This window comes from Ammospiza nelsoni, chromosome 1, assembly GCF_027579445.1.
Source record: "Ammospiza nelsoni isolate bAmmNel1 chromosome 1, bAmmNel1.pri, whole genome shotgun sequence".
NCBI classification, from domain to species: Eukaryota; Metazoa; Chordata; class Aves; order Passeriformes; family Passerellidae; genus Ammospiza; species Ammospiza nelsoni.
The window spans coordinates 28,938,190-29,514,905 of record NC_080633.1 but is presented as its reverse complement, the minus strand read 5'-3'; the positions used below and the strand labels follow the sequence as shown (position 1 = coordinate 29,514,905).

Here is a 576,716-nt window from a genome sequence, read left to right as displayed (position 1 = left end):
GTCTAAATATACTCTGTGGAAAATATTCAACTATAAGGTCCATTTTCCTGTTGAGGAGATCTCAAGGAAGCAGAATTAATACTGCCTGAGTCCTTGAGCTTGTCTGGTTAGCAGATAATACATTTGGTTTCTAAGATGTAGAGATTTATGTCTGAATTCTGACAGAATGGGATATGTAGATGAAGATTTGTGTTTTCCAGAAGGTAACCGATCTCTAGTAACTGCAGTAATTTCTGGATACCTGCAGTCATAACCTCCATGTTTTTACTGACTACATATTCAGCAGACTGTAAGGTTAAAAAGGTGCAAAATAGTAACACTACATGGCTTTGTTTTTACATGTGGTTCACCTAGGAAACAGCTTCTTAGGAGAAGAGAGCTAAAATTGCATTGAAAAATATTTTCCTTTTATGTTTTCCATTTCTTATTTGCTTGTCTGGAGAAGGTATGTTAATTTTTTAAACTATGCATAAAAATTGTGCTAAAATTTTTGACCTTTCATGGCTATGATCATTGTGAGCTTGATATTGTTTTCTTTACCTCTATAGCAAATATGGAATCACAGACTCACAGAATATGCTCAGTTGGAAGGGATCCACAGGGATCATCCAAGCCAGTTTCTGGCCCTGCAAAGTCACACCATTTGCCCAAGGATATTGTCCAAATGCTTCTGGAGCTCTGTCAGGCTGGTGCTGTGACTGCTTCCCTGGGGAGCCTGTTCCAGTGTACCCAGACACCCTCTGGGTGAAGAAACTTTTTCTTATATTCAAACAAAACCTTTCCTGACAAAGCATCAGGCCATTCCCTTGGGTCCTGTCATTGGTCACCAGACAGAAGAGATCAGTGTCCTCCTCTTCCCCTCACAAGAAGCTTTAATTGCAATGAGGTCTCCCCTCAGTGTCCTCTTCTCCAGGTTGAACAGACCAAGTGGCCTCAGCTGCTCCTCATCCAGGTTCCCCTCAAGGCCCTTCACCATTATAGGCTGGGTAAGATCCTGTATTCCAGGTGCTGGTGAAAATCTGATTGTTAAAATCCCATTAATGATCTTCTGTGCTATGGCAATTGCTATTGGAGATTGCTGATTTTGGCTTTGCTTCACCTGCATTCCTTGAAAGGTCTCAGTGCCTTTCTTACACCTCTTACAGGGAAGGCACAATGGGGCAAGCCAGCTATGCTGAGGACCCTGGTACCATCTCCTGTGGATGCAATTCCTGTGCAAGATTGCTTTAATATTCAAGAGGGATGCTGTACAGTTTAAGCCTGCTTTCTGTCTTCCCATTTTACAGAATCTCTGGAGGTGGTCACTCAAGTAAACTGCTTAGACACCATGTGTGAGTACCTGGAGTCTACTTTTCTCTAATGAACTGAGTCTAACATGAAGAGAGTATCACAGATAAATTTCCTGCTGTCAGTAGCACACCAGAGAAGATTAATTAGAAATGAAAGAATAACTCCTCCTCACAAGAAACAGCAGGTAAAAAGCAAATGGAAAAGGCACTTGCTGTGTTGCCTAAGAGCTAATTTTAAATTACATGTACTCAGGTCGTGTCATTTCTGGTGGGAAGAAACCTTGCAACCTGTAGTGTTTGCTCATGTGTGGTGGTCTCCAGCATGCCCCAATGTTTATACCTTATGGAGGTTCCCATATCCCAAATCAAAGCTGGTCTGGAAATAAAAAAAAATATTAAAATAGGAAGATGAGAGAGAATCAGTAGCTTGTTGATATTCCTACAGTGTTTCACTGAAAAGAGCCCAGTCTTTGGCTGACATAAATTGAGTAGCTGTGCTGACCTTTGTGTTTCATTGTTTTTTTCTTTTTGTTTCATTGAATTCCCTCACATTCTAAGCTCATTAAACTATGGCTCAGCCAAATTGTTTTAAAACATGTTTGAAAAGGTAACTGCAGTAGCATATTGTAAATTCTGTAGCTTCAGGCATAATTTTTTCACAAAGATATTTGCATTCTAGCACAAAGGTTCTCTAGACTGTAGCCACACACTTCTCTTTAGCAGAACAGTCCAGGTGTCTGTGTCTTTGAATTAATGCACAGGTCAGGCGTTCTAGACAAAGGAAGAAGACTTCCTACATAAACAGTGGGGATCTAGGCTGGACAGGCCATCCTGCAACAAATTATTCAATTCTTCTCTTTCATCCTTAAGCTATTTGCTTGTAAATAGACTAGAAACTTTTTGGGCATATTTGTTGCTCAAAATAGTTTCAAACTGGAACAAGGTTCACAAGCAAGTCATGTGGAGCCACCAATATGGGAGTTGTTTGTGCTGACATCTTGTGGTACAATTTAGTTTGGGGATGGGTCCTGATGCAAGGACAAACTTGACAAACTTGCACCAGTGAAAATACTACTTGTTCAAAATGGCATTCACCATACAAGCTTGCAGAGATTTACAGAAAAAGCCACAAGGTTTTTTGAATGTGGAAAGCCTCTCATTCCCAGGTGTGTTCCTAAGAATCAGGGGCTATATGTTATTTATTTAAAAATAAAGAAATAATTTGTTTTAATTTTTAAAGTAGCTAGTTTTCCAAGGCAGAAGAGCTAGTAGACTCCCCTCCACATCATATTGTAGAGGTATAGAGTTTACCTCCTCTTTAAAGCAGTATAAAAAAGAGATTGTTCAGAACAATGAAAGATTCCAATATTCATACAGAAAGCATGTGGGTTTTTTTCCTAAAGACTTAAGGGTTAGATAAAAGAACAAAGTATTTTCATGGTCAGTAAAAAAGCTTAGATTTCTGTAGTATGGGCAAATAGCTCTGAAATATTTTTACTTATAAGCTTTACTTATCTGTTTCAAGCAGTGCTGTCATGTTTTGACATGTCATTCCAAAAGCAGTAGTAAAACTTCACAGCAGACTTACTCCAGATGTGATTCCAACTAACAGGAAAAAGGAGCATTTGTAAAACACAGCACAGTAATGTGCAAAGTGGGCTAAAGAAAAGATAGGTCATTTTTTTTGAAGTTGAATGGGCAGAGAGGAAAAAACCTAACAGGAAACTGCTTATTAGCCCAAACACCCAGTAGGTTCAGTGTTACTTTCATGTTCAGTGAAACTATTAGATATTTTTGATCTAATGGTGAGGGTTTAAAGAATGAAAAGACACGCAGTCTATGGCTGGCAGCTGCTCACTTCGATGTCTAGCTTAATGAGTTGTGCTCTCATGCTGGGATTTGAAGCAGTCCAGCGAGTGAAGCTTCCCTGCTGTTTCTCTTTGACTGCATTATGCAACCAGCTCTCTTTTATATTTTGATAGTGACATCTATTGGAGCTTTGAAGAATAATATTTGGGAAAAAAATCTTATTGTATATTAGTAAAAGCAAAATTGTTGGACAATAAAATTTTCAGTTCAAACAAAAGCAGATATATATCTGTAGTCAAAACATACACAAGAATGAAAATACTGATTAAAAAAAAAAGGTAGCAGCAGTTCAAATCAGATTCAGGAAGAAAAATGTGCCTTTCTCTTTTTTGATGATGGGTGAACTAAGAAACTTCCCCAGCTGTCTGAAGTTTGTTTAGAATGAACCCATCACTAAAGCTGTAACTTCAAAGTGAAGCAAATGCAATATTTGATTGAATTCTCTATAGATATTCTCAAGGCTTTGACAAGTATTAACAGAACCCAATCTAACAGAGTGGGTACAGTAGCAGTCAGCCAGTCAGCAAAGACCTGACAAGCTTTCCTCATGAGCAATGAAAGCTGATGTCTCTGCTGTCAAAGGGACACAGCCATCCAGAGTAGTTGGAATGAAATTAGCTCTGCTTTGAGTAAGCAAGCTATCTTCATGGATTGTACTGGGATTATACTGAGAATGTGGCTTGTGTCTGTTTAGAGCTTACAACAAGGGTCCTAGACTTTTCCAGAAGTGTAAGACTGATAAACAATTTGTAAATGTGGCAGGTGGATTTACGTTGCACTAAATTACCGAATGTATTTACATTTTTTTAAACATGTAGGCCCTGTGAAACAGCTCTAGCAGTCAGTCCCTGGTGTCAGGAGTAGGCAGTATTGAGTAATGCTACCTCACAAAATCTCTAGGAGAAATTAGGAGATATGAAATGTGCAAGGAGAATGTGCTGTGGCAAGTGCTCAGGACTTCTTCAGGACCTTTTCTTTCTGTTTGTTCTTTATTCTCCTGAGTACTCTCAGAGTTCCTCAATGCACACTGGAGAAATGCAAATTTTCCTCAAGCTGCCTCTCTTCATCCACATCTGGGTCATGATGAATGTATTCATATGGAAGTTTCATTTTCATTTGCTAGAAGTTGTGACTTTGGAGCTTTTTCCTGGCTTCTTCTTTTCTACAAAAATATTATAAAGAATTCCCTGTAGAAGAATCAGGAGGTTTCCTCCTTGCCTCAGATTATAGATTTTGATAGGGTTTTGTTTTGGTTTTTTGTATATGATTTGATTTCAGTTAATTCTGATTTTTAAAGAAAATTTATTTTCTCAAGAAGCCAAAGTTTTAAATGAGATTGTACTTCCTGATATTGTGTCATGTATCTTAAAATTTGGTTTTTGCTTTTATTTATTCTGCTATGTCTTCCCCAGTAGCAACATGGCTATATCCTATTCACTCCATTATGATAATAAACCATACATCATTCAAGAAACTAGTCAGACAGGGAACTTACTATGAAATGAAAAGGTGAAGTATGATCTTAGAATAGCAAATGTAATTGATTCAAACAATCTTAGTGCAAAAGTACTTGACAAAGCCTCAAATTACTTTACTGTTTTCTGAACTGCTTGATTTGCAGATTTCTATGCCTAAACCCCAGAATATACCACATAAAATAATTTGTAATGCAGTTATTGTTTTCATATAAATCACATCCATTTCTCCTGCTGCTGAGTGAGAAATGTTCAATTTTTACAGCCAGTGGTATGTTCTCCATTCTTGTTCAGCCTTTACAGAGCCTGCGGCAGAAATGAAATGTTAATGATGTTGTAAAGACACTTTTTATAATGAAAATATATCCAAATTAATCACACCTTTCATTTATTCAAGAGGAATTCTATCATACTCTTTGGTAGTTTTGGATTGTCTGTAAAAGAATAAAATAGGAAGTAATTAAGTAGTTTAGTTAGCATATTGTGACTTTTCTGTGCAAATATCACTACCTAAAAATAATCCTGGTTTGGTACCATGTCCATTTCACTTTTATGGACAGTTTTCATGACATAGTTCAGGTGAGCAAACACTGCAGAGTCACTTCTCTCTGCTGAACAGTGCTTTCAGTTGCACCAATAAATATAAGGAGTGAATACTAGAAGCATAAAGTTTAATTTTCTAAGCTTGAAGATAGATATTCAGGGAGGAATTTATTTAGTTTAAATTACTAACTCACTAATAGCTCTGCTGGGTACTTCACAGGTAAGATCACAAGAAACAGAGGGATAGGGATGTCACAAGGGAATTTTATATATATCTGTTTTCTGGTGTGGCCAGAAGCTTCTTCTAATATACCTGACTATTCTCAGCCAGACTCTGAAAAGATATTTAGACCTCTGCTCTTCTATCATGCAATTGGGTCCATTAAGCTCAGAAAGGCTCCAGCCCGGTTTGCACAGTGCTGTGCTGATAAGCTCCTTGGAACATTGTGCACTGAGAGCACAGAACAGAGACATCCTGGCTGAGCCTGTCCTGTCCTATCAAAATCCACCTCCATCTCAGCTGTGACAGAGCACAGCTCTGTGCAGAGCCACCTGGATGCCTGCTCCATCACTTTCCCCACTGTTCAGCCTGTAGGGGCAGCATGCTAGTTCAGGTACTTCACTAGATCCATGGTGATGCAAGCTAGTAGAAAGGCACTGCTTTGAAGAAATCATCCCTCCCAATGGCACCTAAAGAGCTTTTACAAAGATAAAACAAATTATTATTATTATAAACAGAATAAAGAACATAAATACACAGGGGAAGTTCTAAACCTAACTAAATGAACAGTTGTGATAAAAATATACTAGAAGTAAATCTGAAAGAATTGAAAAATAGAACTCATCAGCAAAGAAAAATTTACCTAGGAAGTTTTACACTAGTAAAGATCAATTGAGAGCTCCAAAATATTGAGCTCTAAAGCTGTAAAAGGAATGGGAAAATAAATTCTAAAATTATGTCTACATATCCAAATGAAGGCCTTGTTTCAGTTTTAAATTAGGAGGAAGATATAGAACACGAAAGCAAAATGAGGACAATTCATGAGTTTGAATATATAAAAAGGAAATAACTCTTGGAAACAAAACTAGGGAAGCTTAATGAGTTCAGCTTTGGGCACCCATTATTTAGTGTTCCAAAATAATGAAGTAATAAGGATGCTTTTATCCCTGGAGAACAACAGAAACTACACTTATATTAGATAAAAACAGGAAATAATTAATTTGATGCTCATTAATCTGACCTTAGAATTCAAAAAGTGTTTAAGAAGTGAAGAAAATTTTAAAGTGCTCAGGTAAATAGGAAAAACAGTAAAATGGTTAACAAAAGCAAGGTCATTTCAGATTAAATTGCTGTCATTTCTCCATGGAGTAAGTGATTTTTTTTGACAAGAACAGTGTATTCTATTATTTATCATTACTTTAACAATTATTGCAATGTTTGAGAGAGATTGTGATAAATGCAGTAATAATGAAATATGTAAGGAAACAGAAGAAATAAATGACTTAATACAATATGTCTTTCCACTCTCAAGAAAAGGAATACAATTGTGTTTTATAAAATTAAAAGTAAAAAGGGATGCTTCTTAACTTCCTTTATATTGAAAAACAAATTGGTAACATCAAATGAAGGACGTTAGGTTCAAAAGAAAATTGAGTCCACCTACCGCATAATTAAAGTGTTAACTTTAGAGCTGTAGAATTTTATTAAAGCAAAAATTGGTTTTGGAGTTCAAAAATACTTGAATTTATGGCAAAATTTTAAAAAATCTTCATGGGCTGTTCAACACAAAAATCATATAAATTTCCCTAAGCAATTATGTGAAAGGGAAATTCTGGTCTCCTGCAGTTCACCTGTTCTAATTTTCTTGGATGAAGCTGATAAAAAACCCCATGGGAGTTAATATTAGACTCTTAGAGACTCAGTCTTGGGGTTATTATTATTTAACTTTTCTCTAATTACCTTGGCACAGAATGTTTGAGTGAAGAAATGAAAATTAGCTGATAAAGCTGAAAGACATTGGGACAGACATATCTGGATATAGTATAATCTTAAATAAATAGAATAACAGAAATTTAATGAACTCCAGTAATGTGAACAGCAATGTCATTCACTGAAAGGCTAATGACAAAAACCTGCTGCTAACTCAAAGGACAAGTGACTTCAGTGTAATTGAGAAGGAATAGCTGGGTTTGCTAGCCAGTTCCAGGGGTCTCTAAAGGATTGAGAAAGGAGGTGGTGTGCAATGAGAAATTCCTTGTTAGGGGGAAAGGCTTAATGCTGTTTTTGCAAGATGCTGATTAGATCCCCTCCATATAACCACAATATTACATACAGTTCCAGTCACCTATTTGCAGAAACAGGCAGAAAAGGCTATTTGAAGACTGTAAAATGAGTCATCTTTATAAGAAATAAACCAAAAGCTGAGAGGCATTAATATTGCTTTCCCCAGGCTGTCTGTAGATTGCATGGTAGCTGGAATCAGCAGGGAATTCCTTTTGTTCAGATTGAGGACACAATGCTGCTTTCAGACAGGCACAATCACCTGGCATAGTGAGGGAAGGATGGAAAGTTCTTGGTGTGTGCCAGCAGGTACTCAAAACACACTGGGGTGCACACCAGAACCTGAGAGAATAAGAGGTCAATTTCCATATAAACTTTGAGTTGTCAGGGATTAAACATTGAAAATCAGAAGCCGGTAAACTGATTGGCAAGGAAGCTAAGATAGAATGGGGAAAGTAACCATCGATTAATTTAGAATAAAAATTTGAGAGCAGATATTTTGGTATTGCTTCCTAACACAGCTGGTAGGAGTATCAGTAGTAGACTGTAGTACCAGAGTTCCTTGTCCTTCCTGTCCTAAACAGAGTAATAGATACATTCTTATGGTACAAAGTGAGAGAAAGAAGTTTAATAGATGCTTCCTTCCTTGTCATCTCTTGCAAAAGCAGAATTACTTAACTAAGTAAAAACTCACTAAGACTGGGTGTCGTTAAGTGCAGAGGCCTTGAAGGCCCAACCATGTGGGTGGGTGACTTGATGGGGTGAGGGAGATTGCTAGAGGAGACAAAAATCCTGAAAGAAGTGAGGAATAAAGATTTCAGCTTTTCAGTGTCTTCCACCTTCTATAGTAATTGAATCACAGATGAATCACAGAATATTCCGAGTTAGAAGCGACCCACAAGCATCATGGAGTCCAGCTCTTGAATATGAATGGCCCATGCAGGGACTGAACCCACAATTTTGGGATTTGCTATTAAGTAGTATTTTCATGTATTTGTTATTGTATTTGAAGCATTACAGAGATTTCCGTAGGAAATATTATTGCTAAATTAGACTTATTAATGTCATCACTTGTAAATTCAGACACAGGCTTAGACCTTGATATTTACCAGCAGATGTGCCCAAGACAAAATATTTTGCAGATGTAATTTGGTGCTTGCAGCAAGGAGATGAGACTGACAGATGATGCACTCATATTTACAGAGTGTGGTTCCATCAACCTGACACCTAGCATGATCTTCATTCACAACGAGTTTGATATCTGGTAAGTTTATATTTAAATGAGGTTTTATCTTTAATAATTTGAATTTGTGGTATTTTAACAGGTTTTATTCCACTTACATCACAGAGCATGCCCTTCATTTGTGTGGAGCAATGTTTCCTAATAGAGTGTATATTTGATATACCCTTGGACTTGATTGATATTGATACACTTACTGTAATTCTTTCACAAACTTATCAAACTATGTTCTCTTGACTTACATCAGAGAAACAGAATGCTTGCTTACCAATATGAGTCACTGGTTTTGGGGTTTTTTTTACACTGCAGTGTGTCCTAGATGAATTATTTTGTTTTCTGGGAATCTTAAATAGTACTTTGTTATGTCCTGTTGCTGTTCTACTTTTTGTTTAAATATTTTAGGATAACATTATTTATAAAAATCAGAGTTCTTTTCCTTTATTTAGTAAAGACACCTACAAAATTTTTCATTTAAGAAGAAATAGAAATTTATTTCAGTTCTTTTCAACTGAGGTAAAGCTAGCATCTTTTCCCCTCCTCTTATTTATTTTGCTGTCAGATGTGGGTCCTTTACAATCATTCAGTCTTTCACACTGCCAAAAACTGAACACCCTTATTTCATTCTTATCACTGCATTTCATTTTGTTTACTACTTTGATCTCCTTAAAGATGTTGCTTGATGCTGTGGTAGTCCATTGACCTGTTGCTATTACAGTATTTCACAGCTCTCCTTTGTTGCTAAGCTCCTACGTAATTGAATCAGATGACCTTGGCAGTTTCCCTCTGTTAACACTGCTGTGATTTTTCCTTGAAATTTTGCTCTTCAAACTGTAGCAAATAATAGGTCTAACTAAATCTCTACATGTTTGTAGATACTTGTAATTAATTTGGGCTGTTAATAGACCAGCCAGGAAAATTAGGCTAAACCAAGTACAGCAGGGGACCCTGCTGCCCTTAATATAGATGGTTCAATAGGGGAATTGTGAGGAGGAGTTTTTTGAGTCTTCCTCAGACTTTTCACTAGTATAATGGAAAGAAAGGGGTATTCCATCTGGAGGTATGTGTTATGACAAGCTGTTATAGTGGTATAAATAAAGAACAACTTTGCTTTTTACAGTCTTTTTACTATATAATTAAAAAGTATTTTGGTGCGTCTTGTGATACTCTGGGGGTTGCTTTTCTCTGGTGTGAACTAGGGCAAAGGATCTTTGTCTTTAGCTCACCAGCATGTTTACTTTATTACGTTCTTGACTTTGTTTTTTCCATTTTTTGCCCTTTCCTCTGCCTCTTGCTTGCTTTCTACTGGATTTATTCTCAGACCTTTTTCCTTCAGCAACCTTAAGAGAGTTAAAGGCCTAGTGGTTGGGATTTTGGGATTTTTTTTGTTTTGGGGTGGTTTTGCCTCCTCTTAGAAATAGGCATTTAATTTTCTTGACTATTATTCAAAAAGTTGGTAATACAACATTTCTATTTTCATACCTGAGGGCTCTCTTTTAAAATGTTTTGTGTAGCTTTTGAGTAGCTTCTAGTCTGATATAAATTTGTAGAGAATAGCAAAACTCAAATGTGGCAATGGCCATGAGAGTCACTCTTCTGAAGCATCTCAGTGATTAACAGGTCCAGAGGGCTCTCCTTCCTCCTTCTCTTTTCCAGACTGTGCTGGCAGACACTCTTTCTTACTGTATTAAATGACAGTGTGTTATTTTGTATGTGCCAATCTGTTATCTCTTAAGAACAGGGGTCATGTCTTCTTAGAATTTAAAACTATGAATGGCAATGCAAGAATAGCTCATAACTTTCTCTCTCTTCACATATTAATTACCTTAGTACAATTTAAGTTGTAAGTGTCTCAGTATGTGTCCTGAACATTATTTTTACTGAAGTGTGTCAATTTTCATTACATTAAATGAATACTTATTTAATTTCCTATCTCACCTCTGAGCCCATTTTGTTAATGGCAGGATTATTCTTGCATCCCTCTGAGTCTTGAATACTCTGCTTATTTTAGTATCATCTGCAAATTTAATGGTCTGACTTATTACAGATTTATGTAGACCATTGAATAAAATATGAAAATCTGCTGGTATTAATCTACAATCCTGTGAGACTTCACTTCTCAGCAGCTGCCTTTCCATTTTCCATCCAATCCCCTGTTTTTTTGGGTAGTAAATGATACCTTGGTACTGCTCAAACCGCATGGCAGGGAACTGCAGCAGATCTGGAGTCAACTGAACTTATCACACTCTTACAGGAAAAGCAGATGCTCTAAAAGCCCAGACCCATCAAGGATGGGAAAGAGTCAGACTTCAGGATACAGACTTTCAGATGTGGATGCTGGGTCACAAGTGCTTGATACAGGGAGAAAAGTTTTAATAAAGATTTACTCCATCCACAACAAATCTTTCCTAAAGATAACAATGATCCATCATTTTGACTTTCCTCTGAACCTTTTTAAGACCCCTGCTAAGTCAGGACTCTTGGTTTATCTAGGCTAATAACATCTTTCATTTTTAAAAGTAACCAGATTTCTTTAACGTGATTTACTCTTTCCATATCCACAATGACTCATAATCATTAAATTGTGCTTATATAATTATATCCTCTAAAATGATCTATAAATGTAACATCTCTTTCTTAAAGATCAGACTCTGAGGAATAAAACTTCCTTGATTTATCTCTGAAGATAAAATGTTAGAGGTGTTCACATCAGGATTAGGCAAGAGACTGACAGCTCTGGAAAAAAGGTTTGAAACTTGGTACTGGAAGGGACTTCCATTATTATTGGAGTAGTAGGGAATACAACACTTGTAGATTCAAGATCAGAAGACCTGAGAGTTAGCTTGGTTTGTGAGTGCATGAACAAACTGTGAGAAAGAACTGTGTGGAGTATTTTTATGTGAAGATTAGAGATGTGAAATCATGGACAAATAAAAAAAGACAACAGGCCTTGACGTTGGAGGCTGGGGGGACTGTACTGGCCACCAGTTTGGTGAGCAAGAGTTAGGGAAGCCTGGATGTTAATGTAAATAAACTATATTATCACTACAAGGAAGAGGGAAGCTGAAAGGTTGAATATGAGCAAATTAATATAAGGTGTGGGGTTTTTCATTTTCCCCTGAAATATTCCCTGAAATGTATAATCCCTGAAGTCAGGGCTTAAAGCTTGCCTTCATTTTTGAAGTCAATAATGAAATACTGTAAAATATGACCACTGTAGGTTTGATTGTAAATCTGACTAGATGGTGTAATAAATCATGTTGTTCCTAATAGCTAGAAAAGTAGTGCAAAGGCATGAATAATTTCTAAAAATGTCATGCATTCTGGTCTGGATGTGGTGGGGCTTTTGAGGATGCTATAATGTCTATTTTGGGATTTTTTTAGTACTGTACTTCTGCCTTTGAATTACAAGTGTCTGAGTTATTTTCTGTTACAAATAGTAAAAATCTAGAGAGCAGAAGTGTTCAATCAAGTGATGGACGGAAAGAAGACAACTTGGAGAAGAGACTTAACAATGATGCATTTGTAGCACACAGGCTCTGAGCAGAAAATTGCTGCCTTATTACTTCATTGTGGGGAGAGTATTGGAATATGATCCCAATATTAGCAGGCAGATTGTGCCTGGGCTCTTCTGACCCTTGCTGCTGGGCTAAAGGTGGCACCTGTGGTGTTTCATCTCAGAGACACTTTTGGCTGGCTGGATGTTGCAGCTGGGCACTAAAACAAGTCCAGGCTTGTAGAAATTCAGTTTACCTCAGGTGGGAAGGCTTCAGGCTAGGGTGAGGAGGAAAAGGAGATGGATTCTGTTGGAGAGTTTATATCCAGAGTTTATTCCATGGACACAGACGTCTGAATCGTAGGTAACAGCTCCAACAGAATACTGAGCACATGGTCCTTGCTCAATTTAAATCCCGCGACAGCGGGAGGGGAAGGGACAGGTGAGGCACCAGCCAGGTGGGAGGAGGAGGGTCTCAGGGACGAGGGACACTGAGACAGGCCAATGACCCCAGGCCTGAAGGGCATCCTTTGAACTTGACCAACCACAGGAGGCCTTGCTGGAATGTTAAGCCTGATTGACAGAACTCACTCAGCAAGGGGGCGAGGAGGAAGGGAGAGAGGTATTGCCACACCTGGGAAGGGACTGGGAAGTAAAACAGGAAATTGCACACACTGCAACAGGAGAGGAGGAGCGAAAATTAGCAAGTAGGCCACTATGTAGTCAGAGCTAGGTTCAAAACAAAACAACGGGGATGGTCTTTCACATATGTAGCTGATCTGTAGAGCCTCTAGCCAAAGAATATGCTAAAAACTCAGGTTAGGCACTAGCAATGAATGTCTCCTCCATGAGCTTGTTCCCTGTTCTTATATTTCCTCCCTTATCAAGGACCTTTTTTACCCATTTAGCTGGAGTAGTTGATTTGTGGTGTGTTCAGCTGCAAAAAGCCACAGCACACCTGTTTTCTTGGTTGTGGGGAGAGCAGAGATCTCGTGACTTCATATGTTCATCTGTTCCACTTTCTTGTTTGACATGACCTGTAAGATGTGCATTAAGGCCGTGGAAGTGAATATTTTATAGTGCTGGTGTTGGAAATTGCCAATATTAGATGAGGTTGATTAGTTGTAATCTTCTAAATCCTTCTGTAGTGAGGTTGGTTAGTAGAAACCCTTTAAAGGGAGAAGGAACTCAAACTGCAACTCAAATAGTTGTGGCTGATATTTTAGGTTTCTCTGTAGGCCTTTCCTAGTCTTTCCCTGTACTACTCTTTTCCTCAAGGACTGGTGTGCAGTTCTAGGCACCACAGCTTAAGAAGGCTATAAAAGTATAGACAGCATCCAAAGGAGGGCAACACAGATGGCAAAGGCTCTTGAGAGGAAGCTGTAAGAGGAGGGGCTGAGGTCACTTGGTCTCAGGAGACTGAGGGGAGACCTCACTGCAGCTACAACTTCCTGTGAGGGGAAGAGGAGGGGCAGGCGATGATCTCTCTGGTGACAAGTGGTAGGATCTGAGGAAATGGCCTGAAGTTGTATCAGAGGAGGTTTAGGATGGATATTAGGAAAAGGTTCTTCACCCAGAGGGTGATTGGGCACTGGAACAGGCTCCCCAGGGAAGTGGTCATGGTACCAAGCCTGGCAGAGTTCAAAAAGCATATGGACAACATTCTTGGACACATGATGTAATTCTTGGGATTACCCTGTGCCAGGCCAGGACTAGGATGTTATGATCCTTCTGAGTCCCTTCCAGCTCAGGATATCCTATGATTCTTTCACAAATGCAGCTCAATAGAGTTAACACAGAAAAGGAAAAATATTGGTAATATTGAGGGTGATGAATATTGAATGTGATCCAGGCATTTCCCAGCCTTTTTAGGGAGTCAGTAGCTGCAGTATTTGCTTTTTAGGAACCACCACCACACAACCCACCCCTTCTTTTGTATCCTCCATCTTGGAGGAATATGGCATGGGGAGAAAGTGGGCATTAAATCCCCAGTTTTATATCTTGCACCTTGCACCTTGGGAACTTACAGTTTTGTCCGGATTTATGCCTCTGTGTGGGTGAACTCTAAGGGGAAGGTGTGGGAGAGCAATTTTACAGGGCTGGCAAACTACTGTTCAATAGTCTTTAGTCATCTGCAAGACATTTCACCAGCTGATATACCTTATTAACAGCAAAGGCTAGGTATTTATAGAGCCACTGCATCCAGAGATTCTTTCATAGACAAGCTGTTCATACTCTGCAGGAACCACATCACTTGGCGTAGGAGGTTGAGCAATCTTTATTGAGGCAACAGTGTGACCTCATACCCCGCTGCTAACAGAGGCAGAACAGCAATGGAAGATTAATTTTCTATTTCTTTTCCCCAAGGGTGTGAAAGTGTATCTCTTTTAGGTTCAGTCTCAAATCAAAGAAGGAGGTGGAAAAGTGCAACTCTGCTTTCACTATTCCCCAATTATTAGGTAGAGAAACAATTCTATTAACTTAGATGATACACAGATGATGAATCTTACATTTTTATCAACACATTTTTAGGTCACAATGGAGGATAAAAAAAAGTGTAAATCCTAAAGAAGAAGAGAAAAATAAGTTCTAAGATTTCATTTCTTGTACATTTACACTTGATATTAGCACCTCCTGCTTAGAAAACGCTCTATATATTTTTTCATAATGCCCTTTTCCAGTCTTGGGATGGACCATTCATAAAAGCCATGAGTTCTGGACACTTCTTGCACTTAGTTTAACCTAGACTTACTTACTAGTCTGGTAGACTATTTATAGCTAATGAAAGCAGCAAGAACAGCATAGCATATCCAAATGCAGTATTTCAAAACTGCATTGGTACAAATAAGATCTAGGTTCATAGTAGCAGAAGGTAGGAGCTGATATTTGAGAAATATAACAGTAACACAGACCAGTGAGCCATCTACTGTAGCACTCAAAGATCAGTCCATATGCAGTGCTGTGGAAGCTGATAGCTTAAATTTTTACTTTGAAAAACAATAATGCAGTACTACTAATTTGTCTCATTTCACTCATGTTGGTTAATGTACAATTGGTTTTGTGCTGGAAAAAGGATAGAATGAAGAGGAGAAAAACTGTGAACTTGATACTGTTCGCTTTTCATGGAGGAGATCCAGAGATTAATTGCATTGTTTGTAGACCTCTGAGGCACTACACTCATCAGCCATGCATCACAGCCTTCAAGCCATTCAGAAAAGTTCTGACAAACACTGGGAGATACTTCCAAACCTCTTCAAGCAACTAAAAAACAAAGTGCTTAGTCAGAAAACTGATTATTTTGGACTTTTTGTCTGCTTAGCTCTTGGGACCTCTGAGGCAGAAGCTGATTCTAATTCTCTGCTACTGAAATCCCAATTCAGTATTTTTGGTGTGAAAGAAGTTACAAAAATTCAGAGACTGTTTTGCTTATTTGATTCACTTCTTGGAAAACTGGTACAGATTTGCAAAATATTTTGCAATCACAGCTATGAAGTGCGTTGTTTATATTTTTGGGGGCTCAACATAAATGGAGAGTTAGTTCTCTTGTGATGGTTCTGTGAGAAATAAGTCATCATTCAAGATGACATTCTTGAAGATTTTCATTATAAATACTTTTTGCAATCAAAGAATAATTCTCCAGTTCCTTCTCTACTTTCTCTGGTAAAATTGCAAAGCAATCTTTTTGCTGACTGCTTTTAGAAATGCAGTGATTGACGTATTGGTGGTACTTTTATTCTAATTTTTATTCTTAATATTATACAAATCCTTTAGGTACTTTTAATAAATATTTTTTAAAAGAATCTTTTTAACTTATTGTACCTAGAAGCTGAAAGTGCCAACCATCCTGGACTCCAAAATTTCTCCGTGCCTCTCACAATAAGAATTTTGTCAGGGAAAAATATTCTGCTATGAACTGGTTTGGAAGTAGCTAGTTCTATAATGAGTGGTCATTAAATGGGGCCATCTTTAACCCTTATTCCTTACATCCTCCTTATTTAATGGGAATTGCACCCCTTGATGTAATTCTGTCAGCAAAATACATGTCATTAAGGTGATGAAAGTGTTGTGATGAGGATGACAGGGTAACTTTATTTTAGTTGGAGGGAGCGGCATATTTACGAATGGTCCTTTCCCAAGTGGAGATACTTCTCAGTGAGTAGTTGACATCAACCAATTGTGTCTGGCCTGAGGTTACATGTGATGTAATGTAATAATGATGATTCTTATTATCAGCTCCCCAGATAGCTGGTGCTAAACCTTGGCATTTTGGAACAACAGGATGTTTCAAAACAAAACCCTGAAAAACAACATATTTAGTTATGCCTTTAACATTAAATGTAGTTCCAGAGCTATATATGCTATATGTTCTTTCTCCTGTCATGCAGCATAGAGAGCACAATGCCTGCAAACAGAGCATGTGCTTCAACCTGAGAAAACATTTCAAGAAAATAAATTAAAATTCTAACCTGTCTTTTGCTTGAAGGAGCACATTTTCAGGAGGTTTTTTTCTAGTCTAAGGTTATCGGTCAGATCCCTCTTGAAACCCCGGTGACCAGTTGGAAATAAATTCCAATGCTTCAGAAATCTTCAAAAGGAGGACTTAATTTTTTGGTTTGAAGGTTTTTGCTTGATGCGTAATAATTTATGCCAGCATTGGTCTTATGCAAAAGATATTTCTGTTTCGTATGATAAAAGTAATAATGTTGTTATATCTTAATTTATTTGCCTTTTCTTGTATGGTTGTTTTAAAATGTGCTTTATTTTCTTTAGTTAGAAAAAGTTTGCTAGAAAGGATAGATTAAAACACTGTAGTTTGAGAAAGTTGCACAACTACAACAGATACTCTCTGAAATAATGGTTTAGAGTGGAACTGATAAGAGGTTGGAAAATAGGCCAGCAAACAGGATGTCTGTAGTCCATCAAGGACTAAATGAGATCTATATAAAGCAACAGTGTAATTGTAAAATCAAGACAGTTAGACTGGAAAAGATCCAAAAATAACATTTGAAGATATGTCATAAACAGACCATGTGGTTCTGATAAAAGACTAGAATGACACTGTATTTAGCACATAGGTAAAGCAGAGAAGTCAGTTCTAAAGTCTTAATAGTTGCCTGATTACATCCAGTAAAAAACCACTCAGCATGATTCCCTGTGTTATGAAATAGAGCCATGGCTTTGATATTTTTTATTCAAGCTGCAGGAGAGGTAGTTCCATGTGGTGTTTGGACCCGGTGCATTGGGCTATTCCTATTCTTTGTCATGTTGTCTTAAGGAAGGAACCCACCAGCTAAAGGCAGAACCCTAAGGACAGCTGAACAAATATGGTCTGTGGTTGGTCCAGGAACAGTTTTTCCTCTAATTCAATCATGGTAGTGGATTGGTAGTGGTTGAATTGTTGACATATTTGCTGCAGACATTGGAAAAAGCAGACCCGAGAGGCAAGAAGTAACCAAAATGGAGCATCCTTTCCAAGAACTGCATGTTCTAGGACAATGTGGCTTCATCACCAGCTTTGACAGAATAATTACTCCATATTTAGGTATCAAACCCTGCCTCAGGAAGCATTTGGAAGCCACCAGACAAAATTTCAGATCATCTCCATGAATTAATACCTTTTCAGGCTCTGGTGTTTCTGATCCACAGATTTATCTGTCTCACTGTGGTGAGGGGTATCTCTCCAGACACAACTGTTCCTCAACATGTAGCTGTCTTGAAATGTCTTGAATCTGTCATCTTAGACTTACAGCTACCAAAGGGCAGCCAGAAGACTGCTACATATGTTAGAAATCCAGAATGTATGGGTTTAAGATAAAATCAAACCTCAAACCCTCAAAATAAAACAAAACAAAGCCAAACCAAAACATCTCATCATCTGAGCTCCTGTCTGAAGATGCAGAGAGGAGTAGATTCTGTATTGTGTAAAAAGCAGATACGGACAAAAGATGATGAAATACTTTAAATCTATTTGAATATTGTTTGTTCCTCAGACTTTTGAATGAAGGAGTATGTGCTTTTAGCTAACCTTAGTAATAACTACTGTTCTGAGTGATTTGTTCTTTGATTAAAATATAATTCTGGAAAATAATGCATGAAATTTCTAATTTCAGAGATTTTTTGCAATTTTAGGGACCATATTTGATCCATTATCATTAATGATATCTCTGAAGGTAGTTCATGTCTTATGCCAAGTGTTCAGGCTGCTACCAAAGAAGCAGCAAGATATTTTGACTGATGGAATAGAGGGTTTACACAAGTCTTAACTGAAGCTTCAGTTCTGACTTAAAGCATGACAAAAGCTATATCCATTTCATTAGATACAGCAAATAATTTCAGGATTATCATTCTATCCAGCTACAAGCTTTGTTAGGGGTAGCTTCACATCACTCTGAGGAGAGGAGAGGCCTCTTGCCTGCTAACCGCCTCGAGAAGGAATGAAAAAGGGATTAAAATTCATAAGTATCCTTTGAATTACTATTTTTAGGGTGTATAATCTGTATTGTAACTTCTTTAGCAAAGAGCACTTGAGAAGGTCAAGATCTATTCAGGAAGCATCAGAGCTATAGTTCTCATGGGACAAAACACAGCAATTCTTCCAAAAATAAACCTAGTTTAAAAAAGCAAGGGTTTTTTTTTATTATTATTATTGTTTAGGACTTTTTGAGCCCATCTATTAAAATAAAATCAGGTATGTTCTCCATCTTCCAAAAGCTCAAAAAATTGTCGTGGAATGCATATTCTCTCTAAATCGTTATTTAAATTTTGTTTTGTTTTTGTTTCTGTGAAGTACAATGACTTCCCATTAACTTCAGAATGTTGATATATCGCTTAAATCAAGAGCCAAGTATTTTGTGATGCTGTCTGTCCAAATCCCAGTTGGGCACTACGAATAATTGCAAGTATGGAACATAAATACCAGGCAAATATCCAGATAGTTAATCTTTTATGTATAAAGTCATTCAGCACTATAGAGGATGCAAATTCCCCAGGTATTCAACTTCAGCTGTTGTGGGATTTTCTTTACTGTTTGCATTTTGGGGTGGGTTTTTAATACATGTTTATAGAGAGGGAGACGTGCAAGCCTGTTCTGATCCAAATTTGAACAGAAAGATATTGTTGTTACATTTAAATTTCTTAGAAAATGTCAGCATTTTCGGGCTTCAGTTGGTCATTGGAAAGAAGACGGTGATCTTCATCCTGCTAATCTAATTTCTTTTATTCTGATGGGATTGCAAAAACTAGATTAGAGGGCACTGTTGGAAACTGGAAGTACTGTTCTTTTATCTAACTAAGGTCAATGTTTGAAGCGAGCAATTCCATCTGTTCTACCCTCATCTTAGACCAACCCCGATATTGCTGCCTGTTGGAGGAGCCTGAGGGAGTAGTTATGTTACATTCAGTGAGCCACACAGACGTACCTGAGCCCCAGAGTGATTTACAACAAACTGCCTGGCAAGGTTCACTTCTGTGCCCATCAGTGGAGGATGGACACACCTAATTTACTCATACAGGACTTTGCTTCAAAGGTTTTCAATGACATTTAACTCTCAGTGACTGCATATAAAATATTGAGTGTACCAGACAGGCCGGTTATCTTGATCCTAGAAGGCACTTTTGCATTTCTCCTCCTTTGATATTCAACTTCCAGGATTTCCAGTGTTGCTGAGTACTGAGAAAGTGTAATCCATTTGCTTTTGGTAATGAAGTATATGTGGAATGTTTTTGTGCGAAATAGTTTAAAAGCCAATGGAGAACTGGTGATTTTTTTTTTTGGTGGCAAAAGTTGCTTTATAATGGAGTACTATACAATAAGAAGCTTATGTAATAGTGTCTAAAATATATAAAACTAATATTATATAACTGGAGTATAAAAAATAACCTGACAGGTCACCAGTTAAACTTTAGAATCTGTAGTGATTCTTGCTAAATTGAATGGAATTGGCCAAGAATTTGTCAAAGAATATGAAGCAAATCATTTAGTACCAATACAGAACGCAAAAATTAGTTTAATCTAGTGGGATGGAAGAAAAAATATTTCAAATAATCAGATTTAAAAATGGCAGTCACAATACTTTGATGCAAAAAGTTACTAATAGCTACACACAGAGAGCAGCTCTAAAACCCATTTTATTTATTTCTAACACCTGGCTCTCTGCAGAAAAAAAATACACTAAAATAAGTCAGAGAAATCATGGATTTTTTTCCCCTAGTAGCTCACAGATGGATACTTGATCAGCCAGTTCTCAGAATAAAGATTTTCTTACTTTTATTTATAATGTATCTCTCACAGTAGCTCCCATTTAGGACCAGCTTAAAACTTGAAAAGGTGCAAGAATAAAACTCCCTTTTCTCTGCCCTTTCCCCCATATAATGACAAAGAAAGTGTTTTCTGAAGGAGCGTCTAGAAACTCTTCCAAGAGAAACAGTTGCCAAAAGAATATTAAATGTTTGGAGGAGTTTAAAAAAGAGGAGTGTGTGAACACTAAACTTTGCATTAGGGACAAATCTGACTGTAGCAGAGGCTCTTTATGTAACTTAACAGCATGAGCTTGTCATAAAAACAGTTATTCATCAATCAAAAGAAAGGGAAAGGAAGGTAGAGACTTGTGTCTAGAAATCTGTGCTGTGTTGTCTACATTTCATCTAGTATTTTCCAGGCAAAAATTGTAGCAATGGATCACTATTCAGTGATTTAAAGCAGACACATTTCCCAATCCCAGTGGGTCATAATGTTAAAATATTAATAGGTTTTTCCTTTCTGCCTTCTCTTCTGAGTTTTTTTGGGTTGTATGATAAGTTAGACACAAAAGTTTTTCACATTTAAGAAGGCCAAAGGATCCAGTAAGGCACCTAACTAAACGCACAGACAATATGAATTTAGTTTTTGTGGTTCATTCCCACCGGTGGGAGTTAATTAATCTGTGTTTTGTCTTTGTTGGTCTGTCCCCATTTAACTCTTGACCCAGTCATGTTCCAACAACCAACTTTGTATTCAAAGACAGGCATCTGACTTCATAGCCCTACTGAAAATACAAAGGCAAACATGCCTACATCAAGAGAGACAGTGGTGGAGTCTTGTAACAACTCAAGCACAAGCCAACTACATGAGAAGCTGTCCAATACTTTTCTGTAGATTTTAGGAGGGAGGAGGGAGGAAGGAAGGAGCAGAGCCATGTGAAACTGGTGCTGCAACCAGTGCCTGCAGCTGTGTCAACATCATGTGGTAACTACCAAGTGTCTCTGTGACTGCAGAGAGCAGCTCTTATTCCATCTGGGAATAAGGAGCTATTTTTCACAAACACTGCTGCCCTTTTAATAAATGAGATATACTAGGATCTTTTTTAATGGTCTAATGGACTTATAATTTGTCTGCAAAGAGTATTTTTGATCCAGTTTTGAAGTCCACTGGGGCCAATGCAGCCACATTGCACATGTGAGTGAAATGACACTTCAGAGCAATGAAGCATCTGGAGAAGACCCCACTGTCACTATATTTGTTTTATGCCTTCTCCACATATCTCATGGGTATCGATAGTTAACTAAAGTTAAATAACATGCAGCAAAGAAACTTCTAGCAAATTTTGTACCAGATCCCTTGCTAACACAAACATAGCATCATCAAACAGCCCAGATTGGAAGGGACCTTGAAAGATCACTTGGTCCAACCTGTCATAGGAAATAGACTCTACATGAGATATGTAGCGCCCTGTCCAATTGCACCTTGAAAACTCCCAGTGACAGGGACTCAATCACAATCCTGAGTAGCTTCTTCGAGTTATGGATTCTTCTCAGTGTAAAAAAAAATTCTTACTTATGTCAAGATGAAATATGTGGACTTCATCCAAATTCATATAGATGTTGTAACAGATCAATCAGGATGAAACTAAGCTCAATGGTCACTGCTATTCTTGAGTCAGTAGAATCAGGAATAATGTAATCATCTAGACCTCTGTCCCTGTAATGTCCACTCCCACAATGTTTAGCAATGGCTATCAGATAATTAGGGATACAAGGCACATAATTCATTCAAGTATAATTTTAGATAAGTCTTTATTGAAAACACTTTACTTTCTAAGAGCAGTAAAACACTTCCCTTAAATCATCTTTCCTAACAGGAAGAGCCCTAGTAATGTGTATTTATTTCTTGAGCTGTCAGTACAACTTTTGTTTACGAGATTCACATTCCCTGAGCGGAAGATCAACCCATTGTGATATTAAGACAATATTTAGTTAACTGTCTTTAGACAATTGCTAATAGAAAGCTTCAACCCACTTATTTTTATTAAATGCTTCATTAGAAAAACACCTGTCATTCCTAGTAGTTTATTGATTGCTAACAATCTTGAATGGTAGCAGAACATGTGATAGGGAGTCTTGAATTTCACATTTTTTTACTATAAATATAAAATAATGTAAATGAGGCTGCTAATTATGGTTAAAGTGGTTGGAGTTTTGTATCTTAAAGTTAGGGGAGATCTGTAATGTAGTCTACGCTTCTCTCCAGTCTTCTGTGGCATTTTGTGGACACTGTGTAGCCTTAATCATTTGTCAGAATAAGCTAGCATTTATGTTTATGTGTTTCCCCCTAAAAATAAACAGACAACATTTGGAATAACTTTTGTCTTAGTAAGAACCTAGTTTTTTTGGTTTTGTTTTGTTAAGTTTTTGGTTTCTCATAGAATGTTATTTGTACAATAGTGTAAATGGATCAATACAAGAAATTTCTATCTTTTCACCTACCACATTCATGCAAGGAAGGAGGCACAATCCAGCATGATGTCCTTTTTAATTTGGAGTGTCAATTCTTTGACTGCTTAACAAGCAGTCCACTCATTGTTTCCTTCCCTTTGACAAAAGATGGCAGCCCAACTAGAACCACTTTGGCATAGCTTTCATTGCACTGCTGGTGTCTGGTGTTGGAGAGCCCTCAGAGTAAAAAGGCAAGGTTTGAGCAGTGGTTTGTACTACAAAGGCAGCTCGCTTCTTATTGCTTTGGAAATCTATTAGTTCTGAGAATTCTACTTTGAGAACCATTGGTATAGTCCATGGAACTGGTTTTATATCTTTCTGTGGAACTGTTTGTATGTATTTCTGTGTAAAATCTTTTTAAAATAATCTTTTAAGAAAAAAAATTGAAGTTGGTTTTGCGTCTTTTTTCATGGGCATTTGATATCAGTTTAGAATGGATTGAGTATCTAGATATAGAGAATAGAGGTTTCTCTTTTGCTGAAGACTTGCTCTTTGAAGGGCAAAGGAAGGGTTTTGGAGGAAATGCTAAAATGGTTCCAGCCTGAAGACCACAATGGAAATATTTTTTAAAGTGATATAAATGCTTTCAAGGCTAAAAACTAGATGCATTCAATTAAAGTTCAGATTTTTCTCTTTAAAACAAAACAAACAAAAAGTCATCAAAAAGCAACCTCAGAAATCCTCAACCAACAATCTCTTTCATGAAGTTCCTACTGCTCATAAACAGATATTGATACAACTTTTTTTAAGAAGCACATACTTTAAATTTAAAAAAGCTGCTCTCTTCAATTTAGAAAGCATGCAACTATATTGACTCAGAATAGCTAATAACAACAAATCAGCTTTGCACAATAATAACTTTGAAAAACTCTCAGAATTAGTGTTCTTGATTATATCTTTCACTTGTAATATTCTGAAGTCTATTTATACATTACTGAATATTAAAACACCTAAATCAGCAAGTCAGAAATTTGGCTTTAACAATGGGCTCAATTTCCTGTGTTATATCCAGCAAAGAATTGGTAATGAAGCACAGAATGTTTCACAAATACATACATACTTCATAGGATTGTCTGTCAGTGCATGTGGAAAAGATAAAAGTATTCTGGAAGAAGTTCAAAGGAAATACTCTAGTAACTATGGAAACAAAAGCCCTTCTGCCCTATGTTGAGAAGAAAAAAAGATAAAGTTAGACTAGATGAACATCTTCTTTTTAGCGCCAGTTTGGCTGAGACAGATTTGTCCTGCAAAGTTGATGAGGCTTTGAAAGAGATAATGATGAGATATCTCCATAAAACTCCAAATGCTTTTCTTATGACCTGGGGACTGCCTTGAAACAAGCACCTTACCACATCATTCACTCACATATGATTGAAATCAAGCTCCATTTCAGAAAAGCTCTTCCTTACAGTTGGCTGGAAATCCAGATTTTGTGCCAAATATGGGAATTGGTCATTTCAGTTTTAGTATGGATCAGGCTCTGGGCTTTTTATTGACAAATAAATAAATGAATTTCATAAATTCAGTATTGCAGAAATTACAACTCTGAGTCAACAAATGAGAAACATGAGCATCTATATTCCAGTCCTTACATAAACCTTTGGATAACATTTTATTATATTAAACATTACCTAATAATAGTTACATAAAGAGGATAATATAAGATAGTCTTACAAAAGAACTGGAGTAATTTAGTGTGAGATTTATACAAGAATTCTGGTTCATCTTATGTTCTTCAACCATTTCACCACTCTGTTAGCAATGGGCAGGAAATAGTACAATATTAATAGTACAAGTTTATGTATCCCATGTTACTCGGAAACATTTTTATTATTAGTATTTGGTAAATCCCAAATTTTAAGTTTTCTTTTTAATTTTAACTTGAATACCTCTTCGAGGTTCATTTATTTATTTCTCTTCTATTCAGAAAAAGTGTCTGTGTGGGAAACCTTGTTCACTTTTGTTTGAGTTATGCAGTGTCAGACTTGGGCAACTGGAAAATATTGCTTATCAAAGATCTCCTGTAAAAGGTATATTTTTAAAATTTTCTTGTTATTCCCTTGAATACAGCTCTTGAAATGCAACTGTCCTTTCCTTTGGCTTATCTCATTTCCTAGAAATCTCATTTGTCCATATGTGAATTTTAATAATTTTAGCTAATCTACCTTAACTTTGTGTTTTCATTAGGTGACCAACTCAGTTTTTATGTTATGAAGTGGATTAATTGCTTTGTATCTACTAAATGTAAATAATTTGAAGTACTGAATAGGAATTTTGCTCTGCATTAGTAGTTTTATAAAAATTATACTGTACTTAAAATGAATTGCAAGATATTTCTGTAGACTCACCTATACTTCATTTTTAAACTACGCTAACTGTTATTTAAAACTTCAAGATTCACTGCAAATTTTGAACATTTTCTTCCTGTTCTAATGAGCTAGCAAGTATTATTAAAAAGTTCTTTACAGGTAACATTTTACCTGCAAGTTTTATAGAGATTTTTCTTTTCTGCTGTCTCACGGATTCTTACAAAGCACGTAAGGTTTTAAAGCTCTATGAGGATTGAAATGACTGCAGAGCAGTGATGTTACTCATTCCAAAAACCTCATCTGAGGTACTTAGGACACACTTTTGAAGGAGATGTCTATGCAAGTCCTATTTGCATTTTTTGATTCTGCATTATGAGCTTGCAACATGCCAGCTGTAATCTCACTCATAATGAATGGGGTTTACTGAAGGAAATATGTAACAGTAGGATTTACTTAAATTTATCAGAAAGGTTTTTAAATTAGCTAGCAAAAATACCTTCCTAGGAAAGTTCCTCGAAGAACTTCTTTAAGATTTCAGTAAATATGTAATGAGGCTTGGTTGCCATCTTTTCTATGTGTCAAGAATAGAACTTAAGCTAGTAATGATATTGTTAGACTTCTGTGTTCAAAAATACAGTCAAAGGAATTGTATTCTGTTTTATTCACGTGTACTTAATTAGAACTACATGCCCCAATTATAACCCATGCCCGCAAAAAACTAAGAAAAAAACCCTCCACAACATACCTTTCTGGTCTTATTCTCTGTCCTTTTGCTTCCCTACATAAAATAAGAATTGTTGGGATTACCAGCCTTCTGCAGAAGACTTGGCAATTCAGCAGGCATAATGAATTGCTTTTTCCAATTTGGGTCCATGGCCCTAGGCAGAGATAAAGCTCGAAGATCATCCCATTCTCCTTTTCTACTACATAATTATTTCTGCTACAGCAGCACCTTGGAGCCATAATCAAGCCTGAGATTCCTTGATGCTACAGAGCATACAATTACAGAATAAAAAGATCTCTGCCTGACTGCACTGATGCACAGAGTAGGAAAAAGAGAGACATGAGATGGGCAGAGACTGATGGAACAGAATGAAAAGAGAAGTGATGTTAGACATGACAGTCAGAGATCTCTCTGTGTACATGTTCAGGTTTTTTCACATCAGAGGTTAGGTTTTGCAGGCTGGCTTGCAGAAGAAGAGAGAAGGGACTATTCAAACCTTTGTGGGGAGTTCTTTTCCAGTGCCTGTATGTGCCAAGGCCGTGATTACACTTTTAGCTCTCCAGCAGAGAAAAGCACTTCTAGCTGTTCCAAGCCATGCTGCTTTGATGGTTGGTTTCCTGAGCAAAGGGTGCTTAAAAAGCTGAGTTGTTTGTAATGTATTTTCTGCATTGCAGGACTTGAAGAAAGAAATCTCTGAATTTACAATTTACTTTATGTTTAAAAATCTAATTTATTACAGTTTTAAACTGTCCTGAAGCATCTTAGTATCATAGCACAATCAGGGTGTGCCAGCTCTGTTACACACAAGATGGTGTCTAAAGACACAAGCAATGCATTTCAAACTCAGTCAAAACTAATAACCAATATGAAATTCTGCTTCCTTGTAAGTATGCCTCTGCATATTCTGAGATCTTGTGAATACTATTCTGTATGTAATTATTCGTCCATGCAATTTCTTAATTACAGGAGGTGAACCTCTTAAAAGATAATTAAATTTACAAATTAACAAAAGAGTCCCTCTGACCAAATTAAATTTATTTGAATATATAACAGGATCACAGTACTTCTTGTGAGGTTTTAAAGGCAAATGGACATAGGCAGATTGTTTTGATACTGCTACTGTGCTTTCAGAGAACCCACAGGGTATCCCTGTCCATACTATGTCATGAATCCTTGCTTCAGTCTGAGTAATCTCCATTATCCAATGGTGGTGCACTAAGGAAGGCAGTGAACTTGTCTTCAATATCAAAACAGACAATAAAAATAATCTGTGCTTTTTCCAGAGCTATTTCTTGACCTTTATTTCGGCTGACTGCTTCTATCTTTACTTAAAACCTTAGTGTCAGCTGTGCTATTTCTGTGTGAAGAAATAGCCATTGAAAACTAGACTTGATTTTTACACTTTTTAGAAATATATCTGATAGTCTTTACTATTTCTTTCAAGTTATATTCTAAGCCGTAGTACAGGAAAATTCTATTATACAACCTTCCTACATAGCTCTAACTTGGAATACTTTTTCTGCTCCAAGTTCTCTCACTCGTGTATTTTCTTTGTGCTATTCTGGACTCTGTTATAGTGATGATGATATCTGACTGCTAGGTAGCATAGGCTTCTATCCCTTTCAAATTAATTATCAATTTAGGAAAAGGTTTTATGGCTTTTCAACTTATTTGCCAACTAGTCAGATGCACTACGCTGTTTCAAATTAAACTTAATTTTATCTTCCAGTGAGGGAGTTAGCACTTAGAGTGAATTTAAACAAGATGACGTCAATGAATACATTATTTCAGACAGTCTCTTCCTTTATACCTCTTTTTGTTTAAGGAGCTTCCAAGTAAGTTAGGTAAACATGCCTTAAGGTGGGTGCAAAGCTGATGGGGTAGCTGTATCGAGAGTAGGGATCAATTGCTATCTGTCCCACTAAAGGGATGTGTTCATTGGAGGATTTCATTGATCTTTGATTCTGCTACTGTTCTGTATTTCAACAAGGACTACTGGAATAAATTATATGTTCACTGAACTGTTCAGCAGTTACAAGTGAAGTGTAGCTACAACTTTTTCAGAGGAGAGATTTGTAAATTCTAAAAGTATCTTAGTAAATTGGAGAAATAGTAATAGTTGATATATTATTCATAGTAGTCCAAGTATTATGATCACTATTTTTTCTGGGGTTTTTTGTCTTTTAAAATATGCAAAGTTCTGTCTTTGGCAGAAATTATCAAATGTGAAGACACAGGTTGGGGAATTACTCCTAAATACTACTAGTTTCTGAGAAGAAAATCCTGCTTACTGTGAATTCTAATTGAATGTGAACCAAATTTGAGATGGCTGATGAACCAAGCATTTTAGGAACTGGATAAAGTAGCACATTCAGTGTTACATATCTATTTTACCTAGTACTGCAGCATTAGTAGCACCTGGAGTATTTTATTCCCTTTTGGGTATCACATTGCAGAAATGCCATTGGAAATTTTATGGATGAGAGCAGCAAAAAGTGTTGGAAACTTTGAAAACGTGACCTTAGATGAAAAGCTGAAAGAAATATTTAATCAGTTTGGAGATGAAAAAACTGTGGAGTAATAGAAGTCTTCCAACATCATAGTGTTACCTACAAATAGGAAAGGACCACAACATTTTCTCTCAATTCTAGTTCTGAGGAGGAATGAACAATAGGCAGCACCAATGCTAAATTAAAGCAGATTCAAGCAGTTTAGATAAGCATCAAATATAACTTGACAGTGGAGGACAGTGAAGAATGGGAAGAACCCAAAAGTTTAACTGCTAGTTTAAGCCAATGGGTCAAATGTACTATGAAGGATTTACACATAATTAATTCTGTCATGGAACAGGAGGTTGGACTGGCTAGACTTCTAGGATGCTTTTCATTGGGTTGTTTTTTTTGTTGTTGTTGTTTCTTTCCCATTTTTTTTCAAACATTAAGGTGACCCTTTAGCATAAGAAGAGAGAATAAGGTAAACTTAAGAGAAGATGACTTTTTTTTCCTTTTAAGCAACAAGTATAATTTGAGGAAAATCTTCTTAATCAGAAGTTACTTATGAAATGTGATATAATTGAGAATTTTCAGTGTCATGGAAGAAAAAATATATATACACAACTGTTATAGTGCAGATAACATTTGTTTGCTTGGTGTTTAAAGGCAAATTCTTATTTTTTGCCTTTGACAAAGGCACAAAGTAATTTTTTTTGCAGTTTGATATTTCCAAGTACGTTATAATTGCAACTAAATCCAACATATAACACCACGTGCCAAAGTCTAAGAGATTTTAACAGTTTGGTTCCAGTCTTTTTCAGCTCGAACATGTAGCCCCTACAGTAACATGAATATATAGTACATATACAGCTTCATTTTTTAGGAAATAGAGTAAGATGACATGGTTTCCCTACCAAAAAATTGAAGGATGGAGAATTTACAGCAGCAATAGTACAGAATAGCTGTTGCATGCCAAAAGTAGGTTAGCTAGCTTTCTCCACTTGTGAAATGCTTTCAGAGTATCATTGTACTATATAGGTGTAATGTAAGGCTTGGTCAACATTGCTGCACAATTCTTTCAGTTTGAAGTTAAGAAAAAAGTGCTTAAAATTGGAAATTACCTGGCAGAAGAGAAAAAAAAATCCATAGAATTAAGTCAAATATGTCAGTGAAAAATCACAGAAAATTCAGTGAAAAAAATTATATTGCAATGTCTTTGTCCTAAAAACATATGATACTAAGGCACTGAAAAAATAGCCTGTACATGATTACCAACCAGAAGCAAAATCTGTTTTCTAACCCATGGCTTGCTCATGCAATGCCATATTTTATCCTTTCTTCCCTAGCTGGTGATATATGGGTGTGTCAGTGAGCTAATGATGTTTTCTTAGAAGAGGCAGAAGGTTTTTTCTTTTAATGGAACATATAAATAAAACAAATTCAGCTGCAAAAACAGCACTAACCTTAAAGTTATTACAGAATCAAAAATTATTTTCCGTTATTATTTTGACTGGACTTTAAAACATTTGTAAAAATGAGCAATTGTCCTCTGAAGCCCAAATGGGTATAGTCAAGCCTGCACACACATGGGCAGAATCCATCCTTGTAAATCCCCAGCTGAGGTTTGAGAATGTTCAGGAGGAAACCATGCATCACTTCAGCAATACTCAGTGAGGAAAAAGGGGAAAACATACCAGCTTTAAACCAATTTGTACAAGTGATCCTTTGGTTTCTCTGGAGGGCAAAGAAAGAAAGGGCCTTTTCCAGTTTGTTTATTGGCAGTAAAACTCCCCAGTGGCTTTCCATCAACACATTCCTAGTTTGCATCCTCTACAGAAGTTTCACACAAGTGTCTACCCCAGATGGTGCCTTTAAAAACTGGGCAATAAGAAGGGGGAAAAAAAATAAACTCTTGAGGAATAGTGGATTGCTGTCCAATTTTGTTTCTATGTAGGGTCTTACTGAGGTCTTTTATGCTCTTTCAGTTCCTTTGCTGCAGGAGTAGATAAAATAACTTGACACTGATTTACTGATGCTTGAATCTATCAAATTAGAAATCTTAGAGGTTTGGTATTTTTTTATACTGGGGGTTTTATTATCATTTAATTCATGCTACTTTTCATTTCCTAGGGAGTTGCAGATAGAAGCTTGCAGTTCCAGTGGTTACCCTGAAGGGGGAAAACTTCTGTGGTAAGATCGGGGAGTTAGAAAATTTTACTCAAACAGAAATAACTGCATTCAAAGAAGACGTACCTGTGCTCTTAGAGAACAGGATGTGTTTTCAGTATTGAAGCATCAAGTAGAATTTATGAAGGCAATACAGAAAGGAGGGAAAATGTTAAAATGGAAAGAGATATTTACTTTTATTTCCTTTAGCGCCTGCCTAGCTTCAGATTCCCTTGGATAGTTGATTTGCTCTCAGGACAACATAGACAATACTAGAAGATGAAAGATTCCTCTCAAGTATTTCTTCTCCATAAAGTGACCTGATACCAACCCTATCTCTTTTTAAGGAAATCAGGTCCATGTGGCTTTAGCTGAATCCGCTCCCTTTCAGCAGTAAGTTCACCAAAGCATCATCTGTCCTGAACCTTACATTTTCACATTCATCACCAAAGCAATTGCGAGAGATAATTTGCTATGGTAATGCTACAGGAAAGGCAACAGTGCTTTATTAGAGACACCAGAATAGAAGGAAACAACAAGGGGATTCTAGTATGCTAGATAGGAATTTCTGTTTTGTTCTTGTTGTTAATACAAAAGAGGAAACTGCATATCTTGTGGTTTAAACTGTAACATTTGGTTGTGATTAGAAATGCATTTGTTACAATTATTGTTAAAAGCTGGTAAAAAATCAAATGAAAGAAAATACAGAAATAATTTAAAGAGTCTGTTATTCTCACCTGATCCATAAGTGGTAAGGTAATGTTTCAAAAGCTCAATCTGTAAAAAAATTTTAATTATCCTCTTGGTTAAACTGTTGAAAAGTCCAAGTTTCAGCCTTTGGGTTTTGTAAATTTGTCTAGTCTTTGAAGCCCCTGTTGCTGTCAATAATTCAGTTCCTTTCTCAATCCAGGGGAAACTGAGCATTTCTCTTGAACCATTTTTATGTACTTAATTTCAATGTATTGTCAATATAATAGCAATAGATAGACTGAAGTTTTCCCTTGCATGTTCTTGAGAACATATTTACATGACTGTTCTCAGGCTTCTGGAATATTATTCAAATATGTAAAGGTAATGCAAGTGACTTTTTGATAGCTGGACTCTGTGGAATGTGAGGATTTTCAGAGATCATGTTGGTGGAATTTGTATAATTAGGCACAAAGGATCTGACTGACACACACTTATTTGACTGTAAAAATTAAAAATTGTGCTGTGAAGTAATATTTTCAGATATAGGATGGCTAAATGCTATCTAAAAATTTATAAAGAAAATATTTCTAATTTATTTTTTTTCTCTGCTCATTCCTGCTTCAATTTTCAATCAATTACAACATGGCCAGTTTTTATAAAACACTATGGCAACAAGGCACTAAGAAAATTACTCAAAAAATTAAGAGACATGAAACAATGAAAACCACTATGATAATTTTCTGGTATTCTGCTGAGAGAGGAAGTGTCAGAATATGTAAAATAAGTATATAAGAAGCAATGTCATTAAGGTAGTAATGTATGCGTTATAAGTCTCTTATTTCCTAGAAGAAAGGGACCCTTTCTTGTCTCCTGTGCAGGTATTTATACTTATATCGAGCCAGAATGGTGGCACAAAAGTAGAGACAGAAATTCCAGAGCAGTCCAAAATGGAGCCAGGAAGTGCAATACCAAAGTTATCAGTGCTGTTGTTTTTGTTGTTATGGGTGACTGTGCTGTCAGTGTCTGGACTGTGCACCAAGGAGCTGGGAGGGAACCCTGCTAAGGGCAGCAGGACAGGATGGAGTTGGTGACATGGTGTGGCACTTCCACCCTCTGTAATTGCGTACTTTACAGTGGGAACCCATCTGGACTTCTTGAGGAGAAGGGATGGAGGGAGGGACCTATTGCTTCCCACTGCCTTGGGAACCGTGTCTTGCCCAGCTCTCTGGACCACAGGCAATATTACCAGTGTACACATCTTCCTAATTATCGTCCTAATCCAGAAATCGACCAAATTACTCCCTTACTGCAAATTATATCCTTACTGTGATACAATGTATAAAAACATTAAGATGTAGTTCAAATGTAATTAGATGTTAAACAAAATTACTTTAGAGACAAATAAAAAAATCTTGATAATAAACTGGTCTCACTAAGTGTTGTTTGCTAATACATAGATGGGCAAAGAGAAAAACTGTGCAGAGAAAGCATGCATTAAATGGTGGCATTGGCATACTTGGTAGTAGAATTTCTTCTTTCCTGTTTAATAAACATGTCCTGTAGGATCAAAAAAGCTACTGGTTTTTCTGAGAAATACAGGGCTATGTTATAAATGACTAGGAGAGATAGATAAAATTATTTATTCAAGAAATGTCTTAAGAAATTTAGATGTAGCCAGAGATACATCTGGGAAGGAGAATTAAGAAGTGAATATAATGCTGTACAGGAATTAAAGTCTCTTTTTATCTTTTTTTTTCTGAGTTTCTTGTTTTAAAATATGTAATTGATAAATCATTATAGGGAGTAGTAAATTTTAGAAAAATTAATTACTTGGACCCAGTATTTGTTGTAATAGAGATCTGTATCTGTCTTTGTAGAACAAATAGTCAGTTTGACTAGCTGGGTAAGCAATTTAACTGTTTCAAGCCCTGCATACTCTAGAAATAGAAATCAGTGATGGAGAACATGGTTATTCAGTGTCCTATTCCATTTACAGGTATGCAAGTCCTAAAGTACTAAGCGATATTTTCTATTTGAAAAGCAATTCAAAGACAAACAGTATCTATGATTGTCAAATGAAATATACCAAATTTAATGGGACTTTTGTAAATAAATGACTGAATGCCTAAGGGTGCCCTGTGTTTGCTTTCTTAAACAGCAGAAAACATCTGGACTTTACTTGTCTGGAATATTAAAAGAAAAATACTGCATGAAAGACAAAACTTCAGAGACCAGAAGTTCCAGGCATGTAGCCAATTTTGTATTACAAAGATTGTGTAGCTGATTCAAGGATTAGTGTGCCTCCAGGATATTTTTCCAAACAGAGACACAGGGGAAATTAGGAAGAATTAGCCAAAGGTGTGAAGTTAGACTGCAGTCTATTACATCTGAATGGACATTTCTTGTCAGAAGCATGGTCTTGAGTTATTTTAGTCAAGTAAACCTTTGTGTGAAATAAACAGCAGTGTAAGAATTGGATAATGCAGCTCAGTTCACACCTTCAATTAGTTCATTTTAATTTTATTAAATGTCCTTTTGCAGATGGGTCCGAATTTTTGGTCAGTGATGTCATAATGTCACGCGGGAGAGCAAAGGAGAAAAGGCAACAAACCCAGTTCAAGCATTTAAGGCTTAGTAGGGAGCCAAGTGAAGTCTCTAAAGGTGTTGAAGGTTTGACAATATAAGTGGGTTTCCCCACTTTATACATGAAAAATAATAATAATAAAAATCTGTAAAATCCCACATAATTACTAAGTGTATAAGAATTTATTGTCTCTCAGGGCTTTAGTGCTTTTGCTAAAGAAACTAAAGCACAATATCACAAAACAGGTTCTAAGTCATTGACTGAGGTGTGATGCACTCCTATTGTTTCTTCTCCTGGAGTGCTGGACTCACATCTTTATGCTCTTAATGACTACTCCCATTTCATAGATTTGTAAATGTCAGATTCTCTCATCTGTAGCAGTCAGTTCACAGAGCTCAGTTTATTTAACTCTGAAGTGACTGCAATCACTCTTTCACTGAGAATGAAAATATCAAGTACAATATAGTAACTTCTTTTTCAAGAAAATGTATATACGTTTTCTGTTGCCTAATCTCCTTAAGATCTATCTTGGTTTTTTTACAGTTACTATGGAGTCAGTTATTCCAAAGTATAATTTATTTTTTTTACACCAGGAAGAAAAAAATCATTTGCAAGAGTAGACTTATAACAGTGTTTGAGTTTTGCATTTCCAAGAACATACTATCACATACTGTGGAAACATGAGCCAATTAGATAAAATCCATGTCTTAATTTGTTTTTTATTGATTTCCTCTGTTGTGAGCTGACCTTAACAACAGGGTTCAGATCAGTTTAAACATCCAGGATTTATGATGCTTTCACCTGTTAAGAATGGTAACAGAATGCAAGGACACTGTCAAATAGATGGACAGGAAATGTCTAGAAATGAGAGTGAATGGAATTAAAGTACCTTTATGGAAATTTTTTCTGCATCTCTTTTCTAAAGGAATTTAGAGCTGCTAAACAGCAGTTTCACTCTGAAAACCAGTGCAATAAGACAATAAATGCTGAAGTCAGTCATGTCTGCAGCAAAAAGTATACTCAAGGCATCTAAAAGTAATCAGCAAAAGGCCTATTCTATATGTTAGAAATACCTATAAATAACCTGGTATTTTGGTTTTGAGAAGTTTAGGAGGACCTATTTTCTTTTCTTGTTTTTAATGGTGGAAGTTAAAATTCTATTTGAAAAAAAGTAACAAAAGACAAAGATTCTAAAGAAATTGACATGACCCATGTTTGTAAAAGCTTGTTAATTACTCTTCTTTTACTGAATTTGCACTCTGGCTATGGAACACAAAATATTCCTGAGATATCTTACTACTGCATTCATATGAACAGAGGCTGATTCAATGGGTAGCAGCCCAAAAAAGACATTTGATTGAACATGTTTCTCTTCACCAAATTCATTGTTCAGGTGGAAACAGGACCTTTACATATCCTGTCCCAGATTACTGAATACATAATATTGCTGAGAAATACTGTATTTCAGTGTCTGCTTGGGGACATGTTTTTCAGGTTTCCTAATTCTCATATGTGAGAGGAGATCCCTTATCTTTCCTGGCTGATTCAGTAATATTTGTTGGAAGAGAGCTGTTGGCATTCCCATTTTTCAGCTGCAGTTTCTCTCTCTTTTTCCCTTTTTTTTAAGGAGCTTAAAATCTCATTGTTTATGTATTTAATGCATTTTCTTCAACACAATCTTTATTGTATTTCCCCCTGGAAGTGGTGAACCACTCATTTTCTTTTGTGAGTCATTTAGTCATTTGTTATGTACATAAATAATATTTCATAGGATAAATTCAACATAACAAAAATTTTTTAAAAGTTCCTTCAATATAATTAAATAGGCAGTAATTTTCTAAATTGCTCTAAGGTGTCAGTGCAGTCATCATCATGGAAAATTTATTGTTTGTGTCGCTTAGAAATTGAAAACTGCTTTGCTCTTTTCTGCATGGATTCCAGCTTTTCTAAAATCTTCCACCTTTTAGACTAAATGTGTCCCTATATTCAGGCTTTTATAAACTCACATATATTTTTCAGCAGCTTTTGGTTTTTCAGCCGGATATATAGAGCACACTTGGTTCTTGATAACCATGCTTCTAGAAATTCGATGGGTTTGGGGGATTTTTTTGGTTGTTTTGGTGGGGTTTTTTTAATTTTTCCATCATATTTGAAAGGTATTGTGCCTTTCACATTGCAAAATCAGATTCCAGCTCTGTAGGGAGACAAAATTGAGAGACAATGAGAAGGATGAACACAACAAACACAAGGATGAATACACTCTCTACCTTCACTTGTGCTATTATAAACCCTTCAGAGAAGCATCCAGATATTTTCCTTACCAGATAGACAATTCCTTGGTTTATATGTGGCTGTATCCCACCAGTGCCTACCTTGGTATTTCAGGCTAGTTCAGACTGGGGGGACATGATCATACCACTGCCAGCTAATAGTCCCTAGAGGAACTGAAGGGAAGATCTTTTCAAATAGTGGCTGTTTTGGTTCAGTGGCTGGTGAGAAATGTTGCATGGTGAAGAAAGAAAATATTACAGTTGTAGCTGGGCATCTTTTTCAGATAGAGGGGAAATATTTGCATTTATTTGGATAATTTCTAATATACTTCAGAAGTTTAAAAATTTTAGAAATAAAAAAGTTTAGAAATAAAAAAGTATCAAAGTTGAAATATTTTCTTTCAAAAATGTCAAATGAAAAAAAATACTATTTTAAACTCACCTACCTACTTGGCTCATTTTTTTTCCTTTCCCTCTGTCTTTCTTTTCTTAACTTTGAATTTGCTGAAGCTATACCCAAATTCAGGAAATTACTTTTCTTAGAAAAGTTATTAATTCCAACTGGTTTTGCTTGTGGTGTTGGAAACTAGTTGGCTGATTCATCCACCGACGAAATGACGAAAGTGACTCTATTTCCTTCATTACGTTGTCAAAGACATTGTGGATTAATTTAGTGACATACATAATATCCTGTACTACTGAAATGGGTATTCAGTGATGTACTCCTAAATACCCTAATTCTAACATTATCCCATTTTGAAACATGCACTTTCCCCCCTACATTGGCACTGTAATTTTCTGTAGTCAAGAACAAGAAGTCAAACTATTTTTCCCAAGTTCCGACTGATTTTTATCATCCCCTCTCTCTTACAGCTATGAAATGCCTATAAGTAAGTGCTAAATGTTCAGCATTTCAGAAGGAAAATATTTTCATTGAAGCAGATGTTTCTCAGATTCTTCAGGAGCCTAAAGCATTTCCTGAAAGTGTTGCTACTCTCCACAGGGTAAGTAAAAACTTTATAAAAACAACTATTTCTTTTAAATGGGTACTACTACCAGTATGATTTTCTGGACAACACAGTAAAATAAAACTACCTTTTATATGCAAATGAGTAATTAATGTACAGATGACATTTATTTCTTCAAACTGAATGTTCTGTTACAATCATAAAAATGGCTCAGATGTTCATTAGCTTGTTTGTGTGAACATCTGATTAAATGCTTTCATCACATCAACCTTCCTACTATGGCTTTGATATTTACTAATGAGTTGGGGTTTTTAAATTTCGTAAGTCTCTGAGGAAGTACTAGAATATGAGACCCTATCATTAATATTTGGAAAATTTCACTGAAATGAACCTATGAACTAATAATTCAGCATTAATCATCCATAACATTATAGTGACATGTAATAGATCTCAGTATGAGTACTAGGTACTTACGAGTTGCAACCCATTGAAACAATGTGTCTTTCCCACAAAGATATAATATCTAATTAACTAAAAAATAAGTGCATTTTTTTACAGAATTAAACATAAGTGACATGAAACATTACAAAAAGAAATAAGTGGAAGGTCAAATTATGAAGTAGAGAGCCCAAACGTTATTATGTGAAAAGAAAAAGGCTTAGAATATAAAAGCAATAAGGAAATAGTATAAGTTTTGTCTGTTCACTTTGTTAGTTTTACTGAAGCTGTTGCTTGCAATATTAGCTAGTGATCCTCTACAAGACACACTGCATTAGTTACCTTTATCAACCCCTCAAAAATACTTGTAGGAAGCACATTAAGACATCAGAAACAGCTCTCTTACAAACTGAAATGTTATTTTACTGTTATCACTGTAACTCAGTTTCTAGATTCAGACTCCTCCTTTCTTTTTAGACACCTTAGTTTAATTGAGAAAGATTTCAGACCCATAAAGGCAATAGCTTTGAACTGTGAATGGAAACTACCTTTGTATCTACTGGCATTGCATTGCTGAATGTTATTATTCTGTTATATTAGAGATCAACAATTAACAGGTTATACAGAGGCTTGACTATAAACTTCTGGTTTATCCTCAAAAAGCTGTAGATGTTTTCCTCCTTTGTCTTCTGCCCCCCTTTTTTTCTTCCTATTTTAATTTGTGTTTTCTCAAAGTTCCTAGTAAAAGATGCTAAATTCTAAGAGCAAAAGAGGAATTTTATGCCTGGACTGCTCTAGGGCCAGTGTAGATGCATTAATTACATTAATTGTAAGTTGACAATCCTAGTCCTTAGCCGTCTGGGGCCTTATCCAAGGCTCGCTGACGTCAATGGGAACGTTTCCACTGCCTCCATTTTGGCTCAGGTCCTAAATTTCTGTGGCAAAATATAATGCTGTGAGCTAAGCTGTCACAAAAAAAATATGTACTGCAACTCTTCGAATCTCAAAATAGCAGAGTGTATACAGAATTCACAGTCAGAATTGTATTGCTGTTCTGAGATGCTTAAGCAGAGAGAATACTGCTGTTTTTACTTCCAAATTACTGGCTTTCTTTTACAAAATAAAATAAAGTACCTCAGTCACATATGTTCTGTATAGGGAGAACAAATTCACTTTAAAACTGTTCCATGATGCAGCTTCTTAGGCAATTCTAATGAGAGTAAGAACATTGAAAGGATGATGAAATAACTCTTGTGCTTCTCAATAGTAAATTCAGTAGAAGAATTAACACAAATGCTTCTCTGCTCAGTTGCCATAGAGCCATTTCACAAAAGTGAAGTGCAATTTTTCCCTCGCTGTTTCTGAGTAAAATGATTCATGCAGTCAGAGAATTTAAGGATAACATGGATTATTAGTAGTGTAGCTTCCTGAGTATTATACCATTCTATACCAAAATTCCTGCTTACTGCCTTTTTATTCATTAGAACTTTTTAATGACTCATCTGAATCTGTGCTTAAAGTAACAAGGCTCCTGCATTGATACTTGCAATCTAACATGGCTCGTCTGTTTCATCAGCAACCACTAATTAACAGTAATTGTTCTGTATTAAAAAATATAACAGGAATACACTGAAAAGGTCATAAAAGATAATTATACCTCAGATAATATATATAATGATAGCTTGTTAATGTTTTAACATGAAGCTTACAAAAATGTAACCTGTTCAGCTCACTCTATGACTAAACTTGTATATTGTACAATTTCTGGCTTTCAGGAAAGACAGAACAGATCTTCATTTGGAAATGAAGCATCTCGTGATGAAAAAAATTTAGGTGAGGCATTTATGTCTGACATTATGGTAGCTTTGAAAGACATGTACTAAAATTGGATCTGCCAATAAGTATGGGGTTTGTCACATTTCTTTCCACTTTAGAATTGCAGCTTTTTGGAGTCAGTGAGTAAAACATGATACTTACCATAGGTAAGAAACTTACTATCCTCTGGGCTGGAAAAGGGTGATTTAAAGAACTTCCAGTGTTCTTGTAACCACAGGAATGTTATTTAACATAATTTAGCAAACTGGGGAGGATAGCACCAAAAATGGGCAATGTTGCACAATGGATTTGGGGGAAAGAAACAAGGTTGGGCTCTCAAATTCCTGCATGACTTGGGAATCTGGCATAAAACTCATTTTTTTAACAAATTGGAGACAAATGGAGTTCAAGAGCTAAACACTGCACATGATGACTTGGCATGGTATTACGCACAAGCTGTGACTCATGAGGTACTATATGAACCATTTTTAATTAGTTAATTATTTTCCACTCACAGTATATGAAACTTTACAGTTTCAGAGCATGATTCACTCACTTTCTCAATTACAGTAAACCAAAAATGCAAGGTTTCATAAAAAGATCAATAATAGCAAATAAGGAGCCACAGTTCCCCTAAGAAAAGATAAAAGAAATCCTCAGATATTTTCTGTGAACATTTTTTTTTTTTTCCATTTTAAGGAGTGGGTTTTTTGCAAGTGTTCATTCACAGGCTGTGCAAGCTATTTATAGCGATTTTACTGCTGTGGTAACACCTCAGCAAACACTTTTTTCTTTGAACATTTCTTTCCTAAGCCTGTCTGGCCTATTTTAGACCACAAATAACTTTGCTGCAGCTGTGACCAGTTTGTCTCCCACGCACTCTAGTCTCAAAAGTGCAAACTATTCTTTTTCTGCAGAATTTTCCTGAGAAAAAGTTACCAGTACATGTGAAATAGGGATGCAGTGTCCCAGAGAGGGATGCCATGGATAAAGCAGAAAAGAGTTATGGATATGAACCTTTGTTTCCATGAAATACCTCAAAATAGTATTTCATGTATCAAGTTGCTCATGGGAACAATGTAAGTGGAGGTTTAAGGCTTTCAGACATGGTCCAGGAACACTTAAGCATCTGTGGATTTAGAGTAGATCCTCAGAAGTCTGTTTTCAGAAATAATATGTGTGTGTGTTTTCATTCCGTGAGTAGGAATTTGTAAGGGTCCAATCTGGTGCAATAAAGAAAGCAAAAAACCAGATCTGATACAGAAGTGGTTTTTTACATAAGGATGTTGGTCCTTTTGTCAAATAAACAAATGCTTCTCAGAAAACAACTTAAAACAAGAATGATAGTTTACAGGGCAGGAATTTGCTTGGGTCAATTAAATCAGAAACCTATCAGATTATCTGTTTTGGCTGGGTTTTCTCCCACTTGTTCTCCATCTATGTTACAAAATTAAGCTCTAAACCTAAGCTTTAAAAATAAGTCTTTTCAAATTGAAATGGAAAAGTGTTTTTTAAATGATGGCTTAATGTTACTGAAAACTCATAGGCATTAAGGATGCCCTTTTTCCCTGGGAGAAGATAAATTCATGCTGAATTCACTCTGTTTCTAACCAGCAAAAGTGCATTGGCTTCTGTTTTTTCAATCCTGATTTAGGTGGTTATATCCAAGATTATGGTCATATACTTAACAAATAGAACTGTAGGTAAATCTAAAGCTTAATTTTTGACAAGTAAACACTAAAAATTCAAAGCACAGATATAACAATTATAAATTCTGTGGAGTAATGGTCTACAAATCTATAGACAATCAAATATGACAAGCATCAAATTTTAGAGTAAAATATGCAGCATTGAAGTTACACTATATTGATTTGCATTCCCAGGCTGTGTAAGTCAAACTACAGGGAAATCACTGATGATTGTTTAAAGGCTTTTTGTTTTCAAGCTAGCTGCAAGCATACAAAATCAACTCTTGATTGCTCCTCTTGATACTCCACTTGTACTTAATCTTTCAATGAACAGCAGTATACAGGCAAAGTAATGTGGGGAAAGCACTTTAGTGACTTATCCTGTATTCTAAAATGTGAGACTGAAAAAGAGTTACAGAAAACATTTGACCATTTTGTGGGATGACACAGTGATTTTAAATTCACAAGTCTTTTGGAGAACATAGCAATATTGTATATGTCAGTGCTGCTTTTATTCCCAAAGAGCTAAATATAAGAATATTATTTTCACTGTAATGAGTTTTTGTCTTTATATTAACTCAGTTTATAAACAGTAATATAAGTCTTTGCTGAAAATTCTCCAAGGGTAAGATAGAAGAACCTTGAACATTTTTGTAATGGGGTAGGTTGAACTGATGGAATGAAACTCAGGTGGCTTCACTTTATAATGTGGGATCCTGAACTGGCAGCTTTAGAACTGTCTAATAGTCTGAGTGTCAGAGTCGTACCTTGGAGAGGATCTTTTGCAATTGCCTCCAAAAACAATAGCACAGATAGAATGGCAGTTTGGATATGTGACTGGAATGTCATTTCAATGTCATTTTGAGCATTCCATACAAGATCCCTCTGTGGTTTTTAAAGAAATTTAATTTTAAACAAATTTCTTCCATCTCATAAGATTTCTTTTAAAATACATTCTGAAGTCTTATTTCACAATTGACTGAACTGGTCAAGGTCTGAAAGAATGATGTTTTAAGAAACCTCTTTTACATGATTGAAAACTGTTAGGAAAGCTCAGGTTTCTGTAAAGTAATTCTTATTGAGCAACATTTTCCTAGAGAAATCTGAGCTTCACGAGGGGATAGGATATTAATGTTATCTGAAGATAACTAGACAGATTTAAGAGAGGACTTCAAGAGTAAGTGTGAGAAGGCAGAAAAATACTGCATTTTTCCAAGCAGAAGGTAAACCTGATCCAAGAATAAATTTAAAATACTCTTCTGGCACAAATCAAAAGTTTCATATATTAAATACTTGAGGATAGACCATGACAGAAGTGAAAGGCTCAGAATGTCTTGAGTCATCGAGCCTCCTCTCAAGAGCTTGAAGTGATGAACTGTGGCCACAGCTGAACTTTGGCGCAGGAGCTTGTTTGTCACTGTCCATGGTGCTGTTGGACAGCGTCTGAACACGTCGTTAACCAGGAGGATGGGAATCATCACTGTTAAGAGCAGTCATTCTTATTTTCATTAATATATTATGACTACAATCTTCAAATAAATAATATATTCCCATCACAATATGTCATTCGCTTCCTTTTAATTTTTTTTTTTTTGTGTCAAACATACTGCTAGACACTGCTTTGATTTCTCTATATTCAAAACATTGATTCTTTATAAAAGTGTCTAAGTTTTCAACTCAAAGGCTTTTAAGGATTACTATTAAACACAAATCTATGAATCTAATTAAATGTCTTTATTGACATCAAATGTCTGTAATTTACTTTAGAAAACATATTTTATCTCCTCTGAACAAGGAGAAGGCAAGAAGAGGTGGAACCATGGGTGTTTGGAAGGGTATTAAGTAAATGGAGACTGAAAAGAGGGAGATACACACAGGAGAAAGCATAAAGATGAGTGGAAAAGGAGACAGAAGCTAAAATAAAGAGATGGCACAAGAGTAATGAAATTCTAGGAAAATAAAGAAAACAAGAATAGTGCACTCCTCTGCCTAAGTACCAGGTTCTTCTAGTTCTATTTTTTTCTATTTTATTTTTTCAGTTGCACCAATCTCAATATCTCTTCACTCCTATCACCTGTCAGCACTACCTCTCTGTGGCATCCTTGATCCTTCTGTCCTCTTAAATTTTCTTCCTAGTCCTTTCTACCATCTATTTCCCTAAGACAGGTTAACTCTTCATCAGGACTTCTTGGTTTGTGGCAAAGGTGGAGACATAAGCAAACACTGGACTTTCACTGGGTTTGGGTGTGTTGGATACACCAGTCACCATGCTCATTGATGAAACAGATGGGAGATCATGTTCAGAAAACACAGAGTGAAATGGATATGTTGTCCAAAGAACCTGGTATAGAGTGCTCTTGGGAATGATTTCTTGCTGCCCATTTGTTTTGTTTCCACATGGCAATTACAGTAATTTTCTTCTGAATTCCTTCTAACACTCTGAGAAAGAGACCAAGCCTTTTAGCTCAAGGACTTTCCCAAATTCAATCTGATAATGGGACTTCAGTACAAGCTTGTGCTGGTTTTTCCAGCCTACAGACAAGTTCAGTTCATGAATGTTGGAGATTACTCATGTGTTCATTTTTCTTTCTAAAATTTGTCATTATATCACTTTGAATTCTTGAAATATATCTTACTGATTTGATGGCTGAAAGCCAGTTTTATACCCTTTGTCATCCTCACTGTCTTATATCAATGAGAACTATCAACAACAGCTTACTTCTTTTTCCCACTAGCCTAGTTTTATGGTTTATGTCTTTTAGATGCAAATCTTGATGGCATTATGTTCTCTTTTAGGTTTTTAGAAGCAAACAATTCAGAATGTGAAACATTTAGAGGCTTAAGGTTAGGTACATGACACGTTTGTAAGATCTACTTTTCCTTTGAAACAGCTCAATTTTTATTAAGCGCTTGAAGCCATTTGAGCCCTACATAACACAGCAGGATAGTACCTATAAAATCAGATGATAAATGGAGCTGGTTCCAAATATTTCAAAATACATTCTGATGTAAAATTGATCTCTTTAAAATCAAATTATTAAAATCTTGTGACCTTTCAAATATCTACAAGGACATGTAGCATGTTTGAAAACCATGAATTATTAAAAAGTATATTTCCACCATTCCTTACTGGAAACCAGAGTTAAAATGATCCCTGAAATCACAACAGTAATAAATTTAGGATTCTTTTTGAATGTATCTGTATATTACCGATTTAAATACTTGTAAAATGCAAGGAAATGTATAGTTTGTATTTTGTGAGAGCAGAATATTTCAGAATTTGTGGACACTTTGCGCTCCATTGGACTGTATTGCATTGTACACTGTTTAATTGGGACATGAATCAAGCCATGAAGTGTGGCAGTAATAAAATTTGTTACTGTATTGTCCATTTTGTTTTGCAGTGTTCAGTCTCAGAGGTTCTCATTATAGAAACAAAAGCTCTGTTTTGCTTGCCATTTAGCCTTCCAAAACTCTTAATTAAAACAAAAAAAGCTGCCAAACACAGGTTGTTTTGAGGTTAGGTAGCCCAGATGGTAACCAGTTCTGAGTTATGGCCATTTTCCTAAGTATCAAAGTCAAGGCTTGAAGCACAAAATGAAAGCTGTGTGTTAAGCATTTTACAGTCTTGTGAGACATTCAAAAGACAGACACACTTAACACATTAGACAGCACCAGGGGAAGTAGAAAATGTCATGACAAAAATGTGTCTGAGAAAGCAGAGACATTGTGGAGTTTACCTCCATTCTTCACAAGAAAATAGAATTTGGAAGCATTTTGTAGAAATCCTAAAGAAATGCTGGATTTTGCCTTACCACTTTCTTGTCAGAACAGTTACTTATCTACAAATACATAAAGTTAATTGCAACTCAGCAAAGTGGCTATATTATTAAGGAGCAAGTTCTTACACCTTTTTCTTTCCCAATGTTATTTGTTGATCTAGTGGAAATAACTACATTTTTTTCATTATCCAGAATTCAATCCACACAGAGGTCACTCACTTACCAAGTTTCCAGAGGACATAACTGCAGTACTGTGTTTTGATTCTGTCTCTGACAATGAGAAGGATAGGTTAAGAGGTGACAAGCAAAACTGTGAAGAGCATCAAAAATGGTAAAAGAATAATCACAAATGCTGTTTGAATCTGGATAAAGTAGCCTGCAGTGAGGTTGAAATCATCAGATTCCTAGTTATCTTGCTTGATGAAGCTGCCCTTGCCAAAACATGTTTGCAGGCTAGCCAGGCATTTCAGTGTAGAGAGGAATATCACAGCAAAAGTGAATTTGATCACCCCACATCTGGGTACCATCAGATAAGAAAAGAAGAAAAATCTGGGAAGGGAGAGGGTAATTGCTGAAAAAAGTAAGAACAGACTAGAAATCTGGCTGGGCTGTAATTTATGGCTATTCTAAAGGAACATTAGTTTTAACAATAACTGTCAGAAGCCTTTTGTGTACCTATGTAGTTCAAATCTGAAATTATAACTGAAGCTGAAGAAAAACTGAATGTGGCTTGAGTGCATGTTTCAAGAGGACTGTTTTCTCCAGTTGCTATTGCACTTAAGGTGCTACCTGATTTGCCTCACCTTAGCTCTAGCTCCTTCACATGAAATACATGGATTATTTTTATTCTCAGACACTTGACAGCTCTTCTGTGAGGAAAAAAAGAAAGAAGAAAATACATTTTCAAGTGAAACCTCTTCACACTGAAGGCACCAGTAGTTTTACATTTAATTCAGTGCAGCCAGATGTGAATGGACCCTTTTTCTTAGTTGGTGCAAAAAGAAGCAAAACTAGGGGTTTGTGCATGAAAAGAAAAATTCACTGGTTCATGTAACTTACGTGAAGAATTCCAGGTAATTTGGTGAATACTAGGACAAAAACCATACAAGGAGTTTTATGTGAAGTTTGAGTGTCATTGTCCCATTCCTATATTCCATTTCATGAGAATTGGTAGTTGCTGACCATCAAAAACTGTTGTGACTGTACGTGATCTGATTGTATAACTGAAGACTCTTTGTCTTCTTTCCAGTGTATGGTCCTGTTTTATCCAGAGTGAGCTTGTGCTCTGCAGTGATTTAACATTGCCTCCCATAACAGCACATGGGCAGATACACAATTTCTGTCAGGCCCACCTTGCATTTCAATCATAATTAAACATAATTAAGAAAGTTCTGATTTAAATGTGAATTGCTCCATGTTCAGAATTAAGGATAAGAAAATTGTATTATTCCTGAAATATCAAGTGTTAGTGCAAGATTATGAAGATGCTTACTGCAAAGTGCCTCTTTAATTGAATGATCAATGACCTTTATTATTTATTGATTTATATTTGCATGTGTGTGTTGGTTTCAGCATTTCTGGGAAGCAATGAGTGTTTTATAAATGTTTTAAGGTGCAAGAGACATCTGAATTCTAGAGAGAAAGTACACTTAACCATTTATTCGATTTACCATATTCATACTACAGGCCCAGATGTCTGTGTTTGACAAGAAAAATGTATTTCTCCTTGCAATAAAACACAATAGATTTATTTGGATACTTTATGGCATTTTTGTTAACCTCAAAAAATACAGTCCTTTTTCTAGCTGAGCAGATGTCCTGTGCATGTAGTATGAAACAAACAAGACAAATGTATTTTGTCTTTTTTAACTTAATCATTGTTTCTTCTGTGGAGATTAAGTTTGATTCATGCTCAAAACCAAAGGTGACCTAACCATTCTTCATGTATTTTCTTCAATACACCACAAAATCATTAGATCTTCAGTTTCTAGTAAAGAAAAATTTTGCAAACTTAACTAGATATAAGTGAACAACCAAAGACCTGTAAATTTTTTTCAGTCAGGAGATAATTTCAGCCTTCTGCTACCAAAGTAACAATGTAGGGAGGAGAAAAGTACTTATGAATTAGTAATAATATATTTATATATAAATAATATGCTTTTATTATCTCTCCCTTGTTAGGAAGCACGGTCATCAGAATGTTATCAAACTGATGGTGCTTCATTAACAATACAGAAAAGGAAAAGCTTTAAACACTATCTCTGCCTTATCTTCCCACTGTGAAAGGGCTTAGAAGCTGGCTAATTTCCAAGAGACACTTAAGAAAAGTGTACATGAGTAAGCAATTACTGAGCAAGTTACTTCTCCTGAACTGTGCTGCTTTGAGTGGCAGAAGTGCCCTTGTTACAGCAGGAGACAGAAGAGGTCTGTAGTGCAGAACTTCTCTGAAAAATCTGTCTGTGGTGTCATGACAAACTTTACAATGCATGGGTAAATGATCAGCCTAATTACATTTCTTATATCCATCATAGAAGCCTCATTATTTCCTTCTTCCATCTGTCTCTGCCCATCTGTTTTCTCTTATGGTTGGTGAGTAAATTCTTTGGGGCAGAGGGTTTTTTTCATGTCCATGTACAATATCTAAGGGGATCCTGCTTTACTACTAGGAGTTATAGGCAAAATGATATTATAAATATTTCATAACCAAACATGCATATGTAAAAAAGAAAGCTATAACCACTTGAAGACCTGAAAATGTCAGATTTCAAGCAAATCAAAGGATCGTCTTTAGCATATAGATAACTTCTGATTCTGTTTAACCTGTCCTTATAACCTATGTATTTTTCCTTATGTCAGAAGTGCACAATACAGCACATAACTGTTCTATCTGTAAGCCTATCAGTCAAGATTGTCACAGAAGTGTAGGATTATTGTCACCAAGCATTGCTTCAGAAAACATGGGATGCACAGAAAACATGGAATGCTCCTTTGGGATTTCTGCCCAGTCTCCTGCCCTTGTCTGTTTGCAGCATTCTGGGTAGGGTGTATTTCCAATACCACACAGCCCACTTTGGTTTTTTCATGAAGACATGTAGATTCTACTCCCTGTCTCAGCAGGGAGACTTAAGACTTTAGACTCTGCCTTAAGTCTGGAAGAGTTTCTCTCTCCTATTTTGAGATTATTGAGGTTTCACTATGACATAAAAGTGTTAGAACAGTCCAAGCAACAATCTCCTGTTTTCCCCTAGAGTATTCTTATTTAAAGAAACAGTGATGTGGAATTCTTAAAGGAGATCAGATATTATAAATAAAATACCTATGGAATAGAATTGTGAAAAATGGTAAAAATACCAAGTTGCAACTGTATAGATGAAGACAACAGAATGCAAGGCTATTTTTTACACATATATCTTTTTTTGATAATGAAATTATTGATGTAATAAGTGTAAACTGGGTCTTTAGGATTAAACTATGCTCTCTTCTAGCTCATCCTTCATTGATTTTTTGTGTGCATGTGTTTTCATAAGGTCAAAAAATTTATCTAGTATTATAGAATTCTTGACTTTAGGATTTGCATCATCTGTGCCACCTGCCTCTGTATATATGCTTATTTGTAAGTACTGTAGCAACACTGCTCACTTGTCTGGTTAGAAAATCATATTTCCCCTTACATGAGTTTCACACATATTTTCTTTAAAATTTCAGTACAATAAAGGGTGCCAGAGGAAGTTTAGGGGTTCATAACAGAAGCGAGAAGAATTGGAGTTATGAATTCACAACAGAGGCAAACTTGTAGATATCTTTAAAGCCTGACTAATAGAAAGCTGATTATGAAACAGTAAGCAGGAACCCTTAGTCCACAGCAAAGTAATTTTTCTTAGTTTACCCTTTGGTGCAAGATATTTATATCAAGCCGAATTACCTCACTTTTGCTTTAACTTGGGCACCTCTATAGGAACTCTTTCCATGTCTTTTCCAATAATCGAAATATGTTGCATGCTGAAGCCCCTGATCTCTAATGCTATTGACATTTAGTGACCATTAATAGTAATTCTCTGGTTGTAGCAATTACAAGTATTTTTATAACTTTGTCATTTATCTGAGAACAATATCTATAATTTCTTTATTACATAGCAATTCTGTGAGAACTCCATTGAATCTCTGGAAAGATCCAATATATATTTCCAATCTTAAATTTATGTGTTGTTTCTATAAGAAGCACAGGAGAGGTTTCTGTTAAGTGCTTTCTCAAGTGGAGTGATGCCTTCCATGGTGTACATCAGAGTCCTGATCCCCTGGTATTGCAACATACAGAACATGCCCTGGTGTATTTTCCATCCCACTCTGGCTTTCCTCCCAGTAAAGCAGCATGCACCCAGCAGTGCTTCACACCCACCTCTGCTTCAATAAGCTGTCAAGGAAAGGCAACAATTCAGCCAGCAGGGATTCAACTCACAGGGATTCCTTGACACTTACTGCATGGTGAGATGTTCTGCCTTTCCCACTTCTGCCTTGGAAGCCTTTAAGTGCCTTAAGTCATATAAAATTAAAAAAACTACTCTAACAAAGGCAAAAATCCAGCCAGACATTGCTTTAAATGTGCAAAATAAAGTATTTCCAGGTAGTGCCCAGAAAAGACAATTGCAGCTTGTAAAGGAGAAATTTTTTTTGAGTCCTTTAAAATTACAAGGAGCGATAACTTATAGTATAGTCAGGAAAAAAAAAAAAAAGATACTTTTTCATGAAAAAAAAATTATTTCTAGGAAATTTTTATCTGAGGATATTTAGGATCATAAAAGAGGATTTTAGCCATTCCCAGTTTGGCATACATGAATACGATAAATAACTGAAAATAGGGATACAACAAAAGGTCATTTTTTCTCTGTGTGTGGAAGGGACAGATCATTGTCTTGAAGAGAGCCTTGTTAGTAATATAAAGCAGGGGAAAATAGATTCACAATTTTTGATACATACATTTCACCACTGTCCCCAAACTCTTATCAGGAAAGATATTTATTTAAAACAAAAAAGAGATTATTTTTCTTTTAAGTCTGGTCACACTTTTTCAGGTGGATCTTTATAGTGCATATGGGATTCTATTTCCTTGTATAATCCACCTGCTTTTCTCTAAGTACATAGGAAGTAAATTATAATGGACATATTTTGTGAAGAAAAAAAAACAAAAACAAACAAACAAACAAAAACCACCCCAAAACAACAACAACAACAATAAAACCCTCAAAACTCCCAAAACAAACAATAGAATAGCTGAGTTTTAATGTAATTGGAAAAAAACTATAGTTTATTCCATTTTCTCCTTTATATTCCATGTAAATACAAGTCATTGACTGGTGAGCTGTACTTTTCAGAAAGAAAAATACAGCTATATTTAGGCATGTGTATTTTTTACTTAGATGTTTGTAATGAAAACCCTCAAACATCATTTTAATTCTTCTTTAAGAATAAGGGGTAGAACTAAGGCCTAAAATTTCCTACCATATTTTTATGGTTTTTACTTGTTTTAATTTTGTAATGGGAAATAGTTCCTACCATTCTCATACAGGTGAACTTTCAGCTTATAAATAATGATACATAAGTGATTAAGGATAAAATAAGCAATTTAAAGTTATTTCTGTGTCTTGCTCTCTGGAGCTCTGTGATTTGTGTAACAGTCCTTGTTAACCATGAGAGAGACTAACCAGAGTGACTCAAAAGGAACCAACACTTTAATAATTAATGCAAGATGCTGAAGACATAGACCAATTGTGAATAATTCATTTCACTTCAGTTCATTATTTGTTGATGAATAATCATGAAATATCTGGAATTAATTAGCTAATGTATGTTTATGAATAACAATTGCCTTTGTATGTTTCATGATTTCATGTCTGTTTAGACTGCTTCAGAGGAAGAAAAAAGGAAGAGGAATGCTGAAGAAAGATGGACCACAAAGATTTGTGATTACTTCCAGAATGTTATATCAGAAGTGACAAAAACTTAGCAGTCTACCAGTTCAGTTCTCTGATGTGATTATGTGAAAAGAAATATAAAAAATAGGCCCTAGTAAAGCAATTTACAGCTACAGAAAACCCCAGCTGAATGCTCTGATTGTTAATGTGTTTGTACCTTTACAAATTTTAATTGGATAATCTATCATCAAAACTTATTCCATGTATGGCAGCAACCGTAAAATTAAAGCTAAAGGTTTCAAGGATGTGAAACTGAATTTCTAGAAGACAAACTGCTTTTGATGTGAGGTATATCTGTGTGTCCTTTTGTTGCTCAGCTCACTGTCATTCATGTCAGGGAAATACTTTTTGTTTGAAGTTATAATAAACATTTCACATCTTTTCATGTCATGTACTTGTAAATAATTTTAAATGTCTTTTTTAAAAATTCTGCCTTTTTTTCCATTGCATAAATGTTGTCTTTTATTACATAGAAATATGTAAATCCCTTTAACAGCAGTTAAGGTCAGAAAATCTGTTTACATTTCATAGGTTATCTGGCTGCACATCCTCTAAGAAAATGGAAACAAAGTCTAATCCTCCAACAACTGAAAGAATTATTTTGTGGTCTCACAAAGTGTTTATTTAGGAGACGAAACATAAATCACTCTGATGAAAGCGTAAATTAACTTTAAAAAAAGTGCTTTTCACGTGAACCCTGGAGAAATTAAGTTTGATACCTCAGGATCTGCAAAAAGCTGTATATTGTGTTCCTAAGGCATTGGACTTTCTTTCAGAAGGATAGGATAGCAGGATTAATGAAGAGTTTAATGATCTCCTGGTGTGATGGAGCCCAGGAAGCAGCTGCTGTAAAAGGAGATGTTCTGGTACCAGCTGAGGAGCATTTGTGGAGGAGTCATGGAAGGTATTTTAGCAGGGCAACTTAGGAAGATCATAGGGAGGGGGAAGGTGTTGTTGTTCGTGTCTAGGTCAGATTTTGGTCTTCTTGCAGAGAGGAAGTGTTTGGACTGGTTCAGATTACTTCTGAAGGCAAGCAGTGGCAAGGATGCCAGGACTTAAGGCATCCTATATTTCTGTATAACCTAGAATTACCTGTAATTTCCTGCCTCTCTGGGACAGAAGAGTTATTCAAAGCATTATACCAGCGGTGGCCTAGGGCCCTCTGTGTCTTCTTCAGATACTGATATTCCCAGATGTTTCTCAAACCAGGGTACAGAGTCTCTTACTGATGGAATTATGGACTTACACATATCTGATGCCTTTGGATGTGACCAGCAGCTGCAGATGTCAAGAAGATATGTGGTGCATCTTTTGCAAAAATCAGGTACTGTTGATGGAGTTTAACCATGGTAAATAAAAAAGATCCACTGACATGAACTGAGCAATGCAGGAGTGCTGTGGGTACTGACTGTCCTTTTCTGACTGCATACCAGAGTTGGAAGAGCTTTTTCACAGCTTACTGCTGTCTAAATTGTCTTTTTTTGTTGTTTTTATTTGGGGCAGGGTGTTAAGTGGCTATTTCTTTTAAAACATAGAGAAAAAAAAATATAACCCATTTAACTTAAACTTCAGTATGTAAAAATCTACAATGTTGCACTAAAAATAGTTGAAACCAAATTCCTGACTATATTGCTTTAATAAATACTTTAATATACTAGTATATCTTAAGCACCTAATAGCTCATCTTTTACCGATGTCTTATGTTAGTTTCAAAGTTGTCTTGAAGACACTTGAAGTTTAAAGACTTTATATACCTATATATATAGATGTTGTGTAACCTGTAGAACATTGGTTTAGGTTTCTTATAGGTAAAATTAGTTCTCATTTTATAGCTAAAATTAACAGAGGTAAACAAAAATTGAGACAAATTTTGAGCTTGGAAAATGAGGGCAGTAGAATCTGTGGGTGAAGGACCATCCAGTCATTTGATAAGCTAAATACCACTCTAGGTAATTTAGTCCAGTTCAAATTTAAGTCTCTGTTCCTGGGCTAGAATTTAAAGGATTTGAACACTTGAGGTTGTATTTAGAGGTTTAGCAGTGCTTCAGAATCCTACTTGACTCTTATTTGTAGTTATCTGTAAAAACTCCATCAGGTAAAATAAACTGCACCAAAGTGTTTGCATTGTTTAGCCAAACCCCTGAGGAAAACCCCTTTGAAGAGAGGATGGCTGCAGGAGGACTAAAAGAAGGCTTAGGAGGAGAGCTTCAAAGGAGCTTTTCTTTTCCAAGGTTACAATAATTTTGAAGTAATTAAGTTATGTACTAGCAGAAAAATAGGCATATGCTGTGAAAATTGCTTATTGCCCTGTTTGTACCTGCCTCTTTTCTATCCTTGGCACCTTTCTTATAGCTTTTCTATGTCAAATCTGTTTGTTTCTCTTATCCTGAGGCTGCAAACTGTGTGTCACAGAATTGTTTCTTTATAGTTGTATGCTGCAAAATTAATATGATTTGAATCATACTCTAGAGGTCAAACACATTTTAGATAAAAGCTGTCAAAAGTTGTTTTGTTTTCTTGCTAAAACTCAACTTTCTGGAAGATTGATTTCAATGTAGTTATTCTTGAGTACATTTGTCACAGAAGAATTTGCATTTCTTTTCTTAATTAGTACCTCCTGGTAAATGGTGCACATGTAACTGCTCAGGCAGCTGTCATGACTTTCCACTGTGGTTTGGGGTTTTTTCCTTAGCTTTCTTGGTTTGGTTGGTTTTGTTTTGGTTTTTGTTTGGTTTTTTATGTTTCTTCCAATCGTGGAATTGGTGTGAGCTCCTCCTCCTCCAAGTGGGTGGAGGTCTCAGGTGAAGTGGGTCACTTGAATCTTTGTTGGTGCACTCAAGCCCTCGGCACAAGGTTCAAATAAATATTCATAATTGCAATAACACAGAAGTGCTGCAAATATCCCTCCACAGTCACTTACTGATCAAGGTTTCCATGGTATTTTTGGTCTGTAGTGTAGGCCATAGCTCCTCCACTGGTGAGAGGCTACAGAGGGAAAATGTACTGTCATGTGCTAAGCAATGCCATTACTGAGGTAGTTATAGCAGCCTGTTGAAGGCAGAAATATGGCATGTTTGGCTCACTATGTATAATAAGTATTTTAGCCCAGGTGTCTGATCTCCAGATGGCAAGCAGGAAAAAAAAAAAAAAAACTAAGAAAAAAACAGGGGAAAAATATGATGTAGTTTTGGATTGAAGAAGCTTCCAGATATGGCTTCAATAGAAGTGTTTTTAATGAGATAAGCATGAAAAATGAAGGAATATATATACAGGGAGCATATGTGAGGAGTATAGCTTGTGTGTCACAAATATAGTTATCACAAAAAGAACAATAGTCTCTCTGAGTATTTTGCCTATTTAAACTATTTAGGGCTGTCAAAAGGCACAAGTCTGTGTCTTTAGTGCAAAAATAGCATTCTAGTCATTTTCTCCTGACTTGACACCATGGCTCTCATGCCCCCCAGGGATCAGTAACACAATGTCCAGCAGAGAGGACACTGTGATGATATTACTGAATATTATCTGTCTGAGGCTCAGCCTTGTCTTTATCTCCTTTAGATAAATTAATAACTTGTCTCATATTTCTTTCTGTAACTGCGAAGTGCAGTTGGAACTCAACACAAACTTACTGTGGAGGTGCTACTGATTATTACAGGTCACTCACATTTCCAGCCTGAGGGGAAGGATATGGGAAATACACTGTCTTGCTCAAATTAAGATCTTATCCCTGTCACCTTGTTTGTCAGCAGCTGAACTTTCTCATGAAACAAGGAAGTGTATCCTTCTGTTATTTTAAACTGGTACATATGTCTGCCTGCTTTTTAAAAGGAATTTCATGCTGGGAGTGCATGCTGAAAATGCTCATAAAATTCAGTGGCTTGCTGGGCAGGGTGAAGATGTTAAATTTAACTTACTTGAAATTTTCAAGGTTTTGGCACTGCAAAATATTAGACAGCAGAGATAATGCAACATGAAGTACTGTTAGGACAGCTAATATCTTGCATTCTGTGGCTTCTTTATATATCTGTATAACTTCAACTTTGCAATACTTCTTGTGAAATTTATGGGTAGTTCCTCAGGGTGAGACCTACAGAATGTTTCTACGCTACCAGTGATCTTCAACATTGTGTATATATGTAGTTAGAAATACATAATGTTGATTGTTGACTTTTTTTTAAAGTCTCTTCCTCTGAGGAAGTGTCTTTTGTAGTGCTTAGCAGCCCAAGTTGTGACTGTTAGAGTGGAAGACAGATTTTGATGCAAGACTAATGAAATCAGATGAATGCTATTGAAACACAGTAGTAGTTAGTTAATTTTATAATCTAACAGTTTGAGACTCTGTTAGGGGAACAAATACACTAGAATTCTCAGTGTGTGAATTTAAGTTTTACTAGAATAAATAAAATGCTTTAAAAGTCAAAGTCTTAAACTTAGAGGTCACTGTTTTCTGCAGTGATTCCTCAAAGGAGATTAAAGATTGAATCTATTTTACTCCTTGTTTTACAGGGTACTTGATCACTTGCTGGTAACTGAAACTTCACTTTCTTTGTAAAGGCCTAGAGAAATGCTTGATTTTAAATGTGGTTCAGGTTTTGCTCTTGTTTGGTAGGGGTTTATGGCTGTTTCTCCATTATTAGCAATTTCTTTTCTCTTAAGTACCCAGTAAATTGACTAAAAGGAAAATAAGCAGAGGATGATGAGCTATAGGGCAAAGCACTGAGTATTTTTCCCTGTTTAAGGACTGTAAATTATTGGGGGTTTTTTTATGCACTAAATACTACAGACACTGAATTTTTTGAATTACATCAGTAGAAATGCTGATAACAGAAAAGAGTCTCTTGTTTTTCTGGATATATAAGATAGAGAAATGCAAAAAAAGGATGCAAATAAAGTTTAGCTGGGAGCAGATATTCTTAAGGAAATATAAAAGTGATATTTTACAAAAACAGTGTCTTGCCTAGGATTTTTCTCATAGGCTCTCATTCTTAACATCTCACCAAATGTGCAGAGTCTACAGACATTATTAATAACCATGAAGATATCATACCAGACAGGCTTCACTGAAGCTAAAGAAGAAGTTTTATGGGCCATACTTGCACAATAAAAATGAGAATTTTTAGATTTTGTTCATTTCAATGCATATTTAAACAAATGGAATGTTAGAGTTTTATGGGGGTTTGGGTTTATGGGTTCTGAGGTGTGTTTCTGGATTTTTTTCCCCTTGAGTTCTCTGTCAGGAAACAGGTGATAACAACAAAAGCAAAGTCAGCATTGGACTTGATGGGAAAGATTGATAGATGCGGCAACAAAGCCTTGAAAGAAACCTGAACATTATTTTGGTACTTTTAAATAGGAGTAGCACCTCGGGAATAAGTTATTTAGTAAGGGGATTGATGTTCAGGTACACTATCTTGACCCTAGAAATATTCTTTTCCATATCTTTTTGTCCCTGTAAAAAGGTGCAAGTGAGTGCAAATAGTCTGCCAATTAGAATTCATGATCTTTTGTCTGGTGAAACTGCTATAAACATAATTTCCTAAAATGCAAACCTCTGTTATCACCCAAGTACAGCAAATTACTTGTAGCAGAAATTCTAACAACTTTTGTGCCCTTTCCCAGCCCTGAGTGAGTAATTCTTATTTCTAAAAGGAGTAAATTTACCAGGGTTTTGATGTTTCTGGTTTTTGCTATGGAAAAGTAATTATGTTTTGTTTTTCCTTATGACTCTATTTTGAGGTTAATGTCAAGGCATATTTGAGTTGGAAAATGGGGTCAACTTGTTGCAAGTGAATCTGGCTTCTTAATTTTTGCTGCCAAAATCTTTCACTAGAAAAGTTTTTTGTTGGTTTTAAAATTATCTTCATGCCTCCTCCTCAAACTCCTACTCCCTAACCCTTACTTCTGGAGTGTAGTGAAATTAACCACTTGAAAAAGGAAAGTAGTGGAAAGCACAGCAAAATGGCAACAGTCTTGATGAAGAGAAATCATATGGTGTGCCCAGACAGTGTTTAGCTTGGTGGCAGATTACACAATAAACCCTTTGCCCTCTAGTTTTAAACTTGCTGGTTTGATGTCAATGTAGTGTCTGCTTTCTGGAAAGCATAAAGCAGAAGTTTTTTATTAGCTTGTCTTTGCTGGGGTTGCTATTGGAAGCTATCATTCTGGAGCACGTAAATTGCATGTGTGGCTGCAGATAATGAAATTACTTTAATTCATTAGATTACCAATCTCTCTGAAGAAATAGCACTGGTATTTTCCAGCAACTGCAGTTCAAATAACACTTCATTTTTACTGGTCCAATAGTACAATTTTAGCTTGAGGCTCGATTTCTGCTGGGTGAACTCAGCTGATTGCACAAAATAGAAAAAGTAAGAATTAGTTATCCTTCAATGTACGTGACCAATGACTCTTCTGAGAGGAAACATAGTGGGAAGGGAGAATTCTAAGTAGCAGACATTACATGGTGCAAAGAAGAATGAAAAATAAATACTACTTATGTTAAATTTAGTTTGCTTAAATACTTGATTTGCAAAACTGTGTGAAACATTCAAAGCACTTTGAGTGCCAGGGGGTCCATGAAGATGAATCTTAAAATAGACTGTAGGCAAAAGAGTAACCACTTTATCAGTTTAAACTGGAAAAGTTTTTATGCTGTTAAATAGGTCATAATCACAGTTAATAAGAGATGAAGCAGGCATTGTTTTTGTATTCCAGAGATTTTAAAGAGACTCTCTGTCCAATTATGCACTAAAGTACCTAAAGGGAGAAGAGTAAGCTATCCAAATGTGCTTTATTTTTCTTTTCCCTCTACCTGAAATATCAGCAGGAGTTACACCTGAACTTCCCTTAATTCCTTGACCTATGGATTGCATGGTACAACTTGTCTCTTGATTGCTATGGATGCTGGAAATTCTTTAGACAATTACATTAGAAAACAAGGAAAAAACACATAAAAGAGAAGTTTTAATTATTTTAATAAGAATATATTGCTCAATACCAACATCTTTTCTTCAGAGTGTTTCTGAATGCCAAATAACTGCAGACTGACAGAGTTATTTAGGAAGTTTTGCTATCTAAGCAATTCGCTCATATAAACTATTGTAATACAGGGCAAATATCTTACTGTGCTGAAGCAGAATGTTGAAGTAATTAATGCTGGAAACAGTCTACTTCATGCTAGAAAGAATAGAAGATATGAAAGAATTATGATTCACCAAGTGAAAACACTCATTTCTCCTTTATGAATGCAATAACTCATAGGTTCCAGGTAGTTCCTTGTAAAGTTGTTATAGAGTTCAAATCAATCAGACAAACTGTAACTGGGTTAAATTCAATATATACAAATATATAAACGATATATAACATTTTCCTTCACTGTTAACCTTTGTGGCATCAGGTGAAGATAACAAATTAACTTTAGTTTAATTACCTCCTTGATTATTTTCACAAAATACTGCCATTAGGCTCACCAGAAAAGAGCTCCATTCCTTGATGGTTAGCCTGGAGAATTAATTGGAAGTCACTTTTTACAGACAAGTTAGTGTGTCATTTTTAATATTATTTCAAAAACCGTATGGGATCACAGAAGACCAGAATAAAATTCTGGTTGTGATGTGGGAAATCAGCATTTTTGTGTCTTCTTATTACGGGCAATAAAGACATGAGGAATTCTGGATTGCAGTATGTGGCAGCAGCTACCTTGGCCTTTTCTCAAACCCAAAAAAGGCCTCTGAATCTCCCACATGTGCATGGACCATGGCTAATCACAACTGCTCTGTAATGTCAAAATATGGGGATAAGCCTTTATGAAAAAAGCTCTTACCTTCAATGAGAATTTATATGGCAGAATCTGAGGGTGGAAAAGAACCCAGCAATGGAATTGGCATGACAAAGCTGCATGGGTGCTCTTACTTGGTCTGCCCAAGGTGGTTGGATGGTTCACTGATCCTGCTTGCCAGGTGTGTGAAGGCACAATCCAAAGGAAACGTGGTTGAATTTCAGGGCTGTGTGCCATTTGAGATGCCTTCCCAGCATCGTGAGCATGAGAATTTTTCATCTTGCATTGCTACTGATGGATCCCCTGCACACTTCTTGTGAGCTGAAGTTTGGGGCTTTGATGTAGAAATAAACAGCTTTGAAATTCACAGTAATTTGCTGTATAAGCTAAATGTAGTTGCTATGGAATCCCAATGAAGAGAAACTTTGCTGACACTTCTTGCTCTCCTCAGCTGCCTGTTCTTTTGTTTAATTCAGGTTTGATTCTTTCTGTGTCCTTGATGGAAAGAATCTTTCTTGATGGAAAGAGTCTTTCCCTTCATTGATGGAGGGAAATGACCATTAAAAATAATTCTCCTTGTGATGTTATCCAGCTTATTATGCAGCATAATTATAGAAAGTTGTGATCTGACACATGAAAAGAACACATAAAAAGTAAGATGTTCGGGGTATTTTTTTTTCCAATGCTAACACAGGCTAAATGTCTTATTTCATCATTGGTGTAACTGTTGTTAAAAAAAAAATGAAAGGAACTGGCATCCTTTTTTTTTGTGAAGAAGGAATAGTATTTATTGGGGGAAATAAATACTACTTAAATGTAGTAATTAATTGTTTCATCTTTGGATTTACTGAAATTTCCACTTATATAGCATGGAGAATACTATTAGTTCATCTATGTAGGATACATAATTTGATAAGCAGCTTCCACTGACTATTGTAGGAACTCTGCTTTTTGACTGCTGTGATATTTGTCTTAGCCAACATGATGGATACTATTACATATCTTAAATGTTATATTAGGCCACAGTTTCTTGTGAAGTATAACCTTCAAAGGCATCATTTATTCATATGTGCACATAGTCATGTGTTCTTTAAAATTCCCTATAATTTAAAAATAATGGTGACTCATACACTAAAGCAATTAAGAATAAAATGGCAAGGATGTTTCCCTATGAAATATCTGTAAGGGAGTCTTGGCTCTCATAAAAATGAGAGTAGACTGTAAGACTTTTTTTCCCTACTGTTTCATGACCTGCCAAAGACTCAGGATAACTCCTTATTAAAAATTCCCCATCATAAGAATTAAATTATTTCACTTAACTGGAAATCTATCTATCAAGCCCAAACCAAAGTGCAGCCAGAAAAATTCCTTCACTTTTTTAATCTTTGATGCCATTTGTTTCTGATGCAACCAAAATAGAATAACTTTAATGTATTAAAGTTGTTAAAACAACGGATAAATGGGTATTTTTACTTACAAGAAAGGAGACTAGGGTTATATTTTTAGTCTTTATTCATGGGAGAATGAAATTCTGTGGGGTTCTTTTTCATTTAAAATTACTTTCTTCTTTGGCAATAAAGCTTGCTTTTCTTTTAGAGTGGTTACAAAACTGCTCCCAAAGGCTTTTATCTCTTAATTCAGTTTGCAAATTTTCTCAATAGGCTGTAAACCACCAACCAAAACAAATTGTTGCTGCTGCTGCAGCCAGTCCACCTTCACTGTCATTTGATTAAAAATGTTTCAGTGGTAGTACTGTCTAAATATTTCTCTAATTCTCTTTCTAAAAGAGGACACTCACTCTAATGCTGCAGGGCACCATTTATTAGTCTTGTTAGTATACAGGTAATGCTCTTTTCAGAGAAAGTTCCCTTTCTCTGTCCTGAAAACTTAAATTAGTCAGTATTTGGGTTTTTTTAAAGTGAAGAGTAGGAGTCCATGTATTAAAAACAACGCTAACACATTTTGATTTATCTTTCCAGTTGATCAACAGGTTTGGCTTATCTGTTCCCTAATGTTAGTGGGTTAATGTGTTAACAAGTAATTAACTGTTTGCTTCAAGATTTTTTGTTGGTTTTGACTATATATTTTATTCTTCATTGAAATTATCTGCCAATTTCAGAATCTATCTACCTCTTTGTCATGGATGTATCTCCTGACTAAATAATAATTTTTTTGCAGTTCCCAAACATAAGGTTCTGTTTTCCTCTGGCTTCTTCATTTATGTTATTCCTGGAAGACAATGCCTTTGAAGTTAATAGAGCATATAGGATCCAAAGAGGTTATAGGCTTTTGTGTGCAATTTTCCTCAGTATTTCTTACTGGCTATCTTTAATAGCACTTGGAATCCCTTATTTACAAGCTAGGTGCCCAAGCTGGATCTTTAGGGTTCCAGTTTGGCAAGCAATGTAAAAAAAATAGAAACTCCTAAATGCTAGAGTACTTTAATAAATATATAAAGAACATGTTATTACTTCTCACATCCATTCCCATCAAAAAAAGTAGCTTTTCCCTCCGTGAATAACACCATAAAGGGTGTGTGGCAGGCCTTTATCTAGGGTCTTAGGAAGGTGGTAGCAGGTCAGAAAATGTGAATTTATATCAGAAATACAAGTCTATACATTTGCAATTTATATGGTAATCTTCAATGATCTCTCAGATTGCCTAAGTGACTTTCTGTGACCCTGGTTTCCTTCAGCTACTGGGACACCTATGAACTGCAGTGCTAGACATTTCTGGAGAATTCAGTATCGAGAAAGATATTAGTCAAGCAGACCAGCAGGTTCTCAACTTTCCAAAGTGTTTTAGATGGTTTTAAAAAGTGGGCAGAATTTCCTCTGCAAATACTGAATATTAAGAAACTGTTCAGACAACTGCATGCTGACTTCTTTTTAAAATATATGCAAGTAATATTACTTCATTCAAGATAGGATAGTGTAAATCTTTGTCATTGAATCTGACTTTTTGTGTTGTTGCTTTATGACTTATTCTTTTTATTCATGGGTGGCTAATTGTGTTATAGTCCCATGTGGGGCCATTTTTGGGGCACTAGAAGAAACATAAATACTTAAAATTTTTGTTGTGAATCTTTTATTTTGATCTCTGAACTGCAGTATTATGGTTTTGATTTGGGCCGGGCCTGTCCCAAAGACTGCCTGACCCAACTGAACCTGTTTTACTGTTTAAAAGAAACTTTAAACTTATGCAGGATTTATTTCATAGCAACCACAGAAATGTCATTTTTGAAAACCAAAAAATAACTATTTTGTTAACATAAAGTATTCAAAATGAACTTTAGGTTTAATATTATATTTAGAGGCCAGAAGAGTATAATCTGGGAAGTGCTAGATATTCTGCTTTCCTTTATTTCAGAGAGAGATCACTGATACAAGATAACATTAGGATTAATCTGTCTGTTGAGAACTATGAATATTCAAAGTAAGCCTAATGAAAAGGAGAAAATAAAGCAGGTGGCTCAGTACTTCTAATATGTTTTGGCACTGAAGCCTCAAATTAAAATGCATGAAAGAAGAGACAACTATTCTTTGGCAAATTCTGTGAGGTTTTTTTGTTACTTTATCTTCAATAATTGTTTTAGCTATTAAATTTTTAATCTTGAGTGACTACTGATGCAATTAGTATATTAAAATAGCCATGACTGACAAAACCCTCTGTTTTATTTTTAACCAAGTGAGCAAACGTGCATATCAAACCACCTCAGTGTATTCAATTGCCTTACTTCAGTCAGAATTCAGTTAAGGAGGACAAGTTTAAGCCCAAAGGTGCAGGTGGGCTGGTGATTGTGGATGAGATTGGGGGCATAGAACCTAGAAGACTCAGGACTTTTTTATTCAGCTGGCTCCCTTACTTGAAGATCTCTCTACAATGTGGAAGAAAGTAGTATGTAATAATTTGAGAGCTAAAATATATAAATAAACCAAATTTCCAGAGAGATTGTGGAATCTCCCTCACTAGAGATATTCAAGGACTGTCTGGATACAATCCTGTGCCATGTGCTCTAGGATAGCCTTTGCTTGAGCAGGAAGGTTGGACCAGATGACCAATTGTGTTCCCTTCCACCCTTACCCATTCTGTGGTCTGTAATCCATTCGTTTCAGAAATCCAAAAATGCCATCCTCACAACTATGTTCACCAATCTGACTTAAAACAAAGACTCTTTTTTCAGGACAAAAACTTCAAAAGAAAGAAAAACAGATCAAATAAGTATAATTTAGAAACTGATGGATAGTGGCCTTTGGCCAAAGTGAAGTGTGTCCAGTTCCCCTAATGGGCTTCCCTGATCCTTTGGGCAAAGGAAATGTTGCAGATTTAACAGCAGCCATTCTTACAGCTGAGCAAGGATTAAGTGGATTGAATAGCCTTGTATATTGTGAACTGAAATTAAGAAAACAGATTCATTGTGGAGTAATGGAGAGAGATGTTCAGATGTCAGAAATAGGTTGCCATGTCCCTGTTACCTAAAAACAACAATAAAAAAAAAAATCCCCATTCCCCCCACCCCCCCCCTAAAAAGAAACCCCCATCCCCAAAAAAAGAAAAAATACGCAAAACAATCAAAAAGGAAAACAAAAAAAACCTGCTGGAAAATTACTTTGGTCTCCAGGAGGGGAGGCATGCATAGCCATCTATGGGAACAGCAGTTGCAAAAGGGCAGGTAATGGATTTTTGCCAATAAATTTTTGCATGTTTATATAGACATATATATTAAATGTTCCATTTCCCTGACTGTTTCTTTTCCTTTTCTGTCCCCTTTTCCATTTTTTCACTTTCCTTCATTGCTCTTGCTTATTTAACATTCTTCTCCTTTTGCTTCTTTCTTTATATTGCTTTTCCTCCTATTACCTTAAGCAGTATGAATTTACAGATCTAATCAATGTAAGTAATAGTAATTATATATTGTTGGAGTCATAGTATAGTCAGAGATTTATTTTTGTATTTCATAACTAAGTATAAATAATTTCAATCAGTTACATAATATCCTTAAGAGAAACCTATTAATTTAAAAATTCTGAAGAACCCTGTACCATATTGATATTTGCCCTTGTACAGCAATATGTTCAGACATCTGCACAGGCAAATGCTTCATAAACTCTAAAGTACTAAAAATATATATATATTAAAGTGATTCAGACTTAGTCAGATACATAAGGAGGCAACCACAAAAACATGAGGAAAACAAGACGTGCACAGAAATAGAATTTCGGGGTAAAACTTACAGTATGCATCGGAATCACTTTCATGGTGAATTTAATGAGATTAAAATTTAATCCCTATTCTTTTTGGAAATGGAACACATGCAAATCTTCAAGTGCAAACTTTTACAAAAGTAGAATGCTACTTTATTTATTAAATCCTCTCCACTTAACTGAATTTCTGAACTTTCCTGGAAGATAATTTGTTTTACATATTTTTGGTTAGACTATAAGGTCAGTTCCAACAAGTATGCAAGAAGAATATGTCAGCAAGAAACAGTAACACTGAGGCTTTTATAACTGATTTAATAAAGCACAGAAGGCTTTATTCTTTATACTTTCATTTTAATAGTCTCAAAAGCTTTTCTTCACATTGTTTTCTAAATTGAAGCAAATAATTTTGAATTGCAATTGGCTAAGTTTTCTTTGCTTATTGCTTGTTTTTATCTTCCTGTTTCCATTCACGAAGTTCTTGCATTCAACTTTCTCTTTCCTCTTGAGTGATTCTTGCCCTGAAATTTGATTTCAAAGAGCTGCATAAGAAAGGATGAAGTATTTGCTTCATGAGAACAATGTTTGTCAGAAAGCCTGAGATGTGCTAAAGTGCCCTTCAGTGTGACAGAAGCATTTTTCAGTGCTGGGTGACACAGCACAGAGATGTCAACAGGAGTTCTGTTGGCAGCAAAATGAATTAAGCATGGTTTCATAAAAACCTGTCTCTTGGTTGAATTATCTCACACTTAATGTAAGTGAAAACTATCATTAAAGGGTGACTGTCTCTGTTCCTTCCCCTGCCCCGTGGTTGGAGTGTTCATATTCTTTCTGTTTTCTTTTGGGAGTTGAGCTCAGTGGGAGACATTAAGGGGTGTTTCCTCTAATTAACCGTGAATTTCACAAATCTTTTATGCATACAATATTATTAGAGTTTGTAATTCTTTGGTGTAAATCAACCCATGTATTCAGATGCAAGTTAAAGAAAAACCTATGTGTATTTATGTCTTATTGCGCAAACAATTTCCTAGGAACCTGGCCTAAAAGTGTTTTTGTCAGGCTATTTTGATGCTAAAATTTGTGCACTAGAGAGGTCAGTCAACAACATGCTGCCAACAGCAAGCTGTGGGCTGAGCTGTAGACAAAATGAATGAAGTGAATAGAGGCCACAGCTTTAATAAAAGATCCCCAACTACATTCTTCTGCCTGCAGGGAGCTATAGCCATTCTTCCCCTATTGACAAATTGTCTGACACTTTTCAGATATAAACTGGCTCTGCTTTGAGGTTACTGTCATACTCCTCAGACCTGGTGAGGAGTCCAGCTGAGGGTTTTTTCCAGTTCTGTAATATCCCCCTATTTTATCAGTGCTTTTTTGGAATTAACTTACTGAAAGCAAAGATATTTCACTGCTGGTCACATCATTGGGGGGGTTGAGGAGGGAAAGAAAAGGATTCAGCATGCAGGCGAGGTTCCACTGATAGAGCACAAAGGAAGGGTTCAATCCCCCCAGCCCTGTTTCTGTAGCTGCTCAAGAGGTTTTGACACTTCAACAAGATTAACACTATGGAGCCTTGCTGAGTATATACATACAAGCAGCTCCTGGACTAAGCTCATCGAAGGCAGAAAGATGAAATAAACTCTTTGCTCTCATTTCTCTTAAGGCTTTGGAGTCAGAGTAACTGCAGTTAAGGAATGGCTTCAAAAACTACATTATTTACCTTCCTTTTTTAAAGCCAGAAACAGGGTATTGAAGTTTTTTAGCTAGGAAGCTGAGAAAGTGCCTGGAAAATCTTCAGCAGCTGATCCAGGCTTTAAACAAGTGCACAGCCAGTGCTTCAGGAGTGCAGGCAAACAAACATCATAAGTATTTTGGACACGTAGTTAATACAATGTTGGAGAAATCTAGTTACCACAGTCAGAGAAGGGCAGAGAGACTGATGAAAACAAAGTGCATGATGACAGTGGAAAACAGGCATGAAGAGAAAAAGCTGACAGAAAACATTTGTAAGTTGTGCTGACATTGAGGAAAATAGGATGGGAAGGCAGCATAAACCAGGCCTGTTTTATTCTGTGTCGTTTTAATAAGCTCTAAGGTCCTAGCTCTTTTGAATAAAAGGGCTGAAAATGAAGTTTGTTATATGATAGTTTTCAGAATTAAATTATGCTACAACTGGCTTGAACGGTGCTGTTACCTCTTTTGTCTCTGTAGATGATCAGTATATTTTGATGTGAAAAGAATGATTTCCATGGTGTGTGTTTGAATACCTGTGTGCTTCACTTGCTAATGAAAAAGCAAGGAGCTCTAGTGCTAGCACCCAGTCCGGTCTTAGAAAAGCAAAGAATTTGTGTCATGTTCTCTGTGTGTAAGTCATTAACAAGTCCTCAAAGCAACTTAGGTTGCCTACACCCATAACACCTGGTTTGACCCAGGTGTCTTTATCTAGGCTGAGGTACCACTGAATTGAGTGTTTCAATTGTAATTTCTAACACACATGCATTTCCATATATACATCACAAAGCAAACAAAAATCACTAGTCATTAACAGCTGCAGATTTTTTTTGTGCTCAAAATAGAAGCCATTTAAGTTCATACTTTCTGAGTTTGAAGCCTTATTCATGTGGGTAATTTTTGGTCTTCATGTGAATTTCTTTGAGATTATTCAGATTCTATAATGTAGAGTTTTAGCTACTTTGGTATGCAGCTAGACCTCAGTATTTCAGTTCTTAGCTGGGAAAACCTTTAGTGTGTCTAGGTTTTATACACTGTCTCTTGCTGTGATTTTTGAGTGATGTATAAAATATGACTTAGAACAAGTCTTGTGAGCCTTTGTTTTCCATTCATTTCCTCTATATTTCAGCTTTCTACACTTTTAATAGATGTCTTCTATTGTTAACACAAACTGCTTTGAATAGAATATTTGTTCAACAGAACATACAGAAGGTATTGGCTTTGCAAAAAAAGCTGGTGTATATTCTTGAAGAATGTCAGAATTGTGCAAATTCCTAATAACTATTAATTTCATCTTTATATTCCAGTATATGACCAAAAATAACTAGCTAACACCTTCTTGCAGACTCTTGGTGATTCAGTTCTCCTAATGAAAAGATTCATTTGGCATTGCTCATTTGTTTTCTTACTTGGAGATTCCAGCATAAAATAATATAGTAGAAGTTCAGCTGGACTAAGTGCCTCATTTCATTAGCATATCTGGACTAAAAGTAGTTAGCAAAACTGATTATCTAGATTGATAATTTTAAAATAAACGGGTCTGAAAACCTCACCCTATCCTTGAAGTCTGGGAAAGAAAATTTAAAAAAAAAAAGTTAAAAAGGCAGCAAGCTGTTGTAATGGTGTTAAGGTAACAAACCCACAATTATGTTAGGCAGATTAGAGAGCAGCTATTTCTTTTCCCATGCTAGTATGCTCAGCCTACCGGTTCAGTAGTCCAGGGGTGTGGATAGGCTGGAGCAAAGGGCTGCAAGGGTAAAGCAGGGACAAATACTTCCTTTTGAGAGTTTACCAGTTCACAATTTTTCTTTTTCCAAAAAAGGGGGTTGATAATTTTAATTATATTAAGTATATTAATTAATTAATATATAAGTATATTAATATATTAGAAGAAATTTTTTTCAGTTCAGATTCTCTCAGAGGCTGCAACAGAACCCAACTATTACTCAAACTTCAAAAGTGCATTCTAGTTTTATTATAAGAAATCCCCCTAACATTTATGAATTTGCAGTTTCCTTTAAATATATTTATGAGCTTATTACTGTAATATAAGCTTGTAAGACGTGGACTTGTTTTAATGAATCTGGTAGCATTCCTGCAGGGAAAATGGATTTGCCTCAAAGTTTTTATCAGGAGGAAGGGAGGAAAAAGCTATCAGTAGTTCAGCAAGCCTAGAAAGAGTTCCTGGAAGAGGAGACTAATGGGATTTAGCCTGCACTGAACATCCTGTAGAGACCTATGGCAGATAGGAAAAGAGACACTATCACAAGAATAGTTGGCCTTTCTGGGAAAGATGATAGAAATTTCTGTTAAATTGAAAATGAAAAACATTGCAACACCTTTTTTTACTTGGTATTAAGGTTAAAGATTTTGATATTTCCAGTTCCATTGACTGTGCATTCCTGGGCAATTCTACTACCATATCATGATACTATAGAGACACAAGTCTTTCATGGACAATGCCCATAGACATGCCATTTGTGCCTTGAATAAGTCAACAGTAGTCTTAGGTCATAGAAATTGTGGTTTACATCTTTCCTGCATAGCTTCAAGATTAAACTTATAGATCTACATCAGCAAAAATCAGAAATTTTGCAAGAAAGTAAAGAATTATATCTGTCTAATACTAATGTCTTCCATCTCTGCCATATGTAAATTTTCCAGCCTAAACTTGGTTCTTCTATGAGATTGGATAAGACCACAGCCCACTGTGGTTTGGTTACAGGCTGAGACATTGGATCCAGAGATACACAAAGAAATGTGATAAATAGCAAAAAATTCAAGTAGCTCTGACATATAAGCACTCTTTCAGCAGGTAAGAAATCCCATAGACACAGCCTTCCCCACTACAGCTTTGTAAAGCACAAACAGTAAGAGCAACTGCTGTGGGATATAAATTAGGAAAGCCTCAGGGGAAAAAAAATTGCCTTCACAATGTCTGAGGGTTTTGATACTCTATAGCAGACCAGCCAAATAATAGTCTTATAAGCTACTTGATTAGAAAGAGTTTTGGTTTAAATGCTCTCTCATTTACAATTAGAGGTGTTAATTCAATGGCTAAAGGTCAGGAATTACTCACTGCTAGCACTGTGTCTCAGAAGCATAGCCAGGAAATGGTCATCAGCTCAAATCAGAGGTGTTAATATGCAATTAAAGGTCACAGTGCCTTTTGCTGAATGAAACTAGCTGTTCTCTAGATTAACTTTTTCTGAAGGGATGGCTGCTTAGTTGAGGAAAGTATGCCTTCACAGGAACATTCCAGTTAAGCATCTGCTTTTCAGAGGAGCCAAAGGCTTTGATGAGACAGTTTTTATACTGCTGAGGATAGTTTCAACATTTCTTCCATTGTCTGGGTAAAGATGAATTTAAAAAAGAAAAAGTGAATAAATTCATTGTAGTGAATTTTTTGAGTGTGGTTAAAAGAAGATAAACTTAATAAAAATCAAAGTTAAATTCAAGCAAAGGTAAGCATACTAACCTGAAGCTGTAGCTTGTAGGTCTAGTGCCTAGAGTATTTCACATTGATGCTCTGTAAATTACTTTTTTTGTAGCTCAATGCCCCTTGTTTACCCTGTCAGTACCACAGACATTGAAAATACACAGAATTACCTCATCAGTTGTTTCTTCTGCCTGGGCAGAAATGTATGCATGTGGAGTCTTAAGCTGATTATGTCCTTTTAGACAGCTTGTTCAGGTTGTCTTCCTCTTTTTCTGCCTTAAAATCATTCTACAGCAAGTCTTAGACTTCTCCTAGTAAGGTGCTGTCTGCAGAGACAAGGCACTTTTCTACTCTGTTGACCAAAACATCGAGTAATCCCAAAATTCTTGTCACTATTGAATGTTGTAAAAATATGGAGCAGAATGAGAGTCAGGACATATCTGTAAGAAATTTGATTCAATGAAGCTTTTCAGATTAAAAATGAATCTGATAACTACCAAGATTAGTTTCCCAATGAGTTATTAAATTCATCCAGACTGCATGATATATTCCTAAACACTTAGATACATATTCAAAACAGTGATTTTAACCAATTCAAATACACAATGAGCAAAGGAGAGGAAAGTTCCCGGGAATCTCGATGATTAAGCACAGCTTATTAAGTAGATCACTAATTGAGCTGTAGTAATTTATGTGTACAGGCTATGAGCCTGTCATCTCCTGCTGTAAATGAGTAGTTTTATAGGCAGTGTAGCACATGTAGGCAGTCAGAAATTGTGCTTCTGAACCTTCAGTGCTACTATGAATTTTTTTTTTAATACTTTATGTTCAGCCCTGTTGAATTTTTCTCTTCTCTCCTAGTTAACAAGCATGGTTGAAAAACATTTGCAAGTTCACTCATTTTAAAGGGTGCTTGCATGACAGAAATGTTTGTGTTGGTGTTGCAGCTGCTCACAAACCACATGTCTGACTTACAGGCATATAGTGAAAACTAATTTTTCTTCTCAAGTGTGCTAGTGTCACAATCTCTGCATGAACAGGCGTGCTGTCATCAGAAGTGTTACTTTGATATCAAGAATAGTCTTCAGGAATTACATTTGATTACATTTTCTCTCCTCAAAATGCTTGTCTTTCCATATAGGAGTTTTGAACCTAAAAATGTCCCAAATTATGAAGTTGTTCCATACATAAGAAAGCACACAAAGGTGCCTACAGTTGTTGACTTTTTTTAAACTTTCCAGTATCTCAGGGGGTAGCTACCTCCAGCAGAAGAGCATTAGACTCTTCTGGCCATCTGCTCCATTCCACCAGCATCCTTCAGCACTCACTAGATGGCTGTGCATCCTTAGGAATGCTGCCTTGTAAAGTTTCTAGGAATAGTAGTAATCCACTCACCATTTGGGGGTTTTCAGGAGTAGTGTGCATTCCAGTATATGGCTTGCTTACTTTTCCATCTAGGTCATCCTTCTTTTACTTTGGCTAAAGTGGCCATTGAGTTAAACTAGATTCTTCAGCTGTAAAAACCTGTTGAACTCTCTGTTCTGAGTTTTAAAATGCTTCCTCAACCAACCTCAAATATCCTCCCTCAAACAGAATTGAATATACTGGCTTCTCAGCAGGAGTATTCTCTTTGCATATTCATTGTTTGGAAAAGAAAAATAGCTAATTATAGCTCTTTATCCTCTAATATCTCTACTGTGGTGGTTTTATCAGCCTAGGGAGGAATACAAAATGAGGCAGTCTTCAAGCAAACATATAAGCTCTTGAAAGCAAACTGATAACATGAGTTTACAAGCTGCATTCGGAGAGAGCCCTTAGTTAAACACCTCTGTCTGGATTGTGCTCTCGTTGAGCTAGTGCAGCCTAATACAATTTGTAACCCTGCTTGTTAACTGAGCAGCTGAAGCAGCTGAAGCCTTGTCATACTTGAGAAGCCCAAAGACAAATGCATTTCATTATTGGCCATACCAGCTACTTTAAAACAGCCACAGGATACTCCAAAATAGAAAATTGCTTCAAGTAACTAACAATTGAAACATGACACAGGTTTCCTTCTAAATTTTTATATAGTCTTTTCCTGATTATATATATCAACCTCTTTTCTTTCTTTTTTTTTCTGTCATAAGTTCTTCCCTGATATATTGAAGCAATGCATTCCACTTCCAAATTTAGGTGAGGGGGAATGAGCATTTCTCCTATTTGTTCTTTTAAGCACGTATTTCTCTTTTATACAACAGTAAAATACAGCTTTCAATCTTTGTACATTTTTATGTAACTTCTATTCTTTTTTGCCTTGTCTTTCTACAGTGAAGTCCAAATATACTTAGCACTCTTCTGATGTGAAAATATTTTCCTACTTTTATCAACTAATTTTAGTCTAGATGGAATATGTTTTTTGGATAATTAGCTGAAAGTTAGCCATATAAATGTGTTAAACAGGTGGACTGAATATCTTTGACTAACATCATATTAATCTCAGTTTTATTTACTATTCTTCATGTTACATCTTAATATCTAGCTTGTACCATTCTCAGTAGATTACTGAGTTTTGAGTCTAAATATCTACATCACTCACAGTTGTAGAGTTGTTTAAGATACTTAGCTCTGGTCCTGCATGCTTGACTTCAAAGAGGACTGGGCAATCACCAACCATATTATGTTCAACAGCGGAAAATTCCAGGTTCTGAGCCTGGCATGGGGCAACCCTGGATGTACAGACAGAGGAGTGAGAGGCTGGAGAGCAGTGCCAGGAAAGGGACCTGGGGGTCGTGGTTGATGTCAGGTTGAACACGAGCCAGCAGTGCCCTGGCAGCCAGGAGGGCCAACCCTGTCCTGAGGGGCATCAGGGACAGCATGGCCAGCTGGGCAAGGGAGGGGATTGTCCTGCTCTGCTCTGAGCTGGGACAGCCTCACCTCGAGTGCTGGGGGCAGTTTTGGGTGCCACAGTATAAAAAAGACATTGAACTGCTAGAGAGTGCCCAAAGGAGGGCAACAAAGACGGTGAAGGACCTTGAGGGGAAGCCTTGTGAGGAGCAGCTGAGGGCACTTAGTCTGTTCAGCCTGGAGCAGACAGGGGAGACCTCACTGCAGTTACAACTTCCTGTGAGGGGGGAAGAAGAGGGACAGATGCGAGGGAATAGTCTGACATTGTGTCAGGAGAGTTTTAGGCTGGGTATTAGGAAAAGGCTCCTCAGAGAGGGGAGGCTGGCTGGGCACTGGCACAGGCTCCCCAGAGAAGGGGTCACAGCACCAAGACTGACAGAGTTGAAGAAGATTTTGGACAACACTCTCAGACTCATGGTGTGACTATTGGGGATGGTTCTGTTGCCAGGCCGGGAGCTGGGCTCAGGGATCCTGGAAGGTCCCTTCCAACTCCTCTGAGTCTGTGAATATAATGCCCCAAGACTTATTTACTATCATTCTCTCTGATTACCTAGTTAGGCTAAGGATCTCTACAGCTCCTTGATTTTATTTGGATTTTTTAATTGGCTACTTGTTTTTCTGTTGGCTTATAGTATAACTGTATAGTGATTAGATGAATTTCCTAATGCTCATCTGTTTCTGCATTCTGAAACTTCTAATTAATTAGAAGGGCAAAAAACCCCTGTGTCCTTGAGACAAATAGGACACCTTAGCTCTTCTAATTATATTATTATAGAAAATTAATATATGATGACTCACTGTTATTTTACACAGCCAAAACTTCTGTCTCTGATTGCAACAGTGGGTAGCATTACTTTTGAGATGAGCCACTTTCACCAGTTCATTTATATTCTACTTCCCCAACTTCCATATTGTCAGAAATACCTCTTTTATCCCTGCCACTAGTAGGCTAGAAGAGGATAAAAGCTCTTCCAAATGCATTGGAAGGAAGAGAGAATTGATAACCTCAATGTCTTTTCATATGAACATGACTAAAACAAGCACTAAGAATGGAAGCCTTAAAAGGACAAAAACTATTTAAATCCACATGTTAGGTTTGAGTTTACTAAAATAAATAAATAAACTTCTACGTAGCAAAGAAAACATCTCCCAAGATACTCAAAATCATAGAAGGTCATCAGAAAGCAATAAAGGACAAGACTTGAAATTTAGATTAACTTTTTTTTGTTATTATGTGCATCACAATGAGTGTGGTTAAAGCTGGAGTTGGATGTTGTGTGTGATGCAGTAGAGTATAATTGAAAGGATTGAGTGGTTGGTTAGAATCAGTGGTTAGAGCAGGAAAAGCAGTCAGCTGTCTGATGTGTGCATGTGTTCATACTTCAAGCTTTAATAAAACAGTAGGGAAACACCTTAGGTGTTCTCAAGTTTGCTGCATACAAATTTTTAATAGAAATATATGCTTGATTGTCATTCTGAATGCTAGCAGAGAAGACTGAACCAAAGGGATCTTGCTTTCAGTGCTCCATTTAGAAGATGTTTCTTTAGGTTACTCTCTTGTCATATGCTGCTTGTCAGCTCTGTCTCTTCCGTTTCTCAAGCTTCCCCCACACGGCGTGTTTTGTGAGCGTGAGCTGCTGACAGGCTGATCTTTACAGTGTGAGATACCTGTTCTGAGCTCTGGTGTTGCCTTGCATGTGCTCTTGGCAGTGTATCCATTGACCCGTGAGGGGAAGGAACCATCATCACAGTTAAAAAACTGGTCCCAGACTCAAAAGCAGTTTGTCTTTGTGGACTTGGTTACTCAGGTCCTATGTTTGCTCTAGAAATGGTAACTAAAGGCAGTATAGGCCAAATAAAACCAGCCTAAATGTACTAGGAGTGCAAAGAACCAGTGTTTGTCAGGGTTGTTTTCTTGCATCCCAGCAACAAAAACCTGACAAGCTTCATCGTGTTATGTCTGGATTATCATTTAACTTTAATCACAACTGAAAATATGTTCATTTACAATAAATTCCTCTCTTCAGATATGGGTACTAAATTAAACTTAAAGAGTGGAAAAAGTTTAGTTATCCTGTTACTAAGCAGCAACACCAGTAATGGAAACACTCTGCTGGATGCAAAGGAATACTTAGTCATTTTAAGAGACCTGGAATAGTCTGCTTTAAACCTACAATTACCAGAAGCAGCTGGATCTACCTTAATGTAATATTCCCATAAATTCATCTTTGCCCTACAAGTTTTTTTTTTTCTACTGTCTATTTTCTCTGTAGTTATCTCTAGTCCAACATCTGACTAGAGAATTCCCTCTTATTGTGTACAAACTCAAATGTATAGGAGAGAGGTTGCATTCAAGTACGAGTTAGCTGGTTGTGTCAGAGGCCTCTGGAATGTAAGGCAGGGATTTGAAGACACCTGCATATCTTCACTGAGCTTGAGGAAGAAATAATATGTTTTAAAAACAAAGTGTAAGCCATTCCTATATCTATGATGCAATATTGCAAATAGAAATTTTCTGCAAGGAACAGTCTAAATCAGATTATATACCTAACATATAAAAATATAGTAGTATTAAATGTAATTAAATTTAGTAGTAATAAACTACTAAAAATGTAGTGCATTAGCTGTGAGTTTTAAAGAAGCTACATGGGCGCTGGAAGTATTTGCTATGGTGTAGTATCTTGAGCAATTTCAGGAGATGCTGTTCAGCACCCTTATCAACAACGGTTGTGCACACTGTCATATGTGAACTGTTTTGCCATGGAATAGTAAGGAATTTCTCTAAAATAAATTAATTCTGACCATCCTCTATATGCCCTGATTGTTGAAATAAAGCATGGTACAGTAAGCATTTTATTTCTCTATTGAGGTGTTTTGCAGTGAGCAAGATGAAAAGTGCAATTTCACCTTTTGAAAACTAAATATCTGGTCTCTGATAGCTATTGCAAGCACCAAGCAGATAGATTTTCTTCTTCAGCACACTGACCACAGTGTAGGACAGTGGGTTTAGAGCTATTGTGTAAGATAATAAAAATAAAAAGTATTTAAAGTCTATGGAGTCATACTGATGTGCAGTATCAGTTTCCTATATTGGGTGACTACAAATTCAGTAGCTTTCTTAGGGATCACTGATATATAATGATATGAGATTGATGGGGAATTATCAATGAAATAGAACTGACTTTTACTGTAATTTTAAATTTTTTTCCTATGCAATTTATTTCTTCCCAATGAAATTTCTTAACTGGACTTGTTTAGATTAATTTATTGTAGATTCATAATCTTTACCAATATCAGATTTTTTGTAAGAGGTTCTTATATGATATTTTATTATTATGATTTCATAAAAAATACAAGGTCATGAAGGGTTATGACTCAATAAAAGGCCACGAGGAAAAAGCTTCATGTTCTCTGTCCGTTCTTTAATTAGAGAGATTATGAATATCTAGGAGAGCAGGTACCTTCTCTACTCTGATTCATTATTACATATTACAAAATCTATTACTTCAGTTCTTATTTTCTTATTAAGCTCTTTTTAAAAGCTCTTGTATTGCTTAAGAAATAGTCTAACTTTATTATTTGAAGATAGACACTTTTTGTATAACCAAAATGTATAACCAAAATATATAACCACTCACAAATATCTACTTGCAAAACTGCATATAAAGCTTACTTGAATTAAAAAAGGAAAAAGAAAGTAGATCTTCACATTAAAAAGTGCATTCAACTTTCTTTTGTGTTATAAAAACATGTGTATGATCATCCCACATTTGTTTAATGCAAAATTGCAGTACATTAATGATCTTCAAGGGTTGTGTTGTTTTGATTTTACTTTTCAGATATTGGTAATGGCTTATGATTAGAGTTCTTGAGCCTGTGATAAATACCTTTTCTTTTTCCCAAAAGATAATTAAGAGTATCCCAAAACAGGACTGGTAGAAGGACTGCTCTGTGATTGAGAACAGGTCTGCTCCATCACACTTGGTTTTGTATTAAAACTTGATAATGATCTTCATTTACAGTAGTGATACCCAAACCAAAGCATATGGACAGAATGAGATGAAAGAAAACTTAGGCACTTCTGGTTTTAACATAATAAAAGATGCCACAACTATTTCTGAGCTGTTGCATTTTGTTGCTTTAGCACCTTTCCTAACTAACCCGAATGCCAGGCAAATTCTGTTTAAACTCTTGGGGTTTTTTCCTACATTGGTCAGCTAGGAGGCTTGCTGTCTGATACTTCTATGTACTCTTGAAATAAAATTGACTTGTGTTTTCACTAATGTGATTTGTTCTGAACAAGTCCATTTAGATGTGCTTGTTACATGGCAAGTAAGTGGTTTCAGCAAGGAAGACATGCTAAAGATTTAAGCATTAAAGTATCAGTGAAGACTCAGGGAACTTATGGCTTCTGCTGTCCTGTATATTTGGGTTTCCTATTATTTTCAGAGTTGTTCTTATTACTTTGATGAAAAATTGTTTCTAATATCACCATGGTGTTTAAATGAGATCATTTGACTTTTAAAGCAGTCAATCAGAGAATAATGTCAGGTCAGTACTGAGCCTCTGTCTTGTATTGTTCTGTAAAGGAATGGCATGTTATATAATGGTAACAATGAAGAACTCAGTGTCAGATGATTAAGAGGAGCAGCTGGTAGATGTTGTTTCTCTGTTGGCCCTCTGGATGAGAAATTGGCAAGGAAAGGTATCAGCTTTGAAGAACAACTTTAAAAAAAAACTACTAAAATATTCCAATATTTATAATGCTATCAACAATATCTTGCAATTTAGTAATCCAAAAAAATTTAAAGAATCTTTTTCCTCCTGTAAGTTTAATTTATAAGGAAATAAAACTTTTTTTTTGTTCTGAATCTTTAATGCACTACTTAGACTACTTATTCACAATTTGCATGGTTAAATCAGTGCAGCTGGTTTTCTACTTAAATATATGAACACTGTGATATAAATACACCTGACTTTGTGCCAAGTACCAACTCACAGGACAAGACTCTGATCTATTATTCATCCTTTATGTTATAGCTCTGGTCAAAATTTTCAAAGCCTATAATATAATCATTTAGGGTTAGTCATAAAAGGCCTGAGGCAGTCAGGCCTCCCATTAACTGCTGCTGATAGCAAAGAGCCTAAGTCTTGTTTATCAGGTTGTGCAGTAATTGCATTTCAGAATGGAAGGTAGCCTTTCTGCTGAGTATACCCTTAAAATTAAATGTGGCAACATAAGCACTGAAACTTGAATTGTTCTGTTTGTCTTTATTTATTATTTATTAGGATGTTCCTTTTTCTTAGCAACATCCTAAGAAAAAGGAAGAAAAAGGCTGTGGTCTGACCACTTGAGAGTAGCTGCTGTTTCTTTGTGAACACATATATTCTGAGTTTTAAAGGCATTTATTGCTTATGAAGTCTTTGATTAGAGGTATTTGGCTAATTATAGATAGTAGTACCTTTTCTCATCTAAATCTACTAGCTGAAAGTTTGAGTGAGTGTGTGTATGAATCCATATATGAATATATGAACCCATATTTATTTATGACAGGATGAGCTTTTAAAGAGACCCAGGCAAAATTATTTGTCTCTTTAAGATAACTATAGGTTATGGTAGAAATAACTAATGTAGATGGTAGCTAATGGAGAGAGAGAGGCACCTTTGAAGGATGAGTAATTCCAGTTAACAAAGGTGTTCATATGGCAGAGTGAATTGCCTTTTCAGGCTGAGTGGACTACCGTTGACTAACCTGAACTACAGACTTAGTTTGGCTAATATTAAATTATAGAAAATGCAGCCTTTTTTTTTTCTAAAAGTTATCCCAGTTTCCTGTATTTCTCTTTTTTTGGTTGTGGCTTTTATTTCAAATGTTTACAATTACTAATCCATTAAATGTTCAAGATATGGGAGCATACTGGACTTATTTAGTAGTAGAATATTATTTCCTTTTTGTTTAGAAACTGGAGACATGTATTGGATTAATTCCCACTTAACATGTTGAATAAAAAGGAAAAACAGGTGGTGTGGTTCAGAATTCAAACTATTTGTGAGTGGTAACATCAGAAAACTTTTTTTTTTGCAATGCAATTTGAAGGAAGAATTTGAAATAAACAGCAAATTTTCATTTATTGTCTGAAAATTATTTATATTATCAACAGAGAACACAACAATTAGCAGTAACTTGTTGCCTTGGCAGATTAGATTGGTAAGAGGTGAACTGAAGATTTTTCTTACTTTTAGCGCAAAAAAAAGTGGAATATACACTTTGTCTTGGGACATAAAGTGCTATATGATTGTATGTCGTGTAGCAATTACTGACAGAAAATGTGAAAAGTTTCAGGAGGGTGACAAGTTGTGCATTGAAAATAGATGCTATAATGATGTGAGGAATGATCATGAAACACCAGGATTTTAGTGGACATACAGCATTTTCCCAGAAAAATTTACTTGAAACTGAGAATATATCACCTTTTTCAAGGGAACCATTTTCTTCTCCTTTTGCTGTATGTATAGTACTTTACACTGTAAATAACCCTTATTTGAAAAAAAGATTATGAGTATAGAGTCAGAGAATCAGATCTAGGAGGTCTCTGTTGTACTAACAAATAACAGACTTTAATTTGTAGAAAGAAATTTTGTGGTCAAACTTCTTTGGTTTGTATTCTTTCAGTTTTGTAATATTTTAGTTTCAGTATTTTTGTTTGTTTGCTGCTTACAACCAAAATGATTAGTGCATTCTCATTTGAATTAAAGAATAGTGCAAAAATAAATTATCTAATGAGACTTGAAAAGGAAGTCAATACAAAATACACTCAGGAATCAACACTGGTGTTGTCTCCAGAAAAATTGCTGTACTGATTGTCATGAAGTATATTGATGTCACTGTCACTATGACAACATTGTGACAAGAACTAGACACTCTAGGCTACCTTGTAGAAAGGATCTGTCATCTATATTTTTTTTTATAAAAAGTAATAGAAATGAGAGCCTCTCCCCCAGCACAGGGTTTCATTTAAGGTTAGATGAATTGTTACGGGCATCGGATCAAGGTATTCCTGAACAAGTGACAAGCTGGCTTTTCAAGACAGGTAAGAACAACATATTCAAATATAAAAGGCTTTTACTTTTCAACTAGTAAAAAGAAGAAAAAAAAATTCTCTCAAATAGAAACACTTGTATGCAGAAAACTGATGTTTTGATATATTTCTCAAAAGTATGGCACGATTTTATATCCAAGAATGTAAGAAACATATGGAAGTAGTGTTTGTAATGTAACTTATAAAAAGGATGGTTTTCTTTTTCTTTCTCCTCTTTTAATTTATAACAATCTCTCCAACTTTATGTAATTCTGGTTCTGTGTTATTTTAATGAAACCACAGAATCTGTGATATACGGCACGTTTTCTTTCCTTTTTTTAAACTATTTTTCACCCACAGAAAGAGTTTATTTTCTCATTGTTTATTTGTGTGATCTCTACTTTCTCATTGATTTGAATGTTTGTGTTTTCCCACATCAGACACAGTACTACTTTGTGCCAGCATAACTTGAGAAAATTGCACTCTCTGGAAATACTACAATATTAAGAATATTTCCTGTTAATCTATGTGTTACTTTTTTTTCAATTATGTTCATCAACTATAGTGCTTTTTTATATATATATTTTATATTAGCTGTTTTAAAACAGAGATTACCAACATGATAGCAACATGAAAAAACACCTAAATAAAATTTTCCCAGAGGTATTTGAATTTCTAGTAATTCCTAAGCAGATCGTAAATGGGCAGTGGAAGTTCTCATGTTTGCTTTGCTATTATCTAACTATGCAAGACTAAGTGAGATGATTTATTATTAAGTCTGGGTCTCTTGATCTTGATTTCAGTTAAAACAATTAGCTGGTTTTGTTTTCTAAGCGACATTGATAGGATACCATTTAAGACTAACATACTTATCTTAAAATGGTTATTATTTCAAAATAAAATTTTAGTCATTTATCAAATGCAACATTCATTAATAAGAACAATGAAAACTTTAAAAGATTTCTTTTTACATTAATAATTATTCTGTTCTTCAATTGCTCACCAAGTGAGACTAATTTAATTGGAAAAGTGAATAAAACAAAAAGTTGTAATTTAGCTCATATATATTCCTGGGACATAATTTAAAAGTACCATATTGAGACAGGATTTTGTATTTAAAGTTTGAGGATAGGCGTATGTATTCAGGACTTAAAAAGCAATCCCATATGAGGGGAAAAGCTATCAGGTTAACAGCAGTAGTCACTACACCCTCAGTGCTAATTTCACTGAGATCAGAAAATCAGAGTGAGTTCTTTCTCCTCTAAATACAGGCTTGAAAAGTTTCTGTAATGCTGTGGAGCCCAATGCACATTATCTTCTGAAAAAAAAAACAAACAAAAAAAACCAAATTAACAAGCAGAAACTTTCCTCCTCTACATCCATCAAAGAAGGGAATAGGTCATCTGCTTTTAAATTAATTGTCCTGAGGTCTTGAGCAAATTAGCTGCTCTCTGCCAAGTCATATAAGTTTATTTAGGTTTTCTTGACTGCAATGTGATAGATTACTTACCTTAAAAGCATTTTAAGATTGGGTGAAATTTCTCTTGAAAAATGCATGTTGAAGAGCTGTAAATTTTCACAGCACAATTTCATTTAACAGTGCAGTGCAATTAAGTCATATGAACATAAACTTTTTGCATAAAGGGATCAAGCAGCAACAAACAAGGGAGATGATGTGGTCCTTTGCCTCTCTTTCACTCTGCATCATGTCAGATCACTCTACAATGCTTTGTGTCTATCTAGAAGTGAGTTATAAGAGAACTTCTCCTTTTCCCAAATGAACTTAAGGTTCGGCTTTAGCTGAAAGATCTTATCCTAGCACCATAAAAGCAGAAGATGGGTAGTTGCTCTGTGGATGGATTCTAGGCACAAGTGAGGTAGGAAGGCACCAGGGCAGGAGAGTGCAGGAGCTGGCCTTTCCCATGAAGAACCTGAGTTACAAGCAGGCTGGGTGGCAGGGCCCAGAGTGGTGGTGGAAGGTGCCACATCCAGCGAGCAGATGGTCTCTAGTGGGCTTGCCTGGGGCCCAGCACTGGGCCCAGTCCTGTTAGATACCTTTGCTGATGGTCTGGATGAAGGGATTGAGTGCACCCTCAGTAAGATTGTGAATGGCACTGTGTTGGGTGGGAGTGTTCATCTGCTGGAGGGCAGGAAGGCTCTGCAGGAGCTGATTGTATGAGGTTCAAGAAGGCCAAGTGCCAGGTCCTGCAACTGGGTCACAAGAGCCCCAGGCAGTCCTACAGGCTCAGAGAAGAGTGTCTGGAAAGCTTTCCAGGTATTAGTAGAAAGTGACATGGAGTTGCTGTTGGACAGCCAGCTGAACAGGAGCTCTCCCTGTTCCCAGGTGGCCAAGAAGGCCAATGGCAGCCTGGCTTGTATCAAAAATAGTGGGGCCAGCAGGACAAGGAGACGCTGTAAATGAGCATTGGTGATGCCACACCTCAAATCCTGTATGTAGCTCTAGGCCCTTCAAGAAAAATATTGAGGTGCTGGATCATGTCTAGAGAAGGGCAGTGGAGCTAGTGAAGGGTCTGGAGCACAAGCCCTGTGGGGAATAGCTGAGGGAGCTGGGGGTGTTTAGCCTGGAGAAAAGGAGGCTCAGGGGGGACCCCAATCACTCTCTACAACCACCTGAAAGGAAGCTGTTGCAAGCTGAGGGTTGCTTTCTTCTCCTTGTCAATCATGGACAGGATATGAGGACACAGCCTCAAGCGGCAAAGAGGAGGTTCAGATTGAATATCAGGAAGAATTTCTTCATGCAAAGGATTGTTAAATATTGGAACAGGCTCCCCAGAGAAGTGGGGTAGTCACTATCCCTGGAAGCGTTCAAGAAATGACTGGATGTGGCGCTTTGTACCATGGTCTAGCTGACAAAATGATGACTTGTCACAGGTTGGACTCAATGGTCTTAGAGGTCTTTTCCAACATAAATGATTCTATGTTGCTGTAAAAAACCCTTCTGCAGCCAGCAGAGGCTGGGGGTACATTGGCAAGGGCAGAGAGACTGTTCCCTCTGACAGGACAAGTTGCCTTGTCTTCTTGTCATCTTCTACTGCTGGCTTCAGAAGTTTCCAAGTCCAATTTCCTTGGGCTCCATCCTTGGTGAAGCATGTTCCATTTCAGGTTGTTGTTCATGTTCAAGTGTTGAAGCCTTGTGTCCTTTAGAGAAGAAAATTTAGTTTTGGCCATGTTGTTGAAAAACCCAGAGCTGGTTCCATCACTTCATTTTTTTACTTCAGAGAGAGGCTACTTTAACTCTGATGATGTTTCGTGATATAAAGTTTGACAAATGGTTGCTACTGACAGGCAGTGGGATTGAGGCCTTATTAAAATTTAAATCCTTTTTAAAACTTGCTTCATTATCTGACCACTAAAAAAGATAATTTATTAGCTCTAATTTATTAGATCAGTATAAATGAGAAAAGAATATGTATCATGTGCAAGTATAAATTTTGATTTTTGAAAAATAATTGCATTAGTGGAATGACCACATTATACCAGTGTGCGATCTCAGATTCTGTTCATGTTTTGCATTCTGGTAGATCTTAAAATATTTTCATGAATTTAATATTGGAACCTTCAGTACTTTAGAAAATAATAAATATTTGCAAAAAAATATAGAACAGGCCAGCATTTTCAGACCCAGATTTAAGTAACTATACCTATCAATTTATAGTAGTGTAAACAGTAATCTGTTTAGGAAAATAGAAAACATAAGTGGTAGTCGGCACTGACTCTGATGTTTTTATGATTTTATGGTTATATTGTATATTCCATTAATGAAAAGTATTTTGTAAACAATGCATAAAGGATTAATATTCAGATTAATTAATATTAACCATGTGCTTTTAGAATATAACACAAATGCGAAGCTAATTCCTTCATTAGTGTTTCAAAATAAGCTGATTTTGCATTGTTTTGAATAAAGTTATATTCTATTTCCTCAGTTGAATATTTTCAAGATCATATTAAGAGGTATAAATCTTTAAAACAGCATTCTGAACAGCACCACTGTAAGACTGGTTCCTTTTTAGTAAGCATTTTCACCTGCTGAGTATACTCTAAATGATAGTTTGTGTTCCTCTCAGAAAAGATGATTTACGGCTTTTAATCATGTACGTGACCACACCTGAGGGAGTGAAGCTGATTCTCTTATTTCTTTAACACTTCAGGGGAATTAGTGAAACCCTAAATATATGCAAAAGCACTAAATAGCAAAGTTTTAAGCAAGGATATCATACAGATTCTGTAGATAGTGCTGCAAGCTGTGATACACAGTTTGTGTAGAAATCAGTCTGAGCCTCAGCTACCTATAGGTAAACATTGTGCATAATAAAAAAATTAAAAATACCCGAAACAAAAACAAACAAGGAAAAAAAAACACCAATCAAATAGGAGGACACAAAATACATTAATTGCACAAATAAAAACCTTGGTTTGATAATTATAAAGATGGAATAAGAACAGATTTTTTTTTGCATTTAGAGTTGCGCTTCTATACAACCAGCCTCATTATTTACATGAGTAGGAACTTATTCTGTGGGACTTTTCTCTCTATGAATAGTAAATACGTGCTGGAGTTTTTTGCATTGTGCTTTTTTGGTGGGTTTTTAATTTTTCTTTTTAGATGCTGATAGGTTTTTTTTTCTTTTTAGTTGTTTTTTGTCAAGGAATTTAGATGATATAAACATTCATGTAATATGTCTTTCTGATTATGAATTATGTATTTTGTTATTTTTATACTTTTTGCTGCAGAGGGATTTTTTAGAAAAACAGCTTTATTTGGAATTTAATTTTTTTACAGTGGCAACTTCAATTTTAAATTAATCGCATCTTGGCTTTAGCTCAGATCAATCCTCACATAACAATCATCCACAAAGGGAAAATTGCAAGTTCCCTTTCAGATTGCTTTTAATATTCTTCCATGATTGCCTCTTCAAGAACAAATGGGAAGATGATCCTCTATTTCAATTTCCCACTCAGCCCTGGAGTAGCTTCTTTTAACATGGTGGATACTTCACACAAATCTGCACTTTTTCCACAGAAGTAGTTGAGAAAGGCATGTCTCCACATTTCTTTTACAGATGGCAGATTTGCTTCTGGTGTTCTTATCTTCTGAAATAACTGAGTGGCTAAAGGAGAAAGTCTTTTTCCTTGTGTTACTATATTCTTTTTTGAGCTGACGCCTCCTCCACGATGAGATGGAGGCAAGCGAAACCGAGCATTTATAAAACATGTGCAATGTGTAATGGAAAATCTGAAAAATCAGAAATAAGGGATAAATTATCTGTTGTTCTGGTTACCATCAAGGGCCTTTGTGGCACAAATGTTGTGTGCTTTGTGTGCTGCAGGAATACTGAGACTGTTGCTGCATGCCGGGAAGTACACACAGGAGAGATCAGATTAAATATCCCGGTGAACTTTGCACTTAATCAGAGTGTGGATATGTAGTATTGTTAGGCAATTTTTCCCTAAAAGGGAAGAATAGTTATTCTAGGTATTGATGGTTGGTAATTATGGGACAGTCAGAGAAAATGGGCTATAGCTGTGTTGGTGAAGCACTGCTGCTCTGCTTTGCACAGTCCCCTCTTTTATTGCTTCTGTCCCAAAGCCTGCAAAGCTTGTGCTGTCTTGAAATGCCATTGCAAGGAGTAGTTGAGGTCTGAGATAATGTTGGACACTTTGACTGTGCTCTGTTCCTCAGCCCTCTGGTGTGGTAGCGTGTGCCTGTTTACAGCCCTCACCCAGGACGTGGGTCCCTTGATGGTTTGTCTTGCCAGACTGCTTGTGAAGAATGTGACCAGGCTTCTTAGTCAGATTTGAATAATTATTTCTGCAGCCACAGTTATTTTGTGGTATAAATCACATCACATACTCTCCTTTTCCCCAGAGGAAATATCCAGGTAACATCAGTAATACTGACAGTAGATTTAAAGGCATCCATAAATAAAACAAAGGAAAAACAAAAAAGGACTTTTACTTTTTGAATAATTTTCTGAGTGCATATAAGCAGCAATTTTCCCCAAATATTTATGTCTCCTCCAAATCTGAAAACTAATGATTGATGTAAGCTATATTGCTACTGATGAATCAGTGCAAAACCTGCCAGATGTACTCACACAAGACAGAGGTCATAAAGAGCCTTTCCATAACTCAGTCCTGCCAACACTGGCCTCTTGATATTATTGTCTTTTGAGAGATATGTACTTGTTAACATAACTTAAATCCAGTATGTATCCCACTTTAAAAAATGTTGAGATTAACATTATTTTTAAATAATAGCAAGGAAAAATCTACTTTGAAGTAAATTGTTTTGAAAATCTCTGATAACTTAAAATTTATATGGTGTCTTACATGTTTAAAGCACCATGGAAGTACTAATTTATTTTCCACTTCTAGCTTGTAGCTAAACAATGCACCAATTTTATGATATGGAAAAGTGGGAGAGCAAAAATTAATAATGTAGTGAAACATTCTAGATAAGGTTTTAGCAAATATGTTCCCAATGCTATCACCAGTCATACAGGATGCACTGATTCTAAGATTGCAGTTTTGACTATAGCCTTGCTATAAAGAAACTAAAGCAGAAATGGTATAAAATATTTAGAATTCCTGCTAGAAATTGTTAGTTGTAAGGGAAGACTTAAAATATATTCTGTGTTGTGAGCTATGTGGGTTGTTTATTTGTATGGTTTGGGTTTTTTGAGTATTTTTTTCTGATTATTTAAATACTATAATTTCATCAGTTTAATCAATGACATCATTTGATAATAAATAAATAATAAGAATGACTGTGTTTGGTGTACTATCTTTCAGGATTTCTTTCTAAGTAGATACAAAGGCCTTTGGATGGTCTAATTGCTGTAAATGAGAGTTAAATTTCTGATTGATTTAATGAACAAAATTTTAGGGATTTCTGTTTAAATGTGAGCTTGCTAGCCAGGTAAGCCACTAGATCTTTTTCCATATTCAGTCAGCTTTATTGATTTCTGTGAATTATTAAGGAAGCTTTTTTATCAATTTAGCTACATGCAATTCTTTCATCTGTGAAAATATATTCACAGAGCTCTTGCAGAAATAAGTCATTTTTTTTTTCCAAGGGAAAGCCTCTTTGAATTGAATTTCCTTTTTTTTTTTTTTTTTTGTTTCATTTGGGTTGGTTGTTTATTTGTTCTCTAAAATTTTACTATTTAGGATACATTTATACTGTGCTATATTTCAGCTTGGTTGTCTAAAACAAGATTTCCAAGAATCTGGAAATTACTGAACAGGGTAGAAGTAAATGATGAAATTATCTTATTGCTAACAGCAGACTCATTGTGAACACGTTTTCTTTGATTTCTGTATCAAAAAAATATATCAAGAACTAGGGATATCCAAATTGTGGTCAAGGATGGATGCCCCTGTTTGTGATCCATCAGGTTGCAACAAGCCCTGCCTGTGCTCCATCCTTTCCCTCTTGCAGGAGAACATTAGTGCAGTCTTCCCCACCCATACCACAGCTACATGGTGGGAACTGCTCTAAGTCTCTTAACTATTTAACTATATCCATATTTTCTGTAACTTATGCTGTTTATATCTACATGTGAAAACAATGTTATAACGCATTCAGTTATCTTACACATTTAAGTACATTAATTTAATGTTAGTATATTTTAAGTGTCATGTGAAATAAACACCTTAATTCTTAATGCAGGTGTCTAGGAATTACATGCTCAGCGTTTCCAGTTTTTCCTGTGTTTAGTTACAGTTGGTGAATGAAATTACTGAGCAAAGTCAAGTTTTGCCATTTTTCCCTAAGACTTGCATTATGTCATGAGCCAGTCTCTGTTCGTTGTAACAAAGTCATTTATCACAGCAACGCGTATGACAGAATGGTGTAATTTTATCCTGTGTATCATCTGTGGGCAAAGAAGCTATAAAATGCAGTGAAGCACATTAAAGTCTTTATGTGAAACAGGTAAATACTGGTAACCTCTGATCAGGTTCTGCATCTCTCCTGCTTCTCATGGGGATTGCTGCTGAAGGTTGCCCGATCCTCTGAGCTAGAATCACACAGAGTAGCCTCCTTGGAGAGCTGTACTTTGGCAAGGAAGCCTCCAGTCCTTGCAGATGTTGGGTGGCTGTGCTGCCCTCATCTGCTGCCTGGCTGAAGAAAGGGCTGTAGCAGCTCCAGTGTGGGCTGCACTGGGGTGGCTTTGTGGCACTTAACTCATGCACAGACAGAGCTTCTTCCAAGCAGACCTCTGCAAAAGTGTCTTGGAAATGACAAGGTTACGGGATTACAGTGCTCTGTCTACCTTGCTGTCTTTTGACAACATTATTTCATGAAATTTCAGTGAAATCCAGAAATAAGTTTGTAGGAAAATTTGTTTTGAGATGGGAGTTTTGATTGCAGTATGGCTTATCTGAACTGACAGGTGTCTTTCAGAGGGTTCAGAGCTTCCCTCTTCTCCTACAAAAGCAGAGAGAATAATAGTGGGTTGAATGAGTATTAATGTGGCATGTAATACATTCTTTGTGACAGAAGAATGACAATATTTAGAGATTAAAAAAAATACTAAAAATTGGGTGAACGGAAGTGGCTGGATTAAGTAAACTAATTAGGAAAGAACCTCTGGTCAGTAAATAAAGTAGTTTTCACCTTTGAAAAAGAAAAATACACTGCAAAAGCACCAGATAAATAATCTGCACTTCAAACTGAAGGGCTTTAAAGTATCTCAAAAATATGATAAAGTCAATAATATTTTGATGGGAGTTTTAAAGTAGAAATTATTCTTCTATATGCATGACTAAGTATCTTTTCAGTTAGAAAATGGAAAACTAAATTTCATAAAGGTTGGCTCTACCATGACATGGGCAGTATATCTTCTCTAAAATAGTTATGAGAGTTCTGCAATATTAGACAAAAGTCCCAGCAACAAAGTGAAATACAAGTAGAAGATTTGAACCACAACTCACACGGAAAGAAACCAACATTGTAGATTGTAAGAACCCACAAAGATAAGATACAGAATAAGACATGGCACACGTGATCACTTTGATGTTGCTTTCACTTTCTCTTCATGAAAGTAAGACCTAAGGCTTGCCTGATGTTCTGAGATGCAAGCACTTCATGGTGTTTCCTTTTAATGGCTCAGAAGTGAAGGCTAAAGAAAATTGAGACAATTGTATACAACTTTTAGTTGTGCTATTTCTTTTGGCAATTTCTTGCTCACAAGAAATTGATAAGCTTCAAAATATGTTGGTAAGAGAAAAATAAAAGGGTAAAAGTTCATATCACGTGGAAGACCATAAAAGAAAAAAAAGGTAAAAACATCACTCAAAAATACATTTATTCAGTTATTGGAGAATGAGAATGATGAGGTTGCATTGACCCTGATATTTAAAAAAAAAAGTGTGGTTTTATTATACTTAAAGAAATCTTAATTTTTGTACAGAAACGATGGTGATAAAGGAATGTTAGAAGAATCTTTGAAATTTAAGGAATTAGAAGCATATAATTTAAATATGGATGTATATATTTTACAGATTGTATATATTTATATATAATCTGTGAAAGACATAGACCCTTAATATGACGAATTCTGATTTTAAAACATGCAGAAAATTACAATAGCTTGATATGTGCTATATATGGGCTCATAAATAAACAGAGGATCTTAAAGACAATGATAAAATCACAACATTGTCAAAATGTCAGCCATCTACAAAGAAAAGTAAAATAAATCTGATTGATATTCATTAGATTATATTTTAACAATGGTTAAAATTTTGAGTGTTCTTTGGTTCATAAAATTTATAAATGAAGAGCGCATGTTTGCTTTATTTTATTTTGATTTAGGAGTTTATATTGATAAAATAGCCATTGAGATAAAATGTAGTAAAAATAAACCTATAAAAACCCCTTCAATTCACAGAGAAGGAAAAACATACAACATCCTCCTTCACAGTTGGTTTTGGAATATCTTCAGGTGTTGCTGTCTGCCAACATGAATAGTTAACATCTTGACAGCTTAAACCATGAAGCATAGAAAAATTAAAGTAAGCAAAACTTGAGTGATCTGGAGAAAACAGTGTTTACCATAGGCACAGTTGTCAGATCCAGTCAGTTGTTTTCCCTCATATGTTTTGCATTGATAATAATTTCATTATGATAAAATATGTGGATTGATGTAAACGGCCTGGAATTTGCACTGTGTTCAGTTTGTAAATCTTGCTGATGCTCTAGGCCTGATAGCTAGAAGCTCAACCAGCATGCAACCTTGATATAATTGTCAATGTCCAGCAGTATAAAATGTAAAAAAAGAAACACATAACCAAGTTTTAAGCAAGGACAAGTGTGAATATATGTGGTGGTCCTCACTGCATCTGATGGTTGCAAAGGAACTGAAAATACTTATTTTTGGTGGCACCGTGATCCAGTTCCAAGCAAGGAAAAAGTAGCCTTTTGCACAGAATAGGGTGGCACTGTGGGAAGACTGCCTTGAGCCTAGGTGGTTTGTAGATTTTTCTCTTAGGGAAGATAGTTCTCTTAATGCTAAGCTTCTGTGAAAGATTGAAGTTAACCCTCTTTTTGTATTTTCTTAGCTGAGTATTGTAAAGTAACTTCACCAAGGCCAGAACATGCTGGTTACATCTCTAAGGGGCTTTACTGCATAGTGTTTAGATACTAAACAGCTTTAGGCTGATTCCAGTGGAGATAAAAAGCTCAAAAAAGGCAGTCACAGTGCTTAGGGACATAACCCTCCAATGTCAAGGTGCAAAGGACACAACTGAAATAGCAGAAATTCTGCATAAGATTCTTTCCTCTGAGGGTTCTCAAACACTGATGTGGCTTGACTAGGGAGTTTGGGGTATCTCCATCTTCAGAGTTAGCCAAAATCCCACTGGACACAGCTTTAGCAATCCTGTTTGAGCAGGATGTTGAGCTAGATGATCTCCATGGGTGCCTCCCTGTCTCAGCCAGCCTGGGTTTTGTGTTGTGTTGTGCTCCTAGAGAAGACAAAATTTAACCATGTATAGAGGACAGAGTAAGAAACACTTTCTAGCAAGAATTTCAGATCTCACACAGTGCAATGAAAGGTGGCATTGAAGATGAATCAATCACATCCTTCAGACATTTAAATCAAGATATTTCTTCAGAGAGAAATTGTGTAAATTAGAAAAGAGAAAAGAAGGGTAAAAGAAGAAAGACCATAGAACCTCTGTAATATTTAGAGCTAAGTTTAAATGTTTTATTCTTTTTCAAGGCGGGGAGGTAATGGTGCCTTATAACATTTAATCAAAAACATTATCTATAGAAGTTTTGTTCAGGATTTCAATTTTAAAAAAATCTAGAAACATACTGAAAATTTATCCTCAAAAATGCAGGATGCAGTAATGTTATTTTAGAAGTGTGTTCATTTCCAGAATGGATATTTTTGAAGAATTGGAAGAAATTCAACATTTTTATAGCGCAATTATACCTAGGCCAGGTAAATATACAAGATTCTTGAATACTCCCTTAGGTTGTAGGGGTTTTTTCCCAAATAGAGCAAACAAAAGAGATAGATTTTCAATAGTGTTTGTGCATCAGTAGCTTTAACAAGTGAATTATTTCATTAAACACAACGAGCTGTGAAAAACAAACAAATTAGATTCACTATTTGTCATTGCATAGAACTACAATCCACTTTTCTCCAAATATTGATGAGAGAAAATTAAAGGGCTCTAAATCTAAATACTGTGTGTTTGCCACAGTAATATCAGCTCTATAGTCCTGTACTCCAAGAGCATCTGAGGGATCAAATGGTATAATAAATGAACAGGATTTTCTGCCCTCTACAAACATGTTTTTATGCTATTCCCAGGCAGCAATTATTGGTTTGCCCTGAACATGTCTGTGGCCTTTTTAAGCTAAACATTTATTTGGATGCATGCATACTACAAATAAACAAAGATTACATCAGTGTCTCTGACATACAGAGAAGCTTGGATGTAGTCAGCACTAAATAGATATTGTAAAGTAAAAAATGTTTCTCTTCTTTTAGATTACAATGTTATTTAACAGGAAAAATGAAAACTTAGAGTCTAAGTCTATGGAATTTAAGATGTCTGTTCCTGATTGTATTGCGGTAAAACCAGATATTTTTCTAGTTGTGCATTTTGGTATAGTGTGTAATTCTCTGAATCAAAGGAAGAACTCCCTGAAAAAAATGTTAAACATTCCAAAGAAATATCCCTTAAAAGTAAAAAAAATCTAAATCAGTCTTGCAGTGAAGAAAATCTTTAGGTTGAAATTTTTATTCTAGAAACTAAATCAATGCTCAAAATAATTTGGCTGTTTATAACAGCTACATGTCCTTTTAAGTATAAGCAGAGTCCAACAAAGAGACTTCCCAAAAGGATTTTTGTCAAAAAAGCAAAAATGAAGATGTACTGTTTAACCCACTTTTTGTACTACATGAATGCTGCAGATGTAGGGTAGAGGATTGCTGCTCACCAACCAGGGCTGCTTTTCAGGTAAGTTTATAACGTTTCTCCACAAAAGATGACCTCTGCATACCAAGGGCCATTTCAGAAAAAGGATTATATCAGCCAGCACTTGGTAGTTCAGACAGCAAGCAGGAGGATAAAATTGCCTTTTCCCAGATCTTAGCACCAGCTGGGGTGATGGACACAGTGAGCACACTCTCTGCAAGGTTGATGCTGCTGGCACTGGAAAATGAGACTCCTGGACACCACTGCAAGGAGAAACAGAGGGAAAAGCTGTAAATTTTACTGGTTTTGTGGAGATGAAGAAATGTTCAAAACAAGGGTAGCATTATGTTTTCTTCAATCGGCCTATTTTCTTCAGCTGGCTCTTGCCTCTGGGTCTCGGAATACAGAAACAGTTCTCTCTTGCTTTATGCTTTAAGAGCTTTAATCTTCCTGCTGATACTGTGTGTTTCATCCTCGGTGTTAACTTCAGTGTGAGAAATACTAGTGCTTAAAATGTGTGGGCCAAAAGGGATAAGAAAACTGGAGAGACAGCAGAAAAAGGAACAAAGCAATGCAGAACAGCTCAAAGGCCAAAAAAAGAGCATCACAGCACCTTGGTTTTAGTGTTGTCAGGTTCTCTGTCTTAGTCTGTACTCTCCCAGTAAGGAATGTGTATTTTTATTCAAGAGGTATATCTTGTAAAAGAAAAGGCTGAATTGTATGCTCTGAATAGCACAGATAGCAAGTTGTATAATGAATTCTGTTTAAAATTTTACAGGTATAAAACCACTTCAGTCAAAGTGAGAAAATAGGGCCCTCACATAATAGAAAAATCAATTCTTGATGATTCCTGTCACTGGAATTGTTTTTCAGGGTTGACAGGTCTGAGAGACATTGCATTCTGTCTGCAACCTTGTCAGACAAAACCACTGGAATTGAGGAAAACACTATCAATGGAATGCTAATGTTTTCTTTGCCTACGTGAAGTTCACATTTCCTTAATAGTTGTGAAATTGTGTGGCAGTTTGCTTTCAGTGTCCAGTAGCATTCATATTGCCAACTAAATATTTCTCTCTTCTTATCTCACTGAAGGATGCTAAACTTTTTAAAAAATAGATTGATGGTGATTGATGGCATCAGAAACTTCTTCAGATGCAAGATAAATCTTCCAAAGCTGCTTCTACTTTTGTGTCAAAATGTTATTCCCAAGAGCTAACAAAAATTCATTTAGTAGCATCTCCAAGTTAAAAATTGTTTTGATGCTCTTGTGGAAAAAATGGGTTAAATGTTAGCGAACTGTTTATAAACTTCACCAAGGATTGGTAGACATAAAAAAAAAAGATTATTTCACTCCTGAAGAACTTTAATTGAGGTATTAAATTGTGGTATTTAATTGCTTCACCTTTCAAAAGGTGATAGTTTGGGAATTATCCATTATTGATGTATTTCTTTATTTATTCTTGATTTTGAAAAAGTTGGGGTTTTTTATGTTATTGCACAAGGTATTCTTCCCAGCATTTTTTATAGTATTATGTTGACTATTTTCCATCAACACTGTAACTACAATGTGTGTGCAGAAGCACAAAATTAGAGAAGGAAGGAAAGTAAATTATGTGTCAATACTACACTGACTTTGGCTCCAATTATTTTGGAAACTTCTGCACATCCATTTTATGAAATATGTTTATACAGCTATGCATATTATTTGCTAAGTATCAGTGAAGGCTAGAAACTCCACAAGGTGAAAAATGAATGCCAGTTTTTGTCCTGTCTGACAAACAGTAAAGTCAGATTGGTTGTTCAGTGCAATTATAGAAGTATTCTTTCTACATGGCTTCTTCCTTTCTGTCAAAATGATAGAGGCTTTTAACAGGAGTTTTACTGAGAGTATTGTGTGAAATATGAATGAGCTGCATCATTCCATGGTATAGATCTAATATATAAATGAGATTTCAAGAGAGCAGCGGAGAAGACTCCAGTGAATTGTCTCTCATTAGAAAATTTGGATTAATTTGTGCTCTGATCTTTATTTTGACAATTATTCTTAACCAACATTACAGCAGTGATTGCAAAAAAAAAAAAAAAAAAAAAAACCAAAAACGAAACTGTGGGTTTGGTAGTTGCTGGAATATATACTTATATATAAGCATTTGCTCACACTGAGTATATTTCTAAATTAAACCAAAGGACACATTCATATTCTAATTTATTTATGTAGTTAATTAATGATAATGGGTTATAGAAAGTGATTTCATCATATTTACCACCATATCCCTTATAATTACAGAAACAATTGTCTATAAATAATGGCATAGTATATGACTCATCAAATGAATCCTGCCATACAGGTACTTTCCACTACTGTAAGAGAATGTTTTGATTACAGGTAGGAATGGGGGAACGGTAGGAATTCAGAAAAAATAACCTGATACACTTGTTTCTCATGTCATATTAATAATTGCTGAAGATTTCAGGGCACAGACAGACCTAAATACTACATAAAGTTCTACATGATATGCCTTGTTTTGAAACATAAACTGATTATAAATGCAGTAAAAAGTTTATTTGTTTCTTAAAACCAGAGCAGAATAGAAAAATTTCCTTTCACTTTGATTTTTTTTTTTAACTGAAACTATTTTCATATGCAAATGCTAATACTTTTCTTATATTGTTAAGTTCAACATCAGGCTTAAACTCTAAATTTTCTGACTTCTGTAGTCATTTGCAGGATATTGTGTTGTTATAACTTAAGGTCATATGTCTTGATGAATTCCTGTAATGAATAGTTGCAGGAGTTTTAATGTCTGAGATCCTTCCTCTCCTTCCTCTGTAAGCAAATTCCCATGATTTATATCACATGTTAAAAGTTTGGGTGTTTATAACATGCTACGAAAGCCTCCCCTGTACTCAACTAAGACAAAAATGCAACCCATGAGGACAATTCATACTAGCCTGGAAAAGGCCAGATGACTGAGCCTCTGGTGTTCATATCTAGAGTAGGAGTCCTAGTAAAATATATGTATTGTATAAGTGGCCTTGCCCTGATCCTAGTTGTTTTAAATGGGCTGCAGCTGTGATGTGTTTAATTGGGTGGCAGCTGTGGCTAATGAGGATAACTGGGATAAAAGGGAGTGGGTTGGCCAGTCAGGGAGAGCCTTGGAGGAGCCCTGATGAAGAAGCAGGAACAACACTGCTGTGAAGAGCTGCTTGTGAGAAAACCACCCTGAGGGTACGGGACTTCAGAAATATGGTAACAGCAATATGAATACCACAAGTGGTGACCCCGATGTGATAGAAGATAGGACAGCTGAGAGTTGTGGCAGCCTGAGAGCTGGGACTCTAGAAATATAACAACAACAAGTGGTGATAGAAGATAGGATAGCTGAGAGATGTCAAGAAACATGGCCTTTGAGTTGAGGAGCTGTGACAGCCAGGAGCTGTGAGAAACATAGCCTTTGAGCAAGGAGCTGTGGTGAAATATGGTCTTTGAGTCATGGGGAAATGTATGTGTTGTATTTGAATATCTGTAAGTAAAAGAAAAGGGGGAAATATAGTAGGAGTCCTAGTAAAATATATGTATTGTACAAGTGGCCTTGCCCTGATCCTAGTTGTTTTAAATGGGCTGCAGCTGTGATGTGTTTAATTGGGTGGCAGCTGTGGCTAATGAGGATAACTGGGATAAAAGGGGGTGGGCTGGCCAGTCAGGGAGAGCCTTGGAGGAGCCCTGATGAAGAAGCAGGAACAACACTGCTGTGAAGAGCTGCTTGTGAGAAAACTACCCTGAAGGTATGGGACTTTAGAAATATGGTAACAGCAATATGAATACAACATATATCCTACCATTAACTGTGGAAGAAGGTTTGCAGACAGATTTTGAAGATTCTTATCACCAATACAAATTTAGACATTGTAATGTCATTTATTTCAAATGCATTAAATGCTATTCCAGTGCATATGAATCTAAATGACTGAATGATAGGGTTAAATAAGCAGTTCGGACTGTGAGGAAAGTTACAAGTGAATGAACTTCAGATCATGCAGACGAGTGATGGAAACAATTTTTAATAGTTAGATTGGTATAGTATTTTTTTAAACATAAATTGGCCATTTAAACAGTGCTTAAAATGTGATGGCCCTGTTGTGAAGTTTTCTCATGCCAGTATCAAACACTTTTTCATTGGTTTGTAAAAACAAATTCAAGGGTTACAAATTTGCCAAAGTCAACTTTATGCAAAACTTTTTTTTTGGTGAGAACTTTCTCACATGATCTGTTTCACTCATATCACCGGAATTCCTCACACGAACATTTTCCACCATGTGAAAAATGTTCTTCTCCAGTCTTTGAGTGAGAAACCAGGTTGATTTAGTGAAGTGTATGGATCAATTCTTGGCGATTTGATGATGGTAATATAAATTCCTCTAGACTGTAATTAGCTTCTGATATATTCTTAATGTAGATAGTGTGAAGATCACAATCCATATATTTTTCTTTTTGCATAGAGTGTTGACTCATGTAAGTAATCCCACACAAGAAATTTCCAAAGTAGTTTTGAAATCAAACCATGCCAGGACAGTATTTGATATCCTAGCTGTTCCACTCTTAATATTTGAAGATTACAAGTTTCTTGAAAATTATTTTATATTTGTTATATTGTTGCTTTTCTTATGAGACCAGGGCTAGAATCCCAGTGTCATAACACCTACAGCACCTGCTGTTCTATCTCACATATGCTATCTTTCCTGCCAAGCAGGCAGTGTTGGAAATCATAATGCTGTCCTGCTATCAGGTGGGAAGATCTTGGTTCAGCAAACCAATAAATGTATTCTTTATTTGGAGATGACACCACTGAATTATGAGAAATGGAGACTAAGTTGCTGAAATAGAAAGCAATATATATATATACACACATTTAGTTCTGAACTAAGAACAGAAGCATCTTTTCCTTGATTCATCACAGATTTAGCTTAGTAAGACTATTGTGAAGAATCTTATGCCATGATTTGACCATTGCATACAGCTAACCCTTTTCCACCTAAAATTTAGGGGTGATTGGCACTATCCTTAGAGTGGTTGAATTCAATATATGGGGTGAGCCTTAGGCACTCATTTAAAGACACTTATTTTTGCTATCAAAGGGCTACAGCTGTGAGCCCACAGAATATGGTGATAATTTCAATAATATGGTAGAATGTAGGAGTGACTGAATTTCAAATCCAGTTCTCAGTGTTTGAAATAGTAGTGATTTATTTGCAATTGCAGACATGTGGCAATCGGCACTCAGTTTTGGGGTGGGAGATATCAAATCTTCCCACTTTATTTTTAGACAGATGTAATGCTAATTTAAAGAACTATGCTGAAGATTAGGAAGATAATAGAGAAGAACTATGAAAGGTTATTTTTTATTTTTGAGGAGATTCTTGTTCTGAGGTACGGAAGATCTCTTTCCATACTTTGGCTGGGCAATTAAAAACAGATCTTCTAGTATAATTTATATTTTGAAGCCTTGGAAAGAATTCAGAACCAAAATCAGTTTACTTCTCTTTCGGCTGATGCTAGGTCCAAGTATGGAAATGTTTTCAGAGTTTTTGCTGCCAGTTGCGATTAGGTTATGCAGAAGTTTACACCTCCTAGATTTTTTTTAACCTGGTTCCATTTTCATTCATATGGAATTCAGATTGACTATGCGCCTGGACCTACAGCTATTTATCTTGCACTTCATGTCTTGTCTGTGATTTTTTTTTCTAGATTAGTTGAAAATTAGAGCATGAATTTGCTATTATAATTGGTTGACTATGAAATTGCACAATTTACTAATTTCCCCTCCCCTTCCACCCCTTATCATCCGAAGTCTCACTTGTAATTTAAACAATTAATTTGAAAAATTATGTCGTTGATGTACAAAGATAAAAAAGTACATACAATGCAAAAAACCTTTCAGTTTTTTTGTTCACACTTTCTATTTTTTAGGAATATTTAAGTATGGTGGTTGTATTTATCAGCTATGAAAGGCTGCTCACACTAATGGTGACTCACTTAGTGTTTTGCTGAGTCTCTGTGATTAGCAAACTACAATAACAGTACAAAATTACTGTAATTTGGGACTTGGATCTATGACACGACTCCACTTTTCTGTTTGCTTTTCTTTGGGGCTGAAAAGGTTAGATTTCTATAAATAGGACATGATCCAATAATCTGTAGAATTGTCTGTCCTTTGCTTTTGAGAGTCTGTGACATTTTCTTTTGAGACCAGCTTCAATGGCTTTAGAGAGGTACAATTTTGCTGGAAGGAAATGGCACCCAGACTTATTTCAGCTTCATTCTTCTTTTCCTGTTAAGACTTGTAAATTTTTTTTATATCATCATTTCCAAGAGGCAGTTTCCAGAGGTTATATTCTTGCTGGGGTTTGGGGGAAATATTAAATATGACCACACCATACTCTACAATGTGGAAATTGGCATGTTCCTTTGTGAAGCCTATACTTATGGCAAGGCATAGGCAGTAAAGATGCTAATAAATTCTCTGAAGTGTGTTTCTAGTTCCCATGTGTGCTAGCATATCAAATAGCAATCCATTTTGACCGATGCAGACAGCAAGATGCTCACACTTGGCAAACTTCTAAATTCACGTTTAGGCATAAATGTTCCAGTGAAATAATTTTTAGTGCTTTTGAACCTTGGCAGCTGCTTTTGGCTTGGAGATAATTTTTAGTTATTCACTGTTGCTGGAATCATTAATGAAGGTAAATGGCAGTGAGTGGGTTGTATCAATTGTAACTTTTAAAAAGTTAAAAAAAAGAAATATGAGAATTTGATCGTGACTTGGAAACATTGCAAGCTTATTTGCCTATTCTAAGAATAACTGTTGCCATGAATAAATGAAAGATTTTATCATGTTAACATCTGGGCAGAAAGGCAGGAGCTGCTGTTTCTTCAGTTCCTTTACATACAGAAGAATACTTTTTGTTGTAGGCACTGTGATGATTAAGAGAAATTTAATGAATTGATAGGTAAAGGTCAGCTATTAGAGTATGCTAATCTGTCACATTAGAAATATCTTGTATTCCAGGTAATCCTCCATCCTGGAATGGCTTGAGGGCAAAAGGTCATGGAAAAACAACAAAGCCCAAGTTAGATTATTTCAAAAAGAGTGGGTTTCCATATAGAGCCCCAAGAAAATGTCAACATTTTATCCCTCTTGGTTTCTCTTTCTCTCTCTTCTGTGTAGGAAGACTTCATAATCAGTGTCATTCAGAAAGTAACTGAAACAGGAATATCTCTTATCCTGCATCTGAATTCTTTACAGGACTTGTAAAAGTCCTGAGGTTCTTTTTTTGAGAATATCAAACGCTAGTGGAGAATGGCACTTCCTAAAAAAAATCATTAATATTAGTTCTTCTGCTTTAGAAAGCAACTTCTTCCACTCTGATGATACATTAAATATCTGATATATGCTGGTTTATGATGCCTTTCCTATATTTATCTACTTCTGAGGCAATTTGTCATAACTCTTATTTGTATCTTACTTGTAACAATTAAAAATTACATGTGTCTAAAATCTGGTATGAAAGCTGAAGACAAATTTCACATACCTGTATGAATAACTGTGAAAAAGACTTGATTGTCTCATACCTTCTCTTTTAATTTCAGTCTGAATCTCAAGAAAGGAGCAGAAACAAAACTGTTTCTTTGCCATGAGCAGAGCCTGGTGACCTTTACTGTCATTCTTAGAATATATAATTAATAATTTTAGCGTCACCATGCCTCATCCTGACAACAAGTTTAGAAGATTAAAGCAGTACTTCATAGAATGTTCCACTAATTTTCTTTATTTTATTAAATGAGCATGAATAATAGAATTTGCAGCGATGCCTCTCTGTAGCAGGTGATACGTGTTTAATTTTATAAAAATGCAAATATACCAAATATATATTATTTTAACCAGCATGGTTAAATAAATTTAAATAATGAAATTATTTTCCCTAATTAATAAATGACAAGAGTTAAGTGCTCTGGAAAGATTTCTATCTCTCACTGCATTTTCTACTAGACAAGAAACGCTTGTTTCTGAACTATTTTCTCTTTCCTTTTTTGGGTAGCATCAGAAAGCCATGAATTTTCTGATTTACTATCACAATTAAAATCAACAGGAGCTTTTTAGAATATAGGACACTTCCTCGACTTCCTTTCAAATTAATATGATTATCATTAAAATTGAATTCAGATATTTCCATACTGAGTTGGGCTTTACTACTAGACTCATTCCATTAAAAGCACTACATTTTCCAATGGTGGCTGGCATTATTTATCCAGTACTATGCCTGCTTTGCTGTTTGCTGGTTTTTAGAACATGGTATTTGCTCCACACTTTTCTACTGCCTTCTGACTGAATCCATAACTCCATAGGGAGCAAGAAGTAAGGAAAAGACTTCACAGTCATACAAACGTGGATGGTGTAATTAATTTCAAATTATGACTATAATGGCTCCCGAATCAACTGGAGTAAAATAGCAGCTTCATCCAGTGTCAATGGATAACCACTTACTGGAACCTGCCTTCCATTACTCACTATACATGGTAATACACATAATTGATGGACTGAACTCTAGGCTTCCTCACATTCCACAGCAGAGGCTGTACATCAAAAATCACTGATTTTTAAGTGTGTATTTATTTTTTCTAATTTCATTCCACAAGCAGGATTAAGTAGAAATAAAGGATATTTTAAAATTCCTAATGATAGGGATGCAAGGAGTTTTTATTTCTTCTAATTATTTCAACAGCTCTTTAGATCATGCATAAAAATGACAAATCTTCTAGAAATATTCTGAAAACTTATTAGTTTTGTTATGTCTAATTATTTTTGCCTGTGAATATAGTTTCTGGTCAGTCAGATTCCGAAGACTGGAAACGTGACTATTCTATCTTGAATGCATTTAATAGACTTGTGAAAATAGGCACGGTGATAACTGTAAAAAATGTTGGAGAACATTGCATAGGATAATTACTGCATGTGTCCTGCATAGATTCTGCTTACATATGTTACAGTATTCTGGTTTTGATTCCTCTTCCAATTTCATTATGCTCTCTGAATCTTTGAATGCAGCTATTTATTCCCCATCCTGTAGATGAAGTAGATCTGCTGAAGCTTTATTATACATAGGATAATAGAAAAGGAAAGCTATTGTGTCTATGAATCCATAAATATTAACAATATATGGGGTTTGTATGAATTAGCTGTATAATACACATAGCATTAAAAATGCATATTATGGATGCAGACTCTCATTTGGGAAAATACAGAAAAACCCCCACCTTCCTAAAAAAGTCGGACAATAACTTCTATTATTTAAATATGTCTTTTTTGTATAGCTTGGTACAGAATTCCCCAGGGTGCTTAATCAAAAACTGTAATATTTTTGGTCAACCATTTTGTAGGTATTGTTCAGCACCTTCAGTTCTGTTTGTATACTTCTCCCACCTGAAGATATAGCAGTGCTGTAACTTTCAAATCACTTGGCACAAAACATTGCAAAGAATGCCATGCTTTCAAATTCTACACTCTGTGAGGCAAATACTAGATCTAATTTTTCCAGCAGTCCAAAAGGCAAGATGATGGCCTTTGTTTTTTCCCATTAAAATTTCAGATGTAGCTAAAATTCATGCAGCACTTTATCTAAACAGGCTGCTTTGACCATGGCAATTGTTGAGACTGAGATGCACTCGTGTCAAATAAGATTAGTCCACATTTCCTATATCAAATGGCTCTACATATATAGTAAATGTTCTTGACTCTTGGTGTCTCTATGGTACATTAACCTCTTTAAATCTGATGCATAGTCATTTGTTCCTCCTCTTGTATTTTTCCCAGCTGGAGATTATTCTTATGTGTGATACTTTGTGCTTTATTGAATTGAATCTTTTTCTCTCTCTCTCTTTTTTTTTTTTTTAATTTTAGATTACTTTTTCAATTTGTCAAGGTTACTTTCAATTCAAATCCTATTCAGTAAAGTGCTTGCAGATGCTTTCAGCTTAGTATTGTCTGCAAATTTAATAAATGTACTCTCTATTCCATCATCCAGATCCTTAATGAAAATATTGAATAATACTGGATCCAGGACAGGCCCTGTGAAATCCCACTCAGTATTTCCTTCCAGCCTGACAGGCAGTAACTGCTCTAATTTTAGCTTCACATTCATGGTGCCCTGCAGTTACAGTCTAATCCAGATTATTTAATTCTTAGTTTATTTATGAATATGGTGCATAAAACTGGCAAATGCTTTAAGGGAATTAACATGTATTATATCTATTCCTTCCACCTATCAGTAAGGCCTGGTCACTGTGAGAAAGTAGATGGTAGATGTTTTCTCTTGCCAAGTGGATATCTGTTCTACATTGTCTGTAGTCTTTACCCAAAAACAACTATTCCATATATTCTGTGAGAATTGGAATTAGACTGATTGTTATTCTCTGGATCCTTCTATTCTATTTTTTCAAATTTAAGCACAGCTGTTTACTTCTTTTGATCCTGCTGTCCTCCCTATTCTCAGAGGAAAGATAAATGCTAACCTTACTCTATTCCTGAATTGGTTCCAGTAGCCTGTAACTTGGTAATTACTCGGTTGAGCTGTCCCTTTTGAATGAAAAATGAAACAGAAATTTCCAGTAATGAGTTGGTAGCTTCCCTTTTTTCCTAATCAGGTGACAAATTCTTATTATGTTGTATGTTTTCTACAATGAATTTCTCAGTGTGCATCCTAATGTTTAACTGTAAAGTCTCTCATTTTTTTGTGTGTGTGTTTTTTCATTTGTTTGTTTTGCTAATTCATTCATTATTTTTTGGGTACTTTTGCAATTCCTTGCAATAAGTTTTTCTCTTTACAATCACGACTAATTTATTATCACCAACCACATTATCATCTTACTACTGAGCCCTTTATGAGAGTGCTCAACAGTATCTCTGTGGACTTCTGCTGGCAACCTCTCCATGACTTTTTAGAATAGTGTCACTTAAATAGTGTATCCACACATTTGGGATGTTGCCCAGTTCTCAGTTTTACTTGTATGAATTAGATCTCACTCTTTGTAAAACTCCTTGAATTTTTGACCATATTTTATTTACCCAACCTCACCATACTTCTTAATTTGAGGGTGCTTTTAAATTATTCATATTGTTCAGATTATTCTTTCATCTTTAATGACTGGAGGGCTGGAGCACCTCTCCTATGATTCAGCCTGAGAGAGTTTGGGTTCTTCAGCCTGGAGAAGAGAAGGTTCCAGGAAGACCCGGGAACAGCCTCACAGTACCTGAAAAAGTACTGTCCTGATAGGGAGGGATTTCAAAAGGGCATATAGCAACAGAACCAGGGGGAATGGCCTTGAGATGAAGGAAAGCAGGTTTAGATTAGATATTGATTAGGCATTAAAAGGAAATTCTTTCCTGAGAGGGTGGTGAGGCACTGGAACAGGAGGAGTTTTGCCCGGAGTTGTGGATGCCTCATCCCTGGCAGTGTTCAAGGCCAGGATGGGTGGGGCTTTAATCAACCTGGTCTGGTGAAAGGTGTGTCTGCCCATGGCAGAGGATTTAGGATGAAATGATTTTTAAGGTCTCTTCCAACTAAACCATTCCATGATTCCATGATGTTTTTTAAGAAGCTTCTAAGACTTCTCTCCTCTTTTATTAAAATAAAAATAGTATTCTATTCTAGTGATGTGCCCACAAGTTCTGAGTAGACCAGTGGTTGTGTTACACATAAAAGACTTCGGGTTCAGAGTTATCTGCCTGTGAAGTATTTGAGGCATTCCTGGCACATCCTCAGCATGCCTTCATGGTATCCTGTAAAACACAAGGGAAGAATATGCAGTAAGAATCTACCAAAATCTCTTCCTGGTCTAGAAGATGGCAAAACCTGCATGAAGTTTAGTGGGAACAAAATTAAATAATTTTGAGTGCAAAAGTATCTATTACCAAATGCATTTACAAATTATATTTTGTTTTCATCATTCAGAGAACAGGAAATAAAATTTAAATTAAGAGCTCTTATCTTCAGCCATTAAATGACAGATCTTGATTAAAACAGCTTGCAGTAATTTTGAAAACTTTACTGTCTCTACAAAATATATCAAGGAATGGGAATAAAACAACAAAAACACCTCCTTGAGGCTAAGTTTAGAGCTTGTAAAAGTACACTGGAATGGCATTTTCTTAAACATTAGACACTGGTCTTCAGGCTTAAGAGCAAAACAGTCCAAGAAAATCTCAAGAGAGATTTCTTGATAAGCATTCTCAAAAAAGTTTTATTTCACTGGCATATGATACAGCAATTTCTGATAGAACAAAATGTTGATTTTGAAAGAGAATATGATGTAATTAATTATTGGAAGGCTAAAAAATATTTCAGTTTTACAGTAGTTTACCAAATCAAGTTTAATAAGAAGAGGGAAGGACCTGAGATTATACACGATGTCTTAGTTATCCTAAGATATCTTCTCATTTTGAAAGTAGGCATAAATGCAACGTGATTTTTTTAGGCAAAATATATGGAACAAGGCTTTTGGTTAAATAAAAAGATAGGTTTTTGAACTTGCATGATTAGAAGCATTAAATTGCCCTTCAGTTAGAAGCTGGTTTATCTTAACTTTAGCCTCAGGAGGAGTAAATTATTATACTTGGGTCTTGCTGGAGGCGAAGGTTTTGTCACAGATGGACAGCTGCTACTTTCTTTTGCTTTATTTTACTTTTGATTGAAATCAAAGAAATCTAGCTGCAACCATCATGAAGGCACAAGATAACTATGAGATAAATTATTACAGATAAAATCCTCTGCTTTCATCTTAGCTTTTTAATTTATAAGAGTATTCAGAAACGCATCTAAAACAGTTATAAAAAAAACATTAGAAGTCTCTTAAATTTTCTAGCTCTGACACATAGTTTTTATGATGTTTGGCATCCCACAATAACTGTCATCCTAAGCCTTTCAGGAAGTCTGAAGTAGTTCAGGAATTGTTAAAATGAGTAGAATTTTACCATCTGATTCAACAAGTTAAAATCAATCACAAAAGTAGTTGTCAGAACAAATAATTTTAAAGATGCTTGAAAAAATCATCTCTGATATTCTCAGATGAAACTTTGGAAAACATGTTTGCTACCCAAGCTGCTTTCAGCTAAGTAATGAGTCATCCATGAAAATAAAACTCCAATTACTTTGGCAGACTCCTCATTTACAAATGCGTTATAGTAATGCCAAAATCTGTTCCACTGCTTTCAAGTTCAACTTTAGCTATGGAAATGGTGTGAAATGATACCCATCAAAATTCTTTTAAGCAGAATATACACTCTGAGTAGTAATGCATGCAGTCTAATTGTTTTTCAAAAAACAAGGTTGCAAAAAATTGTAGTTCTGTTGATGAAGCTGCCTTCACTGAAGATAGCATTTTCTTATTAATTTCCACATATTCAAGTTTTAAAAATAACTTTGTCTCAAAATATGTCCAAAAAAAAAAATGCTGTGCAGAACAATATCATGTAGACTACCATTAGGGAAGGGCAAATATGTCATTCTCAGCCTTATTCTTGTAGTAAAATTCTTCACAAACCCACAGGGAATTGTTTTACATTACTTTTTTTTTAATTTATTTTTCTCTGGGGTGGAAGATTGATCTTAAGGGGATGTTTATGTATTTCTTTGGCTATATATTTCATGTATTTTAAAAGCTTCCTTGGGTATGGTAGCATCAGCTGGAAAAGCAAGGGAAAGCAAATCTTTAGTGGCAAGACCCTAATTTAAAATTTTATTACAGTTAGTGTTAGTGCAACCTAGCTTAACAAGTTCATGCAAACTAGTTTCCAGTTCTCATTTTCAGAAGTAGTTTCCAGGCTACTATTTGATTATATTAATGGAAAATATGCAAGAACACAGGATCCATGTTTGTATAAAATTAAAATTAAGATTCTCAGCACATCTCTGAATTTATTTATGATAATTTGTACATCCCAACTATTCACAAGATGGACTTGACTAGTGCAAAAAATGCTTCTATCCCTTCACTTTGGAATGTACCAAAGGTCTTGCTCAGCCCTTGACACTGCTGCCTGCACCCCAAAAGTGAGCCATAGAGAGGCATTTTCCAATGCCTCTGGAACTGCTTGCTCTGGTTTTATAACTTGGCATGTGCAGCCTTGGAGCATGAGGCCTTGCCTGTCTACAGTGGGAAACTGCAAACCCCTGGGTTTTCCTCTTTGGGAAAATTTTATTCCAGCTTTTCATAATTTTTCCGTTTTCCAGCACTGCATAGTCATTCGAAACAAACAACAATATCAACAAATCTATTGCAATGCAAGATTAATAAGTATGTTATTTTTATCAGACATGTGATGATTTTATGTTTGCTAAATAGCAGCTGTTGTATTTAGTTCTGGGCCATGAAAAAAAATGAAACCAGGCTTCTGAAGCCAATATTTATGTATGGAGAACTGGTATTGTAGCCAGTATTGTGGTGTTTGTCCTCCAAATAGAAATCAAATAGCACCATAGAAAAATCTATTTACAGACAAGTGCATTGTCTAAGTGTTCTTTTCTTATTTTATACTGTCAATTTTGTATTCCTTTTTAAGCTGCAAACTAAAGTCCCAGAAGGCCTTTAGCATCTAGATCTGTCCTTAAATGGGTTATGCTGAGCTTAAGTGGGTTACATTAAGGAGAGATTTGTACAACATCTATGAATCAAGATTTATAAGACTGAGGAGCTAAACATAGGACAGCTTCTTTTAACATGTGAAATATTAGTAATTGGATTTTGAATACATTATTTACACTTCATCCAGAAATTAGGTGGTTGGCTATCACGCATTTGCAGATTTTTCCAGTTGTGGGTTTATTGCATTATGTGTGTATAGACATTTAATCAGATTCTGTGCAGCCTCAGCTCAACTTTGCCAGCCCTGTTCTTTCCAATTGAAATTCTGGGGAGTTGAGGCAAGGTTGAGGGGGAATGTGGGAGGAAAAAAAGGAATAAATGAAAGGGTGGAAGGTAAACCTTGAACTGATACTACTTTCATTACCCTGAGGCTTATTTATTCTCCAAAGATTAGATCCTATGAATCCTGTTGAAAGTGAATTTTCATAGGAGCTTGTTCTAAGGAACAAAAGTAGAATCCTAATTTTTTTGTTGTATGTTTCCATGTCCCCTTACCCTTTTCAATGCTTTTGTTATTTCCATTTTTAATCTGTCATCAATTTATTTAGCATATTAGTTTCATTTTACGAATAAATTAAGAAATAGCTTCTGTGTACCTGTGTGTAAGTAAAAAAAAGTCTTCTGCAATTACAACACAGCAGAAAGTGTTTTACTCCATTATGCAAAGATCCATGTAAGAATAACTTTCTCATCATACAGACTTCTGCTCAAGAAATTTATCCTGCCACCTACTTCACCATATGGAGCTTTAAGAGTGCTAAGTCACAGTAAATGTATCTGTAAGCATTTGTGCCAGTGCTGAGCACGTGCCTAAATCAGTGAAGATGCAGAACCTGTACATGCATTGCACAGATAATTTGAGCAATACTTCCCCTTGGAATTTATTTGCTGTAGTAGAGCTTTAGACACTTTATAAGTTCTTCAACACCATGTTCTAATATAATTATTGTTCTGAGATTCAGACTGCCCTTTCTGCAATCCAAGGTTTAATTTTCTTGTTGAAATATATGTTAACATTTCTATTTTAAGTAGCTGGGAAGAATATAATTCATGGCCTTTTTTGAGATGCTGTTATCTTTCATCTCATTGATCTTGAAAATTTACAGCTGGGGAGAAATATAATTATAATGGGAGAAAGGGATATTATTTAACTACTTGAAATTATAGCTGTTTCTTTGGGGTTTTTTTAACTGCATAAAAAAACTTCAACCTGTTAAAAAAAAAAAGAACAATAATTTCTCATAGCTTTAATTCCTGTCTGAAATTTCTAATGGTTGACAACCTTCTCTTCTGCCCTGTAAGCAAATATTCCTCTTTATTCAAAGTACTAGGAGAACAAGACAAAGAGAAATACTGCTAATCCATGTTGCATAGAACATTAGTTTGCACTCCTTTTATTTAATATGGTTAGACCTTTTCCCTGCATAAAAAATAGTATTTATTATATACCATTTCAATAGCCATTGTCAAAATTGTACCTGCAGAGTGACAGTTTTAGCCTGGCACACAGGGTATAATTTGCTTTTTTTTTTTTTTTTTGACTGTGAAAAACATAAAAGAGTTTGCTAATAAGAGGGTTTTCCATGCACAAGCCTGAATTTTCTCAATTGCAAAGAATATGACTATTTTTAGTAAAAATGTACGATATTTTGCTCTTGCCCTTTTATTTTTTTATAATCAAGCTATAGTTCTTACATACTATCAGTAATACAATCCTAAAACTGCTCTACATGGTGTTTTATAATGGCAATGCTGATACCAAGAGTATGTATTTTTTTTTTTGCCAATGTTATTCATATTGTGCATGGAAGTCAAATAATTTTCCATTCCACTGACAGCTTGAAACATTTTGTAAAAAAACCCCTGTTAAATGCTTACTAATATCATGTAAAATGATGAAGATCTACAGATTGTCATTATAAGAGTAACATTTAATAGTGTCTATGTTAACAAAAACTGGTCTTTAGTTCAGCTGGGTGCATTTGAAGTCTCTTGACCAAAGAAGTCTAAAGTGGAAAGAAATAAATTATATGTGAATCATTAGGAAATAAGTTTTAGTAACATCAGTAACTTAGACTTACCTCAACAGAAATATAACTTCTTTCTGATGTTGCCATGCTTTTTTTCTGCTTCAGTTAGCTATTTAAACAAAGCTTTGCACTCTTGCAGCAAGTCTCTCCCTTCAGAGAATAAACTTTCTCACTGGGCAGCAAAAATGTGTACATTTAGTTAAAATGAACTTTCCAGAAACATTTGAATGAATGGGGAGATTCTGAGCCAGCTTCTAGCAAAAGGCTTATCTACTGCCCCATGTGAAAGCTCAGTATTGTTTTGATTAAAGCTTGAATGGAGAACTGCTGATCTGACGTAGTACACATTATTGAAGATGTAGACAAAGCCATTTTCAGCTGTGTATGCTACAAAAGTGTTATTGGTAGAATAACATAAATTGTGTGCCATTCCTTGGGGTACAATATGTGTTCAGACACCAAGCATACATGAATAATGTTCCTACCAAATTTATTTGCAAGTACAGAGTTTACTGATTTGCAAAGACAGAGTTTAGCAGGAATATCAAGAGATACACGGGATAGCATTAGGGAAAATGTCATTTCTGACTTTTTTACTGCATGTTTTCACTTCTACACTCTTCCACTCTATCAACTGGTTTGGTTTACTGTAACTTCACAGAAGTTCAGTTTGCTGTGCTTTACACTTTTCTGTCTTTTCTATAGTCAGCCTAGAGTACTACCTCCATCAATCTTGGTTATGATAATGCAAGGCTAATTTATTTTCTTTCTTATAACTGCCCCCAAAAATGCAGACCTAAGAAGAAAAATGACTTGGTTGATGAAAACATAGTCATTCAATGACGCAGACACCTTGATTTCAATGGAATCACAATATTAGCAAAAGTGGGATTTTTTAATAAGGTAACAGTTGCTTTACTGCTATTCAGTGTTATACTTCATGTGTAAATGAATTTCAAATCTTTTAACTTTCCAATTAATGAAAACTGAACTCAAAACAAGGACAGGTTCTGGAACTTTTTGCTGCCAGCTCAGTCTTGTCATGTAATCAAATTGTTCTGTTCTTCTCTTGATCCACATTTTTAAATGAATAGAAGATATGCAGAGCCACAGGTTTTGGAACAAACAGTGGCCCCTGGTAGTATCCTTGCTGCTCAGTGCTCTTGTTCAAACAGCCATGTTAAATCAGAACACATGGTAAATCAAGTATCATAAAACAATCAAATTGATAATTCTCTTCATAAGACTTTATTTTTAATTTAAATTTTATGGGAATATACTTTCTTTTTTATTTTCTCTTTTTAATATAATAAATGTATACCAACTTATTCCATAACTGATACTGCTCCAGGAGGAGGCAAGCTGTTTTCTCTATACTGCTGTGTAGGAGCCAGCTCCTGACAAGGCTATAAAGGGTACACTTTCTGCCAACTCAAAATATTTATCTTCTGGAAAATTCTTCATAGCATCTGTGAAACAATGCAGTGAGTATCCCTCATGGCCTTATGAGAGTCTCACGGTTCAGCCCATGCCATAGGCGCTCCAAGCTTGTCCCATCTGACTGTGACTCATCATGCCTGCAGCTCCTGGGGTTCACCTAAGAGCAGAGGAGATCAGAGAGGATCCTACAAGGGCCCTGTTGCCTGTCCCAAAGGTATTGGCCTCAATAGCTGTTCTGAAGTCAGATTGGACTGCTTGGGTGAAGAAAAATGTGGATGTGAAATACCAACTCCATGAGACACCAAAGATTCGGATCCCAACTGAGATCTCTCAGGTCAGAGAAATGCAGAGAACTGTGCAGCCATGGCATCTAAAAAACACATCTTGTTTGTCAGAGCTGGTCTGGCAAAAGTACCATCGTCCTGGTACAGGTTTTTAAGCTGGAAATTTAGCAGTGTTTCCACGGAGACAAAACAGCCCCATTGATTTAAAAGGAACTGCTACTGATTTGCAAAAAAGAAGAGTTAATTACAGGGAGGTCAAGGCTGCATACTCCATTTTAATTAAGTGAACTCTGAATATTGTTTAAAAAATACAAGCCAAACAGTCCTTTAAAATAAAAAAAAAAAATTAGAAATCTTATTTTCCACTATCTTAAGCACTACTTTAAAGAAGTGCTCAGTGACAGCAGCAAAATTCAGCTGGAAGATTGTGACACTGCAATTGAAATGCCCATGTATGGGTGTCTACATGGAATAAATGCACACCCCGTGCAGCTGATAAGGATCTGTTTGGTGCAGCCTAGACAGATAACAGCCCTGGCACCTCAGTTCCATACCACACTGGGGCTGCTGAGCATCTCTAGGTCCTATAAACTGAATTGGTTGTGTTTTCACTGCTAGCAATGGACAGCCAGTCATCTTAAACTGTGAGCTAACACTTGCCTAAAGAACCCTTAGGGTTTCTATTATAAGCTTGTTGTGGGTTTCTAAACCCACTTTCTATGATATTGTGGGGCATGAGCAAACTTGTTTATCAGCTTCAGTGCCAGATCCAGAAATGACTGTGTATATCCAAGAATTTGAGATAAATTAATATTAGAAAGAAGTAGGGTTTTTTCACTAATTTTTGGTCCATTGGGCTGATGATGCATTTGAACTTTTAAAAGATCTTTAAAGACTATATATATTTGGAGAAATATTTCTTATAAAATTCATTATATCTTTAGTTCTGCTTTTGTTACTGATTTTTTTAAAAGGGGTCTTTTTGCAATAATTCTATCTATAAATTATTTTGACAGAATAATACTATTTTGTGTTCATGAACTTTCTCTTAATTTGATGTGCAATGGTGATGTTCTGTATTTTATTTAATTTTGGGGGGATGAACTGTACACTTTAAAAAAGGAAAAGCATCTGCTCAGAGTCTTAGGGGTAAATGGGTATGTTTTGAACAGGAGGTAGTTCTTGAACACTGCACAATCATCTTAATGCTTCTAAGTAATGTAACTTCACAGATTACAGCAGTCTAATTGGATCTCTTTGTATATATGTAAAATTCAAAATATTTATTGTCAGTCAAGCTCCAGTGAAAATATACAGAAATGGAATGAAATCCATAAAAGCCCGCTAAAAGTATCCTTCAATATGTATCTCCCTGTTTGGAAATATATTAAAAAGCTATAATGGCTGGTATTCAGAAGAATGTTAACTACTAGCAATGCAGGATGTGTTTCTTTAAGACCAGGCTGTACATATAACTCAGTAGGAGAACTTTGTGTCTCACAGGTGCTTGCCTGTTTCTGCTCATACCATGTGTAGCCCTTCTAATGTATGAACCATCTGGCTTAACAGACAATTTATATATAACAACCATATTTAAAATCAATGTCTGAAATTACTTTTTATTTAAGGATGTTGTTTCTCTTAGCTACAAACTCTATTTTATTTTTAATTAATGAATAATAAAGGTGGACTTTGATTTGTTTTTTCAAGGCTGAGGATTGATTTTGTGAGATAAAAATTATTTTGACACAGCTATCATGGGATAACAAAGTGAAGCTGGTTATGGAATGTCCTGTGATGTAATCATCTAATATATAGGTAACTTTATGTTCATTTCTCCAAAGCAATTTTATTGCTTGAATTCTGAGTAGCCTCACAGTCAGCCCACTGAAAATCTTTCATTAGAAGTCTCTAGTTAAACCTCTGCATTGTGCTTAATATTCTTCTGTGTTGTTTACAACTAAAAACTTAGTAACAGCTAGGACAACTAAAGAGAGCACTCTTTACATTATCCAAGGAAGAAAGGGTCTGTTACCCTATTTAAGTATGCTTCACTTTTTCTGTGTCCTCAGTTCTGAGAGATGATCAGCTTAATGCAGAAAATCTACTCATTACTTATGCACTATACTGAAACAGATATGGTTTCTAATTATAAATATTGGGGCAAATTAGAAATATTTAAGGCAGCCTGCTAAAAAATAAAATTTAAAAAAAGAAACAAATTGTGAATAGAGAAAAATCTTACTGGTTTTTTTTTGCATGGAACAAACAAACAAACCAGTTTGTTCAATTAACTTTTTGTAATTGCTCTGTGGAAGGAAATTTCACTATAATCTAATGGAGATTTAGTTAACAGGTATAGATGGAAATCTAATTAAGTGTTTAATTTCATACTCACTATTTTCAGTACTTCTGCATTTGTAAAGAGAAAGCCAGAAAAAAACTTAGAGACCAATCTCTCTGGCTTCTGTGGAGGCGTACACATCCAAAAGACTGATTTTTAGTTTTTTAACTGCTATTTCCAAAATATATCTCCATTGTCTCACTAAAATGTCAGAGGGACAGCCTATACGGAATTGTACTGCAGCTATACTAGGTCCTATACAAAAAGCAGTTCTGCTTTCTTCACATTTAGACAAGAGAAATGATGGAAAAGCAGAACTCAAAGAAAGAGGAATCTCAGAGTTATCCTGCTAGTCAGCATCAGGACCAGGAAGAGAAAGGCTCTATTGATTCTCACTGAAATATTGTGGGTTTTAGGTAACAAAATCTTTGTGATTGTTAATAAAAACTAATAACTAGTTTAGTTAAAGAAGCACCCTGAAAGGTTTCATTTGTTTTGCAATATATCTATTTTTCATTTTAATGCAGTAGCTGATTGTTACACAGGATCTCAGTATCTGCATTCCTTTGATCAGCTTGGACTATTTGGGAAAAGAAACAAATATTCCATAGCTGTGCAGCATGAATCACTGTATGTTGTGCTTTTCCAAGGATGTTTTCTCAACAGAAATCATTTGGATGTCTGCTGTGCAGACCAAGTAGTTCCACATGCTAGTTCCATAAAACAAATTTTAAAAACCCACAAAAAACAATTAAAACCAACAAACCCCTGTTTTTTTTAATTACACATCACCAAATTTGCAAGTGGAGATTGATCCATAAAATCTGGATCAATTCAGGGTAGTCTTTGCCAAGACATCATCTCTTTTACAAAGTGTAAATTTCAGAAAGGGATGGCGATTACATGAACAAAAATCTCAACATTTCAGTAAGACTATTCATTAAACTTCCTTTCATATGCTTTCCTCTTAGCTGGGTTGGTAGAATACATTTCCCTTAGCTATCTGATCTATCTATTGCAAGGGAAAGCTGCTGCTCTTTCTATTCCTGTGTTTTCTTTGCTTTTGAAAATACATCAATTAAAGGAAGCCTAAATATAACTGAGCATTGAATTTCTTTTCTACATTAAAATTATTAAGCATATCTCCTTATTTTTTGCAACATATTCACTCCCATTCTTGCTTATATATTTTTTTTTGCCAAGGCCATAGCTTTGGTTTTGATGCTATGGTTCCAGTCCAAATATCAATTGAAGTGATTGAGACTCTACTTTCTATATAGTAGGTACTGGATTATGCTCCAGTAGCCCAGTGGGGAATTAGAAAAGCAATTACTTTTATTAAGAAGCTTAATTCAATGAAAAGACCTTTTCAAGGAACTTAATCTCAATTGACAGCTCATTGTGCCATTAAAAAGTAATGCAGCACTAGGGCATCAGCAAACCAAAGTGTTGCATCTTTGCAAGGGATTTTGTAGTGACTGCTAATGATTTTGTTCTGTTTTTGTGAATTATGCAACTTTCTTGAGTTTATTTAGTCAGTTCAGCTGGGAAAATTGGAAGATTTCTAACTGTAGCATCACTTACTCTTTACTAGGCTTGACAATTATTCTGAACGCCTTTTAGTAAGAAGGTGTTTCTCAAATACATTTTTCTTAGGAATTAATATTAAACACTTCTTATTCAGGTGCATCATTTTTATGCAGATGTAGTATCTATTACTTTGACAAGTTACTATAGTTTACTTTTCAGCACTGTTTATCTCAGGATCACAAAAACCTTGCTGTCTGCTTCCTGAAAACTGTGTATCATCACTTTTTTAGTTGTTTTGATGCATTTAATGCCAAATATTACAAAAATAGCAAAACTTCTCTATGGGTCTTAGAGATATTGAAAACAAATATCTAAGCCATTGTAATATTTTTCCTAGCTGAGCTGTGATTAGTAGCAAAAATGATTAGAGACTTAGAGCATTATAATGTGGGGAATTTCTCTTTGTTCTTATCTTCCATAGTACATTTACTATGTACATACAATTTAATTTATAGCTCATTAAACAAACTTTCTATTGCTGTTGCGTTTCCAGAACAATTTTCTCTTTTCTCTTTGTCATTATTTAATTTTTTTAAAATATTGCAAGTTAGTATGAGTTAGTATTTGAAAGTGTCCAAGGTCAGGCTGGATGGGGCTTTGAGCAACCTGGTCTTGTGGAAGATGTCCCTGCCCATGGCAGGGGTTTGGAAACAGTTATCTTTAAGGTCCCTTCCAACCCAAGCCATTCTGTGATCTATTATTTTACCTGTATGCATCCATCAGTTTTTCTTTGACCTCTTTATTTAACGTTGTCTTTCTACTCTTTGCATATAGTTCATTGGTTTAATTTTTTTTTCTTAAAGCAAGGATAAAGTACATTTATATAATAGTAACTAACAAAGATCTCTTAGTTTTCATATATCTAAGATCCCATCTGTAGCCTCTAATGTTGGAAAAAGAAAATCTCACCACCTTTTCAGGAATATTCACTAATATGGACTAATTCCTCCCTGAATGGTGTAATTTAATAACTTCTAATTGACTACATTTGTGACATCTAATTAAAAATTTAAAATATCGTGAAGTGAAGGATTTTAAAACTGTAATTGAGGTATTTTCATTTGCTGTGGTTTTCAGTCTAGTTAAAGCTCAGCATTTTGTCCTAAATTCAGGGCACTTTTTTCCTTAGAAAGGAGAGAAGCAGCTCTTGTGCACTTTTGCTTCTGATATAATTTGCAAATATGGCCATTCTGGGAATAGACTGATCCCTCACTCTGAGGAAGTAGCTCAGTTATTTAAGAAGTAACTTTGAGCATTTAGTGGCTGTATCTGCATACTAAAATTGTTTTGCCGAAAACATTTCTATTTAAAATGGAAATGTGTCATTGCATGGCCAACTTTGTCACAAGTCCTTAGTGGTATCTTGAAAAACCTGCAAAGATCTGAGTCTCTGGAAGGAGCTGTACTCTAACTGTACAATACCATACTGGATCCTTGCAGGGACAGAGTGTGCAGCATAAGCTGTATTCTTCTCAAATTCTTCTCGCCTGTCTCTTTTCAAGTGCTTCATGCCAAGTATTATCTCTCTTAGTGCTTTCAGTCTCAAAGAGACCTTGCACTGGCTCTTTGTAAATTGCAATCCTTATTCTTTTGTGGAAGTGACCCAAATTGTCCCTGCTTCCCACTGTGTGCATGTGAGTCAGCTGACAGACCAGGCAGAACAGGTAACTGCTTCACTTATGCTGAAACCTTTTTCCCAGACAAATTGCTAAACTAAATGTCTCTTATCTGCTTGGCCACTGGCTTTCATAAAGTTTACAAGAATTTGTCATCCTGGAGATTTCTCCCCATCCTAGGGAAATATTATGAAGAAGCATGGATGCATTTATAACAGCACAACCTATTTTAAGCTTTTCTACTAAAATCCAGTGAGGATTATTTAAAATGTTGTTGTATCATAAAATTATAGAAAGGAAAGGGATTGGAAGAGACTAAAGGTTTTCTAGTTCCAAGGCCCTCTGCTTTAAGCAGGGACACTTCTCACTATGTTGCTCAAAGCACCATCCAGCCTGGCCATGAACACGGCCAGGGCTGGGACACCCATACCTTTCTGGGCAACCCATTCCAGTGCCTCATCACCCTCCCATTAACAAATTTCTTCCTAGGATCTAATCTAAATTTCCCCTCTTTCAATTTTTACCCCTTTCTCCTTGTTCCATCAGTGCAGTTCCTGACTAGAAGTCTCTCTGTATCTTCCCTGTAGGCTCCATAAGGATTCTGGAAAGTGGATAGGAGGTATCCATGCAATCTTCTCCAGGCTGAACAGTCCCAGCTTTCTCAGCCTGAAATATGTCTTAGTTTTCTAGCAGTAAAATCAGCTTTGCATTAAATATTCCATCATCTTTGTTAAAAGCTGAAAGTTATTTTAAAAGCAGAGTACCATTTGGGCAAGACCTGAATTTAGTCATCTCAAAAAAGAAATTGAGTTTTAGCTTTATTATGACCATCACAGAATTAAAAACTAAACAAAAACAAACAAACCAAATACAATAAAACAGGAGATTGTTGAACTTTGACAATTGCAAGATGTGTGTCTATTTTGTGAGTGTAGTAAGGAGCTGGAGCTGGAGAAGTCCCTGTATATCTTACTCCAGAACTCCATACATCATAGCAATTCTGATGGTTGCGGCACTATTTGGAATTGTTGAACAAGATGATTTCTCTCTTTCCCCTCCACCAGTCCTACTTCCCTCAGTATCTATGTTAGGTGGAGCCTCCTACAGAAGAATCAGGGATCAATCAATAAAGAGTAGAAGTGGTGCATAATGTCTGAAATTCCAACTCACAAGTGCTAAAACACTGCACCAAGAATAACTGTATGCAGGTGGATGACTATTCATGCATATGCAAATGCACAATATCAAGGAGATAGCTTCCAGATAATAAGCCTGAATATATAAGTGATAGAAATTAGCACAATTTTCAGCATCAGGATTGGGTTTTGTTCTGAAAGGGGCTGTACATGTTTATTCATATTAGCAGACAGACAGAAGTAATTCCATTCAAGACAGTTTTGAAAATAAGGGCTAATCAAAGTGTTTGTTATACATTGAAACAGACTCAGCATTGCAAAGCTATTGAAACTAAAATATTATAAAAACTCTTAAAGCAATTAAAGAAAACAGAAGAAGCATTAAATTAGTTGGTATACTCAAAATCTGAGTGCAAAAAAATTAGCCTACGAAGTTTAACTAAAGAAGTAGCAAATGGATGCATTGTATTTAGTGTTTGGTTTCCTGATTTTGGTTTCATTTAGGTTTTAGAAGCAAACATTTCCTATGTTCCTACAGCTATAATGCTGTAGTTAATATAAGCCAGGGGAATGTAGACAGTTCCATGGACTCATTTTATGTTAGAGATCAAACCAAATTTGCTACTTCATTGTTCTGGCACTCCATAAATATTCACATCAGAGAAACTCCTTGCTCCAGATAATTTCAGTCTAGGGAAGTAAAACATATATAAGTGGTTAAAAGGCTTGCTGTAAAATAGTTTAAATGACTGATTAGATTATCTAGGCAAACACTTAATATCAAGTTCCACATACGAGGTTCTTGCATCTTACTGTTTAATGCTAAATTCAATATGTTGCTTATCTTTAAAGCTTAGAAACTGGTGTTGCACATATTCACATATCCAAAATGGCTCTAGTCTTCATGGTTGAGACATCATGGTAATTTATGGAAAAGCTGAACTAGTGTCAAAAGCAAATTCAAAGCATAGTCAGTGATCTAATAGACATTTCAGGGCATCTCCAACAGGTATTCATATAAAGTGTCATCAATTCTTTTTTAAAATTTGTCAGGACGATAAGAAAGCGACAAGATCAAAAATAGAAGAAGTTGTTTCAAACATTTTCTGAAGGGGTTCAAAGTCCTCTCCCCAGTCTGATAGAATTGTGACATTCAATCTGTTTTTGGTGGAATCTGTCTCTGTCACTTCTTTTGATTTAAAGAAATTTTATTGTATCAAAATTCAGTTCATCACATGGCTTTATAGACCCCCTAGGTGGAAGAGCATCCTGAAATCCAGAAGAAGCAGAAGGTGGAATCAAGTTCTTGGCCCTCAGTAGGAGTATCAGTACAGTACCATTCTTGTGCTTTGTCTGAGCCACCTTTTCTCTATTGGTTGGCATCACAGGTAGTGAGGATGATGAATCATCTTCCTGTGAAGGAAGATTTGCAGATTTCAGGAAGAGAAATCTGAGCTAGGCCACTCAGGTCATGTACCTAACCAGTGGGCAACCCTGGGCAATGTGCTCTTGGTGATGCTGATTGAGGCAGGAGGGTACAACCAGATGACCTCCAGAGCTGCCTTCCAACCTCAACCATTCTGAGATTCTGCTAAGTTTTCGAAACATTACCTCTTTGACTTCTGGCATTATTTCTGAGTGAAAAATCAATTTCCCAGTGGTTTGTATAGACTTTGAGTATTTACAGTGGGAATGATTGAAATGTGTATTATATTTAGTCTCCTGAAGGGGATATGAAAGAAAATGGCCCACTGGTGGCCTAGGCATTGATCTATGAAGTATCAACAAAAATAAGAAATTTGTGGACATCTTTGAAAGTAGAAATTTCATTACATGGCGATTGTTTTTCTTTCTGACTGAATACATGAGGTTTGTTATGTTAAAAGAAGATTTTAAAAATGCAGTCTTAAATCACAGTGCTGATTTTACATGCGTAGATCTTGGATGTCAACATCAAATAATGGACCAACTGAGGAACCAGAGCAGACAGCAAAATTATCTAGGCTGTCTACTAACCACTGACTGTTCTGCTCACAGGATCCTGCTGCTCTCAAAAACCACTTCCCTTGTTTTCATCCTATTTACATGGAGTAAATCTACAATAATCTGTGTTGATATCTGTGACAGTACAACTAGAAGAGAACTTAGATTTTAACATCTTGCAAAACAAAATACAAAGGCAAAAACACATTGATAAATTTCTAAAATTTTGCCTGGAAGCCATATGTGAATATGTTCTCAGAAAAGTGAGTAGAATGAGGTTTTTGTTACAAATATGTTCAAAATAATAAAAGACACAAGCATTTTAATGGTAGAGAAAAGTAATGAGAATAGAAATTTTATTAACTTTTAACAAAACATGTATATAAAACCAAGTTACTTGAAGTATCTGTAACACTGATTTGCGTATTACATTTAAATACTTTAAAACATATCAGTGAGCAAAGACAGCAGCCTCAAGTACATAAAAGTAAAAATCTTTAGGGGTCTACTTATTTTAGATGTAACAAAATATCCTTTATTACTTTGTTATAAAATATGTTGTTCAACTGATTTAAATAGATCCCTGATATTTCAGCAAAACAAAACTCGGATGATGAAAAGGAAAATCCTACATTCCACCACAAACTATATAAGAATCTGAGATTTAAGACCTATATGTAGAGTAGGTGCTAAGTAGTCCTGCTTGCCACTATTGTTTTCTCTTCTTTTCTGATTGCCTTGAATCTAACAAAAGTTTTTTTTGAAGACTGCTGGTGGCTTCCTTGTCACCAGCTTGAAGAAAAAGTACTCCTATTTTTTTTTTTTCCTTGTTCAGCCCACCTTTTCTGCTTTCCTTACTTAAATATCTCTGATACAAGCCATTTTTGGAGATGCTTTTCCAAATTCATTCCATCAGCCCTCTGGAAAACCTTTCTTTTAAAGTAATTAAATGTAATTAGTTCTATCATCTCTTACTAATTTTTTTCAATTTCCTTTTAGAGATAATTCTTCTAAACTATTTCTAATTTATTTCAGCTTTTGAGTTCTGTTCATTTTCAGCCATAATACCTCTTGAATATGTAGAATAATATTACCCAAACCCTAAGTCTTGATGCTGATTGTTGTTAATTGTTCAGTTAGGTACATTCATGCTAAAATAGTTTGATATATAACTCTAGTTTACTAACATAGTATATTTCCTAGCTGTTGTTTTTTGCAAAAACATTTTTCTTCTAAACACATTTAATGAAAATGCAAATGAAGTAGGGCTAATTAGTTAGGTCTGACTAGTTAGAAATGCAAATTTTGAATTATTTTAGTTCACTTGATAGTTTTATGACAAGTTATACTCAAATATTGTGAATGACAGGCACATATGTACTTTTTAATTTCAACCCTATTTTAAAATAATTTATTATAATTCTTGTTCTTTTTCTGATGCTGAATTTTTATAGGTTGCTTTTTTAAGTTGAGGAAAATTGTAATACCATTAGATTGTTATATGGCCGTTTCCTTTCTGCTCTTTCTTTATGCTGCATCAACCAGGAAGATGTTGCCATTTTCTTTTCTGGTTCACACTAAATGCTTTTCATTTTCATGGAAGTTTCTCGATTGAATTAAACCCATTTTTGTCTTCATTACTGATTCATTAGTTCTTTAGTCAGCTATGTCTGTACTGATACTTATTTAACTATAATCCACAGAAGTTCTATATTGCCTCTGTGGCAGACATACATTCTATGTTACCTCTGTCAATTCATGAATCTAGGTAAAAGTAGCTATGCTAACTTCTGTCTTTCTCATCAGAAATGATGCAAGGAGATGAATATTATAAATTCTTCTACGTATTTATTTTTTAAGACATGACATCCCACTGCTGGCTTTTCATTAATCCATCTGTGCGAAGCACATGTGCATGCATGATATTTAACATAACCAACGTGAGCAAAGCAAAATCTAGAGGAAATTTATAAAACAGAGGAAGAAAGACTCTAGGCTCAGGAGTCCCTCAATATCTTTAATTTTGTATTTTACTGACAGGAATAACCTCTGCACTAGATGATTACTGTGAATGAACTAAAGTTTAATAATTCTGTCCATCAGTTCTTTTAACAATTACAGGGAATATATTATGCCTCAATTGTTCTTGAACTAAGTTTAAACTATAACAAAAAGCCTTCCTGTAACAACTACATTGGTCATTGAGTGTTAAATAGGGATTCTACCATATGTGTTAAAATTCAACAAATGTTTAAGGACATGTTGTATCTTTTCACACAGTTAAGACAGTTCAGTAAACATACATGTGGTAATTAATCTTAAAACCATAATTTAAAATTAAATGCATATTTGCGATATATAAATAAATATATCTTTTTTGATGTCTGCTAGCCATATGCTTCTTTTTTATATCCTGCATATATATAGAATGAAATGTAGTGAAAATTATATGCATATTACTCTTCTAATGCTACATCCAGAAGCAGACAGTAAGCACATTTTGCACCATACCTCCCGCCTTGGTTAGGTACTATATTTGTATAGAGCTCAGTAGTCTTTATATTTTAGTGTTTCAGAATGAGTGAGGTGTTAGACTTCTGCATCTTAAGTAATCTTTAACTAAATAATATCTTGTCAGACTGAGCAAACATCTCTCATTTAGTATGGCTAAGGGCTCATTCCTGCATCCAGTTAAAACAAACAGTATCTTTCATGTGGATTTTAGAAGCTTGTCAACCCATTGCCCCATTATATCTCTGAAAATGCTCCCACTGACCTAAGGTTTGGCCAAGGTCCCTCTTTGAAGTAGTAACAACAGAGGGAAAAAAAAACAACTGTACATGGAAGGTAAAGATGAGAATAAATTGTGAGGGAAAAAAAGGTTTCAATTCACTGAAACGTTCTCTACTGCCTTTGTCCTTACTTCTTTTGTACTTGTCATTTCTTCTTTTAATGCACTAGAGATAATATTATGAAACCAGAGCTCAGACAAACCCATTAGAAACTTGAGCACTGCTACACCTATATGTCAGTGTGTATAACCACTACGGTTGTCCAGCCTAGATTTGGGGACATCTAACAGTAGCCCATGGAATTAAATGAATGAGGCATTTAACAAGAAGGGGGGAAGTGCTCTTCAGAGTTAGGCATGGGGGGAAGACATGGGGTTATGGGCATAAGTGGAAATGAGAGGTTCAGGCTTGATATATGAAAAACCAACTTCACCATGAGGATGCTCCTGCACTAATCACATTGCCCACAGAAGTTATAATGTCTCCATCTTTTGGATTCAGCCCCTTAGCCTGATCTGATTTCATCCTGAGATGTCCTAAGAGTCTTTTCAGCCAGAATTATCCCATGACACATTATTCAAGGTGTGAGCTATAAAATACTGGTTGGAGGGGGCTAATAACACCCCTAGTTACTGCCTGGTATGGCACTGGCTTTCTTCTCTGCCAGGACTCAATGCTCATGCTCAGCTTGCTGTCAGACAAAACTCTTGGGGCTTTTTCAAAAGAGTTGGTCTCCAGCCAGGCCCCATCACTGAGCGTTTTTATTTCCCTAGTGCAGGGCTTTACATTTCACAAGGTTCCTGTCAGACCTTTCCTCCAGCATGTCTCAGTCCCTCTGGATGGCAGTCCTACCCTTGGCAGGGGTTAATCAGTCTTCTCACCTGCAGACTTTAAGATTAAGGACTCCTCTGTGTCCTTCAGGTCTCTGATAAAGATGTAAGGACATATCCTTTATCCTTAAAGATATAAAGATATATTCCTAGGTAATGACACTTCCTATTGGCATTGAGATAGACTACAGCCCATTAACCAATATCCTCTTAGCCCAGCCATCCAACCAGTTGCACATGTATCTAGTTTCCACCAATCCAGTCTGTTATGTCCCAACTTGGACAGGAGTCTGTTGTGAGAATAAGCATAGAAAGCCTTGCAAAAGCCAAGATAAGTACCATCCACTGGTACTTCCATTTTTCTCTCATCCATATATTCAGTCAGTTCATCACAGAGGACAGTCAAATTGAACAGGCTAGATTTACCCTTAGTAAATTCATGTAGATTGTTCCCACGCATCCTGCTGTCCTTCATATGACTCAGAATGTATTCCAAGAGGAGTCAGCCTAGGATTCTCCCAGGGCAGAAGTAAGACTGACTGATCTGTAGCACTTGGATCAAGCAAATAATCTTGTGTGCCAGTGTTAATTCAGCAGGTCTGAATTTAGATGCTTTCAGTCTTAAATCTTAATTGCATTAATGAAAGAATAGCTAAAGGTTCTGTTAGAGTATCTGCTATACTAGATAACAAGCCCAGAAAAATAGTTCAGCAGATTAATGTAATTTCCTCTAGTTTCTCAACAGTCCTTGAGTTTCTCAAGTACAAATGTATGCTCTGTGGCTTATTTTCTTTCAGCTACCCTAGCTTTTATACATATGCACACACATACACAGACACATATATGTGAATATATATACACATGTAGAATATCAGTAATATGAGTGACAGATCACCTCCAAATGCATCTGGGTATTTTGAGTATTTCACAAAAATTTTTCCAATCCCAACTTTGTCAGTAGGTATAGGTATATTACTGTGTAAATAAGTATATGGGTCTAGTGGACTATACATACTATTCTATGGTATATCCTTATCACTACAATAATTAATGTAAAGCGATACCAGCATAATCTGTGAAAGGTCTTGTTTCTAATGAAATGGTTTGATTCCTTTGGATCCCTATTACTGATTGCTTGTCTGAATTTTCTGTTTCTGGGAGGGAGCAATGTAGTCTACTCTATATTGACATTTTCTGATGAAAACACATGAAGTATAGAATTACTGTTGTTGCCCGATTGATAAATGACACAAAACTCGGATAAGTTTTGTGGGTGCTTTATTAAGGGCCCGGGGAACTGGGGGACTCACGTCCCAAAGTCTGAGCCCCCAAATTCATGTATGGGTGCTTCCCTCTTATGCATGCGATTCACAACAAAGTCTCTAAGGAACAGTTCCCTGTTCCCCTTGCCTAGTCTCTAAGGAACAGTCCTCCGTTCCCCTTGCCTGGTCACAGACCCCTTGTGATACATTCCTTGGTTCACAAACAAGATCATTAATCCTCTGCTTATCTTATTCTAAGAGCATTGTATGCGGCCTCTAGACAGGTTAGCATTCTTACTTTCCTGCACTAGTTTAATTATTTATTAAATCTCTAAGACTACCTGCTAGGTGACACACAAAACCCAACGCACACTTTCAACGGCTGCAAAACTACTTTTTAACAAACCAGTTCACACACAACTCACTATAATTAAATATTTTGCTAAATTTCATTTCTTTTCCAACACTGTGATGAAAGTTTTTTTTTCCATTTAATTCCATTTACTCCACAAAACTCTTCATATAGTGTAAAAATGTTCTAAGGTAGATGAATCAAATTTTGATAAGATTTATCTTTTCTTTAAGAAATTTGATGAACTATTTAAGAATTTATTTCTTAAAACCATATATTCAGAAAAATACTTTATATATAGCTTGCTGTTACCTTAGCTGATTTTACATGGAGTCAGACTACTTTTCAATAGTTTTCACCTGTGATGTAGAGTAATGCCACCACTGAAGTCAGCTTTATTAGCCTGAATTCTGTTTATTTCAAAACTACTAATATACTATAACTGCAGATGACTGTTGCAGTGTATGAAAAGCAAATAAAGCATATTGGAAACCGAGAATAATTTTTCTGTTAGGATTCTTGAGTTAGGTTCTTTATTCTTTCATGAATCATATAAAAATGTAGTGCTCCAAGTTCATCATAGTTTTATTAAATGAGCAACTTAAAGTCACGCTTAGCAACAAAATTCATTTAAATATCCAAACACAGATCTATGTATATAGTATAATAAATTTAATACTTAAAATTCTGGCTGTGGCTTCTAGACATCTGTTATTTTCTTTGCTGTGAGGGAGTGAGCTGTTAACAGACAAACTCTTCGCATATTTTAATCTGCTTATGGTAGGAGCTTGATTAAAGGAGGGGAGGACAGGAGCACATACAGTTTGGGCAGCATCCTGCTTCTGGAACAGGAGGATGGAGCTTTGTATTGAAACCAGAACAAAGATGCTTATGCAAATGTGCTAATGCACAAAGGCTGCCACTGAGCTCTGTGCTGAGGAAGCCCTTAGCCACAAACCATAACCCATCTATCCCCATCCTCTACCTGTTCTCAAAACAGCACATAATACAACAATTTTTCTAAAAGTAGGCATATGGATGGCAATCTCCTAAGGGGAAAAAAGAATCTTAATGTTAGAGTCCTTCAGTTTGACATCTTTTACATTGATCTTTCACAGCTCAGCTGTACTGAGTTGGCTTGCACCTGTGTGAGGGTTGTTGCTTTCCTAGACCAAATGAAATGTTTAATGAAGCGGTTAAGATTTCTTCCTGTGTCATAAGATCTCCAAATTTTTCTTTGGAGTTTTAAAGCTACAAGGGTCAATGGAGTTGTCATTCCAAACTGCAAATGAACTTTTGGGACCTTTGCCATTTCAATAGGAACGGAAGTTGGACCCTGTTTTAATACACAGTAGAAGAGAACAGTAAAGGCCTAGGTTAAGTGAATATATGGAAATTCTGCACAATATAAGAAAATGTATTTTTAATTAGGATCACATTTTTGGAGCAATTTTTATTTTTTATGTGACCATGTGTAACTGAGAGTGCTTCAAAGCAATTTTTAAGGCAATATCATTATTCAAAACCTGCCCTCTGCCCCATACCATGAGATGTATGTATTTTATTGCAAGGCCTATAAAAATTTTGTGTTGCACTGGAATGATTTATCACAATTGAGTAACTACTCACTGTATTTCAGTGTTTTGATCCATATTTAGTAACTTGAGGCTCAAATATACTGGGACTGAATTCCTCCCCTGGGAGAAAAATAATCTCTTGAAAACAGTGTTTTAAAGGGAAAGAAATGGATTAGACACAGGGAACTAAAGGCAAGTACTTGGCATGTGCAACTGTGAAGCTGGCATTTGGAAGGCTATTTATAAGGTTGACTATTGGATGCCAATTGAAAGGCGAATAGATATGATACTATGCATCTGAGAACATATTTTTACAAAGTTACAAAAAAGTTGTTGTTTTTTTTGGTTTTATGAAAATATGAAGAGAATTGAATGAATTATTTAGAATACAATCAGAGTTCATTTAAGACAATCAAAACCACATCAAAATGAAATTTTAGTTATGAATGCCTTTTTATCACTGAGTATATAGTGTAAATATGTACTTATGGCATTATATAACATGAAGTTACATTTTACTTATACACAGGAAGCTCATCTAAATATTTGAACTCTTTTGTTAAACAAAAAGTTGGGAGTGTCAACGAGTTTTGGAAATATGCTAATTCAAAACACTTTAATGGTGGTGTGGAGAAGCTAATTTATAGAGAGCTGGTACCATTTATGCTGAGGAAACCATGTTCAGTGCACTAGGTGAATTAAGGAATTCTTTAAGAAACCTCCCTATAAACAAAATCAGGCTGGCATGGTTTTGCATGGTTCCTAAAATAAAGAGGGTCCGAGAATTTCTAGAATTTGTGTCTTATGAAAATTAAACTCTTTAAATGAACATTTTGGAAAGGAAGAATGGATACATGTACAATAGAAACCAAAACATGCTGGTAAATATTTTTTATTTTCAAACTTCAATGGATTTATTATATTACATTATTAGCAATATACTAAATATCATCTACTTTGCCTACAACATCTTTCAAATCTAGTCTTTTAGTGCCATATATCAACAAAGTGAATATAAATAGAAATGAATGTCATTATAATTAAACATAGAATCAGGTTCCCAGCTTAAGTTCTGAGGCTTATGTGACCACTCAAGACTTGGTGAAGACAGAAGCTGGTAGTGCACAGAAATCTCTCATTAAACACACTGGGAACCTGTCAGTGAAAGTTTGATCAGCTCCCTAGTTCTGTGAATTGCTAAATGGTAGCCACTAGCACAAGGACATTAATTTCCATGGCATAGGTATTCTGGTCCCTCATTTTTTCTTTCTGAGTAAATCTGCAAATTCTTACAGGCCCTAGCTGGGCTGTTGCTACCCTTAGAGAGGTTCCGATACAGGTGCGGGAGGAAAGCAGGGCCCAGGGCAGCGTTCCGCGGAGCGGGCTGAGCCAAGGTCCCCCGGCCGGACGGCGCCTGGCGAGCCGGGCACGGCGGGCTGCTGCTGAGGCGGCTGCCGGGCCGGCCTTGCCGGGGCACGGCGCTGCCGAGGACCGGACGGTGCCGTGGCAGGAGGGCGCAGTCTCTCCCGGCCCCCTGAGCCGCGGGCTCCGGCGGCGCAGTGCCCGCGCACCTGCGTGGGAGCCGCTCCGCAGCCGCCGCCTTTTCCCGGCGCCTTTCCCCGCGGCAGCTCCGGCCGGGCAGGTGGGAGCGGGCGGGCCGCGCTCGGCCCTCCGTGCCCGCGCCCGCTGCCACAGCCCCGCCAGCTCGCAGCGGGAAGGGCGACCGGCAGCCCTGGGCGGTCGCCACCGGCGGGGAGAGCCTGTAAACTTTGGGTAAGTGTTGCACGGGCTTAGCGCCTCTCGGCGCGGGGCAGCGGGCGGAGAAAGGGGAGCGGAGCTTTGCGGAGCGCTGCGCGGGTCTTGCCGCACCGCTGCTCCGGCGCGGAGCGGGCGCGCAGTCGGCGGGCGGCGCCCGGGGGATGCGGGCGCTGGACAACAGGTACGGCAGCTGCGCGGGGGCGGGAGGGGCTGCGGAGGGGGTGTCTCTGCGTGTGTGTGTATGTATGTGTGTGAGTGTGTGTGTGTCGCTTCTCCCCTCCCCCTGCCGCCCGGCCGGGAAGGGGGTGGGAGATGTGCTGGCGCACCGCCGCTTAAAACCGCGCCGGCCGGAGGCGCCTGCCCGTTCCCGAGAGGAGGGAGGGCGGCTGCCGGCTCCGCGCTGTGCCGCGGAGGGCGGCGAGAAGCGGGGCCGAGGGCGGCGGTGACCCCGCGGGGCCGGGCCGGGCGCGCTGGGCTGCGGCAGCCGGCGGCGGGGCGGGGCGGGGGGCTGAGGGCGGCGGTGTCGCCGCCGCGGCTGGCGGTGGCCCGGCTGGATGGCCGGTCCCGCGGCTGCCCAGGGCGCCGGGCTCTCTCGCATCCCGGGGCCGAGCGCTCCCTCCGCCCGCATCGCACTGCAGTAAGTTCGCGAGTCGCTGGGCGGCCGGAGCGCCGGGAGCCGCGGAACTGGGGGGGCCGCGATGCGCGGCTGCGTGTCTGGGCGTAGCGGAGGGGCTCAGCTGAAAGTTGTAGCTTACCGCGGTGTGTTGGATTTGTCACGACGCGTCGCGTTGGTTTCTAGTTACTGCCAGTTTGCCTCGTCGACCTATATATCACTTTGCTCTACCTCAGTCAGTGTCCTGATGCTGCCCCTGATAGCCGGGTTCACAGCGGTGAAGTGCTGAGGCATCCAGGGGAGATGCGAACACAGCGAGGGCAGGAAACAAAAGATGCAGATATAAACTTAGGCTTTAAAGGCTGCTCTTCTTAAACTTTACGCGTTGATGTTACGAGCTCATTGTTGTGTTTTGGGTTTGTTTTGTTTTGGTGGGTTTTGTTTGTTTGTTTTGTGACCCAGTGTTGTTCTGATTCTTTTTTAAGAACAGTTTTATTTATCAGAGGTGAATGTAATTACATTTTTCATTGTGAGCGTCCTGTTTTGGAGATGGATTAAAGGTTTTCTCATCAGATTACTGTATCGTAGGTATTGTTTTTCTGGTAAACAAGCAGATTGTAGGGTCTTCAGTTCTTCATTGCTTGACTGTTTTTCTACAAATTTGGGTAGAACTTTATTAATTTTCAAGAGCAGTTTTGTCTGGTTGATATAAGGTTAGAAAAAAAAAATTGAAAACTTATAAAACCCTATCATAAAATAAAAAAAGGCAATGCAACAGGATGGGGAAAACCAGTAATTGTAGCAAGAGATCTAGTCTTTTAAGTTTTTATAAAAGCTACTTGACATTTCCTACTCCCATTTAGGTTAAATGACCTAATGTAGCAGGGTAATAGTTTTTCTTTGCACTTGAACGGTATGATGCACGTATTTAGGAAGTCATTATGTATCTGGGAAAAAAATCCATAGCAAGAACCTAACATGCATTCCCAAATGACTGGACTTGTGCTATGCTTTATGGATAATATGACAGGAAATAAGTCCCTTGCATCTCCCCAAAGTGTTAATCCAGTATTACTCAGAGCCTGAAATGTCTATCTAGTACAGAAGGAATACAAGCATCAAGAAACGTGGGGCATCACAAAGCAGCACTTTCCTCCAGGGGCTTCCCTTGTCTCTTGTTCATTTGTCGAGGTAGAAGGACTTTGTTGTTTAGCATGGCAGGGAAGACCTGGAACAATTATCCAACAGTCTGAAATGTTTGTGGAGCGATATTTTTTACACTGTGAATTCCAAATATTTGGGTACAATTGTTAATCTGATTTAGGGGCCTGCAAACATCAGACGTTGCTGTTCTTAGGCAGGTTTAGGAAAACCCTCCTTTCTTACGCTTTTTAAGGAAGAAGTGTATATGAATAGTTATGTACCAGCTGAAATCATCTTCTCTGAACACCTGTAGGTGTCTTGAACAATATTCAGTAGCAATGCATGAATGAACAGATATCTTTTAAGACTTCATACAGTATGAAAATAATAAAGTTATTTGTTTTAAAGAGCACTAGGTATTAGGCTTTTACTTATAAGGAGGTTCTGCGCTCTTTCTGCTCTGGAACTGTCATTTAGGTGTCACTATAGGATGCGTCTAGGTACCTTTTGCCTGTGGAATGTCACTGAACAGGAATAATAAGAGAGTTGTAGGAAACCTATTAGAGCAGCATTTTGATAAAGCAGAGTGTAAATAGCACATTTGGGAGTAAAGGTAGTGATAGGTTAATGCTGGAAAACTTCAGTTGCCTGGCTGGATAGTTGGACTGGGCTTCTTTTGTGTGTGCGTGTCAGCAGCACTGAGTTCTTGAGAGTGGCACATATAGAATGAAAGATATAGCTTAAAGTCATGCATTGTATTTAGTGTAATAAAAACTAACAGCATATAGCATAGAATCATGGAATATCTCAAGTGATCTATAAAGATCATTGATTCCAACTCCCTGCTCCTCATAGGACTAACTAAAACTAAACTGTGACTAAGAGCATCGTCCAGATGCTCCTTGAGTATGGATAATACATGATCTTTCATTCTCTTTGAATTGCTATGACCTTTATTAGATCATTAGCCTTCTGCATACAATTTTAACAAGTCTCTTTAAGGCCTCGATGAGAAGTGGATGATGAAACATTTTCATCTGTATGTGGAATTATGGAGGAGTGGTGACAATTAGAAGGGAGTGGGTTACAGAAACAATTGGTCTTTTTCTGTGGTTTGGTGTGCTGGATCGAGTGGATTTCAGACAGAATTCTTCCTGTGGAAAGGAGAAGCTACTTGTGAAAGATGTTTATGTTTATTTTTAAGTTATGATAAAGTTCTCCCAGTCAAATCTGAGAGACATCAATACCGTGAAGTGCTGTGGAAGGAAAAGGATGCTGGCCTCCTGAAAGCTCCCTACAGCTTGTTCCTTTCAAGTAAAGTTTGCAGCCTGCTCCAGGAATTCCCACCGAGCTTTGCATTACTTTCTAAAGTGGAAAAGATATCAAGAATATGGACTACACCTTGCTCTGGATGTAATTCCCAATTTCTTTGACACTTGTGTAGATTAGGTTCCAGGTGTTACTCTGAAGAATTATAGCATGTCACAGCTAGTTTAATCAATAGAAGTTGGTATAAAAGGTTAGAAGCAAACATTTTATGACAAGAATTCCATGTAAAGACCCTCTTGACCTTCCGCTGTTTCTTCAGTCATTTTTTTGTTTCCTGTAGCACTTACAAAATAATTAGTAACAGTAATAGAAAACTTAAGACAACTACTTGTCTATAATTTCAGTTTTTCATAACAGTACTTCATTAATAATTTTCTCTTTAGAGACTTCTTTTATAGCTAAACCAGCAAATTGACAGTACTGGAAAGATGAAGAAGTGACATGCTGGGTCCCACTGAGAAGAGTTTGATGTTTGTAGTTGTTTTTAATACCTTGCCTAAAAGAGTGAAAAAAAATTAAAGATTTGGGCTTTGAAACTGATATCTTGATTTTGTCAACCTGACCTAATTTTCAGTGCACTAATAATGCTCTTGCTATGGATAAAAATGATCTTATGCAGGTAAAGTATTTAGGCTAATTCAGGAAGTTGAGAAATAAATATTTGTTTAGTTGGAATTGAGACGAGTAGCTGTCCCCAAACACCCTGTAAAACAGCTTTATGCAATGTAGAACACATTTTCTTTTTTAATTGTTTCTGAAGAAAATAAGACTTCTCTGAATAATGTTTGCAGTAGTTTAGCCCTGAAGGGATATAGTTAGTTTGCCACAAGTTTAAAAGCTTAACAAATGTAAGTATTTGGAGGCTGTTAAATTATTTCTTGTCCTACCCCTTAATACATGTTTGGAATGTAAGTGTACAACTCTGGCACTATTGTTTTCCCTAAACAATTTTTTAAAAAGTAAATAAAGAGAAGCAGAGTTGTAGACATGTTTGTCAGTTCAGTGTTCATAATTAGACTTCCAATTCTGGGGACCAATTGGCTTTTTATTTTTAGATGTTTGTTATTTACTGTAGTAAATCATGACTAAAATGAACTCTAGATACTTCTTTCTTCTTTGTTAAGGATTTTAGGAATGACTTTTCTTATGGTATCAGAAATATTTAGTGGCACACAAATGCCATGACTGACTTAATTATCTTTAGGTTGATTTTCAGCCACATTTTGATTACTTGGTTTGAAAATGTTAAGGGGTTTTTTTGATTAGACATTTAATGAGATGCCTAGTGCTCAGTAGTTGAACTAAGAGGCTCACTCTAGTTCTTGCAATAGTAACAATTTCAAGAGATATAGTGAAAATTTTCACAAGTTTGTTTCTGCATCCAAATCTGTGAGTTTTCTGCTGTGATATGCTGCTTTGCTTGCCTTTTGGGTTGCCTTGTGGTTATTATGAAGCATTCCCATGTGTTGTTGGTTTAGTTGGGCAATGGGGAAAACTCACAGAGTTAATAGAAATTTCTTTTCTCCTTTGTCCTTTAGAGCATATTGTGTTAAGTAAAAGCAATGAGTCAAATTCATTCTCTTTGGACTAAATTTTCCCCAGGTGGACCCTTCTGATTTATACACTGGTTTGAGTTTGGAAATTACCTGAAATCAATCCTGGGTGCTCTTGAAGTGTATGTGGCTTTTCTATGCAGTGACATATTTGTATGTTTGTGGTCTTAGAGAGCTGAGAAGCTAAATTTAAGTGAATTAGAGAATGGCAAATAGTAAGGCAGCAGTATCAGCCAAGGAGAAAATCTTAGGTGGTGTGAAATTGGCAAATTTTGCTGTCTTGTCTTCTGAAAGGAAAAATAGTGTTTTCTTCTAAATCTAGAGGCTATGGCCTAGACGTAAGAATATGAACCACTGGGTCTGTTGCTGGTTTTGCCTCTTTAATTGTGGATTTTCTCCTGTTTCCTGCATGAATTTATGAATTAATCAAGTGAATGGGAGACAATATTATGCCAGAAATAGGTTTTAAGAAAGGAAGAAAGAAAAAACAAATGAGAATAAAGAAAAAAAAAAAGAGATAACATTTATAGCCAAAAATTGATCCTGAAGTAGATGAAAACTGAGAGATTTGTGATTACAAGCAGGAATGAATTAAGCAAGCAAAAGGAAATATAATTCTTACCTTTTTTATTTTTTTCAATTACTTTTTTCTATTTAGTCATCAATGAAAACCTTTTTCTAAAATTTAAAATTTAAAACTCCTTGAAAAGGTTTAGGTTTAGATATGTGAAATCGATTTAGTCTCCTTTCTATAACCACAATGCTGCTTTTGTACACCCCTAGAATATTTTACTCAATATCTCTGCCTATTTCTTTAGATTTTGATAGCTTGGTCATGATTCAGAAATAAAGTTTTTAAAAGGTTAAAAATATATATTAGTGTGTCTATTCTATCTTCTGTTCAATATCTGAATACCATCTGGCTACCTTCTGTCTCTCCTATTATTACTAATGGAAAGTCAAAAGCACCTGCTGGGGGAAATTTTAATTTTAAGGTGAGCATCCTTTATAGGTCGGTTGAAGCACATTCTGAATGTATCCAGGTCTCTCAATTCATTATAAAGGGTGCCTGGCTGGTGTGACTTGTTCACAGTTTAAAATACAATTTTGAGACATCCGTCTTTGTGTGAGATAAATGATACCCTTGGATATTTTCTCAGCTAGGAAGGTAAGGAAGAATTGAACTCCTAAGAAAGTGTCAAGTCTTCTCCATGCATTACTGAATATAAATACAAAGTAAAATAGCCTTAAAACAGTAGTTCATTAGAACGGGCCATGTAGCAGAAGTTAAATATCAAAGGACCTATTTTTAAACATGTCTAAATAAACAAGTAGTCTGGAGCATTTCTATTTTTCTTCATGTCCTGAAAACATAACAATGGCATGTTTTTACCAAAAAGTCTGTCCTAATTCGTTGTTGATACAAAATATTCCAGCACTGCTTTTTAATGAAAAATAAAATTGCAAACCTTTCTAGAAATTCTGGATTTACTTTGAAAATCTGAAGCCTTATGCATTTAGGTTTACTTTGTTCTACATGTCATACACATTGAAAAGCTACTAGATCTGTGAAAAGGTTTGTCTTCATATGCTGTTGTAAATTTAAAATTGTGTAGTGCTGCAGCTTCTTCTGCTCAGGAAGTGCAGTGGGTCATTTTGTCTGGTTTTACATTAAAAGCACCAATGAAGATGTTTGTGTTTAAACAGTCTGACAATTTATATGTCAAAGAATTCAAACCTTTTAAGCAATAGATGATCTCTTATAACAGAGATATAAAAATTATAAAAATTTGCACTGCCCTTTGTTAGGATTAGTGCTGTTGACACAACTTATTTCTTAGAAGTAGAATGACTGGAGGAACCCTGGGAAAACTCCCAGCTTTGAATATCAGATGTTATTAAAAACAATATAGTACTCTGGTAAGAGTGTTCTTTTACTTCCTCTTTAAATTTAAAATGCCAAGTGGTTATTTTCTTTTCCTCACATTGTAAAATATCATATTCAGTTGTGAAATGTTTTGCCTTTGTAAATTCAAAATAGTTCCTCGTAGAAAAGCTTTATGTTTTGTCTCAGACTTTTTCCTATAAATATTCACCCAGAAACTACAAAACCAGCTTGTATGAGTATTCAATATATTTTTCTACCCTGTATTGCACAGTACACCAGGGTGGTGATTTTTACATATCTCGTTTGGTGTTGAGAAAGAGTCTTGATGATGCTCCAGTACTTATATCTAGTTGCCTGTTTAGTGAACAAGAGCTTGTTCAAGTCTCTTCTAAGAATTTTTGTGTGTTCTTATTTCGGTCTGATGAGCTGATAAAGTTAGGGTAGGTCATCTGTCAATGACAGAAGAATTTGCAGAATCTTAGTTTTATGGCTAACAGTCATATTTCAGTGGAGTTTAACAGGCAGGTAACTGCAAAGGAAACTAATAAGAATATGTGAGCTATAGAAAAGATTGTATACTTTTAAGAGCACTCCTTCAGGGTTTAGGCCTTATTCCCTCTGACCTTATCTCAGTTCAGGGCACATGCCTGATAACTGTGGTCACTCCATGAAGCTTTTTCATTTTGGATCTTACATGTGTGACTCAAAGTGCTGCCCATCCAAAGGAAGAGATGACCCTTTCAGTACCCTAATGGCATGATGTATGGAGACAGTGAGTTCTGCATGATTAGTCCAGGACCCTGACTAAAAGGATAATGACTCCTATGGGGGTGGAGGAATGCTTTCATCATCTAGAAACCTTGAGAACTTCTGTAATTCATCCATAATTCATCTACCATCTTAAAGTAAAATTAAATAAAAGCATTATTTTCTAAATCCAAAATAAACTACTGTGGAACATGGACTTAATGGCAGCAGTCGTAGAACTTAGACATTCCAGCTTTGTTTATTTGTACTAAAATCAGATCAAAAGCTGTGTATCCTGACAAGTTACAACTCTTTGGATTTGCTATTCGGTCAAGCTCCAGTTTGTCTTGCATTATTTACATTCTTGTCCGGTTTTCGCTGGAGAGCATCACAAGCAGGAAAGGTTTTCCAATTCTTGTACATATTTCTTGTCACGTTCTGCAGTTTTCATTCAGATTCAAATGCTTCATCCCTTCCCCATATAGAGTTTTTAAATTTATTCAGGAAAAGTTTCATTACTCCTCCCCTGGTCTTGTTTGCTGCTCTCGTTCTTTGGAAATGCAAATATGTGTTTGACAGAGCAGGTGCCATCTCTTTTAAGTGGAGAGCAAATTATTAACCCATGAAGGAATGAAATGCTGTTCCTCTTCATGCCCAAGCTTGATGCCCATATTCCAGTATGAGATCTTGTTTCTGAGCCTTGTGCTTTTCATACCAACATGTATGTTCATAACTATGCTTCATAATGACAAATGAACATGAATCACATGTTTAGATAATTTTGCATGTTAATATCAAAATTTATTTTCATCCAGCTCTATGTTTGAGGGACATGTGGACAGTGCACAGAGATGCATTTAACCTGTGTGTTTACTTTCTTTATATAACCTGAATGTCTCAAACACCTTAAACCAGAGTGTTCTACAGCCATTTAAATGCTTTAGGGACTTGCAAGAAATAGTGTGGCTGTTTAAAGGAAAGTTCCTTGTGCAAGGCACTAAGTTTGGAGAGATTTTAAACTGTTAAAAAATCAAGCAGCTGAAGGCAGGACAACTGTGGTAATGATTTTCAACCTGTGGGTACTGAAGAAAAGAAGACAATACTGAGTCTTACCTTGTCTTCAACAATGTTGTCATTGATTTTCAGATTTAACACGTACTCCACTGAATATTTTTTTAAGATAGCAAGATAGCCTAAGAGAATGGCAGAAGAGGAGGTAAGGGTAGTTCATGACTGCATAAGCATTCTAACTTAATACTTTAAAAGCCTCATAATACTTATTAAACACCTTAAAATGGTTGTAAATAGCATGATGAAGACCTTACATATGATCATTAAGTTTATCATGGAGAAGAATCTTGTGTATTGTAGATGGATTCTTCTGAAGAGTTTATAATGCAGTTACATTCCTCAGTATAGTTGAAGTTGGATTCTATAAATGATGGCAAGCACAATTACAACTAAAAGGGATGTTTTCATTGGTTATTATTTAGATATTTTTTGAAAACTATATTTTGCCGGTAAAATACTTTGTTTGTAATGCTGCTTCTCTCTGTTTTTGTGGGAAGTATATCTTGTATATGTGGCAAATGAACACCCACACTACATATTGTGGTAAACATTGTAACATTTGGTTATTTTTTCCAGAGAAAAAGAATTTCTCTTCATCAGTTTTTTCTGGTTTTGTTAGTTAGTTAGTTTGTTTGTTTGGGGGAGGGGGTGGATAATTTGCTTGGGTTTTTGTGGGTTTTTTTTTCAGCACACTTTCAGTACTGAAAGTTCACTGTGGTTTATATATATCCTTATCAAGGTACTATTAGTGGGGCAGGTGAAAGGGATCGTTCTTCATCCTTCTTAAAAGCACAAGGATAGCTTTACTGGATGAAAGTCTGTCTGGACTAGCATGATGTCCCCAGTGATTATCAAGAAAAGAATAGAAGAATAGGCTGAGGATGTCCAGAGTGTTCCTTCAGGTTCCAACACTCTCTACACATTTATTATTTTACAGCTATCTGAGATAGGCCTGTTTCATTTTGAAGATGGAAGAATTCTAGTGTGCTCTTATTTTTTATGTTCCCTCTTTTTTTGTCCTCTTTTTCCAGTTCTGCTGTAATCAGTTGGAAAATCCAAAAAAGCTCTGCATGTTATTGAGAATGCAAGTATACCAGGGATCTATACAATGAAACACATTGTTTTATTCTGAATTTTTTTCTTAATCTTTTTATTTCTGAATGCTGTCAGGCACTGAGCTGATCTTTTCTGATTATAATTCAAATTTCTATTATGTTTCTGAGTGGTAATTCATCAGTGATGAGCTCACTGATCATCACTTTAAGTGTATTGCTACGATTTTTTTAATGTATATTACTTTAGATTTGTCAATGCTGAGGTATATAAATCTATTCCAGTGGGAAGTGGAGGATAGCATTAGCAAGCAAGAGAAAGGACAATCAGACTATTAGAGGATTTAGTACCTATATGATACCTAAATTCTGTGTCAACTCTCTAAATCTTTTCCTGTACCTACCCTTAAAAACATTTTTGTGCCTGTGTTAAATATTTTATTGGTACGGCTATAATAAAAACTAGAATAAATCCATTGGAAAAGGGCTGTTTTTCTTTGTGAATAATACATGGTGAACTTAAATTTTTTTAAAATATACCCTATGCAACAATATAATGTGTCACACATCTTGCATAAATTTACTCATTTAAAGAATTATTAAAACCAAAAATATTTTAAAAATATTTTTGGAAGTTTACTTTTTTTTTGCTTTTCTGTGTTTTCCAATCTTCTGATCTTAATATAATACAAAATATTCTGCTGCCTAGTCGATAAATACTTGGACTTTGTTAATTTAGAACATGGGTGTATTTATATAAGTGTGCATGCCTTCTATATAAATTTCTATTGACTACATGCTGAATATGGTAGCAAATATTCATTGCAGTTAGGAATGTTATTAAATTTGTAGCTGTCAGAATCCATAAGCTGACAGTTTAGTTACTTACAGGAATTGCACTTTGAAGTGGTGGCTAGAAAACAGTTCTGACCCAAATGATTAACCCTGGCTGGGGTCACAATAGAGCTGAATGAAGCCCAGTACAAGATAAATGTTTTTATTTCTCTCATGTGCCCTACAGAAATCAGCTCTGTAACTGGGGCTATGTGTGTATGCATTACTACTAAATATTTGGCATTATATTGCAATATTTCTGTGATTATTTTTACGAAAATCAACATCACCATGGTCATCCTCTTTTTATATAGCAGTGGGAACGTGGAGGTGGCATTGGTCACATGGAGCATTGTGCCTGGTCATTTACAGCTGAGGAAAGATGTCATTAGATGCCTCATGCAGATTGGGGTTCACTGAGCCTCAGTTTTGCACACCCTTATCAGAAGCCATAGAATGTCTCTGTGAAGTCTAAAACATAACCTAAGATTTATAATACAAGACTAGGTCATTAAAAAAATAATGTTACAAGAAGAGAGGACCAAATCCTCAGATAATTTTAGTTTAGAATAAAATCTAATACTGAGTCTGTCTGCTTTGTGTGCTCATCTGTGATGATACTTAAGCAAAGCTGTTACTGTCATAATTTTTTAAGGTCTCATATTTTAAATACCAAAGAAGGTGTAAACAACATCACATCTTAATTTTTAAGTGTGACTGTTCACACTGGGAGGCTGTTTCCAAGGATTGTACTTCTGTGAATTTGATGATCACACTTAATTGAAAACAATATATTTCACACAAATTATTCTGTATGAACTACTCATCATTATTTATAATGCTTGTAAATAATAATGCTTATAAAGTATATAGCTTGGAATGACATCATTTTTTAATCCTTTTAGTAAAAGTTGCAGTTCTATGACATGTTATCTAAATCTAAAAGAAATATTGTCTGGTAGTTCATAGTCTGAAGTAATGAGATAGACCTGTGCCCCTTGTTAGGTGTACAGTAAAAAAAATTGCATTACAAAGAAATCAAGGCAATTTGAGCTCAGGAAGATATGTCTTAGTAAAACCTATTGAAAAGTTTCTGGACTAGTAAAATTAATGAATACTGAATGCTGTCAGATGACTGTATTAGTCTGTGGATCTGAACTTAAGAGGATAAATATGATAAAGCAAGCCAATGGTAAATGAGGAAGACTGGTGCTGTCAGATGCCTGTTCCTACTCCTTTTAAAGTTTACTTATTCTAAATATACTGAGATATGTGCAAGTTTTGATTAAAAACTTTTAAAATTTTGATGAAAAAAGAATGTATAGTTTAAAATCAGTGCACCATAATTATTACTATTGAGGTGTGACCTTTGGTGTTGTGAGTTTATTCTCTGTGTGTTTTCTCTAAGCTGTATTTATGTCATTTCCCTTGCAGCAGATGCATTGAAGGCAAATGCAGATAGCTTCTAACATGCTCGTACTTTGAGGGAGTTAGATTACCTGCCTCTGGAGCTAGAACTTTTTAATTATTCTTCTGTTTGTTTTGACCTTGCTATATTGAAACTGCTTACAATTCTGTTTTCTAGAAATTTGTAAAATATATACATTAATTCTTAGAGAACTAAAATTTCAGTTATCCGTCTCAGATACAGCCCTCTGTCCTAGACCACTGTTGTTTTGGTAGACTGCTCTACATTGCTAATTAGCTGTGCATCATATGATAGGCTTTTTTCTGTTGTATAGATGCTATGGTGGTAACAGTCTTAGAAATATGAAAACATACCAGTATAATCTAGAGAATTCTTTAGTAACAATTATATAGTTCTCATGCTGCATTAATGTACATATTCAGTCATACATAGAACTAGGTCTTTAAAATCCCAGTCTCTATGTGCAAGCCTTTTCCTACACCATAGAATCAAAGAGTCAGTGAAATTTGCATCAGATGAGCTCAGCTCAGAGTTGAGCTTATTCACCTTCCCTTATTGTCCCTTCTTTTTTATAATATTTTGTAAGAAATACTTGTGACATTTCCTCAAACAGACCACCAGAAGAGCAGCTGAAGAAAGTTGTTACTATGTCTGTCTTGTAGTGCATCTTACCGCCTCTGACGGCCCCTGCAGCCCTGGTTTCTACATCTCTGCTGCTGTCTCCTCCATTTCCATGTCCTTGAACTGTTCCTGTGTTTCTTTTCCACTGGATGTTGATAATGCACTTGGGGGATTAGGAACTGTGAAAGTGGGACCTGCTTGGGGTCCCTTCAAATGGTGATAAGGTACTGCTAGTTATGACTGTGATGGAGGCAACTACAGCAGAGAGAAACTGAATTTCTATCTTCATGTCAGCTGTTCTGTGGGGTTTTTTGGTGGTTTTTGTTTTGTGAGGGTTTTTTTTTTTTTTTTTTTGGTTTGTTTGTTTTATAATCTGCGTGTGTTGTTTTTTGTTTCTTTCATGGTTTTTTGGTTTTGATGAGGTTAGTTTATTTGGCTGTGAGTGTGTGTTTGTCACAAGACTGGGGGAAGCTGGCATGTTCAGGAAACGAAGGAGAAAAATTGAAAACAGTACAATATTTTTTTCCTGAATAATGATTGCCTTGCAGAGTAGGTGAGAGCTTCCCCCCTCACCCCACTCTTCTGAAATGGAATTCCAGTAAAACTTGAGAATGCTTTTATGTGTTTGACCTAACTGTGTAATTTTAAAATTTCTACATATACTTTGGTTTGTACAGACTTGATATAGGGGATAGTGAGTTTGCTGGTATCCTTTTACCGATGGACAGTCACTGCCTAGATTGTCTCATAAGACACTGCCACATTGATTTACATTTTCCTTCAGTGTGGATCCACTTTATTTCCATAGCAAAATATTTATTTCTCTACTTGGGATGATTACAGCAGTTAGTGATATGTGAAGAGTCATTCTCCTTTCCTATTTACTGAGTGCTGTGGCTAAAAGTGTGTAAAAGTGAGCAGCTCCTAGGCAAAGATGCTTAGAGTTGAATGAGTCTTTTCTTTTCAAATGAAGGAATGGACTGTATTATTTGTATGCATTGCACTCTGAGGGTTGCTTCTTTAGACACCCAAAGTGCTACTGCTAAGGGTGGTTGTGAGAGAAGAAAACAGATTGGCTGCCAGAGCAAAGCAGAAGTAAAAGTTTGTACAAAGAATCAGACACAATCAAATATATTCTGTCATTTTTCCCCCTACTTTTGTGTGTGTATGTGTGAGAGAGATGTTTAGAGCCACTTTCTTGATGGGTTAAAACCCAGTGATAAATGGTTGTGTGTTTGGGAGATACTCTGGAAATGCTATTGGGTTTTTCAAAAGCCTGTTGACCTGAGTGGAAATGTGGTGATCACGCCTTGCTCATCAGAGAAGGAGCACTGCATCTACTGGTGGTTCCTCTTGAATCACAAGAATGCAAGAACAGAAGGAGGAATATTCAAGAAGGTCACACTCCTCCTGAAGGGTGAAAGGAGCCAGGACTGCTGTGTGTGGGGCCATGTGCTGTGGCTTTGGAACGGGTAGAGCAAGGAATCCTTGAGGGCATAAACTCAATCCCTAGGGAATTCCAGAGCCCAAGAGGAGCAAACAAACTATTGTGGTGAGGGAGCAGCATCCAGTTGGAGAGATGTGAAGTGATGCTCAGAGGAAAGAAGCAAAGTGGTATCAAGGATAAATTAGAGGCTGTCATGTCTGGAAGGTGTCAAGTGGATAAAAGGTTCTTTGGCAAGGGAAGGAAAGATGTGTCTTCATGTTGATGTTGCAATTACTGGGATTTCATAAGTTGTTTGAAATTTTTTATTATGTATTGCATGTCTTTTTTTTTAATTGCTAGTATCCCCGTTTGGACATATTTTGACAGGCACATCATCTGCATGACTAAAGCCATTCTAAATATGAAAAAGAAATGCTGCCTTACATCATTCATATTCAAAAAAAACTAAACCAGGCCAGTCCCAAACCCAGATCATCCCTGTGGTGTTACAAAGCTAGGAGGATGGGAGGTAGATTCAATATACATGTGGGGTATTTTAGAATTACTATTTATATCTATAAAATTTGCCTAACAACTACTGATAGTCTAAGAACATTGGCTGTGCTATGAAAAGATTGGAATTATTAGATAACAGCCATTTCATGAAGTTCACAGGAACTTTTGTTCTTTTTGTAAATCAGATGTGAGATAACATGAAGCTGTACTGATGCAGAAGGTTATTGTTCTTTTGAAAGGGGTTTTAGATGACTTCATCAGGGAATTTCTGGGCATGTTCCTCTGTGTATCTGTTACAAAGTAACAGATCTGGTGCAGTGTAAATAAGGATAGTATGATTCTTTATATGAAGCATTTGTTTATATAATCAGAAATCTGAACTTTATGCATACTTTGGTGTTCTACAGAGATCTCATTTTCAAAAGTAACCAAAGAAGCAAAGTCATAGTCTTCTTGCAGCATTAAAATTTATAGTTGCACTTTGTGTCAGAGAAATAGTCTTAAAGGAGAGTAGACAATAACAAGAGTTGACAATATGTTTTCCTTTCTTGATGTTCTGTAGAGCAGGTGAAGTGCATTTAAGGTATTTGACATGGTGAAATTTTTTCACAGTATTGACACAGGCTAAAATAATTTTCCCACTCTTCCCCCAGTCCATGGGCCTTTGTGTGGCTGTGTCATCTGCACTGTTTGCTGTCTCTCTTGTGTAAGAACTAAGATGGCACTGGTGAAATGTGGGGTGGTGTTAGACTGTCAGATCCCAAACTCTTTGCTCGTGGCCTTTGTGCGTCTCCAGGACTGTGGCTCCTTGGCTGCTTTCTTTTTGTGACATGAATGCTGCTGTGATGCTGCTGCCACAGCATCTCAGGGTGTTACTGATGGGGGGGAAGGGAAGGGAAGGGAAGGGAAGGGAAGGGAAGGGAAGCAGCAGGACTCATCTCCTGGGGAAGCTGGGGCTCCCGTGCTGCCCTGCACCGTGGGGATCATTCCCGCTCTGCAGCCACGGAGCTCTTTCCCTTATGTTACAGTGAGTCCATGAACCCTTCTCAGCCATTTGGGAATCGATGAATATTAAGGGCATAACTTAGTGGTAATGTTGCAGCTTTCTAAATTTTTCAGAATATTTTTCATGAAAAGTATTTAAGCTAGGTAGAAAAAGTATTTTGGGACATGTTTGTTCCATTTATTTTTTAAGACTATCCTCCACAGAAGTCACTGGAGAGTTTTTAAAACAGATGGCATGATGTGGACCATTGTAATGCAATTTTCTTTGGAAAATTCTTTGTCTCAGGGCAAATTTACCACAAATGGAGCAATCGTGATGTCCCATAAAAGAGAAGATGTGTTTTTGCAACATTTGATAGATCTGAAAAGTATGCATAACTCTGCCAAGCAAGCAAGCCTGCTATTTTCAGTAAAATGTTTTGGGGCTTTTGGAGTATTTTGAAAATGCTAGTACAGTAACTGCTCTGAGCATTCAGGAATATTTAGTACAACCAAAATTTTAAACATCAGTAAATATAGTATTATCTGAAATTGTGGCTGTCGAGAAGATGTGTTTGATCTTTCTCCCCTAGAATTTTTGGCAAAGAAAGAATATATTTTTTTTGTTAATACAGTTTACTGGAACATTTTATTCCATATGTATAGATTTTTAGGCCATAAAGCAAAGAAATACTGCATAACAACAAAATAGCAATACTATAGAATAATCTTTCTGATTCAAAAATAATCAGTGGATTTACCTCAACTACTATCTGTGCTTGGATTTAGTAATTAATTAAGCAACTGCTACGAAGGAGATCTGCTGCTTGTATTTTTGATACTTGTTATTAAAAAGGCTAGATTAATTTTGTGAATAATTAAAGTAGGGATGAAATATGCAAAAGTACACAAAATTATACTTATTTTCATCAGAATATTCTGATGTGTCTATATAGAAATATTTATTTTCATAATTTCACCTGCATCATAGGTAGGTTTCTAAACACTAACAATGTCAGGATAACAGTTATGTTCAATAAAGTTACCTTGAATAAAAGAGAAAATAGGAAGCATAAACGTATGATGTATATGTATTTACAACAGTCTATTTTACAGTGAATTTTTAGGTATACTAAATCAATGTTTTTAATTCTTCTAACATGCCAGAAGAAATAACTTTCTTATTTTAGTTGTGCCAATTTAAGAAATGTAAGCTAAACCTAGTGATGCAGTTTGTGCCTGGGAACCTTGAGAACTGGAAACTGCTAGGAAACATTAGACATCTGTAGTAATCTCTTGAATAATCTTTTGTTTTGTGTACCTAAGAAGGCCAAAATCTGAAAAAGGAAGAATACACTGAGTACTCCTTTGCTTCCAAAAGCAGAGGATTTGGGTTTTGCAGTTCTGTATTCCAAGCATCAACAGCTTTCATAATTTCTGTTTACTCTTCTTCAGGTACAAACCTATTTTTCCCTCGCAGGGAACAGAGCACAGCAGTTGAGATTCAAAACAGAGTGATCTGTATTTCTGTATTTGGTTTTGGCACATTGTTCAGAATCTCCATCTTCCTTTTCTTTAGGGTGCTTTTACTGGGATGAACGAGTGGATACATTGGGAGAGTTTCTGGTCCTTGGGGTGCAGGCTCAGCCCTGGGCACCTCCCCCAGCCCCACTTTGCTCTAAGGGATGGAGCTGCTGGACCTGGATGGGAGCTGTGACGTTTTCTAGCCAGGGGCCCAGCATGGGTGACTGCAAAGCCAGGACCGTGAAGCAAACCACAGTATAAACCTCAAGTAATCTAAAAAGAGCCCCAGATTTCTTGGAGTGGTGCTATTGTTGTGTATATGTAGTTTAATCTGTAAATGACAAGGTTTCATCATAAGTATCTACCTCCATTGAACTACTTCATATGTTAATTAATGGTGTATTAACTAAAGCTAACTGTATGTGAGAGACAGGGAATTTTAATTAAAATTCTGAGGCTTGGTTAATTAAATATCCATGATCATTTTTATAATCTACAGCTCTATTTAAGTTATTAAATACGTTTTTTATGCATTTAGACTTAAATTTACCAGTTCCAACTTGGTATGATAGACAAAAATAAATCTGGTAAGAAGTACGACTGTTCTATTGACTTGCATAAACTGGCATGATGTATGTGTTTAAATATATTCAGTTACAAATCTCAGTTCAGTTCCTGACTTTTCCATACATGCTTCCTTTGTGATAGCAAGCAAATTATTTAAGAACAAATGCTTCATTCAGTGTTCCTAGTGACTTTGAAATTCAATAAGTAATGCCAGCTGAGATCTAGTAATGTGTTAAAAAGCAAAATTTTAGAAATTTCAGTTGTTAACTTCATTTCTGTAAATTGGAGTATTTCTCTCCTTTTTTTTATTTTCTATTCCTTGCTCTTAAAAAAAAGTTGGTCTGTACCATTGTTCTGTTTGTGCTATAGTCACAGAATCCTACAATGGTTTGAGTTGGAATGGATCTTATAGGCCATGTAGTTTCAAACCCCCAACCCCCAGCTCCCCAGCCATTGTTAAGGACACCTTCCACCAGACCAAGTTGCTCAAACCCAATCCGACCTGACCCTGAATTTTTCTAGGAATGAGGCGTCCATCACCTCTCTGGGCAACATGTTCCAGTGCTTCACCACTCACGCTGGGAGAAATTTCTTTCCAATATCTAACCTAAACCCCCCTCTGTCAGTTCAAGGTTCCCCTATTGCTACCTGCACTTGTAAAAACTCATCTTTCTTGTAGGACCCCTTTAGTTACTGAAGTGCTGCTGCATGGTTTCCCTGCAGCCTTCTTCACCCAACAACCCCAACTTTCCCTGTCTTCATAGGGGAGGGGCTCCAGCCCTCTGATAATCTTAGTGTCCATTTTCTGGACTCACTCCAGCAGGTCCATGTGCATTTTTGGGGGTTCAGATCAGGATGTGGCACAGCAGGGGCAGAATCCCCTCCCTTGCCATGCTGGCCACGCTGCTTTGGATGCAGCCCAGGATACAGTTGGCTTTCTGGGCTGCAGGTGCACATTGTTGGGTCATGTTGTGCTGCTTGTCCTTGGATATCCCAGGTCTTTCTCCCCATGGCTGCTCTCAATCCATTCTCTGCCCAGCCTGTATTTGTGCTTGGAACTGCCCTGACCTGGCTTTGGGACCTTGTACTTGGTCTGGTTGAACTTTATGAGGTTTGCATGGACTCACCACATAAGCCTTTCAAAGTCCCCCTGGATGTCATTTCTGCCCTCCAGTGAGTAAATCTTATCTCAGTTTCTGCTTTGATAATGCAAGCACAAAACTTCTAATTATGTTGTTGTTATTCCTTGACATTTTTCATCTGTTCCATTGGTCTATCCAGGTTGTAAAGAATGAGCAGAAAAACGAAGTGTGTTTGGGCCCTGGATGTCAGAGTGCAGACGCTGTAGTTTGGGTCAAAAAAGGAATAGGTTCCCCTGGCTGCATAATTCCACTTGCCCAGTTCATTTTAACTCTGGGATTTCTGTCTACAGTCTAAGCAGCTAAGTGTAAACAATAGTACCTCAAATTCTGAATCACAGATTTGTATGGATCACCTGAGAGTGGATCGCCTTTCTTGGTGGTGATTTTTATTTGTTTGCTTTTTCTTCTTGCAGCTGGTAGTAATTTTTTTTTTTGGTAAAACACCCCATGTTACATGGCATGCCTCAAATGAGAAAACAGTCTTAATGTCTTAATTTACTGCAAGTATAAGCAAGACCTCTTAATTATAAAAGTTACTTGGGTACAGCAAAATCAGTTCTGTAAATATGCATTGGAACATATAAGCAAGTGTATCCTCTGTTTTTGAGAGTGGAGAATTTATGAGGCTTTAGATGATCTTTGGTGAAGGTTCTCAGAAGATAAAACTTCTGTTTCGTGAGGAAATATAACTTTATAATTCAAAATACAGCCTTTGGAAAAAGAACTTCTTATGAATTGATTTTTAAATAGCAAATTTAAATAGAATATTTTTCTCTTTCTTTTTTTTTTTTTAGTGACTTGAGTTTACCAAAATGGGATGATGTTAGTAAACTGAGCGACTTACAGATAACATAGCTGTGATATTCTTGTGATACAAAGAGGGTATAAGTAGAGCAAACTCTCTTAGGCTTATTTCATATGTAGAAGGATTCAATTGTTTATATTTCAATACAGGGCATGTGGAATGGAATGACTCATAAATAACAAATCATTAATAAACAGATATTCTTCACTGTGAGGCTGGTGAGGCACTGGAACTGGTGTGGCTCTGGAGGCTGCCCAGACAAGTTGTGGATACTCCATCTGTGGGGGTGTTCAAGGGCAGGTTGGATGGGGCTCTGTGAAACCTGGTCTAGTGAAAGGTGTCCCTGCGCTTGCCAGGGGTGTTGGAACTGGATGATCTTTAGGGCCCCTTCCAACCCAAACCATTCTGTGACTCTGATTTCTATGAACGTGTTTTTAAAGTTCACACATTCTCCAGCTGATGGCAGTGAGTTTTACATGCCTGTTGGTAAGAGTAGACAGCACAAGGAACTTTGGAAAATTTCTTTGTTTGAAAACTTCCATGGATCGAATCAGAAAGGTAGAAAAGAGAATATTTCTTAATCCCTAAAAAATCTGCTTTTTAAAAAAATTGTTTTATATTCCTGTCTTGCAAGATTTCAATGGAATTCAAGCTCTGTAATATAAATATTTCATATGCAACCTTTTCATAAAGAATTTAGACCTTTAGTGATAACTTTGTAGGAGTAGATGGAAGAACTGTTACAATAGTTGTGAAGTACATACTGAGCTATACAAAGCAAATGTAAGGTGAAGAGGTTGAAAACCAATTTGAGATGAAATGGGACTTAAAAAGCTTGTGCCCATTCATAATTTACAAGTTTTTTCTTGGTAATTTCTCTTTAGTAATACAAAGCTGTGCATAAATATTGTGTGTAATTTTGCTATATTCAGGATCATATTGAAGTTCTACAGGATCATTTGCTAAACTCTTTTAGTGTTCAGTGCAAAACAAATTTTAAACATTTCTGCTTGAGACACCTTTGTTTTAGTGCGTAGACCTTCAGTTGGCTTAAGGTAGTTACACAGGTATGTTCTAAAAGTTAAGTTTTAGGATCATAAATTTGGAAGCAAGGGAAACAACTAAGAAGGACTTGAACACCTGACTTGCAACGCACCAGTTGTGGTGCATTCATCCCAGTGTTTTGGCTGAGAAATCAACAAAACCAGCAGAAGTGATTGCAGGTTGATGGCAGAAATAGATAGAAATAGTGCAATAGATACAGGTTTGCAATTGTTTACAATTAGTGCTGCTTCTATTCAAGTTAAGAATATAAATTCATGGAGGCAGTACATCTCTAGTTAGTATTACCAGGAATGGTAGTGCTCTTACCTGATACTTCTGTTCTGTGTGGGAGTGGAATCCAAGAGATTTAATCATGTAATTATTCCTCATATAGAAGCACAAATGTAGTGTTATCCAGTTGCCATCCATTTTATTATGCTTTTTTCCTTGTCATTGAAAAGGAATTTTTCAACAATTTAAGCACAGAAACAACAATGAATCATTGAGTTTCTTTTTCTGTTTGTGTATTTATTCTACTTTCCTCACTTTATTACCCTTTTTGATTTCTGGCTTTTCATTAGTTATAATATTCTAATATATAAGCTGTTTTGATGTAAAGCTTAAAAATATATTCGAAATAGACTAAATGTTTCATTCCTCAGTAGATGTATTTATTTATTTACTTTGAAAGAAAAGGAAATGTATAAAACATTATTTATGTTTTGCTTTTTAAAACTCTGTTAAAAATGAATTGCGCAAATATGATTAATGGTTTACATGATGATGTTTATGATTCAGAAGTAAACATATAGATGATTTTTAGTTTGTGGCAAATACAGTAATAGCAAAAAAAGGCAGACCTGCACTGTAAAAGTGTTCCAGCATGAAGAATATTTAGTAATTGTTTGACTCTTGACTACAATTTGTGGATAGGATTAAAACTCCCTTGGGCAAAATTGTGTGGGTCCGCAGGGGAATTGCGGATGATGAGGAAACACAAGCATCAACATTCAGCAAAGTCAGGGGAAATTGTTTCACATTTCAAGCTAAAGTCTTACTGAGCAGGTTCAGATTTTTTTATCCAACAGCTGCACTGTTAAGTGGAGTGGCTCACTGGAGTAAAAAGATTCTTCCCACGTGTTTATCCTGTGTCTCTTTTCAGGTCTATTTAGGTGTGGTTTATTACTGCATCTAAGCAGATTGTTCGCAAGTTTATCAGTCCTGTAGGAAAAAGGAAGTGGAATGTAGCAAAACTGGGCATTTGTCTTCCCAGGCTGGTGAAGACAGGCTATGCTGTTGCCCTCAAGATGTCAGGAGGGGCAAAGTCCCACCAGTGTCCTCCCAGCATGTATTTAGCAGTCTATAGACAGAGCAAGCAAAACTCCACCCAAATTCTGAAGGGCTGTGTGTGTATGTTCCAGACCTCAACAGGATACCAGCTACCCTTTTCTCTGAACCATATAATAATGTGCCATAAGTTAAAATTGATCTTAACCTTCACTTAGCTTGGAGTTTCCTGCATCTGTTCTGAGACCTGAGCAAAGGTTTTTTTCTGAAAGCTTCATGTATTAGAAAATACTTCTTTCTGCCATTCCAACTCTTCTTCTATCTGTAGAGAATCATACATGCAGTTCCAGTGATTTCAGTGTCAAGGACTGCTGTGTAAAAACACAAGCTGAATCTATGGAGAATTAATTGCCACACTTAAAGAGAGAAAATAATTAGGTAGAATTCCAGAGAAAAACATGCTAGAAAAAGAGAACAGAAATGCAGAGACTCTCAAGAGAAAAAATATATTTCAAATGCAAGCCTAATGTAAGCTAGTTCTGACAAAGGATTCCCAAAGGAAAAAGGAGACAGGATCAACTTTTTTTCTTCTTCCCTTTAAGATGGGAAAAGCACTGAGAAACTCAAATTAACAAAAGTAAGCTTTCATATTGAAAATGGAACATCATGGAAAAAGAACACAATTTTGTGTTTTGTGTAAAACAGTTTTGTATATAAAACTGTTTTATACAGTTTTGTATAAAACTTTAATTATGTACCTTTGTCAATTAATAGTGAAATCAGATACCAGTTTTTATTTGTTAAAAATTCTGTGGGAATATTGTCACTTTTAATTTTAAAGGATTCTGAGATAAGTAATACACTGAAGTCAGTAGATGGAGGAGATAAATTTCACTGTTGCTTTCTCATACACCTCTGAAAAAAATCAGAACAGTTAACCATGAAGATGTAGGGTTTTCCTGTCTGAAAGTTGGAGCAATGTGTTAAAGTCTCTACGTGTGTATGTCTGTCTGGGTGGGATGGACAGACAGCCAAACAAATGAAGGACCCTCAGTCAGAAAATGCACTCCCCTCTCTGACCAGATCTTAGTGTGTAGTTCTGCAAATGCTAGTCTCTGTCTCAGTTTACTCAATGGCAGTATATGAACTGCAGGGAAGACATTGAGGATATAAAAAGAGACTCAAGGTGTCTTTATGCTGTAGAAGGATGTGAGGCCAAGCTGCCTTTAAGTGATGGTTTCTGGTATTGAGAACTGAGGACCTGTGACAGCCTGGACTTGTGCATCCCTTGGATGCGTGCACAAGAGGTCAGGCAGAGGTGCAGAGCCTGCTCTGATGCTTGTGGTGCTGAGCCAACTTGGATTTTCCCTTCTTACTTTGTTTCAGTAAAACTGCTCTCACTCATGCCTCACTCACGCTCTTGTGCATCGCCACGTCTAGTGTCAGTATGGACATGTCGTCAGAGCAAATTCTAGGAACATGCAAATGGCAATGCTCACTGATCCTTCACAAACTTGGATGTTATTGTCCTCTTAGAGCTGAATTTGAACGAGTCAGGAGTTTTCTGGGTGAATAGGGAATTGTACTTTGAGATACTGCTGAAACCACATTGTTTACTTTAGATGCAGATATGTGTCCTTGTAGGCAACTTTTGATAGCTGTCCTTTGGTAACCCATTTGGTATCTCACTATCACTGAACTTTTTTATAGTAAAGCTAATGAATGCATACAGAACCATTTGTAGTTGTCTAGAAGGCCCCACGCTATCCCAGTGGAGAGTGACAGTGCCAGCTATTCATATCCCAGGACTGCAATAAGTTAATCAACTTCTCCATGCAGCCCTCTCCCCAGGGGAAAAAATAAACATGCCACATAATATAAAATAACCTAGCATGAACTTCTCCTATGAAATTCTTTAACCTGCCTGCTAACTTATCTTTGTTCTCTGTACAGATTTCCTATTGATTAAATCAGGTTCGTATTTTCACAAGTTTTTGGTGAGGAATTCCATTGCCCTGTTCCCAGTTTATTTTAAAATTACACAAAGCATTTAAATGAGGACAGCGGTTAACAAATCTTTTCCTCTGGTGCTGTGGAACATTTTTGTCACAAGACTAAAGAACATCTCTTCAAAGACTTATTTCCAAGCATGAAATAGGAATTTCTGCCCCAGGAAACTATGGATCATTGGAATTCTTTCCCAGTTAAAAATTACCCTTTTCAGCTTTGCTCTCCTGTAATGCAATCACCCCTAGAGCACCTAAATATGGAGAGATTAATTAAATCCAATATTTAAACAAAAAAAAAACCTTTAGTTTACTGACAACAAAAGTTAAAAAGTTAATTGTTAGGCAGAATTTAGAGGTCGCCCCATGAGAGAGTATTAGAGAAAAGAGGAAGAACGCGTGGCAGATATTAGTCAAAGACCTTAACCTCTGTTTATATGCACTCAGATACTTGTGGTGCTGGTTGTGGGGAGGTCTGTGTAGAGCTCATACCGAGGGAGGCACTTCTGGAGCTGGCTTTCCTGGGGAAGATGGCAGATGCATACTTTGGAAGGCAGAGGCTGCCTCAGGATGTCTAATCCAGGATTTTGGAGGAGTTTCAGAGGATTTATGGAAGTAGTGGTGGGTGATGTGGAAAGAATTGTTTGAGAGACTGATTCATCCTCTCATCAGAGAGATTTATCTAGTGGACAGCCTAATGTGCTGTATTCCACAGAATTTATTATAGATTACATAGATATACCTATAAAATCCAGGGCTTTCTGTTCCAAATTGCTTTTCTCTATTTATTAAAGAGTATCAGTCTAAGCTTTAGTGATTCAGCCTTCTTTTAAAACTTTTAATATTGAAATAGTATGTTTTTTTTTAATTCACCAATTTCAAAATGCTACCAGCTGTCTAGAAATCTTTTTGTCTGAACAGTTTATTTTGTACTTCTGTCCAGGTCAATTTTTTTTCTCTCTTTTTTTCTTTTACCCCTCCTAGTTTTATTATGTTTTTAATTAGTCACTTACAAAATCATAATATTATTCAACGTGATCATTTAGTCATAAAAAATGGTTTCAAATTTTAGTAGCCTATGGAAAAATGTTCTTGTTTAGTCATAAAATATTACGAAGGATGAGTGACTCCTCAACTTTTCTTTTCCAATTTTTACTTTTTAAATCTGTTGTTGTAAAATTTTTACTGAGACGTTTTTAACATTGGGAACAGTTCTATGACTCTCACTTGAAGGAGATTTTTGAATTATGTAGTACTTCTTTCATAAGCATAAAATAAATTCCAGTGGTGTGGTTTTTTTATTATTTTTTTAGTTTATTCAGCTGTATTATTTAAAGAAAGAAAAAAGACTTTATATACTTTTGATGAATCAGCAAAAGTATGTTGTGGTATTTCCTTGTTCCAGATTCTCCTCAGGTTTCATTTATTTCAATATTTCTTTAATTGAAGAAATGCTGAGAAATTTGAATATTGTTCTTCTGACTCAGTAGGTAATTAATGTAACAGCCTGGAAATAGCAAGCCTAACAGTTGCAAAATTTAAGATCAATCAGAAATTGCTTTAAATGAATTCATATGATGAAGTTAAGGTACATGGAGAGTGTCCTGGTTTTGGCTAGGATAGGGTTAGTTTTAAACTTAGTAGCTGGTGCAGAGCTGTGTTTTGGATTTACTATGAGAATGATGCTGATAACAGAGTGTTTAGTTGTTGCTAAGTAGTGCTTACCCCAAGTCAAGGACTCTTCAGTTTCCCATGCTCTGCCAGTGAGGAGCTGCACAAGGAGCAGGGAGGGAGCATGGCCAGGGCAGCTGGCCAGAGGGATATTCCAGATCCTGGAATGTCATGCTGAGGGTATAAACTGGGAGGAATTGGCTGATTGCTGCTCAGGAGAGGCTGATTGCTTCTCAGATGAGCAGTTGTACTGAGCATCACTTGTTTCTCTTGGGTTTTATTCCAAACTCTCCTTTTGGTATCTCCCTTTTTTTAACATTATTTTTCTTAACAACTTTGCTTCAAGTATTAAACTGCTCTTAAATGAGTCCTAACTGTACTCAGGGATGTTGCCATCTGTCATTCTGATTGGTTTTTATCAGTGCTCCATTTTTGTTGCTAATAATTTTTCCCTCTCACAAACTGTAGTATTGGTGAAATATTTTCACAAAGATTCAAGCATTCTGCTTAGCATGCCACAATAGGGTTTGTGCTGCATGTCTTCTTAGTGTTTACTGATATATTCCATATAAATAATTCAAGAAAGAGAATTTGAGTAATTGCTTCTCTGAGGAATACAGTCCATATCTTTTGTATTAAAATTTAAATGGATGCCTTTACATGTCCCAGACTAGTACACCTGGGAATAAAGTAGTCAATAGAACAAATGTGCTTTTGAGTTGTGCTGGTCACTTCTTTAAAGGAAGAGGTTTTCAGCTTGGTACAGAAACTATCACTGATTTCAGTGTGTCAATGTTTGTAGTTTATATTTCAGAATTGTATTAATTTACATCAGTAAACATCTCTTACTAAATTGAAGGAAAAAAGTGTACCACTAAAAAGACTCTATACTAAATTCAGTGCAAAACAAGGGATGTTTTTATGTAAAATATGCAATATATGTAGGAAAAAACTGTTGTGTTTTTTGTGGCTTCATTTTTTTCATTCATGCCATTAATCCGGCAGCAATTATAAGTAATTATGTTACTTCTGTATTTGAAAGTAAAGAAACCAGAATGGTGATTAGCAGATATTTTGGTAGAATTTCTTGCCCATCAGGCTCTTCATACTTAACTTTAAACCATGAAAATTTGGAGTATTTCTGACAGTAGAGACATTGTTCTCTACAAAGTGTAAAATCAATTGCAGGAACACTTACATATGTCTTGTATACCTGTACATAATGCCTAAATTTCCAGGGAAGAAATTCATCACTGTTAACATGTTTTGGGTTTTTTGGAAGAACAGAGGAAATTTTCAGGCAGACATTTGTGTTACCTGACATGTAAACTTCTCCTCTGGAAAACCCATTATGTCACCCACACTGAAAATCACAGGATCTAACTAACCATGGTGAAAATGCAGGACCCCCACTAAAGGAAATACCAAGCACATTCTGTACAGAAGAGTTCTTGATAGGCATAATTGCTGCAGCCTCCATAGCAAGTAGGGTATAAAATATTCTGTGTTATTTATTCCTATGTTTCAGGCAAAAATCATTAATCTGTTCTGTTATGGAAAGCTGGAGTTTCTGTGGAAGGAGACTTGCTATAGCTTCACCCTGTGCCCCTTCACGGAGTAACTGGCAGCTGTTGGACTGGTGTGTGGGGTGGACATTGTGGAAGGGCAGGTGGAAAGCAGAGCATGGCTGAGCGAGTCCAGGAGCCCGTTTCTAGGCTGCTCTAAGTGTTCCTGTTATGGCAAACAGAAATCAGTCCCTTAAGGCATGCATTAAGATGAGTGTTGTGCTTTCACACACGGCAGTGAGGTTGGACCTCCGAGGAAGCTCTCCTGCCTTCCAGGGAGTTGTGTTGGGTTCGGTTGAGAACCTGGACGTGTCTCCATGGCCGAAGTTCGAAGCTGAAATTGGTGTTGTTGATCAGTTTTGTGGGACTGATGTAATTTATTTTGCCCTGAATGCTCTCCGAAAACTCATCTTTCCTTACGGGGAGGACTGGATGAGGTGGAATGAGATTGAGTCGTGAGGTTGGCATATGGGGAATTTGCCTCTGTGGTTTTTTTCCTCCATCATATATTCATTTTTCTTTTGTCAGCCAGGCTTCTGAAGAACAGCTGAGGATTTTGGTGGCATGGGGAATTCCTGGAAATCTAAGTTGGTTAGCAATGTTGGCTGAATGCTAAGTAATTTGATTTGTATAGTTTTTAACAAAGCTTTGCTTCCTAGTTTGGATATGTGGCCTGGTAGGAATCCTGACAGAACACTTAATAAACTCTCAAATCCATAAAGGAAAACATGTTATAAAAAGGAGAGTGAAGTTCTAAGACTTATTATAGTCAGTGGCTAGAGGAGGAAGATTTTTTTTCTAATTCTTTTTGTGATTAAATGAATGGTTTGTTAATGTCATGATTCTAGTTTCTCTTATTTGTAAGGCCTGCTTTGTGTCTGGCTGAGAGGGTTGTGAATCTTGCCTAAGTGTATATTAACAAAATGTATGCACAAATCTGAGTTGCCCAGAATAGGTTGAACTCTTAGAGGATTGCTGGAAAGTTCCTACCTGACGTTGTATGTATTTTAACTGTATCCTGTATTGTATTCTTCAAAGAAATTTATCTCTGCATGAACAGGTCAGATCACTGTGTGTGATCTGTTTAGAGCTGCTGATCTTTATTTTGCCTACCAGAATCCCATTTGATTTTTGTTGTAGTTAAAGATTCTTTTTTTCCCATGTGACAGTATTATTGTTGATACTACTTTCCTCTTCATATACTTATCTATAGGTTTCTCACTGCATAGCCTTCCTGAAGTACTTAAATAGCGCTAAAATAATGTGTAAGGAAGTGAATTTATATTAAACACTTGTGAAAAAGATAATACAAAACAGCTAATACTTTCTTTTACAGAAATTTGGATATTTGAATAGTATATAGGTGATCTTCAGTGTATGCCTTAACAAATAACACAAATATATATTGATGACCTCTGTCATCAACATCTGTATGCTGTTTGTTTTCTTATAACCGTGGTATTATCTACATAAAATGGGAAAATGTCACTGTAAAGGTATAACTGTGAAAAACTGTGTAATGCAGGGATCTTTCCTTGTTTGGGACTCTTTAGCAGAACCTAACAGGAAACTGAAGAAAGGATGTATCTCGAAGGTTATTTTTCCTTTTGGTGAAATCTTCCCCAGTATGTGTCCTTGTATTTCTGCATCACATATACTGAGGTGGAGTCAGGACCTGGCTGCAGTCCAGAGACCAGTGAGCCACCCTCAGAGGACTGCCTAACTCTCCTTTCCTGTTCCCAAATTACACTGGGATTAATTACATTAATTAGATCCAGTCTGTCCCCCACAGGCTTCCCTTTCTAAGGACAGAACTTGCATTTGAGAGTTGTCCAGAATAAAAATGTAACCTTAAATTCTGTTGTAGTTCCATGATAGCTGCTCTCTTAGGCACAAACTACATCATCTTTCCTGTGAGCTGCCATGTCCATACTACTTCTCATTCCATTGCTGCCATCTCATTCAGGACATGTATGTTTTGTTACAACTCTGGTTCTTGGCTGTAGAGCCTGGGTGTCTGTTGTGGGGAAAGTATATCAGAATTGGTAATTTAGATCTATTTTCCCTGTTGATGAACTGTGTAGGCAACAAACTTTGTAGACAGTGGTCAACTAAACGTATTCCTTATGGATGGATTCATGGGACCAGAGTTTACAGCATCATTACCTTGCTAGCTGTAGTAATTCTAGTGGAAAGCTGTTTATCACAAATATACATATTCAATAATCATGATCATCTGTAACTTCACAGTATTCAGCAATGTTAGCTTTTGTAGGTAATAATGCTAATGTAGTTAAGGATGATGTCAATAGTAAAACTGGATGAAATTGTGGTAGAAAATTTTGGTTAAATCAGTTATGCAAATACAATTTAAGAAATCAGTAAAATCTCATCAGTTGCCAAGCTTATAAAATATATATGCCTACTTGAAGATACAAAACTGTCTTCAACACAATTTGTCAACTGCCAGAAATGAAACATCTCTAATTTGATTAAAATGACTCAATTGACCATAGTTGTTTTTTCTTGAGATCAATAAAAGTATTGAAGTTCAGGGGAAAGAAAGATATAAATAGCACATTTAGCTTTTGTAGTTTCTGACCTTTTTCAGGCACTGACATTGATTTAGAGATTTGAGGGCTGATGTGCCTTGTACTTGACTAGTTTTATTCACATTAATGTTTCCTTTTTCATCCCAATCTCCATGCTTCTGTAAATTTTTGCTATTTTTTCAATTATATTATACATTCGATCAGATTCTAGATCTTCCAAATCATCATAGTTTTATTTTTTTAACAGAGGAGATGAAGACCAGAGGAATCTCTTCTGGTACAAATTTTTTAAAGGCAAGACAGCTGTTATTGTACTTAGACACTTGCTCATGGTATAGTCCATGCATACAAATTATTCACAAGGAAGGGCCTGAGAGCAATGAAAGCTCTGGGACTGAGTTGTCTTCCTTAGTGTCTGCATGAATTTCTTTGTCCAGTGATGAAACTCATAGTTATATAACAGGAGGAAAAAAAAAAAAAGTGTTGTCTGATTAGGTTAATGTGGGGTTTTTTTAACCCCTGCTTCTGTTCCTCCTAATTTTTTTGTTTTTCCTTTCTTTTCTCTCATGACTCCTATTTCTGTTCTTTCTTAGCTACCAACATCTCCCTCCTTAGCACTCATTCCATTGCTATGTTGGTCTCTTTGGTCTGAATTTTTTGTAATTTAACCCTTATAAATGATACAATGCCAGACATAGGAAGAGATTCCACTTGCAGTTTAAATTTAGCTTTCTAGTCTAAACTGGTCCTCTAGGCAACCTCTGTAATCAGTAAAAGATAAATACCACAGAAGGCAATTCATCATGTTGAAACTGGAAGGATTAATTGCTGCCTGGGCCACCTGTCTCTTTGTGATGATTAAAGGGAGCGCCTGAGATGACAATCTCAAATGAAGTACCTGGCTCTCAGATGGCTAAAATCAGGGGAAAAGCAGCCTACCTGATAATGCATTGCTGTCAGAGGGCAGAGGGTCTGTCCTACAGAGGTAGAAACTGCATAAAATTGGGATGAGAAGGCACCCACAGTTTGATTTTTTTTTTCCCCTGAACTGATTTGTGATGATACCAACAGTTATCTTTGATTTTCACTCGTGACCAGCAATGCTGTGATGTTCTAGAAATCAAACCCCTACTATTTTGTTAGAATAGTTCATATTTTTATAGCTCTTATGTGAACTTTACAGCAAACTGTAGAATCTATTTTATTTTGGCATGGAGAGTTAGAAGCTTTGTAGCATTTCTGACGAGGCCATGCAGTGCTGAATAACAACATAACTGGGTAAAAATCCAGTTACAGCAATTCAATTTTAAAATCATAAGGAACTAAGTTTACTGATAAGATAATATCTGCTATTTCAGTGGTTGTTACTAAATCTGGAGCATCTCCATAAAGTGTGTCCAGATACATTTGGTCATAAACAGTTGATAATTTTTAATGAATTCTGAACATAAGCACTTGGAATTTTAAAAAATAGTTTGGAAATACATATAAAACTATTTGCAGACAAATACGGTATGGAAATATTTTGAGCAAAACTGCATAGGAGAAAATATTTATTAGTTACATGTATTCCCACAGGAAAACTGGTATATCTTGGTATTTAGTGTTTTTTTATCTTATTCTATTTGGTATTTATGCTGTATTTAATATTTGCTCTTTTAACAGTGCTGTAACTCGCCACTGAACCAACACATTTGGAACAGTTCATAGCACCAAAAACTTCATCCACATGGACTGATGCCATCTTGGCACTCTCCAGACACTGTGAGCTGAAGTTAAACATCTTTATGGAGTTTATAACACCTGGGTCAAAAGGAATATTCTTCTGATACACAAGGAGCTCCCTTCCTGCCAGTATGACGAGCCAGGAGAAGTGGGTTAACCTTAGCCCTGGAGAGTTCTCTCAGCTTCAGAAATATGCAGAATGTAAGTAATTTTAAAAATATTTAATTTTATGGCTAAATAAAAACTAATAGTATTTTGAATGTGGAATATAAAAATTTTGTGTTATTGATACTGTTCACAGCTTAGAAAGAACACACCCAGGTTTTACATTGATGATTCATTACTTTCAGAGACCATTGTGAAGAAAACTCTCTATTTCTTATTTTTATATGAATAATCTTGTTTGTTTGAAATTGCATCACCAAATAAATAGTAAACATAATAGAGCAGTTATTTTTTTAACTCCTGGAAACGTTTAGTGCTTCCTGGGAAAATATTTTCAAGTTATTTTTCTTTAATTTTTTCCAGTATCTGAATTTAAGATTTCTAATGGACATAGAAAGTTTTGTGGTTTTTTTTTTTCCTATGCATTCTTATAACTTAGGCCTCAGTGCAACGTTTGCCGAAATGTTTGCCTTCCTTGTGGAGGAAAAAAGCATTTAAGATATTTCTTTACTTTTGGCTTCCCTTTGCTTCTCCAGCACTTATTGCACACACAATAGTTCAGAGCCATTGTTTTAGTAGAACTGTTGGTGTCAGGGAAATTGTTTGAAGATGTTTGTGTTCAGGTTTCTGTGTACATTAAAGAAAAATATATTGTCTTTTAAGCTTCCTCTGCTCCTCTGTAATGAAGAGATGCTAGTTTTTGTGAAATGTGATAAATTTTTTTGTAAATAGTTCAATTTCTGAGGCAGTTAGGAAAAAATGTTAATAATATATAATTTTTGTGCATAATACTAAAGGAATAAACCCTGGGTATGGACTTTAATTTGAATTTCTGGGCTATCCAGTTTAATTTAACTAAAGGACCAAATAACAATATCTTTAAGTGCATGATCTAAGACTTTAAAATGCAATTTAAAAAAAATCATACCAGTATTTTTGAATTTGATATATTTTTATGTAACATGGTAAGATAAAAAAGGTTGTGACAACAGATATCTTTACTTATTACTAAATAATAATTAAATTTTATGGAATTTTGTAAAGCATGAATATATATTTGCTTTGCTATTTCATTGTCTTTATTGAACTTGGAAAGGCAATGAACTGAAAATCACCAAATTTCATTTAGTGACTTGGTAGAGTTTGATTCAGTTTAAAAAAATAGTATTAATAAAAATCCTAACCAACAAAAGTCCTCAGTTTAAATAAAAATGCATTGCTCATTTTTTCTCCAGCATGGAACTTTGGAAGTACCAGTGGCCCTCCTATGGGACAGAGGGCTGGTCTGGGTGTCAGAAGGTGACACTGTGGGGAGGTTTGACTTTGTCACAGGTGTCTGCCAACAAGTGGTGGTGATGGGCACCCAGCTGTGCCTTGTGCTAAGGAGTGGGTTTCACTGCAGGACTTTGGAATAAGTAGGGAATTCATGGAGAGGTCATTTGATTTGCATTTTCCCTCTGATATGCAGGTTTGTCATTTGCTCTGCCTTGGTGATTGGTGTAGAGATTTTACTTAATCTTACCTAAATTGCAATATTAATTTAACTGTTTAAGTTTTGAATTTAAAAAATACAGTGTTTATATATTCTATTCTAGTTTGCATCAAGCTGTAGTACTAGAGTATTGGAACAAAGAGTATAGCCTACCAAAAACCCATCTGCCTCGGATCATACTCTTAGAGGGTGATAGTCACTTCTGCCTAATAAGATCACTGGAAATCCATATTACTTTTATACAGCTGTGGTGGGTTGATTGTGGCAGGATGCCAGTTGCTCCCCAAACTGTTCTTTCCCCTGGGTGCAGTTCTTTGTTGATTCAGAGCAGATATGGTTAGCTGGTGAATGGGATCAGGGGATGTGCTGAGCTGCCTTGTGCTAGAATCTGTAGGAAGTTCTTAAAACAGGGGGATGTCTATTCCTGCAGAAAGTATTCTCTTTAAAATGCATTTCCCGGTGTTTCGCGTATTTGACTTTTTGATCAGGAGAAAATTCATTGCACAGTTCTCTGTTTCAGCTGAATCTCCTCAGCCTGAGCTGGCTACGGAGTGAGACAATGTTTAACTTGTGACAGCCTCTGCTGAGGGCACAGACCACCTCACAAGTCTGCAAGCCTTGGTTTGGATCCAGTGTAGGAAGGGTGACATTGTTCTGCTGCACAGCAGGGCACACTTGGAGGAGTGAGGGATTTGAATTTCAGTCTTTCAAGGTGGAAGCTCAGTCTGAAACTACGTCCTCGGTCTTTCCCCTGTCTGGAAAGCAAGCCTGTCTTACATCTGCCTGTTTTATGAAGAAAACTTCGTGCTAAACTTTGCTGAAATCAGTCACACCTGTAAATGTTACAGTTTCCAAGAAGAATGGAGGAATGGGTCTGCGCAGGTTTTAAGAGACATTAGGTGACTCTTCTTATCTTTAAGAAGAAGTGGAGCTCAGGTGGCACCTAGATGAGCTGCTTCTCTTGGCATCAATTGACTTCAGTCATGCAGAGAAAATTTCAAACTATATTTAGATACAGACTGCACAGATAATAAGTACATCCGGAGTTGAGTCATATGTGCATATATAACTCGTGTAACTGTGGTCATTATAAACCCAGCTGTCTTGGACTTGGAGCATAAATTCCCTTTTTAGTCACCAAAGTAGGTGTGTGGATCTTTCACTGTATAAAGCCCTTTAAACTACTCCTGTGGATTCTAGTGCTCTTCACTTTCTGACTGAAAGACACTTTGCTCTAGTTCAGTGTAGTTTTCTTTTTATTAATCTTCTGTGAGCTTGATGATATTCTGTCTGCTCTGACAAGTACTATTAAGCAAGCTCTGCTCCTAGCTCGGTGTGCAGCTACTGACCTTGTAATCACTTTGAGAAGTTCCTACCACATTTTGTCTGCCTGTTTTCTTCTTCACATAGTTATATTCAGTGCTTTATCCAACTGTACTGTTTGGTGAACCCAAACTCTGAATGCAAAATTTCTTTCTTGAATATGTAATAGCTTTTCTCAATTTCCATAAATATAACTGAACAGCAAAGGAGAATGAGTTCTCCATCATTTGTTCCTAATAAAAAATATTTCCATCTAAGCAGTACTCAGAACTTCATAGTAAGTGAATATCTTCCTGTGAATTAATCCAAGGAGTATCTGTAATTTTTTCTTACTAAATTATTTTTGAGCTTAATCAAGGGTATTTTATGCTTTCAATGTAGGACCCTTCTTAGTCTGCCTGCATAATAATTTGCGGCTTCAGCAAATTTTTGGAATTCATTGAAATTTAAATATTACTTAACAACAACAAAAAATATTTCTGAAGTCTAAAGAGTATGTTACCTAATACTTGGCACTTTGCAGTTAATATGCATATATGTGGTTTTGGAAGAATAATTATTTCAAAGACAGTTCCTCTAGGTCCTTCTTCCCAGTCAAATTAAAAATCTCCTCTCTTCTTGTTCTGAAGATAGAACAGTAGAACATATTTTGCATTACATCTTTGCCTGGTTTTAAATTGCCTCTGAAGAATAGGTGAAAAAAAAAAAGGCAAAAACCAGGGATAACTGCTGTGGTTATTATATAATAGTGATAGTAATGACAACAACAATAATGTAGCCCACTCTAAATCCTGAAGATTTTAGGGAAATAAATGTACTTGAGAGAAGAAATTTTTTTCTCCTCTAGATTTCATAATCAATGCTGGCTATGAGAAGGGAAGGTGAAAAGATACAAGGATTTTTCTGGATAACACTGTCATTGTTTAGAGTAAGGTGGGTACAAGATGTTTCAGGCAGAAATAGTTTCTTCTAAACTATATGGTACCAGATAGATACGTGTTTGTAAGTTGTATGGGGAGCAGCTGAGGGAGCTGGGGTGGTTTAGCCTGGAGGAAAGGAGGCCCAGAGGTGACTTTATGACTCCCTTCAGCTTCTTGAAGGAGATGTAGTCAGGTGAGGGTTGTCCTTTTCTCCCAGGCAATCAGCAATAGAACAAAAGCTGTCAGTCAATAGGACAAAAGCTTAAAAGTCTCAAGCTGCACTAGGGGAGGTTCAGGTTGGACATCAGGTTTTCCTCCAGGGAAGGATTGTTAAACACTGGAACAGACTGCCCAGGGCAGTAGTGGAATAACAAGTACATGCAGAGTTGAGTCATATGTGCATCTATAACTGGGAGTGTTCAAGGAATGAATGGATGTGCCATGGTCTGGTTGACATGGTGGTGATGAGTCCAAGATGGGACTTGATGATCTTGAGATCTTTTTCAACCAGAATGATTCTGTGATTCACTGATATGTGCCATTCTGTACTACTCCAAACAGGAACCTGAATTGTAAGGGCATTAGAGAGAAGCAATATAAATAGCTTCATTGTGATTATTATCTGTATGGTAAATTGGATTAGTTTGGACAAGGTTTTATTTTAATTCTTTTTATTAAATGAATTTTGTATCTCCTTTTTATTAAACAAAGTTTTATGGCTGTTGTAGTCCAAATTATATATTAAAAGGAGTTTAGAGGATCCTGCTCCAAAAGCAAGTGTGGAAATATTGAATGGACTTAAAACAGTTAAAACAGGACTATTTCATGAGTCAGCTAAGCATTAAAAAAAGAAAAAAAAAAAAGGAAGTTCTTGCCTCAGTAGGTGGAGAAAAAGACCTCTGAGCTCTGGCAGCAAGTGCACTCTGGGGAAATAGCTTGGTTTTTGTGTTGTGCTTTTGAGTTTGTCAACAAAACGTGCCCTGAGGAAAAGCCTGAAGAAAAAACTTCTTTGCAAAACTTTTGGCAGCGATTTTTTCCCAGGCTGGTGGAGTCTTGAGCAGACTGTCACAGACTGAAGATAGAAATAGATGTTGGAGTGCTACTGAAATGACTGTGAGAACAGAAACAGCATCAGCAGCTGCAGCATCTTTTGATGTAGCATCAATAGCTACTGCAAGAACTAGACAGTGAAACAATTTTCTAGGGGAACAGGAAGGAGGAATTTGTGAAAAAGATCACTGAAGAAAAATGGGAAGGTCAGCAAAAGTTTAGGTTCAAAGTTAAGTTTTCAGAGACTCTTTAGTGGATTTGGCTCTGTGCTCCTCAGAGAGGGAAGGATTATCTTTTACAATGAGTATAAATGATAACATGCAGGGGACTTCATATATGTGGTGGCTGGTTACCAGTAGCTATGGGCCATTACACAATCCCTCAGAGGATCCCAGGCTGCTAGTGCCACATGGAATTGTCTAATTCTAATGAGGGAATGGACCTCATCAAATACAATTTGACAAACACAGCTATTTTCTACTGTGTGGCAAGTGGAGAGAGAATGTCACTGGTGATTATGGAAAATAGTTTTACCCCAAGTATTGGATTTTAGGATTATAGCGTTTCTGCTGCTATTAGTAAAATGGAGGTCATCAAGTTCTCAAAAAGTTTTGACAGAATCTGTTAGACTGGATGAAAGGTGGAGTCTGCCAGCTCTGCCTGTACAGTATCCCATGCACTTGGGAGAGCTTCATGCAGAAGGATAATGGGTCTAGTGAGAGATCCAGTCTTGGCATGCAAGGGCTCTTGGGGGTAGAATGGCCAGAAAAAGGGACACGTTGATAATTTGTAAGTCTGAATCCTTACCCTAAATCTTGATTTGTATCTAAAAATCTAAGTAGGAGAAAATGGAGCGGAGAAAACTACTCAGTGGTTTGGTGGGACACTTACTTTAGTTCTCCTGAGAGCTGAACTATGCGTATGGATATAACACCGTGAGTTATTTTTTTTTCAGATCTGTGAATTTAAATCCTTTGTACACATTCCTGCGCTGCACCAATTTAGATAAAATGGATTAGGAGTGTTACACATTATTTATTTAGTCTCTAGTTAGATTTACTCTTAAAAAGCCCTGAACTCTGTCCAAAGGAAGGCTGTTACATACAGTCTTCACTAATGAGGATATTAGATGCAACTTTGACTTGTGTTAGACTGAAATCCAGAATACAGAAGGTGCAAAGTTATGAATTTCTTTTTCATTTGACCATTCATAGTTGAGACTTGACCTCTGAAGATGATATCACAGATAAAGTTGTCGTGGGAGATTGAAAGCTGGGCACCAATATAATCTGCAGAAATATTAGCGGATTTCTTTCCTTTCTATAGTGAGGATTTCTGTTTTAAAGAGAATGTAAGATAGGAATGATGAGTTGAGCATTTCTGAAGAAAAACAAAACTGATAAACATGCAATAATACAATATGGTCTGGATCTTTGAGGTGGGCGTTCTAATGAGATAAATTGCTTAGTGTTTCTGCCATGATAAATGCTAGTGGTGACTAGCAGTTGTGTTTTTAACCAAACAGAAGCTGATCAATTCTCCAGTTAGTCTGTCAGTGGTAACAGTATTATACTGACTCTGTTCATGATTGTGAGTAAGGAGGAGTCTTTTTGTATCTGTCAGGTGGGACACTTGTGTATGCAGAACTTTTTTCTTGTGTTCCACTGCTTTCACTGAGGAAGGGCATCCAACTTGTTTCAGGTATAAACTATTTAGGGAAAGGAAAAACTGTTCAGGGAAAGGAACGATGTAGAAGGGTTCTGAATGCTTAGCTTGGGTTGAAGGGACTGTGAAATTATTCAGGAGTTTCTTTGATTTTGTGACAAAGACAGATGCACTTAAGTACATTTTTGTCCCTCTCAGGCTGCTATATGTTCTAGTTTGAAGCATTCTTTTAGGAAATACTGGCTTTTGTAGAGCTTTAAATGATACCTAGAAACAGCACAAAGTATCACAATGAGTGACTTGGAGTATTTTATTACAGTATTATGTTCATGTCTTAGCTAATTACAGGGATCCTCTCCTGTCTTTTAAGTGTAAGAAACTTCGTATGTCAGCAGCAGGGAGACATGTTTCAAGAGCAGGAAATAGTGAATTTATAATTGTTACTATCAGCTGGCAAAATTGGAACAAATCTCCTGTTTATAAATCCCCCAGAATCATAGAATTGTAAAGGCTGGAAAAGACTCTCTTCCTCTGCAGAACAGAAGATGCTCTTGGAGTATCTGATTTGTTCAAGAGTTCCAATTAAAGGGATAATAGTCAGCAAAATTCAAAATCAGTGTTGCTTCTTTGTGCTGTTGACTGGAGACTGCTAACAAGAGATCATATATCATAACATGAAGAGACTTAATTTAGTAAAAGCAGAGAAGGCAGTAGGCTCATAGTATAAACCTGTATTTCAAAGATTTTGAAAAATGATGACAAATTGATCCAGAGTTGGATCAGTTCAATGACGTACCAGCTGTTTTTATCATCAATTTCCTTCCTAAAGAGCTGCCTCTGGTTCCTGAATAATTTATTGGTAGGGTCAAAATTATGATGGCTCCAAAAATTGTAACTTTCATTTAGGGGTAATGAAAGTATTAGGAAGCAAATGGTCTCAGTTGTGCTAGTGCTAACACGTTTGATTTGTCTATTTTAGGAAAGTTAGTGGAAGTGTCAAAGCTGTATATCTGTTTGGGTCTCATATGGAAGAAATGTTAAAGGAATTGAAGAAGGAAAAAAATTGATTCAGGCTGTTCGATAGTACCAAGTTGCATTGATCGCAGAATCCAGAGAGGAAATTCTGTTAGAAAAGGCTATCATTATTACAAACATCATTTGTGCATGGAGAGGCACTGGAGATGCTTTCTGGGTGATGAATAGGACACTGTCCCATCATCAGAAGCATTTGGTGGTCTCACTACAAGATGATAATTTACCTGCAACCTTCTTGCACATTGGCTTCATCTGGGAGAGTGAGGAAGGGACAGCAGTTACAACAGCTGGAGAAGACTGCAAGGTTTGCTCAGCCTTGCTGAGCTGTGAAACACAGTAGTTCAATACAGATGTGGAATTTGTTGTGCTGAGACTGGCCATGGTTAGGCCTTTATTTTCAGGAAAATCATATTATTTTCTAGATTATGCTGCTAAGTTTCCAGTGTTTCTGCTGAGGGCACAGTGGCTGTTTCAGTGCCTGAGGAACATTAAGTTAATCAGAACTCTAGCACTGCCAATAGGTTCAGAGCCTGTGTTAACTCTTAGACATACAGATTATTATTTAATGGTTCTTAAATAATACAATTTTAATAGAAGAAAATTATGAGAAAGTCTTCAGGGTAAAAGTTAATGACTTTGCATTTCCATTTTCAAGGTATCATTGCAAGAAGCAAGTGTAAAGGATTCTAACAAAGTCCAAAACAGAAACACTTGTTAACAGAATCACAGAATGGATAAATAAGGCTGAACAGGGCCAGGTCCCCATGTCTTCTAAGAGGCATTTTCAGGTTTCTGTGGCTAAGGGTTTCTTGATGTGTGGTGGCTAGTAGCTGGTCTTTGAGTTCTGAAAGGCAAATGGTGTCATCTCAGCTTGCTCCTTATTTCCTTGGTTAAAAATAATGACTTTTTGTGGAATTGAAGCTGCATAGGTACATGGTGCCAGTCAGTAACACCTGGTGTTGCAGCATCAGTTGTTACTGGTGTTGAACGTATATTGTGTCTATTACAGATCTGACATATGGTCATCAAATTACTGAATGTCTATTTATACACTGTAAAATATGTAAACATTGATTATGCCTTTGTTATATTTCCTGTGTTTCTATGTATCTTCCATATTCCTTTTGCTTTGTTGTTTGGTTGTTTCTATGGACATTTGCATGTAAACAGTAAGAAGCTTTTGTTTCTTATGAGTTCATCTGTTCCTGTTGCTAATTCTTATTATAAAGATTTGGGGGATAATTCAATTGGTTGCTGTGGAAATGAGCCTGATGTCACAAACAGAGAGTTACAGTTCACCAAGCCTTTCAGAAACAAAATGAAGGGAGAATGGGCTAATTGGAGAGCCATGTGACTGTAGCAGAATCTCAGCTCTTATTAAAAGCATGTATTTTTAGGCACTGTGTTTCTGTAGAAGAGCTGGAAAGTAATTCAAATGGTGACAATCCATGACTCATCAGACAAACTCTGAGAGAAAGGATGATGCCACTTCACCTTCATCAGATTCACACTCAATAAACCAGTAACACATGGTAGGTCCCTTAAGCCCAGCAAAACCTCATATGCTTGAAGAGAGAAGGGGAAAGCTGCTAGTCCAGCTTATCCACTGAAAAAATATACTTTGCTATTAGCTTTACCACTTCTGCTGCTCTGCCTCTCCTGGGTGTCTGAAAAAAGGAGAGCCAAAGCTGCCTTCCTTGTTCCTCTGGAGAACAGAAAATAGGTTGGTCTTGATGTCTCAAATTGAGAGTCAGAGGTGTCTGAAGAAGAGGGGACTTAGAGCTGTCAGATAGTGTCAGGAGACTTTGCTCCATCTGCCATTAATTGGGGTGAAGGGCCCTGGATTGTTTTCCTCTCTGTTGTTTTCTACCAGTTACAAGAAACAAAAAATTAAAATGTGTCCATAATTACATATGTTTTCATTGTGTTTTTAGGCACTAAAAATATATTGCTTTTTGTGTGGCTCTGGAACATTTTTAGGGGATGCTATGCAGTGTCACTGCATAGTTTTGTTGGCTGCATTGCAGAATTGAATGGCTTTTTGAGGGCATTACATATTGCTAAATTTGTCTTTAGAACTGTCCAGATTTTGTGTGGGTCATAATTTTACTAAAACCAGTACAGAATATGGACAAAAGAATTTGTGATTAAATTCCAATGTGAATTGCTTTTGTATTAATTCTGAAAATAGGAATGCTTGATTTTATTTTAAACATAGAAGTTCCAAATAGGTTTTGTAATTGCAGATGATTCTGCCTTGGAACAGGGATTCTGCTAGATAGTCTAGAGAGATCCTTCCAACCCTAACAATTCTGTGATTCCGATACTGAGACACTCAAATTAATGGTAGCAGTAATAATAGAGATAAAGAGTTTGTTTTGAAGAATGTATTTCCTAGAATTAAGTTGCCTAGTAAATACATGTTTTCATTCATGAAGGCATGCTGAAGAGCTTTAAAATGCTTTGTTAACTGTCGTTTCTTTGTTGTTAGTTCTGGTTTTGTTTGTTGTTTGTGTTTTGGGTTTCTTTTTGTTAGTTTTTGTTTTTGTTTAAGTAGAATGCTGTTTCTACTTTTAGTATGTTCTTTATGTTCGAAATTCACTACAGAGGTGGAATAGACTCCCGTATCCTTGCCTGTATCAACATAAACACTTTGGCAATCCTTGTAACTGCTTTGAAAGAATGCATAGGCTGTATATTTGTTAAAAGCCTATAGATAGTGCTAGTTGAAATGAATGGAAAGAAACAGTGAAAATTTTGGAGATGTTTATGAGAGGAGGATGGGAAGATGGTTCATGTACTAAGTGTATGTCTGAATTCTTTGTTGAATAGTGGCACTTCAGTACTGGACAGGCTTTAAGAGTTTGATAAATTGCTGAAATTATACTAGAGATGAGGAAAGCACATTGAAGATGTATGAAGAAATTGAATGAGTGACAAGAGTTCCTGGGATAAAAAAATATAAAAGTCTTGAAAGGGAAAAATTATTAAAAAATGAAAAAAGACATAGAAAACAAAGTAAAACAAATGGCTTCAAATAAAGTTGGAGTCTACCAAGTTTTGTTACACCAAAATTTGTGTATCTGTGCCATTTTTACAACCCATAGGTAGTGCTATGAGTGATGTAAGAAAACAGAGAACAAAAGTTAGGAATAGCTTGTTAGGACAAAATCCAAGTTGGCTTTTAGAGAAATTGAGCAGCAGACAGGAGCCAAAATGGAACTCAGTGCCTAAAACTGAATGTTTGGAAAATTTTGATTTACATTTGCTGTTTGATTATGAGAAATAATAATAGTACTTAAAAAAAAATAATGGAATTGAGAGAAAATAGCTGCAGCAGAAGGAAAAGAATTCACATCAAACCTTGGTGGCTAGCCAAAGTTTATCTTGTAAAAATGATTTAAATTACTTTATCATAATTATTTTTTATTCTGTAGAGGGCCCTCTATCAGTTTTTGAATGTAAATTCTTCATTATTAAAATCTGTGAAGATGTATACAGGCACTATTATTTTTGATTTGAAAGCTTGAGTACTTATTTAGCTAATTTTGGGTGAGGGTGAATCCAAGCAAGTACTCATTCTGGGATTTGAAAAAAGCCACTTACAGTCCCTTTGGAGGTGCTCTTATTCTGGAATAACTCAGAAATGGCTGTTCATTCAGATTTGTTTTAGTAGATAAGAAGTTAGTTTAGGAACTGGCTAATACTTAGAGAAGTAATGACTCATTTCATATGCCTTAAGAATGGAACCATATTTTTGTATTTTGTGTCAGGCGCACTGAACATTGTCACCTTGTTTGTCAAGTCCAGGCTTGCTGTTTTATCTGTGGTCTAACATGTGACACCTTCAAAGAAGATCATGCTGTTAAAGATACATGACATTATGATGTAAATTTAAATGCTCTGGACTTTGAGCTCTGGGAGTTTAAGGGATTCACAGAAAGAGTGTCAATTAAGTTGTCCCAAATGGTAAAAAAGCACATTCTGAAGTGCTTCCCACTGTATGTGCTTAAATCACAGCATGGACTGCAGTTCTTCTGGATTAGTTTCAAGAAGCGTCAGAGTAGCTGCTCCTTCTAATAGCAATCTCGAGATGTAATGACTGACGCTGAATGAGGACTACTGAACTGCTCTTCAAACTACAAACTCTTCAAGGCAGACTGTACTCTTAAGATAAATACTCTGTAGCTCTGTGTAGATGTTGCAGCTTAAAGTTATCCAGTTTGACATTTTTAAAAATAACCTGAGTAAGTTTACATTGGATCTCAGGGTTTTTCTACCAGTATCACATTTCAGAAGGGCTTGGTTTTCTTTTTTTTTTTTCCTGTTCCCCCTCTCTTTTTTTGTTTTTTTTTTTCATCCCTACTTTATCCACACAGCCTGTGTAGCATGTTTGACTAGCAACACCTTCTCAACCCCTTAAACAAAACAAAGAAAAAATACCCAAGCAAATCTACCTCTACAGCTAGGCATCTCTACAGGTTAGCATCCTATCCCTGGGAGGCATGCATCTCTAAAATTTTGTAAGTGTTCCAGGTATAAATATGTCAGTCTTTATTCGGGGTCTATCTGGACATAAAAAGTAAATATAAATCTTGTGTAATTATGCTGAGTGGGTTATAATCACATCTCCATTTAGTTATTTTAGTGGAAACTAGTAATAAATATAGTCTCTGCACTACAGTAAGTCTTTGGCTTGAAGCTGAGGTTGACCTCATTAAGTGTTGCATCTAGTGAATCAAAAAGCTGCATAAACTGCTCTAAATAACTTGGGTTAATGAATAAGGAATATGTCATGTTACTGCATTTTTGTTATGTTAAATTTGCTGCTTGCACTTCAGGTTTTATGCTGGAAATTTTTATTCAAGGAAAGAAATGGCATCATTTTCTTGGATGGGAATGCCCACCTGTATGTTCAGCAAGTTGTTCCGTCGTGTCCTGTTTTTCCACCTGGGAGTTAAAATACCCAGGCATATGCAAGAGCTCTTTTCATATGGATTTGTTCCTCATACTGCCAGTGACAGAAAAGTTGTGTTCTCTTTCTGCTGTATGCTTCACATATAGTGCCAAAGAGTAGAGGTGGTGCTTGGGGCAAACAGAGTTTTTAAATGTGATTAATCCTGTATATAGCAGCAGATGAGTATTGTAAGTTCTTCTCTTATTCAGACCACTAATGCATAGCTATGAACTTATCTCTAATACATTCTAATATTTTTATACCAAGCCTCTTACTGACCTCCTACTCATACAACTATCTTTCAAAAACAAAGAATGATAATAGTGAAAAGAAACTGCAGTTGTCAGATAGGTTTAGTTTGAAAGAATTGATCATCTGCTTTGTTTTAAAGACTGTGAAGCATCTCTGGGGATTTGATTTCTGCATTGTTTTACTAAATGTCTGTGTTAAACTGTGCAGTGTTTCTCAGAAGCACTCTCTCAGTGCCCTTTTCTGTTTTATGAAGTGGATTCCACCTCATTTTCTTTCTCCTTTTCTGAAAGGGAATGAAACTGTTTCCCATTTCTTCCATCTGTTTCATTTATTCACAATAATTATTGGTTTATAATGACTAAACAGGTGGAAGAAATAGAAAATTGTTTCCTCCCTTTTGCAAAAGGAGAATAAAGTCCATTATCATAGCAGATGTTTGTTTCCACTATGGGTTTATTTTTGTAATAATTTCTTAGTGTTAAGAATTAGACAGGATGTCAATCTTGTCCTAATCTTTTGTGAACACTTGACAGGAGAGATTCCCACTTTTATTGATAGACTTCCAGTCTAATATAAATAGTATTCTTCCATATAATTCAGAAAAAAATATTTTCTTTGCATATGTATTCTAAAGTTGTGATTTGTTTTCTCCCCCATTTAGCATATTTAGTCTTAGATAAAAGTCTAGTAGCTTATGTTGCACAGCTTTAGTGACTGATGAGCTTTGTAAAAGTTGCCAGAATTTGGGCAGCCTTGCCAAATGACCATGACTAGGTAGCTTTGGAGCTTGCTATCAGAACTGAGATTTTTCAAACTTTTTTGGTTGACATTCAGTTGCATTTTGAAATTTTATGCATTAAGGTTGTTGAACTAGTAACTCTTAATAGTCATTTTGGGGGAATGCAGAGTGTTCTGCTATGCATTCTTCTTGCAGGTCTGGAAATTCAAATAGCATCTTAAAACTTGTAAGCAATTTTTAGGAGCCTGCTTTTTGAGTTTTGAAAAAAGTGAAAAAATCAATTTTAAATCTTCCTGACCACAAAAATTACATTTTTTTAACAATGTTAATTTGTGCAGTTTATGCATCACTGTTTTCTATGAAATTAATCTGTTATCAGCATTTCTTCTGAAAAGACCTTTGCATTTAATTTCATCAGGCTTTGTCTGTTTTTAACCATAATGAGAACATAGTAGATTTTTAAAATTACATGAAACCTTTGCCTTAAAAGATGATGCAAGTCAAGTATAAACATGGAGAGAATGAACAAGGAGGCAGATAAGATTTTTTTCTTAAAGTTATTTTGAATAAATATACATTTTTTTATTGTGAGTACATAGTCATCAGAAATAAAGGATAAGCAGTTAGGAGGCAGTGGTGAAAAATGTGGCAATTAACATCAGACAAATTTTGGATAAAATCAAATAAAAATAAAGAGGAAAAAAATCTTAATGGCAAGCCAAGTAGTATGCATGAAATAAACAACTGTTTATATGAGGGTTGAAATAAGGACAGAAGCTACAGAACCAGGAATAAAGCCAGGTGAGAATAAACAAGCATACAGTAGTTCTTCAGTGGAAGAATTCCAGGTTTTTTTTTGGCAAGGTTGAAATGTTAAAATTAAATATAAAAAAATATTTTTTGTTTTTCTGTATTCAGTTTATCTACTGAATTGTATGCAGGCTTTTAAAAGACTTGAATTCTAGCTGTTCTCTTTAAAATTGGACAGAAGTCAGTTCCTGATCTTGGTAAAGCGCTCAATGCCTTCACAGGACACACAGCGGGCTGAATGAGAAGCCTTCATTCTGATTTTGCAGCTTTTATGTGGCTACAATTAACTCCATATGATCCCCACTGTTGTCTTAGTGACTGAAGTTTCCAAGGAATGACTTCAATTCTGGTAGCAGGAGTGTGGTGCATTTTCTGTGTGCCACGTGAGTGCAGCACGGGCAGCCGCGTTACTTTGCTGAGCTTTTGGGAAGCTCTGGTGGCCTGCAGGCTCTGTTCCTCCTTCCTCACCCTCCCAGGAGCAGTCAGCAGCCAGCCTCCTGCCCTTCTTGGGTGGGCGTCCCCATTCCCACCCCCTTCCCTCACAGGATTCATGTCCTTCCCTCTTCATCCTCTTGAAGCAGTGCCATGTCCAAGCAGCTCTCAGCTTCTGCTCGAGGCCATCCTTACAGTGCTGTTTGGCAGGGAACGAATGCTCATGGGTGTGAACTGAGAACCTGTGTAGAGCTGGGAGGGCCTGTCTGTGTGTACCTGTACTGGGGACACTGGCTTGGACTGTCTGACAAGAATAAAAGTCTGTTATGTTTGGGAATTTCCCAGAGAAGCAACGTGCTTTGTGCTGTGCTTTGCAGTGTAGTGTAAAGATTCCTAAGCTAGAAATGAGCAGTAAAGTGGTGCAGCAGCACAGCTGGAGTCTATTTTCAGTTTATTTCAGGAGCTCTAGAATTCCTCCACTGCCTGATTCAAGCTAATCAGAGTCTCTTTACATAATAGTGCCATTTGTAGGCACACAAAACAACACTTTTTTTTGGAACAAAACACTGCGGTGTTCCTTTTGAAACATTTGGATGCTTACAGAATTGAGTATTTCAATATTTTATTTGGGGGAATACAAAAAAGGAAAGTTAAATGCAGCTGTTAAAGAACATGTCCTGGGCTGCATGAAAAGCATGGCCAGCAGGTCGAGGGAGGTGATTCTGCTCCTCTGTTTTGTTGTTGTGGGACCCCACCTGCAGTGCTGCATCCAGCTCTGGGGTCCCCAGCACAGGAAGGACATTGACCTGCTGGAAAAAGTCTAAAGGAGGGCCTCCAAGTTTGAAGGGATGGAGCACCTCTCCTCTGAGGAAAGGCTCAGGGAATTTGTTTATTTCTGGAAAAGTAACTGGAAAGGGTTTTGGGTTGACCTAATTACAGCGTTCCAGTACCTGAAGGGAGCCTACAGGAAAGATGCAGAGAGACTTTTTGCAAGAGTGTGTAGTGACAGGATAAGGGGAACAGCATCAAACTGAAAGAGAGTAGGTTTGGATTAGATAATAGAATGAAATGCTTTACTGTGGGAGTGGTGAGGCGCTGGAACAAGTTACCCAGAGAGGTTGTGGAAGCCCTATCCCAGAAAGTGTTCAAGACCAGGTTAAATGGAGCTCTGAGCAGCCTAGTCTGGTTAAAGGTGTCCCTTACCCACAGCAGACGGATAACTAGAAGATCTTTAAAGGTCCCTTCCAAAACAGGGCATTCTCAGATTCCATGACTATTAATATCAGGTTTTTTGGAATATGTTATCTACTCAAGCATTTCTTGTTCTTTTCAGATGAGGAAATTTCAACTAAAAATTTGTCATTTTGATGGGAAAAAAAGCAAATTGTTTGCACAGCTTTTTATTAAATGTAAAATTGACTAAAAGTAAAATAAATGTGGAGAGATTCCTGTATTGTCTTGAAATTTTGGTTTGGGCAATCAGGTCTCTGAAGGCAACCTCAACAATATTTACTCTGTTGTCTAAACCAAGTTATTTTTATGATAGCCATTTTATTTGTATTCATATCTTGGGTGTTGGGGGATTTTTCAGTTTTAGAAAGGAGGGATAAATTGTAGATTATTTTAGATTACTTCTCCAAGTATAACCTCTTCTTTACTCTTTGTGAGTGACCCTAAGATTGAGATATTCTGACCAGGGTCTGGCATATATCTTAACGGTGCAGATGATTGTGCGTTGCTACTTTCAGGAGACTGGGTCTTCATTTCAAATTTCTTTTATCTTGAAGCCATGATCTCATACATATTGAAACTTAGTAAGCCATTTATTTTCTAAGGTTTTTTTAGTGCACATTCTGAGATAAGCTTTATTTTACTGATGGTACACACTGTTTGGAAAGCATTAGAACAAAACCAGGTCTTTGTGAGAAGCTTGAGCATAAATGTAGTGACAGTTTTCTTATATGTCTAATTATGTACTACATCCAAGATTAAAAAATTACCTTGTAAGAAAATTTACTTTGTTAGAGAATGAAGAATATATGGGGTTGCAGAAGGAGTGGGAGAGGCTAGCTTGGGTCATCCCTAGGCACCAAGTGAAAATTGCATCTCCTATATTCATTGTTAATTGTGTTTGTTAGGGAAGCCTGTTACCTGCTAAAGAGTAGTCAGTGAATTCTGATTTTATAGTTGTTTTATGTTTGTCTATACAGTGGTATTTAAAACATATAATAGGCTCCAATAAAGTGTGGTACCATTGCTTAAGAAAAGCCATACTCCCAATGGTCATTAGAGTTTATCTTTCCTTGAGGTGAAATGTCTTAAAATTTTATGAAAAGTTTTAAGTGAAATACTGTTTATTTCACTTACTGCATGCCTGACAAGATCCAGGACTTCCAATGTCTTTTTAGCCAGAACAGATTCCTTGGGTTACACTGTTTTAGAACAGTATTTTATACAACATGTTTATTCAAATGCTTTCCTTTGTCTAATTCTGGAACATGAATAAAAGAGAAAAGGGAAAGCCCATCTTCAAAAGCAGAGGAAAAGTCTAAATTGTTTCCTGTACCATCCTTTGACAAAGTTTTGAAGTCAAGTTTTGTTTTCCTTTGCACTTTTGGAGGTCTTTCACTGTCTCAGCCAACTTTCCTTTTTCTCATTTTTCCTCAACCAAAACAAGCTATGTCTATTAAGCCTGATCTCCACAAGCAGGTGAGTCAGAAAGTTCACAGATGGTTTACTCTTCCATTTACTTGAAATGTAACTCTGTTGGGGTTGGAATGGAGCTCCCTCACAGCTAGGCTGTTAGCTCATGACTATTATGTTGTCTTTTGTCAGTGGCAACATTAAGTTGATGAGTACTGGTGTCACATTACTGTTGTTTTGCTACTAGGTTAGAGAATTTAATGTTGTTATAATACCTGTATTTTAGGGTTACACATTCGTAAAACATTTGAATACATATGTGTTAAGTTTATGTTCAGCTTACAATAAATAGACATTTATCTTTTTCTTTTAAATATGCATTGAGTTTAGTTTAGGAGCGAATCTTTGGAGTTTGAAGTGTAGGTGACAGAAAATATACTTTACTAAATTGATTTGTTTATCTTATTTCTATTTATTACCCCTAAAATGTGGGATAAAATTATGGATTGACAAGGTAGATGTTTGCTGCGAAAGTTATTGATTGTTGTCAGGATTTGTGGCAGGAATGATTTAAGGAAGGATCCACTCAAAGATGGGGAACGCATTTTTTATTTGGAAACAAAGTTTGTTGAGGAAGTCAGTTGTAAACTTGCCAGAAATTGCTAAAAGATATTGTCACCATAATAACAAGTAAATGGCAAAATTACTTTATGAAATGTAGTGATTTGATCAGTATGGTTCTTACAGCAACTGTCCATAGTGGTGCTGGCCTCTGAGGAGGCCTTGGAATAAATTGAATAAATTGGTACAATCTATGCTCTTTAAGCTATTTCTAGATGTATCATGTAATTTTATAATAGACCTTTCGTAGGGCTACAAGTTTCTATAGAGGAAGAAGATAAGAAGTTGGATGATACAAATAAGCAGATGTAAAACTAACACAGGGTATGATGACATTGCAGTCAAAAAGTGTGTGTGTCTTACACAACTTTAAAAACACTGGCTTTATTTAACTGCCTTTTATACCTCAGAAGTAAATTTTTGACACAGGTACTGATTCCTCTCCTCTACCCAACTCTTAGTTAAATATCCAAATAAATTACATAGATCACTATTTGATGGATTTAAAAAGCTCTTGTTTATGTTAGAAATGCAGTTAGGATGACATACTGTCTCGGAAATATTGGGAATGAACCCCAAGCTAACGCAACTTGATTCTGAAAAGTTTGTTATTGTTTAAGCAGTCCTTTATCTTACTTGTCATAGTTCTTGGCATTCTTGCGGGCAGGAAGCACTGTTGCCATTTCATAGAACTCTGTTTTACCATCTTCCTGGTAAATTGTATGCTTTTATAGTACAAGCTGCATTTTTCACTGTTTATTTGTTAGGTCTTTGTTTTGTGGGGTGGTTGATTTATTTCGTGATATCATCATGTAGATCTGTCACGGACACTTGTGACTAAACTTTCATAGTAAGTAGGAGTCACTTGGCTTCCATCCTTTTCACACAGTGCCTTCATAATTATGTCTTGGCTTATTCACACAATCATGGCATAGTTCAGGTTGGAAGGAACCTCTGAAGATTATCTAGTCCAAGCCTCCTGCCAAGGCAGAGTTACCTAGATACTCAGTCAAAGATATTTATCCAACAGTTCATCATTATTGTTTTAAGGCAAAAATCAGTCTAGATATGTAGTACTTGTCATTTCATTCCCTGTCTTCAGATTCCCTATGACTCAGATTTGCTGAAAACAATCCATTTTGTATTTCCCTGAAGTCAAGCACAGTGATTCTTAGAAAGGCCATGGGGTAACCTATAGAACAGGACAGACAAGTTCTAAAATGTAGAAAGCTGTGTATTACTGTATGTGTCACACAAAAACTGGTAATTGGTGGTAGCGCACAAAAGAGCAACCATCTATCCTGGGAAATAAGCTCAGAGAAAAATGAAGTAAGTGTAAGAAAACACAAATGAAGAACAGATTGATGGGATAAAACCATAGAAAACAGATTATAGGATAATTTTAGGATTGAAGCTGGTTTTGAATACTTGAACAGAGATGGCTGAGAATTTATGTGTTCTTGTTCACTTCTTTTATTAGGTGAGTAGGGAATTGTAGGAAGTGGTAGGAGAGTAAGAAATAAAGCTTAAGAGAGAAATGGGCTCTGGCTTCTAAGCCTGTAGAGAACAAGTAACCCAACTGTATTAAACTGCTTAAATTAAATAGTCAAGCAGATATTGTTTAGGATGATTAGAGATCTTTATAAGCTTCCTTGTGGGAGCTATTTATCTGAATAATGTTATTACCTTGCCGAGTAAGTTTCTGTGAAAATGCAGTTTTCCTTAGAGTATCTCTCCCTGATATTCTTGACACAAAATGTCACTTGATAAAGTCACAGATAGTCCTGGTAGTACAGTTTAATGCTACCTTTGTCAATGTACTATATTATAAGGTTTATTCTTGCTTGCTGTTTCCTTAGAATCTTGGAATGACAAAGAATTACCCAGTTCCAACTTTGATATTAAATTGGAAAAGCAGAAGATGAAATCTCCTTGTACTAAAGCAAATACAGAGTTCAGGTCTAATGTTTTTGTAGGGAAACAGAAAAGATTTGAGATGCATCAAGCAAAGATCAGTAGAAAACAGATCTCCAGGAGTGTGAACTGATCTTAAGGGCTTTCCTTTCCTTGATGTACTTGCATGATATCTCTCTTCTATACACTCTATATCTCAAGTGTTACCTGTTATGGTCCGTGTTGTCCATAAAGGTACATAAGAAATTAGTTAGGTAAAGCAGTTAATTTTCTGATGGAAGTATTTAATGATGAAAAAAAAAATACAGCAAATCATTAAAAATGTTGTTTAACTATACCAAACTTGAAAACAGCTGGCTTTGATGGAAACAGATTTTTTTAAAATTTGAAAGTCTGCATCTAGAAGATTTACAGAAGTAGTACTTGAACCATTCATTTCTCAGAGCAATGAATATAAAACACATTTCCCAGGAAGATTTAAAATTACAATTGTTAAGATAAATGAGCATATATTAATATTTAATGTGTGGAAGTGTAATATAAATACTGAGCTGCTTTGTTGTAGTAATGAAAATAGGAAAACTGAAACACTTCCTGACATACTTAAGGCATAGTTGTAGTCTCTTATCAGTTTATTTCATTAAATTTCAGGTTACAGCAATTAGGAGAACAATATTATCCCAGATGTTAGGTCTTGAACTGGAACTGACTTCTTTATTTTAACTGATAAGTCTGTAGCATTTTTTCTTTGACTTTTATATTTTAATTCTATCTATTTAGCAGTAAACTTTTTCAGTAGCCTTATAAGGTAGCTGGATGTCTAAATACCACAGTGAAAAAAATCTAAATCTCTGCATCATACTCTGCCTTTGTAATTAAGCAGAGCTTGGAATGCTGTGACTTGTAGGCAGATGTTAGCTAGCTGCCCATTCCTATGGACAACAAAGCTGTTGCTTTTTCAGTGATTAACTTTAAACCTCCTATAATAATGTTTCCACAGGCTCAATACATGTAATGCTATAAGTACTCAGAGATTGATTCTAAAATTTATATGGCAAGATTCTCACCCACAGTGGTGATAAATGAGAACTGTTGTTGTCAACACTTTCAATATATGCAAACTTAAAAATATTCTAAAGGAAATAGAAATTGGAGAAACTTTATAAAAGCAATAATGATTTTTTTAAAATTATTTTTGTCCAGGAGTATGAACCTTTAGGCAATTTCTTATTATGTAAACTGGAGCACAATTTTAAATACTAAATACTTGCCCCAAGAGGTCAAATCTGCTTATGCTATCGAAAGAGGTGTGGAATGTAAAGGATAAGTGTTCTGTTTCCCTTTCCCAGATTGTATATGGCCACCTTCCACTAATTTTTATAGAGATTTGATAGATTAGATCAGGTAATGTCTTGGTGATTGTAAAAACTCATCTGAATTCACTAAATGGCACATATAATGTCTATGTGTTTTTTTATATATAAACTAAAATGCAAGGGCTTGGCAACATCGTATTTAATGATGAAAATGTCTATACAGGGTCTATATGTCTTCATCATGTGAAGTCTCCACATGCAAATGTAGTCAGGCAATAGAGAATTTTGTACATGCCAAAATACCAGTGGCAGTACTGCTCTGCTTGATAGATTTGCTGATAGTTTTGATAGCCACTAAATGATGAAAAGCTTGTCAAGGCTTGTTTCTATAACCTGTGGGGAACAGGTTATAGTGGCCTCTTTTTTAGCATTCCCTCCTCCCTGCACTAAGCATGAGATCACTAAGAACAAAAGCTTAGGAATAGTATTTAGGACAGAAAAAGGGCAATCCAATTTATACTGGTATATATTCACAGCAAGTGCAGGAGCCTTCATCATTTGTAGTTCGAGATCCCGATTCATGTGTACTTGTGTTGTTAATGCTCTCGTTTTTATGGCCTAGGTATGTGTTTGACTTTAAAGGCTTTGCTCCCATGAGAAACTGTAATAGAGAATCGTGATTGCAAGAAACAGATTTTTGTGATGTCAAGAATCGTCACTGTATAAACATTTAAAGCTTTGTAACAGGAAGGGTAAAATGAACTTAATACTTTGGAAACAAGAAACATGATAAAGCAAAATGGGGAAAATAATTTGTACTCAAGAAGAGGAAAAAATTAATTTCAAGAACTGTCCATGCTGTATGGAAGAATGGAAGGACCAGATGGATCTTTAAAATTTTTTCTTGCAATACGTCCTATTAAATAATTTTTGAAGCCATAATTGAAGTTTGGGTTAAATAAACTTCAGCTTTAGGTTAAAAAGGTTATGAGATCAAAGCATACAAATATAAAAATTCAGAGAATCACAGAATCAGTATGGTTGGAAGAGACCTCCAAGATCATAAAATTCAAACTTTGACTGAATGCCACCTTGCCCATTGAAACATATCATGAAGTACCTTGTCATTTTTTGGACACTTGTGGGGATGATCAGTCCTCCAGTTCCGTGAGGAGCTTGTTGCAATGCTTAACCACAATTTCAGTGAAGAAATTTTTCCTTCTAGGTAACCTTAACCTCCCCTGGTGCAATGTGAGACTGTTTCCCCTTGCTCTGTTGCTGGTTGCCAGGGAGGAGAGGCCCACCCTCATCTGGCTACAGTCTCATTCAGGGAGTTGTAAAGAGTGATAATGTCTCCCCTGAGCCTCTTTTCCTCCAAGCTGAACAACCCTGGTACCCTCTGATGCTCCTTGCAGGACTTGAGACAGACCCTTCCCCAGCTCCATTGACCTTCTCTGGATGCACTCTAGCACCTCAATGTCCTTGTTGTGAACACAGGATTTGAGGTGTGGCATTTTGGGGAAAACAGAAACAAGTCAATTAGTGTATTTTTAAAAATGTGTGTTTCAAAACCTGTAGAAATATCCTCAAACTTACAATGCTATTTCCCTGTTCCCACTTAAAATCAGAAATAACACCAGCTGAATGTCTAACCAAACTGGTTTAACTCTTCGTTACTAGTTAGTGCTTAGGTTTAGTGTTTGGAATGAAATATGTTGTCAACAGCATTCCTTCCTTAATTTAATAGATAGTTGTTTCATTCTCATTCTAACTGAAAAACTTTTGAGGTGGGAGCCTCTATTGGGTGATATGACCATCAAAAAACAGAAAGGAAATCAGAAAAGGGAGATGAGAAAATGTTTGTATAACATTTCAAACTCAACTGTGATGATGGAATCTGAGGACTGGAGAAGCTCCCAAGCCTTCTCCTCCTTCCTGGTCTCAGTGCAAGGTGTTTTTTAGCAGACTGACAGGCTCTTACTTGCCCTGACCCCAGGGAGATGCCCTGGGGCTGCCCACTGCCAGCTGTGATGATGAGACGGACCCTGGTGGTCAGGGCCTGCCCTGCTGACCCAGAGGATCCATGGGGTCTTGGTCTCACAGTGCCCAAATATTCACAGCAGCCTGATTTCCTGAGTCTTCCTCTCAGAGATGCACTCTGAGGAGCTTTCAGACTGGAATAAAGGAGTCCAAAAGACACTGAGAAAGTTATCCAGAGTGATTTTAAAATGTAAAAATCTGATGCATTCTTTTTCTTATTTAACATTTTTAACAGTTCAGTCAGGACTTAGCTGCAGTTCTGCTCAAGTTCTGCATTCTCTTTTCATCCTTTACTTATTGCTTCCTTGGAAAGCTCATCCTTCTAGCAGGCTAAAATTAAACCTCCCCGACTCCCTGTTGTTTGCCATATACTTTTCGCTTGAACATCTGCTAAGGGAAGAGGGATTTGGTGGACATTTTTTATTAATATGGACTAAAGATGTGTTGGCACATGCAGCCAATATTGCTTTTTTCACAAAGAAGTCCTTGGCTAAGTTTCATTTAGTTCACAGCAACGTGTAAAATGAACCTGTCTTGCTCCTTGTGTTGCTGAGCCCCAGCAGGGAGGATGGGTGGAAGAGGCAGCTCCTGCTTTGGGTGTCAGGAGAAGGTTTTCCTCTGCAGCAGGAGCTACTACTCCTACCTCTCTCTTTTTGTACCTCATCAGTAAGGATGTAAGCCACATCCTTACTGAAGCAATCAATTTGTGAACGGTTTTTACTGTTTCACAATTTTACTTGATGGTGCTGCATACAGGTTTGTTGGTGGGCTTGGCCTTTTTATTACTGGAATTTCTAAACCAATAAAGCTTTAGATGAAGCACAGCTATAGCTTGAGTAAAAGCATTGTCCAGTTCTCTGAATAAAATAAACTAGGCAAAAAGAAAAAAAAAGTTGTGCATGTAAATTTAGATACACACGTGTTACTGTATTGTTGTATCTACAAAAGAAAGTCCATAGAATAAGAGGCTGTATAAAAATTGTAATGCCAACTGATTGCTGGATTTCTCTCAGTGCTTCTCTTTGGTTTATCTGTCAAGAAGAGCTTTTGAGTTTGTGCGAGGCTTTGTTGGCATGCAGGAAATTGTATATGTGTGGCTGGACCTTTTGCTTTTCTAAGTCATAATAAGATGTATAGAAAACCTCTGTGAAACTTTTTTATTTTGTATGCCTGTGATGTGTTCTATATTGTGTTAGGTTTACAAAAGGCAAATGCACATAGAAATAGTTATTACTCTATATGGTATTGTAGGTGATAAAATTAGTTATGGCCCAACAAATATGCAGGTTGTTATGACTTTCTGTTGAGAATTATAACTCAGAATCATTTTTTTCTAATGTTTGTTTCCTTTAAATTGAAAAGCATTTCTGTGTACATAGCATGTGAGTTTTACGTAACTTGTCTTATGAGTCCTTTTTTAAGGAAAAAAATATTTTGAAGTAAGAGGATGAAGATGAGGAGAAAATGTATGATCTGGGCAAGTTTTCCTTATGTTTTGTGTATTCTGATTATAGGAGAAATGGTACACAAAATTCCAGTCTCAACTGAGTGCTCAATTTTCTTCATCCTGAAGTTGAGTCACTTTAGAAAGTGAATAACAATTTTTAATGTGGGCTAAACCTCAAACAGTTTTGAACTTAGTATGTAAATTTGTCTTCAGTTATAAAAAGTACCTTTGTCAGGGCTGAGAGATAGTTAAGCAAAAAACAAGACACTTTGATACTTTTGCTTTTATATATGCAGGTTTCATATTTCCAGTGTCATTATTTTAATTGTTTGCCTTTATTTTTTTATCCCAAGTCACATCTTTATCATTTTGGAGTCTTAATTTAAAACAGAATTTCTGCAGCATCCAGTGTAGAATCCAGCTACTTTTCTCCCCTGTACTTGTAATGGCTTTTCAGTCTTTCACACCATGCCTTGCCCATTTATTCTGCCCCAAACTGACTGGGGTGTGAGGTAAGAAATGGCATCTCACCTCATCCAAGGCAAACTGAATCCTGGGCCATTCCCTTTTTCTCCTTCCACCCTCTTGTTTAAATGCAAATTGCAACAGAAGATGGGTTGAGCAGTGAGAGCTGAAGTCAGTTCAGGCAGGGGACAGAATTGAAGGTCTTCTGTATTTTGACTGAATGAATACCCAAATCTCTGACCTAGTGGGTAATAAAAATAACATAATTGTAAAAGCAAAGAAATGAGAGATTTTTCATGAAACAAACATTATATTTCAAGCTACATTAAATCTGTACTGTGGCAGCTATAACTTTGCAGATAACGTGGCATTTAAGCACTGCCATGACAGGCTATATACTATATATACACGTATTTGGAAACCATCTCTCTTGAGGAGACCTTGGAATGCAGAGACTTTGACAAAGAAGGAAATTGTCCTTGATCTTAAAAACAGCTAAGAGTGTAAAACCATATTTGTGTTTTAACATGAGTGGTGCTTATGAATTTACTGAAATTGCTTTGAAGTGCTAAGATTCTAAGGCATGCAGAACATCTGTACTTTTAGGAAATAGAGAGAATACGGGTTCTGTTCTGATGTTTGTGTTCACACCAGCATTTTACAGTGATTATTTAGATGACTTGGATCAGACAAACTGTAAATAAATCCATGCCATTGTTTTTACCTCCTATTTATTTCCTATTTTTAGAAAAAAACAGTCTTAGCAAAAATTTCTAGATACTTTTGTATATATTTTCTGGAATTTTGTTTTGCTTATTTTTTGATGAAGAGCATGTACTTAACTATTTTTTAAATGGAGTTGATAACATATTATTGGAGTTTCTATTCCATACAGCTTTCTAGGACAGTTTTTTGTTGGCTTTTTGGTTTTTGCTTTTTGAATATGATTCCTGAAAAAGAGTAGAAAATTATCCTATTCTTCATATCCCTTTAGGACAACTTATTAAAGCTGGAACATGTTTCCAATATCAGTTTGCCTACTCAAGGCTGAGGAAGAAGAATTAATTTTTTCTGAGGGTTGTCAGCACTGTTAAGGGGTGTGCAGGCAGAGGATGGTGTGTTGGCATTCTTCTTAAAATATCGATATTTCATTTTGAACAGTTTGAAAGATCTCTATTCTGGCTTGGATACTGTCACATGAACTGAAAAAAGTGATTGAATGACTGTGAACAAAAGATTGTAAAAAATGATTCTGCCTTGGCTGTAGCACTCAAAATAATTACAGCTCCTGACCTGAACAGGGAAATCTTTTCAAAAGTTTTGCTGGACAATGAAAGCAGAATTTACATCTGCAGACCTTTATTTTCTTGACAGAAATTTCAAACATGAGGGCAGTGCTTTTTGGATGTTTCTGTTTTAAACTCATGCAAGAAAAAGTTGAATGGTTTTGTTGTTGAGGTAGACCATATTTTCTATCTTGATACTTGACTAAAAAAATGTGAAAAAAATGGAAAACAAGAATTTAATTTAATTCTAGTAAGTAACATAACATAGGTTTTGCTTTTAATTACAGTTGCATAGGTATAATACCGATTTAAACATGAATAGACTACCTAGCAAAATAGGCAATGAAAGCATAACCATTTCTGAAAGAAAACCTCAAGACACTGTTTTAAAATCACTAGAAAGCACTCAATTTCTATTTTATTTATGCATTTTTTAATTTGGATAATAAAAGATTTTTGAGGAGACCTTGCTGTTTTTCTATTTGATGTTTGTGTTTAAACTTCCCTCCAAAGTTCAGAAAAATACTTTTTTAGGATGAGGCTCAATCACGTCTGTCATACATTTGCTCATCTCACACTGCTACTTTTGTAGTTACTGCCGTCATTGTCCTACGATGCAATGATTTTTTTATATACAACCCTATATATTAAAATATATAAAAAAAATATTAAAATAATAGAAACCAAATAAAAATAAATTTTTGTTGTATCAGTTTGTGTCCTTGTCCCGGTCAGTAATTGTCTAACCCACCAACTTCTAAATTACAGCTAATAATAAAATTAGTTGCTTAACATTTAAATTATTTACTTGTTATTCTTATTTTTTTTACATAAAATTGTGATTTTTTTGTTGCAATTCTAATATCAGACCAATAAATTATAGATGATTTTATCAAGTAAGTATTTGCATTGACTGCTTATGAAACCTGCTAAATGCTGTTCCCTGTAATTGTCAGGAACATTGAAATACATCCAATTAGTGAAAATAAACTATTTTATTGGGGCCACACATAGTCTCAGATGTTTTTGTTTAAGAAAATTTGGTAAATGAAAAACGTTTGGAAAAGCCATTCCTATTACTGTGTAAACTGTGTATGAGAGTGGGAGAGAAACACCTCCTCCCAACACCTCTTAAAACTGAATTTTAGTGTTGTATCCTGTTTATAGCTGCTATGAACTGTTACAGAACTGTTACATAACTATTGTTCAAATCCTTGGCTGCTACATTTTCTCCTTTCAGGTCCCATAATTTGCTAAACTTATGTTTTAGAATCACGTTTAAGATGCTGCATTTCTTTAATGTCTAAGAACTATTACAATGCCATATTTTGTTGACTTAATTAAGAGAAGCCATTTTAGGTCCTAATGTTTGTAGTATTAAGTGCCTGAATAATTGCTCTAGAGAGTCGTGTTCTTGGTTTGCTCTTTGCTTCTCTACTTTACTTCCAAGTTTTGTTGTAGAAATAAAATTGCAGATGTAACGTTCACCTATTCTCTTATTCACTGCTTTGGTAGTCATTACTAGTTCATGGTCCTGTGGCCATTATGCACATTTGACCATTGTACTACTGCATTTTAAAGAAACAAATGAGTTACAGTTATTTTTCTTTTATTGCTGAGATGTTAAATGAGGAAAAAAAATGGTTATGTGCATGATGAGTTCTAAGTGAATCTGAATTCAAGGCTTTAGTGTAATGGCAGCTTACTGAAGTAATTGCTTTGTTATTCTGCACATAGTTAAAAAAAATTGGAAAAAAATCATATCTACCTGATTCCAAACTGCAGGGATTTACACAGTTCTGTTAGACAGAAGTTACTGAAGCTAATAGTTTTTAGAATACCTGAGAGTTCAGCAAAAATAGAGGTTTTGAGAACATTTGTATTCTGTGATGTGGCCACTGAAGAGTTTTTTCTGGAACGTTCCCATTTATCTTGATATTGTCCAGCTCCTGTACTCACTGGCAGCTCTGCCAAAGGAGGTCTTATAGTGCTGGTGGAAATGACCATGTTTTCTGGTTGACTCAAGGACAAGAAAAATTACTTGAAATAGTCCTGAAAAAAACTCCTTCAGAAATATGCTATTTAACAGTTAAGGATTAGATCAAAGAGTGTTTTTTTTCTGAGCATTTTATGTTTACTTGCCGGTTTTTAACGTAGTTGTTAAGAAGGTAAAGTATGTTCTCATTTTCTTTGTGCCCACAGCTCTCATACAGCTACAGAAAATTACTGATGTGCATTGTGAAAAGCTATTAGCAGTTTTGATGGTAGTTTTGTAATTACAGTTCATATTATGTAAATCAGTGTTCTGTATTTTCAATTTCTCTCTCTTTATTTTTTTTATCCAGATTCCACCAAGAAAATTAAGGATGTCTTAGAAGAATTCCATGGCAATGGCGTGTTAGCAAAATATAATCCCGAAGGGGTAATTTCTCTTGTTTCTTAATGATCAGAAATGATGGGGACAGTTTGTAAATTATATAGCATCGTTCTTAGCATTTTAAATGGAAGATTATTTATAAATCAGGTGTTTGAGGTAATTGAAAGTGTTTGGGAAGCAAAAAAACTGGGATGCCATATCATCTGGAATATCCCTGTAGTCAGTTGGGGTCAGTTATCCTAACTGTGCTCTTTCCCAAATTCTTACATATCTTCAGCTGCCTTGCTGGAGAGCTGTGAGAAAAGGCCTTGACTCTTTGTAAATATCTAAAACATCCCTCTGTTATCAACACTGTTCTCAACACAAGTCCAAAACACAGCTCCATGCAAGCTACTGTGTAGGAAATTAACTCTATCCCAGCCAAAATCAGCGCACAGATCCCCTTCTCTCTCCCTTTCCCCAAATAAAAAACAAACATCCAAAACACCTCCACAACCCTTATGATAAGATTAATAGGATTTCCAAGTGTCTGAAGATGGGAAATGTTAAGCATAGTTTCAAAAGTTATAAAAGTAAAGTCCATTAAGATTGCTTTGTAAATTCTGTTTCCCTTGTGTTGTTTCTGTTTGTGGGATTTTCTGATGTTATGAAACAAAGAATTCAGCTGAAAAAAGCTATGTGTGCATATTGTCACTACAGATTCACCACTAGACAAGGTATTCTGATTTGGCTGGAAGAAAAAGGCAGATTGTTTTCTTTTCTTATCCTCAATTAAAATTTACATTTGCTTAGCACATCCTAATAGTGTGATTCAGAATGTAGCTAAATAAAAAACCTATTTCAGTAATGTTTCTAATAGTAATATTTCTGACTGTGCTCACATTATATGAAATTCAGGGTAGAAATATATGCTAACCATTATGAAAATTACTAGATCTTACATTTCAGGATGTAAAATGCAAAAAATTATTGAAAATATATTTTATTTAATACAATTATTATCAACTAATGAGTTATAGCTTATTAAGTATTGAAAAATCATTTGATGCTTTGAATTGGCTGGGCATAATGCTAGTTGTTTTTGTCAGTTTATGAGGAAAGAAAAATTAGTAATTCAGTAAAATAGTGTGAGTTGATCCTGTAAGTGATCATCTTAGATTTCCAGGATTCCACTTAAGTACATTAAAAGAATATAAATGGATGGGAAAGCTCTGATCATTCACAGGCTGTAGGACCTCCTTTTCCTGCTTTTTGTTAGAATACAGGCAATAGTTTTGGTTTTGTTCTTTTTTTCTTTAGGAAAAATGTAAACTGATAAAATGGTCTTAATCTATGATATGTTTTTTGTTCTAATTCTTCATATATTTTCAGTCATCATACATGCTCAGTTTTGTGAAGCATACCCTGTTATAGTAAAAAAAAACTGTGCATGCTGTGTGTATTTAAATAATACATTGCCGTACAGGTAGCGTATTTCCCAATTGTCGATTCTATATAAACATGATTACCTAAAGTGGTGTGATTAGTCTCTTTTAACAAAGTCATTCTTCCCATTGGGGGCCACATGGAAGTTGAGTCATGGCAAGATGGGTGCCCAGGAAAACTGTTCTGACTGAAGCCAGCTGAATTGGCAAAATCTGTACAAAGCTGGAATTAATAAGCACAGTTGGTCTTGAGATGAGTCTGTGACTCTGCATGGTGTCTCCCTGTTTTTCATTTCACAGCTCTTCATTTGCAGAATTCTGCCAGTGCACTGTAACATTCCAGAGGAGCAAAGTACCCAGGGCAGGGGGCAGGACAGGAGGAGGGTAGGGCAAGAAGGAATTCCAGACAGGCATCCTGTGATGACTTCAATGTCTTCAGCAGGAATCAAGCTCTTCACTGCCTCCTGGGTCAGTACTGGACCTAGGCTAACCCTGGAAACTTCTGTACTTTGCTGCTTAGCACTTAGGCTTCAGGGAGCGCAGCATAAAGAAAACATAGCTAGCAGCAAAGCTACTTTGGGTCTAATAAGGTCTGTTAGCTCGAGGTTCATGCCATAGCCGAACTGAAAGCAAAGTGGCTGAAATTTCCTCTGGCACTGAGTGAATATTCTATTCTGACAAGCAAACTGCCTTTGCACAGGTGTGTCTATATTTTTGGCATGCATTCAGCCTGCTGTGTGGAATGATCTGCAAGTTGATTTTATGCGGTTGGATGAGGACTCTGTGGATTGGTTATAAGTAATTAACTGTTATATGTAAATGAGATGACAAAAATTAACTGATCCAGCTGGCATCAGTCTTAGTGCAGCTATTTGTTTCCAGCATGTCTGCCTTGTTGTTTTGTTTTGTAGAGGATACCATCGTATTTTCTTTTTACCTCTCTCTTTACTAGATAATTATCTTATAAATACTCCAAATGGTTTAAGTCTTGTTCTACCAAAAGATGATGTCAGTTCTTTACCAATAAACATGGGTCCTAGACCTATGGCAAATTCATCAGAGGGATATATTTAATTAAATATATACTTACATATTTACTTACATATTTAAAGGGTTCAGGAATTTTTTTCACTGCACTGGTCCTACAGTGCAGTTTTTTTTGTCACAGGCTGATCTAATGGAATGTAAATAGCAAAACAATTGGTATTCAAAACTTGATATCTGAAATAATCTGGTTTGTTTTACATTATTTTATATCTTGTTGATATATCACTTATTGAGTGAGTGGATTTTAGGATTTATGGAAAGTGGTGTATATAATTATCAAAAGTTTATCTACTATAGGGAGTTTATTTATGGAACTTTTACTCTCTGCTTTCAGTGTAAGGGAAATGCCTAAAATTTTGACTACTGAACACCTGCCCTTTCATGTTCTTCTCTAAGTCAATATCAAAGATACAATTAAGAACATATTTTATACATGGTATAAGATACATTGTCTAAGACCAGCCTTTTGGGACACTGTGATTGATAAATGTTCTTTTCATCATTCAAGATCTGTTTATATTAATTTCACCCATTTCACTTTGAGCAGAGCATTGAATAGGTTGACAAGAATTAGGAAAGCAGACAGAGCTAAAGACAGTGTCTAAATGGGCAGTGAGTACACAGCATTGTGTGCTTGTGGACCTAGTGTTGTCATCCTTTTTGAGTGCATCCTGATTTTGATTGAGGAGTCCATTGACTTCCTTGGCCACCTGGGCACACACTGGCCCATTTTCAAGAGGCTGTCAGGCAGCATCCCCAACTGCTTTTCTGCTGGGCAGCTTTCAATTTTCCCCCAGCCTATGGAGCTGCCCGGGCTCACTGTGACCCAAGTGCAGCACTGGCATTTGGCCTCGTTGAACCTCATGTCCCTGGCCTTAGCCCACTGATCCAGCCTGTCCTGATCTCTATGCAGAGCCTTCCTACCCTCAAGTGGGAAATCAAAGCTCCTGCCCAACAGGGCATCATCTTCAGACTGACTAAGGTGCAAGTCTGTATTTGTCCAGGTCATTGATAAAGATATATTACAGGACTTGGTGAGTGCTGGGAAAAAACACTTCTGACGGGATATAACTCCACCTAGCACCACTCCCTAGGCCCAGCCACCTGGCCAGTTTATAATCCAGCAAAGGTGCACCTGTCTAAGCCATGAGCAGACAGTTTCTCTAGGAGAATCCAGTGTTAGAGGACATACTAAAAACCTTAGAGGTCTTTTCCAACCTTGATGATAACAATTCTACAGGAGTCCAGGTAGACAATATCCTCATGTACTAAGCAGCTCACCTTGCCATAGAAGGGGTTTAGGTGTCAAGGACCCAGGAGTCAAGCGGGATCTGCCTTTATGAAACTCCTGCTGGCCCAGCCTGATGCCCTGGTGCTCCTGTATGTGTCATGTAGTGGCACTGAGGATCATCTCCATGATTTTTCCACTTGGATTTTAGAATATTCAGTTCTGATAACTGAATTCAGTTTCATTTACAGCTCTTCTAGTTAACAGTTTTTAATGCTTTTTTTAAAGTACATGCGGAAGAAATACTAACATTATATTTATTTATCTATCTTGGATGTCTGTCATTGCATGGTTAGAAATAAATTGCTTGCACGGTCTAATAAAGACTAGAGAGCTGACTTAGAAGCATTTTCTTGACTTATGAGCTAACACAAGAAAATGGGATAGTCCATCTAATGTCTTAAACCTGCTCATCTAAATCACTAACCTTTCTAAAAATATTTCTATTATAATTACAGAGCTTGGATGTTATAACACTGCACTAATGTATGTATGTTCTTTCTTTCCTTGCATGTGTTACAGAAACAAGATATACTTAATCAAGTAAGTAATGCTAATTTGATTTTTTTCTTTCTTTATGCATAGGTGCAGTATATTTTATTTTGTAGGCTTCCATTGAGATGTACTTATTAATAAATACTGCATGTGGCTATTTTTGCTGATAATAGAGTAGTATTTAAATCTGAAACCAGAATGCATTCCTTCTCTGCTGGCAGAATTTTTCACTGAGTGAATTTCATTTTTGTCATTCACAGTACATAATTTTACTAACATTAATTGAGTTTAATATGAGAAATAAGTTAAGAGCAAGTAATTGGCTTGTTCCATACTTGTCACGGAAATTTCTCTTTACTGTGAGATCTCATAATGGTCTGTATTATTCTGAAATGACAAGAACACATCTCAGGAAAAAATATTAAATACTGATTTCTATAACCATATAATACCATTTATATGTAGCAGGCTTAAAATTGCAGATATAGTAATTTGAATAAGGCTTATGCTGTGCTTTGAGCAATTGTGACTTTCCAGCAATTGCAAGGGAAATGGTTAAAATGCTGATCATCAACACAAGAAACTGCACCTGAGGAACTTCAGTAGCCTCAAACAAGGCATAAAGGTAGAAAGGAAAAAAGAAGGAAAGGAAGAAGGACTAATCGAATGAATTATTTTTTTTTTACGTGACCTAGTTATCCTTTCTTGGTAACACAGAGGTGTTAAAAAACTCCAGCTCTGCTGTTCTTGGAAGAGGCAGCCAGAACATGAGAGCAATGAGAAAGTCAAGAGAGAGAAAGGGGAAGTTTTGTAGGAACCCCTAACTTTCAGAGGTCAGAGGCCAATTGAACTTTTGGAGATGTGTTAAGAGCAGAACTCCCCGTTGGCAACAGGGCTTTCTTCAGATGACTGAAATTATTTCTTTATTTTTTATTAATAAGCTAAGAGAGTGACTTCAGAGGGTCCTGAAAGAGAGTGTTTCAGCATTAAAGCAGTTTGTCTGTGACCAATGTTGAGTGTAATCTCATCAGTATTTAGCTAATTACTTTGTCAAATGAGTAGGTGAATAATAATAGAGTCAACAAACTAAATGAAATTTGGGAATTATTATCACACTGGAAAAGCTTGATGAAGTAATGGGTTAAGTAAATGGAATGAGATGCACGTGTGCAGGGTAGAGTGTGGTGTACCCTGGTCCAGCTGGCATTATCAGATAAATTGACATGTATGTAGTTGATCACAAGATGAATGCAGGGTATCATTGTGGTTTAGTCATGAAGAGGAGAAGGATGTTACTGGGATGTTGTAATAGTGTTCCTGTGGCCATGGCAGTCTGGAAAGAAGACAAAACTTGCAAGATGAGGTAGTGTCTTAGGCTCATTGACATTAGTGGAAAAGTAGTTAAAATTTCAAGCACGCAGTAATATGGTTTGGAAGGATATTTTGTGTTCTTTGCCTCAGCTATGTTCTTTGATGTGACAGATTAATATTAAATTCCTGTAAAGATCTTGCCAGATTATAATATATTAAGTACAGTATTTCCACTACAAATAGGAAGATTTAATTTTCTATAAAAAAGTTACTGCAGAAGTTACATCTTTCTGCTTTTGTCCAAATGATGGGATGAAGTGAACTCAAATTGGAGCTAATTTACAGAAGGTTAGTAGGATGTGCAGATTTATAGCATATATAATGTAGGAGAAGCCTGTCCCTCACATGTAAGAAGCTGAAGTTGTATCTATTTAGCTACAGAAGAAAAGAATGTATCATCTTGTGTGTATCACCAGCAGAAACCTCTAGGTTTGAGACACTGGGAACTCTGTTTTTCTGGCTCCATGGGCAAAATTTCTAGGGAAAGCTTTCTGGATACCTAGAGAGTTGGGAAGCCTGCCAGGCAGAGATGCTGGCAGTCTGGCTGGGAGCCTGCTTTTTGTGGAGCGTGTTGAGGGCACTGAGGTGTGAAATATTTCAGATAGTCAATTTCTGCTGCAAAAGCATTCAGTTTTGAACATTTTAAATTATCTTTACTGGTCTCTCTCTATCTCCTTTAGTCAGTCTGTGCTACCAGTGCTAATCTCCTTCTTTGGCATTCTTTCCTTTTGATACACTTCTCTGCTTTAGGAACTTAGTTTTATGCTTTTTTTCCTTTATATTATTGTGTTGTACAGTAGCTTTTGTTTAAACTTAATGAGCCTATTATCACTTTCATTTACATATCACATGTTAAAAAAGACAAACAGCTTTAGACAGCCTATTTAATTACGATGGGGAGGTGTTATTTGTTTTCATTATGAAGAACAATATGTTATGTTCTGGTTTTTTTTCATTGTGATGACTTCAGCCATGCTTGATTGACCTGCATGGTGGCATCTAGATAATGTTTATGAAACTGCATAGGAAAACAAAATGTGGCAAAATTACTTCCACTAAAAATAATTTAGTGCAGGAATTCATCGACAAATGGAAATGTCTTGAAGTCTTCTTGTGCAGTAGATATACTGATAGATACAAATATATACATTCTAATTGAGCATGTGCCACTCCTCATATCCTTTTAATTCTTTCTAAGCTATACTTTTAAATACTGGTGAGGAGAAAGTCAAATTTAGGTCGATTAGTATAGCTCCACTTTTACTAAAGTCTGTACATTTACTTAGTGTAAAGTGGATGTAACTTGTTGACAAATGGAATAGGATATTTTAAACCTTTTTCTGTTGGTGTATGTTATTATTGCCAGTGAAGGTGCCAGTTTGGCTCAGATTGTGTTAAATCTCAGCAAAGAGAGATTTCATGTTCATTCATGGAGGGAAAGTTTATTAATTTGTATCTTTAAAATTTTAAAGAGGGAGGAATGAGCAATAACAGGTAACATGACATTGTCACATATTAGTTTTCTTACTAAAAGTGTTGTAGCAAGTATTTTTTAAAAATGCAGCTGAAATAACCTCCACAAAAATTTGCAATGTGCAGACAGGGTCATTACAGGTAAAATATGCGAAAATACCACTGCCATTGAACATGCATAGAAAAATTATTTTTCTTAATTCTAAGCACCTTATGAAAATTCCAATTCAGACATGTTTGTCCATGAGTAGGTTTTTACACAATCTGCGCATGCAGATAAATTGTTTGTTTCAACCAGAACTTTTTGTTATAACTGATGGTTTTCAGGGATTCCTTAACTTTACTATTTTGTTTGGCCTTTGTCTGAACTATGCTACCTACCCCATTTTTCCTGACCAATTCTTCTAGGACAGGATGCAAACTTTCTGCTTGTAACTTTTTTTGATATGTAAAAATTTCAGGTAGATTTTGAATGATAATCTTCTACAAGAGCCTTCTAAAAGTATGTGATGCATCACTCTTCTTGAAAAAACAAAATCTCACCTTTGTATAGTAAATGTAGCATATTCAGTAAGAGTTAGGTATTAAATACAAGTACTTATGTATGTAGTACTTAAGGATATACAAACTAATGCAAATATAGAACTGTGTATCAAGGAAAAGCTGCTGATAAAAAAGTGCTTGGTTTTTCTTTTACCTGCATGTAAGATTGAGATGAGACTGCAGTAGCTGGTGAATGCATTTCAGACTTATTTTGGTAATTAGTATCAATTTATTTTAATAACATGAGACTGTTATGCTTAAAAATCTAATTATTGCATAAAAATGGAGTTTTCCCATTTCCATTTTAGATGTTTTGTTAAGCTTGCTTCTTTGAAGAGCTGGGGGAAAATTTTGGCAGTAATTTATGTCTGTGTATTGGTAATATCCAAATATTATTTGTCCATATGGAGTATTTGGTAGGAGCAGGCCGTGAGAGCATGTGGGTTTTAATTTTTTTTTAAACATTCATACATGTACATATTAATTTGAATGCTGATATAGCTAAGAAATAGTTTTATTTAGTTAACAGAATTTTCAAAATTAATTATGTAAAAACTGTATTAAATTGAATGCTTAGATCAGAAAATTATAAGGGCTTTGAATTTAAACTGAATTTAACCCTGATGCCCAAAGCAAGTCTTCATGAGAAATTGGAAATTTAATTTGAATGAATATTTAAAATACATTTTCAACACCATGAACTTAGTCATTCTCATGTGACTCATGGGTTTTAGCTTGTTAATCCTGTGTATATAGTCTCTCCACTTTTTTTTTCACATCTTTTGGCAATGTCAGGTTTTGACATGTGATAATCAATGAATCTTCAAGACTTTGACTTTTGTGGGAATGCTTTAGCACTGGTATTCACAGCTAATCACATCATTGTCACTAATGCACTCACATCAGTGTTTGCCAGTGTTGTCATAGCACAATGTGTGAATCAAGGCCCTGTAATATCTCCTCTTAGTCAGCAGTTCATTTTTCACATATTGGGTTTTTTTTAAGTAAGTAGTTTACAAAGAAATAATCAGTTAAAGGAACTTATGCAATCCCAAAAAATAACCCAGAGCAATTACTGTCAGTAGATGAAAGCTAATTATATTTTTGGCACCATTTGGAGATCAGACAACAGAGTTTTAAAAGTAATCAATTGAAAACTACATTTCAACATGATTCTCTTTCTCTTACGTGTGAAATGTTCTTTTTAATAAATGAAAACCGTATGTCATGGAAATCTCTTGAAATCAATTATTTATCTTTTTTTCTTCTTTCTCTTACATTCTGTTTTTCAGGATGCTGAGAATAGTGGCTTATGCTGAAATATTTTGTACAAATCTAAAAGAATAAAAGACCTAAAGGAATGTGGTATTTGAAAAGAATTTATGGGTGGAGATTAATTTCAAACACTAGATCATGTCTTGTTCCCATTTATGTGGCCAGTGTGGTGGGGAGGAATAAAAGGAGTATTATTCGACCCCTCCCTGCCCTGCTCCATCCACAATGGCAACTCTTTTGTCAAGAGACTATTAAATTTTTGGTGTCTTGTGAGGAGAAAGAAAGAAAGTAGTGATACAGCTTCTCTCCCTTCTTTCAACATATCATCCAGAAGAACTGATTGTTGTACTTATGCTAGTTAGGAAAATATAGGAGGCAGTTAGACCTCCTCTATTGCAGTGTTTAGGATAGATCTTGAGTCAAAAGCTTCCATTATCTTAATAAATTATTGGTTCACTTCAAATGTATTAGTGTGGTAGGAGTTAAAATACTACATAGCAAAGTTAAAAAACTTCTATGTAAAAAGATGCAAAATTTTCCTTGTATATATCTTGTTTTTCACTGAGGAACCATGTTTTCTGTATTCTCCATATTGGCATTTACTGACTTTTGATGTCTATACCGTGTAGTGTTCTGTGTGTTGGCACAGAACATACATATAAATGCATAAATCTTCAATATGAATACTTGGATCTTTCTTAATCTTACATATCTGTGTTAACCATCAGTAAAGCGGAAAAGCAAGTTACAAAATTGAGCAGCTTAACTGCTCTAGGAGAAAGGACAAAATCAAATACAGACAGTGTTTGTAGATGGAGTTCAGCTTCTTCTGAGTTGCTCAGGGTGTTAGGAGCCATTCTGCTGCTTGGGACACAATCAGGCATTTTAAGGCATCTCCATAATATGTTGTAGCCATACTCAGGAGTTAAAGACCTGTGGCTTTAGCTGAGTGTTGGTCTATATATGTGTGATACAAAGCTAGAAGAAACCTGATTTTTTTTGCTATTTTGCCAAGCAAAATTGTAACTGCTATTTGGAAACCAGGCCTTCAATTCCTGTTCTTCCTGAGACTGAGACTCACCCTCTGGGAAGTAGCACTAAATTAGTGTAATGTACTTATCAGTGAGTGCTTAAGAAGAAACAGAACTCTTATCATAATAATTAGAGGTGTTTTAAAGCATATTAAGCATAGACTGATGCACATTTGTTTTTCCTTGGAGTCCCTCATATTCTGCCTATCTGGGATTCAAAAGAAATTGAAGTGTGGGAAGCAAGAGCTTTGCTTTATGCCATTGGTGTGGAGTAGACAGGGAAGTAAGATACATGCAATCTTTAGTGATGTTAGTAAGGTAAAAAGCATCTCATCACAAATCTATGAGATGTATTGGATACATTGCAAAGAAATCCACAAATGGTCATGATATTATGGAAAATAGTGGTTGCTTTGATGTCAGGTTTGTAGTCTTTTGTGCAGTAATTGAAGTATTAGAAGCATTCCATTAAGTATTAGAAGCATTCCAGACTACTTTTTAAGCTATGAATAAAGTGCGCCTAAAAACCCCACACTATTTTTAATGGTTTTGTTTCTTCATATTTGTGAATTCTTTTGTCAGAGTAATCAGTGTCATCCTGGAAACTCTCTTGAAATATGTAGTTTATCCTGAAAACTGTATTTAATCAGTTGCCAGGTCTTTAGTTTCTTTGTGACTTCCACTTCTTTAAAATGAAGATTTTTTTAGTAATCTTTTTTTGTAGTTCAGTGATTACCATTTGTTCAAATTTGTCTTTTTATGTGTGCTTGATGTTCTTTCATGTGATTTTGTGTGGTATCTTAAAAAGGATAAACTAGTGTTCAGCTTTAGGGAAAAACAGTATCAGCTAATAGTTTGGGCAGGAAGATCATCTAGTTTCAAGACCTCTGCCATGGGCACAGACACCTTCTACTGGACCAGGTTGCTCAGAGCCCTTGAAAACTGCCAGGGATGGGGCATCCACAGCTTCTGTGGGCAGCCTGTTTCAGTGCACCATCCTCACTAGGAATAACTTCCTAATACCTATCCTAAACCTACCCTTGTTCAGTTTAAAGCCCTTGCACCTTGTCCTGTCCCTACCTGCCCTTGTAAAAAGTCCCTCAACAACTTTCTTATCAGCCCCCTTTAGGGAGGTTGAAAGGGACTCTAAGGTCTCCCAAGAGCTTTCTGTCCTCCTGAACAACCCCAACTCTCAGCCTGTCTTCATAGGAGAGTTTTTCTGAGATACAGAAGGACAACAAAAGGCCAGGCCTAAAGAATTTTCTACATAATTGATTTTTTAAATGTATTTTTATAGAAAAACAGGTAAATATATCAGAATGTTTGGTGAGCTGTTAAAGAGTTTGCCAGGAGCTTTTATCTGCTGGGGTAGAAGGAACTACGGAGTACTGAGGATGTACTTTTAGATCTTACCTCAGTTCTTCCACTGAATGCAGATTATTCTTTATAACTCAAAAACCTCCTTTTGTCTTCTCCATCATCATTTTCCTTAAGAGTGTCAGGCAGCTGCTCCAAGTAGGTTGCCTACAGATATGGTTGAAATTTCTGATTCCAAATCTGGGATCTGCAACTCAGTTCCAGCCTTTTCCCTACCTCATACACAGTTACCCAGTGATGCCTCCATGATAGCCAAGCTGCAATGGAGGTAGGGTTGTAAACAAGTTTGGGAGAAAGACTGATAATTTCCACCTCTGCTTGCTTGGCCCAGGTGTCACCTCCTTAGATACTCACCTCCTTAGATACACAAATGGCATTGTCTCTCTCTTTCCAGACTACTATTTTAAGAAAAATAGGTGCTATGTGGTATTGCCTTTTACAGTTGCCACTTTTTACCCATATAGCTAGTGTTGCTTTAACTTCATTTATTCCTATTTTAAAAAATGTATAAGGCATGACAGAATTCAGCTATAAACTTTCATAGTATTATGAGGGTAATTCTTCTAATAATTTCTAATTCTTCTAATAATTTCTGTTTCGTCCTGATCTCAAAGGGCTGTTTGAATGAAGGAATTTTCTCCAAAGTAATTGGAGTTGGCAGAGCAAATCCTGATTATTCGTATCTTCCTTCTACAGTGAAGGCTGCTATAAGCCTTAATCTTCAGAAAAATTTCCACCAAAACACACTGGTTTGGTATGGGTTCTTTACCAAGAAAAATTCAGTTGAAACTCCAGATCTGGGCAAATCTCTCTCTGTTTGCTTGGTCAGACATCAAGACAGGAATGTTCTCACAATATGTGGAAATAAAGACAGATTAATTTGCTTTGTTTCACTGTCATGAAAACTGCTTCTTCTGCTTTTAATTATAAGAAAGTAACAGTGAGTTTTTTGCACTGATGGATTTTTTTGTGGGTAATCTTTTCATGGAATTAACATTAAAACCCCACAACTGTTAGATCTTTTGGACTAATGCATACATCCAAAAATTTAATTGTAAAATGCATGCAGGATGTGAGATTACATGTTACATTCCCAGAGGCACTGAGGTACCTCACTGAACAATCTATAATTGCTGTTTGCTGCTTCATTTAGCATTAGTATGTGATGATGTGTATGGATGAATATTTATTTATGTAAATGCAATACATATATTTGTTCTGTTTCTTCTAGCATAGGTGTAGATCTTGAATGGATTATTTCCTCTCTGAGTAGAGATAGCATCCAACTCTGGTATGGCAATTTAAAAAAGAAAATAAATAAAATCTTGAATCATCTATTTTCTATAAAATCTAAGTAAACATCTTAAATTTTTCCATGTGTCCAGAAGTACTGCCTTAACAGCTGAAACATTTTGGCTTCTCTTTTGATACATCTCTGTGAGTACATGTTGGGATCACCTCATTCATAGGAGTTTATCAGTAATTTGTTCATTCACATTTTTACAAATAAATATTTAATAATTTTGTAGATGTACAGAAACCGTATTTTTGCCTTCAGTGTTTCTTCAGCTCTTTCCTGATATTTGGATGCTCTTTTGAGACACAGGTTTGAGTTTCCTCAGGCAAATGGGAAATCGGCCAAGCTGATTCCCACTGGCAAGTTGTCCTTACCAGGAGATTATTTTTTTTTCCCTACAAGAGGAAAAAATCTGTCAGTTTTTCTCTGCTTTCAGAAGGAAATGATGGTCTCAGTTGAACTTGGGGCATAGCACATACTTTGTTTTTTTTGAGGATTATTTTATTTTTTTGTGAACATATCTAGTGAGAACCTTCTTTCCTATGGCCAGTCAGTGACTTAGACCTCATTATAAACTTTGGTCCATTTCTTCTTTATATAATTGGAAGGAGCTTAGAAAAAACAAACAAACAAACAAAATGCAATACTTATGGATTAAATGCTTTTTGGAAGTTTAGGGCTAGGATTAATTTTGAAATTTTGTTGTTGGTTAATGAAATGTTACTGATTTTCACCAGCAATTTATGGTGTAGGAAAAGATGCACATTTTTAATTTCTCTATGCCTTAGGTCATAGTGAGTCCAGTTCCATGTTTGCATTTAGAAAAGAAGAAAATTGTTAAATGGTTTACACATTTTATTTGCTAAAAATAATGATGAAACTTAAGTTTATGCAGTGTTGCTCATGTCTTACATTCCTTTTCCTTTTCTTTTCTCCAAGATGAATATATAATTTTTAGGGTTTTTTCCTTATATTCAGATGTTTGAAAATATTGATAAAATCTATGAGTAGGAACTAACTACTTCTAAAAATATAATAAAATAAATTTTATATGAATTTTTTTGCTTAAATTAGCTAAAAATATGGTGGTTTTTAATGTGCACTTCTCTGGAGTTATACCAAAATTTTTCATTACCAAATGAAATTTTATTACCCAGTAATACAGAAGTCTTATTTTGTGAAGTTTCTTTTTGTAAAAGAAAAGGACCTCCAATAAACTTGGAGAATAAATTTGATATATAAAAATAGAAATTCGGTTTTAAATGATTAGTATAAACCCCTTTATTTTTCTGTGACCTACAGGCAAGGATTTTATTAGAGTCAAAGCTAAAAGTGCACAGATTTTTTTCTTTTAGACTCCCTCAGAAGATTTAGGCCAAATTATTTGAAAGTTCTTTCATGTTTTTCTGATTCAACTGTGTCCTATTTTATCTCTGTTATGTTGAAAATTTTCCTGAAATCCCTAAACTTGTGATCATAATCTTCCTACGCCCTGATAGTCTCTTGTGCAGTGGAATTAATTAATTAATTAATGTTGCCATGCTAATTGTTGTCAGTTTGGTACATCCTCTCATCCCCTCACTTTTGAAGCATCACGGAAAATGCTAAATCCCTCTTTCTCAAATTAATTTAAATTCAGCTGGAGCTTCTGGAATGCAAGCAACTGTTGAAAATTAAGCAATTAGCCTGCAAGCTTAAGAAAACCACATCCACCATTATGGTTTATATATTATTCTGATGTTATTGATCTGAACTGTTTAATTAATTTTTGCGAATCCATTAGCATAAATAATTTTCAAACCATACCAAAATTCTCTGAACTTTTCATCTGAGAAATTTTGATAATGACAGTGAAATTTAAAAGATCAAGCATGGCACATGTTAAGGTGGAAGATTATTGTACTCTGCTATCCTTTTTTTTTTGTCTTTTTGCTTACCAAAACATTGTGCAATACATTTGAAAAGTGGCTGGGGTTAGGGGGAAGTGCTGGTAATTAAAGGAAGGGCTGCAGCATTTTCCTGTTTTAGAAGGGTAAAGTTCCATGAGGAAAAAGAAAAATAGTCAACAATTGCAGAATACCGAAATGGCTATAATTTTTCAGAACAGAGAAATGGCTTGATGGATGATCCAAACTACTTCTAGGTCTGCTGTACACTAGCTTAGTTCTCTTATTCGCTTTATATACATTTGCAAAAACAAATATCCAGAAATTACTGTACCATTTTAGAGCTCATTTATAACATGATAATCTACACCAATTATGTTAGGTCTTCTAGAATGTTTTTCAGCTATGCAGTATAATATATATAATTATATTTATAATTATAATCCCAGATTTGGAGGTTTTAGGCAAGAACCTAATCATAGGGCCCTACACAGAGATCTCCCTTAGGCAGGATTGGTTTTATACATTCTTTACATACAGCATGTGATTTTACACCTGCATTTTTGGCCGTTCTAAACATTTCTGATGTGTATTCAAGTAATTTGCCAGCTCCTGACTAACTTCCATTATAATTTGAAAGCTTTTGGATATACAGCATCCGAACTCTGGTTATATGAATAGTGCTGCTCTCCTGGGGGAATACAGGTCGCAGAGCATGTTAGAACAGAGGATAAAGCACTGTCAGCTGAAGAAACCTGGCTGTAAAACAACCTTTAGAACAACCACACTCTGTCTTTGGTCCTTTGCAGAGCCACCCTGGTTGCTGGAACTCAGGATGTCAAATGTAATAAATGGACATGGTAGCCGAGTCATGTGTTACATTAGTATCTCTTATATTTTCTAGCAGTTTGGAACATGTGTTGGAGGATATTGGCTTCAATGATAGTCAGAACATTTTTACAAAATATTGAAAAGTTTGAGCATCTTTGAGAAAGGGTCTTCAGGAAGAAGGAAGTACATAATTTCAAACTTGCTTATTTTTCAAGTTCTCTACACTGCTATAATTCTGAACCCATTAAGTAAAAAAAAAAAAAAAAAACCAAACAACAAAACCCACAGCATTAGGGATTTAGTTACTGCTGGCAGCTTGGAGAACCAATGCTACTCACGCAGCAGTTAAAAAATCTAAGGTGGCTCTAAACTCAGGGAATTTTTTTTTGCAATATACATAAAATCCACAGACAAGATAAATAAAGAAAAAGTTAGTGTAGTGTAAAGATATTTACATGGCCATCCATAAACCTTAATTTAAATGGGATTATAATTTTGGTTTACTTTCCATTTTCATTTTTTTTTTTTTTGTGTATATGATTCAGTGAGATAGCTAAGACACATTTCATTAATGCACAATTTAACAAAGCAATTTCACATTGTTAAAGTCAGTTGATTTAGTGATTAATGTATTTGTTATGCTTGCAGATAAAAAATACATTCATATAGTGTATATTAGTGTAACTAATTACTGATTTACTTGGATGCTGATATAAATCCCTTTGTTATTGTGATTCATGGTTTATAAACAGTTTATAAACAGAATTAAATGTCAGTGGCTTTATTAGAGAGAAAAACTATAAAGTTTGTAGCATGAATGCAACAGTGTATGATTTGCCAAGGTAAGAGTGTGGCTGAAGCTGTCTGATGAGATAAAGATAATGAGTCCATGTCCAAGGTGATTATTTCTGTTTTACACCCATCTTGAGCATTGTGAAAATTTTTTTTCAGTCTCTGCTATATTTATCTTCAGGAGGTGAGAGTTTTATTGGTTCCACTGCTTTTTTCTCAAATGAGGTGTTCTCTATTAGAAGCTCAGCAGAGATACCCTCTCGCCAATCTTGAATTCCTTGTAATTATGACTTGCACAAGAGGAGTCAGATTTTGCAATTTGTGGTGTTGATCCCTCATAAGGATGATGATGCACATTAAAACATTACTCTTTGGTAGTTAGATCTTGCTCTTAATGGGAAACACCTTATTTAGCACATAAATTTTCAATATCTCATAAATAAATTAAAATGTAAAAGTCAAAGAAATTGGGGGAAGAGAAATTTCCTAAGTCTTATAATTATATTAAAATAATAGCTAAAATTATTTATACTGTGACTCAGATTCCAAATTCAGGGAGTCCTTTGAAAGTTCAGTTTCTATTTTCTTTTTTCTGGCATGGTTTCAAGCTGATTCTTGATAGCCTTTTCCCTCCTTCCACGTTCACTGTGATGAACTAAAGGAGTTGCACTAGACTTTTTTATGGAGATATGGAGTATTCCTGAACAATAGGGAAATTTCTCAAAGTCAGTTTTGTGCTATCATGTGGATTTATCCCTTAATTATTTAACAATTACAAGTTGCTATTCTGTTTGATCTATAAAGTAACACTATGTTTTATCAGATTAATAATTGATAAGTTACAATCACAAAGGTAGTGCTAAATACACAGTTTTGTCAATATGTTTCAGGATACCTTTATCTTCATTCTCTATTAGCAGGATAAAATGGGATCATAATGCTTTGCATTGCTGTGATCCCATTGCAGCCTACACCTTCCTTGAGGGGGAGGTGACCAGCAACAGGACATGAAAAAACAGAAGGAAGTTGCATCAGAGGAAGTTCAGATCAGGCATCAGGAAAAGGCTCTTCACTGGGAGGCTGGTTTCCAGAGCATGTTTTTGTCATGGCACCAAGCCCATCAGAGGTCAGGGAGCATCTGGATGATGCTCTTAGTCATATGGTTTAGTTTCAGGTAGTCCTGTGAGGAGCAGGGAGTTGAACTCAATGCTTGTTATGTACTCCTTCCAACTTGAGAAAATCTATGACTCACTTTATTGCTTAAAACTGACAATGCTGTTTTAACAGAAAAAAATCATCATACGAGTTTTATTATTTAGCTCTTACCTCGCTGGCAAAAGCAAAACCAAATCCAAATTAAGCTAAATGACAAATGTTCTGGATCGGCAACTTTTGTTTTTTCCCCTCTAAGTAATACTGTGTGTCTGAGCACTCTCATTTGAACCTATTTGAGACAGGGTGATTAGTATCTCTGACAAACACCAGCAAAGCATGTTGCCACATAGGAAAAGACAGGAGGCCTTCAATTCCCTGAATTAGGCATCAGCAAATCCCCTGCTTTTTGTCTGCCTAATTATAGGAAAAGCTAAAGACATGCTAAGTACATCCCTAGGAGCTCTGTAGGCGCCTTGATGCTAATCAAGACATTTGAGAGCATGGAACTTGATTTCAGGGTCCCGATAGAAGTGCTCTGAATTTACTCTGGGCTGTTTTGCACAGTGCTCTGAGCTATTATAGCAATGCTGTGAATTTTCAAAGTAATACTTAATTCAATAATCACTTCCAAGAATAGGTATACCAGTCTGATCTTCAGAAATCAGTATATTCAAAAACAGTCCAAAGCTTTTGTCAACAGAATATTATTTGATGAATTAGTGTGATTTGCTTTTTTTTACAATTTTTTTTCTTTGTTACTTCCCCTTCACTGCAGACAATTGATTTAGAGGGGTTCAAGCTGTTCATGAAGACTTTTCTGGAGGCAGAGTTACCAGATGATTTCATTGAACACCTTTTTACATCATTTAGGAACAAAATCTCTCACTGCAGCCCATTAATTAAAAACAAACCACAGCACCTTTCTGGGGGTAAGTAATAAAAGCAGTACTTAAAGAACCTAAAGGGTCCCTCACCCTGCTGTTTTACTTCTAATAGCTGTAAATATGTGGAATTCTTAACTATGTGTTGAGGGATTTTGTTTCTGGTATTTGTGAAATTAGAAAAACTAACTCAACCATGATAGGAAATACTGTGAAAAGGAATGGAAATTAAATGGTTTCGTCTTTTTAACTCACAATAATGATGCAGCTGAGACACCAAGTGGACATTTTTTGTCACGTTCATGCTAATCAAATTGCTATGGTTACATGTTCTTGTTGCCTACTCTCCTGTGCAATCACTTAAAAATCTTCAAGCTTCATGCAGGAGGCTCCTGCTGGTGCTCAGCCATCTCTGTGCCAGTTGCTGCTGTTGTTCTTAACTGTCTAGGTGTGATTCTGTTGTTATTAATCCTGCACACTTAGCAGCTGCCAATATGTTAAATGTTGGGTAAGTGTTAGTATATCACCAAAAGTGATTTTGATTTTGATTTCAGAGGACACAGCTAAATTCTGCCCTGTATAAGCTGTACTTAGCTTTCTTCACTTTCACTGTAGTTCTCTTTGACATATTTTATTCCTATGTGTGGTAAAAATATAAGAATGATAATTATTGTAAGATCATTATTAAGGATAGTGCTGTTACTGTTGTTGTTTCAACTGTATGTTAAGTTTCTTACTGTGATGTTGCCTCCTAAAATATTTTTCTCCTACACAAGTTTGTCAAGAGTTTTTAATTTTTTTCTGTTACTAAGTACTTTAGAGATAATATAATGTAATACCAGTTTAGGAAGCTTCCATATTTTTAGCATAATGCCAGAAGGACCATTTGATAAATTGTTACATCCAAAACATATTCAGAGAGGCAGTCCAGTTCACCTTGTGCAAGAATTGTTTGAGCTTGAGAATATACTGACTGGGTTTATGTTGTAATTAAATTTCATGGTTTAAATGAAATGTTAGATCCTGATAATTTGTAAATTTTAAGGGGAAAAAACCTGTGTATTGGTACATTTTGATGTGCAAATGGAAACTATGGCAACACTTGGTTTTGGGTACCTATTAATTTTTAAATGTTACCAATAGTGAAGAAAAAAGCTTGACTGTACTGGAAAATAACTTTGTCTGAAATGGAGGGGTAAGTGAGAGCTAGAGAAATGACAAGGAGAGTAGCAGGGTTCATCAGTCCGTCAGGTATGTGCTTGTTTTACACTTAGTCTCTTTTGATCTACTCATGTCTGTTTATCAACTGTATTTTCAGTTAAGGTGTCTGAAGAGAGATGGAAACAGATGCCAGGTAAGCAGCAGGACTGGAACTCATCTGTAAGTCAGTGCATTGCAGCCAGACCTTCCCACTTCTGATTAGAAAGTAATAATTTAGCCTGTATCTTGCAGCTGATAGGTTAAAAGGTACCTTAAAATTTTTATTTATTTTCATTTGAATTTCAGCACTATTTATTTTTGAGAAGAGTTATCCCAGGTTTTATAATCCTGTGAGTATGATTTGCGTAAGACCACAATATAAACTATTTCTGTAAGTTGTGTGATTAAAGCTAACATTTAACTGAATAAAATATTGCAGTGTCTTAATTTTAATGACATTTAACTGATATGAAAACTCATCAAACAAAACATTGACTTATTAAATATTTTTGTTCCTTTAATATTTACTTTTAGTGTTTATTGTTTGCTGAAACCATGAAAATGAAATTAATTCCAAAATACGTTGTTGCACACCAATTTGCTCTTTTTTACCTTATTTTATTGTTTTAACATGTGTATCTCATAACATGCAGGCATACCTTATAAAATGTAGGCTTTTGAAGATGTATCTGGATTGCAATGAAGTTTTTTAAGCTAAATTTAGGGAGAGAGGGGACAACTCTCAGTCAGTGAGAAATGTAGCAACCTTGTAAAGAAAGTTTTCTTACTCCTTTCTCTGTGTTCTGCTGTCCTTTCCATTTTCCCTCATTTTGGTCCTGCAGATACTAATGTTGTACTGAAATAAAAAGTTTGGCAATTTTGAAACTTTAATTCCAAGTGGTACACTGGAACTGTTATTAATCACAATGTCTGAGCAATTGTTATGACTATTATTTAAATTCTAAATTTATTTTCTCAGTAGTCTGTCACTGAGACTTCTGTGTTTTAAATATGTGCTGCACTGACACACATCTGGCTGTGTTTTTGGGATAACAATTCACTTGGGTATTGGTAGAGTTTTCATTGACACTAAAACATCTTCAATAGTGTAGTTGTTGTTAATCTATAAATTAGATGAAGCTTTTACAAGCACAAGAAAGTGGATGCAGACTTGGGCAGGGATTGTTTTTAATACTTAGGATCTAGTATGGTGGAACAAAAATATTCACCAAATTGTTTTGTAGTCAAATGATATCAGATCAGCACAAATAAAAAAAAAAGTTTATGCCATTCCCTTAATTGGGTGGGAGGGATTTTTTGGATAGTTTATTTTAATTCTACTTTTGATGAATAAACTATGAAAATGAACTGTTTAAAACTTTATCTTTAAATTAAGAAGTAACCTGTGATTCAGATAAAACAAAGATGAATGCATGGAAAATTTCCGTTTTCATTTTCTGCTTGTATCGTGTGTTCAGACTAACAAAGGCTATGGGTTGTTTCCAGGTCTGAGACTTAACAAGGGTACCTCTACATCCAGACCTCCTACTCCTGCCAACTCACATTTGCCAGACATGATCCAGCTGAAGGATATTGTTTGCTATTTGTCACTGCTAGAAAGAGGAAGACCTGAAGACAAGCTAGAATGTATGTTCTTTTTTAATTTTAAATATTTATTTCTGTTAGCCATCAGATATTTTGTTTCTGAATTTAAGAACCAGTTTTGAGCAGATGGATTATAAAAATATGGTTCCAGGTGACCCTTATTGCAGAAATGATTTTTTATTCTTGCTAATGGTGAGATTTTAAATGAAATTTGTTCTATCTAGCATTTGCTAAAATGAGGAGTAAGGATTGTACGTTCTGTAGTTACAGTAATGCTCTCTATACTGTCATGTCTTGTTTAGTATCAGATCTGAGAAAAACAGACAAACTATATGTTTACTTAGAGATCCATAGGTGGGGTGAATAACTGCTACTAAACATCCTAATCCAAACAAAGAATAGTTGCTAATATAGGCTGTGGGCTCTATAATGGTATTGAATGTGAAAAGCCAAGAATGATCTAAGTCTGCATCACTATTGGGAAGGAGTGTTTGACACAGGAAGGTAGAAATTCTTGTTTGGTTGTTTTGCTTGTTTGTTTGGTTTTTTTTTTAATTAGGGGCCTGGGTCATTAAAATGCAACACTACTACCTGTTTAAAAAATCAAAAAGACAACCCTGTGAGTTTGTTCTATAAATTGGAGGAAAAAAGAAGAAAACTTGTTTCCTTATTGTGGAGTTTTAGAAGTCAGTTTCTCATGTGGCTAAACAGTCAGACCAATCATATAGTCCTTATTGAGGAGAAGTATGCTTCAATATACATAACTGGTCTGTTCATTAAAGATTTGTGGAATCAGGCTCTTATATGCAAAGTAAATGTTCAGTACATTAGGATGTGGAAACAGTATTCTGCTTATGCCAAAATAATGAATTCATTACAAGGTTACATGCTGCTGAAGTATCTTGATGTTTTGTTAACCTGTAGCTAGTGTACTGTGGCAACTTTGTACTTCAAGGTCACAGCAAATCCCCCAGATTTGGTAATACTGTTTTGGTATCACATGAGTAAAATATGAGAATGTAAGTGTGAATGCACATTCAGAACACAGACACAGAAACACAGATCCAAGGACTGAATTTAACTTACAGTGTAGTAACTGCTGCACGGTGTCAAGTTATGCCAGCCTTAGCGGAGCTCTGAGGAGCTCGATGCACAAACCACGGCATGAAATAGAGATCACTTGCCTCCCCTGCTGTCAGGAGCTGGTACAGTGGAAAGGAGGAGAGACAGAGGAGCAATGATAATTACAGTATGGGGATTTTCCATGAGCTTCCTGCAAAGGGAGCTGCATGGGCAAAAGACTGCGATATGTGATTTAAGAGCAAGAGACCTAATATGTGTATGGTACTTAAATATTTTGTGTATTCAAGGTCAGTTGTATTTGTTACATATAATTCTGGGCATAGTTGTTTAAAGGGTTTATTTTCCTCTTTGTCATACAGAGTTGACAAAGTTCCTCTTTTTCAACCGAGTTGAAATACATAAGTATTTTCACTTTTTAGTGTCTAAATTTCAGGTTATACTGCACATTGTATGCAAACTTTTCCCTTGATTTCAGTTAAATTCTCATTATAAATTAATGGTCTCTCTCCAGATTTGAAAGCAGTAGGTCCGATGGCTGTAACGTAAATTATAAGTTTGTAGCAACAAAGGGAAAAAAGCAATTTTCTTTTCTTTTTTTTTTTTCCAGATAACAAAATTTGGAAAAAATGAGTCATAACTGAGTGTGTGAAAATTCAATTCAGGACATGCAGAACATGAAAGTGATGCTTTCAATTAAAATTTGATGTAGGCTGGAGGATAAACTGCACTAAGAGTTTCATCTTTGGATCTATATGATCTACAGATTTTCAGAGATTTATAAATATTCCAGAAGATAAATGGATTTTCTAACCTATTAAGAGTGTAGAGAGGTCTTGCATAGTGTGAACTTCACCTGTTTGGCATGCTCAGTGTATCTATTATTCATAATCTATGTATGACCTGAATATAAGAAAATCCCAAGCATTCCTCACAGAGATACACTGAGAGGACATATCTTATGTTTTAAGGTTAAATTGCCATCTAGAAATAGAAATTGAGTGCACAGTCATTCTAATCAGGTAAGGGGATGGGAAAAGAAATAGAAAAATTTGACTTGGGCTCTGGAATTTTCATCAGAACTTCTTCTTGGTTGTTTTTATCATTTTGTTGTTGGTTTGGTTTTGGTTTTTTTTCTCCTAGAATGTGTAAATCAAGAACATGAATATTTAGCAGTGTATGAATAGAGAAGAGATTGCATGCCCCACCAGTAGCATAGTTTTCAGAATCTAGCCAAGAGCACAGATTGAGCCTTTTTGCTACCCTATGCCTATGTAATTGGAAGGACTTTATTTTGACAAAGGTGAAACAGTTATAATTACACTAATGTCTGGTTTTAAACGACTGATTAGAAATACTGATTCATTTTAAAGGAAAAAAAAAGTTGTAAGCACTACTGCTCTGGAGTGGGTAAAGGTCACGGAAGTGCTAAAACTTGCTGTAAAACATTATCTCAACTACTGTCTAAGAATCACAGAGGAGGAGGAAGGAGAGCCAAATAATTTTATCTTTATTGTCGAGTGATTCACTGATTCATCCCCGTGGAAACTGTGAATGCCTAATGGTACCTTTGCCAGACAATATTAGCTGTCAAGCTCTGAGAAGCTTTGGTGGAAGGTGTACTAGCAGGGGCAGTACCAATCTCTGGTGGCTTTTGACATTAACTTGTTTTACACCGAAACAATTTTGCTGTGGTAACTCTAGGGAAAGAAGGATATTTTATAGGTCTTCCTAACCTGTAACTAATGAATCATGGGCCTTTGTGGCGTGAAATAGTGTACTGCTGTAAATATAATCAATCTTGTATTACAGCTCTGAAGAGCAGTGCAAGGTAGTGGCAAAAATTGCTGAAGTGGTAGAGAGGTATAGAGCTTAACTTTTTTCCACACAGTTAGATGATCCACTCATTCCCAAGATGGAGGATATAAGTGAAACAAACCTGTACATATAACAGTTTTTCTGTAAGTCCAAAAATGATCAAATTCTTTCTGAACTTTACTCTCTAATTGCTAATACTTTCTTCTTACTTCTCATTATATTTTTTTCCTGAAAATTATGGTAAGCTTTGTTTTTTCAATTTTCTGGACGGTAGCAGCATCTGCTGTGGATCCAGTGTGGTAGGATTCCTCAGTGTTAAATAGGTTGTATGTTACATTTCCAGAGACATCTGATTGGAAACAGATTACTTGTGTTCTGCTGTTGATGAAAGCATTACATTGTCCTGGAACCACCGCTAAATGGGCGGACATCTTCGTCCCTAAAAAATAGGTGTAGGGGTAAAAAAAAATGGTGCTTTTGAGGAGCATGGTGGGTATTTGGATTTCAGAGTTTTGACTAACTGTCCTGAAAGTAGGGACAAAGAGTGGGGTATTTTTAGGCTTTTGGACTTCTTTTTAGTCTTCCATCAATATTCCTTTGAAAGCTTTATGGTTTGCTGCTTCCAAATATCTTGGTAATGGCACATGTAATCCTGCTTTTGGCTGGCATCAAGTCATGATACAATCTTGAAAGCATATATTTTTTTCTGGGTATTGCCAAAATATACCTTTTTGTCCATGTGGTTCCCCAGCATGTTTGGAGTACATTTTGAGGCTGATGAAGCAAGTGTGGTCCTGGAAGAAGTCATGCCAGCACTTCGTGATGAATGTTTATTGTTGGACTTGGATGATTAGATATTTAAAATATTAATCCTGTGTTTCATTTAGGTGGTCAGAAAAGAGTTTCTAGAGCAACCACTGTTGAATAATGAAAGCTGCAGCCAAGGGAGAGTAGCATTGTACCTTAGGCAGGTTTACCAACATTTGTGACCAATTGTGTGTTACCCTATATTTGGTGAGATCACAGAGAAGGGCCTTTTGGTAGTTCTCATGAAGACAGATCCTCTCTATTGGGAAGCAAAATCAAATTCACACACCAAGTTAGCTGTTAGGGTGATGGTGTGGAAAAGGTGCATCTCTGGCTAGGATGTCTTGTTGGAGGCACTGTGGCAGGGTAGTTTGCTGAGTGAACCTTTCGCATAATGCAGCTTATTTGGAGGGTCTATAGCTAATCTGGTCATTAAACAAAAATGTTAATATTTGTCCTTTCTTTGAAACTCAGGCTTAGTTGTTTTGTATTTGGTTTGGGGTTGGTTTTTTTTATGAAAAAGAGATGTATTTGTTGTGTTTTCTAATTGAGCTTCCTTCTCTCTTTGTTTTCTTTTCAGTTATGTTTCGCTTGTATGATACAGATGGGAATGGATACCTGGATAGTTCGGTAATGTTTTTTATGTACTGCATTGTAAGAGTATGTCAGCATGGCAAAACTATACAAAACTACATTAGTTCTAATCAAATTTATATTTATCCTGAATTATTAGAGGCAGTATAAAATATAGTCAATAAAAATGAATTCATTTGAAAATTAATGCCTGAGTTTTCTTTTCCAATGAGAAATGCTGCTTCTACAACCATATAAATTTTCAGTTGCTGACACTGCTGTCATGGAGTTCTGTTCGATAGTCTTCTGAGTTTTAATGATACTACTGTAGGGGACACATTAATATGATTCCAGTAATTCTGGTATGCTGCTGGGAGATGTGTGTGAAAGCACCATTTTTAAAGATTTCATTAAAAAGGTGAAGTATGAGAGTCACACAGTGGATTTATATGGAGAGATTTCACAACTTCCATGGTATTATGAAGAATGGAGGAACAATATTAAGGGCAAAGTTTTGAGGAGTAGGCCAACCAAATGTTTGAAGAAAAGTCAGAGATATGGAAATAATTTTAAAAGATGTAACTATTTTTTTCTGATACCTAACAGAAACAAGTGTTTTATTAGCAGTGTTCTTTTTTTTTTTTTGGGTTTTTTCCCCATGTTCTTTTGTATATTCTGGAAGGAAGACAGCATAGAATGGATTGGTAAGGAAGAGGAAGTGATTCCTATAAGTTGTAGGGAAATAGGGAAGCAAAATTATATATGGATGTAAAATAAATATGGCACCATAATATTAGGCAATATCACGTTGGGTTAGATGCCTGGATACAAATGAGAATTTAGAATGGTCCTAGATAAGCATTTGAGCATGTTTACAAAGCAAAAGCGTATATATAATTATAGAAGAGCCCTAATGATACATGATCAAGGCAATACTATAGTGGTAAGAAAATAAATCTGTAGTAGTTTACAGAATCCACTCTATGCCTTATTGCTGTTAGAAATTTGTGATTTATATAATTACTGTAAAAATAGTTTTAGTAATTTTAATTGTTTTTTTAGTGATTTTTCCATCACTCAGATTAGAGTGATGGAATTTAAATATCATTACATGATCTTTTCACAGGCTGGAAATTGGATCGTGAAAACATAGGTGCTTGAAAGATAACTAGGAAGGGAGAATCTCTGACTACTTTCAATTACTTTGATTATGGGGGGCTGTATTTTGCCTCCCTGAATGCTTTGTGGTCTGTGCAGAACCTTTTGCTAGTAAACAAATTCACTTGACAATACAGCTTCCAGTGAAAAGAGCATTTCATCAGGGATGTTGATGAAATAGTGTCACTGAGTGCAATACAGTTGACTTACTAGTTTCTTGCAGTAGAACTTTTCTTTTAAACTTGCATTAAGTATCATGCATTTTCATTCATCTCTAGGAGCTGGAAAATATCATTGCTCAAATGATGCATGTTGCAGAATACCTTGAATGGGATATTACTGAATTAAGCCCGGTATGTATCCAGTTACCACAATTTTTTAATCTTGCTAGAAACAGCTATCATAATTTTGTGATATTTCATATCCACGTGGATTTCCATGGGTGAGTATGGTAGAAATAAGAAAAGCCTGTGTTCCACTATGAAGTAGCATTGTGAATTAGCACTGTTACTGGTATTTTGCTGTTTAAATCTGATCTATGAAATGTTCAATGAATGTAATAATTAACTTCCTTAACCTAACTGGTTTGTCTCTGAAATTTCTTAAGAGTGAGTGCACAAAGGACACAAGTTGGTTTGGGACATTTAGGTGTTAAAAAAATGTAAATGTGAGTATGGGACTTTATTTTCTGAACTGTCCATGCTCGTTTGACTACAGCTACCATGCAAGTAATATTTTTCTTATTTTTTGTATGAGAGAATTGGAGATCTGCACATGTCCTAGCAAGTTCTTGTATTAGAATATAGTAATAATAAATTAGAACTTATGAGATTTTTCATTAAATTGTAGATTCTTCATGAAATGATGGAAGAAATTGACTATGATCACGATGGCACTGTTTCCCTGGAAGAGTGGATCCAAGGAGGAATGACAACAATCCCGCTCTTGGTCCTTCTTGGGTTAGAAAATGTAGGTATTAAATAGTAGCATCAAATTTCTGCTTGCATGTTGACTGTGGCCTTCAGGTTAGTTTCTCTGTGGCCTGTATAAAGAATGACTTTGCTTTACTCCTCTTTACTGTGGCTGAATGACATGCAAAGCACAAAGTGTCATCAACACCACAGAACCGCTGGCAAGTTTAAAGCAACACCTACTAAGCTGGCTCTGGAGCTGGTAGTTATAAAAAGCTGAATAATTTTTCCTGCTAGCAACATGTTAATTCCAAGCTGCAGTATTGTCTGCTAAGTGTGTTTTACTGCCCATGTATATGTTACAGCAGGCTTGGAGTAGTGTCTAAGCTTCTCAGCATGGTACTGGGTTGTGTGGCCTAACCACTGAGTCACAGAGCAATCCAGGTTGGAAAGAACTTTTGGGGATCTTCTGTTCCAGTCCCTAATTAAAGGCAGTGCCACAGACTGAGTTATCTCAATCAGAGCCCTGTCAAGCCTGGATAGTTCCAGTGAGGTGGATTCTACCAGTAATGTGGGCAAACTTTCCTTGTGTTAATTGTTTTCAAGGGAAAGAGTTTTAGTTCATGTGTGCAGATGGAATTTATTCTGCAGCAATTATTGGTTGCTCATCTTCTGTCATAATACATCCCTATGAAGATCTTCTGTTTCTGTAACTACACTAGTAAAGTATAGTAAGAAGCAATATCGAGGGGGACACTTACACCAACAGAGTATTGTGAAAGATGAGCTTATGTTCTCTGCATTTACAACCTCACATTAAAGGTAATACAGATGTAGTATGATCAATTTTCTACCAGTTCAGTGCAGCTGTTTTAAGCTTGGCATGTTGTCAGTGCCACCTGCTGTCCTATACTTGAGCTAATTTTGAACTCATCTATTGAAGCATGGGTTTCAACTGCATTTCTGCTATTCGAAAGAAAGCCTTTTAATCTCTTTTTAATCTATTTTCTTAAGTAATTTTCACATATTGAAAATAATAAATAATATTTTCCCCATTTAGTGCCATCTAGACTGCTCTAGTTGCTCTATGCTATTTTATTTGCATGAAGAATGCTCGGATTGATACTTTGTGTAGGATAATATGTAACAAACGAGTTTATTGAATGAAAGATATATTAGTCTTGAAAAATCTAACTAATTAGATTACAAGTAAAATATCTGAATTGAAGACAACTTTCAATGTGTCTGGATCACTGTAGTGCTAATTCCTTAATTCTGTATGTGAGATGGAGTAAGAAAAATGTTAAATTACGGTCATGAAAAAGCAGATCTTTATCAGGCTGAATTCTGTTATTTCCACAGAATTACTCTAAACAAAGGCCTGGAAATGTTCTCAAACAAGCATTATAGCAGATAACTGATAGTGATTTTCAGTACATATTTTTCTTTCATCACAGGTAACATAGGTGTTCTGGGAGTATTTTTCAGTCTCTACATTTCATAATTTGATACTCCTAAATTATGGCATAAATTAATGCAGATCATTCTGTAGAGTTTATTTTCATATTAAAGCAAAAGCTGTTAGAAAGAATCTATGTTTTCAAGCATTTTATCCTTTTGAATATTTTTACTAGTTTTTAGATATTTATTGTGCTTTGCATAGCTTTACTATGGAAATACTAAGAATGCATAAATAGTGATCAAAGTTCTACAGTCTGTTATTGGCATGGGTCAGTGTTTCTGTCATCAAGAGTATTCCTAGTATTTGATGCATTTAAAAGACAGAAATGGACAGTCGTGGAAGAAATACTGTAATAGCATGCAAAATGTCTTATTATCAATAAGCATAGTTTATGTAAGCTCCATTACCTACATATGAGCTGATTTGCTAGTAATTTTCTAATGATTCACTAGGACAAGATGCTGCCTTTTAAAAGGGCTCCTATTTTTCTTTTTATGTTTAAAACTGCTTATTAAACCATCACATTATATGTAGAGAAAAGCAAAATTTTTAAATTTTTCATTAAACCAGCAAAAATACACTACTTCCATTTGTTCATAGTTGAATAAAATTGTATTTTAGGACATTGAAAAGTGAAATCAATACTAATGCCTGTCTGTTATTTAGTGTAAACTGATAGCATGATTTTGATGGTTTTGCAGCCTCTAATGTATTATCCAAGCTCTTCATTCCATTGCATCAATCCCATTAGTGGGATGCTCTTATTTCTTTTTGCATGCCATTGTTAGATTTTGCAAACCTAGCTTCCCAGGATGCTTTCTGAGTGTCTGTCTACTTCCTCTTAGTTATGGTAATGAAAAATAAGATAAGAATCTTTTGGACTCACTAATAAAATTAAAAAGTGCTAAAATCTTAAGGTTTTCCTCAAACTGATTAGTATGTGAAAATATGGGGCATAACCTACTGGATTATGCTGTTTAGACACATCCAAGTAATCTTCATATGTTGTAAATCAGAGGGAAAAAAACTAACAAAAAAACCTGTCCCCTCCCCAACTCCAAAGCAAAACCACAAAAAACCCCTAACAAAACCCACACCACAAAGAACCCACAACCAAACTATTCTGTCACCTTCTGTATTGAACTCACGATGACAAAATTTTAAATCCAAGAGATCAAGTTCAGAGCTTGTCCAATATGACAGTGACAAAGAACTGTCATTATAGTTTATTTAAATAAATTATGATATGAGTGGAATATTTAATTTGTTTTGGGTTGAGGTCCATTAACACTGTACTTAACTGTTGTATAGAGCTTGTACGAAGATTTTCAGCTGGTCTCATTTGATACGCTAATGTCAGTGAAACTATGATAATTTAGTTCAGTTGCAGATTTTCATAGTACTTCCAGAATTCAGCTACATTGTTTGTACTTAATCCTTAGTTTCTTATAATAGCTATATACAAAGGTCAGATATCATGTAAAAGTTCTTTATTACATTTAAAGTCTTTCAATCAGTTTTTATTTCATGCTGTATTAGATGATTAGATGCTAGTCAGAATAATTTAAAAATAAGGAGCATTTAAGTGAAGTATGGAACTATATGATTTTAAAATAAAAGAATAAACAAGCCAGTGTTTATGAGCAGTGGGGTTGAGATAGCCTAAGCTGTCACAGGTTTGTGGCCTTTGCCCCCTGACCTTATCAGTAATCCCTTCAGAGAGAGACAAGAGTGTTAGGCTGTAACTACAGGCGTTTACCAGCCACCTGTTACCAAGTCAGAGAATTAACAAGGAAATCTGCCTGATTTCCCTTTTGCTTTTTCTCTCTCTCTCTCTCTCTATCCCTCTCTCCCTCTCTCTCTCTCTGCTTCCCCCCTCCCCAACATTTTCATAGACTTTCATGAAATTTCTAGTGCCCTTCAAATTTATTTGAGATTACTAAACTAATTTAGAAGTTGCTGGTGCAGTTTAGAGTGATGAAGATAATGGGACAAAGAGCATTAAAAAGTCTAATTTCCCTAGGAAATCAACCTTAATATCCAGTTTGTTTTAGTTTGCTGGACTTTATGTTCTGTTTCCTCCTAAGATTTGATTTTGGAGTTGTTATGAAGGTAGACTTTAGAAATACAGAATTCTGATTCTGCGAATGTTCCAGGATAGAAATGATGTATTTGATTTTTTGGTGCTTTTGAAGGCAGTTGATATTCTAAATGAGCAATTTGGATACAAGATAAGGAACTTAAATAAGAGCTTAATTGGTTCTTTTTCTGTAAGGGTTCTGAGATAGATACATGTACTATTTGGCAGTTTGTTTCAGAAGAAAAGCTCTTGGATGTATTACACATGTATAATCCATTTGTAATTGGGTGACTACCCTTTTTCCCATTAGCACTGTTTAAATGTGCTCTATATGACATCTACTGAAATCTTTGTTAAGACAGAGTAATTCTTACTCTGATGTTTAGTTTTTTCAGTTCATGTAAATTCTCATGTAAAGCGAGAATTTAGTGAAGAAAAATAAAATGTTATCTATGTAGGAAATTGTTATTTATGTGGTTTAATTTTTAGTAATAAATATATGAGGTATTTTTTTGCTGAGTGTCACACTTCAGTCTGGAGTTTTCACAGTCCTCATCAACCTTCCAAATTTATTTTTACATCTTAAGGCAATAGTTAGTCTCTCACCCAAACACGAATTGGACAGAGACATCCCTGCAGTACTCCTGATTCTTCTGGGAAGTGTTCTTTTCAAATTAGTGAACATTAGGCTATTTATTCTACTTGTCCACGGTAGAAACCTTTGAAGTTTCTCCCATTTTTATTTGCTTCTGCATTAATTTAAATAGATTAAAATTGTAAGAGAAAGTAAAGAGTTAGCTCATTTATTGTCCTAGCATCACTTAAAATTTCTTTTGTAATCTGTGCACAAAAGGCTTCTTAATGATGGATATTGCCAGCCATAAGCATTGTACTCTGCTCTTTGGTAGGTGTTGTACAACATTATTCCACCATGATTTGATAGAAGCACTTGATTTCTCTTTTAGAGTAATTGCATGCCAGATATTTGGTCTCACTTTTCCTGTAACAAATGATTACTGCTGTCAGTGGTAGCATAAAAAGGAAGTAGAAACTGCAAGTTCAGAAGTGCTAGTGTTTAAAGAAATACTGTATTTTAGGGAAGTATTTTATTCTCTCTCCACTGGCCACTAGATGTCAGGGTTGCACTGTACCTGGTACGGTAGAGTTGCTGAACACAGCTGCCCTAAGGTGATAGAGAAGTTTAAAACCCGCAAATGCTGCATAAAGTCAGCAATAATTTGAATTAAAGCAAATATTCCTTTCTTTTAAACCACTAATTGTGACTTCCAACCCAGTTCACCTTTTAACTCAAGGTAAATTTTGGTGGGACAAACATTTGTGTAAAATTGAGACTATATTTCAATTAAATCATAAGGATATACTCCTAAAATTTTCCTTTGGATCCTCAAACAGCAAATACTATGCAATTGTACTCAAATAATGAAAAAGAAATTTTAAACTCTTTTGATTAAATGTGGGATAGAATGTTTCAGTGGGAGTCCACACTTGGGAATAGTGCTTCTTATGGTGTATATTTCATTTTTGTTGCCATGCTTCTTGAGTTGTATGTTAAAATGGAACCAAACTAGAGACCTGCAAACATTTGTTACACCGAGATTAATCCCTTCAGGCCGGAGCTTGACATGACTGCTCAACACCTGGGCAGTTTCATAGACTTCTATTTCTTTTGTTCAGCGAGGAAGAAAGACAGTCAAGCCTTTCATTGTCCTGAGTGACATTTCTGTAAGTCTTTTGTGAAGTGTGAGTTTTCTGGAAGGCCGAAGTTCCGATGCACCGTGCGCTATTTCCATACGGGCGGACGGCGCACTCGAGCCCCCGGAGCTGTAGCTCGCTCCCTTTGTGCCAGCTCGTTCCCAACTGGAAGCAGAGTCCCCGTGGGGGATGAAGGAGTTGTTGTGCCGCTCTGCTGTGGTGTCAGGGCCCGCAGGGGGCGCGGTGTGCCCTCTGAGGGTGCGGTGTGCCCGTAGAGGCCGCGGTGTCCCGCTGAGGGCGCGGTGTGCCCACCGCTGAGGGCGCGGTGTGCCCACCGATGAGGGTGCGGTGTCCCCGCTGATGAGGGTGCGGTGTCCCCCCTGAGGAGGGTGCGGTGTCCCGCTGAGGGTGCGGTGTGCCCACCGATGAGGGTGCGATGTCCCCGCTGTGGAGGGCACGGTGTCCCGCAGAGGGTGCGGTGTCTCGCGAAGGGTGCGGTGTGCCCACCGATGAGGGTGCGGTGTCCCCGCTGAGGGCACGATGTCCCCGCTGAGGGCACGGTGTTCCCGCGGAAGAGGCTGCGCTGGCTGGAGCCGAGGCGCTGCTCGGCCCGGCCCTGTCCGCGCTGCCCTGCGGCAACTTCGCAAATGCCTTTCCCTTTTGTTTTCCCTACAGGTTAAAAAAAGCCCGGGAATAGTAAGGAGTAACTAACCTCTTCTGTGTATAAGGTGTAAAATAAATGGTGTTTCACGCAGGTATACAGATTTACCCTTATTTACAACTTGATTTCTGCAGCATCTAAGTCTCTGCAGATGGCAGACGGTTATAGATTTTGGACAGGGCAACTCTATACTGCGGCTGTTTATGAAGCTGTTTTAAACCATTTAATTTTCCCTCCTGTGCTCCCTTTTCTGTTTCTGGATGAGTGTGGGGATGAAGGCTGTAGAAGATTTTCGGTTTGATTTCTCAAACACATGCACATACACAGTATCTCAGAAAGTAGGAGTGAGCATCCCAAACAGTGTGTCCCTTGAGTCAGGTTACTCCCTCTCCACTTGACCAAAAACAGACTTAAAATCCTTTCTTCCCAAAGCAAATTGAACAAAGCAAAACGTGATACGAATTCTTTGCTAAGAGCCAACCAAAGGAGTATAGAATGTAATGATATTTGTTTTAATCTGTGTTTACTGCATAGATTAATGGAAACTTTTCTCACCTTTCCACTGATGGAACAATACCTAAAAATCAATAATAAAATTGTGTTGAACAAGTCAAGTAAGTATTTTTAAAATAAATGGAAAGAAATCAGTGAAAGAATAACAGCTACTTCATAACATCCTTCTCACTTGAATGCTTGTTCCTAACTCTTCTCATAGAAAAAACCTGAATATTCTGGTATTTTAGATGCTCTGTAGCTATTTTAAGAGGGTAAGTTTACTGGGATCAAAATTTATCAGGTATTTCATTACTTCTTTTAAGTCTTAGAATCTTGCAGATCTCTTTGTTTACCTTTTACACAAATATCTAAAAAGCTGGCATAAGTTAATATTAAACTAGGTTAGGGATGTTAGCTAAAGTCTGATAGCATAAAATTTTCCACTAGTTCTAAGGTTGGCTCTTTTATGGTTGACTTGCTTTTTAAGGTCAGGCAATCAAATCCATGGTAGCAGGGTCAGGACCATGAGTTAAGAGAACCATTGTTAACAAAATAAATGTTACTATTGTCATTATGTTTAAAAGTCTGGGTATGACATATGGAGGCTTGATTTTCAGTGATGTGTATAATGAAGTGAGGAAGAGATTTTTACTGTACCTGCCCTGCTTTGCGATCTTCTTAATGTCTGTTTTTAAACTCTTTCTCAGGATATGGAAGCAAAACGAGTTAATGTCAGTAAATGCACTGATGTGTCAGAATTGTGGATTTTATTCATACTTAAAGACTTGCATTGAGGTGGCTTTGTTTCATATTATGTCTTTTTTTTTCTCTTGGCAGTGTTTTAAAAAGTTATGTGCATACATAATCATATGCAGGACTTTATTGCTTATTTTTGGCAGTGCACAAGAGCAAAAATTTAATTTGCTCTTTTCCAAAAGTGCATTGTGTTTATGTAATGGATTTGCATCAGTTGCAGTCTGTAACACAGCTAAGTGTTTTAATTGGCAGAACACCCACATCAAGACTTGTTTGTTTTTCTGATAAGGAAAATGCCAGCTAAGTTAGACCATATGTTCTGTTCAAATAAGAAGTGACATATTCACATATAATGGTCATTCTTTAAAAATGAAATTAAAAGGAAAAAGTACTACAAAGTTAATGTGGAAGAGAGGGAAGTTTATGCATAAGTTTGAATTTCTGTTAATTTTCCTAAACAGCAAGCATTTTGCTAAGTAAGGCTGGTCAGCTTACATTTTAAGTGCTTGTGGTTTATGATTTATGTGTTGATGACCTGAGTGGTGTTAAAATTGAAGTGTACATTGTCTGCTGTTTTTTCCTCAGAAAGATTTACATGGTCTTTGCTGTCTAATGAATAATTGCCTACTTTCAGAAGGCTTGAAATTCACATACTATATTGTAGTTTAACAATAATTCAAAAATGTGTGGAATATGATAGTAAGATGAGAAGAAAAATAGAAGTTAGAGAGCTCTGTTTAATGGAATACATCCTCTTCAGCTGCCAGTCATGAAGGAGCCTGACAGGCTTCTAGTGCTTCACAGCTGCAGAATCTATTTCTGCTTCTTCAGGGGAAATTGGAAAACTTCCACACTCTTTTCCAGCATGAGAATCCCACATTAGGCATCTGCTGTGCTTTTGCTGCAGAAAGGGGACCCTGACATTGCCCAGCTGTCAGAGATGGCATTTGAACTCCTGCTGGTTAGATTGGGGCAGCTATTACTTATGCTCTGATCCTGATATACTAGAGAAAAAAGGTACATTTTAATGGAATTCAGGTTTTTTTGTTCCTAGGTAACTTGTAGGAAATTTTCAAAGTTATGTTCTGGCTTAGACCTAGCTTTGAGCCAAACATTCTTAATTTCTTAGAGTGCTGATTTTGCTTCAGGATTTTTCTTTTTTGCTCACAAGGATGATGAAGTCTTCATTGTATTTGATTTGTATCAACTTCTAATTCTAGAACAGAGAAATATGGATTCTTGAAGGACTTAATTTATACAGTTTATGCTAATTTAGGACAAAGCTAAATTTTTATTAAAATTTATGCTCGCCAATGTACATTGACTGTTCTCATTAGTGAAAACCATAATACTAGTGAAAATCTAGTCAGGAATCATGTGTATACATGATGACAAGTAGTAGAAGTTTGATGTGAGAAATCAGAAACTGGGTAAGAACCAGCTGCTGATGTGGTTTCTGAGAAACAGAGATTGGTGTGACTTGTTTTAGCTGCATGGCAATTTCTTTTTGGCAATGACATGACCAAGAAGACTATACAGTTTCAGCAATACACAAGGAAACAGCTAATGGACATTAACTGTCTGTGTTCCATTGGATGTTATATTTGGTAAAAGAGAAATTAGGGTTTCTTTAAAAAAATCTAGTGGTATTATGTTAGGTTAATCTAGTTTTTTTTGGAATCAAAACCTCTGATGATTTTAGAAAGGAAAAAGCCTCATGGCCAGTATTGCCAAGAAGCCAGGAGTTTAGAGAATTAATTTAGTGTCTGTACCAACTGCACATAATTTTTTAAACCTTCAAAAAACAGAAAGGCCCCAGAAGGATTCCATGAAGAAGGAAGAGAAGAATCATCCCACAGAAAGCTTAGTTTCATAAAATGAATGATTTGATAATATTTTAGAGATTCATGTAAATTACAGTGGGCCCCTACATATTAACTGCCAGTGAGTTGATCAGTTTATTCATGAAAGATTTGAGTATAGTGCAACAGCTGACTGAAAAAATTTACCTTAAATGTAAAACTCTTGGAGAAGAGGTCTAAGATGTAAATCTTACCCTGAAATACATGGGTTTTGATAGATAATGGGCAGTATAGATTATCTTAATTTAAAGCTGGGAATAGTCAATGTGGTGTGGTTGGTTTTCCTGTTTCACTTATGTGATATATGTAACTAATTCTGACAGTCATTAAGAATATTTGTGGGGTTTTAGAAAACCCTCTCTATTATTTGTTTTGGGGAGTTTTATCTTCTGACCTACAGCACCATTATTTTTAGGATTATTCTAGGGAAAAAATTTAATAGTAGTTGTAATTTAATATCAACCTAGTTGCATTGATATCATTGTGTTGCAGTGGTGACAGCAGCCTTTTGGATTTTTTCTGAGTTGTTTTCGAAACACATGGATATCCATGAGCTTCTGAAGAATTTTTTTTTATTATATCATTGCCTGTGTATTTAGAATAATTATGCTATGATCTGGTGCCGAGTCTTAAATGAAGTAACAGCTTGTCTTTTATGTTCTTGAGTAAATCACCAATTTTTATTGGCACTTATATATTTCACTGTTTATTTTATTAAGCGAAATCTGTTTCTCTTATGTCCTGTGCAGAATGTGAAAGATGATGGGCAGCATGTATGGAGATTGAAACACTTCAACAAGCCTGCCTACTGTAATCTATGTTTGAACATGCTGATCGGAGTGGGCAAGCAAGGTCTCTGCTGTTCTTGTGAGTATGAGCATTTCCATGTCCGTTTGTCCGTTTGCTTGCATGTCTGTTCCTAGAAATGTTGCTCTTGCTGTGTAACAAAAAACTAATAGCTTCCCCTTACAAAACCATTGCCGCCACAGTAGTGTCTCCCCCTCCTCTTCTCTTCTTAAGTGCCCATGGTTCTTTTCTTAATTTTTCAAGAGATTTGGCTGTAAAATGTGTTGTTTGAGGGAGTTTTCTGCTTTCAAAGGGTTATCACTGTTAGATCCCTTTGGAGTCCATTGCCCTTTTTTTCTTTACTGCTATTGCTGTTTTATTTTTTATCAGAGAGTATCAGACTTAGGTTTTAACTTTATACATTTGTTACTCCTCTTTTGTTTTTACTAATTTTTGTACAATAGGTATCAACTTGACAAAGATCTAAGTCCCGTGGTTTCTAATTCAAATTTTGCACAGAATTGTTTTGTTAATGATGAAGGTGAAAATCCCACTTTCCCAGAAATCAGGTTTCTGTAACAGTTCTAAAGTTTTGTATAGTTACTGGTTTTGTAGTCATAAATCTCAATCCATGTATTTCACTGATTATATATTTTAAGAAAAGGAGCACAGAAAAGTTACTGCATTTAATTTGACTTTCATTAGGCTATTAGTTGCGATTACTACATTTCAGTTCTTTGGAACTGCTGTATCTGTGCATTTCCTAATCACCTGTGTTTCACCACCTCTTAACATGTCTCTTGAGAAACCAAGGCTTGCTGAAAGGTACCTTATCTCCATTTGAAAGTTTCCAGAAATGGAAGATCCATATCTTTCTTTTGTGTCATGTTCCAATGATTGATCTTTTTTTAAGACCTATTTTCTGATTTGAATATGTCTTGTGGATGATCCCAGTGATTGGTTCATGTTATGCCCTGCTCCATTAGATGAATAAGAACTTTAGTACACAGCTGTGTTCTTCTCATGATAGTACCAAGTCACCTTTTATTTTTCTTTTTGGTAAAATAATCTGCAACTTACTACAATTGCCTTTCACTGGTTTTGGTATGAAAGATAGGCCCTCACAGGTGATGAGAACCTTTCTGCCTATACAGTTCTATTGATTTAATTTGAGATTAGTCTGAATGAATGAGGGGTTTGAATTGACCATTTCTCTCCTCTGGGGGCCACAGACTTCTCTGAAATATAATTTGGAAGTAAATTTTTGTATGCATTTTCACATAATATAATTTCATTCACCATACTATGAAACGAGAAAGATACATTTATTAAAATTCAAACAAGTAGGAATTGCACAACTTGAGATTGTTAAATGCTGATTGTTAAATGCTGGAATATATATATCAAATACTGATCTGACTATTAGATTTTGAAATGTTACATGCTTTAATATTCTTTTTTGTCAGACTGATATTGTGAAGAACTAAGACCAAGAGAGTTCTATTGAGAAAATAATGTAGATCACCTTCAGTAGTTATAAGAAATGGGTAGACCAGTTGCCTTGACTGTCCCAAAACGACCAGCCTTGCAAGGCTTGCAATTTTTTTCTGCTGCAATGTCTTTTGAGAATGTATTTATTATTGTGCTAGCCATTTATTTTGTGAGAACAGTGGTCTCAGAGTGTCTGAAGAGCATACTCCTTTCAATTACTTCATGCAGCAAGAGCCTGAGTCTACTTGCAAAACTATTCCACTATTTCCTTATTTAGCTAAGCTTTTTCTCCAGTATATTTTCAAAGCATTGCTATAGATTTCATTATTTGCATTTTAGATTGTGTGGGAGGAAAAAAAAAAGGAGGGGAACCACAGGGGTCCTCACCATCCCTCCATGGTCCAATCAACAATGTTACTCCCTGCAGTTTGTCTGATTAATGGCTGCGCCTCCCACTGGGTTTGTGTAATAGGTGCAAGCAAGGTGTTTAGAAGTACTTTGTGCTTAATTGCTCTCGAGGTCAAAAGCCTGACATATATGCTATGCAGGGAGAAATTCATTCTCAGTTTTTAATAGTTGACTCTATTGAATGCAGGCATAAGCTGTAGCATTACTTCCTCATCTTGGCACAGTTGTATCATTGAACTCAGGAGAGCTTTGCATTGTATCCTGCATTGTAGGTTTTCCAAATGCAGCTAGCATGATCTTTAAAGACCTGGTCAGCGATAGCAGTTACCTAAAACTGGTGTAGGAGGGCTTAGGGAAAAAAAAAAAGCTTCTCAGGAGTTGGTACTTTGTAAAACAGGACTCAAAGTTATGGTGATTACATGGAATGTGTGAAAACAATTGCTATTAAAAAATGGACTAATCAGCCATTTCTGATTTATAAATCAATGGTAGGAACAATGCAAATTCATTGGCTTTTATTTTTGTGCTTGCCAGCTGCTCTCATGCCTATAGTTGGTAAAATATGTGTTTTTTTCTACTAGCAAATAACACAAACCACTTGGCAGTCACCAATTTGTCTTTAATATTTTTGTCATTTGGGAATTATTGTAAAAAAATTTAGTAGGGTCTGATTTAATTAAGCATTTCCTGTTATGCAATGATAGTGCATTCTTGGATTTCTCACTTGCATAATATTTCCTGTTCTAATTGGCCTTTTGTATTCCATGGAAAAAGCAGTCTAGTTTGAGTTTTCATTGACTGATTGGATTGATTACTTTGAGATGACATGCTGGTAATGTTATTTGCTTCATAGAAATGTAGTGAGAAACACCATTGCCTCAACATCGAATAACGTCTTTCTTTTTTTCAGTTTGCAAGTATACAGTCCATGAACGCTGCGTCTCCAGAGCTCCTGCGTCTTGCATCAAAACATATGTGAAGTCTAAAAAGAATACTGATGTAAGTTTGGGGTAGCATTAGCTCTGCCATGTACCTGTTAATTTAGTAACTCTATGCATATCCACATTTTTCTTTTGCAGGTAATGCACCATTTTTGGGTAGAAGGAAACTGTCCAACAAAATGTGATAAGTGTCACAAAACTATCAAGTGTTACCAAGGCTTGACTGGACTTCACTGTGTTTGGTGTCAGATTACAGTGAGTATACTACAGTAAAACCTTTCACACAGGTTTGAGAGATTAAAATCATTGAATGTCTTTCTGTAGCCTCCTAATCCGGAATGTATCATTCAGTTTAGTCATCAGCAGTGACTGGTGTGTGTTTAAGGAATGGTATGCAGAGTATTCTTAGTACTTCTTAATTGTAGCCAGCAATTATGCTTATTTCATGTAATGAAATGCTTACTTCAGTATATCATGAAGCAAATTTGCTTCATGACAATATCCATATGAAAATAATGTGTGCCACTAAAGAGCAGAATTCCCAATCTTCACTGCAGAAAGATTAAGAAAGTTTTCAGTACCAGGAAAAATCAAGGTCACTGTGACACTAGGTCTAACTGGTGATGTACTGACAGGCAAATGAATTTGAGGACATCTAGTAGGATACAGTGATTCCAAGTGTCTGGGAATAATAGCAGAGACAAGTTGATAATATACTAATCTGTGCACCAAGTCAAATATATACAACTTTTGTGCACTCCTTATTCAGCAGGAACCAGTAACTGGAACTAATGACATTCAGGGAACACTGCCCTTATAAGTGAGATCTTCATGCTAGAAGGAGCAATGCCAGTATTTCTGTTTCTAGCCAGGGCAAGATTTAAATCTAAATGGAGAGAGAGATTTCAGCCTTCTTTGCGTGTATTTGCTGGTTTTGCTGATATCATTATTATTATTGTTACGGAACAGCAGTTATTTGTTCAGTGCTTTAAATAATAATATGAGACTGAGGCATTAGTGAATGTTTGTTTTAAACGTAAAAGTTTGGATGTTTCATGACATATTTTCTTAACACAAGAATACAAAATATGAAACATCATCAAAGAAAACAGATCCAGGATGCTTTCAGTGATAAGCTGTTATGATTACTTAAAAACAATATTTTAGAAGAAAGTAAATATGTAGTCCAGATTGCTGTCAAAATTTGGATAATTTATGTAAAGAGTAAAACAACCAATCCAAAATGTTTTGCATGTAGATAATTAAACTAAGGCAATGGTACATGTGTTTAGCAAGAAAAATAAGGGTGTTCTGCTGTAGATATACAAGTGTTTATACCTGTATAATATGTCTATATAATTCAAGAAATATATATTATGTAACATTTGTTGACTTCTAAAGTCAAAGGAAGTTGCAGATTCCATCTTTCTTCAGTAAAAATTATTTTCCCATCAATTCATGCGGATCTGGACCAGATTTGTAAAGGTTTTTCACTCCTTTCAAGCCGTACATCAAGATTCAAAGGATTTTCATAAGATCTGTTGATCACTCACTGAAGAAGTACTGAGGAATTATTTATGATTGAAATCACTGTAAAGAAAAATGCTGAATTCTTTTGAAAATGTCTTGGGTGCTTATGTGCTTATTTAAATGCCTAAATAACTGTCAGGGTTCCAATTAAAAATGGGTGCGTGCTTTTTTGACAGCTGAAGTTAAAAATATTGGCACTAAGGTTTACAGTTTTTCAGTTTATTTCCATCAGTAATTTAAAGGCCTTTTTTAAAAGCAATTTTTTATTTTCAAATAAATTTAGAAATATTTTATTTATTTTTATAGATTCAGATGTGAATTAGACACAAGTAAAGAATGAATATTTTTAAATACTGCAAATTATACTTCAAACTCCTATTCACTTGCAGTTCTCTTCACTTGATTTATTCTATTGCAATAACTTCATTTTCTAATAGTAATACCTTTATTACAGAAAAAGTGTTTTGAATTTCTAACACATGTGTGATTTTTGAATGGATATTCTGAGGTTATATAATTATGATTACATCCTTCATGTGTTTTTCAACTCCTAGTACTGCACATACACAGCTTATAATTGAAGGGGATGCTCTTTATTGTGGAGTTAATTCTGAGCCTCTTTCATGCTTTTTTAATATATCTATCCTTATACCTTAATAAGGTCACTTCTGATGTCAAATAACTGACTCAAGTCCCAAAATTTAGAGATGTTTTTCACTAAGGAGCCTTGTTATACTGACTTCTCAGCCAAATCCATGATCCCTCTTCCATATAATTTGTAGTTCTCCACCATGGTAATGTAGATTTTTTTTTCCCCCTCATCTTCTCTCCAGCAAATACGCTTTTTCCTGCTTTGCAGGTTTGTGGGTGAGATAATATTCTACAAGAGATAGGTTTAGGATAAGGGAGTTTTGGGGAAATGTATATAAAACCTGCTAAAATATTTTTTTGAGATACATGCATATTATTTTGTTTATTTGTGTCAAAGTGTTATTTCCATTAAAGCTACGTTTCTTCTGCCTTTTGTTATTTGCTATGTGCCAATTCTGTTGTCAGAGATCAGCAGAGACTAATAAGAAGATTAAGCTATTTTTTCCTAGATAAGTTTGCATGCCACTGAGTAGCAAAGCTGCTAATTACCACTGAATGTGTGAAGATACTTTTATTTGATGTAACATGGCCTGGTGTGCATTAATTATGGTACAAGTAGCCTTACCACTGAGGCAGAGAATTAGCATGACAAATGATTTAGATTACAGGGCTACCAAAATACCCTCACAATAAGGCTTTAATACTCAGAGTAAATCAAAACTCTTTAGACTTTTATTTTCTGTTGCTAAGTAACTGCCTAAAAAGGTAACTTTGCATTATAAATTAATATGGACAAGGCTAATATTAGGTGCTGTTCAGTTCAAAATTCAGAAATGTCATGTCAAAATTAACTGTACCAGATAATTTTATGAAGACCATATTACCAATAAAGTTTATATATATCAACAGTTGGTACAATATTATTGCAATTTTGATAGAGTTCATATGAGTTAAACCATTTAAGGGAAAATGAGTCAGTCATTGAAAAAATGTGATTTAGAGACGCAGGCATTGAACTACAGGTTTTGTAACAGCTTTTCAACCTGTTGAACTAATACTGTATGCTACCTGTTATACTAGATAAATCACTTGTTAGTAAGATTTTTTTACCTCACAACTCCTGATATTTATTATCCTGATTATTTTTCTTTACTGTAAATATACACCTTTTCAAAAATGTCCATTTCTAAAGGGAAATGGATGCTATCTGGATGCCTTAATGCATTTTATTGAATCTATACAGAGATAAAAACACAGAATAATTTAGGTTGGAAAAGACCTTTATGATTATCAAGTCCAGAAAGAGTAAATTTTCATGAAATTTTACAGTATTAATTTTATTTTATTCTATCTCTAATGATATGGTGAAGTATACTAGTTAAATATGAATGCTTTGCATGATCCAAGCGCACAACTGTGCCTTTGTACTGTGTGCCTGAATATTTAGAGTAATTTGAATTGAGTTTAATTCTAAATTATGAACAGGAACTCTTGATTGCTAGTGCAAAATATTTCATCATTTATCATTACTTGTTAACGTTTTATGTTCCTGTTATATGCACATTTGTCCATTCAGCCTCTGTAATAAAATGGAAGTCAGCCAATGCTCTTCCTGTCAGCAGACCTGAGGATATCCTTTTGATGTTTTCAGAGTAGAGCTATTGTCATTGCTTTCAAGAAAACTGGATGAATTCTAAGCATGAATTACAAAAAGTAGAGTAGTTCCAGTTCCTCAGCAGTCAATGGAAGCCTGAAAGCTGATTCAATCAAGACCAAAATTTACTCAGTGAAGTTTAATGTAGGATATTCCTGTGTTCTTCTCTTTTATTTGAATCCGTAGTGGCTATCAGCTTCAGGAGGAAAGCAGAGTTACACCAATATTCCAAAAGCTGCCTTGAATTACTCACTAGTAGTAGAACAGAAGCTCCTGGCTCAATGCAAGAAGCTCTCTCCTGAAATGAAGCTTTTGGTCACCAGTAACAGTATGCTGCTGTTAATGTATTGCTGTGCCATGTTCTTATTTCGTGTGCTGATTCACACATGCAATTTCCAAACTGAAAAATACTTTAATCCATCATTCTTCACTTTAATACAAATATGTTAGTTTTGTCCATCCTAGGGAGCTTTCTACTGCAGTATGTTTTGTTTTCCTTCCAGAGCTTCAGTAATAATTAGGTTAATGAAACTCATCCCCTCTAAGATGCCCATTTTCTGATGCTAATTAAAAAAATGTCTAAGTTGAATCTTCATTTTCTGTCTTCATATAGTTACATAACAAGTGTGCTTCACACCTGAAACCTGAATGTGACTGTGGACCTTTGAAGGACCATATTTTGCCACCCACGTCAATCTGCCCAGTAGTGTTGGTGAGTTGTTTGTATGTTAATTTCAGATGTAATCCTCTCTCAAATGCAACGTTAAAATGCTGCTGGGACTGCCTGCCAGATATTTAAGTTCACAGGACTGTGTGAACCTTAAACACAATGTGAAATCCTGGCTGATGGGTTTATAGGCATAAGTGTGTTTTACCCTCTACATACTGCATTTCCCTTCATGTGAGAATGAACCTTCTGTAGGGCATATTATAACTGAAGCTGACTCAGGTTTTATCACTTATTCAGACTGTACTTACCAGAAACTGTATAGGCAGAACACTTCTACATTTTACATCTTTTATAGATCCAACTTCCCAGAATAATGAAGTTATTCTTATGGGCAGTTTTCGCTTGGGATGCATATTGTATATCTGCAATGCTGAGGTCTCTGATCTAAGCCGGAGGTTACCTAGAATGATGGCACTGGTCTTGCAGTAAGCTATGCATCAACATTATAGTATATTTTATTCTGCAGTCGTGGACAGTAAATTTCTCTGTCCACAAAAACAATAACTCAATTCAATGAAAATAAAAATGCATGCTGTGTGTAGGTTGTATAGAAAAGAGCTGACCATTTTATCATTAAAAAAAAGAGCTTGAGAATTAACTTATGTTTTCACATATTAAATTGGATATTTTATGCTGATGAAAGTCATAGCATCATCATATTCATAAGAGAACAGATGAGTGGTCCTCTTTAAATATATTTCTAATAAGTGTAATAAATGCTTGAACTCAAGAAAGTGTAATTTATTGAAGGGAGGCAAAAAAGAAAATATGCATCCTAATCTTAAACCAGTTGCTGATCATTAGGAATAATATTTGTGTCTATTGTAAATTACTTGTTTTCTAATTAATCCTTTTGGCTGTTTTGTTTATAAATCTGTTAAGGTAAAGATGTTAGACTTTGGCCCTCTACCTGTGTAAAGTGGAATTATTCCGTTGCTCTCAATGAAACAATCCAATGGAAACCTGCCTTTAATATTTATGAAATATTTAAAATAATTTTTTAAATCACAAAAGTGGCTTTTTAGTTTGTCTCTATGGCATTTTTGTATTATCTGGACAAGTTCTGATTGATAGTTATAAAATATTATTTTAAGTTTGTTGGATGATTATATTTTGTATTACCTTATTTGATTTTCAGGATTTGAGGTCATAGTTTAAAAGTTTGCATCTAGAAATTATGATTCTGTTATTAGGCTATTGTTTTCAAATTAATGTCATTTATCATTTGCCCTTCATATAAACAGAATGAATCTTCAGCATGAAATTTTATCTTCAGTTATATTGGCATAACTACATTTTCTTTTCAGGAGAGGAAGAGGAATAGAGGAATTAGGATTTTCATTCCACAATTGGAGTTTAGTGAAGTTTTTACAGGATATGTAGAACCACTCTAGAGTCAAATCACTCTTCAATAGGTTTGTTTTATCTCCAAATTTTCAAGGCATAAGCAGAAGTAAATATGTTTTCCTGTTTTGGAATCATGTTACTGACAAGTGCAACACAAGACATGTATTTCAGCACAATTTATATTGTTTGGAATGGAAAATATATTTTGCTGTGATTTAAGGGAGACTTCATAATTTTATAGTATATTTTTTCATCTAGTAGTTTCTTTCAAAAATGCATTAAAGTCCTGAGTTTACTTATGTTACAAAATACTACCTCACTGACCTAGCTAATAGTAATTTCTTCTGAAAGTGATTGGTAATAGTGTACATATGATTTGTGTTTGTAATTTTTTAATTAGTGTCTCCCATTTCCTGTTATGGGGATTCCTTTTGAGAAACATAATACTTCAGTGCATGTGAGACCAGCATTCTCAATAAGGACAGCAAAACCAGTGAATATATTCTTGTGAAAGCCATCTAACCATGCAAGTGTGTCTGTTAATAAAAATTGTGTGTTCTGACATACATGGAAGGGTCCTTCACCCAGGTCACACATTTGATTTCAGTGATCAGTTGAGCATTAATATTCTTGCAATGCTGTGTGTATGTGGAAGGTAAATAAAAGCAGATAACCATAATGCTGCCTGTACCAGACATATCCTTGAATATTTTGAGGTGTCAGAGAAGAATGTATTTTCTTCTCCCATAGGATAAAAGGAAAACAGCAAGATGAAAAATCTTGTATCTTTGATCTCCTAAAAATGTTGGCCCTCCTTTACACCTCTAGCTTTGGAAGATTTCTTTCAGAAAACTGCAGAAATAATCTCAGAACAAGATGCCTTCTCCTAAGTTTTTCTTCAAGGGTACAGGCTAAATCCCTTCTCATCTTTTCTCTTTTGCAGAGGCAGGGGCATTCATATTTTTTCCTTTTTTATCCAGCATGTCTCATGTCTCATTTCTTCAGTTCTTGTGAAGTCCAGCCTCAACAATTTCTACACAGTTAAAGGACTTTTTCACACATTGCATTTCACAGCACCATATACCGTAACCAGTGCTACCAAAATGATCTCAGCTGAGTGACTCTTAGTGGCTGGAGAGAGAACCAAAATGCCTTGTCATGTGAAAGTTAGATGGCTGATCTAAGTTAAATAAAGGTCCTCCCATCTTACAAACTGCACAAAAATAGAGCTTTCCAAATGTTATTCTTCAATATGATAGGCTACATTGTCAGCTGAAAAAAACGATGGGGAAACTCAGTAGTTGACACTGTGTACGTCATGAAAACATCACATCTGTCTAGATTCAGTGTCTTGTAGCGATTTTTCATATCTCACGGCATCAATTTTAAATGTTTTAGTAAAATGTAGTTTGTCAACTTCTGTCCTTTTTACTTTTCTGTTTACTGTATATGAGGCTTCTTGTAGGGTGAAGTTTTTTATTCAAGTTAAATGAGTTTTGTTATAAACGGTGTGCAGATCTCAAGTGATAGTCTTTTAATAGATGTCAGATATGCTTTAATGTTACTGCCTTTTATTTCAGTAACATTTTAATTAATTCATACTGATTGAATAAATGTACATTGAGACTTGTTTCCTAATGAGGGCACATTTAGAGGAAAGGTTTTGCATCATTCTGATATCCTGTGGGTAATTATATTCTAATTATATGGTGGGGGGGAAAAGTCTATAACTCAGTACTGATATTGTTCATTGGACCCAATTAATTACATGCACATAATGAAAGTTCATGATAAGGTTGACTGGCAGTGAGTTTAAAAATCTTTAACTCAATTGAATCCTAGCCTACCAGGAGTACAGAATTAGATCATAACCAGGTTTAAAACTGGGTATTGGAATGAAATGAGTGAGTAGTGGAGAAAGCAAGATTGGTCTCTGCTTATGAGACAGTTTCCCTCACCCTGTCCTTTTATACGGCAGAAAGGGAAAAATGCTAGCATATGTTATGTCTTTATTTCATGCCTGCCTTTACTTTGCCCCATTTACTGATGAACATATAGGATGTTCTAATTTTTATTTATGTCTGTGGAAAAGTAATTAGATTTTCAATTTCCCACCAAAATAGATACAGCCCTGGATGGTGACAAACCAACCCATAAAATATTACTATTTAATAAATAAAAATGTGTATTCATTTCATAATGCATGATGATTTTGATTTCCTGTTTGTATATGTGAGATTTTCAATGAATTTTTTTCACTTAATGTCTAGTATTATTTTTTAAAAATTTTAATTAAAACATTTAATTGTGGAATTAAAATAAAATTAAGGAATAAATTGAAAAGCATAAGATGCCCTGCTTACAATGTGAGCATTATTATATGACAAATATCACTGTCCCCATAGTAATCAGTTTATTTCAAAGGTGGAGGCTATGGTATAATATTGAATGTAAAGAATGAAAAAAAAAATAAAACAGGGTTCATTTCTTTGTGTTTTGATATCCTACTTCATTGTTTTGCATTCTGTGAAAAATGGGTCATCATGATAAAAAGTTTGAAACTATTTCCATTTTGTTTCTTTTGTCTTGTGAATGAATTTGACTTTTGTTTGGGTAGTGAAGATGTTATAACATTTTATGACAAAGTCATCTAAGTGTAAATACAATTGATGTGGATATGGACTATATATACAGACCTAAATTGGTATATATAAAATGCATAGACTTTTTATACATCATAGTGTGCATCTCTTTATATACACAAACATAAAATACCCTCATAAGTCAAATTCACTTGACCTCTTATTTTAAAATATAGATGACTGTACAGTTGGAGGGAGAAAACATATATCTGATTTCTTTGGTATTTTGTTATACAAAACCATGAATGTTCAGAAATCTTTTTTTTAAAGTTCTATTTAGGTATGTAGAACAATATACACAGCAGATTACACATATTTGAGATAGGAAATGTGCTTTATTTAACTTACTCAATATGCATTATGAGCTGTAGTTACAAACTTTTGTGTAATTATGGCAGGTATATTGACATTCTGACAAAAAGTAAATACAGAATTTAAATTAAAAATACTGTTTAAGAATTTTACTCACTATTAGTATTTAGACCACATAGAATAGCTATTGGCTATAATTGCAACATAGTTCAATAGATATTTTTTCCATGTCTGGTAATGTGTTTTACTAATGCTATTTTCCTGTGAGGTATGTAGACGTTATTCATGTAGGAAAGCAGAGTTGTAGAGAGAGAGAAAGGGAATTAGCAGTGCCTGGTTGAAGAATGAGCTTTCTTAATCCCCTTTCCAGTTATTAATCCTGAAATGATTCTTCTGTTTTTATAATGGTAGAGATCAGTTTTAGCTCAATTGAATCCAAGCTCAACATGGAGCACAGAAAGTCAGTACAGTGTGTGAGCATTTTATGAGCAACTCAATCCTTTGAAGTTGAGTACTAGCCTTATCCTGAGTTTCTGAACAAAGATACTACAAAAAAGTAGCTATTTGAATATATATGCTTTGGGGGGGGAGTTGAATTTAGATCTGGTTGTTGAATATTAAGTAATGACATAGCAACTGAAAGAGATTTAAAAAACAAAACAAACTACTTTTTTGCTTCTCTATTGTGTTTCATATTGCAGCTTCAGTTCTCTGAGAATCTAAATCAGACTTGAAATATAATGGTGTCCTTATCTACGCTAAGAGCTTTTTCATTTCTTTGAAGTCAGAAGGAAATTAATAATTGCCCTGGAGGAAAATGTATCTTCCTAACTAATTAGCTGTTCAACAAACACAGTTCAATGTTGAAATAATAAGATGCTGATAAACTGAAATGGCAGTCATTCAATCATTGTAAGTTATATCTAGTTGCCTGCCCCCAGCTCATCACTACTGTCTGTTTCTAAGTTTATTCCTTATATCCTGTCCCCCCGGAGTTTAATATGATTTTATTTTCAACATTATTTTCCAACACTTTAGTCTTTCTTGGACAGTGTATATAATCAGCTGCTGTAGCCCAATCTGGAGTTGCAAGTCCAGTTGAAGATCTTGGGCCATATATTGATGTGTGTATTGAATGAGTACAAGATGTAAGGCAAGTTGTCTACAGAAAACTGAATTAACCAAGGCCCACGAGCTAAATGAGAGACTTGATTGTTTTGGTGTGTAATTCTTTACCTTTTTATTTAGACAAACTGAAAAAGGAGCACAAAGTATATAAGTTACCACACAGTGATTCCTTGTTCAGAAGAAGGAGCAATAAGCAGTTTTAGAAGTTATTCTTAAACACATATTCTCCATTCCAGCCTTGTCTTGTTGCAGGTATTTTGGCTACCAGTATTATGGGTGACAAAATGCTTCCTTCTCAATGGTGTGATGTGATTTTTTCCTGAGCTGCAAATGCTTTTCTTAAGACAGCTCTCAAATCAATCAGAAGCCTTTATAGTATGGGCATGTGCAGCTCACTGGATGGTATTTTTTTGCTGAGAATTGGTTAATAATCTTGTCCACAAGATGACTTTTAGCTTCTGCCTAGGGATTTAGAGCTGGGTATTGTGATACAGCTCTATGAGCTTTCAAGACAGCATGATGTGGTGTTCTAATATAGGCTCTTTTGATTAGCATGCACTCAGAGCTGGAAATGTGGAGAATTTATGAAATAAATTATCAAAATGTTTTAGGTCATCTGAATCACCATTACTTGGATGTGATATCTAATAGATACTACGGATACTACCCCGTGGTTTTGGCATAGTGGTGATGTGTTTGTTTTTTTTAGTTTTCAGGATTTTTGAATCTTAATTTTCTTTGGTCATTGTATAATTATGGACAGAAGTTTCCTGAAATGGGAGTTTTGTAAGTAGGGTCTTGAATGCCATATAGGTTTACAAAATTACAGTCTAGGAGTACCTAATATTATTATGTCCTTAAAGATTCCTGTGTCATTAAACAAAATAACTCTAAGGAATCATGGAACACCCTTCCTTCAAGTTCCTTGTAAAGAAGCCCGAAGCACCAGTTTGATATTCAAGTCACATATTTAAATTTCATCTTGCAAACATTTGAGGTATTGCATGCATTCCATCTGATTCTCTGTGAAGATTTGGAGATCTAGAATAAGATTTTTTAAACTTTTTAAAGCTATTTTATTTTGTGCATAATAACCTGAAAATATATTTATCTCATTATACAACTCCATGCCCAAATAGGTTATATGTTTCATTTCAAAATATATATAATAAAAGAAGAAATTATCATACAGAAGTAATCTCAGGTTTTAAGCTGTCTAACTGTGTAATGGTATTGAGCATTTATTAATGAATTTGCAATCCTGTGTAATGTATAAGTAAGTTGTTGTTTCAGGTTATGAAATACATTGATTGAAATAATCTTGTGTAGGAAATAATCCAGAGAAAATATATTTGCAGTTAGGCAAGGTGAGAAAAAGCAGTTGTTGCTGTATTTGCCCTGGATTCCATGTCAGCAATTAAAATATAAAGAGGGAGCTCTTTAGTAACTATTCATTTGTTTCCACTCTAACAGCTATAATAGAGTATTGTATTTCTAAATGTAAGTGTTTTGTGTAAAGGAGAAGATTCAACCTCTATATAAGGAAAGAGTATAAGCAACTTCTGAGAAATAATGACTTATAGCTTGTTAATTGTAGCTATACAATTAGAAAAAGGCTTTTTAAACAAGATTCTTTGATATGGATTAGAATTCAAAGACTTTGAAGATGAAATCAAAATAGCCCTCCAGGTATCAAGTATCTCTTCTGCTGTCAAAAGAATGAAGTCCACAGATTTTCTAAGATTGTTAGCTGATGCCAAAATGATCCCACATATACTTTCTAGAGTGTAAATTATGTAATACGACAGCCAGAACATCCATCAAGTCCGCTTGTACAAAAGTGTAACAAAGTATCATGCATGTGTTGTTGTTAAGTGTAATTCTGCGAGGTAGCATTCCTTGTGCACACCCTGTCCATGCCCTTTGCCATCCCAGCTGTTTGGTGCTGCAGCCTAACATTCTCTTTTTCCAACAGACGCTTCCCACTTTAGGAGGTTTGCTCCCTGAGGTGCGTAGCAGGAGGCGTCCACGAGCGCTCGAGTACTAACACTTCATGATATTGTACATTCTTTCTGCTATGAAGTGCATTTTGGGGCTGAAAATAAAAATCTAGAGAGGATATTCTGGGTTATTATTTGGAAATTCCTGTCTTATTTGTCAATTGTTCTCTGATTTGAAATATGAAATAGATGCAATTAAATAGTTCTTACCTGGCAGTGATCTTGCTGGAGCTGGCCTGAATGGTAGATGCTCCAGCTAATGAATATTGACTTCAAAGTGGGACTTCAAGGGGGAAAGTAAGGCATGAGAAGTGCAAAATGGGTGGAAAGAATTGTTGTGGTAAGTTCTGTTTTGGAAAGAATGTGCTCTGGCACATGCCTTCCAAAAACTTTCATTCGTTAAGCCATCAAAATGTACAATTGCTGTATTCAGTATCTCTGTCAACCTCATGCATGTTCACTAAACAAAATGGTTCACCAATACATTCATCATTTTGTATGCTTTATTTAGCAAGATATTAAAAATAGCACAGCTGTTATAGACATATTTCTTAAATTGAAAGACAAATTTTTGCCTTTTATAAAGCCATTATTTCAATGCATGTGAAATTTTTCTTAACATTAGAAATTTTAGGCTATTATCTGTTCTTATCTTCTTCTGTTTTTATCTACTTTAGATTGCTTGGTCCTGGACACTCTCTGATATCTTAGTAATGTTTTAGTTCCCAAAACAAAGATACTTTAGGTCAGGCACAACTGGTATTTCATATATAAAAGAAGGGGTCTGCACAAGAATATTTTAAAAAAAAGAAGTAAATTTTTTTGTGTTCCATTAACAGATTTATTCATTAGAATTATTATGCAATTCATTACATTATGTCATACAAACTAAGTCAAATCCTCACTAGTAGCACACATATCTAAAAATTATAGGATCTATAACTCTAGGAAATCTAGAATATCTTGTCAGCTTCTTTAGAAAGGTTTTACAGAGCACTATTGGTAGACATGGTGACATGTATTGTGGTATCATATAAGATAGGTGATATGAAATACTTTATTTAAACTTTCTTCAAAAATCATCAGTGAAGAAAGCAGAGTTTCAATGTTAATGAGGCCAGGTATCCATCTTTGATCATATTAACACTCTAGGCACTTCTGTATCATGGATATTCTTTTTTCCTTTATGTTACCTGAGGTACATGACCTTATCTTGTATTGTCTTTGTGAATCAAGCAATGGTTTTACTTGTGGGGTTGGAAGTATAAACTGGAGAAGGAATGGTAATGCAGGACTGATGCCAGCTGAGGTTATTTACTGCCATTTGTATCATGCTGCTATTTGTATCACCCCAATATCCAAAAGTTTGCTCTGGGTAATCCTTATTGCGTTTTACTTGAGTCATTAGTAACAGTGGGTTTGGGCATGGGTCTCAGCAATGAATAAATACTTTTCCTCTAAATAGTAGCATGATATATTCAAGAAGAGTTTTAGTGCCACACGTTATAAGTAGGCCTCTTCTGAACATTTTTTCTTTTAACCTCTCTAAATGTGCAAACTCAGTGTGCTGAGTCTGTTACTTTTACTTAATTTTTTCTTTGAATTGTCACAAATGTGTCCTTTAGCTCAAGATTTTCCTGGACCTTTTCAAATTTTATCTCTGTCTCTGATTTTTGTTAGAAATTACAATTTTTACTAGCTTTTTCTCTCCTTTGCTGACATATGATTTGGTTTTTGAAGATGTTGAAGTATTCATGAGTCAGATTTGGCCACTATGTAAAATCCTATTTAAGAGGGTATGCTTTCTTTTTATAAGAAGTAGTGACTTTTAAGGATAATTATTCACAAAGTTGTTTAAAACCTCAGAGCAACTTAAGAAATTTGTAATGAAGTGTGAAGCTTCCTTCATACGCAATTATCTTACTTGCTGTCCTTGGGACTAACCCATCCATTGTACAAAATGTTTTGTGTTAGTTATTTTCTTTGAATGTCTCATCCTGGTTCTACTTTCTGAAAAAATAATCAAATAAGTGCAGAGCTGGTGATTTCTTAGGCAGTGATACACAGAGTGTTTTTTTTTTCTAGGGTTAAGGAGGAGGTGAATAGCTCTAATTGCTTCTACTGGTTTCTCTTAAAGCAGTGATACTGCAGTCTGGTGTCTTGGATCTCATCTTGCATGAGCCAAATTACTCAAAGCATCCAAGAGCTCTGTTAACTAACCTCTTAGAATCTCACTGCATACAGACAAGAATGTAGATTCCCCTGTTTTTGTTTTGCTTGTTTTTGTGTGTTTTGTTTTTGTTTTTTTTTCCCAGCGGCATAGGTTTTTCCATTCTTTTATACAAAATATGTGAATAAGACTGTCACAGTTCCCCCAAGCACTTGGCTTCCCCAGAGTAGCTTAGGATGACCTGGACCACTCTTTGCATCAGATCTGGACTGAGACTCTGTCAGTCTCACTTAAAGAAACTGAAGATGATATAAAAAGAGGGTTCTCATTTGTGTTAGAAGGCACTGTATTAGCTGGGAGTTAGTCCCTTCCTGACAGAATCTGTGTCAGTGCTTCTTAGCAGTAAAAACTGCTCCTGAAAGAGTTTCATGGATTAATTGCTACTGCGATCCCTAAGGCTTTATGGGAGGTAGCACAGAGATGGGTTTGGCCTGGTATGAAATGTAAATGGTAGCATTTAATGAACTTGGTACTGGATGGAGTTGCAGGGGGTGCAGCAATGTCCTTCATGCTCCTTTTCTAGTCCAGCGGCTTTGTGCCAGCCCATTCCCGTGGCTAGTTTAAAGCCTCCTTGTACTTGTGAAGTGCGGAAAGCGGCTGGGGTGCAGTTGGCATTGGAGACTCTGATTCTGTTTGATAAATATCTGCTGTCTTAATTTATGGTGCATTTTTTGGACAACCCAAAAGGACATGCTGGGTGCAGTTCATAAATAGAATAAATGAGATACAAAAAATGAGAGTTATCTGAAATGGCCTGATAACAGTTGAAAATACAATTGCAACAATATAATACTGAGTTTTTCCCTTTCAAATAACCATCTCACTGTGCTGTGTATCAGCATCAAAAGTTGCCAACAGCTTAGAATCTGATGTAGATTCTGGTTTCCTCCTGATACAAAATATGTTTTGTACAAAGCTACTCAGCTAATTGATTATGGTTTATTTAGAATGGGTATATTTTGCCAAAGTGGTAAAGCACTCTGAAGCATCCAACCTTTGCTAGCAGTCAGCATAAAATTTTGAAAAATTACTGATCTCTTATCAATATGCTTATTAAACAATCAAGTATATTGTATGATTGGCTTTCAAGTTTCAGAATGGCACCCTGGTAATGTCAGATTATCTTTTCACATCATTGCATTAATTTGTGTTGTGACTGCACACTTTTCATCCATCTATTGCCTAGTCATTATGGAATGTCCAGGCACATAGATAGATGTTATGTGAAGTGGCCAGACATTGTGTATTAACTTGATTGAGATCTCATTTTCATTAAAGCAGAGTCTGACATTACTTGCTAGTCAAAAAAAACAACTTTGTGGAGGTACAGTCTGAGTTACTGTTGTATAGCATTATATAATGTGTTAAAATGTTCCTTTTTCTCTTTTCAAGGAAAGACAATCAACAGTGAAAAAAGAAAAGAGCTGCACCCAGCAAATGAACAAACTGGGAGAACGGAACAAAATGCAAAGAGCAAATTCTGTCACCGTAGACGGACAAGGCCTTCAGGTGTGATTATTGTTATTTTAATATTAAGCAGATAATTTTAGGTATGAAGAGTGAAATATGTTTAAAGTGAAATATGCATTCACTCTTCTAATGTTTCACTTTTATATGACTAAAAGTCAAGAGGTTCAGGAATCCGGTGATACACATCTGCTTTTCATGTGATTGTTAGGATTTCCTAAGACAATAAGGGGGAGGGAAGACTAACTCTAAAACACTTCTGTCATGGGGCAAATAGTTTATTTTGGTATCTTTTTATGTATCATGCAATGTTGTGTAAATTTACATTATTAATCTAAGTCTGTCCTGATAATTGTTAACTGTTCTAATTTGGACCTGTTAATTAATGGATGGAGTAAACTTCAAGGGTGTTATTTATCCAGGTTTTTCTAAGTAGGGTATTTGGCATATCAACATTAACAGTGGTGAGAATCAATTTTCATTACTAGCAATATCTGTAATAAAAATGGAAGTTTTTCTGGTTGAAAGAAAAACTCATGTGTGTGATGAGCTAGTGTTATTTAAGGGTGGTAACTTACAGGCATGCCTGAACTGCTGACTTGTTTCCCTTGAGATATGAGTAGTTTTGAGTGAAATCAATGTCCATATGCTGCTTTATGTCCTCAGGAGTTAAATTATCATCATGATAACAATGTGATAATCATTTAATATGCATAGTTATCTGTTCTCTCTATCTTTTGATATGTTGCAGTTGGGCTTCAGTAAAAAGATTCCATTACCATTTATCAATTACTTTATGCCTCATAATTATTTCATCTTGTTGTGTCAGGATAGGGAGGTTTATTGTATTGTTTTGTGTTTTAGGTTAGTCAAACATTCTTGTTATGACAACCCAAAGAAGGGAAAAAAATCCAAACAAAACCTGAAAAACCTAAAACCTATCCAGTTACTTGGATGCTCCATTGATGGTATAGTTGATATTAGAGCAGTCATTTTCCTTTGCTTTCAAGAATCTCTTCCTGAACTTATCATTTTCAACAGGCTTCATTGCTGTCCAGATCATCTGTGACAAAACATGAAGCAAAAAATGCTGGAGTCTTAATTGAAAGAAAGCTCAAGTTGTGTCTAATCAGTCACAGTGTGATGAATAAGTTTGTGCTAGAGAAAACACACAGTATTTTCTAACTTTGCAATTCCAGTGAGACAGAGTATTCTAGAGGAGCATCTTTGGCATCTCCTTTTGGTTGCAGCACCGTGTATCATTATGAATTTTGTGTTCACTCTGAGCATTAGATTACTTATGCTCATAGTTTATTTTCTGCTATTTTTTGTCTCTATTTCCCACTCATGTGATACTGTGCCAAGAATATAGTACTTGGTCTACTCAAAACAGCAGCTTTTAGCACCATTGGCTCTTCAACACAAAACTTTAAATTATTATATGTTCTGCATTCAGGTCATAAGATTTCCCCTTTTTTAGTGTGTTCCAAAACTTGTGTTCTCTCTTGTCTTTCCAAGATGAGTCAAAAGCCTTCATTTCATCCTTGCTTTTCTTTATGACTGCTAGAGATTGAGAAAAAGAGAGTGGGGACAAAGATGATAGCATTATTATTGAATAGATTTGAGGTGTTTTTTGAGCAACTGTAATGACACATTTGTAATGTCTCCATGACATGGTACCATGGTGATAACGTTAGAAATAATTCTGCAGTTGTGGCCCTAATTTGCTGATTATACTGTGGTCTTTGTTTTTCACAGATGGATTTAATTGGTTTTGAATGGCAGGAATCCATCTTAGCATAAAATATTTAATTTTTGATTGGCATTAAAAATGATAACCTCTTGTGAATGTAATTATTGGGAAGCCTGAGTGGACCTTTAGGGCTATCCTACTGAAAGGATGGGATCAATGAGAATGTTAGGGCTTTTTTTCCTCACAGATTGTATAATTTTCCAGCTCTTCTCATAAATACGTAAGATGCTATAAATAAAACTGGCAATTAATGTTAGTATTTTGGCCAAAGATGGTCTGGAGAAAACATTCTGTATCTGATCAAAGTGTACTATGCTAATTCTCCCATATCTTGCAAGCTACTCTGTTTCTAATACTCTGATCTGCTGGCATGGTCTCATTTTAACAAAATCTTCAGTGAGCAAGGGTTTTATTTCAGAGAACTTAATCAGTATTAATTATTAATTGCATTTGTTTATGATTAAAGATACAAGGTAAAAAAGCAAAGATCTTGATACTACTGCTGTTAGACCTCTGTTTTCAATATAGGAGAAACTATATATAAGTTCTCCACCACTTTTTTCTTTTTGTTTTTTCTTTTTACTTTAAGTTACTTGTACTATACCATCATGAAGATTGCCTTTAAGTCCTGCTAGATTAGGGCTTAAAAATGTTCACTAATTTAGTCTAAATCTTTAGTTGCATTTCATTATATAAAAATACCGTATGTTATCTGGAAAAGTAATTTGGAAAAGCTGTAAAAATTTAATTAAAATTTATTTTGGAACCAAGTGGGATACAGACTAGTTATTAGATTTTTTTTTTTTTGGATGAGCCAAACACTTCTACTTGAAATAATCTCATTGAGTCTTGAAAGAAAAGGTTTAAAATAGAAAGTTCCATCACTTAGCTTTATGTTGAGAAAAAGATCAAGCCCAAACCTTCCTTCCATCAGACAGAGGGAGCGGATAACTTAGTGGCAGTGGAGGTCTGCACAACTTAAAGACAATTAATCATAGTTAAGCACATTCATCTTGCTTCTTTCTAGCTAACCAGCATAATGATCAGGATTATTATTTCTAATTAGAGGAAGTAATAGATCATGTATAACCTTAGGATGAGTCTCATTAATTAACCTGCGTCCTAAGGGATTTCAGTAGGTATTCCATCTCTGTCACAATGGGCACCATTGGTTTACACTTAGTTCACCGGAATAAACACCATGGGAATTGGCTAAATAACTCAAATTGATTAAAACAGTAGGTAAAAATTAAATATATGACAAACTTCACTGTATTCTGCAATTTGATGTATGTTTCAACACACAGCACTTTACTGTGCCAGGTGATACTGAGTTGGTTTCATGATAAGCTTAATACCACTGAATTTGTGGACTTTTCCATTATTTTTGTATGTATTGGAACAGATTTGATTCTTTTTTTTTTTGAAATCATGTTAAGAGTTGACACACTACTGCCTAACATTTCCTACTGAAACAAAAGTGCTTTTGGATGCCTTGTAGGATTATATGCCTATATCTCTAGTATGTCTGGAAAACTCCTTAGCTATGATGTTTCTCGGGTTCTGCCTTAAATTACACTTTATGAAATTTTCAAATTTTTTTTATTTCAGGAATTATGAATAAGGACTTCAAGCAAGGCCTTTCAGTATATCATTTTGAAATGCAGATGGTCCAAGCTTCATCTCTGAAGTTGTTAGTGTATGACTTTGGAGATGTTGACTTTGAACTTTAAATATACTTTCAAACATTTTGGAATTTATATAAGTCTAAAATGATGCTTCTAAATATGAACAATGCAGCTTCATGGTTTAAGACCTGTATTAGAGATCATCTGATGTAATTTTTTTATGTTCAAGTCTTTGGAGTAAAGGCAATGAACACACACATCTCAGAGTATCTGGAAATACAGACTAACCCTATTACTTAGAAGGATGGTGTTAGTCTGTAAAGCTAAATATTAATATAAATGTGTAAAACTGTCCATACACAAAAGAATGTAAAACAAAATAATGCTAGAAGTCATTGTTTCCTTCTTAGAAGTCATTGTTTCCTTGCTTCTCATCAGCATTCTTTTAGTCAGACATGCCTTTCTTCCTTACAGTTTCTCCTCTACTTTAAGTTTTTCTGCTTTCTCAGCTGTTTAAAGGCATTCCTTAATGTTATGGTTGCCACGTTTTAAAAAGTGTGTGATTTCATAATATATCAAATATTGTAGATATTCATTGCCATAATTAAAAAAAAATCTGTTAAGTTCAATTTTCCACTATAGCTATAGTTGACCTTCATAGTATATAATATAGTGTCATTTCTCACTCCAAAATACAGGTTAAGCTTTTTTCTTTTCCTTTCTTTAAAGGAAATTACTGTCAGAGTAATTAATGCATTATTTGCACTTAAAGTTTTCTTCTCTACTGATGGATGTATGTATATCTATGTACACTAACAAGTGTATATCTATATATAGAGAAATAGGTTATGTGTGTATATACCTCAATATCTCAGTGGCATTATTGGTTAAAATGGCAACACAGCTGTTAAACAGACAGCATTAAAAAAGAAGTCACTTGCAATTTCTGGCAAATTAATGAAGTGAGGATTATTGCAAATTATGGTATTGCTTCCAGCTGGATTACATAGCATAACATAGAGTTTGCATTAAGCTTTTTGTTTTCTGTCTACTATAGGAAAAAATGAATGCAACACACAGCATTAATGAGTGGCTGTGTTATTCCCTTCTTTTAGATCACTCCAGTTCCAGGCACTCATCCACTTTTAGTTTTTGTCAATCCTAAAAGTGGTGGGAAACAAGGAGAAAGGTAAGGGTTTTTTTCTTTTTCTTTTTTTTTTTCTTCTTTCTTTCTTGATTCTGGTCTGTGAAATGTTTTAAAATTAATTTTAGAAGTTTGTCTATGTGGAAAAAATCCAACATTTTATGTTGTTATTCCTCACAGTTGAACATCCTATATCTCTGTACCTATAAATTCTCCAGTTAAAAACAAGAGTTAGTTCTATAGGATAGTATTGTTTCCAATCAAAAAAAGTAGCTATATTCAGTGCATGGGTTTGTGTGATTTGCGTGAAGATGTGAGTTGCCATATCTTGTATTAAAACTTTAAAGTGCTAACAGTTTTCTTTTAATCTGTGTAATGGTTATACAGGCAGGTCAGTAGTTTAAATTAGAAGCAGTATTCCATTTTTTAATGTACGATTTGCTTTTTATAGACTTAGTAGTAGAGGCTCTCAAGCTTCTTCATAAGATTTCCTTCAAAGAAACCTTTTGATTTCTGTAAATAGGAAGCATTCTAAAAATCCAGTTGAATTATTAGAGTCCAATCACAGAAATTAAAGACATATTAATTTTACATATGTCAGTAATTACATTGATTTAAATTAAAATGTCTGAGTTTATTAGTTTAAGTTTTAATGTATCAGAGGCCTGATAAAGTAGTAAGGAGCATTCTCCTCTTACTCAGGCAGGAATGCTGAATTAGTTGCCTCCTAAACAGACTTTTCAGAGCATGTTTCAGGATTCCATGTGCTAACAGTGTGGTCATTTTTGACCGTCCCACAAATCCCTAAATTTTTATAGCCTAGTTCACCATGGCAGGGCTGTAACTTCACGTCTTGAAGAAGATTATGTTCTTTTGGCCAGGATCCAGCTGAAGGTGATACCTTTGGATACTGGTGATATGGGTAGTGAGAAGCAAAAAAAAGGAGGGATGTAGTGTGATTCTAAAGCCTGGAACCAAGCAAGTAAACTCCATGGGTCAGCTTTCCCTGCCTTCTCCACCCTGTCTCCCTTAGATCATATCTTCCTGTGCCCCTAAAAGTAAGCTGTCAGAGGGGACAAAATCCTGCAGAGCAGTTGTTAGGGTAATTCTTAAAACTAAGGAGCATTAACCAAAACAGTATTTGGAGGCCTCTGAGAGAACTGGCTATCACTTGAGAGCTGATGATGTAATCCCTGGATTGGTATACCTGGATATCAGCTAGATGTGTCAAAGGCAGGTAATGATGTTAAAGTTTAGTTCTAAGCAGTTTCAAAAACATGCCTTCGCAATTTGAACAAACCAGTGTGGGCCATCCTGAGTTTTTGTGTGAGGCAGCCCTGGTCTGCTGTGCAGTCAGGGGTCTGGTGGAAGGTAATCTGCACTAGCACTCAGCTTGACTTTTTCTAATACCAATATGAAGTGAGTAGATCAGTGATCCAGTCTGCAGTTATGTAGGTGAGAGGCAGGTTAGAGAGCTACACTTACACAGTTAGTTATAGCCTAGAAACAATTTAATGAAATGCTGTTTCACAGCTTTCAGTTCCCAGCTCATAATTGGTCTCAAGTGTTAGTATTTGAATGGGCTTAATGCAGCAGGGATGTCATTTAATGTTAGATATTCTCCAGGGTAAATGCAAGTTTAAAATCTGATACCCATCTCAAGCTCCTATTCCCCTTCATGTATTACAGTCTAACACTTCTCAGTTTATGTCAATGAAACTGTTACTGGGGCCAAACAGATCACAGGAATTATTTGAATTTTAAAAATGGATGCCCTATACACACTTCATTCACTAGCACCATTATCCACAAGTGTCATTACACAATAAAGTGTATAGCATGAGGGCAAGCACCAGCAGCTGAGTATAGTGAATTGTAAGAACCTCTTAGATTGGCTTTGATACCATAACACAAAATGTTAAATTACATACTAATGTGTCAAGGTTGCACTCAATATATCTCTTTCAAGAGAAGCACATCAAAAGGTCAACTGCCTAGTTATATAAACATGTCTCAGGTCATTCACCATTAGGAGATAATATCTCTCAATTAGATCTAAAGCCATATTCAAAAAGGTTGAAGAAAGTCCACATATGGACTATTTGTTGAGAAGAGCTTTTCAGTCCATTTTTGAGGTGTCAATGTTTCATATCAATGCCAGAAGCAGAAGTATAAAATAAGGATGCTAGGAGTGCCTTTTAGTTTGAATATTCAATCTAAGTGATGAAAACATTCTCAGGAGAAATGTTTTTGAATTTTTTTGTTTTCCTGGGTTTTATCTGTCTGCTTTACAGTCAGTAACCAGAAAGAAATTGCCATATATTCCCTACCCTCCAATTTTGTGGCAGTAAAATTATATTTTGTGGAAAGTAAAATCACAGAACATTTGAAGACATAAATTACTTTGCAAAATACAAGGTTGTGGTGATTGACAGATTTCATCACAGTTGGAAGGGACCCACAAGAATCATCGAGTCCAACTTTAAAGTAAATGGCATTCAAGTCAGGATTTTTGATTATTGCAACTTTTTAATCTGGTCAGGTGCTGAAAGGGTGGAACTAGAGGATGTCTGTAACAAAAGGAAGGTTTTCCCCAGCAGTGACGGAAAAAAAAAAAAAAAGGCAAAGCAAACCCACAACCTTCATTTCTTCATTTTTATAGAACAGAGTTTCATTATCTTGATTAATTCAGATTAAGAAAATCTTCTACTGAAAATTATGTCTCAGTCTTTACTTAGGATTCTCTGTATTTGAGAGGTCACAGTGAATGAAGACAAGATTTCTAATTGACTTTCATTGAACGTGGAAAGATTATTGCAGATTGTCAAGTCTCTTGCATTCCCACAGTTCCCCATACAAGATTTCATGCCTTACAGTGTGGTAACCCAGCTCATTTTGTTGTGTTATTCTTGGAGAGAGTTTATGCATACAGCTGAAAAACAGTTGAATAAATGCACACCCCCAGTAGTACATGGTCATTTCCTCTTCTATTTTGTAATTTTTCTCAAATCTCTCAAATGTAAAACTGAGGATCACTTAAAGGTGAAAGATGTTTGGTTGTTTAGTTTTAGTTTTTAAATGTTAAAACAGAGGGGTGGTGGGAAACAAACAGATATGTAGAAAAAGTGCATTCAGAACACAAAAAAAAATAAATTCAGAACACAAAAAACTCTGCAAATATATCTTATCAATACATTTTGAAACTTTCATTATGTTAGAAATTCAGTTTTTCAGAATGTGTAGTGATAAATGTATTTTTTCTGAATTGGTTTCTGTTTTAAGGACCAGTGCTATGACTTTCAGATATAATTGCAAAATAAAGAATTATGACAGTAGCCCCATTATATTTTCTTCTCAATTAGGAGGTTAATAATGGCCCATCATGTGACACTCCAGTGTATTTGCTGTTATTTGGACTTGAATTATTTTTTAATGGACAATACATATGTTTATAATAGAATAAAAATAGAAGTCAATTTTTATTAAGGAGAAAGTAGAAAAATAGAATTAAAGTTGATTAATTTAAGGCTTTCCTATACTAGAAATGGATTTTAACTTAGCATGAGACTGAATAGGAGTTTATCAAACCCAGGCAAGTGAATTTCTCAGGCTGTATCACACCATAACACATTTTCAGTGGTTGTGCAGGAAATGGCAAGGTACAGTTAATTTTATCAAATAAAAAAAGGCAGAACATCCATTTCATTCTAGGGCTATCGGTTTGGAATGTCTGCATTTATGATCTGACTAATCAAGGCAACAATTTTCAGTAATCTGTGAATAAAATGTATGTATGTAGTACACCATTCACAAAATAGTTTCTTTCAACAGAAAGAATATACGAGCATGTAGTGCTTCTGAAGGCTGTTGTTAAGGATAATGTTTCTCACATAAGAGTCCTTCTAAATCATGCTGTTGTTTTGCCATACTCATTACTTTGATTTCCACTTCCCCATTTTCCAGTTTATTTGCCTGACCAGAGGGTGAGTGTACACAATTGTTTCCTTGACAAATGTGCTGTTGGATGCACTGGAGATCAGCTTCCGTACACTCACGTTTCCTGCTGACTCCACGGTCAGTGTCTGTGCAATACAGGTTGATGATATTTTTAACCTTTGCTGTTTTCAAATTACTTGGGTTCATAGTAGTTCTTCCCTCCTCCCCTACGACTAATCTGCTTTTCCGAGCTTTCATTTAGCATTGAGACAAAACTTTAAAGCAATTTCAAATTTTCTTTTTCAAATACAGTATGTCTGGAAGAGAGGATAACTAGCATTTTTTTTTTTTTATTTTGGAGAGGAGTCCTTGGCTTCTTCCTAGTCTGACATCAGGGTTAAATGAAGCCCATATTAACCACATCTTTAATAGCCCCTGGAGAACTGAAGATGCATCCCCAGTTGTGGCAGAAGGCATTGCCATGGCCAGCTTTTTTTCCACAGTGTAGTCAACTTTATTGCCAGTTTTGAATTGCCAGATAGTTTTGGCCATTTATTTTCTCTCTTCTCCAGAAGACAGCTTAATCTAACTCAGCTGAAGGTGCACTCAGAAGTATTTTCTTCAGCAGCTGAGCTGATTAAAGATGATGCCAGCTCCTTTGGCCACTCCTGAGATAATTTTCTCCCTCAGTTATTATAGCAAGCATTTTGAGGTTCATATGAGATCATGGGCATGATTTAAATATCAAGAAAAATTACAATGAAGAAACTTCTCTGTGGATTTCTGTTTTAAATTGAACCTTTTTAGTTTCCAGATCACAGAATAACCCCAAAAGTAGTTACTGAAACACAGCTGTTTGTTGACAAGTGGTAATTTCATAAACTGGCTTCGTTCATGAAATTGCATTTCATCCCAAAAATGTCTTTTGGGGCATTTCCCACCACACCACCTCATGGCCTTGTCAGCACAAATCTCCAGTCACAAGGAAACCACATCCAGTTCCTTCCCCACATGTGGAAGCAAGGCATTCAGAGCCAAGTCAGTGTCACTGTTTGGTACTGTAGATGTAAAACTGGAAGGTTGAGTTACTGTCACTTTTCTTTGGCTTCCCTCTGTCACCCTGTTAGGTCTGTGTACAGCTCAGTGTGAGGGAAACATTTATAAACAGTTTCTAATTTTTTTTTTTTGAGAATGTGTGAATAGAAATGAGCCATCAATTTATGAATTTTAGACTAGAATACATAAATGTGTTTAATAACTTAAAGCTTGATGTGTCATTTGCAGTGAGTCATGGAGTGATTAGCAGGTATTGATGTTCAACTGGTAGCCATGAATGGTATGCACTGAGTCAAGTACAATTCAGCATAATCTCTTTATTATTGCAGTTGGACTTCTGGGTTCTAAGCAGAAAAACCAGACCTCCTTTTTATTAAGAAGGCTTTTATACCTGAGAACAGCACTGTGAGTGTAGGTAATGGCTAGTCTGTTTTGTAGCACCAAGATTTAGAAAAATAACTCTTAGACCTTTGGGACTTCATAAAAATACTGTTCATTAAGTTCTTATGGTCAGCTACACAAATGAAATTAGCATCACCTTTGACCAGATCAAATTCTACACATCTCTGAGAAGCAAATCACACATACTAAATAGAAAACTCCTTTTTACATTTGTGAAATGGGAATATGTATATTGTCTTGTAAATCCATTGTCAAATGTCTAATTTGATCATCATCAAAGCCATCAACAATGATGTGTGCATACTTGTGGAATGAAACTAGTAATTTCATACTGACTTTTTCTGTCAGGAATAGCAGCAGGAATATATTGTGTCAGTGTGCTTGAATACAATGCTTGATGAAACTGACATCACTAAATAATTTAGAAGTTAAGAAAATACTACAATTGGGCAGTTTTACAGATAATTATGAATTTGTTTGTATTCAGTATTTTTTACAAACTTACTTTCCAGCTACCCTCATAAATTATGCATTTCTATTAAGAAAAAAAATAAGAAAGAAATCCCTAATGTGCACATAGATTGTGTCTAGATAGTTTTATTGTGCTGTATTTGAATACGTGGACATTTTAACCTAGAATTCAGGTCTTATTATGTTTCTATTTCATGTAAGAGATTATAAAGAAAAGAAGCAATATTTCAATGAAAAAATAAATGCTTTCTTGAAAACATTAAAATATTAATTAGCTTAAGGACAGAAACATTAAAATTAAAACGAAGAAACAGAGGTTTATAATTTAAACTATTGCCATACATCCTCAGGTGTATATTTATTTATTGTGAGCTCCAACTCTTTTTTGTGCTTTCTTGGTTCTGTGTGAGAAAAGAATCACTACTGCATTCCAGTCAATTTAGGAAATTACATTTCTAATGTTTGTAATGAAGATCTCTGCCATACTTTTAGGGCAAGTAAACTCAAATTTCTAAATTTACACTTTAGAAGAAATAATTGCTCAGGGTAGGACAGCAAATGGGGTCCCATGAGGGACAGGGCAATGCTTGTCATGCTGTATCAATAAATTGCTTCCTATTATTCAGGTAATTTAAAAATAAGTGTAATTTAGTAAAACAATGCTTCAACTCTTTTTAATTTTCTTCTCATTCAAATGTAATCCTGAGGAAATGTAGTTGAACACAGGTTTTCTTTATCAGAATGTTTTCCAGTCTATGTGGACATTTTTGGTGGGTGGCAAAGCCAATTAGCTTTTGCAATTAAATAAATGTGTAGCTCTGTGCTTGCAATAAAATTCAGGAAGAAATCTCTCCTTTGCCATGGAGTTACTTTAATACAAATCAATGTGCTTTCCAAAATGCTTTTTTGATTCACCTTTTGTTGTGTAATTATAGCTTTTTATCGTATTTTGTTTCTGTCTACACACAGCATTTGGAATGTAAATAGCTTTTAGTACTTCTGTCTCAACTTTATACCCCACAATACACTCTATGTAAGAATTATAATTGCTGTGTTCAAGTATTTGATTTTTTGTATAAATGAGATCCTGCAGTTCAAATAATTGTAGTATGCTCTAATTTATTTAATTCTTTTATATGAAAGATTTTTTAAAAATTCCAAACATGTAAGTAAATATTTTCTCCTTGTCTCTTTTACATCCTTAGAATTTATAGAAAATTTCAGTACCTTTTAAATCCTCGTCAAGTTTATAGTCTTTCTGGAAATGGACCTATGCCAGGGTAAGTCTACAGTTAATATTATTACCAGGAACTCATTTAATAAAATACTGTATAATCAAATGAACAGACTGAAGTACATATAGCATGTTCGGAATGTATCAACACTGCAGTTCTCTGAATGGCTGCAGAAATATATAAGTATTATTTGTTTACCTCTACAAGTAAAGCTATGTCTCAGATGTGTTGCTGAAAACCATGTACTATTCTATAGGACCTGTGGGATAAACTTAATTCTGATTCCATCTTTAACTGCCATTTCAGCAGCTTGAGTTCTGGGGTTTACTTGTGTTGCAGATGTCAGCAGCCTCGAAGACTGACCAGCAAGACATCCATTTCCTTTACTTACATAAACACACACGTGCACATGCATGGGTGTCTGGAATGTATTGGTGACTGCCTGCTTCTTATCAGTTACATGATCTTGGAAATATAGTGGCTGGAAAATGACTGGCCAGGCTGGATTGTGCTGGCAGTGACTTGTAATGTGGACCAAAGTGCTCTCTGCACCAGCTGGCACTGCAGTCCCTTGCTTCGTGTGCTTCCTCCGTGATTCTCCTTAATTTGCATTCCTATGAGGATGGGAGAATTACAGTGTATCAAACACCAACCTTTGCCACCTGATATTGTCTCCTTTTTAAGTAGTGGGTGCTTTGGTAGAAGAAAATTAGATAGAGCAGCACTAAATATCTACTCTGTGTGTTACTTTGTATGTAATGGGTGCTATTTACTTTTGTCACTGATACATGAAATTTTACATCCGTGAAAAAGAGTTGCAGAAGGAGGCATATGTTCACTGACATTAAGTTTACACTGTTGTTTGAATACTTTTTTTTTTTTTAAATCCTTGCATTTTTTATTTGTTTAGACCTTTACATGTATGTAACATTGATGAAAGTGAAAAGCAGCGTTGATGAAAGTGGAAAGCATATTAGGCTCAATGCTTTCAGAAGTTAAGATATCATGCACTGCAGTATAGTTAATGTTAACCTGCTGAATGGTGCAAAACCAGCCCAAAAATTGGAGATAATGACATGCATGATTTCTTTCATGCATGTGTCTTGTATCTGAATGCTAGTGCTGTTTTTAGTACTCGAATGAAATTTGTTTTTATACTGTTCTTAGCATGTATGAAAAATGTAAGTACTCTTAGTTCAAAGAATAAGTAGACTACAAGAATTAACTGAGACAAAAGTGGTAACTAATATTGTTTTACATACAGTGTAATAGAAAGGCCGTGCTAGAAATTGGGAGGATGAATTAAAAAAAAAAAAAAACAACAAAAAATGAAATATTTTTGTTCATAGTCATCTTTCTTCGAAATTAAAAAATAATTCTGGCTGCATTTCTGTGCCTAACTGACTTAGATTTCATGGATCTTGCTGTGAAGGAAAATGCATTTTAAGGCAGAGGCACAGGAGGGCAGTGTTAAGTTCAAGCTGAAACCGAGCACTGAAGCAATTTAAACATTTGTCTTTTGAACCAGGACAGTGTTTTTCAGAAAATGTTTTCAATTCCACTTTCTATTAGAAATCGAAGTAGTTTTAGCTCAGAATCACTTTGAAGAAAATTCTAATTAATTTTCAAACAGGAGCTGCTTGTTTTGGTATATCTTAAATTCGTTTCACTGAAATGAATAATCCTAAATTTCCAGTTTGTCTCCTGCCATCACTTCTTGCCCCTGGCAATACTTTGTAGGCTGCATATAATTTGGCCCTTAAGTGAGAAGTTGAATAAACTCTGGTGTTTCACTTAGCAGTACTTGTTTTCTGTGAGGGCTGAGTTGCCTAATAAAACCTGCCCATTCATCCATCTGTCCACTCATTCATCCATCTCTATAATGCCAGTTATACTGGATTGTCAATCCAAATTCTGTGTTTATTTAATTTTCTCATAATACATGTTAAATTTAGGTCAAAATGGAACAGATTTGGGTACTGTACAGTGCAGAGAAAAGCAGAAATGTATTTCTTCATCCCTGGAAGTTATTTAGTAGAAAGGGATAAGCATAATATATATTTATTTTAAAGCATTTATGATTACTGTGGTACACTTTAGTTGAGCCTATTTTGAGATGTGGTTTTTTTCCCCTTTTATTACTATTTTCAGCCATGTTGACTTAACCTAGAGAATATCTGCAGTATTAGCTAAGAATTTGCTTTTTAATTTTTTTTTGTTAGAGCCAACCTGTTTGCTTTAACCCATAAATTAATCTTTTTAATTTCTGATGGTATTTTTCTCATGGGTTGCCATCATCAAGCAAGAAGATAACATTCACAAGTTTTGTAACTTGTGTTCCAAACATCTGTGGCTGACATGAATTTTTATTTCCAGTTAATTTTTAGAGGGAGTACATAAATTTCTAAAAAATCTATGTATTCCCTTTTCAATGGGCAGAGAGAGGGAAAAAAGAACTAGGAGACTAAGAAAATTGCAAATCTTAAGGGTGCTGAAATTGGTTTGGGATTTTTTTAATGGTCAGCAACTCAATTGCTATGTCTGTTCTTCTGCCTCTTGAGTGGGATAACCATGTTCTTGCAGAGAAATGTTTTGGAAAAAAGAACTTCAAAATAACAACAAAAACAACCCCCAAACCAAAACACAACCCCCTAAAACCTCAAAAAAGCCCCACCTTTCTTAATACCATTTATTCTATATTTTTCTATATAAAATGCTGACATACAGCAGGACAACAGAAAAATATTTTGAGCAAATGACAACAAATTTTAGTATCACAACCTCAATGTACAATTACTGAAGTACACGTGTTGCCTACTTTCATAATAGATGGGGTGGAACAGCAGCAATGACATTTCTTGCAGCTTCTTTTCCTGTCTGAGCTAGGGTTTTTGGAGCAGTTTATGTCAAAACACGTGATATACACAGTCTGTATGAAAAGATGTACATGATGCAAATAAACCTCATGGCAGCGACTCTTGCACTGATTCCTTTCCAGCAATGGAGACCTGCTGCGAGGCCTGAAAATCAAGAAGCTCTAAGCCAAAGGGCAACAGCACACTTTAAACATGGGTATAATAATTAATGGTTTAGACATTCTTTAATTGACAGTAGAGAGATATGGGTGAGCTGGAAAAACCTTGTAAGCTCTGCAGCTGAACACAGGCATAAAAGGTACTCCACAGTTACAGACTGCCACGGTTAACACAGTGACGAGAAAATTGCTGGGCTGATGCATTGTGTAATTTGTGCCTGGCACCTGTGTTTTTTGCCATGAAAGGAGTTTCCCTGTTTGGTTGTTACATCTCTATAGGAGTCTTCTACTTCTGACAACAACTGTTATTGTGGATTTAATGATCTTGAAGAATCTGAAATTCAGTTATTGTTCACCTCACAGAGAGGTAAATAATAGCAGGATGAATAGCAGTCGAGCCACAGAGCCGCAGGACTCTGTAGAGAGGTCAGCGTTTCACAAAGTCTTTGTCCCTCTGAAAAGGCCTCTGTTCCCTAAAGTTCTATTATTTAAAATGTCTAATTTATAGTATTTTTATACTCTATTATAGAAATTATATCCACAAAAGTTGTATTTCTTTGTAACTTCTATAAGCATTTAATTTGGAGAGCATCTATTTTTTGAATTCTAGCTGCAAGTTTGCTTCAACCGGCCTTTCTAAATCTTAAATTCTGCCCACTTAAAAGATGCCCAAGACACCAAAGCAGAATCTCTGCAGCTTACACTGTAATTTAATTGGGAATCTACAGCATCTGGGCTTTTTTACCTTCACAAAGCAGTAGGTCTGTTTTTCAAATTACACTATTTTCCTTAAATATTTGAATTGATTGCTTGAGCATTTCTTTGCTGTTGGACTTTGGAATATCCAGAGTATTCTAGGAAGGTATATACACCAAGAATATTTTTAGAAGATAATAACTGCATAGTTATTTTCTTTCAAACAAAATATTGGATCTGGTCTGTATTTTCTTGGACGAATTACATTTTTGCCAAAGACTGGCAAAGCCAGCAATGGTGGGTTGGTTGTAATCTGATGATAAAAATTATTTTTGTACACCACAAACCAGTGGTACTTAGAATTCACATATGATACTTAAATCCTGAATTTAGAGATATATTTTAAGCAGCTGTTTAACAATATTTTTGCTTCTATGACATCTGTGGTGTTGGCACCTGAGACCTATGCTGAGATCCACTAGTGGATTATTTTTTTGGGCTGTAGGCAGTCTTAAATTTTGCTTCCACTGTGAGTGAAGAATGCTGAATGATTTCATGCATTGCTGTTATGCCGCCTTGTGTGGCTGAGTACCTGAAGTTCTGCATAGTGCACAGATTTTGGGTATAAGAGCAGTAGTCATGTACAGGTAATGGAAATGGAAAATATTGCAATTTGTCTTTTCATTACTGTGAGTAAAACTTCAGTTTTACTCTAATAAACTAAATTAATTAGATTAAAATAAATACTTTATATTTTTCTCTGAACAGTTCTATAAGAATGTGGATGTGTTTGCCACCTGTACATAAATCAATTAACTTCAAAATCAAATAGTGATGCTCTCTAGCATTGGTATTTTTTTCATTAATAGATCCCCTGCATTCCTATTGACTTGATGAGGTGATTATGAAAAACTGAATTAGAGTAATATAGGTAGCTGAAACAGTTGCCCTCTTTCAGTTGGAAATTTCTGATTTATCAGCAGAAACTTAGGAACTGCCTTTGAATCCTTGTTTCTGGCAAAGTAAAATAAAATTAGACTGGTGGTGATCACTCTGAGTTTCAAATTTTTCCAAGAAAATAGGATAAAATTTTCTATTCTGTTTTTTTAACTTAGGCTGACATTGCACAAAATCTTTACAATGACTTCGATTATTTTTAGTTTCACCTTAAACCACTTTTACTAAGTTCTTCTCCAGCAGGTTTTTTTTTAATTCTTTTCAAACCATGTGAAAATGGTAGATAAAAATTAACAGGTGATATTAAAACACTAATTGAGTACAATTTTCTTGGTAAGCAGTACTGACTTTCTCCCTAAGATCTCTAAAGAAATCTGTCAAATTATTTCTGTACAATTGTAACACTTAATGAGTCTGAATGAAACCTTATAAAATAGAAAACTGTGTTCCCTTCCCAACTCCTAATGTAGGCTGCACATTCTAATTCAATGAATAAGATTTATTTACATATATAATTATATAACTATATTTAATTTTATTAAATCAATTTGATTTTATAAATATTTATATCTACTATAGCATATTTATATACACTGCATTTATACATGCAAATATACACTGTAACATGCATTATTTTTATGTATTTTGTGTGATAGATTTTTATATAATTTGTGTATAATTTTTATATTTAAAATTATAAAAAGAAAAGGATATGTGAATTTAGTGCTACACTTTGCTTGGAAAATTCACTGTCTGTGAATATAAAAAGCCCCAAGGCAAATACAAATGCAGCTTATTGAAAATGTTTTTGACAATATGGTTTCACCAGATTTTTCAGTCCCCCACTTTTTTAAAAGTTACACTTTTTTGATGAAGATTAGCTATACAGTCAAAACAAAAGGATCTTTGATATCCATATGGTGAAGAAGCTTGTTAATAAAAAGAGACAAAGGTTTAAGTCCATATTTTCCCAGTCTGGAGCAATGCTAAAATCAACCCTGTGCTTTTGGTGCTGTTTTGGTTGGTTGGTTCTTTCCTGACTTTCTTTTCTGTGAGGAAATGCTTAAATAATAGCAGTGAGTACCCTGCCATCACGTCTGGGCTATAATTTGACTTTAAATTAAGCTGGAATACTCTCAGTGTAGGAAGCAATGTAAATACACCTGGTGACTCTCTGCCGACCCATTGGCTTGCAGTGGGAATGCTGGTGGCAGGAGGTGTTTGTCTCTGTGCCAGGCCACAAGCAGGGATGGACGTGCACACCCGTGGGCCAGGGCACATCTCAGTGCCTGGGAGGGGGCTCCCAGCAGAGGATCTTTCAGCACATACTCTTATTAGATGTGTTCCCCACGTGAACCCAGTCAGATTTGGCACGTGACATTTTGGGTCACAGGAGATCCTACAGCACTTCTCCTGCAGATGTGTGAAGTAGAACATAAAAGGGGTGAGAAGGGCAAGGCAGCCTTTAATACAGGGCAAGTAGGCATCCTTCAGGCATTATATTTGAACTTGAAATTGCTTAAGAGCTCTTCTGAGCAAAGAAAATTACAGGGGATGGGACATGTGATGAGCTTAATTCTATGCAACTTGGCTAAAATTGAAATTCTGGCCAAAAACTAATAAAACAAGAAGTTGTCTTATCTATTATTCTACATATTACATAACTTTTTTGTGCATTGTGTTTTTAATTTCCTTCTCCCATTCTTGCTTTTTTACTCTGTAATTTTTCATGTGTTCTTGATTTTATCAAGAGGTCCAAAAGAATTGTATAACTTCCTAAGGACAGAAACTAATTCTCCCTGCAGCATTACAATTTTGTATGGGAAACAGTTGGAATTAAACACCTGTAAGCTATTGTCTATATTTATTTGTATTCAGGAATTTGTTTAAAATATATTAGTACTGCATTTTTTAAGAGATTGCAAACTGTATATCAGTTCTGGTGACTAGGATATAGAGTATCCATAAATATATCTATAACACTAATGAATATAATACATGTGAATGAACATACACATGCATACATAGTAATATGACAAAATTACTGGAACTTTTTTGTCTAGTGACAGTTTATGTGTAAGGACTGATTTCAGCATGTGTCAAAAGCTGTCATGAAGTGATGCTTTCAATATAAAATACTGAACCTTAGTGTTGTTTTAAATATCCTCACTTTCCAACATTATGCAACGTTGTTATAGAAGGAGATGGGTGAGGAGGTGGTGGTACTCACTTGATGGATATGGAAGCAGAAATAGCCAGGCAAATATTGCCAAAGATATTTTACTTTTAAAATACAGTTTTTAGGATGATGGAATGAAGATCTTCAATCTGATGCTTTCTCATTTTGTATTAAACCATGAGGCGAAGTTGTTTTTACCAACCACTGAATGTTCAGCTTAATATGTACCAGTGTTCTACCAGAAGTATGAAGTTTTTATATAGCTTTATAGAAGGAACTTCACAAATAAATGTTATGGCTAATACATTTAGACAACTTAGACTTTTCCGTTTTGAGAGACTACCTAGTACATTTACAACTAAGTGAACAGAGAATGATTTTTGAAAATAGTTGCAAACAAGATTTGAAGTCAGACAAAGATTAGCCCAACCATCAGGTCCAAACTTTTGCTAGTGTTAGTGTACCATATTAACCCTTGAATCATTAATTTTGTTTGAAATTTTTCAGATAATACTGAGAATAATTAATAATAATGTTGGATTTTATCTGTCAAAAAATGAATACATAAGCATAAGTGACTTTTATTTTAAGTGATCATTTGCTATTTTCTATTAAACAAAATGTCTTAAGCCATAACATGTTTACATAATGCACAATTTTATTGATCATAATTAGGTATCTTCATTTACTCTTTTTAGGTTAAATTTTTTCCGAGATGTTGCTGAGTTCAGAGTACTAGCATGTGGTGGAGATGGAACAGTGGGCTGGATTTTGGATTGCATAGGTAATCTACAGCCTTCACACACTTTGGCTTGCCTCATGGACTTCATTTTAATGGTCTTCCTTATGTACCGATGCATGGATTCAGCTATTTCAAGCAACAGCTTGTTCATTTAAATTTTTTAAATGTGCTAGTTTGGGACATAATTATTTTTAAGGGTACTCAAATAACGAAAGTTATTTAAAATCTCTAGACAAATTTCTGGATTTCCTGAAAGCAAGAAATCTGAATTACTCTATTTCAATTTCAGTTTGAAGACTATTCACCAACTGAATTTGCTAATTTTAAGAAAATTTAATTTAGGTCACTTGCTTTTTTTGGTTACCAAATTTTTGTTTTTACTATATTATCCCAAAATGAAGATAATGTATTAAGAGGTAATTCAGTTTTGGAGTTCTTTCAGTCAGTTGTCTGCAAAGTCCTCTTTAAAAATCATAAGGAAGGCCCACAAGTCTAGTTATTACAGACTTAATATATTTAATCTTCTCAAAGATTATTAAGGAGGATGTCTTCCACATCACATGATCATTTATTTGGTGTTAGGCTGCAGAGAAAAATAGTGGGCATGTGTTACAGTGAAAATCAGGAAGTGGATCAAAACGGGTCAAAAGACTCAAGTTTTAACTAAAGTGTTTAAAAGTGTATGCTTTGTGGGGGACCAGAAAAGTTCACTGAACAGTAAACTTGATGTCATGAAGGAATGATAGCAAAGGAATATTTCTAATCTTGGTTGGAAAAAAGTCTTTTGCAAATGCAAGCTACTGCAAGTAGCTCTCAAGTAGCTTTCAGAGTCATAAATTAATGTACAGAAACATCAAGTGCATTGCCTAAACTTGGAAGCAACAAAGTTTTGCAGCTGTTTATTGTGTCATCAGTTTTTTCATGAGGTCTAAAATGTCATGTACTTACTTTCTCTTTCAGTAATATACTATGTTCTGCACCATGTTTTGTGGTATAGAACTAAGAAATTACTTCAAGAATCCAGGAACTATCTTTTTTCATAGGTGCAGAAAATATATATTCAATACTGCTTTTTAGGGGGCAAAAGCACTTTAGCATATAAAGTGTAAGGGTACACCTGTTTCTAAACACTTTCTAATTTGGTCTTCCCTGATCTCCTGATATACAAAGAGCTTTAGCTGAGAGCACAGCAAGAAAAAAGAAAGTTAAAAAAAGAAAAGAAATAAAAAATAAATAAAAGGAAAAAATAATTCTCATCAATTTGAAACTTTAAAAAGTTTTCTTTAATCACTCTATTAAATATTACATTCTCTGTAAGATTTCCATTAAAATGGTTATGTGAATGGTAAATCTTTCTAAAATATTGATAAATATTGATTTCCCTGCTACATCCGTTGTATAAACTCCTGCAGATTATTGCTGATAATTGAGCAAAATTCTATAAACAAAATAACTGATTAATTAAATATAACTTTTTAACTAGACATGCTATTCATACACATTAAATGGGAAATTTGACAAATTATATATTAGAAATATATGTTCCAGTTTTCAGAGAGGCTGTGTTTCTTGACAAGGGTTTTCTCATTGGATTTTGAAAAGATCCTTGGGCTTACAATGCTACAAAAATACCAGTAAAGACTGAAAAGATGCTATAAATTCATTCATTTCAAAGCATTGTTTAATAAATAGCAAATTGCTACTTGAAGACTTGATCAGACAGGTCAGTGCTCTCTTTGGAGGTTTAATTCCTGGTGGGCAAACCTATCTAAGGTCTTGTGTTAGTTCCAGTGACTTCTTGGTGGTGGTGCTCAGGTGTAGACACAAATCCAGGTGAATACACAGTTTCACACAAATTTGGTCACCCAGGTGACAAAGTAGAAGGTTCACCTCATTATTCACGCCCTTAACTATCACTCTTCTGTATTCACAGCTGGGAATGGCAGAGCTGAGAACTAGAGCAAGAACACCATATTCACTCTTGGAAAGATCTTGAGTATCATTTTTCATGAATTTTTGTCATATTTATGCTTTACAAAGTCCTAATGATAACAAAGGAGTCAATTAAGATTACAAAATCCTTATGATAATAAATGAGTAAATGAGGATTAAGGGTTGAATATCCAGTGGAGAAGGGACTACAAAATGGACTGACTTGGTGAAATGCCCATTGCAGAGCAGGCAGCATGATTTCATATACAAAGCAAGTCTTTCACTGAAACAAAACCTAACACAGTTATATAATACCATGCAATTAGATCATTTTTGTTCCTTAGTTGTGTTTTTTTCCTTCTTTATTCACAGAGAAAGCGAACTTGATTAAGCATCCTCCTGTTGCTATCCTGCCTCTTGGGACTGGCAATGATTTAGCAAGGTGTCTGAGATGGGGAGGAGGTAATCAAAATGCAATCTGTTATTGAATTAAAATTTAAAAAAAAATTTATGTCAACATTTACATTTGGATTTGTTTTTCATAAAGAGCCATTATCACTTTCTCTATTTTTGGAATGATCTGTTTATAATTGTTGTATGCATATGTAAGATATCAAAGGTTGCAGTCACACTTCATACCTTGTTTGTAGCTTCTACTGACACCAAAAACGTTCCAAGGTGCAATAAGAATCGTGTATAGCTGTTTGGTTGGCATTTTACCATACATATTCCAGTTATTGCTTTGATCAATACCTTGTATAGGGAGCAGTCTTAAACGGCTTTTAATTGGGACTGTTCTGAAAGGATTACTGAAAATATCTAATAATGGGTTAGGAGTAGTTAATATTTTTTAATCTTTAAAAATATTAAATGAAAAGCATGTCTTAGCCTTGGACTAGTTCCTTTGATCCACTCGCTTTCTGTTTTCCTACAGAGGATTCCAGACAATGTGCTGTGGTACTATTTATCAGAAAATGAGAAGGCAAAGAATGCTGAAAGAAGAATATTTAGAAAATCTAACCTTTAACACCCTTTGCATCCTTTCCTGAGTGTATGGATACTTACTCTCAGCTCCTCCAAAAAACTCCATTCAGAATCCATATTACAGGATAACTTGAAAGATACACAAGGAAGAAAATCATAGAAAATATTCAGTCTGTGGTGAAAACACCTCACTTTATGGGCTCATAGCCAGGTCTATTTCAGGTCCTGGTTGTTTCAGTTGAGATGTTTTGCATTTGGAACTTGGTTGTTTTATTTGGAGCTTTTCAGCCTTTGCAGATATCTTACTTCTTCTGTCTCATCAGTTTCCTTTCCAAATGTCTGCCTTGTTGCCAGATAGTCTTTAGCAAATTCTCAGTAGTTTCCGTGCTATAGCACTTTGTTAACCATAATGTTCTGTCAAATCATTTGAAAACCTCCTCTATTTTATCTGTCACAACTGTTGATTGTTTACATTCTCATAATCTTAGGGGAAAAAACGCAAACAAATGAGACAAAACCTATTCAAATCAGCCTTGCTTAACTTCCTGAATTGTTCATAGATCCATGGAATAACTAGAAGAGGTCATAGGAAGTCACTACTGCAGTGTGTTCTAAGTAGGGTCAACCATGAGAACACTTAAATACATTAACTGGGACATGTCCCTACCTTCACTTTTATTTTTGTTCTGTAACTTAAGTGATTCTATTTGGACTAAAGTAGAGAAAACAGTAGGGAAATATTCTGTGTTTCATCATTCTTTGCCAAGTTGTTTTGTGGTGAACGATACCATAGTACAGATTTTCTGGAATTTCCATAGATGGGAGAGGAGACAGGGATTCCAGAAACTAAATTTCTGGTGAGAGATCTCAAGGATGCAGAGAAATGGAATTGTGCACGCTGCTGTCATGTGGTGGTTGGCAGTAACTAGCAGAAGTGTGCTAGGCAACCATGAACAAATACATCAGCAATGGGTTTTGAGCAAGAAGGCTTTGAGTGGCTTGCCCTGCTAAAGCTGTTAATAACACCAGCAGTACATGCTGCTTGAATAGGAAATCTTGTTTTTTCTGCTTTGAAGAAGTACTGAATCCCCAGATCTTAGCTGTCTATGACTAAGTTGTTTGTTTTGAATAATATTCAGACTTGATAATGTCATGTAGTAAAGCCTCCACAGTTTTTCTTCATGCACACGTGTGTGTTGTATATACTCATGAGGGCATAAACAAGTTTTCTACTCAATTTAGTGAATTACATGTGAGTGCTTATTTGCAACAAAGAGTAAGTTCTCTACAAAGCAGGATGAGGCTCATTAAGAAGTTGTTGAGATAATCAAAAATGTTATTTTGTTTATAAAGTTATCAGATATGGATTTGAAATTCTGGATTTGTTATGCTAAACCAGATTGAAACAATCAATGAAAATTAGAAGTTGGCTTTTAACCTTTCAGTGTCTTGTCAGGCAAAACAGCAATATGTCTCTTTTCCAGAAATTTTGAAATCAAAGGAATTTGAATATTAATTTCTCATCAAGAACATTTTGCAAAGTACAACCTTTGCTTTATGGAAAGTTCAAGAGATTCGCAAAGTTTGAAGATTTAATTGTTTTTTTCATCACAAATTTGATGTCCACTGAAATATATTGAATTACTCTAAATTAACATGCTTAATTAGCTTTGTATTTGTGCCTCTTTTAATGACAAGTGCTGGAAAATTGTCAACATTTCAAGCAGAATCCTGCTTTTAAGGTCTTATAGGCATTGCTTTCATTTTTCCAGTCACAGAGTCATAGAATATTGTGGGGTGGAAGAGATCTTTAAAGGTTAGTTAACTAGTCCAGCCCTCCCTGCAAAGAGCAGGGGCATCTTCAATTAGCTCAGGTTGCTCAGAGTACTGTTCAATCATCTAGAAAGAGAAAAAAAAGTAATGAAACTTTATTATGCTTGATTAAATAACTGGGTTTATGTTTTGCTAGGGTATGAAGGTGAGAATTTGATGAAGATCTTAAAAGACATTGAGAACAGCTCAGAGATTTTACTGGACAGGTGGAAATTCGAAGTAATACCCAATGATAAAGATGAGAAGGGAGACCCAGTGCCTTACAACATCATCAATAACTACTTTTCTATTGGCGTGGTAAGACTTATGTTTATCCTTCAGTGATTTTCTTTTTCTGTTTTGAATAAATATTTGCATCACATGCCTTCAAATGAAGAACTGTTGGCTAGAGATCATTTATAATGTTGTTGTTTTGCTAGTGAAATGAATACATTGATGACTGACAGCAATTTGCATAAATTTACTTGCTCACATTCAAACCTGAATTATTTTTCAGGACCTTCTACCTTCCCATTTATAAAGAAGATATTTGTGTTGTTCGTAATGGTTTATGAGCAGCTATAATACTAAATTTATATTGTCAGTTTGAAGGTTCTATAAAAATAAAGGAAAAACAAATCACTTAATAAGAACTCTTAAGTAATATTTTCCATTAGCATTTACATAGTCAAGTAACTGTTTAAAGGAACTGTTGCATTCTTTATTTCTTCGGGGCTGTTTTAAATAAGAAAACAATAATACAAAAAAGAAAGCCTCTTCTTGGTATCTTCTTGGTTCTGCCTTGTAGGGAAGTGAAGCTCACTTCAAATTCACAGTTTGAATGAATTAGAAGGAAAAGGATTTTAAGCAGCTCTTCATGTCTGAGGAACTGCATCTCTGATTGTGTTTCTCTGTGGTTTTCTATGTAGTATCTACACTTCTTAATATTAGCAGAATTTCTTTATTCATATTTGATTTGTGATTTGTAGTGAATTTCTGATACTATTCTGAAGAGTCATTATTTCATACCTCATTTGGGTTTTTCCTGGGTGATTTTTCCTGCCTACATGCCGAAACCTACACTTGATTGAATTACGCTCTCTTTTAATTTTTACTGTTTTTCCAATGCACTGTGAAAACTAATGGTGACCTACAACATATTGCACATTGCCTCATAGATTCTTGCCAAATAATAAGCACAGTCTCTAATCCAACATGAATGGAACTTGCTGTATGAACTTTTTAATGGTATGGCAGAAATTGTGCTTAATAACAAACAATCTAAATGCATGTATAGAAAGGACGGGAGAGTAAAACTAAATAAAACTGTGCTTGACATGGAACTCTTGATGTTTTAGAGCCATAATTCAGGTTGGAAAGGATTGCAGGAAGTCATTAGTTCTAAACAGGGTCAGCTGTGAGAGCAGATCATATTGCTCAGGGCATTATCCATTTAGATTTTTAAAGCCCCCAAGGATGGCACAGCCTCTTTGGGCAACCTGTTGTGGTACTTGACTGTCCTTATGATGAAAATGGTTTGGGTTTTTTTGGTTTTTTTCCCCTACATCCTGTCTGGATCTCTCATTTCAACATAAATTATCTGTCTCACATCCTCCAGTCATATGTGCCACTGTGAAGAGTCTGTCTTTGTCCTCTTGATACCTCCTCATAGGTAATTGTAGTCTGCTATTAGACCTCTCTGGAGGTGCCCTCTTACCTGTGATTACCCTGTTAATCACCTTATCTAGTCAGTCTTTTTTTTTTTTAAATCTCTCCAGCAATCAAGACCATAATATCCCAAGCTAGATACAAGAATGCTGGGGTAGCTAGTGTTCAAAACTTTGCTGAAGTTGAGCATAACATCCCTTGCTGTCTCCTTATCTACAAATCTAGTTGTTTTATCATAGGTACCAGTCTGAAAGCAATTTACCTCTTGGAAGGAAAATGATACACTAAGTTGAAAGGAATGCTGGAGACAGTAGCATGTGTACGTGAAAGGTTTGATTAGTATGTTCAAGCCAAAAAAGCCCTTTTTTTCCTGTGGCAATCTCAAAGCTCTGATATGTACATAAGTACTGTACTATGTCCAAGTACAGAGAAAAAGGTAAGAAACAGAGATGTATGTGTAACCAGCTGTGAATGAATGTGGGTAATGTTCAACGTGATGGAAACATAAAGCACGGAAGGACCATAAAAAGCGGACGCCAAACCATGTGTCAGTTTCAAAGCAGGAGCTAGAAAACATCTAAGAGCAATGTAGAATAAGATAAAGATTTTTCAATTGCTCACATCCATCATTCTGTCAGGATGGCAAGATACCAGAAGAGAAGTTCCATCTGCTTCCTAATAATACTGGAGTCACTGATACGAGCTAAATATCCAAGAAAAACGTGCATTATAGTCAAATCATATTTGCTCTAAAAAACAAAGATACCATCACCCCAAGAAAACCCAAGAAAAACCAAACCAAAAAACTCTCTTCAAGAATATAGTAGGGTGATCTGAAAATGAAAGCTTGGCTTGGAAAGTCGCAGCTTTGGGGAGCTGGACAAACGTAGCTGGTAGTGTTAGAGGACAAATGAGGAGGCATGACAGAGATGGGAAACATCAGGCCAACTGTCCAACAGTGGAAAGTTCACTTACTGATGTACTTTAGAGAAAATAAAAGTTATTTTCCCCATAATCTACCCAACCAGCTTTAATAGTCGTACATTTATGCACTAGGTTGATATCCCAGTGACCGTCAGAGACAGAGTTCAGTAATGTCAGTATGGTTTTGTTATCACAGACTGTATTCTTGGGCTTGCAATGCATTTCTGCAGTTGCTGCAGTACTGGAATTTCAGTCTTGTCACTTCATTTTGCCAACTTGCTGTTCCTATAATCAGAGGGAGTGTGTGTGTGTGTGTGTGTGTGTGTGTGTGTGTGTGTGTGTGTGTGTGTGTTGACAGAGTATTTCATTGGACATATTATTTGTCATGGTTATCATTTTCCTATGGATAAAACAGTTTAACTTTTGCTGCTTTCTTCAAGCACACAGCAGCATACCATTAATGGTTGCTCAACAGGTATATGTGGACAGGTGCTTCAGATAAACCTATGTTTGTAACACACCTGGTTTCTTTTACCCTAGCTATTTTTTTTAATCTGTATCTCAAGCCTGAAAAAAAAAACAAAAAAAACCCCAAAATGCCAACACTTCCCTAATCTAATGCTGTCTTAGAACAGGGAAGTATTTTCACAAAATCAGTAATAACTCTTCAGTTCAATGCTTGAAATTACCCCCTCCAAAATAGCCTCAAAATAACACCCAAGCAAACAAAATTATCCTCAAACTGAATCGCCATATACTCATGACTCTATGCATTACTCAAAGAACAAGAGGAAAAAAGTGGATAATGATACCCTAAAAAGTAAATCCTATCTTTGCAGACAATTTTTCTGAAGTCTACTCTCAGATTGTGCCTAGATTGAGCCATTTTCTTCAGTGATGCAGTCATAGTAAAGCATAAATGCACATTGTTAATTATAAAATGGATGGGCCTATATTCTATTCACAATAAATATACTCAATTGAAGGACACACAAAACAAGATAAACATGGAAGATGGTGAAATAATCATGTGCTGATTGAGACCTGGGCAGCAGCCATGGAAGATGAGTGACCAACAGACAATGGGGCAAACTCTCACATAAAACCAAAACAGGAAAGCAACGTGAGAACATTGTTACCTTGAGAAGGACTTCCATGTGTGCTGTTAGGAAACTCCATAATGGCATGGCCAGGAACTTTACATAGTGCTAAGGTGTGAAGAAAGAGTTCTTTTAAACTTGATGATAAGTAGCTTAGTTGTCAAGCAATATTGTATTGTTGATACTAGTCACTGAAAAGGGAGTGACTGTCAAGGCTGTTTATCTTTTATTGGGAAGTTTGTGAAGAATGTCAAATATGTAGGGAAGCTATATTGCTTATTTTTAGTGCTTCTCAAATGATAGTCTCAAAGTGAGACAAAATAGGTGTTTTGATAAGGGAAGAAATGCATCATTAAATGTTCCATTTTGATTAAACATTAGAAACCTTGGCTTCCACTAAATGCTTAGTTGAAAGGAGCACGTGGAAGGGGGAAGAAAACATCTTACACACTTAGGGGTAGGAGTGTGTGAGAGAGCACAATATCTTTCCTTTCTGTGCTTTCTCTTCCAGGTGGGTATTCAAGAGACATGAAATCATGCAAAATCTATGGTCAAGTTCTTTTAAAAAACATCTCATTGCTATTTGATATCTCACAATAAATAATTCTTATTCTTAAAGATAGATGAGTTTTTCAGAAGCTCCTCCTTGATTGGAGCAAATAGCTGTAGGCCAAACTAAAGGCATAATCGTAGTCACCTGAGAACCTGGACTCTGGATTTTTACATTTTTATGTAAACTACTTGAAAATATTAATTAAAAACAATTATTGGATTCAGACAATGGCTTATCTCAAAAAAGGTAACAATTTTTAATCTAAACAACTCATCTATTTCCCATTGACTTTTTTGTTAGTTACTAATAGCTCTTTTTATTGTTTTCCATTTTGTGGGTAATAATGCTGAAAGAAGTTATGAATAGATGTTAGGATGTGAGTCCTAAAGTAGGTTTTCCAAAAGCAAGCATAATTTTGAATTTACTGTTCTGCCACTGAATTAGCTTAGAGTTTAGACTTTATGGAGCCATAATTAGGTCAACATGAGTCAGTACTGAGGATCTTTAACCATAAACATTTTCTTTCTGTTTTCTTTCTTTTTTTTTACTGTTTGAATAAATCATAAATTTATCTGATGTTAATAGGAGATAAAATGTTATCAGTGCTATTTAACTATCACTTGAATTTTTGTAATTACATAGTGTATTGCAGAGCATATGCTGCTAAGCCCATTGCAGCTCTGTAGGTAGACTGTTGGAGCATCATAAACTGAACTTGAAAACATCTGCATTGTCTTTTAGTACAAGTTTGTATATAAAGAAATATTACTGAGCTAGACTTTAAGGAAAATTATACTAGATAAAGTGTGGCACAGTGCAGCCTTCCCTATGTTAAAACAGTGACTACTGTTCTAAAATGAAAGCTGTTCTCACTGGTGTTTGGGTAAAATTCGAGGTGTAAGAATAAACCAAATGATATGGTACTTACTGGTATTTACAGAAGACAGAAAAGGTTATACTAGCAAAAAGGATATTAGCAATCATGTATCCTTGTGTTCAACTTCAAGTGTTCTGTATGAATTACTGATTAGGTAACTCTGATATTCATCTCTACTTTCTTCCTCTTGGGCCAGATTCCATTAAAATTTTTGAACTTTTGTTTTTGACCAAGTTGTAAGTATGTTACATATGTAAAGAACATAGATATTGTCTCTGTTCACACTGAAGTGATTGCCTGGTGTTCTGGCTAGGAGGACTGCAAGGGTTGCTGCCCTTTAGGAAACCAGCAGTCCCTTAGAGGCTTACATTCTTTGTAGATCCAGAATTGCTTCTCCCTTATCTCCACTGATCACCTGAATACATGCTTTAGGGTAAGCCTACTTAGGACCTTTGCTGTTGGTGCTCTTTTATCTACATACGCTAAAAAGTCGTTTTCAGCAGAAACAAGTTCCTAAGGAAGCTTAAAGCTACAGCTGATCTTATTCAGATTATTTCATTTGCACGAGGTATTTAGGATAAGGAAAACATCTGATCTGTCTACTTACTGACACAGGATTTAAATAAGAATCTTCCAGCTTCCCTTCAGCTGAAATTTTGACTACGTGTGCAAACACATACACAAGAACATATTGGAGGGAAAAAAATGCTCTAGGACAGCAATTAAGACAGTAACCTGGAAAAGAACTGGGATATCCAGATTCCTGTTCCATCTGTTGTTTTTGTCCATTTGATTAACTTGTACATGGAAATTCAGAAACTTAAATTACTCTTTTCTAAAATCAATAGGTAAAATTTTTTATGGCTAAAAGAGAACTTAGGGAAGTAGAACACCTCATTCTTTCATTCAGTCTTTACAACATGTGGTAATTGATTTCATTGCAATATGGTGATATTCTCACTTGGATGATCTACAGCAAAAATATTTTTTGCAAGTGTTTTAAGTTAAGGCAGTAATGATAGTTGAATGTGCCTGGAAATGTTCTGTAAGTTCTTTGAGAAACAAGGCAGTATTATATAATATATATATTATATAATTATATATATAAGGCTGGATTAGTAAAAAAATAGCAATTATCACATAGAGGGGAAATTTCATTAATACTATTAAGTAATACGCCGATCAAGATGTGTTCTCTGAAGAATTATTATCATAAAGTAGTAAAGGTCTATGGCAAAGACAAGTGGACTTTTATGACACCTAGTATGTTACTATCCAAATGCACTATCAAATAGATATTTGGGGGCTCATAATTTAATATTAATCAACCTTAACCAGTCACTAAGAGCCTCTAATTCTGCCAGTAGGGAAAAATATGACTTCTTAATTCTCATAATCATAAATTTGAGCTTATTATGAGTCTGCTTCCCCATCACTATAGTCTAAGTCATCAACCTACACTTCCATTATACCTTCTTTTTTTTGTTTTTGCAAGACTGGGGAAAAAAAGTAAGAAATCTCTTACATAGAAGCCGTATTTTTTGTTTTCTCAAGAAAGAACATTCATTAGCATCAACAGAAACGTTGACTACCAGAATTTTAAGTCTTTTTAAGTTTCAAATATCAGAGTCTTAGGCACCTGTAACTGACCAGGGGATCACATAATCTTTTTTTTTTAATATTATTTTATTATCTATGTTATTTTATGGTATATTTATTATTACAAAAAAAAGTGTATTATTGTATATAATATTTACTGCTGTGAATGAATTTAAGTTTTATGTTGGCCTCATATTTTGAAATTTTAAAGCTTCTTAGCATTTTGCTATTCATGGTGGTAAACAGGAATTTATTTTCTGCATAGGAAAATATCCTGAGGACATTTGCTGATTCAATGCAGAATTTAAGTGCATGCACATCTTAACACTGATGCAATGTGACATTTAAGTATGTGTTTAAACTTTCCTGATCTAATGAAGCAGTTAAATACTTGGGTAATTTTTTAAGCATTTTTTGCATTTTCACTAATATGACTGGACAAATGCATATGTTGAATTCTGGGCATTTGGTGTAAACTGATTAATTATTCAAGTGGGATTTTTAGGTATACATAACTAAAAATGATGTTTAGCGGTTTGCTGAACTAATATGAACATAAACACATGCCTAAGTGATTTTGTGAATCCTAATCATCACTTTGAATGTGCTAATGGAATGCTGTGATATATTGCATTATTTCTGTGCCAAGGAGGGAAAGAACACTTCATTGTAAACAGTATTACTGCTTTGTAATCCAAAACACTTTTTTTCCTGCAAAAAGGGTTAAGAAAATGAACAATTCATCCATGTGTGAATTCAAATGTAATATTACAAGATCCATATTGATACTGGGCTTCTCATAGTCTCAGTCATGTAGCCAAATCTATAAAAATACTTGCTGTATCTGTGGGGAGAACTCTGCTCTTATTCCGAAGGAGCATGTTCAGAACCTTTTAATCCCAGATTTGAAATACTGCTATATTGGAATCATTGATAGTTCAGTCTATTATGTTGTTTAATTTCCTCACATTGCTAATTTTTGCAAATTATTTATTCTTACAGGTTTTGCTACTTGCATGTTTGAATCCTCTTTACTCTTTTCAGCTTTATTGCTGAAATATTGAAATTCTTCTCCAGAAATTGTTGGATATAATATATGGCAAATATGATGATGCAGGGTTTTTTGTTGCAGGTGGTTGGTTTTTGCATGTGACAGCCTATACTGCATGCCATGGAAAACTGGCTCTGTAGAATAATTCAAAAATAAGAAGCTATAGGAGGCTATTTGCAGGTTTCCTCTCAGTAATGTGCTGCAGCATTTCCCTGGACATGGAGAATGTGAATTACATAACTGAGATACACTTAGTCTTAAGTTTATCTTAGTCTTAAGTCTTACTGCAACATTGCTGGTAGTGTTTCCTGTTAAGTAGTTTCTTCCAGCCAGGGTGGATCTGTTTTACCTTCTAAATCCCTGCCATCATATTATTCTACCATTTATAATGTATATTGGGGCACCCTAGCTGAGAGTTGTACTGCACTGCACAGGATTTGGGAAGTACTTCTGTGCAGAGAACTAAAGTTTTGTAGCTTACTCTACTGTGTTATGAGTCTTACTACTACAAAAGAAGAATGATTGCCTGAGGTACCGTTTCTTTTATTTCTTATAAGTGTAAAGAAATTCAAATAATTGAAATTGTTCTTCCTATTTGATTGGTCATTTATTTATTTTTATTTTAATGCTAAAGTGTAATTTTATGCCAGCAAATGCTGTAACTTTCTGAAAATATTTACATATATCAAATAAGTTTATTTAGACTTGTGTGTGTGATTCCTGTTACAGTGCTGTAAGAATACCTAGGTTTGTGCTGAATTCACTGTGGATTTTGTCAGGTTCAGTGAAAATAGAGTTCTGTGGGCTATATTTAAAGTAGCAAGTAATTTTGCTCAGTAGGAGTGTAGCAATTGATGCTGAGTCCCTTCTGTCTGCAAAACACGTAGTTTGGGAATCTTAATTCAAACTGGATATGGTCTGTTCCCCTGCTATGAACTGTCCTAAACATGCTTGTCCTAAAGTGACCTAAATGACTGGTCATTGGTTTAGCTGCTGTGTCCTCATAATATGGGAGGACCATGCTGGCCACATTAAATGTGTTATCTTACAAAGATATCTGGCTGACATGCACCATTCTTTGCTTCAGAGAGAATCACAGGAAGTAGCAATGTTTTGCTAGTAAATGTAATTACTTCTCTACAGTTTCCCAGTGAACCTGGAAGAGTCAAACAGGTATACAGCGTGTCTAACTTTGACTTATCATCCTCCCCTTCTAGTTTCCCATGTAGATTGTTTTTTCTTCTGTCATTTTAGGTATTTGAGATTCATTTAACTCTTCATGATGTGGTGAGAACTAGGCTGAAAACTTTGAACTAAGAAAGGGTCTCTTGTTTTAGATTTATGAGTATCTCATGCACTTGCTAGTACTTACCACCCATTCCTGTCAGAAAATTATTCTTCTGGCATGGAATCAAAGGCCTATAAAGTGACTTGTTTCCTTAGTCAGTAAAACCTTTGAGAAAAATCATAGGGAGAGTCTTTGGCAGTTGCCTATATCCCTATATCCTTCTCTTTAATATATGGGATTTGTAAAATAGAACAATTTCTAGAACTGAGATGTTAAATGTCATCTGTCAAATTTGTGAAAGCTAGCTATTAAGTAAAATGCAATGAGGCATAACCTTACTAAGGAGATACTACAAGAGATATTTTTTGGGAAGAAATGCAGTAAAATGAAACTTACATTCCTCTGGTGTTCTGTCATTGCGTACCCTAGCTAGTGGAGATTTTGAGTCTCATTCACGGATTTTGCTGGGGATTTTTTGTTGCTTTTTTGTTTTGGGAGGGTGATGCATTTGTTTTCATAAAGGAAGGGTCTACAGAGCAGCCTCATCAACAGCTGTGGTTACAAGTGACAGTTATAAATGGGAGTATATACCTAAAGACATAATTAATCTGCAGTGAGCTTGGAACAGTTCCTTAGCTTAATGCAACTAAATCAGCTACACAGTGTGTAATTAACTTATAACTGTATTAGTGCTACTACAATATTATTCATTATATATGTAAGTTATTATTTTCTCCATATGAAATTTGTAATATACTAAGTAATGATTAAGAATTCATTATAGTATTTTGTTCATATTATCATAATATAATTGTGATGTATGTTCATCTTATTAATTCTGTTATTCCTACTTGTTCTTAAAAGAAATGTCAAGGAAAATGTCAGGAAAATATGATGTGGGATTTTTTTCACACACACTAAGAAGCATCTATTCAAATGACATTGAAATTTTAGTTCTTGTCTAGATTTTGTAATTCTGCTTGTTAGTGATGACAGGAGTGTATCAAGGAAAGGTAGAAGCCAACAAGACTTAATGTTGAAGTCAGGAGTAAGGTGAATAAACTTTAAATTTGGTCATAAGACGAATTCATAGCTTAAAGTAGGAAGAAGAACTGAGGAAATGGCTTGAATTAAAAAGGCAACGATTTTTAAGACATGTGATGCTAGCTGATGGAACTAAGTTGAATCTGGGAAAGGTTTATGAGATATGCAATCTGTACAGAACATAAGGTGGGCTGTGTGTACCCTGATATCTTCACCTGGCTAAGATGCAAGACATATGTCTCTGTGTACACAGGTAGAACCATGTGAAAAATAGCTCAGATTTAAATTGTAATCATTCTGTTTTCATGTGAGAGTTAATCCTGATAGATGTAAACAAGTTTATGTAAATTAGTTGCTTTACCAACTTCTCCTTGACAACATCATTTACCTCTTTGCCATGCCATTAAAGATCCTGTCCCAGAACTTTACTTTCACAGGTCTGCCAGATCCCTACAGAGTCTTTTCAGACTGTGTGTGTGTAGCTGAGAGGGACCAAAGAAATCATAATCATGCTGACTCAAGTGGCCATTGAGGATGCGAAGTACTTTTATTTCTGAGAACACAGTATAAAACCCAATCTATTACAGGTAACCAAGAGGGAGGTCCAATTTATAAGCATTTTAGATCAAATTAAATTTATAGGTATTTAATTATATATATTTAAGAAATAAATTCTTAATAATTGCTTAGAATTACTTATTGATTAGGAAATTAGGAGTGTGATTGGCCATTGGAAGTTTTTTCTCTCTGTCTCATAATTCTGATTGACTTAGTTTAAAAGAACAGTTCACCTGTTGATTACATGCAAAATTGCTGTTAGCACTAGAAATCCATCAGAGATACTGATCCTTTGGGTGCATAATGAATAGGATATGTTGCTATTTGGTGTATTATTTTTATGTAGTCATAACTGCTGTGTTCTTGGTGCTATGAGTTAGAAAGATCAGTAAGAAAGGCATTTTGGACACCGACAGAGGGATAAAGAGAACAAGTCAACTACAGAAATCTTTGATTTACCGTGGGCACTTCTGCAGATTTAAAGGAGGAATTTGATGTGTGAATTGGATGTTAAATAGGCTCAGGGAATTGTTACTTTGTCATCCACCATACAATCATATGTATAGTATATAACTGCAGTCAGTCTTGAGGCCAGATAGAGATTCTTTTTTAAGATACTCAACAAATGCTGTTTAGGAAGCAGTTTATGGTTTGGGGAGATGTGCATATATACATATGTATATGAGAAGACCTCATGCCCCAAAAAAATATGTTAAAATAGCAATAGTGTATCATAAATTTAAATTATATGCATTATTGAATTTATGATATAGGTTATCCAGGGAGGAAATATATGAAAATCTCAGAGACCTAGAGTTGTTTGTCATTTAGCATTATTTACATATCTAGAGAGTTGGTAGCTTAATTGATATTCCTGTGGTACAAAAATATTCTTTATATCTCCAGATCTGCATGTTTTCTACATTTTGATGGCAAAATCCCAAAAGAAACATGATTTAACTAAACTGAAAGTGGGTGGATTTAGCCAAGAAACACTTAGTCTTGTGTTACCATCTGAACCAGGTGGAACTAGAAGCAAATTGCTGAATATAAGTTATTCCATGTCCTTACTGGAACAATTTGTACTAAAGAGCCTCTACAGACACAGCACAAAAGGAACTCTCTATTCAGTATTTGTGATTTTACAGTTTCTTCCCTTAAACTGAAACTCTGAGGGTGTAACAACATAGCATTCTTTATTTCTGTGACGATCCCAAGACTACTTAAGCTTATAAAATGCCAAAAAATGGGTCAAAATTGTTGCTCTTAGGCTGTCATTTTAAGTTACTGGTGATGTCACCAAGGCTGAATGGACTGATGTGGCGCTCAGGAGCAAGAGCTTTCCAGAGCATCCTGCCAAGCAGTCTCACCAGGCAGTGATTCCCACCCAGGTCCCTGGACACCACAGTGTGCTGTGGTACAGCGTGCACGCCCTTGCAGCTGCTCATTACTGCAGCACCCCCATGCCACATGCACACTCTCCAATAACTGTGTCTAGTAGGCAGAGCACCTTTCCAGGGCAGCTTGTGGTACCATCCAGGTAATGAGGTTTCTGTGTGGAGGGCTGCCCTTGGCATTACACTTAGTACTGCTGCAGTGGAAAGACTCTTCATGCAACTTTTGCAGTCCCTACACCGACAAAGGAAGGGCTCCTCAGCTGCTGAATTGTCTTGGGTGTTCACATATGCTCTCCTTGCTTTTCTGCCCTGGCTTTTCATGTTTCCCTTTTCACTGTGCTCTGTAACTCATGATGTTATATTTTATACTTCATGTTGCACCAGGGTAGGTTTAGATCAGATATTAGGAAAAATTTCTTCACTGTGTTAAGTGAGCAATAGGCAGGCATTGGAACAGGCTGCCCAGGGAAATGGTGGAATCACCATGCCTGGAAGTGGTAAAAAATGTGTGTTTGTGACACTTTCAGGGATGTGATTTAGGAGTGAATATGGCAGTGGATTGGACTTTATGATCTCAGAGGTCTTTTCCCTCTTAGATGATTCTGTGGTATGAAAGAAGCATCAAAATTGGCACCAGTCACTTCAGAGCTGCTCATGGTATTAGCCATTCACAGTTTCTGTCTAGAGCTGTTATCTTTAACATTCTTTGCCACATTTATCCCGTATTTTAAAAATAATTAATCTGTATTGCATAGTATTGCATTGCTTCTTTCTTAGAATTATTCTTGCATTCAGGTAATCCAGAATGTTAAAGAAAATAAATGGGACAAGACTTAATATTATCTGGAGAAGCAGATGTAAATTGGGATTTTCTGGACTTTTATGCAGCTAAGTACTTAGGAATAGCAAGATGCACAGATTATATGGATCCAGCCCTGCCAATCTTGGCCAAATGGAGAAAAAAAAGCCCCAAATTATGTAAAGCACATAGTCTGGGCATGCAATTCTGATGCATAGAGGGCTTGTCCAAATTACTGCAGCATTTTGATTCCCATAGAGAGTGGCAGGGAAAAGATCTGCCGCCTTGCATTTGTAAAATCCCATCGTTGGTGAGTAAAAGAATTTCTCTTGCCATTTCCCTTTGAGGAAACTCCATGTCAAAGGGGGTGATGTCAGCTGTTCACTGATGTGTCTCCTTGTTTGAAAATATTGTCTAACCCAACACACAAAACTGATTTATCACCTACCTGAAATATCCAACCACATTGCCTTCTGCTAAGATTACAAGGGAGGAAGTGTGCTTACTTTTGAAACAGCAGTGGCTGAAGAATCTTAAAGGAGGGGAATAAAAGCATTGTCATAAGCATTGATGCTGAGGTAGAAGTTGGGTAATAATGAAAATGCCTTTTCACTCTGGGTTTCTACTTGCCTTTCTTGATTTCAGTGACAGTTTTGGTATGGTGATGATATTTATTCTGTTCTGCACTGATTATGTTGTGAAACTGAGAGGAATAAAGGCTGTGCCAGTGACAAAAAAAAAATTGCTGTGTTAAGCCAAAAAGAATCACTGTGGTGGGAGGGTTCTGTGACAGTTCTTCAGGAAGATGAGTATCAGTTAAAATACTGACTGTTTTCTGCTTTCTTAGCAAAATAACTCTGAAAAAAATATGAATTAAAAAAATTAAAATGGGAGTCTAATAAGAAAAAAGTAATTTTCTATGATCATTTTTGAACTTATTAATAAGCACAGCCTTAGTTAAATGACATTTCCCTTCTTAGGAGTGTTATTGACATTTTTATATGAGACAGAGAGACCTTTAATGAGATCTCAATCAAAGGTAATATTTATATAATGATACATGAATTCATAAATGCTAGTCAAATAAAAATGCTGTAGCCCATTTTGGCCTTCACCTTATGAAAATCTGTACAGGTCATAAGATGAAAAAGCTCAGTGAATGACGACTAATACTCTCACCTGATTGTCTAATTATTTCTGACTAATTGTGTGAGTTAATGTTTGAAGCTTAATCTTGCAATATAACTTAATTCATCACCCAGAAAAAATGCATGGGAAAAGACTGAAATTTTCTCCCTTGCTTAACATAGGATCTCTTTAACATTTGAGTTTATGGTGATTTCTATTCTCATGTGAAAAAGGTAGCATTTATGTAAACTGTATGTTAGCTGCCAAAGAAATGTGCAGACAAGTAGACAGATCCTTAAAATTCCTGCTTCATACCTTTGGTTTTTTTTTATTGTTTTACTAGCCAAAATCCCAGTCTACTACATTTTGTTGTAGCTTCAGCGGTTAAAATCCTATGAAAAAAATCAAGTTTCCTAAAGTCCATCAAATTGACCTTGTACACTTCCAGGGATAGGGTGTTCATGGTGCTTCCCATAACTTTCTTTGTGTGTTTTAAATTTACACTAAAGCACAGATAAAATAGTAATGCTATTCTTGTACTTTTGTGTACTTTTGTTTGTCTTCAAGTGCTCTGCTCAGTGGATTGTCCGTTACATGGGTAAGGATGCAGATTGTGCTGCCTGAGTGTGAGCCCAGAATCACAGCAGCCTTCTTCATGTGATACAGTTGTGTGTGCACACACCAGATCGGGTCAGAGGCAGCTTGGGATGCTCACTTACAGCAGCACTTTTCTCCTTTGTTTTTTTTTTTTTTTTCCCTGTGTTTATGGATTACTGACATGATGCTTAATATGGTTCTTCCTGAAGTTATGCCAAGTCCAGATATTTCAAAGTGCCTTATAATCATAAATTTTGACCTAAAGCTTAAATTACTTTGTTGCGTAATCTACACCTATGTAATCCTTCTACTCTCACAGTATCTTCACAACCTGAAGAAAATAAATTCCTTCAATTATTTCTTGATGAGTAAAGAAGGATTATTATACTTGGAATTTCTAATTTTCTAGGTTATAAAGGTTTTGGAAGTGAAATGCAAAGATAGTAAATGAGTTGTGGTTGAATTTCTAAAATACTGTTTTCAGCCATATTGTTACTTAGTCTAGATTTATCTGTTTGAGATAGGCTACCACTGTCTCAAGAGGAAATTTTTATTTTCAGGAATTCTGAAAAGCTTTGGGTCACTTCTGTCTAGTCAGATTTATCTATCTAATTTTAATATTTAATTCTGAAAAATTCTAATTTCATTATACTGCTGCCAAATTATTTTCATGTTGTTGTGCATTATTGTTTTTTGTTTTCTTAGCATTTGTGTTCATTTTTTTGTTTGTGGGGGTTGTTTTTGGTTGGGGTTTTTTGTGGTTTGTATTTATTTTTTGGTCAATTTGTGGTTTGGTTTTATTTTCTTTTTGTTTGTTTGATTTATTTTGGGTTTTTTTTCTTCTATTTTCCAGAATTTCAATAGAAAATTCATGCCAGAAAATTACATGAACAGCAAATAATCATGAGGATCAATATTTCTGAATTTTCATATCAGATATAAAATGAAGCTTACAATGTAAAGCAGCACTTAATCTTTGTGTGCACAATATTAGATATCATATTTGCTTATATGGCACTAACATGTTTATGCAAACACAACGTTAGAAAGTTGTGGGGCTAATGAAATTGGGTTCTTGTACCTTTTTGTTGCCACATTGTACCTACATTTCATAACAAATTGTCAAAATTTTAAGTAACTACCTCACCTCATTTCATTTTGTAACCCCAGAAGTAAGCACACTTGTTATCACTTGATTTGCAACTACATTCATGTTACTAGTTATCCCTTAAAAATGGCTCTCATGAATAATGAAAATAAATCTCCTTTCTACTCCCATAGCAAGAGGTTTTAAGTGCTACCACCTGGCATCTTAGCAAAAGATCATAATAACCATGTTTTCTTACAATAGTTCATTGAGAGGGTACATGGCAAGAATTAACAAATTTCCACTTTTAGAGCCAAATATGAAGCTGAGTCTCTACTCAGGCAAAAATAAATGGCAGCTTTGCCAGACCAAGACATAGGTGGCTGTTCTTACCACTGTGGTTTATAAAATCTTTATTTTAACTATTTCTGTTCTTGTTTGTTCTCTAGTAAGTTTAAAGTCAAACTGCTCTTCTTTTCCCAATATGTGTTTGGCCTTCTTTTCTACTTCCTCCATCTATCTGTTTACTCATATCTTCATTTGTATTCACTCCATCGCACTTTTTTTCCCTCTTTAAGGTTGATTCATTTATCCTGTAATGCCCATTTATTACAACCTCATCTTCACCACTCTCTTTTTAACTCTGTTACTTATCTGTGTGATAGGGATTGTTCCTGCTTAACAAAATCAGTTTCTAATTCCATTTAGCTAAGTAGGTTCAACTGCTTTGTGTGGACATTGAAGCAGTTTAAAAGTGGCTAAAACAGTTTTAGCTTAACCCAATTAAACTAAATCAATTTTGACCACTCTTTAACCACTTTAAAAGCAACCACACAAATGAGTGCATCAATTTTGTCTAAATTAATTTAGACAAATCAGCAGATTTCACATCTGTAATCCCTTAGTATCTCTTTTCAAATTCTTTCTCACCAGATCACAGAGTCCCACACATTTTCTTTTTGATCCAGTACTCCAGTTTTCAGACCAGGCTGATTCTGGAATACCTCTGAAAATTGTTTCAGATTATCAGACTGCAAAATACAAAGTCTTAGAACAGAAATAATGGTTTCAGACAAGCTCTGTTTCATTGCACAGCACTGTGATTAACTTAATGCTAGGGTACAGAATACATTCTTGGAGAGCAAATTCACTATCATTGATTAGTGTACATTTCAGCCTATCAGAAAGGTTAGCAGGGCTTCTCAGATAGCAAATATTGGAAATAGCAAGGGCACATTTCAGGAATAAATTATTTAACGAGCATGTTATCTGGATCAACCTCAGTCTTTCCTCTCTTCTCATTTCTAGGTGATAATAGCTAATCTTGTTAACCAATCCTAGGGTTTTTTTTAACCCTTTCAGATAGCTAGCTGTGAAGCACAGCACTTACAGGCAGAAGATTGCATACCACAGAGCAGCAACACAGAAGCACTAATTTTCAATGTTTAGTAATCACTTAAATATAAATTCTTGGTTGAAGGACAAATATGATCCTTGAATTTCTTCTGAGGGGAAGACTGAGTAAACATAACATGCCTTGGATGCAGTCTTGGTAAATTTGTGCAGCTGTGACATCCATATTTCAAAAAGGCTGTTGAAAGATTCAGGGAATTTCAGAAAAGTGTGACAAGAGTGGTTCAGAAGGTTTAAGAGCTTTATTGCAAAAGACAGTGAAGAGACAACTTGATCAGTCTAAATGTACGTTAATGGGAAAAAAATACACGGTAGTCAGCAATCTGTTAAGATAGTGAAGTTCCTCAAGATATAAGCTGAAACTAGACAAACCAAGGTTGGACATGAGCTACTGAAACTTTGAGCTGAAGGAAATTAGTCAGGGACATAATAATCTGCTTGCTTTCATCACTTGAATTTTCAGCTCAGGATGGTACCAGTTCTGGGAAAAAAAATTATAGCTCAGGAAGACCCAGTGTTTAGGAATGGTAGTGTTCAATGTTCTTTCCTATTTAGACAGGAATCATAATAAACTCTATACATGCAGGGAATCCTTGATCAGTGGAACATTTCCCACATAACTGTAATTATACCAGGAATTCCAGTTCCGAAGGGAAGCAGCAGCGCACAGGGAGGCTGTTGCTGGAGTTAATTCTTCCTATTCCAGCTTGCCAGAGCTCCTCTTGACTTCTTGCTTCCCTTTCCTGTCCACAGTCATTTGCTGCTCTAATGTATGTAATGGTATAGTGCTGCACATGTGTAGCAAAAGAAATTTCAACAGAGTAAATATCAAAATGAAAATAAGCATGATTTTTTGAAAGCAGCAGAATAGCAAAGTATTACAAAGAGCAGAATAATAAAATTTAAGGGTATCAGACTATAGTGTCTCAATGACCACAGTACTTCTTTAATAAGCTTATATTTGATATGTAATACTGTGGACTTCTTATCTGCCTGTTATCATGAGGAAGAATATTTTATGTAAAGGAAAATGTGTGGAAAAGTAGTGGGCAAATTTCCCATTTCTTGCAAAACTAAAATATATAACAGTTTCATGTTTAACAAGCTAGCCTGCTTGATTTGAACCATATTACATATTTCTTCATAGAATGGTTCATAATGTTCTCAAAGTATTGTCAACGCAAATACTTCACCAAAAAACATTCTGTTCTTTAAATGTCTTCTTTCATCACATCATTTCAGTCAATCTCCTCAGCCTTTGTTTAAAATCTCTTCTCCTCCCTCTTCTGTTTAAAATCTCAAAAAGTGATTGCAGTTGATATGTGCCATATGAGGCTTCACTGAAGCTATTTAAAGGCTACTGAATTTAAAAGACCCAATTGATTCATATGACAATTTAGAAGTGGGGTTAATGGCAAGAATAATTTTGTAGTTCACAGAAAAAAATAATTGGAAATGGTGCAGAAAAAGAGCATGTACATATGTGAAATACAGCTGAAAAGCAGCATAGAATAATTATAAGGTCTTCCTCACCCTTGGCTCATTGCTTAAACTGTGTGGATCTGTATCATTTTGTGTACCATTCCTTTTTAACTATATTTGAAGTTAAACAGCATGTATGGTGTCTTTTTTCTGTCAAAAAGAGTGACAGCTTCTGTAATTCCCTTGTTTCACAGAGTATAAATATTCCAATGAGTGTTTTCATGGCTGCAGTCATTGAGTTTTAACGTGTATATTTATTGGTTGCTTGTTCTGATAATTTATGGTCAGCTGCCAAGAACAACTAAGCCTTGTAGTTAAAGATGTTTTTTCAAGTTAGATTAAAAAAATAAGGTTTCTAAATCTAAAAGCATGTAAAATAACAGTAAATTCTTCTATTTGGGTGATAGAAGACAGCTGGTAAATTAATACTCAATTCCCCAAGAGGTGACTTTCTGGAAGCCCCTGCTTACCATTAATTTGCATAAAATTTCATATGCAGACTGTAAGCAGTTATGAAAGTGCTACTGAGTAATCTCTAGCTCCAGAATGTATGACATAGCTTTGCTGGTCAGGTCAAGTTAGAAGATTGCATACTGGGCCTTATATTCTTCCTGAAAATACATAGACATGTACTCCTGGTGGGTGGGATGTAAAACCTCTCTAGATGACTACAAAAATCTGTGTTTTCTGCTTGGATATATAAAACATGTATATTGAACAGCTAACCAGTTACAAACACCAAGTGGATATAGGTGTCTTATCTTTCCATTTTTGATTTAGCTCTCAGCAGCAGAAGCAAAATTTGGTATTATTCGTTGGAGTACTTAACAGCTACAAGACTGCAAGGTCAAACTGGCAGCTAGTGTCTCAAATGGATGCAGAATGCATGGTAATTACAATCAAAAAAATAAAAGCAGACTAAAGTTTATTTGCAATGAGGCTCTTTGTAATTCAGTCACTATATAAAGATGTCTCATGTCAGTGCATATTTAGTGAAATGGTTAATGGGGTTAATGGTTAATAGCCCTTTTATTCCCAGTGCTGTGCCCAAAGCAATACATATCTTAACCTTTCTGGGATTCAGGAAATTTAATATCACAAACATTTGGCTATGAAGGCACAGTCTTCATATGTGTAAAAGCTGATGATGAAGTTAGACCTTAGTTTGTCGTGGTTTAGAACAGGAATGAAAGTTTATCTTCTCTTAGAGAGATACATAGCATCATTATCACATGTGCCCAGAATAGCATCATTATGCAGTATTATTTATACCATACGTGGGCTAAAGGACTGGAATGTCTTCAGCTTATGGTCCCATCAGAGAGAGTCAATACATTCCTCCCTAGTCTTCTTTTCTAGCCAGGTGGTTGAAACCTTATGTTCTGCTTTGTTCAGCTATTACCATTCCTGAAAGAGAGAGGCCCAAAAGTATGATAGAAACGAGAACCAAGATTTGTTTTCTAAGTATGGGTCAAACTCCAGCCCTTCTGGAAAGTGGCGTTTTGATGCCACAAGGAGTAAAATAGCTTATAATTTCATAATGAAATTTGCCTGGAGATTTGCACTGTTGAACTCTTTATAAGCTACTGCTTCCAAACACGTTCCTTTGAGGAATCATACAGGACTTCCTTTGGTTTGTAAGGGTTTTTCACAATACTTTGTTTGAGCCAGATTGTACATATTTTGTTAAAAGGGAAAACAAACTCAAAACCCATATTAGCACAGTTCTGCTTTCTATGTACCTATATTTGCTCTTGCAAAGCCAGCCAGATGAAGTCAATATTTCCTAGAAAAGCATGGGGAATGTTTATTCCACCCAGACTTTCTAATGAACTGAAGTCATGTCCCTTTACCTGGCCAGAGTTCTTTTTAACTGTGCTTTTAAATTTGCAGTGACATAAGACATCTTATATACTGACTGGGTTAAAGAGTCTCACTGCAAGTAAAACTATACTTTTTTTCATTACCATTACCATTGGCAAGTGCCTGCCAGTAAGAATTATGGCATTAACTAATTAGCAGTCACTACCAAGGCATAAATCACTACTGTAGTTCTCAGTCAGTGGTTTTTCTCTTGATACAGGGATTTGATTGTGAAATTTTGAGACCCATGATCAAGGTCTTACTGATTTCATTGGTCTGATTAAAAAGCACGATCCCATGGAATCCTTGAAGAATTACATGTTTAAATTCCAGTTGTTCTGGTCATCAGTCTCTACTGAGTAAACCTCTGCAGGCAATTCTAGCTGTTGGTGCTTTTTTTAACATTAATTTGTGAGTTTTCCATATTGCATTACAAAATAAGCCCACCAAAATTTTGAGACTGTTTTATTCTTGCACTGGATCAAGTTTTAAATAGTATTTTGGCAAGCATCTAAGTACAGTACAACACTGAACCTGAATGAAGTACATCCAAGTATGAAAGGGTACGAGCCAGCACTGTCAGAATGCCATCTAGGCATTAATTTCCCACATAAAGGGTTTACTAGCACTTTGCATGTAAGTTGTATAACTTGTGACCAGCTGCTTCCGTGTGCGGTGCGTAACTGATGGGAACATATGGCTTTAATTAAGTAGCCTATTCTAGCTGATTTTTAGGCATCTATCCACATGGCATACAATATTTGTTGAATCCAAATCAAGTTTCACAGCTGTCTCTCGAGATAAACTAATTGACTGACATGAGCTGCTTTTAAACATTGTCAGGTTAGTTCCCATAACCTCAGGAGATTCAAATAATGGGAAAAAAAAGGTCTCAGCCATATGCATGAAAGCTCATAGGACTAGATTTATATTTATATATAAAATATGTGTGTGTGTGTGTGTATTTAACATTTCAGGCTAACCTTAATGGATTTCTCTAGCTACTGATGTTGGAACACAACAACTCAGAGGCCAAATGATCAAGAAATCTCCACGTTTTTCTGATTTGGCTGTATCACTTAAGCACCATGTACAGTGGTACACCAACTTGAACTTCAGTAGTAAGGACATGCATAGCAATTGAAAAGTAGAAAAGGATTATTATCAAAGTGCAGAGCTGGTGCCTCACTGGTTCACATCAATGTAGAACTGGTGTGTATTTGCTGGTTTTAGGAAGAAAAGCAAAAAAGACAGCCACCAAATGCAACACAACCCTTGTTGTGTTAAATAAGCATTTGTTTATTTATTAAGGGCACTGAACATCAGCTTAGTGAATCTGCAGGTGATTAACTGTGATCATGAAGTGCATTTGCTGATGTAAAGAGAAGAATATAAAGATTAATGTTATGAAATATAAAGAAATATTCATCCATCTTATGAAATTGAAATTGTATTCTCAGTAATTTTTTTAGCAATTCATGCTGAAGGAGAGGACAGATAATCACAGCTGATCTCACATAATACACTGCCCATATGCTTTCCTAAATGTTTCATGTGTAAAATTAGGAGTTTTGTATGTCTCTGGCAGGATTGGGTAACACCTTATGTACCTGAGCTACATGTCTAGGTTTACTTTTTTTTTTTTTTACATCTCAAAAGGTTGTGTTTTATTACACAAGGAATAGAAAGGGAAACATGGGCTAAAAAGGATTATGAAAATAATTTCAGAGGCCATGAAATTCTTCTTGGGTAAATTAGGTACTTGGAAAACTGATTGAATCATATAATGAATTCTGATTTACTGATTTTCTATAGTATAGTGGTGATGGCAAGAGCCCAAAACTGACAAGTGCTGTGAGGGAAGGGTGAGAGCACTCTAAATGCCAAGTTTGGAACTCTGTAATTAATAAGCTGTCTCTGGTCTCTATTGAAGATAAACTAAATATTGTGAATTTGAGAAGATATATTAGCGATGATAACTTGTTAGAGTCCATGATTTATACATCTGTGATGGACCTGTGCTCTGTGACTTGTAGCACTCTTGAAAATATTGTAGCGAGCTGGAATGTCATTTAAGCCAGAAGAAGTAGTCAGAGGATGCAAGTGAAATATACTTTCTTGACACATCTACATTGAATAGTAATATGAGCCAGACTGAGAGGAAGATGGGTGTGTGACTCTAACAAAGGAATAAGGAAGGTAAATGTTACCAGTAAACCCCTCAAGGCTTACTCATTCATGGGGATTAGGGGTGGAATAGTTTCTTTAGTCAGATAAGATGCTATAGAAGTTGGGAGAGATCTTTATTACTAAAGATAGTATTGAAACGTGTTTTATTGTAATTTTTTATGTTATGTTTCATACTTGAATGACTTCTGAATTTTTAAATGAAGAACTTACTCCTTTTTTCTAGAATACTCTTTCATATTTAATCTTACATAGAATTTAGTGTGAACTATGATGTAAATAAATATCAAATGCCAGATTTACCAGAGCTGATAAATCCAAAGGAAGTGATATTTTAGATAAAGCTTTTCATGCCTCCAATTCAGGACACTCATGACAAGAAGTGACCTTTTGTTCTGTATTTGTATAGCTCTTCTTTGTCCTTGGGTTCATGACAACAATTCTTAAATGCTATGTTAATACAAATAATAAATAACTGTGGCCTGGCACAGGGCAACAGGAACAACTTTTGGGAGGCAATCAGTATTTTTGGCTGCTAAAGGCAGAATTTTTGTAGGTCAAGTAATACTGCTTTCTCTGTTCGCACCAACATTTTTAACCAAATAGAGCCAATCTTTTAGAATTAGTCTCTATGCAGTTAGGCTCAGGAGCTTGGGGACTATAGAGGGTCCATGTCAAACTGCTTAACTCAGGAGTTTGCATTTGGAACAACATATACCTGCAAAATTCATGGTTCTGTCATTTAGCAGCTAAACCATTGCTGTTTGGAAACCATGGCAGCAAGATATTATGATGTCAATGAGAAAATGGCTGTGTGTGAAGCTGACACTAATACTGGTTAGTAAACTGAAGAGAGTTCTTTTAAAGAGAACTGTTAAATGTTGAAATTGGATATTAGAAGTAGTTAAGATCTGCGATCAGAGATGCTGAACTACTGAATTTGACTTGTATAATTCTGTGTTGGTAACTGAGCTCTGGCTAGTTTCAAGGGGAAATGATAAGAGCTTTACATCAGTGTTTTAGAAGATCAAATTTAAAAATCAGTGTGATGATAGGAGAAAGAATTTTTTGTTTTATTCAAATATCAGCAACAATCAGCAGTTTTACTGCTGACTTCTTCTACAAAGCAAAGAAGAAAGTAACAGACTAACAATACAAAACTGATTTTAAACTTATCTTTCCCTTCAAGTTTCTTCTACACTGTCAATAAGAAACATTTCTTCTGCCTGTTCTTGGTTTGGCTGTGCTCTCTAGTTCCAATTTTCCACAGCTCAAGAAGTGGAAGTTCTGTTTCACTGAAGAAAGGTGTGTTACTTGCCAGTGTGTGATAGAAAGGTTTGGGGCTTGATTTGGTTTCATTGTTTTTGTATCGTTTTATCCAGTTAAGGTAACTTGTCTTGTTTGATATGTGAAACTGATTTCCATCCCCTAGAAAACAAAAAGAAAATACTGTCCTGTAGGGTCTGCATTTGGCTGTGAGTTGGGTCTGAGATACTCTTGTTAGCTGTGCTTTGGCTCTCAGGAGGTACATTCCTGTTCAGTATTGTTGTTAGCTGTGCTTTGGCTCTCAGGAGGTACATTCCTGTTCAGTATTGTTGTTAGCTGTGCTTTGGCTCTCAGGAGGTACATTCCTGTTCAGTATTGTTGTTAGCTGTGCTTTGGCTCTCAGGAGGTACATTCCTGTTGGTGGTGCTGCCAGTGTGAGCGGGAGCCCCCTTCCCTGCCCGCTGTTCCATGCTGTCTGCCTCAGGTGCAAATCCCTTCAGCTTCAGCTGTACAGATCTTCAAGTTTGCTATGGATGTAACTTCCTCTCTTTGGCATATTTTTACCTTGCATATTCCATGTTTTCAGTGAGATGACATCAGATAGCTTGAGAATAATCATAGGTGTAAGAGAATAAAACTGCAGGGGCATCTGTCCAGTTACTGGGGATATTTTTAGCAGACTGGGACTGAACCAGTGAAGCCAGTTTTGTGTTGTGGTTATGGAGGAGGCTTCAAACTCAAGCCAGCCCCTAGTTTGCCTCCTGAAATTCACAAACATTAGTGTGAAGGAGTTTTATTCCAGTGTTTTGGAGATTTGGTGATCGGAGGAGGCTAAAACACAAACAGTCACATTGGGTGAGTAGAGATGAAGCTGAGTGAAATGGAGCAGAGTGATGATTAAAAAAACACTAGGAGAATTTAGGACACTGTTCAGTGTACCAAGTCCCCTTGTGAGACAGAGTCTAATACTTGCTAAATGCTATAATGCACTTTAGCCGTATAAAGTGAAAGAGAGTGTTCCTGTAGACTTCAATAAGAATCCACACAGAGCCTTTGAGATTTTAGGTAAAAGGATTGGTCAAAGAATCCATTAGTGCTCCCATAACCATTATTATTGTTTTATTAAAAATAAAAATAAAAATAAATCAAAGAGAAACAACAAACACCATTTAGTACAAACATCTGAGGTAGCATTTTGACTACTTACAGACTCATTTATATTTCTGGTGGTTTCCTGTGGCAATGAAATCCTGATAGAGGAGGCAGGGGGAAAACAAGTGGTATGAAGATTTAAAGGAAACAGCAGTAACAAATTTACCAGTTTTTCAGGAGATTCTGTATATCTTTTTAGCAATAATGTATATTTTACAGTCTTGATTATTTGTTTGTATGTACAAAATTACTTTTCTGAATTCTTACTGTTAAGCATGTTAATTTAAGGCTATCTAGACCAAAATGTGTTTGTTTATTCAATGCAGTCTCTGGATTAAACCTCTGTTTTGTAATGATGAATTGAGAAACATTTATTTCAAGGATGTTTAAGAAAAAAAAATTGTGACTATATCATAAGCAATGCATTGTATACCTAATTCATGTCAAAACCAGAATTTCACTAAAATGAAGATTTATTTTTTTATATGATTGTAGGGATAAAAGTGCTGTTCAATTAATGCATAGGGGGATTGTGTAGTCAAAAAGATACAGCAAAATCATTAGAAAATGCTTTTGAGAGGTTTTTTAAATGTTACAACATTACTGTTTTGGTTTGGGTTTTTTGTTTGTTTGTTTTGCTCTTTTTTGTTTGGTTTGTTTTACTCTTTTTTGTTTGGTTTGGGGTTTTTTGTTAAGGGTTGCATGCTTATATTTTGGAGTAAAAGAATTCTTCTGGAAGTACATATCAGACATACACCTAATATGCATAAAGTTTTTTTCACTACAGTAGCTTCACATTTGCTTTATATTTAATAAAATGTATGGTGCTTTTGTTCAGAGTATACTTTTGTTCAGATAACTTTTGTTATCTCTGTGAAAGCTTTTACAATCTATTGTTTTACTTCAGAGGTCAAAGAATTGTCTTCTTAAAGTTGTTCTTATGATAAACTAAACTGCAAAGTGTTTGTATCTTTTGTTGCAAACAAAATCTATTGTAATTAAAAGCAGAAAACTAAGTAGAGGAAATTCCTTTGTAAGGATCAGAAAAATTGATCAAGTTATCAATTGGATATGAATGTTTTGAGTAGCAGCAGCAGCTTCTCAACAGCACCTTCTGCCATACTACTGATGATAGCCTGAACTGAAAAGTGAACAGCTCTTCTCCAGAAAGGGTAAGGAAAGCGTTGCAGTAAGATAATTCTTGAAAGGATTGCCACTCTGAATTTGTTTCTCAGATATTTTTCGGGCAGTCTTCATTATAAAAAGAATGCAGATAAACAGGAATTTATGTTTGTAACAAGTTCTCCTTTAATCAGTAGCCTATTTTAATCTAAGTCACACAGGTTGAAGTTACAGAACTGGATGCCTGTTATTATTTTATAGATAAGGTAGCCATCTATTTGTTGATAGCTTAGAGGGCAAATCTGTAGTATGCAGAGCTAAAGTTAATTTTATTCTTGTCATCTCTTGCAGTGCTTTTCTGGAGACATGTAAAGATGTGTCCTTTGTATGATGTCTCATGTTTCTTCCCTTTGCAATTGCCTGAAAGCACTCTACTAAACCTAATCAAAAGTGTTTGAATTTTTTTCATTCATTATATTCTCTTGTGCAGTAGTTGGCAAAAAAAGCAAACTATCAAAATGCTGTATATGTAGTTGTCCTAAGCTGGATGTTATGAATTTGGTTTTGGCTGGTCATTATTTCTTTATGTTAAAGCTTCATTCACTGATGTATTCATCAGAAAAGAGACTCCATTGATAATATTTCTAACATCTGCTGATGTAAGCTTTCATAACCGCTGCTGAAGAGGCTTTCAGGAAAATACATGAATTCTGGACTCATTGGCACTGTTGAACTTGGGGCACATTCTTCTGTGTGTGCTCTGTCTCTGTGAGCATAGCTGCAAGAAACGATGCTTTGTCCCTATTTACTTATTTTCAATTAATTCAGTATGGAGCCCTCACCCATACACCTGATGGGTCAGGGGGGAAAGGGAGTAAAGGAGCGAAATAAATTGCAGAGAAGTGCAGTTTCCTCGTAACTGAGGTAAATTTTGAAACCTCAGTGTACTATGAGTCAGTGACTGAATTACTAGAGCAGGAAGTCGAAATTAATGTTTCTCTCTGCCTTGCTGGCTGAGGAGATTTTTTAGCAGGTTAATCATCCTTTTTCAACCTACAAATTTTGTTTTACTTGTATTATTTATCCTAGTGCTTTTAAATATATATATATATATATATATATATATATATATATATATATATATTTAAATTGATTAAGAGGCTAAATTGACAATACTAATCTAGTAGGTTAGAGTGCAAACACGTATGCTGAGTGTAGAAAAGCCTTTAGTAGCTTTTAAGATTGATTATTTAAAATAAATAACTATTCTGTGATGTCCAGTAGCCAGAGAAGGTTTAACTACACAGCATTTTACTGTGGATAATTCATATGATTTAGCATTTAATAAATTGAACTTTTAGTCATGTTTAAAAGAGAAGCAAGAGTAATTTGTATGCATTGGCTACTGATTGTAAATTATAAATCTGTGGGATTGAGTTCAAATTTGTAATTGGTGGAAAAAAATCAGTAATTAACTGGGAGTACAGAAACGATTTTCTATCAAAGCTGTCTTCCACAGAGAATTCTTCTAAAGCTGTTCATGATTATAAGGGTTATGATACATGGAAACACTATAATTTGTAAATAAATGTCAGCGTGGTTTAATCTGGTTATAAAATGCTTTTGGAAATTAGAATCTTCCGATTGGGTAAAATAGTTGAATACATAACTATCTGCTTAGAGCTGCATAATTCAGGTTCCACAAGACAAGGATGCCTTGAGAACTGGGGTGGATGTGAGTTATAGACAGTAGGAGCAAAGCCAAGTAAGTAATTTCATTCTCTGTAGTTGTAGTCTGAAGGATGCCTACAAAAGCATAAACTTCATAGTACTGTAGTGCCCATGTGCCTGCAGTTTTTGGGTTTTTGGCACAATTATACTTACTATCATTAGACCTGATTTTTCAGTTGAAATTTATGTTTAATGCCTGTTTATTCATCTGTTCTGTATGTTTTGTGAAGGGTTTAGCACTTAGGAAAAGTGGGGGGTGTGTGTTGGATTTTTTGGGTTTTTTAATAAAGTCTTTATAAAGCACCATCCTTTTCAGCAGATGACATAGTAATCAAATCTCTACTTTTGTAAATCATCTGCTTAAAAAGTTAACAGATTAAAAATACAAGACAACAAATATGCAACTGTGTCCACTTCCTTAATTCATTCATGCCTTCATTTCCTACAGTGAGCCAATAAAATAACGTCTAAATTAAAAGATATACTATTAAAATTCAAAATAAATTTGCTTCTAGAGACTTCTCAGATTGGTGACAGGCAGTATTTGGTGCAGGGTTTTTGTTTGTTTTTTTGGTTTTTTTCCCTTTATGGGACTGGGTAGATGGTGGAAAGAAATAGTAGTGATCCAGCTCAGATAGAAAGTCTGCATCAATATTTGATTTTTCATAGGTCTACTAGAAGAGTTTAGCCATGTCTAGAGATACAGTGTTGAAAGAAAAGTGATCTATGCACCTGGGGGCTGTCTGGGTACTGCTTTCTATTAAGTATTATTATTCTAACCTTCTTGATCTGGATTTTTTCATCTGCTTCAGATTTTAAAGTAGAAGAGAAACATTCTGGTAAAAAAAAAACTTTTCTTGTATTATGAAGCTTTCAAGAAATTTAGCTACATATCTTTCTTCTCCTCTTTGAAGTTCGTTTTTCTGTCTTCATTACTGTGAATTTTATAGAAATATTACAGGTAGAAATGCATATAATTACTTAAAATGTAGAAGTGTTGACAGGATATGTTTTACTTGTATTGCTGTGCATGAGGTCAAGTATCAGAATCTGGTTGGTCTCTTGTGGGCAAATGCAAAAACAACATTAAACTGTAGCAAAAATGATAACTTTAGCAACTGATTTCTTTATGAAAACAGGAATGTAGGAGGTTTCCATTTCTTTATAGTACTATGTTGTGCTGCATTAAAATTTCAACTGAAGATGAATTGTTAGTGGATCTGTAAAATAATAACTCACATATATAAAAGTTCCAAGGACTGTAAGAACTTCAACTCATCTTCATTTCTTTTCCTTTTGCTTGAAAAGTATAAATATAGCCTTGCTGAAACTCTATGTGCAAATCTATTGGTAATATTGTAAATTTATTTTTACAGGAAAATAAAAGTGCTAAGAAAGAGCATCTTCCTGAAGATGCCGTGTTTATTTGAACAGCAGATTAATATTAGTCAGTAGCAATTTCTTTTGAATTCAGTAGCACTACTCAGCTAGGCAAGGTGACTTTCAGCAAAGGTTTATAATCTCTGTTCAGCCATGTGAAATTTGACTCAGTGCTAGAAACAGACCTAAAAAATCAAAAATGTCATGAATGGTGGAAAGCAAATGAACCTTCCCTCAGTTTTCTTGCTTTGTTGGTCCTTCTCCATAATTTTTCACTCCTGTTATTTCTGCACAGTGTTCCTAAAAGCTGAATTTGCTTATCTCATCACTCTGAGAAACCTGGGTGCAGGGGGAGAGCTTGAGGAGACAGCAGGAACAAGTGGGAGCACAGAGTATCAGAAGCAAAAGGTTTATTTAAAAAAACATAAAAACAAAAGCGCAGATATGGGATGTCACAATACCTAGATGTCACAATACCTGCATCTTGCTTAAGCCTCAAAAATAGCAGGTGATAAGTTTCAGAGACATTTAAGATTGAAATTATACACATGCCTGGCAAGGATTTGTTTCTTCCTTACCTGAATCTACCCACGCTGCATCCCCTTCAACTACATAGACCAAGGGACTATACATCATTTAAATCAGTCTTTTGGACCACTTTGAATTTATTAAACTGATTTATCCCTCTCTTCACATTCTTACACAGGAGATAAACATATGGGCTTTTATTCTTGAAGCCTCCAAACATATTTTTTGAAGCAGAGTTGCAATCTAGTGTGGGCAAGTATTCATTGAATAAATGGGCTTTACACTGTTGTTTATTTATAGACTTTTATATCACTCTCTTTGCAGTAGAAATGGTTGCAAATTAATATAATTTTACAGTGAGGTTTAATATAAGAAAATTGTATTCCCATTTTACAGAATGCAGGGCCTGAGAACAAGTATTTGAATGTACCTAAATCTCCAGGAAATCATGTTCTATAGTGAATTTGTTTGAAGAAAAACAGGTAACATGAGGTGATGGTCTACAAAAACTTTCTTTCTTTGAGTTGTTTTGTTGGCTTCCTGCAGAAGTGCTTTCTATTTAAGGTTATATATCTAATTTTACTGTCTCTAGAAAGTGCTGTTCTGCTGGGGACTTCTAGAAGTACAGAAGGCAGATGCACCAATCTGTGTCAGCCTTCCTCAGTTCAAAGAGTGACTTCAAATCAAATTGGTTTTTTTTCTCTCTGCTTGTATATTTGGGTTTTTAGCAAGACTATTGTTGTATGAACATGACAAGATGGGATTAGAAGGAAAATTGATTTACTGTGTATTAAGATGGTCCCTTTTGTAGCTTTGCTGCTGTCACTTTCGTTAGGCATGACATGGACAAAATATTTGGTTCCAGATTTATTTTTTGGAGTGGTTTATGTTTTGTTTTTTGGATTGTTTTTTTTTTCTTTTTTTTTATTAAAGGGATAAAATGCATCTTCTGTGATTTTTCAAAGAAGCTGAAAGAAAGAGTTACAGGATGAAAGGTCTTTAAGTCATTTTATGAGGACCACATCCATTGAAAATCTATATCTCACTTGTGAGCTTTTCCAAATCTAGTTCTTTGCAACCCTGGGGGGGTCGAAGCCCTCCTTTAAAATAGGTATATTAAACAATGTTCAGTCAATTAATGTGCTATTTTACATTTTTGTAGACAAAACAAAGAACTCAAGGTTGTATTACTTCCCACTGTAACCAATCAATTAAAGAAAGAAAGTCATTGTAGGAAACCCAGCATAATAATAAGTAATAACTCTTATACCTGAAGTGAATGAGAAAAATTAACTTTTACTTTTAATTAAATATCATGCCAAAAGGTATTCAAGCCATTCTGACATATGTAGAAGATAGAATAATAAAGTACAGACCCAGTCTTAATCACTCTGCATTATTAAACATTCATATACTGTCATTAACAGTACCTGTTATAATCCATGTCATTTTGTGCCTTGCAAGTGAAGCACTCATCTCCTTTCAAATACTAATCACAAAAGCAGATGCTTAAGGTACTTGAATAACCCTTTTATTGCCATGCTTTGCACATGTGTTTCCAAAGTGAGTCTGAGCAGTGTCAGTGAAGAATATTATAAAGACCAAATTATGCCTGGCTGCGGTGTACAGGATATCTCTGACTATATTTTAGGCTGATTCAAATACTAGATTCCAATTTGGATCCATCTCACAAGCATACTTTTTGCCTAGTGTTTGCCAAAGTCCCTAGAAAGGTGTGATTTACAGTCCTGCAAGATATCCTTTTTTTCAATTATTTTTTTTTTAATCACTTGAAAATTGAAGTTGCAATGTATTGTCACGTTTTCCATCAGTGAACTGAAGTTGATACACTGCTTTCTTGATGTGAACCAAACAGAAAATGTAAAATTTCCCAGTTGGCATAAATAAAGTAAGTAATTTTGTAATAAAGATGAGATGATGTCCTGCTCTTCAGACTGCCTGATCCTTATTGTCTGTATGTAGGGATTCTAACAGAATAGTATTTTTCTTACCTTTCCCTCTGTGATGTTAAATCATTTAACATTGTCCTATTATACCTCTTTGAGGTATGTAATTGTTCCCTTGTTAGATTCAGTTAGATTCAGAGCAGAAAGACTGTACAGTTAAATCCAAATCTGGGCAATTTGAAATACTGATGTTAATGTGGTCTCAATCATTATGCCTATACTTAAATTTCCTACTGTAATTTTTAAGGATTGTGCAAGATAAATGCTTTTCATTTTTTAATGTATTTATTCATGCTACTATCCTCCATTGCTGTCATAACACACTCATGCTTAAGAAGAGAAATTACACGTGTAAATACTAAGATGCAGGAAAAGACTTCTGAAGTTCACTATATTAGCAAAATGGAAAATGGAGAACATTATTTTTCATTTATGTCCTAGTGGTAGTAGATTTATGCATACTAATACCAGACAAATCGTAATAACAGGAGCTAAGTCATTTTGAGGCAGAAGTGTATGAATTACTTTTTTTAGTTGACAGTTTCCCTGCAAGTGACTTGAGCAAGGTCACAAAGACACACTAGTACTTTCTAACTCCCAGAATGTGCTAAATGACCATAAAACACCCTACCCTTCAATGTAAGCACATCTGGATTTCAGCATAAAAATTTATCATCCACTTCTTGTAGAAGCTACTGGTTTGGTTTTAAGGATTGGTATGGATGTGGTTTTGGCCAGTGCCATACTGAAATGTGAAGGTTAGAAAGGTTCCTTATTATTACAGGAAGACTGGATTTCTTTCTTGGATTTTCATTTCCAATTCCTTATGTTTTTATCCACATTTAGTTTCACCACTGGAAAAGAATAGTGCCATACATCATTCTCTACCTGTGGACAAAGTCAAGAGATGCTCTGAGAAACAACTCCTGCATTTCTTCCTTCTTTTTTGTCCTCAGACATCTTTGCTGCTTCATTAATTTTAGACAGGATCCCAATGAAATAAAATGTACCATGAACATATTGTGGATCTATGTCAGCATCAGGCTGATTTCTGAGAGAAATGAAAGACATGTGAAGTTCCCCATAATTTATGAAAATCGGTAGCTGTTGTAGGAGAGAGGCTGCTTTTGAAGGAAAAGTAGAGACAGAATTGAGCTGTCAGTCTAATTCATAGAAATAGTGCATTAACTGTTATGCATTTCATTTTGAAAGCTAGAAGATGGCACAGTTTCTTGTCCATCAAAGTTGTCTTGGGTGTTAGAGATACGTAAATATAACAAGATGGTTTGTAAACGTAACAGACAGACATATCAGTAAAAAAAGTCTTCATAAGTTCTGCTGCTTGAAAAACACTTTATTAATATTCCGTCATCCACACCATTTTTAATCTGTTTTGTTGAGTACCTCACTGGCATAATAATCTCTGATAATCAGTGCTTTTGATTTTTACTTTAATGTGTTCAACCTTCCCGCTCTTGCCATCTTGAGGAATGGCTGTTTAAGTTCTTTCTTGACATCTTCATAGTTCCTTTTCTTCACCAGTTGATCTCCAAAATGTCTATGTCTTTGAATAGCCCTAGCATTTTGACCAACATTTTTAAGTAGCTGTCATTTGGAGGTTTCTTGTGGGTCCTCATTCTGAGTTTTTTCTTTCCTGTTTTAATCAGTGCTGTTTGCAGCTTGGTTAGCCTGAAAAGATGGATGTCATTCATGAATCTGGTTTTCAGTGTCCTCCTATATAGAACATTCCACTGTCATCTCATAATGTCAAATCCGTCATGGCTTCCATGTCTAAATAAGGCAAGTTTAGGAGAAATGGGCCTTCTTTTGGATTCCTGAACCATTTGCTCTATCTGCTGTTGTTACAGCTGCCCTAGACAAACAGGAAATGTGAAGGGCTTTTACTTGCCCAGCTATGGTAAGTATTATAGAGGGCAGATGGATGCCCTCACCAAATATTCATCCCTCTGCTTAACATGCAGCATCCCTGTCATCTGCATGGATATGGAATTTATTCTCCTTTGTGTGACTGATCAGTTTAACAATGCAGGCAATATTTGTGGTTTTGATGCCACCTGCTGAGCCAAACTTTTTTTCAAGATACAGTGTGAGGAAGAGGTTTAACAAACCATATATTTATCATTTACTGAAAACTACTTAAAACTTTCAGCTCTTGAGTCAAAAATATGTTTTGCTCATGTAAACTTCTTCTCTGCTAGCCTATTTTACATATAGTCGTACTGCTAGATCCTTCTAAGATTTGACAGGTTCTTTCTGTAAGGTTGAAATATTCAATATGTTCAAGACATACTGCAAAAGCAAAGAGCTATTTTAGCAGGTCCTTGATGATCACAGCTTTGTTTCAGATTACATGCTCCTTTTTTCCCCCTGAATTTTGTTTTCCATTTCAAGCAAACTGCTCTCTTTTGGTCAGTTCCTTATGCAAGTCTAACGATAAGGAACTGCTAAAAGTAACACAGCTTTTCCACCACAAACATTCCTACAATTCTCTGTGATTGCTTATATATAAATCTTGATAATCTGGAATCTGTAATATCTTTATAGTCTATTTCCTGAACCTATTGAAATCTGTAGTAGGCCTTTTTTTGTTGTTCTCTGTTTTGTTTCAAAGGCACCAAATTTGTTTTCTTACCTGCCAGATTATTTGACATATGCAAAAGGCATCCATCAAGACATGTCCTAAAAGACTATAGCTGACAGTCTTTTGTGCGTTCTATTGAGCACTGGTAGGTACACTGTTGAATCAGCCCAAGTTACTACAGAGAATCCACTTTTCTGTACCAGTGAATTTGTAAGGATGGATCATTTAGTAAAACTAATTAAATTGCATCTGGCAGCATTTTCTCTAAAAATTGAGACTATTGCATGGTAAGGGAGCAAAAAAATCTTGGACAATTGGATTGATGCTAATATAGAATCAAATGTTGTTTGAATAAAACATTCAATATGAATCATAGGATTAAAATTTAGTATGTATCATATTTAAAAAAATAAGTGAGCATGTTATATTTTTTTTCAGATGGTCAGTTCTGCTTACAGAACTGAGTCTGTCTCTTGTGAGTTTTTTCCCTCCAACATTTAGAAAGATAAAAATGCTGAATGAAATAGCAAGGTAATATTTATATTGCATGGAGGTACATTTACTAGCAGGGAACATTTTTAAGAAAAGCAGAATTTCTTTGCCAGAGTTTTCATTTTGAACTTGAAAATGCAGGTGTTTGTATCAAAATCTTTATTGTAGAATTTCTGTTCATCCTGATAGAGGACAGAAACATTGTAACCTTTGTGTACTGAGCCCTATGCTAAACCTACATAATGAAAATCTGTGGAGATTTAAAGATGAGGGCCAAGCACTGAAAGGACATGTAAAATCATTTCAAGTAACTAATGATCACAAAGATAACTTAATCTTTCTTGGGCAGTTTGTAAGCAGAAAATTAAATAATTCTGTTGGATAAAAATAGCTGGTTAATAATTATTAGCTGCACTAAAGGACTGAAGAATTGAACTGAAATTTGCTTTGGCTCTTCAGAAATAGCTGAGGTACACTGTAAAAATTCCAGGCAAAGTAGAATTAGAGCTGTTTTGTAGTGCCGTGATTATGGAAAGATGAGGTTCGTAAGGCTCCAGGTACAGTTGAGTGTTTCTAGCCATGGGGGTGTTCATGATGCTTTGAGTAAGTCCTGAGAACCTCCACAGCAGAAAAACCTTTTGTTATTTTATTTTTTGGGGCAGTTATATAATCTGGGAACAAGAAAAAGGAGGACGATGCTGATACAATCCATGCAGTTTTGCAGCACAGACATTCCCGTACCCAAATTCTCTCGCCCAAAGCTAATTCTCTGCTTCTCAGATCAAGAACTTTACTGCACACTATTACCACAGCAGCAAGCAACAGGTAAAAAGGGTCTGGGAAACTGGAGCCTGTTTTCATCACTGTGCATTATTTTTCTTTTTTAAAAGTTGCTAAATGAAGCAATAAAGAAATGAACAGAAGAGTTCTTCTGAAACTCAGCTATCTGTCATTTTCATCTCCAGGAACATTTTTTATTTCAAGGATAATTTAGTACAAAGCTGGATTATTGATGACAATTCTCTATAAACATGAGCTTTTAAGATCAGGATGGACAACTGTTTAGACCTTCATGGCTGGGAATCATGCCATTACTACCCACAGCCGATGCACATACATGGCTATTTGGCTGTGTACCTCATGCCATCTGTTCAGATGGCATTTTGCCTGCTCACAAATTGGTTAGACCTGTGCCAAGAGCAATTGCTCTAGATGGTTACGCTGCAAAACACTGCAAGTAGTTCCTATTTTCTACGAAGTCTCTCTCTTTTGGACACCACTTTAGCACTTTGTTATGTCCTGTGGACATACCTGTATACTGCAGTGATTAGAAACAGAAAAAGATTATGTACTCCTCCTAACTATTTTTACTGCTGAAGCTACCTTTTCTAAACACTTTCCTCAAAAGGGAAAGCAAAGTACATGTCAATTGAGTTTAATGTTTCTCTTTGTTTTCCATCTGAAAAATATTCATTACAAGTTGGAAAAAGCTAATCAAAAGCTGACAGAAGTTAATAAGAATATTTCCACTGATATAAGTATAGAGTGGTAAATTATATTTAAGTTTGCTTGCTACTGGGCCAAGGCAAGTCATCTGACAGTGGCTACTTGTAGTCAGTTTGTTGATTTGTGGAACAAGTTTCTAAGAGGACTAACAAGTTACAGGATTAAATTTGGCTGAGATATACAGTAACTAAAAGTTATCATCAAGTGACATTTATACAGCCTATAGAATAATTCTGCTGAGTCTTCTCTATTGAATAGATATCCATGTTATACAATTGGCACATTTGTTGACAGCCTCAACTGTGAACCATGAAAGTGAACTTACTGCTTGCCAGCAGAAGCAGCTCCTGTAGGTAAAAGCCAAAGGATATTGGCAAGAAAAGCTAAGCTCAGTGGATAAATATAGGACTTTATGTAAAAAATGCTGTCATCCTGCCAGTTTTCATAGCCACTAAAATAATTTTAAAATCAAATCTAGATCAATATTTTTGTTTCTAACAAGACATACAAGACATACATATATATGTAGAATTCAGAGTATGTGCAAGTGTAAAGCAATTATTTGCCTGTTAGTCTTGAGTATAATTAACTGTAGGAGTATTGTTTTTTTCCTTCTGTGGACTTCTCCCTGTGCATGAATGTCACTGCTCAGTTTGAGCATGCTTAGTTGAATCAGGATGATATCATTTATGTGGGTGAGTTTCCATATATTGGTTAGTGGGAGATATGATACTTTGCTGATTATAATCTGGAAATGTTCCCAAAGCCCTTCATCTTAGTTTCACATAAGTAATACTGTCTAGGTTTTGATTCCTGGAGAAAACCCAATGGGAAAGAGCTGGGTAAGCCTCAAAAAGGAAAGCAAAGAGATCAAAAGTCAGAACTGTTTGGAGTGCAGGACGTAGTTTGCTTGTAATTTGGATGGGTATTTTCTTGTTTGCACAAACCACTATAAAGATAAGATAGTCCTTATTTAGAAGAACTTACAAGGTACTTTCAAGTTCATTGCAAATTTTATATTATGCAGCTCATGTGTTGTGAGATGATGCATAAAGCTGATGACCAGAATCCTAATCACCTGAGTATCTGTAAAAAAAATTTCTTTTCTCATTAATTTAAAAGAGGTTGTTGTTTGACTGCTGTTATTTCTCACTGAAATTTTCACTTGTAGAGCAATTGATATTTGTTGCCATGATTCAAACCATTTGGTTCCATTACTCATAACAGCTGAAATGTTGTCTAAGGACTGTATCAGTTTTGAAGAATGTAGAGAATGCTTTAGAAGGTCTGTTACTGAACATTCACAGTACATTGATACAGCCTTTTATCCCATTTTAGTATGTCAAGCAAGCATGGTGTGTTCCATGTTCTAAAAAGGGTTTATAATTCAAATTTTGTTCAATAAAAACAGATGACAAAAACTGTAGAGGTGAAAAAGATACCAGTAATGATTTTGTAAGAGTTGAGACATTTGGTACTTTCCCATTTATCTGTAGGAAAGATGGTTAATACTGAAATCTATTGGTTCACAATGAAGCTTTGTGATGGTACAATTATCCCCCCAGCCTGCACTGGCTGCACTGTGATCCCAGAATAAGCTACAGAACTGGCAGGAGATACCTGTATACTGCAGCAGTACCATTAGTCTAAAAAGTAAGATTTTACATCTACTTGGTTTTTCATTGTTTTCTTGTGGCAATGGTGGAACTTCACACTTTCATGTGGCATAAAAATGCTAGCAATTTGATGGGCAAAGTAAAAGCTGATAAATTCTCACAGGTCTAGTGTGCACTGCATTCTAAATTGAAAATTGGACATAGCTGAATACTGAATGGCCCTTTAGCTGAGGCATTCTGAAGTAATTTGAATAGCAGTATTCTTCAAAAATCCCTGAAACATTGAGAACTGATTTGTTTTACTTCCATGCAAATGAATGGGAATTTTCCTTTCACTTCACTGGGAGTAGAGTTGAACATTTCTTGAGTTGACCAGTACAAAGTAACATTTATAAGCAGAAAAAGGAGAGATTTTTTTTTCAGCTCCAACAAGTTCATTTTTAAAAGGCACTTTGCTGTAACCATGTAAACCTATGTAACCCTACAGTTTGTTAACACTGAACTTTAATGGGTCCTGATAAGAAGCCAGTCTGGATATCCATTTAGCTACTGATCTGAACTCCAGCTGATTGTCCTAGCAGCTGTGTGACTTCATTACCATTAGAAAGGCATCCAGCCAAGCCAGCTGGAATCCAAAGAGGCTACTCAATTCACATAGCATGTCAGTTTTTTGGTTAACGTATCAGAATTACAAATGACCAAAACCACCAAGTTGACACAAAAAAAAAAAAAAAAACAGCCAACCAAACAAAAAAACCCTACAAAAAATATTCTTTATGAAGATACAGTGTAAGTCAAAGTTTAAAAGCATTATTATACCAAGTGGAGGCTATTTTGTCATACAGATGTTGGGGTTTTTCGTGCCATTTTATAGTATCTCCTTTATGTCTCATTAATGAAAACTAGACAGAACTTTTGGCTATAAACACAGATCTATCCTATAATTCCTCATTTCTGAGTTACGAAAACAACATTTTTTTGTCTTTTGTATTAATGTTTTGAGAACACATTATTAGCTTCACTTATTGTTAGCAGTGAATAAAGTCTGCTGCTCTGGGACAATACAGGTTTGTGAAAAACACCCAAAACCTCTTATAATTAATAGTATTTAGCTGCTAGAGACAATATCGCTGAGGAATCTTTCTACTGCTGACTGTGGATATTTTTTTTAAGCACAGAATAGTACAAAAAAGTATGGCTTGTACATACGGCAGACAATTATCTTCTGCTAAAAAAAAAGAAAAGAAAAGCCAAAAATACAAGGCAAGCAAATGGTAGTTTACAAGAAGGGAATGAAGGAAGACCTGTGCAAATACAGACCTGATTTTAGACAGATGCAGATTCACTTGAGTACTGTATGCAGTTTTGGGCCCCATGATTTAAGAAGATTATTTGGCTGCTTACATGCAGTGCAAGGTCACAATAAAGAAGCTTACCTTCACAGTAAAGAAGTTCTTCCTCATACTCAGGTGGAACTTCCTGTGCATCAGTTTCTGCCCAGTGCCTCTTGTCCTATTGCTTGGCACCATGAGGAAGAGCCTGGATCCGTCCTCTTGACACCTTCCCTTCAGATCTTTACAGATATGGTCTCTCCATGTCCGTGTCTTAGCAGTATTGGGAAGCCCAAGACCAAAGAGTGTTCCAAATGTGGCGTCCCAAGTGGTGAACGGAGAGGAGGGATCACTGCTGTGGCATGGATGGTGGAACAGTCTTTCTGATGGAGCAGAGGATGCTGTTTGCTTTCTTTGCTGTGTGCTTTTCTGCAGATCTTCTTGACACTCAGCACCACCTTGTATGGCAGCCTTATTCCACTCAGATGCAAATCTTTGCATTTGCTTTTGTTGAAATTCAGGAGTTTCCTATCAGCCCAGCTTTTTAGCAAAAAGAAATTTGGGGGGCCTGAGAGAGTACACTAGGTAAGTACCACTTCACTCTTACCTTCCCAAATTTTGCGTTAAGATTCCACTTCTAAGCCCAACTGGACTAGGTGGAGTTATTGTATAAGCTCTGCTATGGTTTCTTAAGGATAGATACAAGTACCTCCTTGCTGGTCTCTGGCTGCCAAGCCAGTGGAGGAACGTCCCCGAGTGCTCCAGTGAAGAGGACGTAGTGGTATGGCCAGATATACCTGAATCATGGGATTTTGAGGCTAGTTTGGAAGTAACTTACTATATTGAGGTTTGGGTAGAGATTTGGGGTTTGGGTTCTACTTTGCATCTAAGACTCTGAAAGCTAGTTATTGTGGATTCTTTATGTCATTTAAGTGCCTCAAAGAAGACAAAATTACAGAGGTATTTAAAGCAGAAAACTTAATGAGGCCTGCCTAGACATTTAAAAAATTGTTTCAGTTTGTCAATAGCTTCACTTTCAGCTCTGAACTGTATCCTTGGATAGTCCATTTGTGCTTTTTAGATAATCTTATAATTTCCTTTGGAGTCTGAGGAATTTCCATATTTTCAAATTAGCTTCCTTGATATAGATAGCTATATAGATATACATGTTTTGTTTGTTTGGATTTTTTTTAATATACACTACAGGAGTAGTTGAGGATTAGAAGAAAGATTTCTAGTGCCTGAAATAAATGTCTTCTCCCATCATACAAAAACATGACTGACCAACCAACCAAAACCCCAAACAAACAAAAAAACAACCAACGCCCCAAGAATATAAAAGAATATAATAGTTCAGCTGTGCAGTTCAATTGAAACCACATTTATAAGAAACTTTATTTCCAAAAGGTTTTCATTAATGAGATACATTTAAACATATGATTCAATCCATTCATTGACAAAACTGTAATTTGGGCATTAGCTGCGAATGCATTTAAATAATTAAAGTATTACTTTGTCAATTGCAGTGCTTGTAAATTAATGGAAATTTGTTGTTTTGAAGAAAAATTTGAAACCAGACTTTTGGTCAAATGCAAGAAAAAAAGCAATTTTCAAAATTCTATTGGTATAACAAAAGTACCCCTCCCAGTACCTCATACCTATTTTGTGATAATCACAGGAATGAAATTATCATTAAATATTTAAGTTCTAGGTATACGATTGCATTCACAAAAGGAGGAAAAAGGGACATCCAGTAAACTCTGAAATCATACTTTTGCACCAAAAAAAATCATTGCATAGTTGTTCAGAAGTTTGTAAAGTTGATATGCTTAAAGGCACCTATTATTTCATCCATGCCAGTTGTAATTAAAAAGGCTTTCATGTAAATACCCTAAATAAACATAATTACTTTTGTATTCTAAATTCTTTTGCCTGCGTATTATGCCTCCCAAGATGATTGATATTAGACTTTGCAAAAAATTTGTTTATCGTAGACTCTTCTTCTTAAAGGTGAAATTAGAAAACGCTGTTTCAAAAGGAGGGTAAAAAAAAGGAAGGCATTAGGTTAAATATTAATTTGAATGTCTACAATAATGGGTACATATGCTATTTAAGGAAGTCATTATTCCAATGTGCAGTCAACAAGTGTATTGATTAGAATTAATTCACTACAAAAAGTCTCCAATCATTTTTAACATAAGTTTTTCCTCTTTAACAGTACCCTGAAGCTTGTCTTTTTCGTGGTCAATTTAGCAACAAATTTGCAATTAATCATTTGTTGATTGCAATGAATGGTCTGTCGATAATATGCAGCTTACATTGCTAAAAGGCTTATACAGAGCTTTATTGTTTTCCTTTTGTCTTGGGAACACTTTGTCTAGCTGTGTTTCCTAGAATGGATTTTGAATAGATATTTTCAAGTAACTCATGCCAGTTTTAAAGAGACACCATGGACTGCTCTGAGAGTGTTAATCAAGATATGCCCTAACTTTTCTCTGGCATTACAATATTTGGACATCTGTTCTGACTCCTTACATGTGAAATAGGACACATTGGCATAAATGAAGGGTTTCATTATCTTAAATGTCATAACATTTGTTTGAATTATTTTGTGTAGATTTTAAATGCTGAAATTGTAATCTTGGGGTTTTTATAGATTTCTTTGTCCTTTCAAAAGACTATAAAAATTGAAGCCTTTTAAAATTCTATCCATAATTCTGAAAGCATAATTTACAATTTGTGCAGTAGCACTGAAATTGATGTAGATGATACTTTAATAATTTTGAACAATGTAAGTATTTTTACTAAAAGAAATCCAAGGAAAAAAATGCTTTTTATTCGAGAAACAGAATTGTTGTCACAGATAATGTATACATAAAGGCCATTATGAAATGCCTCTTTGAGCAACATTGACATAGATTAATTTATTTGGAAAGTAATGGCAGTTTGAATGGCAGTTTTCATTTTATCAGAAGGAAACTGGGATTAGCTCAGTTGCTTAGAGCATGGTGCTAATAATGCCAAGGTTGTTGGTTCTATTCCTGTATAGGTCATTCACTGAAGAGCTGGACTTGATGATCCTTGTAGGTCCCTGCCAATTCAGAGTAGTCTGTGATTGTGATTCTGAAATGTGTGTTGCATCTGTCGTCCTTAAAACAGTGTCTCAATAGTACATTTCTTCTGGCTAGGAAGTACCTTTGAATACAATGCATATAACTGAAACTAAAAGAAAGACTAATGCAAATGTTTGGAAACATTTTATTTGCACTGATCTTTAAATTGCATATGTTTATTATAGGTTTTGATTTTTCATTAGCAAAAAAGTACCCAGTAGTAAAAGTAGGATTTAACTGGTTTACATTGCCCTTATTAATGCTATTATTATACAAAATAGTTGCAAACATTAAGATAATCTTACTCTGAGACAATATCTGATGTCATATGGATGTGATATTTATGCTCGAGTAAAAGTTAATGTTAACAACATGTCTTGGCTAACATTATAAGGATTACTTGCTACAAATATCAGCAAGACAAGTGTCTGCTTACTGTGCTGCAAATTTGGGAATTCTAGCTTGTCATTTAGTATTGATTACATTATTTAAGTAGTTGAGCAAAGCAGCACTTTACAAACAGGTGCTCTTTGATTTGCAAATTTATAAAAATCTAGGAGCAGCTTTCAGCCTACTGCATTGTTGTTTTTTAAGGTAAAAAAATGGAAAGGTGATTTGACTATGCTTTCATGAGACCAAAGATTTTTATTTTTTTGCATTTTCTTTCTCATGAAGCAAATTGATTTATTGTCAAAAAAACAATGGGGTTCTCCATCTGTAAAATATATTCATAGCATAACTGTCTGGCCTAAAGTTCAGAGAAACCGCCCCATTCATGTTGTTTGCAGTGAAAATTTGTGGACCTAACTTTGTATGCTTTAGTTGTCTCCTGAACTTACTCTTGCTCATCCTGCCTGTGCACTGCAGGTGTCTGCACCCTTAGTTTGATCACCTGGGGAGTAACTTTGTACAGTAGATCATTAATTTGGGGAATTATACCCTAGTATTTAGTATAAATAACTTAGCCTTCTAGAAAACTTCCTATGTGTTGGAAATCCTGAGTAAATGGGTCTTATGCAAAGAGCTTTTATGCAGATATAGAATCCTCCCAAACAATTTGAGGCTGAGAATAGGATGCTGGTATAATATATTCAAAGCTACCATGAAAGCCCTAAGTTGCTAAACAACCATGACGCACTGAATCTGTCCAGATGGTTAGGCAAAAAGCATTATGCAAGTGCACTCTTGGGGAAATTTTTTTGATAGAAAAATCTAAGGAATTTCTCAATTTCACTACACTACTCTAGAAATTTTCACTAGTCTTCTGCACATTTGGATCCTTGGAATGTGAAAAGGCAGAAAAAGCATTTCTTTGACCCTCTGTGAAGGATTAGTTCAGTACTTTGAAAGCAGTTTGGACATTACTATTTCTTGGGTTCATAATTCTGTAAGTTATAGCAAAGGGCTTTATTGCACTTTCCTGGGTTTCTGACCACATCAAGAATGGTATTTTTTATTTTGCTGTAGGATTGCTTAATAGTGAACAGTTTTACATAAACCAAGAGTGAAATGCATAATTTGTAGTTTGTCAAGTTGCTGGGTGTTTTTCCCTTTTCAGTAGAAACCATTTTTGGTCTACCATTTTCAACAACTCCATGTTTATTTTGTTAAAAAAAAAAAAAGTTTACCATTTTCAATTATTAGTTGCTTTATTACAAAAAAGAACAAGGGTTTTGTTGTCCCTAAGTATCAGTATCCTGGTAATAGTCTGTAACTTATTCCCTTTATTGCACATAACAGAACCTCTCTATTTATTACCTCTTTATTTACTATGGAGTAAATAAATATGTTTAACCTCAAAGCCTTTTAATGCCCAGAGTCTACAAAAATAGTTACTGTATAACCTATGTACGTTGTGCTCTGGGTAGATCATCACTGTAAAATATTTTGCATATCTAAATTACTTATTTAAAGCAGCAAGCTAGAAAAAACTTGATTTGTTTTGGAAGGAAAATATATGTGAATAAATTTTTTTGAAATTTGAATTCATCTTCTACACCACATGTTTGTATTTTGACATATTTTAACACTTTTCCATATATCCAAATACTAAGTCCAGAAAAGGTTTTTCATTCTCTAAGCCGTTGCATGTTTAGGTTGTTTTTTAATGCAGGTTCCTATTATTAATAGAGAATACTTTTTTGAGTCCTTGAATGCTCAGTAAAATGCATATAGTTCCATTTTTTAGTCTGTTTCATGTTTTAGATAGCTCTTTCTGCAAAGCCTGAGCTTTATTTAACTTGGGAGCAAGTTAAATAAAACTGTTCATATGAACTACTTATATTGTCATTGGGTTGACATATTTCAGAGATTATTAATCTCTTTTTTAATGAAAATATTGGTCATTTACATGTAACATGTGATTGGGTTTTGCACTTCAAAAAAGAATCTGACCAATTACACTGTGTATGGAAACAAATACACATTCACCTTTTAAGTTAAAAATTTGATTAACATTAGCAGTAAAACCAGTATGTGATCAAGATGATCTCTTAGGGTGTAATCTCTTCTATCTAATGTTGTTACAAGCAATTTAATTCAATTTAATTTTATTTCTGCAGTACCTTTTCAGAGAAACCACTGTGGTGGGAGTAAACTTGGCATGAGTACTCATGTGAATCTAGCTCTTTCTTGGAAGCTTCTTAGTTGGCCAGTTATTTTCAGACTTACTGTTGAATATTGTCTCAGTTTGATATATAACTCTTCTGCCATTTTGGTATTGTTGCCTTCCCACAGCTACATCACACTGACAAATCCTTAGGGTCTGAACTGGATCTCAGGTGCTTATGGGTAAAAGACCTGTATTGTTGGAGGAGAAAGGAGCGAGTAAGATCGAAGGAGCCTCCACGGAGGGAGGAGTTTGAACCCATGTACACCTTAGCAAGAAAATAAAGGAGAAGGATTCAGAAACTATTTTGAATGATACCACACAAGTGCAAATGCAGTTAACAAAAGTTAAGAAAGTTACTTCTGGACCTTTGAGACAGAACAACCAGGCTATATAAAAGATGTAAAGGAGAGGATCTTGAAAAGTTTGTCGTAAATCAGCAGAGAGAGAAAGTGGATGTCTGTAGATAAATAATCCAACATCGAGCCCTAATTTATGAGTATGTTAGAGGTGTTTTTTATAAATTAATATTTGTTTGTCCAATAGGAAAGATAATAAATAATATTGTAATGCAAAAATTTAAATTTCAAATAGAAAACATAATGAATGAGGAAAACAGTGACCTTTTTCAATTAAGAGAAAAATATTCTTTCAGAGTGTAAATCAATGAGAGATGTTTTAGTGGTTTGCATATTTCTTATAAAAATAAATACCTGCTATGGAAACAAATGAATAGCATAAATATGTATTAAAATTATAAGACTCTGTTGCCAAGGCTTTGACTAACAAGTTATGGGAAGTTGCTAGGGAGAAGTCAGGTGAACATTTATTATTTGATCCCTATCAAGTAAATGAGTGTATAAAATGGGTGGTGATACAAGCTTTGGCTTGAACCCCATCGAGGATTTCAGAGGACTGCTCAAACTGTTGCATTTCAGCCATACCTTCTTAAATGTGAGAAGCTAGGTGTGCTCAGTTTCATGTGTGATTAATAACAAAAGATCTTGAAATATCAGTTCAGAGCAGAAACATGTCCACATGCCTTTTTGGAGAGTCTTTCCAAAGGGCTTTCTTCTTACACTTAAGCATACTGGGAGGATAGGGAAATCACCCTGACAGTTTAGGCACTGAAATTAAGGGCCTACATTGAGCCCCTGGGGATACTACTCTAATGCAAACATAATTAGTGTTCAAAATGAAAATACTCAAAGGGATTTATTTTTATTTGGGGGTTTTGGGGAGATTTTGGGGGGTGGTTTGGTTTTTTTTTAAATTATGAGTGTTTGAAAAATCATGTTAGAGTGTATTTTTTCAAGACACTACACAAGCTTCTTTATCCCAAATCTCTAAGTTTTAATATGATGACACTAATTAGTATTTCATCCAAAAAAAAAAAGCTTACTAATTGAGCTAATTATTCACTTTTCTCTCCTAAGAACTGCAGAAGTGCTGGGCATGAAAGTCTGTATTCGTTTCAAGATAGATGGGCTTTTAATGTAAACTTTGTTTCTGTGCTTTTTATTGAAGACACCTGTGAGCCATTTCTGTGTTTCTCTGAAGAACATCTAAAGTAAGGATGAATTGCATTGCAGTGTTGCCTGTATTGACTTTCAGCCTAAGCTATGTCCTTGATTGTGTTCTGCTCAAACTCATTTTGCAGGATAATTTGGGGCTATTTCAACATAGTTCTTGATCAGCAGTTATCAGAAATGCTGCTAAAGGTTTACCACAGAGATCTTTTTAATATACAAGATACTTAATACACTGTCTATATGGCTATGTTGGATAATTGCCATGTGATCACTTTTCTCCTTCTCTTTTTAGTGACCACATAAACACTTAGCATGGACCTAGAAGAACCCTTCTCTAGTTACAGTAAATTTAGGGTGACCAAATATAAAGAAGGGAAGATGTAGCACAGTGTATCCTCAGCAGAGATCATCTTACAGGGTACATGTCCTCTGCATTGCATTGAGTCGTGGGGCTCATGACACATCTGGTCAGGTAATGGCTTGTCTTGCCTCCCAGTCTTGCACTTGATTAATGACTTAAAAATATAGGTACATAGGAATGTATGGTCAGTTTCTAAAACTCAAAATAGCTCCTCAGAGAAAGTCCTTGAGATACTGGTGCAGAGGGTTATCTTACAGGGTTGGTCCCTGCACGGCTGGAACGTGTGGTCACCCCATATAAACTGATCAATAGTAAATACCAAAGGCGTCAAAGGCTGCACATGCCCACAATTTATAGAATTATGCACAAGCAGAACATAAGAGTGGTTGAGGTTTTTTGCACAAACACGGGGTTTTTTGTCAAAATGGATTCCATTTTGTGTGTATGTAGAATCATCAGAAACTTCACAGAATTCTGACTTCAAATAAAAAGATGAAATATGCTTATCTTTGTAGGCCTATTTCAAATTTTTCGTTACTATTTCCAGATAAACCATCCTCTGTTCTTTTGTCTATCATTTATAAATACTCTGGTTCTGATGTTCTGTCTTGGGTTTTGAGATACTGCCTGTTTAAATGACTATTTATAGTGTGAACTGTCACTTGACTTAGCAATACATGTACTGCTGAAATATATTTAAAATTGACCATTAGAGTATATCACAGACAAAATAAATAGCATTATCTTCACAGTTTCTGTGCTCTTTTTGAAAAGCCAGGAACACAAATTTCTCAGATTTTTGTTCTCAGTTTTTTTTCTTAACAAAGTGAATTACCGGTATCCTTTAGTAAAGCTGTTTTAAAAAGTACTTGTAATCTCTTCTTGCTCTGATGTTTTCAAACTGCCATTTTTCTCATCTATACAGGCCCAAAATATCAGTAGAAATACAATTATAGTAGCTAATTTTTCACCAAAAACTAATGTATTAATGAGTATTTTTTTAATCCCTTTTCCTTCTCAGGTTAATTAATGTAATTTAGTCTAAAACCTAGGAGTCAAATGTGAACTGACAGCTTGATTTAAACAAGGCAGAACCTTAAGCTTCTTGACTGCCTTTTTCTAGACTTGGTCATTCAATGGTTCAATATGATTTGTTTATCTAAGATTTTTATTATGGAGTGGGAAATACTAAAATGAAGGGTGTACCTTCGTTTTTTGTATTTTATATATATGTACAGAAAGTAGAATGCAGAATTGTGAGGACATTTGTTTATCTAGAAAATAATTTCTAGTAAATAGTTATCTAGAAATTAATTTTAAGCCACCACAGAAAACTTTGTTCATCTATCTTCAATGATATTTTTTGTACATCTGTACTATACCATATTAATAACTGATGTGAGCTAACTGGTTGTTCAGGTTAGATTTGCATTCTGATCCAAAGATTAGAGGTTGCTGAATTATCCCTTAAGCTTCCTAGCCTTGTGGATCCATTAAGCCTTAATTAAAGAAGCATCTTACGAAAAAAAAAATAATCAGACCATTTGTATCCAAAGAAGATGCACACTGGTCATTTGTTTGTTCAGCAGCATAAAAATTATTATTTAATGGAAATTTTAATCACAGCAAACTTATAGACAGACATATATTAAATGCATTAATCTTTCTATAAGGTTATTCACAATGTATAAGGTTACTCCTCTGAAAAGACTGCTTCAGATTGCTTTCCGGTAATGCTAATACCCATTAAAAAGATGAATATATATGTGTGTAAGTCAATCATAAGGTATTAAAGAGGTGTAGCAACTTAAGCTTCTTTTCTTCTTGGCAGGTCACTTTGAGAAATGTCCTAGTTCAATTAAAATATTTTTTCCATTTCCTAGGAGTAGATTCAGATATGCTCTGTCTGTTCTCTATCTTATCTTCACTGTCAGGATTTAAAACAAACCTGAGTGAGGTATAAGGATAGCCCAGCTGCTTCAGACCCTGAACAGGTTCAAATGTAAAGGTGCATATATGTGTATGTGTCTGCGTGTTCATCACATAAATGTCCTGGTTGAGTACTTGTGTGATGTAAAGATACATTTTTTAAGAGTCTGTTCGCTTTTGTAGAATTTAAACGGAGATAAACTGCATTTTCTGTTCTTAAAATACCCATTATTTCATCTCGTTTCTAAATGCTGCAGTAGTAGGAAACCATCTAAACAAGAAAGGCATATAAAAGTGCGCACAATGTGGTAGTTTCTTTCAGATTTGATTGGTACTATGAATTTAGTTAAGAAAAATTATCATGTAGGCTATTGTCATGTGACATTTGAATGACTAAAAATATTGTATATATTAAAAAAGAAATGCAGAATTTTAGAATAGTACTGTACAACTCAAGTATTCATATAATAGTCTCAGAAACACAAAATTTCCTAATTGGCTGCTTAGTTCTGCTGTAGATGCTCTGTGCTCGGCATTACTTTGCGCCCAAGATTGATTCTGATGCAAAACTGCTCCTGGAAAAAAAATCCTAATTCTTGGATGGTTTGGTGAAAAATATTACAATTAGAGGTATAAAATGAGCTCTGTGACTGAAATGTGGATGAAAGGAGATTGTTTCATTTTAAAGTTATGCCATAGGACCTTACTCTTCCTTTCTTCTTGCAAAAGGCTTGACAATATTGTTTCTCTTCAGATTATTATTATTATTATTAATAAATTTTTTGCCATTTTTGGGTGTTACTTATGGTCTGTTACTTGTAAAACTAGAAAATGTTTAGGTTCAGATATAGTAATGCTGGAAAATTGTATTTCAGGCTAGAATGCAAATCAGTTTACTAATAAAAATTAAAATGTAAATCTGAGAGATTATATAAATTATATACCAGTATCAGACTGTCAAATGATCATTCTTTAAAAATCCTATTCTCTTTGCTAGGTAATATCATGAAGCATGAGAGTTTGCTTTATTGAATCCTGGATTTTCTTTTTCATATCAATTTTACAGTAAAATACAAAAATAATTTCTCATATATTTCTGGCCATTCACAATATCAGGTACCAGGAAAGGTCAGCATATTTTGCAAACTGTACTTGGTTTACCATACCATTACTCTGTTTCTGTATAGTTAATTGATTTTAGTATAGCTTTTGACACAAAAAATAAATCATTTCTTCATTGGTCCAACAACAATTGTGTGTATAAACAAGTTGGGCTGGTTTCCCCTACTTGAAATGGATGAAGGAAGTCTGCTAAAATCAATTGTGTTACAAATGTAGCCAAAATCTCACAACTAAGGGTTCTTTGCTCTCCTCAGCCAGGAAACTTCTAATGGTTGTTCCTCAAGATTCAGGGGTGGTATCTGATAATTCCAGCAGCTCTTAGGAGACAGTACTTACATTGCTACTCACTATCAAGTTTCTATTACTTTCAATTCTTCCCATTGCTTTTCATTTACTTACACCAGTCAATGTGGTACTGTCTTAACAGGTACAAGAATACAGACACCTGAAAAACAGAAAAGTCAGTGTAGTTTCTTGGGTGGTGGTTTTTGTTTGTTTTGGTTTAGTTTTTTTCCTCTCTTATCTTTTTTTCCCCTAAAGCAGAAGTTTGTTGTCCTAATGCAGAGCCAGCATGGGCTGGTTTTTATGGTGGGGAGTTATGATTAAGAAGAGATCCTTGGTGCTGGGGAATCTAAGGACTCTGGATTCAAAAGAACAGTTGGACAGTATAAGCTGAAGGACGCTGTAGCAGCTCCCCTATGTTTAAACTTATCTGTGTGTAGTTACTTTTCTGGTTTACATCAATAAAAGTAGCTCTTCAGCAATTTCTTTTAGTGAAATTGACCTGATGTGTTCCTGTCTTGTGCTTTGCCTGTCAAAATTAGCTGGGTGTATTATTTTTTTACCTCTCTGTTCATTAAGTCAGTTGTTTCATTTTGGAGTCAGACAATGTTCAGGGAAGGGAAAATTTTGATCAAATCAACCTTGCATGGAAACAACTGCCTGTTTGCCATCTGCAGTGGGCATTGATCCCTAGCTTGTTTGTGCCTTGCGTTTGTTCTGCCTGAGTAAGCACATTAGCCTTTTCATTTCATTCATTAGACAGTTAGTCCTTGATTAGTGTTTCCTAGTTTCTCTCAAAAATGCTTCTACTCCTTTATTCATTTTGTCTTGGGTCTGTCTTATGCTTCAGTGTCTAGAAAATGAACAGTTAACTACAATAGTCCTTTCATTTCTTTTTCATATGAAACTAGCTAACAAATATACTTTTCTAATGCTGGTGCATCTAATGCGGGATAAAATATGAATGATGGGTCTTTCTAAAGTTAACAGAGTTATTATTTTAGTTCAGCAAGCAGCCATTGTTTAGAAGTGTGCTGTCTCAGGGTTTATTGCCAGCTTTATTTCATCCATCTCCAAGAACTGGGGGATCATCTGGATACTTGTGGATATTTGCCTTATAAAATTGCACATAAAAATAAATTTAAATTAAACATTAGTGCAGTTTGAGAATACAGCACTGAAAGTTTCAGATGACAGTTTGGATAACAGGATGGAACAATAAGGCATTTGTTGACTAACGCCATTCACTTGGGAATTTTGCTGTCATTTCCTTGCAGAACTGTGAAATGTTGAATGACAATTCCATTCTTGAATATGATAGAAAAATACATTAATAATTATGCAGTGTGCATAAAGCAGCAAACTATGTACGTCTTTAGAAACCACTTAACAAGTTCATAAAAAAACCGAGTACCTTGATGGAGTCAAAGCATTTAATGTTGTCTCTAACTGATCTAATTTGATCAGTGATCACAAGTTTTGCCTAAAAATTCTATACTGTGTTACACCCTTAAGTACATAGTGTGTGTAAAATTTTATGAATTATGCATTGCTTTTTATTCATAATTGTAAAAGTTTATTTATATGTTGTCAATCTATCTGAACAATTTTACCTTTGAATTTAATGGTATTAAAGTTCAACATTTATCTTTTCAAAGCACCCGTAAGTTAGTAAACCAAACATTGAAGGTTGGACCAGTCAGTTCTCTGGTGCGTGCCCTGCTTAAGATTCTAGTAAATACAAAACTTTTTAAAACACAAAAAGTTGAAGCCATGGTTTATATTAGTGGGTACCTTTATATCTGCATTAAATGCTTGCTTATTTGTGAATTAGATTAACATTGGTTTGTTTAAATAAAAATTATTTTGAACAACAGTTTTAGTCATGTTTGGAATCACTAGTAAATAATTTAAGTATTTAATTTTAAGGGCTTTTCCACCACGTTCTAATTCCCATTGTTTGAAATAAATTTAAAATGTTGCTAGATGTAGGGTTATATTGAATTTAGTATTTCTCTCAAATTTTTAGTCTTTATAGATCCACAGTCTTTTAAGTTGGTAAATAATAGGTGGGGAAGTTCATATATGGATGATAGTTGGTTTTAATGACAGTTTTATTTGTAGTTTTTCTCAAATGTTATTTGCATGGAAGCTGGAATTCATTGAAATTTCTTACAAACTGAACTAACTCTTATATTTAGATTCATATGCATCCAGAATTTTAAGACATAACTACAAAGACATTATCCAAATGGGTTTCTCTGTGTTTGCTATCTGCTGCAAGACTCAAGAATTGGTAGATTTCATGATCTCACAATTAATTTAATACAAACATTGAAAAATTAATGATTAATTCCCAGTTTGTAAAGTTTTAACAATTAGTATGAGAAATAAATTTACATGATCTGAATTGATGAAAAAATTCTCTTCATACCTACAAAGGAGATTAAAAATGCTTTGAAAACTGATCTAGCGCATCAGTTCCAAATATTCTATTTTGAACAACTCCCACCAGCACAATGGATTGATCCTCTTCTAAATGTTATAGATATATAAATATTTCATATGACTATTTCATTTCACATACATGTTATTTGATTTTATTAGCATAATTTAGTTAATTTTAAAATATTGATAAAAATACTTAATTAAAAAATATCTTTTTTATATTAAGCAGCGTTTCCCCACATGATTTCACATCCTGACATACAGCAAAGGGAGAATCTTCTAACATTATTCCTATTTGCTACCCAGTTTTAGAGAAAACTATTGAATTCCATATGAAATATCAACTTGTATAGCATGTAAAGAAACTTTGGTGAATCTGTCACCCAGTTTTACTAAAGAAATTGATTTCAAATAGTTTGTTTGGTCTTTTTGGAAGACAGAACTGTATCAGTGGTCTTACAGTAAACCTTTACCGTGTCTGGATATTATTCGCTGTATAAAATTTGAAGACACTTTCACTACACAAAACTATCATGTCTGATTTGTAAAAAGATGTAATGGAGACTTCAGCAAGAAGAATGAATTATTAAGTTCAGATACATCCCATTCTGGGAACAATGTACCTGTAATCTTTCTAAGTGATAAGAGTATTGCTGTTGTTGAAAATGACAGTTCACAAAATACCTTACAAACGATATGCATTGTGTAGAGGTTGGGTCTTCTGATTTGCAATTTTCAAAAGGATTTATGGTGCTTTTTTTTTTGTCCTGTTAGGATGCTTCAATTGCCCACAGATTCCATATCATGAGGGAAAAACATCCAGAGAAGTTCAACAGTAGGTAAGAATCTAAAAATATATGCATATAAAAATATTTTGTTCTTTGAGGGGTTAAGTTTCGCACATCTTTAAAATATTGATTCTCATGAAAGAGAGGAAATTGGTTCATTTTATATTAAGCATATGCTTCCAGACTACTTGTAGTGTAACTTTTTGATATCTGGTATTTCAGCTGAAATGAATAGCATTATAAATAAGCCCTTCTCACAGGTGGAATGTTTGTCTTGTAAGGCTAGCATGGACAAGATGTGTTTGTGAGGATCCCTGAGCTGACACTTTGCCATTAGGCACTGAAGAACACTTCTTAGACAGCTGCAGATGGTGATCCTTATGTTTCATTCCCACACTCGCACTGGTACATTGACAGGGGGCTCTTCCATGTGTACTCTTAGTAAGGGCAAGTGAATGCCATTTTACACAGAACTGCTTTTATCACTAAATAACATGCTTCTATAAAAAAAAGTCAGGAATAAGACTTGCATCTGCTTCTTGTGTTGCTCTCTGAATCTTTAGTGCTGTTGCAGAGCTTTTCTGGAGATTAAAAATGCATTATGTTTACTGTAAATTCAATATTTGGTTTGTTGAGTAGATAACATTCATAATGCAATGTTTGTTTATTTCTTCTTATTTAGGTAATTTAGCAAGTAAGTTGTGGTGGGTAAAAGCAACATTTCAGAAACTTTAATTAACATTTAAAGACACAAGGGGAGAGAAAAGTAAGATACAATATTATTTGGAATAAACAGAGAATGTCTAGAAATAATTATTAACACAAATGTTTTGTCACTGTTAACCTAACCATAGTGTGTTTAGTTTTCCCTGAGGGTGACCTGGAAAGTCTCCGGTAGATGCAAATCTTCCTAGACATTAGGATGATAAAATATGCTGTTTGTTTTCTCATCTAAGAGCTGTACAGAATTATGTTTAAATATGTTTTAAAATTATCTTGCTTACTGGTTTTTTTTGTTAAAAGTATATATTTTATAGCTAATAGTGAGAATGTGGGTCTCTTTTTCGCAAAAACTCAATTTGCTTAGCATCTGTACATTGGCATACTGTGAACCCAAGTGTCTGTTTCTTTTTAAGTTGCACAGTAGTACATATTTGTTTTCTATAACCTCCTTTTCCTAGCTCTGGTGCTTCTCATTCTGAAAGAATTACACTATGATAAGATCTGAACTCAAACCTAATCTATGCATCCCAATGTACTGTACCCTCCCAGCAGGACTAGAGATATTGGACTTTTAGCAAATGATGATATTCCAGGCCCTGAAGATGAAGCTAGTTTATCAGTGGTCTTTCTGCATATTTTCAGCAGTTGGCAATTATAATTTATAAAAAGCTCAGCTAATAACACGAGTTTCAGATCAGATTTCATGTCACAATAAATCATATGCCATTAATAACATCTGCTAGCAGACTCACCTTGAAATTCATCTATATTTTAAGGAACCTGATATTTCTAACATTATCTTAAGGAAATTAGTTACAAAAATATATAGTCCCAGTCCCTACATACTTTGGTACTGAGATATTGAAAGGGCTTGAAAAAAGCAAAGATTCTCTAGATACATAAAAATTATTCAGAAAGGTTATGCCTTTCTAAAAAAACAGTATAAAGACTTGAGCAAAGTATAATAGAAACTGATATTTTAAAATGTGTTTTCTTTTGTATAGTGAGGAAAAAAAAGGGGTTTTCTATGTTTGTTCAATAGAGATGATGTTCGTTCACAAATGCTTTTTTCATTACCACTTATTTGCGTGTCAAAATAAGTCGATAACATGTTGCAGCAGCATTTTCCTGGAGGGTATGAAAAGAAGCCCCTTTTTTAGTTGTCCGCTAGGCCTCAGATCTTAATTCACCAGAATGTAGAATTTTCTATGTAATCTAAATTATTTAGGCTCAGCAAGTCCAACTCACATCTGATTCATAGTGGACTCCATAGTTAACAGCACCTGCTCCTTTGAAAACCCTACATTACTCATTTGAAAGTCCTACACTGTCACGTGGGCATATCTCTTGTGATTTAAAAAAAATAATTCTTTTTTTCCTTTTATGTTAGTTTCCTCTTGCCTAATTCTCCAACATTTTAACTTTCACAGCTATTGTTCAGAGCAGGTCCTTCCACTGAGGTTCTACTCTGAAAAACGAACATGCAAAAATTTTCCTTGCTGAAGGGAAACTTTAAATTGTGTGCAGAATTCTTTTGAAATACACAGGTGTTGTATTTGCTTCAGTGAAGTAAGTTAGATAAAGTTTGGAGTTAGGGAATCTTTCACATTAAATCCTGTTAATGATCCTCAGATTCCTGAGGATATTCCTTGCTACTCTGATCCCAAGGTTACATGTAAATAGGGTGAACTAATAGGAAAACTCCTGACACATTCGACTTGTGTAGAAGCAAAATCTTCTGCTACTTGTCTGTCTTCTCAAAATGAAGATGAGAGAATGTTTCAAGACTTAGAAAGGCTTTTTTTAATGACTGCTACCCAATATTGTGGCATTCTTTGGAACTAGATCATTAGTTCTTGGGAACCGTGTCATATTTTCGAATTCCACAGTGTTCACAGATTTTGTACACCAGCACTTAGTATTACTGACTTAGTAAAAATAAAAAGTAATACATTTATTTTTAGATTTCTAAATTGTCTAGAGATAGTAAGACATAAGTCTTTGGAAAATCTAAGTTTAAGTATGCATACATATTCCTGTACTAAACATCCACATTATCAATGGTTTTCTTTGTAATGAAGCACCTGGTTTTTTGAGTTTATCAAGAAATTTAAATCAAGTTCCTTTGTGAAAAAGATCTTCTATTTTCAGAAGCTTAATTTTAAATAAAAAATTAATTTATACATGCCTTAATATCTTGAAAATGTTATACTTGTAACCTGTGATATGGAATGGCTTCATAAAGTTTTCCAAATAAGGCTCAGCATAAATGTTTACCAGTAATTTTAAAGTACACATTACTTGTTCCTAAACCCAGGTCTGGAAGAGAAGAATTCTGGTGGTGGTTGAATAGTAAAGAATGGAAATGAGAAGTAGCATCCTGAGCTCTATCAAAATTATGGATCTTAATATGCCATTTTAGTTATGTATTTTGATCATTAGCACACTTTATCAGAAACCAGGACTGATGTTGCATTAACATTTATAAACCTTACAAAGGTGTTTATAATGTTTATAAACCCCAAAATATGTCACATTACTCACTCTACAGGTCTGATGTGCTCACAACCTTGTGCTGGAGAAATCAGTTTGCTTCCCAGCATCTTCTGCTTAAGAGTAGGGTCAGATTTTCTAGTGCAAGTGTGGAAGAGCTGAGTTAGTGCCAGTGGGGATAAAACTTGCAAAAGGCAGTATTTCAAGTAAAAGTATCATTAAACTAGGGCATTCTGTTGAAATAATGATTCAGTTAGGCCAAAATGCCCTACAGGGAGATCTGTGTAAACATCATAGGCTTGATGCTGGGAATAACAGATGTATGAGTTATGTGACTGGAATATACACAAGGAAACAAAGAATACTTACAACAAAAAAAAAAAATTCAGGTTGATGTTAGCATTTCTAAAATCATACTCAGTTCAATTAGGTGCACTAATTTGATGCTTTGGCATCCCATAGCATAAAAGATATTTCTTAGTCTCAGTAAACTAAATTTGGATTTATAAATTATATTTAATGTTTAAGTACATTGTCTTTGAAGTTTCCAGATATCAATTTCTATATTTTATAGAAAGAAAACCTGAAGCAGAAAAAGCTCCTAATAACTTCATTTATATCATATTCCTGACAATATACTTTTGAGATTCCCTATCAACTTCTTTAATTATGCCTTTCATTTGTGCTGATACCTATACATTTAATCTCTAAGAAAGTTTTTAAGTAATAGAAAGTACTGATTTACCTTGTGCAAGTGTTCTCCAGGAGAATAAGGAAAGGCCACAGTAAGAAAAGGTAGGAGAAATGGCAGATCATTGTATCTTTAGCATTATTCTGGGTGTCCTGACATGGGTACTGCACTATACAATGTAGTTATAGCATCATATATTTAGTTACATCCAAAGAAAAAAGGAAAAAAATCCTGTCTTACCTACAGTGTTAATGTATTCAAAGGCTTTATTGTAAGGAATGTCTAGTCCTTCCTGACAGCAAAAAAAAAAAAAATCAAACCAGAATTATTCCACTTTAGTACTGGAATTGAAGGCAAGTTCAAGTTTTGTGACTGAAAGTGAAAAAATCAGTTTGAAGAAACAGCAAAATCAATTATGATGGGGTAAATTAAATGGTCTACTCTCAGTTGTATTCAGCTTTAAGTTGACTTATTTTAGCTTAGAATCGAGCAGTCAAAGTGTTTCATTTTGGATAGAACAAAACTGTTTTGATATTTTCATTATTCTTCCAATTTTTCAGTTTGGGTCATGGAGTCTCTTGGATGGAATAAGAACCACATCTTATTTCAGTGAATATACTAAGCATCAACAGAAAATTCCTAACTTTAATTGCAGACATTTCAGCCTCTCCTTCAACCTCTCCTCCCTTCCTGGTTGTGACTGATATGAAAGTGTTTAAAAAGAAGTCCTTGGCCCCATGGAGAGACCAGATTGCAGACATCTGTTACCTGTCCCATTGAGTCCACAGGGTCCTTTTCAAAAAAGGATAAGGCTCCAGGGAACAGTACCTCTGAACTCAGGCTGCATTACTGCAATTGTAGTCAACAGAAGAAGCAAAGCAAGGTGAAAATATTAACAATAGAGCACAAAGTATTTTCCCACAAGCGAGAGATGTCTTATAGTTAGACAACATACTCTGCCTAGCTCTTGGTTATAATGCTTATAAGAGAGAAAGAAATAAAAAAACAACTGGCATGTTCTTTTGTCACACTTCAAACATGTAGTAGCCCACCTTTAGAAAGGACACCAGAAACATGTAATGTGTGCTTGAGTTGGGACAAAAGAAGACAGTTGGAGCATAAAGCTGGCTTAACCTATCCATGTCTGCTGTCTACAGAGCAAAATCACAGAAGTTTGCATCTGCAGTATCTGCACCTCTCTCTGATACAAGATTTCATGTTTTTATCATTTCTCTAGAAAGTTCTAATAAGCTAAGGCCCTCTGCTTGAGAGACTTCTTACTGTGTTAAACATTTTTCTATAGCAGCTGTCTGGGAGGCTGGTGGTGTTGGGGAACCTTAGGTTCAGACTTCTAATGACTAGAGGCAGTGTGATGTATAAAATGTATGTTAAGCAGGAATCCCTATGTCCTAGGCATCCCCTGGGATTTCAAAGTACATCTCTGAAAGCAGGGTGCTGTATCAGACCATAAGCAGAGCAATGAATTTATTTTTGTATTCTCAGCGTCTGCAGCTATCAAATTCACTACTGCAGGACTAAACTGGGTTCAGGCTGTGTCAGGCACTTCCACTTGAGGGGATCACCATTCTGCACCTTTAAAAACAAATGTTTAACATATATACTCTTACAAGATATGGGAATGTTGTCTTTTTTTCTCTAAAGGAAATTATGTTTATATATAGGTAGTGATTCCCAGCTTTTTAAAAAAACAGTTTCTTTAGAAATTGTTTAGTAAAGTGTTCAGGGTTAATGTTAAAGGGTTGTAAGCATAGCATTTTTAGGAGACAGGACTGTTTATGGAGCAGAATCATACAGAGGGATTGGCCCAGCATACATTGTGGAAGTAACAAACTGTTGATTCACAAAATGTCTATACATATACTACAGTCCAAGGTCAATAAAATCTAATTTTCTTCACCTTGCATCAGGCTGGTTAAGAAATTTATTGCAGATGATGTTTCCTTACTGAGTGCAGGTCACTGAACCTTTTCTATGTATTGAAGTGCCTAGTGGATGTTTTACACATTCCTTAATTAATTAAAGCGATTGCCTTTTATTACAATGTCTTAAAGGCAAATGTAACTCTCTAGGAATTAATTCTTGGTCTCTTCCACAGTATAGTCACGCTATTTGAAATAACAGTGAAAAACACAATGGTAGAAAAATACTTCTAACTTCCTTAAATTGTAAATTCAGATGTGAGAGGAGTCTATAGTAAATATGCAAAAACTGTAACAAAACTGCTAAGCTACTGCTTGCTCTTTGTTCAGTGTTGATGAAGTATGGTCAAGTAATTCTATACCAATCAATAAGGTTATTCTCCTTGTTTTTTCATGCTAAATAAAGTACTTTGTAATAAAATTGGGTTTTATGTAATGCTGCTGGTTTTGTTTTTTTTTTTTTGAGAGGGCTTATAATGAGAATTAATGAACAAAAACATGAATTTGCAGCTTCAAGCTTCATTTTGAATGAATTAATTTTCAAATCTCAGAAGTAAATGGCTAATCTTTACATAAGTTTTATGTGGCTATAATTCATGTTTACAACATATGCTGGGTTTTATAAACAGTTAAGCAGCAGCCCTTTCTAATATATGTCACAAACCCAACAAAACCTTCTTTCAAAATCCAGTCAAGATTGCTAAGTGGCCACAACGCACTTATCTGTAATATGATTGACAATATCCAATCCATTAAAAGCAATGAAATGAATTGTTAAGGGATAATTTTTACACTCCCTATTTATTAAACATAAACACAACACTCTTTAGTACAAAGAAATTAAAATTTAATCAGAAAATGAAAACCTTTATATTGAACTGTCGGTGCTTTATGGTGCTTTTTTTAATCCTTTAATTCTGGTAATTAAGCCCCTACTACAGTTCCCATAGATAATGAGGAGAACCCAAATACTCCTTTAGTTCGCCACAGACTGACACAATATACAGCATGTGCTTTTGCTTCTCTTGTTCTTTAACTCACAAAAAATTGGGTCCTAGATTTGCTTCAGATCCTGAATCTTGTGACTAATATACTCCAGGTTTCAACTCTAAACTCTGCAATTGCAAGTTAGTTTGTATCGTATTAGATAAACTTAGGTAATTGGAAAGAAAATTTTGAGTAATTTACCCAGTCCTCCTAACCCTATCTTAGTACTACTGTTCAAAATTCATTTTTTAGTTACCTTAAAAGTAATGCTTTCAACCAGTATGTCAGTTCCTGATTAAGTAACCAAAGTTCTTATCTTCATTGATTGTATAACTGAAGTGATTTTAAGTACTTAATGTATCAAATAAAGAACCTCTGTCAACATCTCCATCACTTCACAGATAACATTTTCCATTACCCTCTTTATCCCATTTATATGTAGTTTTCCTGGCCCATGCCTGTGTGTTTTCATTTAAATAATCTGACTGTTTTCAGATCTGATTCCAAGTGCCTTATTTTTATTGCGATAGGTTGCATAGACCTTTCTAAGAAATGTGTAAAGCTAGAGGTATTTCTAGTTTTTAATATGAAGTAAAATATTATTTATGTATCTTGGAAAATAAGATCAGTCAAGTAGATCTCTCTCAGTTGAAGTTCTTATTCTCTTCTGATTTATATCTTCATTTTATTAACAGAGGATATATTTTTTCGAAGAAAATATTTTGAAAATATTTGTTTTATATATCATAGAGCAATTAATGTAATGCATTTCTATGAAAATTGAATGATAGATACAACTGTACAATAATGCCTTTGTTAAAAGTGCATTGTTGCTATCATTGCCTTCAGAATAATTTTGGAGTTTGGTTTTACTTGTAAAATAATACCGACTACTGCTTCTTTTTATTTCCCCTGACAATGACACAATTATATAATCAAAATTTAGAGGTATTTGTCTTAATATTGAAGACATCTTTAGCATTGATATAACCAAACTTATATTTTCTATTCTTTCATATTTGCATTTTCTTTTTTTTTTTGTAATGTAATGATAGCCAAAATATTAATTTTTCAATATCTTTGTCTATGTATGTGTGTCTTTGTTAAACAAATTTTTAAATACATTTTTAGAAAAAAGCACAAACCAAAAAACACCTGAGAAAATGTATTGGCTGATTTGGTGATTTAAAGGGAATGGCTGTTGCTTTTTCTGATTTTTGACACTATTGCTATTGATGCCAAGTATATCAAGAGATAAAGTGGTTTTAAGTTCTCTGTCTTTCCCTCATGATATTTCATAGACTGCCTAAGACAAGTTCTGATGTGTTTTGGGGAATAGTATTTTGGTCATTTATGCCTTTGAAACAAAATAATATAATTTCTTCTTCCTAAGACAGACTTACTCATTTTAAGATATTTCTGTGCGCTGTCAGGGCACTGAAGGAATTCCTGTCTCTTACAATTCTATTGCTGAACAATTGGCAACTATTGATCTGCAGCTGCTTCTGAAGAGAATGTTAATGGACGGTCATTTTCTCTCTCACTGTTGACATTTACACTAGATCCTACTCTCAACTCTTCCCTGTCACACAGAGAAATTGTGGGAATTTAAAAATTTTTGCCAGATTGCTAAAACAGAAATAGTTCATGTTCAGTTAGCCCTCTATTTTCCTTTCAGGAAATCCACATTGTACATATATTACCTGTCTTGAGTGCTTTCTAATGTTTAGTTCTGGTTTGGGTGATAGGGGCCAGATCAACAAGGCATGTTGCAGACTGTTGGCTATGGGATCACTATAGCCCTGCCTCCTTCCAGTACTTTATGGAGTACTTTTAACGGAGTACTTTATGAGGAAACTGCCAAGACAGGATACAAGATGGGCAAAGAAACGTGGGGAGCAGTGTCATTTTGGTATTGTTTCTCAAAGTTTTAAAGATCAGGAGTTACAGAATTCTGAATTCATTACTGATCAGGGATTGTGAGAATGAGCTTGATGTTTCTGCTGTGTTTGCGTGCCGTGGCATAAAATGGACAATAGGAGAAGGAGAAAATCATTGGACATAAAAAATGTTGTCTGGTAGCTATTTATTAAGATTAAGGTAGGAATTTATTAAGATTGGAAAGTTTTTAGTTAAATCCAGTTTCAATCTCTGTAAGTCAGCTTAGTTATGGCAAAAGTTAATACTGTTCCTTAGGTTGAGAAACTAATATTAGTTTAAAAAATAATATTGAATTTAGGTTATTTTTTCCCTGATGAGCTAAAATTCAGGACCAGAGTATCATTTAAATCCGCGTGACATAGGTAGATGTGGTAAAAGCTACCTAGGATTTTAATTTAATAGTAAGAGGAAGAAGTTGTTAGTTTTGCCTTTTTTTTTTTTTTTTTTTTTTTTTTTTTTTTTTTTTTTTTTTTTGGTTCAAATTAGACTTAGGGAACAGCTGCAAGTAATATGGTTTCCTGATTCTTGAGAACCTTTCAGTTACACTGTTTTTAATAAAGATTTGTCCATGTGAGGGACAGCAAGGTCTGCTAACCTTTCTTGCAGCATGCTATTTCTGAGCCAATTATGAAGATGTCTAAAGGCATCGAATGCTCTTTGGAACAGTAACTTTGTGATTTGGGAGTATAATGGCCAGCTGGAGAACTTTCTCTGTGGTTAGCATATCTGTGCTCACAATATATAAAAAACAAGGGCAGAATTGATTTTTTTTTATGAGCTAAAATTCTTCTTGTATTTTTTCTTATAGTTATGGTGATATATTAATAACTATAGTAACAGCAGAAGTAGCAGAAGCTTCCTAAGTGTTTTGGATTTTGATAGTAGAGCCCTGAAGGCTGTGTTAAGTTGTCAATCTAGGGTTTTTATCAAGATTTTGTTGATGTTCAAAGAAAGAAAAAAGTGTTAATCAAAGAAATATGTTCTTCTTGCTGATACGGGCCAGCTGACTATTCACACTGAATGAAATCTTCAATATGTTTAGCTGCTTTGATTTCTTAGAGAATTGTAGTGTAAATCTTCACTGAGAGTGATTTGGGAGCATAAATTTAATTGCTAAGTTTTTCTGGGCTTTTCAAATGAAACCTGAGAGGATTGACCTAAGTATGGCTTATCCAAAAAAGCCTTGCAGCAGGAGAGCTGCACAGCAGCCAGGACACTGCAGCCGTGGGGCTGTTTTTCCACTGGCATCATAGGGCAGTCAGCCAGGCAGAAGGAGTTGGGACTCAAGTCCCCCTTCTGACAAGGAATAATCAGATACACTCTCTTACTCAGAAAGTGTTTTAGGGACTAAACAACAAAATAGGAGCAGGACTACGAGGAAAATACGAAGTCCATAGTTCTCAACTACAGCAGAAACACTGATAACAAGTAAACAGCTGGGAATTTGACTCTGTCATGAGGTTACCAGGTGAAGATGCAGTTTTGTATTATTTAAAGTCTGGTGAAATTCTGGGTTTTTACTGTATTACTCAAATTACTGGGAATATTTATCCACTACTTTAGTCACATAAACAAAATAAGTATCCTGCAACCTGGATACCTCTGCTGCAAAGGTGATGGTTTATGTGTTGTACACCAGCATCTGCATGCCAGAATGAGGGATTCCTAAGTGCTTTTGTTAAATCTAGAATAGGAGAGCAGCAGCAGGAAACAATAAGCCATGAACTACCATGAAGAGCTGTGGTGCTGGCTAGGTGAGTGGACATTTGGAGCCAGACAAAGCAGCATACAGTAGTAGACAAAGATTCAGGAGGAAGAGATTTGCATGTGCTTGAACTGAGAGGGTATAAAAGCCCAGGGGTCCTTTCTTGGGGGTCCCTCCTTGGGAAAACCAGCCTGAGTTGTCTCTCTGTTACTGCACTGTAAATAAATTGCATTATAGAATGAGACATCTGAGTCTCTACTGTGGGAAACCTAGAGCTGAACAGGTGAGGAAACCTGGTCTGACCACGTCTGTGTGGGGTATGGAGAGGAGTAGGCACCTGTCAGCTTACTGGATCTGCCCTCTCTGAAGGGGCTTTGGTCCCAGCAGTGGCAATATCTGGTGTTGGGAATGTGACTGCCGGGGAGTCTCATGAATGGTCAGACTGGGTAGTTTGCTTGACAACCTACAATGAGCAATGACACTAAAATTGTAGAATGAGGGAATATAGGCATGGTGCAGAACAGTCTCTGTCAGAGAGACATGTTAGACACAGCAAACTCTACCAAAGGCAGAACTGCTTAGAGGTACAGAAAGAAGATGCCTGTCAGGACTACTCTGAACCTTCACTAATTCTGACAGTTTCTCAGAATGATTCATGGACAGTCACAGTTGACCTGTGTAATGAACTTCTAAGCTGGATGGCACTGCAAGGTCTGCATGAAGCACGAGACCACACGTTCTCCTGGTGTTTAGGGTAGATTTAAACTACTAAAGAACAAGGCAATATCACTATGGCTGTTACGCTTGTGCTTCCAGAGCCATCCGAGCTGGCACTAGCTCTGCCATTCTGGAAGCATGCTCCATTACAAAAAGATCTGAGAAGTATTGGATTAAATGTATGCACTGGTTGAGTACACTGGATCGTTAGCTAGTGTTCCCTGGTTCCCTGTTATACCAGCTTCTTAGTCCTTTAAAAATGTATTTTAGCTGTCTCTAGTGAAGAAAGTCTTTGAGATTAAATTTTAACACAGAAATATGTTCTTGCTGTAAGTCACAGTCATCTTTTCTTTCCTCTGGCGTCTTAGGACTTCTCTTGTTCTCTTTCTGATTTGATTCCTCTTTTCCTTGCCTTTCTTGACTTAACTTTGTTCCTTCACCTTATAAAATAATCAAGGGTACAGATTTCAACAAAACTATACTCTTGGTTAAGAAGGATTTCCATTTTTATTATAAAGCTAAATTAAGAGCTACTTAATGCTCATGGTTTAGTATTTTAATAAAAAGGGAAAGGGAGAAGCTGATAGAACAAGAGGAAAGTGCTTTTCAGCCATGTCTCTTACCTGAAGTCTTAAATGCTGCTTTGTTTTATGTATTAGTCTTTTCTGAGACCTGTATAGTATATTGTCCATCTTCTTTGTAACAATTTTGTTCTTTGTGAAGTAAGGTGTAAAGTTACATGTGGTGTACACTTCTACCAGAAAACTCTTTGACAATGTAAATTTAAGCAATAAAACGATAAGTATGGCCATTTAATGCTCTGAACTAGTAGCACACTAAAACCTGTAGCTTGGAAAAGGATATATTCAGTTTCTGTGCCAAGATTTTGATGCACAGTGAGAAGTCTGGGAGAGCTTCTGGAAGTGCAATCCCTTTTGAAAGCATATAGAGAAGGAATCACTTACTTTTATGGTTTTAAGTTTTTTTTGAAAGCACTCTGACATATCTGACTCTGAATATTACCTTGTTCTGTTGTCCAAGAATTTAGATTTGGAAATAAGGACAGACTTGTTGCCTGGCAATGTCAGACTTTATCACTGAAATCCTGATCTATTTGAGTTTATATTTTTCACCTTTTGTTCAAACACATGCTTTTGATCTTCACAGTTGTAAGCTAAAAAATGCAGAGAGACAGAGTTTACTATAAAAACAATGACCCCAGATCTTGTTTCATTAACTGAGGTACTGTCTTCTACATTAAAATTAAGTAACCTCCAATATTTCAGACTGATTGTCTTATTTTACAGACTAATGGTAATGTGCCGTGTATAATATCACAGAATATTGAACAATTTTTATGGCTGGATATATCTTACCCACAAGCCACGGGAGGTGAACTTTTAACTGTATCAGATAATACTTAAGGAAAATCAGTATCTTTGTATTCTTAATCTTATGAAATTCTAGATTGCCCATGAGAGCAAAGTATCCTGCTTTCTGGAAAGAAGAAAAAGCACAGAACTAGTAAATATTCCTGGGAGATAGTGATGAGCAGAAAGTAGTTTCCCTGATGTGATAAAAATAAGAACCTTCCTTCATGCAGAAAGAGAACTTTGCCTCTCTTGCAGTTGCTGCTACACTGAGAGCTACAGTGCTTGCTTGAAATAGGACAGACCCAGCTGTAACCCCCTGAGCAAGACTCACCTTCTCCCTCTGCGCTGCTTAAGTACAAGTTGCCTTGTGCCAGGCAGCTTGGGGTTTTGCTTCTCTGTTTGTTAAATGGTGAATGTTTATTTAAAGGAAGCAGAGCACCTGAACAGTATAGGCTCATCCGAGGGACTTGGACGATGACTGTGCTGTCCTGCTACCTGGGTGACAATTCCAGCAGGTAACAATGAAAACTGTGGCTAGAATTGCAAAGGTAAGAGCAGTTACCTGAGATGTTGGTTATTAACTTATCCCTTCAGTGCAAATATGGTGTACACAAACTGTGTCTCCTAAGTCGCAGGTGATGTACATTGACTCACCACAGACAATTAATAAAGGGTAGCTAAGTATGCTTTTATATTTAGCTTTAAGCTGATATTCCATCTGTTAGCTAACAACTCTTTCTAGATGAAAATTCCATTAAAATTTGCTTCATTAGGTGTAGGGTCTTTTTTTGGTTTCACTGCATAATACAGCCTAATCAAAAATAGCTAAAAATAATCTAGTTTAGCTCTACATGGAAGTCATAATATGTATCCTGAGAGGGGAAAAGCCCAAAGGTAACAACCTGCACTATATTTTTTACCGCAATGACCAGTGAAATAAAGTCATTATTTACTGGTGAGCCCAATAGAATTTCTTCATATAGGGCAGACAATATTACCCTGTATTGGTTTACAAGATGGGTTTCTGTATGTATTTACAAGCTGTGATGTTCTGCAACTAGTTCACAGAAATTCTTTGAATATATCAAATTTCAGTCTTAGGTAGATTGATATTTTAAATAATGATGTATTAAGTATTTCTGTCAAGATTTCTACTTTTTTTTGGCATAGGTCAGTCTAAAGATTTATTCCAGGGGCATCTTTGGTAGCCCTTCAGATTTTGTCTTGGTTTTATCTTCTGGGTTGCAATAGAGAATATTAATTTTCAGTTTTACATAGGAGAGCTAGACAAAGAGAGATATTAGTTTTGTCCCACTGCTTATGATGAAGATCAAAAAGTGGAAAAGTAAATTACATTGTCTACTTTGGGTTTAATGTACACTTTCTACGTTGGAAACTAGTGAAAATAGTTTAAATATTTGCTAAGATATAATAGCTCATCTTAATAAAAAATACACATAGAATATATTTTTTCTTACCATTTTAGAAACAGTTGCTACCCTCATTTGTACTTCATAATCCACCACAGTGAAGGCTTAATAGACCATTAAAGAAACGGTGGGAAGTTAATTTTAATATGTAATGGTGTGAGGGGTTTTATTTTTTTCCTTAATACAATGAAGCTTCTAACAATTTTATTTGCAAAGAAGATGATTATTTAATAAAGTGACAAACTGTCCCACTGATAGGATACATTAATTTTCTTCTAAAGCTGTTCCTTGTACTCCATAAGAAGGTGATAATTAGGTTTGCAGATTAGAATAACATAATCAGACCACTTGTGTGGATGCTTGTTAAAATATATTTTCCTCTTCATATAAGCCTCATAATAATTAAAAACTGTTTAAAAAGAGAACCATTCTTTTTTCAGTATGGACTTTTTAAATGAGTCCTAGTAATATATCACGTTATTCTTAAGCTAATTCAACTTTTTAAAAGGTTAGTATTTGAAAAAGAGTATGGGAAGTGATTAACTGGTGAGTTTAAGTATTAGCATTAGATTTTGCAGGAACACCTACAGTATAAAACAGCGCTCATTCATATCCTGATTTAATTTCTTCCACTGTCACTCCTGATTGTTCCATTTAATCTTTCTTAAGTCACATAAAATTATCTTGTATGTGTAAATTAACAATCATTTTCTAATTTCACTGCAAACTTTAAGCACTGTCAGAGAAAAAAAATACACTGGCAGTGATTAATTCTCTATTTTAAGCAAAACTAAATGCAGTTGCTATTGAGGTAGGGTGCACACCGAGTGATTCTTTTGGTGATTCTAGACTCCAATAAAGGCATTGGAGAAATAGCAATGAGCGTGAAATGAGTGGTTCACATCTAAACAATCAGGTCTTGTGTCTATCACATTGAATCAGTGTAATATTCACTGACCTTATGTTTTAAAACATTGAAGCCAATTTCCTTTGCTTAGGATTTGTGTAGTATTCAGTACTTTTTAAAACTAACTTCCTGGCCTAAGCCCAAGGTGGAAAGTGCAGAGCCTAAGATCATTTAAAGTGTCTTTAAGTGTTCCAATTCCTATACTTTTAATAAGATTAAGATTTTTTTTTCCTATAGTTCAATGAAGTCTTATTCTAGGGAAGAAGGGAAAGTGCATGTTTTGTTTTTGTTGGCAACAACCTTGAAATTAATCCTATGCTAAAGAATAAAAACTGTTTTCTTAGTATTTCAGCAGTGGGTGCAAACTTTCAAGGTCCAAGTTGTTTCATTACAGCAGTTACAATCAGTGTGTTGATAAAGGAGGGCTGATTTAAACACTAAAAACCAAGCATGTTCTGGCTCGAAATCATTCAATTTCAAACAACTGAACAGGGAAAAAAGTGTTACGTTATTAAATATTGCAATCATCTAATTTGTACGTACATTCCAGTAAGCCTTACTTTGTGTGCACAGTTCCATATGTATATTTGATATAGTGGCATAATCAACTTCAGGTTGTTGGGGGGACATGTTTTATGGATAAGTAAAAAGTAATCAGGTTCTATTTATTACCGTTATGAAAGAAGTGAAAGAATATTTTTGAAGTGTGCTAAATATACATACAGAAAAGGAAAAATATTCAGTCATTTACAAAAAGGGATGCAATACTGACTGATTTAACAGCAGTAGATTAATATTGGAGACTCAATAGTGAAGGGATTTATAAAATATATTTTTAATATTATGTGGTTTTTTATCATTTTTGGATATTAAAAAAAATTTCTTAACATGTAAAGTAAATCATATGACAAAGATTAACCAGTACTCTTACCCAGAAGTTGATCAACATCAGCTCTATAAGCCTATAGACCAGCAATTTACAAACAACTGACCTGACTTCTCCCTTTCTAAATAGAGGATTCCCAACAATCATCATGGTAAATAGCTACTTTGAATAACATTTTACATAACAATTCTAAATATTTTTGGTTGAAAAAGGCATGCTCTTAATGCATCCCAGAAAAAATCAATTTTTTAAAAAGTCATAGAACTATGTAAGTCTTCAAGGTAGCAGTTGCTAGGTATAATTCCTTTTTTTTACATGGTGGTAAAGGAAAAGGTGATGGAGGTGGGATGTTCTGAGCATATGTTTTATCCTTGGTTTCCAGAATCCATAGCCTGATGAGGTGAATGGCAAACTTTTCTCTTAAGACTTTTGCCTTTTATAGGTAAGCCAACAGCCTAAAGACAGCAGTTTTATCATGTCAAATCCTCTCCAATGGATTCTTAACACAAGGCCACCTGTAAAATGCCATAACTGAAATGTTAATGAGGAAGTATGATGGTCTCTCATCAGTTTACAGGCTGAAAGCTTCTCTATATCTGGCATGTTTTTCACCATTTGAAAAAGGACCTATAGGTGCCAGTAAATGTAGAAATCCTGTTACAGCTCTGTGTACTGACCTTCCTTACATAGGAGATATTGCCATGTGGAAAGTAGATGGCTTATAGAGTACCCAGCTTCAACTCCAAATTAAAAGAGGAAGTCCTTACAGATCCATGATGTCCTGGCTGATCTCTTGTTTTAATGTTGTCTTAAGAGGCCTAGGTTTGTGTTTAAAATAATAATTTGTACTTTAAAACCCTAGAAATAATTGGAAAATTAGGGAAGATAATTTCAATTATATCTACATCACTAGCTCTACGTGTGTTTATAATTGCTCTCTCAGAGTCCATGAATATATAAGAGCTCAGATGAAGCCTTCAAGGATAGTGAAACAGGTGTGTAAAGATATGTAAAGGTGTTCCAGGGAGCCCAGGACCAAACTGATATCCCCTGGAATTCAGCCCAAGGCATTGACTGTCAAAGAATCTGTCATCCTTTTTATGTAGGCTAGAAACATTTGCATTAACAAAAATGGGATGTAATTTGAAGAAAGATTTTTTTGAAGCAGAAATATGTAGTGAGCTTTGTCACTTTCCCCCTTTGCAAGAAAATTACTAATCTGACTAATTATCTCAGTGTTTATTGATTCCATTACTAACTGAAGTCTTCATATTGCCACAGGGGGCAAGCAGACTGGGCTTTCCTAAATGGAAAAATATTGAACATTAACAAAATTATTGTGGGACATTAAATGCTAAAAATGTCTTTGAGAATTATAAAGGTTAGAAAGTTTAGCAGGTCATCGCACTCTTTTTCTTATTACTCAGATTTTTAAAGCATTCAAGTGTTAACCTTTTGAAAAGGAGAGGGGAGGAAAAAAGGAAAGAACAGATGATTGGGAGATACTTAATTATCTGTTTCTTTAAAGAAGGTGTAGTCAGGTCCAACCTCATTCAGCTGCCAACACTTGCATAAAGCTGCTGGAGAGAGCTCCTGTGAATACCCAATTGCAAAGCTATAATTTGAGATAAAATAATGCATCTACCTATACTGTTATCAATAATTGATAGGCACTTAGGAATGTAATTCATTGAAATCTCACCTGTGGCCCAACCTCTGCCACTCTAGGAAGAAAGAGATGTAGCAGTTTTCCTTCTGGTTTTATCCAAGTCATTGTGTGAGCTTTATAGGGGATTTAACCAGTAAATTGTACACAATAAACATAGAGAAGAAGCCTGGCATGAAGTAGAGCCTTTTAATAACAGTGTCTGCAATGTTTTTTGTTTGCTCTTACCCCTCTTTAAAAATATATTTAAAAAAACACCACTTTGTTTGGTTCCCCACTAAGACTAAGCTTTTCTTTGAATGTCATCCATTTTCTAGAATTTTAAAAATTGAAAAGCTTTGCCCTTTTGACCTGCTAATACATCTCAGTCTCAGTTCACTGCAAAGCTGTGACAACACACACAGTGATAACAAGGCAGGCTGTTACATCCTCATTTTTTTAATCTTGACTATATCAGCATTACTGTGACACAACTCATCAGGTTTGGAATAATGTAATTAATTTATGAGATTCCACATAATTAAACTAGTCACCTGTGAATATATCCAAAGGGATCTTTCAATGCTGTTAATCTGGGCATTTCATTCCATTTTTGTGTATAACAGATTATTTAATCTACATATTATTGGATGAGTGCCTACAATAATATTTCTAGTTTAAGCATGCCTCTTCTCTCTCTTATAGAGGCTAACAAATGAGGAGATATACCAGTATTACCCCCTATACCACATTCTTCTCCTGCCTCAGTTCTGTAGAGTCTAGAGACCCAAAATGGAGAGTAAGTGATGTGGTTCTCCTACACAGAGGCATATGTATGAACAAGACATAAGAAGAGATCATACACACAATGTGATGTTTGCTGTTTTCATGAGTGCCTGATGCTCAGGGGGGCAAGATTGTGGATAGTGGGTTAGCTGGCTGCAGTCACTCATCAGAAATCTTTCAGAGTTGTCACCCTAGGACAGTTGGGTATGTTCAAAAGCCACTTCAGTTTAACTGTTTATTCTATTTTCTCGTAATTGAAAGTTATATAATCTAAAATCTGAATTTTACTGGTGAAAAATCAGTTTGCTTTGATGTTTGCCTTGCCTTCCTAATTTGAAAAAGAAAAAAAATTGCATTAAATGCATTTCCATTGAAACAAAGGAAGGCTTTATGTACTCACCTGCATAAAAAGCCCTCCTGGAAAAAAATGCAACAAATATAGGCTTGGCCACTGATTTAAGTAAAAGGGTACAAGATCACCTGTGAGTAAAATGAAGGCAAGGGCTCTGCAAAGCACTTTTAAACTTTCTATTGAACAGCCACTGCTTGATCAGCTGTTAACTGAACACTTGATCTGTTGCTATCTCTAAAATAAAGGAAAGGGTTCTGTCTCTATCACATTGTGTTTGTTCAGATCTTGCTTTTAAAAATTTTCTGACAACCAGAAATAATTTCTTCTTATGTTTATTTCAATGAAAATCCATTTTATATCCAATTTTAAAAATTGTATTATGGTAAGAATATTTGAACATTTTGGTTTTTCCCTAGTAAATGCTAAATATTGAAGGTAATTATTACAACTCTGTGTGTGAATTTCATTTGATTCGGAAGGAATAACCTTGATAAAATGCTCAGTTTTGCAAAGGTGCCCTTTCAAAATGCAAATTAACACAATTATGTTAGTTGAAAACATATTTTGGAGATATGCAATCAAAATAATAAACTAGTTAAATAAGGCTTGTATGTGCAATCACATTTAGTAAATAAAAAAATATTTCCTAATAAGAAATTTGACAAGTTTTGTTTAGTGCAATTTTTAATTCAAGTTGTACATAGTTTCAATTTTGTGCTGTTGTAAAAGTGTTTCTTTGGTTTTCACAGCAAAGTAGGAGATAAACAGACAACAATTCCAGAAATTGTGTGAATTGTTTGTCTGGAGAAGAAAACCAGCAATGCATAATACCGGGTCTTTCTCCTCATTCACACACCGCAGAATAATTATGTGGGACAGCAGGATTGGGGCATTGAGTGAGCACTCAGCAAACAGCAGATGCACAGGCTCAACTTTATCCTTCACAATCCCCAGTCTGAAATGCAGAGTAAATGTTTCTTAGAGCAGGAGAAAGTACATATTTATTGCAATTAATGCCACAGCAGTTCACCTTCAGATGATGCTAAAGCAAGCAAAGACTCCCAGGCAGTCACAGGGACAAGAGCATCCCTTTGGATTTGCACAGTGTGTAGTAGTGTGCCACAACTCTGCTTTGTACATAGGGTCAGTATGTTCCTTTATGCCTTGCAGAGAGTCATAAAGGAATTTGAAAATACAATGAAGATATAATGAATTAAATTTGTAATGTATTTATAAGCAAAATTTTAAGCTGTACCAGAAGAGCCATGTAAATGCAGTAAATTTTTTTGTTGTAGGACCTGCTTTGAGGGGTATTTTTTTCCTTCGTTTTTATTTTTTTTTTTTAAGTGTGTTACTTTGTGACTTAATTTTTGAGTGTGGTTTTGTAAATACTCTTACTGATCTTATCCCATTTATTTTAAATGACAATTTACAATATGCACTATTTTGGTGTCAGACAAATCGTTCATCTGGGTTGCACATCTTTCCTATAGGCATTAACATTATTAACAGACTTTATTAACATTATTAAGAGAATTTAATGCTTACTTGGCTAGAGAAAGCTAATTCCTTGTAAACATAGAGTAGGAATCCTAATGAAGCCACTGAAGCTGCAATGTGAGCTTTGAAACTGAAAGTGACAGGAGAGAGTTGATCATACAGAGCCAGAAGGAATGTGCATCTTGTAACCTTTGACACAGAATGTGAGTTGACTACATTACAGTATAACAAAACTTTCTGTTTTTATGAAAATTGCGTCTGAGTAAGAAATGTAGGATTTCCTGTCTCACTAACCTATGTTGGTTAGGGATCTGCTTTGTTTGATTATCCCAGATATACACATTCTCATTAAGTACCCATCCAGAGGTTTATTGTGGATAGAAGAGTCAAATCTATTAGCTTTCAATTTCTTTTTACTCTAGTAACAAAAACATATTTTTTAATAAAATAGACAGAAAGAATAACCTGAGGGAGTAGTTCAAACCCTCCTGACTTAGAATTGCCAATCCACAGAATGACATAGCATTTAAGCAAGGGGATTTAAGATGGAGATGAAGAGCTATTAAGCATTATAGTGTGGTTGCACCTTCTAGTACAGAAAGCAGGGGTAAAAATCTAGAAGGGAAGTTTTGCCCTGTATTTTTCTTCTCTGTGAAGATAAGATCTGAAGTAAGCATCTGGGACACAAAATTGAAGTTTTTGCTGTGAAAGATGATGGTGCACTAAAATTACTCCAAAATGAACATGGATCATCAGATCCCCAAACCCTTGTATACTTGTCTACCTGCTACCAGAAATTAATGATAAAATAATGATAAACATAAAATCATATTGTGTAAGGGAAAGAATAGAGATATGATCAAAGACACCAGCAGCCCATACATACCTGCAATATGAGGAATTAAAAAAAAAACACAACAGAAAACTGAGGATAAAAAATGCAAACAAATCCAAGTGGACCCACAAGCCGGACCCTGGACTAAGGTAGTAAGAGAATCCCAGCTGGTGTAGAGTAAAATTTCCCACATTGGTAACTGTCTTGATTATGTGAACAAGAGTGATGCTTCAGGTAACTTAGTGGTACCTGGAGTGCTGGCAAATATCTAATCTATCTATTGATTTATGGCAAATCCATAATTAAAAAAGAGAGAGAAGAAGCAACTCTTCATCTGAGCAGGGTTAAAAGTGTATCAAGGAGACAAAACAATTTTCATAAAGGAAGAAACATCTTTGTTTGTTATAAACATATCTTAAAAATAATGTCCTTATATCTCAGATTACTGCATTCAAAAATATCTTTTTAATTTTTAAGGTAGGAAAATCAAGGTTCCATCTATATTGTTACTTTGAATTTATGCAAATGTTTCACTCTTATGGTAGAAGTTGAGTTTTCTTGAAGAAATTTGAAAGAGTCTTTTATTGAAGCTTTTTATTTTGTTAAGTGATGACACACTCAAAACTGAAGGCAGTGGAAAACTTTTCATGACAAGAGAAAGGCAGCATGATTTTATTAAATGCTATTAAACAGAACCATAACTGAATTTAATTTCATGTCTTAAAATATTGTCAGTTTCAATTTTCTAGAATCCAAGCTAGCTTACTGATAGGACATCACCTGTGGTTAATGAATTTTTAGAATATTTTGCCATGTATTTTATATTGTACTGTTAGGATGCCTGAAACAGATGGCTTTTCATATTTGATCACGTGTTCATAAACCTAATTTCTTTCATGCTGTTTCAGTATCCAAGTGTCCTTTCCCATCCTCTGGTGCTGCTTACAGCACCTGCCTACTGCTGCTGAAACCCTAAATGTTTGTGCTTTGGCCCATCTTTTGGCCCATGTTTTAAGAAATGCCTCCTTACATGTAATTTTACTGAAATTCAGGTTTTTCCATTAAAGACCCACATAACTATTTATGGAACTGATTGATATATGGATTATTATTAAACGAAAAATTAAAAAAAAAGAAGAAAATGATAAAGATGTTTTGATATATGTTTCTGACACTTGCCCTGTTACAGTCAATCAGCACTATTGATCTTGATGGAGTAATGCTCTCTTAAGTGAAGATCTTATTTTCCAGTAATGAATTTGCAACTGTTTTGACTGTCAAATGGAGCATAGCCTCTTTTCCAGTATTCCAGTAGCCCAAGATTTTTTTTTTATTTTCCGCCAAGATATATCAGCTATAGCCTTTACAAACTGGCAAATGTCAAGATGCTGCAAAATATAACATTTGTAAATAATACATCTGATGTGCACTTCTTCATCTCTTGGGCAGACTAAACATATATTGTATTCCATTTCTGAAAAATAACTTACAGTTCTATATTATTAATGATTGCACATCCATACATTAGCAAAATACTAACAAACTGTTCCATGAACAGCCAGACTAATGATGACTGATTTCCTACAGATGTATGTCCTGTGACCCTCAGTGTCCTTGCTGTGACAATTCCATTTTCACATATGGTCTTAGTTCCACATGCTGCTCTGTGTTCTGTGTTTGTGATTGCCCAATCAGTATTTGCTGATTTCTGGGCTTTGTTACAAATGGAAAAAGTGCCAGACACTTTCTTTAAACTCTAATTATCTTGTTTGTGTACAGGTCATGTATCAATGGAAGAAGCAGTTAATGCTTTAAGGGCTCATCAACTATTTGGTGTTTGGTAATTTTGACTGTTCTTCCTTGTCCCCACTCCCCAGTATAAATCATTTGTAGCCTTTTACAGTCAGATTCAAGTAAAATTTTGAGTTTGATTGATCCAAAGTATTGCATCCAATTTAGACATATTGTATGTGATAAAACTGTAAGGTTTTAGAGTAATTGACTCTTGAACATAATGGGTTATAATGCTGTCATTAAATGACTGATTGGTTGTTCTATGCTATTGCAAAGAAATCCTGTGGAAAAGAACGTCTGGAAAGTGCAGATGTTCATCCATCGCAACTGGGGGTAGATTTGTTTCTTTTGATGTGTAATTGCAACTGATAATTGTATAGAAAAAAAACAGGATGTTAATGCTTCAGATCTCTTTCTCTTAACGTGCATGACATCTATCCTGATGTTGTCTGGTCTCTGACTCCTAACTTATCACTCTTGCTGAGCTCCATCCTAGTGCATGCCTACTCAGGAGTGACCATTTTCAGTATTTCTTAATTTAATTGCCTGTGCTCCCCATTATCTCACCTATTAAAGTTCTGCTGGCCCTCCTTTCCTCTCAGCACAACCTAGGATGCCGCTGTTTGTGTTCCTTTCTAGAAACTGTCATGTGAAAATGCCCTCAGGATAACCTTAGGATGGAAAGAGCACAATGCAGTTTATTTCCAAAGCCCCTATAGGAAATATTTGGTGTTATGCCATTTAAGTTAATCTATAAATTTTGTTAGATTTTAATATAATTTGAAGGAGTAAACTTCATCAATTAATCATTCACCTAGTGTGGGTCATAATTGATTAATAAAAAACATGGCAACATTTCCTCCTTCTTAATTTTTTTTTATTTTGTTAAGCCTTTATTTGTGCCTGGGCCTATAGTCCTTCATGCTAGATAGGTGTACATCAGTGTGTGAACTGGGTGTTCCTTGGAGGGCTTCTTTCGTTCCAGGCATACCTATGGAACTTCTCACATGGGCACATGAGCCTGTCTGTAGTGTGCATTTAACCTGAAGTGCCTTTCTGAATGGGGGGGCACCTAAAACTTTTATAAAATAAGTAGATCCATGGGTACATTAAAAAGGAAATAACATAACATTGCATGAAAGAGAAGGAAGAAATAATCCTAACATCCTATGATATAAAATAGAATTTTCTCAATTTGATTTAGTTTAGTTCGAATTTAATTTACTAACCGTTTTATAAGACACTATCTTACAACATAACTCTTTTCCTCCTAAATATGTTTAATGTCCTAACTGAAAGATTTCAGTGATTTCCTAAGTTATTCCTTGTTTCCTTTGACATTTGTCATCATAAGGAATTTGTATTCTTTTATCCTTTGATCAAAGGATATCCTTTGATGCCCCAGATCATCATCTACTTTGATAGAACCAAACTGAATAATTGTATGACTGCTCTGAAAAAATATCTGCTTAAGTGATATTATTTTTATAATATTTAAGTGATCTATAGAAATGCATATCAATTATACATATATATACATATATATATATAAGATTATTAGTACATGCATCAATTCAGTGAGTGCAATTCTGTTTCATACTTGAAGATTCAAATATTCATGGCTTTCAGGAAAGTTCTGATGAAAATGATAGTGATTATCAAAAAAGTTTGTTTGGGTTGTACTTCATGTAATCTGTAATATTTTGTTCTCCTCATATACTGCTATATACTCCTATGTATAGTGTTCTTTTAATACAGTTGAGTAAATAGGTATGGATAGGATCTGTTTATCAAACTAAGAATTCTGTGTAGTTTTACAGTATCCCCTGTTTTCTTCCTTTCCTGCAACTTGGTATGTTTCGAATCACCTTTCAAATTTTCAAGAGAGCATCACCAAAATTGGGTAGATTCCATTCTGAGAAACCTTATGAATAATAGTAATTTAACAGAATAGACAGATCAGACACTGTACATCAGGGTTGTACATTAGTAAAACTATAAATGTTTTCTGTGTAAACTTTCACAGTTGTGATTAGACCTAGTCAATCTGTTTTAAGCAGATTGATAATTCCAGACTTCTGTCATAGAGGCATTTTACAGTGTATCAAAAGAAAGAACCTATGGAAAAAAGATTTTTCAAAATTGTAAGAAGTTTTTGCATTTGTAGAGAATGAGTTAGGCCCATTTTCTTTGCTGTTGACAAAGTGCATTCCTTTTAATCTAGTCATTATAGAGAAAGTCAGCAAAGCAAGGGAGGAAATACAGAGAGATTATAGGAAATGACTGTTTAAAATACATCTGCAAATGAGTAATGCTGGGCTTGTGCTGTAGTATACCATCAATTTTCCTTGTATTGTATTCACCAGATATGCTACACTGTTGGATTTGTCTGTGTTTTAAGTCTTTTTAAGTCTTATAGGTGCTCCTCTATTACCAGACATCTCAGCATTATTCAGAATTCAAGGCATGTGTTTTGAACATGATTTGACAGGCAAAAAGTACCAGCTTTATAGGTCTATGTATGTTTACTTCATAACTGTTTGGAGCCCAAGCTTATTGTTTACTGTGGTGAAAATGTCTTTCAAATTCATGCAAATTCAACCAAGTTAAAGATTTAGTTAAGAATTAATAATGATGTAATATGTAGAAATTGATGCTTAGTTTTGGATTTGTTAGTTATTAATGGTGTTGCTAAATTTCACAATTAGGTGATCACTCAATCTTTTTTTCTATAGGCATTAATACAGTAATGCAATGAGGGGTTAGTATTCCTTCAGATGATTTTATGCAATTGTCATTGAAAACACTGACCAATTTTAAACAATGGATTTGTCCTGTTTCATTTTTTTTCACAAAATAACAAATCAATTAATACAGTTTAAAAATTCTTTACATCTCAGAACCCATTTAAAAATCAATTTTTAAGCTTTAAGTAATTCGTTCCTGCATTTGCATTTAAAACTCAAATATAAATACATATTTTTCATTGTAAAATTCTGTAATCAATTTTATTTCTAGCCCAACTTTTAATGACAAGTATAAATGTAGAACATATTTTAAAGAGCTAAGAGAAAAAATTTATTGATAAAGGATAGGCAGACTGCCTTTCAGACTGTCCAGTATACCTGGACAAATAATATTGCTGTAAGAGTAATAGATCTAGCTGCAGAAACTGTAGGAAACAGAATACAGAGTTCCAGGACAAAATGCCAAATAGCTGGGAAGACTGACTATTTTTAAATAAAAACAGTGTTCACTCTGGAGTCCAAAACTTCTTCTTTTAAAGCTAGAAATAAACATCTGTTAGTTTTTCCATTGTAAAACTTCATTTTTATGGGTTTATAATAGGGTCATAAAAAGTCATTCCTTACTGAAACTTGACATCATAAAAGGCTAGGAAAGTCCTCTGGGTAAGTAATAAATGGATTAAAGGATGATAGAAAGGTATGTTTTCGGTACAAGCATACCAAAGCACACACAAAATCTTACTCTGTTGTCCATTTGACTTGTACCCTTTAATCATAGTTCAAAGCTAAGCAGAATTTCCCCTTTTTGAAGTGTATGTTTAGATTCAGTAGATACTTTTTCGATTCCGTCCAAAGAGAGACAATTCATGGGGAGTGAACCATGAAGTTCTGGCTCCATCAGCGGAGGGAGTCTGGAGATCCTAAGATCTGTCCCAGAACTTAATCAGTTCTAGGCCAAGTTGTTGGTCCAATGCATCTTCAGACCTTTCTTGCTTCTTTCATTTCCTTGCCTCCTTCCTAGTTCTGTCTCATTAGAAGTCATGGCTGTATGCATTCCATTGAAATCTAGAGTGTTAGTATCTGCTTTTTTATTTGCAAAAGTAAACTAAATAAAAATATTCGTAACAGCAAAGCCTTGTATCCTAGTTGAGAAAATTTATGGTGATAAGCTTTGTTATGTACCAAATGGTGACATAGGCACATCCCCTGGACTATCAGTATGAAAAAAAAACTATTTCTCCTTGTTTGTTTTTATTCTGGATGCAAAGGTGAAAAATCATTTCAAGCACTTGTGAATTCTTTTAGGAAATTACTGGCTATTTTTACATGAACTGTTTTCCTTAGGTGTGGGCTTGCCTTCACTGAAGTAACTACTAGATAATTAAATTAATTTTAGCCATAAATAAGCCAAGCAAATTGTGACAAAAGTCCTGAAGGCCATGGTGTGAAATATTTTCTTTTAGATTAGTGGACAAACTACTTGGATCATAAACAAATCACTTAGAACTAAAAAAAAGACAAAATTTGAAGCATCACTAATGTGAGCAAAACCAGCAATATATGAAATTAGGTGTTTATCTGTCTCCTCCTTTGGAAATGGTTGACCTGAGTACTGTTAGTCTCAAAGTCCAGTGTCTGGAAATATGCATGTGAAGAAGGCAAGTAATTCTGTTACATATTCAGCTTCATTGTTATGTCTTTTCTTTTCTTTTCTTTTCTTTTCTTTTCTTTTCTTTTCTTTTCTTTTCTTTTCTTTTCTTTTCTTTTCTTTTCTTTTCTTTTCTTTTCTTTTCTTTTCTTTTCTTTTCCCTTTGGATGTAATTATTCCTTATCTTTACTCACCATTTTAAGGTTTAACATTTTGAACGTTATTATTCTGAATCTTTATATGTTTATTTACTCATTGTTTCTTACTAACTTCCATGCTAATGGTCCACAACTATTTAGAGGATATGCCATGATTAAGGCATATTAAAATCTGTTGCATTAAACAAACTCTGGTACTTTCAGACTTCTTTTTATTATCTTTTTGTTTATGCTGGCTGATCTCCTTGTGACTATATGTGATATTCACAGTATATTTTCAAAAAATAAGGCTCCTTCAGTAATTAATATGATAATTTCTTTTAATGTGAATCAGATATGATCATTAGAAAGGTAAACACTGGAAAGGTAAACAACTGTGTGATGCAAAAATATTATTGTTTAATCTCATACATAGCTTCTCAAGCAGTTCCACTATGGAAAGGCTTGTTGAGGTCAACTTTTGAATGATGATAAGTAACACTATCAGCTGCAGATAGACTGGGTTGGCATTATGTACATTTGAAATGCTAGCCCAAGAGATATGAAGGAAAATGCATGTTGGGCTGAATGATGACACAGGATGATTTCACTTAATAGCCAAACCCTAATAAGGTGAAGTTCATACCAGAGTCACAATGTGGCTTTTCCTTTCTATAACTGCATCTCAAGTTAGTAATGTAGCAGAATGATAGTGCTCTGGAGTAGGGGATCAAGTGCACCCTCAGTCACTTTGCAGACAGCACCAAGTTGGGTGGGAGTGCTGATCTGCTGGAGGGTAGGAAGCCTCTGCAGAGGGGTCTGGACAGGCTGGATCAATAGGCTGAGGCTGATTGTATGAGGTTCACCAAGGCCAGGTGCTGGGTCCTGCACTTGGGTCACAAAAACCCCATGTAATGCCTCAGGAATAGGGAGAAGTGGCTGAAAAGCCTTTGCCCAATGGGAAAAGGCCTGGGGGTTTTGGGTGACTGCCAGCTGAACAAGAGCTGTCAGTATGCCCAGGTGGCCAGGAAGGCCGATAGTGTCCTGGTCTGTGTCAGCAACAGTGAGGCCAGCAGGACCAGGGCCGTGATTGTCACCCTGTACTCAGCACTGGTGAGGCCCCACCTTGGGTGCTGTCTCTGCTGTTTTGGGCCGCTCCATGAAAGACAATGAGGTGCCAGAGGCATGTCCAGAGAAGGGCAATGAGGTGGATGATGGGTCTGGAACACAGCACTTAAGAGGAGTGGCTGAGGGATATGGAATTGTTTAGTCTGGAAAAAAGGAGGCTCAGAAGGAATGTCATTGCTCTCTAAAACTACATGTAATGAGGTTGTAACACAGTTGGGGTCAGTCTCTTCTCTCAAATTGCAAGGCAAAGGACAATAGGAAATGGCTTCAAGATGTGTCAGGGAAGATTTTGATTGGATTAGGAAAAAATTGTTCTTGGAAAGGGATATCAAATAGTGGAACAGGCTCAGGGAACTGGGACAATCACCATCACTGGAAGTAGGTAAAACATGTGGTGGGCTTGGCAGTGCTGGGTTAACAACTGGACTCAACAAGCTCAAAGTTCTTTCTCAACCTCTAAATGGTTCTATGAAGACAGACATTACTAAATGAGAAATAAAAATCAGGTTGGAGGAATATTTCATAAAAGAATTGTTTCTTAAGTAGAGTTACATGATGTTTTTCCCACAGTTATGCCAGTTCCCAGTTTGGCATAACATAATGTAACTCTTTAATAACAAAGATAATTAAAATTGCTGGAAGAAAAACTGTTAGATAAATGTGAAAGATAATAAGATGAAGTATGGAAATAGCCCAGTAGTTAGTACAATACAATTTAATAAAGCAGCATTTGTTCTTGTTGTTATTCACAACCTCAAATACTAATTGAATTAATTTTTTTCTAAAGGTATCAAGTTTTCAAATTCAAAAAATAGTTGGGAGAAGAAGGACCAATTATTTTAAATCCATCATGTATTGTGTCTATCAAAGAGGAAGACTGAAACTAAAGATAGAATTCATGATATCTACTGTAGTACATTTGTCTCAGTGCTGAAGTATATTGTGCCCAGTAACTCATGTGAGGTGGTCTTCACCCTTCTAAAATTAGTGTGTCTAAGATCTGTTTAAATAGGTTTTAGTTAGGTATAAAAGGTCTCAGTAAAATCTATGGCACTTACTGAAACATCCAGCAGAACAAAAGAATTAGTCTGCTTTATACATTGGCTCTGGATCATTTACCTTGCTAGAACATACTCTGTTTTGGATTGGATGTTAGAATGGGCAATTAAGGAAGGAAAGTAGGAAAAGCTCCAGATTATTTTCATAAGCAAAGACTTAAAACTAATAATCCAAACTGAACGCCTAAGTACTCAGTAATGCAACTGAAGAATAATTAAGCATTTGCTCCCTTTCTCTTTTAGTGCTAACTTTCCTGTGTAATTTGCTTTTACTTAGACCATAGTGTTTCATTTTATATCTTTCATATATGGGAGAATCAAAAACAAAAGATCTATTAAGCAAGCTTCAACGTGTCCATTTGATGGTTTACTATTGTAGCATGAATTTCTTCAGAAAAGATACAGATTAGTTTATCCTCACTTAGTGAAGAAACAAGTTAATGCCGTGCCAGATCAGGGTTATTATAAAAAGCCAAAGGCAGGCAATAGTATTTGCATTTAATGAAACAGTGTTTTTTGTAATGTGGCTGACTAAGGGAAAGAAAGATTTTATGCCAATAAAAATCTCATCAGGTGATGGCTTTAACAGAGCATCTCAGTATCCTTGTCACCCAGAGCTGTCGTAAACAAGCTACTGATGAGACAATGATAATAATTAACATAGTGTTAATGGAACATAGATGCTCACAGCTATTTTTCGGCTACAGTGAGCTGAATGAATGCCAGGCAGTGCATGCAGCATAATATCATAGCATGCTTCCGTTTTTGTTTGCTGTTGAGTCTCTTCTTATTTTCATCCACAGATCCTTGGTGCAAGTCTGTGCTGTAATCTGATGATGCTTTTTTCCCTTTTTTTTTTGATGTACAGGAACTGTACATCAAATCATAACATTTTAGGAATATCTAATGGGGCAGAATCTCAGGAAATTTCAAAAGCTGACTGATTTTTGAAGCTGTTTCAACTAGTCAAAATTCTTTCCTTTATTCTACCTTTTTAGCAATAGATCATTGCTAGTGAATATTAATCTAATCTACAAAATAATAATTTTACTCGTAAAACTCATGTTAAAAAGAATGAAAACTAATCTTGGGGGTTAGGTATAGCAAGAGGCCTCAGAATATCTTTCCTTCTTTGCCACCTTCCTGCCTTCCTTCTGTCTCTCTTTCCCTTCCTCCCTCCCTCCACTGCAGTGAATGGAACTTCAAACATGGATGATGGTCACTATAGATAATTTATGGCTAAAATGCTGGGTTCTTTTGCTGCTATCCAAGGTGTGTTCCCTCTCTGGGATGTTTGGCATTGATGTTAAAAAACTGTACGTTGTTTTTCATGGATAATTTAGGCAAATAATGAAACACATTCCACTGTGTTCCTAGACATCAGGCACAGAAAACTGATATTGGCTTTTTGTCTTGACTGGCTAGGTCTCTACCTAATCTTTGATTGTAAAAAGAACACCTCCTTGTTTTTATTAAAGTAGTACCTGACTGGCATTTTATCCTTGCAGGTGTGGTTTGAATCTGTCCAGACGCCGTATCTTCTTTCCTAATCTTCCTCTGCCTCCTTCACTTTGACTTCCTAAATCTCTTTTCTAAACAGCATGTTCCATTAGACAGTGGTGTCCAACCATTTAAAAATAAACAGAGAAATAAATGCAAATTGGAGGAGAGTGCTATCCTCTCAAGTACCACAAAATATTGTTTTCGTCCTTAGTCCTTGGTGTTCTTCCCCTTTTTATTGGTATGAACCTTGACCTGCTCCTTGCAAAAGCTCCCTATTCAAATAGGAAATCTTACCCAAGGACTTTACAAGACTGTCCTTGAGTTAAAAGTGACTCATTGAACACAGGCTTTTTGATTATGGTATTGGCAAATAGTATTAATTTTTTCATTTAAAATGTTGGTATGTTTGCATATTTCTGCTCTCAATCCTAAATTCGTTATCAGAAAAGTTTACTTTCAGTTTCAAATGTGAAGGTTTTGTCCTTTTGTGGTAGAGAAATTTTAGTGTTACGGTTTGAATGTTCCCTTAGGCAAAGTAGTGAAGGACAAATAAAAAACACCCAAATGCATTTTTTTCCAATCTCATGCTTTTTGAGCCCCAGTGCATGATTTTTTTTAATACTAAAGTTGGCAGTACTGCTGTTTCAAATTGGTATGCACTATTAAATAAGAAATAATAAAATTGGTATTCTCTCACAAATCTTTTATCCTTCCAGAGAATAGAAACTTCTTATCTGATCAATAATGTGGAAAAAAACCAAACCCTACATTTCCATTAAATGTAAGGCATTTCTGATTCATAGGCCATCTTTTTGTTTTGTATTTCTGGAACAATTGTGTCTTGTTCCATGACAGGGGTTTCGTATTGCTGTAGAAATAATAACAATGACAACAAAAATGTTGCTATAAAAATTAGAACTTCTTTGATGATGTGACCATCTAGTCAGTTGCACTTCGACTTTGGAAAATGCAGTCTTAAAATTATGCTCATAAATAACTTTAAATAAACCTAGTTGAAGGCTTGGAGTACCTGGAGTACCTGATCAGCTCTCTTCAAAGTCACTGCATTTGGTTGGAAGGTGTATACCTAGGTAGTTATGAAATTGTTTCCAGCCTGTGGGATGCAGAGCATGGCTGAGCAGCGCTCCGATTTGAGAGGGACTTCAAACTTCTGGTATGCTTTGTGGTAGTAACAACAGACTAAATGATGTATCAGGCAACCCTGATGTGTGCACAGCTTTGCCACGCAGCCCTGGGGAGCTGATGTGCACTAGCAGTGCTAGTTTGCCATCTTGGACTCTACTGTGTACACATTGTACTCTGTGGAGCACAAATCTTGCCATGGGCTAGGCTGTACTTTTCCTGTACACATTCTTCTACTGTGCTCCTGTAAGTTTAGTCAAATCTCAGCCCTTCTGGGAAGGCATTTGGGTGAGTTATTTGTGAGTTCAGAAACAGGAAACAGCCACAGTTTTCCCTTGAGCTCTCCCACAGAAATCTTTGTGCAACAGTTTGGAAACAAGGCAGGTCTGGGCTTGAGTTTGGGAGTGAGCTCACATGTAAGAGATGCTATTGATGTAAAAACAGACTATTGTGCAGTTAGAAGTCACTTAGATCTTAGGAACATATGGCAGTTTGATGTAAGTTACATCAATTCATCTTTAACATTATATCTTCCATAATTTTGTGTAATTAATTTAAAGTGATTATTTTGCACTTCAAGAAGACATCAAAGAATGGTAGGTAACTTCAGAGCACTAGTTCACAAAGATTTAAATCAAGAAGTTATGTCATCTTTCTGTTTTTAAGTTTGCTTAAAGTATGATTTGTGCAGAGGTTTTACACCAGAAAGAATGATGCATGAATTTCAAATTAACGTTATTTCTGGTAGAAAGCCAAATGAGGTTACATACTTGCCAGAAAATAACTTCTTGTATTTATTTAGATATATAATGCATACTTTCAGGTTTCTTGCTAATAATAGAGGAATATCTTTGGGTGTCCTAGGTTCCTCTTTTGCTCAGTCTATAATGAGTGATTTTTAATCTTTTTTTTTTTTTTTTTTTTTTTGAAACAGTAAAGTGTATTTTGTTTTCCTGTTTGTTTATTTTGGTTTTTTTAAGTCATTTTCAGACCTTGAGAGAGACTTAGAAAGTAATTTCCCTTAGGAAACACTTAGCAACTTTAAAATTTTATAAAGTTGCAAACAAACTGCAGATACATTTGTTGGGAAATTTTCAGAAATTATCTGACATTCATGATTACTGAAGAACCAAAAAAAAATCGAATCTATGGAAAAATACAACTTTCTGTGTGACTTAAAAATGAGAGCTGATGAGCAACATTCCACAAGTGATTTCTCAACTCTCTCTCAATTTACAGTGTTTGGACTTTTCAGTATCATACCCCATGATCGTCCCTGTGCTTGTGCAGGCACAAACAGCTGCTCCAGGAGAGCAGGCTGGTGGAGAATATGCCAGGTAGCCCCTCCTTACCTTGAACATGGAGGCTTTTATAGATAGTTCATACTGGCACTTCAGCACTATCCAACTGCAGCTTGCAAACAGAGATGTCTGCTGTATATGAATGCACAAGCAAGCATTAATGCTGATAGAAACCACTTGATCTATATCTCTCTTTGCTGACACGTGAGCTTGAAACAATATGACATAGTCCTCCCTCAGCCTAGACAGCTCACTGAGCTTGACAAGGACTCTAATAGAAGACAAGCAGTTCTGCATCGTAAGGTTTTTGATGGAAAACATAAAAGTACTGCTCTGTCCAACCACTTTCTGAGTGTGCTAGAAAAGTGACAGATTGTCAAAATTAAGTGCCATGTTCTTCACATGAAAACAAAGCAAACATGAAGAAAGCTTTTAGCAATAGGCATAGGTTTAGTTCAGACTATTTTTCCAGCATTCTACAAGTTCTTTCAAAATTTGCTTTTCTTTTCTCTAAACCCTGCAGGATAAATAGCTTTATTAAAGAAATGGCTGTAAAATCCAGGCTGAATTAAGACACATATATTAAAAGAGCAAGCTATGCATGTTGACTTTTGAAGCCCTTTGATTGTGTCAATAACTGAAATATACTTTAAATCTTGTGGCTTTGAGAAAAAGTTTGAAAACGTGGCCTGGCATAAGCAATACTATTTATCTCATTGTCTGTTGGCAGCTTGAAACAATTATTTGAAGTGTGAATTATCCCATTTTCACTTTGCAAGCTAAAAACCATGAGGAAGGAAAACTGCCGTACATGGTAATGCATGCATATGAATTTTCCAAGTTCTTCATTTTTCTACTCTTCTATCTAAAATTGACTTTCTTTTGTAAATAATTTTTGTTTTTCTCATTCTTTCCAGGTTTACCTTTTACATTTTTTATTTCTGTTTTATTACATATTTAATGTTAAATATTATAAATTAAATTCTCTGTTTCTAATCTTTAAGTTAAGGTTTAAATAATATACCTTTGTTAAAAAGGAATCAGGCCTTGGAAAATTTTTATGTCCTATTAGGCATTTTTAGGAAAATCCAAGGCCTGCCTTAGTTGTCAGAGAAGCTGCCAGGTTTTATTGACATACTAATAATCCAGAATGGGAAAATTTGCAATGAATACGTCCTTTTAGATGAATGCTGCGCGCCCTTGAGATGTCTGCTTATGTAACATGGACATTTAGGGACTGTAATTCAAAGGAAACAGCAGCAGCATGACAGAAGTCTGGCTCTGATAGTAAAAAAGCAGAGGTTTGTGTGCCTATGCTGGAAAAGGAACAGTAGGTCACGTTATAGTTTTATTCATACTGTTCTTAATCCAGATGTTTGCTTTTTCTGCTCTAAAGATTGTTTTTCTCCTTCTGCTCTTTGTATTGATGCTTGATTATATCTTATCTGAGTCTTTTGTTTGCAGCTAATCCAAGTTAGATGATAGTGAGAACTGCAAATATTTTGCCATTATAATCATCATCATAAATCATAGGCCATAAGATCTGCCTTGTGTTTAGAGGAATCAGCTTTTTTATTGACTGTCTTCCATAATTAATAGCACTTTACTTTGTAAATCAAATTACCCCACTTTTTCTATAAAGATTTAGTGTGAGATCATTTTTTAGAACGTTAAATGACCTTGACAAAAACAAGGGATCAATAACACGTTGATTAGCAGATTGTTTTCTGTAATATTGGATGGTTATCATGTTGTTAGTTTTTCCTGTTGTACGACCTGTAGAGGTTGAAGGTCATTTATACCTCCTGGTAATTCTGTTTTCCTCAAGTGGCTGATAATACTCTTGTCTAATACTGATGGATTCTCTTAGGCATGTGTGTTGATTTTTAGGTATACACAGGACCTTGCTGTCTTGATTCCCAATTCTGCTCATAGTGACAGAGCTGTTAAATATCCTGGATTTCAGGTCTCTCCTATGTCTGTGCTCAGATCCTAGGGGGACAGGACAAGTCAGCTACAAGACAACCAGTTTTCTCAGGTTTTTGCAGTCTGGCCTTGAAAATCTGAGAGGATGGAGACTGCCTTTGTAGGCAAACTGTTCTTATGCCTTCGGCTATCTGTTCAAAAAAAAATCGTGTGTCCTATCAGATCTTATTTCAATTTATGCCCTCTTTTTCTTTGTGTCATATACAATTGTGAGGATCAGTTGGATACTTGGATCAGTTCTGTGGGCACCAGCAGGCTCTTGTTTGTTTCCCTGCCTCTTCTCCAGGCTGACCCAAGCCCAGCACCCTCTACATCTGTTCACAAAGAACAAATACACCAGCCCCAGCCAGCTTGATGGCCTCTGCTGGACACTCTGTATTTTTCTCCTTTGATGGTAGGACTGCCTGTGCTCTCTTCTTCACCAATGAGGTTACTTGGATCCTCTTCTCTCATTGCTCCTTATCAGCTCTTTATGTTTATTTGATTGGCCTTCATTCAGGTAACATAAAGCAGAACTCCATGTGTTGGGAGCACATGGCTACTCAAATTTTGACACACAGTGTCCCAGGGGGAGTATGTGGCCAGGACACTGCATTGCTTTCAGCAGAGCCTTTAATGCCAAAAGAAAGTTATGTTCCTATCTATGAAAACTTCTTTAGTCACTTGAAAGCAAAAGCCTGCCACATGACCTGCACAAGCACCTTATTCCAAGGCCATGTCATGTAATTGAGAAATCCTTTCAGAGGAGCAATGTTAGCAAATTAGGAAGTCTGTCAAGTTCAATAGCATGCTTCCAAGTGCTGAATCACAAGAGAGTTGCAGTTTAGGTGCTTTTGTCCCATTTTCCCCTATGTTAAAATCACCTCTCCTGGCTACATGTCCCTCAGTGCTTTAAGGCAGTCAGGGTTGGCTGTGCAGCTCTAGCCAGCCCCCTAGGAGCACACTGCTGGTCTCATAGAGTAAATGCCGCTCTCAAATTCTCTATGTGCAGCAAAGAAAAACAGGTGCATCTTGCATCTTGAAGTTGGGCTGCCTTGAGTCTTTGCAGTAGGAAAAATGTCTACTTTTAAACAATTTCCATCAGGATGATTTGTTGTCACTGCTTCTGATAACTTTTAGCTCTTGTAATCCTCCTGTTCTATTGATGCCATGGTGCTTTCTGTTCATTGGTGAGAGTTATGATTTTCTCTTTTATTTGTAACACAAAATTTCCACTCATATGTTGATCAACTAAAAATGCTGATCAGCTCTGAACAGTCAATCCTTTATTTGAACTTTTAGCTATGGGTAACTTTGGGTGCCTTGTGACACCTCGTCAGCGAAGTTTTGAAAAGATGTTGCATTCCAGAGTCTTAGAATTTGGGTAAAACATTCTTCTGTAGACTTGAATGACTGCTGGAACAGGTAAGTGAAGAACTAAGAGAATGTTTAGACAGCGTTCATTTTGTTAACATTTAAAGATAACCAAATTATTTTATTTTTTAACTTGCTCTTTGGCTAAAACCAAAGGAAAAAAAGGGTTTCACAAATATGCATTGTACAAAGGGAAGAAGAATGCTAAAATCAGATTCAAGAGTGCATTATGCTAATGCCATGAAAGATCAAGACTGAGACCCTGACCTCATTGAAACTGGCGCAAATTTGATTTTTGAATTAGCAGGGTCAGATGTCATTCCAGATGCAAGATGTTAGGGCGAAAGTTTCCATACTAGTTATTAGGATATGAAAGTATTAAAATTGCACAAAATAATGCAGATTTTGTAGAGGATTTAGTTCCTGCACAAAACTAGCATTAAATAAGTGTGAGATATGAATATAGAACTGAACACAGAAGATACTAAATCAAAGAGATATCTTAAAAGTTTTAGTTTCTTAAACAGGATTTATGTTTCAGCAGTTTTTAACGTAACAGGAGATTAAAAGTATATTGACTGGAAGGAGTCTGTAGTATGCTAGATGAAAGACAAAATTAATTTTATTTTGTTTCCAATACTTTCTTATAGGTGTGTTATTCAATACAAGTCTACACAATTCATAGAAATAATTGCTATTACATATTTTTATGCCCAGTTTATACAGACTTTAGTTTTTTCTTACAGCGGAGCATAATGCCTCTGTGAGAAAGCTGTAAGACAACATAAAAAGAAAAAAGAATGTTAAGTAATACTGGAGAAATGTCAACAGTTCTGTGGGTAAATTGTTTTAAAAATAGCTAAATTGAGGGTCAAATATCTAGAAAACACAGAGGTAGGTCATATGGAGAATGATGAACTTTTATTTTAGAGAACAATGACTTAGCTAAGTACTAGACAGTCCTGCCTGATAATGAGCTGAACAGGAGCTTTTGAGTGATTCTGTAATTTGAAGATGAGATAAGGGGTTTGGCTTTATGAACAGGGCAGTGAGATGTAGGAAGGTGATTCTTTAAAATTCATGTGGTGTTCATGAGAATAGTGCTGTTTTATTCAATCCTAATGCCCAGTCTTTAAAAGACTATTGAAATTGTAAAGGTTTCTGAAAAAGCTGCAAAATTACTTAAAGAAAGAAATTGTTAAAGGAAAACACACGAAACAATTGAATACTAGTCATTCATCATAAAAAGAAGATGAAATTATGAGATGACCATAGCAAGTATCTGCATGAGATTTATTCATTTGTAAAAATTGTAAGTTTTGTTTGTTTTAGTAGGTGAAGGTATTCAAAGGCATAGAAGCTGCAAGTAGGTAGATCAGATCTAGGAATGAAGAATACAAATGCTTATCAGTCACCATAATGAGCTTGTGAAAGCATTGTGTCACAAGTCAGTGCCATTACAGGTCCATGAGAACAAACAGAATGAGGGGAACAGAATCCCACACTAACAATACCAAGTGCAAACAAATAAATGCTCCTAGAATATCAGTTGCATCACTTGAGGATAATCCCCAAGCCCTGTGAAAAAGTAGAGGTATTTCTTTTTGATTTATGACTTGCACACTAAAAGAGTGAGTACAAGAACCAGCATTTGTGAAGAATTCTGGAAGGACATCTTCTGGGATGCTTTTGCAGGCACTCCATTCTATAGCTTTGATCTCTGACTTGTCTTTCCACCAGACCTTTTTCTCTGCCAAAGATTAGTGACATTCAGAAGACCTTAAAGCTCCATTTTTAGAGTGTATAAGCATTATTTCACACAATATTAACAGATATTTTCAAAGTAACATGTACTTACGAACTTAAGTTCTATTGATTTTCACTATAGTGCTGTGTGGAGTGGTTTAAAAATTTCACCAAACCAAGTGAATTGCTTTAGAACAGAGCAGAGCTGTCCCCAGAGCTGGGGACACCTGTCACCTAGTGGTGATCCCAGTGCCAACAGCAGCTCACTGAAAACTAAAGCTGCATCTTGGGAATTTCCAATGTCATAAAGTTCCATTTGTCCTTCTGTATAGCACTGCTGTTTGAACTTAAACTCCGAATTTAGAAGATCCATTTTAAAGATCAATTCCTTAATCTTTATTTAGGACTCTGTCAGCTCTCCTTTTGATTTGAAGACTGTCACTCACCTAAATGTGGTTGAAATCCAGATAGGCAACTCTGAAAGAAAAAAAGCATGGTATAAAAAGTGTTATAGAAGCTATTGCTCTTCAAACCCCTTGACTGAACAGTAGTCCCCGTCCTTTTTTTGTTGCATTCTTCCTAATAATTCTTGAATTAGAGAAAAGAACTTGTGACTGTTGAGGCTGTGATTTTTATGAATATTCCTGAGTATGAGGCTTTAGATAAAAAGCAGCACATTCCCCAGCAGATAACACTCTTCATGTGCATAATTTACAGTACAGAACTAGTCATAGAAGCTAGTAAGTAGTAAGTGGGTTTTTTAATACTCAGATCATCTACAGCATAGTTGCTAGGTTTTTTTTTTAATTTTCCATGTAGAAACTGTAAAATTAATGTGATATTTGTCATGCTGTGATGGAATGTATATGTTTATTGGAAAAAATGTGCATACACAGTAAAATAGAGTGCTAGGATCTGAGGCTGTAACTCTTTCTGGCTGAGAGCAGAGTGTGGGTCCTGTGATCAGAGAGTGGAGCCTTTTAAAACTTCAGTGTTTAAAAATGAGAGAGATTTCTTGTGCACTTCTAGGTAGAGGGAGGGAAAATCGTTTTAGTCCAGCAAACATCTGGTAGCTCAAGAATGATAAAAAAGTACTGATTGGTTCTGACAGCTGCCTGCTTTGTAGTGGTATTTAACCAGAAATATTTGAAACAGATTGATATGAATAATGAAAGATTGCATGATGTATGACACAAATAAACTTTACCACAATTTAACTCATTAACAAAGAAACAGTGTTACATAAGGAAAAATCCTTATTTACTGTTTAACTCCTTTGTGATATTTCATTTTTAATAACCTGACAACAAATCAGGTTTTTATAATAATTTTCTCCATCAGGTACTGCAAGTATTTCATTGTGAAATAGGGTGAATGGGATGTCATTGTCCTTTAACAAGTGCTGCTGATGGATGTGGTCCATTTAAATGTACAACAGAGAGCTGAACTAGATAATGAACTTATTATTACTCTCTGAGGATTACAGGTTAGTCCCAAAGGAGTGCAGTAAGCTAGAGAAAATCCATATCTACTGGCTAAACAATAGCCAGAGGGCTGACTGGAGATATTGATTTACTTTCTAGGCCATTTAGACCTTAATGGTGGAGAAAAGCTGAAGTGCTGTTTACTTTTCTGCCAGAATCGACCAAACAACCAGTCCATTTTTTAAAGACTTTTGATTGATTTCGCTTAGAGGAATTAGAGGTGATTTATTTTTAAGCTGAAAGCAACTCGTAAATATCTCCCACTACACAGGTTCCATGAGAGTAAATGTTAAGTGGAAATGCTTACTGAGAAATACTTTGCTGCAAATCAATGTGAGCAGGTAATACTCCTTGATAGGAGCAGTCAGGTGTTGGACACCTTTCTCAAGCTTGGTCAGGCCTCTGGTTGTGCTGTGTGAGACACAGCATTTTTTAAAGACTTCACTTTTGTGGAGGGGTATGAATCTGATTGCTTGGCTGAATTTGTGCCAGCTGTACCCTGCTGACTTAGAAAAGGGCCATGGCTCTGGCAGTGTAAGTGGTGCTCAAGGTCAGTAGTGAGCAGCTTTAATATTTGATGGATGAAAACAGGAATTTATCATGTGACAATTGCCCATGATACTTCATACTCAGAGCAAATTGAGCTCTAGCTCTAAGAAACAACTCAGAGAAAAAGCAAGCTAAAATGCTGGGATTAAGTATTTTCAAAATCAGGCAAGCTTAAGGAAATGCTCCTGAGCATACTGCCACATATAGAGACACATCTGAAGAAAACCAGATTATTTTTATGTCCTACTTACCTGTCTGGAAAAAGTCATAGGTTTATACAAATGTTTGTCAAGTGTTTTAGGGCTGTAATTGTACAGAATGTCTTGCCAAAAACATTCTTTGAAATGTTCTCATGAAACTTACAAGAGCAGAGCTGGTATGTTGATAATACTCCTGTTTAGAAATAAAGCCACAATTTTATATTAATTCCAAACACTTGGTTTATAGCTACTACTTAGGAAAATTGTTCAGGGACATTTTTTGAAGTCCACTTGGGAAGATAAGACCTTTCCTTAGAAAGCATTGCTTGGTTCTGCTTTAACAGAATAGTCTCTATTTATTGGAAACAGTACTGTTATAACTAAACAGGCTTGGCTTTTTTCCTCCTCCTTCCCCTTCTCTGAAGGGAGTTTGACTTGGTTAATAAGCTGCTTATATTGTAACACAGAAACATGTACTTGTTACTTGAAAACTAGAATTACAGTCAGCTCTAGGCATCTCACAGAAATGTGGAAATAGGCATCTTTTAAATCTGGAAGTTACATTTCAAATCCTACATGTGTTTTATGCCACCTCTCTTACCAGCTAAGTCCTTAAGTCTGTGGTGAGACATCTGATCCAGCCTTCACACCATGCTACACAGCTGAAAACTGATGGGAAGAAGAAATATTCAAGTATCTTCCCATTCTCAGGGAAAACCCCTGAGCAACAGAAAAATAGCATTATTGTGAGATAGAGGTCATTAGGACTTCTCACCAAGATAATAATTTTTACTGCCTCTGAGCTTGTGAACTGATGCCCAGGAACTATGGAAAAGCTATGAATTTCAGTGTGTACTTCATCCTAGTTCTGCAATATATACAAAAATGAAAAATTGTGGATTAATGTGTGTTCCCTGTTGAAAAACTGAAAAAGTTTGATAGAACTTATTTTTTAGCTTAAGTATGTGTTTTGTAGTCAGCACGCTAAGCTCTAATGTAAGAATTTAGTGCATGGTTTTGTGAAGTCCCAAGCAGAAAACTTTACAGGCTTCTTCATATACAGTTTCTTTAGGCTTTTTTGTTTGTTAAGATTCGAAAAAGTTCACTTGCCCTTTACTTTTCCTCAGCCTTAAAAAGTTAATGGCAGAATACATTTTGCAGACCTGAGATACTAGGCTTTTAGACTTTAATGCAGTCTTAAGATTCATTTTTTTGAAAGAAAGACAAACCTCCAAGCTAGCTTCTGTTACTTTATACAAGTGTCAGTGGAAGTTTTAGCTACAATTCTCCTGTAACTACAGCAAACTGTGATTTTTACAGCATTTTATGTGCTGATAATATGAAATTATATGAAATTAGTTATTGAGTATTCATGGTTCAAAAAAAGCTGTGCATGTATATTAGCAGAAGCTGTGCAGCTGATCTTTTCTGTATGTCAAATAGCATGAAACAATTTAAAAAATATGCCCATTTAATATAAGCTTTTCTGTTTATTTTGTCATTGGCAGTTGTTTTTTGTTGTTAACTTTTTAAATTAAATCTATAGAACAATTGAACTAGAACGAATTATAGATTAGATATATTTTAACTTTCATTTAAGAGTCAGTTGATCTGACTTAGCTAGTTAGCTAGAAAAGTATTATCTCACCTAAGCTTATAAAATTTTGTACTGAAATAGAGTCCAAATTATGCAAACTTGAAGAAATCAGATCAATGCCCCCAAATGACAGTATCGTCATTCCCTGTATTCAATTTCCTTAACAAGTTTAAGTCCTAAAGTATTACTGAGTTTAAAGCACAAAATGATTACTTCCATTTATTTCAGAAGATGAGATGCAGTGAGTAAGGATGAGGTTCAAAGAAATCTAAATCTGGGAGGTTTTTGTTGGGTTTAGATTTTTTTTTTCTTCTTTCCAAGTGAAGTGCATTAGGAAAGAAAACAACAGCTGGTAGGATGGAGCTGTGAGAGATTTTAAAAAGCTGGGGTGAAGTAATGATTAGAAATGCAATATGGAACTGTAGTGTAAAAAGTAAAATCAAAGGCACTGAACTAGACAAATATAATTTCTGCAGAAGCACAGGTCTAATTACTAGGCTTGAGAGCTTAGAATTATCACCCATAAAGGTTGATTCCTCACCAGTTCTCTGAGTGCAGAAAAGAATCCTAGTAGACCTTGGTGCTAAATTTATTATTTTTGTAGCATATGACTATAAAAAATTAGAAAGGCAGATTTTTAAAGTGATCTTTGTGTATATTCCTGTCAAAAGGGTCTGTATAGACTTCTTCAAAGTGAAATGTATATAATCACAAGGACATTTCATGAAAGGCATATAAGGAAATGTTTTACAGATTTATTTTAAATATGCTTTGGAAAAATTAATTGATTTCTGCTTGTTTACATGTATTTTGAATTTTAAGAGAGCACAGGAGCAAAGAATAAGTGGTCTTACTATGAACATTTAATAAATGAAATTATTACATGCTGGGTATATAGATGATATTTGCTGATAATCCAAATTATCCAATTTTGGAAGAACAATCCTTGGTTACACTGCTTTGTACAGAGGACAAAACCACTATACTCTTCTAGCTTTACTCTCTGCCTGGCATCCTGCCTTGTCCTTTAAGGTGCTGTTCAATGTAGAAAGTTTTCTAAATTTTTATTGTGAAGGATAAGATGGTAAGTAATTATAGTAGTAGAATTTATTATTTATACAGCTACCATGTGCATTTTCAATGCTAAGTCCTGATTTCTACTAAGTAAAGACCTTCTGTCACACTAAAAATGCATTCTGAAGTCTCTGCACATTTACAGAACAGCATTTTTAACCACAGCTGATGACTGCGTTCAATCTTCAGGGGAAAAAAGTTGCCTAAAAATACAGACTCACAAATATAGCATTAATCATAATATTTTCAGGTTTTTAAAAAATCAGTGGCCTTTTAAAAGCAAAACTCATCCCATCCTACTCTACAAAACAGAAAGTAATGTACAGTTATTTAACAACTATGATTTTTTTTTCCACAAAGAGAATGAAGCTTGTCCCACGTGTTTCACCTGCCTGTTGTCTCCTACTCCTGAGATCCAGCAAATCAGGTAGCAGAGCGTCCATGCATTTTCCCCAAAAGAAAGACAGGTTCTATGCCTATTTTAAAATTCCTTGAAGGTAAGACTAGAGAGAAGGGACAGCTTGCGTTGGCTTTTTATTTTAATGTGCTACAGGGAACACAGGTGGGTTGGGTTCAGATCTTGGATTCCTCTGTGGTTAGTTAGGAAAATCCATAGCTATAGGAGTCTTAGATGAATCTAAATACTTGCAAGGATATTTTGGGTAAATTATCTTTTAGGAAGTGAGAAATAATGGGACTTCTTTATGTTGAAGGACTTGGGAGGACTGTCTTCTATCTAGATTAAGTGTTTTGAAATAAGATGGATTTTCAGTTTCAGATTAGAGAGCTTAATCTAGGACTCAAAAGTGTCTACCTGCATATAAACTAGATGTCAGTGCTCTCACTGTAGTCAGTGGAGAAACAGTTATTTCTCTCATTGAAGCCTGGAGAGAAATTCTGCTTACTTAGGCCTGGTAAATCACACCTTCAGTTTCATTGAGTGGATGTCTTTTGTCTTGGAGGGAAATACAGTGTCTTCCTACTTCACAGGCAGACAAATGCATTGACATGCTGAAGTGTGGTGTTAAACTAAATCCCAGGCAAGCCACCTCCTCCGTAGAGGTGGAGTTCTCATAGAATGGGAATCTGGAGATGCTACTTGAAATGGGTAAGGCTTCCTAAACTCATAAACTCATAAACCAGCTCTTCAGTAGAAAAATAAATTTTGAACTCCTCTGAATCCCAGGCAGAGTCTGACCTATAAAGGTTTAAGCCTGTAAGGTTTAAATAATTCTGGAGGAATAATAAGGAGAAAGATTTAGTCAAAGATCTTCTACACAGTCTGATTTTCTACTGTGTATGGTCACAGAAGAGATGCTCATTATTTGCCTTACAGCATTTGATGGTTTACTTCTTTTTCTTTTCACCTGGTCTTCTCTTTGTGTCCTACTTGGGAATTATATAAAGCATGGTGCTTCAAGTACTTTATGGTAATGGAAGGATTTTTTTTGCAGGAGTCGAATATAAAGTATTGAGATACTCCAGCTTTTCAGTGAGTTAAAGTATCGGCTGGAAAAAAAGGTTATTTAATTGCATACCATCCCCCGCTTTACAGGGAAACAGCACTGGTTTGTATGATTGTTAGTTTGCTAGTTTTCTAAAACAAAGTTACAGTTTTGTATGTGAAGCAGCCAATGAGGAGTTCTTCCTTCAAACCTGTCCCTGAACCTCTGAAATATCTTACATGTACTACTGGTGTACCTAGTCTGTTTTGACATATCCATATGAGTGGGTGAGGAAAAGAAATATTGTTTTTTTCCTCTGATGTAATAAAAAGATAAAATGTGGAGGTCTGTGTCCTTGCTCTGTATATTATATAGTATAATATACAGAGAGGGCTTTTTTTGTATTTTTTTTGCTTTTGTTCAATGAGCTTTGTTGGTTCTCTAGTATGACCAAGGCTGGTAAATGTGGAACTGTTCATAGACTTTATTTTTGTTCATGATAAAAAACCTCTTGAGATTAATGAGTCATTGGTGCCTCAGCATCTGCTCCCAAGACTGGGGAATTTGGGAAAGAAACTGAAGAAAAATATAAGCATAAAAGTACGTAAAATGTTAAGAGCAGAAATCTTCATGGTGGTGAATAGACATGAAGGATTTAAGTGTAACAGAAATGTTTATTTAGGGGAGCAAAATGATAGATTAAATCACAGCTATAATGGAGACACTTTTTAGGTGAATATTTTAAGAAACTTAATTATATTTTGGGCTTAGCAATCAGTTTGTTAAAACAATATATTCAAAAGCAAGCATCAGAAATCCGTATTTAAAACAGATATTACTGTCATAGACCAGAAACAGTACCATTTTTCATGGAAAAATATCTTGTAAACTATGTCAGTCAGGTATCACAATTTTTATAATAGCTAGGTTTCATAACAGTCGCTGTAGGTTAACATCTAATAATTAGTCTCTCTTGAGTAAGCCACTTTTCTGTAACTCTGGAGAAAATACTTTTTATTTTCCTCATTAACATCTTGTTGCATATTGCCACAAAGCAACCTGAGGCACAACTCAGAAGTTCCTCCTGTATTATAGCACCTAGCACATGCTCCAAAGATCTTAAAAATTTTAGGGCGTGTTGTTTATATTTCAATATTGAAATTTTTACTTGTATTTTAGGAAAAAAAAACATTCCTTCATATGGATGTTAATAGTAGGTTCTCTCCTGGAGTCTAAAGTGTAAGGGGAGTATGCAAGAAAGGCATCATAATAAAACAAGAACAGGCTTCATAGCACATAAGATTGGGGCTTGTATGTATGATTATCAACCTGGTGTTGCTCTTGTGGTTTTTGTTTTGTTTTGTTTTGTTTTCTTGGTTTTTTGTGGTAACCCTGGCAGAGTGAGCACTTCTGGTCTGTCTACTGTTTCTCTCAGAAACCTAATCAAATTACATTCTGATCTGAAGCTCAACAAAATCAGGAAACAGTGCACAGGCCTCCAGTGAATTCATTGCACATTTTGTCTGCAAATATACAGAAAACAGATGATATTTGGGAACATCAGTACCTGTCTGATGTGTGTGAATTGACTGGTATTCATAAGTGAACTGTCTGTACAAATATTTCAAATGGATAGTTGGAGCCCAAGATAAGAAGTGGTTTTCTTTCCCCCCCACCATTAATCCCTCTGTGGAGATGAAAGTTTAGTTCAGCTATTTGTAAACCTAGACTTTGTCACTGAGAATTAATTCCTGTTTGTAAAATTACAGTTATTTTGTTATTTTTCTCTATGCATCACTTGAAATTTGTCCACATTAAATGTCATCTACATTTTTATACCCCAGTCACTAAGTACTGCAAGGCCCTTTTGCAACTTTTCATGACTTACGTTTACTACTGAAAATGGTCAGAGCAAGGTGTCCAGGAATGGTTTCTTGGCCAGATGTGAGAGCAGAGGTGAAGACAGGACTAGAACTGAATAGATGAGGGCAAAGGATGAAAATTGCAGCTGGAAGGAGCTGCAGAGAGTTTTAAGAAAATTGGTCAAAGAACTGGAAAAAGGAGGACAGGCAGGTGGGCAGTGGAGGTTGCAGCCAAGCTGCATGGACAACTCTAAGCTACAGAGCAAAACTATTATAAAGCATAACAGAAAATGGAGTCAAATTCAGCTTTGCAGCAGTAGAACTGATAAATGTCAAGGAAAATTATCTCACAGTATTACTTAGTGGTATAAGTACTTACGGGGTAGCTTTTCAACCATGAGTGGTATCATTTTATGATATTTGAAAATGTTATTTATTGTGTAAAACTAGAACTGGTCTATGAGGATTTTAGCTTTTCTGCAGTTATCTATATGGCCTCTGCTTATGCTCTGTGCCATAGGAGATTAGCACTTAGATTTGCCAGAAGTACAGTTGGTAATGGAAAAAGGAAAAAATTGACAAAGATGTCTCTATTAAAATCATGCCAGTCACACATAAATCTCTTATGGATGTGCATCTCCACTGGCTATTTCCTTACCTTTGCGTATGATTCATTATAAAGAAGAACAGGAATTATATGATTGTTAAGACAGAAGTAGAAAGAAAAGAACATTAGAAAAAGTCATACATTCTTATTAATATATATTATGTGCTGCAATGAAATCATTTTTACCTAAGTATAAAATTACCTAGATAATAGATTTATGAACTGTAAGAAAAGATGGAAAATATGTTGTCTGTTGAAAACTACTGTGAGAGACCTGGTAAAAATATTCCTTATATTGAATTTTAGAAAACATTGAATATTTTTTAGCAACTGAAATTTTATTTATTTTATACAGTATTGAGTATTTAATTAGGTAATATGTATACAGATATTTCTATCACCAGAAATACAAAGTGCAATCTCTATGACATGTAATATGCTGTAAATTTTTACTTCACAGAATGAATTAGTTTGTAAAATATCTCTTTGATAATCAGATTATCCTGTGCAACCTATGACCAAACTAGGACATGGTACTAAATGCCATGTCCATTTATTCCTTAAACACCTCCAGGGATGGTGAGCATCACCTGGGCAGCCCATTCCAATATCTAATCACCCAGTCTGTGAAGAAATTCTCCCTAATGTCCAACAGCTTGACAGAGGTCCTCTTGTCCTGTGACTTGTTGCCTGGGAAAAGACACTGACACCCCCTTCCCCCCCACCCCCAGCTACACCCTCCTTTTGGGCAGTGTAGAGAGCAATAAAGTCTCCCCTGAGCCTCTTTTCCTCCAGGCTAAACAACCCCAGCTCCCTCGGCCACTCCTCTCAAAACTTGTGTTCCACACCCTTCACAGCTTGTTGCCTTTCCTTGGACTTGCTCCCCGATGTCCTTCCTGAATTGAGGGGCCCAGAGCTGGACACAGCATTTGAGGTGTGGCCTCACCAGTACTGAGTACAGGGGAAGAATTTCATCCCTGCTCCTCTTGCCCACGTTGTTTCTGATACAGGCAAGATGCCTTTGGCCTTCTTGGCCACTGGGCACACTGCATTCAGCAGCGGCATTCAGCCACACTTGTTCAGCAGCTGTTGACCAGAAAAGCACCAGGTCTTTTCTGTTGGGCCATTTTCTGGCAATTCTGCCCCCAGGCTGTTGCACTGCATGGGGTTGTCATGGCCAAAGTGCAGGACCTGGCTCTTGGTCTTGTTGAGCCTCACGCTGTTGGTCTTGGCCCATCAGTCCAGTTTGTCCAGGTCCCTCTATAGAGCCTTCCTGCACTCCAGCAGATCAGAACAGCAGCGCAACTTGGTGTTGTCTGCAGATTTGCTCATGGTACTCTCAAGCCTCTCATCCAAATGCATAAAGGTAATAGGAGGGACTGCGCCCAACACTGATCCCTGGGGAACATCACTGATGATGGGATGTTGGCTGAATGTGGCACCATTGACCATCAGTGTCTGGGCCCTGCCATTCAGCCAGCCCAGAGAAAAGTGCCTCTGTCACTTGCTCTTGAATGTATGTCTTGCGGGTGGGACTCATTAAACCAATATCAGCAACTTCAGACACACCTTATTGAGCTTGTTTTTCCCAAAGAGACTTTTTTCTCCCCCATACATAAGGAATCACTTTAATTTTGCTTTATGGTGTAAGTATCCACAAATTGAATTAAAATCATAGAATGCTTTGGGTTGGAAGGGACCTTTTAAGATCATCTTGTTCTGACCCCACTGCCATGGGCAGGGACACCTTCTGCTAGACCAGTTGCTCAAAGGCCCATCCAACCAGGCCTTGAACGCTGCCAGGAATGGGGGATCCACAGCTTCTCTGTGCATCCTGTTCTAGTGTCTCACCATCCTCATAGTAAAAGAATTCTTCTTTGTGTCTAATCTGAAGGTAGTGGTTTTCAATTTGATAGAATTATCAATAATAATAGAGCTAGATTACTCCTAGCTGTATACTACATGGAATTTTATACTATCCTCTGTCATGTCTGGTAATAATAACCAATGTCAGTGACAAAATATTGGAAGAGATGTTCAGCTTTTCTGCCCATCATGACGTTTCCTATACTCCTGGTTTCATTTTTAGACCATATTACTGTATTGTCAACCTTAAGAAATATGTGTTTTTGTGTAGGTCTCCTTTAAGATTATTTTATTTTTCTTTTCTGTACTTTATCATCATACCATTTTCAGTGCTGCAGAACTTCAATGCATTTCAAAATTAAGTTCCTATCTTTTCCTCATTCCTCTCCTTTTTTCCCTTTGTACTGCTCACAGTTTCTCCTCTGTGGAAATATACCTCCATTTCAGCACACTTTTCTGGTATTTTTGGTTCCCTGCAGAGGTGGTTCTACACATTATTCCACATTTGCTTGGAACAAAAGAGTGAACAAGGGAGAAAAGGAAGGTAAAGAGACCTGTTTCTTTTAAATACATAGCACATAGCATGAGTCTGTGTCTCTGAGCACCTTCGAGACTTGTGGTGGATGAGATGATAAGCATCTACTCTTTATGGTTTCCTTGCTACTTTTTTTTTCCTGCCATAGAATTTTCTTTTTTAAATTCATTACATTCTGTACATTGTTGTTCATGAATGCTGCTCTTAGAATGGGAGCTTAATGCTGAAAATTCTATGAGTTTATGATACCGATTGAGATCAACTCTTGACACTCCCTGACAAAGAAGCAGTACTTTTGCAACAAAGGTGGAATAGTCTTTAAAAAGGTATTTTCAGAAAGCAGAGCTAAGAGAATATATTTTGAGGAACAATATACTTTCTGGAGGAATTAAAGTTTTGCTTGTCCATGAGCAGACATTCTTACACGGATTTGTATTAGAGGTTACTTCCTGGCAGTGGACTTTTCAAGGAATTTACCTTGAAAGACTGAAGAATTCTAGTACTTTCCTGGGTAAAAAAAAAATCTCTAGTATGGATTAAAGGATAAAAGTTGACAGAATTGGAGACAAAAATTAGTTGTTTCTCTGGCAAAGAATATGGCAAAATAAGCCTTCCCAGAGTCTATTTCCAAGTGGTCATAATATGATTAAATTCTGTATTTATTTTCATGCAGATGGCTAGAGGGATATTCTTGATGCAAGGCCATTCTCATGCAAGTTTTAAATCTCTGCTCAGAAAGTGTAGCTCTGTTAAAACAGTTCAAAGTGGTTGTTATCAAACACTCTTAATATAAGCAATTATACATGTTTTTAATCCAGTTGTTTTAAAAATGGTCTAAGTATTTCAGCTGTCATTTTACAAAACAATACAAAAATAACAGAAATTTTCTGATGCAGAAATTTTAGCTGAAGTCATTGAAGCTTGACACTGCATAAAGTGCAAATAAATAAAATAAATATAAACAGTAGATATAAGAAGTGTAAATAGGATATGGTAGAAAGTGTAGCAAACTTGCAAATGTAGCAATAAGCTCTTGCCTCAAGTGAAGACCGTAAATCCCAGAATAAGAATTTGTTACTGACGTTAAAGGTACTCCTTTTATTGTGACCTTTTATTAGCAGCCCATAACTGGTCTATTGTTCCACATGTTCTGACAGAGTGTTCATACTGCAGTGAAGCATAGATGTTCTTCAGGTGTTGAATAAAGTATTTACTATTTCCATATTTAGATACAGGACAATTTTTCAATGACATGCCTTGTAATTGCTTAATCAGAAAGGTTATATAAAATAGTTTTAGCAGTAGGGGGGTTTCTGATTAACTGATAATGGAGCAAACCCATATCACAGACTATTTTGATTATTTTGCCTTGATTACCAAATATTAGTCTGAAGTTTCCCAAGAAACATATCTAAGTTTCTAAGTCTGATATTTATCCACAGCATAGAAATACTGTAAGGAATGGCAGTATTAGGCCTTGTATAATGTTGTTAGGGCCTACCCCTGAAGGTGAGAGTAACTGAGGTTCTTGTTAACAGATCACTTGGTTAGATCAGAGTGAAATGACATGGAATGACCAGTGTTTATGTATACATGGATGCTACCACCCATGAATCCAGTGATGAGATTTGATTGTTGTTTTATTGAAGTGATGTCCACAGTCTTGATCTGTCAGGGGTGAGGAACCCCCTGAAACATACAGTTCAGTGAGTTGATTTATGTTCAGTTTCAGGTAGGAGCCCAAGGTACCTCCCCTGGGGTGGGAGTTTGTCTATGGAAACACTGTGGATCATGTTCAGTCCTCTGGTGGAAGGCCCAAAAAAGGAGGCTGGGGGCACTTTGGGGATATTTGATGGTTTATGATATCTTCTAAGACATTACACCTCCTTTTCACATCCACTTGGTTTAGCCAGTTACTCCCCATCAGAAGGGACAAATACCTTCAAGCCTGTCCTGGTACTTCCCCATAACCAGTGTTTTATGCCTGAGCAAGTTATGTAACTGAGGACATGGGCACGATAAAAAGCATTATCCCATGTAGCGAGATCTTACCAGCCTCTTCCCTTACTTGGCTCAGACCCCAGCCTGTTGCTAAACAGACTGGTTTGTTGTGGTCCTCCTCTAGTGCTCACCCCCTCGGCACCTGGGCTGTTCTTAGGTTTCACCTCCACACACCCAAACCCTCTCCTCCTGCCCTTTGGTTGGGGGATGCCAACCTGGCCTCAGCAAAGCACCTGCTGATTTTGCTAATGACCAATTGCATGAGTCATTAACCATTAACGTTTCAGTCTTCCACAGCTGTTGTGCAAATTTATTTCATCACTGTTAATGATTATTCCACTTATCAGAACATTGACCAATACTTGAAAATGTGGAACACTGGCAGCATAGAAGGTGTTTAGGTTCTTGAAGTACAGTTTTGTTTTGTCATTCCTACACCTGTAGGCAGTATATTTTGACATAATGTAATACAATAGCAAGATAGGTCAGGCTTTAATCATGATTGATGTTTTATTTATATTGTAAAGTCTTTCAAAGTTTAGATCAAAGCATGTGAAAAAACCCCCCAAAACCAAATTCTTTCTTATAGAATAATCTATTCCCTTTCCTATTCCAACAAAACCAATGTTGGAAAGAAGGAGCAGACTTCAAACTTATTTTTGGTCATCTCCTTTTAAAAGCTGAGAAAAGTCTAAATCATTTCCTCTGGGAGAGAGAAAATATACATGACAGCAGCCTGTGATTCAGTTCCATACAGTTTAAATGTGGCAAAATTGTAATTAAATATGTATTTGTTTAGCAATCTAAAATTTACTTAAATTGTGGAAGAAATTAGAGTGGCCATGAGAATAGTTCATTAATCCTCTTTTTGCTGTTATATTGATAAGCAGATGAGCTTTACCTCTTTGAAAGAGGAATGGAAGTGGAAGATATGAACTAGAGGTTGTATAATTTCTCTGGAGTTCTTTATTTAACTCCATTTTGTATCTCTATGAAAAGTAATACAATCCTCTGTTCAATAAAAGATATAGAACATTTGAATAAAACCACAAAATTTAATCTGTTTCATGGCTTGTAAAAGAAATTGGTACATTATTTGAAAATGAAGCACAAAATTATTTGTATCTACATCTATCTTTGCATTTGAAAAGCTGTCAAGTAAGTTATCTCTCTATGCTTAAAAACAGATAGTCAACTAGAGAATGGAGAACAGGCTCACAATACATTTTTTGGCCTGATAGACTCTTATAGGTTATATTTAAATTACCAGAAATCATAACTTCACCTGAAATATGTACTTAATCTTCAGTTGTAATATTCTACAAAATTTAGATTTATAGATCTAAATTTTCTAGTAATCCTTGAGTGCATTGACAGTGCTGGGTTTTGTGTGGCTGAGCTCAAAATACCCGAATTTGCCCAGTATATTCTGAATGACTCAAAAATATATGTCTGTTTTAACTTTGTGTAAGTCAAAGAGTTTTTAATATAGAGTGCTAATAAGTGAGTCAATTTAAAGTAGTCTTTTAAATAAAGAAGAAGAAAAGATTCTTCATTTGAGGTAAAAATAACTGAATAGGAAAAGGAAGGGTTATAAAGAGAAGACAAATAGGCTTTTTATCTTAATAATAGGATCAAAAGACATTACAAAGTAATTGTATGAATGTTTACATCAAGGTTTTGTTGGTCTTGTTTTTTTGAAGTTTTTTGTTTGTTTGGGGATTTTGGTTGGGTTTTTTGTTGTTGTTTGTTTGGTTGGTTTGGGGTTTTAGTTTGTTGGGAGGGGGTTGTTTGTGTTTTGGTTGATTGGTTGTGAGGGTTTTTTTGTTTGTTTGTTTTTTATTTTTGATCATCCCTATGTAGAAAGTAGTGTGAAAATAGAGCCATCCATATTTTCCAAAGGTACCCAATGGAAATTCAAGACATAGTTCACATTTCTTTGGAAACAAACGGTTTCTGAATTTCTTCATGTATGTTGGTATAAATAGGGGACTTGATCCCAGGTCAGTATGGCAGTGTGCTAACTAAATGCAGGTATAGGAGGAGCATGGTTGGATCACTTCCATTCATAGGCTTGAGAAATCTGGACCTGAATCAGGCCAGAGCCCTACTGGAGCTCCTTTGAGAAGATGACATTTATCTGAGAGAAGGTTCTCAAAAATAGTTTCCAAATATTTTCAGATTTGCTGTGTAAAAACCTTTGGAAATTCCTGTAAATTTTTCCATTGGAATTGCGTAATTTCCTTATTACTCTTCTCTTCCCAACTCTGTGCAGGCTGCCAGGTTGGACATCTTTACAGCCTTCTGATGCTGCACCAGGAATTGCTGGCTCTTACACAAACAGGTTTCTGGAAATGGCCAGTACTGCAATACCTCTTCTTACTTTGTGATTTTCAGAGTCATTAAGTAGATTTTAACAGGAATTAAGTAGTCTCTTATATGTAATTTGAAGTAATTAAAAGTAAGATTTGTACTTTTGACATGTTTTACAGTCATCTACATTTTGGTTTCATTCTTCTGTACTTCTAGCTCATGCAGACTCTTGTTTTCAAGTTAGAAGCACAATGTGCTGTGCCTGTGTCAGAGAACAGTTTACTCAAGTGAAGAAACTGTGTTCATATCTGATTCTTAAGTGGGAATAATGAATTCTAATTTAGTATCTTTTTTGTGGTTGTTTAGCTTCTTTTTTTTTTGTTACAGAATAATAATTACTCATGGGAGTTCACAAAAAGTACACATACTTGTTTGAAATGGTGCTGTTGGCGTCCTGATTGTATTTAACAGTATGCAATAAATCTGGTAAAACAGAAGTTCAATCTTTATGTATTTAAAAAGAAAAAAGTGTAAATTGTGCCTGCTGTCATGATAAACTAAGGAATTTACTGGCATTTAATCCAGTTTTATTTTCCTCTGAAACCTGTTAATGAACTTCAAGATGCAGGTCTCATTGCCCATTTAAAATGTGTCTATGAGTGAATTACCTGGTAATACAGCTCTCCTTCTGCAAAATATCTAAAGATTGTTAGATCTGGAATTTTTATTTCCTTCTACTATTTCATCTGTCATCATCTACAACAGGCATTTGCCTTTTAACTAGCTTAAGGCAAGCTACGTTTTTTCCTGGCTCTTGTTCATGATGGGATTGCCCTGCTTGCACATTCTACTGCTCTGCAGGATAAAGATGTTAACTGGGAATCAGAAATCATATAGTAGGTGTAAGACATGAGATAAAATCGATACATTTTTCTGAGGCATGTCACTGGTTAAGTGACAAAAAATATTCTGATAGTCACTGAAAAAGAAAAGTCAAAGGTACATTTGAACCTGTCAGTTCAACATATTCCTGTTATCCCTTTAGGGGATATCATACAACTTGACACCAACATTTAAGCTTTGAAAATTATGAGCTCATCTATTTCAAATGGGATGTCACATGTTCCCAAGCCTTTGCCATTACTTATAGTGGAAGACAGGATGATCACTTTTGTCACATATTGATAGTGAATAAGATCTTTCTTTTTTTCTTTTCTTTTTTTTTTTTTTCTTGTTTCAGAATGAAGAACAAATTTTGGTATTTTGAATTTGGCACTTCGGAAACTTTCTCAGCCACCTGTAAGAAGCTGCATGAATCTGTAGAAATAGAAGTAAGAAACTAATTGTTGCCTTTATCCTTGAAATGTCACCAGTTTGGCTGAAATACAGGGAGCAAGGGCGCAGAGTGCCTGAATCCAACAAGGCAAAGCAGTGCACATCCTTTCGACCCTATATTCCAAAATATTATTTTTATCATATCTATTTGTAGTGTAGCCCTGCACACTGGAACAAAGTTCAGTTTGATGATTAGTGAAGTCTTAATACAGTAGACAAGGTCAAGAGGTGAAGTATAACATTAGAAATCAATAGGGAGTGTGGCTAGGTCAGGTGGAAAAATGAAAGACTGTTGGAGGGAGTGAGAGCTGCTGCAGGATTAAAATAAAAAAAAAATAATCCTATTATTTCTAGGTCCCAAGGTTTTATAACCTTTAAAACTCAATTCCCTAAAATTGTACGTACTTTCCTGAATAAAGGTTAAAGAATATATATATTTTTTGAATTATTCCCCTTCATTAAATAGCTTTTCTCTCTGCACAAGGGGTCATCATTCCATTATACATTGAACATTAACTAAAAAGACACAGGATACTTACAGACAAAATGGGAATTTAAAATAATGTGCCACTGCCACTTTGATGGCTGCTAGAATAAGTGGCTGAATTACATAAACTGTTTGGGCATCTGATGTTTATGAATAAGTACATGAAAAATGAGAAATGAGTGAAGATAAAAACCTGAGAATTTAGGTTAAATAATGAAATAATTTCTCAAGAGGACTATGGTGCTTTTCCTTTCCAGTAGTAATGAGAAACTGCATGTGTCAGTGGAGTGTTTGTATAGTAGCATGAGGCACTCAGAGAGGTCTGGTGGGAGCTATGGAGTCCAGTCAAAGCCTCCTGAAGGGTGAATTCTGAAATTATCTGAAGGAACCATGTACCTGAGAGCAGAATAGTAGCAGAGAATACTGAGACTGAAACTGTAAGACCAGCAGTGCCACACTTGCCTGTTATGCTGTTATGTTTCTCTTTGAAGTGAAAACCTGCTCCTCACGTGTTAGATTAAAATATAATAAAAATAAAACAAAACTCCACTGAAAGTCTTAAGAAAAAAAAACTTAATAAAAAAAATCACCCTTGCTTCCCAAGAGAGTGCTTCACACACATGAGTGTAAGCAAATGTAGCATGAAAAATATTTTGTTATTTATCAGAAGAAATGCTTACCTGGTTTGATTAGATTTGAAGAAACTGCAAGTTAAATGTACCTTTTGATTAAATACAAATTGAAGAGCAGGCTTTCCTAATAAAATACTGATATCTAGAGAAAGTCATGTATCCTGATACATATTAAGATGTGAACTTTATTGTTTTAGCCATTCAAAGAATGATTAATTGTTAACATCACAAAGCAAGCAAGTAGGTACACAAGTTTGTGGTGGTGCTGCTGTCTGTTGTGTAATTATTATGTATTCATGTCAATAACTACTAATACCAAAAAAGTGTAACATTGCCAGTATATGAGGCACTTTTGTTAATACTCACTTCATCTATCCTAGTCATTACCATTAGTCATACAATTAGAAACAAAAAGTATAATTTCCAAGGTTTACAAGAACTATTAGGAGGTGGTTATTTGTGTATTTATTTACAATGACTAAATTACAATGTTGCTCGTATGCTTGTATCTAATGTTTCTTGTTTGAATATTGTCAGCATTTTAGTCTGATTTTTAACCTGATGCCCCTTGGGGATGTCACTGTAAATGGGAGGTTGGTGCATGAGACCACATTTCACTCCACATAAAATGCGCAAAGAATGTGCTTGCTCTACAGCCAAATTTTGAATGAACAAAGCCTGAGAAGATTAAGGATCTGTATCTCTGAGCTGTTAGACAGTGATCAAATGTTCTCTGGGCAAATATTTGTTTAGCCTTGTATTTGATTTCTAACCTAATTAAGCTGGTTTTTCTGACATACATTCTTTACTCATGTTCTGTATGTTTTCTTCTGTGTGAAATGCAGAACAAAGTTGGACATAACATTTTTATGTTATCCAGAATAAGATATATTTTTGTTTTCAGAATCAGATGTAAGAAGTTGAGGAGAGGTTCTAAAGGGTAAGAAACCAAAATTAAACAAACAAACAAACAAAAACTAGGACAAAATTAATTATTCATTTTCAATAATAATGTGTCAGTAAACAAGGCTGAAGATTTTACAATTTAGAGAACTTGCAATTTATTTCCACTTCAGAAAAAAAAAAAAAAAAAAGAAAGCTATGTGAAAGATACTTAACAAGAGTAGGTATAGATGTGGTGTAAAAGTGGCATGGACCATACCTGCAATGCTGCATAAGCATAGTGGGAGCAGTGTAAGCCTTCTATACCACCTGGTGTTAATGGGTAATAGAAAGGAGTTTAAAACATTCCTGTACACTTGCCTGATATTGCTCTTGGTTTCACAGCAAAGCCTTAATATCAGTTCTTTTGAGGCATAGATATGTATTTTCTCAAAAGAGAGATTATCTGAAAATAATTGATACAATAAGTAAGGTATAAACAATAATATCCAAGAAGTGAATGAGGCTGGAAAAGAAGGCAAAAAAGAGTTAGAAGAGCTAGTTTCTTTTTTGTCTAGGTAGGCATACTCCACATTTTAAAAGTAGGCTTTTGTTTTTAACAGCATCATTACATTATTTGAAATAAAAGAAAAAAGAAAAGGAGCAGAACACGTGTGTTTTGTTTTTGTAGTATATAAATGTGTTAGAACTATGCAGAGGTACCTGTAGGGCAAACTTTTTGTCTGTGTATGAACAAAAGAAATGCTTCTTTCCTAATTCAGAAAGTTGCTCATCACTGGGGGACTCTGAGGCCTCCTCACATAATTGTCTTAGTGTACTACCTGCTGTGCTCAATATTGAGTGAAAATGGAAGCTAGACCCCGCACCATCCTATTTCACAATTCTTCTTTTATTTAAATAATTCCAGTCAGTTTGGGGGACGCCAGACCTTTATAAATTAACAGCAGGGAAATACCAAAGGTGTCAGATTGCATATTTATCATCTTTCTCGTGTAATACTTAAATATGTATTAAGAAGTGACTGACATAAATTAGGCAGATTTCAGAAGCCACAGGCCGTGGCTTGTAGAGGACCCCCTTCTGCTTGACATTTCATCCTTGTCAAAGATCAAATTATTTTAATTTAGGCTGCAAATTATAAGAAATGAAGACTTCTTTGTGGGAATTCCCTGTGGTAATCTGACTTTTGTTGTTACTGCTGCTTGTCAGTGTGCAAAAGATATAATATGCATGCAAATAAGGTTAAAAAATATGTACTATCTAATTATCCAGCCAGTACATTCCACTTGAAGACAGTGGGAGGCCTGACACACAGTATGTGTTTGATTCATTGAGGCCTGCAGGGTATTTACACAAGATTACTTTTAATTATGAAATTAATATCTGTTTATCTAGAATGTATAGCAGTAAGTGAGCATACACATGAGCAGAATTTTTAGCAAAATAAATCATCTTAGTATTTAATACATATAAAATACTAGGGAAAACCACAATTTGCTTCCAAAAATGACAGTGAAAACCTAGGCCTTTATTCTTGTAAGAAAAGTGTTTTTAAAAAGTTATACTTTGAATTACAGTAGTTGCCACAACTGCCAATTCGCTTTCAGATATGCCTTTTGACTTTAAAATTTTCCCTGTATAAATGTAATCCACAGGTTTGAAATTTGATTCTTGAAGAGCAACTATGAAATGGAAATCTAAGTGTTGAAATTGTTCTCCCTCCCGATTTGTGCTCTTCTTAGAAGAATTAAGATGTGTGTGCATTATAATACAGTTCTGTTTTATGATCTCAGAGAGTTTCAGAATAAACAATTATTCACAGTTTTTCTTGTGTTGTACTTGGCTTTTCTTCTTCAAAGCCGCAATAAAGTTTTAGGCAGAGAGGAAGAAGTGCCAGTGACCCACAGAGCAGCAAGCTGCAAGATGTCAGTGGACTTCTACTGAGGAATGCTTAATTATTTTTCCCATTTTCTCCCTGATTATTGTGTGTTGGAATTGCAAAATAATACCCTTAATGAATTTGAAATGGATGACTGGATCCTCTACAAGCCTGCAGAACATTGCAGGAATAGGAGCAAATGTTTTAAAAATATGCTGCTCTACACTATGGTCTGTAAGACTTGTCAGGATGTCCATACGCTCTATCTGTGTTGTGAGGAATGAAGCTACTCCATCTCTAGCCAGGGTGCCAGTACATGAATCCTAGGCAGCTCTGGCTGGTTCAATTAACTAATGAGTAGAACTGGGTGCTCTGCTTTCCACCTGCAGGTTCCACTGTAGTAACGTGAAGTTGTGGTTTATTTTCTCCTGTGGAGTTTCTTCAGTATTTTGCTACATTTTATATGTGCTAAGAACTTCCTAATGTTGGTAGAGAGGAGGACGTAGCTTGAGTAAATTACAGCCAGTGAAGGCTAGGTGTATTAAGCTGGGTTCACCTCATCCAGTGTATCTCAGGTGAGCTGTATTTGCAAATGCTGGGGTTCAACCACCTGAGAAAATGCTGCAGTTTAATGCTGGGCAGGCTGATATGTTAAGATCCCTGAGCCATTCTCCAGAAGTGAAAAATATGGTCCCTTTATATTGGAAGCCAGATTTGGCATAGAAATATGCTTGTATAAAATGTCTTAAAGTCCAGGTTTGCTGTAGGAAGCATGAGAAATACACACTAGTGACACAAGATGAGTATGATTCCATCACTGAAGGGACTATCCCGTAGACTAAGATTACCTCTGTGTGTCCAGTGAGCCTTGGAAAGGTTTTAGATCACTGATGCCTCCTCTTTAGCTCCACAGCCTGTGTTTTCCCTTAGCAGTGATGCATATTTTAGAGAACTGGTTGGTGAAGGTTCTGGGGTAAGGATTGCTGCAGCTGCATCAGGAATTGTTGTAACCATTTCTACTGATTTTAGTTATTGCTAGGAGCCACTAGTCTGCCATAGCCCTATGCTGATATGCTTGTTGTGCCTTTGGATTGAAATGAATACCTGTGTCCTCTTCTGTGCTCCTGGGGCTTGCTTAGAACCTTTTCCATAAGTCTATGTATTCTCTGCCTGCAGGGACTTTGTATTCCATCTGTTGGGGAAGGGACTCAGTTGCAAGAATTACAAGTCTCACTGCAAAATCATAAGGCAGAAAATTTAGGTGGAAAAGGCAACAAAAAATCAGTTATTGATAAAGAAATTTTGGTAGTATAAATGTTTTTCTGCTAATATCTGTAGTGAAGCTAGAAATATATTTCACTTGGTCAGTGAATAGTTATCAGATAACAAGACAGTACCAAATGGTCCCACACTTAGGCAATCAAAAGCTGAATAGCAATCTTACTTTACCTTCTGATTAATGATCTGTTCTTATCTCATACCTCCTTTTCAGATACAAGTATATCTCTTAGGTGTAAACATTGAATAAACTATTAGCAGTATTAAGAATGATAAATTGCTGAATAAAAATATCTGAGAAAAAGAGCATTCAGATTTTTCTTTCTCTCTTACTATTTTCTCTCTTCTTTTCTTTTTTCCTTTTTTTTCCCTTCCTTTCTAATCAGTGTGATGGAATTCAGCTGGACTTAATCAATATCTCTCTGGAAGGAATTGCCATTCTAAACATCCCAAGCATGCATGGTGGATCAAATCTTTGGGGAGAGACAAAGAAAAGACGAAGCCACCGTCGGACAGAAAAGAAGAGGTCAGATAAAAGAACCACCGTTATAGATGCCAAGGAATTGAAGTTTGTGTGCCAAGGTAAGCTTACAGATTGATACAGGCTATCTGGCTACATAATGTCAACTTGGTTATATAATTGACCTTGTCAAGGAAAAGGACAGACAGTTCTTAGATATTTCCTTTCCTGTGCATTTAGCTTTTCTGGTGGGAAATACTGCCAGAAGGGCACAAACAAAGATGTACTGCTAATTTCAGTCTCTACACTTGGAAACCTGCCTCAGATACTACCTCTTGAGCAGACTAATCACACCATGTGGCACTGCTGGCTACTGGGACATTCAGTCTAGAAGTAGTTGGAGATTTTGGAGTTGGAAGGTGCTTCCTGAGCATTTATAGTATTTCTTAATGTCAATTAAGAAACTGACATTAAGTTACTTGGGGATAGTTGTGCCCTGATTCTAACAAGCTTTGGCCAGAGGCGAGGGAACTCACTTCAGAGTAAAAAGAGCAAGCTATCTATACATTTTATGTTACTATGTTGTAATGCTGTATGAATCCTTGAATACATATGCTGTAGTTGGCTTGCACAGGCATGATCATTTTTTTCAGGGTTCATATACTTTCCTGGTGATTAGATGCACTTACTAAATTTTATTATTAAACATAACTCTTGACAAAACCAATAATAAATAATAATCGCTGTTCTTCTCTGAGAATCTGAATACTGTGCATTGTAACACTTGACTGCACGTCACAAGCCTGAGTGATTATAAGCCATCATTTTCTTCACACCAAAGGAATGAACAGTTTGGGTTTTGTTTGTTTGTTTTTCTCTATTTACCCTACAAAAAGGATTATCTTTTGCTTCAGAGTAGCTTCTTGCTTCTCCTCATTATTCAGACTTTATAAAGATAAGGACTTAACTGTTATTCTGTTGGGATCCCTTTCCTAGTTTTGAATATCCTATTTTTACATTTCATCAGCAGTAATTTTTAAGTCACTAGTTATAACATTGTTCATTATTACACATTTTAGTTTTAATTCAGCTAAATTATCCGGATGACAAAAGTTTAGGAGTAAAGTAGTTTTTTATGGCTTAGAGACTGCAATAAGTACTAGCATTCAATTTCTGTGGGCGCTAGCAATTTTACTTATGCTCTCAGTGTCTCAGTGTGACTTAGCCATTCACTCTGTCAGCCAAAGTCTCACCAGGCACAAAGCTTCTGCTTAGTGTGCTACAATTCTGTGTTATGCCCTGATGTTTAAGGATGGAGGCTGCTGGGTAAAGGGCTCACCCAATTTTTTCCTTTTGTTTTGCTCCTGAACACAAGGAGACAGGACATTTATCCTCTTGATAGTAGTGAAACAGACATTATCACTTCCTTTAATTATTGAAATTATGTGCCTCTTTGATACACATTTAACAGTGATTTCAATCTTCTGACTATAGTTGATGTATTAAAAGGGCGTTGCAACACTCAATTTCCATTTTCCTGGACAGGATAAAATAAAATTACAATAAAAATATTAAAGACTGAATAGAATTTCCCATGTTATCTGTCTAAGTGTTCATAATACAGACATTAAGCACCTTACTTTAGAAAAACTGTTCTCATTACTTGGTTTCAAATCACTTTGTATGCACTGTGGATGGAAGTAGCTTTATCCAAAGGCAGTTTTAAAGCAGAGGTTGACTTCTCAATATCCAAAACTAGATCACCTCTCACATCACTGAGTACTATGAGATGGTATTATTGTTTGCATCTTCACTAGCATTCCAGTGCTGAGCAGGAGTGAAATCCTTCTTGGATTTCAGAGTGGTCCCTTACTTTGTTCCAGTTTGCAACACTGAGCAGTCTTGAGCATGTAAAGTGGATTCCTTTTAAAGGTGTGAGGTGTGTGGGGATGGGAGCTACATGCTCTGCTGCAAGTGTGTGTTTAGTCCATGAAACCAGGTTAAAACAACCCAAAGTAAAACTCAGAAATGAAGGTGAACATGTCAGAACCAACTGATTAGTTTAATGGGCCCACTCCTATCTTGTACTGCAAAAAACAGTCAATTCTACTTGCTAGGACAGATTCTTAGGCTGAATGTGCTCCTTCAACTCGGAATTCAAGATTATTGCTGAATAATGGAATTCAATCAATTTTATGTCTACGCTTCTCAAATAGTTTTGATAAATCTGAATCTACTCACTGGGGAAATAACTGACTCTCACTTGAAAATGTTATGAGTTTTTCACTAGCTGATTATTTTCTTAGGCACTGTGTATTTTTGGCACATTGTACTCTTTAGTTTGAAGAAAACATTTTGTAAGCTATTAATACCTGGTGCAGAGATAGGTATTGCTGTGTTGGGAACCATGATAAATACATACCGGCTTGTTAACTTCTGTTTATTAACTTATTCTGAATGAACATCCTTGTAGTTATTTTTATGTCCAAATAAAGTGTCTAATCACTTGACAACTGAGAACTGCACTTCCTAGGAGAGAGCAATCAATCCTCATGTTTTCCTATGGATATCTATATATGTGAATGTATATATATATATATATATATATATATATATATATATATCAGATTTTGGTGTTGAATTGTATTTGTTTTTTTACATCTCATTTTTTTATGGGACTTCTAAGTAGGATGCACATTTACTTTTAGACTTTTTCAATTGCAGTACAACTGTGCATCAATCTGTATTCTTGTCTCTGCTTTTCTCATTTTACAACTTGATCGTAAATACATGAGTTGAAGGTTAGGACTCTGAGCCCTTAGGTGGGGTACTTGCATGGACTTTTGGAAGCTGTCTCCTCACTCAGGGTAGTTTGTTGCCCTGGAGCATGTTGAGCCGTCCCAAGGAGAACTTCTCAAACTGCCCAAGAAGCCTCTGTGAGGTCCTGCTGCTATCTTCCCATGCTCTCGTGTGCAAGCCATGTACATGCAACATGATCATCACTGCAGGAAAAAGGGTCAAATTTCTGCCAAATCTTTTTTTTTTCTTAGGTATCTGCACAATGCAGGGAAGGTATATTTCTCCAACTCCACTCCCCTCTTTCTTTTCTTTCCTGTTTAGCATTGCCACCTGTTGATGTAAAAATGCTTGTCTTTTCATTGCCCTTCACATTATCCTCCTCTGCACACACCATAGCCAGACCACAATTTGCACTTTAAGTAATCAAATGGGTGTCTGCTTAGGAAACAATGTGATTATGTGCATGTTGTCTGAAAAACAATGTATTGAAATTGAGTGGTTCAAAATATACACTACTTATTAGGGGTTTGTGCATGTATGCTAAAGAAAAATATTCAGCAGTCATAGCATATGTGTGCGTGTGTATTGCATTTCTAACTAGTAATATTTTAATATAAAACATGTATGAAAATGTATTTGTCTGATTAGCTTATTACTAATTGGAAAAAAACAAACATATTTAGCTGTAGCATACTAAGTATTATCATAATCCTTGTTAGTGGAAAAAGTACTACAGATTTCATTTCAGCTCCTGTGCAGAAGTAGAGAGGGTCTTTCATCACATTTTATTAGGGTAAAACTCATGTGGGTTTTATGATTTAATTTAATTTTAATTTCTAATTTATCTGTTCAATTTCTATTTTAAAATGTTAATGCATTTGGAAAAAATGTAACTACAGGTATATGTGACAGTTTGTGAAAGTAGATGACTTAGTGTTTTGACATTTTGAATCTCACACTTGCAATGTTTCCAATTGTTGTTTTATTTAAAATCTTCTAGTATGTACATCTATGATACATCTATCCACAGGCCATTTACAGATTTTAGATGTTATTGTGAACTACCCGTTATTTAGATAGGACTTCTTTTTTGATATTCACAGATACTGATAAATGCCAAAAGTCAGTAGTTTGAAAAGATTAACATATTGCATTGAAACAAAACTATGAGTTGAGAAACATAAATGCAAATAAGTGCACTACTTGGTTGCAAATTGCATCTAAAACAAGTTAAATTATGACAACATGTCTTGCATGAAAAATATATACCCCTTATGTCAAGTCTTAAACAGTTTTCTTCCTCACAGAAATTCTAAATAAAATTTTAAAACCTTTTGTGACAAAAAGGAGGTTTTAGGTTTTTTTAAATTTCTCCAGTAAACTTTTTTGTTAAATGAAGTTTCCCTTGGGGTGGAAGTTGTTATGCTTTGATTTCATTGTTGAAGTTCAGTTAGAGCCCTATTCTGAAATGGGATCTCTTTTAGTCTCTTCATATTTAATGGCAGAAATATATGGAACTTGTTTTTGCATGAGTGGTTCCACTCACCTCAGTGGACTCATTCTTGAAGACAATACGTATTATGAAGCCTTTAGAATATAAATATTTCAGTGAAATACTTTTTTCATATTTATTTTGTACATCACCAGCACTGATACTTAACCAAGTCCTTACCAAGTTGGTCTGTGCACCTTGTTAAGAGCTACAGGGAGCTGTCACTCCACAGACTATTAGATGAATTCAAGACAATGTGCATTTATATCACAGCACCTAGGCATAAACTAAGCTTACCAGTATGATTCAATAACTCTGTGTGGAAATCTCTTTTAATAACTGCATTATGACTTTCTGAATGGAAATGCAGAAGCTTTGGAAATGGAATAATGTGTATGCAGGCACTTCACTGCAGTTAAAAGCAGTTCAAAACATGCAGAGGCTGTGAAGGCCTTTAAAACACTTCAAAATATCCATAAATATTAAGAGAATAGAAAATGCCTTTCTTATTAGGTGTCAAATTCCACTCTACAGGGAGAGAGATGCTTCCCTATAGATAGAGGATTCCTGACATGCTCCCTAAACAGCTTATAACTTTGTGAGCTAGCTGTCTAATTTAATTTATGGAGGTCTTTCATAACCTGTACTCTGGCTAGGTGACCTTTCCTTGTTGAAAAAGTTGAAACTGTACACTATATACACAGTCAGTGTAATATATACACTAAATATACACAGTGTATATTCATTATTGGTAGACATTTGGTTATTTTTGACGTGGTAAGGCATGCATAATGAACTCTCTATAATAATATTTTTATTAAATGTTATTGATGATGTCATGGCTACATAAGGTAATAGCCCTTACTTTGTATCTTGTTTAGACAGCTTTTTACAACATAGACATTAGCACCTTACCACAGAGAAAAAAAAACTAATTAGAGCTATTTCATAGCTAGTCTATGTTAAGATATTCAACTTTAAACATTAGTCTAAGCATTAGAAAAAAACTATAAATTTATTCAAACAGTATTTCTTTTCTTGTCCACACATGTTCCACATCTATTCTGAAACTTAACTAAAGGCAACATACTTCTGTGTAGATTTTTTTGTTACTATTTTGGGAGTGTGTATTATTTACAGTAAATGAAATAATTGTGGGAGCTATTAAAGTTAGTGTGGCATTAACTTCAGTGTCTAAAATATCAACCCTATAGCCAGTAGATAGAGTCACCTCAGGAAAAGAGTGTTTATCCTGCATTCAAGTAAGTATCTAAGGTAGCATCTTACCTCTAGAGGCAGTGTTTTAGGGAGGAAATGGGGGGGGAGGAGGGAGGGAAAGAGAGAAGGAAAAGCAAAATTAAAAACCAAAGGATGTAAGACACAAACATCACATTTTTCCTGAACTAACGAATTTAGCTGTAATTTTCCTAACTCAAAACTTGGACTGAGGGAAATGTTGGTATTCAAATATTTTTGTTTCATATTAGCTAATATGAAGATTGTGTGTCCTTGGCTTCTTATTTTTGCTTCATACTCCTGAATGACATATTTACTGGAATGACACATTCCAATATCAAAAAGGGCTGAATGGCATTTTGTTCTAACTGTTCAGTTAAATTGTGCATAGCACCATTAGTTTGTAAGATCTCAGTTCAAACATTTACCAAGCTGTTAAGGATAGTACAGTTTTCCTAATATGAAAATATGGGCTGGAATGTCATGATTTTATTATGCTATTGAATGGAATGTGGGCTGGAATGTCATGATTTTATTATGCTATTGAAAAGACCTTTTCCTGTTTTCTCTTCCACCCCCACTAACCCCTATGCTCCCACCTCCAGCAATAAAGTTTTGGGGGGCCATTATCTTTCCCTCTCTTCTGTTTAAAAGAGGCTGTGTTCTGTCCAAGCTTCGCTTATACAAGTAGTTCCATCAGTGTGCAGGATAGAGCCCATAATTCATAACACAGTTTCAGTCTTTCAGAAATATACATACAATGCCTTTTGGCTGTGAAATACTGAGTTTATTGTTATTAGAAATTAATAGGACCTTAAAAAATAGCTTAATAGTCTGATTTGGTTTTATATTTATCGAGCATGTATATATGTTTCTGTGCAATATAGATCATAGTAGAAAAACAATTTCCTTTTATTTACAAGGCAGTTGAGATTGTCATTGTATTATATTTTTTGGTGCACAGAATGTTCATTTTCTTTCAAACGTTATTCATCGAAAGAGGATAATTATGGTGTATTTCACAGTCTGCCAGAAGGAAAATGTATCTTTGAAAAGTTTCATTTCCCTTAAGTTGCTCATTTTCTATAGGAAGACAGAGCTATTAAGTAACATACCCATGACAAAGATTGATTAAAATGGCATAAAGGACTATCTTATCTCTAAGTACAGGGCTTTACATGTATAACTCCTATGACATTAAATGCAGTAGGTGAAATTAGCTATTGTAAAAAAAAAAAAATCACAGTAAATTGGTTCCTACAGAGAAAAAGGTGAGGGTGGGAGGGATGGCATGTTAAGTAGCAACAAGAAGTAGGAAGTTACTTATTGTTTCAGGATACACCAATAATGTGGCCTCCAAATAATCAAACCAAGTTCTCTGCTATCAGCATTACTGCATTATTCTGCTGGGGCTCACTTCAGCTGCTAGAGGGGAAACATCACCTTGCTGGTGTGCATTCTCATACTGGGCCAGCTGCTTAGAGCAGCTCAGGCTCCTCTGCAGCATTCAAGGTGAATTTGGCCCGGGTCTGGCTGACCTGGAAGGAGGGGTGTGCCCTAATGTGCACCTTGTGCAGGGGCTGTGGCACAGGTGTCTGCAGGAGGCTCAGGTGACCTGTTCCACAGTATTCCCAGTGCTTAACCTGGCTTTGCTGGGAGCCCTTCCTAAGCCTTGCACCTCATTAACCTGGGTAAATGAACACTTACCTGTATGACAGCCATTAGTTAAGACATAAATGATAAGGGACATGAACGCAATATCCACATATTTTGTTGGAGTTTTTTTCTCTTATCTGTTGCAGACTTAGTAATACATACCATTTCTTGTTTTAGCAAAACCTGATCAGCTTACCCAGGCTTTTTTCCTTTTTATAGTTGTTTTTCCATTTCTAATACTGAAGGCAGTGGTTATCCTGCCTCCTGAAACACTCTCTGGAAAGACTTGGCTGTTATTTGAAAATACACCTTGCAGGATGTGAAGCTCTGTAACTATCTCGTTTGTATGTGGCAGGAGAAGTATAAGTTTGCTTTTCCTGAACTTTTTCTTGTAGTCTTTCCTCCATGTTGATCTTGTTCTGACTATACTTTTGCTACCATGTTTCAACCAACCTGTCCAGCTTAGTGGGATAACAGCAGATATAGCAGATGAGTAGTTGTTATTTAAATGTACGATGTCATGCCTCAAATTTAGATATTTGTATAAAAGCATTAGCACAAGGCATAACTCCTATTGCTCCTTTTGAGTGAAATGACTGAAATGACTGGATTTATGTGAACAAAAATAAAGTACCATAGCTTAGGGCAGAGTTTCACATTTTTTTGTATATTAGAATAAGGCTGGAAATGATTAGCAAGTCTTGGCAAGTCTTAGCACTACTAATATGACTGCATGTGTAGGTATTTTTAAAAAAGATAGGTTTAAATCACCCTTTGAGGTTTGTAATAGTGGAAATATGTGCCTTTTTTTCAAAATCACCAAGGATTCCATAGAAACAAGTGAATGAATGTCTTAAAGTCCTCATTGAATATATCTTCTACATTGTATATTGATTTAGGTACACATACCCTTTTTTAATTCTCATTCTTATTAGGGCTTAATTTTTATTTTCTCATGCTGTATACTGGCATGAATAACAATTATTGCAAAAGTGAAATGGAACAGAAAATAGCCCCATCTTAGTTATAAAATAACCATATCCTATAATGATACTATGATACAGAGTTTTTCTTTAATTAACAAAGTGAAAACATCTGTTACTACCTCAACATATGAGTTTCATATCAGTTTTAAAATTCATGTGTTTCTCTGCTTCTGAGGTTTTTCAGGTATAAATTATTTGTAAATGTTAGTTTTCTTTTGAAAGCTTACAAAAAGTCAGCAATTAGCCAACTGCAACAGGTGTTTCCTTTCTTGGGAGAAGGAATGCATATGATTATTGCAATTTAGATTCCTGTGTGAGTGAAGGAATTGGCCTGTTATTAGAAAACATTGCAAGCACATGGAAAATGTTTAAAATTAAGTAGAAAGGTTCCATGAATTTAAGACTGACACAGGCTTAACCCCTTCAGGCTCTCTTTACACGTGATTGATACTTGTATAGTTGCATTTATGCCTTAGATTAACATTAAGAAATTTTTGATGCCAAAGATCTGTTTTTATATTGTGACCTTTGTATGAAAAGCTTCAATAACCATTTTGCAGTATTCAATTTGTGTAATGGCAGACAAGCATTCCCCAGGAATACTGATAGCATATTACTCAGATTGTTTGCTCATTTAACCCTGCCCCAGGTGCCGGAATCTTTTAGATTAAAGATACAGAAATAAAAATAGAATAGCCTAGCAGATCGTTTTTGGCTGCTGTAACACATAATCATATCCTCTGATCCATTTTAGTTTTCTATTACTTGTTAATAGAAAATTTCAAGTTCCTTGAGTGTCTGCAAAAGGTGTCAGATTGACAGCAATTTAATTTTGAGTAACAACAGGAGAGACAGCTCCAGTTAATGCACACATTAGTATTACTGATAAAAATATCTGTAAAATATTCTAAAAATATTGATGATGTTAAGAACCTGGTAAGATCTCAGGTTCTGTATATATACATTTGCATTACTTACTGGAGGTAGAAGTAAAATTTACAAGAGGAAATTAGTGTTTAGAGTGTAGTAAGACAGAAATGTGAGATTCAGTTTGTTATATTAAAAAGACTGAATTTTATCTCTTAGTGGTGGGGTTTTCTCTTTCACTCTGCAAAGGCTTGTATTAACCAAAGCAGTCAAATACAAGTAGCTATAAATATATATTGGAGTCATGCAAGTATTTTACTGGTGCCTAATTACTCTGCAAGGAGATAGGGCTTTGGGTGGGGTTTTCCATACTTGCTGTTAAAATCAATTTAAAGATTTCTTCTTTCTCCTTCTTTTTCCATTTGTTTTCTTGTAACTGTAGTCAGCTAGCAAAATGCTGTACAGGAAAAGCACCAACAAAAAGAGCTGTTTGATAGTGGCATTGTTTCAGGCTCATAGTGTGGAGACCAAGTGTGAATCTGGTGATTCTGTGCACTTGTGCTGACGATAGTGAAATTAGAGGAGAGAAGGTTTGGTCAAACAATGTCATCTCTGTGACCTGCTCAATTTTTTACCTGCTGCCTTTAAATCATAACCTCCCTCCTGACGCTGTTGAGCATTGCCAGTGAACCACCAGGTTGTTTATAAGAAGACATTGTAAAATAGTTCGTGTTGGAAAGAATGAGCTGCGCAACAAATTAATGGCATTGTGAGGTGCTGCCTGCTGGGGTGAAAATAAATTGTAAGAAAATATGGGGAGACAGGTAATGGGCACTAGCCATGCTGCACAACACTTCTCAAACTGCTGCTGAGTGTGTGCCAATAGATATGGCAATAACTGTCAACAAGATTTACACTACTTTCGCATTTACACAGTGAGAGTAGAAAGGTTGAAAGAATTCTATCATTTTATTTAAAGTTTAGCGCCAACTATTTCTGGACCTGCTATTTCCAGGTGGCAGGGTTGCAAACACACTGCTTATCTTTCGTATGTGTCAGTGGGTGGGTTTTTATTACCATCAAAAGTCCTTGAAATCTGACATCAGAAAAATAGCAGTGAAGCAGAGGTATATACTTAATTGCAAAATCCAAGTAGGTACAAATTTCACCACTTATTGTATATGTTGTGATTTTTGATAGCACTAAATTGTGCTACCTATCTATAGCCCCAGTGGGTGATTCCTGCAGGTAATACATTTTCTGGCTGTGCTTCTTTCCCTGATATTGAGAAGGCACAGCTTAAAGTCCCCATGTTGGCTTTGTTTTCCCCTTGGCATTGCATTCCATGCTGTAGAAATCTGCATGAGGCTAATTGAACAATTTTAAAGATCCCCTGTGTGGGGCTCAGGCATTGTCCCATCATCCTCCTTGTCAGTATTCAGACACATCTTTTCAATAGTTGTTAGCACTGTAGAAATAGTAAAATTATGAGCTTGAGCTGAATTTTCTTATTCTGGTTTGCACATCCTCAGTGGAACTTGTAAATACTTTCTATGTGTGTTACTATATAAAGAAAGCTCTGGACACTAGTTAAATAACTTCATCTTACCAGAAAGGCTGGCTTGTGGTTTTCAGGGGATTCAGCTGCCAACCATTAAGAAACCCTTTTTCAAAATATGGACTAGAGCAGGGATAGATTTGCAATGGATTAGAGATGATATTTTTGTATCTTCTATGTTTTTCTTTCTTGTGTGTCTATTATAGTTAAGGAAAAATTATATCCTTGCAAAAACCCCAGTAATTTCAGAATCCAATAAATAATGTGAACCTGACCAAACCATTCCTTGTAATGCTTTATATCAAGTGTATGAGCAAATTGGCAGTTAGTGATTATTATTTATTTTTTCTGTGGTAACACCCAAAGGTCTTGGGCACTAGGTGCTTTACAAACACAGATCAAATGGACATTTCCTGCTTGAAGAATAAGAGGCCCAAAGATAATTTAGGTTGGAAGAGACCTCCAAAGGTCATCTAGACCTACCCTCTCTGCTCAAAGCAGGTCTAATTGGATCAGGTTGCGCAGGGGCTTGTCGAGACCTTGCACTCTAAAAAATTTAAGAATTTATGATCTAAAGTTCATTTGCTAAAATCTGAGGGCTTGGTTGCTGAATGCAAGGTTAAGAAGTACAATTTTATATTGTATTTATGTGGCAGTCAGTATGTAATTAGTTTTATTTTCATCTCTCTTATTCACTCAGTCATAGGCTTAGCTGACCCTGTAGTCCTGTCCTAGAGGCTCCTCATTCAGTCTCAGAAATAAGAGTTCTCTGCTGGGGAATTACTTTTTGGAAAGGGCCTCAGAATAGCCACCCATGGGCAAAATCAGCATTGTCAAGTGAAAACACAAAGGAACTCTCGCCTCTACTGGAAAAGAGTGCACTGGAATTGATCCTCTCATTACTTTTTCTGATCACCATTCCCTGCCTTTTCCTCTAAAGTTTGTAAATGATCCTTTTTGGATGCTTCAGATGGAGTCCTAGTATGTTCATCTCTTCTTTACAGACCTGCTAAACCCCTTGATGGTCAACAAGGAGGCACATGTTAAATTGTAAGTTCGTGTTGAAAATCAAATAGAGCAAATAGTATCTTCTAGAAAGCCCTGCCCCCCTTCCCCCCCCCCCCCCCCCCCCGCCCCATTTATGTGGACTCTGGATATAGTTGGGGATGTAATTTTCCTTCTAAAGTTTTAAGTTTCTCCTTACTGACCTCCTACTTCATGCTTTTTTTGATTTCAACTCTATTTTCTTATGAAAAATTAGTTGAAAATTTAGGACCTCAGGATCCCAAATGGCTCACAGACCTATAGAAATAATGGCAGAAAGCTTTATAGAGTGCAAGTGACCTTGTATTTATATGACCTTCTACAGATAGTAAAACATTTCTCATAGGTGGCCATTTTCTCTAGGCTATGTGGAAAAAGTTATTCACGACTTGAGTTTTTATATTTATTCTGTTAAAAATATTCTTTGCCAGCTTAGGGATGTTTAGAACCATTACCTAAGAACAGATAAAATGGATGATTAAGTCTTTAGAGCTTGAAAAAGTTATGCTAGTAAGAAACAATCAGCAATTTTTGTTATAACATCGGAAATAATATTAAGATGTAGGCACCTTGAGAATTACTGAGCAAGACGTAATCAGAAGACATTTAAAACATCAGAAAATAATTGCTGTATAATTAATTGGGGTGATGGAGTTGATTAATCTAGCTCTGTCTGAAACAATTTATTAAACTATCATTTTCTACAGGTAAAAATCTTTATGGTTAGTCTTATATATACTGACAATGCTTTTCAGCTATAGAATTGCCAAAATATTTAGGGATAGTTATTTAGATATCCATTCATGAGGAGATACATGCCTACTTTTAGTATTTTCATCCTATGGAGCCTTTTCTATAGTGAGACACAAAGACTTAATTCAAATATCACTGTGGTGATGTCACTATTTATATATGTGTCCAGGTTTGTAAAACTTTGTCTGATGAGCACCAAGCTCTAACTGGGAGTAAATAAAGTAAGACAGCACACTCTTCAATTACTTTGTAATAACCTGTATTTTAAAGTAAGCATCAGACCAGTATTAACATAAAAAGCAAAGAAAAATTTCTGCGTTATGGACATCTACTGGAGGGAAGAAGTCATGATATGTGACTGCAATAGATGTGTTTTTCAATTTTCCAATGTATTAGTTTCCTGCTTATATTGTACCAAAAGAATTGTTTGAATATAAAGAATGAAGAGGTCGCTTTGATCAGACCTCTATGAAATAATTTCTCCTTCGTGAAAGAAATAACACTAAACATAAATTCTAACATTGCTTGTTGTGATAAAAATTTTAAAACATGTGTATTTAGAGTATTCAAAATTAAGATCATCTGCTAATTTTTGTGTTGAGTGGTGACCCCTAGTAATGCATTTCATTCTCTTGCAATAGGATTGTCTCAGAGTTATGATTTTGGTATATATTAAAAAGTCAATTTAATAAAAATGAATAAGCAAAAAAGATTGCAGTAAAACATATGAAAATGCCAGGGTTTTTTATCCCAGCTAGATAAATTGTTGTATTTTTTTCATTTTATTTACCTCATAGTTAAAATTATCCCTGTGGAAAAGAGAGAATGCAGGTGGATGACTGACAGGGCTGTCTCATGTGGGCATCTCTCTTTGGCCACGCTGTATCTCCTTGGGAAAGGAGTCTAAAGCAGCTTCTATTGACCCTCTGTTTTGAGCTGTGAGGCTGGTTGCCAAGATCTGTGTGATGAACAGAATGTCTCTTTTCAGACATGTTCTTGCTACCTCAGATGTATTCTGTCTGAATATGAACATTTGACATCATCTACCTAACTGCATTGGTACAGTTACAATTTTTTTAATCACTTCTTACTCATGAGTTCATGAAGTATTGTCTGCTTTGCTAAATTATTTTAACATGTTGTGTCTTGTATTCTACATTGAATTATGAAGTAGTCATATGCCAGAAAATTCATGGTAATTTGTTGTCAGTACCAGAAAAGACACAGATGACAAGGGCTTTGACCATATTTATCTAGTTTCATTTCATTTTGTATGGTAGAGGTTTTGTGGGTGAGGTGGCAATTGGTTGTTTGAATGATTAAAGGTAATGTAAAAGTTCACTTTCACATTACTTTGATTCAGCCAGAGTCAAAGGATATCACCATTAGAAAATTATTACTATATTTACAAGGTTTTTTGTCTTCTGGTAGCTCACATTTCTGAGTATGAGTCTTTTTATTAGTGAACAAATAGAAGAAGAGCTATTTTATAAAACTAATGAGGAAACTAGTATGCTTAATAGCATATTATCTCTTTCTCCAAAAGTGTGTTAAGACTACCTCTGGCAAATTGGTAATGTCTGTTTAGTGCTTTAGCATTCAGAAGTTATTTTTTTACAGGCTAACTAGAAGATTTTATAAAATCTATTTTGAATATCTTGAAAAATGTGTCAAATAGTATGTCTTATCAAAATCTGAAAAAAATCCCCAAATTGTCAGACATCTCTTGAGGGTAATATCAAGGTTTGGGGTGGCTTTGAGAGACAGGTAGTTAAAGAAAATTTCCCTTGGCAGTTGGATTGTGGAAAAAGATGTGTTCTGCTGGGGAAATGAAAGGACTGTGTTAAAACAAAAGCTAATAGGAGAGAAGATGGCCTTTTAGCTTTAAAAGTAGAGGAACTACTTGCAAGAACATGAAAGAGAGAGTGACATTGTGACCAGTGAATTCAAAAATCACTAGATTCCTTTCATTGTACATGCATTAAATATCTTTTGGTCTAGGCCACATGTTTGATTTTCCTTTTTTTTTTTTTTTTAAGGGATTTGGGGCTCTTCTTAACATATGTTCCATCATTATAGGAATCTGACAGATCTATGAAGTTTATGACAAGTCTTGCCAATGTGAGCAGCTAGATAATTGACAAAATGTTGCTAGATAATTGAAAAAGAAAAATCCATTTAACTAACATATATTACTTGTACAGCATGGTAGATGACACTGTTACACATCTAGCAACAAAAAATGGCAGAGGATGTGAAGTGGCATACCTGAGTTATTTTGGCAGGGAAGTCAGATCAGTGTGTCTTCCTTCCCCTTAATAGAAAATGGTTCATACTGTATGTTGAGACCCCAGAAGGGCATTACATTCAGCCTAGACATGGTTGTTGAGATGGCTTTCCATGAGGATAGTGCTGCTGTAGGATTTATGCTGTAAAGTATTTGTGTTTCCAGTGGCTCTGTTTTCAATGTAATCTTGAAGGCTGCCCTAATCTGAAAAGTTAATTAACCCAGTAAACAAAGTAAATCTCTTAATTCAGTGTTATGAAGCATATGGGTGTTTGTTGTGCATCAGCTGAACATTTCCCAAGTATTTAGTAAACACCTGTGCAATCACAGGATACTTATTAATGAGTATAGTGGCCTATCCTTATGTGTCTAACAACTTTTGAATGTAAACCTTGGTTCCCAGCAGTCTTTATTAATGCAGTCTTCTTAGTAATGTAGACATTGTGAACTAAATCAACTGCATCTAGAGATCACCCAACTTCTTATGGCAGTGGTTACTTTTTCTCTTCTTTGACTTCCCTGACCTCCCACAGCAGCTGTTCTTACAGTGATTATCATCCAGTTCAGCATGCTGCTGTAAAACAAGCTTGCTTTTTAAAAACAAACCTGTTAATTTAGTATATACTCTCATTTTAAATGAATAGATTTAAAATTTGGAGAGAAAGTTAAGAAAAAGAAGTTATTTTAAAGCAATTGTTTACTTTAATATGATATTTGTGTATCCCCATTTCACCCACCCATAAGACAATACTTTCTAATTGGCACAAATTCAGCACGCTCAGAATTGGTACATGAATAGAGAACTGCATAGCTAATAGTTTCATTTAGAGGACCACACACAGTTGCTGCACATGTGAGGGAAAAAAGCTGACAGATGTCCACATCCCCTGGTTCTAAGAATAATAATAACCCTCCAACCTAACAGGCTGTGAGCAGGAAAGGCTCCGAGAGCACTGTCACCTTTTCCCCTCACTGAGAACCATGTACATTCCTGCAACTTCTTACATGATTTTTCCTAGTCCAGAGATAGAAGTTATGTATCTGAATGGCATATAATAAATCCCCTTATGAGAGGAGATTAATTTGTGCTTATTATAAAGAATAATATCACTTTCCCCTACAATAATAAAACCTTGTAAGCCACCTCAGTCTCCTGCAAGAAAGAATAAAAAAATGAGAATTCTTTCCCACCATAAGGAAGAGTGATGTGATGGTTCAGTAGTATCTGGAATTTAGTAGATAAAGTACTTGCTGTCCCACTTCCCTGCTTCACAGAAAGCCTAATTTATTTTGCCCCACATGTTGTCTACCTGAAGTTTTCAAGGTCTTTTGAAAAGCTTGGGTTTCAATAAGGAGGGTCTACTTTTTGGCTCTTTCAGTCACAGAAAATTGCATGATGTAAGATTGAAGATTAAAAAAACAGAAAAAAAAAATTATGTTTCTTTGGAGAAAAAAAAATCTCAAGGATATGGGATATTACACATAGGTTCTAACTGCCTGAGACTAGTGGCCCTATCAATTTTTGCCACCCATAACAAGGAAGAATAGCAAAAGGAGAGGTTAGGGATTTGTAAGAGAGACAATACATTATTTACTTCTAAAATTTCATAAACTCAAGTTAGAAATACTGTTGTCATTTGAAAGTTAGGAACATCTGAAAACTGTGTGCTTTCACCTGAGGTGTTCCTTCAATTTTTCCCTGACATACTGAGCAGGTTTTGAAATATGCGTCACTGCTTGAGATACTCAGGAAGAAATGTTTGTATAGGAAGAGTCATGGTCTTTTAATTACAGACTCTGTTTACACTAATATCACAGCCATCAGCAACTGCATCCATGCAGTGTCAGCAGTAATTAGCACTGAATATATAGGCCTCTACTCAGGAAGAATTGCTGAATGTATGATTTAACAGCACTGGAAGTGCTCCTACATTATCCCACACAATAGCATTTTTAGTATAAACTACAAATGTCTAAAAAGGATTTGCAGTTTAAGTATAGATCCTAGCTTACTCTGCACTAACCTTCCCAAGATAAGACCAGAGTAAGTGGAAGACATTAGGTGAAAAACATGAACAGTATAATGCAGGAGAAATCTCATTTGACATGAAAATTTAGGTCCCTGTCCCATTGCCTTTCATGCAGTTATGACTGTAGCTATGCTCGTTAAGACAGTCCAGTGTTAAGGCACTGATAAAAGGGTATTTCAGTGGACTCACTTCTGACTTGCAGTGCAGCCTCAGTTAATGTAATGGAGGCTTAAATCCTCTAGGTTTCAGAATTGCAAATTGAGTATCACAATTTACTTGGACTAACTTAGTTACATAGATTTATGGAAGCCTGCTCGTCAAAAGAGTATTTTTTCCCTTCAGTGCTAAACACATCTCTAAAACTTTTGTTTACTAGGTCACTGGTATTCAAATCTGAGTTTCTTCTTAAACCCAGTTCCTCCATCTTCTTAATAGCATGCAGAACATAGTCCCAAAACCACAGGGAGGATAAATTCATTTTTATTTTATTTTTAAATAATGGAGCCTTTATGCATTCTGAAATGAAAGTCTGCCTTCAAATGGAGGTTTCTCCTCTTCCCTCAGTCATGGGGTTTTGGGTGCAGAAAGCTCACTGAAAGATGGGTGAAAATTGTAAATAATTTAGAAAAAATACCATACATTCTAGAATCTCCTGCTCCTTGCTGAATTTGTTTTGGCATGCAGAGACACTAATGCACCTGTGGAGAGAATGTTCTCCGTAATGGATGACATCTGGTTTGAAGACAAAAGTGGAATGTCAGTAGACATTGTTAAGGGAATGACAGTGGTAAGAGCCAATCCTGCTAGTAACTGCAGAGAGGTCTCTGAACAACTGTTTGAAAATGCACGCAGCTTCCTCAAAAAACTCAGCATAAAATATCTGCAAACTGCTTACAAAAAATGCTTTAAAAAACCCCAAACCATTTTTTTCTGTTAGAAAGATCTACCCAAAGTTACTAAGATGTTTTAGAAGCAGTCTTAGCACAGACTTTTCTTTCCAATAGCATGTAGAATAGCAGTACAGCTGTTTATATGGGTAAAATTCTGCTGTATGTATTATATCTTCTTCAGAGAAACATAAGGATAAGCTTCCATGAGATTTTAAATACGTTTTCAATTTATCTTGTTTTAAATTTAATTTAGCCATAATAAGTCTAAAGAATTGTTCAACCTTTTGTAGTCTTCTTAATTTCTTGGATTACTGACTACTTTATGATTAAAAACCTGCGCAGTCCACTTAAAATTAATTTGTTGATGAACTTTGAATCAAGTTCAAAATCAAGATATATTTGAGAATTTGACCCAAAATTAGGATACAATTTCAGGTTTATGCTTAAGTCTTACAAAATTTTTTCAATTTTTTAACCGTGAATTTCTCAGAAGTTATCCCCTCTTTGCACAGAAATAGATCCTAATGTTTTAAGATGGAGCATTCACTGTATATGTATACTTAAATGTGTATGAATCAAAATATTAAATAAATGACTGAGGAAATAAAAAGTAAATAGATTTATCCCTGTTTCTAAAGATCCTTCATAAAAGGAATGGCTCCTAATTTGCACTGATGGTATGCCTTATTACTGCATGCCTTATTATTAGAAATAAATCCAAACCCAATTTATTTCCATTCATTTTTATAGGGAATGCCATGTAGTTCTTTTAGAAAGCAAGTAGAAAATACCTAGACTTTTGTGTTGTATGTGATTTACAGTTCTTTCCTACCACCTGCCTTGAAGAACAAGCAAAGGTCTCTTCCGAATTACTCTTCATATTTGGGTAAGACCTAGGTAGATAAAGACACCCCCCAAAAAAAGTAAAAGTGGAAACTAAAGAAAGTAAGTAGACTGTTTTAATTGCCCAGTTGTCTAGGTCTTGCAAATCCTGACCTAGAAATTAGTTCTGCTGTTCATCACATTTGCCTTTCAGCAGTAGCTGCACCATAGCTGTCTGCCTAACCAGGGCATGGTTCCTTTTGTGCTCTGAGGCAGGTATTTGAAGTAGATCAGATGAATCAGATTGTAGTCATGTCTGTTATTCAGACTCAGTCATGGTCATGAATAACTGAAGCTAATTATTCACAGGACTGTTGCCTTCAGAAATATTTGCTGAGGTGGAGTTGATGAAAAAAGGTGTTCCAATAGCCCACTCACCAATGCAGCTGTGACAGGACAGTCTAAAAGGGGCATAAGGTAAACCTGAAGGGCTTTTCTGTGGTAATCCTTCTTCCTACTGTCTAATGGTTTCTTAATGTGTCAATATTTCATTTACATTTGTGTGACCATGCTCTGACAGGAATGCCAATAAAGCCTCTAGATGCTAAAATCGTTCTGAGTTATTTCTGTGTGTGGGAGTCAATATGATGCAAGCCAGGTGAGAGACTTGGTTGAATTAGGCCATGACAGATGCAGAGTTCTCCAGCAGCTGTGCCAGAAATTTCTGCCCTCACAGCTGTTTGTACCCCCCCCTACACTGAAGACAGGCCCCAAGGAGCAGGTGGGGACCGAGCAGCAGTATCTGGGGTTGTCAGACCGAGGTGGAGCATGAGCTCACACCTTCGCTCTTCTGGGGATCAATATGCTGCAGAGCCCCTTGGTAATGGCTGAGAGGTTTTGATGGCTCTGTTTTTAAAGATGTGTTTCTCCTGCAGAAAGATCAAGAGATTCTCTTCTGTTTCCAAAAGCAGGGAATGTCTCTGATCCCTTGCAAAGGTTTTTCTTTTTGTAACAGAAAAAGGCAAGTATCTCCAAGGTATATCTAGTCAAAGTCACTGGGATTTTTGTTCCTACAGGTATGGATATATAGATGTAGCAATGCTAATATGATTTGGGAATAGAAATGTGTTTTAGGCTCAATTGTGATAATGAGAAAAGCATTATGTGAAGGTGGAAGTGAAACATGAGTTTCTTCCTCTCTTGTCTACATCAGTGTTAATATATAATTTGTGCAAAATAGCATGTATATTGATGTATATTATTTAAAAACATAAGACTCAATATACTTGTGAAGCATTCTACATTCCAAATGGGTTCAAGTAGAAATAACATTAAATAAGTGACTATTTATTTTTTCAGTAGAGATATGTTTTTCAATATGATTAATAGAAGGAAAATATTTGGAAGGTTATTTGTCTGCATCTGGAAGTCTAGAGGCCATAAGCCCTCAAATGTTTGGAGTACGGGAAACTAAGAGGTTGCATTTGAGTAGTGGCAATTTGAATCATTCTACAGCATTCATTGTTTTGTCCTCTTATTAAGTGAAAAAGTATCAAACATAATAAGCAGCTACATAAGGCAGATCCTACATGAAATTATTTATGCTATTCATAACCTTTTTAGCAACAAGCAGGTTTCCAACGCAGTGATTTACAGGTGTTTTTCAATAAACGTAATCAAAGTATTATCTCTTCTTTTGAATAAGCCTCTGTTGGAGCAAACAATGAATAGGCTGTTTTCTTTAGTTTACCTATTTTTTTCCTGAGTCCCAGGAAACTTAGATGCCAGATATATAACTACACATCTTGTATTTTAAGGAGTAAGAATATTTTAAGGTTTAGAAACTTCCAGTTCTTTAACAACTAACATGTGACATTAATGGTCAAATTTCAGACTATTAATGAGGCTCTTAATATCAGTCAGGAAATTAGACATTAATAATGGACCTGAATCTAACCCAGTGAAATACTCCAGAGCTTTGGAAGCATTCACATTCTGACCTGAATAGAAAAAAAAAAACAGCTTATGTCACCATGAAAGCAAGCCAGCTAAGTCACTTATGTACAGAACAGCCTGCACATGGTAGCCTAACATTTCAGGTGTACCCCTATGTAAATTTCTTCCACATCCGACTTAACTTTCCAGATGTTTTCAGACCAGTATTTCTTGAGAGGAAGGACAAGTGGAAGGTACACTTTCTGTGCAAAACACATACTTGAGAACCACCTAAAGTGAACAGATTACTGAAACAGTACATTTTATACTGTTAGTTTTGTATATGTTATTAATCCTGGAAGATATTTATAGACTAAAACTAAAAACTGTGGTTTTCTGAAGGCCTTATGAATGAACTTTTGTATCTGCAAGCCTCTCCATTATTTTCTATCAAGGGCCACAGTCTATTCTCATTTTCATGATAGCATCTCATTTTTATTAGTTTACAAAGACTCCAGTGTGTAAACCATATGCAATAGTAGTAGCTATGAAATATACTGGAAATAACTATTTCCAGTAATTGAATACATTGCCTTTGGCTTTAAGTGCCAAAAAAAGTCTTAAGAAAACTCTTTTCCTACAGGCTATACTTTCACCAGTCTCTAAGCTGGTCATATAAAGTAGCTTTCTTTCACATCTTAGCAATTTAAAGTAAAAGCAATGATAATTTTTGTCTGTTATTGTTAATTAAATTATAGACCCCTAATTCTCAGGATATAAAAACTGTATTCCCTCTCCAGAGTAAAATGAAAGCTGGGGAAAGCGTGTTTGTCTGAATATTGTGTGGAAGGATATAGAGTGAATGACTCCATCCAAACCCAAGTGCAGTACCTGGGTTTTACATGGTCCCATGGACTCCTGGGGCTTTTTACTGAAGGTAAATATAGCATGATTATAAGAATTAGCAAAATTCAGGTTGCATTTTGACAGAATCAGTCGCAAAGCACTGATCACCCCTCCCATTCAAATTAATTCATAAGACACTGCTGATCTATTTACCTTTTTAGTCTGTATTTCATACTGTACCTCCATATCAGTCTGATTTAACTGCCTCAAGTTCTACAAAAACCAGAATGATTCTCTGTATGTCCAAAAAATCTAAATAATTCACAGAATTGTAGCTCTGAGTCTTGTTGGATTTCTCTTGCATATGTAATAGTCAGTGATCTAGAGGTGGTGACATTTCTTTGTTTTTGTTGGAGTTCTGCTCAGGAATCTCCCTTGCTTTTCATCTCCAGACTACATTTTCCATCTGATTTAATATGATGGGATATCTTATAGACATGGGGTACTGACGAAGAGGTGGAGAGGGAGCACTAAATGTGTAGAAGATAAATTTCAGGAAATTTGGAGGACAAGCCCCAGAGAAGACCTGATTCTTTTATCCATTCACCAACCATTTAGAGAGATTGTTTTCTAATTTTTGCATTCCAGTAGTCTTCCATTTTTGGTAAAGAAATTTCTTTATCAATTTTGGTAAAGAAATTTTTTAGGAAAGTAATGTGTTTTTGTTAGGTATCAGGAAGAAACTTGCCTTAATGTCAATCACTTTTGTTTTTCTACTGTCCTTATTTCAGTATCATACATGTAGTGAAGTGAGTAGATAAAATGTTTTGATTTTTGCAATGTTTGATTTTAGGTCAATATATTGGTTACCCCAGTTTGCCAGTGCTACAGTGTAGAAAAAATGCTGTAAAGATCTATAGGGATGTGAGTTTTTGATAGATCTGGTGGCCAATGGAGAAAGCTAAAAATAACAGATTTCAGGTTCTTAGTGTTTGGATTTGGTTTGGGGTATTTTATTTTGGTCTGGGAGTTTTTGTTTGGGTTTAATTGTTGTTCTTGTTTTTTCTTGCTGGCACTAGCTTCACCTTTGTCTTATACAGAAAATGAGCAACGTTTGGGGATTGATCCATACCAGTGGGCATTTGAATGAGAATCTGCCCAGTTTTATAAGTGATATGGTGTGCTTTGTTATGTAAAAATTACTTAAAACATGAGTCTGTTTTAGTTAAGAATTTCAAGAATTTTCAGGTTTTGCATTGTCTGAGAAATGCTTTCGTTGGGCTGGCTGGGCCATGATCACCAGTGAGAGGGTCTATGAAAAACTTCACCTGCCCATTAGAGTTTTCTCTATCAGCAAGGTGCACCTGCATGAAACAGAAAAACACAATCTGACCACATGAGGAAGTGACCAGACCAAGCATTTATTCCTATTTTTATAGTGCCCAGCACACCCCCAGGCTTTGAATAGTGTTTTGTGGCCATGGTAATTCAGGTGAGAAATAACCACAGTTAATCTTCTTTCAAAACTTTGGTATAAAGAATATTGAACATTGTTCACCTGAGGGTAGAATTAAGAGGTGACTAAGTGTTATGCAAAACATTAGATTGCAGGTATCTTTGGAGATTGTTTCTAGGAACAAGGGGGCATGTCCACTGCCTTAACCTAGGTACTGGTGTTAGTCTGCTGTGCACTGCTTATTGCCTCCTCCTCATAATTGCATTTTGGAAAAGGTGGTTGTAGGGACACTCATCTCTTCACTGAGATACCTTGTTTAGATGTGTAAATGTCAGATGCCTTTTCATATCTGCCCACAGTTCCTGGTTGACTGTTGTGGTGCATCACCATTATTTGATATATAATGCTACCAGAAGCAGAAAGGCCTATGAGTTCTGGACAAGATATGCAGACAATATTTTCTTAATACTTCTTCCTGTGCAATCTTTCTTTTGAAACAACTAATTTATTCAATTATTTTAAAATTCAACAGCGTCCTACTGAAAAAGAAGGTTCCTTTGTCCTAGGCCTGGCCCTGTAACAGTAAGGAAGAAACCCCCTCCTATCTAGTGGGATTCTTCCATACCTGTTAGTGTTACTTTCCTTCATTAAAAAAAAATAAATAAAAATATATTAAACTGTAAATCAACTCCAGAAGAAACAAAAAGATGTATGAAAATACTTAATGAAAGCTAATCGCTGTATACTTTATAGGTATAAAGTAAGCCTTAATCATAACCCTGCTAGCACCTAGCTTTTTGTCTAACAAAAATTAAGTGCTTCAATAATGCCAGGCTATTATATGGGTTTGTGCTTACACTATGGAATTACTAAAATTAACCGAGAATTCCACTCCTCCTCTTGAGCTGCAAGCTCACTGCTTTTTGTGTTGGATATGGTGTTATGTGTAAACGGGTTATTATAAACTGAACTCAGATTTTATGAGGACTTCCAACATGAGGACTGACAACAGTGCCCTTCATTTAAGGAATAGGAAAATTCTAAAACTGCTTTGAAATTTGTAATAGCTGAAAACATCAGTCTAGTTCAGATTCCATGTTTTTGTTTGCCTTTGACTGATCATTAGATTAGTTTAACTTTGAACCTACAAACATAAAACAGTAGCTAAAAAGTAACATGTTGCACTTTTTCTGTAGCAAAATTATGATTAAAGACTCTTCACCTGGGAAGATTCAGATCTTCACCATAAACATAATGGTGCTTCAAAAGGAAACTAATGATGTAGTTTATGAATTTTAATTTCTGTTTTAAAAGTCAGCAAATGCACTTTCTATAAATGTAAACCATCTGTTGGCACCTTCTAAAAGACTAGAATTCAGTTCATCCAAGTATGAATTATTTATTTAGGATTTTTTCCCTAAGTAAACTCTGAGTTTTCTTTTTTTTTATCTCTCTCTTCCATAATAAACCATGTTTCTCTGTTATGAGATGTTTCAAAATCAATGCATTCATAATGGTGACATATACAATGTGAAATATTTTGAATTAGGATTGCATCATAAAGGTAGTACAGAATAATTTGCAGCACATTAAAGTGTTTTTAACAGGTATTTTTGGTTTCAAGTAGCATCATGTCAGGTACAGAGTAAGGCAATGTTGGAGTTGCTGTTGTATCACAATTCCTTGGAGAGATGTTGCTTTCATAAATCCCTACAAGTTAACGAGAGCATATATCTGTGTAGATTTGATAATTAGTTTAACAAGAGCTGGAGTAAAATTGTAGGAATACACTTCCAATAAGCATCTGTATTGAAACAGATGTATGTTGATGACTCTTTTTTTTGGTAGAAATTCAGCACAAAGTGGAGCTCCAGATCCTAAAGAAGCTGTGCCTTGCACTTGCTGGTTTTATGACACTTTCATCTCACATGGTTTATTTATTTATTTTCTGGCAGCTGTTCTTGATGAGATATATTTGGACACTCGGGAGAGGAAGCAGAAACAGATGATCTATCTTGTTGCACTTTGCTAATTAGAACAATTCCCAGTGACCTCCATCTGCATAGTTTCAATTTTGCCTTTGAATCATGAATCAACAAACATTTTCTCTATTTGATATCCCACTGTTCCTTGATGCTGTGAACAAATAGCATGTTAGCCTTGTCTTTCTTTTCCAAAAAACCCTGTTTGCTAGGAATTGATGTTTATTGCAATGCAACCTGTAGAGCCTTGTTTGGCAATACCGATGACCACGCCATGGAACATTAACCAGTTTTGTCACAGCACAATGGGTGCAAACAGGCAGTCATTTAACTGCTTTAAAAACCATCCCTATTGCACATCTTATTTCCATTAGAGCTTTGTACCTGTCATTCAGTGGTTCAGTCTCCAGCCATTTCCTGTCTTTACTAAAGTCAGTCTCTCTATTGCTCATATTTTTCTGTTCTTTTACTAGATTTATGTGAAGCATTTGCTATCCCATAGATGTTTCTGTCACTGCTGTCAATTACAGCATGCAAAGGGATGAGTGATTTTGCTGAAAACATAGATAAGTAAAAATTCGTTTTGGACTGGAAATGTGTGCTACTTCATGGCTGACTTTCAAAATCTATGTGCCCTTCAGCTGTGCTTTCTTCAAAAATCCTCTTTAAATTAATGCCAGGATTCTCATTTCTTACCTGTTTTGTATTTGTATAAAAGTTGATTTGAGGTGTGATGAGCGGTACCTTTTACTGATTGCATATTTTCTCATTGGGTGTGATGAGTTTCCATGTGTGTATTGTGATTTAAGGTTCACTTAGGGGAAACTTGGGAAGTAAGAAATAAGTATTTAAGCACTTTTAGACTCATACAGAATCACCATCTGGGACTACCTGTTTATCTCTCTTTGTTGGAGAGAGGACCTGGAGTAACTAACCTGTCATTCTGTCATACCTGTTAAATGCCTAAAAGAAACTAAAATGAAGGTGAACTTGGTTTTGCCCACCTGCCCCCCTCTCCACCCCCCCTACTTCAACAGGTTTTGTTCCCTGAATTTGTGTATATATTTTTAGATAATAACTCTGAGCTGCTGTTTTCTAAGTTCTTAAAGTACTTTCAAAATTATTTTTTTCCAACCAGATACATTTGTTAAAATATAAGCCAGTTTTGGTATCATTTCAATTTTTAACCAGATTCCACCCTATATAGATCTTGATTGAGTTAAATAGTTGTCTGTGTCCATAGCTTTAAGAACATTCCCCTCCTGTATTATTTTCAATTTATGTTCACTGGATTTGCATAGGCACTAAACATTCTTATAACTACTTGCATCGGTTTCTCAGGTGTAAGACCTCATCAATTAGTTAATGTAATTTAAATGTTGAATAAACTTTATAGTTAGAGATCCATTATTGTCATAAAACCTGAAAATTCATTTCAATATGCATTATGAAAACTATTTAATTAAGATTTTCAATTTTAAAAATAAATTTAATAATTTTTATTCTCTTACAGTGTTTTAATAATGTTGAAATCTATTAATGGTATTCACAATGAAATTTTAAAAAACCCAAAACATATAATTTATGGAATTTATTATTTATATAATACAATCGATTTGCAAGAATCAAAATAAAATGTTTCAATGTTATTAAATCAAAATATATCCATTTGTTGAGAACATATTTTTTAAAGAATTTTAAGAAAATTTCAGTGTTTTTTATTTTTTTTCCAAAACCACTGGAAACATTCTTGCCTACATATTGGAATTGTAAGTTGACTACTAGGTTTTCAGTCTCGTCTCACTTTGGATTTGGACCCGACACAGGTCGACTTTGCATTTTTTTTTAGCTGACATTTTTGTGGTTTTTATCTTTGCTAACATGCTTTGAGACCTCATTTGCACAGCAGAGCAATCTTTTAGATCAAATAAATGAGAGAATTACCCAAATTCTCTTCTGTTAATGGGCTTGAGTAGTTTTACTTATTTCAGTACAATTGTTCAGTAAGTAACAAAGAAAAGCCAGCAAGCTCAGCAAGTAAATAGCTTTTATTTAATCCATTTTCTTTGTTATTTCACTCTCCTGCCCTTTCCTCTGGAAGAGAACAAAGTTAGTGGGAAAAGGGATTTGCAATTTGAATGTTAAGGAATCATTCCATATCATATATGTAGGAACCACTGGAACAAAACTGAGCGTAACGCGCCGCATGGCTGCATGGTCTCTGTACAATTCTTTGTTCAGAAGGGAAGAGAGCTGCTCCCTCTGTCCCACTGAGTGTGAGCCTGCTCTCCTGAGACAGCCCAGAGCTCTGCTGGCACTGGTGCATGTTTGTCAGAATAACACATGTCTTCTGCCTTCACCTCTCTGCTTGCCCAGAGATGCTGCTGGGCCGGCAGAGCCGGAGCCGCGCCGTGGCGCTGGGGGAGCCAGGGGTGTTTTCTCCCGAGAGCTCCGCGTACAGTGGCATCTGCTATTATCCTAATCAAGTTTCCACATAAACATAAAGGCAGAGGCAGCTTCCCAGTGCTATAGGCATTTAACTTAAACATTTATCGTTACACTATAGCAACTGTGTGAGGCCAACATCTCTCAGTCTGCTTGGCTCAGCGGCTTGTTTTGTAACACTCTCAGAGCTGCCAGCTCTCAAGACATTTGGTGTTTTTCTTCAGTCCCCAAATCATGGAATCATGTGACACAGTAAGAATATCTTTCATTTTATTAAAAAAAAAAAAAAAGTGGGGGGGGTGGAACAAAAAGACAAAATAGCCCTGAAATGTGAAAGAATATTTTTAACCTTTCTGAGCACAAAGAAATGCTTGAAAATACTTCTCTCATCAGCACCTAAACCTGAATAAAAGGACTCTTCTTCCAAGCTGTATGTTTGTGTTTTTAAGAAACTCTCGTTCATATGAGGGGGCAGACAGATGATTTCTTGAACAACTGAGGATGTGTGTTCTGCAATGGAGATAGATTAGGTGTTCTTGGAATGGAGCCAGAAGAGTTTTTCTTTTTCTTCTGTTTATTGAAGAGCTTTCATTTCTTTGGGTATGAGGTCTCCTTAAAATTTACTGTCTCTGACATTTCTATCGAATTTAGATGGTCTGACTTCATAGTCAAATATTATTATTATTGATTTGGGAAGTCATAATAGGAGTAGTTATATTTTAGGTATTAGCACTCTTCTGAGGTAACCAACTTCATTTTATGGAGAGTAGTTTTCCTCCATTCTGTCAGTGATGTAAGTTATGAATAGTTATAAGTTATTTCTTAGAAGTTTATTTCACATTTTAAGACATCAGTGGGTCTGGAGTTCTGGTAAAAGCCTGACTTATATTGCATAGAATGAAAGCTTGGTAGGTTTCTGCCTATTTTGAAAAAATAATCCATGCTTAAACAGAAATCTTGGATGCTGCAGATTTGAACGTTGGTCCTATGAGGACAGAATCCAACTCCTCAAATGCAGTCAGACATTGCAGCCAATAATCTGTATTGTGGAAGGATAAGCATGTAGCCTGAATTCTCTCTTCTCTAATACAGTCTAGAGACCACTGCAGCATAAGAACCATTTCTTACAATTATTTTGGCTTAGAGGTTTTATTTAGCCTAATATCAAAATCTAGATTGCTTTGTAATTTGAAGAAATATCATTTTGTCGAAGATGAAGTCAAATTTTGTATCCACCAGAGACTAGTAATAGTGAAGGAAAATTATGTCAGCCTGCAGGCAGGTCATTGACTGAATTAAACAAAATCTATTTCGTTTCTTGCCTACTCTGAATTGAAGAATGTAGATTTAGCTCATACTTTGACTTCTAGGGAAATGTGTGTGGAAATGTACAAATTACAAACGTTCAATAATCCACTGCAATTTGTTATATTTTTCTGTCTAGTTATTTTACAGCTGTTGTTAGTATGTTATTGTGCCACACAGTATTTTATTTTTATTTCCTTTCTTTCCTTATTTTTATATTGCTCTTGAAGAAGAGCATTTAATACTCTTTCTCAAATATATGCTTATGATTTCTCATCCTTTGTGAGTTATGTGTATGTGCTGCCGTGTGGTCGTTTTCTCAGACAATTAGCAAGTTTATTTTTCCTTTAACATTTTCTGAGACTAGAGAAGTGGCTTATGCAATAGGGTGTCCAATTTCATAAATAAATATATGCACACTCCACTTATTTTTTTTTCTAAGAGCATTTTAGCACAATAGTGATTTTTTTTTAGATGAAAAGTAGAAGAATAACTGCTGTGTAATCAAACTATGTTTCTTACTCCTTGATCCAGTTCTTCTTCCTCTGAACACCTCTGCTGGCTGCCTAACAAGGATGGCAAGAATTCCTACAAGATAAGTTTCAGTACCTGAAAGGGGTTTTCTTCCTTACATCAGGCAAATTATGAGTGCCTGATATGCCTTGAGTTACAGTTTCTATTCGCCCTGAAACTGTAATCATAGCTCTATTAATATTTCTATTTATCTTACTTATTTGAGTTTGTTTCAGAATCCTCTTTTACTTACTCCTCTGATAGCATTTTCTGCTGTAGGTTTAAAAGTTTATTTCATAAATTTATTTCATAAGGAAGCTGATGCTTTTTAAAATTATTATGTCTTCTTTTAGTTATCATTGAATGTTCCCATTTTCTTGCATTATAAAACAGTGTATCAGCCTAGTTAGGAAGTCCTGTATTTGGAGGAAAAGCTAAGATAAGAACCGATGATGATAGAGAAAGTAGGACAAAATTATGCTGATGTTCTTATGAAAAAGATTTACAACAGAGAGGCTGAAGCATCTCTTTTGAACTTTGTGATACTTACATAAACTTCCCTAAAATCATCTTTTTACATAAAACATTGCAGGTAAAAAGGTAAAAAAGGACAGCATCTATAAGATGGTGCTCAAAAAAATTGTTGTCCTGTTTGGAGGATCTCTGATTTGTTGCCTTTATAGAGAAAAGCCAGGTAGCCTGTAAGGTATTTTATATTCTTTGATATCAGAAAGCTGTTATGATTTCTATTTCTTGGATCCCAGGCATTTCTCATTTATCATACTTTTGAGCCTAAAACTTTCTGGCTAACAGTTTTGAACATTATTCTTCTCTGGCATTAGCAATAACTTTGCCTAAACTGAAAAACCTTGGGGTTCAAGCTCCACAGCTCCACTTTATTTTGTGTTCTCATACTCTTGGCTTGATTGCTTACATAAGTTAAAAAGAACTCAGCAAGTTGGAAAGAGAAGCTGCAAGTGCTATATGAAAAGTATGCAGTGGCTGCTGCACCATTTACACTGTAGATGAATAATAGACTAGTATGTAAACAAATGCAAGCCAAAGATGAATGCAAAATGAATAAGGACAAGCAGGATAAAAGATAGGAAAATAAGATTTGGGAATATTTAATATTTCTTCTGCGAAAATACTCTGCCAGTGACTCTTCACTGTGGTATAATCCGAATTTCAGAAGGACCTTTCTGCTTTGCGCATGTATTTGAAAAAAAAAATAAAATCTACATAATCTACATATGCAGTTACTGAACTTTTTTGGTGAGGGTTCAAAATTAGCCATTCATCAGATATGTAGTCCTAGGCTATTACTAGACCAAACAAAGTTCTGCTTTGTGAACTCTGACAAAAATATTCTCTTCAGACAATGAAAAATATCTTAGAAGAATCATGTCTGTAGTCAAAGTAAAAATCATTATCTTATGTTTTAATAGCTAAAAGATTGCTTAATTCAAATTTAGTACCGTCACCAAAACAAGAAGGAAAACAAAGGAAAGACACAGAAAGAGAAGGCAGGCAAAGGAAAAACACTTACACAGAAAATATGCAGAAAAATAACACTGTGGCATTGAAGAACTGAGGTGTGTGTTATTTCTACCATGCTAGTTTTGTAACATTGAATTTAAACAAACTGATAGGGCTCACTTGCAGTGCTTTGAGTTCTGTAGGGTTCAGGAGAGTTTAAGCTGTTGACCTGCATACCATTCTGTGACTGTCTCAGGCAGAGGGCATTGAAAGTCATACTAACCCCTAACACAAGGAGCAAGAAGAAATATCTTGCTTTAAGTCATTTCAGTGTAAGGAAAACGTGGATTGAATTGCTCAGACTTTTAAGCCTTATGTTATTTCTTTCAGCTAAGGACTTCCAGGCAGGGAAAGTTCATCTAAGTAGGCACAAAGCATGACTGCAGAAGTATTCCCTCATCAAAATATATACTATTGTATTGTGTTTCTATTTTTCATAAACTTCATCTTCTCTCCAGTTTATAGAAAACCTGTGCTGTGCTAATTCTGGAATAGTTTGTAGCTATTTCTGTAAATCTCATGAGTAGAGTACTCTGCTTTTGCACTGGGAAGGTCTAGAAACTGATTGATAAATCTACCCTCAGCAATATAATATTCAGCTATTTTTTAAATAAAGCATAATATTTAATAAGTGTGTATTTATCTTTTACTCAGAGTAGATATTTCACCATGTTAAGAAATAAACTCTTTTTTTTTTTAAGGAATTGTGTTTTGATGGGCACATTGAGACCTGAACAATTAAAATCCCATTTTAATGATCCTTTACTGTCATCATTAGAATTGGAAAAGCATAGCAGCACTTGCTGTAGTTTTTCCACATATATACATTTCAGACTGAAAAGTGCAGTGCACAGTCATTCAGGACCATCACTAAAATTATTCGACTCAGCATATTTGGCACCTTAATAATTTTGACACCAAGTTTTTTGTAAAATTAGCACCAGTGTAAATTTAATGGGACTGACACTATAAAAGAAAAATAAAACAGGCAGTCTAGAAACATTTCTGTGCAATTTAGGCACATCTCTCATGTTTACTGTCATAAAATTTTATGGCTGCATAGGGAAGTCAAATTATCTACAGGAAGCTGAAAATTAATAAATACCTCTTTAAATATGCAAGAATAGATTAGGTCTTTTCAGGAGAGGTGAAAGCAACGTTAGACAAAGGAATCTACACTCATACATGCACATATCCCATTCTGTTCCAGTTTAACCATTGGAGATTTTGCTGCTGCGTGAAATAGGTGCTAAACCAGAACTACAATCTAAATAAATACTTGAGTCATTCTGTTTTATCTTGTTATGGACCTTCTTACTTTTAAGAAGACTACAAAAAGGCAAGATGTCTGACAAGGCTGAGGATTTGGATCAGTGCTGGTCTGGACTCTCCCAGTGCTTCCAGATGGCATAGAGAGAGCAGCAGGGGAACACATGTAGTCAGCTGATCGCAGGACACCTCTAGGTCTTCTGGCCTCTCTTTTAGTCTCTATATGAGCTGGGAGAAAATCCTCTGTGGTCTGTCCTATTTCACCATTACATGTGCTTTCAAAGAGGTTATACACACTTTTGAGAACTTATGGCAGGAATATTACTTGTGTGCCTTTCAATTTACTGTTCATAGTACCAGATTCCTACACAGGATGGTGTGAGATATACAGAGCTTTGTGGCATTTTCAAACACCATTATCTCAGACCATTTCTACTTGGCAGATGACCAAAAGTCATTTTCATAAACCTGGCTTGTTTCCTGTGTTTCAGAGGCCAGTTACAGCCATTTGCAGATTTGCATGAACACAGTGTGTACTTATATAAACAGAAATGCAAGGACACAATTGTTCCTGTGGCTGCTTAATTCAATTTAAGAATTTATAAAAAATCTTTTTACTCTTTGAATGTGAAACTTGCTCATTTGAGGAGTGAGTTTTGCAATAGCCAGGCTGTCAATTGCTGGTGGGTATCTCTTGGTACCTCTTTGAAGTTCTCCATCTGATTGCATCTTTGCAACAATCTCTCTGCCTTTTCTTTCCATTTGCCTGGTCATTCTGTGCTATCATTGCATATCCCTTGCTACTTGCATGGCACAACCCTTATGAATCTTCACAAATTTTCTCAAGGATTTTGGATCACATTGTTTTTGGGATCACTGTTTTCTCCACAGAAAAAAAAAAAAAATAGTAGAACTTAGCTTGGTAGCTGACTTAGCTTAGCCCAGGTGCTTGATTCCTGTGTGATCGTATAAACCCTCAGATTAACAGAGCATAGCTAATCTCGGCCTTGTGCTATCTGCAGGTTTTGACATTTATACCCTGGAGATTCACAGAACTTGGATAAATTAAGCAGGCTAATACCAAATCTGTTTTTAGGCATGCTGATTTTTATTATCTTCAGTCTGTCCGTTAATACAATGACCAAATTGCCAATTTCAGTAATTTTCTTCAGCTTTCCTAATGGGACGCTATGGAGGTTTTTGCGCACACATCCTGCTTCCCATTCCAGTTAGAGCATGCTGCCAATTCAGAGGCATTAGAATGCAGCAGTAGAACTTCAGCTACCCAACATCCACTGGTTTTCTACGGAGTGAGTTTTGTAGTTTATTTCCTTTCCTGATTACTGATCAGCAGGTATGTGTTCTCTTTCAGTCAGTGGCTTTCCTTTGATTATTTTTCTTAAGCACAAAAAGTATCTCTTGTGATTACAAAGAAAGTGCAAAATCTGAATCAGAAATTCCCCAGGTGTCTGATGCTTTCTTAATATTTTCTGGTAATTATAACAACTTTTCTTATTATGGAAATTATACAGCTCTTTTACAGTGGCATAAATATTCTGAAACATTGTGGAATGAAAAAGAAAAGCCAAGTACTGTCACAGTTTGAACTGTGCAGAGACAGGCAATGGATACTGTATTCAGAATTTGGCTTTGTGATCTGACTTAGAGAATTTTTCTATTTGAAAGAGAAAAAAGGTTTGCATTCTCAAGTTTTTAATATATTTCTTAAACTATTTCCCCAGTATGAGGAAAAAAACAAACGGCAAATGGGTCTGTTCAGAGTAGCTAAGTAATTAGTAATTCCTGGACACACCTTTTGACAGTATGATTCATCCTGTACATTGGAAAAAGAAATTTGCACAAAGACACGTATCCAGTGTCTGGAAAGAGCCTGGCTGGATCTTCCTTGTGCCCTCCTTTCAAGTATTCGTATGCATAACAAGAGCCCCTGGTGCCATCTCGTCCCCAGGCCAGTGTCTCTCAGCCTTTCCTCGCAGGAGAGATGTTCCAGTGGCTTAATCACCTGGATGGCCCTGCCCTGGATCCTCTCCTCTCCCATGTTTCTCTTGCAACGAGGAGCCCAGAGCTGACCCAGCAATCCAGGCACAGCCTCACCAGGGCTGAGTACGGGGCCTGGATCACCTCTCTGCATCTGCTGGTGTTGTTATGCCGAAGGGAATCCAGGATAGCACTGGCCATCTTTGCAGCAAGGCCACATTCCTGGCTCATATTTAACCTGGAGTCCATGAGGATTCCCAGGTGCTTTTCTGACAAGCTGCTTTCAGCTGGGTGGGCCCCACATGTACTGGTGCCTGGGGCTGTTCCTTCCCAAGTGCAGGACTGTGTACTTTGCCCTGATGAATTTCAGCAGGTAATTTTGGCCGTGGTTTATGGAGACTTATCAGCATTTGAACAAAGGGGGCGTGTTCTCCCATAGTGTGTCTAACAAGGGGACTTTGCATGGCTATAGACCCATATAGAGGTTTCTGCTTAGACTACCCTAAAAATGATACCTAGGAAGTGGGGAGATGTAAATAGCTTGGTGTTACAGAATTTGCAAAGTAAAACTGTGAGCCTGGAAGTGGCATAAGGACTTTTTCTGGAGGCTTTTTCTAAGGTATTAGTTGATCTCAGGAAGTGAACACCATATCCCAAAGCGTTAGTGGCCATAAACTTCTCCTCTAACATGATAGAGTCAACATCCTTGGCTATACTTAGGGCTGTAAATTAAACAGGGAAAAACATCAAGTCCTGGCACATGCTTATTACCAAGACCACTGCCTGATGGAAACTAACTTTCCATAGTAATGTCTGGGTGCAGGCCAGGGACTGTTCCCAATAGGCAGTACTGACAAAGCTAGACTGTTATCTGAGAAGAGAGATTTAACTGTATGGGAGGAAGCCATTCTGTGCCTGTTAGCCCCAGGGCCACAAAACCTGACCTTGTTTAGTTTAGCATTAGACAGAATACTTTGACTGGAAGGCAAGAGGAGGGTAAGACAAAATGCAGAGATCGCAGTTGACCCGTGGGTGTAGCAGGAGGCATCATACTCTGTGTTCTCAACAGAAGGGTTGAGATATTCATGTGCAGATTATATTTCTTCTTAGATGATCCAGTAATGCACAGATCCAGTCCTTATGATCACTTCAGCACGGTCTCAAATCCTAGAGGGCATTTCTTTAAAAGATCGTTGCTTGGTTTGGAAAGCCTGAGAATATGAGGATGGCTTCCAGCTCCTTTAAGCTGAAGGGGATCATCTGTTTTATGTGTACACAGAGAACAGAACCACGAGTAAGGGGCTTAAATTCTGTCAAGAAATTCAGCTAGACTAGAAAATCTTTGTAATGTAGAGGAGAGCAAGAAGTTAGAATAGGCTGCTCAGGGAGATGAGGGAGGATTTGATACAGTAAAGCCGTGAGAATGACTGAGTGACATAGGGGCTCCTGCAAATCTGTTTTGTTGGTTGTTTTTATTTTTTGGTCTGTGAGTCTTTACAAACATCTGTAGCAGTAATTTTTAAGATTTGTTATAAAAATATTGGTTGCAAGGGAGCATCAAATTCTTCCTGCTGTTGTTGCTTGAAACAGTGCAGTGCCTGCTTTCTAAGGTACAGCTGAGAAGCCTCCACCCAGTAACCTCACCATCCAGAAGCTGTGTGAGGAAAAATCTAATTTTACACCTGGAGGGTATATGCAAGCTGCTCTTATACCATGCATCCACAGTGCTCCATTTTAGGCCCTGAGCTTTTCAACATCTATTTAAATTATTTGGATGTGGGACTGGAAGGGATACTAAGCAAATTCATGGACAATACAAAACTGGGATGATTCTAGAGGGCAAGGAGGCCCTGCAGAGAGACTTCGGCAATTATAGGGCTTGGCAGTCACCGACCTTATAAAGTTCAACAAGGGAAGTGCTGGATTCTGCACCTGTCTTGGGCAGCCCTGGATGTGCAGACAGACTGGGAATGGGATGCTGGAAAGCAGCACTGTGGAAAGGGATCTGGAAATCTTTGTCAATGGTGACTTGAACATGAGTCAGCAGAGCCCTGGAGGGCGAGGTGTGTCCTGGGGCCATCAGGGACAGCATCACAGCCAGGCAAGGGAGGGGATTGTCCTGCTCTGCTCTGCACTGGGGCGGCCTCACCTCGAGTGCTGGGGGCAGTTTTGGGTGCCACAACATAAAAAAGGCATTAAACTGTTAGAGGGTGTCCAAAGGAGGGCAATGAAGATGATAAAGTGTCTGGAGGGGAAGCCACATGAGGAGGGGCTGAGGTCCCTTGGTCTGTTCTGGAGAAGAGGAGGCTGAGGGGAGACCTCAGTGCAGTTACAACTTCCTTTGAGGGGAAGAGGATGGGCAGGCACTGATCTCTTCTCTGTGGTGGGCAGTGACAGGATCCAAGGGGATGGCCTGGAGTTGTGTCGGGGGATGTTTGGGTTGGATATTGGAAAAAGGTTCATCCACATGGTGTTTGGGCACTGGAACTGGCTCCCCAGGGAAGTGGTCACTGCACCAAGCCTGAGAGAGTCCAGGAAGTGTTTGGACACTACTCTTGGACACATTGAGGATATCTTGTACTCCTGAGGGTTGGGAGCTGCACTCAAAGACCTTAGTGGGTCCTTCTAACTCAATTATTTTGTGATTTCTTTAATAGTTTTTCTTCAATTCTGCTTTACTTGCCTCAAGTTGAAGCCCTGCATAAGAAGAGTGGCTAATGCCAAGTCAATGCATTGACAAGGGCAGAGAAGAGGAGCAAAACAAAATTTATGTCATTTGTTTTCTACATTTACACATTTCCTGCTCTAATTCAATTATAATCTTTTTTCTATTGTGGATCACTGATGTATCTTCGGTTTTCAAGGGTTATTTTCTGTTTTCTTTAGGATGTCACAATTCTCATTCAGAGGCCTCTCAGAACAGGCATTAACTATTATAATCTCAGTGTATTTCTAGGAAGTCATTTGTGTTACTGATCACAGCCCAAAAGCAGTTTCCAGAATGTTTATATTAGATTTAGTGTCTTTCCATATTAGAGATTTCAGTTTTTACTAAAAAAAATAATGAGATTAAAAATTCACTATCATAACAGGCAGGTTCTTATCACTTCTACATCAATCTGTGGTATTAAAATTATAATAGTTGCATTTTGTGAATTAATTCAGCTCATGTGGCAGGGGACAATGACTGGCTTTGCCAGAGCTCTAGAGCAACAACTTTGTCTTTGTCCTTCAATGTTGTTAGCCTCCTCATTTGCTTCCTTTAAATTGAGGAAATAATCAATAATACCAGCTGCAGCTGTTTCTGTCCCTTTGTCTGCCAGCCAATCAGTTTCAATTGCAAAATCAAAATCACAAAGAAGCCTGCAGTCATGGAATTAGTGAAGCCCAGAGACTTATGACATAATACAGTCTCTAAGCTTTTAAAACTAGAAATTCTGCAGTGAGAGCTAGGTAAGTCTTTTTGCCTCTCTGCTTTCTTTCTCCCTTCATGCAAATACACTTATAAAAATACACATACCCATATCTACATGTTTTTGCTCGATCAGACTAATGTACATAATATTTGAAAGCTTGTTTGGGTGGATTTCTATGTTTTCTTTTGTTGTTTCTTGTTTGTTTCATTTTTTGAAACTTCAAAAACATATCTGCGGGTGTAGCTGATTTTGAAGGGGAAACATTTGGATATTGGACTTCCAAATGAAAACTTCCAAAGCAGAGTTGCATGACAGGATTTGTGTGCTAGACTGTTCTAGAATGAAGTCATTGAAATAAACCATAAATGCACACAGATGTACTTATCCACCTGTTTTGGTCAGACACAAATAGTTCTAGGTGCCAAGACCTATACACCCTCACTAGTAAATATGCTAACCTGGGAACACTTCCTTTCTTTTAATACATTCAACCGAATTTTTGATACTTGGGTTTGTGGGTTTTTTTCCTTCTAGTGTTGTGCTGCTCACCTGGAAGTTGAAACAATGTACTTATGAGCATATTCATAAAAAGGACTGCTTCCTTATTATAATACTAAAAGGTAATACAGGAACAGGTTTTTATAGAGGTTCCCAGAACCTGTAGAAGAGGCAAAGAGTAAGCCAGGGTCCCCTAGCTGTTAAGGTGTGGTTAAGTTCAGCAAACTGATGGAGAAGTAAATTGATAGCTTATATGTCTTAAAAATAGTTTCATGAGAGGGCATGTGCTCATCCTGTATGAGCAATAGGATGAGCACATATAATATAAAAAGAAAATATAAATTTTCTTCCATTAAATTTGTTTCTAAAATCAATTCAGTCTTATTTTTGCCTTCTAAAATTAAAAGTCTGATCCCTAACTAGGGTAGTATTTTAAGGAACACATCAATAGCATTCCCAAATCCAAGAAATCCGAATAGCGTGCCTTATTGTTTCTCTGTCCGATCTCACAGAACAGCTTTTAAGATCATTTATTACATGCTTCTCTGACAGAGATCAGTGAAATCTGTGCTCAAGTAGCCCCTCTGAATGCACTCCTGTCTCCTGGCAGTGCTCTGTAGCAGTACTCAGGAAACTCAGATCTACACCAGGTGGGAAGCCATGAATCCTCCCAGTGCCTGTACAAAGTTTACCCACACGAACTCTGGTGTTTTCTGGATTTTTATTGAGAAGATAGATACTTATTCATGAATACAGAGATAGATGAAAAGCAATATTCATCTCTTCTTGAAAATTATTTTCAGACATCTGGAAGTGTAAATACAGTCACTTTTTTTCCCATGTAGATCTAACAGTATTCACAACTGTTATTGCCAAGGACTGTTGCAATACATTTTTAAACTGTGAGTTTATTTTTGACTGATATTGTTCATACTGAGTTTTAGTGGTTTATTCTTTGCTGAAATCTTTGCTTGTTCTCACTGCACCATAGTTTCATATGTTAGAATGTTAGAAAGCAATCTAAAATCTGATACTATGTGAAGGTTTGTGATTTTATTCACCAATGATTCAGTTAATCTTTATTCAAATACTGAAGTTGGAAATCCTCAATATAAAGGCCAAATAGTTCTGAATGTTAGTGTTGTGTGAAAAATTACATAGGAAAATGTATTTAAGTAGCTACTGTTCATTTTTTTTTATTTGATTGTGTTCCATTAATATCAATAAATTTTCAGGAAAAGATCTCTTTCTTTGGGGGCATAGGAGGAATGAAAAAAATCATTATAAAGTAATGATTATAAACTAATCTATTGATAACTTTATAGAAATTATAATGCTATAATATGAGAACTAGAGAATTAAGGGAAATTATTTCAAGTATTAAGTTTCAATAAATGTCAAGAAGAAAAGTTTTCATAACATTTTCCAGAAATATGAACTACCAAAAATATGTTTTGTGTAGCAAAGGTATAAATACAAGCAGTGTGAATCCTGTGAAATAGAAAAATTTCCTAATCCAGAAATTTGAGTGTTACTGTCACTCATGTGGTTATCAGTATCTAAGCTCTTTTAGCCTTCTGTAGATTATTCGTTGAGAAAAATCATTACACTAACTTATGAATTTATTGTAAGTGGAATTTAACATAGCATATTATAAAAATTTTACAGGTACCTTATTCCTGCTGAGTCCATGGACTGTGGATCTTTTCAGCCTAGTGCTGTGTTCTGTGTGGGAATAGTCTTAGAAAGCAACAGAGATTCTCTCATCATTGTCAGAGCGCTTCACTGAATCCGTCACTATCTATTTTCCTGTTACTTGCTCTGTTGCAGCACTAAGAAACAGGTTCTTTTCCTATTTCCAAACTGGAAATGTGTCTTTTACCTCGAGTATAATCTTCATTTATGTTTCAGATCTTTATCTTAAAAAATGCTTTATCACTCTCTTGGAATTTGACTACTGTTAAAGATTTTAAAGTGGTAAAGATTATAACAATGCCATATGTCATTCTTGTTGTTTGGAGGGGATTTTTTTGATTGTTAAGTTAAATGCATGTAATTTGTGCAGACATTTCAAAAAGTGATACCATAAAAATGGGCGTTTCATCTTCTTATTTTGGTTAGAATAGAAACTAATAAAAATTATTACTGCTGTGGAGCAAATGCACAGTCCCAGACCAAAATCACACATGACCCAGGTGAAGTTTGGTTAGTTGAGCTTACAAAGCAATAGCTGAGTTAAATCTGAGCCAGATCCCTCTTTTAATATATACAAATCCTACACCTAGTGTAGCCAAAATTCTGGGAACCCAAGGTCTTTTAATCCCTCCATAGCATTTGTTAAACAACCTCTTGTAAGTTTGATTTTTCCCTGGGGGAGGGGGGGAAGCACTTGCATATATATGCACAATCTAATTCTACAATTGCAAATGCAAGCTTACTTAAGCAAATCAGGAAGGGAGATCTGGCATGTTGATTATTTTAATTGAATTGTTTCCCCAGATCAGTCAAGAGATCTGAGCTTGTTTATTTCTTTTTCTCAAATGGTTTTCTTTATGCAAGCAAAGCATAAGTGTTTATGCTTTTACTTGTCTCTGCCCCTTTTTTACATCACTTTTCTTTGGGGGGAAAATTTCTCCAGTTCTTTGTCCCTGTGAAACTATTTACTGCAAAAGATTCCTTCAACCGTTTGTTCTCCAAAAGGAGAGGTCTGTACACTGTAGCTTCGAATGTATTGCTGTGGGTCTTACTGATTTTATTTTTTTTTTTATTTATTATAGGTATTTTAGGTATGGATTTACACATTAGCTTTTTTGTCTTTAACACATGATGCAGGTCAATTTGGAGAGAAAAGAATTTGATGCTATCATAGCATGTATTGAGATAGAACTTTAGTTCTTATTGGGCCCAAAGTACAGTATTAGAAAACGGTACTTATTAGACACAGGAGCAGCATAAAACTTGTCATTGTTATGTTACTACTTTGAAATTACATTAAAAATGGTTTGCTTCCTATTACCATTAGATACTGTTTTCCAGCAGGATCCTTTGTCTCCCTTGAATCAATATAATTTATTGTTTTCATTCAGTATTTGCTGAAGGTGTGGGCTTGTTTCCAGCTTGACATGCAGAGTTCCTTCAGATCAGTAGACTATTATACTGTTACAGAACAATTCAGTGTTTTCATCACTATACCACAAGTTCATGATCTAGCTACAGAAATTCCTTAGGCCAAAACATGACATTCAAGAGTTTCAAGGACAAATGACATCTTTTAAATCACATCTTACTGCTCAATTAGTAAAAATGTAAACTTTGATAATTTAATTGCATTTAATTTAAGAATGGTTTCGTTTTCAAGATAAATTTTGGTTTTCAAGAAGTTAAGCATAACGCTTCACTGTGCATCATGGCAGTTGGTAAGATCAGCAGGAGAAAGTAGTCCAATCACTTCTGTGGAATCAATTTTAATATCAAAATATTAGTATTAATGAATAGATGGGATCCCATGAATCTAAATACAGCTTAACCTGTGATTGAAGTGTCAAAATCCAGCTAAACCACTGAGAAAGGCCCAGTACTTTTAGTTTCTAGTGCTGTGTAAACCTTGCAGGCAATGAAATGCATTAGGCACAGCTCAGTTGTCTGACACTAGCTACCTGCTTGGCTGGGTACTGGTAACAGCTGTGACTTCTAGCACTGGTCTGGGGAGATGGAAGTGTGTGATGGTGTTCACAGGGGTCTCAGGTTGAGGGAAGAGACTAGAATTTGACTCCATGTTTCAGAAGGCTTGATTTATTATTTTATTATATATATTACATTAAAACTATACTAAAAGAATAGAAGAAAGGATTTCATCAGAAGGCTAGCTAAGAATAGAATAAGAAAGAATGATAACAAAGGCTTGCGGCTCAGACTCTCTGTCTGAGCCAGCTGGGCTGTGATTGGCCTTTGATTAAAAACAACCAACATGGGTCAATCAAAGATCCACCTGTTGCATTCCACAGCAGCAGATAATCAATGTTTACATTTTGTTCCTGAGGCCTCTCAGCTTCTCAGGAGGAAAAATCCTAAGGAAAGGATTTTTCATAAAAGATGTCTGCGACAGAAGTGTATTTCCTAGCTCAGGCTTTGTTGTGACTCAGTTCAGACAGGGAGATACCCAGGGTGCCATATTGGTCAGGAGCACAGATAACTTCCTCAGGAGCACAGATAAAGGTCCTTTACCTTCTCACTATGGACTGCTAGTTAGAGGCCTCATCCAGGAAAGATATCTGGGTGCTCCATTCTCACATGCTGAATACGTTTCCTGTTCTCAGGAATACTTTTTCTTGCTTTCCTCATAATCCTATGAAAATTCTTCTTTTTCTTACACATTGATGGGCCTCTGATGTGCTGTGAAAACTGTAAGGCACTCTTCTGTAGGCTTAAACCCTAAGGCTATCCTGCTACTGGGAGCTAAGCTGCTGTGGCTATGGACCAAGGTTGTCTTTTATTCAGAAAGATAATTTCTTTCCTAATAAAAGACAACCTTGGTCCATAATTTGTAATATTGTTAACCTTGTAATATGGTTAACGAATCAGGTCCCAAGTGGAAGGGAGCCTTTGACACTTGCTTCTTCCTTATACAGTCAATGAAGAGAGCCTTAAGGGAGTAAGTCTCTCTCCTGATGAGACCAGGAATTGGTGTGCATCTATAGAGGGGTTGGATATGCTCAGCTCCTTCCTCCTTCAGTGTCCTCTGAACAGAGGTGCTGGCACTTAGATTCAGTGGATTGCAACCTGTGACCATAGTGAATAAACCAGTAAAAAACTAAAATGTCCTGCATTTTAAAAGGAGATACCGTGACATTAAGAGAATCATCATGCCAGTGTCTAGTAAGCAGTCTTAGTAAGAGGTGGCAGGACATGGAAGATGGCATAGGATGAGTGATACAATAATAAAGGCATAACAGATGGTAGTTCTGGTACTAAGAGTACCAGCGTGGTTCTCCATAAACTGAATGAAGGAATTAAGAAATAAGAAAAAAAGGAAAAGACTAGTAAATATACACTATGGATTTTGCTAATGGAAGATACTTGGCCAGAAAATACACTTTCCAGCAGTGAAATGTGATGATATAAGGAATCTGAACTAACTAAATAGGCTTAAAAACAGAGGTGATGTGTCCTGTACCATAGGAGGTGGTCATTGGTATTAAGTGTTTGGATTGGGAGAAGTTGATTTTACTTTCTGAATCTTTTTAGCCTGGTTTTTGCTGTGTGAATTTATGGCTGCAGTTGTGTGTCTGGTACTTAAGAACATAGTGGTACTCTTTGGTTTGTTTCCCTTGAGAGTAATTTGTGGGTGTGAAGGGAGAAGGGAACAGGAGAGCAAGTGCTCCAAATTCCTTCATTTGTTGACAAATGTGGCTGTACCTGCTAAACAGGAATATCACATTTCTCTGTTAGGTGGGATAACCAGGTATCTGCATCCTTTTAGCATGTTTTGGTACTCAAGAAGAAGCAGCAGGGAACCTGCAGTTTTTTGGAAATATTCATAATTATTTGTTTTTAGGGCTTTGCAGGGATTTTTTTCTCCTGCTTCACTCTGTATTCAGGTTTGTTTTCTTTTTCAGTATGAGAAGATAGAAGAAAATAAGTTAACACTTAATGAGTATAATTTAAAATGAGCAATGTTGAAATAAGGGGATACCTAAAGACCCCTAAATATATACATAAATCAGCAGGCGCAGATGATGTTCAGTCAAGGGTTCTTAAATAACTGTCAGAATAGATTGTGGATCCACTTGCCATAATTCTGACAAGGCATTAGAACAGGTGATGTACCAGGGGTCTGAAGAAGAGCAAATGGTTTGCCAATTAGTTGTAAACTGGCAGATTGGACCACCTGGTCCAGCTGTATCTGAAATGTACTTCCCATAAAGTTTTCCTCCCAGATCTTTATTCCTAGGCTACTGGGTTCACAGTTTGCAACAAAGAAAAATAACGGAAGGTTTTTATTTAACACAGAAAAGGAAAGACTACACAAACAAAAACAAGCCCCACAAGCCTCATTTGGTCTTTAAACCTGGTTGTATAGTTGCTATTTGTGAAGCTTGTGCTTTTCAGGTATTTTTCTTTCTCATTTTCAAAGGATCTTTTTATACCTTTTCTAACTTATTTGTGAGCCTCAGCTGTGCTTTCAGCACAGAATCAATTTGGAGAGATTTAAAAATATAAATGTTTGAAAGGGTACTAATATCAAGGATCACTTTTGGCCATCACCCAAAAGTAAAAAAGCTAAATGCCTTCAATTTTTAAATCAAAAGTATGGAAAGCATTATTATTACTATTATTGTCAGTTTTCAAATTTGTAATTTATTTCCACAAGCAAATGTTAACACCCATAATTTCAGGTTTTAAGTTGGAGTATCTTTCTTACACCAAAAGTGAATTTAGGTTGTAATAGTCACAATTTGGTTATAACCGAGAAGCATAGTTAGATAAAGAAATATTACAAGATACTTAATGTTAAAATTTTGTAAACATTAAGTGATGTGTCTGTCTAATAATTCTTAGAGGTTTATTCCCCATGGCTAAGACTGTTCTATATACTGCTGAAATATATAATCTGGTATAGAGACAAATTGTGTTGGGATGAAAAAAAATTTATCAAGCCAAACACAATCTGTAGACTCATCAGCTTTTGTTGCATGGTATGAAAATAAAAATTCAATATTGGTCTGACATCCTTTCATCTCTATTCAAGTATATCTTTTCAAGTGAAAGACAGAGGTTTAGTTTATCTGTGAAAGCCAAAAAATATTATGATGAACAACTAAATGGACTTTTTCTTATCATCATCCGTACAAGAAACTATATGGAGAAATATGTAAACATTAGTCAATATGAGAGCTAATGGAATATAGAGGTTTTCTTTATTTCTGATTTTTAATTTAAAAAGTTACCATTTTGCATGGGTTTTGTATGGCAAAAAGCCATTTAAAAAAAACAGCCTGGATGTCTGAGCAGCTGATGTTTGTAGCAAGAGGAAGAGCAAGGACAGGCTTAATTCTGCAACCAGTGTTCACATTGAGTAACATCTGTTCATGTGAATAGTCCCATTGAGCTGCAGGCACACACACAAGCTCAGAGAAAAGCCATGCTACTGTGTACAAGTGGCTTTATGATGGTCAGCCTAGAAAGAGATCATTGGCATTGCTCAAATGAGCAAGAGCTGGTCGGCTTGAAAAAGATGTGAAGCCTGGATGCCCAGTTAGTAACTGTGTTTCAGGGCTTTCCGTTTCACTGTGTATTTTTCTTCATAACTGTCCTCATTCATGCCTATTAAAACCCCCGTGAATGGAAAAATAGTTGTGAGCAGTAAGCTGACATTTGCAAGAGGGCTGAGTGACTGACCTGAAGAGAGGACACTTCTCAAGTTAGCCAAGGAAAACACCGAGTGAATCATCATTCTGTGCTGGGGTGGAATTTCTGCTGCACTGGGGAGGCAGCTCTGCTCGGTGGTGATGGGGGCGAGTATGCACACTCTCTTTGCCAGACCTCCCCTGGGGCTCAGCAGTGCAATGCAAAGTGGGTAGTTTACATCTTAATCTCATAGATTAATAGTAGCAATTATTTCTTTTTTTTAATTGTCTCCTCCTGCTTATTATTTATGTATATTCCAGTACCTCCTAAGGAGCCTAATCAGATAGTGGAGTTTCAGGGAACAAACACACAAAAAAAGCCAGTCCGTGCCCTGGAGAGCTCACAGTATGCTCATTGTTTTGTTGGTGATTATGACTGATCATTGATTTCACATATGAAACCAGAGTATGAAAAATTTTGTGAGAATGTATATAAATTAAGGTTTTCCCATTCCCATCATCCAGAAGAATCCAGAGATATAATAACTCTAAATAGTTCTTTTGATTCGATAGGTACAATTGGACCAGGGTTGTAAATGTGATGAGATGTGGTGGCTTTCATACATAGCAGTTACGTGGGTGAGCTGAATGAAATTCAAAATCCCTGACTTTTCTCCCTGTGTCTTTGTCACTCTGTGATTAATATATAGATAAAAATAAAATGAAAGTGTTTAAGCAGGAATTTCTTACACAACTCATCTGATATTGCATCCATTTAGGAAGTTAAGATACCAAACACATGGTGGTTATTGTATTCCCCCAGAACTGGCAGGCTTTGGAGCGGATCCCAAATAAAGATCTATACTTCATAATATTAGCAGTAGTCATGACTCCCGTGATACAGTGTCAAAATGTGGTCCTAGTTTGTGACATACAAAAAGCAATAGGCAGTCTGTCTTAGCCTTCACAGATGAAATACTGCAACAGGAAAATCAGTGTAGTGGGGGTTCAGGAAAATGTATTCTCAGTTTGATAAAGCTTTACTTAAATTTTTAAACAACGGCTTTTTTCAATTGAAAGATTGCAAATTTAATTTAAAAGAAATTAAGGTAGCAAGATTAGATAAACATAAAACTTCTATTAAAAGTTTATTGTACATGCATGTGGAAAATTCTCTAAATTTACTCTGGTTTTATGTTTTATGTACACATAAAACATTTTTTAACATAAATAGTTAAAAGAGCAACAAAGGCTAGTTAGTTTTTGAGTTAGAATGCAAAATATAGAAAAGGCCAATATTCAGACAGTCTAACCTCAATTCAATCCTCTTGTGAAGGCCATAGTTTTCTGGACTTCATGTGGTGTTGTACATATTATTTTCCATGATAAGTGCCATGAACTTCAGTGTGTGTGCTGTGCTTTGATGATATAAAGAACTGTTTAAGCACTGGGAATTAGCATTGGCAATGTCATTTTCTAGGATATTTTGGAAGAAAACATATGATGGAGAAAAAATATCTCAAAACTTAGCCATTAACTCTGTTGTCCCTCACTGCTTTCCTTTTATCTTCCTCGTTGTTTTTGTTTGTTTTTCATGCTATAGCCAAAAGAGCATTGATTAATTTCATTTCATTCTGAGAGGATACTTCTCCCTTTATTCAATAGATTTAGGACCGGATCCAGTTCTTATTATATCTGAATATGTGTTGAGTCAAACTTTTGTTGAACTTTCTCTGTGCTTGCTATTGAGAGAACACTTGTTTTTAGAGTTTGTTTTTGTTTGATTTTTTCCTTGCATAAATCAGGATGAGGAATCTTGGGTTTTTTTCATGTGTTAAACTGGATAAGGATGTTTCTGCTTTTGCTTGTTTATTATTTTGTATATCTGTTGAATTTAACAATATGTTTCTATTAATTAAAATAGAGTACCTGGAATGTTCAATTGGTATTAGGTTTTGCAACAGCTTGGGGATTTTTACAAATTCAAAAATAAATCAAATAAAAATAACACAAGTCCCTGATTTTTGAGCTCAGATTGACTTGGCAGTTCCCTTTATATTAATTGTATATGTACCAGTTTCCTGTAAGTAGTCAAAACACTAATGTTTTTACTTGTACTTTTAAAGCCTTTTTAAATGAACATTGCCAGAATTTACAAGAAGCTGATAACTGCCATACTGTTACAGATGTTTCAGCTTCTGCAGTAAGAACTCAAACAAGATTTTCAAAAGCATAGTTATTTTTAGCATTTTGTAACTCTAGTGACCATTATCGGGTAAAGGCCGTGAGAAATTAGATACCTTAAAAGTAGCAAATGGCAGCTTTTACAGTTATTAAATAAAGGTTTGATTCATGTGGATTGATGGCACAATTACAGCATGTTTAACCCAACCCCTGAAATATGATTAACATAAGCTGATATTGTAGTTAAATATTTAGGTGATGCATACGACATTTTTTTTTTCTCTTGGATTCCTGATTTTGTTGTCATTTTCTGGAAATGTCACAATTTGTATCACACATACCTATAAACCTGGATGAACTCACTTTTCCTTTATTTTCTCCTATTCATATAGGGGAGGACTAAAATTATACTAAATTTTTCATAAGTCTAATATCAATAAATGAATATTTAATGAAAGACAAAGCAGGCATACAGAATAAACTGGTTTCAACAGCTGTGAACATGTTTTCATTTAGTTCATGCCATACTTACCTAGGATTCTTGACTCAAAGAAATTTAGATTTGTTAAGAAAAAAGGACTATGAGTACAAATGCTTTAAACAGAAGTCTCTTTTTTCTATATAATCCATCAGTTGCGAGATCTTCTTTCACAACCCCTAAAGCATTGTTCCTTTTCATTTTAGTCAGCCAAAGCAGCTGGGTCTTTATAGCTGCAGAATGTTTGCTCGTGACTAACTGCTGTTTTGTACACCACTTTTCATCACTAACAAATATTTTATTTTTCGCTGTCGCTCCACGCTTGTCATAACTTGTCGAGGAGCAATGTAGTGACATATATTCAGTTAATCAATGACTTCTCTGTCTCTTCTGACCCAATTCCTCCCATGATGTATTCCTAGGAAGGTGTATACTCTGCAGAAGATGCCCCAGACTAGCAAAAGGGTCTGTGTGGAAGTAGAAATACATCTGTAAGACTCAATAGGATGATCTCTTCAGACCTTAAAACATTTGTGGTAGTAGATTGAAAGTAATTCACTGGCCAAAATTATTCTGAAGACATTTTGAAGTGTGATTGAGATATCTTATGACAGTGACATCTGATCCACTTTTGAAACGGCTCCTGAATACCCACAGCCATTTGGTTTATTACAAGATAACCACGTCAGCCATATGGTTTGTAATCTGCTGCTGCAGACCCATCAGGACCCTCAGGCTGTGATCTCATCCTCAGGGCAATGATTCTGATGAGTCTGTGGTGTTACCCTTGTCTAACAGTAGTAGCAATAATAATGATAATAATGTATACAAGAAATACAAATCAAACATATGGACGTATGCATCTGATACTTTGTGACTGTGGAAGCTCATCAGGCTCATGACAGTCTAACACAGAATGCGAGACTGCTCGGGAACTGCAGGTCCTCGAGGCAGACACAAAGTCACAGCACAGCATCAGAGCTCAGAAAGGCAATAAAGTGAGTTTTGCTAATGTATAATTGTACTTATTTATGAAAGATATTTTAAAGCAACCATCCAATTATTTCATTTATTTAGAATTGCAACATGCTTTTGCCAGATGGTGTTTCGTATCGGGTCAAAAAATAATGAAGGAATTTGGCATTAGAACTGAAGTAACAAGAAAAGATGAGTGACTAGGGATTGCAAATTCGTTATAGCTTTTTGGTTTTGGGGTTTTTTTTTTGCCATCAAGCTTTTGTAATTTTTTCTTCCTTCTCTTCCCTGTGGATTTATTTGTATTTATTGCATTTTTGTCACACTTTATTAAAAGTTAGGAAAGATAATTTACAATGTGTTGAAACAAACTCCCAATTCCCAGGGAAGTGTAGACTTTTAAATAATTTGTCCTTTCCCTTTTTAGATTATTTATTAGACATGTTTAAGGGGTTTTAACGGTGGCTGAGGATGGAAAGAGGTGATTTGAAATTGCCAGGAGAAAGAAGCAGTTTTTTGAAGAAATTCCTTCAAAGCTCATTATGTCCTCTTACTATTGACAATGTTTTGTTCCTGTCTTGATTGGGAATGTAGGGATTGTTAAGTAAAACATGGAGAGCTGTGGTTCAGATTCATTAACAGTGCACCAGCATGAGTAGATTCTTCACAATACAAGCACTATTCTAATATTTCCCTATTTTTCCCCCTTTCCTCTCCCCCTCCCCCCCCCCCCTCCCCTTACAATCCGTTCTTGGGAAGAATTTCAAATTTTGTTGGTGTCATGGTAATGGTGAATGGGCCATCAACTTCCACCTGAACTAACATTACCATTGGTAGTTTTGTAGGTTTTCAGGTTCAAACAATTGATTCCTGAAATCTTTGCCTAATTAAGAAATAAAAGATTGAGCCTGAACCACTTAATACAGTAGGTCATGATCTCAATGGACTCTTTTGCAATCTCAAATATTTCAAAGATTTTTAGATTTTGACTTCAATGAATACATCACAAGTAACTAGTTCTGCATTTCCTACCAATCATTTCAATCAGCTGTCTCATTTCTTAGTTTAAGGACTTCTACCAAATATTACCATTATTTCTATGAATCAGCTATGTCACTTGAAATAAAAAATTTCATACTATTGTGAGGATTGGCTTTAAAAAGTGACTTTATGTGAAAATCTAGAATTTCCCAGAAGAATGGACATTAAAATGAGGCATTTCAATCCAGCTTTAGTATTTTAGAGTGGAAAAGCTTTTTCTACAGGCATTTTTTCATCAACTTTGAATAGATAAAGTATACAGTTTTTCCTTTAATGGTCCTTTCTTTCCTGGGGAAAAATGCTCATTTTCCTCAACCATCCATTTAGAAATTGCTAGTGACTCTGGTGTTATGCTTCTATGAAAAGCAAGACCAAAAAAAAAAATCTGTGGCTAAAATCCAGAAATTGAAGGACTGAAACCTGTCTTTTGCTATGCTAGAATCTAAAGCCAGATGTATAATACAAATACTCCAGTGGAATATGGAGGGGAAAAAAAGAGATAATCTCATAAATACAGATGCTAACAGTCAAAATCACTCAAGCTGTACTGAAATGTCCTTTGCACCTGGCACTGGAGGTGTTAGCCATGCCAGTTCAGTTCCCCAACACAGATGTTCTTGTTGTACCACTTCTTATGTGTAACATTTAGGTTTCTGTTTAGCTTGACATAAATACTGTGCTCCAAAGGCCACCCATTTATTAGTGCACCTGCATCTCCTGCTTTCTTTAATTCCCTCAGTATATTGCATTCCCCTTGTGCTGCTGATCCTAGTGCAAAGTAGTGTTATGGAAAAGAAGCTGAAGCTAACATCACAATGCATGAATTATAATAATGTGTGATTGCTTTTGAAAAAATCTTTCATCATATTATACATGTAAGGCTGAATTTTCAGATGCTGGAAATATGTAAATGTAAACTGCTTGTTGTACAGAACCTTATTTATAATGCTTCATAATTAGTATTCTGAAAGCATGTACCATAAAGTAGTTACCATAGCAATAGGTCTGCATAAACAGAGCACCTAAGAGTCATGCTTGAAACATGCATGTGGTCCATTGGATGTTACTGAGTATTCATGCTCAGATGGTTTGTTGGGCAGACACCAGTGTTAAGGTTGTTTAAAAATGTGTCTCAGAGACAACACTGATCTCCTTATCTGTTTCTCATGTACTTCTCTTATCCTTCATCATTCAGAAAAAAAAAAAAAAACCAAGAGTGAAAAAAAACCAATCAAAATTAGATAAGAATAATTTTGTTCATTTTAGAGATCTTCTATTTTGCATTACAGTCCTTGAAAATAGATCTTTCTTAACATTTTTAATCACTCTAAAGACAAATTCAGTAAGGCTCTACATTTCAGTAGACCTTTTCAGTACAGGATTGAGGGAGGAGTTAGCTCTGGGCAAGAACTTTGCTTCTGTATTTCTCAGATACCTGAAACATGATGACTGGTGCTACAACTGAATAGTGTGTGCTCAGATAATTTTTTAGTGAAACATTGTAGCTTTCAGTTTGTGACAGAATAAGTTTTTTTTAAAAAATATAACCAGACCCAGTTTTGCTTCTTTTGTTCAGAATGAAATAAAGTTGGGGTTTTTTTCTGAGAGACACTGTTCAGGACTAGATCACTAAAAATAAATTGGGTCTTGCTGCTGTGATACTTGTGGCTGACTTTGGTCTTTTTGTGCTTGAGAAGAAATTTGGAACTGTTCTGTACTTGATCATGGTTATGGAAACACCTTTTCTTCCTGTGTGTGTTCCTCCTGAGTAAAGATATTGAAAAATAGCTATAGGTCAGTCATTCATATTTTATATATTGAAAGGTATAATAAGAAATTTATATTTGCTTTCTTTGTGGTCCTTTGAATTGTCATTCCATGTAAGGCACATCAAAGACATTTTCTTGCATCGCTATTAGAGTTAACATTCCCATTTGCTTTCTGCAGTAGCAAAGGTTTCAGTGTATCCCAGATATGTCTTCTTGTAAACCAGTAACAGTATAAAAAATACTGAGTATTTAGCAATGTGTGTAGTTCAGATAGGAAGAACAATAACAGCAATTCTCTGTATGTAGCTAGGTTAGATAGCAGAGACCAGATCCTGCAATGACAACTAATGAGAACAGAACAAATGCAAGAAAAAGCCCTGGGAAAACCTGCTCACATACTCCAGGAGCTTAGTCCTGGAGCTATCAAGCAAACTTGTTGCCCATCAAACAATGAGTGAGTAGAGGGTGCATCATTTCTTCAGGCCTTAACCTCTACAAAGAAGCCAACACATGGTAATTTTGAGTGGTAGATTTAGCAGAACTCCTAAGTTGTCCAAGTGTGCTAACTTGTCTCCCAAAATTCTCTTGGTGACAAGAGAGAAAACTATGCTTCTCCAGAAAACCAGACCAGTTAAATTCTTTTTCTGAATCCCTGTCAGGAGAAAACCAAGCCTTTCTTCAATTCTCCATATACAACTTCTTCACGCCATTACAGTTCCTCTCAAGATACCATCCTTTCATCTGCTTCTTCTGTTGCTCCTTTGTCAGGCTTGTCAAGCTTTGTCAGGCTTGTCCGAGAGATCCTAGGCCACCTCAGGCAACACCAAATACTTTTAGTTTGGTGGGAAACTAAATCAAAGCTTCTTTAACTTTGCGGGCTGCAGGAAGTTTAGGAAGATTGTCTGATTGATAAGAGTGTTACAAATGCCTGCCCCAGGGTTCACTGGATTCGACTTCAATTGTCCAATACTCCTTCTGTACAAAGAGAGGGTCTGAACAATGTAATTGAAACTGCAATCCAAAGTATGATTGTGGTATTTATTCAATTCAAATAACCCAGGTATTGAGAGTGAGGGCAAAGAAAGTTAGGAGGCAAACCCGCTACCAAAATGTTGGAGTCTCAGCAAGCTCAATAGGCCATATTGATGCCTTCACTGATTCTTTCCTCTTAGTACCTATCCAAACAAGCACCTTGGATATGTTTACCATGTTGAAGGCTCTTCCCCAGGTGCAATAGAAATACATAACTAAATGTTTTAAGGCAGGCATTTTACCCCATCATAAATGATGAGAAGTAATCTATGAGACATCTTATTGATGTTCAGAATGCTTTCCTGAGTTAGGTTCTTGGTTAATAAGTAAATAATGCTTTTGCTAAAACTGGTATCTATACTATCCACTCTGCATAGTATAATCTCCAAACACTATGGAATATAGTCATAGTAGAGGAAGAAAATGGAATTGGTTCTCATAAAGAACAAGAGAAATGAAGATCATTCTTGGGGTTTTCTGAACTCCTGGACCAAAGACTCTACCACCTTAATCAAAAGTAGTTTTAATACTCAGGTAAATGGAGTGAACATTATTTTCTGGCAGCTGACAAAAAAACTCTGGTGGATAAATATAGAGATAATGCTGTTAATACAGTTTGTAACCCTGCAGAAAGGAAACATATATCCCGTGTTAGTACTAGTTCTCCTAGAAATGTACAATTCAAAGCTGGTTTTCATTGATCAGATTTCTACATTTCCATAAATATTACTGTATTTTTCTTTTCTAGTCTGTGGCATTTTATAGGCTAATCAAATATCCAGTATTACTAGGAGCCATTTCAAGTCAATGCCAGAACTACTAAGGAGTAATTTGAGAATTAGATCTATTTTTGTTAGTTGAAATGATCTTGCTCATATTGTATCGTACCTGGTGCTCAGTAATAGGATAGCACCAGTACAAATAGGAAGATATCCGGTTTGAAGTTCTTAAATATCTGTTAAAAGTGGTGAGCAGTCCAAGCACATTAAAATTCCATTTTCCCCCATACAAGTGTTTGCTGCAGATGACCCCCACTGATCTTAAATATATTTCTGTATCTGTAACTGAATAGAGGTTTTCCGTACAGCATGTTCTAATGGTACTCTGGCCTTTAGCCAACAAGGCACTGAATAAGGCTATTTTTAAAATACAGAAACTGGGAACAGCTGCAGCAATCAAATTTGATAAAAACAGAGAGGAACTTCGCTTTTTTTTTTTTTTTTTTTACGGTTTGTCCAAGTTTAGACTCCTTTCATAGAATGGCTTTTGTTCTCTTGGATGAAGGGGGTATAAGGGTAACACAGTGAAATCCTTTTGAACAAATAACTTTTGAAAGAATACAGATTAAAATAATGGGGAGCTTTTTGGTGTGGAAGCATGTTCAGTGCAATTGTACTTCAAACTATTAAAAACATAAATCCAATAAAAAAGAATACATTTTGTCTGCCAACCTTTATGATAAAATACTTATACATAATGATCTCCCAAACTGGAAGATGAGATCTCTTGTTTCAAATTCTGAACATCTGAACACTGATATTTGGGAATAGTTTCTGAGTAGAAGTGATTTCATTTGAATGCTCTGGGGTTGGTTTTGGTTGTTGGATTTTTTTTCCTTCTTTTACCATTAATCAGAAAAGTTTTTATGAAGAACTCTCCCTTACTAAGCTGGGGAAAAAAGTTCACTTTAGGAAAAGTTTTACAAAGATCTTCTGTGCACGTTAAAAAGTTTCATAAAATATTTAATTGTAAGGACTGATTCTTCCTTGTTTATCCTTCTGGTTTTTTGGGGAGAAGCTCGTCATTCTGTGATTAATGAGAATTGGGAGATGATTGTGTACACAGAAAAAAATCCATTACACAGTAGTAGGCTGAGCTGTGTCTGTTAAATGATTCCATCTGAGGATAGAGCCCCTGTGCTAGACTGGTGCAAGATAAGATACTGGGTGAAATTAAAGTTCCACTGAAATCAGTAAGAATTATGCCACTAAATTCAGCAGAGAGAGGATTTTATTGATTGCATTCATTTTAAGTGACAAAACTAGCACTTTTGCATCTTACCCCATTATCCCATTAGGGCTATTAAGTGCACCATCAATTCTGATGGTGGAGCAAAATTCTACTGAATTCCTCACATATGTTTAAATGTAGGTAATATATATCATTTGTGTATGTCCATAGAGGTATAAAATGTGTTTGCATTTTTGTGTGTTTTTATGTACATAAAATATCTGCCTAATTTATTATCACCACATCTGAGTATCTCTCCAGGGTAAGAATTACATCAGTGATATATCTTCCTTCACACTAAGAGGAAGGTTTAGCTTGTTTTGTTTTGTTTTAATATTAGGAAAACAAAATATGAAGACAAGAATAAAAGCTAGAGAATCAATACTGGTGTGAAATGGATGTATAGATCCACCTGAGATTTTAATGTTTAGAAGCAAACTCAGCAACATGAAATACTCAAAACAGGGTCACTTACCTGTTTTGGTATAGGTATAGGACTTGATATATATCCTTGAAGTCAACATTAAGTAGGAGAACAGACTTCTGACAACAGAATGTTAAAATTCAGGATTTGATGATTTATTTCCTGTGTCTGCTCCAAGCTTCACATGTGATCTTAGCCAGGTCAGTTCTGAAATCTCTTGTGCTTAACTTTATGTGGTAGAAATAATATTATGACTCTTCTGGGTCTACACACAATATGTTCAGCTGAATATGCAAACAAGTATTTTCCAGGACCTAAACATGTCTGTGTACAATTTTCACTTTGTAAAATGGACATAATAATATTATTTTTCCCCAATGCTTTGTCTGTTTTATTTGTCTGTAAATTCTTGGAGAGGAAGGCTGTCTTTTGTATATGTCTGTGAATCAGTAACAAAACAGAGCATTGACATCATCTGGGCCTTGGGATACAACTCTGATATAAACAATTACAAATGTTGAGGCAAATGTTACTTCAGGTAGCTTCTCTAAAGGAAGACACAACAAAACCCAGGATGTACAGATTGCACAAGATTTACTAATTTTTTTGTAACCAGGAATTTAGAAAAAGGTGTTCATTTGAAGTCAGGAAAATATTATGACAGTAAACACATTTCTAGCATTTTTTTATAACAGTCTCTATCACTGCATATGGAAGCAACCTCACATTCCTGCATAATGGGTAACTGGAGATTTAATACATGCTGTGTTCTAGGAAGATACTGAAGCATTCATGTGGTGCAGAGCATTGAGCTTGGGAGTTTTTCAAGGATTCTCTGGCATCATACCAGCTTTCAAATTCTTATCCAGTATTTTAACTGGAACCAAAAAATTTCCAGAGTGATGATTACTAGGGTTTGATTACATTTAGTAAGCTATGGAGCCCCTTCTCTTTGAAGACAAACTGCTGCCAGAGACAGATTTACCACTGACCAACAGTGTTTTTATGCAAATATGCCTGAGTGAGTGCAGTAACCCCAAGTTATAATAGAGTCATTCAATCTCTTGCCAGGACAGCAATATTTATATATTGCAAAGATAGATTGGATATCAAAACCAGTTCCATTACAGAGGGAAACTTCTCTATGTAAATCAGTTTTTCTAATCACACCATGTTTCTTCCCACCCACCCCCTACCCCATTTTGCTTTCCTTGCTTTATCTTCATAGATGAATTCCAAATGTGTTTTTCTCTTGTGTGTTCACTCTGAATATTGAAGCATTCAGCTAATGCCAAGATAATGGATAACGTAAACTCATTAGGAAACTTAAAAGTCTCCAAGTGTGTTTCTCTGGGCCTTGGGAAGGGCTGTAAAGGGCTTATAGTCACATACAATGTTTTGTCTACCACTTGCGCAAGTTTCTGTTTGAACTTCTCTTCTCCTGCTGCCTTGTGGGAAGAAATGGGCAGTCAGCTCCCTGGTGACTTTATCTCCCCATCAGGAATGAGTGCAAGGGGTCAGCTGCCCCTCTGCGTGCTCGTCACCGTCTGCTGACAGCACTGCTCCCCTGGGAGAGCTGGCTTTGTGTACTGACGGGGCTAATAGGAGGAGACACGTGAAGTACTTTGGTTTGTGGAAGAGACCGGAGAGACACGGTGCTGTGAAAACATTCCCACACACTCTAATGGCTCATTCACATAGAAAACAAGCGAGACCCTTCAGCTCTTTCACAGGGCTCAAAGTAGAACAAACGGGCTGGGGAACCCCAAGGCACCAGTCAGAAAACACTTTCCTAATGGACTGAGATGCTCTCTGTGATAGCTTACCTATGAGACCTCAGCTCTCCTTTAGGCAGCTGAATGAACTGGTTAGAAAGAAAAACTGCTCGGTATCTGATAGTTGCTTTTGTTCACTCTTAGCTGGGAAATTCTTGAAAATCTAACATTTAGTTTCCTAAACCTAAACTTTCTAAGACTAGTTATAATAGGTGAAACATTTTGAAGAATTGAAGAATTTTATCACTTAAATCACCAATTATTTTGAGACATAAACTTTAAGGAATTTAGAGATTTTAGAGGAGGTAAGATTTTTGGTTAGAGATAAGCTTTATTGGAGTTAATTAAAATAAATGGGTAGGCCTTGATGAAGTTAAGAGTTAGTAGTTAACTAATAATTGATTTCTTGTCAACATAATGTTTGGTTAGCTGGGTTTATAAATGAAGAATATAGAAACTGATAAATAGCTTTTAGGAACATAAGACAATTGTAGGCCTCCTCTGTTCTCAAACCAATTAAAGACAGGGAATGGGAGTTCTACCAAGAGTTCATTTCTCATATTTGCATTGAAAAGGTAGAAAGGTCAGAACGAGGAAGACTTCATTTACTTCCTCATTTTGGGACCCCTCCCCGTGAAAGGGACCACTGACCCATTTCAAGGAACAAACTACACATGCTTAATAGCTTTTGAACTAATTACTGTAGGAAGCAGGGAATGGGATGTACCCAAGTTATGAATATGTGTTTGTATTTCGGGTATTCAATACTTGTATAGATAAAAGGACTCTGTAATCACCTGTAAATTGTGGTGTGTATTTGGGAGCTATCCCTCATGCTGCCCAGCATTGCAATAAACATAGACTTTCTAACTTTAAACTGTTAGAGAATTTTTGTCTGTCACAGTTGGATATTGGTACTAGATCAATATCCATATTTTTAATAAATCAATTTCTCTTTGAAAAAAATCAGTAGAATGCAGAAAAAACACAAGAAAGAAATGAATCCCTAAAAAGAAATACATATTTTGCTTTATAGTTGTTAGAGACACGGAGACACAAGAATATAATTTGAGGATCAAAAAGAGTGACTTTCACAGTGAGGTTTCCAACACAACAGGGATACATGTCACAGGAAAGTCCACATTACAGACTGTTTTAAGTGACAAGTGATGTTTAGTGTGTGGCAGCATTGATTATTCTCTGCTACAGTTTATAAGATGCACAAGAAGTTAGCAAGAATAGTGATACTAGATCAACCCACAAGTTTGTGTAGCCTCTAACACCAACCTGTATTAGAAATAAAGCATGAGAGAGCAAACTTACAGTGATTCTTTTCTGTTAAGGTATCCTACCAAATATGTATCATTTTTGATTTAAGTAATTTCAGTTTAGTGTGGCCTCATGGCATAACAAGGTATTATGTAAAAAGGATTTCCTGCTTGTCTAGAAGTACTGTAAATCTCAGTTCTTGCATTTGAGAAATACTGAATTACATTACTGTCTTCACCTACTCCGTTGCACTTGGTATTTTGTCATCTTTCCTCCATTCATCTCCTTACTTCCTCAAGTATTTATTTTCATACAGAAGTTGCTCCATATTTGTTACCACATTCATTCCTCTGTCATTTCCAGTTATTTTTCTTCCTCTGCATTGCTGAGTGAACTGGAACTACAAATTCCATATCTTATGGATGTACCAGTTGCAGTATTTGGTGATCATAAATTGAGCATTGAGCTGATATTTTCATAGAACTTGCCACAGTAACTCCACAATGTTCATTCCAGCATGACAGTATCAATTATAGTCCAGCAAAATAAGCATATACACTTGGACACACACACACCATATTTATATCCAAATGTTATATATCTGTGTATATAGCAGTCTACGTATCTGTAGTGAGTGCTCTTTCTCTTCATGGACATTAAGTTACATATATTGAACATATATTGAACTTCCTGCCTTTGTAAAGCCCCATTAATCAGTACTGTAAAATTCCTACACTTTTTTTATAATTGGGTTTTGTTTTTCCTTCATTGAATCTTCATTACTCACTGTCTACTTCTATTTCCAGATTATTTTGGGGTGTATGTTGAGCAGTACAGAGGCCTGCACTGACCTTTCTGAAAAATCAGTGATAAACTTCCACCAGAGTGAAGAATGACTTCCCCTTTCCTATCTGTTAATTTCATAGAAGATCAGATCTCCTTTAAGAGAGATTACTGTGTCTCTTTCTAAGTCTTTGGTGGAGACCTTTTAAAAAGAAATATCATCCCATTGTTTATGTCTTGACCCATTATATTCAAGCAGTGTACCTATAGCCATATAACATCCTTGAAGAGTGGGACTAAAATAGACACATTCCCTTTTCCACTTTTCACTCAAGTTCTTATCAAAGTCAATATATCTCAAGGATTTGTTGAAATGGGTATGACTGTGCAAAAGCGTCAGGTCAAATTTATCAGCAAGGGCAGGAGTGTGAACTAATGCAGTCAATAATTGCATGTTACATTTGCTTTAGTTTTTACTGCTTCTGAAGGAAAGTTATGTCTAATTTAAGCTTGATTCTAAAAATATTCATATTTGGCCTAAAATAACTCCACTTTGGGAATGTGCCACTGCAAACGGGAAGTTTTTGAAAGGCTTCACTTTTTTGGTAGATGAGAGTATTGTTCAGTTCCATCTTCCAATGTTTAATATACCACATTTAATGAGAAGTACAGTGTAGATCAAAGGGCAGGATTTGGTCCTTGGTTACCCTGCTGCTAGTGGCACTAATCTCACAGGTCCTGAAAAATTATTAATCAAATATATGTCCCTGAAAATGTCACTATTCTGAATATTGCACATATTGCCTGAGCCGTCAGAAATAAAAATCTGGTCTTAATTATTCTTCCATTTAAAAAAAAAAGTCATTGTCTAATGGCCCAGTGAATAGGAATTTGATGTTTTCTTTGGCTAAATCATTTTAATGATTTAGTACATCTAAAAAGTAGATGTGCCTCTATAATATATAAATTTTTGAAAATGAGTAGTTCTTTCCCAGTTAAGTCTCTGTGGCTACCAAGAAAAGCAGCATTTATTTAAATCTCACTTAAGTTTAAATGTTACTTATGGGAAGCATTTTAAGAAAAAAAATGCAGTGGAAAGCCAGACATACAAAATTAGGCTTACATGTGTTACATGGATGCAGGCTATAAAAATATATAGCTAGAATTAATGATATTGTACATTTTAAACTTTTGACCATCTTATTGTTTTCCCTTAATGGGCAAGAATATTGTTTTTTTTTTTCTTCATTAGTATTATATGGAACTGATTTCACTGTGATGAAAAAATGAATGAAGCAGAAAATATTAAGAAAGTATAAGAAGAAAAATGAAGGCTTTGGATAGTATCAGATTTTCTGCTGGAAACAGAATAATCCAGATCATAAATCCTATTTGCTTTTAATATATTTTTTCCCTCATCACAGTACTTCTTTCAGTTAATTACCTTCATTGAAAGCCCAAAGAAGTGAACAGAAAAGACTCCCATTGAAACTTTGGAATAGTCTCATAGATACGATTTTTAGCATGAAATTTTACCTTCATTAAGGGTTGAGGGGTTTAAAATACACAGAGTAATGTGGTCTCTTTTCTAAGTTTTTTTTCAGTGTTATGATAGACTCTAACATTTTATCTCAATGCTTTGCTTCAATGAAAACTGTATCTTTTGGAAACATTAATGTTAACAGCCAATTTATAAAATACATGTATTATACAGCTAGAAAAGAAATGTTTCTTTTTCTTGTCCTTTTGGTCATGGCACCATGTATTTATGCAGGAGAATATAAAACATTTCATGCAAAACTCCCTAGTTGATTCTGGATAATATTTCATTACCTTGCTTGGCTGCTTCTCAAGGCAGACTGCTTATTACTCTTTAGGTATCTGTTTGTACCTGAAATTTACACAGAACTTTTCTTACTCCTTGAAGTCAAGTAAACTAATTTTTATTTAAATTTTTTTTGAAGTTTAATGGCAAAGTACTATTTAGTCAAAAAGAAATGTGAAGCAAACAATATATAACAGTGCAAACAAGCATGACAAATTTGGAAGGCTAGGTGGGTAGTTAATGTTTTCTTCTGCCTTCTTGCATTGCATCTCTGTACTAATTAAGACACTGATCCAATGCAAAATCTCATCATAATAATGCATGCATGTAAAGACTGAATTAGAGCTGTACACATTGTCTGGAAGTACTGTATAGAAGAGCATCCAATAGGGTCTGGAGCACTGACTTTTTCTTTACAGATTTTAAATATCTGTTGAAAAAATAAAAAGCATAAATTTCTGCGCTGTAAACATCTCATTCTTTGTGTGTCAGGTAATCAGAGTGAAGGAATATCTTTTGTTTTCTCATATAATGAAATTATTTCTTTAGTCTTCATGTAACCATGGGTATAATTATTCTATTTCAGAATAATTTTGGTTAGGATATTGTAGAATTGTGTGATAGCAGGGCCCAGTTGTGTCCAACTTAAAGCTGTAATTCTCCTTAGGAATAATAATTTTGCCAATTCTGTTCTCCACATCTTTTATTGTTAGCTTGTCTTCTGTCAGTTCTCATTGGTCAATGTGACTGCTTTCAAAGTGCTGACCAGACAAAATCTGGATTTTTTTCAACTTTTGCAGATCTAAGTGACCAGCTTATGGAAGTGGTGGGTCTGGAAGGAGCCATGGAGATGGGACAGATATACACAGGTCTGAAAAGTGCTGGAAGACGGCTTGCCCAGTGCTCATCTGTTGTCATCAGGTATCAGCAGCTTTAACTTAGACTGCAGTGTTGGAGTGAAACTGAGGAGTTTTATGTATTGACTTTATTTTGTAGTTTAACAGTCATAATTATAATTATTATTTCTTGTGAAAGTATCATTTTTGTATATGGAATTAATCTATTCCATCTACATTCTATGCCCATACATCTTCCTTTCTTTAAATGTGTCAAAAAACTAAAAAGAGGGTGTTTACATTCAGTCTTCACATGTTGTATTCAAGTGCCATTTTGTCCAATGAAGAGGTATTGTCAAGCATTTGGAGCAGAAGGAGTAAGGCATGAACATCTTGGGGTTTATTGTTGACATATACTCCATGCAATTTCAAGCCAAAAGTAATTTAGCATTACTTTGTCACATTTTAACCCATTTATAATGCATACCACACCAGGGAATATTAGTGTGTAATTAGTAATTGTAAAGCACTTTTTGATCTGTGGAAGTCAAAGTGCTCTGTTTTTAATTTATTTGTTATTTACCGAATTCTGACAAGCCACTGTTATTGAATCTGTTGGTGTGTGTGAGCCGATGATGGTGGAGTACTCTAATTTCATTGTGTTTTATCATTTCTAAGATAAAAACATTCACAATAGAGTAAGCTTGAATTAGAACACAAGGAAAAAGTAATTATTCTATCTTTTGGATTAAATAAGGACTGAAAAGGAATTGACCCTCTCTTTTTCAGTCGAGAATTCCTCAGTAAGAATTTTCCAAAATTTATTAAACCCATAAGCTCTGCAATTATGTGCCTAAAACAGAAGAGCAACAATAAAAAAAATAAGTAGGAACCCTTGCTGAACTATAAACTGAGAGGTCATTAAAAAATCTTCCTTCATTTATGGCCATAGCTGATAGGGGATAATTCCTTGTAATGTTAGTTTGTTTTCAAAAAACATCCAAGCCAGAATTTCCATTGACCAACATGAGTCACTAATTTTTCCATTATTAGATTTATCCACTCCACGCTATTTCTAATAGTCTCGTATGCAAACTGTTATTACACAAAAACACAGGGTTGGAAAAGACCATAAATGTAGTAATTTTTTTTTTCTGTTCTCATTTTGCTACACTTTTCTTAAATGTGACACCCAGAACTGGAGAGGGAATAATGTCTGTATCTTTCTGTTGAAATCAGTGCCCCTTTGCTAACAATTTAAATTTATAACATGGCATGTTAAACACTCTGAATATAGTGCAAACTTCATTCTCTGTGAGTGTTCTGTCTAACTCAGACACTGTGACTGTAGTAAGTGATGGTAGACCTAAAATTTATTTCTCATTTGCTTTATAGTAGAATAATATACATAGTATATATATATAAAATACTATTATTGTTATTGTGTCATTCACTCATTATTTCACAAATTACAGACTCTTCTTCCATGAAAGAGTAGTGTATTACTAGCAAGATACATTAGTATTTGCCATGTTTTTGCTTTGTATGTTGAAAATCAGACTAAGCTTTTTAAGTTGACTATGTTACATTTGTAAGCATATTGAATTGTACTGGAAATTCCAAAGGAGTTTAGGGTGAATCAGGGTTATATCTGTATGCCATCACGTGTGTGCCTTTTCAATAAATACACTTATCAATTTTTCTAGTTCCTTTTTCTTATATTATGAAATTTGTACCTTTAGGACCAGCAAGTCTCTGCCTATGCAGATAGATGGAGAACCTTGGATGCAAACTCCTTGCACGGTAACTGCAACTGATTATTTTTCTTCCTCTTTTTTGCAATGGTAGAAATATTTCTCTTATGTTTAGAAGACATTTGTTTTCATCAGTATTAACTCAGTTTTCTTGAATAACATCTTCAACTGTTTTTATATACTTCAGTACTCCCTGCGTTTTCTATTCGTCATTCTGAATTCAAACCCAGGTTAGAGTGGAATAAAAAGACATCTATTTCAGAAGTTTGGAAAATACTTGAAGAGTGCAGTCTCAGTATCCCTTTACCTAATATGGCCATTTATTTATGATGGTGTATCAGATTTTGTCTCTCTATTGCTGAGGAAAATTCAGTCTTTGTTTTGATGCTAAAATGCAGAGAGTAACTAATGTTAGTCTAAAAAATTTAGAAAGCTTTTCTTTTGTGTTTTTGAGAGTTCATATCAAGAAAGTTTTAATTAAAGCTGAAGTCTTAACTGTTCTGCTTCAATTATACAATAGGACTAATGTTTTTTTAAGTCCTTACAGTTTAAGGGGTAAATAAAGGAAATTAATTAGTTTCTTGTTTCAGTACCCACACATAGGAAGTGAGGGCATACAAACATCAATCTGCATAGGTTAGGATAGCCTAGGCTAGGATAAGAACTTTCTCAGAGAAGGTTCTTTGAGTGACTCTTTAGAGACAATGCAAGAAAAGGTGTATCTGTAAGAACTCTCTGTTTTCATATCTCTCCAATAAATCATAGAGGCTAACCAGGCCTTCAGAGAGGAGGCTGATGAAATCAAAGTTCTTTACTGTCCTGTGTATTGTATTAATATGTTTTCTTATTAATTTCTACTAATTTTGGTTATCTAAAGAGGACCTGTACTTTTAAGTAGATGAATTGCTATAGCCTTCAGCTTATAAATATGACAAAATAGTATTGTAACAAGGAAGAAATCCCACTACAAATGGGAGCAATTTTCAAAGAAAGGGTACTGAAATCCTTTCATGAGCTTTATGGCTCTGGTAGAATTAAAAGTTACACAAAAAATAAAAGGGATAATGTTCAGGAAGGTGCCAATAGTTGTGCAACTGACAATATGTGGGTTAGGATGGCAGAAGAGGGTTGTGATAGTTCATGTTTACCAGATCCACCATAGAGTACAACTGAACAGTGGGAAGGATGCTGAGTTCTCATTCTCTAGGGAAGTGCTCAGATTCTGCAATGTGAGGAGAACCATAGAAACACACACTGTGTGAAAGCAGAACAGTGGGGGTTTTATGAGATTTGTTGCAGAAAACCTTTTGGAGTTAAGACATACCGTTATCTTTACCTATTCTACAATGATGGCTCAGTGCAGAGCAACAGTACTGAACCCAGCAGTTACTTGTTCAGGAAAAAGACATGGAATTTTTCAGTTGCCAGATTACAGAAGAGAACTTACGGAAGGTTGCTGGCAATAACATGTGCTTTTTTTTTTTCCTGTCCTGATGCTGCAGGGGTCTGTGCAGAATCCCTGTTATCTGATTGATAATGCTAGCAGAAGCTGCCTGTGCAATTGAGAACAAACCTGGGAAAAAAGACAATTCTTACATTTCAATTACTGCCCTGAGGGAAACAGTAAATTACTATTGACAATTACTGCTGTCCAGTTTTAAAGGGGATAGAAATGGCATATACTCTTCTGAGGAACCTATTCTTTTTGCTATACCATTGTTTTAAAAATATACTTGGTGCTGTGTAAGAAAACCATGCTGTTGAATGTACTTGTTTAGTCTTTGAGGAAAAAACACATTAACTATTTGCTATACCAATGCACTTCCATGAATTAAGATATAGAAATATTAATTTTTGTTATTTTATTCATTTTTGTGGGGTTTTTTTCTGCTGAGGAACTTCAGATTTAGTGTAATAGCTCCTTGCATCTTTGTATAATGTACCACACTCTGTTTCCTACATCCTACTAAGTAAAAAACATGTATGGTCAAACCTCTTTCCTCCCCACTAATTCTAACTACGGTAGAGGTTTTTCTTTAAGTTCTCTGCAAAGTGGCTAGGAATTCTTCCTTAAATAATAGTAAGATAATACCCACCTATGTCCTTAGACATAGATTTAATCAAGATTTGATATCTGAGTTTGTTTGTGCTTCAGAGTGATCTTTGTTTGGAAGCCAAAGCGTGCTTGATCATGTAAATACCAGGGTGATACCTGTAATGTGTATCCAAACCAGAGTCTGTACAAAACCCCCAGAAAATCAAAATCATTCTTTAGGCTTAGTCAGCTATGTAATCAGTCATTTGAGCCAGCAAGGGCTCAAATTTCAGAAAACTAATAAGGAGGCCAATATAAAAATCATTAGGTTTGTCTTTTTTTAGAGAAAAAACTGTCATTCTCTCCCAAAATGAAATCAAATGTATAGTGACACATTTTTAAATGAGAAAAAAAAATCATCATGGCCAGATAAGCAATTCTCTATGAAGTTCCCTAGACACTTGTGATAGTTTGGCTTTCCTTTCCTTTTGCCTCTTAGGAAGTTTCTTTCTCTAGTCATTATCAGAAATCAAGGCCTGTATATAAAGATGCTTACATTCCTGCCTTGTGCAGAGACAAGGGGAGACATTCCCAGGCTACCTCTTCTCGCATTAGGATGCTGAGGCAAGGCACTTATTAGTTTACTAGCGATGTTGTTTGAAGGAAAAAAGCTGTGTTTGGATATACCATCTCACTAGTTTTAGGAGAGAGAAGTCTGCACCTTGTTAGGTTGCACACATCAGTGAGACACGGCAGCTGAGCCTCAGGTTTTTGATTCTTTTGTGTTCCAGCAAGAAAGCTATTGTTAAAAAAAAACAAACAGCAAAAAACAAAACCTGCTATCTTTCCCCCTTCAACTATCTTTTATGAAGTTGAAATAACACACTTTTTTGGTATCTTAGGAATTTCAGTAGTGTTAAGAACTGACCTATAAATATTATAGAGACTATAATATAAATATAAAGAGACTAAGTGAGAAAGAAGTTCATAGAATCAGCATGAGTTGAATCAACTCTTGCCCAGCTTGCAAGTACTTAAGCTCAAAAGTACTTTTCTGCATTGCTTCAGGTTTTGATATAAATGAGAGTATTTTCCAAATGATTTTTCAAGAAATTAAGTTCAACCTGATCAAAATTCTCCTGCTTTTCTATTATGCCTATTCAGGAAAACAAGTTTGGCCTCAAATCCCTGTTGTGTATAGGATACAGCCTGCACGTGCAGGCTTGGAAGTTTACTTCCTGTGGAAGGAACCAGCATGTTTCTCTTTGTGGCTTCTCCTTTCTGACTGGGAGAAAAGTTTCACACAAACAGCATGAGTTGCTGACCCTGTTCTTTCTCATGCATTTGGAGGCCATGCTCCTCCAAAATGATGCTGTGAGCTCTGAGAAAATACTGTGGAATGTGGTAGATAATGCAGTGGTTCTCCAGAAGCTGTGATCTATGATTTTTCCTTTCTGTGGTCAATTTTAGGAGTAAACAAATAGTTGTGTGTTTCTTTTAAAATCTTTTATGATACATTGCTTATGCACCTATCATCCATACAGGAGAGCAGGTACACACTCATGTAGGTTTTGTGCATTCTTAAAAGTGTGAGTGGCTTGGTGTAAAAATCTGTCATCCAGAATTATTCAGTATGTTGAACACATGCAGAATGCAGTGTCTAACAAAGTCAGTCTGCTCTGGTATACGATGAAGCATCTGAGCATCAAATTGTATTGTTTTCACTGTTTTGTTTTTTTTTTTTTATAGAAGACTCTTTGGGAGAAGGAAAGATGATAATGTTAATATTATGTTAAACATCTTGTCTGATTAGCTGAGGAAGAAATTCTATCAGAGCTCTCCCAGACAAATATAGCAACATGAAAGATATCTATGGCTTCACCTGATCTCCAAACAGGTCATTAATAGTAATGAAACTTCAAAGACTCTCAAGTTAATTCAATAAACTTCTAGCTTTAGCCATCAGGGTTTTTTTTTAAGAAAAGTAATCTTTCAATTTAGCTACATAAATTATTAGCAATGTTTTGAAAAAATCTATAGCAATGTTCCATCCTAATTAGAAATAACTGCAATTTATGTTCTTTCATCTATTCCTGACTTGCTTGGCATGATATCTGAAAGAGTGTCAAGCTTCTAGAAACACTAGATTAAAAGTAGAAGAAAGAAATGTCTATAGAAGATGCAAGAATATTGCTTAAATAAAGAAACAAAAATAAAAACCCATATTCAGAGCTAATCTAATGGATTGCCAAAAACACAGTTTCACAGGTATCTGAGACACAGTATTTTCAGAATTGTTTCCTGATTGTTTACTGATAGTTTGACTAAGTAATGGAATAATGTTACACAAAATTAGCATTTCAAAACACTGTCATTTGAATGTACCTTAAAAATCAGTTTTGAATGAGTGGTTTCTCTCCAGATTTTCCTTTGGTCCGTAGAGAGGTGATGAGCCAGGGCCCAGGGATCCTACTGTCTTGTAGTTAAATGAAGAGAGAAACAAGAACTCAAACCAAACCAAGCTTTTATTGATAATCACTGTGTGCCAGAGCAAAGTGAGAAAACTAAAAGAGTTACAGATTTCTTTTATAGAGATTCATTGTCTCCACTACCTCACACATCACATGAAGCAGCTGCAGCTGTATTCTAGACTTAGTCTGTAAAGTATCTTTTTTCCATGTCTCTGGTTGTAGCAGTATTTTCTTATCAGGTCTTTATAATGAGAGAATTTGACCTACTGCACCTGCCACTTTAGAGCAAACAGGTGCTGGGTCCTAGCTATGGTGGCTGATTTCAATAGAATGTTCGCCAATTGCCACATAGTTAACCCAAAAATGGAAATCAGTAGAGAAGATTTTTGATGTTATACAAAAATGCTGCACTTTTTTTCCCTTTTGAGCAGCAGTGTGCATTCTGTTCCAAGGCCAGATTGATTTATTGAGTTTTTAACATTTTATTTTGCAGCTGGGCATTATTTTTTGTGGTCACAGGTACACTGCTGTTTAATTTAATTATTTTTGTTTATGTATGCATATTTTTTCTTAATTTCACAACAGTAGTTTTTGTAATTGACAAAGCAATTTACTGCATGTGTGCTTTCTGCACCCCAGACAAATACTCTAGCATGTAGTACACCTTTCTTTCCAGTTCAGATTGTTAAGAAAAGAATTAGTTGTGACTAATTGCCAATTAATTTGCAGTGGTTTTAGGGAGGAGGGGGAAAAACAATTGCACCTACTAATTAAAATTTAAAATATTCCAGAGTGTCATCTTTAGGTATCTGTGGAATACATAATTTCCATTTTAGTTCTGCACTGGATCTGTAACAACCCTGAGCTGACAGCTCTATTAATTTAAAACCTCAGTGATACCTATTAGTACAAAACATGAAAAAAATGCCATTAATCATTTATTTTAATTTTGCAGCTCTGTCATTTTCTCAGTATGTTTAAAAATTATGATGACACCGTAATGTTTTCCAATCTACCTGTGTGAAGGGGAAACGGATCACACTACTTAGGAGAGAGACTAGAGTATATTATTAGAGCTTAATTAATGCCAAACTGATTAGATTTGATTGCACCTTGCACAATAATATTGTTTAGAAATTTATTTAAGATGTGTTGCATAACGCTTTTAAAACAACTAGTCTAGATCTGAGAGATTTTGCCCGAAATGCCACATGATGCAAGTCACAGTTTAATTTTTCTCAGCAGTGCCTACATTCTATCACTCTGATTTGTAACATGATTCCCCATACACTCTTGATCACCTAAGGAAGATAAAATTATTTGGCACTCCTGTGGTATAGAGGAGTTGCATCCCTCCATTTCCTGTAAGAGGAGCAGCATTTGGGTATCTAGACTGTGAGAAAACCCACTTACTTACACTAAAAACAACCAACATCTAAACCCTGCTGAGAACATGTAAAAAAGTGACCATAAACTAAAAGATCCAGTTGGATAAGGCTGGTTTTTTTTCTGGCAGTGTTTCCCCCTGTCTTTAAAATACAGTAATAAGTTATTTAACCTTAATTGAAATTTTATAAGCAGAGCTGATTAGCTCTGTTTCCAGTTTCCTATTGTCAGCTAGTGCAATACTTTAGACTCTGCATTTATAGCACGATGTCTTCTGAAATATTACATAGTAAATGTTTAGGCATTCTTTGAAGCATAAAGGTAACTAGCATATACTGCAGAAAAAGGAACATGAAAGTAAAACTGACTGACCTAAAAGATAGTGTTATCATGCTAAAATTTTTTATGCTCACTGCATTTCATTTAGTGGATATTCATGTGGCTTCAAGGCAATTTTGAAACTCTAACCTGCTCCTAAAACAAGTAAAGGCCTGGTTTATGCATTTTGAAGTATTTTTAGTATCAAAAATTCAGGCTTATCACAAAATTTTCTATGACATATAGGGAGATATTATCATCTCTTCTTTTGAGAATTATGATCTTTCAATTTGACCTGGTGTTTATTGCCATGAATGCAATCATTGGACCTACTTTCTAATACTAGAAAGGTAATTTCTGCAAATGCAAGATTTTTCTGCTAGATAAATATTTACTATATATACCAACTCTCATGGGATAAAATCTTGGCTTCTGTTAGTGAATAAGAGGTTTGTCATTAGCTTCAGCACTTTAAGTTTAGCCTAGAACGTTGTGGAGCAGGCTTACAAAAAAAAATCCATGGTATCCTAGCAATTCAGGTGGCTACAGACTTACCCCCAAAGTGGAATTCTATTATTTTCTGATTGTGTCTGTTTTTAAATATAAATTTATGCCAAGTATGTAAAATAATTTCTTGTTTGTTTGGGGATTTTTGTTTGTTTGTTGGTGTTTTTTTTGTTTGGGTCAGGTTTGGGTTTTTGTTGTGAGGTTTTTTTTGTTTGGTTTTTGTTGATTTTTTGGGGGTTTTTGTTGATGTTTGTTTGGGGGGAATTGTTGTTTTGAGGGTGTTTTTTTGGTTGGCTAGGATTTTTTGGGGTGGTTGTGTGTTTGTTTGGTTTTGTTTTGCTTTCCTTCCAGCAGCAGTTCAGGCACTCAATTTATGTTTAAAATGTTCTTTATATTACCCTCAAGTTATTACTATTTTCAATAAATTGAGTAAGTGACCTCAAAAATTGTTTTCCAGAATTGCGTAGTAATTTCTATAAGTATATATTATCAACTCCTAAAAATACATTAGGTTAGATTTTAGCTTTCTGGATTTTTGTCTGTGCTATCTCTTTTCCTCATGTGCATGTGTATATGTAATTCACAGGTAAATCTAGGAAACATTAAAAATTTTAAAGAAGGGTCTTTTTTTAAAACTTTTATGATTCTGTTTCTACTAAAAAAGACATGAAGATGCTTTATGAATGGAAGAGAAACTGAAAGGTAAATTTTAGTCTTTAGACACTTCCCTGTACACACACAGAGAATCTCTATAGAGCTGTAAGTAGGAATTTTTGACTTAACAAAGTCTCTGTTGCTTCTAAGTAAAGATGTCTCTCTTTCTCTCTCTTGCTCTCTTTTTGTCCTCCCATAGAGCACTTTCAATGTTAGGTCCTACTTTGACCTACAACACTGTTTCTCTGTCTGAGATCCTCAGTGCTTATTCCCATCTTGAAGTGAGCACTGTCACTTGTCACCCAAACTCACAGCTCCAGCTCTGGCAGTGCTGCCAGTATGAGAACAGAAGCAGAAGTGAGAGACCAGGGCAGAAATGCAGTGCCTGAGAGTATTGAGAAAGACAAAATTAGCGTTCTTCAGGCACAGTACTGCAATGGTTCAGAAACATACTGATCTTTTTGCATCAGCCAAAAATAAGATGTTTCAATTTATTTAATTTTGTAGGGCAGGAAAGTGAGGAATTGATGTTTATCATTGTTAACCAATGCAATGTTAATAGACACGACCATGACTAAATGAAAAAATATACTTTAAATTTACACTTTATTGTGGCATTTTCAGAATGTGAAATATTTTACACTATTGGAATTGTGCCTATTTATAACAGTTGAAAATGTGTCTTGGAGAGAGTCATATAGGACTCATCCCCATGCATGGTAGTGGTTAATCATGTTCAGGCATGTTAGCTGATCTCAGCTGATAGGAAGCAACACACTGAAGAGGTTGTGGTCTCTGAAACAGATGGCTCAAGCCAAGAAAGAACATTACAAATGATAAACATTTACTCAGTATGTAATTGCATTCATCCTGAGGAGCATTGAACAGCCCCAACCCGACACGCAATCTGTACAGGGTCTAAGGATTACTCACCCCTTCCTACTAAAGCCGTCTTTTGAGCTTTGCTCTTTTATTCACTTTAGGATGGAATTACTGTTTTACCTCAGAAAGGAAACTTAAAGGCATTCCTACTGCCACATCATGGCCAAGTCTTGCAATAAGCAAGATTTTACCCTTTATGACTTGAAAAATTCACTCACACCAGCTGTAGGTTACTTCATGTCATGATCCTCAGGATCAGGTTGATATCATCACTGCTCCTGATCCCCAAAATACGTCTTATGAAGCATGTGGAAGTTACAAAAATAGGCAATTTTCCAGGACCAGATCATCAGCTGGTACTGACATCAATGGAATAATGCCAGCTTACCCCAAGTACAGATTTGGCTTCCAAGTGATGCCTGAAGCAGAATTTATTGCGAGAAAATATATTGGTGCCAGTCTTTGAAAGCCAGAGTTATTATCCATGTGAAAGCAATCTAAATTGCCAAGAACCCCCCATATGCTATATTCGATACTAATGAATAGTGTTGACAAAAAGAGGTCCCACGTGAAATTTGAAGTTAATGAACTAAGGTGGCATGAAAATGAGCATTTGGAGAGTAAAGTAAAGGCTCTAATAGAGTTAAACCAAGACACAGAGTCTTTTGAGATTTTTATGTTTCTGTCTTCTTACATTGTAAAGTAAATTTCCACCCCAAGAAATGTCCTGATCTATATTTTAATGAGCCTCTCCACGTGACATACATTTTTTGTTTCATTTACTATTAGTGAATGACAAGTGAAGGATATTCATTTTAGCTTGAAAATGTCAGGTATGCACTTTAAGAGATATATTTTTCCAGTTTTTAATGAGGTGGTGTTTCTTTTTGAAACAGATACCCATCTCTGATGTGGGTACTATGCAGGTGACAACTGATATTTAATAAGTGATGGTTCTTGTATTAGTCGTAGTTCACTAAAGAAAATGTCTCGGATTGCTTTTGAAAAACTCCTAACGTCACTAGCCCAAAGGCAAGATGTGACCTTTTTATTACATAATGAGAATCATTTATTATCTTACAATGTATCTTAAAGTCACAGACAAAATGCCACTTTGATAATTGCTTTCAATTAGCTTTGAGCATAGCATACATTCATAAAATGTCTTCTCTAATTTAGACTTGAATTAGAGAAAATTGCAGACATAATCTACTTTAAGGTTGTCTCATTTAAGGTGATTCGTAGTTCTATATCAAAGAAATCAAAACGGGTGGCTTTAGAGCAGTATTACAAAGTGTTTTAAATAGTCTTTTCAATATTTGAGTCTTTTCTATTAACAATTAATTAACAAATTAGAATGCTAGTTCATATTTTTGAACTTTTTCATGTGTATTAACTTTATACTTTTGTTCACCATGGCTGTTTTGAAATTAAGTACTGTCCTGTGGTAAAAGAGTACAGCTTGATTAGATGTATAAATAAAGCATGTAAATACATAGCTTATATCTTAATAATAGGCAACAGCTTGGTCTGTCAGCATGTATGTTCTTTCCAACTTTTAAATTCTTCCTCAACAGCCAGCAATAAATCCCACAGTCAAAAAGTAAGATTGTATATTGGCATGTATTTTATTGCATGTGTTTATTAATATTTTTTTGCAAATAATTTAAACTATTTGCAGAAAAACTATTACACATAGATTGATCTACTGAGTATGGAACATCATTCATAAAAAAACCAAACAGGTATTTTCCTTTCAGCTTGGATTAAACAATGCAGGTCTGGAAGTTATGTATAAAGATAAATCAGGCATCTCAGATAGTTGGAACTGAACTAGCTCAAGGGATAACTCTGTTTTTCTTCTTTCTTCCCCAGATAAAAATTACTCACAAGAACCAAGCCCCCATGTTGATGGGACCACCTCCAAAAACTGGTCTTTTCTCTTCTATCATCAAAAGAACAAGGAACCACAGCAAGGAATAAGCCTATGTAGTTTAGTTAAAAAAAAACAAACAACAACAACAAAAAACCAATTAGCTTTTTTGGGCTTTGGAATATTTATGCTGGAAATCTTTCAAGAATTTTAGAATATCTTCTATTTGCAAAATCTTGGATTTTGGTTTAACTGTTCTGTAGCTGAGCTGATGTAAAACTATGCTACTAGAAAAAGATGTTGTCACAGTTTTGTAGGCATTTTGCATGATGAAAGCAGATGTTTACATACAGTGATACAGCATATTTTTTGTTGCATGCATTACCATTTACTTATCTGTGGTCTTATTCTGCCATGGAATACGGGAAGAGAATGTCATGGATAATTTGATTTTCTCTCTTTTCTGTTTCAGCTTTTTCTACTACAATAACCATATGCCATAAGTTCAATAATATCTCTTCAATCAAACATCTTTAGATGAATAGTCAGTCTGACCTGTTTCAGAGTAGAATCATTGCAAGTCTCCTTAGCCATTATTTTTAGTTTATCATTTCTTTCTACCCTGAGAATATTTTTATTCAACTAAGTATTAAAATCCTGTAAGTTATTCTGATAACTCCTATGTACATGTGTAACTGTACCTGCTGAAAACATCTAACAATATGCACAGTATTAATGATCATGATTGTCCTTGTGTAAGTTAGAGTAAGCTTTTGTTAAGATTAAAAGTTGATGAAAGTTTGAGCAAAAACTATGGGACTAAGATCGTGCTGAGTGAAGATAATAATAATTGCAAAACTAGCCATCAGTGTTTGTTGAAAGCCTAGAATTATTTTCATGAGCAATACATCTCTGTAACATGGCAAACTTTAAATCATTCTCCACATAGACCAATAGCATAGTGCATATGCACACAAATAACCAAAGCTCATGCCTAATTAAAGTGCATTTCCCACCAAAGATTTAGTGAAGGATGCTTCAGAGAAATGGGTTAATGCATAATTAATCAAACTCACTGGAGTAGATTCACTTCTGAAAATTTACAGTTCTTTTGATTGCATTGTCAATGTCCAGACAAATGTTTGGGTAGGGAAAAACATTAAATTAATTTCAAGTAAATATTCCCTTTTCATTGTTTCATGAGTTGATTGACATAGTAACATATGCTAAATATTGAGACATAGATACAAACTCTAAATATTAGAAAATTAAACATATCTTTTCCTGTCATAATAATTTATAAATTTATGCTATCCATAATTACTCATCCCCTAAGTTAATCTCTCAAGGAAATTATGACCTGTTGTCTATTACCATTTTGTAGTTTGCTCTCTGAAATCCAGACATTTCTTATCATAAATTTTGGTGAGGCAGTTGCTCAGGTTTTAACTTTCTTAGCTCTCTGAGAGACTTCCTAACAGCTTAGAAATCATAATACAGGGATTTGTCTGAGGTTTGCACAGCACTGTCTAATGTTGAAGGGAAGTCGAAGAATGGCAAATTTTTTCAGTCTTGCATATAAACAATCTCAAACAAAACTTTTTGTGCAGTCTTTACATTGTTCTTTGTTCAGAGTGAGCTGCTTCTCAGCTCTGCATGTCTTAAGTTCTCGGAGATTTCATAAAAAACAAGGAAAAAATAAAATTTTGCTTGTAATGCATGATTTCCCGTTTTTATCCAGACTTTAAAATGTTAATTATTTATTAAATCTATTTTTCTATTGATTCATTCATCCATTTTAAAAATAATACTTCGTCATGCTGTAGTGCACGGTACTGTGCATGTATTTAAATAAAGTTACTATCATTTGTTTCTCAGTATAAGAATTCAACAGAGTCCTAATTTATATAATAGACATTAAAATAAAAGTCAGTATATAGTTGGTAAGGATTATGTCTTTGAAATATACAGTCTATGTTCTGTAAACATTAGGAGGTAAATGCCAATTAATGTTTTGTTCAGCATTAGGTAGAAAAATATGAAGGTGATTATTCGCTAAAATTAAGATCTTGTATTCACCATTCTTGGGTCCAGTGGTGTTGACATTTACAGTTACCATAGGAGTAAACTAGTATTTTTCCTGTGCATTGCAGACACACACACACACAGAAGCATTTGATGCACTGAACTACAAACATGCATAAGTATAGAGCAAAGGTTATTTACAAAAAGAAGGAATTTGCTGATATAATATTATGTTAAGTGTATATTGGTTTTATGAAATTATGGTTACAGGTGATAAATATTTTCACATAACTTGACATAGGATTTTCTACCAATGCTCTCAACTTTTTGTGGCAAAAATGTGTTTAACAATAATATATAATGTGTTCTCTATGATTATCTCATGAACATTGTAACTCTGAAAACAAATAAAATTATACATAAGCTATTACTAAATAATGTATGCAATTTTAAATGTGTCAGTCTGTGATAGCAAGTTGGTCACAACACACTTTTTTTATATAAAGAGGGATAGAGGAGTCCATGCCATCAGGATTATACAATTATATTCAATTCTGAATAGACATATAAACAGTAAATCAGATCTGCTGGTCAGTGAATATAAATTCTCGCTGTTACAAATTGCAACAGAGCAGCCATTATACTGAATTAACAGTTTCCATAGCAGAGGTTGTCTTTCTATTAATCTTAGTTGTTGGGGGATTTTTTAGCATGGCCTCTAATAACTTAAAACCATTCTCAGGGTGAAAGTATTGGTGGTGAAGAGAAAAACTTAAGAGTACATAAAACATAGTAAGAAAAGAAAATGGTTGGTGTAATGAAAGAGAACTGAAAAAGTGAAGATTCTTTTCTTCACTTCAGTATGCACAGAACTAATGTGAAATTATTCATCGGTGTAAGAAGTGAAACAAAGAGTATGTGCATTTATCTACATACAGCTGAAATAGAAGCACTGTTCTTAGGTTGACTGAAGAGGGTATCTGCAAACCTACTCATACAATGAGGCATTCCTTAAGGCTTCATTAGTGACATTTGCAATGTAAGTGACAATTAAAATATATAGGCATTAAACGTGACACTAGAATTGCAAATCTTTGATCATTGTGTGTTAACTGGGCAACGTGCTGACAGAAGAACATGATGTCTCAGGGAAAAACTTCAACTTCTGATACTGTTTAGAGTCTCTCTCATTTCACATGAGTTCCTGTTAAAAAGAAGTGGAATAATTTCTTGCAGAGACAATAGAGAATTACTGTTTCCAGTACTTGTAGGTACATTTGCTCACTCTTATCTTAATCTTCTCTAGGATTGCATGTACATCGCAACAATGACTACTAATTTCCAAAATTATTTAAGGCAAATAAAGTTACAGATTTCAGCATGTTCCAGAATATCATTGTAAAAAAGAATATAGTTAGCTATGGTATGAAAGGCAGAAAAATACCTTTTTTATTTTTTAAAATCTTTAGTTTACTCTTTGTTTGCCAAGATTACAGCATTTTAGTGATTATTAGTGATTTAGGGTACTAGTGGTATTGTACAAGTTACTGCCTTTAACCCCAAATGGCTTCTGAGGCTTGTAACTTTGAGGCAGATCATAGCAAGACCAAGACTTTCTGGGAAGCAGACACTTCCAAGAGGTGTCCCTCACCTTTCTGTAGGAGTGACTAGGGAGAATGGCTACAAAATGGAAAAAAAAAACAAACAAACAAACAAACAAACAAAAAACCAGGAAGAATTATCTCTAGATCTCTAGACGTAGAAGTAGAAGAAGATCAGAGAGACCTCTGCTATGGAACGAAAAAACAGATGCTCAAAGTGAAGCATGGTGCAGTGGCATCCACAGAAATGGTTACCTGGGAGGCCAGATGAAGGCACTCACGGCTAATGAGCAGCAATGAGCCAGATAAATGGGTTAATTACCTTTACCCAAAGAGCTCTTCCATTTATGGCTGAAGGAGTAAAGCAGTATTTCCTTGCTTTGAATGCAGAAGGACCCTGAGAAATTTGGGCTGAAGTAAACAAGACTACCGGGCCCTTCAGGGGAAGGGAGAAGGACTTGCAAGCAAAGAGGAGCTGAAGGATTGTCAAAAGGAGGTAAAGGACTTTCCAGAACTTAATCTTTTTCTTTGATACCCTGAAAAAGAAAAAGAAAATTTGCCTTTGCAAAACAGCAGTTTGTCAGGCTACTAAGTGGTTAGCCTGAAAATAAATAAATAAATTTAGAAAGCTGAGGTGGGCCAGAGGAGCACAGCTCAATGTTTTATGCAAGAGCGGTGAAGAACGTGTCAGCCTGTTGCCAGCTAATTGCTGCTTGTCTCCAGCTCCATCAGGTCTGAAAGCATTCTGTTTTCTCTCTGTCCAGAAGGAAGGAAACTTCTTGTGGTCCTGCTGAGGTGAGTAAAAGCCTTGCTGTAGCCCTGGCTGGAAAATGAATAAAACATGGGCGAGACCTGGAAGCTGTTAATGAGAAATAAAGTAATAGCTTAAAATCTGTGGCATGTGAGGCTCTGAGGTTGTGCTGTGCAGCAATGTCTGAGGTGGAAACTGTCCTCATGTCTACCAGGGTTTGCTGATGTCTGCCCAACCTGGGCTTGTGCCATGAGGAGCCTGATGGCTCCTACTCCTCGTTTTTGTTCAGACTATGGATTTTCAGTTGGCCTTGAAATAAGGGGGTTTCACCTTTTCTGTTTTGTCTGTATGTGTATGGAGCTTTTCCATTATCAGGTTCTCTTTATTTTACAAATACCTCTGAAGAAGAGAAACTTCTCCATGACCATTGACTTCCATTATGTGAAACTGCCTGACAGCTTGAAACTATTAATAGGCAACGATACTTCTAGGCATCTAGAGTCTGGGTATGGTGGTATTCAGAGGCTGCTTTCTTTCCCTTCTGATTCATGATACAAAGAGACTCCCTGAGAAGCACCTCAGGGCTCTCTTTAAATGTGACTCATACAAAGAGTAAGTGATAATCATCGGGCTTTGTTATTTATAGTAAGGGGGTTGATGGTAAAGAAGCAGATTCATGTGAGGTACCCACTCTAATAAACATGGAAAATAATGTACTGGGTCTGAGTGAGAACGGAAGATTTTGAAGTTTTTGGGTCAATTTTTTTACTAGTGTTGTTATGAAAATACTTAGCTGCTGATGGACCCCTTTGAAATAAACTTTTGGTTGGTTGTTTTTTACCTAGGGTAATATTTGCATGCTGTGAAGGAACACAGAAATTTGCATTAATGAGCTGCTTTTTGGACAGGGAAGTGAGCACTTCTTACTCTTTTGGTGCAAACCATCTTTATGAGCCAAGCTGTGCTGGCTAATAAGAGATTGTCAATCTTCAGGGCTGTTATTCTATTTACATTAAGTATGCAAAAAACTCAAACCACATGATAACAACTATTCTATAAATTTTTTGTACCTGCAGAGAGAGATTGATGATAGCTCTGTCTCTTGGTGAGGTGGACATTGCAACATGAGCATTGTCGCTGTAACTTCTGCCCAGCCATGAGATTAGCTTTTGCAAAGGATGTGGTGTAGGGTTGGTTAGTGATGGTTTCTTCTTTTGTTGGGTTTTTGAGTAAATATAAATGTGTTCTAAAACTCTCTTTTTATCCCAGAATGCTAAGAACTAAAACTTTGATTCAGACAGATATAAAATATGTTTATCATACACACATATGTAAGCAAGCAAACGCAGGAAGATCTATTTCATCTAAATTGAACTTTACCTCCATATGTTTCAATTCAGTCCTATTATTCAATGAAAAAAGAAAGAACTTGTTAATGTAGCTGGCTTTAGAGATTTCAGGGGAGAAATGGGTGTGTTGGGCTTTTGTTATCAGTAGTATGACCTTGTTACAACAATATATACATAGAGGAGCTTTTTTTAAGGAGCTTTTACCTCATTGATATCAATCACTTTTCTTTTACTATAATCTGAATACTGATAGGGTTTTCTTGCTGTTTGTTTTGCTGTGTTGAGGTTTTTTTTTTTTCTGGAAAACTAGCTTAATCTTTCTTTTAATGTTTCAATACAAATAGATTACAAGAAGCTTTGAAAGATTTAGTCCAGCTGCCTGATGTACGAAGTCTAAGCTTGGACTGAGATGCAAATTCAGGCCTTCTTACTTTGTCAGTAGTGCTGGTCAAAAATTCCTTCACTTCTGTTTCATCAAAATTCATTCAATTGTGTGGAGGAGCCTACCTTCCCTAATCAATCTGCTTTTTCACTGGATTCCTATTTCAGAGCAAAATACTTTTTAAATTTACTTTTTAAATGTCAAAATGTCCTTAAATGTTTAAAGGGAATGTAGTGTTTTGTTTGATTCATTATTTCTGGTTCATTACTGTAGTGATTAGCATTGCAGTATAACTGACTTTTCACTTTAAAAAGAAAAATGTGAATAAAATTATGCTCTTTTTAATTCACGACAAATATAGTTATTTCCTTTAAGAAAAAGTTTTAGTTATTGTATTTGTTCAAGATCCTGCAATGAAATTTTCAACCTTTGTGCCTTTACAGTTGACAGCAGAGTAAAAGGCTGCTCATCAAATTCTAGTATTTAGTTAAAATACCTGCATTTTTTGTATTCCAGTAGGTACGCATCTCCTAAGTGTTACATTCAAGGAGTTGCTTTTTCATTGTTTCTCTTTTTTTTCAGATTAATTTGTCAGAACAAGTCTAGCTGGTAACTGAACAAAGAAGGGAAATTGCCTTATTAAGTTATCATAATTATTATAAAATAAGTGAATCACAGAAGAATATTAGAGTAGGCATTGTAGAACAAGTTATTGACAAGGCAGGTATAATGCTTGTTTTTATTCTAAAACACTGTAACTTAATTGAAAATAACCATTCAATCACATTGATAAGGCATATGTATGTCCTGTAATTCTCAAAATCCTGCAGTCTTTAATGTTTCTCAATGTTTTGGGTGAATTATCAGCTACTACTATGTGATGAACAATCTGAACTCTTTTTACACCAGAGTTACCCAAAACATGTACACTGTCTGAAGTTTTGCTATCTTCTCTTTGGTCACTGTCCCTTTATCACTAAGTACTGGCTATGTCTAACCCAATTGATACTATGTTAAAATTCTTACTGTGACAATCATCAGTCATATTTTTATGATCTTGGAGCACCAGGTTAGTGTGTTTTAAGATCATAAAAATAGTGTTAGTGCACTTGCATGAGGTTAATGGAGCTTTAAGAAAATGTTACATTTCTTTGGCACAAGATAAGATTCCCTTCTGATGGAAGTCCTGTCACTTTTTAAGATATAACAACTTTCTCTGTCAAAGAGTTGAGATATTAGTCTGTGTGAAAAGATTTATAGTTTTTCCTTGGCTTGCCTGCTGAATCTTAGGCAAAAAAAAATCTTATGTCAGATGCCAATCGTTTCCTTTTGGTATGTATGTAGAAATATGTGTTACCAGGAGAGCTAGTGAAAGCATTCAGATATAAGCAGAAAAGCTGAGCTGACAACAGAGAGCAGTGCTCTGTTCCTGGAGTCAGACTCACACAGGCACAATTTGAAACGTTCAGAAAAGAGTTAAACTCCCTTTATTCGTTTCTAGGGTGACTTCTGTCTAAAAATGCAAGAGTACAAGTAGGTATTAAATACGTCTGTAACTTGCCACTGCTAACGCTCATGTCTGCGCAATATTTCTGCTGTTTTCTTATCTCAGATATAGCACAAATGGTAATTTTTAACTGTTTCTACTATGTGCTTCCTCCCCAAAGCACAGTGCAATAGCACAGCATAAAAACAGACTTTAATAAGTGCAATAAAAGAAAGTTTTAAGGAGCCCAAGATACCTTCTGGTCCAACATCACAGGACAGTAAAGGGATTTGCAGGAAAAAAAATCACATAGTGCTAATTCCATCTCTTCTTAGTAGTTTGCAACACAGAGAACTTCTAGCCAAATTACAATGTCATTTATTGTTTCCTTCTAGTTTGCTCACAAATGAATTTGGAGGGTTTCTATGATATGATCCTTTTCAGAATATATATGCACACGATTGTGTAAGGGAGGATTGAGAATATTTTGGCAGATCTAGTTCCCCTTACACGTGTACCATGCTATTTCTGCTACACCAATTTAAGACCGTTTAAAGTCCTAATGTAGAATGAGATATTAAGTCATAGTTTTGGAGATTGATTGAAATATAGCCTTGGTTGAGACAGTTTAAACTGAATTTAAGGATGTGGATGTGAAGTCCCAGCTCCACTGAAATTCTTGGTTTGCCATTGCAAACACAGAGCCTGTGTTTTACCCCTGCTATCTTGTGGTAGTGCTAGGAATATCTTTCCTGCCCCAGTTAAAATGTCTGCAAAGAAGTTCAAGTAAGAGATTGAGAAGTTATGTACATTCACACATCTGTAAGACCTACTGAAGGTTGCACCTGCAAATTTCCCCGCACTATTAGCATCGAAACGAGGTCACCAGGTCTCTTCCTTTCAGCATAGCGCTCATGTTTTCCTTTCTCACTTTTCTACGTCCTTAGCAATCCTGTGTTTCTGTCTCCAAAAGCATTAGCTTCAACATGCTGTATTAGAATATGTTTTCATCCACACAGTTCTGTAGGTTGGTTGTTAGGCACTAGGCTGAGAAATGAAAATTTTTAATTTCTCCGGTTAAGGAACAAATCAGACCCCGGTTTTCTAGCAAGCGCTGTAAACGCTATAAGCAGTGTTATAAGAGAGTCCTGCTCAGTTAAGGACCTGTCTTAAACTCCACCCTCTGAATCTCAAAGGCATGAGAATTTTAAAGCTCCAACGAGGTGGAGTTCACACATCACTGTTTTATTTTGCATCTGCCAATTCACATGTAAATTTTGTGGATTCTTTGTGTAACTGTGCCTCTTCTCACTATTCAGAGCCTTAAAAATCTACCCTTAATGTTTGAATCACCCTGCTGGGGTAATGTAATACCGAACTTGAGTAGGAATGAATAAGTAGTTGCTTTGAACCCAGCTTTTACGACTTCAAGAGAATATTGACTTGGTAACAAATTCTGTGCTGTTGCCTTAAGAGGGCCTGACACAGCGCTGCAAAAACCAGGTCTATGTGCAGCATAACACAGCCCACTCCTAATTATTTCTGCCTAAAGTAGCTGCTGCTGTTTGGTTTCTTGTATTTCATGCTTAAAACAGCAGTGACGCAGTAGTGAGTCAGGCCTTTGCCAGTGCTTAAATAGCCAGGGCTAGGTGCTATATAAAAACATTTACATTTTTTTTCTGAAAGCTGGTATGTGTGTAAACCTTGATTAGGATATTATAGGTCTAAGGTATGCAAGTAGTGTATAAAGAGCACATCTTCAGCCTCCTACATTTACATACTGCTTTTTGTTTGCAGTATCAGCTAATGTCTGTGTTCTCTGACTTTTGTTTTGTAATTTTGTTGGCACCCGCTACACACCTTGAAGCTTGCTCTGTCTTATGTATAAAGCCAATCTCATAGCTCATTTTTTCAGTGTTATTAAAATGTTAATCAACAGTCAGTATAAAGCAGCATATTAAAACATCAAATAGAAATGTTTTGTGGCACTTTTTATTCATAACTAAAAAATTGAATTTTCTAAAAACTGCTAGTCTTATTCCTTAAAAAATTGTTACATGTAGAACTATAAAAATATTTTAGTTAACTCATTGCTCCAATCTAGTGGTAAAGAAAGGCTGAGAATCTTATCTGAAGCAATAATTTGTCATGTGACAGTATTGAACATAGAGAAGGTACAAGGTTCTTGTCCTTATTTATTTGATTTCCATTTTTTCTCAGCTGCATTCAGATATTGCCATGCTTTAAGCTGGACTGCTACTAAGTAGTTCTTTGCCTTCTGGCTCATCACTGTTCTACCTTAATCTTCAGTCATAAAATAATAACTGATTGTCTTAATTCTCCTCAATCTTTGAAGTTTTTGTTTGTTTTCCCATCACTTTGTTTTCCATCTGCTAGTTCCTTTGCTTTGTTCATACACTTCTAATTAGAAGTACTTGTTATTTTGATCTGAGTCACAGCCCTTGTAAATTTTCTTTGCTATTCAGATCCATTCAGACTTTACCTCTAAAGGATTCCTGGTCTGTCAGTTCACAATCTTATCTTCTGTCAGGAACCATTCTCAGAATGTTTTCTTCCCTGACACCCTGCCCCCACTTCCCTTCCTTTCTGGTTACATTAGGCACAGGTTATTTATTTGTCTTTACTTATGAGGCCTTTAGTGCTTACATCTACCTTGAGAAAAAGTATTTTTATGTCTATGCCTAAAAACTTTTAATGCTGAGATGTCTCATTTCATAAAGTCCCTTTGATAGAAAGGCAAATGCTTATTCATATGATCTACATCTGGTCAAACCACAGCAATATTCTTCAGCCAGTCGTTTTAGATTTTAAAGCAAATATTTTGGCAATTTTAGCATATTTATTACACAATCAAAATTCCTATGGAAATGTCTACAAACCTATTCCATTACATTCCTTCAAATCCTTCCTTCAGCTATGTACAAAAGGACCACGTTGTAACTATTACCACAGAAATCAGAACCTGTTGTCTTTCATATTCTTACATATCTGTATCTGTACTTAACAGCTTTTAAATTGCAAGTTTGCTTTTAGGGATGGGGGAAGGGAACTCTGTGTTCTGTGGTGTGAGAGCATCTCACACAATAGGAGTTCTGCTCCACTACTACATCATTTAAATGCTAGCCCAACAGAGATATATCTATGTAATTTTATGTTGGCAGATGGATTTATAGCCCACTGATGATTACATTGCATGTCCCATCTGTACATGATCTGCAGGAAACAGGAACCCAGCTAGAAGATTTACTCGGTTTTAGCTTACTGTTCTGAAACTTTTGTCATTCATTCTCTTTAATCACCATGTAACTGGGCTATATGGAGATTTCACTTCCCACTGCATTCTCCTCACAAATAGAAGAAACTGTAAAATCTTTGTCTCATAAGTGCCCTGTTGTTGTGATTCTTTAAAATCCCAAATGCCCCTGACTAAAAAAAGAAAAAAAATGGTGTGATGGACACATGTAATCCCAGATCCAGCAACATTGGAGAATTTTTAGGAAGATGTTGAATAGACCAAGATTACATGCTTACTTTCTCTCCTGCCTATCCCAGGGAAGCTGGCCTTGTGAAATTTTTTAACATTTGATAGATTTGCCAGCGACTTGATCCAGGATCAGGAAGAAAGATGCTAAAAAACTTAGTCTGGATTTTTACTTGAATTATCAGGTAAAATACTCTAACTGTGGTATGGGCATGCAAGGTTAGAGCTTGAAGGCTAAGTCTGACTACGTGAGGTCTCAAAGAGAGATTCCTGGCCTAAAGTGCTTCCCTAGGCAGGTGGCACTGTAGTGAGGGAATGGATCACATACTCCTCTCTCAATAGGCTTTATTTATTTTATCTGCTATCTGTCTTCTGTGACTTGTTTCATTTCCATTCCTCCAGTGAAAAGCCGCATTGCTAAAGCTCATTCCATAACTTCAGTGGGGGAAGTTGCAAGAATAAAGAAGCATATGTATTAAAAATGAAGAGAAATAACAAAATGCAGAGTTTGTCATAACTTCCAGTAAGCTACTTCAGTTTTGCTGCCCCCACCTGTTATTTCCCCTTGGTGTTCACCCAGGCAAGATGTTTTCAGGGATAAAAGAGAGAAAGTAAGATTACTCAGAGTCAGGGGAAATTAATGTGTTATTTGCAACAGAGGCGAAGTTCAGCGCATTGTATAGAAGGTAGCTTTAATTAAAACCTCTGTTTCAAAAATAAGTAGGTTGAAGTCCAGGTGAAAGAAAGGAGGGGGGAATAAAGGTTGCATTGTCTTTCATTTTTCTGTTTTAGAGGCTGCCTGTGAGCTGAGGGCACTCCCTGTGCCAGGCTCTGTCACAGGCTCTTTGGGCAGGTGAGGGGCACACACTGGTGCAGCCTCCTGGATCAGCTGCCTTTTCAGTAGCCTGGGTTTCTGCAGCCTTCCCAGTCTCCTTTATGAAGCAAGCACTCTCTTAAATCCACATAATACTGGTGACCCCATCCCCTCTCTCATGTGGCCCACTGGCCTGACACCTTTTAATAAAACTTAGGGAAATTATTTAAGAGTAGTTAAAAGGTTACTCCTGATATTTTGTGCCTTCTTGGACAAATCTTTTCAGAGTGTTTTCATCACTGTCTCTAGCTGCACACCTTGCTTCTGTGTTTTCCTGTACAGCTAATTCTTCTCCTAGATCTTCAGACCTTCTTAACATAGGAACTGAAATGTCAAAGAATTTAGTGTATAGTATTTCTTTACAATATTTTCTTTGTCAGGGAAATGGATGTGTTTTTCATTCCATCCATTTGCTGACCAGATAGTATGCACAGAGAAAGCTAAGTACTGAAAGGATTAAATGTTTTACTTCTCCCAAGATTCTCTAGATATGTTTATTTTATTTGTTGTAGTCTGTTCCCTGAATGAAAGTATAGGGGAAATATCTCTATTGCTGCCTTGTGCATTTCCTTTGCAGAAATGGCAACATTTGGACTGGAATGTCATTCATTGTAATGCAATTTCACAACATTCTTCTAAATTGTTCTAGATTTTACATGAGATTTGAACCCAGCCTGGAAGGTTGGTTGAAGTAGGATCAGGATAAGGAATTTTTCTGAAAAGTATTTAAGGCTGCTAAATCTGGTTTGACTCTACAGCCATCAATGTGTTTTACAGATGTGGGAGGAAATTCCAGGTTCTGCTAGCTGTACTGACAGTGGTGTTCTTACTGCCTTGAGTGGTCCTTCCTTGCAGCAGCAGTATGAATTGCAAAGGCTGGCTCCCATCCCCAGGACAAGCTACCTGTTTTGGAAGAGATCTTTAATTCAGCAAGCCTCTCTTTAAGCGGCAAAACTTTCTTAATACCGTAGAGAATTATTTATCAGTTATGTCAGAAGTGCTTTAGTAAAGAGAGTGAAGTGGCGTTAAATGTGTGACTTCGGTTTTTAAAATAAATAACCAGCGCTTACAAAAAGGTTTTCATTCTCTATGTTAGACAAGAAAAATCCAAATGAAACTTTCAAATTTTTTTTATTTGCATTAGAAATATAAAATTGTTTGCTTTTTACTCTTGAAAATGAACTTTTGAGAGAGCTCCCAAATTGTCATTGAGAACTTTTTTGCTCTTACTCAGGTCATGCTGGGGGATGTTGTGGTCTCACCACTACTATGTTTGAGGTTTTCAATTTATTCCAAAGGGGGACTTCTTGTTAATGTACACAGGGTGCAAGCCTATTTAAGGTCTGCTTGAGGAAGAAATTCAAGAGCGTGACTGAAGGTTTTGAAAACTGACTTATAGTTTGCAGAAAGGGTATCATCAAGACAACTCTTTTGAATGAACAGAACAAAAACTATAGCCTGCAAACCCCACAAGTCAAGACTGGTTTTGTCAATTGAACACCTACCTCACCACAGGCAGCTATGACTCGGGACCTAACCTGAGATGCGTGACTTTGCTTGTTCTTTCACTCCCTGAGAGCATTTGTTCACTTACTGCCATGCAGATAATGCATTGCATTTCACAGCACAGCAAGTTTAATCAGGACATGTCACCATTAATTTGTACTGGTATGCACTGATGGACAGGGTTTTCCAGGAGCATGACTAGCTGTTTATCAAACCATCATCAGTTCTGGAGAAGAAATGGTGCAATCCCCCTGTTGTTTCACAGCATCTGCTTTATCATCTGCTCACAGGAGCACCTTTTTTTCCACTCCTTCTCTGGGTTTCCCTTTGTAGCTGTCACTTGTAGACAGCTTCATTTATTTCTGCTGCTTTCTAATTCCTTTAGGAGAGATGTCTAAAAGATGTGCTTGATTTATTGAAACATGTTGTGTAACTGAAATGGTTAATGATGGTAAGACAAGACTAAATACCACAATCTGCATTTGATTTCTGAGGCTTTCCTGTTATTTACAAAGTGTCTCTTTGAGTACCATAAATAATTTACAGTTCAAAGTGAATAATTCTAAGTGCTAAAAAGCCAAATTCACATTTATTTCATTTGCTAATGTTTTCACAATATAAGACAAAGCATAAAACCCCCTCTCACTGCTCTATAGTTTAACAAAAGAGATGTTAGATTAGCACAGAAACTCCAAAGGACTCTTATAACAGTAGGTTACGGAGAGGGTATCAGTTCCTCAGTCTTGTAGTCCCTACTATGGTAGAATTCTAACTCCAGATGCAGAGAATTTTACCTGACAAAAGACACCAGGGTTAAGCTTTTAGCATGCAAAACTTATCTCACAAGTGCTGTTTTATTACTTTAAAGAATTTAACAGTGGGAATGACTCTGAAAGCTAATCCTAGAGAATGACTTAATTTTATTTGGACATACTGTGATTTGTCTGTAATAGGTAGAAGTAGTGCACGTGACTTAGAAAATGAAATCATAATCACAAATACTAGAAGAAAAAAAATCCAGAGAAATCAAAATGTTTGTCACTGATATGCAGTTGTGCACATAAATTTTAAACAATTCTTTCTGTTTTGTTACTGTCATCCAGTCTAAGCCAAGTTAAAAGAATTTGTCGAAGCATTGACTAGTTGAACACTTCCAGTATTTTATCCAAAATATATAAATCTTTATTTTATAATGCCTAGTTCTTTTTGACGCTAAACATCCCAAATGCTACTGACAAGACAAAAAAAAAATAAGGAAAAGAAGAAAGCAGCCATTAATGCTGGGGCAAAAAAGCAAAAACTTAGACAGAACAAAAAAGCTTACTCTTTCAAAAATTGAACATTGAACTTGATATCTGTATAATGATTATCACATCGCAAGATAACTGACCTCATTAAAAGATTTGCTGAAGGAGATCAGATCCTATCCCTCATTTTCTGGAAAAAGATAAATATAAGTTCTGTCTGACATTTGCAGACCAAACAAATCACTCTAAGGGACATTTTCTTTAAGGTGAAATAAGAAAGAAGGTGTATGTGAAAACTGTATCCAATATTTGAAATATCATATAATTTTGTTTTTATAGTATCCAATATTGACCAGAAAATTCAAGTATCTGCAAAATTCTTGTAAAGAAAGGGAAGATGTTAAGTATTTGACTGTATTCAGTTTATTACAACAAAATAGTCTTAGTACTGCTAGCACTTATGAGAAACTTGGCCCATCAGACATATTTATTATTTGTTGTTATTTATGCACCAGCTTTTCCTTCTGAATGATCAACGTTTCCTTTGCCCACCAAAGCTGATATAAAGGATTGCTATACTCACAGTTAAAATTACTCTCCAATGTTTAACATTACCTAAAGACTTCTCACAGCAGTGTAAAGAGTGAAGAGAAAATCAACCAGTGCCCGGAAGGAATTTTAGGGAAATAGATACTAACTCATCAGATCGACGTTTCGGCGCTGGGGACAGGTTCATGGTTGAGGTAAATAGGAGCAGTTGTCTCGGAGTCAGTGGAGTTGATTTATTACCAGCTGAAAGACCAGGCTAGACCAACAATGTCCCAGCCCAGTGAAAGGACATGTGCTATTCCTGGTGAATACCAATGGGGTGGGCCTTTTCAATGGCCCTGAGTGGGTGTTTTGTACATCTATGTGATTTGGCAAGAGGTTCGTTTCTGAGGCCTGAAACGATTTGCAAATTTGGAGGAAGAATTCAACCAGATGGAGGGAGGGGGAAAGAGAAAAGAAAAAGAGGCCAAGGTATTTGGTAAATGAAACCGTAGGGACAGGGTGTCTGTGCTCCCCTTCTAACAAGTAAGATGGAGCTAAGGGCACTTCCACTGCAGGTGCCAGCCTAAAAATATGTCTGCATTAAGGGACTTGTGTCCTCACTCTCCAGTTTTTCAGAGCTCTCTCTACTGTGGTACCTGGTATATTTTGAACATACTTTGGAGCAAGCCCAGGGTGTTTTTTGGGGAAGGAATGAGTAGATACTGTTTCATGTGGAATAACTGCCTAGGGACAAGGACTTGGATTTTTCTCTGAATTGAAGGGTCTCACTGAATTTAAATTTGACAACTGAAGAAATGAAGGATTTTGTGGCAGGCTACGAAGGTGCTTTGTACCAAGCCTCCAACTCTCAAAACCCTCCATTTCCTCCAGAACTGTCAAGGAAGAGTGCAGAGATATGCAGGAGAGGAGCAAACTGGCTGTGATGCATTGGACACTTAGGTTGCACGTGCTCAGCCTCAGTTAAAGTACTCTGGTGCCTAGGATGAGATTCTTAAGCAGTATATTTCATATAGCTCTTGATACATAGTTTTCTTACGTGTATTTGATGCCGTTGTCCTTCATGATATTTTAGGAACTGCAGTGTGTGAAGTGGGCAAGTATTGCTTGTGAAACAGTTACTTCAGCTTTTTTAATGAGTTGTTTGTCAACATTTCACAGGAGACTTGCTGATTATTGACTCTTGTTCCAGCTGAGACCATTTAGCCAAAGAATAATCTTCTATGAAATATAAAGATATAGCTATATATATAGGCATATTTATGAGCCAGAGACTGCTATCAATGTAGTAGTTACAAATTAAATGTAACAGCTAATTAAGAGGTGCAGTTTCAATGAATAGAACTATTGGTTTGATCTTTAAATCCAAATTTTCCTCCATTTAAATTAATCATTATTGTACTGATATTGCCTTAATAACTAAGGACGCAAAGCAAATGAGAGAGAGGGACAGTGTAAAATGCCAGAAATCCTTGAGCTGTATATTGAAACTGAAATCTAGTTACAACTGCAGGCAGCTTTAATGATAATGTTAATTGTCTCTCCTCCCCCATCCCTCCAGCCTCCCCATCTCTGCTAACATTCAAATCCACTATTTCTTCTGGATTTCATTTGGCAGTCACATCCCACTCAATATGAAGGCGTGTAAAAGAGAAAAATCAGTCTGCTAGCATACTATATTGGACCCAATTTCTTACTCATCTCATGGCACCAAGATTTCTTTTATCTGCAGGAATGCCAACTGATAGAGCAAATGACAGATGAAGCCATCACTTGCAACAGTTTGGCAGCAGAATTAGGGATACTTTTTTCCCCATTGTGAAATGCCCTTTGGTACTGGCAAAAAAACTCCAACTAACCAACACAAAAACAACAACAACAAAAAAGCTTGAAAAATTTGCGACATTTTCAAAGGCATCCAAATTAATTAGTATCCAGATCTCACATTCCTTTGTACCATTGCATGAGAGCTCCACATTTATTTTTCATAGATACACAAATTGTTGAAAGCCACCAGTTACTGTCTTATTAAGGATAGAAGTGTCCTTACTTTCTGAAAGGCTAGGGTTACTCTTATTAAGTTTTCTAGTTCACCAACATGTAGAATGCCATGGGAATTCTGCTGCAGCATAGGGAAGACAATTTTTTTTAAAAGGTAGTAGCGCACTGTATTTCGATCTTGTCCCATCTTAAATCCTATTAATTTTATTCAAAAGGTTTTCCATCCAACATTTTTAGGATTTGTTATATTCTCAAAAAGAAATTTCTTATTGCTAAACTCTCCTGGAGACTTCCATTTTTGTTGTTATTGTATTTAATTTAATTTTATTACAAGTTAGTAATTAGTCCTTGTGAATTATTTTGAAATATTCTTGTATGAAAACATAAATTAGAATCACAATATAATTTTGATTTATACCTCTCAAGATCATCAGGTCTTAGCCTCTTGCTTAAACCAGTCTTGCAGGCCTAATGCCTCTGAGGTTAGACAAAGGCCTTGTTCAGCTGAGTTTTGAATATGTCCAAGGGTAGATTCTAGTTTGTGTCTACTACAGAGTCCGACCACATTCCTGGGGAAGGTCTCTTCCTGGTTCTAATTGGAAATTCCCTTCCTGCAGTCTATTGCCTGTTCTCTTCTCCCCTGGTTAAACTGATCAATCTGCGGCGACCCAGATCTGCCCTTCCTGAGAAGAGGTGTGACATGTGCCTGTCTGTGCTCCTCAGAGAGCTCCCACACGTGCCAGTCTATTCAATGACTGAAGAAGTGGGTCTCAGTGAGACTTGCTGGCTCCCTCAGCTGCCTCTGAGGATCAGTCTGGTTCCATGGATCTGCATGTTGAATGTGCTCTGAGTCTTCCACGCTTCATATTAACACAAGTAATACATAGCCCAGTGCTGCTCCCCAGTATTGGGGGCTGACTGAAAACAAGCTTTTACAAGTTACAGCAAAGCATAGCAGACATCATGTTCCTCATCCTTTTCTTGTCTTCTGTCATTAAGTTCCCTGGCCCATTCAACAATGGGTCTACACTTAGTGCCCTGAGATAACAGTAAGTTCTGAACTGCTTCTGTTGTACCTCCTGACAACTGAGCTTTGGTTTTACTAATTTTACAACTGAATCACTGAGAAATAGTTTTGGGTAGCTCAACATTGCTTTCAATTTCTGTGCAATTCCTTTTAGCATTTGAGCTCACACAGAAGTTTCCTATTCAGGCAAGCTGGCTTCCTGTGCTTGACCTTTTGGCACATGGGAATGGACAATTCTTTTTCTTCTTCTGTTGCTGAAGGTCAAACCAGCTCACCTTGACTCCTTCAAGTCAGTTGCTCATGTGATTCTCCCTAGAAGTTTTACTTGACTATTTGACTTCCTCATGTCTCTCAGGATTCTAAACTCTTTCTCCTTCTCAGTTCTGCCAAGGTTATCCTTAACCATTGCATTCCCACCCAGTTCTTATTTCTGAGTAGTAGCTATGCCAAGAAGGAATTAGCCTCCCTGCATCTTCATTGCTTGCACAAACAATTTTCCCTGATGTACTCCATACGTTTTGTGTGTGTGTGTTCTGAGATTTCCCTACTCCACAAGATATCAGTATGATTCAAGTTTTCCTTGACAAACAGGGTCTGCAACTGCAAACCTTCTTCCAGGTTTTTCAAGAAGGCTTTGTCCATTTCATATCAAACAGTATGTCATCCATCCATTGCAGCCTACCAGTCATGGTGTCAGCTTCTGTCATGTCAGTGGCTTGTAAATGTAGTCAGAAATTATGATCATGTCCATAACTTTTTCTTTTGTCACTGAAATGTAGAGCACAAATTTTTGTGCTGTTTGTTTGTTTATTTTGTCACCTTCTCAGAAAAATAGCTTACTCAGACTGGGGGCTTGCTTTAAACCATCTGTGCATTCCCATGTTTAAAACTTTGCTGTCTGAAATGCAGGTTAAAGCACAGTTTTTCTGCATGTGGTCTGCATGCCCTGAGTTTGTAGTATAATGCAGTCTAAATGTTCTGATTACTCTCCAGTGAAGCTTTAGTTCACTGCCAAAAGGACCTACACATAACTAATGCGAGACCAGGAAATAATACAATAATGTCTTATCTTGGAGGATGCACTAGATGCCCCAGGGAGAACAAAAACAATGACAACATAGAAACCAAGATATGGCATTGCAGTTGGGCTCTTGTTCCAGCTTAGCTTGATGCCCTAAGTTTTAGCTTTTATATTTTTTCAGATTTTGTGCTGCTTCAGTGTGTAACTCTGAGCTTCATGTTAAGTGTTAGCAAGCTCTCTTCTCAGGGCAGGTAGACGAAACAATCCTTTTCCAGCTTGTCCAAGGACAACTGTTACAAGTTCCAGGCCCAAAAAATATAAACAACAATAATATTCTCTCTCAATGAAGAGAGAAAAACAAGGAGGATGGAACTTCATAATCTAGAGCTATAATTGGACAATTAACTCCGATATGCAAATGGAACAAAACTTATAAAAGTATAAGACCTTGTGACTGGTTGTTCATTTTTGTGACCATTTTGGGTTTACCTTGGGTGTAGCCCTGACCAGGCTCTTGTACTGCCCAAGGTGTATCCATTGAGGCCTTTGAAGAAATACCTACTTTATTCTCTTAGCTCTGTCTAGCCTCTGTTCTTGGTCAGCCTTCTCAAGGTTCCTGTCAGCAAACTGTATTATAAAGCAGGAAAAGCTTCTGTATTTTATGTATGTATGTGTAGCCATATAAATATGACTATACTGTGTCTTGAAAAATAATATCCTCTTTTACATCATGAAAACATAAGCTGTTAAGACGTTGTTTTGATTTACTGAAATTTATTCTTTATCTCCACAATGAAAGAAAAATAATTACTTTAGGTTATGTTTCACAAAGTGAGAGAAAATATTTGTTCTGTCCTGAAGGAAGAAAACAATTTTCATACAGCCATGTACATCAGAATAAATGAACTTTAAAGAAACCAGCAAATGGTGGTTTAATAATCATGTGCTTGTTTTCCTCTTACCTATTCTGTTGCTCAGATATTGCAACTAGAAGTAGCTAAACATCTTAAAAAATACCTGGGTGATCAGGTGTAGCAAAAAGGCAAAGTTGCTCAATTGCATCGCATAGACCAGCAGTAGTTTAAGAGCAAAAGCTGAGTGCAAATCTTAATGACTGCAAGATTCACTTGTGAGCCTCTAAACATACCAAACTTGTATATGTGCTGTATATAATATAGGGTATTTCCATGTATTGGAACTCGGGATTCTTGGACTCATAAAAGGAAAGTCCTTATATGACAGTATCCTTGTCACTTAGCTGCACTGAAGTGGAAAATTCCAGATCTTCAGCTAGCTCAGATCTTTGGGAATTGTCTTTTCTCTTAAATACTTCAGATAAAATGCTAAATATATCCTCAGCTTGCTAAAATTAGTGCAATCTGATTGCTAGCAAAGGAGACAGTAGCTTGGTAGATGATTTAAACAGATGACATGTATGTGAATGATTTCTTTAAAGACAATGGATTTATCCCCATTGTGAGAGTAGAATGTGTATTTAGGGGTTTTTCTGTAATGGAATTATTTTTTTGGAAAATTTTCACGACCTAAATTTTTGTAAGTGATGAGAAGGTACTCAGCTACTATAGACAAAATAGCAATAATTCTTTCTCCCCTTCTCTGTAGGAAATAGCTCAATTAGCTATTTTTATTTGCTTGCTCCTATGTATGAGACAGTAGTTACCATCCATGCAGAAGTTCAGAGGTCCTCTCAAGACAGCAAGTCTCATGAATTTCATCATCATCAAATGGTGTCTTCTTAACAATGCCTTGAAACAGTTTTCAATGTCTAGGACTTATGTATCAGTGAGTTGCTGCTCAATTTTATTTCTAGTTTTACAGATTTAAAAGACCCCTGAGGGCTTTGTCTGTAAGGAAATTTCCTTGCATTTCAACCAAGATTTAAAAAAAAAATCTTTTTTTACTCTTCTCCCCTTCATTTGCATGGGATAGCTACTCAGGATGAACAGGGGCATACATTATCCAGCTGAGCAAAGGAACTATTTTTCATTAAAGCAGATCAAATGGGGTTCATAGACACAGATGGAAAGGTGGGCTCTGTTCATCTAACATCAGTCAAATGAAGCTTGGACTCTGGATATTTATATGTTGATGAACAACTGCAGAAGTCTGAATGTAAATTTATAATTAGACTAATTTAATATTTTTACCTCAATGCTGTCTTTGACCTACGTCTTCTATTTGCTACCTCTTTTGACAGTGGTGAGTTGTTCCAGCCTGTTTCTGATTTTGAATTGGAATGCATGTTGATTCAATCAGAAATTCGGGCAAATTTTGGAGTATATAACAAAGGAGTGGTTTACTTTTCTGAAACCTGAAGAAAAAAATGGTGAGAAAACTAGAAGGGAAGCTCCACAGGAGGTGCACAAGAGACATCAGGGGAAAATTCTGATTCATCTGAAAGCTCACATCATTAAAAAATTAAACAAGTGATTTACCAGCGCAATAAGGCAAAAATCAGAGGGAAAATTGAGGCTTAGAATCTGTAAGAATAGCAACAAGCTACTCAACTATTCTTGGTCTCATTTCTATAGCTGCTTGTCTGGTATACTGTCTGGAGCCCTTTAATTCAGAAACATCTGGCAGTAAAACTTAGAGATTACCTTTCGTGTTTTCATCACTTTCAGTCTCTAAGTCTTTGAGCACTCTGCTTCCTCGTCTTTCAAAAAATAAATATAAGGCTTTTTGAATATTTTTCATATAAGTTCATGGAATTGGATTTCACTTTTGTGTAACAATGCAGATATTTAATCACTGTAAATGAGTTCCAGGTGCTGGAATCTTCACTCCTCAGGCTAAGAATATCTTTCTGGAATAAGAACACCTCAGTAATTTTGTTCCCATATAAAAATGTTCATTTCATCTCTCACCCCCAACTGATTGGTAGTAGCATTTAACTATATTTATTTTTTTCATCAAAGATGCCTCTCTTCTTCATACAAAGCTGTATTAGTTGATTACGGGACCAGAAAAATAAGTTATGTTTTGTGTTTCTTTAAAATATTATTTAATTTTGCTGATTAATATAAGGAGCCTTACAGTTTAAAAGGAGTTGCAGTGATTTATGAATATAAATCTAGAAAAATTGGAAAGTGAATAAATATCTATTTTTTAATGAGAAAAATAAAATCTTCCTGGAGATTTCTGGGTAGTATTTGACCCAATAGATGTATCTCTTAAAATGTAACAATCCTATAAAATAAAAGCATTATAATTTTGGAAGCAGTTAGGGGTTTCTGTGTTTTTAATTGAACATTACACTACTGATAAAAGCATTCATCCTTGAATTATCTGCTACTTATTTCATCCATTCTGTTCCAGGATTGGCTGCAGGTTACTCCTCTTCTGAAGCAAATTTTCAAGAATATATTGATTTGTTTGTTTATTACTCAGTACTGTTTCTGCCTTGAATTTTGGCAGTTTTCTTTGGCCACTGGGTGAGAGCTGGGCCTTGTTTTTCACTCAAGCTTCTGTCTACTGTACACTGCACGCTGCACAAACACACATCCAAAATAGGAGCAGTGCTCCAAGAGAACTACTGGACCTCTGGCATAGAGTAGATTGTGGAATTTGATTCTCTTCAATATAAGTGGGTTTTAGTTGATTGGTTTTTTTTCAAATTTCTTTTCTTGATACAAGTTGCATTTTGACAAGCATATAAAGTCATAACAAATTAGACAATCTGTAACCCATCCTTTTTCTCCCTACTCCCTCAGTCCATGTGGAAGGAAAACATTACATCAGTCCTTTGTACAAGCAGATTTCTCTCTGATGTGCTTGGCCCACTACTCAAGGCAGGGAAATGTGACATGAGAGTTGTTCCTTTTCTTTACTTCATTTGTTCCTTTCCCAGCTTTTTGTCACAGGAGTTACAAATTGAATGCTGCTGAGGGAGGGGAGCCCTATTTCCCTGGATAACCTGAAAAGGCAGTGAGGATTTCCCTCTCTGGAATAAATAGTTGGTGGTCTTGTCCTTCCTTCCTTGCATTTGTTATTAGCCAATGAGAATCTGGGAAGGATAGGAAAAGCATCTGTGAAAACAAATAACTTGGGGTTTGCCCTGAGCTCCTGGAGCAAAACCGGGAGTCCTTCTGCAGCGAGCACAGGAGAAGCATTACTCTATTTACTGTTTGTTCCTTGAGATACATGTATGATCCTGCTCTTTAGGTTGGGAGGGGGGTGTGTGGCTTGTGTGAGGGGGGTTTTGCAGGGAGAGCAATCATAAAGGCAGCTTTTCCCTCCGTGAATAATGGGTGGTTTGAGTGGCCTCACCCTGGGCTGGGGAGAGGACAGGCTCCAGGGCTGCTGGGAGCAGCAGTGTGGCTCTGATAAGACACAGATATGCTCAGCCAGGTAGTGTTTGCTGGCCTGTTTTCTGGCATCCCAGCAGAATGGGCTTATCTGTTCAAATTACATTACATTTTGAGCAGCAAATAAATTTGCATTACATTTCTCTGCTGCTTGGTTGGGTTTTTTAATACATCAGTGCTTCAGATATTTTGTTACTCAATCTAATCTAACATCTATTATTGAATTTTCGGTTTCCTAATCTGACCTCCATTCTTTCTCTAACTTTTCCTTCAACACATTTAACACACAATAAAAACACATTTTCACTCATCTCTGTCTTAATTTAGAACACAGTGTACTTTTGATCTTGATTTGTTCCTTTCCTAGACATAGAAAAATGAGAACATTAAAAAAAAAGAAGACAGAACATTTAGTGCTCTTTTTTTCTTTCCAGATCTTTTTGCTTGTTTCTTTGGTTGGTTTTTTGTTTGGTTTTTCTGTTTAGTTTTCTATTGTTGGATTTTTTGTTGTTTGATTTTTGGTTTTTTTGCTTGGTCTTTGTGGGGGTTTTTTTTGGTTGGTTGGTTTGGGGGGCTTTGGGTTGTTTTGCTGTTTTTGGGGGTTGTTTTCTTTTATCAGCCTGTAACTGGTATTTTATGTTTTATTGACTTTATAATTTGTAATAGTGTTTGTTTTCTATCATCTTCTGTATATGCATTTAGGGCTTGTGAGAAATGACAACTTAGATCAACCTTTGAAAGCAAAGGCTTCTGATAATCCACAAGCAGGAGCTCATAAGCAATAACAGAGATTCTCATTCTTTTGCATATCCTTAAAGACTTAATTTCTGGGATATTTTTAAAGTTTCCCCTTGATATCTTGCTTGTGGACATCACATATAGAAATAATGGCTGCTGTTACTGGGCAAACTACTGTAGCTGACTCGTATTTATTACAAAGTCTTATCTGTGAAAAGGAATTTATTTTTCCAGGAGTTTTTTCTTAACAGCCAAGTGATCTAAATTCATCTGGCTTAAATTCATTCAGCAGTTCAGGGAAAGATCATTGATCATTGGTTCTTTAAAAATTCCCTAGTGTTCTAATTCTAGTAGACAGTTTCCACCGTGACGTTTTTTGCATTCAAGAAACTGTTTTTTAATCCAAATACTGTATTGCTGGAAGACTGGGTGCTCTGGGGGGTTGGGGTTTTTGAGTAATTTTAACTTTTTTAAAGTTTTGTGGGTTTTACTAGAGAAAGAGAGAGAAATGTGTATTTGAGTTTATTGCACTCTAGTATATGCACCAAGGTACCTAATAGTGCAACTTACTGTCTCAGACAAGAAACATTCAGAAATTGTAACAGAAGGCATCCAGCACCTCTAACCTGGAGGTAATGATGGATAATAAGTTGATGAAAATACTGATAACAGAATTTAAGTATTTTACCTTCAAGTGAAATTAGAATGAAATAGCAATTAAGCTTGTTTTAGAACCCTTATCATTGTTAATTTGCTTTGCAATCCAACTAAACCTCTCACTTTTCTTAATTCTGTGTTGCATTGTGGTATCCAACTAAATGATTTGTCTACAAATAGGAAATAAAAGCCTTATGGTCATCATTAGCTTTCAGTTTGAGCACATATAACATTGGTTAAAATAAGTTTGTGGAACTTAGAGAGTTATATGTCAACTTTGAATTAAACCATTCAGAAAAGTTACACATCTTAATAATAATTTCTGATACCTCTTTCCAGAGCTTTTTAATAGATTCTGATATAGTAAAAATTGTTATTTTAGAGCTTTTATAAGACGACTGGGTACTTAAATTTCTAAAGCAGCTTTGTACAGTGTATGAATGCTCTTTTACAACTCAGCAGGTTTATCACACATGTTTATTTACCCCAAATGTACCTATTCATTTAATTGGTAGAGACTGACAGACTACTGTTTTTATCACTTTGCAGTGGCATCAACTGGCTTCCTTCCTGCTTTCTACATCAATGGAATAATGAGTCAAGTTTAATTTTTACTTCCCTTTCTTAGTGAAAATGATAACCAGGGAAGACTTTGGGTTCCTGTCTGACTGTGTGGCTGCTATTTTAGTTTGAGTCAAGTACATTTGTGTGCAAAATGCTATGCAGAAATGAACTTATTGAAAAGTTCAGATTCCTTAGGCTTCAGACTTTAAATACAGATTCTCTAAATTTAGGGTGAGATTTGTCATCACACTGAGAACAATAACCATTCTGAGACTACAGCTCCTACTTTGTAGATCAGAAGGAAGAAAGATCTCCCAAATGATAACTTTTCTATTTAATGTGGTTGAATCCTAATTATCCTGAATACACAGAGTTAAATGTTTCATATAGTTACTGGAAAGATAAACAGTTTTACCTAGGGATGAGTTGGATCTAGTTGATTCCTTGTTTTGAAACAAGCTTAAAGTAGGGCATTTTCACAGTGTGCAGACTTAATATTTTCTGCTGTGCATCAGAATCACCTCTGCAGTTAAATTGTTGGACTGCAGACACAACTCACACACTCCTGGTGTGTGTCATACAGAACTAAGATCTTTTGTGGTCTGCTTTAGTTCAGGAATTCCGCCAGCCAGATGAGTGTTTCTGAGGACAGAAGTTGATGATGTGATTGTATCTTGTACTGATCTCCTCAGACAGGGTGAGAACATGCTCTTGGACAGCACAGCAGGGCACTTTGATACCTGCTCTGTGGGCCAGCTCATGTTAAGGAAAATATGACAGCACTGGCGTGGCTGAGGGTGTAAGATGCCTGTGTGTCTCAGCACAGCGAGCTCCCTTTTCACCCAGTTCAGTTCCACTTCTTACAGCAGTGCAAGTGTTGGTTAAATGTAATACACAGAGCAGCCAAGGTTCCTTAAACCAGAATATCTCTTGCTTTGTTTGTCTGTGGGGTTATTTGGAGAAGAGCTTGTGTTGGTAGCAATGCAGGGAAAGACAATTTTTTTTGTAATGTTTTCCTGAGGTTTTTCTTGCTGTACATTTAAGTGCAGTGAGATATCAATGAAAATTCCAGGCACAAGATTTCTAGGTGAACTGTGATATTGTCAACGAAGTTGACAATGTTTACAGAATTTACATAACAAAATTATTTATTAAAAATAAGTTGTTCTGATTATAAAAGTGCCACATAAATGTAACTCCTATTCCTATAACACAAGAAAGCAATGGTCCCAGAAACTTCATGTATGTAACAAAATTTGCTTTAAAGTTTTTGACAACATTTGGCAAATTTCATTCCCAGAGCAGGCACAATAGTTATTGGTACTGAGGTTCAAGTTGTTAGTCTTAGTTACAAACTTACCACTAATAGTTGACTGCTATTGTCAGGCACCATGTTACTATTGCCAGAGAAGACATTAAAATGTAATAAAAATTAAACTTTTAAAGTAAGCATAAAAAATCCAGCAAATCCATGGATAAAATAAAATTGTGCTATCTTACTAGATAAAGAATAGAATTTAAAAATATCTTTTGTTTGTTCTTTGGTATTTTTTTAAGTACTTGTCCTCAGTACTGAGACTGTCCCATATATAGCCTGTGCACAATAAGCTAGAAAAATAAATTTGAAAAAAAAAGAGTAAAGAAAAAGTGGGTACTTATTTCATGTGATAGTATAACTGCTGATGAAACTGCTGACGTAAAACTAAACACCTCTATGTGTATATTCCATTTTAGAGGTATTGGTGTCTCCTAATATTTCAGTTCTCTGCGCATCTAAACACTTAAATAAGTTCTATATGAAGTTTACACTTAAAAAATAACACCCACCTTCATGTGGGTGGAACTACATGTATATGTCTACAACACTTTTTTATGTTGGCAATATTTTTGTGAGCTTGAGCACTATTCAGCAGTGGGATGCCTGTACAGGACTGGAGGATTTGGCCAACAGAGTTTACCTAGTAGAAATCAGAAGACATCACTTAAGCTTTTAACTTACTTACCATCAGACTGAGACATACTTGAACTCCATTTTTTTAAATTCCACGTATGTTTTGATTATTATTACCTAATAGTCAGCATTTGATACCAAATAATAGATATTGCTCAAACTTTAGAAATACCTTCTGTATGAAACTTCTGTTTCATAAAGGCCTGTGGGTTTTTTCTGCTTTATCTTGTAAACCTTGCCACTTGTATGTGCACTATTGTGTAAGATTTATTTTGTTGCATTAGAAATTTAGCAACAAGCAAGCATGATTGCTTTTCTATTTCATGCGTTTTTTTCTGTTCAAAGATAAATATTTTCTCCTTGAGCTTTCTTTCTTCACTGTGGTACAGAAGAGGAATTCAGGTACCTTTTTGTTCATATGAGTTTTGCAAAAGCAGAAGAGTCATTGCCCGCACTGTTATTTTGTGTGTATGTCACGATCTTTGAGCTTTCAACCTTTACCCTGTTGCAAATCAAGTTTCCGCCAGCACAAGCAGCTCCTGAAGCAGCCACTTTGGCCACAGTCAGCCTACCTGGGTTTCCTGAGGATGTTCACCCTGTGGTTTCACAGATTCTGAAACAGGAAGCAATTTAGTGAATTCTATTCACTGGAAGGGTCAAATGCCCTCTGCTTAGAAAAAGACAACTGACCTAACAAGCGTTACCAAGTGGAAATAACTTCTTGTGTTTGCTGCTCAGCTCCTTTATTGTCTTTCTTACATTGTCTGTCTTAAGTTATATGAACACAGTCAAAATTTTCTTTAATACCTATAAACAATTTATACTTAAATGTGGACAGATCTGCACAAAGCAGTATTTCTCTCATTCTCTGTTCGTTGGAGAAAGGAAGCTGTGCAAATTAGGTGTGCAATTCCAATTGACAAGCTCAGGACTCATAATCTTGAAGTTGCTCTTTAAGCTATGTGAATGATGACAAGATGCTTAACTTTAAAAACAGGAACAGTTGTTTTCAAAGCTATTTTTTTCGTTATTACTGCTGTGGGAATGAATCAAGATTGAGGCTTTCTTCCAGAAACACAAAAGATTGAGGTTTTTCCCAGTACATTTTCCCTCTTCTAGATGCAGGAACAGAACGTGCAGAGGTTTGTAACTATTGCTTCATCACTATACTTTTTGGTGAAGAAATATTGCTCATCGATAAAACCTCAGGCAGACAGTCAATAATGGTTGAGTATTAGGTAAGGCTACAATGAATGTCTAGATAAATTTATAGGTTGAAGGAAAAGACAACAGAAAACTCTGAAGGCTAAAGAGAATATTTAAGCATCCTGTAGGAATTAGAGCCAAGTTGTTCACTGGATAGCAGGTATCTTCTTACCCTTTGGGAAACCTAAGAGTTATGTGGGATTTTATTATTAGAAATGCTAAAGAGCAGTTATGTCAGCAGCATTATCTTGTCCTAAAGATTCTTGTTTAGTTCCATATAATATTTGATTTAGTCCCATTGAAAAGCAAAATAGATGTTTGTTTGCTAGGCATTTATGATGAGTTATACTTTGCATCAGAGGAAGTTTTAAAGAAACTTCCAAATGTTACACATGGTACCATAGAGCTAGATACACATGCCAAGCCATGCTTTAACAGATTATGAACTTGGTAAATACAAAAGCAGAGTAACAGCAGAAGTCATCTTCTGAGGTGGTTTCAGATTGCATAGAACTCCTTTTTTCTATTTCTGTGGTTTGAATTTTAAATTTTTTCTTTACTTGTAGTATTGGACATGGGGGTTTTTTTTTTTGGTTTTTTTGTGACACTTAATTGGCATATTATCGATTTCTTTGTAGATCTGAGTGTGAGTTAGACAACTAAAGAAAAAAAAATCAGAACTTCACACGTTTGAAAATCTAGGCAAGAAAGAGAATTCCTCATTTGTCCCCCTGTGTTATAAGGTCACACTTGAGAGCTTTATTAACATACTGGATTTTTCTCCCTCTCCTTATGGGTTCACAGCCATTTAATTTGTCTGCCAAAACTATTGAAGGATCTTTATTTATCCTCTGTCTGCAATGGGTACCAAATGTAACATTGCTAGAGCTCATTTATGTTTTTCCTGGAAAGTTTGAAGCATAACAAATCTACTGCAGAACAGTTTTTCAGTCCATCTCTGAAATGTTTTCAGAAACCTCTCATTGCTCACCTGTTTTGACTTCCTTCGCAGCCAGTTCTGGACAGCAGAATATGAGTTAGTGTTGTTTTGTGCCTGAGCAGCCTCCTGATTGCTGCTCTTTACAGTTCCATCAGGGAGGTGTGAATGACTCGTGTGAAAGTGTTTTCAAGTGTAGAAAGGTCCTGGAGGCTGCTTGTACACCAGCGCTAAGATAAAACTTTAATTAAGGTCCTATAAAATGTATAACTCAAGCCCATGTTGTAGGTTTCTTTATAATTATTTGGTTCATTAAAAATTATCATGATATTTGACTCATAAGAACAGGATCCCTAAGATACAATATATCATTCTTGGGAATAGTGAGGAAAAGCCCATAAACTCACCTTTTTTAGTAGGAAAGGAGTGTGTTAAATCTGAACATTCCCTGAATCCACATAATTAGAATACCCAAATATCATTTAGTCATTAACTTTTGATGTCTTCATTGATATGTAGAAACGGAGTCCTATTCATTACCATTTTCTGCTCACATAACACTCAGGGGACTTCAGGGGTCTCTTGGCAGCAGGGAAGCCTTGAGAGAAAGGTAATTTAGACAGAAGATAACTGTTGTGTTAAAAGGAAAGTATTTCCAACATTTGGAAAGGGGCCATTGAAGAATATGATGAGTTGGCTTTTGTTTTTCAGATCATTGTCAATGATTATCGATAAGGTTTTTCTGTACATCTTTTTTGCTTGGGCCTAGAGGTTGTTCAATGAAAGATATTCATGTTCGTTTTCTTAAATATGAGGGATCTTTTTTCAAAGATAGTAGCAACTTATCTACCCAAAAGACTAGTTTAGGAAACACAGAAATGGCCATATTCCAGCACATAAAAGGCAGAGCCAAGGTGGAGTTGGAGCTGAGTTTAGTAAGGGATGTAAAGAATAACAAGAAGTGCTTCTATGTGTATGTCAGAAATAAAAGGTTAAGGAGAGCAGCACCTCTCTGATGAGCAAGCTGGCAGACTGGTAACAATTGAGGAGAAGGCTGAGATGCCCAGCAGTGGTTTTGTCTCAGTTTTCTACGGCAGTCTCTTTACACACATCTCCAGTGGATGGACTACAAGATGGGACTGGGGGAAAACAAGGAGGGACCTTGACCAACTTGATAGGGGAGTCCAAGGTAACCACATGAAATTCAGCAAAGCCAAGAGCAAGGGGTGATGCCCAGTGTCAGCACAGTCTGAGGGATGAAGGGATGAAGAACAGCCCTGCCAAGAAGGTCCTGGGGCAGCTGGTGGAGGAGAGGCTGGCCTTGAGCTGGCAGTGTGTGCTCACAGCCCAGAGAGCCAAACGTGTCTTGGACTGCGTTACAAGCAGTGTGGCCAGCAGGGCAAGGGAAAGCATTCTGCCCCTCCACTCTCATGACAACCCAGCTGGAGAGCTGTGTCCAGCTCTGGGGTCCTCAGCACAGGAAGGACACTGACCTGTTGGAACAGGCCCAGAAGTGTGCCACAAAGCTGACTAGAGGCATGGAGAACTTCTCCAAAGCAGAGAGAACTGGACTGCTCAGCCTGGACAAGAGAAGGTTCCAAGAGAGACTTTATTGCACCTTTCACTACCTGAAGAAGGCCCAGAAGATAGCTGCTGAGGGATTTTTGCAAAAGCATAGAGTAATAGGAAAAGGAGCAATGGCCTTAAATTATTTAGGGTGGATTTGGATTAGATAATTAGAAGGAACTCTTTACTAGGAGAGTGAGGAAGCACTGGAACAGGCTGATCAGAGAAGTTGTGGAAGCATTCAAGGCCAGGCTGGATAGAGATTCGAGTAACCTGGTCTAGAGGAAGGTGTCCCTTGGAATAAGATTATCTTTAAGATCCCTTCCAAATCAGACCACTCAGTGATTCTATTATAAAAATAATTAACTTGCTAAATGTATAATTTCAGAGTCTGTCCAAAGGATGATGATGTTTGCTTGACAAAAGAAGTCCTTTGGTTTATCATTTATCCTTCTCTCCTTTTTCTCCCTTCCCCCTGCTTTCTGTTGTTGAAAGGCAGCAATATATTACACAATTTTCTGGTATCATGATGGTACTCTGAATCAATAAATGAATCCTCATGTTGCACAAAGGATACTGAGCAATTTTATTTCATAATAGGATGTAGAGAGCGACCATACTTTGCATTTCCTGCCCTCACAGTGGTTTTTGGCTTTCAAGTCTCCATCAATCTAAAGAAAGTAAGAGTCAAGTGAGATACAAGAAGCAGTGAAGAGACATGAAAACTAACAATAAGGTAGGAAGCAGACAGATCTATACCAAAGTTCAGGTTGCAGTCATACCTCTGTCTCCATGTATGTTGTCACACCACCCCCAAATTCTGCATATTGAAGAAGCTATTAACATCTGAGAGACAGATTCTCTATCTGAAGAAAAGACCTCCATTGAGCTCTGCATCACCACATTGCATTTAATTAACTAGCAAAACACCCTGAAGTAAAATTGAATTAAAGGTCTCACTTAATCTAAGGAAGGTGAAGAATTTCAAACTTAATTTGCCAAATGGTATTTCAGTATTTCAAAGGAAATGTGAAATTCTTACATAAAATTGGTTATGGCCACCTTGGTCATTGATATGGTAAAATTCTTGAATGTGACTGTGCCTTAAGCAGAATTTCTTCTCTTTTGTACAAAGTCAGCTGACATAATTTGCAGAAATTTTGTACAACAACTCTATGTTGGCTGAGAAGAGTTATGTGCAGTACCCTGGGAGCAAACAGACTCAGTGTTTCGCTCTCTAATTGGATGGGTGAGACAGGTTGTGAAGTTCTTCCTTTACTCTTGGAAAGTCCTAACAAAGATGTAGGAAGCTGCTTTGGAGTGCAGAAGGATGTTTTTGCTTACCTTCTGTCTTAATTCTTTTGTGTGTGTGTGTAGTACATATCACAATCTATCACTCAGTTTCTACTACAGAAGCAAAGCACTGCCTCTTTTTGGAATAAAGTCAGCACCAGCACCAGCTATATCTTCATAACTGACAGAAGACATTGTAAAGACAGAATTTTCATACTGAACTTCTCCATTCCTGTTGTTTCTATAGACTGTTACCAGCCTACATAAATGCACCAGACATTTATATTTTAAACATGGAATGGGTCTAAAATGTTGTCTTTTTCCTTTCCTTCATAGTAGCTTTTTCTACTGACATCACAATGGTTGAGAAGTCAAAGGAAGTGTATTAGATATGAATATTCACAACATGAATTCAAGCTGTATTTTTAAAAATAGATCTTAAATACAATAACCTCTGATTCCTTTCCATTATAACATCTCAAATATTGTCTTCTAAAAAAGAGTTTAGAACATACCTTATATCTGTGTAATACTTTAAATTCCATATGCAGCTAATGCTGATCTTCATTTGAATGTAGGGAAGTATAAATACTTCTATGTGGAAAAAAGTTACTGTCATTCCACCTGATTTTGAACTTCAATTTCTGCAGTTAGGAGATGATACCTGCACAAATTATAAGAGAATATGGTGGAAGTTGTAAAATTTTTAGGTAAGTTGGCATTTCCCTTCATGGAAGAACTTTTGCTTATATAACTATTGTGTGCTTTCATTATTCTCAAAACCTGACTGTAGAATATTCATTTTAATATTGGAATTATTATTATTATTGTTTTGTATTTCTATCTGCAGTATCTCCCCTCATGTTCTATCCAGTTGCATTTAATCTGTGGGCCAGAGGATGAGTTGTGTGCAGAGATGAAATATTTGAGGCAGCTTGTTATGGAAAACAGAAAATTCTGAAAAAATGTTAGGACTTCTATACATAAAAACTTAATTTTTAAGTTTTTTTTGATCTGCCCAAAAAGAGAGATCTCTGGATAGGGCAAGAAGTAATGTGATTAGTTTGACCATCACGAACACCAATCATGCTCTAAGGAATAGTTGAGCAGTGGAGTAGTTTGCCTAGGGAGACTGGATTCTCCCTTGCTAGAGGTTTTTAGAAACTGGTTAGACAAATATGTTAGCTGTGGGGTTTGTGCCACTGGTTACTTGGAACATAGGATGCACTAGACAGACTCCTGAGTTGCGTTCCAGCCCTATTTTTTGGTTTCTTCTATAAAGGTTCCAGGATAGACTACATGAAAATCATTACTAAAAATCTATTAAAACAATTACAATCACTTTACCCAGCAAACCATCTCTTTTAATTTTTTTCAGAGATGGCTTGGTTTACTGTGGCCTGATAGGTTTTATTAAATTGATCCTTGCCATTTATCATTCACCATCTGGTCTCTCCTAAGTGTTTGTATATTGATTCCTTTGTTACTTAAATCTGACCGTGTAAGAAAAGGAAGCAGTTATCCTCTGTTCAGAGAAAACAAGAAAAGTTAACCAACACCCGTGGCAGGGGCCCTGCAATTCTTACTGAGTTTTTACGTTGATAAATCTGTTCAGCATTTTCAGTAGTCTAGTCAGTGCTGCTTTGCTGTCCTGAGCAATCCCTCAAGTCTCACCCCACAGCAGCCTTGTGCCATGCAGTTGGCATCAGATACCCTTACAGAATTTACATAACCTCCACCACCCCTGAGAGGAAGTGTTTTCTCTAAGCTGCACTTGAGGCCCTTACAATCTCACAAGTTTTAGTCCTTCTCACATGGACATATGTCACACAGACATTTGTTCTCTCTATCATTAATATGAATGTCTTGAACCCAGAAGTATTGTATTGTAGAGTAACCCTATGAAAGCTGGAAAGGGGTAAAAAGACAAGAACAGTTTTTCTCAGCTTGCTGCAAGACCTTGAAAATAGAAGAAAAATCTCAGCTGAAATCAGCTTTAGATTTTATAAACCATTCATTTGAAAAACATTTCTTAAGACTCTTTCATACCATCAATTTTTTATACATGGATGCTGTGATAAGCATTTTACATGAAAAATGCTCAAAGCAATTTCTGTTCTGAAAAAGGAAACATTAATTTAAAAGACAATAGAACAAAAAACTTATGAGTGTTTTATGACGTTCTTTTATTTTGGCATTCTTTGTTATTCTTGTCTCTTATAGTCTGAGTATCTAAGACTGACATTTTTAATACTGAAATATAGAGTTAAGTGTTTCTTCAATTAGAAATTCAGATGTGTATTAAGTTTTTGTCTGAGCTAGGCATTTCTTGCATGATATGTGTACAGTAGCAGTATATAATTAATATTATTTGCATTAGCAATAAAATTTCAGTAGTTAAGATTTTATTTTCGCAATGTGGGGGAACTTGAGAAGCCCTTATTGCCATCAGACAGCAATGTACCTGAAAACTGGGTGCATCCTGTTGCAGATCCTGTAAAGAATTTAAGACATTCTTGTGGATTTGTTGTTTACAATCGGTAAGTCCTATTTCCTTAAACAGGCATTTTACAGGTGTTTGTTCTAGAACAACATAACCTTCCAGGAAAACTTGTTCTTCTGAATTGAATTACTGAAGTTTCAAATGTTAACTAATAAAGCAGATTTGCTTTAAAAATTACTGTGGCTTAATTTACATTTTACATGCTTTAAAATTACATTTCTTATCATTAATTACTATTATCTATATAAAAATCAATTCCATTCCATTTACTTGTGTGCCACAATATTGCATGTTTTCTGAAATCTTTCCTTTGGAATAAATGATGTAAAGCAGGAAAATGGAACATTGAGAGCAGAGACATGGACATTTGCAATGAAGCGTATTGACACGGTATAAGGTGTGCTGATATTAGTTTGTAACGGGGAGACACACCTGGGATAAGAATATATAGGTCTGCAACATCTATGCTTTTTTCATGATACCACAATATTGTTGCAATGGGACTCAATTCACTTTCCTCTGCATATCCTCAACAATTTCCTGTGAACATGTCCAGTGAAACAGAGGGCCATAAGGCTTTGAAGCCAGTTGGAGGGAGTGCATCTTGAGATGATCAAACCCTTCTGGTGCCTCAGACCCTGAGATTATCTGAAAGCTTCTCAAAGTTGCCTGGCATCCCTTCATTTTAGCCCTGTTCTTCAGGGAAACAGTAGTAAATTGGATTCCTAAAAATGCCTCTGTCACAGTGTGCATCTTCTCAGAGAAACTGTGAGAAGCTTCTTATTGTGACTGGTTTATATGAATTGTCAAGAATTTCTGGAAACATGTTTATGATATGACACAAACGAAGATAGTTGAACAATCAAAACTAATGCTTATGCTCTCTTCTTGGGCTTATGTTTCTTTTCTCGATTTTATGCTTAAGGGAACAAAACACAATTAAGCACCATGTGAGACTTAAGTAGGTAATCCTTCATGCCAAACTGCTAACCTACTATTAATGTTAAATATTTCCAGGGAAGTATAGCTTCCATTCCAATTAAGTTTAAAACACGAAGCTCCCCACCTTCACCTACACAATACTGCAAATTTAAAATTCAGTTATGGAGGAAAGTTTTACTCTAATTATTTCACACCATTTTATATGTGACATTAGGATAAATATTCTTTAGAAAAGATGTAGAGGAAGGGTGTAAAAAAGTGGGATTTAATGTGATTAAACCCTTCTGAAATGAACAGAAATATTTCCAAGTTAATACAGATACAGGTGAATGTGTTGAATTGAACAAATAGAGCAGCTGAACAGTGACTGCAACAAAGCTTCATTTGTGTCCATCAGCTACGTTTTTGTGCCAAAGCAGTGACATGCAAGTGACATGCAATTCAGTAAACCTTCTTAAAGCTAAAACAAATTGAAGTAGTCTGAAGTGCAAAATCTTTAATGTGTTTGAAGGCCCTTGTTGTCTACAGTGCACTGAATTTTTGAGCACTGTAGTCTTTTAGAGAATTAGACTTGATATAGATGGGGGTTACATTGTTTCCACAAACAATACATCAAAATTTTCCACTTGTCTGTGTGTCTGCAATGAAATTTTTATTATCCAACAATGGACACTATTTCAGTATGCAATATCTATGCATGGAAGTAAACTATTTGCTTCATGTGCATTATTATGCAATTATTTTTAAGATGAAGAGGTGTTTTAATGCTGAAGGTGAGAGGAGTTACACTTTCTCAAGTATTACACAATGACCTTTTTTCAAAGTCCTCTTAAGTCATCACTAGAGAGTTGATGATGCTCTTACAAAACACTCAATTATTGATTTCTAAGCACTTTTAAGATTCTTGAGATGAAGCTTATATGCTTGTACAGTTTAGAAGATGCACCACAACTTAGGCTTTGAAAAAGATGCCAGATATTTATGGTTGTATGTCACACATGAACTCCCAAGGAAGTACTCTTACAGTTGAAGTGCAGTCAAATCAAAAGAATAGAAAAAAAGTGAAAAGCTTTAGCAATAATTAGCAGTCCCTAAAAACATCAGTATTTCAAACTCGATAGACATAACAACATGAAGTAAAAATGGTACTGTTCCTTCCATGTAATTTATTTCTTAAAATATTTCTCAAAATCCTTAGAAATTTTGGTGGAAAAATCCTTTAATTCATTCATGGAGACAAATGTCAAAACAGAAAATGGTGTTTAGTCTGTGGCATACTGTGAATTACTTTTGTTGTTGTTATTGCTTAATTGGGGCGGGGTTTTTTTAGGGATTTTTTTTGCTTGTTTTTGCATTAGTGAACAAACAGCACTGCTCCTGTATAATGAGGTTTTTATGTGGAAGTGTCTACGAAGTAGTGGCATTTTTACATGCTTGAACAGATGTGGATTAAATTTCCCAAACAGGGAACACAATCTCATTCACATAAATGGATAATAATTTTCTTTCAAACTGTAGACATTTATTATGAGATTTATATTTGTCTTTAGACTTCCGAATATGTTGGTAATGCATAGCCACTATCGATTTCAATACGGGTTGGGAGTCAGTTGTCCATCTTTAGGCATTTTTATATCTGCCAAAATCACAATTTTAACTTTGAATAGGGGTTTTCCTTTCAAAAACATAAGGCTTAAATAATTTTTTTAATTTGTAAGAATGCATGCTCTAAGTAAAGCATTTATTTTACAAAAATACAAATCTCAATAAATTTTTCAAATTATGTACAAATACTTCTGAGCTTCATTTTTAGACTAAAATTCAGAGACTGTAGGCAGATACATTTATATTCATTTATGTGTATTGTGATGAAATTTCAAAAACTCATAGTTTATATACCAATATATGAGGTGTACTTACTGAGGTGTAAGTACTGATTGTACTTAAAATTTTCAATTTCTGTTTGTACTAGCTTTCAGAAATATTTTCTAATTTTCTATTTCTTTGTTGATAACCTGGTCCCTAAAATGTTTTTAAATAGAGTGAACTGTAATTTTTGGTCACAGAAACTAGATCTGGTTTGGTTAGAATTGCATAGACAGGACTGAAGTGGAATAATTTACTCAGGAATTTTTACTTAATGAATAATGAGAATTTTAAAATTATGACGATTTAAAAATTATGACAATTCTCTAAAAATGCTATTAATGGACTAAATTTAGCTTTCCTATTGCAATTACTATTATTATTATTAAATATACTATTTCTCCCACAAAATTTTTGAAGTCAGAATGGTCAGTTTCCATCAATGAATTATTCTAATGTTTTGTAAATATCTTCATACATAATTATTTTCACATTGCGTCTTTTGGCAGAGGATGGGTTGCACGATATATCCAAGTGAATAATGAGGGTAGCTCAAAATTAGGGAAATCATAAACTGGCTAACCAAAACCACTACAGACAGATAATGTGATGTCACATGTACAGACAGAATGATCCATTTCATGTCCATATGTCTAAAAAACTGGATGTTTCTTCAGAGATTTCAGAGGAACAACCAGCCATATGTGTGATTTCATGACTGAGGATTTCCCTTGCAGGCTCTTATCTGCCTTGTTTCTCTGCAGCTTCTATGTTACAGACCATTAACAGCCACGTAGTTTGGAAAAGGGACACTCTCTGCTTTGGCATGACTGCTGGATACTGGGCAGGGAAACCTTCCAGGTGAAAGAAGAGATTTGTCCTTTCCCATAAGCAAGTCATCAGGCATAATTATGTCATAAGGCTAGCAAAGCCTTCTGGGGTTCAGCATAGGATTTCTGAGGTTCTAATTTAAATAATATTGCTTATTACAGACATCTCCATGTTTATAAATGTAAAGATTCTCATTTTCAAAGAGGAGAAATGAAGCACTCAGTTCATTGAAAAGTTGCAGGAAGTTTGCCTTAAGATATTGGCAAAATTGGAATGACATTGTGCAGATAAATAACAGACCATTTTGTCAGATTCCATTTTACAGCTGCCCGTGCTGTTAAAAAATTGTTCTGCTGCTTAAGGATATTACTTTTTTAAAAGTAAAAGGGTTTAGAAGTGCTTTTGAAAGTGCTTCTTTTAAAAAAATAGAATATACTGAAGCCTTCTCCCAGGCTTTTCTGTTGAAAAAAAAAAAAAACAGTCAACACCACCCTACTCAACAACCCCTCCACAGTGAGTGTCTGTGTGGGGCTACCAAGGGCTGGTCTCTGTTCTCACAGATGAACCTGGCTGTGATGTTGAAGGGCAGAGGGAGGCATGCTATGTAGCACCCTAATTGTTATCATGTTATGCAACAAGGACAGTGTGTAATTCTGGATAGTTTTACTGGGCAAGTGTGACATCCTTACAATCCTCCTACTTTCATGTCATTTGTCCCAGTAAATCACTCTAACTTACAGTCTTGCTGAATCTGTGTGGTGTACTGGTTCACCACCTACAGAAACGAGGAGCTGGCTGAAGTGAATATTATAACTGCAGGCAGTGGATGCTTGTTTAAAATTCTCTATTATGCTCTATTGGCATTTCATAACAGAGAATGGATGGATTAAAAATGTGTGCTGATTACTATACAGCTGGGACTTTTTAACAAAACGGCTGCATACTTGTGGTACACCAAAGAGCTAAACTATGTTCTCAGAAGCACTTAAACTGTGAATCTATGGAGACTCTTACTTGCAGGGATGAGCTCCCAGCTTCTGTCCCTCATTGTGCTGGGTTATGTTCCTTGTGTGGGTGATGTTTCTGGGAAGTATGGAAAAGTTCTGGGAGTCTGGTTGATGCCTTAAGTTTTAGCTTTCATGTTTTCCAGATTCTGTACTGCTTTAGTATAACTCAGAACTTCATATAAACGGGTCACAACTTCTCTTCACAGCTTAGCTGGACAAAAAGATCCTTTTCCAGCCCAACAACAAGGACACTGGTGTAGCTTCAGGCCCAAACACTGTAAGCAACAGCAAATTGAGGAGGGCAATCTGGGAGGACAGGAGTTAACCTGAAGCTGTAATTGGACAGTTAACTCCAATATGTAAATGGAGCAGAACTTATAAAAGTGTCAAAATTCCTGACCAGTTGTCCCTCTTAGGTCCATCTTGAGTGTAGCCATGGACAGGCTCTTGTACTGCCCAAGGCGTATCCTTTGAAGGCCTTATAAATACCTACTTTATTCCTTTAACACTGGCTAGCCTCTGTTCCAGGTAGCCGCTCTGGGTACCATGTTTTGAAATGGTCAAGAAGAATACAATGTACTCTGCTGCTGTCTGTCTCCGTTTCCCTCACAAATATTTGAATTGCGTTCTCTTTCCAGTTTAAGGGCTTTGTTTACTCAAAATACTATGTCAAATAGGTGAACTGGAACTTACAATTAACACAATTTACTAAGCCAAATCAAGCCCAGCTCTAAATAAAGTCATTGCTACCATCCCATCAGTAGTGTGTGCTGTGTGAATTGAGATCTATCAAAATTCACTTTGGTTTAAAACATGAGATAAAGTTTTTCCTGACATCTCTATCAACATTTTACAAAACTTTTCACTGATATTCTGAAGTCTTATATGAAAGTCTTACACAAAATTTCAGACTGTAAAAGTGTAAATTGTCTGTTATGTTGTCTGTGCCCATTTCTTCTGTTTATCTAGTATTGATGTGATGATTTTAGTTTTTACTGCACACACTTTTTGTTTTGCCCACCTCTCTGTAAGTCCTGTCGATGAGACCTCCCAGGTGATTTTTGACATTTCCCCTTCCCTCTGTTTTTCCTCTTCCCCATTTCAGTGAACATAAAGGCTGTACATAATGTAAAGGGTTGCCTTCTGTTCTTTGATACAAAATAAATAACACTATGTGCTTTCCTAGTCCCATAAAAAGACCTCTAGACCCCACTAGTGTTACCTACACCAAACATTACCCAGGACAGTACTTTAGTTATCATACCAGATGATATTCCTGAGCTTACTCTGCATAATTGCCATCCCTATGGAAATAGGTTTTAGTCAGAACAAGAAAAATTATATGAGTTAGGCTAGTTAGACTAGTATCAATAAATAAAATACAATGGGAACTTTTGTGTCAAATTTGTATTGACAAGGCAAATTTTGATTTAGAATTAGTGAAATGTGGTCTGCTGCAATAGTGACTCACAAAATTTGACCTAGGTTCTTAGCCTTTTTATTCCCTTAAATTTTTAATTTCTAAAAAAATTCTTAAAATTTATTTCTTATGTAAAAAAAGAATATAAAATAGAGAACTGAGACCATCCTCCCTTGTCATGTTGAAAATCACTCCGCTGATGACTATTGAGTGAATTGATGAGCTCTTGCAGTTTTCCAGACCTTGTCTTCAGGGGTGCTAGATGTGGCTTGTTTGGTGTTTAACACTTAGGATAGCTTTCTCTTTTACAACAATGGTTACTATTTCACTATTAAAAACCCCTGGTAATAATAAATAGAATGTGACACTATCGTCATTAGCCTAAGTAAGCAAGAAAGCTTTTTTTTTTTTCCTTCTTATTCACTAATTTATCTTAACAGTGATAAATAGGATGAATGTGATTTTGTATTCATGATGAGGTGAGTTATATTTGGTGTTTCACTCTAATGTGATGGGTAATATTTTCACACGAGTTGCTTCTGGAGATGTTGCTACAGATAAGAGAGGTCTTCTGAACATGCTCCTGTTATATTACACTATTAAGCATTCAGAACACCAGATGATATCCATATGGAAAGCAAGAAAAAATATAAGAAATGCTATATTCAGACAGAAAAAAGAAGCTGTGTTTAGTGGTCTTGCAAAAGCACCACTATGGTTGGCAAGAACACTTTTCATGTTGACAGTCTTTGCTCAGAAGTCTAAGCCCAAATGCTCATCAAGAGTCAACTGCACTCTTCCCATAGACATGTTCCTCTTGGAAAAGCTGAGGGATGCTCGTCAGCCAGTACTGGCAGCACAGATTTCTCTGCTATATTAAACCTAATATAAACTGCTACTTTTTAAAGGCACAGTGTGGGTACTTCTTTGAGTTGACATTCCAGCATTTTCCTGAAGTGCTCAGTTCCCTACAAAATTATGTGTTGTGGTTTGTTTGGGGCTTTTTAAAGAAAATGCCAGAAGTATTTGGTCTCTCTTAGCTCTGTTTAGGGACATGCTTGTGCTTTCAGGAGAAAACTCTGAATCTAAGCTCCATAAGGGCTTTCTAAATGAGCTTGCAAAATTTGATAGGCTGCACAATCCACTAAGTCACATTTAGCTGACAGCATCACATGCAATAAAGGAACTATTACTAGAAAGAGCCACAGGATAAATTTGAAACCCTTAGAAGTTTTAGTAAATTATCTCTAATAGTCTTTACTTACTACACTGTTGCAGCAAAGCAGCATGGAAAGACTACTGAAGAATTTATGCTAGTTTATGCAGAAACTATTTCTGTATCATCAGGAGCCCTCTGGAGAATCACAAACCACTAGGAACAACCATTAGTTGGTACATGGTGAAATCACATCCCTTTGCTAAAGCTATTGAAGGAATTTTACAGAGACCAGCTCACTTTTTTTTGATGACCTGGGCTCTAAAAAACATCAGTGCAGCCTGCAGTTGCTCTTTTCTAGTAAGGATGGCAGCTAAAACAATCAGAGAAGCACAAGTTCAATCATCCTTTGTTACTTCACTATTTACTACTAGAAATTAGGCCAGCATCCCTGACATTGCTACTTAGCAATTACCTTAGAGGGTAACACCACTTTTTTTAGAAAGAATCATGTCTAATTGCATTTTCTATAATTTTTCAAGCTCTCAGCTTTGAGGTTTTGTTTGCTCCCTTTTTTGCATTTGCTGGCGTGGATGAAACATTAAACTCTAGGATATAGATATGTATTTTATGGACATCTGTATTTTTACTGTGTGATTCAGCCAAAATACTTGAATATTTTCTCTTTTTACCATTGTTATTTGTTTATGGTATTTTTAAGTAATTTGACTTTACGTATACAAATGTAGAATCCTTGTGTATGAATTGCGTTATGCATGGCTATAACAATTGTTTTTGAACATTGCCCAAGGATATTCTATCAAACTAACCAATATGTATAATGTACACCCCTTTTACTATCCTAAGGTAGAGCTGTGAAAGGAATATTTAGCTTTTAAGTGATTTTAGATCTGGCTGACTGCATAGGTGCTTCTTTGTGTATATTACTTCTCCTTTTCATCTATGTTATCCAAGGAAAGTATACCAAAGATGGCATGATTATGGTCATGACATGGACTTCTCAGGGAGGCAAAGGTAATTTTCTTCCTGTATCTTTTAGTTTTTGAAATTAACATTTTGACACCCTGTTAGGAGACCTTGAGGGTAAAAATGACATCCAGGCTAGACAATAAGACAAAAAAACCTATTATATCAACATTGAAATCCTCCTTGGAAGGTTTTTCTTTGACTTGTAGTAAAGTGCTACCCCCAAAAAACTTGGTACATTTTTTGTGCAATGAATTGGATTTACACAATTAAATTAATAATCAGAGTTGGTAAAACAAATCAACGTTAGAAGAAAGCAAGCAAGAAAGTTCCATACCTCAAGTATGGTTTCATTTCTATCTTCCTTTTCTGAAGGGGGATAAAAGTCACAGTGACTCAGGAGACTGTGCTTAGTAAATTTTAGCTTTCCTTTGTAAAATGTGAAGGAAAACATCTTTCTTCCTTAGGCTATCATCAAAAGCATAGAGATGATAATATAAAGATTCAACAGTTTGCAACAGAAACATCCTGAATTAAGTACTAGATTGCAGAGATGGTAATCTGAGATATAAGGAGCCTTTTATTTTTGGGTTTTTCTGAGGTAAATCTATGATTTTAGGAATATTATGATATTCTGAGCTTCTGGTCTTATCTGCGCTGGATTCTAAGTGAATGAGAAGATTTTGAAATTTTTTAAAAAATGTAGTCTGGCCCTGTTCACAACGGGATTCCAACATTTCCTGTTAGAGCACGATTTATCAGGAATTTACTTAATCTCCAGTTCAAACTGTAGTACAGGCCTCTAAATTTAAAAAGAAAAATTAGCATAGCACTTAACACTGAAAGAGACCTAAACTTAGAATGACAATATTTAAAATAAATAAAAACCTAAATTAAAATTACAAAAAATAAAGATGAACCCAAACCAAAATTGGAAAAAGGAATGTCAGTCAAGCCTGTTATGTTCCAAAGCCAAATACGATTTCTGTCTTTTATATCTTAGGTTAACGACATAATGTAATTAAATACTCTCTGTCCTACCAAACATAAACTGTAGCTTTTATATTTCTGTTTTTCTTAGACATGTCTATTTCTTGTCTTTCCCTCTTTCTCAATCTAGATGTGATTTTGAAACATGAGCAAATGAATGTCAGTTTCTTTGGCCTCTGTTCTGCCATTCCATTGCTGAATTTCTGCCCAATTGAAAATTTCCACTCGGGCTGAGTGGCATTTGTTGAACTGGTGGTGGTTGTTGTTGTTGTTATTATTTTATGTTATTTTAGCACTCTTTTGCAAAAGTCTTTATGCAACCCTTGCTGTGCCTATGCATGACATTTTGAAAGCAGCTGCTTCTGTGGATCTATTTCACAATAGTACCTTTCTTTCCTGAAGGCACTCTGACCCTCACAAAAAACCCCTTTAGTTGCTTTTAAACCTTGGTCTGTGCTGTTTCCAAACTTGTATGTGGAGTAGGTACCACCCAATTTAATACTGTGCAAACCTAAAGAATACAGAGACTAACTAAAAAGGTACAGTGAAGAGTAAATAAGATCAGTGAAAGATTTTTCGATATCTCTACCACCTTCTCCTCCTTTAAAATAAAATAGAATGTTGTACAGACTTTGTCTTCAAAATCTCTGATCTACATTACACCTTTTATGATCAGAATTAATAGGCAGAACAATGTGCACAAGGAAATAGATGGAGCAGAATGGTTTATGAGGGTTTCTTATGTAAAAAAGTGTTTTTCAGATTTACAATAATTTTTTTCAGCCTGCAGTGTGTTAGAAATGAAGATAAGACCATAGAATGTTACTATGCTACAGGAATCCTTCTTGCTCTTTGGGACAGTACTCGTGCTGTTTGCTTATTAAGGCAGCACACAGTTCTCAGAAGATGTCTTATTTTAGTTTTAGAACTGATTTTTCTTTTAATATGTTTTAATGGAAAGTGACTGGAGAACACTTCTATGCTTCTACAGTCCTGAAAAGGCGAGAATTGTGTGAATTCATAGCAATATATTTCAGAGAGCAAGAGTTGGGCAGCTTCCTTTAACCTGCAGTCATTTTACCTTGCTTGCTTCCCTATGGTGAACCTGTAGCAGTAACAGCAGCACTTGCAGATGGAATTAGAGCACATTTGGCCCTTGTCACATATATCAGGGCTTGAATTCCACCTCCTGCCTTCAATTCCTTTTTTGATTGATTGATTGATTGACTGATTGATTGAGTGTGGGACATTTTAAAACATTACTCTTCAAAACAGGAAAAAAAAAATCTTTATGACAAAATAAAATCCAATGAGAGCCAGTAACTTCATGCCTTATTAAAACACAGTACTTTCAGAAATGAAAATCCTAACATTCAAAGATTGCATGTTCTTCCCTTCTCCCCTCTTTTTCAAATACTGAAAACTAATGAATTGCAAAATTGTGAATAATGGTAACCTTGCGCACTCTATGTGGAAGAAGCCTCTAACATCAGAGCTGAGTTTGGTGACCCAATATAGCTAGGTCAAAAAGAAATGAAGTCCTGGAATATTACTGAAATCCTCCCAGAATGCAACATTTGTCCCTATTATTGATCCTTAGTATACTCACAAGAGCCTAATTTTCCTTTTTTGAAAAACAGGTATAATTCTTGTTTCCTATCTTGTGAACAGATTTTGGGACGTGCAAATGCAAGTTTTTGAGCACATTAAATTCACCAAATTACAAGATCACTTCCTGCTTCTAAATGTTTTGTGTTTTATAATTCAAAGGGTTCAAATGATATCTCCTTTGTGGCATTTATTATTTCAGTGAAGACTTGCACAATTTGTCTGGTGGGACTCTGATCTATAGTTCCTGTATATCCTATTACAGCTATACATATAGTTTTAGTCTCCATTTTTGTATATTTTTGTCCTACCCCACATTTCCTCCCAGGGAAGAATTTCCCTACCACGACTCAACATAGCTGTTTAGTCCTCAATTTAAATCTTGTGAACATTGGCTTTTCCCATCTACCTATGGCTTTCTTTTATCTGAACTTCATTTTCTCTTTTGGCATCTCTGCTTGTGTGTGCCGTGTAGTGGTGCCAAGTACTAGCTCCTTGTCTTTATTGCTGTCCTTTCCTGATTTCCATGCTCGCCTCAATCACCTTTCATTGATGCACCCCATCTTTGGCTCATTGCAATACAGTTTATCCTGAGTGTGAGATTGGTTGATCTAGGTAGCTCTCTAATAGCTGTGATAACCATAAAAACAGTAATGACAGCCTGCACTGCCCCACATTTTCTTCTTACTTTTTGGATGGGAAAAGTTCCTATGGAAAGCTCAAGAAGCTCATATATTATGTTTTTTCAAATGCTGCTTTAAAACTTCTAATTTAAAATGCATCTGCTAGTCACAGATAGAAGTGACACATAGCCACTGTCTGTTTTGCTACCTCTGCCTCTCAAGGATACTGGGTTTGGGTAGAGGGAGAACACATTTTCATTGCTGTTTTGATGAGCAAACCCCTCAGCTCTCCAGGGCAGAGACCACCATCTTTGCTCAGCACATTCACAGGAACAACAAAGCCCTGCTACAAAGGCTGGCATTCTCAGCAACTAAAAATAGAGAACATATTAAATATGGCAAAAGTGAGAACATAATGCATATGATCTCATTATCTTCACAGAAGTTAACATAGTCTGTTCTCCTACGTTATCTACACTACAACAAAATACATGCCCTACGGCAAATGGGCACAAAAAATTTAATTCCTCTCCCGAACACCAGTGGCAACACATGCATGCCTCAGCCTCTTAATAGCAAAGCCACTTCCTAATTAACTGGAGACTGGGGCAGGGTTTGCTTCTGAAACAACATTTACAGTGTGCTTTTCAACTAATGTCTTGGTTTATATAGGTCTTTTTTATCATTTTATTAGGTCTTTGTTTCTTAATAAAACCCTAAGAAATACTATTCTGTCTTTTAATTTTTTTCTTCTTAGTAATCAACATCTGCTTTCAGTGTCTTGTCAGTTTATGTGCATGGAGCTGTGTTTAGATTTTGTCTCTTTTCTTTGACTCTTCTGTTGCTTGTCTTGTAATACTCAGGTGTTGTGCACAACCATCTGGGCTTAGGGGTGGTACACAGGTGGAAGTGGATGGCTAGGTACTAATGGTTATGCATGTTTACTATTTCAAATGTACATATATACAATATAATATAAATATAGCCATTGCCTGCTAATAGTAATAGTTTTGATTATTGCTGTTACTATCAAAATTCAGAAAATAATAATTGTAGAGAGAGGCCATATTTTTTACTAACCCAGTTGATGCAGTTGCTAAAAAAGAGGAAATAGGCTTAAGGCCCTTCTTTAAATCCACAAGCTTGTTTGGTTTGTTTGTCATTATAGCCAGTCATTTAATAAATGGCATTGCTTTTCCCTACCGACCCCTTGCTGCTATGCTAATATCTGTGCTCAAGCTCTGAGCATGTCAAATAGTGATCTTGAGTGAGAGTCTGTAATTCTGAAAGGGCACGTTGTGTCATCTTTGTGTCTTCTGGGTTTCAGGAGGGCTTAAAGGATGACCAAAACCATTTAATGTGCACTAAACAACTTATAAATGACAGGTTTTCCAGCAAACTTAGCAAACACAATATTTAAGCATTTCTCTTCCTGTTCCTTGCTTCATGTTTGCCTTAGACTATAATTGCATCAAGAGATTTGAGGTTTTCTACAAACTCTATGAACTACAGTGGGGCAGAAATCTCACAAAGTATGTGAAGGATTCTGAAGTGTTTGCATGATTCTCTCTTGGTACCCGTACAGGAGGACATGCAAATTAAAGCCATCTGTGAGATTATGCACAAATTCTTTCCCTGGCCTGAAATTCAAGTGACTTCTAGGCTACTTGATTACCACTTTATCATGGCTGGCCATTTAATTAATTGAATTGCAAGGAGAGAAAACTGGAAACTCCACTGACCCTGCAAGAACCTATTGGAATTTACATTTAATGTTTTAACTTGGTTTTTTCTTCCAGTGACTCATACACTGCTATATTAAGTCCTGGACAAGTATCATTTTTATTTTATTTTGATTTTCTCAGTTGGTAAGGAAATGAGTATTGTTGTGATGGAATTAAGATGATTTATACAACTCAGTCAAGAAGTCTTTTGCATTTTCTCTAGTATTTTGCACTAGAGCACTGCCTGATGCTTCAGTTGTGTTGGCACAGAGAGCTGAGAATTCATTCTAATTATGGATTCACAGTTCTAGATGATTCACTCCTGTTGTGTCGTAATTGTCATTGAAATTAATACATATGAGTAGCATTTTTGCTCCTCAAAGGTTCAGAAGGAAGTTCCTCAAAGGTTCAGAAGGAACTAGATTAGGAAAATCCAAGGAGCTAGATGTAGCCAGCATCTCCACAATCAATAGTAATAGACTGATATTGTCAACAGTACTTCTCAAGTTAAGAACTCAGTGCTCAATATCTCACTTTATAGGGACAAAACCCCCAGTGAGATGACAGGGCGTGCCTGTGTAGGAATTACCCAGAAGACCATTAGGAGATCCAGAACAATACTGAGGTTACTCTGCTCCAACAACTGGGCCAGTGCTCTAAGTGAGTTGTCAAGCCTTTTCCTCTCTAAAGCTTTTATACTTTGAAGTCTTGGTTATGATGAAGGCTGAAAATATTTTTAAACTTAACGTAGTTTTCGTCTTTCAGGGAATCACACAATGGATTGCCTTGGACCAGGCCTTAAAGGTCATCTAGTTCCATCCCCCTTACCGTAGACAAGGGCACCTTCCACTAGACCAGATTACTCAGAATTCCACCCAGTCTGGTCTTGGACACTTCCAGGGATAGGATATCCATCACTTCTTTGCAAAACTGTTCTAGTGCCTCATCACCCTCATAGTAAGCAGTTTCTCCCTAAAATCTAATCTAAAGCAGCCCTCTTTCAGTTTAAAACTGTTCCCACCTTGTGCTGTCACTGTATGCCCTCGTAAAAACTTCCTCTCCATCTCTCTCGTAGGCCTCTTTATGTTCTGGAAAGTGCTATCAGGTCTCTCTCCCTGGAGCCTTCTCTTCTTCAGGTGGAACAACCCCAATTCTCTCAGTCTGTCTTCATACCACAGGTTCTCAAATCCTATGATCAATTTAGTGGCCCTCTCCAACAAGTCTACATCTTTTGTATTTTGGTGGCCTTGGAGCTGGATGCAGTATTCCAGGTGAGGTCTGCCCAGAAGAGAGGGGGAAAAACTTCCTTTGATCTCCTGGTCACACTTCTTCCTGAAGCCCAGGGTATGGCTGGCACACATTGCAATAAAAGATTTGTCTGGAATTTTAATTTCTTGCACTCATTGTGAAATATTCTAATTTTTGTTTTCCTGTGTAGCATAATTTTCTAGCACAAAAATGTTTTCTGAAAATTGCCCTACACTGCATTATCAGGTAAACAGACATTGAAATGCAATTGGTTATGGGGGCCTCTAGGTTTGTAATTCTAGGTCTAAATGACAATGATGTATGCAATGTGCTGTTAATTCATACAGTCAAACAGAAAACAACACTTGTTTTCTTTTTGCATTGAAGATACTTGTTTGCATGTACTTTTAATTCCACATCTCATAGCTTCACATGTGAATATAATAACCATTTTATTTCTTCCTACTGGTACATTCCTTTTTCCTGATTTAAGGTTTAGTCCTTGATGCTGCATTTGAAACAAAGGCTTTACAGAAAGCCATAATGTTGGGCAAGTATCTGCCTTATTAATTTCTGTTTTTTTCTTTTTAATTTTGATATTATATACTATTTTGTTATATGACACATCATGATAAAATAAGCACTGTTAATCTTCTTAAAGAGTCAGCGTCAAGAGGTTAAAATGTGGTCAAGGGTTAATTTACCAGACAGAAATCTCATTAGGTTTTCATGGATTTGCTGTAGTCAGTCACATATGTAGTTGTTGTTTTAATGAGTCTTCTATAGACTATGTTTAAAAAGTTGCTGCTCAACAGTTTGGATGGAGGGCATCCTTTTTGTTGGCTCATCAGTGACATCAAAGTTTACTGGGGAAATGCCTGGAAGGAATGGATAAAGGAAAACAATTTCCAAAACCTAGTATTTAAAAAACCTAGGATTTTTAAATGTAGCTTTGAAATGTACCTGCATATTATGCTCCAATTGTGACTATCCCTTTTCTGAAGGATTTTTTTTTCAGTATAAGCATTATTTCATGAGGGTGTCCAAAAGGGTTTTTTTTCATCATAAAGTATTTTTGAGTGTATTTCCCTATCTTCTTATCAAGTAAATTTATTATCTTGATTGTTTTATTCTTTAAAAAAATATTATTGAACTTGGATTTTATCATATTGTATTATGATGATTTATTTCTTGATTTGAAAATGTGCTTAAACTCTTTCTACATTTTCCAGAAGAAACCGGTATTTATCAAATCTTCTCTTTGCTCTGTTTTGATTTAGTTTTATGTTTTACATTACAGCAATTATTTGTAATTCCATAGTGTGTCAAATTGAACAGAAAATATATTTTTCCTTGTCCACTTTCAAATAAATGTTTGAAGTATATATTACCATTAGGAAATGGAAATAATATATAATTTCAATATATAGTGAAGCTTTATAGAGTACTTGAACATGTCTGTTTGTAAAAGGGAGCTAGTGTCTTATTTCTAAAGCAGTATTATTGGAAAAGTTGATTTAAAAATAATTTCTTATAGCAAAAAAAAAATTCAGCACATTTTTTTGATATTTTCAGTTGGGTTAAAAATTGTTCCACCTTTTCAACTAAAAGTAGAAGTGATTTTGAAGTTAATTTTTCATTTTCTAAAAGGATTATTTAAAAGGAAAAGATATTTAATAATACAGTACTATTTAAAGTAATTATGTTTTAACTACTCTTTCCAAAAAGAGTAGTTAAAACATAAAAACTTTATAAAACCCCCAAAAGTTGCAAGAATTTTGAACAAGCATGTAAAATTAGAAAGTAATTACTATGCCTTCACCAGTTAACATATGAGACAGTTATGGCTGATGATGACACAAATTGCAATTCAGCACATAGAACTACATCTACAGCATCCTCCTCTCAATAGTTAATGAAGTTTTTCTGAGTACCACTCAGCACAGTGGATGAACAAAGATGAGGATAAAGAGGGCTTCAAAACAGCTTTACTCTTCCTTTCCTCCCTAGCATGTGTAACAGGGCCAGAGAGAGGGAGGAGGGAAGGGAAGGGAAGGAAGAGATGTGTGGCATGAGGAGGAACAGCAAGCAGTACAGTGCTTCTCCTGCCAGGATGCATTTATTGCACAGCTTCTCTCGGAGCCACAGCCCAGCCGGGACCACAGAGAGCTCGGCTCTTTGCACAGAGTCGACCTCCTAGAGCTCAGTAAGGCAGGATGCCAAACCTGTGCACATGCAGGGGAGGTGGTGGTGTGTGCTGGAAGGTGGCCACGGTGCTGTGCCAGGCTTTGTAAGGTGCAGGTTGTGATGTAGGGAAGGGCAAGGTGGGACCCAGCCTGTGTGAATTTCATAGGCGATTCCTAATATGTGACGGCTCTGAGGTAACTTTGGAAACTTCACTTGATGTTGGTTTAATTACCTTGGCTGACTGACACACTGACAATTTTTAGTGCACTGTTCAAAGACAAGAAAACCCATTACTGATTTTGCTTTGGAAGAATATGTGGTCAAGTCCAGTACTTTGGGAGCTGGTTGGTGAGTGGCTCAGCGTATCCATCCAGTGGGTGGGGTGGTCAGCTGGAGGCAGTTGCTTCATTGGCTCTGCTGGTCCAGGGATCAGACTGGCCACTTGCTTCCCAGGGTCGTATGTGTAGCCACAGCCTTCCCACAAGCCCAGCAGCTGCTCCAGTCTGAGTATGGGTATAAATAAGAAAATGACGGCCTGTGAGAAGCTGTGAATGCCCCATCCCTGGCAGTGCTCAAGGCTGGGCTGGATGCGGCTTTGAGCAATCTGGTGTAGTGAGAGCTGCCCATGGTGAGGGGTAGAATTAGCAATTATTGTATCACCAAAGTGGCTTACAGGAACAACTGAGAGACTTGGTCAAGAACAGAATAAAATTATCATAGGTTTTTACATTTAGAATAATATTACTCTCTTGTAATTGCAGGTATGCTGGGATGGGTGTGTGAAAACAGAAGGAACGAGAACAGAAAAAACAAGCTGCTGGTGGTGGATGTTTTCCCTGTGAAGGCCATATGGGAAGGACAGGAGTGATGGGAACATCCTCTCTTCCACAGGAGGACTGGACAAGTGAGTATAGATGGTGAGATCAGAAGTGAGGACAATCAAAGCGTTGTGACAGAGAGTAATATTCTCTAGAATAGAGCGTAATGAAACACTATAGTTTCTGAAACAAAGTAGTACAGAAGAAGTGACCTGAATATTGTTAAAACCACCAGAGGGAAATTATGCAAAAGCACGTTTCTTTAGTTGGGTTTACACTGTCAGCTACAAAGTGAGGCCTCAGAAATGGCCGGGTGAGAAGCTGGGCTTGCTGGCTTTGGGGCTTTACTTGTTAAATGCTGAACTACATCAGACATAGAAACCTGAAACTTTGTATCTCACAGCAAGACGCCGTCATGAATACCTAAATTTACCACCTGATTGTTGTGATACCTGGAATTTACTGCTCAAAGGGAGGACAAATATAGCTGTTACGAAACCACACAAATCTCCTTTGGTGCATCTTGGTAGTTCAGAAAAGTAAGAGTTTTTGGACACAGCCTTCCAACAGCCGCTCTGTCCAAAGAACAGAAAGCTTGCTTTCTTAGAGAAGTCCTCAGAAGTCCTGACCTTGGTAGGTCCTGGCACCACTACACCAAAAATTCTCCTAGATCCGGTGTATAGGTGCTGCCAAATTCTGTCCACAAAACCTTGAAATTATGTCATCCTCGTAGAAATAAAAATTGCTTTCTATGATTCAATGAAAAAAAAAAAAAAAAAGAAAAAGAACAAAAAAAAACCTACCCCAAACCCACCAACCAAACACGCCCAACAAAAAAAGCCAAACCGAGAGCACCCGTGAGCCCCGAGATGCCACCAGCTCCGGACAAAACGGTACCAAGTGTCTCTGGTCGCGCTCACTCCGGGCGCCCGCGGCGCTTTGCGAGGCAGCTCTGCCGCCAGAAAGGGCGCGCGTGTGCGCGGGGGGCGCCTTTCGCTTTACGGAGTCAGGCGGGCGAAACTTTTTCTTTAAATAATTTAAATTTTGTGAATGGAAGGGGTTGCCCTGCCGCCCGGGGGGGCGCAGGGGGCACGGCGTGCCCGCGGCGGGATCCCGGCGGGCCCCGGGCGCCGCTTCCGAGGCGCTGCCCCGCGGGCCGGGGCCGCGGCCGGAGTCGCCCCCCGCGGGGCCGGGCGGGGCGGCGGGGCCGGGGCGGGCGGGCCGCGGCGATCGGCGATCCGGCGGGGGGCGCGGGGAGCCAATGGGCGGCGGGGATCCGCCGGCGCGGCTCGGGGGCCCCTGGAGGAGGAGGAGAGGAAAAACCACGGGATCGAGCTCTGTCAGTGGCGCTCGCGGCTTCCAAGGGGGAAGTGCCGGGGAATAATTAATGTTTTTATTAAATTTGGAGGGAATTTTTTTGCAGCCGATCGCCGCGCGTGGCCTTCAGGTGGGTCTTCCCCCGCAACTTTGCCCGCCGCCCCGCAGGATTGCGCGGCGGCGGTGGGGCTGCGGGAGCGATCCTGTGGGAGAAGGTGGCTGGTGCGCGGGGCGGGGGGGCCGTGTCTGTGCGTGCGTGTGTCTGTCTGTCTGTGTGTGTGTGTGTGTGTGTGAGGGCGGTGAGTGCGTGGCCGCCGGGCGCCGCCGCCGCCGCGAGGTGCGCGGCGAGCCCCGCGTTCGCCATTACGAGTTGAGCACACGCTGCGAGAGCCGGGGCTGCCGGCGGCGCGGATCGCCCGCGGGCGCGGCGCGCAGTGTAAATAAAGCCCTGCCTCCCGCCCCGCCGGCCGCCGCCGCCGCCGAGGGCTTGTGCTCCGCGCTTTGCTGGCAGGAGCGTGTAACCCAGGTGAAGGCAGAGAAGGGAGGGTTGTTTTTATGAATGGGACTCTTTGAGATTAATTAGGTATGCAAATGCAAGCAGTTCATTCATGCTGTCTCTCTTTTTTTTTTTTTTTTTTTTTTTTTTTTTTTTTTTTTTTTTAATCTAAAAGCCATCTTGTATTCCCCTCTAGGCTGATTGGAGTCCAGATCCCGAGGAAATCTCCAGATCAAATGCCCAGTAAATAAAAAACACTGAGCTAAGACTCGTGGAAGAGCTGCAGAATGGATGGATTTTATGACCAGCAAGTGCCTTACATGGTCACCAATGTGAGTGATCAGTTCAAAGTTGGTGTTTATAAACTTGACTCCGACTTATTTCTGTGGGGGAGTTTTACAGACACAGTCTCTGCTTTGTTACGGCTGTAGGGGCGACTCTTCATCTGGGAGCTTTGCTTGCAAGATGAGCCTATCTTCTTAGTTATTGCGATAAAGCATCGTGTTCTTTTAAAGACAGTTTTGGGATGATTAAAAAATCATGCACATGATTAGCGGATGAGGGAGGCGAGAGCAGCAGCAGCTGCATTCAAAGTTTCTGGCTGCGTTTGCCTGCAACGTTCAAAAGAATGAAGTTGAGGCAAACATTAACCTTTTTTTTTCCCCTCTCTGTTTTTTTGTTTTTTTTTTTTTTTTCTTTCAGGACTTTGCAAACAATTTTATAAGTAACGCAGGGAAACAAAGCAATCTATTATAATTTCATGTCTGGGTTCTCCTGCATAGCTTATGCTATGGGGATTTATGGGCTATTGTGTAGGTTTCTATACTTTAGATGCTAAAAATACGATTGGCATTGTGTTGCTGCTTGAGCACATTATATATGTATTGTACAAATAGATGCCTACATAGATAGATAGAAATGTGTTGCATTTAGATATAGGACTATTTGGGAGGATATTAGGTGCTCAGCAATATTTTTTGTTAGAAATTGAAGGCTGGCAAGAAGTCCCTGTTTGAAAATATAAAAATTTACGCCAACTTTGCATATTCCTGATTAATTAAAAAAGCCCAAAACAAACCCAACCAAATCTCAAACCTCAGATTTCTAAAGTAACTGATCTTTCCTGTTTATAGAATCCGCGTGGGAGAAACTGTAATGAGAGACCGACAAATGTCAGGAAAAGAAAATTCATTAACAGAGACCTGGCTCATGATTCAGAAGGTGAGGGCTTGTTGTTCCCCCCCCACCCCCCCCTTTTCTTACTAATGCAGAGAAGCTTTTTGAGAGCTCTTTATTTATTTATTTTGGAGATAAATATATCTAGATCAATCTGAATAAACAAGACAAGAAAACTACATTTACTAATGCAAAACAAACTGGCAAAGGCAATAAATTTATTAAGTTGAAAGTCTTTCCTTCACTTACCCTGTTGCATTTTGTGCACATGTGGCACACGGATGTCATGCACTGAGGACAAGCCTTTGCGGCATCTGACACAAGTCATGGCACCTGGGTTTTCACCATCAAGCCTCTTCATATTTAGGGCAGTCTTCATCCCTCCCATCTTTTAACGTCCTTTTCCCTGGTATATCTTCACTAGTGGTAGCAGGAGTGAGAGAATTTGGGTGTGGAGATTTGATTTTCACCAGCTTTGCTGTGTAGTCAGGGCTCTGGTGCCTGCTGGCCTGTTTCTCTTGTTGTATGACACTGACAGGGTTAAAAATCCAGGGAATTTCGATTAAGAGAACCCAGGGTGGAGAAAGTTTTGGAGGCCCAAAGGTTTGTAACTTAGTCCCATCAGTAGCCACCCAGGACTGTAGCTGTTAACACTTCTTTAGGTTACAAGGGCTGTGTTATGCTACGCCTACAGCCCAGAAAGTACACGAGACCTACAGGAAGATATGTAGAGGCCTATAACTTACCCCTATGTAAATCTTATCAGGGTAAGAACACACTGACACACTTTTCAAAGTCCATACTTGCCTGGAAAAGTAGATTAAAAAAAAAGCAACTTTCTGATTTTCAGTTAAATCATTTCCCAATGTGCATGTAGGGTATCAGTACACAGGATAAATGAATAGCCTCTGTCACTTAGGTATATGTAAATAGTTATCTGTCAGCATTCATAAAAGAGGAAGTCTCTCTCAAAATACAGTAAATTAAAAATAAACCATTTGTTAGTTCAAATATCCTACTTAGTCTTGGCAAACAGAATTTTCGTAACTGAGTTTCTGAGGCTTGCAAGTAAGCTGAATGCTGCTCTGCTTTACACCCATCATAAGTACCTGATTTCAGTGCATTGCAAAAGATAAGCTGCTGCAAAATTCAGTCCATGAAGAAGGTGGTTTTAGTTTTAAAGAAGTACAGTGAGTACAGCATAGAGGAAATAGTGGTGGTTCTCATATCATATGAAGTAAAACATTAGGGGAAGTACAAAAGATTTCCCATTTCTCTTTGCTATTGCAGCATCTCAGGTCACGGCTTCAGAATTTTTATATGATAGTTATGACCCTACTATTAAAAATTCTCAGTTGTTGCTCAGGCAGAACTGTGGAAGTCCAAGCAAGCTTTATCTGGGGCAGATATTACAGGAGGAGGCCTGAATTGTATAAGAAGAAATTGTTCACCTGTAAGAAATGTTACGATTTTTAACTTTTCTATGTGTTGCTGAATGAGCCTTTTATACTACAGAGCTCTGTTAAGATTCTGGTTATTATTTCAGGAGCTGAAAATACAGTAAGTGCTTGGGGTTTTTTTTAATAGGTGTAGAAAAATCAGTAACTGATGCCTCAGAATGCCTGCTTTTTCTGTGCACTTGACTGCCAAACCAGAATTGATGTATATTGCTCTTAAGGAAAAATATATTTTTGAACCTATTTTAATCTTTTGAAGAGATAAAATTTTATCCATGTCTTTATCTTTTTGCAGAACTCTTTCAAGATCTGAGCCAATTACAGGAGACATGGCTTGCAGAAGGTAAGGGAAAAAACTGCTTGTAAAAAGAGGAAAAACAACTCTGGAGGGGAAAAAAAAAGTCCTGAACTTGCTGTCTTAATGTTCAGCCCAATTAATTGAGCTCTAAAAGAGCCACCTCATGTGTCATGCATACATTAGAGCCTCTGATGAGTTTGTCTTTGGGGACTCTGGGGCTGCTCTACCCAGTGTCATCACAAATTACCAGGAGAAATTGCTTCCAGCTCACAATCACATCTGCTTTTGGCAAGAACTAATGCACCAAGACTTCAAGTTCTAAGCCTCTGTTCAGATTTTAATTGCAATTGATCAGGTTTATATTATTGTACCTCGAGAGACTACATACAGCCAGAACTGGGCTTGCTGTTTCCTTTTCAGCAGCACATATAATTATTTGGTGTTCTGGTGGAGTACTTTTCTGATGGCAGAAATTAGTTTCTCTGGGTTCATCGGGACGGGATGCTTCAAGATTTAAGTGCAAGTGTCTTCTTTCCACCTTGTTCACAACACAGAACATTAGGTGTGTATGAAATGCTTAACCAGTACTTTTTCTTTCTTTTTTTTTTTTTTCAGAAACCTGTAAATATTTTGCATGTTATTTTTGTCTTTGTATTTGTAGTTGTGAGATTCTCTACCGGGTGATTAGAAAACTAACATCGGTCTGTTTTACACATGCATGCTCTTTTAAGTACTTCAGATAATCTTGCAGAGCACATTCTAGTGAAGAGAAAAGGTTTAAGAACAATAATGTACAAATCTGAATTTCGAGCAGTTGTTGAGATATTCATTTAACAGTAACAAAAATGAGCTGCTGCAATAGAACTTTAACAAGTTGCAAGGTACATTTTTGCTTGTTCAAGTCTATTTGTTTTCAGCAACATTTTCTGATTTTTTTTTCTTTGATATTTGCAGTACTGTTTATTTGAAGCATAAAGATTTTTTTGCATTATCTCTTCTCAATATTTCTGGTCAGTTTTTTATGTAAACTTGTGCATCTGAAATAGACATAAATTTGATGCAAGTTAAAATAATCTCTCCAGATTCATCCTGATTTAAATGAATGTGAGTATTCACATATGTTTAAGTTTTTTCCTGGACAGGACTATGTATAGCTGTTTATAGAAGAGTTGTTCTGTGTTTGATTTTTTTGGTTTGGTTTTTTTTTTGTTGTTGTTGTTGGGGTTTTTTTGGTTTTTGATTTTTTTGTTTTGTTTAGTTTTTGTTTTAAAGGAGGGATGTTGGGGTGAAATGCTTGCTGTTAGTGTTCATAGAAAGGGAAATATTGCTGACTGCTTATTTATACCCTGATTCTGTTTTAACAGCTTTTTGTGGGGTTTCTTTACCTATTAGTAAGTTGTGGGGTAATGTTTATTTTGATGACATTTTTATTCTGCTAGTGTTAGTTTTACTATGGGGTTATTCTGTGTATAATCAAAAACCCCTCCTGAAATGAATGAACAGAGGATATATTTTTATGAACTAATAAAATTCTTCCCTAATAACTGAAAACAGGCTGTCCTGAACTGAGATAATTTTTGTAGTATAATGGTCAGCTGTAGCTGTCTCCCTGTGGTGATTTTCCTAAGGATCTCTTTACATTGTATCATCTCATTCATGATAGCAATCAGAAACACGTTAAAGTGCTACTCAAAAGATACTACATTTTAATTTAGAGGTTGACTTTCAGATTGATTGTTTCACTGGCATGGATGGTTTTATTTCTGAAAAATGGTTAAATTTCTTTGATCTTAAGTCAGAAAAAATGCAGGCAGATTCATAATGCATGTGCAGATAATAATGGAAGTTTGAAAAATAATGCAGAATTTAAAACTGAAATTTGATCACTTCCATAGGTACATAAATTAATGTAATGGCAATTTTTTTTCTGAAGGCACTGCTTATTTTAGACTAGAATCATTTGTTTGAGAGCCTTTTAACCTCTTTATCAGAGAGTATTTCACTGACTAAATTTAGATAGGTTTGAGAGACAAGGTGTCTAGTCCCATGTCAGCTAGGTTGAAAAGCCTTTATAAAGGCAGATAAAATAATCTGGGAAATATTTAAAAATGAAAAAAAAAGTTCCTTTTTTTTTACATAGCAGAAAGAAATAAACCTAAATAACACTATTTGTCCACATTATATTTCAACTAAATATTACAGGTTTTGCAGTGTTCTAGAAATACTTTTAGAAATCTCTGTTTCGGGCCATGCCGTGGTTTGAGCTGTTTCATGAAACAAACTTTGCACAGCTTTTCATAAGGCTAAACTAAAACTGAAATAAAAAGTTAAGATGACAACATCAAATATTGAACTATTAGCTTCATCCCAAAGTTTTATCGAAAAAAATAAAAAACCACCCTTAACAACTTCTGTTGCTCCTTATAATATGCTGGTGTTTGAGGGCATTGTAGCTCTGCTCAAATGTCTATATGGATGAGCTTAGCCAGGAAACAGATTTTGAAATCAGACTTGTTTACCCACTGCTAGATGTGTCCATTTATGTTCTTCTGGACCTTCCTAGGCTAGAAGTCTGCCAATTTGGCAGCATCACTACTGTTTACATATTTCTTTTCATAGTGCTCTGGAGCCAGGGAAATGACCATGAAATTTTAAAACATCTTGACCCTTTTTAAGAAAAGCAGTGGCAGCTGACCAGGTTTCTCCCGCAAGTTCAGATCCCCACTGGGGTGTAACCAGGTCAAAAATATACTTACTTGTTAGGAGAAGAAAGTGAGTTGCATTTTATGACACACAAAAATAATGCTTGTGGATTTTTCTTTGTTTTGCTTTTCTTGACGCTGTCCTTATTGCATCACATATTTTAGCCTGAAGATTTTTACAGCTAGTGTCACCTGTGACAAGTTGGTGGTAAACAAGTAAACAGAAAATATGTGTATTCTTTTCCTCTTGAAAATGGTGGGAGGTTCACTTGTATTAAAGAATTAATCCAAATGTAAACAATTTGTGTAACCTGTTTAATATTTTATTACTACATAATTAACAAGCTGAATACTACTTACAGAGAGCTCACAAATGTATTCCACTAGCTGCATAGTAGATTTTTATGGAAATGAGTTTTACTTCTTATTCTGTGTAGTATTATATACGTAAGAAAGACTCTAAATTATTTTGATGTAAAACAACTCTAAGATTGCTCTGTGTCAATTGTTATGCAAGACAGAAGATAGAGTATAACAGTTTTCTCATGCTAGAAATTGAAAATGGGAAGCCTTTTATAATTTTTTCAATGTTCAACCTTGAAATAGTTAAACTTGCCTATTGCTAATCAAGACAAATGTTATTTGGATTTTATCATGTATATTTAAATAACTCAGTGGCAACATTTTGACATGATAATACTATTAAATGACTTTATTGATTCCATGTGTTTGGAATCAGATTGGTTCTGTCAGGTAGCAATTGTTTGGTGACTTGAAAAAAGTGGTTAAAATATTAATCTAATGTTATCTTGTCATGGTAACTCTACCTACTTGTGGAACAAAATGTAGAGAGAACAAATTGTTAGTGAGTGTCTCCTTTGTATGGTGAAAGCATTTGGTTTTGGGGAATACTAGATTAACAAAGAACTCAAATTTTTTAAAAATATTATTTAGACACTAATTTCTCCTACAGCTTGTTTAAGATACATAAAAGGCATCCCAAGTGAAGACAAATAATAAATTTATACGCTAGATCTGCTTCTTGGAGCAAGTTAATAAGCTTTTCAGATGGCAATACACTAAAAACTAAAATATAACATTCTTTGTGTGATTTGTAAAACATACAAAAAGATTAAGTAAACAGAAAGGGGTCTGAAATAACTGCTACTGGTATCGGGTTCGTGCCTCTACCGCAACTCTGCTAAATTGAGGGGATGGCTTCTTCAGCTACTGGTATTCAGAAGCCACTTCTTAGTATCTGAAAGTAAGCAATTTCTCTCAAATAATTATTGGCCAGCTTTGGAATGAACTTGAGGAAATAAGTTTCTTCCCTCTGTTCTCCTGATGTGAAGGTCTCACCATGTTGCAGTGATGTCTAAGCAAGTGTTGACTTGTCATTTGTTTCTTGAATGAGGAGGTGTGAAAGGAAATAGTTTCTAGGTCTTGAAGAATTGCTTTTAATAAAAGAGAGTACTGGATTTTCAAATATTAGTCTAGTTGGAGTGGCTTTGTTTAATCTGGCTAACTAGCTTTTTTCTCCCAAAAAGTTGTAAAATTTAGCCAGTGCAAGGCAGATGGTATGTAGCCACATTCAAGAACTGTCCATATTTTTATAGGAGCAGTAAGAGTCAAGAAATTGTAATTTAGTACCTCCATGACTGAAATCTGCCTGACAGGAAGAAACACTTTTAAAAGAAGTGAAAACACTTTCAGTTTGTAATACAGAGAATATCTTATTCTCTTTTTTTTTTTTTGTGGACTCCAGTGATCTGATAGATTTGATTTTCTAATACAGCTCATGATCATAAATATCTGCACTAAAAAAAAGAACAGTTAGATTAGGCAAAAATGAAGGAAAGGGATGTTATTAAAATAAAAATCCAAAAGAAATAAACTCACCAAAAATCTACAAGTCTGAAAGGCTGCGTAGCAATAAACTTTTCCGTGTTTTTCTTGTTTGCTAGTAAAGTAAATAATTTTATTCAAAATCATAATTTTCAAATGTGGACAGGGTTTTGCTAACCATGAGGCATGTAGCAAAATACTAAATGTGAGAACTCCTTTTAAAACTAACTTTTTTTCTCATTTTTAGTATAGCAGCAAATGAAGAGCAGATTCTGCAAACCCATCTTCATATTCCTAGGGATTATTCACATAAGGAAGAATTTTGAGATCTGGAACTAGTTTTGAAGTGCATTTAAGTTTATTAGTCTGAGCATCTCACGTTATGTAAAAAGGGTTTGGGGTTGTTTTGACAGCAAATCTAGTGCTTATGGGTAATAATTTTTTTTACCATCTTGAAATTTATCACTGTTTTACCTTCCCAATGCTTCTTTGTTAGAAACAGTTGTTCTCGTGGAAAAAGTACAGCCACGAACCAACACCCCCCCACCCCAGCTCTTGCAGAATACTTACAATTTAGCCAATCTTTCAGATATTCAGAACTGACAATGAATCAAAGAAAACTCAATAGATCCATTACTTTTGAAGCTCAAAGTCTTATTTTAGCTAAGGCCAAAATACTACTGCTCATATAGAATTTCCTGTCAATTTCAATTTCTTTTGCCACTTTGAATAAATGATGGATATTTTAAAGCTAATTGCTCTTAGCTCTAAAAGTGAAGCATGAGGTCAGAGCACACAGTACCGCAGGAAGTGTTCTGCTACCCAAAATAAAGTTTTAAGTGAAGCATTTTCAGCTTCTTGTTTTTCTGGACAGTTTCCAGTTTGGTTTTTTTTTTTTTTTTTAAACAAGAACACCTTTCTCTGGAGTGCAGCTGAGCTTTTGGAAGCAGTTTGTGAGTGGGAGAAGGAAGAGTTAAGTTTAAGCCCTTTAGAGTTTGCTTAACTTTTCATTTATTAAATAACGTTCCTCAGCAGGTCTGTGCTGCATCTTGAGACAAAGCAGTGAAATCACTGTGTTTATGCCTAAAGTTCAAGTTTACTTTGCTGTAGCTTTCTGGAAGGGTGTGACATGAAAAGCTTGTGGTTGGGGCCACATGGTTCATGCTGGACTGTGTTTTTGTGAATGGAGGCAGAACTCCAGTTCTGACTGCTTGTCTTGAGGAATTGCTTCGGAGATCAGCTGTCTCATTCACTGGCAGAAAGAATGACTCATACATCTTCTGCCTTGTTTGGCTCCAGGTCATTGTTACAGTGGATAGAGCTGGTTTTAATTAAATATTAACTCCTTTTGTCCTGGATGCTTGTTAATGGGGACTTTTTGTTTACTTGCAATGAAAGCAAGCTAACAGGCCAGAGTTCTAAACTTTTTTTTTCCCTCCAAATTGCTTTCCCTTTGCAAAATGAGCCGTCAGTTCAGCCTTTCAAAGAGTGTTTAAAGCTTTAAAAACTACAAACAAGCATTAAGTATTTTTGTGCTGTGAATGTTTGCATATCTCAGTAGGTAGTGAAACTGTAAAACCTAAACTGATAACATCTTCAAGATCGTCATTTAAATTTCTGCATGCTTTCCAAATCCTCTTGAGACATTATAGCTATAGTCAGAAGGAAAAAAAAACTTTTGGTAATATTCTAGGCTGAGTTGGATAGCTTATGCTGCAGATGTTGTCTGCTTCAGGAGTCTGAGACTTGATGGCTCTGAATGTGGAATGAACTCATGTAGCTGCTTCTGCTATAAGCAGTAAAAGCCACGTGCTTAATATCCTTCAAAACCTTTTATCAGCCTTTTGGAATATACTTGCCTTCTCAGACCCCCTTAATTAAGTAGCTCAAGGAAATGTTCTCATTCAGATGGGTGATCATTTCAGATATCTTTTTTCAATTTCCCTCTGAATGGCAAAGTAAAAAGAAAAGTTTTGCTGATTTCTGCATTGTGTCTTGTGTATGTTAACAGAAGCTTTTATAGTGGCCTTGCTAAGTTGCAGTATTTATGAATAAAAGAGGAAATGAATGGCCATGTAGATAAATGTGTAGACAGTTGTGACACTGCAAGTTACATTTTCCTTTCAGACATTCATGTTGAAGCGTCTTTACCTGCCTATTTAATTTGCTGCAAAATCTACCTGTGATTATCCAAAATCCAGGTAGAAAAGCCCTCCTCTGCTTGAGCGATGGGATGATGTGTCCCGATGATGCAGCATCTCACAGCGAGATGCTGGTGGAAGGAGCCTCTGCATGACGATGAGTGCTTGTGTTTCAGCAGGATGAGCGTACGCAATTTCAGTTTTGCTAGTTTAGGAATAATATCAGATTAAGTGAAAGAAATAAGTACTCATTTCCACCAGTTAGCAGGTCCTTTTAATTTCTCCATATAGGCTTATGGGTTCATTTCTAAGGTACTTATGCTACTAAATTTGCATTCCAGTTGGAGATGCATGTTCCTAGTTTGAATGTTTTGCTTGCTGTTATTTGTTATATTTATATTTGGTAGGGTTTTAAATACTCTTTAACTTGCATTGTTCCTTTCTCTACAGAGGCTTTTAAGGCTATGTTAATATTGCATTTAAAGTAAATTTTGACAGCATAGTCTCCACCTGTTTCTAAAGTGCCGATAAAATGATGCGCTCCGTCTCTATTAAATACGCCTTCATAAATTTTGGAGATCCATGAATAAAGTACATTATTCTTGTTTACTCCATAAACAAGAGCAAATCAGTGGTAATGGCAGTAATGTAGTAGTTTCTATGACAGTTCAACCAGATATATTTTATTTTTTTCATAGAGTACTATGCCTGGGAAAAAAAAGGACCTTACTTACTGATATATACATAAATCTCTACAGCGGATTTTTTTTCTGGACTAAGTCAAATTAAACTGATAAAACCAGAATGAAGCACTGGTGAAGCTGTCCAGTGCACGGAGGATGCTCTCTGGAAAGTTATATGAGATTTCTATCCCTGTTCTGCAACCACTAAATGTAGCCTCTTTATTTAAACAGAAGGGGGTTTTGTTTTCTTTGAGGCTTTCAAAGATATCTTAGATTCACAAATTTATATATATATATATATATCTCTACATATACATGTGTATATGAAATGCAGGTGCATGTTAAAAAATTAATCCTGCTAGTCTCCCTGCTGCATTTGAAAATGGTGTGTGGCTTAAGAAAAATGTGTGGGATGTGTCTTCTGTAAACAAGTGACTTGATTCAATTACTTTAACTCTGAGTGTACTCACAGATGCTTCAAAAACAAGTGGACTTATCAGAAATCTTAGGTACTGATTTCTAAGTAGAAGACCTTGATTTCATAATGAGATTTTTCTGTGACAATCAAATAGTTGGCATTTTTGTAAGGAAAATGCCAAACATTCACGTGTAGTCAATTGCATGAAATGTCAGAAATTGTGGAGTGTTAATATTTGGGCTCATTCTGTCCCTGAGTTCATTCTTAGTAAAACTTGTGTGGTTTCTCTAGAAGAAAGAGAAATTGAATACATCAAAATACTGGGTATATTTGGGTTGGTAGTGTTTTATACAACTTCAAATTTTGAGGAGCCAATATGTCCTCAGAGGTACTGGTTTATTATAAAAGGATGAGTTACTGTCAGGTTTGATTTTGTTCAGTTTTTTTTTTTTAATTAGAAACCCGAACAACAAAGCAACAGTAGCTGTGCTTTTTTTTTTCAAAGTAAGGCTAATTACACTTAGTGTATTTATCTCACACTCCTTTTCAAATCTGTATTTGCACATTTCCAAGGTCATTTGCTTTTAAGGGGTATTTGCTGCAATTAAGACAGTAGGATTTTAATTTTATTTTAAAACCCAGAACAAATAATTTTTCAGTATTATGAGCCTGATTCTGAACTCTTTACCCAGGAAAAAAACTTCCAGTTAAGTCATTAGAAATATTTCCTGAGTAAAGGAGTGGAGGTCTGGTCCATGAAGAGCAGTGTAATGCACATTCAAAATAATTGTGAGTAATTTTAATTAAATATATATTTTTAATTCAAATTATATAAAAACTAGTAGAAATTGCACATATATAATGGGGAATATGCATTTCCTATACTAGAAAATGTTCTGAAGGGCACGAAAGTCACATTTTATCAATTAACATATTTGAGAACATTTGATAATCACAGTTTCGATAAAAGATTATATAAGCAGCATTTACCTTTCAAATGTTATTGGGTAACCAGATCATGGCAGATGTTAACTTTTAATTAAGATAGTATGAATTATTTGCTTGTCTTTGGACAAGAACTGTGGAAAGCATTTTTAAACGGGAATTTTACGCAGCTTTGCTGCGGCGATTCCAGTTGGTGTGGATGTTGAGGAAAAGATGACAAAGTTAAGAGAAGATTAGCTGGATCTCTCTTGGTGTACCAGAAACAGTCATGCTCTGAGGACGCCGCTTCTGTGTAATGTTCTGCAGTTATTTGAATGTATTCATCTATAATAAACGTTTAGTGCTATTTCAGCTTAAATGGTTTAAATGAGTTTACCACACAGTTTGAGAGATGGATAATGTCTTAGATATACAACGAAAAGGAAATGTGGTACCAGAGGAGCAAAATTATCTATCAGCAGACCGTGAAATGATTGTATTTAATAGCTCAGGTTTGTGATGGAAGTTTCCTAAAAGCAAAGACGATCTTACAAAAGGCAAATGGATGTTAGTCGTGATTTTTGTTTTAACTAAATCTTTTTTGATGTCTGAAATGTTGTAATTGAACTAGAAATTCTGTGGTCTGGTAAAATAGTTCTTTTTGAATATTTAAAACAATAACAGAAAATCCCTACTGTGTTGGCTGACTGCCACAAACAATTGGAATCACTTTTAAGTAAGCCAAAGGTGTCGTAGTTTCGGGTTAAAGAAGCATTGGTGTTAATCAGTGGGATTTGGTTTTATGTGGAACTTGATGTGCAGATATTTTGAAAATAAGCACTGATGAGTTTTACCAGTGGCTTGGTAGGTCCAGATCCTGGTACAGGGAGTGAGGCAGGGCCAGTGAGTCCCCACATCCTCCCATTCCCATTGTTCTGTGCCAGGACTTCTCTGGACTCACGCTGCACCACACAGCTTCACCCCAGGGCTTATCTGATATTAAAATGATGCGCTTGCCTGATTTTCATACCCAACAATGAAGAAACAAAAAATCATAATTTTAAATTTGACTGTGCTTTAAATTAAGCACAAGAGTCTTTATTTATGCTTTAATGGCTTATTTTAATTCTTGGTTTTTGTTTGTTTTGTTTTTGTTTTCCTTTCTTCAGCTCAGGTACCTGACAATGATGAGCAGTTTGTGCCAGACTATCAGGCTGAAAGTTGTAAGTATACTACAAATCATCACTTTCTTGAAATATACATATTTGTATATTTATATCTGCATCTTCATATTTGTTATTTATTTTGTCATCTGTGGTCATGTGATAGCTCCTTTTGCTGATCGGTGACATCAGTGTGATGAGTAGATAAAGCAAGCGGCATTTTGATGTGCAGCCAAAAGAACTTCTTTGGGCTGAAGGTATAACCTTTAGCATGGGGCCCTTCCCTGTCATTTCCACCCACAGCCCCAGGGAAGCACGGAAATCTTAGGTTGTGGAGGTGGAAGGAGTTTCTTTGTCTGTAGAGTGTGCAGAGGAGCTTTTTAGCCAGCACAGATCAGATACTGTGGGACGGAGGATGCATCTCTGCTGAGCAGAAGTCAGGCTGCTCGACACGTTTTGTGTATGAAAGAATAAATAAAATTCTCCACGTAATCAGTCAAATACAGCCACAGCTGAAGCATTCTAAAGTTGTCTTAGCATGTAGCATTTTCTTGCTCAAACAATATTTTCCTTTGAGTTAATTGGTGAGAACAGGAGTTATGTTAAGCTGGTTGCTTTGCATTGTTTTCTACTTAGTTAACAAGAGTCTGAACTTATTTTTATCAGCCTGTACCCCTCAAGTCTTGCCTTTACCTATTAAAATGCTCCTATTCTGTTAAATGCTGGCTCCATTTTGCTGTACCTGATGTTCTGTGGTATTGGGTGATTGCAAGGGCATAGCATGAGAAACGTCTGACAGTCACAGGCTTCTTGGAGCTTCTTTTTGTAGTTCTGTTCTTCATAGCAAGGCTTCTCCCCATCATCAGAGGTCTGTTCTAAACAGTGTCTGCTGATTGCAGCAGAACACATGGTAGCTTTTCCATTTTGCTAAATAACTTAAATAGTTTATCCTATTGGAGTGAATTACTGCAGTTCACTAAACCAGATAGCTGTTAAACATGGCATTCATATACTGAAATATTAAGATTAATATAGAGAGATTAGGAAGAATTGCATTTAAATTGTCTTTAAACAAAAAAAAAAAATCACACTTACTGAATTTTCCTATAAATCTTTTAGATTATTTTTCCAGTTATTAAGTAGCTGTTTTAAGAAGAATTAATTGAGAGTATTCATAACAGCATTTTGTGAGGCAAAAAAAAGCCCACACTTTTTTTTTAATCCCCTGGAATTGTTGCTGTGCAGGATAGTATCCCTGCACGGCAACAATTTAAATTAGTTTTTCTGTCAAAGTTCCTGTACATATGCTAACCAACAATTGTGGTCACTTTTAAACTTTGAAAATTGCCTTTTATAACAGAGGTTTTGTTTTTTTACCTCTGTCTTCAAAGACTTTTTAAAAAAAATTAAATTATAATACAAAAGAGAGAACAATCTATACATTGAAAATCAGATATGTTACTTTACATACGGATCTGTGTCCAAATATAGTCATTCATGCGTATGCCTTTGTGTAAGAGTACAAAGTTCAACTGGCGCTTCTATTAACCCACAATTATCGTTACACAACAAGTCAATGATTCTTGGAAAATAATTTGTGGACTATGAAAAGCCCTATTGAAGCTGGCCACTGCTTTTAGTGATAAAGAAATTCTCCTAATATGGCTATTTTATTAATGCTGTTGTGTTTCAAAGTTCCTTAGCCACAGCTTACACAGTATTATCAAAGGAACATTTATTTCTTCATTTCAGTTGGTTTCTTTATCTTAAGTAAAGGTCAGGAGAGCTTCCTGGAGAGTTACTCTGGCAAAGGTTATGGAGTTTCAGACATATACTTGGATATAATGTATGTAGCTGTGGGCTCTGCAAAACAGGAACAGAGATCAACATAACCAAAGCCATGGGGAAATTACTGCTGCAGAAGTAGCACAATTGTGACTGTTTTCTCTAGATCCAAGCCTGCCTTCAAACTCCATTATAATGACTTGCTCTATATAGTCTATAACTGTGCAGTACTGAGCCCATTACTGGCAGCAGTCTGGCAGAAGCACTTGATTTCCTTTTTTTTAAATCTATTTAAATTTATTTTATTTTATTTATTTTAATTTCTATTTTTACATGGGAGAGAATGGACAAGCTGTCATAGATTTAGTGTTTAATACATTTAATTGAGGCAAATGTGAAGAAGAACGGAAGTGTATGAATGAAGGGGTTGCAGCCACTTTAGTTTAAAGGCATCTAAACTAAACTGTGCTTTGCTACAGAAATAAGGGTGTGTATGTGATGTGCAAAGCGTGTAAATAAAACAGAAGTGTTCCAGTGAAACAGTTACAATCTGCAGTCCAGGTAGAAAAAATAATGACATTTTATTTATAGCTTCATTGCTTGAGAAAGGGGCTTTAAAGCCGAGACAGATCTGTGCTGTTAAATTGAAAGTTGTGATGTTAAATTGAAACATTAAAAGGAGACTTAAGAAGCTTCAGTAACAGTGGCAGTTTTGGAAGAGTGTGGTGAAAATTTTCTTGCCTAGAAATCACCAGCTTGGTGATCTGAAGAAATCAGCTCTTGAAACAAGATGTGGAAGATAGTGGAGGAGCTGATATGCCAAGATCATGTGCTGCGTCCTAGCACTGAGCAGGATTGAATGCCCCTTAAAGTGCTGTGGCTTTTGCCTTTATTATCTGTAATAATGATTTTAACTAGTGAAACTGCACTGGTATTAGTAACTAGGGGAAACATTTAGTTTAGATTAGATATACAGTCCACTTTGTTCACTCAGGGATTTAACTTCAAAGCTAGCTTGGGCCCATGAATATTTCAATTATGACTTGCTATTAAACTTCAATCACTTTTTGAAAAGCAAACATAATGTGTGTATTTATAGTTAGGTGTGGGCTTTAGATATTATGGGTGAGATCAACAGCCAGCATAACTTCATGTGGTATTATTGACGTTATTGGAATTACGCACATTTCTATTAGCTAAGGATCCAGCATGTCAAGCTTTAAGCTGTTTAAAAGTAAAATTTGTTTTGTTACTCCTTTATGGTTTCTGGAAAGAGGCCCTTCCTACTGTAAGAATCTTAGTAATTCTTATTTACTGCACTTTCAAACCTTAATTTTTTGTCATCATAGTCCCATCTTCTCTTACTCTTTTATTAAATATTTTTAACTTGGCATATCTATCACAAAGAACCTTTTTGTAATTTTATTTAGAGTGAGTGGAATTTAGAGTAGATAACAACTAGCTTGTTTGGCTGAAATTTGAGAAACAAAATGCAGTTTCTTGTACCTTTCTACTTTCTGTGAGCACTGAAATTCTTGAGTTCTAGGAGGCAACAATGTGTATAAAAACTTTTTTTTGTTTGAAATGATACTGGAAAAATATTGAATTGCATATTAAATAGTGTCATTTTCTTAGTTTTTCAATTTCATTTCATTCTCACAAGAAATAAAAGTTCCACAGAAAGAGTGAGGAATCTTCTACAGGCTTTTTCCCAAAAATTCTGTTTTAGGCAGGTTGGTTTTGTCTCTTTCTGAATCTGCTTCTGTAATGCAGTTCACTTGTTTGCTGAACATTCAAGTAACGTCCTAATGACTATTCTTTAACAATAACATGAAAAGTTGTGTAAAGCAAAGATGTAAAAATCTGTTTGCTCTAAAAAGGTTTTGGTGTGGTCTTTTAATCAACATACTTCATGTGACACTTTTTCCTAATTCTTACCCAATTCATAAAACCTAATTAAGCTTTTTTTCCCTCCATGTAGAGTCAGTATTCACATTTGGAGAAGGGTGACCTGTGTTAACTTCCTCAGATAAGGTTTCCTATTGTTTCAAGTCCATTTTCATATACTGAGGAGGAGCCAGATCCTGAACTGGTTGTAATCAGTGGCAAGGCTTTCAGATACTGTAGAACAGCAAGGACTTTCCACTCCAGGAGCAAAAATGAATAAAGTGTTCAGTTTTCTTGAAGTCAATAGCTGTTGAGGTGAAGATTACTTGCTCCCATTGTTTGGATGGTTTCTGTGACAGACACAAGAGGAAGTAGGTAGGATTTGCTGATGTTTAAAAGATGTAGTTGGCAAAGAAAACTTGGTATTGTCAACAAAACACTGAATTGTAACGCGACCTTGGTACAGTTGGTTATGAATGGGGATTACTCGGCACCAAACTTGATTGCCTGGTGTCTTAATAGTATAATCATGGTTTATTTTGTTTTAATAATATGTATTTGCATGGATCTACTTTTTCAGAGTTTTCTTTTTTTTATTTCTTTTGCCCTGAAATGTTAGTTATGTAGTTAAAATTAAGCATAAATTCTACGTTTTGGCTTTTATTTGCTAAGGAGTTTCTGTTAATGAGGATTTGTCTTGTGCTTCACCTTCTTGATCATTTTCCTTCCTTCTTGTTTATTTTGTTCCTGTATTGTTTCCGAGATCATCACAGCCTTACCTTACCACTGCCAAGGGGTAAATGTTAGTGTTAGACCACAGCTGTTGACAGTAAATGGGAAGGGCTGGCTGTAAAAATCCATGCTTCTCCACGTCTGATTAAACTTTAAGATAGAAAAAAATACTTTTTTTAGTAGTGATTTTGTCACTGATCTTTCATGACCTTTATTCTTTCTCTTACTTCTTTTTTTGTTCCTCCAGGTTTAGTAAAGGGGCGCTTTCAATGTAGATGCCAGGAATCTTAAATTATTCAGGGATGTGCTTTTTAGATGCTCTGCTTCAATCTTTAAAAGCCTGTTAAAGAGAGATTCTTTACATAGGCTTCAGGTAGCTGTATTCTTCTGTCATTTTAACTAATGGTGTAGGATATTCCAAATGCAGTTTAAATGAGGAAAAGCTTTAATATTTATTTATATATTTGCAGCATACAAAGGAATTCTTTTTTTACATTACCATATTAAAAATGCTTCTTTTGGTTTATTTTCTTTCTCTTTCTTTCTGTGATTTAAATTTCAAAAGTGAATTTCAGAATTAGAAGAGCATTTTCTGCTTGCTTTAGTATGGCAAGAGCTGGTGAGAAATTGACAGAGGTTAATTTTCCCTTCTTTTGACATATTTTGGAGAAGAAACCCCACACAATAAAGGTAGAAAACACCAGCATACTAGGAGTTCTGACAGGTCTACTGGAGTCAAAATGAGGTATATTTACTGGTATTAGTTTTGGTTTTCATGCAGAATAGTTTAATTTTGCAGCTTCTAGAAGAGATTTTTGTGGACTAAAAAAAAATGTCATCTTTTTAACGTGATGATTCACTTCATAGGCAGCTGGTAGTCATGTCTTGGTAGTGCACAATGTTCTAGAAATTACAGTTGGTAGCGTTTTGGTTGTGGCAAATTGCACACACCAGCATCTTTTCAGTGTTTTTATTTTTTTTTTTTTGAGATTTATTTTTTTTTATTTTATTATGCCTTTAGTTAGAGTCTGTGTGTCTGGAATAACATTTTTTTTGAGTGTAGCTCTGCAAGTGTGGTGCTACAGCAGGCAGTCTGACAAATATCCTGCAAGGTGGTGCTACTTATTCCTGGTGCTGAGCTATTCCCTGGTAGGGCTTTTGCTGCAGCTGTGTTTTGTTTCTTGCCACTTGTCTTGAAACTACTTCCTTCCATAGGTCAGATATTGTCAAATACAGAGACATTTGCTTACTTCTTTTAGTGCATGCCCCACTGTGATGGATTCTTTCTCAAGGGCTGTGAGAGTCGGGGCTCTGTGGTTTGTTCCTGCCTTTAGCTTTGCATGACCTTGGGCATGTTGCTTAACATCTTTGTTTCTGGTTTGAAGTAGGTACAGAAATGCATGTATCACTCTGCTGTGAGATACACAGCTTTCTTAATGATCACTTATCTGGAGATCTCAAAAGCATTTTACAAAGACAGTCCAGTGCAATTGCTGTTGTAAGAGCTGGAGAGGTCAGACTGAGGAGTCGATGCTGACCACCTTATCTCCCTTCATAGTTGCCTTAGATAGCCTTGCTTCTTTCATTGTATCCCTGAGCACTTGTTTCCTTTGTTTAAAGCCGACTGAAACTGTTACCACCTGTTAACTTTCCTTTTTCTTTTCCAATTTTTTTTTCCTTAATTCACATTCAAAAGAAATTAGGATTTGGTGTCTTTCAGAAAACTCATTTTGTAGCTCATTGATGGGCATTAGCCTGTGCTAATAAGGGTTTTGGTTTTCTTCTTTTTCCTCTAGAAGATTATTGGAAATATTTAAATCTGCCATATACTTGTGACCATAATTGCAAGATTTGATTCTTGAAAAAGTTTTACTGTGAGGGAGAGTGTCGACTGTAATGCCTTTAACTTGTGATCTTAATAGTAGAGAATTTGTGGGCTTGCTTTGATTTTAATAAGCAGTTTTTGCTTATTTGCTTATCTGCTTGTATTTTTATACTAAATTTCCAGCTTTGAAGGTGCAAAGATTTGAGATTCTCCGGGATTGCAGTAGTGGTAATGTCTCACAGATTATGTAAATACTTGTGGTGGCAGTAGCCCTGTGAAACAAATTAGAAGACCCCCATCAAGAACGCAGCTTTTGATTTTTAAAACTTCTAAAGCGGAAGCTTTCTTTCAGAGTGCCCAGCTGGCTGTGATGTGAATTTTACTGGTAATGGAAAGGTACCTCTGGGCATCCACAGAGACAGCAGACACCCCATGCAGACCGGTTTAACTGCCCAGGACCAGTGTGAAGCTGATGGTCTCCAGCAGTGTGGGCATGGGGGAGCCCAGGCAGCTGGACAGGGCTCTTCCTGCGGGGTTTTGTGCCCCTGTCTGCCCACTGCCCTTCCACTGCCATGTCCCTGCTCATCCAAGCTGAGTTAGTTTCCTTTCCTTCAGCCCTGTCCTTGTCTGCTGCTTTATTGCAGATTAAAGGCTTGGGTTGCATGTGAAGGTTATCAGCTAATGAATAAACTTCAGTCATCCTGTCCTGTGATAAATCTGTCTCCTAGATCAAAGATGAAGCATGTAGACCTTTTTCCTTTCAAATGGTAATTTCTTAAGGCTGTCAGGTCACTTCCTAACGACTGTTTACATGAAAACAAAAACATTAAACATATTTTATTCAAAATGTTGAATTCTCAGATTTGAAAAAACCTTCTATTTCCTCTCTGAGGGAGCCTCCCCTCCTTCCTTCTGTGGAAGTCTCGTCTGTGGAAATACAAGTGATCCTCACATTGTAACTTGTGGTCAGGGCAATATTTTCTTAGGACTACCATTATTTCTGTTACAAACCAGACAGTTGTTAATTTCATCAGGAGTATGTGTACGTATTAGAACATTTTTTCACTTCCAGTTGTATTAAAATGTGCATAAACCTCTTTTAGCTGTATTTTCACACTGAAGCCAAGCAAGGCAGACCAAAGGGTCTTTGTGATTCTATTTTGATACAAAACCCTTATTCTAAAGCTCCTTTCCATGCAGTGTTTTTGCAAAATGAGTTTTGTATTTCAAGAGCAGTGTAAATACTGATTTGAAAATCTATAAGCTCTGGAATGGTCTAAAATAAGGAGGCAGTCTGCAAGCTGAGTTCATCCACTTTATATATCACATATGTTTCTTTACATAAAATGTGTTTGCGGTCTGTATAATTTTTTATCTTTTTATTTCTGCTTGCTGCCTCAGCAACTGGAGATAGAAATCAGGCTCTCCTACAGAGTGCTGTGAAGTTTTCGAGTGATATAGCAGTTAAAAAAAGGAGGAGAGAGTGAAACTCCTCAAGACGTCAGTTCAGCACTGACATGCTTAACACACATTTGTGTCACATAGGACAGAGGTAGCCCTCTGTAAGCTCACAAGAAAAATAGCCCTTGTTTCAGGTTCTGAGTCCTTTTGTTTTCGTCCTGTGCATTTCAGTACTGGGAAGTAGATACAGTGAAGCCATTTATAAGCTGATCAATATGCAAAAATTATTATATTTATTAATTCTTTTGAAATTTAGAAGTCATCAGTGTTTTTTTTTTTTTTAGGAATGGTCTAAACCTAGTCTAAACTTGTAAATGGAAAACTGATTATTTTATCAAGGCGTGTGCTTGTCTTTTCCCTGAGAAGGATTATTTTCTTTTCCCTTCACTTATTCTTCATTCTCTTTGTCTTCAAGACATTACTCTTACCAGTTCCTGGATTCTAGTATGACCTTGATGAGGTGAATGGAGAAGTGAACTGTTTTGGTAAAGGATATCTTTATTCTTATGTATTTATTTCTTCTGTAAGCTGAGGATTATGCATGTTAGAAAAGAGTGAATCATTAGCAGCTTTATTTCTGGTTGTCTTTTTTCCTGTGGCTGTTTATGAACTTATTCAGCAAATGTGGTTGCCAGTAAGTTAATGTAGTGAAATATTTTCTAGCAGTGACATTTACTGCCGAGTCCTGCAGTCACCGAATAGGAAGGTTACTGACTGGCCAGGTTTTTGTCTTTGAATTTATATATTATGAGTCGTCATCAAGGACATTTGAAAAATTACATGTGCAAAAACAATTCCCAGTCTTGCTAATTTGGTCCTCTTTGCTCAAAGGTTGTTTCCTTTCTGCTTATAATGTATACCTAGAAAAGATAAACAGTTTAATTATTTTTTAATACTCTGTCTTCATGCTGTAACTGAATGCAATGTTTCCTTACTTAACAATCTGTTAAAAATTTCACACGGCCAAAGCAATACGAGAAATGGAGACAGCAAGGACTTTTTAAACTGTCAGTATTCTGTAAAGCCAAAAAGTTTCAAGCATTTTGCATTAGAATTTGGGAGCTAGATTAATAAAAGTCTATATAGTCAGTGTGTGTGTGTGAATATATATATATATGTATACATGCATATAGGAAATACAACATGTAATTGTCAGTCTAACTGATTGTATGCACTTATAAAATAATCATAAAACTTTAGGAATGCTTGGCTTCAGAAAGCATCAGGAAGTGTATTAGTAATGTATGTTCAGCGAGTCTCACATACATTAGGAATGCTTTAAGTAGCAGCAGAAGCCTTAAATATCCATGCTGAGCACGAGCACCTGGTTGCAGGTGGTCAAGCTTCCACTGGCTCCAGAAAGAGCACTTTGCTAAGAGTCTTTGAAAATCGGCCCACTTAAATATAGTCTTGACTTTATGTTCCCAGACGTAACCACTTCTGACAATGGCTTCTTTGTTTCCCTGTTGAATCAGTGATAAAAATTGTGAGCTGAATTTTACTGTTGACTTATTTCAGTGGCCCGCACCTTTTCCACTGGAGACTGCAGGTTTTGCAGTAGTGAAGTAGAGAATTAGATTCCAGCCTTGCTTGAATGATTTGTAAAAGCGATCTGTTAGAGTTATTACTGGTGAACATTTGTGAAAATTGAACATTGAAGCATGGAGGGCACATGTATTTAGAGTGGTGACAGTCCCTTTCTCCACATGATGTAAACAAACATCCCATTAACTACCCTGACTTAGTGTTGTTTTATGAATATATACTTATTGTTAAAGGCAAAATTGAATTAAAAATAATCTCAAAATGCAGTTTTGTTCAGTTTTAGTGCCTAACATTGAGAGCCGCTAAAATAAAAACAAATTGTAAATAATCTTTTAAATTAGTGCTTTAATTCATGCTAGAGAGCACTCAGTGTAGAGTCCATTTCATTATTTATTGTTTTCTCTTACTTTTGCATATACTTGAGCAGCTATCTGACAAGCATGATTATCCTTAAGGATAATCTTTTATTAGGATGCTCTTGTATTATGAGGATATTCCTGTTTTTATAGGGATACAAACTGACGCATTGGTTATGGCTCCTGAGGCTGAGCTACTTCTAACTAGAATCAATCTTCTGACACTGGTTGTTTGGATTATGGCAGAACCAACAATTAAATCCAGTTTCTTTCACATTTTGTCCAGCTGCAAGAACAAGATTGGTGGCCCTCACATTTATAGATGGCTGTTAGCTCTTTGCATGAATACATCAGAAAAGAACAACAAAGATAATAATTATACTGATGTAACTTGAAACTTTTCCTTAAGAGGTGAGATGAGGCAGAATCAGTTCCAGTTTGTTTTCTGCTGTGGGCATCTTTCCTAAATATCAAGGTGATGATACCTTTAAAACAATAAATAGAAAATACAAAATTGTTAATTTTACAGTTTATTGTTATGTTTGGTAAAAATGCTTGTTATAGTTTCCAGAGTTTTCTTCATAATTTTGTTTCTATAAAACTATTTAAATCCAGACCTGAAATGTCAAAATGCATAGTTATCTGAAGTGGAAAGTGTGCATGTGTGTGTATGTGTAAAATGCTGGGATATTATTGGGTATTTTAGTAATGGAAACTACGCAATGCTTAGCCATTACCTCTCACAATTTAAATTAAATTTTGAAAATTGTTGCAAATGGAGATCCTGTCCTCAGAAAAGCACACAGACCCTGATATAGTGGCCAGCTCTTCTCTTTGCATTTAACTTTATTGATAATTCCCAGGTAGGAATACAATTTAAGTTTTCTCCCAGGCTTGATTTTACATTAAGAACTTCCTCTTTAGCAGAAGCTCTAAAGGTGGATTGCCTCTTTTTGCACCGTGCCTGGGAGCCTTTGGAGCCAGATACATTATCAGTAGCTGTAGGAACAAGTGCCCCGATCTCCTCCCTGGATTTTAACAAAGCAAATGCAGGTGAAGAGCAGCCCTGTTTCTCTGTGTGGATGTGGAGGTAGCAGATGCAATGTAGAGGGATTAAAAATTCTTTGAAATTTTTTTTTTCCCTCCCTATAATCATCTTCAGCTATCCACATGTTTTAGTTCAATTGCTACAGAACCCAGCTGGTTGAATTTTATTAGGTTACCACTTCCTCCTCGAGAGAGCCCTAAGCTTCTGTTTATTTTGGGGGCAGGGAGAGCTCCTGGTCCTGCCTCACCTGCTCTCCTCAGACATCAAAGTGAGCCAGTTCACTCCTCCTAGCTTAATCCTTCCCTTCTCCCTCCCGCCAATGTTCTGCAAATTTCCTTGTATTCTTCCCAGTAATCCAGTGCCCCTGGTATTAGTCAGCAGGTTCACTTTTACCCTGGAGGTACCTGCTAGGAGGCAGAGACCCTCTGGCAGCACTTTCCACTCGACTGCCTGCAGCTGTGAGTCTCCTACAGCTGGACAGGTAAATTGTCTGGAAAGGAAGGAGAGCACTTCAGGAAGGGGACATAAATTGGAATAAAACAGTGCCTGTGACAGCATTTCTGTGGGATTGCTTCTTTTGGAGGTTGAGAAACTGTCTCGGTAACTGCAGCTCCTGCTGCCTGAAAATACCTTCCAGACAATTCTTAACGGGAAAGTGAAAATCTTTTGGGGATAGAGGCAAAGAGGGATCAACTAACCACAGTTGTGCCAAAATGTTCCATGCTTGAGGGTAGAAGAGTAGAGACAGTTTTCTAATACTGTGTGGCAGTTCAGCCAGGTCGCAGCTGCCCAAATACACTGTCAGTTTATGACAAAGGACCTATAGTGCCTTACCTAGGTATTTACTAGAAGCCTCTGGAAAAGTTTGCCTTGGAATTGGTCTACCTTTGCATTTTAGTGAGTAGGTTATCTTTTATTGATATTTACTGAAAGTTACTCCCCCTACCCCCCCAGTCTAGTGGCTTACCCTTTTGGGTGGGCTTTTTACTTGTTGTTATACTGAATATACTCAGTGAATATACTATGAAGTTTTTGACTGACATGGTCCTTTGGAATGAGAAGCAAAGTGGCTACAAATATCTGAATTATCTCAGTGGTGCCTTCAGGACTTCCAGTGTCAGAAGGCTGCAGGTGTACCCTCAGTAACTAATGAGCATTTCAGAAATTGCATCTTCACAGATAAGCAAATCAGGGATATCTTGCACTAAAAGTGAGGATTTATAGAGGTGAACCAATTATTAAGCGGAATGCGTACAACCTCTAATATTGTGCTTCCTCTCCCACACTAACTGGGAACCCCTCCACCTCTCAGGGGAGGCTGCATCTGTCATGGCAAGAGGGTCTTGGGTTAGCTGCCCAGAAATAGCTACACTGGCAGAATGTTTTAGTGTCTTAGCACACAAGCTGTAGAAAATTCCAGTTAAAGAATGACACTTACTTTCCTTTGTGAAGAAGGTCCTAGAAGAATTTTTTTTGCTGAGCAGGGGCAGGACCATAATGTTTAATTGTCACATGAGGTGTCCTGCAGGGAAATGGCATATGCCTGCATTTTAGTGATATTTTGTTGGTCACCTTTTCCCTGAGTATAAATGCCCTTGTATAAATCTGCCTGATGGATACTGATGCAGACTTGGTGCCCTATAGGTGCAGTGAACTCTTCTCTGTTTTCTATTTCAACACTTTTTTTGGCCTCAGGTGCTAATCTCAAAGACTTCATATTAATGCCAGATCATAGTCAGGACAGGGAAAATTATGTTGAATATAGAGAACTAACATAATCTAGAGATGAACATGTGATTCAATTAATTTAGAATTGAGTTTCATCGATGCATTCTTTTTGTCTTTTAGTCATTAATCTGTAATGCTTTTTGCTTAAAAAATTAGCAAAGAAAAAACCTGACTTCAAAGCAAGAGCAAGTTATTTTAGCAAACAGTGCTGGCTAAGATGGATGCATTACTGTACATCTTAATGTCCAGAATTTTCCAATATCAATTGTAGGAAAATGGGCTGTTATTTTCCATCCTGCAACTCCTTGTTTGTAAACAAAAATAAATTCCAGCTTGTGCTGCAGTTTGTTTTCACCTACTTGCTACTTTTTCCTAAGTCAAATTCAAAATAAATTTTCTTTCTATTCTCATACCATGTCATCTGAGAACATTCCATGTAGGCTTTGAGGAAAAAATCCCACAATTTTGGGCTGTCTTTTATTCTTTACCTTCCCCCCACATCCTTTCCCACCCCCTAAGGATGTAAAGCCTATACCATTGCATAGCATTCATGCAATTCAAGTAGACCATTAATTGACATGTACAATATTGTAGGCTTTAGTTTGGAAGAGAAAATAAGCAATTTGCTTCATTTTGCAGCATGAGTTCTAACTGTTATTAAAGTGCATTTGTAGTTGCATATTTTCCAGTAAAGGTGACAGATTACTTCAAAGCTGGTATTTTCTTTTTGTTAAACAAGGTTCTCAAATAGATCCATCTTGCCCACGTATTCTATTCTTGCCAGTTGGCTTTGAAAGCTGGTGCTTGGGCTCATCGTTCAGAACTAGCTTCCAAAAAATGAGGTCCCATGCTGTTTCTATCTTTTGAGCTAGTAGGGGCTGGAAGGATCTGATCTGAAGCCAAGGCGAAGACTGAATTGATGGACTCATATATAACGGCTTTGCCAAGTGCTGCCCAGTGATGAAGTCCCACTTTCTGGGAAAGAGCACTGAGACAAGGGGTGGCAGAGCATTCTCTGTGTTAAAGGCTGTCCAGAGATTTTCTTTTCTGGACTTAGAGTCAGGTTACCACATAAGAACTAGCTTTTTATTGAATGCTTTTTCACACATTTACAAGTTTTTACTTTCTTCTGCTTGCCTCTTACCCATTTTCTCCCCAGTTATACATATCCATTTGAAAAGGAAAAAATCTTTCTGCTCTTTATCACAGTATTACACATATTTTGGCCATATATAATGTATCATTGCAGAGATATGCTTACATATTCAGTATGCTTACTTTCATTTGACTCTGTGTGCACACAACAATACCCAAACACATAGGCAGACTGGTTCAGGTGAGCAGTCACTACTTGGTGAGTCTAGATGGAGCCCAGCTCTCTTTAGGTCAAAATTCTGGATCTTGAAGGAGTTCTAGTTTTCTAGATGCAACTGTAAAATGGAGAATAATATCAAGATCATGTATTTCTTCAAAAAGATACTTGACAGGAATGCATAGATTACCCCCATCCCCACCCTCCCTTCCGTTGCTACCAGCCTTTCATTTGTAAGGTAGTGAAAGTTCAGGTCTCTTGTCTATGTTCAGCTTTTCTATAAACTGCCAGGATAGTCTCTGAAACCACAGTGATGATGCATATCTGTGTGTCAGATATCCAATTTGTCACCAACTTCTTCCAATATCTGGCAGAGAGCAGGACCTAAATGAAATCCAGTTGACTGGAGCTCAGCTAAGATCTGATAGAGGTGACTTTGATAGATAAATGGTTGAAGAACCTAGTGGAGTCTGTGTAGATGTAATCTCTTCAACCACTTTTAAATCAGTTCACAGCCTTCAAGTCTTGCTCATTTCTGCAGCTCTTGCAGTGGTCAGAAACAAAACTTTTTTTTGCAAGAGATCACGTAGGGTGAAAACAACTGCAGATCTTGCCTCAGTCGTCCATGCTTAAAGTCACTTCTATCTTCAGCTGTAGCAATCTTAGGTTTTACAGGCTTTTTATTCAAAATCATTGGAACAGTTTAGATGGCAATTCTTGATTACCAGCCTTTACTCTCCCAGCTCTCTTCATCTGTCACCTCTCCTACATGATATTTTTATTTCAGGTTCTATTAGTATACCTCTGGCTGCATACCTCATCCAGCAGCAGCACAATAACCTCTGGAGTATGAATGAATGGTCAGCTATGTCAAATGCCTGCTTCTGATCACTCCTGAGCATCTCAAAGTTACCAGTAAAACTTCTCATCAAAATATATAGTACAATGAAATTGAAAGAGCACACTCCTTTGGCATCCTGATGTCTTTAATCTGATTCTTATTGTTGAAATTCAGAATGCAGCTGTCTTCAAAGGTCTAAAGCTCAAGTCATAATGATCTAGAAATAAATAATCAATACATGCCTTCCAGAATGCAGAAGGCTGTTGTTTCATGAGTTGAATGCACACTTTTGAAACCTCTTTGGAAAATATATATAAAGCCTGGCATTCCCACCTAGAAAGCTATAGAGAAAGTATTAAGTTTCATAGTTCATTGCTTAAGGTAAGCAAATACTTATACTGAATGTATGATTCAAATGTTAAGGTGACTGTTGCAAAAATAAGGCATTTCAGGACTCGTGAACCCACAGTGTTGTGCTTGGATTTTTTAAAAATGTTTTCTGATAAGAGCAGCTAGGTCACTACTAACACCTAAGACATAACTAGCATTTTATGCTCTTTGACGAACTGTTCAATAAACTGTTTAAAAGCAGATTTTTTTTTTACTAATGCCTACCTGTTGTACTTATAGCATAAATAGTTTGTTTGAATCATCAGGTGAGTGCTGTTAAGTTATAGTGAGCGAGGAAAATGGCAAAAACATGAATTAGGGTCCCTGTCCTTAAGTGTGTTTCAGTTTGCATTTTGATAGCAGTTTAGAAATGTTATCGCCTGTTTTGTCACAGACATAATTCACATCTTTCTTCAGGCACTGTAAACAAGAGAAATGGTTTAATGGCTCCATAAAAGGCACTCTGTGCTGATAGCTGAGATTAGACCCTTTAGTAATGGATTTTTGTGTGTTGGGGGAAGGGGAGGGCTTGGCAGAAGTAAATGTACTGGAAAAGAATCTTGGAGAGACTCTGATGTATCTGAAGTGCCTGCTGCATTGCTGTATGTATCGAGAGATAGATTTAGAGTGTGACAGTGTTGCCTTTATCAGTACAGGGGCCTTTCCTTCTTGCATTTGAAATTTTACCAAGTATTATCTTGGTTCACCTCAGTCAGTCTAGTACCTGGAGTTGGAGTGGTATCAACTTAAGTATTTTTATGACTTCTGTCTTTTCATCTTGCTGTTGAGTCAAGTCCCCTATATTCAACTATGTTCAAGAAATCTCTCAAAACTTACATTGCATATTAACCATTTTGCCTTAATTAATGATAAAAATTAGTGAGTTTATTTACAGAATTGGGTTTAGAGAATGATTTTGGAGCATAAATTTGAAAAACAGCTCAGAAACAGCATGTTTAGGCCATGACTTACTGTTTCTTTCTTTTCTCTTCAGGTACTCAAAAACCTCAAATGTAATACGTGTGAATATAGTATTACTTAAGAGACATCAGAGTTCACTATCAGGAGCAAGTGTGGTACAAAATCAACTGCTGTCAATTGATTTTATACCATATAGTAAATGTTCCTGACCCATAAGTGTGGATAGGACATCTTTGTCTCTTTGGTCAGTAGAGTAAGCATTGCCTGCCATTAGCCAACATCACTGAATTACCAGTTATATTTTGTGGCTTTTTAAAGTATGTTTAAAACCATTCTTCCTCAGAAATAAGATTTTATCATGTGTTCTGGACAGGAATCTGAAGTTTGAAAGTTAAAATGTTACTTTTTGTTCAAAGGAGAAATGACTTGCCATTTCATATAACATATTCCTAATTTCCTCTTCATCTTGAATAGTCACCTCTTGAATTGAGAAATATTTTAAGCCATTGCTTAATGCAGTACATTTTAGGGCTTTCTCAAAAGAAGTAGATTCAGTTCTGTTTGTACAGAGGTGGTACACTTCCTGTTTCTCAGGCTAGAAAGTGTACATATCAGACTCCTCTGAGACAAACCAATTCCTCCTTTGACTTCAGAGTTCTTAATAAAATTGTTCTTCATTTGAGTGGTGCGGTTCTTCATTCTTTGGGTGTTATTATGAACAAAATGTTCAGGGATTAGACTGTTGACAGATAGCAAAGTAGAACAGCACTTCTGAAGGATGGATGGCAGTTTCCACCCCATGTTTTTGCATGTTACATGTGAGTTTACTTTGTGGTGAAATCATTATGGCTTTGTATAAAATCTAGTTCTGTACAGCAGCACATTATGTATAATATGCAAGCCCTTTTACTCTGCAGATATAAATAGACATATTTATGCACAGAGAATATGCATACAGTAATTTATTATACCTTCATCAATTTGCAATATGTGGCAGCAGTCATGCTTGCCTTATATCTATGTGTTGGCTTTGGAGATGCTCCAGACAGGGTCTGTGGGGCAAGGGTCTGTTTCTGATACCGATAAGCCTGACTTTGCGTGGTAGTTGAGAGGAGGTGTTGAAGGCATCCATCTAAATACACGTTGTAGGATTGTTTGCCTTTCAAGTTCGGAGGTAGTTATCTGTAAGTAATCACTGGGGATGAAATCTTGGCCCTTGGTCACTGTTTAATAAGACCATTATTAAGGCAGAGAGCCCCTTACTTTAATAGGGTTGAGACTCTTGTTCTGGGGTTAAGTAAAATGAATTTGCCATCAGGAAGAAAGAAGTGGTAAGGAGATGGTTGTTTAAAATGTCATTTTGTTAATATGAATGTGTTGGTAGCTGGTATGCGGCACTAAAATTAGATTGTATAAATAAGCAACCCTGCTCTCCTCAAAAGAAAGAAGATTGAGAACATAATATAAAATCTGGTTTAGCAAAAGAGTGTATGTTTAAATTCTTTTAATAGGTGCACTATAGAATGAGAGTCACACTAAAATCAGAAGTGACGGGCAAAGGGTTTCAGTGACGGTATGAAAACTGCTTTGAATGTTTGAAATTGTATAGTTAAAATAAGTCTGTCATCTTCAGCCACACTTAAGACATGTCCTGAAAGGGCAAGTAGCCTTCAAGAAAGCCCCCAAAAAGCAGTAAGTATTTTTATCAGCCTATCTTTTTTCCTTTCTACCTCTAAAAGTGGAGTTACAGATAAAGCTTAGCATGGTGACTGTGTCAGGGGACTGCCCGAGGAAGGCTTTAAATTTTACAGCTACATTATCTTTCTGGCTGTAGTTAAGATAAAGATCTAATATAAAATCACTTTGGTCTGTAATGCTTTCTCTAAATGAAGTGAAGGTGTTAACCTACTTGATTTGATACACTTTACCCTAGCTTATAAAGCTGGTAGGAAGGTGAGGTAAACTTTAATTAAAACTACAGCAGAGATGCCTTCTAGCAGTGTGCCCTGTACCTTGCTAGGACTGTACAGTAAGCAAAATAAAATGTACCTCGCAGTTGAGGCAGCAGGCTGGAGCCGTGTTCAGTGAAAGTAATTTAATTAGTGTTGATCATGACTCCAGATGATGGTGATTTGATAAGGAATAATTTAGTACTTAACAGCCTTTTACATGCACCAACTCCATGTGGGAAGGTAAAGCAAATTGCACAAAATGAATGTGCTGCTTTCACTTGTGCCTGTGCCAGTGAGCTGGAAAACTGCCTGTTAGCAGACGTTCAGGCTCTCAGCGCTGTGATGAAATACCCAGCCAGTTCTCCGCACAGGGCTGCAGTGTGGGAGTCTCTGTACTCCCGTTATTTAAAAATAAATAAGGGAAGTAATTTTTCATAACAGATTAACTCCAAGGAAGTAGCAAAGTAAAAAAAAAAAAAAAAAAAAAGAGCAGCATGTGGCCTTTGTGCAAATATGTGATACTGGCTTTAAAAAAGAGTCTTGTTGCAGTTGTGTTTTATTTTTTGATTCAAGTTAAAGAGATTGCCTACCTTAGCTTTGGAGTCAGCGTCCCAGAGTTGTGGGGCCCATCATATACATTAAATGTATATGCATGCATTATTTGACCAGACGTACAAAGGACAGTCAGCAGTAAAAGTTCACTAGAAGCATGCTGAAACAAACTACTGGATATCAGCCTGCTTTGTGATTGCTTTGGAAAACTGACTGAGCTGCATTTTGCCATGTTATTAAGTCTGAGAATCATTTTTCAAGAAGTCCATGTGGGCTTTTTTTTAGTGCAAGTTCAGACAGTTTTATTCAGGAAGAATTATTTTCTTTTTGTGATGTTCACATTTTCCATCTCTGTTTTCTAAGCTGTTGTGCTGTGCATATGCATTTCTATATGTTTTATTGTCTGCTTCTCCTTTCTAATCTTTCCACATAACTTTTTGTGGTATTGTCCACAAAATATAATAGCTGAATAGGAGTTTTCTGCTAATTCTTGTGAGTTTTGTGAAAATACGTGTCAAAATTGAATAGTGTCATGTTGCAGATGACTCAACTGAAAGGCGGTAGTAGAAGGTGTCATGTAATAGGGTATGAGAGGATCTATTTGTGAAAGAGTTCTCTGAACATTGCCTAACCATGAGAAAAGCCAATGCAAAAGTCTGGAATCCAGACCTTGCTCACAGATGCCAGAGTTTAGTGTTCTGATGCTCACTTCTTAGACAGCATTTCATTTATCTCCCCCCTGAGCCCTGGCATGTGTATGCAGATGCATTAGTATCAGAAGATATGTAGTCTGTAACAAATCTTCTTTCCCAAGTTCGGGTGTAAGACAAGGGGTAAGATGCTACTTGATGGTATATAATGATAGCCTGGCTTTTTGCTGAGATTCCCTAACAGGAACTGCTGCATGTACGTGGATTTTTGTGGAGATACAAGTGTCTATGTCAGGCTGGAATGTGATGTTCATACTATGGGGTTTTGGTGACAACATCAAAGTGATAAAATTATCTCTGAATTCTAGGCATCTTGGAGTTCAAAAATGCATTAACAACCTCATTTTATTTAAAACTTGAAAGATGTGTTTTCAAGCCGTTACATGACTGTCTTTTAGTCCTTTGTCCTCCTAGCCACTTACTTAGGTCTGTCAGTGTCAGGTGAACTTTGAATTTTCTTCTGCTTTAATTTTGGTTAAGATTGGATATGAAATAAGGAAAGTTGTCTGGTGTAAACTAATTTGCTGGTTAACCTTGCCTTTACATTTGGCCTTTCCCTTAGTACAGACCACATTGTGCTTCTAATTAATGCTGCATTTCTGTCACACCCCCTCTGGGTTTTTTTTAGCTTTTAAAAAATATGACTTTGTTTTTTTTACTTGTGTCTATATCACATCTACTATTGAATTTCGTCAGGCCAGGTTTTTATCTTATTTTTAAGAAAAATTACTTAAACCATTTATTCTGATTTTTTAATGATGTTATTTATAATTAAAAGTGCATATAATAATCCAGTTCCAAGGGGTTTCACTGCAAATTTTCAAGCATTCTGTGGGACGAAAACATAACTGCTCATACACTTGAGGCTGATATATCTTAAATTTGTTTTGGAGTCGTTTGTGTGACACTCTTTGAAGTGGACTACTATTGCATTTATAGCTAAAAGCAACCTCTGATATTACTTAGAAACATTTGGTGCCTGGGAAGTATTTTGCCTCTGACAACATTTACAGTAGTTAAGCCAAATATAAGTGGGCTGTTATTTTCCTGCTAATGAGATGGGATGCTGGCCATCATTCTATTAAACAATAGAAGTGATAATAGCCAATGTGAAGGATCTCTGGTGTCTATTTTTCAGTTGACACTCAAAGAAATATTTGAAATGTTTATTTCCTATATTGTTTTTATTATTACAATTGTTTAATTAATCATGTGTTTAATTAGCAGCGTCAAGCTTACTTGGGAAAGCTAATTGTTGATATTGTACTTGGGTTTTAATTGCATTGTCCTTCTCTTTCCAGTGGCTTTTCATGGTCTCCCTGTGAAAATCAAGAAGGAACCCCATAGCCCATGTTCGGAACTTGGCTCCGCTTGCAGTCAAGAGCAACCATTCAAGTTCAGTTATGGGGAAAAGTGCCTGTACAATGTCAGGTAAAGTAATTAGGAGCATATTTACAGTGAGAACTGCTGGCTTAAATGAGGACTGACGAAAGAGTAATAAAACCATAATAGAGATCTTAGAAAAGTTACCTCTTCAGCAGATAACAGACTGATGAGATAATGCATTTAGCTGATGAACACTGATGGATTTGTTTACAGTTGTGTCAAACACTTACATAATAATTTTAAAGCAGTGTTTTTCATCAAAATGCACATCCTCCATTCCTCCTCCATGGGAGCTAGCCAGAGTTTAAAAACCCAGGGTACAAGCATGAAATAGAAGAAAGGAATATCTTGTTTTCTGTGAGCTGTGTTGAAAGTACTTTCAAAATGCATTATGTGCATTAGGAAAGAGAGATCTGTGTAAAAGGCAAGGGATTGGCAGGTCTGAGCAACACATTAGGTATTTGACAAATTGTGAAGATGTTGTATGTGTATATTCCTGGGTGATTACCTTTTAAAACAGTGTTTCATTAGTTGCATTCAAAAGCAAGTTGTCTTCTTTTATAGGCATAGTTAATAAAAGCTTTATTTATTTGTGGGGGGTGGAGGGGCTTGATACCTCTTCATTCCTTATTGACTTTCTTTTGGTTGCATTTACATGTCACTCCTTCCTTTAGTGTCAGCTGTGAAAGATTTCTTATTGACATTTCAGTCTATTTTAGAATCTTTCATCTAGCTTTGATTCTCATCAATGTAGTATGAAAACTGTTAGCACTTAAAGCATTATAGCATTTAACTTTTTGGATATGAATGGGGTAAAAAAAGGAAAAGACTGGCACTTTTGCCAGTTATAAGGAGTGATTTTGGTTTCAAAAATCAAATGAATCCGTTGATGGATTTGATGGGTGCTAAGGGAGCTGATGTAGAAAAGCGTGCAAGCTTGTGCTTACTATTCCTAATGTCTGCATTTCTCCTGGTTAGAAACAGGGATGATCAAAGTGTTCTCAAGTCCTTTCCTGATGTGAGACACCCTTGAAAATAGCATCCATGTATTTGTAGGACCAGCAGTTTGAGAGAGAGAGGGGTAAAAAAACCTGTCAGGAGAGGCTGCTGACATCCCAGTATGGGTAGCTAAGCCAGCATACCATTGTTTTTCTGGGTCAGATCACTTCCCTCTGGCTGTATTGTTTTACTGTCTCACTTTGTGGTTTGTGCAAAAGAAAAAGAGCCTTGACAGGCACTGTCAGCTCTTTGTGCTCTAGTCCAGGTGCTTCTACTTTTATGTATTTTGTATACCTCCTGTTAGAATGTGACTGTAAGACGGAGTCCTTTAAAAATACATTTCTGTGTCTCAGAGAAGCAAATGCTGTGCTAAATCACTTGCCTCTAACATGACTTCTTCATTGCTCTTCCTAGTGTAAAGTTGAGAATTCTTCTGCCCAAAACTGGTTCCTAAGTTAACTATAATCAAAAGCTTCTAAATGGGGCACTTGTGGTGATTTTTTTCTGGATGTAGATGCTACGGTTTTGCTTTTTCTTCTTTCTTTGGAAAAAATAACCTACCTTGCTTTTCCCTTGCTTTACTAATAGTGCCTATGATCAGAAACCACAAGTGGGAATGAGGCCCTCCAACCCACCGACGCCATCCAGCACTCCCGTGTCGCCGCTGCACCATGCCTCCCCAAACTCCGCCCAGACCCCGAAACCTGACCGCGTCTTCCCTGCCCACCTCCCTCCATCCCAGTCCATTCCAGACAACAGCTTCCCCATGGATCACAGGTAAAACACAAAACATGGGAAGGTGTTCAGTTGTGGCCCTTATATAGGGTAATACTGGCTTCCTGCCCGCAGCTCTTCCCTTTTAGGCTGGGGGATCAAGGTGGAAACCAGCAAGGTTGGTAGTGTCAGAAATGTGTGTGTTCATGAAAGGCTGGCACCCAGCTTGGTGCACTAGTGTATGAGTTCATATTGGCAGTGACGGAATTTAAATTACATGTTGGTTCTGTCTTGTGAGGGTGATTACAGTATGCTGGATAATCTCATCTAGGCTCCCTTTCCCACGAAAGGCTGGACACAATATTTTTTCAAGGTCCCTTCCAACCTGAGCTCTTCTCTAGCTCTGTGATTCACTTGAGGCTAGAAAGCCCTTCAAGGTGATGAAGTCACTAGCAAGCATGTTCCTAGCTATAAATATCTGGCCTCTTGCTAAGCAGTTCACCTATCTAAGGGATAAGTGGCTATGTTGCAGTGTTCCTGCTTCAGAATATTCTTTAGGAGGGTGGATCGTTTTTCCAAGCCCTTCTGTAATGTAGTGTTTCAAAAAAAGATGCCAACATAAACCGTGCTTAAATAACATTAGTCTGAGTAAAAGCCACAAGAGTTAGAGGCTAGAATTAAAGCTTAAACTGTCCTTAAGTCACCCTGTTTTGTTTTGATATGTTAGAAATCCCCAGACAACTGTCTTAGCTCAGTTTTGCAACAGATATGTTCAGTGGATTCCCCTGTTTTTTCAGCCCAAGCACTTGTTTGTGGAATTCTGTTTACTCCAGCCTTTATTGCATGAACCTGTTTTTGTATGCTGAGTTTTGATTGCCCTCGAACATTTAAAATTCCAATGGTGTGTAAAGAGATATATGTTCAGAAACTTGTTTTACCTCTTAACCATTATCAAATTAAGAAAGACCTGAAAAGAGAAACAGTTGTTGGGAGTGTGATTTGCATGTTTCTGCTCTAATAAGGGCTGTTATCTCCAGGGATTTGTGCAGATCACTTTTGAAGGAGGTTGCTAACGTTAATATTGCTGTTTTGTGCTCTGCTGAGATAGCTTTAAATACCACCAAGGTTCTCTACAAGCCCTTCTGGCCATCAAGAAACACTGAATTGGCCCCTTCACCTGCCATAGTCCCCATCTCCTCCCCAGCTGTGGACTGTGGTCGAGCCATAAAGGCCCCCACTGAAGGCAGGCAGTGGATTAGATTACAGGAGGGTGGATAAATGTGTTCCTGTACATACACCAAAGTCAAGCTGCCAGGAGACTGAAATCAGCTGAAGCTAAATGGCTGATGTGCAGAGAACAGTAGTAAGATTTTTCAGATGAAAAGAAATATTTTGTTATAAAGCTACTTGTAAAGAACTGAACCGGTATGTCAACCCTAACTTCAGTATTTATAGACATTTGCATACATCCTAATATAGTTTCTGTACCCACAACCCTTGTTTTGTGCAAGCTTTGTAGGCTCTTTACATAATTTCTGCTCCCTCCCCATCTCTGATATCCATGTTCTTTAGGGCATTTTGCACTAATGCTTCCCTTCTATTATAGAACATTATGTGTTCTAGTAAAGTCCAAAATAGCTGACTCAAGGAAGAAAAAAAATCATCTCATTTTTCTCCATTTTTAAAGAAAGATGGAATTGTAGTGGGAGATATTTTTTCCCATTTTCTTGTTTATTTTGAATCTTGTGTATGAAGCAAACATGTACTTCATATTTTTGTGAAACTCAAATTTTTATGATTTACAAGGTGAGATACTACTACAATGACTGTATTCAGAAAATGTCCCTTAAACAAATGACCTGCCTATGTGAGTTCATATAAGCATCTATAACTCAAGGCACAATGTTTTTGGAGCATGCATTGGTGGCACAGGATAGCATTAATATCTAGTACATACAGCCCATACATCTTCATACAGGGCATGAGTATATGAACGATAAGTGGTCCTAACAAGTACCAACAGGAAACAAATCCACTTGTATAAACAAATGGCTTGATTCCATACAAAGCTTCCAGTACAACAAGTATTATTAACTTCCTTTGAGGCTTTGTGAGTGAGCCTGTTTCTTATTTTATCTTCAAGTTGCAATTTTCTGATTCACTCCTTGACAGTTCTTAATGATAATTTCTGCTTCTTTTTTTGGCTAATGAAAAAAGGAAAAAAAGGAAATGAATGCAGTGCCAGTCAGCCTAACTGTTTCATAATACATTTGAGTTTCTAAGTTTATTTTCTGCAGGTGTAGGTGGAATTGCAAACCCCAATGTTACAGCACAGTACTCTTTCTACCGCAAAAATTATAGTATTTACAGTAGCATTGGAAAAATTCATTTTGTCTCCACTACTGCATGGTAATAGTTTCTATCTCTGTAGTTTCCACAGTATTTATAATTAAGCTGTGATAGTAAATATTTGTCAGAATAAGTTACAGCAGTATTATGACAGATGGTAATAGAGCTTAAATTGTTGTAGAAATATGTACTACCTATGAGTTGATAGTCAAGGGTTTTATTGCTCGTGCAATCAAACTCCTGCATTGTACTTCACTCACACAGTTTTCTCCAAAAGAAAGTCTTTTGCTTGCGTGAATCAAAGCTGGTTCAGACCCGAAGTACAGGAAGCTCAGGAATGATTTGGTCTCCATTTTTCTTTTCTGTGACAGTGTGAAAAGAAGCTTCCAAAGAAAGGCACAAGTTTTTTGGGATATTTTTAAGTGTCTTGTTTGTAATAAGTGATAACGGGACTGGTAAGCAGTTTGTATTGCAAGAGCATTGCATTTGCTGTTGGTTAGTGTGGACACAATATTACTGCTGTGGTGATTACTACTGTGGTAATCTGCAGGAGATAACTGGAAGACATCATGCAATTCATCAGGGTCCAGTGGGATAAAAGCATCCTGGTATTCTTCTGTATGATTCTGAACCTGCAGATGTCCAAGTAATTACATTCAGGCCTTTTAGTTCAGTTAGATAGGTTTTATGGAAGAGAAAACAAGCATAGGCTCTTGAGAGTAGCATTTCATGTAAAACAAGATAATTTGAAATTCTCTTCTGTTTTTGCCTACTGAAAAGCATTTGGGAATACCAAATGGCAGTGTGGCTTGTACAGATTACAACTTTCATGTAGAAATAACCAAGGGGAAAAGTTAAAGCTGGAGGGTAATTAATTGTTGTAGCAAAAATTTGCACCCTCTCCTTTAACAGGGGTGCTGACATTCCCTTCCTGTTACAGCTGGAGTCCAGTGCCATCCTTGTGAATCGATCTCTCACGACACCACCCCAGAACAGTGGACTTTTACTCTGGAATGTTTCCAAATGTTAGAGCAGACAATACTCTATAAAAAATGTGTTTATTGTGGTCAGAATGATTTCTGTGTAACAGTAAGATGGGTAAGAGTATATTAGAGTAGGAGCAAGATGTTGCTAACGTTTATGAAAGAGCAGAGAATTCTACATCTCCTTCATGTCACTGTGGTAGAATGTCAGTCTTTCTACTGTTTTGGAGCTGGTGCATTTCCTGTTTGCCTCTTCTGTTGAGGGAAGATATTGAAAGCAAAGATATTGAAAGCAAAGATATTGACCTGTGGTGGGGACAAGCCTTAGAGCTGGTATTAATAGGTGGGATTTTTGTTTCTTTGCTTGCCGCTTTTGTACAGAGACAGTGACCCTGATGGGAGCACTTGGCATGATCATAAGCAAAATGTTGGTTTTTGAGAAAGTGATACAGCCACTAATAACGACTTCTGAAGATCTTTGGGAAATGGAACGTAGCTGGAGTCCTTTACATGACCTCTCTAATTTGTGTTCTAGATTTCGCCGCCAGCTCTCTGAACCTTGCAATTCTTTCCCACCTTTGCCTGCAATGCCAAGGGAAGGACGTCCAATATATCAGCGCCAGATGTCTGAACCAAACATCCCTTTCCCGCCTCAAGGTTTTAAGCAGGAGTACCACGATCCAGTTTATGAACACAACGCTATGGTTGGCAGTGCAGCCAGTCAAAATTTTCCCCCTCCTCTGATGATTAAACAGGAACCTAGGGATTTTGCATATGATTCAGGTAGGTGGGATTCTCCTTTAGTTCTGCATAGCAAAACAATATTTCACTCCAAGCCAGTGCTATTGATGTCTTGATTGTATGAATTGAAACTTGCTCTTTTGACACATCTCACAAATTATGTGTGAGACAGCTTACAAAGTATTAAGATTGCTACATAATACAGTGTGACTTGTGCCACCATTTCTTGCTCTTTAAAAGGCTTCATTTTCTAGAAATCTCTGTCCAGAAACATTAAAGAAGTTGAGGAAGAAAGTAATGGGTGCAAATTTGCTTTGTTAAGAGGGAACTTGTTCTGTACTATCTCATCTTTGAATTTGTGAGCTCCATTTTATGAGTTCTTCCATTTGTGTGCCAGAAATAGAGAACTCTTTCTCCTCTTGCTTGCATTACTTTAAATCAGGAGTAACTCCACTGAAGTGGGGTTTATACAGCTATAAAACCGATGAGGGAGAAGAATCGGCCAAATTGGTGTCAGCTCCTCAGTTTGTGCATACTGCTGTGTTTTGTGGAGGTACATAATCTGAGATGCCAGGTTGCTGATGTAGAGAATACACTGTTGCTATTAATAATGTTTATTATGATTGTGCTTATAGGGCAACTGGAATGGAACCTTATTGCTCTACAGGCAGTACAAAACAGAGGAGGTGGTGGCAGAATCTGCTCTCAATAGGTTCTGATCAAAATAGAAAAGATAAGCAATAGGAAGGATAGAAAAATCAAGGGAATAATACTGTAAATGTTTGACAAAATTTCAACATAATATTTATATTATACTTGGGAAAAGAATGAGAAAATTAAGAAGTCAAAAAAGAAATTTAGTTATGAGTACCAAGTAACAAGGCGAAGGAAGCTACAAAGAAGAAAGCTGGAAAGGTGGTATGAAAAGAAGCTGAGATTAAAACATGAGGAATGCTGTAGGTGGGGTTAAGCAGTTGATTGGTATGGAGCCAAGATAATGCAATCAAAATGTTGTTCAGTTTTAGTGTAAGTGATTTCTGCAGCTCCTCTTCAGTGTCTGCCTCGGTCCTGCTTTGTGCATGCTCCACTGTTGAAAGGAAGGGATTTCAGCATGTCCCAGCTGTGCTTCTGGAGGAGGGTACACTGCTTTCATACACATCCATGATGACTTGGGCAGGGGGAATGGATGGCTCTGTCTGACTTTGGTCTGACTCCCCCTTCTTATTGGTGCTGCTGTACTCCCAGGGCTTTTCTTCTTGTTCAGTCTCTGGCTAGATGCTTTTGCAGTTTATTTTCTAAAGGCTATATGACAGCTGAGTTAAGTGTCCTTTGAAATTTCAGCTCATGAAAGACTATCTTGCAATTTGATATAGTTTAAAACAGTTTTTTTATTTTCTTTTTGTAGCTAACTTAACACTGTCTATCTAGTGGGGTATTTTGTGGTTTCATTAATTTAAAATGCTTGTTGTAGAGTTGATCTCAATGTTAGAATGGGGGAATTTGGAAACGCTTCCTTTCTTATTCTTAACAAGCAAAAAATCAATCGTTAGGAAAATTTGAGTTAGCCCTTAACAGGGAGGGGACCAGGGGTGAAATATTTCTCCAAGCTGAAATATAAGACAAGATGAAAGTGAAATGGAATTACAAGGATCAGATCCAGAACTCAACTCATTCATTGATGAGGGTTCTGAGATCTGTGGCTTTGTGGAGTTATGTATCTCTGGTCCTAGAGCATATGGGAGAGACTGTGTAGTTCATGTGGCAGTGGATAATAAATGGGGGACTGCAGCTTCAGGCACTGCCAGTCCCTTGCAACCTTCACAAGCACTGTTATTCATCTTGCTAAATTAAAGGTCAAAAAAAGGCCCATTTGTAAATATGCTTCTTATTTGGCTCAGAAGTAGGATCTCCTTATTGCATACTGTTACTTTAAATCTGGACTGGCGGCTAACATTCATCTGTCTTTGGAATATTCTGTATGGAAGAAAGCAGGAAATTTTATTCTGAAATGAAGATGTACAAACTTGTATCCAGTCCTGTCATGTCTATTTATTTTGTGCCAGCAAGAACAACATTCCACTTTATAATAATTATCTTCAAGCAAAATTGTTGCTTCTTTTGTAGATGAATGATTAGTTTTTAAAAATGTAATAGCTGTGTAACCAGTGGTCATGAAAAATTAATCTGTTGGTATCAGGAAGTACTTTTATTGGCCTCAGAATCACTGCATTTAAGTTGACACATCTGTACACTCCATAAATTGCAGTCAACAACTGTGGTCTGTTGATATTTTGTCTTGTTACCATCTGTTCTCCAGAAACCATCATTTTCCATCCTTGCTAAGAGTACATTAAATAACCCCTTAGGAAACATAATGTATTTGTCACTGAATCATTGATTTCATTTTTCACCTATGGATGTTCAGGGAAGGAGGAATGCCAGAGTAAAAAGTCTTTTTTTTCTCATTGTATTTTATTGCAGCTCAGATAAGAATATAGAAACACATTTTAAAAGTTCATTGTAATGCACTGGGATGTTCCTTTTGGGATGTTTTTGAAAGGGACTCATAAAAGTTCATTGCTTTTGTGCACTGTTCTTTTATACTTTGTGGGAAGCTGATGAATGAAAAGCATTATTATAGAATGATTACAACTCTATTAAAACATGACATTAATTATGACATGGGAAATGGCAGATCAATTAGTTGTAATTGTAATTGCAGGTATGCAATTTCTACTGCAGAATAGAGATAATGGAGATGTTTGAGATAATGGAAAAAGAAAAATGTCAACAGTGTAGAGGCTCTTCCTTATCCGTCCACGCTTCTAGAAGTCACAGTGCATCATATAGGTTCAATCAGACATTTTCTGCCATGGATTTTTTTTTTCCCATGTCTGACAGTCAGATGTATTTAGTACTTGATGGTAAATCTAGCAACTTTAGTCACAGAAGTGCAGCCAGGGACATACAGAGGTTTGAGATTTTGTGTAATTAATGAATATACTCCAAAAGGCTTCCTAAGACCTTTGTTTACAAGGCCTAATAGTGGGTGTTCCTGTACTGTTAGCACTGCTAGAATTCAGTAATGTATTCAGGTACTTAAACAAAAAGGCCAAACTTGATATAGCTTGTCTCTTCTGTGCTTTGTTTTTGAGCAGGACCTTCACAGGCTTAACCCTTCTTACATGATGTTGTGTATTTGCAAATATAGTAAGGTATGACTCCAGCTGTGTGTGTATCAATTAATACTAAAAAGCAGGTTTTAAAGTGACATCTTAAATTATTAAATCTTATATTTGGTTTTGCCCAATTGAAAATAGTTATTTTGCAAAATTGAAATAGTTATTTTGGTTGAGAATTTTTTATAATCATGTCTTTGGAAACTGAAATTTGTCCCACAGTTGTAATGGAGATGAATAGAGGAGGAACTGTTGCTTGCATGCACTACTTACTGATTGCCAGGAATTTTTCTGTTGAAATTTAGATAGATTCCATTCTTCCCGAACGTGTTACAGGCAGGGCTGTTCTCACAGTTTCATTTCAGGGTAGCCTTACAATTAATACGCTTGAACGGACCTTAGAAAATTTGGATTCTGTCCCTGTCACTTCCGAGACACTGGTCACATCACTTAAAGAATGAGCCCTCCAGACAGAATTATTAGCCTCCATGTCTTTCTTTCTGAGTTGCTCATCCCTTTAATTCCTGAAGCCTCACAAGCAAATACCTTGTGTTGGCAAGTGAGAATGGATGAGCAACTGCCCCTCTGTTAAAAGAAATGGAGGCCGAGAGACAAATCAGATACATAAACCTTGTTTTGGATACCCAATTAGAACTGGGTGATTTTTAAAATAACATTATGCACTACATATGTTCAAATCTTAGCTCCTAGGGACTTTCTTTGTGTTTCTAGATGAAGAATTATGGGAACATCAGATAAGGGTCTCAGTATAAGCAGTATAAAAATACATAATACCAAAAATCTGTCAGAAGCAATGTGGCTACTCTGAAAAAACTTGTTGGAGCTGGAATGGCTTTACTGGGGCCTAAAGTTGACCATTCAGCTGTATTATCTTTTCTTGAGAACTTCAGTACATAGACAACGTCCATCCCCTGTAACAAATGAAGCAGGGGCTCCTCCTGCTAAGCTGTTTGCAGCATTGCTCTCCTTCCCACAAAGAGCAAAGAGTTTTGACCTGTGCTCTCAAGACAAGAGTAATGGAGCAAAAGGCTGTATCATATTTGCAGCAAAGGATTCATATAAAGTTTGTGCAGGAAGTTGTTAATTATGACATTTACTAACCTCCTAAATTTGCTCTTACAGGAATAGGATGTTGGTAGCATTCTGCCATCCATGTTATACATGTATTTCCCTAATAATTGGAAACAGGTTAAAATGCAAGAATTCTCTCAAATTCCTGGTGAGGTGTTTTTTGGAAAGCAAATCAGTGGGTATTAAGGTGGAAAAAGACCCCTAGTAGCACAGTCTTCCCTAGGCGTCAGCCAACGTATTCTTAAATTTGGGATTTTGCAGAATAGCATAAGAGAAAGTGCTGAATTGAAATTTCAAGGGGAAAAAATATTTCTATTTATTTGCAGGTTGATTCCTCCCCCCACCAATTTATTTTTTAAAAAGTTTGTTATTCTATTGTATTGCTGAAGAAAAATTTTAGATATTTGGAGATGCTAGTGTGAAGAGAAAAAGTCAATTGGAGGCAGTGCTGGTTTGCTTTTTCCAGGATATTCTCCAGTGCTGCATTAAATGCATTGACAAGTGCAGCATTTAAAGTGGCACAAGTCATGGTGCTTCCATTACTGTTTTTGATTGAATTCGCTAATTTTTGTACTGTGCTCTGAAAATATAAAGTTCTGTGTGATTGCTAAGTATTATTGCTTCTATTTTTCCCCCGGGAGATTATTTCACAGACAAATAGACTTCACAGTTAAGAAATATTTCTTGATCATAAACCTAAATTTTCTCTTTGATTGGTTGCATTCCCTTGCTCATAACTACATCTCATGGAAAGCAATTTATTGGTACTAATGCACCACCTCTAAATCACTGTAGATGGATTGTGTGTGTGCTCTGTCAGTGTGACTCAAGATTTTGTATCTTGCTTCAAAAGTCTTCCAGCTCTCTCTCCAAGTTTCCTTTTTTCTTTTTTTTTTCCCCCTTTTTTAAAATCAGGCTGTTTTGAACACATTTTTATAAAATGCTTTGTGAAACAAAACTGACTCCATCCTTTTCCTGGGTATGGTGCTTAGTACACACATCTCAGAACTGCATCTCCTTGTGGCCTTAAAGAAATTCTTATATACAAAAGTACAATTGTTCTCAATGAAAATCCAGATGGCATAAAGGCAGGAGGGGAGAAGGGACAGGGTTTGCTCTTGAGTTAGGAAGTTTAAGAACTCTCCTCACCTCAATTTTGGTTTTGCAGTTTTCCCTGTGGTTTAAAATATTTCAGCCTTGTGTTTTGGGAACTTGTCTTTGCTGTGTGTTTCAGTGAATGAGTATGAATTTTGTTCAATAGTTAAGCTGCACTGGACTTTGTGCTTGCTTTTAAAAGACAAATCTGCTGTCGGACTGTGTGGTGGCAGAAAATATGAGCATCTGACAGGGAAACTTGGGAAACCTGGACTTCAGAAGTTTGCTGTGAAGGGCACAAATTTAACTTTTCACTTTCTGTCAATCTAGCTGATTTCCTCTATTCACTATTTCTGCCTGAAATAAATCTGTAGTTAGGAATTATTTCATTTTGCAATGTTACCTTTGTGAACAAAGGAAACCCTGAATACCAAGTTAATGAGAGTATACAGGCAGGAGACCGTATATGTATTTTTGTTTTCAAGGCAGACAATACAATCTGAAAAATTGTCCTGCAGTCCCTGTTTTTCAAAGAAATGGATAAATATCCTCTAAATCTACAGTTACAGTAAGTGGCACTGGCTAATGATTTGATTTGAGGATTGAGAGCGCAGTCTGGATTTACTCTTTGTGCATTAAGGCAGGTCAAATGGACACAGGCTGCATTTTAAATCAGTAATGGAAGGCTGAAGCCTGCCTTAAACCAATCACATCAGCCTTGCTCAAGACCAATTGATCCCGAGAGACTGAGCCCTGTGAGCATAGCTTTTATATGAATGGACTCTGTGCAGCCTGAAGTTTCATTCATAAAATGGATGCTGAAGGGAAAAAAAAAAAAAGCCAACCCACACACGCCAAACCCTGGAATGTCCATTTATGCAGAGCTGAAGGGTGTAGTGTTCCCTCAGCTGCTGCTTTTGCCAGTTGCCTTAAAGTAATGATTAATGCTGCTTGGCCCTGCCTGCCTGCAACCTGACACCATTTATGGCCTTGGTGTGTTTCTAATGTATAGTGAATGAGAAGGCTACATTCTCAAATCAGAAACATAAACAGGAACTGGTTGGTCTGAATTCCATTCAAATATGTCACTTCAGCCGTGCAGTGTTTGTCCAACTTCGATTTTACAGGCAGGGAATGGGGCGGGGGAGAAAAAGCAACACAGACATTTTTGCAGCAAGATTACCAACAAAAGGAGCGAGGGAGAGAGAAAATACTGCTGTCTTTTGTTGAATTCAAAGGAGAGCAATGTTTAAGACACATTTTACAGTTACTGAGGTTAATAAAAGCAAATACATGATTTTAAAGTATGCTCAAAAGATCAGCTCCATGTGGAATTTCAATTCAGAGCTGAATGTATGAGCCTTTGTTTTCCTGTTCTGCTGTACAAAAAGTTACACATCGCCTAGACAGGCTGTTGACATCTGGTCTCACAAAATGCATTGGATGTTGTCATAGATCTAAAAACCAAAGTTGTGGAAAGGAAGATGTTTGCTTAAGGTTTTTTCTGTGTCTGTGTAATATTTCCACTTAGACATGAGCCGGTGAGGCCAAACCTAATTCTCTGACAAGTTTTTGTGAAATGAGGTGTAAGAAATTAAACTTTAACAATTTAATCAGCTATTTTTAGAAGGAAGTGTACGTGTATATATGAGTGCACATTCTTGTAAGTTTGTTTTTTTTTTCCTAGATTGCTGGCACAAAGGCTGATGACTGAGAAAATGCATAAAACCTTCCATTCTGAATGTTTCTAAATTGCATAATGATTTGGGAAAAGATTGCCTAATTTTAAAATAGATTTGTAGAGATTTTTTATTTATTTGTTTTCACCCATGTAATTTCAGTGCACCTACATTTTTTCATGCTTTATCTGCTACTGAAAAAAATAATGCTGACTTTTGTATTGCCAGGACTTTACCAGTTTGTAGGACTCGGTTCATTACATAGCTTGTGAAGGGATAAAGCTTTTCAAGGTGGTTGAACTAAAACTTGATCCACCAACATGTGAGTGGTGGGTCAATTGCTTAAGCAATTCTTGTAATTAGTTCCAGTATTTTTACCTGAATATCTCCTTTTGGGGAGATATGAGTTTGAATCTAAATGTGTTCTACAGGTTAAAAAAATCCAAAAGAATAATTTTTTTACTTCCCCCTGCAAAACACAAATCATGCATTTTTCTTAGTGACTCCTGGTGCTACCTGAGCGATTTGTTGTGATCTTGTTTGAAGAACTGCCGTTCTTACCTAAAAAGGTCCTTTTTTCTGGTGTTTTCACTATTATCTTCACCCTTGAGCTGGTCATAACTTCTCAGTGATGTTTTAAACAGCTGCTTTCCACCAGGAGGCTGAATGTGTTTCAGTGGTGGATGAAGTGCTTCTTTGTAAACAGTTTGTCAGTGCTCTTGGAAATCCACGCACAGAAAAGTTATTTGCAGTGATATTGTGATGTTTTAAGTTTAATGCCAAAAGTATGATGTGTTCTAGTTTGAGCATTTTATTTTTAAAAGGCTACTTTTGTCTCTGCACTTGGTAAAATTCTCTCCCAGTACACCAACCACCTGCTCATGTAGCAGAGAAGTGCTTGTACCGTGCAGGGGAAGCCTGAAAGGCGCCGGAGGGATGGCTGGTGTGTTCACAGGGTCAGGCTGGCACATGGCAGTGACTCCAGGTTTGTCCCAGCTACCCAGGGGACTTGTGCATGTCCTTCTGTACCCAGTAGTACAATGGGAGGGAATCTGCATGTGCAGCATCTCTTGTCTATGGGAAGGCAAAGTGGCACATTTAAGTCTATCTGTGTAGACACACAAACTCTGAATTAATGAAATAGGGGCCAAAATTCACATAAGTACTTTTCAGACCAAAAGGACAATTTAGAAGGACATGATATAAGTGAAATTGCAGGGTTTCCAGTGAAGTCCCTTCAAAGTTTTGGGGACCAGGTCCTTTTGAAACAGTTCCTTATGGAATCTGCTTCTAATATGACTTACTTGGTAATAAAGTGTAAGTGGAAAAGTGGGCAGGAAAACAGTTAGAAAGTCACAGTCTTATTATCACTTTGTTTTAAACCTGTAGGGAAGTAGGCATGTTTTACTGTAAGCTGAGTATTTGGTGAATTTGAGTGACCTGTTAACAGGCTCCCTGACTAGGGACTAGCCAGTGCAGCACAGCTTTCACCTCAGCTGCCACAGGGAGGGTGAGGCCAGGCAGGCAGTTCCCTTCTTCTCCCACCCTGTTTCAGGTGGTCTGTGCCTTCTAAGGCTCCATCTCCTGTCCCTCTGCACATGCACACTTGCAATGCCTCTGTATGGCACTGTGCTTTGTCACCAGCACATGGGCTGTGCCCTGCGCCTCCAGATCTTCAGCTGATGTCGATAAAGCAAGCTGAAAAGTAATTCAGAAGGAATTTAAAAAAGAGTTAGAGTGTAACATAACAACCTGCCCTTCAGTTAGGGAGGCTGTGTAAAGCCAGAAACAGGAACAGCTGAAGAATAAATCCTTGTTCAGGTTTCCAGTTGCTGCTTTGCTCTGCTTCATTCAGAAGAAGTCAGTCAGTCACTTCCTCCCATAGAATACAGTCTTGTCATTTCATCCCTTTGCTGCAGAAGCTCCATCTTCCCTGTGTCTGTTCTGGCTGAGGACCCAGGCTGAAATTCTGTTATTTTCTGTACAGGGTGGAATTGTGGGAACAAAATCCCATCCTTAACTCTGAATAACAATCAGAAAAGAGGATTTAAGGATTCTTTATTTGCTCTGAGTTATACAGGGCTGAGACAACCTAACCCCTTAAATTCTGACATGATAATTAGTATGAACTACCTTACCAAGGGACCACTCAAGTGTCTTACTTGATAATGAAACTTAGAATCTGTGCCTGCTAAGTTCAATAGCAGATTTTTCTTGTCCTGAGCAAGTCTGTTTTGGCTTTTTCTGCTTCGATGTATTTTGAAGGAGGCTTAGCAGAGCTTATTTCCATTATTTTTCTCTCTGACAGTCCTGGATGAGAAAGCACTTTTGCAGTGTCTAGATTATGTGTACTTTTTAAAACAGCACCTATTGTGAAAAGAATGGTTTCATGGTCTAGGATATAAAACCATATTCATTGTTTTAAGATGATTGCTATGTTCCTGTAATAAGAAGAGCAATTAAGAATGATCCCTAAGTATTCGAAAAGAATAATAAAAGATAAGCAATTTTTTTACATTTCCATATTTTTAGATATTTTGTTTTGTTGTTTTTTATTTTCTTTTAAGGGGCTCTGCTGTTCTTGAGCTGTTGTAACCTTACAATGTGAATTGCTTCATTAACAGTCTGAAATAAGCTTGTTGTGTGTCTAAATCCAGGCACATTTTTTCTTCAAAGACCAAAACTTGTAAAAGGATGATAAATCAGTCATCTCTTGGATCTTGCCCTGGAAATATTTCATGGCTGCTTCTGTCTTATTTGTTGTCTTGAAACAATGGTTTAAGAAGAAGGAAACATATAATTGCTCTGTAATTTCTGCACTAAAATGTTTTCTTTTGAAGTAGCTCCGCTTAGCATGTAAAAATACTTCTGGGTCTTAGTCAAGCATTTAGTACAATTTAAAACTGCAATACTAAATTTCATTGGTTGGACTTTTTATTAGATAAGGTAGAAATGAAAGCAGCAGGCAATTTAATTAGCAGTAATTTTTCTGGGCAAGTCATTACTTTGATGAACTTCAGAGCAATGTTTATGGCTCCTAATTAACCATGTTAGTCATTTGATTGAATAATCACTTTGGAAATGTTTCTACAATTTGATTAGAGTCTGACCCACTCTGATAGTCATAAATTAACTGATAGCACTTTAGGATAACAAGACTCTAGTTACTTTACGAGAAATAAACTCTTCGTTGCTGTATTTTTTTGGTCCTCTGTGGACTGTTTAAGCACAAGCTAACCAGAAGATTAAGTAATGTTGGTACAAACAATGCTTGCCTTAAAGAGACTCCAGATGTTAATTATAATTGACTTAAGAGCATGGGAGATGAAACCCCAACTTGGCTAAGAAGACAACTTTGTGGATGCATGCATAATTCTTTATTCAGTATACTCTGCTCTATCACTTTGCAGGAGCGGAGTTCATGAGTCAAAAAGGGCTTTGCTGCCAATACTAGAGAAGCTTTACCTAAAATAGAAAATAGCATCTGTTTCAGTTCTACAGCTTCCTCTTTTTTACGTAGATTTTTCCATTCTTCTTAGAACTCAATCTACTTGCTAACATGAATGATTCCTTGCAGGTGAAGCACTGCTTGTAGCCTTGACTTCTAGCCTGCAGAGCTATACTTGACTGGGGTGATCACTGAGTCACTGATTCCTGTGGCTGCTCAGAATAGCTGCCTGGGACATTAGAGATTCTCTAGGCCTGAGGAGGCAGGCACCCAGTGTTTAATTGAGAGAGGAGGTAATGAAGAGTTTGGCACAGATGTGCAAGAGGGACCATGGACTGTTAGAGGAAACTTATTATTATTACTGCCCTGTGTTTCACTTGTTTGTGAAGTCAGTGTAAAACCTCATTTTCTTATCCTGCCAAATCTTTGATACTCATCACTAGTCAGTGAACAGTGAAATTTGGAATCACAGTCTGAAAGAGTCTGTAGGCGGTGTTGGAAAAATAATGTCTGCTCTTTCGACCTCTGTTTGCATCTCTTAAAGAGTTACAAGTTACTGGTAACAGATTGCATAGCTTAGGGTAGGAGTTCATCGCAAGATCAAATAGACTTTGTTGAGCAAGACTTTTGATATCCAAGAAGTAGGTTAAACATGGTCTAGAAGGGCAAACATTTACGGTGTGTTTCTGTTTGCAAGTCCCTGTGCACAGGATGTGACTACTTGGGGACAGTGCAAGACAAGGGGAAGAAAAAGAAAGACGTTTGAAGAACACGTTTTTCATTAGTTCTATTTGGCTTTTCTCATTCTTCCTGCAGATTTGAGTAGAGGTGGAGAAGAGCAAATAAATATCAGTATTATTTAGAATATGCACAGTATTTTTTTAAGGGGTCATTTTTTGTTTTAAACACATAGAATGGAGAGTAATATAGATAGACCTAAATTTCTAGATAAAATGCTTAGCAACTGCAGAAAATTTCATTAACCCTTCAAGTCCTTAACCAGAGTCTAAAAAGCATTATCCTACTCTAAATTTACTTTGACATTCCTTGTGTAAATCTAGTGTTTATAAGTGTGACTGGCAGTCTTTTCATCACAATTGATTAAAAACTTTGGGTTGAATTAGATACGAAGATAGATATACAAGCACAGGGTTTAAAATATTCTTGGTCACTGGTGCGGGTTTTTTGGTGAATGGTCCAAAGTGTAGTTGCCATGGGAGTTAGCTTTTAGCAAAGTTGATTACAAGAGGTTTGGAGTTCAGGTGCCTGTGGTAGGTGGGATCTGTGAGCCTCACTTCATGGCTTTCTCCTTGGCCATGCGTGGTGTGGGCTGCTATGAAATGCTGTGTGTTGACAGGTTCCCTCTCACTATAAGCTGTGTCCTTTTCTGTTGCTGTTGTGCTTGCAGCTTGTCCTATTGATAATCTGCACACTTTTTATTCCTGACAGTCTTTTGACTTGCATTGTCATCTTCTCCTTTCAGAAGTGCCTAGCTGCCATTCCATTTACATGAGGCAAGAAGGCTTCCTGGCTCACCCAAACAGAACAGAAGTTAAGTTTTCTATTATGTATCACTTTTGTATGAGCGAAATGTAAAAACAAAATTAAAAGCCTGGGGGTATCTGGGGCTCATTGGTTTAATTCTGAGAAGACTTGCATCATCCTTCTTTCCCTTTTCAGTGTTGAGTTTCTGATGCACTGATTTTTTTGTAGTTTCTTTTAGTGCCATGGGTTGATCAGCACAGAAGCAATTATATTATGAACTTAACTCCTTCTGCTTTTCAAGGCCTCTAGCAGTTGAAAGGAAGACAAAAAAAAATATTTGTCTGTTTAACCCATTCTGCTCAAGTGATATTTTCCAGGCTGTTAGTATGACAGGCTTAGTTAACTGTGTTAAGTAATCCATTTTATACTTCAATTCAGTGAAAGTTTTGGGTTTTTTCTTTTGTTATTACTTTTGCAATGTTTTGATGCACTTTATGCCCAAATTGAGACGTACCAGAATTCCCAATGATGTCAGTAGGACAGAGCTTACATAATTGTCAAAATTAAGAATTCTGAGTAACAGAACGTTACATGTACTAGAAATAAGAAGTCCAACAGAACTAAGATGACTGTGAAAGAGAGGTTATAGCCTCCGCTGTCCTGTTTTAGTTTATCTGTCTTACCAATATATTATTTTCTGCTTGTTTGTTTAGGGTTTATTTTTCTTCCAGTGGGCAAATTTCAGAAACATGAGGAATCTGGTTTTGAGATTGATGAGAATCCAGATAGACGTATGAATCAAAGTCTTCCAGGAAGACTTCATTTGCTAGTGTAAAGATAGAAGCAAAAAGATAACACATCTGGCTAAAATCCCATCTGCTTCTGGGTTGAAATAAAGAGAGAAAAAAAGGGATAGCGTTTAAAAAGGAAGGTAAAACAGGAGATGGAAATTTCTAAGTCTAGTTACATGAAATTATATGTAGTACAGAAGTTTGGTAAGGGAGGTGAGAGACATCAGGAAAAATATAAACAAACTGCAGGGATAAGGGCAAAAGAGATTTAGTTTTAATCATAGCACAGATAGGGGAAAACCCATGTTATCCATGTTATGGTCTTGTAAGGAGTTGGAGGTGGCAGAATTTTCATGAATGACGTAAAAAAGCAGTGATGTTAGCTAAATATTTGTTTTCTGTATTTGGAAATCAATCAACAATTTTACAGAATAAAGGTCATGTCAAATCTGATTCTGTTCTTTACTGAAAATAAAAGTTTGATTGATAAAGATGCTTGTATCGTATAGTTTGACTTTTTATGGCATTCAATTTGCCTCTGCGTTACATTCTGATTAAGAAGTTAGCACAAAGCAATATCAATAAAGTACACATTAAATACATTAAGACCTGGCCAACTGACAGATCTAAAAGAGGCTGTCAGCAGGCAATCATCTCTGAATGGATTATAGTTCTGTAGGAATTGATATCAGGAGTGTTGCTATTCAATATTTTCAGTAAAGATATGGAACAAAGTTAATAGATAACTTTATGGCACAAAGATAGAGCAGTAAATAACGGGCAGGACAGGGCAGTCACAAAGCAGTTTGAATTGTTTGGTTGTCTGGGCACATTAAACAAAATGTTTTTTTAATACATGAATGTAGATCAGGCCTGTGGAACAGGGAAACAGTATATTGGAAAAAAGGATTTTGAGGTGGGCCTCCTCCTCAGCTTCACAGTGGGAAACCAGCCCAACCAAGCACTGTAACCTTAAGGCAAAAAGCCTTCTGCAATGCTTAGGCAGTCAGAAGGAGGGTCAGAGGGCGGCAGGAGAGGAGATGTTTTGTCTCACTCAGTAGCACTGGTGAAACTGATATTGATATGCAATACAGTTGGTTAGGCAAAACATGGGCATAATAGGAAATAGCAGGAATGTGTACAGAATGGTGTGCTAGGAAGGCTGCTGGGTTGTAGACAGTGTCTTTTAATGACAAAATAAAATTTTACAGAATTATCTTAATTGGAAGGAACATCAAGAGCAGTGTGTGAGGGTGACCTGTGTGGGTGTGAGGAGGAAATGCTGAGTGGTACTTCTTAGTCTTGCAGGGAGATCTGCAGGAACTAATGGTTAAATATAAAAGCCATGCTAGTTCAAACAGGAAATGAGCAAACATTTTGTAATAAATCATAGAGAAATATGGGTGCTTTTTCATTTTAGCAGGTGGAGATTAACAGTCTTTTGGGAATGCATATGTTAATTAAACACCCTTGTACTTAGGCCAAAATGTTGGGATTGGGCGGTGTCTAAAGGATGTGGGATATTAATCTGATTCCTGTATAACTTAGTGTTCCCTCTGGCATTAAGCCTGTGATCTCTTTTTTTCTCCATGCATCATTTATATAAACACCTCTCTCTTTTCAACTTACAGGCTGCATGTACGAAAAGGGACCTAGGCAGTTTTATGATGACACTTGCGTTGTTCCTGAGAAGTTTGACGGTATGTATGACACATCTCTTTTTCCTGTGCAGGGAGATGAAAAAGAGATGAGGGACTTTTCTCTGTTGCTGATCAAAAAAGCCCAGTAACATTCCAATTTAGGATTCCTTAACACACCATTTGTGGTGCACCCAACCAAAGCTGACCTTTGTCTCTTGAAACCAAAGTCTCCTCTTCAAGAGGATGTCATTTGACTTTTGCCAGCGAAAGATGTTGCATCCAGACTCATGGCAAAGGAGATCAGTTTTGTACCATTGAGAAGTCATAAGAGGATTTCCATTGCACTGATGATCACATATTACTTGTTGTTTGAGATGTAATGAAAGTTGTACTTATAATTAACAAAACAGTGGAGAAAGCAGCAGATTTGGTTTTACTGAGGATGAAGCCTCTTGTTTTGCTGTCTATGAAGTGATGAATAGTGAGAAGTGACTATATAGGGCATTTTTTGTGTTTATGCCAATGTATTTGCACTAGGTTGAATGTACTAGTGGTTTATTTTTCAGTGGGATTGATAACAAATCAATGCCCTGTTCACAACACTACCAATTACAGTAGATTTTTTTAAGAGGAATTCTGAGGTCAATTAAAATGAATGGTCCAAATTATCCTCAGTTACTCTGACGTAAAATCAGTTTCCTGGTGTAACTGAGTTGATTTCAGATTTATTTCATTAGAAGCAAAGTAGATGGACACCGTATTTCTTGCCAGTGACTCTGTTAGTCTGCAACTTTGGGAAGTAATTTAGAGACCCATTACTTAAATTTGCTAGAATGGCATTATGTTAGTGGACGCAGGCTAGTGTAGTGTTGTTAGTATAGCTTTTGCGTTAGTGGGTGTATGTCTGGCTTTATTTATTTCAGCAGGAAAGATTAGATATTTCCTGATAAACTTGTGAACAAATCTTTGACCACAGCTAAAAGTAGGGCTGTAGAATTGGTGTTTTTCTCCTACTTTATTTTGTTTGTTTTGTCCTGAGACTCACTTATGGATTACAAAATATTGTGTGTTTAGCAGCATTTATTGTATTTGCTGAAAATCTGGAGACTCTGAAATGAAAGTAACCCAGAGAATTGCGCATTCTTCAGAGTATCACCTATATTTTTATGTTGGTAAGAAATAGATAAAAGAGTTTTAAGCAATATTAGACCTAACTGAAGGCTGCTCAATTCAGTATTGCGTTGTCACTGCATTGACACAGTCACAGTGTGTTTTATTGAAAGTCTGCTTTATACTGTGGCTTTGTAATGTGAGCTTGTTTGGATGTTTTTAACATTTTTTAAAAGCACATTGTGTCAGGTATTTTTTTGTTCCCCAAAATTGATTGTGGATCTGATCTGAGCACCAGTGTCAGATTTATATGTACATTTATGGGAATGGGATCAGAACCTGTACTACAAGAAGTAAAGACTCGTTAACAGTAGCATTTGTCTATGTCTTCCTTAAAAAACCTTTTGGTTAATTTGGGCATTATACAGGAAAGGGAATGAAAATGAAGAAGAAATACAAGTACAGTAAAAGAATTAAATGTTAAGAAGTATTTTTGTGCCTGCAAAGCAAGCAGTCTGCTGCTAGTTTCTATGACTGCCCATTGAGAGAACACCTTGTACTCTAAAAGACTGAACTCTTGATGCAAATAGGTGTGTTTATGCTTGCAGCATGATGTTTTGAGGGGAAAAATAGCAGATGTGTCATCAAATTCTGGTCAGTAAAGCAAAAGTTGGATAAGCTCAGGACTAGTCTTGATGTTTCAGAAGTAGATTCTCAGCTGCTTCATTTGAAATCAAAGATCAGCACAAGGAAAGAATTTGATCCTGTATAATACTGTGATTGCTATTTGCACATTGCACAGCTATCATTACAAGGAAAAAGCCTGTCCTTGAAAAAGAAGGACTTTCAGGACTGGAACTTGAACCTCACATAAACCAAAAAGCCTTGTGCTGATTTATTTGTTTTCCACAGCTATTGAGTCAATTTTCTTTCCTGATTACAAAAGGAAGTGCTCCATTTTTAATATTATTATTCTGCCTTTCACTACGCAGAGCCATTCTGTAATGGCTGTCAGAGCATCCTAATGTTGTGGCTGAATTTAAATTCCTGACTTTCCTTATTAAACATGTCACACTGTTTGTTGGAGGCTTTTGCTGTTTTGATAGTTGAAATGAGGAATTTACCAGTATATGTAGGATTGCAGTCATTGTTTGGAGAAAAAAATACTGTCTGCTTCAGCATCAGACCTTTCAGCTGTTGTTGTTTGCAGGAGTTGTTCAGTATAAATATGATTTAAAAACAACAAAGACAGTATGGATGTAACAGGATGGTTTTCTCATTGGCAATTTGTAGAACAGCTAGTAGAATGTTATTGATATTTTTAAAAATGTTTTTCTAGACTTAAAATTTTAGAAAAATTAACTTATTGCTTTTCAGAGGGAATTTAATATGTAGATATGAGTAAAAGTAATTTTGCTCATATGCAAGTCCAATATGCCACAGAGGAACTTGTGTATCTGCAGGATTTACATGCCTATACATAAAGGACATGCTGTTTAAGTCCAAGTCAAATACTTTGTCAAAATTTCCTTAGAAGTATTTGCATGCAAGAGAAGTTTCACTCAATAGGGTTTTGCTCCTTTATGAAGCCTACATTGCTTTACCAAAACTGGGGCCTGTGCAAAGTACAAACACATTCTGCACATTTCGGAGCTGCTTCAAAAATAGTTAATGCGCTTTCAAAGAGAAGATATTACAAAATGGTTTGCAAGAGATTTGTATTTATCAGACCTACATGGGGAGAGACTTAGTGAGACTTCCATAAATCATGAATGAATTTAAATGCTTTTTAGTATATTAATATGTGATTGTAAGTCCCCAACAAACAGGGGAATGTTGCATTTGAGGGTGGCTGATTCTTCCCTTTGTTTTGTTACCCCTAATGGTTGCTTTGCCAACTTGTCTGACAAAGTGAGTGCTGGTGTTCCAGGGCATTGCTCCTCTAACGTTGCTGCCGTTGTGCGCAGGAGATGTCAAACAGGAGCCGGGCATGTACCGCGAGGGCCCCACGTACCAGCGGCGCGGCTCACTGCAGCTTTGGCAGTTCTTGGTAGCTCTTCTGGACGACCCATCAAACTCTCACTTCATAGCATGGACTGGCCGAGGCATGGAGTTCAAGCTGATTGAGCCAGAGGAGGTGAGTTAGACAGACAGCATGCCCTCACACCCACTGCCCCATCCTGCAAACTTAACTGTGCTCTTTTGGACTTAGGCCTTGTTTTCCTTTGGGATTTTGCTTCAGTAGTGCTTTAGAAGGGTGACAGAAAGGACTGGCAAGGGAAGTGCTTCAGTTAGGACAGAGGTGTGGCTAAGCACAGATTTGACTTCTAGTCCCACAAAACAATAAAAATGTTGCAAGTACTAGAGTTAGTAAATAGTTCACATTAATTGTGGGGTCTGCATATTTCAGAATCACTTTATGGATGTAACTGTGTCCCAAAATCCTTTGAAAACTTGTCCCTTATTAGTCTTTCAACACCAAATATTAGATTCATTAGATTGAATCATTAGATTGTTTAGTACAGGCTTAGATCCTAGGCTTGCAGACACTCATGCACATGCATGGCTCTTCTGAACCATGGGGTAGATAAAATTACTTATATTCATGAACATTTGCTGAAGCGTGTCTTAGTTCACTTGTGTGATAAACAGGAATAAATTGAATGTTTTATTATATAAACTGTTTTGGACTAGGTAATGTTATGTAACCTAGCCTGCATTCTAAACTGTCATGGAAATTGTTGGAAGATCAGGTGGATGTGAATTTTGTTGTAAAATTTAAGTGGAGGGTTTAATTAGGGTTGTCAAAAGGCAGTATCATTCTGCTTTACTTTTCTTGCCCCTTGAATATGGTTTTCTAATAGAGAGAACTACATCAAATTTTCTGACAGGATCCCCTCTGAGTTAGAGTTGAGTGGGAAGGCTTGGGGGTTTATGGCTGCTTCTGCATTCCACCAGCTATTTCTGCTGTTTGCCATCCATCTACTGGCATTAGGAGTCTGAAAGCTTTCTTGCATGTTACTTACATTGTCCGCTAACTGCTCTGTGGAGAAGCTGGAGCAGCTGGGGATGGTGTCAGGACTGATGTCCCTTTCCTTCCTGACGTGGTCTGGCTGAGGAGCAGGTTGCTGCAAGGACCCAGGTGCTGGATCTCGTTTGTCTGAGCATCCCCTGCTCTAGTGATAGTCACCACTACCAGGCAGATCCTGGCATTGTGTACCTGAGGATTTGAACTCGGAATAGCTCTATTCAATATGATACTGAAACTTTGCTGGCAAGCCTGCAGCCTTAGCAGGCTACATGGATTCCTTAGTTGTGTAACCTGTCTAAGAACAGAGCAAAATCTTTGGAAAGTTTTTTGTTTGGTTTTGGTGAATAATGCACATGATTTTTCCCCCTACCTTAGTCTCATATTTTTTACTCTCTTAGTTTTGTCTTGTCTTTGAGGTATACCAAATTTTTTTAAAGATTGAAGCATTTTATTGAGAAATGCTTTCCAGCAGATGGTGCAAAAACTTTATAGATTTATTAGCTAAGGAAAGGAAAGTAACAAACCCCTGTTTTTCTTATTGTGTAATTCCCTGAAGAATTGGATATTCTAATTTAACTTAAACAGATCATCTACATGTCTGGCTATGTAGAAGTTGCTTTTTGAGCAGCATTGCATCCAAGATCTGGAGGAGGCTTGAAGGTTGCCTCACTCTGTGTGTTCCTAGAAGTACAAAGGACTTTAAGTTGTTTTTTTCATGAATGTCATGAATCTGACAGAAACGGTCAATTAAAATAAGAATAGCCTATGGGAAGTCGCACAATTCTGTTGGTTGCCTAGTATAAATTGAAGGGAAATCAAAGAGCTTGTTGGTTCTGCTGTGGCAAGCTAGGATGTCAGTGACATGACCTTTCCATCCATTCCTTATTGGAGGCTTACGCCCTCTTAGAGAGTGACAACAAAAATGAATATGTATCAGCTCCTGGAGTGCCATAGTTCATTCAGGAAGTAAGTGACTGTGAACTGTGGAGCCTGAGAATTGGGCATAGGTCCATTTATGCAGGCTTGTCACAGGGACAACAACCGTCAGCAGGAAGGTAGGGTAGAAGAGTGGAATCCCCTCTACAGAGCAGGACTAGGTAAATGCTGTGCAGTTCAGGGATGGGAACTGGACCTGACTGCTTGTTTAGGAGTCTCAAAATACCACAAATGTAACATATTCTTCACCATTACTTTTTGTTTATCTTTGTTGTGTATTTATTTATTTTGCAAGCCTGTTATGTTGGGAACATTTAGGACTCCGATTAATGCAGAAAAAAACCTTGGAAGGGATAAAAAATGAATGATGTGGTCATTTTGTGTTACAAAAATGAATAGGTGAATCAAAGTTAGACATCTGGGCCAAATCTGCAGCTGGAATAAATGTATGTGATTGGAGGTGTGTTTCAGTACAGCTAAAATGTAGCTGAAGTTAGCAGAACTGTGATAATTTACATAACCCTGAAAAGCTGCACCACTGAAAGGAAATAATGCTTTCAAAAGAAATTTTAGAAATTATAGTCCAGGTGGACACCAAAATCATAGATTTTTCTTAGTGCTGCGTGTTGCCATGGCTTGCATCAAAAAGCTCCAGACACCTACGGGAAGTTTCGCAGAGCAGTCTGCAGAGAAGCTGCTGGCTACTCTGTCCTTTTTCCAGAGCTGTATGCATATGCACTTCTCAATCATTTTTATAAAAATGTGCTTTAAAGAGTTCATCAGCTCTGCCTTTTTTTCCCTCAGGTGATATTACAGTCATTTTTACAGACAGTAATTGAAATGTCACCAATAGCCGATTAAATTTCAGGCAAGGAATAAGAAGTTAAGCTCTTTAAACAAAGGGTCGCTTTGTCCAAAACTATCTTTAGCAATAAAACAGGAAGCATAAAGTCAAGTAGAAAACATAAGTCAGAGCAGAAGGCATATTGTTCTCTATGGAATCACTTCATGAGTTACTTGCAATTCATTTTTTATTGTTATTTTTAAGGGGAAATTATAGAGCTGAAACTATGAAATTCCTATTCCATTCTTCATTTCACCATATAGTTCTTCCAAGTGATTATTCTGCCTCCTCAGATAATTCATTTTTTTTGCTGAAGTAGTGTTTAAGACTGGGAGTTGTCTTTTGTTTTGTCTTATATCTCCTAATAATTGCAACACTGCTGTCATTCCAAGTACAGTCTGTATTAGTTCATGAACTAAATATGCATGCATGTGTGTTTAAAATAACTTAGTTTTTTTCCTGGCAGCAAGGAAAAGATAGACATGGTACAAATTATCCATACTATCAAACTGAAGAAAGGTTTGTAAAAGTTTTCTGGTAGAACTTGCTAAATGTTTTTTGTCCATCATCTCTTTATATGTCTTTATTTTTTCATTGGTTTTCTTTATTAAAAAGCGAAAAAAACCCCTAACCATCCACCACGTTGTCCAATAAATCTATTACAAGTTTAATGATGATGCAGATCCAATTAAAATTCATAGTAGTACATGGGAAATTCAGGTCATCGCAACCTTTTCCTGTTTGTTGCACCTGCAGGGTTTTCCCTCCTGCATCCCCAAATAAAGTATCTGATGATAAGATCTGCTTGTTAAATGCATTTAACAAATCATTGCTAATCCATTTTTGTGGCAGGTGGCACGTCGCTGGGGGATTCAGAAGAACAGGCCAGCTATGAACTATGATAAGCTTAGCCGATCACTTCGCTATTATTATGAAAAGGGAATCATGCAAAAGGTGAGGAGCTAATTTTGTATTACATTTCACCAGAGTCTTGCATGTTAATCCATAGGTCAGTTTACAAGGAGTCTTGTAATTGCATGGTTAAGGTAGTTTTTTTCATCTGTTTTGGCAAACACTAAGCTTTTGAACCTACTATGTACAGCATATGCATTAAGATATTTTTTTCTATGTAAAAACCGTCTGTGGTTTCAGTTCACACAATGCATTTCATGATTATAAGGAAAGAAGTAACATTCAAAAATATCCAAAAGAGCTTCCTGGCAGCTGGAAAAGGCAAATGGTAGAGTACAGTATGATTAATGTTTTGCAGATCTAAATTATCTGCCCAGTGCTTGGGTACTTTAGTAAGTGCAAGATAGGGGAGAATAATTATGCCTATTAACATACCAAGTACTTTAATATTTTTACCAATAGTGTTGTAGTAATAGTGGTTTTGAATGGATTTTAATATTTATAATAGACTGAATTAAGAGAAATATATAACAATAATTTATCTATTACGGGCTAGTCTTGCTGACAGTATTCAAGCCATCCTCCTACTGTGGCTTGCTGATTTTTAAATCTTGCTGTGTAGTACCATGTAGATTGACTGAGAAATCAATAGGAGAAGCCAGTCTGCTGTATCTACAAAACTGCCAGGTGTGATCAAAGATCATAATAAACACCTTGGACTGCAAAACTTATTCCATGTCTCTTCACATTGGTCTTGTGACCAGTGATGATGAACATGTTTAAACTTGTCATATGCCAGCTCCATGAATGGAAATAGTGCTCTTAGCTCAGGTTACTGGGAGAGTTACTCAAGTTATCCTTTTCCAGTAGGATTTGTGAAGTCTGAAAAGTTCCCTTTCTTAGATTATGAGATTGTTGTAGTGCATTCCTTTTCCACTAGCAGTAGTCAACTTGGACAATAATCTGGGCTAGTGTTGGCTTACAGTTCTCCAGTAGCTCAGCACCTCATTCATTTTTGTGTGTCATGTAACAGTGCACAGAGTCTTTGTAAGGTGCATTTGAGACTGGATGTGATCAGAGAGAACCAGAAGTGTTTGGTTTTGCTGACTGGTGCTTCAGGCAGAGGAGTTCCTTGTTGCATTTTACAGCTCAGCAGCATAGGCAACTGTGCTGCCAGCACACTTCAAAGGCAGAACAGGCAAAAAAAAAGTAGCAGAGTGAAGCAAGTTGAAAAGATGGGGATAGAAATACCAGAAGGCTGATAATGCTGCCCCAACCCACACATCCATTTAACGTGGAAATCTTGCAAGTGCTTTGGACAACTAACTTGCTACATCCTAAACTACTGCTTTATTATTTACAAGAATGGGTTTAGCACATGTTTTGAAAGCTAGCTTGTATGCTTATTTTTCTGACATAGCAATGTTTTGGGTTTTTCCTGGGATCTCTCTGTCTGGCCAGTTCATGTATGTTAAAAACTAATGGGCATTGTAGATGCAAAGAAGGTTTCTTTATGACAAAGTTTGTATGCATATTTTCCCTCCTTTTTTTTAAATCAACAATGATAGCAGGTTATGCAAAAGCCTGATTTCTGAGTGCAACCTCTAGTCTATCAAACTTGTTGACATTAATTTGATTTTAAAAATTCTGCTGCAGATACAAATTCCCTACCAAATTCTATTTGTAGAATAAATAAGCTGAAAGTTTAAGGAGGTGATTCAAACTATTTTGCACCCATAAGAAGAGAGTTAAGTTTGCAACACTTTTTCCATCTTCACTAACTCACTTCATTGCTATGGTAGCTGGAGTTGCAAGAAGCAGACAATATGATTTTATTTTAAAATCATTTTAATAAATTGTGAGCATGCAATCTAATGCATATTTTAAGCACAATTTTTAAAATAAGCTACTTGAGAAGACACTATATTGACTTCTGTTTGTTGCTTGTAATAAGACAGCAATTTTATGTTGTTTTTATCATTCTCTAGCTTTTAGGAAATTGAAGCGTAGACATTTAAGGCTGTTTCTGATTAAGGGAAAACTTTAGGATCTTTGGACAAATATCCCCTCCATAAGCAAATCCAAATGTCCCAGCTTTGCATGAGCAATTGCAAAGTACATATTAGCCTACGTATTTGCTTACACTGTCCCTGTACAATCAGCAGGCACTATAACTAAAGTGCTTTTATACGTAAGCATGAATCAATCTGTGTAAAGTGAAATCCAGATCTCTGCAGTGCAATGCGATTCTTTTTTCCACTTCGCACATGGAGTGTGTAATTTTATTTTGCCACTGTAGTGACAATTTGTTTACATTTTCCAATAAGAACGGTTCCATTTGTGGTTAAGTATAGGAAGCAGTCGCAAACAAATGTTTAGAAGCAGAATACTTAGTTCATTTTCCAACAGGATGTCATGAGTGGCAAAATGAAGAGCATTCTGCACAGTCTGCCTTGGCAGGTCCCACTTGTCTTTGCTAGGTTGTTAGCTCACCAGTTCTGCTGTCACGTTATTGTGTAACAAAGGTGAGTTCTTTGCAAGACTGTTGAACTTGGAGCTGCGAAACACGAGGCCTTACACCGCACCTTTTTTCTCCCCTCGTGTTGTCCCAAGGTGGCTGGAGAAAGATACGTGTACAAGTTTGTTTGTGACCCTGAAGCGCTTTTCTCCATGGCTTTTCCCGACAACCAGCGCCCCTTGCTGAAGACGGACGTGGAGCGCCACATCAATGAGGAGGACACTGTGCCTCTGTCCCACTTCGACGAGAGCATGGTCTACATGCAGGACGGGGGCTGCTGCAACACCCACCCCTACAACGAAGGCTATGTCTATTAACAGCAGTGACACTGAAGGGGTGCTTCCCCCTCCCTTAAGCTTCTCCTCTTTCCCAAGACCCAGAGGAAAGCTGAATCGACTTCAGTTTGTTTTTTAAATAGTACACTAAAAAGGGGCTTTTCCTGTTGCATTACTCCTATGGTCTGCCATGGACAGCGCACTTTATTTGAAAGGGGAGGGTTGGAACCTAAATGTTATTCTGTGTAAAAGGAGGAAAAGGGTGGGTTTGCTTTTTACTTAAGTTTGGGAAGGGAACATACAGGTTTTAAGTACAAAAAAAGCTATATCATGTCTGTTTTGTTTCATATCGGCATTAGATATTGTACATTTTCTCTGGGTATCCGTAGTACAGTTAATTCTCATTGTGCAAAATAACCACTTTTGATGATGATATCAGCACAGCATGCCTAGGGCATTTCTTTCTTGCCATTCCTAATTGTCTTTCTGCAGTAATAAAAGAGAAGCAAAGCATACACCACAGCATTTAATTTAGAAGTTTCCAGTGGCAGAACTTGTTCCTTGCCTCTGTTAACAACCAGATAGTTTTCCTATTTTTTTCATTTTTTCTTTTCATTCTTTTTCTTTTTTTTCTCTTTTTTTTTGTGTATGACTTAAAAAAAATCCTATTTAATGACAGACTGGCCATAAGTACAGTGACCAAGCAGTGAAATCCCTGACTTCAGACTGCAAGCTGCATGCTGTATCTGGTGCCACATTGCTATACATATATGGCCCATGCTATGGCGCTGATTTTTCAAGATCCATTTGAGGGTAGTAATTACATGGAGTAGGCTTTCTGATGATCATGTCAGCATTAAATACAGGATCATGATCAGGAGGGAGAAAACATTTTGTATCCTTCCATTTCCTTTGGTACATAAATAAGTTATTTAATCAATAGGAATTAACTGTACTAAGTCACATATCTAATGATGCTGTTTAGACACAGCAAGCACTCCTTGAGAAAAATATCCAATACACTAAATAGGTACTTTAGTAATTTTTAGACACGGTACCCATTAATATGCATTTAAACCTTTTACTGCTGTGTTATGTTGATAACATATATAAATACTAGATAATGCTAATGCTTCTGCTGCTGTCTTTTTCTGTAATATTCTCTTTGATGCTGAATTTACTATGACCATTTATAAGCAATGCTGTAACTACAGGTAGCATTTCAGGACAAAATAGATGACTTGAACCATTTATTGCTTAGAAAATAGCTTACGCCATAGCTGTGCTATAAGCAGCTTCTATGCGCATCCACAAATGACTAGTAAGCTTCAGCTTGCTAAGGAAAGCTCTGCAGAACCTTTTGTAATTTTTGGTGGAACGGAGATGAACTGTCAAAGAATACCATGAAGTTGCTGTATGACGTTGTAGTGCTGGCACTGGTGTTACCAATCAACTTGTTTTGGACACTAAATGTAAATGTGATCAGATATGCTCGGAAGACAATTTAAATTTTGAGGGGTTTTTTTTGTTATTTTGTTATTTTTTCAAATTGTTTTATTTTTTGAGAGGGGTTACCTTGGACACAAATCACACATGCCATTCTGTATGTAAAACAAAAACAAAAAGTGGCAAAACCCCAAAAGTTTAAAATATTTATGAGCACCTTTTTTGAAATACAATAATTCATAAGTTGGAGGGATGGAAAGGAAGCTAAGAATTGGATTTAATTTTTTGCCCGGTGAAATTTAAATAGTTGTTTTATGAAGTACCTCGTTTTCCTAGATTGTCAAGAAGTGGGGGAAAAATAAATACATAACCATTAAAAGACAAGAATAACTTTCATCATAATGGATGGATTTCAAAGACAGTCCTAGGTGGTGGGTTAATCTTCCATCCTTTGTCAGTTAAGACACTACTTAAGTTATGAATATTTTAATACACATTTAATCAAAAGTAAAGAAGTAGTGGTCACTAGAAACCACAGGTGCTTAAAAAGCATTTGGGCAGGTATTTAATTTATCCAGATCCATGAGACAACATGTTTTATGATATATGCCTTAATATGCCACCTAATTCTGTCATTCATAGGTCTCAATGGCACTTAAATACTTGGTGATCAACTGCGAAAAAGAAGTCTAAAATTGCAGAACTAGCGAAAAGGAAAGGGAAATTGTTCAGTAATATTGTTTAAAAAATGTGGTTTCCATTGAAATAAGGTTCAAATGAAACATGCTTTGATGAAAAGTCCTTGGATTGGTTTTGGTTCTTTAATGTCAGCACAGAGTGCCTCTTGGCTGTGGCAGGATGTGGGTATTTGGGAAAGGGGTTGGACAAAAAAAGGAAAAAAAAAGGATTTTAAAATTGCATCAAATGTGTAATATTTAAGAAGAAAATATATATATATATCTGTATACGGTAGTGACTCACTGAACAAAACAAGCAGTCAGACCAACATTACATGATCTCTCAGCAGAAGACAAAAAGGTCTTTCACTGAACTGATTAACCCTTTTTAAAATGTACCTAAGAGGTTTATTTAAAGTCTATTTTTATTCCACTTTTTTGTTTGTTTGGGGTTGGGTATTTTTTTTTTGTTTTGTTTTGTTTGGGGGTTTTCAGGTAGAATAATAAATCTGGCAGCTGATTTCTGCAAGATTGTTGTGTATTGGATTCCTAACCATTTGGATTGGAGAGGCCCCTGCAGAAAGGTCACTCTTTTGGGAGAGGAGAGGATGGTCTGTCCCCAGTGCTTAGAATGGCTTGCTTCAAAGGGTAACCAAAAAAAAAAAGAAAAAAAAAGAAAGAAAAAAGAAAAAGAAGAACGGGGAAGAAACAGGTGGCGTATGTACAATTCACGTGTGTGTATATATGAGTTATAGTATTTGACTGACAAAAGGGGGGAGGATGGTCTATGTATATTTTGGGATTGATTCCTACTAAGAACACTTACACATTTTCAGAGGGCATTTTAATACCTTACTGGATTTGAGTGTGGGATGTTTGGGGCTGGGGTAAGGGGGCTGGGTTTTCCTTTGGTTGCTTTGGGGGTATTTTGGTTTCGTTTTCAAGCTGCACCACAAGTGGAGGGAATATGCAGCTTTCACCTGTTTTTAGTGGGAGCTGTAATAGAGTGAGCTTGTCTCTGTTTGCTGGGCAGAGCAGTGGGGCAGACAGGGCAGAGCTGCTGTGAAGCAAAGTCAGGAGGCATCGCTAGAAAGACCCAGCGCTCTGGAACAGCTGAAGGGGCTCAGCTTTCATGTGCCATCCCAGATCACTTGCACCAATAGCTGAACACAGGTGAAGTTAGTGAAGGACTTGGCAGAATCCCTCAGAATCCATTTGAGAGAGTTAACATTACAAGTTTAAGACAGTTTCTTTTTCTTTAGGGATCCGACTTCCATGGCAAAGAGTCTGCCCTTTTCTCTCCAAGGTTACACCAGTCTAACTTTCTTGCATTAACAACCTTAACATTACATTCACTGAAAGAGCAAATTTCATCTGCTTCTCAGACCAAACCTGCTTGCTGTCCTGACTGTGGTCTGGTGAGGTTACCAGGGGAAACTGGGATACCTAAATGCTTTTCTCCAGAAATTCCCTGGAAAGAGGCCTTTACTCAGAATCTTTTCATCTTTGGGATTCTCTGCTACATGGGACTATTCCCCAGGGATTAATGCTTAGAGTTTTATTGCCCTTGACATCTGACTGAGTAGGGCTTCAAGTCCATTTTCACAGGACAATATCATCTATTAAATATTTTTGCCTTCTTTGTGGTTTTTTTGTTTGGTTGGTTTTTAATAGCAGGAAACAGATCAATGTGTACAAAAGGTATTATGAGGAAATCTTTGAGTTGTTAATGGCTCTACTTTCTCCTCTGAAGAGCATTAGCTTCAGTTCATGTATTACAGGTAATAGCACCCATAAACAGCCCTATTCAGTGCTCACATTAATAGTACTGAGGACTTTTCTAAATAGTCTCCTTTGAAGATTTTTTTGGGAGTCTTAATTAATATGGTATCTTATACTAAGAATCATCACTTTGGAATATTCCTCTAACATAGGAGACTAGGAAATTAATTTCTCAGTTCTCTGCTTATCTGAGGGTTTTTCTGTTGTGTGTTTGAGTTTTTGGTTGGTTTTTTGTGGTGTTCTGTTTTGTTTTTTGTTGTGGTTTGTTTTGTTTTTTGGGGTTTTTTTTCTGATTTTGTTGGTTTGGTTTTATATCAGAGGCTGCTCTGCTTGGAAAGGAGGTAGCAGCTGAGAGCAGGTGCCTCTGCATCAGAAACCCCAGTTCAGAGTCCACTGCATTTTGCTAAGCTACCAGGCTGAGAACTGGAGTATCTGCATTACAGCACTGGGCCCTCTCCTCCCTGTGCTCTTACAGAAGAGGGGACAACAGTGCACTGTCTTTTGTTTTTTCTGCTACAAGAGCAGTAATCTGTGGTAGAGCAGCAGGATGGAAAGCTAAGGGCAGTAGCATTTTAAAACTGCAGGATTACCCAGATCTGTCTGTCTGAGACACCAAAAATGCATCAGCCAAGTGCTGTCCCTTACCCCCCAGCTTTCATGATTGTGAGGCAGGTAAAGTGAACTTCAATCTTCAGGAGGTTGAAATATTGGTTTTCTCCCTGAACACCAATTTAATTTCTGTGGGAAGGAAATATGTGTGCCATCTTCTTATGTAATAGTCTGAAAATGTCTATGAAGTATCTTGTTGACATTTTCCCAAAGAACTTTTTTTGTGTGAAAATGCCACAACACGCATCACCGCAAGAAAGGGTAAATAAACTCCAAGAAGTTATCCATACATCAGGCTCTCCAAAGCTATAGTAGTATTTACTCTAGCAATGTGTCATGTCTTTAATACTGCTGTATTGTCCTTATTACATAGTTTCATTGGGCTGACCTCAAAAATACTCAATGTACCTTGAAATTTTGTTCGTTTTAAATGAGCTTTTAAATGAGTTACAG

General features: G+C 36.1%; 2 protein-coding genes and 1 long non-coding RNA gene across 8 annotated transcripts; all 3 read left to right on the top strand.

Annotated features, from left to right (window-relative positions):
- Nucleotides 1-30,592: 30,592 nt before the first annotated feature.
- LOC132070287 (uncharacterized) lies at nucleotides 30,593-51,047 on the top strand. Its single transcript, XR_009417940.1, has 4 exons — nucleotides 30,593-30,654; nucleotides 37,048-37,178; nucleotides 39,356-39,413; nucleotides 50,762-51,047. It is a non-coding gene; the product is annotated as an uncharacterized LOC132070287 (long non-coding RNA).
- A 76,556-nt stretch (nucleotides 51,048-127,603) lies between these two features.
- On the top strand, nucleotides 127,604-456,869 carry DGKB (diacylglycerol kinase beta). 4 transcript variants are annotated; one of them, XM_059473641.1, is made up of 27 exons: nucleotides 127,604-127,733; nucleotides 158,131-158,391; nucleotides 187,108-187,184; nucleotides 191,421-191,441; nucleotides 205,200-205,353; nucleotides 206,624-206,659; nucleotides 208,012-208,152; nucleotides 212,396-212,445; nucleotides 213,825-213,899; nucleotides 214,396-214,515; nucleotides 224,236-224,353; nucleotides 227,082-227,170; nucleotides 227,251-227,367; nucleotides 231,501-231,599; nucleotides 239,022-239,054; nucleotides 242,669-242,785; nucleotides 247,240-247,313; nucleotides 254,339-254,413; nucleotides 261,933-262,018; nucleotides 264,281-264,370; nucleotides 266,862-267,022; nucleotides 320,182-320,246; nucleotides 375,424-375,514; nucleotides 381,084-381,279; nucleotides 442,491-442,611; nucleotides 444,269-444,329; nucleotides 454,409-456,869. In XM_059473641.1, exons 2-27 carry the CDS (start codon nucleotides 158,322-158,324, stop codon nucleotides 454,514-454,516), a joined length of 2,445 nt encoding a protein of 814 aa, XP_059329624.1. In that variant the 5' UTR covers nucleotides 127,604-127,733; nucleotides 158,131-158,321; the 3' UTR covers nucleotides 454,517-456,869. The 4 variants fall into 4 exon arrangements, with proteins under 4 accessions (XP_059329624.1, XP_059329630.1, XP_059329637.1 ...); XM_059473647.1 differs by lacking the exon at nucleotides 191,421-191,441; XM_059473654.1 differs by lacking the exon at nucleotides 239,022-239,054.
- Nucleotides 456,870-508,146: 51,277 nt separating this feature from the next.
- On the top strand, nucleotides 508,147-574,401 carry ETV1 (ETS variant transcription factor 1). 3 transcript variants are annotated; one of them, XM_059475761.1, is made up of 13 exons: nucleotides 508,147-508,324; nucleotides 508,887-509,022; nucleotides 509,824-509,911; nucleotides 511,619-511,666; nucleotides 521,504-521,557; nucleotides 541,844-541,973; nucleotides 543,516-543,704; nucleotides 547,509-547,756; nucleotides 559,691-559,759; nucleotides 562,115-562,183; nucleotides 565,201-565,370; nucleotides 568,897-568,998; nucleotides 571,570-574,401. In XM_059475761.1, the coding sequence occupies exons 2-13, from the start codon at nucleotides 508,978-508,980 to the stop codon at nucleotides 571,789-571,791; spliced, it is 1,434 nt and encodes a 477-aa protein (XP_059331744.1). In that variant the 5' UTR covers nucleotides 508,147-508,324; nucleotides 508,887-508,977; the 3' UTR covers nucleotides 571,792-574,401. The 3 variants fall into 3 exon arrangements, with proteins under 3 accessions (XP_059331744.1, XP_059331753.1, XP_059331762.1); XM_059475770.1 differs by having other exon boundaries at nucleotides 508,229-508,324; nucleotides 508,866-509,022; XM_059475779.1 differs by lacking the exons at nucleotides 508,147-508,324; nucleotides 508,887-509,022; nucleotides 509,824-509,911; nucleotides 511,619-511,666 and adding an exon at nucleotides 512,016-512,183.
- Nucleotides 574,402-576,716: the final 2,315 nt, after the last annotated feature.

What these genes read in the sequence shown, in the direction of transcription:
- DGKB (XM_059473641.1), top strand. Translation starts at nt 158,322, where the DNA reads ATGACGAGCCAGGAGAAGTGGGTTAACCTTAGCCCTGGAGAGTTCTCT. An exon ending in ATATTACTGAATTAAGCCCG is followed by an intron (nt 213,900 to 214,395) that starts GTATGTATCCAG and finishes ATTAAATTGTAG; the next exon opens with ATTCTTCATGAAATGATGGA. An exon ending in CTGGATTTTGGATTGCATAG is followed by an intron (nt 262,019 to 264,280) that starts GTAATCTACAGC and finishes CTTTATTCACAG; the next exon opens with AGAAAGCGAACTTGATTAAG.
- ETV1 (XM_059475761.1), top strand. Translation starts at nt 508,978, where the DNA reads ATGGATGGATTTTATGACCAGCAAGTGCCTTACATGGTCACCAAT. An exon ending in AGCTTCCCCATGGATCACAG is followed by an intron (nt 543,705 to 547,508) that starts GTAAAACACAAA and finishes TTTGTGTTCTAG; the next exon opens with ATTTCGCCGCCAGCTCTCTG. An exon ending in TGTTCCTGAGAAGTTTGACG is followed by an intron (nt 562,184 to 565,200) that starts GTATGTATGACA and finishes CGTTGTGCGCAG; the next exon opens with GAGATGTCAAACAGGAGCCG.